The sequence below is a fragment of the Salvelinus fontinalis genome, chromosome 13 (genome assembly GCF_029448725.1).
Source record: "Salvelinus fontinalis isolate EN_2023a chromosome 13, ASM2944872v1, whole genome shotgun sequence".
In the NCBI taxonomy this organism is placed as follows: Eukaryota; Metazoa; Chordata; class Actinopteri; order Salmoniformes; family Salmonidae; genus Salvelinus; species Salvelinus fontinalis.
In genome coordinates this window covers 15,614,691-16,176,229 of record NC_074677.1, presented here as the reverse complement: position 1 = coordinate 16,176,229, position 561,539 = coordinate 15,614,691, and the positions used below count along the sequence as shown (strand labels likewise).

Sequence of the window (561,539 nt, the reverse complement as noted above, 5' to 3'; positions counted from 1 at the left end):
GCCTGAGGGGAGCAGGGACCCTATAGCATCTGCCTGAGGAGATGGACCCTATAGTGTCTGTCTGAGGAGAGGAGGGACCCTATAGAATCTGCCTGAGGAGAGGAGGGACCCTATAGTGTCTGCCTGAGGGGAGGAGGTACCCTATAGCATCTGCCTGAGGGGAGGAGGGACCCTATAGCGTCTGTCTGAGGAGAGGAGGGACCCTATAGCATTTGCCTGAGGGGAGGAGGGACCCTATAGCGTCTGTCTGAGGAGAGGAGGGACCCTATAGCATCTGCTTGAGGAGAGGAGGGACCCTATAGCATCTGCCTGAGGGGAGGAGGGACCCTATAGTATCTGCCTGAGGGGACGAGGGACCCTATAGCATCTGCCTGAGGGGAGCTGGGACCCTATAGCATCTGCTTGAGGAGAGGAGGGACCCTATAGTGTCTGTCTGAGGGGAAGAGGGACCCTATAGTGTCTGCCTGAGGAGAGGAGGGACCCTACAGCGTCTGCCTGAGGAGAGGAGGGGCCCTATAGTGTCTGTCTGAGGGGAGGAGGGACCCTATAGCATCTGCCTGAGGGGAGGAGGGACCCTATAGTATCTGCCTGAGGAGAGGAAGGACTCTATAGTGTCTGTCTGAGGGGAGGAGGGACCCTATAGCAACTGCCTGAGGGGAGGAGGGACCCTATAGTGTCTGCCTGAGGAGAGGAGGGACCCTATAGTGTCTGCCTGAGGAGAGGAGGGACCCTATAGTGTCTGCTTGAGGGGAGGAGGGACCCTATAGCATCTGCCTGAGGGGAGGAGGGATCCTATAGCATCTGCCTGAGGGGAGGAGGGACCCTATAGCGTCTGCCTGAGGGGAGGAGGGACCCTATAGTGTCTGCCTGAGGAGAGGAGGGACCATATAGCATCTGCCTGAGGGGAGGAGGGACCCTATAGCGTCTGCCTGAGGGGAGGAGGGACCCTATAGTGTCTGCCTGAGGGGAGGAGGTACCCTATAGCATCTGCCTGAGGGGAGGAGGGACCCTATAGCGTCTGTCTGAGGAGAGGAGGGACCCTATAGCATTTGCCTGAGGGGAGGAGGGACCCTATAGCGTCTGTCTGAGGAGAGGAGGGACCCTATAGCATCTGCTTGAGGAGAGGAGGGACCCTATAGCATCTGCCTGAGGGGAGGAGGGACACTATAGTGTCTGCCTGAGGGGACGAGGGACCCTATAGCATCTGCCTGAGGGGAGCTGGGACCCTATAGCATCTGCCTGAGGAGATGGACCCTATGGTGTCTGTCTGAGGAGAGGAGGGACCCTATAGAATCTGCCTGAGGAGAGGAGGGACCCTATAGTGTCTGCCTGAGGGGAGGAGGTACCCTATAGCATCTGCCTGAGGGGAGGAGGGACCCTATAGCATTTGCTTGAGGAGAGGAGGGACCCTATAGTGTCTGTCTGAGGGGAGGATTGACCCTATAGTGTCTGTCTGAGGGGAGGAGGGACCCTATAGCATCTGCCTGAGGGGAGGAGGGACCCTATAGCATCTGCCTGAGGGGAGGAGGAACCCTATAGTGTCTGCCTGAGGGGAGGAGGGACCCTATAGAATCTGCCTGAGGGGAGGAGGGACCCTATAGTGTCTGCCTGAGGGGAGGAGGGACCCTATAGTGTCTGCCTGAGGGGAGGAGCTAATTCTCAAAGTTATGTACATGGGATTGATCTGATCTGATGTGATCTAAAATAATTTTGTGGTCTTGTCCGATAACGGTCTGTTCAAAAATAGTCTGCAGGGAGGGATGTTGCCTCACACCCATGGGCTTCATGGCAATTTGTGTCAGGTGAGCAATTTGGAATTTCAGTTGGACTGATAAATTTCCAAACCAGACTGTGATGCCGTATCTCAGGATCCTCTTTATGACCACATGATAGAACAGGAGCATTATTTTCTATTTAACTCCAAAAACACTGAGTCTACGTAGGAAATAGAGGCATTGTTGGACTCTGCAGCAGGCACTCTCTACTTGGACCTTCCAGCTCAACACATTGTCCATGTGTACGTTCAGGGACTTATTCCAACTAACCTGTGCTATGTTGGCATTGTGGACAACCACAGGCACGTGTTCACCGACAGATTTGTGATGAAACACCATCTCCTCTGTTTTCTTTACATTAAGAATGAGATGGTGCTCATCACACCATTTGACAAACCTTTGAATCTGTGACCTGTACACAGTAGTATCAGCATCTTTATACATCAGACCAAGAATGGGGGATATAGTCAGACTATATGGACCATATAGTTATCAGGATTACTGCTAGTGCATTAATTTGTGTACAGTGTGAATAAGATGGGTTAACTCACACAACCCCATGCTAATGTCTCTAGCCCCAGAGAGGGTACTGTTAACTCTAACCTGCTGAGTACGGCTAGTCAAGAATGAGTGTTACCATCTTAAAGTATAGGTGTTAACACCCATGTGCTTTAACAGGCTGAGTATGACATGTAGCTGTATTGTGCTAAACGCTGAACTGAAATCAATAAATAACAATCTAGCATAGGATTTGTTGGCATATTCATACATGTGTGCTTGAAGACTCCAAGGAGTCACCCAACAATGTTTGTTATTCCAAGAAGAAAGACCACAACTGGGCCATTTGATCTTTTCTTGACATTTCTTTTTTAATGTTGACATTGCATGGCAGAAACATACACGTTCATGACATTCAGCGAGTTAGTCTTTAAAGGGGCTCTTTTCCGAACATCTGTTGTTTAGAGAGGGTGGCAACATTCATGCAAATTGCTCTGGGATTTGCTTTCTTCTCAGCATAGATTTTTCCTGAAATGATGGAATGGTCAGCTTCAAAAGCCTTTCGCAAAACATTGGCCTGTTTTTTTTCTCTTCCCAGTTATGTATCAAGATCTTCTTATGAAAAAAGAGCACAGAGGGAGGTTGGAACTTATTATCATGACCTGATTAAGGAGAAGAGGGAGAAACCTCGACTGGCAGCAAAACAATAAAGCGGACCTGTCAAATGTGACAATTGTCACGGCTCCTCCTCTGCAGTGCAGGGGGCGGTTCCTCCTGCAGGCAGAGGAGGGTCGTTAAGTGATTGGAGCCACCTGGGCTCAGGGTATAAAACTGCTTACTAATCACCTCTGTTTGTCCTGCTCTCTCTCTCTCTGCTCCTCCAGGTATGCTCATGATTTGTTTGTTCCTTTTTAGTTTTGCATAGTTTTCACTCAGTCATGTTCACACACACATATTCATGCACCCATGCACTTTACATACACCTTACATTATGATACATCCACACCTCATTCCTTTTTCTTAGTTTAAGTTAATAGTTTGTTTAATAATAAAGAATACTTTTAAATTGGCCTATACCTGTTGTTCGTGTCCCCTCATTTTTGTCACAGGCTATGAGCCGGCTTGTGACAAGTGGGGGCTCATCCGGGATTGTAGTTTACTTGGGTTAGTTTAGTCTAGTTTGCCAAATGTTTTTTTGTTTGAGTGGATGTTTTGGTTGGGCCAATTTTTGTTTAAGAGAGAGTTGAGAGCCATGTGTTCTTTTGGTTCAGTTAGTTTGGTAGCTAAGCAATTCACTCTGTTTTTCTGGGTTTTGTTCAGGTGGGAGTCCTCTCCTGTTCAGGCATATCAGCAAGTGTCCATAGGAGGCTTGTGGTGTTTTTGTTTTAGGTGGCAGTGAACGTGGGTAGAGCATCCCTTTCCCTTTTCCCCTACATCGGCTCGGGAGCACCTCCGTGGTTATGGGAGGGCCGCCAGTTTCTGGTTGTCTTTTCCACTCCACTGGTTTTGTGTGCATAAAACCCCACCACATGTGACTGCACGAAGACCAGGGCCAGTTAGTTAGTAGTTTTTGGAGGATAGTGGGGTGTGGCTCCTGTCCTTGAACCCAGATTGACAGCAGGTGAGTTGTGTTTTTTTTTGTTGAGCATTTTGTAATAGTTGTATTGGTTGAGGAAAATGTCTTCCATTTTGTGTAGTTTTGTTCAAGCTCCTTCAGAGGTAGCCTTAGAGTTGTGTACTAAGGAGCAGTTAATTGAAATTGCTGAACATTATCAGATTGAGATTGTTGATAAAAAAATTAAAGAGACTGTTAAAACTAGCTTAAAGCAGGGTCTTAGGGAAATGGGTGTTTTTGGCGGTCAGTCTGCTAGTAGTGAGGGTGCAAGTTTTCAGTCTAGCCCTTCATTAACTTTTGAGCAGCAGAGGGAACTGTTGCAAATGCAATTAGAGCAAATGCAAATGCAATTAGAGATAGAGCGATTGAGAAATGCTAATAGACCGGAAAGACTACCACAGTTTGATGTTTCACAGAATCTTCATTTGTTGCCTAAATTTGATGAGTCAGATCCAGACACATACTTTACTTTATTTGAGCGTATTGCGGAAGCTAGAGCTTGGTCAGATTTGGACATGACTATGTTGTTGCAATGTGTACTTACAGGTAAAGCACGTGAGGCTTTTGCAGCACTGAGTGTAGCTGACAGTAAAGTTTATGCTAAAGTTAAATCAGCAGTTCTGAAGGTCTACGAGCTTGTGCCAGAGGCATATCGTCAACGTTTTCGTTACAGGAAAAAGTTAGATTCACAAACCTATTCTGAGTTTGTTTGTGATTTGACTTCTGCATTTAATCGTTGGTGTACAGCTTCTGAAGTTAGTACTTTTGAGGGTCTGTCTAATTTGATTGTGTTAGAACAGTTCAAAAATTCTGTTCCTGACCAGGTTGCTACATACATGAATGAACGTAAAGTTAAGTCTCCAAGTGATGCAGCCATCCTTGCAGATGAGTACAGGCTAACACATAAAAGACATTTTGAGTTAAACAGTGACATGTACCATAAGAATAACTTTACTCCTAGGAATAGTAGGTCACCTTTTTTGGGGGCTTCTTTCCAAAGGCCTCGGCAGAAGTTTGGGTCTGGAGGACTTAAAGCACCGGTTAATGCTAATACCTGTCGCTACTGTTTAGTTGAAGGACATTGGAAGAAAAATTGTCCTCAGCTTAAATCAAAACAGTCAGTTCAAGTTAAACCTGTTGTGATGGCAAGTCCTGTTACAGCCTCTGACCACCAGGGTGAGCTGTTTCAGCCACTAGTTGAGTTTGATTCTCAGTTTTCCCGCTTTGATTTTTCAGCCTTTATTTCAGATGGTGTAGTGTCCCTGGTAGATGGCAACCAGAATGTTAAAATCAAGATCCTAAGAGACACTGGAGCTTTAGATTCTTTTATTCTGGAATCTGTTTTGCCGTTCTCTAAAGAGTCTGATACTGGCCGTTGTGTAATGGTATGTGGTATGGGTTTAGTTCCATTCTCTTGTCCTTTACATGAAGTTACCCTAAAATGTGGTCTGGTAGAGGGTGATGTAGATGTTGGGGTTAGACCTCAGTTGCCAGTAGAGGGAGTGCACATGATTTTGGGGAATGACTTGGCAGGTAGTAAGGTGTGGGCAGATGGCAAATTAAACATCTGTAAGAAGCAACCTTCAGTGACCCCTGCAAGGGAATCTCCGGATCAGAACTGTGTGTCTCCTGAGATATTTCCAGTTTGTGCGGTTACCCGCGCAGCCTCTCGTAAGGAGATTGAGAGTAAGCCAGAAAGTCTTGAGTTGCCAGTCAAACTCCAGACAGAACAGTTGACTAGTTCTAGAGATTCATTGATGGCTGAGCAAAAAGCCGATACTACTTTGGCTGATCTGTTTGATAAAGTGGTTCCTGATTCAGTGGTGAGGAATAGTGCTCAGTGTTATTTTCTTCTTGATGGGCTGTTGGTCAGGAAATGGGTTCCACACTATGATAAGGGTTTAGGAGAACCAGTCTTTCAGATAGTTGTACCTACTACTTTGCGAAATAAAGTGTTGCAAACTTCACATGGTGATGTGGCAGGTCATATGGGTGTTCGTAAAACGTATGATCGTATACTTCGTTATTTTTTCTGGCCACGTTTAAAGCGGGATGTATCTCAGTTTATTAAAACTTGTGATACGTGTCAGCGCACAAGCAAGCCAAATCAGGTTGTAAAGCCTGCACCGTTGTATCCAATACCAGCCGTAGGGCAACCTTTTGAGCATCTTATTATCGATTGTGTTGGGCCATTACCAAGGTCCAAGTCAGGTCATAGCTACTTATTAACTGTTATGTGTCAAGCAACCAGATATCCGGCAGCTTTTTCCTTGCGTACCATAACTTCAAAATCAGTAGTTAAAGCTTTAACTCAATTTATTTCAACATTTGGGATTCCAAAAACCATCCAGTCAGATCAGGGGTCTAACTTTACCTCTCATTTATTTGCTCAGGTTCTCAAACAGCTTAAAGTTAAACACAACAAGTCTACTGCGTTCCATGCCCAGAGCCAGGGAGCTTTGGAACGTTTTCATCAAACTTTAAAATCCTTGCTTCGTGCATATTGTACGGAACTGTCTGCCGACTGGGAGGAGGGGTTACCTTGGTTGTTACTAGCTGCTCGTGAAGTAGTGCAGGAAAGCACAGGGTTTAGCCCAAATGACTTAGTGTTTGGCCATAAGGTGCGTGGGCTTGTCACAAGCCGGCTCATAGCCTGTGACACAATGCAGAGGACAATTTTCAAGTGCAATGCTGTTTCATGCACATGACAGTTCTTTATTCATGCTTTACTTGGAAACGAAGAAGATCTGAACAGGCTCTTCATTGTTTAGTCATGGATGACATCATAAGCCCAACTTAAAAGCCTCTGCTGCTATTCGTGCGACATGATGCAATGCTGATTCTTTCAACTCCTCTCACCTGCATGGTCTATGACAACGTGGGGTAGAACAGTACAGTTTGCTATTTACTGTCGGTGTCATTTTGCAAACTAAGACACAGCTTTCTTCAGGCAAATTAGCAGACTATTTAGGGCAGTGAAGACACGGATGAAAGTGGGTTTTGGCAATGATTAATTTAACATGTCCTCAGTTACAAGGCATTTAAGTTTAGCATCCTTATTTAGGTCATTCAGAGAGCCTTACTTGTAAACAAGGCATTTAAATAGCGTGTCCCCTGGCAAGAGGAAGTTAAAACTACTGTGTCGGGTCAGGTAGAACTTAGCTCATATGCTCAAATATAGCTCTTGATTAAGCAACCCAACTTACAGATGAAAACGTGTCCAGGGCACAGCCCAATGGGCATAGGACATGATAAAGACGTCTTTTTAACCAGGTTTTGCCCACTGGGAGGTTGCTGAGCCTTTCAGGGAAGAGGGAAAAGGACAGCAACACCAACATATGGATCTTAAAGACCTATTTATGAATCCACGTGCCCTTTTATTAATATTTCATTAGAGCTTAAGTTGCAGTCATCATTTAAAGAGAAAGAATTTCAGAGGCAAGACATTTGGATTGTCCTGAAAAATGATGGTTTGACTGAAAAGGAAAATCAGACTCACTTGTTTTTCCTTTTAGGGTGATGTAAGTGATTATTCAGGAACGGCTGCACGGTTCTATTCTTTTTGGGGTATTCAATTTTTTACCTTAAATGCTACCTGTGTGGTTGGTCCCATTGTGGTTGACCAAATGAACCAGAAATCAACTAATTGGAATATCTAGTGATGGTATTGCAGTTTACTGTCTGCTATGGATTAAAATGAATTAGGATTTAAGGTGGGGATTTCAATATACATTGAGGGTTTCCGATTAAATGGATTTCGAAGCCTTGAGCCTACAGTAGGGGTGTGTGTCTGCGGGATGATTATGTGTGTGTTGACTGCAGGACTGCTAGAGTAAATGAACAGGCACTCTACTCTAGATTAAGCTGTGGAGGAGTCCCCATAACACTCCCACAAGTGTTCATTAATCAAGCAGCTAAAGGAAGCACCCTCCCAGATAACATTGCTAAGATTCCTGACATTCTTTTTTCACCTGTTATTTTACACCAACAAATCCTTCATACTGTAGGCTTCTATGTGGTTCTTTTCTGTATTTAGTCAAACTTGATGGTTGTTCTGGATAGGGCTATGGTGGTCTTGACATTTTGTCAGCCGGTGATTGGTGATTGTCAAGACAATAACTGACGGTCTCACAGTAATTTACCTTTAATTAACATAAACACATTTAGTATCTCCTGGCTTCGACACTGATGCAGACATTTGGAACATCTACATTTTAAAATGTTTAATAAATACATGTAATATAGCCTATATTATCACAATAAATCCATTATTTATTTTAGACAGGTCTAAAGAAACACGATATGAAGAAAATGTAGTCTATTTCAGAAGAACAGAACAGCATACTGAGTTCTCCTTATGTTAATGTCACGCCTACTCCTGCTCCCTCCCTCCTGCGTTTACGTCGCTGGTCTACTAACCACCGGTCCTGGCAACTATATTACCAACACTTGTTCCCCATAGTTACGCTCACCTGGTCATTAGTTTCTCCTTGATCCCGCCCCCTTTATTTAGCCCTCACTTGTCATCAGTCATTAGGAATTATTGTTTTCTTTCACATTCAGTACGCTTCTCATGTTTGTGTTTGTATCATTCCGTTATTAAACTCACCTTCTGCATCTGCTTCCTGACTCCCGGCATATACGTTACAGAATACTACGTCAAAATATGGAAGCAGCAAAAGATAAAACCATCTTCCAGATGGTCAACGAACAGGGTCATCGACTCCACCAAAACAGCGACCAGCTGTCGCAACTAGGTATTGCCATGGAGTAGGTCTACCTCGTTCTCCACTGCCTCGACACCACCAGCGAGGCTCTCCATTCACCTATCAGAGGGCCTCCTACCACGGATTGTCACAGTAAGCCATTCCCCCAGCCTGCTCAGCCGTCTGCCCAGGTCAGCGATGCCCAACTGTCCCTTCTGGAGAAGTATGACGGTACCCCATCGAAATGCCGTGGCTTCCGAATCCAGTGCTCTATCTATTTTGCCTGTCAGAAGAGAGCCCTCACCACCAAGAGGTCCAAGGTTGCCACGGTCATTTCTCTGCTGACCGGACAGTCGTTGGAGTGGGCTACAGCCGTCTGGGAGAAAGGAGGAGCTGGGTTCCTATGAGAGGTTCATGGCTCTGTTCAGGGCGGTCTTCAGACATCCTCCAGAGGGCAGAGAGGGAGGTGAACAACTTTTCCAACTCCAGCAGGGTGCCCAGACCGCTGCGGAGTACACTCTCAACTTTCGGACTGTGGCAGCCTCCAGCGGATGGAATGAGCCGGCACTCCACACTCTATTCCGCAGTGGACTGCTCAAGGAGGTCCAGATGGAGCATGCTGGGATGACAACATATCCTTGGACGCTCTTATCTTGATGACCATCCATCTGGATAACCTTCTTCGGGAGCGCCGGTGTCCACCTCGCCACTCGCTTCCCTCATTTAGCTGTCCTCAGGCAGAGCCTGAACCCATGGAGGTAGGGACCACACACCTCTCCACGGTAGAGTGGCGTCGCCCGGAGAAAGCTGGGCCCCTGTCCCTCTTGTGGCCAGGAGAGGCACCAGCTTCAGCGGTGTCCAGTGTGTCCTAACCCGGGGTCCACTAGAGCAGAGGGGCGGCCCCATGATCTTCCGTCTCCCAGGGTAGGCGTAAGTATAGCATTTTCATTGTTTTCCGCTAAACCCTTTCTGGTTCTCATTTCACTGACTGGCTGTCCCTCAAGTGTTGTCTCTACAGCTCTAGTGGACCTGGTGCCGCTGGGAACTTCATCGACCAGGTCCTTGCCTCTTCCCTGAACTTAACTTCATACCCACTCTCCTTTTCCTGTCCAAGCCCTGGATACATGACCTTTGGGATCTGGCACAATACGCACATCACAGCACCACTCACCCTCACCGTGGGACCCATGGACCAGGAAAGCCTTCCCTTCCTCATCACCACTGCACCCGTACACAAAGTAATCCCCGGCCTCCCGTGGCTCCAATGTCACAACACCACCATCTCCTGTTCGAGGATAAATATCACCACCTGGGGACCAGGATGCCAGAGGACCTGCTTTGCCGTACCCTGTGGTTCCACGCCGGTTGAGAGTCCTGTAAGTGGCATTCCAGCCCATCAATCGGTCCTCCTGTATCATTGGCTCCGTATTTTGGGACGTAGATGTGGACTATAGCCAGGCTCTGGAGAGGGAACCCGCTCCTGCTACCTCCCCTCCAGAATGCATCTAAGTCCCCACGGGGGTAAGAGATCAGCTGTGGACATGGGCACATACATTCCTCGTTGCTGGACACCCAGGTATCACCCGCACCATGCAATCCCACTCCGAGGCACAGGCTACAAGTGAAGACAGACACATTGGGGACTCAACTGCACGGCTCCGAGGCGCATGTTGAAGATATTGGAAGAACTGTCCACATTTACTTTTCTTCAGCCAACAAGATGAGTAGGCCTAATGAACAGCAAAAGCACTAGCCTATGTCAATCTAATTTCCCCCATAGTACAAAAGTTGACCTATTGTATTGTGTCCTAGAAATAAAAATACGTATGCCAGTTAGGCTCTACACCTGATTAATATGCTTAATGTTAAGAACTTATTTGGCCACTTTAGTTGTGATACAAACCTTATCAAAACATATAGGCCTACATGAGGTGTGCGACCATGATTTGGAAAAAGTTGCCAAAAAAAGCATGCGTAACAGCTGGGTGTCATTCACAAGTGATGATATATTATTCTATTCTAGATTTAGGTCAAATCCACAAATATTTCATACAAAGAAATTATGTTACTTTTGAGGATATATGTAGCTAGTTTAAGATGAAATATGGAAAAAAGACATGTAGAAAATCTGAATGTAAGATTAAAGCTTTTGAAAGTAGCTACTACTGAATCCCAATAACTGTGTTCTTTAGCAGAAAAACTGTGTAAAATGTATTTTTTTCTTCATCTGTGCATAGAATGACCATGCCAGATCTTTAGTTTGACAAGTACTCCGTAAGAATGATGATGTGTAACGACCTGGGCTAAGATGACTGATGATGGCCACATGCAGGCTCGCGCACGCAGCACATATTGCCAAGTTGCACGCGCACACACACACACACACACACACACACACACACACACACACACACACACACACACACACACACACACACACACACACACACACACACACACACACCTCCTGATATTGCCAAACTGCATGCATATGTATACACACCCACACACCTAGAACACGCACACACATCCCCCTATAACGCTGGGTTTTTGAAATTCCATACTGTTGTAAGTGTATGACTGTATAGTGCCTTCTCTTCACTGTTACTGTGTCAATCACTGGCTAGTAGAGTTTAATTAAAGTTTTAATTATTTCCAAAAAAGGTTTTAGAGAAATGTAGTTTATCAAATGTGAGTTGTTTTAATCACTGCACTGTCTAAATATTTTCTAGGAATGCATTCTTCACCCAGTCTCAAGTACGTCCCAAATGGCACCCTATTCCTTATATAGTGCACTATTTTCTGGTCAAAAGTAGTGCGCTATACAGGGAAAGGGTGCCATTTGGGATGCACACTCTGCATACCGATCACACAATTAAAGAGATTACTCGTGGGGAAACATTGTCTGGCTGAAGTACACAGTGTATTAAATCATGACTGTTTACCATTTGGTGTGTACACTGCTCAGAGAGCCAATCACGCTAAGTGAACAGTCCAGGCTGGCTCCCAAATGGCAACCCATTCTCTAGATAGTGCACTACTTTGCCACTTGGTATGCAGTGCCAGTGTTAAATGTGACCAGACATTCCAAAGATCAATGAGTTCATTTTAAAAGTGGCCATCTTGATTTGCGGCTCCGTTTGTTACATACGGAAATGTAAATCAGAGTAAACAACCACGATTGTTTTGCCGAAGTTGGTCCCTCTCCTTGTTCGGGTGGTGTTCGACGGTCGACGTCACCGGCCTTCTAGCCATCACCGATCCACTTTTCATATTCCATTTGTTTTGTCTTTGTCTTACACACCTGGTTTCAATCCCCCAATTACTTTTTCATTACTTAACCCTCTGTTCCCCCATGTTTGTTTGTGAGTATTTGTTTTTATGTAATACGGTCCGTTATGTGGGCTCGCTTCATTGTATTGTATTTGTCTATTTTGAGTAAATTACGTTTATTTACTCATATCTGCTGTCCTGCGCCTGACTCCTCTACACAAGCTACACACAAACCACATTACAACGATAGGTTGGACAAGCCTTCAACTGTATGGATTATACTGCCACCTACGTCAAATTAAAGCAACATAGGCCTACAAAAAATCCTACAGTAACGATATCAAGTCACACGAGAATACGACGCAGTGGGCAAAACGGGTTGAAATGACTTCAATTCAATCAGTTTGGCAGACTAGATTCTACCGCATAACGATTGCCACCTGTGTGAAATATTTAATTAATTTAGGCTCCAATGTGTAAAGATGGACTCATAAAGAAGAGACAAGATGGTCGCCAGATACCCCACCAACAAGCACTTCTCTCTGAAGGTATGGGGCTGTGGCTTTACAGTCTCCATCCAGGGACACATATCTTTCCCTCATCCCACGGCTGGCCTTTGGGCGCTTGCCTGCTTTTCATTGAGCACCCCAGTAAAAATGGAAATACAGTATTTTATAGATTTCTGAAATGGAAATAGGTTCTTCTCAGAATATGGCTCTGGTAGCTCATAGGCTAGGGAGTGGGGATATGGGTTACACACGTCCCAAAAAAACACTGAGAAGGGTTTTGAGTGAGACCTGTTGCTTAGAAAGTTAATTTGTATTCATAGATTGGTTGAGATATTTGCTGAAGTGTGAGGAGATATTTTTGCAACATTCAGTCAAGAGAGAGTTGTGGCATCTTTATTGTGGCACAGTACAAGTGGTAACATTAGATGTAGTAGTAGTAGTCGTAGTACTAGTAGTAGTAGTAGTACAGTAGTACTAGCAGTAGTAGTAGTAGTAGGCTAGTAGTAGTAGTAGTAGTAGTAGTAGTAGTAGTATGCTAGTAGTAGGAGTCGGTGTAGTAGTAGTAGTAGTAAAAGTAGCTGTAGTAGTAGTAGTAGTATATTAGTAGAAGTAGTAGTAGTCATATTCATAGTAGCCATAGTATGCTAGTAGTAGTAGTAGTAGGTTTAGTAGTAGCAGTAGTAGGGTAGTAGTATCAGTATGCTAGTCATAGTAGGGCAGTAGTAGTAGTAGTAGTAGTAACAGGAGTAGGAGGAGTAGTAGTAGTAGTAGTAGGGTAGTAGTAGTAGGATTAGTAGGAGTATGAGTATTAGTAGTAGAACTGGAAGTGGTAGTAGTAGTAGTGGTAGCAGTAGTAACAGCAGAATAAGAACAATATTTGATCTATTTAGTAGTAGGGTAGAGGTGGTAGTAGTAGGCTAGTAGTAGTAGTAGTAGTAGTAGTAGTAGTAGTAGTAGTAGTAGTAGTAGTAGTATGTTAGTAGTAGTAGGCTAGTAGTAGTAGTAGTAATATGTTAGTAGTAGTCGTAGTCATATTAGTAGTAGTAGTCGTAGTAATCATAGTAGTAGTGGTAGTAGTAGCCATAGTAGCAGCAGTAGTAGTAGTAGTATGTTAGTAGTAGGAGTCGTTGTAGTAAAAGTAGCAGTAGTAGTAGTAGTAGTATATTAGTAGAGATAGTTGTCATATTCATAGTAGGCATAGTAGTAGTAGTATGCTAGTAGTAGCAGTAGTAGTCTTAGTAGTAGAATTAGTGTAGGGTAGTAGTAGCAGTAGTAGTAGTAGGAGGAGGAGTAGTAGTAGTTGTAGTATTAGTAGTAGTTGTAATAGTCGTAGTAGCAATAACATAAAAAATATTTGATCGATTTAGTAATAGTAGTAGTAGCAGCAGCAGAAGTAGTAGTATACTAAGAGTAGTAGTAGTAGTAGTAGTAGTAGTAGTCGTAGTAGAGTCAAAGTCGTAGGAGTAGTAGTAGTAGTAGTAGTAGTAGTAGTAGTAGTAGTAGTAGTAGTGGTAGTAACATCAGCAGTAGTAGTAATAGTAGTAGTAGTATGTTAGTAGTAGTAGTCGTATCAGTTGTAGTAGTAGTTGCAACGGTAGCAGTAGTTGTAGTAGTATGCTAATAGTAGTATTGGTAGTCTTCGCCATGGTCGTAGTTGTAGAAGCAGAATGCTAGTAGTTGTAGTAGTAGTATGAATGTAGTAGTAGTTGCAGAAGTAGTAGTAGTAGCATGTTAGTAGTAGTAGTCGTTTTAGTAGTAGTAGTAGTAACAGCACAGTAGTAACTAGTACTAGTATTAGTAGTCATAGTCGTGGTAGTTTTATGCTAGTTTTAGAAGTCGTAGCGGTAGAAGCAGTAGAAGTAGTAGTAGTAGTATGCTAGTAGTAGTAGCAGTAGTAGTAAGAGCAGTAGTAGTATGCTAGTAGCAGTAGTAGTAGTAGTAGTCGTGGAAGCAGTAGTAGTAGGTGTATGTTAGTAGTAGAAGTTGTAGCAGTAGTAGTCGTAGTCATAGTAGCTTGTTTTGTAGTCGTAGTATGCTAGTAGTAGTAGTCGTAGTCGTATTAGTATTAGTAGTAGCAGTATGCTAGTAGTTGTAGTCATGGTCATAGTAGTATTAGTTGTCTGCGTAGTAGTAGTCGTGGTGGTAGCAGAAGTAGTAGTAGTAGTCGTAATTGTAGTAGTAGTGTGCTAGTAGTAGTAGTAGTAGTAGTAATAGCAGTAGTAGTATGCTAGTAGTAGTAGGGTAGAAGTTGGAGTAGTAGCAGTGTGCTAGTCGTAGTAGGAGTAGTAGTATTAGTATGATAGTAGTAGTAGGGCAGAAGTAGGAGTAGTAGCAGTAGCAGTATGCTAGTAGTGGTAGTCATAGTCATCGAAGTAGTAGTAGTCGTAGTCAAATAAGTTTTATCCTAGTAGTAGGAATCGTAGAAATAGTAGTTGTCATCGTTATTGTCGTAGCTGAAGTAATAGTATGCTAGTAGGAGTAGGAGTAGTAGTAGTAGTAGTAATAATAGTATGATAGTAGGAGTATGAGTAGTAGTAGTAGTAGTAGTAGGGTGGTAGAAGTAGTAGTAGGGTAGTAGTAGTTGTAGTAGTAGTAGTAGTAGTGGTAGTAGTAGTAGTATACTAGCTGTAGTAGTCCCCGTAGTAGTTGTAATAGTGTAGTAGTATTAGTAGCAGTAGTAGTAGTAGTAGGGCGGTAGTAGTATGCTAGTAGTAGTAGTAGTAGTAGTATGCTAGTAGTAGTAGTAGTAGTAGTAGTAGTAGTAGTAGTAGTATACTAGCATTAGTTGTTGTAGTCATAGCAGTTGTAGTATTGTAGTAGTAGTAGTAGTAGCGGTAGTAGTTTGCTAATAGTAGTGGTAGTAGTAGTAGGATATTAGTAGTAGTAGTGTGCTAGTAGTAGTCGTAGTAGTCGTAGCAGTAGTAGGGTAGTCATAGTTGTAGTAGTAGTAGTCATAGTAGTAATAACAGCAGAATAAGAAACATATTTTATCTATTTAGTAGTATGGTAGTAGTAGTAGTAGTTGTAGTGTAGTAGTAATAGTAGGTTAGTAGTAGTAGTAGTAGTGTGCTAGTAGTAGTCATAATAGTAGTAGGGTAGTCGTAGTAGTAGTCATAGTCGTAGGAGTAGTAATACCAGTAGTAGTAGTAGTAGTAGTAGTAGTAGTAGTAGTAGTAGTAGTAGTAGTAGTAGTAGTAGTCACAGTAGTAATAACAGCAGAATAAGACAAATATTTTATCTATTTAGTTGTAGGGTAGTAGTAGTAGTTGTAGGGTAGTAGTAGTAGTAGTAGTCATAGTAACAGCAGAATAAGAAAATGATTTCATCTATTTAGCAGTAGGGTAGTAGTAGTTGTAGGGAGTAGTAGTAGTCGTAGTAGTAATAACAGCAGAATCAGAAATATATTTGATCTATTTAGTGGTAGGGTAGAAGTGGTAATAGTAGTAGTAGGCTAGTGGTGGTAGTCATAGTCATAGTAGTAGTAGTAGTAGTCGTAGTTGTAGTCATAGTAGTAGTCCTAGTCGTAGTAGTTACATGCTAGTAGTAGCAGTCGTAGAGGTAGTAGCAGCAGTAGTATTAGTATGCTAATAGTCGTAGTAGTAGTAGCAGAAGTAGTAGTAGTAGTATGTTAGTAGTAGTAGAAGTAGTGGTAGTAATAATAGTAGTAGTAGTTGTAGTATGTTAGTTGTAGTAGTTGTTGTAGTCGTAGTATTCGTAGTAGTAGTACTATGCTGGTAGTAGTAGTAGTAGTAGTAGTAGTAGTAGCATGCTAGTAGTAGAAGGAGTAGTAGTAGTAGTAGTAGTAATTGTAGTAGGGTAGTGGTAGAAGTAGTAGTTTGCTAGTAGTTGTAGTCATAGGCATAGTAGTATTAGTCATCATAGTAGTAGTCGTAGTAGTAGTAGTCATAGTAGTAGTATGCTAGTAGCAGTAGTCGTAGTAGTCGTAGCAGCAGTAGTAGTAGTATGTTTGTAGTAGTAGTTATAGCAGTAGAAGTATTACTAGTAACATTAGCAGTAGTAGTAGTTGTATGCTAGTAGTAGTCGTAGAAGTTTAATTGTAGTAGTAGTTGTCGTCATAGTCGTAGTCATAGTAGTAGTATGCTAGTAGGAGTAGTAGTAGTGGAAGTAGTAAAAGTAGTATGATAGTAGTAGTAGTTTGCTAGTAGTTGTAGTCATAGGCATAGTAGTATTAGTCATCGTAGTAGTCATCGTAGTCATCATAGTCGTAGGAGTAGTAATACCAGTAGTAGTAGTAGTAGTAGTAGTAGTAGTAGTTGTAGTAGTAGTAGTAGTCACAGTAGTAATAACAGCAGAATAAGACAAATATTTTATCTATTTAGTTGTAGGGTAGTACTAGTAGTTGTAGGGTAGTAGTAGTAGTAGTAGTCATAGTAACAGCAGAATAAGAAAATTATTTCATCTATTTAGCAGTAGGGTAGTAGTAGTTGTAGGGAGTAGTAGTAGTCGTAGTAGTAATAACAGCAGAATCAGAAATATATTTGATCTATTTAGTGGTAGGGTAGAAGTGGTAATAGTAGTAGTAGGCTAGTGGTGGTAGTCATAGTCATAGTAGTAGTAGTAGTAGTCGTAGTTGTAGTCGTAGTAGTTTCATGCTAGTAGTAGCAGTCGTAGAGGTAGTAGCAGCAGTAGTATTAGTATGCTAATAGTCATAGTAGTAGTAGCAGAAGTAGTAGTAGTAGTATGTTAGTAGTAGTAGAAGTAGTGGTAGTAATAATAGTAGTAGTAGTTGTAGTATGTTAGTTGTAGTAGTTGTTGTAGTCGTAGTATTCGTAGTAGTAGTACTATGCTGGTAGTAGTAGTAGTAGTAGTAGTATGCTAGTAGTAGAAGGAGTAGTAGTAGTAGTAGTAGTACTTGTAGTAGGGTAGTGGTAGATGTAGTAGTTTGCTAGTAGTTGTAGTCATAGGCATAGTAGTAGTAGTCATCGTAGTAGTAGTCATAGTAGTAGTAGAAGTAGTAGTAGTAGTCATAGTAGTAGTATGCTAGTAGCAGTAGTCGTAGTAGTCGTAGCAGCAGTAGTAGTAGTATGTTTGTAGTAGTAGTTATAGCAGTAGAAGTATTACTAGTAACATTAGCAGTAGTAGTAGTTGTATGCTAGTAGTAGTCGTAGAAGTTTAATAGTAGTAGTAGTTGTCGTCATAGTCATAGTAGTAGTATGCTAGTAGGAGTAGTAGTAGTGGAAGTAGTAAAAGTAGTATGATAGTAGTATTAATAGTAGTGGTAGTAGTAGTAGAAGTAGTAGTGTGGTAGTAGTAGTAGTAGTAGTTGTAGTAGCAGTACTGGCAGTAGTATGCTAGAAGTAGACATAGTAGTAGTGGGGTAGTAGTAGTAGTCATATAAGTTGTCGTAGGAGTAGTTGTAGTAGTAGTAGTAGTAGTAGTTGCAGTAGTAGTAGTCATAGTCATAGTAGTAGTATTTTAGTAGTAGTAGTCATAATATTAGTAGAAGTAGTAGTATTAGTAGAAGTCATAGTAGTAGTCATTGTAGTCTTAGCAGCAGTAGTAGTAGTAGTAGTAGTAGTAGTAGTAGTAGTAGTAGTAGTAGGTTAGCAGTAGTGTTCACAGTAGTGGTAGTAGTAGAAACATATGCAGTAGTAGTAGTAGTAGTAGTAGTAGTAGTAATAGTATGCCAGTAGTAGTATGCTAGTAGTAGTAGTAGTAGTCGTTGTCCTCACCATAGTCATAGTCATAGTATTCATAGTAGTAGTATGCTAGTAGTAGGGTAGTAGGGTAGTAGTAGTAGCAGTAGTAGTAGTTGTGGTAGTCGTAGTAGTAGTAACGGCAGAGTAAGAAAAATAGTTTATCTATTTAGTAGGATGGGTTGTAGTGGTAGTAGTAGTAGTAGTATTAGTGGTAGTAGTAGTTGTAGTAGGGTATACGTAGTAGTAGTAGTAGTAGTAGTAGTAGTAGTAGTGGCATGCTAGTAGTAGTAGTAGTCATAATCTTAGTAGTATTAGTTGTCGTAGCAGTAGTCATATTAGAAGTAGTAGTAGTAGTAACAGTAGCAGTAGTAGTATGAGTAGTAGTGTGCTAGTAGTAGTAGTATTCTAAGTCGTAGTAGTATGCTAGTAGTAGTAGTAGTAGTTGTCGTCATAGTCGTAGTCGTAGTATTAGTATGCTAGTAGTAGAATGAGTAGTAGTAATAAAAGTAGTAGTATGATGTTAATAGTAGGAGTAGTAGTTGTAGTCATAGTAGCAGTAGGGTAGTAGAAGTAGTAGCAGGGTAGTAGTATGGTGGTAGTAGTAGTAGTAGTAGTAGTAGTAGAAGTTACAGCAGAATAATCTATTTGGTAGTAGTGGTAGTAGTAGTATTAGGCTAGTAGTAGTAGTAGTAGTAGTAGTATTAGTAGGGTAGAAGTGGTAGTAGTAGTAGTAGTGGTATGCTAGTAGTAGTAGTCGTAGTCATAGCAGTAGTAGTAGTAGTAGTTATAGTAGTAGTGGTAGTATTAGTGGTCGTAGTCGTAGTAGTAGTATGCTAGTGGTAGTTGTAGTAGTAGTAGCAGAAGTAGTAATAGTAGTAATAGTATGATAGTAGTAGTAGTAGCAACAGTAGTAGTAGTATGTTAATAGTAGTAGTCATAGTAGAAGTAGTGTTAGTAGTAACAGTAGTAGTATGCTAGTAGTAGTAGTAGTCACCGTCATAGTCGTAGTCGTATGATGGTAGTCGTATGATCGTAGCAGTAGTAGTAGTATTAGGAGTAGTAGTCATAGTAGTAGTATGGTAGTAGTTGTAGTATACTAGTATTACTAGTAGTAGTAGTAGTACTACTACTACTAGTAGTAGTAGTAGTAGTAGTAGGGTAGTACTATTAGTAGTAGTCGTAGTAGTGGTAGTAGTAGTCGTAGTCGTAGTAGTAGTAACAGCAGAATATGAAAAATATTTGATCTATTTTCCTTGCATTTTACGGAAATCAATCTTATCCCAACTTCTCCGAAAGACACTTAAATACTCTGCTACAACTACTACTATTACTTGGTGTGCAGTCACACAGCCAAGGGCCAAGAGTTCACCAATAGAGTTCTATATATTGGCAAGGATTTCTGCTATAATGACTTGAAGCTCATCGCATTTAAATGATTCACCAAATGCCCGCTATACACATTGATAATTAATCAAATGTTTTCTGCATAAATCACATTTATTGATGTGTAGTCTCTATTTACACATATTATAGCCGACGTTGTTTATAGTCAGTGGTGTGTTTGGCATTGAAAAAGAGAAGCAAATGTAGAAAAGTACCTCATATGATGACGCATGGGGCTATTTCGCTTCCACTGGTCCTGTGGCCATTGTTAAGGTCAACGCTATCATGAACTTTATCCAGTACCAAGACATTTTAGCCAGAAACCTGGTTGCCTCTGCCAGGAGGCTGACACTTGTCCGCAAGTGGATCTTTCAGCAAGAAAATTACCCCAAGCACACATCAAAATCCTCAAAGAAATGGTTAATTGAGCAAATATTCTACTAATGGTCATCGGTCTCCGGACTTGAACCCCATTGAAAACCTGTGATTTGAATTGAGGAGGGTAGTCCATAGGCACAGACAAATGATATCAAGGATCTGGAAAGATTCTGTATGGAAGAATTTCTTAAGGTCCCTCCCAATGTGCTCTCAAATCTCACAAAACCTGTCAGAAAAAGTCTCATTGTCATTATTCTTGCAAGGGAAGGGTGCTAGAGTATTGAAAACATGGGTCCTAATAATTTTGACCCCTACATTAAAAAAATATGTATATTACTTGTTAAACAAAATCTATTACTCTGAGCAATATCTATTACTTTAATGCAATAGAGCTCAGTATTTGTATCATTTATTTTATAAAGTATTCTTTGCTGTATATCTTTATCAAGGGTGCCAATAATGATGTACTTGGCTGTATAACTTTATCAAGGGTGCCAATAATGATGTACTTGGCTGTATAACTTTTAAGAGATCAAGGGTCAGTGGGGTGGATGTTTATTGTTAGACTGTGTGCGTGTTTGTGTAGTTTGTGTGTGTTTGTGTAGTTTGTGTGTGTTTGTGTAGTTTTCTGCGTGTTTGTGTAGTTTGTGCATGTATGTGTATGTATGTGTGCGTGTGTGTGTGTACAGCTTGTGTTAGTTGGTGTGTGCATCTGCATGTGTGTGTGTGTGTGTATCTATGTATGTGTGCTAATATTGATATACAGTAGTACTGCACCTCTGACTCTCTAGACACAGGCTGATATGACGTCTCAAGGTACAGTTCCGATGGCGATGCGGCTTCCGAAAGTAAATTCTCCACAGCCGGCCACCACTACCATCTGGATGTGAACAGTCACTCCACAGGACTCCACAGTCTTGGCCCAGCCTTTGGCACAACCCTGTACAACCATGGTATTAGGGTAGCCTCAGCCTTGAGGGTAGAGCAATGGCCACCTCAATGAGATGGGAAGTCTAGAAAATATATTGTGCTCCACTGCAACCAACAATGTTCCATCGCACAAAAATGTTAACTGAAAAATGTTCGAGTAATTCACTTTCTACAAGAGGCAATTATCTTTTTGGTTGGCTCTTGGCCAGTGATCGGAAGATATATTGTAAACATATGGCATCCCTGATGACATGTTCATCATTCATCTTAACACAAATAGCCCCGCAGTATTTTTCTTAAACTGGAATGAAATCAACACCATATGGTGCCAATAGTCTTGGCTGCCATGTTGAGTATTATAAATACAATTTCTCATGCGATACAATTACATCAGCAGCCAAAAATATGAGCAGGAACAGTGGAAGGCAATGGGATGTGGATGTGGTACTTCAGAGTAGAGAGTTACGAGTTACTTGTTAGTACTGTAGTTTAATTACCAACCTGGGTTGTAATTCCCTAGAAACCAAAGATGCGACACACTTTCGTTGCAAAACTATTTGCTACTGTGTGTACAAATTAATACCAGCCTGTTCTCACATGATAAATGCACACATACTATGTGAAGATGTAGTAACATTTACAAAGCATAGGTAAATGTATCTTGTATTTAATATGCTCCAAAGTTGTTCAGGCAAAGACAACCTTATAACAGACAGCTTATGTTATGCTGATGTTGTTTTCATGTTTTTATGTCATTTGTAATGTGTGAAGGCAAAGACAGATTGTGTTTCTATTATAGTATATTCTATGTCACTTATGTAGTGTAATGCCATGTGGATTTATGCAATGTTATGCATGTTCATATCAATGACTGATCATTGATAAATGAACCAACTACATCGGTGATATAGGAACCACCCTTTTAAGTTGATAATACATGCCAATAAGTTGGTGACAATTCATTAAAGGCAGTTGTTCAATCTTGATCAATAGACGGTGGCCCTAGACTAGGAGCATTTCTCTTGGTCTTGAATTCTGCTGTTGACAGTCAATTTCTGAGCGAGGGTTGAATCAAATGATTCATGTCACATTTCATGTGGCTGTGGATTGGTGATCAATAAAAAGTTTTCGCACACTACACAACACACACACACACACACACAATCAATTGAACATGGCATCTTTGTTTATACGACAGTGGTATTCAAACATGAGTCATTCTACCTCTTGCAGTGGACTCGAGGGCCCCTCCCTCATCACTCTACCATGTAAACCACCAGGGCTTACAGCATGGCTGCACCTTCCGGATGAAGGACTTGTTGCCTAGTCCTAGTGAGAGGGGGGGGGGGAGAGAGAGAGAGAGAAAGTAGAGAGAGAGAGAGAGAGAGAGAGAGAGAGAGAGAGAGAGAGAGAGAAGAGAGAGAGAGAGAGAGAGAGAGAGTAGAGAGAGAGAGAGAGAGAGAGAGAGTAGAGGGAGAGGGGAACATTACAAGAGAGAACCATTCTTTGTTGCTGACATTCTATTATTATTGCTCTAAAGTCAAGCAATGAAAGCATGTGGGTGTGTGGGTGTTGTGTTTCTGTGCGTGGTGTGTGTGTGTGTGTGTGTTGCTTGTCTGTGTGTGCGTGTGTGTGTATGTTGTGTGTGACTTCCTTTGGTATAATAAATGGGAGGGTAAACAGTACTTTCCAAAGATAACAACGTGGCAGGCTTTTGTAACGAGGATTCATTTCATATGCCGGAAACACAATTTGCACTAATTAACTTTCGGAACAGATTAAATTACAAACTCGATTCAATTACAAACTTGCATCACACTTATGAAAAGGAACCAACAAACAGAGCTTTTTGGAGCATTTTCTCAATGCTGTCGAAAGCTGGGATCAAGCTGCCAAGCATTGGGTTTGAAATTCACTGGTCATCGAGGAATACTGCACTGAGTGATGGGTGCATCAATCACTCTGCACACACGTGTCATCATTTTAAGTGGGTTATTTAAATGAATTAAATACTGCCTTGGCATGGGCTTCCGGGAAGCATTAAACTTGCAAATTATGTTGGGTTATGGTGCCCAATACTAATCCTCAATTCTTAATTTATAATCCATATCTGTCCCCCAAAATGGGCAGCATACGCCATCCTCCTCTCATACTAGGACAATGTGTAGGCCTACTACTGAATGCATGAATGGTGATGTTCCTAGCCTCCTACATGCTCTATGATGACAATAAAAACAAAGCCAAAGCTGTGGCGTGACAAACAAGATTCAGAAGTTCTCTGCTGCGCCCTTATTTCCAAGTTGCAGCAATTATGCTAATATGCCCAGCCTTCTGAATATAATACTCAAAGCCTAACTAAACCCCGATTTCATTTCCCAGTGAAATATGGTTGATAATTTCATTACACTCACAACAACACCCTTTCTCACAAAGAAAATGTGTCTGAAAACACAATTTGTCCTATACAATGCATCATGATTTCTATGAGGAACACTAATGAATTGTGAGAACATTGGAGGAATAAAAAGACTGGAACAGTCTTGTGGCCCTTCCTCCTCCAAGAGACCAGAAGTGGCATATCTTAATTTCCTCTTCCTTTTGCTAGCCCTTTTGGACACTATAGTTCAACACTTGCACTTGCCCCCCCCCCCCCCCCCCTTCTAGCTCTGACTTTGCTGATAACTACTTTATTGAGGGAAAATGTACTTACTATACCTGCGATATGTGGTTGTCCCACCTAGTTATCTGAAGATGAATGCACTAACTGTAAGTCTCTCGGGATCACATGACTAAAATGTAATGTACCTTTTCAAATTTAGCACAAATAAAGTATTGGGAACCATGTAAATGTCATATCTATTGTGTTCATATTCGGACAGCCTCAGTCTCAGCAGGAATCAAATCTGAACCTGTTCAATATTAATAATAACATTTTTTTTTTTTTTAAATCTGACAAATATGTGCTACTCACAAAAATGAATTACAAAAGGAACTACAGTACATTAAAAGCTTTATACTCAGTTGCTGTTTTGGAAGCCTTAGCAATTACTTGCTTGCAAGTCCTTTGACACTATTTGAGTGATTAGTGCCCCTGTAATGAATACGATGGGAGACAGAGAGCTGGTTTCAAGCGCGGGGCGCAGCAGTTGTTTATTTGTAAAGGACCACAGGAGGAGGCAGGTAGCTGGGTTCAGGGACAGGCAGAAGGTCATACACAGGGGGTCCAAAGAGGCAACAGTACAGGCAGGGAAAATGCTAGTAACGTAGTCCGGGTGATCAGGCAAGAGGTTACTGACAGGAAATCCGATAGGCAAAAGTACAGGCAGGGAATAGGCAAAAAGGTGTCGTTAGTGAGGATGGCCAAAACTATGATAAACAGGAGGACGAATACGGGAAAAACAGAGCTATCAAAACAAACAATACCTCACAATGATGGGACGCAAAGAACTGAACTAAATAGAGTGTGTAAATGACATGCAGGTGTGTGAAAATGTGATCATAATTCAGGTGATTGGAATCTGGAGAGTGAGCTGCGTTCAGGGGATCTACGTGTTTGAGAGTGTGAGTTGGAAGCAGACGTTACAGTCCCACTGTACATCAGATCACAGAGTCCAGCTAAATAGGACAATAACACGTTGCAAATCCTTGACCTAGATTTTCTGTAAAAATAACTCCACGCTAAACAAACTAATTTTGAATCATCCAATCCACTCTGAACCCTGGCCTGGGGAGAATAAACATCTTATTTACGTACATCTGTCAAATCTCCTGTCTTTTTCCATTCCACGGAATATATTAAACACAAGCTCATGCTTGACATGTCCAGATCTCTTCTCTGTTTGACACCGCCAGGCCGGATGAATGAAATGGCATAAGTAAATCCATCAGGAAGTGGGGAAAGTAGAATATACCTACCATGTTGTAACGCTCGTCATATGAAGTAGAAGGAGACCAAGGTGCAGCGTGTTAAGCGTTCATGATTTTTAATCAAACTGAACACTGAAACAAAATAACAAAGTAGAACAAAACGAAACAGTTCTGTTAGGTGCAGACACAAAACAGAAAACAACTACCCACAAAGCACAGATGGGAAAAGGCTGCCTAAGTATGATTCCCAATCAGAGACAACGATAGACAGCTGCCTCTGATTGGGAACCAAACTCGGCCAAAAACAAAGAAATTTAACACATAGAATGCCCACCCTAATCACACCCTGGCCTAACCAAAATAGAGACTAAAACCCTCTCTATGGCCAGGGCGTGATACATGTCTAAATAGTAGAAGAGAAACATGGCCCCTAAGACGTCGTCTTAAATCAGTATTACTACGAACGATCTTGGTCAAGTGTATTAAAATACAAAGTGCTTAGATTGGTCCAAGATGGTCCAAGATGGCGTAGCAGTGTAGACGTGTTTCTTTAGTCCTCTCGTGTACGTTTGTATTTTTTCGTATTTCTTGTATATATAAAAAAAAAAAAAATCTATCTCTTTTTTGATTTTTAATTTGTTTATACCTTCCGGTAACCTACCTCACCCAATGTGATACGGAATCGCTATTATTTTTTAACTTTGGAACACTTTCAAGAACCCCCAGTAGCTAACCAACTAATCAGCTACAAGCTAATTTAGCCTTTTTTTGCCGCTGCTAGCAGCTTTTACCTTCTGCACAGACACCAGCCCTGTTATTAGCCTGGATATTACTCACCAATTTACCAGCATCGGACTGTCTCTCGACAACAACGCCGGATTCCTGCCGTAATCCCTGAGCCACTACTTCTGATCCTCACAGCTAGCTTGCAGCTAGCGCAGCTAGCGCCACTGCCACGAAGCTAGCACCAGTTAGCAAACACAATTCTACAATTCACAACCTCTCTTTCGCCATCGCCATCCGGCTTGGATTCTCTGTCGACACGACCACGCCTGGTCTGCAGACCACCCCACGGGCTACTAACTTTAAACGCAGCGTGCTAGCTTAGTGGAGGCCTCCCTGCTCCATCTACGGCTGCCCCCTGGACACTATGATCACTTGGCTACATAGCTGATGCCTGCTTGACTGTCCATTAATTCACGGTACTCCATTCTGTTTATTTGTGTTTTATCTGTCGGCTCTGTGCTTCAACTCAAGATCTGTGTGTAGTTAATCCGACCCTCTCTGCCTAGTCGTCGCCATTTTTACCTGCTGTTGCTGTGTTAGCTGACTAGCTGCTGTTATCTCACCTGTTGTTTTAGCTAGCTCTCCCAATCAAGACCTGCAATCACTTTATGCCTTATTGTATGTCTCTCTCAAATATCAATATGCCTTGCATACTGTTGTTCAGACTAGTTATCATTGTTTTTGTTTGCAATGGACCCCGTAGTTCCACTCTCCGTACCTCTGATACCTCCTTTGTCCCACCCCCCACACATGCGGTGACCTCACCCATTGAGACCAGCATGTCCAGAGATACAACCTCTCTTATCATCACCCAGTGCCTGGGCTTGCCTCCGCTGTACCCGTGCCCCACCATACCCCGGTCTGCACATTATGCCCAGAATCTATTCTACCACGCCCATAAATCTGCTCCTTTTATTCCTTGTCCCCAACGCTCTAGGCGACCAGTTTTGATAGCCTTTGGCCGCACCCTCATCCTACTACTCCTCTGTTCCTCGGGTGATGTGGAGGTAAACCCAGGCCCTGCATGTCCCCAGTCACCCTCATTTGTTGACTTCTGTGATCGAAAAAGCCAGAAGCCTCCTCCCTAAGTTTGCCTTACTCACCGCTTTAGCACACTCTGCCAACCCTGATGTCCTTGCCGTGTCCGAATCCTGGCTTAGGAAGGCCTCTAAAAATTCTGAGATTTCCATACCCAACTATAACACTTTCCGTCAAGATAGAACTGCCAAAGGGGGAGGAGTTGCAATCTACTGCAGAGATAGCCTGCAAAGTTCTGTCATACTTTCCAGGTCTATGCCCAAACAGTTCGAACTTCTAATTTTAAAAATTAATCTCTCCAGAAATAAGTCTCTCACTGTTGCCGCCTGCTACCGACCCCCCTCAGCTCCCAGCTGTGCCCTGGACACCATCTGTGAATTGATCGCTCCCCATCTAGCTTCAGAGTTTGTTCTGTTAGGTGACCTAAACTGGGATATGCTTAACACCCCGGCAGTCCTACAATCTAAGCTTGATGCCCTCAATCTCACACAAATCATCAAGGAACCCACCAGGTACAACCCAAAATCCGTAAACATGGGCACCCTAATAGACATTATCCTGACCAACTTGCCCTCCAAATACACCTCTGCTGTCTTCAATCAAGATCTCAGCGATCACTGCCTCATTGCCTGTATCCGCCACGGGTCCGCGGTCGAACGACCACCCCTCATCACTGTCAAACGCTCCCTAAAACACTTCTGCGAGCAGGCCTTTCTAATCGACCTGGCCCGGGTACCCTGGAAGGATATTGACCTCATCCCGTCAGTTGAGGATGCCTGGTCATTCTTTAAAAGTTACTTCCTCACCATATTAGACAAGCATGCTCCGTTCAAAAAATGCAGAACCAAGAACAGATATAGCCCTTGGTTCACTCCAGACCTGACAGCCCTCGACTAGCACAAAAACATCCTGTGGCGAACTGCAATAGCATCGAAGAGCCCCTGCGATATGCAACTGTTCAGGGAAGTCAGGAACCAATACACGCAGTCAGTCAGGAAAGCAAAGGCCAGCTTTTTCAAGCAGAAATTTGCATCCTGTAGCTCTAACTCCAAAAAGTTCTGGGATACTGTAAAGTCCATGGAAAACAAGAGCACCTCCTCCCAGCTGCCCACTGCACTGAGGCTAGGTAACACGGTCACCACTGATAAGTCTGTGATAATCGAAAACTTCAACAAACATTTCTCAATGGCTGGCCATGCCTTCCTCCTGGCGACTCCAACCTTGGCCAACAGCCCCGCCCCCCCCCCCCCCCCCCGCTGCTACTCGCCCAAGCCTCCCCAGCTTCTCCTTTACCCATATCCAGATAACAGATGTTCTGAAAGAGCTGGAAAACCTGGACCCATACAAATCAGCTGGGCTTGACAATCTGGACCCACTATTTCTGAAACGGTCCGCCGCCATTGTCGCACCCCCTATTACCAGCCTGTTCAACCTCTCCTTCGTATCATCTGAGATCCCCAAGGATTGGAAAGCTGCCGCAATCATCCCCCTCTTCAAAGGGGGAGACACACTGGACCCAAACTGTTACAGACCTATATCCATCCTGCCCTGCCTATCTAAGGTCTTCGAAAGCCAAGTCAACAAACAGATCACGGACCATCTCGAATCCCACCGTACCTTCTCCGCTGTGCAATCCGGTTTCCGAGCCGGTCACGGGTGCACCTCAGCCACGCTCAAGGTACTAAACGATATCATAACCGCCATCGATAAAAGACATTACTGTGCAGCCGTCTTCATCGACCTGGCCAAGGCTTTCGACTCTGTCAATCACCATATTCTTATCGGCAGACTCAGTAGCCTCGGTTTTTCTAATGACTGCCTTGCCTGGTTCACCAGCTACTTTGCAGACAAAGTTCAGTGTGTCAAATCGGAGGGCATGTTGTCCGGTCCTCTGGCAGTCTCTATGGGGGTACCACAGGGTTCAATTCTCGGGCCAACTCTTTTCTCTGTATACATCAATGATGTTGCTCTTGCTGCGGGCGATTCCCTGATCCACCTCTACGCAGACGACACCATTCTGTATACTTCCGGCCCTTCCTTGAACACTGTGCTATCTAACCTCCAAACGAGCTTCAATGCCATACAACACTCCTTCCGTGGCCTCCAACTGCTCTTAAACGCTAGTAAAACCAAATGCATGCTTTTCAACCGTTCGCTGCCTGCACCCGCACGCCCGACTAGCATCACCACCCTGGACGGTTCCAACCTAGAATATGTGGACATCTATAAGTACCTAGGTGTCTGGCTAGACTGCAAACTCTCCTTCCAGACTCATATCAAACATCTCCAATCCAAAATCAAATCTAGAGTCGGCTTTCTACTCCGCAACAAAGCCTCCTTCACTCACGCCGCCAAACTTACCCTAGTAAAACTGACTATCCTACCGATCCTCGACTTCAGCGATGTCATCTACAAAATAGCTTCCAATACTCTACTCAGCAAACTGGATGCAGTTTATCACAGTGCCATCCGTTTTGTTACTAAAGCACCTTATACGACCCACCACTGCGACCTGTCTGCCCTAGTCGGCTGGCCCTCGCTACATGTTCGTTGTCAGACCCACTGGCTCCAGGTCATCTACAAGGCTATGCTAGGTAAAGTGCCGCCTTATCTCAGTTCACTGGTCACGATGGCTACACCCACCCGTAGCACGCGCTCCAGCAGGTGTATCTCACTGATCATCCCTAAAGCCAAAACCTCATTTGGACGCCTTTCCTTCCAGTTCTCTGCTGCCTGCGACTGGAACGAATTGCAAAAATCTCTGAAGTTGGAGACTTTTATCTCCCTCAACAACTTTAAAAATCTGCTATCCGAGCAGCTAACCGATCGCTGCAGCTGTACATAGTCCATCTGTAAACTACCCACCCAATTTACCTACCTCACCCCCCATACTGCTTTTATTTATTTACTTTTCTGCTCTTTTGCACACCAGTATCTCTTCTTGCACATGATCATCTGATGATTTATCACTCCAGTGTTAATCTGCTAAATTGTAATTATTCGATTTATTGCCTACCTCATGCCTTTTGCACACATTGTATATAGATTCTCTTTTTTTTCTACCATGTTATTGACTTGTTTATTGTTTACTCCATGTGTAACTCTGTGTTGTTGTCTGTTCACACTGCTATGCTTTATCTTGGCCAGGTCGCAGTTGCAAATGAGAACTTGTTCTCAACTAGCCTACCTGGTTAAATAAAGGTGAAATAAAAAAATAAATAAAAAATAAAGATTGGGTTGGTTAACACCGGTAGGGAGTACTGGAACCTTGCATTTTCTACTGCTTGAGTACAGGGACCTCTTATACAATCTTGGCCTACAAATATGACGTGTACTGGCACCTAAATATGATAAGAGCCAGCATCTTTAATGAGTACCGGCACCTATTTCAGTGCATTTCTGCCACTGGCTATAACCCAAGTGGTCAGTTGTATGCAGTAGCCCTACTCTAAATATACTTACAGTGCAGTATCATAATTGGTGATATATGAGACTGCACTTCACTTTCTCCTCACCCCTGAGGTGCCTTATTGCTATTATAAACTGGTTACCAAGGTAATTAGAGCAGTACAAACAAATGTATACGGTCGGATATACCACGGCTGCCAGCCAAACAGCATTCAGGGCTCGACCCACCCAGTTTATAATTGGTGATATAAGAGACTGCACTTTCTCCTCCTTTTGAAGGTAGTGGTACGAATCAAAGAAAGTATCTTCAAGGGTTAGTGTAGTTCTATACTGAACAACTAAAATGGAAATGTTCTAAAGAAAGTTCCAAGTCATTGAATTGTATCCGTGATAAAGTTATTTCCCTTTGACAAAGCAAACCAAGTTTATAACTGATAGCAAGCATTATTTTGTGCTTTATAAATTAAAAAGCTATTAAACCGAGTCAGGACCCTAGATGCAATGACGTCAGGCTGACGGCTCTTCTGTGACATCATGATCATTAGCTGACTGTAAAAGGGCATTTTGTCGGGGAAAAAAGTAGTGACTAGAAATATACCTTTATCTGCATCCCGGAAATGGCGTAATTATTATATCCCATGCCTACTTTTTCCCTCTGGGGAGAGCCTCTTCAGCTATGAAGCCGACATTGAGAAGGAGACCCATCTTGCTCTTATTCCCTAATTAAAAAACCTCACTTCCTGCTCTTCTTTTCACAGTCCATTCTTCTCTCCCCCAGTGGTTTGAGATAGAATCAATTATTCAGCTCACTCAAGAGACAGAGAAACCTTGTGCTCAGAATCAGTCCAATTCAGTCTTCATCATTTTCTGACAGCAGTTACTTAGCCTTAAAGGGCCAATCGGCTTGATGAAACAATAACTAAGCGTTTCCCCGCAACGGTTACTGTAAAAACCTGAGGGATGGGGCTGGAGAAATATAAGAACTGACCATCCATTGTGTAAAAGTTATAGTTTTAACCATGTTGAGGCTATACTGCGTTTGTTTAAATTTACTTTGGGTTCTGATGGGGTAAGCAGTTGAACTAAGCTCATAAGGCATTTCTAAGTTAAATTCATCAAGACTCAATGGACAAACATCAATAATTTATACATCCACAAGGGATGTAGCAACAGCTGATTGCCCCTTTAAGAAAACCGAAATGCCATTCTTAACGAGTTTACAATTGTAGCAGTGATGTGGGATGCGATCTTGTGATGAGTAGCCCTGTCTGAGACCAAATGTTTTTATTTTACCATTATTTACAGTTTGTAGTCATTGGGATGAAATCTCTTTTACGAGAATAATGTCATCGAGGTTTAATGGCATAGGAGACCTGGGTTCTAATCCCAGCAGTTACACTATGATAGTTGAATGAACATCCTCTTACAACCAGCAATTTGGTTTACGGAAAGTCTCTTTCTGAATACTGCAGTCTGCACCCAAACTACAGGACTGCAGTGTCAAGGCCATCTAAGAGTTTACGACTTTGAAAGTAAGGATAACTGAAGGAGAAAGGGGGTTTCGGGTTGAAACATGACCTGAATAAAAAAGCAAATCCAAATATATTTTTTTAAATTATTTAATCCTGAGAAGCTGACAGGATGAGATGGCTGTGTGCGTCCAACAGGAAAGAAAGAATGAACATTTGAAGATAGAATGAAGATAAAGAAATAAGAATGTTTCTGTTCCTGTTGTAGCGTTGACTAGTTTGGAGCTGTGGAGGGGAAGACAGAGACTGTGTTTGAAGACCAGCTCAGGCCTCCTCAGGATCATACGGAAGAGTATTAGTGAAGAGAAACAATTTATAAAACGTGATTGGACATTTCGAGGATAAAGTTTAAATATATTTTTAGAATAAAATCGAAACATTTAGGGAATAAACTATTCAGAATTTTGAGAATAAAGTCACAGTTATATTTCAAGATTAAAGTATGGGATTTTGTTAACCCTTCCCTTATGTTTGATTCGGCCGACACCGTTTATGTTCCGGGTCAATTTGACCCATACAGTGAGTATAGTAAGTATATCAAGATATAATCACATAAATATTTGATTTTAACCGCCCAGCTGTAGCTGAGAATATCCTCTTTGATATGCTTTTCCCCCATGAGTTAGTAGAGCCAAATGTTCAGTATATAGAGCCAAATGTGTGATTACTGTACCAAAGTCTTAAATCTATCAAATTAGGACATTATGACATTTATGACATTTTTTCTATTGTTTTGCCAAACTTCAAATCACTGACCCTTGGCATTTGAACATACTTAACAAGTAAAATATTGGCACCCTTGCACTTTTCTAAAATAAATCCGTTATTTCTTCTAAACTAAGTTGCAATTGAAAGAAACGTTTGGTCTCCACACCTTGTTATTGGATTTTCAACGAACCAATTTTATTTTAAGTTTACAATTTTAATTTAGAAAATAAAGACAAATGGTATGGACAAAATTATTTGCACCCTGGAGCTACATACAGTGGCTTGCGAAAGTATTCACCCCCCTTGGCATTTTTCCTATTTTGTTCCCTTACAACCTGGAATTAAAATAGATTTTGGGGGGGGTTGTATCATTTGATTTACACAACATGCCTACCACTATGAAGATGCAAAATATTTTTGATTGTGAAACGAACAAGAAATAATACAAAAAAACTGAAAACTTGAGCGTGCATAACTATTCATCCCCCCAAGGTCAATACTTTGTAGAACCACCTTTTGCAGCAATTACAGCTGCAAGTCTCTTGGGGTATGTCTCTATAAGCGTGGCACATCTAGCCACTGGGATTTTTGCCCATTTTTAAAGGCAAAACTGCTCCAGCTCCTTCAAGTTGGATGGGTTCCGCTGGTATACAGCAATCTTTAAGTCATACCACAGATTCTCAATTGGATTGAGGTCTGGGCTTTGAAAAGGCCATTCCAAGACATGTAAATGTTTCCCTTTAAACCACTTGAGTGTTGCATTAGCAGTATGCTTAGGGTCATTGTACTGCTGGAAGGTGAACCTCTGTCCCAGTCTCAAATCTCTGGAAGACTGAAACAGGTTTCCCTCAAGAATTCCCTTGTATTTAGTGCCATCCATCATTCCTTCAATTCTGACCAATTTCCCAGTCCCTGCAGATGAAAAACATGGGGATGGTGTTCTCTGGGTGATGTGAGGTGTTGGGTTTGCGCCAGACATAGCTGTCACAACTTCCACCGATGGTGGCTCCTCTCCCTGTTCAGGCTGCGCTCGGCGGTCGTCATCGCCGGCCTACTAGCTGCCACCGATCCCTTTTCCTTTTCTTTTGGTTATGTCTGTTTTGTGTATCACCTGGTTTCACTTTTGGTTAATTAGGGGGGTTATTTAATTCGACATTTCCTTTGGGGTTTTGTGCGGGATTATTTTCGTTGAACTGTCAGTGAGGTTGGGGTGCGTTTTAGGGAGGGAGGGGGGGGGGGGTTCCCTGGACTGTGTCTGAGTGGGGGATTTATCCAGTGTATTTTACTGTAGCCCTGAGTCCTGTTGGTTTTCTTTTGAGCTTGTGAAAATAAACGCCCTTTCTTTGGAACTCGGTTCTCCTGCGCCTGACTCTACACCCACATCTCCTTGAGGAGATCTGAAAATAGCGTTTTCCTTGATGGCAAAAAAGCTATATTTTAGTCTCATCTGACCAGAGTACCTTCTTCCATATGTTTGGAGAGTCTCCCACATGCCTTATGGCAAACACCAAACATGTTTGCTTATTTTTTTCTGGGCACTCTTCCATAAAGCCCAGCTCTGTGGAGTGTACAGCTTAAAGTGGTCCTATGGACAGATACTCCAATCTCCGCTGTGGAGCTTTGCAGCTCCTTAAGGGTAATTTTGTCTCTTTGCTGCCTGTCTGATTAATGCCCTCTTTGCCTGTTCCATTTTTTGGTGTTTTGGTGGGTGGCCCTCGCTTGGCAGGTTTGTTGTGGTGTCATATTCTTTCAATTTTGGATTTAATGATGTCATGGGATGCTTAGTGGTGTTGCAGACTCTGGGGCCTTTCAAAACCGGTTTATATATACTGAGATCATGTGACAGATCATGTGACACTTAGAATGCACAAAGGTGGACTTTATTTAAATAATTATGTGACTTCTGAAGGTATTTGGTTGCACCAGATCTTATTCAAGGGCATCATAGCAAAGTGTGTGAATACATATGCAGGCACCACTTTTCCCTTTTTAATATACACTGCTCAAAAAAATAAAGGGAACACTTAAACAACACAATGTAACTCCAAGTCAATCACACTTCTGTGAAATCAAACTGTCCACTTAGGAAGCAACACTGATTGACAATAAATATCACATGCTGTTGTGCAAATGGAATAGACAAAAGGTGGAAATTATAGGCAATTAGCAAGACACCCCCCAAAACAGGAGTGATTCTGCAGGTGACCACAGACCACTTCTCAGTTCCTATGCTGATGAAGATCATCAAAGGTAAGTGAATATTTATAATACTATTTCTGACTTCTGTTGACTCCACAACATGGCGGATATCTGTATGGCTTGTTTGGGTTCTGAGCACTGTACTCAGATTATAACATGGTGTGCTTTTTACGTAAAGTTTTGAAATCTGACACAGCGGTTGCATTAAGGAGAAGTTTATCTAAAGTTCCATGTATAATACTTGTATCTTTTATCAATGTTTATTATGAGTATTTCTGTAAATTGATGTGGCTCTGCAAAATCACCGGATGTTTTGGAGGCAAAACATTACTGAACATAACACGCCAATGTAAACTAAGATTTTTGGATATAAATATGAACTTTATCGAACAAAACATACATGTATTGTGTAACATGAAGTCCTGTGAGTGTCATCTGATAAAGATCAAAGGTTAGTGATTAATTTTCTCTCTATTTCTGCTTTTTGTGACTCCTCTCTTTGGCTGGAAAAATGGCTGTTTTTCTGTGACTAGGTACTGACCTAACATAATCGTTTGGTGTGCTTTCGTCGTAAAGCCTTTTTGAAATCGGACACTGTGGCTGGATTTACAACAAGTTTATCTTTAAAATGGTGTAAAATACTTGTATGTTTGAGGAATTTTTATTATGAGATTTCTGTTGTTTGAATTTGGCGCCCTGCACTTTCACTGGCTGTTGTCAAGTCAATCCCGTTAACGAGATCTCAGCCATAAGAAGTTCTTAAATGTACTTAAGTACAGTGGTAGAAAAAGTACTCAATTGACATACTAAAAGTAAATGCTATACATAAAATTCCTTATATTAGGCAAACCAGACGGCAGAATTTTTGTATTATTTTACATTACACACAGATAGGGGCACACTCCAACACTCAGACATAATTTACAAAAACAGTATTTGTGTTTCTTGAGTCCGCCAGATCAGAGTAGGGATGACAAAGCGTTATATTGATAGGTGCCAGAATGCTGTTCTGCTTGAGCGTTCTAAATGTAACAAGTACTTTTAGGTGTCAGGGAAAATGTATGGACTAAAAAGTAAATTATTTTCTGTACGAACGTAGTGGAGTAAAAGTAAAAGTTGTCAAAAATATAAATAGTAAAGTAAAGTACAGATACCATAAAAAATGACTTAAGTTATACTTAAGAGTGTTTTTAATTAACCTGTTTGGGCTGCAGGGGCAGTATTGAGTAGCCGGATAAAAGGTGCCCATTTCAAATGGCCTCGTACTCAATTCTTGCTCGTACAATATGCATATTATTATTACTATTGGATAGAAAACACTCTAGTTTCTAAAACCGTTTGAATTATATCTGTGAGTAAAAAAGAACTCATTTTGCAGCAAACTTCCTGACAGGAAGTGGAAAATCTGAAATTGATGCTCTGTTCTAGGGCCTGCCTATAAATGTCCTTGATATTTATTAGTATACATGCACTTCATACGTCTTCCACTAGATGTCGACAGGCAGTGAGAGAAGAAATGGAGTGTATAACTTGATCTGGGGTCGAATAAAAGCTCTCGGCATGACGTGTCACCAGTTTCCTGTTTTCTGGAGAGCGCGAGAAGGGACCTGGTTTTGCCTTCTGAAAAGCTGTCGTTATAGACGACTAATATTTCCGGCTTTGATTTTATTTGATACATGTGACAATATCATCGTAAAGTATATTTTTTCAGGGACGTTCGGGACGTTAGGCGTGTTGCTCTGTGTGCCTTTGTTCAGGAAGGAGAGCTTCGAGCCACTTTGCTAGATTTCCGTGCTAATTGACTGGAGAAGAGGACATTCTAAATCCAAACAACGATTGTTCCCGACAAAGGACCCCTTGTACAACCTTCTGATGATAGATCGTCAAAAGTAGGACCCATTTTATGATGCTATTTCATATATCTGTCGAACATGTGAAATAGTTGTTTGCGCCCAGATTTTGGGTACTCTCTCGCTATAACTAAGCTGGATGTCGTAATTAAGTTATTTTTAGAATTCTAACACGGCGATTGCATTAAGAACTAGTGTATCTATCATTTCCTATATAACATGTATTTTTTTGTAACGTTTATGTATAGTTATTTGGTCAGAATAGTTGAGTGCCATAAAAATATCCGCACATTCTGGGAAAAAGCTGCTACGTTAGCACAATGTATAACCACTGATTTCAGCTCTAAATATGCACATTTTCGAACAAAACATAAGTGTATGTATAACCTGATGTTATAGGACTGTCATCTGATGAAGCTTATCAAGGTTAGTCAAAAATTATATATATTTTGCTGGTTTATTCGCTATCGCTAATGTGCCTATTGCTATCGCTAACGTGCCTTGATGAATGAATGCGGTAGTGTGGTAGGCTATTGTAGTAAGCTAATATAATGCTATATTGTGTTTTCGCTGTAAAACACTTAAAAAAACGGAAATATTGGCTGGATTCACAAGATGTTTGTCTTTCATTTGCTGTACACCATCGATTTTCCAGAAATGTTTTATGATGAGTATTTAGGTATTTGACGTTGGTGTCTGTAATTACTCTGGCTGCTTCAGTGCTATTTCTAACGGTAGCTGTGATGGTAGCTGCAATGTAAAACTGATTTTTACCTCAAATATGCACATTTTTCGAACAAAACATAGATTAATTGAATAACATGTTATAAGACTGTCATCTGATGAAGTTGTTTCTTGGTTAGTTTGGTTGGTTCTTGGTTAGTTAGGTTGGCTTTGTGCATGCTACCTGTGCTGTGAAAAATGTCTGTCCTTTTTTGTATTTGGTGGTGAGCTAACATAAATATATGTGGTGTTTTCGCTGTAAAACATTTTAAAAATCGGACATGTTGGCTGGATTCACAAGATGTTTATCTTTCATATGATGCATTAGACTTGTTAATGTGTGAAAGTTAAATATTTCTAAAAAATATATTTTGAATTTCGCGCCCTGCACTTGAAGTGGCTGTTGTCATATTGTGCCCGGCTTCGGGCTTGCAGCCCAAAGAAGTTAAGTACTTTACACCACTGTATAATATGATATAAAACACATGAAAAACTGAATTTTGACTACACTGGGCCTTCAATGCATGATCGTGCCTTTCTAACTCTTAAATTACTACACAGAAAACAAGTCGGTTGGAATGTGTTAAACATAACAGGCTACAACCTCTTTTGCACACTTACCTGTCATACACACACAAAACAGCTGTCTGGACATTCTCACAAAGCTGAAGAACGTTGGATTCTGAAACAGTACAAACAGATATCGTCAAATAACTTTTGATTCGTAACATATCATAAGAATTGCAAAAATGTTAAAACATGAAGAAATACATTTCCAGGATGTAACATATCATATGAAATGGATAATGTAGTACAGAATTGGACGACATGGTACACAAAAAAACGGGAACCCGTTTAGGATGGTGAGCACCACCTTCAAAACTACTGGCTTAAATTATACAAAAGTCCTGGAGCATCACTTTAAGTGAGTGAAAAAAAGAACTTTCCTTCTCTTCAGCTGCCAGCTCCCAGCTCTAATCCACGACGACGTGAATGCACACTGTTGCTTCATTTTAGGAGACGCCGGTCATGTCGGAGGCCCTGGCGAGAGCGAAGCAACCGGGGATTCTCCAGTCGAGTGTGAACGGACGGCCTTGTTCCTTCAAACTGAAGAATTACTTCAAACTGCTCCGTGCAGTCATTTATTCATTCATTTAGTAAGCTTAGTGACCTGAAATCATATGGTCTGATATCTGTTAATTTTCTATCTAACTAATCTTGAAGCTATAACATCACACAGACATTCAACCCACATAGCCAAAATACAAATTGGGGTGGTTTCTCAGACACAGATAAAGCCTAGTCCTAAAAGCAAACTCAATGGAGAATCTTCATTTAATATTTTTTGTTACATTTTTTTGTCCAGTATTAGGCTTTATCTGTGTCTGGGAAACCAACCCTAAATATCAATATCTATACATATTTATCTATATCTACAGAATATCAACTGCAGATATTTTGACAGGCCTTTGAATCGATAGAAATTGCAGGGGGCAAGGAATATGAATCGCCCTGACATGATCTCAATGTGTGTTGAACAACATTTTCACATTTGCCCTCTCTTAGCGTTCATCAGTGTCTTGGGATCTGGCGAGGGTGTCAGAACGGATCAGAAGTGCAAAGCAAAGAAATGCTGCGGCCTGTACTAGAAGAGTCTGTAGGAACTTTTCACACACCAATCGCAGAAAACACATTTCCACAGCTCGGCCTGCCTATTGCAATTTTCCTCACCAAATTCCTATCTCCCTCGCGTAGCTGGCAACACCTTTTATTTCCACTCCAGTGGGGCCGGCAGGCATCTCACGGCGTACAGCTCTCTGTCAGTCTGGACAATACAATGATGTCACAGTGATCATTTTGGAGATGTCGGTAGACTACTTTGTCCTACGAGGTTTGTTAACTTAGGGCTAGGGGGCAGTATTTTCACGCCCGGATGAAAAGCGTGCCCATAGCGTGCCCATATTTTCATGTTACTCATGCCCAGAAGCTAGGATAGGCATATAATTGGTAGATGTGGATAGAAAACAATTCAAAGTTTCTAAAACTGTTAAAATAATGTCTGTGAGTATAACAGTACTGATTTGGCAGGCAAAACCCAGAGGACAAACCATCCAGGGGAAAACAAATTGAGGACATAGTATTTCCCATTGGTTTTCTATTGAAAGCCCTATTTAACAGGAACCTGGTTGCAGTTCCTATGGCTTCCACTAGATGTCAACAGTCTTTAGAAATTGGTTGATGTTTTTCTTTTGATAAATTAAGAAGTAAGGCTGTTCTTTGTAAGTGTCACTCCAGATGGATTCTACTGTTTGGTGCGCGTGAACTGGAACGGACTTCACGTTGGTTTTTATCCGGTATTGGAAACAGTTTATCCCGTCTTAAATTTGATCGATTATTTACATTTTAGGATACCTTCGGTTGGATTAGGAACATTGTTTGAAATGTTTGGACCAAGTTTACAGGTAATTTATTAGATAATTTGTAGTCATATTGGGCGAGTTGGAACCGGTGTATTTCTGAATCAAACGCGCCAAATAAATGGACATTTTAGGGATATAAAGAACATTATCGAACAAAAGCACCATTTGTGATGTTTCTGGGACATTTTGGAGTGCCAACAGAAGAAGATCTTCAAAGGTAAGGCATTTATTATATCGTTATTTCTGACTTTTGTGTCGCCACCTGCCTGGTTGAAAATTATTTTCATGTGTTTGTATGAGGGGCGCTGTCCTCAGACAATCGCATGGTCTGCTTTCGATGTAAAGCCTTCTGGAAATACAGCAAATGAAAAGATACACATCTTGTGAATCCAGTCAACATGTCCGATTTATAAAATGTTTTACAGCAAAAACACCACATATATTTATGTTAGCTCACCACCAAATACAAAAAAGGACAGACATTTTTCACAGCACAGGTAGCATGCACAAAGCCAACCTAACTAACCAAGAACCAACCAAACTAACCAAGAAACAACTTCATCAGATGACAGTCTTATAACATGTTATACAATAAATCTATGTTTTGTTCGAAAAATGTGCATATTTGAGGTATAAATCAGTTTTACATTGCAGCTACCATCACAGCTACCGTCAGAAATAGCACTGAAGCAGCCAGAGTAATTACAGACACCAACGTCAAATACTTAAATACTCATCATAAAACATTTTTGAAAAATCGATGGTGTACAGCAAATGGAAGACAAACATCTTGTGAATCCAGCCAATATTTCAGTTTTTTTAAGTGTTTTACCCTCGAAAACACAATATAGCATTATATTAGCTTCCTACAATAGCCTACCACACTACCGCATTCATTCATCAAGGCACGTTAGCGATAGAAATAGGCACGTTAGCGATAGCGAATAAACCAGCAAAAGATATTAATTTTCACTAACATTCATAAACCTTCATCAGATGACAGTCCTATAACATCAGGTTATACATACACTTATGTTTTGTTCGAAAATGTGCATATTTAGAGCTGAAATCAGTGGTTATACATTGTGCTAACGTAGCATCTTTTTCCCAGATTGTGCCGATATTTTTATGACACTCAACTATTCTGACCAAAAAACTATTCATAAACGTTACTAGAAAATACATGTTGTATAGGAAATGATAGATACACTAGTTCTTAATGCAATCGCCGTGTTAGAATTCTAAAAATAACTTCATTACGACATCCAGCTTAGTTATAGCGAGAGAGTACCCAAAATCTGGGCGCAAACGACTATTTCACATGTTCGACAGATATATGAAATAGCATCATAAAATGGGTCCTACTTTTGACGATCTTCCATCAGAATGTTCTACAAGGGGTCCTTTGTCGGGAACAATCGTTGTTTGGATTTAGAATGTCCTTTTCTTTAGTCAATTAGCACGGAAAGCTAGCAAAGTGGCTCGAAGCTCTCCTTCCTGAACAAAGGCACACAACGCAACACGCCTAACGTCCCGAAAAAATTTCAATAATCTAATAAAACTATATTGAAAAAAATATACTTTACGATGATATTGTCACATGTATCAAATAAAATCAAAGCCGGAGATATTACGCGTCTATAACGACAGCTTTTCAGAAGGCAAAACCAGGTCCCTTCACGCGCTCTCCAGAAAACAGGAAACTGGTGACACGTCATGCCGAGAGCTTTTATTCGACCCCAGATCAAGTTATACACTCCATTTCTTCTCTCACTGCCTGTCGACATCTAGTGGAAGACGTATGAAGTGCATGTATACTAATAAATATCAAGGACATTTATAGGCAGGCCCTAGAACAGAGTATCGATTTCAGATTTTCCACTTCCTGTCAGGAAGTTTGCTGCAAAATGAGTTATGTTTTACTCACAGATATCATTCAAACGGTTTTAGAAACTAGAGAGTGTTTTCTATCCAATAGTAATAATAATATGCATATTGTACGAGCAAGAATTGAGTACGAGGCCGTTTAAATTGGGCACGATTTTCCCCCAAAGTGAAAACAGCGCCCTCTGTCCTCAACAGGTTAAGCTTTATTTTGATGTATTACACTTATATTTTTGGTTATCTTGAATATTGATATTTCTGTAGTTTGAATTTGGCGCTCTGCAATTCCACTGGATGTTGTCAAATCGATCCCTCTAAAGGGATTGGCGCGCGAAGGGATCACTAACAGGTTTAAGTAGATTCATCAGAGTAATATATATTTTTTTACTGGATACATGGACTGACAAGATCTCAAATTTCAATCTGTGACAAAATGATTCAATCTTCATGTTTTCAATAAGATATAGAATATGCTGTTGAAAGAGCAATCAGGCATCAGTGAATATCAAGGACAGTATCACCATCATCACCATCATCATCACCATCATAATCTAATTTTCTCTTGTGCTTAGTCAGGATAAAAACATGGTGACGGAACACTTAACCCCACATCCCCCCCACCTGCAGTATATTCATGTAACCCATCTCTGTGTGTCCAGGATCAGGTGGTGGTGTGATAAACGGGGGTCACCTTGAGGGTGCAGCGGCACCTGGAGCAGAGAGAACACTGCAGAGTAGGAACACCAGCGTAGCACATCCAGCTGCAGTCCACTTACAATACTATTGACACATGCAAAACACACTGCATCGTATGCAGCACGGAGGTACAACAACATGTACGTAAAATACACACACGGAAGCACGCACGCCTTCACATGCCTACGTATGCGTGCACACACACACACACAATGTCCCTGTCAGTGCATCCTGATGTTCCCAGGTGATTCTCCCATTCAAACAAACCAAACCAAGCTCAACCTTCATTATATTCCATTGTCTGCCAAATCAGAATGTACCACTCTGTGATGAATGTTTTTATAAATGATGGCATTAGATTCAGATGATGAATACAGTCTCCAACAACACATCAGTCAAAGAGTTCTGGTAGAGAAAATGAAATATAAATAATGTGTCTATATATATATTTTCTCTGTAAATTTCTCCTCACCTGTATTTGTGAACAGATAATATCACACCAGACCAAAGTCCTGGGGATGATTGAGGAGCAGTGTGTGTGTGTGTGTGTGTGTGTGTGGCTGCAGAGGCAGAGGCAGAGAGGGTGAGAGAGAGAGGCAGAGAGGGTGAGAGAGAGAGAAAGAGATAGAAAGAAAGAGAGAGAGTGACTTTGAGGGTGTGTTCCTGAAGGACAAGTGAGAGCGGTAGATAAAGCAGATGGTCAGCAGAAACAGCCTCGTATGTGTGAAGGACGCACACACACACACACACACACACACACACACACACACACACACACACACACACACACACACACACACACACACACACACACACACACACACACACACACACACACACACACAGGGCGGCTGGTGTGAGCCAAAGCAGCACAGGCACCTGCACAGAGAGAAGGGGGGTGAGGGAGGGAGAGGAAGATAGAGAGCTGGGACAAGAATGAGAGAGTGTAAGAGTAGGAGGGAGAAAGAGGGAATAAGAGATGAAGAAAGAGAGAGATAGAAGTCAAGAGAACTGGACGATAATAACATACTTAATCATTTCTGAATACCATATACAGTGAAAATGCTCTGTTTCTGAGTCAATACATTAAAGAACAAAGCATAGTTTCTTGATGAAAATTATATTGATGAATTTAACAATTCCCAAACAATATTTGCTTTTAAGTTAGATGTTATCTAAAAGGCGATGTGTAATATATACATTATTTGTGTCGAATATGTGATTGTTTAAATGTGCAGTACACTGTATAGAAAGATCACGCAAAACTTGAATCCACTCCAGTATACCTTATTCGCATTGTATAAAATTTGTGAGAAAAAAATGACTTCAAATGTAATATTTATACAAGTCAGGATGAGGTCCCTGCCACCCACGTCCACTGATACAGCTCCTGGTCTGTGTGTGTGTGCGCGTGTGTGAACTCGTCCCCAGGCTCGAATCGCTGGTTCGACAGAGAGAGAGACAGCTGGTTAGTGTGTGTGTCCTTGTGTGTTTCTCTCTCCAATGTCCACATGCACAGGGAACATGGTGTGTGTGTGTTTCTCTCACCAACGACCACTTGCACAGGGAACATGGTGTGTGTGTGTTTCTCTCACCAACGACCACTTGCACAGGGAACATGGTGTGTGTGTTTCTCTCACCAACGACCACTTGCACAGGGAACATGGTGTGTGTGTGTTTCTCTCACCAACGACCACTTGCACAGGGAACATGGTGTGTGTGTGTTTCTCTCACCAACGACCACTTGCACAGGGAACATGGTGTGTGTGTGTGTGCAACTCATGCTGTCTCTATCTCACCACCTTCACCAACCCCAAGAGCGCTAAAAATATCTGACATTTAATTTGTTTCGAGAGGGAGAAAAAAAACTAGTTAAAGACTCAATATGTTGGATAGATGGGAGGAACGCTTTCTCTTTCTCGCTCTAACACTTTTGCTCGGCCGCTGCAATCTGTGATCAGTGACTCACGACATCTGTTATTGATCAATCAGCACCGGGGACCGAAATGGCTCAAGTGTGTGTGTGTTTGTCCATGAGTGTATGTGGCTATGTGTGTGTTTGTCTGTGACAGTGAGCGTGTGTGTCTGAGTGTGTGTTTGTGCATGTGTGTGAGCGTGCGTGTGTTTCGGCATGTGTGCGGGCGTGTTTGTGTATGTGTGTGAGCGTGCGTGTGTGTTTCGGCATGTGTGCGGGCGTGTTTGTGTGTCCCTCTCTCCCTCTCTTTTTCTCTTACCGGTGGGTCTGACTCACTGCTTTGGGGAGTCTCACACCTCTGTATGGGGGAATATCATCAAAAAGCAATTACAGTCACAAAAATGGCAACCCTACAGGCATCCCCTCCCTGGTAGCCTATAGATTTCTATCTGTACAGTAGCAGCCAAGATCATGTCAGATGAATGCTGTGGCCCAAAAGCAATTTCTCCCAACTGGGGACAGGAGCCATCGGATTTCTCCCACTACTCCCCGGATCTATTTAAAGGATTGTTAATGATTAACCTTCACCTGTTCAATTGTGTTTGGAATTCTAATCAAGGCCGACCATAGTGTGAAGATAATGCAAATATCCATCCTGGTTATTTCCTATAGGTCTCTTTCCTTTTAAAAAGTCTTAAGTCTAGTGTAGCATGCATGACATTGTCATTTCAAGCATGTTCATGTCAATGATGTGAAGAGCCTTGGAATTGTTGGAATGCCCTAGAGTGGGATGACCTGCGTTTGAAGTATGTAGAGCCAGAGGTGAATGAACAATAATGGGTAAGTGGGACACTGTACAAGACATGGGCACGTCCATTATACGTGATTCAAGCTTCATGCTCTGTCCGTCCCTATTCCATTTCACACAATGAGGATCTCCAGACCCACAGGCCAACTCTAACTAGCTCGCCTTGCATTATTGAAAAGATTCCCAAAGAGTGTCCCCCACAGCCATTCTAGAGGTATTCTTAATGGTCCATCTCCTTCACCGGAGCTAAATGTAATTGCTCAAAAGTTTTGCATGAATAAAATAAGTTGGTCCCTTCCTGCACTGTAGCTTTTGCCCTTGCGGACATTGTTTCACTAGCTGGCAGGCAGCGCATGTCAATATTCAATCCATAACGTCACTTAGGAGATGAGACAATCCCATATAGCAGAGCATTGCATCAGCACTTTTTCACCAGGCCTGCTCATTGGTATTCTGTGCAGTGGGCCCCCCTGCACATTACTCCGCTTGAACTTTCCTCCACTGAGGCCAGAACAAAAACAATCTATAGTAATTTTTTCTGATCCCCTGGAGGGGGTGGAAAGAGAAGGAGAGAGAGAGAGATGGGGGGATAGAGAAAAAGAGGTGAGGAACAGAGAGAGAGTAAAGGTGTCACCATGCTTCAGTTCGGCTGGTGCCTAACTGAACTCGAACCGAACGAGTGTGCTCCTATACTCCCTTAAAAGACTCGCTTGAAAAATGACAAAAAAGCGGCAATAGTACTGTTTGTCCATTTTGAAAAGCCATAGCCAGTATGCAGTTCCTCAAATTAGTCTGATTTGGTCAAAGAAATCTGTTATTAATTTTGACGTTTTTGCCGAAGAGATCTTCGGCAAAAATCTTCGGCAATTTTACATCTAAGATGTTTGGTGCAGTATTTCTCAATAAAAAAAATAGCATGAAAACGAGTCATCTCTCGTTGAATGACAACAAAGACTTTATTGAAGAATCCCTACTGTTGACCAATCACCGCCGAAGGGGCGTAGACTCCAGAGAAAATGTTGTGTGCCTGAACAGCAGAAAAAACCCTGACAGAAGTCAAAACTAACAAAAACGTCACCATAATATAAGCACAAAATGTTTTGGCTGGGAAGCATGCGGATACCTTAAGGAAGTGGGAGAAAGAGAGGTTGTGGTTACTGTATGTGTATTCCTCTGAGCATACAGTACAATAGTTTACATTTGAGTTATTTAGCAGACACTAAGCCAGAGCAATTTACAGTAGTGAGTCCATACATTTTGGTACTTTCATCATACTGGTCTCCCTTGGGAATTGAACCCACAACCTCAGTGTTGCAAGTGCCATGCTCTACCAACTGAGCCACATGAGGACATGACTGTTATTAAAAGGATTCAGCGTTTTATGAAATAGAATGTTGCTATGTGTGTCAGACACTTTTACCTGTGACTTCATTTGGCTGCATCATATTCTGTCTTCATAATTAATTATGACATGAAAATAACAAAATCTTAAGACCTTATTCTCACTCATTCTCAGTGATCATTGCATTATTAATTGCTTTTCAGCACACATTTGAATCTTCAGTTTGAACACTGCTGCACCTTCTTAAATTGGGAACCTCCTTAAACATTGAGGGCTCCTATTCTGTGAGGAGGAACAATAAAATAAAACACGACTCAACAAAAATCTTTTCAAGCTTTGGGCCCGACGCCCCCTGAGATACCGAGTGGCACCCCTGACATTAAGATTGCACCACTCGATGGATTCTCCTGCCCACCACTGCCCATTAGGCAATAGCAGGTGTCTCTTTGCATTGAGACGGGTACTCTTCAAGACTTTTCGGCTGTGACTTAATGGCTTTACTCATGGACGTGCTGTCCTTCCTCATTAGGGCCTTTGTCTTGTATAATGTCTGGATGCATGACCTGGCTTCTACACGTGGGGAGGAGTGTGTCAGCGTTTATACTGCAGCTGTATCAGACCAAACACTACTTTAAATCTTTCAAATACTGTGAGGGTTTGCTCTAGTCTGCCTAGAGTGTCAGATCGGCTTGGTTTACCATTTTTTGACTATTCTAATGGTCCATTAAGCAAGGCTAGCTCAATCAAGCACAGATAAAGCCTTGGGTCTGGCTGTGTCTCGTCTAATCGTAGGATAAAGTATGACTGGAACAACAGTCATGGCCAGGATGAATGTGTATGGAATGTCATTGCATGATTGTGAATGGGAATGAGAAATGAGAAATGTACAGTACATAGCAGTTGCTGAACATCTGACTTCTAATTATACAGCCTTGGTTTAAAAATGTTCTCCCTCTTTTTAGCTACATAATGCTATAGCTTTCCCTAAACAATGGGCCTGCAGGCCTAATGCAAAATGGTACCTATGGGGATGGGCAACACTTCCAACCTACAAATGATTCAACCCCCAAAAAACACAGCAATATTTTTTCACCGTAACTTTGTTAGAGGCGTACAGGGTTGATGGATATTGAACTACATTGATACAGCTATTACATTTTGATCTAGCATATTGACGAAGACCTCCCTACAACCATGTCAGTTGCAGGTCAATCATGGTAAACATATGGGATACTCCAGAGGCTTCATAGACAAGGGGTCACACCATAAAATTAGAATGAGTAGAACGGAAATAAAACCTCTGACCATGGCAGTTTGACTGGTAAACTCATGGCTATGCTCAGCCTCCAGTATTTATGCTGCAGTAGTTTATGTGTCGGGGGGCTAGGGTCAGTTGGTTATACCTGGAGTACCTCTCCTGTCTTATCCACTGTCCTGTGTGAATTTAAGTATGCTCTCTCTAATTCTCTCGTTCTCTCTTTCTTTCTCTCTCTCTCTGAGAACCTGAGCCCTAGGACCATACGTCACGGCAAACCGGGCATGATGACTCCTTGCTGTCCCCAGTCCACCTGGCCTTGCTGCTATTCCAGTTTCAACTGTTCTGCCTGCGGTTACGGAACCCCTACCTGTCCCAGACCTGCTGTTTTCAACTCTTAATTATCGGCTATGAAAAGCCAACTGAAAATTATTCATGATTATTATTTGACCATGCTTGTCACTTATGAACATTTTTGAACATCTTGGCCATGTTCTGTTATAATCTCCACCCGGCACAGCCAGAAGAGGACTGGCCACCCCTCATAGCCTTGTTCCTCTCTAGGTTTCTTCCTAGGTTTTGGCCTTTCTAGGGAGTTTTTCCTAGCCACCGTGCTTCTACATCTGCATTGCTTGCTGTTTGGGGTTTTAGGCTGGGTTTCTGTACAGCACTTCGAGATATTAGCTGATGTACGAAGGGCTATATAAAATAAACTTGATTGATTGATTGATATGCTATGCATAATTGACTTGAATGGGTATTTCCATTCTAAGTTTATGGTTCACACCACATGGCCGGTTACAACTCCCTCCTGGTTGTAGCAGGTCAAAGAAACATTGTTCATCAAATAATTTGTTGTGTTACTATTTTTCAGGATTTGGTGACCTGGTAGGTCCAAGTGTAAAATTAAACAAAAAAAATTGCACCACCAGGCTGGTCTGTGACTGTTCCAGCCGGACTAACTTGATTACGATGCAGCCAGCTCACTTTTCATCAAAGGGATATAGCACAATAATGTAACTCCTCTAGCATGAAATTGAACAGCAGATATAATTTTTGTTGTTGTCAGCTTTGGTCATTATTTGACATAGCTAGAGGGAGGCAAGCTTTTTATTTTAATGGTTGCTCACAATGTAAAGAGCTTTGTGATTTATGTCTAAATGAACAGCAATTTTGTATTATTATTATTATTATTCCTTTCCATTTATTACCTATTTAACAAGGCGAGATAGGACACGGCGTGTTATTTAGACTGTTTGTCCTGAGTACAGCTGCTTGAAGAAATCTGTTTCTAGGCCACTAATGTAACGTAACAGCCATAAAAGACATGCCAGAGAGGCGTTTCTTTCTTTCTAGTCCTGATGAGAAAAAATACTGTCAAATTGAAAGTCAGGCTCTCTTTCCAAGTCAGTCTCTGTTTCCATTTACCCTGAAAACTGGATGCATGCGGTTGTTTCTGACTCGCAGAGGGTACTAGACCACAATTCCACATCTATGCATTTCCTCAATGCAACATGAATGCAGTTGTATTCAAGTGTTGTGGAGGCACAACAACATTTGGCAAGGGCTGTCCCATTGGAAAAACAAACAAACGTCTGAGGAGAATTCCAGAAAGCGAATGAGACGAAGGCCTGGGAATATGTGTCAGGGCAGATAAACAACTCAAACGAATAAATATAACGAGCGAGGCGAGGAAAAAAAAGCGGAAACAATTATTGTCGCCGACAACTGGGACTAACGGTTCTGGCATGATGCAGCCTTGGAAGGAACAAACATAATGTAAAACACTAATGTACTCATGACGACAGTGTGGCTTATGTCCTATTTTGTTAAGAGCTAAATGTTTCATGTGGAGCCCTGTGAATTCTAGTCTAAACTGCTCAGTGTGGTAGTTTGCATCCCAAATAGTACCCTATTCCCTATGTCGTGCACTACTTTTGACCAGGACCTACAGGGGCCCACTATATAAGATGATAAGATGTCGCCAAAGAGGATGGCTGACGTTTTACATGCTCCTAACCAACTGTGCTATTTTGTTAGTTAATTTTGCGTTGTTTGTAACTTGTTTTTTAACATATTTCGTACATAATGTTGCTGCTACCGTCTCTTATAACCGAAAATAACTTCTGGACATGAGAACAGCGATTACTCACCTTGAACTGGAAGAAGCTGTAACGGCAGCCTTCCTCCTCTTTATCTGAAGAGGAGGTGTAGCAGGGATCGGACCAAGATGCAGCGTAGCTCGTGTTCAACATGACTTTAATAAACGAAAACAGTGAACACTTACAACTATCAAAATAACTATTGTGGCAAACCGAAACAGTCCTATCTGGTGCAGAGAAAACACAAAGACAGGAAACAACCACCCACTAAATCCCAACACAAAACAAGCCACCTATATATGATTCCCAATCAGAGACAACACAAAACATCTGCCTCTGATTGAGAACCATATTAGGCCAAACATAGAAACGGACAAACAAGACACACAACATAGAATGCCCACCCAGCTCACATCCTGACCAACACTAAAACAAGCAAAACACACAAGAACTATGGTCAGAACGTGACAGAAGCTTTTTCCTTTAACGAGTCCGACGAGAAGGATATACTGCCTTCCCTGGAACAGGCCCAAATCCCTGTCATTTGCGTGAAGAAAATACAGAAAAAAAGGGGGCAGAGGTTGGGCTGCCTTCTGAGAATTCGTAGGTGAGCGACTGAGGTGCACCCATGACCAGCTCTGAAACCACCGGATTGCATAGCGGAGAAGGTACGGTGGGATTCGAAATGGTCAGTAATCTATTTGTTAAATTGGCTTTTCGAGACCTTAGAAAGGCAGGCTAGGATATATATAGGTCTGTAGCAGTTTGGGTCTAGAGTGTCTCCCCCTTTGAAGAGGGGGATGACCGCGGCAGCTTTCCAATCTTTGGGAATCTCAGACGATATGAAAGAGAGGTTGAACAGGCTAGTAACAGGGGTTGCAACATATACTTTTGCAATTATTCTCGAATGAGCGGCCATTCTTGTGCAAAGGATTATTATTTCAAGGAATATAATTGTAGACTGTGTGTAGTGAATCCAATTTGTCTTTCCCGCTCTTGAACTGCCACAACCCTTTTCTTTGTCTACCAAGCCATCATATTGGTTTCGTCCGCTAGGGACTTTTCTTTGTATCATGTAGCAAACCAATGTATTAACTAATTGTGTGTTTTCATGTATTTCTGTGATTTGATTAGTTAGTAAATAAATAATTAAGCCAATTTGTATATCGCTGATTCATCATTTATGCTACAGTTCGTGCAGATAACCAAGAATTTTACGATGTTTGGAATGAAACTTACAAGGTAATAAATATACATGAATGAGAATGACTAATCGATCAGATATTAAAATTCAGAAAATTATAGCTCAATATCTTTCAGTGGAGCCCCGACTTCATAGTTAATTAAGTTTACATGATTAGTTTAGTCACGTGATAATAATTACACATAGAGAATGGATTTGATAAAATAACAGTTTCCACATTTAATGATAGTCCAGACACGACAAGGGTTATACCTAATGTTCCCCTGTCTCCTAATTTCTCCTGGTCAGCTTGTTGTCTTGCAGGGGTTGCTACATTGTAACTAGATAGTAATTATAAAGGTTATACCCTACTGGGTTTCACTTTAAGTTGCATGCTCCTGGGTGGGTACATGATAATTATAAGTATATCCTATGTAACTACATTGTTCTTACATTACACTTGATTCAGTATAGCCGTTGATTTACAGTCATAACATAGAAATAAACTAATTTAATATGACCAGTAGTTAAAAAAAAATATTAGACAAGCATGCTCCGTTCAAAAAATGCAGAACCAAGAACAGATATAGCCCTTGGTTCACTCCAGACCTGACTGCCCTCGACCAGCACAAAAACATCCTGTGGCGAACTGCAATAGCATCGAAGAGCCCCCGCGATATGCAACTGTTCAGGGAAGTCAGGAACCAATACACGCAGTCAGTCAGGAAAGCAAAGGCCAGCTTTTTCAAGCAGAAATTTGCATCCTGTAGCTCTAACTCCAAAAAGTTCTGGGATACTGTAAAGTCCATGGAAAACAAGAGCACCTCCTCCCAGCTGCCCACTGCACTGAGGCTAGATAACACGTTCACCACTGATAAGTCCGTGATAATCGAAAACTTCAACAAACATTTCTCAATGGCTGGCCATGCCTTCCACCTGGCGACTCCAACCTTGGCCAACAGCCCCGCCCCCCCCGCTGCTACTCGCCCAAGCCTCCCCAGCTTCTCCTTTACCCATATCCAGATAGCAGATGTTCTGAAAGAGCTGGAAAACCTGGACCCATACAAATCAGCTGGGCTTGACAATCTGGACCCCCTATTTCTGAAACTGTCCGCCGCCATTGTCGCACCCCCTATTACCAGCCTGTTCAACCTCTCCTTCGTATCATCTGAGATCCCCAAGGATTGGAAAGCTGCCGCTGTCATCCCCCTCTTCAAAGGGGGAGACACCCTGGACCCAAACTGTTACAGACCTATATCCATCCTGCCCTGCCTAGCTAAGGTCTTCGAAAGCCAAGTCAACAAACAGATCACTGACCATCTCGAATCCCACCGTACCTTCTCCGCTGTGCAATCCGGTTTCCGAGCCGGTCACGGGTGCACCTCAGCCACGCTCAAGGTACTAAACGATATCATAACCGCCATCAATAAAAGACATTACTGTGCAGCCGTCTTCATCGACCTGGCCAAGGCTTTCGACTCTGTCAATCACCATATTCTTATCGGCAGACTCAATAGCCTCGGTTTTTCTAATGACTGCCTTGCCTGGTTCACCAACTACTTTGCAGACAGAGTTCAGTGTGTCAAATCGGAGGGCATGTTGTCCGGTCCTCAGGCAGTCTCTATGGGGGTACCACAGGGTTCAATTCTCGGGCCGACTCTTTTCTCTGTATACATCAATGATGTTGCTCTTGCTGCGGGCGATTCCCTGATCCACCTTTACGCAGACGACACCATTCTGTATACTTCCGGCCCTTCCCTGGACACTGTGCTATCTAACCTCCAAACGAGCTTCAATGCCATACAACACTCCTTCCGTGGCCTCCAACTGCTCTTAAACGCTAGTAAAACCAAATGCATGCTTTTCAACCGTTCGCTGCCTGCACCCGCACGCCCGACTAGCATCACCACCCTGGACGGTTCCGACCTAGAATATGTGGACATCTATAAGTACCTAGGTGTCTGGCTAGACTGCAAACTCTCCTTCCAGACTCATATCAAACATCTCCAATCCAAAATCAAATCTAGAGTCGGCTTTCTATTCCGGAACAAAGCCTCCTTCACTCACGCCGCCAAACTTACCCTAGTAAAACTGACTATCCTACCGATCCTCGACTTCGGCGATGTCATCTACAAAATAGCTTCCAAAACTCTACTCAGCAAACTGGATGCAGTTTATCACAGTGCCATCCGTTTTGTTACTAAAGCACCTTATACGACCCACCACTGCGACCTGTATGCCCTAGTCGGCTGGCCCTCGCTACATGTTCGTCGTCAGACCCACTGGCTCCAGGTCATCTACAAGGCTATGCTAGGTAAAGTGCCGCCTTATCTCAGTTCACTGGTCACGATGGCTACACCCACCCGTAGCACGCGCTCCAGCAGGTGTATCTCACTGATCATCCCTAAAGCCAAAACCTCATTTGGACGCCTTTCCTTCCAGTTCTCTGCTGCCTGCGACTGGAACGAATTGCAAAAATCTCTGAAGTTGGAGACTTTTATCTCCCTCAACAACTTTAAAAATCTGCTATCCGAGCAGCTAACCGATCGCTGCAGCTGTACATAGTCCATCTGTAAACTACCCACCCAATTTACCTACCTCACCCCCATACTGCTTTTATTTATTTACTTTTCTGCTATTTTGCACACCAGTATCTCTTCTTGCACATGATCATCTGATGATTTATCACTCCAGTGTTAATCTGCTAAATTGTAATTATTCGATTTATTGCCTACCTCCTCATGCCTTTTGCACACATTGTATATAGATTCTCTTTTTTCTACCATGTTATTGACTTGTTTATTGTTTACTCCATGTGTAACTCTGTGTTGTTGTCTGTTCACACTGCTATGCTTTATCTTGGCCAGGTCGCAGTTGCAAATGAGAACTTGTTCTCAACTAGCCTACCTGGTTAAATAAAGGTGAAATAAAAAATAAAAATAAATAAAAAAATGACTGGGTGTGGCTTGTTACCGGGTACTTTATCAACAACCCTGATAGTACATGTGGATCAGTAGAGGCTCCTCAGAGGAGGAAGGGGTAGGACCATCCTCCTCAGTGAATTTCATAAAAATAGTGAAACATTAAAAAAGTTAAACTTTTTAGATAAAACTATATTAAATATATTCACGTCACCAAATAATTTATTAAAACACACAGGTTTTCAATGACGGTCTACAGTTGCCTCAACAGCACACTGGTATAGCCGGAAGACAGCTAGTTTCCGTCCTCCTCTGGGTATAGTGACTTCAATACAAAACCTAGGAGGCTCATGGTTCTCACCCTCTTCCATAGACTTACACAGTAATTATGACAACTACCAAAGGACATCCTTGGAAAAGTTTTTGCACCTGGTCATAGAAACCTGATGTGTTGTGGACTGAAGTCCACAAGCGAAGGGACAAGGTGAGAGAAGGAGAGCGCGTAGATGTGAGAAGGAATATAACAATCAAAGTGATCATGCTGTTATGTGGCTGCTATGAAAGTGAACTGTGTTTGCGTGTGATCAGGGGTGCATTCATTCCACCGATTCTGTTGAAAAACATTTCTTAAGCTGAAGCATACGGGACCAAACAGGGATAAACATACCTAAATTTGTTCGAAAGAATCTCTCGTTTGGAACTGTTGGACTAATGATTACACCCTGGATCAGCTAGATGCAGGCAAGGGTGAGCAAGACAGTATTGAATGTGTAAATGTCTGTCATCTTGATTACTCAAATTTCTCTCGACCTGTGCTCTTACGTTGTAAACTTTCATTCATAGGCACAGCATTGGTCTGTGGTGGTAAATAGACGGCTACGAATAATATAGATGAGGACTCTCTCGTTTTTTCTTTTTTTGACCAGAAAAAAAATTAGGAGAAGGATTTGAGTGGTAAGTCAGTGCAGACGGCCTGCCGAACTGAGTAGCGTAGCTAGCCAATATAGCTAGCTTGATAGCTTGCTAGCTACAAGTAGCTGCCTACCGTGGACTCAGCTCGGTCAGAGCAGTAATTATTAACATGATGATGATGAGCTACCACTACCAGCTATGGCTAGCTAATTAGCTATTATTTAGATATTGTTACAACTGTATTCCCCAATATTTGCGTGATATTTGTTAGCTAGCTAGGCTAAAATGAAAACCTAACATGTAGACTTCCTATCCATACTGCAGATGCTACTACTACTACTGCTGTAGATAAAGATCCCAACTACATGAAGTTGAAACAGCAGACCTTGGAGGTGAGGCAGTTGTTGTGTAGCAGTAGCAGCATAACTAGACCATTTTTAAATTGTAAAGTTAGGCACATGATGACTTAGACACACTTAAATACGTATTCTATTTGATATGTGTACTATTAAAAAGTATTTTCTTTCAGTAGTAGATTTTTAGTATGGTAACCTTTGTAGGAGCGAACATTAAACCTAAAATTCCCTTCGTTTACTCACTCAGCCCCAGGTAGGCAAAATCACAGCAGAAGCTGTCAGACAGACTCTGATGCAGAGGATTGCAGGGAATGCTCAACCGGTGTCCCTCATTCAGCCGACAGAAACGTTCAACCGCTTCTCTCCATTAAGCAACAGTCGGAGTCAGAGTCCGAGTCATCTCTGGTCTCTACTCCACCCGTTAAGGGGTCTGCGACGCCGAAGCCTCCTACCATTAGCTCTGACAAATTGAACACCCTAGTCATTGGCGACTCCATTGCCCACAGTATTAGACTTAAAAAGAATCATCCAGCGATCATACAATGTTTACCAGGGGGCAGGGCTACTGACGTTAAGGCTAATCTGAAGAGGGTGCTGGCTAAGGCTAAAACTGGCGATTGTAAAGAGTAAAGGGATATTGTTATCCACATCGGCACCAACAGTGTTAGAATGAAACAGTCAGATGTCACCAAGCGCAACATAGCTTCAGCGTGTAAATCAGCTAGAAAGATGTGTCAGCATCGAGTAATTGTCTCTGGCCCCCTCCCAGTTAGAGGGAGCGATGAGCTCTACAGCAGTCTCACAACTCAATCGCTGGTTGAAAACTGTTTTCTGCCCCTCCCAAAGGATAGCATTTGTAGATAATTGGCTCTCTTTCTGGGACTCACCCACAAACAGGACCAAGCCTGGCCTGTTGAGGAGTGACGGACTCCATCCTAGCTGGAGGGGTGCTCTCATCTTATCTACGAACTTAGACAGGGCTCTAACTCCCCAAGCTCCACAATGAGATAGCCAGACTGCCAGCTTATTGGAGTCTGCCACTAGCACAGTCAGTGCAGTCAGCTCAGCTATCCCCATTGAGATTGTGTCTGTGCCTCAATCTAGTTTGGGCAAAACTAAACATGGTGGTGTTCGCCTTAGCAATCTCTTTTTTTTTTATTTTTTATTTTTTATCCCATTTTCTCCCCAATTTTCGTGGTATCCAATCGCTAGTAATTACTACCTTGTCTCATTGCTACAACTCCCGTACGGGCTCGGGAGAGACGAAGGTCGAAAGCCATGCGTCCTCCGAAGCACAACCCAACCAGCCGTACTGCTTCTTAACACAGCGCGCCTCCAACCCGGAAGCCAGCCGCACCAATGTGTCGGAGGAAACACCGTGTACCTGGCCCCCTTGGCTGGCGCGCACTGCGCCCGGCCCGCCACAGGAGTCGCTGGAGCGCGATGAGACAAGGATATCCCTAAGCTATGCCAATTGTGCGTCGCCCCACGGACCACCCGGTCACGGCCGGCTGCGACAGAGCCTGGGCGCGAACCCAGAGACTCTGGTGCGCCTTAGCAATCTCACTGGAATAAAGACCTCCTCCATTCCTGTCATTATTGAAAGAGATTGTGACATCTCACATCTCAAAATAGGGCTACTTAATGTTATATCCCTCACTTCCAAGGCAGTTATAGTCAATGAACTAATCACTGATCATAATCTTGATGTGATTGGCCTGACTGAAACATGGCTTAAGCCTGATGAATTGACTGTGTTAAATGAGGCCTCTCCTCCTGGTTACACTAGTGACCATATCCCGCGCGCATCCCGCAAAGGCAGAGCTGTCGCTAACATTTATGATATCTATTTTCAATTTACAAAAACAATTACTGCGTTTTTGTCTTTTGAGCTTCTAGTCATGAAATCTATGCAGCCTACTCAATAACTTTTTATAACTACTGTTTATAGGCCTCCTGGGCCGTATGGGCCGTATATAGCTCCCTGAATTCCTATCGGGCCTTGTAGTCATGGCAGATAATATTCACATTTTTGGTGACTTTAATATTCATATGGAAAAGTCCACAGACACACTCCAAAAGGCTTTCGAAGCCATCATCAACTCAGTGGGTTTTGTCCAACATGTCTCCGGACCTACTCACTGCCACAGTCATACTCTGGACCTAGTTTTGTCCCATGGAATAAATGTTGTGGATCTTAAAGTTTTTCCTCATTATCCTGGACTATCGGACCACCATTTTATTACTTTTGCAATTGCAACAAATAATGTGCTCAGACCCCAACCAAGGATCATCAAAAGCCGCGCATAAATTCTCGGACAACCCAAAGATTCCTAGATGCCCTTCCAGGCTCCCTCCACCTACCCAAGGATGTCAGAGTACAAAATCAGTTAACCTGTTGGGGATGGGGGCGCTGTTTAGACTATTTATGCTAATTTGGCTAATTTTTGAAACGGCTTCCCACAAAATCCTTGATCGTACAATATGCATATTATTATTATTATTGGATAGAAAACAGTCTATAGTTTCTATAGGAGTTGAAATTTTGTCTCTAAGTGGAACAGAGCCCATTCTACAGCAATTTCCCTGACATGGAGTCAGATTTGAGAAATGTTGGCCACTCTTCTGAAGTCAGTTAAAAGGGCACTGTCGTTGCTATGACTATACGGACACTTCTTACGTCTTCCCCTGGATGCCTTTACGTGATGACGATTCCAACGGGGTCGATTGCGCGTTCACAGGCCCTACAAATGAAAAAACCCTGAAGCTAGTCATTCTTTGGGAGCTGCGTCATGAGCCTAGAGGACACCGGCGCGCACCTGTTCCAAGCGTTAGTTTAGCCTGTTATATTTCTCCGGTCATCTTTTCACTCGTTATAGGAGTTAAAAACATCATAAGGTAGTTAATTTAAAGCGTTTTATAGCAATTTATATCCGTTTAGTGCGATTTTGGGACATTTATTTTTGCAACGATGTGAAAAGTTGGGCACGCTTTTCAGTTCATCCCGAACGCAGTTGACATTTCCACATGGCAAGAGGACAGCTTTCCACCAAAAGACGATTTCTCCCAAGAAAGGATCCTTTGCCCAAGATACTGATGGAAGAACAGCTCAAGGTAGGACATTTTTATTATGATAAATCGTGTTTCTGTCGAAACATTTTAGTGGCTTAGGACGCCATGTTTTTTGACGTAGCTTCGCTTGGCGCAAACTGTATTGAAAAGTAAGGATAAATTAAAAAATGTAATAACGCAATTGTATTAAGAATTCAATTGTCTATCAATCCCTGTCCACCCTATATTTTTTAGTCACGTTTATGAGTATTTATGTATAAGAGTAGATCACTGTCTAAGTGGCGCAAGGACTTTTTCTTTACCAGCTTGTCTACATTTCACATTGTCTAACCATGATTTTGGTGGCTAAATATAAACATTTTCGATCAAACTGTATATGCATGTTGTAATGTGATGTTACAGGAGTGTCATCGGAAGAATTCTGAGAAGGTTAGTGAAAAAATTAATATCTTTTGGCGATGTTGACTTTTATCGCTCACTTTGGCTAGAATCAATGCTGGGCTGCTAATTGCTATGTGCTAAGCTAATATAACGATTTATTGTGTTTTCGCTGTAAGACACTTAGAAAATCTGAAATATTGTCTGTATTCACAGGATCTGTGTCTTTCGATTCGTGTATGCTGTGTATTTTTACGAAATGTTTGATGATTAGTAGTTAGGTAAACACGTTGCTCATTGTAATTATTCTAGTCCATTTGTGATGGTGGGTGCAATTGTAAACTATGCCATCTACCTGAAATATGCACTTTTTTCTAACAAAACCTATCCCATACCATAAATATGTTATCAGACTGTCATCTAATGAGTTTTTTTGTTGGTTAGGGGCTATAAATATCTTAGTTTAGCCGAATTGGTGATGGCTACTGGTGTTGGTGGACAAATAAAAGATGGTGGATTATGCTAATGTGTTTTTAGGTAATAGATGTACATCTTTACATATTGTGTCTTCCCTCTAAAACATTTTAAAAATCGGAAATGTTGACTGGATTCACAAGATCTGTGTCTTTCATTAGCTGTATTGGACTTTAATGTGTGAAAGTTAAATATTTTAAAAAAATATTTTTTTTGAATTTCGCGGCACTGGTTTTTCAGTGGGGGGGGGGGGGGGGGTGTGCCGCTAGCGCCACGCTGATCCTAGACAGGTTAATCACCGAACTGAGGAACTAAATTTAACCTTGCGTAATACCCGAGATGCAGTCGCACCCCTAAAAACAAAAAACATTCGTCATAAGAAACTAGCTCCCTGGTATACAGAAAATACCCGAGCCCTGAAGCAAGCTTTCAGAAAATTGGAACGGAAATGGCCCTACACCAAACTAGCTTGGAAAGGCAGTGCCGTGCAGGATCGAAGAGTCCTCACTGCTGCGTGGTCATCCTATATTTCCAACTTAATTGCAGAGAATAAGATCACTCCAAAATCTATTTTTGATACTGTCGCAAAGCTAACTAAAAAGCAGCATTCCCCAAGAGAGGATGGCGTTCACTTCAGCAGTGATAAATTCATGAACTTCTTTGACGAAAAGACCTTGATCATTAGAAAGCAAATTACGGACTCCTCTTTAAATCTGCGTATTTCTCCAAAGCTCAGTCGTCCTGAGTCTGCACAACACTGCCAGGACCTAGGATCAAGGGAGACACTCAAATGTTTTAGTACTATATCTCTTGACACAATGATGAAAATAATTATGTTCTCTAAACTTTCAAGCTGCATACTGGACCCTATTCCAACTAAACAACTGAAAGAGCTGCTTCCTGTGCTTGGCCGTCCTATGTTGAACATAATAAACGGCTCCCTATCCACCGGATGTGTACCAAACTCACTAAAAGTGGCAGTAATAAAGCCTCTCTTGAAAAAAACAAACCTTGACCCAGAAAATATAAAAAACAATCGGACTATATCGAATCTCCCATTCCTCTCAAACAATTTTGAAAAAGCTGTTCTATGCATACGAAACGCTTCAGTCTGGTTTTAGACCCCATCATTAAACTGAGACTGCACTTCGTGAAGGTGGTAAATTACCTTTTTATGGCATCAGAACAAGGTTCTGCATCTGTTCTCATGCTCCTAGACCTTAGTGCTACTTTTGATACCATCGAGCACCACATTCTTTTGGAGAGATTGGAACCCCAAATTGGTCTACACAGACAAGTTCTGGTCTGGTTTAGATCTTATCTGTGGGAAAGATATCAGTTTGTCTCTGTGGATGTTTTGTCTTTTGACAAATCAACTGTAAATTTCGGTGTTCCTCAAGGTTCCGTTTTAGATCCACTATTGTTTTCACTATATATTTTACCTCTTGGTGATGTTATTTGGAAACATAATGTCAACTTTCACTGCTATGCGGACAATACACAGCTGTACATTTCGATGAAACATGGTAAAGCCCAAAAATTGCCCTCCCCGGAAGCTTGTGTTTCAAACATAAGGATGTGGATGGCGGCAAATGTTTTACTTTTAAACTCGGACAAAACAGAGATGCTAGTTCTAGGTCCCAAGACACAAAGAGATCTTCTGTTGAATCTGACCATTAATCTTGATGGTTGTACAGTCATCTCAAATAAAACTGTGAAGGACCTTGGCGTTACTCTGGACCCTGATCTATCTATTAACGAACATATCAAGAATATTTCAAGGACAGCTTTTTTACATATTAGTAACATTGCAAAAAATCTGAAACTTTCTGTCCAAAAATGATGCAGAAAAAGGAATCCATGCTTTTGTCACTTCTAGATTAGACTACTGCAATGCTCTACTTTCCGGCTACCGGGATAAAACACTAAATAAACTTCAGTTAATGTTAAACATGGGTGCTAGAAACATGACTAGAACCCAAAAAATGTATCATATTACTCCAGTGCTAGCCTTCCTGTTAAGGCTCGGGCTGATCTCAAGGTTTTACTGCTAACCTACAAAGCAATACATGGGCTTGCTCCTACCTATCTTTCTGATTTGGTCCGTACATACCTACATGTACAGTTGAAGTCAGAAGTTTATATACACCTTAGCCAAATACATTTAAACTCAGTTTTTCACAATTCGTGACATTTAATCCTAGTAAAAATTGTTTTAGATCAGTTAGGATCACCACTTTATTTTAATAAAGTGAAATGTCAGAATAATAGTAGAGAGAATGATTTATTTCAGCTTTTATTTCTTTCATCACATTCCCAGTGGATCAGACGTTTACATACACTCAATTAGTATTTGGTAGCATTGTCTTTAAATTGTTGAACTTGGGTCAAACGTTTCGGGTAGCCTTCCACAAGCTTCCCACAATAAGTTGGGTGAATTTTGGCCCATTCCTTCTGACAGAGCTGGTGTAACTGAGCCAGGTTTGTAGGCCATCTTGCTCACGCATGCTTTTTCAGTTCTACCCACAAATTTTCTATAGGATTGAGGTCAGGGCTTTGTGATGGCCACACCAATACCTTGACTTTGTTGTCCTTACGCCATTTTGCCACAACTTTGGAAGTATGCTTGGGGTCATTGTCCATTTGGAAGACCCATTTGCGACCAAGCTTTAACTTCCTGACTGATATTCAATATATCCACATAATTCTCTCTCCTCATGATGCCATCTATTTTGTGAAGTGCTCCAGTCCATCTTGCAGCAAAGCCTACCCACAACATGATGCTGCCACCCCCGTGCTTCACGGTTGGGATGGTGTTCTTCGGCTTGCAAGTCTCCCCCTTTTTCCTCCAAACATAACAATGGTCATTATGGCCAAACAGTTCTATTTTTGTTTCATCAGAACAGAGGACATTTATGTTGATATAGGACTCGTTTTACTGTGGATATAGATATTTGTGTACCTGTTTCCTCCAGCATCTTCACAAGGTCCTTGCTGTTGTTCTGGGATTGATATGCACTTTTCGCACCAAAGTACGTCATCTCTAGGAGACAGAACTCGTCTCCTTCCTGACGGCTGCATTGTCCCATGGTGTTTATACTTGCGTACTATTGTTTGTACAGATGAACGTGGTACCTTCAGGTGTTTGAAAATTGTTCCCAAGGATGAACCAGACTTGTGGAGGTCTAAAAAACAAATTCTGAGGTCTTGGCTGATTTCTTTTGATTTTCCCATGATGTCAAGCAAATAGGCACTGAGTTTGAAGGTAGGCCTTGAAATACAGCCACAGGTAAACCTCCAATTGACTCAAATTATGTCAATTAGCCTATCAAATTAGAATTACTATTAGAAGCTTCTAAAGCCATGACATCATTTTCTGGAATTTTCAAAGCTGTTTAAAGGCACAGTCAACTTATTGTATGTAATCTTCTGACCCACTGGAATTGTGATACAGTGAATTATAAGTGAAATAATCTGTCTGTAAACAATTGTTGGGACAATTACTTGTGTCATGTACAAAGTAGATAGTCCTAACAGACTTTCCAAAACTATAGTTTGTTAACTTCTTTGTTGTAGGGGGCAGTATTTTCACGTCCGGATGAAAAGCGTGCCCAGAGTAAACTGCCTGCTACTCAGGCCCAGATGCTAGGATAGAAAACACTCTGAAGTTTCTAAAACTGTTTGAATGATGTCTGTGAGTATAACAGAACTTATATGGCAGGCAAAAACCTGAGAAAAAATCCAACCAGGAAGTGGGAAATCTGAGGTTTGTAGTTTTTCAACTCTTTGAACAAAAAAGAATGTATTTGGACAGAAATTATGGACTTCATCGAACAAAACAAACATTTATTGTGGAACTGGGATTCCTGGGAGTGCATTCTGATGAAGATCATCAAAGGTAAGTGAATATTTATAATGCTATTCTGACATCTGTTGACTACACAACATGGCGGATATCTCTTTGGGTTGTGTTGGTCTCTGAGCGCTGTACTCAGATTATTGCATGGTGTTACAGCGGTTGCATTAAGGAGAAGTGGATCTAAAATTCCATGCATAACAGTTGTATCTTTTAGCAATATTTATTATGAGTAATTCTGTAAATTGATGTGGCTCTCTGCAAAATCACTGGATGTTTAGGAACTACTGAACATAACACGCCAATGTAAACTTAGATTTTTGGATATAAATATGAACTTTACCGAACAAAACATACATGTATTGTGTAACATGAAGTCCTATGAGTGTCATCTGATGAAGATCATCATAGGTTAGTGATTCATTTTATCTCTATTTCTGCTTTTTGTGACTCCTCTCTTTGGCTGGAAAAATGGCTGTTTTTCTGTGACTTGGCTCTGACCGAACATAATCGTTTGGTTTGCTTTCGTCGTAAAGCCTTTTTGAAATCGGACACTGTGGCTGGATTTACAACAACTGTATCTTTAAAATGGTGTAAAATACTTGTATGGTTGAGGAATTTTAATTGTGGGTTTTCTGTTGTTTTGAATTTGGAGCCCTGCAGTTTCACTGGCTGTTGACGAGGTGAGACGCTACCGTCCCATATACCCTAGAGAGGTTAACAAGAAATTTGTGGAGTGGTTGAAAAACGAGTTTTAATGACTCCAACCTAAGTGTATGTAAACTTCAGACTTCAACTGTATGCTACGGTCACAAAACGCCGGCCTCTTTACTGTCCCTAGAATTTCTAAGCAAACAGCTGGAGGCAGGGCTTTCTCCTATAGTGCTCCATTTTTATGGAATGGTCTGCCTATACATCTGAGAGACGCAGACTCGGACTCGACCTTTAAGTCTTTATTGAAGACTCATCTCTTCAGTAGGTCCTATGATTGAGTGTAGTCTGGCCCAGGGGTGTGAAGGTGAACGGAAAGGCACTGGAGCAAAGAACCGCCCTTGCTGTCTCTGCCTGGCTGGTTCCCCTCTCACCACTGGGATTCTCTGCCTCTAACCCTATTACTGGGGCTGAGTCACTGGCTTAATGGTGCTCTTCCATGCATCACTTGAGTGGGTTGAGTCACTGACATGATCTTCCTGTCCGGGTTGTCACTCCCTTCGGGTTCGTGTCGTGTGGGAGATCTTCGTGGGCTATACTCAGCCTTGTCTCAGGGTAGTAGGTTGGTGGTTGAAGATATCCTTCTAGTCGTGTGGGGGCTGTGCTTTGGCAAAGTGGGTGGGGTCATATCCTGCCTGTTTGGCCCTGTCTGGGGGTATTGTCGGACAGGGCCACAGTGTCTCTTGACCGCTCCTGTCTCAGCCTCCAGTATTTATGCTGCAATAGTTTGTGTCGGGGGGCTAGGGTCAGTCTGTTATATCTGGAGTATTTCTCCTGTCTCATCCGGTGTCCTGTGTGAATTTAAGTATGCTTCCTCTAATTCTCTCTCTTTCTCTCTTTCTCTCTTTCTCTCTCTTCTCTCGGAGGACCTGAGCCTTCGGACCATGCCTCAGGACTACCTGGCCTGATGACTCCTTGCTGTCCCCAGTCTACCTGGTCATGCTGCTGCTCCAGTTTCAACTGTTCTGCCTGCAGCTATGGATCCCTGACCTGATGTGCTACCTTGTCCCGGACCTGCTGTTTTGTACTCTCTCTCTACCGCACCTGTTGTCTCTAACTCTGAATGATCGGCTATGAAAAGCCAACTAACATTTACTCCTGAGGTGTTGACCTATTGCACCCTCTACAACCACTGTGATTATTATTATCTGACCCTGCTGGTCATCTATGAACGTTTGAACATCTTGGCCATGTTCTGTTATAATCTCCACCCGGCACAGCCAGAAGAGGACTGGCCACCCCTCATATCCTGGTTCCTCTCTAGGTTTCTTCCTAGGTTCTGGCCTTTCGAGGGAGTTTTTCCTTGCAACCGTGCTTCTACATCTGCATTGCTTGCTGTTTGGGGTTTTAGGCTGATTTTCTGTACAGCACTTTGTGACATCAGTTGATGTAAAATGGGCTTTATAAATAAAGTTAATTGAATACCCCAACCCACTGAAGCCGCAAGGCATGAGATAGGGAGAATGGTTTTGGAGACCAGAGGGTGTGGCAGAGGAACTATATAGGCGGGAGAGGGGATCAGGCTTCATATTTTTGGACCCTGGGCGGTAGGAAATGGTGAAGTTGAATATTGTAAATACTGTATGAATCTTGTAAAAATGAATCTTGTAAAAGCCAACCGAGCCTGCCTGGAGTTAAGGAGCCTGGCTGTACCGAGATTTTCCACATTTTTATGGTTGGTCCAAACCAAAAATGGCTGTTCTGCTCCTTCCAGCCGGGGGCCTCCACTCTTCCAGCGCAATCTTGACCGCCAGAAGTTCTCGGTTGCCTACGTCATAGTTAATTTCTGCCGGATTGAGACGATGGGACAGGAAGGCACAGGGATGGAGCTTTTGGTCCTGGGAAGATCGCTGGGACAGGATGACCCCCACCCCACTCTAACATCAGAAGCATCAACCTCTACCACATATTGATGACACGGGTCCAGATGGACGAGGATGGGTGCTGTGGTGAACCGATGCTTCAGGTCCACAAAGGCTCTGTCAACAGCTGGAGACCATGTGAACGGTACTTTGGGAGAGGTGAGTGCAAAGAGGGGGGCCGCCAGGGTGCTGTAGCCCCAAATGGAACAGCGTTTGAAGTTAACGAACTCCAGGAAACTTTGTAACTGCACCCTGGACGTAGGTTGAGGCCAATCTACCACTGCTTTCACCTTTTCAGGATCCATTTGGACATTTCCATCAGTGATGACTTATCCCAGAAAGGAGATTGTAGAGCAGTGGAACTCAGACTTCTCAGCTTTCACAAACAACTGGTTTTCAAGGAGGCGCTGAAGGACTTGTCTGACATGGAGAACGTGTTCTTGGGAAGACCGGGAAAAAAACAGGATGTCGTCAAGGTAGACAATCACAAAACGATTTAGCATGTCCCGGAGAACATCGTTTATCAGGGCCTGGAAGACAGCGGGGGCGTTGGTGAGTCCAAACAGCATGACCTGGTACTCATAATGTCCGCTGGCTGTGTTGAATGCTGTCTTCCACTCATCTCCTTCGCGTATCCGAACCAGATAGTAGGTATTCCGAAGGTCCAGCTTGGAAAAAATGGTGGCCACCTGGAGAGGTTCGAAAGCCGAGGAGAGGAGTGGTAGGGGTGTCAGGCGGTGGGTGTAGCTGGTGCATGAAGTCAGGCGCAGGAGAGCAGAGATGAGTGAACAACGCACTTTACTCAAGAAAATAGCACAAGTAACAGTACCAATGTGTGAACAATAACAGTTGCCACAAAACACGGGTGAAAACAGCACCCGGACAAAACCAGCCGGAAACGTACCGACATGAACAATAAACAATCACACACAAAGACATGGGGGAAACAGAGGGTTAAATACATGACCAGTAATTGGGAAATTAAAACCAGGTGTGTGGGAAACAAAGACAAAACCAATGGATAAATGAAAAGTAGGGAGAGGAACCGACTTCGGCAGAAGTCGTGACAAGGGGTAACGATTCTTGATCGTTATATCATTAAGACCCCGGTAGTCAATGCACGGATGCAGGGTCTTGTCCCTTTCCTCCACAAAGAAAAACCCCACGCCGGCAGGAGATGCAGACGGATGGATGCCTCCAGTAGCCAGAGAATCCTCAATGTACTCCTCCATGGCCTTGGTCTTTGGGCTGGATAGAGAATACAGCCGACCACGAGGTGGTGTGGTGCCTGGGAGGAGATCAATGGCACAATCATAAGGACGGTGCAGGGGAAGAGAAGTAGCCCGTGCCTTACTGAATTCCTCCAGGAGGTCATGGTACTCAGTGGGAACGGCAGAGACATCCGAGGCTTTGCTTACGTCCTGAGGAGGACGTCTCGGGGACGGCTGTGCCGCTTTAAGGCAGTGGGAATGACAAAACGGGCTCCAACCCAGAGCACTTCTAAAAAGGATTTTGGATGTGACGCTGTACTTAGCAACTAGGAATCTGCCATTCCGTGGGAAATCACTCAATCTTGATGATGTGCATAATGGACATTATCTAGGCTTACTGGAACTGTTGTCAAATTATGACCCTCTATTACCTGAGCACTTACAGAAAGTCAGGGACAAAAATAAAGTAGTGCGACTGACCTCAGCCCTGAGAGCCAAAATGAGTTCATAGGAATACGTGGTCAAAGGGTTTTAAAAACAATACTTTATGAAAGAGAAGATGAAATCTAATACTCGCTTATATGTGATGCAACTCCAGACATTTCCCATACTGAGCTAAATGTATTATTGGTGAGACATGTACACAAAGGTGAAGTTCAGGGAACAGGTGAATAGGAAATAATGGAAAGTTTTCTTGAATTTAAAGACTTTGTTAGAAAGACAGGCAGTGAAATTTCTGAAATTATTTTGAGTGGTATTGACATAGCAGATTGCTGTGGTCAAGGCTATGATAATGGTGCAAATATATGTCACGGAAAGTGAAGGGAGTTCAAGCACACATACTGCAAAAGAATCCAATGGCAACATACTCCCCTTGTGCTTCCCATACTCTTAATCTGTGGGTGTACATGCAGCTCAGTCGTGTCCAGAAGTATCAACCTTTTTGGCTATGTGAATCGTCTTTACAATCTGTTCAGTGCCAGCCCAGAGCGATGGGCCATTCTCAAGGAAAAGACTGGCTGCTGTCTTAACCTTTCAAACATGCATGTGAGGAGTGCGCATATTGCTGCGGTCCGACCAGTGGCAACTCATTTACCGTCATCAAAGCCCTAGAAATGCTTCTTGCTACCTGCAGGCTGACAAATTAAGCCAAATCTGAGGTAAAAAGGTCTGAAAAGCTACTTCATGTCTTTCAAGGCAATCTTCCTGCTCACTTTCTGGGTAAAAGTTTTGCAGTGTATTGAGAATAGAAGCCTAATTCTTCAGACAGGAAATATTTCTCTGGACACTGAAGCAGCACATTAAGGCACTACAGGAAGAAATGCAGGCTCTGCGTAATCAATGGAATGCTCTTCTGGCAGAGCCTCCATGGTGGCAAATGAAATGGGTGTAACTACTCAGCTTCACAGTGAACAGAGGAGCCGCCAGAAAAAAAGAAAACGTTTCCCTGATGAGACTGAAGATGACATAGCAAATGAACAGAAGTCAGACACTAGATTTTGCAACGTACTGTTTTATGTGGCTCTGGATAGTATAATCAGACATTTGGACATGCGGTTCCACACGATTGCAGCTACATGCGAGGAGTTTTCACCAATACTAACATTTAGGGAAATGACTGAAATCCAAATTCGTGTATCTTGCCACAAATTGAGAAACAAGTACTCCAAAGATCTCACAGATGGGATAATATAGAGCTGGTGCCATTTTCCATTTTCCATTTCCATGAAAAAAAAAACTACAGGGCCCCTAACAAAGAAATCAAAATGGTTCAGATTAAAATAACGTACTGAACAATATGTGTTATTAAATGTACTAACTATAAGCTTCTGCTGCTCTATACTACAATTGTGCAGATTCTAGTTTCATCCTTTGCATATACAGTGCCTTGCAAAAGTGTTCAACCCCCCTTGGCGTTTTTCCTATTTTGTTGCATTACAACCTGCCACCAAAACTCACAGACCAGGCAAAGATGGCATTAATCAGAGAGGCAACAAAGAGACAAAAGATAACCCTGAAGGAGCTGCAACTCTCCACAGCTGAGATTGGAGTATCTGTCCATAGGACCACTTTAAGCCGTACACTCCACAGAGCTAGGCTATACGGAAGAGTGGCCAGAAAAAAATAAGCAAACATGTTTGGTGTTCGCCAAAAAGCATGTGGGAGACTCCCCAAACATATGGAAGAAGGTACTCCGGTCAGATGAGACTAAAATGTAGCGTTTTGGCCATCAAGGAAAACGCTATGTCTGGCGCAAACCCAACACCTCTCATCACCCCGAGAACACCTTTCCTACATCCCCTCCAAGTCTGTGCCCAAACAGTTTAAGCTTCTACTTTTAAAAATCCACCTTTCCAGAAATAAGTCTCTGTCACGTTCCTGACCTGTTTTCTGTTGTTTTGTATGTTTAGTTGGTCAGGGCGTGAGTTGGGGTGGGCATTCTATGTGTTGTGTTTCTATGTTGGGGTTAATGTGTTGCCTGATATGGTTCTCAATTAGAGGCAGGTGTTTGACGTTTCCTCTGATTGAGAACCATATTAAGGTAGGCTGTTCTCACTGTTTGTTTGTGGGTGATTGTTGCTGTGTCTGTGTATGTCACACCACACGGTACTGTTTTGTTTCGTTCTTTCATTTCTTTCCATGTGTTCCTTCCTGTTCGTGCGTTCATGTTATATGTTCTCTAGTTCAGGTTTGGTCACGTCGTTTATTGTTTTGTAGTTCCAGTGTTCTTCGTGTTTCGTCTTTGTTTAATTAAAGTCATTATGTATTCATCACCCGCTGCGCCTTGGTCCACTCATTCACCACAAGACGAGCGTTACAGTCTCTCACTGTTGCCGCTTGTTACAGCCCCCCCTCAGCCCCCAGCTGTGCCCTGGACACCATATGTGAATTAATTGCCCACCATTTACCTTCAAAGTTTGTACTGTTAGGTGACCTAAACTGGGATATGCTTAACACCTCGGCTGTCCTACAATCTAAGCTAGATGCACTCAATCTCACACAAGTTATCATGGAACCTACCAGGTACAACCCAAAATCGTAAACACGGGCACCCTCATAGATATCATCCTGACCAACCTGCCCTCTAAATGCCCTCTAAAATCTAAATTTCAGGGAAGTTAAGAACCAATATACACAGGCAGTTAGGAAAGCTTTTTTAAACAAAAATTTGCATCCTGGAGCACCATCTCCAAAAAGTTCTGGGACACTGTAAAGTCCATGGAGAATAAGAGCACCTCCTCCCAGCTGCCCACTGCACTGAGGCTAGGAAACACTGTCACCACCGATATATCCACGATAATTGAGAATTTCAATAAGCATTTTTCTATGGCTGGCCATGCTTTCCACCTGGTTACCCCTATCCCGGTCAACAACTCTGCACCCACCACAGCAACTTGCCTAAGCCTCCCCCATTTCTCCTTCATCCAAATCCAGATAGCTGATGTTCTGAAAGAGCTGCAAAATCTGGACCCCTACAAATCAGCTGGGCAAGACAATCTGGACACTCTCTTTCTAAAAATTATCCGCCGCAATTGTTGCAACCCCTATTTATTTATTTATCTTGCTCCTTTGCACTCCAGTATCTCTACTTGCACATTCATCTTCTGCCCATCTATCACTCCAGTGTTTAATTGCTATATTGTAATTACTTCACCACCATGGCCTATTTATTGCCTTCCCTCCCTCATCTTACCTCATTTGCACAAACTGTATATAGACTTTTTTCTACTGTATTATTGACTGTATGTTTGTTTATTCCATGTGTAACTCTGTGTTGTTGTGTGTCGAACTGCTTTGCTTTATCTTGGCCAGGTCGCAGTTGTAAATGAGAACTTGTTCTCAACTAGCCTACCTGGTTAAATAAAGGTTTGTCACGTTCCTGAACTTATTTCCCTTGTTTTGTATTTATTTAGTATGGTCAGGGCGTGAGTTGGGGTGGGTTGTCTATGTGTGTTTTTCTATGTTGGGGTTTTGTGTTCGGCCTGGTATGATTCTCAATCAGAGGCAGCTGTCAATCGTTGTCCCTGATTGAGAATCATACTTAGGCAGCCTGGGTTTCACGTTTGGTTTGTGGGTGTTTGTTTCCTGTGTCAGTGTTTGTGCCACACGGGGCTGTTATGGTTAGTTCTTTTGTTATTTTGTATTGTATCTTGTTTTCGTGGATATTAAAATCATGGAAACTTACCACTCTGCATATTGGTCCTCCGATCCTTCTCGCCTCTCCTCGTCCGAAGAGGAGGAAGAGATAGACTGCCGTTACAAGGTTAAATAAATATAAATAAATAAATATATTTACACCCATATGTCGTTGTTTTCTTCTCTGTTCGTCTGCTGGAGAGTTCATCAGAGTCTCTGGTTAACTTTCCCAGAAGATCAGTCGTAAGTCGTAGGTGGTTAGAATGGATACTTCAGAGTATCATATAGAAATGTTCTCATAGAATATATGTTTCTGTGGTTGTCGGTATTTTCATTCGAGGTTTACGTAATTTCTAGCTGCAGACTAGTAATTTGTGTCATCTAGAATATGCTCTGATTCTGTTCTTTGGTAGAGTTGTAGTTTTAAACCACTTCACCCGTTATGTTTTGGTCTTAGAAATTCAACCATTTGCAACCTTAGTTAACACTGTGGTTTGCGTGGTCTTAACCATTCGAGATGTCCGGCTTACCGTGGGTCTCTTTGGCATGAAATGTACATTTCGTCATGGGTAGTTTTATACATTTCAGAGAAAAGGTTGATTCCATGACGCCTGATGTAATGTCTGGCTTCACAGGGGCGTGGCCACTGACTAGTTAGACTTTACATGGAAGACAATTCTCTTAAATCTGTACTCATTCATTTTATACAAGAATTAGATGCAAACACCATAATTGAGAAATGTACACATTCAGAGGTACAGTTGTGTTTGTTTCCTGTCCTTCATGAGATCACCAAATGAAACACACTCAACATGACTGCCCCTTTAGTGTCCATGGACCATTCCCACATTTTCAAGAGTAGAAATATTGTTTAATTCTCCCATTTTGGGGATTTAGGAGTTTGGCCAAGTCTTTCTTTGTTCTCTCTAGGCTCTCTACCTCCATACTGCATGGCAGTTTCTACCCGTTTTTTATGACCTGAGGTAATAAACCTGGATTAGGAGAGAGAAAGGGCCACGTCATGACATCCTTTAAGTTAGATTGTACTTACAAATGTAACAATCTTTAACAACCAACTCTGTAATTACAATGTTGTTACAAGGGATATACTCTACATGTATTTTTACTTACCCAGGAGCAAGAAACTTAATGTAAAGTGAAGTGCCATTTTTTATTACTTTGTGGTTACAATGTAACAACCTTTGCAGACAAGAGGCTAACCAGGAGAAATTAGAAGACAGGAGAAAATGTTTCAGTTTGACTTTTGTTTCATGAATTTGACAGATTCATATTCAAACCCTTACAATTAAATTCCCCATTTCAGACTCAAAGAAATAATTTAACTTTTTTTGTAATGTTTTTTAAAAATGTTGTGTTCCTCTGTAGCTCAGATGGTAGAGCACTGTACCTGCAATGCCAGAATGGTTGGTTCGATTCCCGGGACCACACATATGGAAAACATTTATGTACGCATGACTAAGTCGCTTTGGAAAGAATGGCATATATTGCACTATATAGGGAATAGAATGCCATTTGGGTCATAGATGTGGTGTAAGGTAGGTCTCATCTGAATCTGGCTACACTGGTCCTTTGGGAGTCAGTACAGCATTAATATGCACACACAACACATTCAGCTGATGAATCGTAACTTGCATGTGAAGCAGGAAACATTGTTGCATCTATGTGTGCTAATTCAAAGCATATTATTAAGAGTCTGAGCGGAGTGTTGTACGAGTGTTGTACGTGTTTTCCCAGAGGACACTTACTGTCCTATCGTGCTGTGTAGTATCTTGTCCTTCGGTGCATCCAAAATGGTACCGTAAAGTGCACACATTTTGAGCAGATTCCTATAGGTCTCAGTCAAAGTAGTGCACTATATAGGGAATAGGGTGCCATTTGGAATGCAAAACCTCTCTCTTAATTAGGCCTGGATCCATTGGTCTGCTATGCCATCTGTAGGCTACCCCTGTCTCTCTTTGCCATTCTACCTCTTTTTATCTGATTTGTCAGTGTTTATCAGCGCAAAATATCTAAAAATGTTCACACACTCCAGGAAACATGTACTGTTCTGACCTGCAGTCCCCCTGATCTCCCGTTCCCTGGACAATACTGGAGCTACCGCCTTTCTTGTCCACAACTTGTCCTACTTTTACTGTTACTCCCATTCAAAGAGAATTCCCAAGATTTCAGGTTATTTTTTCTACTTGTTTTGGTTCTCTTGTACTTTTGAGATACTGACAATGACCAGACTTCTCAGATGATTCTATCCCTATCGAATAGAACATTGTTATTTTTTGTAATATTGATAAAACTTTTCAGGGTAAAAACTTTGATAATCTGACTATCAACTCTGATAAAATTAGATCTAAAACCGTATACAGTGTATTTATATGATTTTATTTTATTTTTTAAACATGCGAGAGTAATAGTTCTGACCACGTACTGTCTATAATCAGGCACCACTTTTTAATCAGCCTCTTTGACGCCAATGAGATCTATTAACGGCTAGGAATCAATACCCAGAGTTATGATGGTTGAAGGCCCTCCTGGCATCCCCTCAGTCACCTGTGTATTTTATCTTCAATAGGAATCACAGTTAGAATACCAACAGAAAGTGGTCTAGCGGTCTAAGATGCTGCCTCCGGGGACACACACTGAGTGTACAATAAAAAAATTATTCACCTTCTGAATGGCACACATAGACAATCTCAGATTCAAGAAAAACTTTAAATGTCTTCAAAGAGGCAATTCATCTTGCAGCAGTCATAAAACATATAACATCTAAAAATGTAAAATAAATAGCAAAGGATATTTACAAACAAATAAGTGCAATTTCATAGTGCATGTGCTAAGTGCAACATTTGTTAAGTTGCAGAATTGCATTCGGAATAAAAGAGTACTTGACCCTATTTTTTTAACCTTAGGTAGTCTGTACCTCCAGAAGGAAGGAGCTGGAATTCAGGGTGGAGTGGATGGGAAGAGTCAACCACTATTTCTTGTACCTTATGGAGGGCTCTGCCCAGGTAGAGAGATGACAGTTCTTACAGTTGCTGCCCCATGATGTTTCCTCAAGTCCTGACTATCTTGCCCAACCTATTTTCTGAACAACCTTGATATTTCCAAACCAGCAGGTCAAGCAGTAGGACAGAATTCTCTCAATGAATGATTTATAATAGAGAACCATGATGGTTAGATCAACATTAAAAAAGTGCACTTTCCGTAGGAAATACAGTTTCTGTTGTTCTTTCTTAAAAATAGCATCAGTACACTGATCCTAGGACAGCTTGTTGTCAATGACAAGCCCAAGGTATTTGTAATCCTCCACTATTTCAATAGGCTCACCTTTTATCAGTGATGGTGTGTGCATGTTGATGTTCCTTCGAAAGTCAATCACCATGTCCTTTGTTTTTGATGTATTTAAAATTAAATGGGATGACTCACAGTCAACCATAAAATCATTCAGAGCCGGTCCGTGCTCCGTCTCATCCCCTTCGAGAAGATTGACCAAAGCAGAAACGTCAGCATATTTGATCAGGTGGAGCCCTGGGAACTGGCTCCGGCAGCTGTCTGTATACAGTACGTATAGTACTGGTGAAAGAACACTGCCATGTGGGGTTCCAACTGAAGTAGTGCGCACCTCAGAGAGTGTGTTGCCAATCCTTTGGTCCTCACCTGCTGAGACCTATCAGTTAGGAAGTTGGTGATCCATGTGATAAGCATAGCATCAAGTCCGAAGTCTCCTCTCAGTCTCTCTGTGAGGACCAACGGATTGATTGTGTTAAATGCAGAGGAGAAATCTGTCAACATGATACACACATGGGTTTTACTGCCCTGCAAATGCATGTGCACCAGATGTAAGAGTGAAAGGACGGCATCATCTGTCCATCTTTCTGACCGATATGCAAATTAGAGGGGGTCAAGAAGGTGACTGGTGGTGTTGATGATGTATGTCTTGATGATCTTTTCAAGAGATTTAATCAAGAGAGACGTCAGAGCAACAGGTCTGTAATAATTTGATGCAGACAGATGAGAGGTTTTTGGGACAAGTACAACAGATTTTTTCCATCAAGATGGAATTTCCAATGTATCCAGGGACCGCTGAAAGAGAGAGCAGAAGACACCGCTCAGTTGAGTGGAACAGTATTTTAAGACACGACCACTTATTGTAATGAACACGAGGGGAGACAGAGAGCTGGTTTCAAGCACAGGGCGCATCAGGTGTTTATTGCAAAGCACCACAGGAGGAGGCAGGTAGCTGGGTCCAGGGGGCAGGCAGAAAGTCATACACATGGGGTTCAAAAGGGCAACAGTACAGGCAGGGAAAAGGCTAGTAAAGTTGTCTGGGAGATCAGGCAATAGGTAGATAACAGGAAATCTGATAGGCTAAAGTACAGGCAGGGAATAGGCAAAAGGCGTCATTAGTGAGGCAGGCAAAAACTATCATACATGGGAGGAGCAAATCACGGGAAAAACAGCATTCCGAAAGACGTGTGTCACAAAACAAACAATACCTCACAATGATGGGGTGCAAAGAACTGAACTAAATAGTGTGTGATAATGCCATACAGGTGTGTGAACAGGTGATTAGAATGCAGGTGATTGGGATCTGGAGAGTGAGCTGCGTTCGATGATCTAGGTGTTTGAGAGTGTGAGATGGAAAGTCGGCTATAAAGTGAGCTGCGTTCAGTGTATGAGGGTGTGAGTTGGAAGCAGACGTTACACTTATGTTATTAGGCCCCGGGCTCTTTCTTGCTCCAGTGCTTTTGAACACTTGTTGTACGACTTCCTCATCGATGACAAGCGCAGTCTTGGTTGCCATGACATCCTCCTCCAGACAGGCCAGGGGAGCGGGGGCACCCCCTGTTTCAAAGCGGGTGAAGAACTTGTTTAGTTCATTGGCTGTAGAGAGGCACACCCTCTCCTCCAGGCCTAATCTGTCTCAAGGCTTAAAAATCATTCTGTAACCTGACACCTTCCCTTCATCTCCACTAATTGAAGTGGATTTAACAAGTAACATCGATAAAGGATCATAGTTTTCACCCGGATTCACCTGGTCAGTCGTTGTCATGGAAAGAGCAGGAGTTCATAATGTTTTATACACTCAGTATATATCGCTGCAGCATGGGTTTGAATCTGGGCCACTGCTATTTCAGGACACTCTCTCCTCTATCTGTCATCTCTATCCTATGCAAAAAAAAGAGAATACCAAGACAATAAAGGCCTACAAAATACATCAGATCAATATCAATTCCTGTGCGTCGGTACAACAATGGTTGAATGCTTCTTTAGCTTATCCTGCGATGTTGTCAAAGAGATCATCTCTCCTTTGAAACTGAGCTTTTCACACTAAACCAGATAATCTGTCAAAACGCTGTAGATAATTAGAGATGAATGTAGATTGAGAGTTCTGTCTGAGATAACCCTGAGGATCTCCGCGGCAGCTGCTGCTCATTCCATACCTTGTAGGAGTGGATTTCGTAAATTTTCTTTGATCAGTAGCAGTGCGTGGGTAAAAATCACTGCGGAAGCGAAGCTATAGAACAAAATCTATATTACAACCGACGTGTTGTGATAGTTGCGTTGTTTGCAGTATAACCTGTTTGTTCTGTTAGGTTCTAATTCTCAGAGTAAAAACTCCATGGACACTATGAAAGCTTAAACCAAGTTTATTCTTCCCAGAGGGTCAATACAGCGGCATTTAGACAAAGACATTGTTCACACAAACACTGATATTTAACCCTTTCTCTATGCTGAGTCTCCTCCTACACATCGGAACAAATATTGTATCTTTATTGCTTAATAAGCAGGAAACAAAGTAATATGGGCAATACACTTTTATTTCCCCCTTATCGTGACCTTCTCGACCCCCCTTCATCACTAATCCATGGCTCTCTCCCCTTATCAGTGCCTGCCATATGTGATGGCTTTCTCTTCATTCAGTACATTCCAAGCTTAATTGCCCCCAACATATACTTCCCTCCTATAGATAAGCATGAACTTCTGGTGTAGACCATCTAAACTTAAGCACTCCCTCAGTGACATGAACAAGTATATTTCATATTCTCAGAACCCAACAGTTCATATGCCTTGCGACCATGTTATATAGGCCTAAAGGCCCAGACAATAAGAAGACACAGTAGTAGAATAAATTCAACAACACCTTTGTCTCATCACAAAACCGGAGAGCAACCTCTGTCTGGTGAAGTCCAGAAAGCATATGGCATGTAACAAACAGTTACATGACCTACAGCATGGTCAAGCAAGTTAATGTTTCCAACATTTTCTGACGACTAAACAACTGTTAATTCAGAACCATGGCGACTTACCGCAAGTTGCAAAGAAAACAGGAGCTGCCTCCACTATTCCAGCACCATTTCAACTTCAACATTTCATCATCAAATCACCATTGCTTTGTCTAATACAGTGACTAAAAGATACAAAAAACTATTTAGTCCAATCAAAGTAAGCTAAATACAATGGGGCAAAAAAGTATTTAGTCAGCCACCAATTGTGCAAGTTCTCCCACTTAAAAAGATGAGAGAGGCCTGTAATTTTCATCATATGTACACTTCAACTATGACAGACAAAATGAGAAAAATACATCCAGAAAATCACATTGCAGGATTTTTAATGAATTTATTTGCAAATTATGGTGGAAAATAAGTATTTGGTCAATAACAAAAGTTTATCTCAATATTTTGTTATATACCCTTTGTTGGCAATGACAGAGGTCAAACGTTTTCTGTAAGTCTTCACACACTGTTGCTTGTATTTTGGCCCATTCCTCCATGCAGATCTCCTCTAGAGCAGTGATGTTTGGGGGTTGTTGCTGGGCAACACAGACTTTCAACTCCCTCCAAAGATTTTCTATGGGGTTGAGATCTGGAGACTGGCTAGGCCACTCCAGGACCTTGAAATGCTTCTTACGAAGCCACTCCTTCGTTGCCCGGGCGGTGTGTTTGGGATCATTGTCATGCTGAAAGACCCAGCCACGTTTCATCTTCAATGCCCTTGCTGATGGAAGGAGGTTTTCACTCAAAATCTCACGATACATGGCCCCATTCATTCTTTCCTTTACACGGATCAGTCGTCCTGGTCCCGTTGCAGAAAAACAGCCCCAAAGCATGATGTTTCCACCCCCATGCTTCACAGTAGGTATGGTGTTCTTTGGATGCAACTCAGCATTCTTTGTCCTCCAAACACGACGAGTTGAGTTTACCAAAAAGTTATATTTTGGTTTCATCTGACCATATGACATTCTCCCAATCTTCTTCTGGATCATCCAAATGCTCTCTAGAAAACTTCAGACGGGCCTGGACATGTACTGGCTTAAGCAGGGGGACACGTCTGGCACTGCAGGATTTGAGTCCCTAGTGGCGTAGTGTGTTACTGATGGTAGGCTTTGTTACTTTGGTCCTAGCTCTCACTAGGTCCCCCCGTGTGGTTCTGGGATTTTTGCTCACCGTTCTTGTGATCATTTTGACCCCACGGGGTGAGATCTTGCGTGGAGCCCCAGATCGAGGGAGATTATCAGTGGTCTTGTATGTCTTCCATTTCCTAATAATTGCTCCCACAGTTGATTTCTTCAAACCAAGCTGCTTACCTATTGCATATTCAGTCTTCCTAGCCTGGTGCAGGTCTACAATTTTGTTTCTGGTGTCCTTTGACAGCTCTTTGGTCTTGGCCATAGTGGAGTTTGGAGTGTGACTGTTTGAGGTTGTGGACAGGTGTCTTTTATACTGATAACAAGTTCAAACAGGTGCCATTAATACAGGTAACGAGTGAAGGACAGAGGAGCCTCTTAAAGAAGAAGTTACAGGTCTGTGAGAGCCAGAAATCTTGCTTGTTTGTAGGTGACCAAATACTTAATTTCCACCATAACTTGCAAATAAATTCATAAAAAATCTTACAATGTGATTTTCTGGATTTTTTCTCTCTCATTTTGTCTGTCATAGTTGAAGTGTACCTATGATGAAAATTACAGGCCTCTCTCATCTTTTTAAGTGGGAGAACTTGCACAATTGGTGGCTGACTAAATACTTTTTTGCCCCACTGTATGTGGCTGTCCACGTTTCCGTTTTGTGTGTGTTTGTGTGTGTATGCGTGCGTGCGTGCAAGTAGAAGAACATGTTGACTCACCCTACATGTAGAGAAATGCCAATGCCATCCTCCTCTCTTTAATGATGATGAAACGGTCTATGACTATCATACAGAACACATTTTTGTTGTTGTTTCTGTCCTAGGCTACCTGGCTTAAATGCTTGCTCGCTAGCTAAGGAGGACAACCACACAACGGGATGGAACAATTCAAGGTTTTTCTGTCAATTACTTATTTCTCTTGATGCGATGTGATAGGAGTGAAGCCAAATTCAAACTGGCTTCCCCTGACACTTTTTTTTGGTGCGCCAGGACCATTCACAGTTGAGCTCAACGCTGATTGGCTATTATTTTATACTTTTTTTAAATCAAGGGAGGCCAAATGCTTGCTGGTTTCCCTTGAATTCAATGCTACAGGCGAAAACAATGTCATACTCTTTATAAACAGACAGCATCAGATAGATGGCCTACACATACAGAGGTGCGCTGTTTCGCTTAATCCGGTGAGATACATCCAGCCAATTATGAAAACAGAGAGACGAAAGATGTATATTGTTATTGTTTTGAGTCAATTTATGGGGGAAGCCGCCACTGGTTTTTATTCAATCTTTATTGAGAGCTATTTTTCTCAGCTGTCCTATTATTTATTTTCATTGTAATTCCTCCGTCCCCCAGAGTCCGATTGATCAATACTTAATTCCAAGTGCTTGCATAATGAAGTGGATTAATTCACATCCTTCACGTGCTGAAGACCTGATGTGCATTTTTCCCCCCAGGCCAGTGGTGTTTTCATTTATCCTACGGTTCAAGGGAGGAAATACGTGGCAGGTAGGTCAGGGCAAGGTCAGGCCAGATGTAAATTTACTCTTGACGGTTTCCACAGTAGGTTATGTGTGCAAGGGGCTGAAACTCACTCCACCCACTAGTTCTCAGTACACACTGCATTTCCTCTTTGAGCAGACAGGGAGAGTGCGGTTCTCAATTGTACAACTGTGTTTATGAGGTAGGTTTAGGTAGGAGGGACCATAGAGATCCTATTAAATCTAGATGTAATTCTACGGGAGGGACACCCACAGCTGATGATGTATCTTTGCTTGTGAATTGTAAGAAGGTAAATCTGTGTGTGGGTGTGTGTTTGCATATGTGTGTGTGTGTGTGTGTGTGTGTGTGTGTGTGTGTGTGTGTGTGTGTGTGTGTGTGTGTGTGTGTGTGTGTGTGTAACTGAAATATATCCCACTCCTTATGAAACGGTGGCAGAAGACTCTCTTCTCTGAGTAGTAGATATTGGACAGACTGGTATGTTGCACTGCTTGTGACATAGCTTTGATCACAGTATGCAGTAGAGCACAGTATCCGTTTGAATATTCTATGAACGCTGACCATGTTTACATGCGTTGCAATTATTCAAATTGATGGTCATTATGTGACCACATTTTTCAGAGCGGTACAATATCCATGTTAGGACAGCTTCAGTCTCAGCAGAGAAGTCGTGCAGAGGCTGTCCTAATATGGACACTGTATAAGTGCACTTAGTTACGATAGGTAAATAAAACAGTGGTACACGATCCCGCTCCTTAGCCTTATGGTTCAGGTTAGCTGTGTTGCAAGCACAGCTTCAGGTGCAATCGTTAGGCAAGGGCAATTTAAGTGTAGGAAAGGATGAAACAGCATCTGTGCCACCAGTAAGTACAGATAGTAATACAATAATATAAACCCACAGTCCCCGCAGCTGAACAATTTTCTCAAGGCTTCTGGAAAGAAATGCTGTCGGCATGCTCAACCGGTGTCGCTCATTCAGCCGACAAAAACTTTCAACCGGTTCTCCCCATTAAGTAACAAGTCGGAGTCAGAGGCCGAGCTTTCTCAGGTCTCACCTCCACCCGTTATAAGGTCCAAGCCGATGAAGCCTTCCACCATTAGCTCTGACAAATTGAAAACTCTAGTCATTGGCGACCCGCAATTTTAGACTTAAAAATAACCATCCAGCAATCATACACTGTTTACCAGGGGGCAGGGCTACCGACGTAAAGGCTAATTTGAAGATGTTGCTGGCTAAAGGTTAAAACGGTGCTTTTAAAGGTTAAAACTGGCGAGTGTAGAGAGTATAGGGATGTTGTTATCCATGTCGGCACCAATGATGTTAGGATGAAACAGTCAGAGATCGCCAAGAGCAACATAGCTTCAGCGTGTAAATTAGCTAGAAAGATGTGTCGGTATCAAGTAATTGTCTCTGGCCCCCTCCCAGTTAGGGGTAGTGATGAGCTCTACAGCAGTCTCACAACTCAATCGCTGGTTGAAAACTGTTCTGTTCTGTTCCTTCCAAAAGATAGCATTTGTAGATAATTGGCCCTCCTTTTGGGACTCACCCACAGCAAGGGCCAAGCCTGGCCTGCTGAGGAGTGACGGACTCCATCCTAGTTGGAGGGGTGCTCTCATCTTATCTATGAACTTAGACAGGGCTCTAACTCCCCAAGCTCCACAATGAGATAGCCAGACTGCCAGCTTATTGGAGTCTGTCAGTAGCACAGTCAGTGTAGTCAGCTCAGCTATCCCCATTGAGATCGTGTCTGTGCCTCGATCTAGGTTGGGCAAAACTAAACATGGCGGTGTTCACCTTAGCAATCTCACTGGAATAAAGACCTCCTCCATTCCTGTCATTATTGAAAGAGATTGTGATATCTCACATCTGAAAATAGGGCTACTTAATGTTATATCCCTCACTTCCAAGGCAGTCATTGTCAATTAACTAATCACTGATCATAATCTTGATGTGGCTGACTGAAACATGGCTCAAGTCTGATGAATTTACTGTGTTAAATGAGGCCTCTCCTCGTGGGTACACTAGTGACCCCGTACATCCCGAAAAAGGCAGAGGTGTTGCTAACATTTACGACAGCAAAAAAAAAAAAATGTAAACAGCATTTCTGTCTTTTGAGCTTCTAGTCATTCAAAATTCAAAAGGAAGTCACACATCTGAGCTATCTGTTTTGCAGGTGCATGGTAACAGTTGAATAAGATGAGGAAAAAGAAAGAAAAAACCCAGCACACTGCACTTGATAGTATCACTGTTTTTGATAGTATCACTGCTCTTTAATAAGCTTAACGTTTCGGCCTCAAGGCCTTCGTCAGAGCTTTTGGTCAGAGCTTCTAGTCATGAAATCTATGCAACCGACTCAATCACTTTTTTTAGCTACTGTTTACAGAACTCCTGGGCCGTATACAGTGTTCCTCACTTAGTTCTCTGAATTCCTATCGGACTTTATAGTCATGACAGATAATATTCAAATTTTTGGTGAATTTAATATTCACATGGAAAAGTCGAAAGAGCCACTCGAAAAGACTTTCAAAGCCGTCATTGACTGAGTGGGTTATGTCTCCGGACCTACTCATTGCCTACTCACCTACTCACTAATCACTGGATCTAGTTTTGTCCCGTGGAATAAATATTGTAGATCTAAATGTTTTTCCTCATAATCCTGGACTATCGGACCACCATTTTATTAGGTTTGCAATCGCAACAAATAATTTGCTCAGACCCCAACCAAACATCATCAAAAGCCGTACTATAAATTCTTGGACAAACTAAAGATTCCTAGATGCCCTTCCAGACTCCCTCCACCTACCCAAGGATGTCAGAGTCCAAAAATCGGTTCACCACCTAACTGAGGATCTAAATTTGACCTTGCATAATACCCTAGACACAGTCACACCCCTAAAAACAAAACAAATTGTCACAATAAAGCTTCAAGCTTCAAGAAAATTGGAACGGAAATGGCGCCACACCAAACTGGAAGTCTTCCGACTAACTTGGAAAGACAGTACCGTGCAATATCGAAGAGCCCTCACTGCTGCTCGCTCATCCTATTTTTCCAACTGAATTTATTTTTGATACTGTCGCAAAGCTAACTTAAAAGCAACATTCAAAAAGAGAGGATGACTTTCACTTCAGCAGTGATGAATTCATGAACTTCCTTGATGAAAAGATTGTGATCATTAGAAAGCAAATTACAGACTCCTCTTTGAGGAGGAAAGCTCAGTTGTCCTGAGTCTGCACTGAACTGCCAGGACCTAAGATCACATTTTTGAATCCTGTATTTCTTGACACATTCATGAAATAAGTCACGGCCTCTAAACCCTCAAGCTGCATACTGGACCCTATTCCAACTAAACTGCTGAAAGAGCTACTTCCTGTGCTTGGTCCTCCTATGTTGAACATAATAAATGGCTATCCAACAGATATGTACCAAACTCACTAAAAAAGGCAGTAATAAAGCCTCTCTTGAAAAAGCCAAATCTTGAACCAGAAAATGTTTGAAAAAGATTGGCCTGTATGAAACCTCCCATTCCTCTCAAACATTTTAGAAAAAGCTGTCACTGCCTTACTGAAGACAAATAATGTATATGAAATGCTTCAGTCTGGTTTTAGACCCCATCATAGCACTGAAACTGCACTCGTGAAGGTGGTAAATTACCTTTTAAATGGCGTCAGACCAAGGCTCTGCATCTGTCCTTGTGCTCCTAAACCTTAGTGCTGCTTTTTACACCATCGATCATCACATTAGAAACCCAAATTGGTCTACACGTACAAGTTCTTGCCTGGTTTAGATCTTATCTGTCGAAAAGATATCAGTTCGCCTATGACAAATCAATTGTACGATTCGGCGTTCCTCAAGGTTCCGTTTTAGGACCACTATTGTTTTCACTATATATTCTACCTCTTGGTGATGTCATTCGGAAACACAATGTCAACTTTCACTGCTATGGAGACGACACACAGCTGTACATTTTGGTTAAATATGGCGATTCCCCAAAATTGCCTACCCTGGAAGCCTGTGTTTCAGACATACAGTTGAAGTCAGAAGTTTACATACACTTAGGTTGGAAACATTTAAACTCGTTTTTCAACCACTCCACATGTCTTATTAACAAATTATAGTTTTGGCAAGTCGTTTAGGACATCTACTTTGTGCATGACACAAGTCATTTTTCCAACAATTGTTTCTGATAGAATAATTGACATAATTTGAGTCAATTGGAGGTGTACCTGTGGATATAGTTCAAGGCCTACCTTCAAACTCAGTGCCTATTTGCTTGACATCATGGGAAAATCAAAAGAAATCAGCCAAGACCTCAGAAAAAAAAATTGTAGACCTCCACAAATCTGGTTCATCCATTGAGCAATTTCCAAATGCCACGTTCATCTGTACAAACAATGCAAGTATAAACACCATAGGACCACGCAGACGTCATACTGTTCAGGAAGGAGAAGCGTTCTGTCTCCTAGAGATGAACGTACTTTGGTGCGAAACGTGCTAATCAATCCCAGAACAACAGCAAAGGACCTTGGAAAGATGCTGGAGGAAACAGGTACAAAAGTATCTATATCCACAGAAAAAAGAGTCCTATATCAACATAACCTGAAAGGCTGCTCAGCAAGGAAGAAGCCACTGCTCCAAAACCTCCATAAAAAAGCCAGACTAAGGTTTGCAACTGCACATGGGGACAAAGATCGTACCTTTTGGAGAAATGCCCTCTGGTCTGATGAAACAAAAACAGAACGGACCATCGTTATGTTTGGAGGAAAAATGGGGACGCTTGCAAGCTGAAGAACACCTTCCCAACCGTGAAGCACGGCGGTGGCAGCATCATGTTGTGGGGATGCTTTGCTGCAGGAGGGACAGGTACTGGCGCACTTCACAAAATAGATGGCATCGTGAGGAGAGAAAATTATGTGGATATATTGAAGCAACATCTCAAGACATCAGTCAGGAAGTTAAAGCTTGGTCGCAAATGGGTCTTCCAAATGGACAATGATCCCAAGCACACTTCCAAAGTTGTGGCAAAATGGCTTAAGGACAACAAAGTCAAGGTATTGGAGTGGCAATCACAAAGCCCTGACCTTGCTCACACAAAAAGCTTGTGTGAGCAAGGAGGCCAACAAACCTGACTCAGGAGGAATGGGTCAAAATTCACTTTGTAGGTGAAGCTCCCCAACTTATTGTGGGAAGCTTGTGGAAGGCTACCCGAAACGTTTGACCCAAGTTAAACAATTTAACGGCAGTCCTCTCCAGTCCGGAGCCTCCAGCGACGGCCTCCACTCCGGGGCCCGCAACGAGCGTCCCCAGTCCGGGGCCGGCAGCGAGGGGGGGGGGGGGGGGGGGTACTGTCACGCCCTGGCCATGGAGAGGTTTTTATTCTCTATTTTGGTTAGGCCAGGGTGTGACTAGGGTGAGCATTCTAGTTTCCTTATTTCTATGTTTTGTATTTCTATGTTTTGGCCGAGCATGGTTCTCAATCAGGGACAGCTATCTATCGTTGTCTCTGATTGGGAATCATACTTAGGCAGCCTTTTTTCCTTTGGTGTTTGTGGGTAGTTATCTTTGTTAGTGGCACTTAGCCCTATTAAGCTTCACGGTCATTTCTTTATTTCTTCTTTTGTTGGCGACATTAAAATAAAAGTAAAATGTACGCCCGCCACGCTGCACCTTGGTCTCCTTCCGACGACGGCCGTGACAATTAGACTACTGTAATGCTCTACTCTTCGGCTACCCAGATAAAGAACTAAATAAACTTCAGTTAGTGCTTAACACGGCTGCTGGAATCTTGACTAGAACCCAAAATTTTTATCACATTCCTCCAGTACTAGCCTCTCTACACTGGCTTCCTGTTAAGGCTAGGGCTGATTTCAAGGTTGTACTGCTAACCTACAAAGCAATACACGGGCTTGCTCCTACCTATCTCTCCGATTTGGTCCTGCCGTACATACCTACATGTACGCTACGGTCAAAAGACGCAGGCCTCCTTATTGCCCCTAGAATTTCTAAGGAAACAACTGGAGGCAGGGCTTTCTCCTATAGAGCTCCATTTTGATGGAATGGACTGCCTATCCATGTGAGAGACACAGTCTTGGTCACTAACATTTAGTGGCCGCTGCCAACATACTGACTCAACTCCAGCCACTTTAATAATGGGAATTGATGGAAATTTATGTAAAAATGTATCACTAGCCACTTTAAACAATGCCACTTAATATAATGTTTACATACCCTACATTACTCATCTCATATGTATATACTGTACTCTATACCATCTACTGCATCTTGCCTATGCCGTTCTGTACCATCACTCATTCATATATCTTTATGTACATATTCTTTATCCCTTTACACTTGTGTGTATAAGGTAGTAGTTGTGGAATTGTTAGGTTAGGTCCTATGATTGAGTTTAGTCTGGCCCAGGGGTGCGAAGGTGAGCGGCAAGGCACTGGAGTAACGACCCGCCCTTGCTGTCTGTCTGACCGGCTCCCCTCTCTTCCCTGGGATTCTCTGCCTCTGATCCTATTACAGGGGCTGAGTCACTGGCTTACTAGTGCTCTTCCATGCAGTCCATAGGAGGGGTGCATCACTTGAGTGGGTTAAGTCACATATGTGATCTTCTTGTCCGGTTTTGCGCCCCTCTGGCTCGTGTAGTGGAGGAGACCTTCGGGGGCTATACTCAGCCTTGTCTCAGGGTAGTCAGATGGTGGTCTGTTTGTATTTGTATATTTATTATTTATCTCCATTAGCTGCTGCCAAGGCAGCTACTCTTCCTGGGGTCCGGCAAAATTAAGCCAGTTATATAATTTTAAAAACATTACAATACATTCATTACAGTCACAACACATTAAGTGTGTGCCCTCAGGCCCATACTCCACTACCACACATCTACAACGCAAAATCCATGTGTACGTGTGTGTATAGTGTATATGTTATCATGTGTGTGTATGCATGTGTCTGTGCCTATATGTGTTACTTCACAGTCCCCGCTGTTCCATAAGGTGTATTTTTACCTGCTTTTTAAATCTCATTCTACTGCTTTCCTCAGTTACCTGATGTGGAATAAAGTTCTATGTAGTCATAGCTCTATGTAGTACTGTACTGTTGATATCCCTATAGTGGTGTGGGGGCTGTGCTTTGGCAAAGTGGGTGGGGTTATATCCTGCCTGGTTGGCCCTGTCCGGGGGTATCGTCGGACGGGGCCACAGTGTCCCCCGACCCACCCATCTCAGCCTCCAGTATCTATGCTGCAATAGTCTATGTGCCGGGGGGCTAGGGTCAGTCTGTTATATCTGGTGTAATTCTCCTGTCTTATTGGTGTCCTGTGTGAATGTAAGTCTGCTCCCTATAATTCTCTCTCTCCCGGTGGACCTTAGCCCTAGGATCATGCCTCAGGACTACCTGGCCTGATGACTCCTGGCAGACCCCATTCCACCTGGTCATGCTGCTGCTCCAGTTTCAACTGTTCTGCCTGCGGCTATGGAACCCTGACCTGTTTCATCAGACGTGCTACCTTGTCCCGGACCTGCTGTTTTAGACTCTCTCTACCGCACCTGCTGTCTCGACCTCTGAATGCTCGGCTATGAAAAGCCAACTGACATTTACTCCTGAGGTACTGAACTGTTGTACCCTCTACAAGCACTGTGATTATTATTTGACCCTGCTGGTCATCTATGAACGTTTGCAAATCTTGAAGAAAAATCTGGCCTTAATGGCCATGTACTCTTATAATCTCCACCCGGCACAGCCAGAAGAGAATGGGCCACTCCTCAGAGCCTGGTTCCTCTCTAGGTTTCTTCCTAGGTTCCTGCCTCTCTAGGGAGTTGTTCCTAGTCACCGTGCTTCTACATCGCTTGCTGTTTGGGGTTTTAGGCTGGGTTTCTGTATAGTACTTTGTGACATCTGCTGATGTATACAGGGCTTTATAAATACATTTGAATGATTGATCCTTAGTGAGGATAAAACACCAAGATGGTGGCTGTTAGCACATGATGAGAGCCCACAACAACAAATCAAAGATGAAAGCAGACAAATACCAAACAAAAAGTCAGAGTAACAACGAGTAAAGATTCAGTCACCCGAACATGCAATGAGGCGGAAACAGTTTCAACATATCATCATGAAAATGGTCACGGTTGAGAGAATTATTGAGCATGACATGATTGGTGGAATCAACGCAGGGGAACACTTGCTCTCAACAATCCAATCATGCTTGATCAGTGATTACTTCAAGGAAGACAAAGACAAGGATGCATTTTAGGAGTATTCAATCAGGGCCCCTATCAAACCTAATAGGGGTCATGTTTGATACTAAAATGCATCCTTCCAATACCATAATCACTCCAAAAGAAAACACTACTTTCCTGCCGGCCTTTATTTTCCCGTTCTTTTTTATTTTTAAAGAATAGTGAACATGCACTATCCTTTCGTATATTTTCTTTGTTGTTTAGGTATAGAATGAGATGGGGAAACAGATATGGGGAGAGAGTGAATGAAAGGTTGCAGGGCGGGTTTTGAACATGTCCAAAGGGGCAGGAGTCAACACTCGGCAGTACTGCCACTGGACCAGACATTTGTCAGCCTATCTTTTTCCTGTGCCCAGTGCTGTCTGGTCTGCCATGTCCAGTTGCGGTACATGTTGCTGCTCAGCCTTCAAAAGAGCTGAGTTCCCAGGCCTGTCCCTTAACTGACAAGGTCAGACACGTGATTGACAAGCTGACAAAGGGCCCTCCCCCTCCCCGGTTGATTGACAGGATGACTGTTGATGCTGCTATGGACAGGATGTGTGAGAAGGGGTGCATCCTAAATGGCACCCTATCTCCTACATAGTGAACTACTTTTGACCAGAGCCATATGGGCACTGTTGAAACGTAGTGCACTATATAAGGAATAGAGTGCCATTTGAGCCACAGTCTTTGTTCCTGTCTAGGGCGACCTGACAGTGCTTTCCCTAGCTGAAATCTGAAGTCAGTCAGTCTTATGACGTTTTCAACATGATGGGGAATTACTATATGCAGGTGTTTGATCAAACACACTGTAGACACGAGTCTTCTAGAAACATGTGTGTAAGCCTCAAGCTTTCCGTCTTTCACATGTCCATTTACATGGAAAACTGTCCAATATGTCTAGCTGAATTTAGCTTCAGGATCACGGCAGCCTGAAATTCATGACAGCTCCATCAGTTGGCCCTTGCTTGCCCCCCCTATCTGAGATATTTACTGCAGCCCTCATCCTCCACATACAACACCCGTTCTGCCAGTCACATTCTGTTAAAGGTCCCCAGAGAACTTTATTAAAAGTAAGTGGACACCACTTCAAAATTTGTGGATTCGGCTATTTCAGCCACACCATGATGCTGACAGGTGTATAAAATAATAACAATTTATTTCAGATCTACAGGAGGGCAAGTTTCACCATGGCACGAACCCTGGTGATACATTGGCACAGAATTATTAGAATATGGCAAAATAATTAAATAATTGCATTCTATCCATTTTTTTTTTTACCTTTATTTTTATCAGGGAGTCATACTGAGACCAGGGTATATTTTAGAGATGAGCCTTGAATTACAGAAATTACATTAATACACACATAAAAATAAATACAAAAATGTAAGCAGAAAGAAAAACAGTCATAAAAAACAAACATATTCATCAGCAATAATGTTCTCAATCAGCTTTCTGAATTGCCCTAGAGGCATAAGAACTTCAACTGTAAGAACATTTTGAAGATTGTTCTACAAATAAGGTGCAAGAAAACTAAAATCTGATTTACCTAACTCAGTAGAGACCAAAGGCATTTCCAGAGTTAACCATCCCTGAGACCAGGTGTGGAAACTTGTAGGTCTAGTTCAGTAAAGATGTCAGGTACAGTGGGACATTTTGTGAAAGAGATTTATAAATGAAAACATAGTAATGTACCAACCTACGTGACATCAAAAAGGGTCAAACAACTTTCTGTTAGAGAATGCAGTGATCAGTACTAAAATAAGATAGTAATAAAGTGCAGTGTGCTATGATCAACTGCATCGGACAGCTTTAATGTGGTTGCAGCTGTGTTCATATAGATGATGTCGCCGTAGTCTAGGACCGATAGGAACGTTGAATGAATAATCTGCTTTCTACTATTTAGCGAGTGGCAGGACCTATTTCTATAGAAGAAGCATATTTTTATTCTCAGCTTCTTATCTCAATATTGCTTTTTATAAAGACAGCTTTTCATTTATCCAGATATTTGTAAGCAGGGACACGATCAATACGGACACCAAAGTACATATGCAGGCCACCTGAGACATGAAACAGATAGGTGGGAGGACATACAGGCTGTCAGCAATTGATTATTCTGTAATTTGCTTAAATGGATAAATCTTCAACCACATCAATTTTATTTGACACTATGTTTTTGCTAAAACATTTTTTTTAAATGAGGTGTGACATCATTCCATTCAGCATTTTTTTAAATATATTGACAAGACAGTTCAATGGAAATGCACCCTAGCAGGCAATTATCTATATTCTACGAAAACTTTATAAATGTAAAAAAAAACAAAAAAACACTGGACAAGTTTGCTCGTAAAAAATGCATGGCTATGTTTTAACTTGAATTTGTGCAGTGAGTATGTTGCTCATAATAACTGTTATGGAATTTGACCTTTTCAGGTGCGCATACCTTTGGTTTATCTCTGAAAACATTACCGGCAACAGATCCTCATATGACCGCCACCAGAAACAGACTAGCCATGGGGCAGTTCGGGCTAATGCCCGGTGGGATAACCATCGTTGGTAAACTTTTTGTGTGGGATAATCATAATTTGGCTAATTGGCTGCTGTCTAATTTCACAGACACCAAATAGTTTTGTGGAACGGCCCATCCATGAGAATGGGCCACGAGAAAATAAATGGGACAGTGTGTCAGAAATGCCTGCAACGATGTCTGGTCCGACTGCCCCTGACCACCACAAAGTCCAGAGGTGTTTGCTATATTATATGACCAACACTGTACTGAACATTGCACATGCCACTTAATCAGGCATTTAGCATTGTGCTCTTCACTAAATAACTAGCTTTAGTATTTATATACGTCTCATCCTCAGTACAGATGCACTCTATTAAATGCCAGTAATTGGGATAGAATTAAACATGGGTTAATGTACCCCCAACCTTAATTCACTTTTGATGAATCTAGTCATTCTGACAGACTGGGGTGATGAATAGCAGCATAGGCTTTGAGTCATTTAGCTACAGCTCTTTAAGTCAAGCGTATGGATTCAAGAGGCATCGATCCATCCCATCCGACACCCATTTCCTTAGGTAGGCCACACAAATTCATACTTTCCCCAAGCATTTAGTCAAGATGTGACGAGAGAAAGAAGGAAGATGTTTTGGCTACCTGCCTGTGTCGGTCAATAGGCTTGACGTTAGAGGCATTTCTGCTGCTCTATAACCTTTTTTTAGGTATTTTCTTAAAAAGGCTTGTAAGTAAGCATTTCACATTTCACCTGTTGTATTCGGCGCATGTGACAAATGAAATTAGATTTGATTTCAACATGCAGAAGTTTCTTCCAAAATGGCACCCTATTCCTTACAGAGTGCACTACTTTTCACCAGAGCCCTATTTGGGATGCAGCCGAGGACAACAATTGTCTTTCATGTGGTATACAGGGCTGTGTGTGTCTCTATCCATTTTATTCCCATCTGAAACACTACACATTGTACCTACTGGATATTCCTCAAATTTGAAGAATTGCTGTTCAATCCCTGGAAGGGGAGGTTAGGTTAGCGCAAGGGAGATAAAGAAAATATGGTTTCTGCATACACTGCAGGTCAGATACACAGTGCCGTCAGAAAATATTCATACCCATTGACATATTCCACGTGTTACAGTCTGAATTCAAAATGTATTCAATATATTTATTTCGTCACCTATCTACACACAATACCCCATAATGACAAAGTGAAAACATGTTTTTAGAAGTGTATTGAAAATGAAATACAGAAATATCTAATTTGCACTGAACAAAAATATAAGCGCAACATTCAACAATTTCTAAGACTTTACTGCGTTACAGTTCATATAAGGAAATCAGTCAATTTAAATAAGTGCATTATGCCCTAATCTATGGATTTCACATGGGAATACATATATGCACCTGTTGGTCACAGATACCTTAAAAAAGGGTATGGGTTTGGATCAGAAAACCAGTCAGTATCTGATGTGACCACCATTTGCCTCAATACGCTGTCGTATATGTTGACCCAGAGCATCCCAAACATGCTCAATGGGTGACATGTCTGGTGAGTATACAGGCCATGGAAGAACTGGGACATTTTCAGCTTCCAGGAATTGTGTATAGATCCGTGCGACATAGGGCTGTGCGGGTCCTCGGCTTGCGTGGTTACACATGGTCTGCGATTGTGAGGCCAGTTGGATGTACTGCCAAATTCTCTAAAATCAACATTCCATTTACTGGCTGCAGCTCTGGTGGACATTCCTGCAGTCAGCATGCCAATTGTACTCTCCCTCAAAACTTGAGACATCTGTGGCATTGTGGTGTGACAAAACTGCACAAGTCCCCAGCACAAGGTGCACCCGTGTAATGATCATGCTGTTTAATCAGCTTCTTAATATGCCACACCTGTCAAATGTATGGATTATCTTGGCAAAGGATAAATACTCACTGTAAAAAAAATAATTGTGGGATCTTTTATTTCTGCTCACAACATAAGTATTCACACCCCTTTGGTATGACACTCCAAAATCTGCTAAGGTGCATCCAATTTCCTTTCATCATCCATGAGATGTCGCTACAAGTTAACTCAATTTGGTCACATACACATGGTTAGGAGATGTTAATGTGAGTGTAGAGAAATACTTGTGCTTCTAGTTCCGACAGCGCAGTAATATCTAACAAGTAATCTGACAAATTCACAACGACTACCTTATACACACAAATGTAAAAGGATGAACAAGAATATGTACATATAAATATATGGATGAGCGATGGGCGTGCGGCAAGATGCAGTAGATGGTATAGAATACAGTGTATATATATATATGAGATGAGTGATGTAGGATATGTAGACATTATTAAAGTGGCGTTATTGAAAGTAATTAGTGATACCTTACTTTAATCCATTTATTACATTTATTCGAGTGGACAGATATTTGAGTCTGTATGGTGGCAGCAGTCACTCAGTGATGGCTGTTTAACAGTCTGATGGCCTTGAGATAGCTGTTTTTCAGTCTCATGGTCCCAGCTTTGATGCACCTGTACTGACCTCGCCCCGGGTGGATGTTGTCCTTGATGATCTTTTTGTCCTTCCTGTGACATCGGGAGCTGTAGGTGTCCTGGAGGGCAGGTAGTTTTCCCCTGGTGATGCATGGGGCAGACCGCACTATCCTCTGGAGAGCCGTGCGGATGCGGGCGGAGCAATAGCTGTACCAGGCGGTGATACAGCCAGACAGGATGCTCTCAATTGTGCAGAGCATCCTGTCGGGTGCTCTCAAGTCTGAGGGTTTTAGGTGACAAAACACATTTCTTCAGCCGCCTGAGGTTGAAGAGGCGCTGTTGCACCTTCTTCACCACACTGTCTGTGTGGGTGGACCATTTCAGTTTGTCTGTGATGAGTACGTTGAGGAACTTAAAACGTTCCACCTTCTCTACTACTGTCCCATCAATGTTAAATGGGGGGACGCTCCCTCTACTGTTTCCTGAAGTTCACGATCATCTCCTTTGTTTTGTTGACATTGAGTGAGAGGTTATTTTCCTGACATCACACTCCGAGGGCCCTCACCTCCTCCCTGTAGGCTGTCTCATCGTTGTTGGTAATCAAGCCTACTACTGTAGTGTCGTCTGCAAACTTGATGATTGAGTTGGAGGCGTGTGTGGCCACGCAGTCATGGGTGAACAGGGAGTACAGGAGAGGGCTGAGAACGCACCCTTGTGGGGCCCCAGTGTTGAGGCGGGGTGGAGGTGTTGTTTCCTAACCTCACCACCTGGGGGCGGCCAGTCAGAAAGTCCAAGACCCAGTTGCACTGGGTGGGGTCGAGACCCAGGGTCTCAAGCTTAATCACGAGTTTGGAGGGTACTATGGTGTTAAATGCTGAGCTGTAGTCAATGAACAGCATTCTTACATAGGTATTCCTCTTGTCCAGATGGGATAGGGCAGTGTGATGGCGATTGCGTCGTCTGTGGACCTATTGGTGCGGTAAGCAAATTGGAGAGGGTCTAGGGTATCAGGTAGGGTGGAGGAGATATGATCCTTGACTAGTCTCTCAAAGCACTTCATGATGACAGAAGAAAGCTAATGTAACTGAACTAAATGACTTTCTTGGGAACAGGAACAATGGTGGCCATCTTGAAGCATATGGGCTCAGCAGACTGGAATAGGGATTGATTGAATATGTCCGTAAACACACCAGCCAACTGGTATGTGCATGCTCTGAGGACGCGGCTAGGGATGTCGTCTGGGCCGACAACCTTGCGAAGTTTGACACAGCTAAATGATTTACTCACTTTGGCCACTGTGAATGAGAGCCCACAGGCTTTGGTAGCGGGCCGTGTTAGTGGCACTGTATTGTCCTCAAAGCGAGCAAAGAAGTTGTTTAATTTGTCTGGGGGCAAAACGTCAATGTCCGCGACGGGGATGGTTTTCTTTTTGTAATCCGTGATTGACTGTAGACCCTGCCACATACTTCTCGTGTTTGAACCGTTGAATTGCGACTCTACTTTGTCTCTATACTGACTCTTGCTTGTTTGATTGCCTTGCGAAGGGAATAGCTACACTGTTTGTATTCGGCCATGTTTCCAGTCGCCTTGCCATGATTAAAAGCGGTGGTTCACACAGTTTTGCGAGAATGCTGCCTCAATTCAGTTTCTGGTTAGTGAAGGTTTTAATAGTCACAGTGGGTAAAACATCACCAATGCACTTGCTAATAAACTTACTCACAGAGTCAGCAATGTTGTTGTCTGAGGCTACCCGGAACATATCTCAGTTCACGTGATCGAAGCAATCTTTGGATAGACCTGAGCATGGGCATTTCCTGTTTTAGTTTCTGTCTATAGGCTGGGAGAAGCAAAATGGAGTCATGGTTAGATTTGCCAAAGGGAGGGCAGGGGAGGGGAGGGCTTTGTATGAATCACGGAAGTTAGAGTAGCAGTGGTCCAGAATGCTAGCAGCTCGCGTCGCCCATTCGATACGCTGATAGATTTAGGAAGCCCTGTACTCAGATTATCTTTGTTAAAATCCCCAGCAACAATAAATGCAGCCTCAGGATATATGGTTTCCATCTGTGGCTGGGGCTGTTGCGGTTACCATATTACCACCACACTTGCGGTCACGAGTCATGAAGGCGGTCAAATTCCACGTGACCGTTTAGTCAAGGTAATTAGGCTTCTTCAAGCACAGATGCTGCTGATGGTCATAAGTAGCCTACCAAACTTGCTAACTGCATGGTACTCAGCACTCTAACATCAATGCAAATGTAATCAAACACTTAATGAGAGCCCATGAGCTCATGTTGCGCAACATTTCTATAGGCTATGCAATTGCGTGAGAAAACTGAATGATGGCCTCTACTAAAAAGAGGATCCCATCAGCATTCTTTAGGCTAAGCCTACTATTTTTATTTCTCAACTTTCCTAATATTAAGCACATTGCTTATCTTCACAACAGGAGTATAGCCTACCTGGCTGGCATGAAAATGAACCACGGGAAAAGCGTCTTCCATTCGCTATTTAAGTGCAGAGATGACATGTATTTTCTTCCCTGCTGCCCCTGTTTCAATACAGGTGCATGATAATGGTCACTCCTAAATCAAAACAAATTTCACACATATATTATTTAGTATATGTAAAGACAAGATTAAATCAATAATAATCTAATGGGTGAAAATATTAGTTTATCACTTGTGAATAAGCATAAGAAAGTGTTTTCCCACTAATGGAACATTTGCGCTTATAGCCTACTGCCATGTGTGCATTGCTGCACTTATAATGTGAAGAAATAGCCTAATAGTTCAGAAAGTTTAGCTTAACGTTGATCTGTTGCATCAGCCACATTGAAATATTTATTTCTCGCACAGAACCGAGTAGGTCGACTTTTGTACTATGGGGGATAGTAGATTGACATAGGCTAGTGCTTTTGCTGTTCGTTAGGCCTAATCATCTTGTTGGCTGATAAATTAAATGTGGACAGTTCTTCCAATATCTTCAATATGCACCTCGGAATTGTATAAGGACTCGCGCAGTTGCGTCCCCGATATGTCTGTCTTTACTTGTAGGGTGTGAGAAAAACCGATCACGTGTTGGAGAGCCATGTGAGTGAGAGGTGCTTGGAGCATGCAGCATTCAGGGAGAAGGGTACAACACAGATCGCCGGGCCAAGGGCACAACCGCCACTGACAGCAAAAGGCATGGATTTTTTTAGGGTACATTATAGCCACACAAAGGGGATGCCGCCGTGAAATTCAAGGCAATCAAGTGCTTGTTAAATTATGAATGAATGAGAGACTGATGAAGTGTGTACAGCCTGCGCAAAAAAACAAAGCAGAGCTCATGCCTTTGAAGCGACTTTTTTCCCTCTACAAAATCCTGGCTCGGAGCTCTACGGACAATTCCTTCGACCTCTGACATGCACTGTCAACTGTGGGCCTTTATATAGACAGGTGTGTGCTTTTCATGTCCAAACAATTGAATTTACCACAGGTGGAATGCAATCAAATTGTAGAAACATCAAGGATAAGCTCAATTTCGAGTCTCATAGCAAACGGTCTGAATGCGTATGTTAATACGTTTTGTTTCATATTTTATACATTTGCATAAAAAAACGTCTGTTTTCGCTTTGTCATTATGGGGTATTGTGTGTAGATTGCTAAGGAATTTTTGTAATTTAATACATTTTTAAATAAGGCTGTAACGTAGCAAAATGTTGAAAAAGCCAAGACATCTGAATACTTTCCGAAGGCACTGTATGTAGCCCAACGTTTGTAAAACAACTAAAGTTACATTAATAACTCTAAATTAAGCACATAGGAATACCTATTTCTTAGTTAAACGCTCACAGAATAGCCACATGTGCACACTCCCTCAAATATTTGGAGAAAATGTCCTTTCTATTTTATTCAGCTTTGTTTTTGGTCTGCTAAATAAACTAGTGTAGCCCAGCCATATGGCATAACCAGATCAGGGCCTAACATAAGGACAACTCAGAGTATGCTATTCTGTTCTTCTGAAATACACTACATTTTCTTCATATCATGCTTCTTCAGACCGGTCTAAAATAGATAATGGATTTATTGTAAAGGTGTAGGCTATACTACATGGATTTATTAGGCTTTTTAAAATGTAGATGTTCCAAAAGTCTGCATCAGTGGCTTATAGGCTAAATGTGGAAGCCAGGAGATGCTAAGTGTTTTAATGTTAATAAACGGTCAATTAACGTGAGATCGACAGTTATGTGCATGACAGTTATTTGCTTGACAATTACCTGCTGATAAAGTTCTGTGACCTTCCCACCCCTACCTGTGGCCAATTCAATTGTTTACACATGATTTAGAAATAAACACTTCTGTCTATATAATGTTCCACAGTTGACAGTGCATGTCAGAGCAGAAACTACACTATTAAGTCCAAAGAAGTCGATATCCAAGATAGAATTATGATGAGGCATATATCTGGGGAAGGGTATACAACTATTTCCAGAGTGTTGAGAGTTTACAAGAGCACAGTTGTCTCCATCATTGAGGAAATGAAAAAACATGAAACTACCCTTCCTAGAGCTGGTGATCCGATCAAACTCAGCAACCAGACAAGAAGGATCTTAGTCAATGAGGTGACCAAGAACCCAATGACCACTCTGACAGAACTACAGTAACAATGCCCAAAGGATTACATGGCCAATTGTAACAGTTTAGACCAAAGTACATGAACATTATTAATGTGGTTCCTGCCTGTTCACCATCAGATATTATCACATTCACTCAAGACCAAAACCTACAAAAAATACACTGATAACATTCAAGGTTGGAGTTGCCCATTGCCGTCAGCATATGTTCGAAACCCAATGCAGGGATGAGATTAACACAACATAGGGGAAAAATCTGAGGGAAAAGACTAGCAATCTATATCAATTACTGCAGATGTAATGAAATAGCATTCCTTAATTAATCAGTGCAAAAATCACATCTCAGCAATGACATCTGCATCATCATCACCCCGGGGGGCCTCGTGCCATACCGGTGCTAGTGGATCGTTAATTCTCCCTGGGCAGTCACACAGAGTGAGTAAGCGAGGGGAACACATATTTAGTTGAGGATGAGAAAGCTGCTGACGACATGAACACTGCCTCCTTCCAGGCAGGTAGTGTACCAAATGTTACCCTATTCCATATGTAAGGCACTACTGATGACCAGAGCCCTACGGGGACCCATACGGACCCTGGTCAAAAGTAGTGCACTACATAGAGACTAGGGTGCCATTTAGTATGCGACACGCAGTCAGGGGCATATGGGAAGTTGCCTCTCAAGATTCCCTCTATTGCGCCGCCTGTGTCCCTATCCTATCAATCCCCCTAATCACAGCTCTTAATCTGTGTAATCAAACAGCCCTTCTAATGGGGTTCTGAGGACAATCAGTGGCATTGGAGCGTAGGCTGCTAGTGCAGAGTAAGAGTCGCTGTATAGTTGCTGTGGAGGCGAAGTACGAACAGAAGAGCATTAAAAGAAGGACCTAAATCGGGTGTCAGAGGGTGTTCGGGGGTTTATCGATAAGACGGATGTGGGTTTTGAGTATGCCTCAGAGGTGCCGATTCACCAATCCCAAATCGACAACTAAGGCCTACGCACTTGAAGATCAGAGGATTTGATTGGTAGAAGCAACATAGTGAAACTTCCACCTAGCGTATGCATAGGGTAAGGTGGCGCTACAGTGGCTTTAGAAAGTATTCATACCCCTTGACTTATTACACATTGTGTTACAGCCGCAATTCAAAATGGATTAAATATATATATTTTTTATCTTAACCATCTACAAACAATATCCCATAATGACAAAGTGAAAACATGTTTTTAGTAAATGTATTGAAAATGAAATACAGAAATATCTAACTTACATAAATATTCACACCCCTGTGTCAGTACATGTTAGAATCACCTCAGAAATTACAGCTGTGAGTCTTTCTGGGTAAGTCTCTAAGAAGCTTCACACACACTTGGATTGTAAAATATTTGAACATTATTCTTTAAAAAATTATTCAAGCTGTCAAGTTGGTTGTTGATCATTGCTATACAGCCATTTTCAAGTCTGGCCATACATTTTCAAGCTGATTTAAGTCAACACTAACTAGGCCACTCAGGAACATTCAATGTCGTCTTGGTAAGCAACTCCAGTGTATACTGTATCTGGCCTTGTGTTTTAGGTTATTGTCCTGCTGAAAGGTGACTTTGTCTCTGTGTCAGTTGGAAGGTTTCTGCCTGTGCTTAGCTCTATTCCTTTTATTTTGTATCCTAAAAACTCCCTAGTCCTTGCCAATGACTAGCATAGCCATAACATGATGAAGCCACCATCAAGCGTGAAAATATGAAGAGTGGAACTCAGTAATGTGTTGTGTCATTATGTTTGGGGCAGATCTGCTTTGTATTCATTACATAAAGATAATTTCTTGGCCACATTTTTTGCAGTTTTACTTTAGTGCCTCATTGCAAACAGGATCCATGTTGTGGAATATTTTTTATTCTGTACAGGCTTCCTTCTTTTCACTTTGTCATTTAGGTTAGTAATGTGGAGTAACTACAATGTTGTTGATACATCCACAGTTATCCTATCACAGTCATTAAACTCTGTAACTGCTTTAAAAAAGTCACCATTGGCTTTATGGTGAAATCCCTGAGTGGTTTCCTTCCTCTCCAGCAGCTGAGTTGGAAGCCTGTATCTTTGTAGTGACTTGGTGTATCATTCAAAGCGTAATTAATAAATTCACCATGATCAAAGGGATATTCAACACCTGCTTTTTTATTTTGACCCATCTACCAATAGGTACCCTTCTTTGCAAGGCATTGGAAAACATCCCTGGTCTTTGGGGTTGAATCTGTGTTTTAAATGCTCTGCTCTGCTCGACTGAGGGACCTTACGGTATGTGTGGGGTACAGAGATGAGGTAGTCATTCAAAAATCATGTAAAACACTATTATTCCATGAAACTAATGTGACTTTTAAGCAGTTTACTTTTATAACAAAGGGGTTGAATACTTATTGACTCAAAACTTTTCAGCTTTTAATTTTTTATTAAATTTGTAAACATAATTCTATTTTCACATTATCAGCTATTGTGTGTAGGCCAGTGACACACAATCTAAATGTAATACATTTTAAATTCAGGCTGTAACAACAAAATCTGGGAAAAGTCAATGGGATCTCTACAAGTGCATAATGTGTAGGGCTTAGGGGTCGATTTGGCATTGGGCCTGTATGGGAGGGGAGGTCGCGCATGGATGCCGACTTTCTTGAGAGGAGTGGTTTAATTCTGACAGATGCAAGATAAAACGTTACAACATACATACTCAGAGCATGTGACAATATAATGGTCTGCTTTCCTCTATACTCTAAGAGATACAATATGCAGCATAAGGATGTAAATATGACAATGTACGACCCAAAGAGTGCTCCCAGTAAGCATATTTTTTTGTCCATCCCTCTGTGTGCCATTGCAGTAAAATAAAATGCAGTAAAATTGACAGCTCACATGGTCCGGAACAGGTGCAGGGTAAAACGCCTCACGCTTGCCTCATCAAGGTTTCGTGATGAGTGACAGGTGGGTCACATGTCTGGAAGGAACAAAAGGAAGTTCTCGGGAAGACAGGCTAAGGCACGTCTGTCAGCTTCAGAAATGGTACCCTATTCCCTATATACACACTACATGACCAAAAGTATGTGGACACCTGCTCGCCGAACATCTAATTCCAAAATCATGGGCATTAATATAGAGTTGGGCCCCCCTTTTCTGCAATAAATAGCCTCCACTCTTCTGTGAAGGCTTTCCACTCGATGTGGGAACATTGCTGCGGGAAATTGCTTTCATTCAGCCACAAGAGCATTAGTGAGGTTGGGCACTGTCATGCTGAAAACAGGAAAGGGCCTTCCCCAAACTAATGCCACAAAGTTGGAAGCACAGAACAGCATAGAATGTGACTATGCTGAAGCGTTTAGATTTCCCTTCACTGGAACTAAGGGGCCTAGCCCGAACCAAGAAAACAGCCCGAGACCATTATCCCTCCTCCTCCAAACTTTACAGTTAGCACTATGCATTCAGGCAGGTAGCATTTTACTGGCATCCGCCAAACCCAGATCCGTCTGTCAGACTGCTAGATGGTGAAGCAGATTTCATCACTCCACTGCTCCAGAGTCTAATGGTGGCAAGCTTTACAAAACTCCAGCCCACACTTGGCATTGCGCATGGTGATCTTAGGCTTGTGTGCAGCTGCTCGGCCATGGAAACCCTTTTCATGAAGCTCCCGATTAACAGTTGTTGTAAGAGTCAGTTTGGAACTCGATAGCGAGTGCAACCGAGGACAGACAAGTTTTACACATTGTGTGCTTCAGCATTCGGCAGTCTCGTTCTGTGAACTTGTATAGCCTACCACTCCACAGCTGAGCCGTTGATGCTCCTAGACGTTTCCATTTCAAAATAACAGCACTTCCAGTTGACCAGGGCAACGCTAGCAGGGCAGAAATTTGACGAACTGACTTGTTGGAAAGGTGGCATCCTATGATGGTCCATGTTAAGACACTGAGCTCTTCAGTAAGGACATTCTACTGCCAATGTTTGTCTATGGAGATTTCATGGTTGTATGCTCAATTTTATACACCTGTCAGCAACGGGTGTGGCTGAAATGGCTGAATCCACTAATTTGAAGGGGTGTACACATACGTTTGTATATATAGTGTAGTGCACTATTTTTAACAGGAGCCCTATGGGATCTGGTCAAAAGTAGTGCAATATAAAAGGAGGCTATTTCGGACACACCCTCCTCCTTGAAGCCAGGTCAGATCTTTATATTATTTCTCCTCCTCTCTCTGACCTGCCCAGTCAGATTAGTTTGAATCTCAGAGCTGAAACCCGTCACACTCATACCGCATGTCCTCCAAGGCAGTGAGTTTGCCCCTTCATCGATTTGTACTTGAGGAAAAGAGCGCACAGGTGTTACCTCTCTGGGGGCACGGACAGGTGAGAGAAGGAAGTGAGGGGATGAATCAGCGCCGAAGTGGCAAGACACACACTTACTCAGGAAGAGTAAGACTCAGGAGTGCACGCACAAACTGTAAACCCACACTGGTACACAAGAGAAACACTGGCATACACAATCCCTCACATGCACACTCCAACCCTCAAAAGCTCGCTCTTAGGCTTCTGCTGTGTGAAATCAAGTAAGGATTGTTCAAAGCTAAAGACTCACATAAACAGTCTCCCCAGTATACAGCCTATCATATGCCTCCAACCAACCCAACCTCCCACTGGTCTGCGACAGTATACCTGCAGGACATGCTTACTGTACAGTGGCACCCTATTCCTGTCATAGTGCCCTGGTCAAAATGAGTGCATTCCCACTAATGTATTTTTATTTAACTAGGCAAGTCAGTTAAGAACAAATTCTTATTTACAATTCTGGCCTACCCCAGGGCAAACCCTAACCCGGATGATGCTGGGCCAATTGTGCACAGCCCTATGGGACTCCCAATCACAGCGGGTTGTGATACAGCCTTGAATCGAACCAGGGTGCATTGCCTCAGACCGCTGCGCCACTCGGAAGCCCAAAGGGAATAGGGTGCCTTTGGGATGTAGTGTTCATCTGCTGATTGTTTGTCTGTCCCGTATAAGAAGCCTCTGAACAGGAACGAGGACACTTGAATCAAAATGGGGTTAGGGTTAGTGGGGTGCCAAGATACTTTGATGAGGCCTGGCAAGGTAACCCACTTCATTCCTCATCTCCTTTTCAAAACATGGCGGTGTCCGAATACCAATACTTGCATTCTAAATAGTATACTTTTTGATGACGCAAAACTAGAACATTTTATAGTGTGAAATGTCAAACATGTGAACTCAGCAAAAAAAGCGTCCCTTTTTCAGGACCCTGTCTTTCAAAGAAAATTCATAAAAATCTAAATAACTTCACAGATCTTCCTAGTAAAGGGTTTAAACACTGTTTCCCATGCTTGTCCAATTAACCATAATTAATGAACATGCACCATTGGAATGGTCGTTAAGACACTAACAGCTTATTGACGGTAGGCAATTAAGTTCACAGTTATGAAAACTTAGGACACTAAAGAGGCCTTTCTACTGACTCTGAAAAACACCAGAAAGAAAGATGCCCAGGGTCCCTGCTCATCTGCGTGAACATACCTTAGGCATGCTGCAAGGAGGCATGAGGACTGCAGGGCAATAAATTGCAATGTCCGTACTGTGAGACGCCTAAGACAGTGCTACAGTGAGACAGGACGGACAGCTGATCTTCCTCGCAGTGGCAGACCACGTGTAACAACACCTGCACAGGATCTGTACATCCGAACGTCACACCTGCGGGACAGGTACAGGATGGCAACAAGAACTGCCCGAGTTACACCAGGAACGCACAATCCCTCCATTAGTGTTCAGACTGTCCGCAATAGGCTGAGAGAGGCTGGACTGAGGGCTTGTAGGCCTGTTGTAAGGCAGGTCCTCACCAGACATCACCGGCAACAACGTCGCCTATGGGCACAAACCCACCGTCGCTGGACCAGACAGGACTGGCAAAAAGTGCTCTTCACCGACGAGTCGCGGTTTTGTCTCACAAGGGGTGATGGTCGGATTCGCGTTTATCATCGAAGAAATTAGCGTTACACCGAGGCCTGTACTCTGAAGCAGGATCTATTTGGAGGTGGAGGGTCCGTCATGGTCTGGGGCGGTGTGTCACAGCATCATCGGACTGAGCTTGCGGTCATTGCAGGCAATCTCAATGCTGTGCGTTACAGGGAAGACTTCCTCCTCCCCCATTTGGTATCCTTCCTGTAGGTTACTTTTGATTTTGACCCCACCCCCTTTGTTCAGGGACACATTATTACATTTGTTAGTTACATGCCTGTGGAACTTGTTCAGTGTGTCTCAGTTGTTGAATCGTATGTTCATACAAATATTTACACGTTAAGATTGCTGAAAATGCAGATGACATTGAGAGGACACTTCTTTTTTTGCTGAGTTTAGTATGCATAACTTCCAAGGAACTTCCATAACTTCCAAGGAACCAAATGTGGTAGCTAGCTAGCTAATGTTATATGTTAAAAGTCATTCATTTTGAATCTACAAATGGTTTGTATTTGTTTGTATTGGAGCTAAACAACCTTATATTTGAGGTTGTGATGGGGTAGCTGCTACGAATGTTGCAATAAACCCATGAGCAATTTAGCTAGCTATAAGTTATTCTCTGCAGGAAATTGTATACATTTTGACCATTACAGAGTAGGATGCCAAGTCTAGAAAAATACAAATTTTGTGGGCTTGTTCTTTTTTATTTTACCTTTATTTAACCTGTTGAGGATGGGGGCGCTGTTGAGACTATTTATGCTAATTGGGTAATTTTTGAAACGGCTTCCCACAAAATCCTTGATCGTACAATATGCATATTATTATTATTATTGGATAGAAAACAGTCTATAGTTTCTATAGGAGTTGAAATTTTGTCTCTAAGTGGAACAGAGCCCATTCTACAGCAATTTCCCTGACATGGAGTCAGATTTCAGAAATATTGGCCACTGTTCTGAAGTCAGTTAAAAGGGCACTGTTATTGCTATGACTATACGGACACTTCTTACGTCTTCCCCTGGATGCCTTTACGTGATGACGATTCCAATGGGGTCGATTGCGCGTTCACAGGCCCTATAAATTAAAAAACCCTGTAGCTAGCAAGTCTTTTCTTGGTGCGTCACGCGCGTGGAGGACACCGACCCTCTCCTGTTCCAAGCGTTAGTTTAGCCTGTTATATTTCTCCGGTCATCTTTTCACTCGTTATAGGAGTTAAAAACATCATAAGGTAGTTAATTTAAAGCGTTTTATAGCAATTTATATCCGTTTAGTGCGATTTTGGGACATTTATTTTTGAAACGATGTGAATAGCTGGGCACGCTTTTCAGTTCATCCCGAACGCAGTTGGCATTTCCACATGGCAAGAGGACAGCTTTCCACCAAAAGACGATTACTCCCAAGAAAGGATCCTTTGCCCAAGATACTGATGGAAGAACAGCTCAAGGTAGGACATTTTTATTATGATAAATCGTGTTTCTGTCGAAACATTTTAGTGGCTTAGGACGCCATGTTTTTTGACGTAGCTTCGCTTGGCGCAAACTGTATTGAAAAGTAAGGATAAATTAAAAAATGTAATAACGCAATTGTATTAAGAATTAAATTGTCTATCAATCCCTGTCCACCCTATATTTTTTAGTCACGTTTATGAGTATTTATGTATAAGAGTAGATCACTGTCTAAGTGGCGCAAGGACTTTTTCTTTACCAGCTTGTCTACATTTCACATTGTCTAACCATGATTTTGGTGGCTAAATATAAACATTTTCGATCAAACTGTATATGCATGTTGTAATGTGATGTTACAGGAGTGTCATCGGAAGAATTCTGAGAAGGTTAGTGAAAAAATTAATATCTTTTGGCGATGTTGACTTTTATCGCTCACTTTGGCTAGAATCAATGCTGGGCTGCTAATTGCTATGTGCTAAGCTAATATAACGATTTATTGTGTTTTCGCTGTAAGACACTTAGAAAATCTGAAATATTGTCTGTATTCACAGGATCTGTGTCTTTCGATTCGTGTATGCTGTGTATTTTTACGAAATGTTTGATGATTAGTAGTTAGGTAAACACGTTGCTCATTGTAATTATTCTAGTCCATTTGTGATGGTGGGTGCAATTGTAAACTATGCCATCTACCTGAAATATGCACTTTTTTCTAACAAAACCTATCCCATACCATAAATATGTTATCAGACTGTCATCTAATGAGTTTTTTTGTTGGTTAGGGGCTATAAATATCTTAGTTTAGCCGAATTGGTGATGGCTACTGGTGTTGGTGGACAAATAAAAGATGGTGGATTATGCTAATGTGTTTTTAGGTAATAGATGTACATCTTTACATATTGTGTCTTCCCTGTAAAACATTTTAAAAATCGGAAATGTTGACTGGATTCACAAGATCTGTGTCTTTCATTAGCTGTATTGGACTTTAATGTGTGAAAGTTAAATATTTAAAAAAAATATTTTTTTTGAATTTCGCGGCACTGGTTTTTCAGTGGGGGGGGGGGGGTGTGCCGCTAGCGCCACGCTGATCCTAGACAGGTTTTAAAATGCCAGGATGTCATCCTCATTTCGGCTTATCGTCTAGTAGAATTCGCTGCACACGATTGAAGATATTTTTTGAACACTCACATGTGTTTGACAACAGCTGATAAATCAGAATAGGGCTCTACAAAAATGAAAGAATGGCAGGGAACAAGAGCGATTGCACATTAGATGACACCTTCTCAGTATGGATGAGTAGTATGTTGACATTTGTTTCTAAACAGTAGGTTAAATAGTATATAGTACTATAAGTAGAGTACACTAAATACATTAAAAAAAGTATTAGTCATTAAGCAGATGCTTTTATGCAGAGCGACTTACAGGAGCAATTAGGGTTAAGTTCCTTGCTCAAGGGCACAGACATTTTCACCTACGTGGCTCAGGGATTCAAACCAGCAACCATTTGGTTACTGGCCCAATGCGCTTAACTGCTAGCCTACCTGCCGCAGTGAACAAAGCATTTATTCCTTGTGTTATTTGTTCTATATTTCTCTCTACATTGCTGGGAAGGGCCCGTAAGTAGGGATTTTACTGTTACTATACTACACCGATTGTTTAAGAAGCATGTGACAAATCACATGTGTTTTAAAAAACAATTCTCCCAAGGTCTTACAGTGGGTTAAAAAAATAAATAATCTGGCGTGATTTCACATGCTCTGTCCAGATACTCCACTCCATTGCTCCCCCAGAGCTGACCTGTCGCAGAGGTCAAGCAGGGGTTGTAAAAAAAAAAGCCTGGAGTTGTCCACCTGGCTGGCAGTCCCAGAGAAGGAGGGAGGTAAGGTTAGAGGAACACTAAATAAGACAGGCCATTAACTCCACACTGCACTTAGCAAAGCACACCCAACACACACAGACAGATCGGCCATTGGGAAATGCATTTGGATACATTTCAAATTGGCAAAGAATTTTTTCAAGACAAGTTGTGTTTCAAATATTGCTATGATCATACTTTTAGGCCTACTAACAGTTCCTGAATAATTATCTAGCCCAAAGAGGAAGCAGCTGGATGTTAAGAGTTGGTTGGTGTGTAACCTAGGGTGTTGCTTAAGATGTGTCACGTCGCTGTACATAGAGTGCTGTAAGTCTTGCCTTAAAGCAGTGTTATCTTAATCCTAATAAAAGGCCGTTGAGACACATGCAGAAAATAACACGGTGGAGATTGGGAGTTGACAATCATATGCCATCACTCTGATCCTCTGCACAACTACGTTACTGGCCAAGGTCATTCGCTCGAGGATACAGTTATTTACTGAATTCTTGACATTTTTGATGTTGTTTTTCATAAAGTAAAGAGCATGGAAACTCTGTCTCAAGTAGTATTTTACAAACACACACCAACACCAACAATTGCAAGCTAAAATGCACGAAGATCAAATAACACTTTGCTCTTCAATTGAACCGAGATGACCTGGCTAAAACAAGGGCTACGCTCAAGGGCTACGCTCCATATTGTCTTATGATAAGCGTTCGGTATACACGGCTAATATCTCCGGCTTTGTTTTTATTTGATACATATTAGAAATACATTGTGTAAAGAATGAGTGGCTCTGCTCTGACAAGTAAGGAATCAGTTCAACTCTATTCATGGCATTTCTATCTGCAATGTTATACGTTGCATCCTTCTAAACAAGACCCCGTTGTCACCTCAGGGGCTTAGGTGAACCATCAGTTGTGTGTTTTGTGGTCAGTCTAAGCAGTTTTTCCAGTCACCAGGGTGACATTTCCCCTAGGTTCAGATCTAGGACTAGCTTCCCTTGCCTAATTCTAAACTTACAAGTGGGGAAAATGACCCAATTTGACCCAAGATCAATGTCTAGAGGAAATGTCACCCTACACCAAAGGTGTCAAACTCATTCCACGGGGGGCCGAGTGTCTGCGTGTTTTCGCTCCTCCCTTGTACTTCATTGATGAATTAACATCACTAATTAGTTAGGAACTCCCCACACCTGGTTGTCTAGGGCTTTATTGAATGGAAAAACCAAAAACCTGCAGACACTAGGCCCTCCGTGGAATGAGTTTGACACCCCTGCCCTACACCAACTGGCATAGTCAGCCGGTGACTGAGTGGATAGACAGTATACTCTGTCTATTTGTGTGTCGGATTTCTTAATATTGGTATCCCTTATACAAGCACAAACTGCCATCTAGTGTTAGAATCAGTACATTAAATTTAGACATGCCAGGAATTTGCACAAGATGGTCAAAAGAAAATTTTGTTTATTGTTTCTGGTATAATCTGATAAAATATGAAAATGATGAATCAATCCCAGATAATATTGGCAACAGAACTGAAAGGACACATTTTAGATTGACAAAATCACAACGGTTAAACTCCCCTAAAAAGCCAAAATAAGTGCAAAGCAGCTTTTTTTCCAAACAAGGAAATGTCCACGTTGAACCTGGAAACCAAGTTGCCTTTGCAGCTGAATGCAAATAGGAACTAAAAACTGATTGAGGAAAGACAGGTGTGAATCAGAAAACTATGATCACAGTTCTTTGCAGACTGGAGATTAAAGTTCAAATTCAGCTGTAGAAATTATATTTATTTTCCGATTCTAAAACTTTGGTTGCGCACAAATGGCACACTATTCCCCATGTAGTGCACTACTTTTGACAAGGAATTAGGATGCCATTTGGGACACATTCAATGCCTCTTACTCCATCTCTTAACCTCAACACCCACCTCGGAACCCCCTCAAACACTTTTGTTGTTATCGCAATTTTGCAATATCTTGCGCTTCTTTTCCTCTGTTTGCGATTTGAAAACGTGTGCTCTGTAGAAGTGCAGTTCCTTGATGCTCTCCTGAATGTCGTCCAGTGCTCTAGAAAGGGAAAGTGAAAGACGATTACAAGATGGCACTTTATAACTCATACACAATCTGTATAATAATTATAAGCTGTTCTATATTGGGTATATTCTCCATGACTTCTAACTCTACACTGTATGTACACACACATATATACATAGAGAATATTCAGTACCAGTCAAAAGTTGACACCTACACATTCAAGGGTTTTTCATTATTTTCGACATTGTAGAATAATAGCAAAGACATCAAAATTATGAAATAGACACATGGAATCATGTAATAACCAAAGTGTTAAAAATGAAATATATTTCATTTGTTTGAGATTCTTCCAAGTAGCCACCCTTTGCCTTGATGTCTAGTTAAATAAAACATTTTTAAAAAGACAGCTTTGTACACTTGGCATTCTCTCAACCAGCTTCATGAGGTCACCTGGAATGCATTTCAATTAACAGGTGTGCTTTGTTAAAAGTTAATTTGTGGAATTTCTTTCCTTAAAACTTCTTATGGCTGCAGGGGCAGTATTGAGTAGCTTGGATGAAAGGTGCACAGAGGTGCCCATATTCAACGGCCTGCTCCTCAGTCCCAGTTGCTAATATATGCATATTATTATTCATATTGGATAGAAAACACTCTGAAGTTTCTAAAACGGTTTGAATTATGTCTGCGAGTATAACAGAACTCATATGGCAGGCAAAAACCTGAGAAGTTCCACTTCCTGTTTGAATTTTTTCTGGAGGTGGCAGATTTTCAACCAAGCTCTCAATGAAATTACAGCGAGATATGGATGAGTTTTCACTTCCTACGGCTTCCACTAGATGTCAACAGAACTTTGTCTGATGACTCTAATGTGAAGGGCGGCCGAAGGAGACAGGTATGAGTAATCACTGCCACGAGCTGATCACGCATTCACATGAGGACGTCTGTTCCACCGCTCTTCTGAAGTCAATCTAATTCTCCGGTTGGAACGTTATTCAAGATGTATGTTAACAACATTCTAAAGATTGATTCAGTACATCGTTTGACATGTTTCTACTGACTGTTACGGAACTTTTGGACATTGGCACATTGGCACGTGGAGGCGCTTTGTGACTTTGGAATTGTTTACCAAAGGCACTAACCAAAAGTAGCTAATTGGACAAATAACGGACATTATCGAACAAATCAAGCTGGGATTCCTAGGAATGCATTCTGATGAAGTTCATCAAAGGAAACATTTATCATGTATTTTCTGGTTTCTGTTGATTCCAACATGGCGGCTAATTTGGCTATTGTTCTGAGCTCCGTCTCAGATTATTGCATGATTTGCTTTTTCCGTAAAGTTATTTTATTATTATTTTAATTTTATTTTAAATCTGACACAGCGGTTGCATTAAGGAGAGGTATATCTATAATTCCATGTGTATAACTTGTATTATCATCTACATTTATGATGAGTATTTCTGTTGAAACGATGTGGCTATGCAAAATCACTTGATGTTTTTGGAACTAGTGAATGTAACGCGCCAATGTAAACTCTGACTTTTTGTTATAAATATGAACTTTATTAAACAAAACATTCATGTATTGTGTAACACGAAGTCCTATGAGTGTCATCTGATGAAGATAATCAAAGGTTAGTGATTAATTTTCTCTCTATTTCTGCTTTTTCTGACTGCTATCTTTCGCTGGAAATATGGCTGTGCTTATTGTGGTTTGATGGTGAGATAACATAGGCTTTTCAGCGAAAGCACTACAAACGATTATTTGAAATCGGACACTTTGGTGGGATTAACAACAAGATTACCTTTAAATGGTATAAGACACATGTATGTTTGAGGAATTTTAAATTATGAGATTTCTGTTGTTTGAATTTGGCGCCCTGCACTTTCTCTGGCTGCTGTCATATCGATCCCGGTAGCGGGATGCAGCCATAAGAAGTTATGCAATTGAGCCAATCAGTTGTGTTGTGAAAAGGTAGGGGTATACAGATGAAAGCCATATTTGGTAAAAGACCAAGTACATATTATGGCAAGAACAGCAAAAAGAAACAGTCCATCATTACTTTAAGACATGAAGGTCAGTCAATACAGAACATTTCAAGAACTTTTAAAGTTTCTTCAAGTGCAGTCGCAAAAACGATCAAGTGCTATGCTGAAACTGGCTCTCATGAGGACTGCCACAGGAAAGGAAGACGCAGAGTTACCTCTGGTCTTCATGGTCAAATTGCTGCAAAGAAACCACCACTAAAAGACACCAATAATTAGACTGGTGGAAATCTGTCCATTGGTCTGATGAGTCCAAATTTGAGATTTTTGGTTCCAACCGCCGTGTCTTTGTGAGATGCAGAGTAGGTGAATGGTTGATCTTCGCATGTGTAGTTCCCACCATGAAGCATGGAGGAAGAGGTGTGATGGTGCTTTATTGGTGACATCGTGGGTGATTTATTTCGAATTCAAGGCACACTTAACCAGCATGGCTACCACAGCATTCTGCAGTGATACGCCATCCCATCTGGTTTGCGCTTAGTGCACAGGTGTCAAACTCATTCCACGTGGGGCCGAGTGTCTGCGGGTTTTCGCTCCTCCCTTATACTTGATTGATGAATTAACATCACTAATTAGTTAGGAACTCCCCACACATGGTTGTCTAGGGCTTTATTGAAAGGAAAAACCAAAAACCTGCAGACACTAGGCCCTCCGTGGAATGAGTTTGACACCCCTGGCTTAGTGGGACAATCATTTGTTTTTCAACAGGAGAATGAACCAACACACCTCCAGGCTGTGTAAGGGCTATTTGATTAAGGAGAGTGACGGAGTGCTGCATCAGATGACCTGGCCTCCACAATCACCCGACCACAGAGTAAAGTAAAAGCAGCCAACAAGTACTTAGCATATGTGGGAACTCGTTCAAGACTGTTGGAAAATAATTCCAGGTGAAGCTGGTTGAGAAAATACCAAGAGTGTGCAAAGCTGTCATCAAGGCAAAGGGTTTGAAGAAACTAAAATATATTTTGATCCATTGTGGTTATTACATAATTATTTCATAGTTTCCCCCCCCTATTTTTCTACAATGTAGAAAATAGTAAAAATAAAGAACCCTTGAATGAGTAGGTGTACAAACTTTTGACTGGTACTGTATCACACCTGGCCGTGATTGGGAGTCCCATAGGGCGGAGCACAATTGGCCCCTGCATTGTCCGAGTAAAATGTTAATTTTACCCAAACACATACCTATAAATAGTAAAACTGATAATTTTGCAGTGGTCTCTTATTTTTTTCAAGAGCTCTGTGTGTGTGCGCAAATATATAAATAATTTTGATATTTAAAAAATTAACTTTTTTTTTGCTTTTAATTTAAAAAAAAAAAAAAACACATTTCTAAGTGACCCCAAACTTTTGAACGTGTGCGTGCATATATATATATATATATATATATATATCCATCCGACTCACCTATATACCCTGACTCACCGATTGCTGCTCTTTTGAACCTATGATTACTCGGCTACACAGCGGATGCCCCCTGGACTGTTTCAATACCAAGGTACCTCATTTTGTTAACCTGTCGGCCCCAGCCTTGAACTCAGGTCCTGTATGTACCTAACTGTCACGCTCTGCCCATTCATCGCCATTTACCCGTTGTTGTCTTTGCTCTCCTGATCAACACCTGTGATTGCTTTATGCCTCTCTCGAATGTCAATATGCCTTGTCTACTGCAGTCTTGGCTAGTTCTTAATGCTTTATTTCACTGTTGAACCCTCAGTCCCGCTCAACATGCCTTCGATAGCTCTTTTGTCCCACCCCACACACATGCGGAAACCTCACCTAGCTTAACTGGTAACTCCAGAGACAACTCTTCTCATCGTCACTCAACGCCAAGGTTTACCGCCACTGTAGTCACATCCTACCATAACATTGTCTGTACATTATGCCCTGAATCTATTCTACCACACCCAGAAATCTGCTCCTTTAATTCTGTCCCCAAAGCCATAGAAGACCAGTTCCTATAGCCTTTAGCCATACCCTTATCCTACTCCTACTCTGTTCCTCTGGTGATGTAGAGGTTAACCCAGGCCCTGTAGCCCCCCAGTTCCATTCCCCAGGCGCTATAATTTGTTGACTTCTGTAACCGTAAAAGCCTTGGTTTCATGCACGTTAACATCAGAAGCCGCCTCACTAAGTTCGTTTTATTCACTGCTTTAGCACACTGTGCCAACCCGGATGTCATAGCCGTGTCTATATCCTGGCTTAGGAAGGTCACCAAAAATCCTGAAATTCCCATCCAACTACAACATTTCCCACCAAGATAAACTGCCAAAGGGGGTGGAGTTGCAATCTACTGCAGAGATAGTTGTGCAGAGTTCTGTCATGCTATCCAGGTCTGTGCCCAAGCAAGTCGAGCTTGTTGTTAAGTCTCTCACTGTTGCCACTTGTTATAGACCCCCCTCAGCCCCCAGACGTATAAATTGAGCAGCATAATAAGTCTTGTAGCAGCAGTTGTGATGTGTGTGTGTAGCATGAATGTGTATACAGTTGAAGTCAGAAGTTTACATACACTTAGGTTGGAGTCATTAAAACTCGTTTTTCAACCACTCCACAAATTTCTTGTTAACGAACTATAGTTTTGGCAAGTCGGTTAAGACATCTACTTTGTGCATGACAAGTAATTTTTCCAACAATTGTTTAACTTATAATTCACTGTATCACAATTCCAATGGGACAAAAGTTTACATACACTAAGTTGACTGTGCATTTAAACAGCTTGGAAAATTCCAGAAAATGATTTAATGGCTTTAGAAGCTTCTGTTAGGCTAATTAACATAATTTGAGTCAATTGGAGGTGTACCTGTGGATGTATTTCAAGGCCTACCTTCAAACTCAATGCCCCTTTGCTTGACATCATGGGAAAATCTAAATAAATCAGCCAGGACCTCAGAAAGAAAATTGTAGACCACAAGTCTGGTTCATCCTTGGGAGCAATTTCCAAACGCCTGAAGGTATCACGTTCCTCTGTACAATCAATAGTACGCAAGAATAAACACCATGGGACCACGCAGCCATCAAACCGCTCAGGAAGGAAACGCGTTCTGTCTCCTAGAGATGAACGTACCTTGGTGCGAAAAGTGAAAATCAATCCCAGAACAACAGTAAAGGACCTTGTGAAGATGCTGGAGGAAACAGGTACAAAAGTATCTATATACACAGTAAAATGAGTCCTATATCGACATAACCTGAAAGGCCGCTCAGCAAGAAAGATGCCATTGCTCCAAAACCGCCATAAAAAAGCCAGACTACGGTTTGCATTTGCACATTGGGAAAAAGATTGTACTTTTTGGAGAAATGTCCTCTGGTCTGACGAAACAAAAATATAACTGTTTTGCCATAATGATCATTGTTATGTTTGGAGGAAAAAGGATGCTTGCAAGCCGAAGAACACCATCCCAACCGTGAAGCACGGCGGTGGCAGCATCATGTTGTGGGGGTGCTTTGCGGCAGGAAAGACTAGTGCACTTCACAAAAGAGATGGCACCATGAGGAGAGAAAATTATGTGGATATATTGAAGTAGCATCTCATGACATCAGTCAGGAAGTTAAAGCTTGGTCTCAAATGGGTCTTCCAAATGGACAATGACCCCAAGCATACTTCCAAAGTTGTAGCAAAATGGCTTAAGGGCAACAAGGTCAAGGTATTGGAGTGGCCATCACAAAGCCCTGACCGCAATCCTATAGAAAATTTGTTGGCAGAACTGAAAAGGCGTGTGCGATCAAAGAGGCCTACAAACCTGACAGTTACACCAGCTCTGCCAGGAGGAATGGACCAAAATTCACCCAACTTATTGAGGGAAGCTTGTGGAAGGCTACCCAAAACATTTGACCCAAGTTAAACAATTTAAAGGCAATGCTACCAAATACAAATTGAGTGTATGTAAATTTCTGACCCACTGGGAATGTGATGAAAGAAATGAAAGCTGAAATAAATCATTCTCTACACTATTATTCTGACAGTTATTATTATTAAAATAAAGTGGTGATCCTAACTGACCTAAGACAGTGAATTTTCAGAAATACATTTTCGACATTGTACATTTTGTAGTGTGTGTAGGCCAGTGACAACATCTCAATGTCATCCATTTTCAATTCAGGCTGTAAGACAACAAAATGTGAAAAAGGTCCAGGGATGTGAATACATTCCTGAAGGCACTGTATTTAAGGGTATTTTATAAATGTTTTGACAGTTCTGAAAAAAAGAGCAGGATACAGGCAGGTGGGAAAAACAATGGAAAGGGTGGGCATGGATATTGAACCCCAGTCTCCATTTGGGAGATTTATATATGTGAGGGGAGTGTTACCACACAACAGTAACACTTCTATGCATCAATATCTACTTGATCCAATGCTTTTACTGGACTGTTCACTTTATGTATAACATGGCACAGCTCAAAGACATCTGTCAAAAGCCAGACATTTCTAACATGACCATGGTACTTTGAGCTTGACTCTTAAAACACTTCTGTCAGACTTGCCTGTGAGACGCTTTCTTCTGTGGTGCGAGCTTGTATTCTTCTGGAAACCACCGTCTTGAGTAGCGGGACACATACACAAATTAAACTCTGCTCCTTCTCAGAAATGACCTCACATAGCAGCAATATTTGTCTGTTTGAAGACACTGTCGTTTCATATATTTATGAAGTAAGGCATTGAACAGGTCAATGCCTTTAGAAAGTTACATTTAACCTCGTACAAGCAAGTTGCTAAGCAGAAGAGAATCTCCTAAATTAACAAAATGCATGAATACTACAGTTCACACCAAGGCACTTAAATTGATAAACAGCCATTAAAAGGAGTAGTTCACTATTTTACAACTTGATGTTAGACTACTTTCAGGGTGAGAAACCATCTATGGGCCAGGAGAAACTGTAGTCCATGGTTTAGTTCCCTTTATTAAACAGCCATTACAAACTTCAGCTAACTTTAGCCACTGCTAGCTAGCTTAAGTCTACTCCACATATGGTTGTGTTACTTAAAAGGTGATTTAAAGAAATAAAACTATAAAATCAAACATGCTCACAGGCCATCACTTCCATATATTATTTAGCTAGTGGCTAGTTTGTAATGCCTGTTAAAAGAACTGAACCATGGACTACAGTTTCTCCTGGCCCATAGACTACTTTCAGGGTGAGGAACCTAACATCAAGTTGTAAAAATAGTGAACAACTCCTTTAAGTGTGCTAAAATAGGCTAACAAAGCTCCACACAGTACTTTGTTGGTCTGTAATTCCCTGTTCCAACTAATCGTAACTGACAGATACCATTACACCTGGACGTGATACAGCATTTGGTTAAAAATTGCAATTCAAAAGCGTGGGAAAATGCACTTCGTAGGAGGGCAAATAGAGGGTGAGAGTTCTCAGCTGTCTGACTAGGGCTAGAGGGGAACTTGGCCAGTTAGTTGCATCACTTCAGCTAGACACCGTCACACACACAACAAAAATAATAATATACAGTATATGCCATTTAGCAGAAGCTTTTATCCATAGCAACTTAGTCATGCATACATATACTTGTGTATGTATGAGTGGACCCAGCGGGAATCGAACCCACAGCCCTTAGCGTTGGAAGTGCCATGCTCTACCGACAGCCACACACACACCTGCAACTGCCCTGCGCCTGTTCTCTATCCATCTGAGTTGACTGAGCAAGAGACACATTGGACTGACCACTCTCTCTGAGGACATACTGACTGACTTGGGTAAACAGGTGAAGTACCTATGCCTTATCGACACACACACACACACCTGCAGAGCTCCTTGATCGTGCTCACGTCGATGATCCTGTAGTGGAGGTGGTGCATGAACTGGGGCATGTACTTGTCCAGGAACTTCTTGTCAGCGTGCACAGAGTTCCCTGTATGAAAAAAGAAAGCATCAGTCATTCAGTTTTGGATGTGCCGAAAGTGCTACAATGCTTCCTCAGCAAGAAAAATATATATTTTCCACTCAGTGGTATAGGAGGACCTTAGCATGGTGTCGTGGCTGAATCAGAATTAGTTAGGTAACATAGATAAATAAGATGTTTTATTTACTTTCACATTATGCTTATGTGGGATACTTGTCAGTTAGAATGTCGGGAGTTGCATTTTCCTTTCTCTCTAGGGAAAAGCCACTTGTGGCCCAGAGAGGGGAGGAGAATGGCAGTGTCTGTAATCATTGTATTACCCCTCTGATGTGTTGAACTTATCTTCATGGTATATGACCTAGAGAATCACTCTCCTTTCTGAGCTTATCCAGGAGGGGGTGTATGAGATCGGAGAATCTAGAATTGACAATTGATATTATGCCATTGGATGAGGTAATGTTTTGGTCCTAAGTGTTACAAAGAACGAGATTAGAACCTCGGTTAAAGAGACCAAACTGAACGATAATTTATAGCTAATGCAATAAATTATGGGATACTCCTCTTTCAAGTAAAAGCTTCTTTGAGAACTGTTCCTAAGATCTGTGTTTCATCATGTGAGTTGAGAGGCGTGTGTCTTGGCTATAAATGAGACTAAGAATTGTTTTGTAGAGAATTCATTTATAGACACTGAATTGATCTGAGTCAAAAAGGGCTATGGTGAAGCTCATATATAATTAAAGATGGACTTTATAATATAACTCCGACTTGTGTGTGGTTTGCTCTCTTATCATTGAGTAATACAGGAAATTACCACGACAACAGCAAATGATAAGTTAAATTTTGCAAAGTGACAAAAGAAAATGGTAACAGTGTTAAAAACATTCTAAACAAGGTGGTACCAAAAACACCTAGCCTTGTCCTAGAACTGTTTGCGCTCCTGCCAACTCCATTGCTTATTGTCAAGTCAAACATGTTTGGCATGACAACAAGTGACAAGGAGTTGTCATGATAGCCCAAACAGATCTGGCACCCAGGCAAACTCCCCGTTCCACCCTGTTTTCAGAGTGTTTTCTACTGAATACGACCCAGGTGTGACAGTGTTTTAATGATGGTATTCTCTACGTTTATAGTCCAGTGAAGAAAGAGGGCCACTCACCTGCAAGGGGACAGTGGCCCGGTGGGGTGTGCTGTCTGATGAAAGAGAGGAACTCGTACTCAGCCTGCTGCAGCGAGATCTTACTGTCCCTCACTCCCTGTGTCAACCCTGACTGAGAAACAGCATGCACAGGGGTAAGTATACACTATTAAAACCGAAAACTTTTTTTATGAATCCGGAAAAAAGTGCAATAGGCATTGCGGTGCTCAAGTGAATTTACTTTATTTTTCAGCTTCAGACCAATGCCTATTCTCAATATATGGTTTTTACACCGGAAGGTGATTATGCAACATTACAATAGAACATTATAAAATAGCTTAACACATGCACTCTTTGTGAACCCTACAAAGTTGTGCATTTTATTTATTGATAAGATCCCAGCTCATAATCCAACTGATCATTGCTCAAAGCAAATTGAGAGCAAGGAAACAAAGACTGGAGCAAATATTTACTAGGCAATTTAATACACAGTGTAGCTGGCTAGATGACAGCGTGAAATATGGATGAGCTGTTCTCAATGGAAGGGTTCTGAAATATTCTCTTCCTTGAGAGTCAGGGCTGAGCCGTATCCACAAAGCGCCTACGAGTAGACAATTGGTCATAAGTGCTGAGCATAGTGAAAACAATCTAGACCAGGGCTTAAAATGGTGGTAAGCCCTGGTCTACATTGGTGGGTAAAATGTCAGTTTCACCAGCCACGTCGCAGGGTGTCAGGGCTCCACATGTATTTCAGAATAAAAATTGTTAAGTATGATCAAAGGTATAGTAAAATAAATGCTGCAGTAGCTGTTCAAAGTATTTGTCATTTTGTTTCATAGCTGGTAAATGAATTGCACAAAGTCAAATAACTACAAATCCTACAACCTATTCCAACTTGCGTTGCAACACTGCCTGGCTGGGGGCTGGCCGCACGTGAAGAGCTGAGTGAAAGAATCATTTTTAGAAGCGCTGCGCACAGGCATGAAATTAGTTTAATTTACTTGAAACGAAAGTCTACAGTGAGACTCTGTCCTTGTGTTTCTTGGCTATTTACATTGTTTTGTTCACAAGCTAGGTTGTTTTTCTATGTTTGAGCATCAACTATTAGGGAAAAGAAGACAATGCTTCTACTAGTCAGACTCAATCACATTAGCACAAACCCGACTCCAGCCACATTACCACGGTAACCTCCCACCCCGTGAAAATGTTTGTCTCATGTGATATTTTAGTTAAACTCAGGCAACAAAAAATGAAATTAAACAATATACCACGACTTCTTACTAGTAATACATTTACTGTTTTAGAAACATTACAAAGCATGCTCATCCGTTTTTTGTTTTGTTAGAGGCCCCAAAAATATTTTGGCTTGTAAAAAATCTGAGTGGCTATTTGGAAGGGCACACACCTGTCTATATAAGGTCCCACAGTTGACAGCGCATGTCAGAGCAAAAACCAAGCCATGATGTTGAAGGAATTGTCCATGGAGCTCCGAGACAGGATTGTGTCGAGGATAGATCTGGGGAAGGGTAACAAAAAAATGTCTGCAGCATTGAAGGTCCCCAAGAACACAGTGGCCTCCATTCTTAAATGGAAGAAGTTTGGAACCACCAAGGCTCTTCCTAGCTGGCCGCCCAGCCAAACTGAGCAATCGGGGGAGAAAGGCATTGGTACGGGAGCTGACCAAGAACCCGATAGTCAATCTGATAGAGCTCCAGAGTTCTTCTGTGGAGATGGGAGAAACTTCCAGAAGGACAACAATCTTTGCAGCACTCCACTAAATCAGGCCTTTATGGTAGTGGCCAGACAGAAACCACTCCTCAGTAAAAAAGGCACATGACAGCCCACTTGGAGTTTGCCAAACAGCACCTAAAGTCTCTCAGACCACGAGAAACAAGATTCTTTGGTCTGATGAAACCAAGATTGAACTCTTTGGTCTGAATGACAAGCGCCACTTCATGGCACCACCCCTACGGTGAAGCATGGTGGTGGCAGTATCATGCTGTGGGAATGTTTTTCAGCAGTAGGTACTGAGAGACCAGTCAGGATCGAGGGAAAGATGAACGCAGCAAAGTACAGGGAGATCCTTGATGAAAACCTGCTCCAGAGCACTCGGGACCTCAGACTGGGACGTCGGTTCACCTTCCAACAGGACAACGACCCTAAGCACACAGCCAAGACAAGACAGGAGTGGCTTCGGGACATGTCTGAATGTGCTTGAGTGGCAACAGCCAGAGGCCGTACTCGAACATCTCTGGAGAAAAGGGGTCTGAATACTTTCCCGAACGCACTGTATATACGCATTCGGAATGTATTCAGACCCATTCTTTCTAAAATTGATTAAATTAAATATTTTACTCATCTACACACAATACAGGTATTATGGTTGTTGGCACTAAAATAATGTCACTAAGTATGTCACTGAGTAAAGACTTATGGAACATAATTTACAGTTGAAGTCGGAAGTTTAGACAAATACATTTAAAAACTCAGTTTTTCACAATTCCTGACATTTAATCCTAGTAGAAATGTCCTGTCTTAGGTCAGTTAGGATCACCACTTTATTTTAAGAATTTGAAGTGTGAGAATAACAGTCGAGAGAATTATTTATTTCAGCTTATTTAATTCGTCACATTCCCAGTGGGTCAAAAGTGTACATACACTCACTTAGTAAAAAAATAAAGGGAAAACTTAAACAACACAATGTAACTCCAAGTCAATCACACTTCTGTGAAATCAAACTGTCCACTTAGGAAGCAACACTGATTGACAATAAATTTCACATGCTGTTGTGCAAATGGAATAGACAACAGGTGGAAATTATAGGCAATTAGCAAGACACCCCCAATAAAGGAGTGGTTCTGCAGGTGGTGACCACAGACCACTTCTCAGTTCCTATGCTTCCTGGCTGATGTTTTGGTCACTTTTGAATGCTGGCGGTGCTTTCACTCTAGTGGTAGCATGAGACGGAGTCTACAACCCACACAAGTGGCTCAGGTAGTGCAGCTCATCCAGGATGGCACATCAATGCGAGCTGTGGCAAGAAGGTTTGCTGTGTCTGTCAGGGTAGTGTCCAGAGCATGCAGGCGCTACCAGGAGACAGGCCAGTACATCAGGAGACGTGGAGGAGGCCGTAGGAGGGCAACAACCCAGCAGCAGGACCGCTAACTCCGCCTTTGTGCAAGGAGGAGCACTGCCAGAGCCCTGCAAAATGACCTCCAGCAGGCCACAAATGTGCATGTGTCTGCTCAAACGGTCAGAAACAGACTCCATGAGGGTGGTATGAGGGCCCGACGTCCACAGGTGGGGGTTGTGCTTACAGCCCAACACCGTGCAGGACGTTTGGCATTTGCCAGAGAACACCAAGATTGGCAAATTCGCCACTGGCTCCCTGTGCTCTTCACAGATGAAAGCAGGTTCACACTAAGCACATGTGACAGACGTGACAGTCTAGGGACGCCGTGGAGAACGTGCTGCTGCCTGCAACAATCTCCAGCATGACCGGTTTGGCAGTGGGTTAGTCATGGTGTGGGGTGGCATTTCTTTGGGGGGCCGCACAGCCCTCCATGTGCTCGCCAGAGGTAGCCTGACTGCCATTAGGTACCAAGATGAGATCCTCAGTCCCCTTGTGAGACCATATGCTGGTGAGGTTGGCCCTGGGGTCCTCCTAATGCAAGACAATGCTAGACCTCATGTGGCTGGAGTGTGTCAGCAGTTCCTGCAAGAGGAAGGCATTGATGCTATGGATTGGCCCGCCCGTTCCCCAGACCTGAATCCAATTGAGCACATCTGGGACATCATGTCTCGCTCCATCCACCAACGCCACGTTGCACCACAGACTGTCCAGGAGTTGGCGGATGCTTTAGTCCAGGTCTGGGAGGAGATCCCTCAGGAGACCAGCCGCCACCTCATCAGGAGCATGCCCAGGCGTTGTAGGGAGGTCATACAGGCACGTGGAGGCCACACACTACTGAGCCTCATTTTGACTTGTTTTAAGGACATTACATCAAAGTTGGATCAGCCTGTCGTGTAGTTTTCCACTTAAATTTTGAGTGTGACTCCAAATCCAGCCCTCCATGGGTTGATAAATTTGATTTCTATTGATAATTTGTGTGATTTTGTTGTCAGCACATTCAACTATGTAAAGAAAAAAGTATTTAATAAGAATATTTCATTCATTCAGATCTAGAATGTATTATTTTAGTGTTCCCCTTTATTTTTTTGAGCAGTGTAGATACTTTACTGTTGTTCTGGGATTGATTTGCACTTTTCGCATCAAAGTACGTTCATCTCTAGGAGACAGAACGCATCTCCTTCCTGAGCGGTATGACGGTTGCGTGGTCCCATGGTGTTTATACTTGCGTACTATTGTTTGTACAGACGAACGTGGTACCTTCAGGCGTTTGGAAATTGCTCCCAAGGATGAACCAGACCTGTGGAGGTCTACAATTTTCTTTCTGAGTTCTTGGATGATTTTATTTAGATTTTCCCATGATGTCAAGCAAAGAGGCACTGAGTTTGAAGGTAGGGCTCTAAATACAGCCACATGTACAACTCCAATTGACGTCAATTAGGCAATCAGAAGCTTCTAAAGCCATGACATCATTTTCAGGAATTTTCCAAGCTGTTTAAAGGCACAGTCAACTTAGTGTATGTAAACTTCTGACCCACTGGAATTGTGATACAGTGAATTATAAGTGAAATAATCTGTCAAAACAATTGTTTGAAAAATTACTTGTGTCATGCAAAGTAGATGTCCTAACCGACTTGCCAAAACTATAGTTTGTCAACAAGAAATTTGTGTAGTGGTTGAAAAACGAGTTAATCACTCAAACCGAAGTGTATGTAAACTTCCAACTTCAACTGTATGTACAATATGAATGTATTAACTATTCAGCTAGCTTGGTTTGTGTATTGAGTAATTAATCTAATGACTTTTGAATTAGGAGACTTATTTGTGCTGGTGCAGCATCTTGTTCACTAGGCAAAACGCATCTGACCATTTTAGTCTGTCTGAGACAACTTGCAATGAGGTGGCATAGGCAGTCCCAATTCTGCATCTTTCTCCATTCACTTGCAAACTTTCTAACATGGATTTTTACAGTGGTGTTAGTTCCTTCCAGCCAACATTTACACCAATGATTTTAAATCCATGACAAGGGAGTGTCAAAGTTCACATTTCAGGAAAAGGTTAGAGAATCGGGACCTAGACAAAGTTCCACAAGTTATGCTTACATTGCCATGATGTTCTTTACACCAGTCGTCCATCCCGTCCAGCAGTTCGCAGGTTGTGTTGATTATCAAATTGGGACCCTGTCAACATAACTTTCACGTCATTCTTCACATAATGTACAGGGGAAGAAAATGCAACCAATTGAATGACAGTCTAGCATCCCTGTGTAGTGCACTACTTTTGACCAGGGACCTTAAGGCTCTAAACGTAGACCACTAAGTAGGCAATAGGAATTTGGGTGGCAGCCAGAATGTGAATTACCTCTGCTAAAACATTTAATTCTGAATCTGTTATGATGCACGCCATCTCAATGATCTGGTCCTTCTCTATGTCCAGTCCTGTCATCTGAAAAAAAGAATGTACACAATAAGTGAAAATAGTGTAGGTCTACTGTAGCTAATATGCATAAAGAAGACGTTCCCATTCAAAAACGCTATGCTATTGTAAACAACTACATCACTGAAAATGCACCATCATTCTGCTCTGGCCTTTTCTTGCTTTCCATAACATACAAGAGAATCATGAGGCATTTAGAATGAAAAAGCTAGATACTAACGTTAATCATGACACTTAAAATGGCAGGTATGTTTAGCTAGTTAGATAAAGTTACAGTACAGCATTTGAATCTCAGCCTTAGAAAACCATTACGTTACACTGACAAAATAATGACTAGGTTGACAGCTCACTGCAATGGGAGTGATGGATTAGTGGCAAAACACATGTATAACATATTTAGTCATTTGATAGTGTAATAAATAATAGCTAATAAAGACAATAACTAACTATGACGTCTGCGAAAATGATTATCTGAGAGAAGCAGACATTTGATGTGGACTAGCTAAAAAGCTAACACCATGGTGTTAATTATACTAACACTAGTTAGGTAACCATAGCTGGCTGGCTAGCTGTCAAAATTTGTTCGCCGCAAATTACCTCATTACAGTTGTCACTCTCAGGCCAAGTTCTATCTGAACAGCTAGCTAGTATGTTTTATTTTAGCTAACTTAGCTATAGCCTACCTAACAGCTAACAGTTGTTAGCTAACGTTAGCTAACTACCAGTAATGGACAAACCCGTTGCAATTGCTAGCTTCTAGCTAGCAAGGCACGTTAACCTTACCTCCAAGTCCACCCACACCATCCTCTGCCTCATGCCAGGGTCTGACCGCGAAGATGACATTTTCTTGCGGTATGTGGAGATATTATGTACAAAAATATTCAGCCCGGTCCGTCTTGAAGCTAGGCCTTTCCTCTGCACAGAAATATAAGCGCAGTTCCAACGTGTGCTTGACTGCAAAAATAAATGTCGACTGGCTGAAAACCTTTGACTGCTGCTTGGGCGAAGAGTAAGAAAATTCGCAAACTTGCAAATAAGTTTCGAGCTGAACGACCACGCTGATGCTCTAGTGCACAAGAACGCCGGCATCCTGGATCAACTTCCGATCTAAACTGCCGTAAAACCGTTGTGTCACCAACATCTCCAGCGTGCATGGAATGTGTTGCCTAGCATGCCTTCTTCTTAGATGTAGAAAGTATTTTCATGTCCAGCAACTGCACCGATTTAAATAATCAACCAATCGGGTATTTACAAGGCATGGCATTAACTATTGTGTGTACTGATATCGAAGCAATGGCATGGTTTGAGAGAGGTGGGTGCTGCTTGACGTGTTGTGTATAACTTGTAATAAACGGCCATCTTATCAGCGTTTTATTGTGCCTCAGATTGTGACATGACACCCCCTTTCTCCCACTACCCACCACTCCCATTCAAAACGAAAGAACATGACAATATTGTGCAAGAAAAACAAGTCATCAATATGCACAAGGGGAAATAGTTTGTTACAAACGGAAGTGTGTCACCTATTTTGGTACCTAACATCCAAAAAGGGTTTTCTGAAAATATATTGAGATTTTATATAATTAAAATATATATGTAAAACCAAGTGCAGTGCAGATAAACAGGAGTGCCTGTCAGGCCGTCATACAAACCAGCTTACTGCAGACGCTGACAGGTTTGATCCACTTTGCTGGATGGCTAAACAGCAGTATTAGCCAAGTACATAACAACAAGCAGTTTCCGCAGACACTCTTCAAAGTTTAATCCACAGTGGGGCTCACACGATCAAAAACCCCCATTTCTCACATTCTAAAACATAGAAAAACAAACACCAGGTCCTGATGTACATTGCTGTCGTTGAATAAACTGCCATAGGCATATTTTGTATTCAGACTGAGGAGAAGCAGTTGTCTTCATCACCGCTGTGAATGAACTCTAGGGCACAGAATGATGTATGAGTCAACATCTGCCTTGGAAATGGCACCCTATTTCCTATTTAGTGAACTACTTTTGACCAAGTTACATAGGAACATAGGGTGCCATTTGGGACACATTTAAACTTCACACCAGTTGAACTCGGGGGCCATGTCTGAAGTGATACTGGCCGTGTGTGACAGATTCAATGTTCTTCTGCTCGACCAGGCGACCATGGGACATGGGTTGTGACATCAGCGAGACAGGAAATTGCACCAGCTGCCCCAGGCGAATGAACAGTTTAAAAGGCCAGGGACATCTGGGTCTTATTCACTAGGCACCAAATGGAAGAAAACAGACTAAAACGGGGAGGGACTATACCAGCACTTGTCCAATAAGAAACACATTTTTTGGTTTTCCGTTGCAAAACATTTCTCTACGGTGTGCACTAATGAATATACCCCACATTCATTGGTCACCAAACAAAAGGTGGCTTGGTCAAAATAAGAGCACTATATACGGAAAAGCGTGCCTTTTGGGACAGAGTGTTGTCATCACAGCAATGTGATGCAACACTAATGCAACAGATAGACAGACATTGTGTTCACTTCTTTGGAGCATGATGTGTTTGATGTCAGCCATTTTACCTTCACTTCTTTGCAGCACGATGTGTGCGATGGGACATGACAGCACAGGTTGATTTAAAGTGAAGGCCCTGTGTAGCATAAATGTCCTATAAAATGCGTTCAGGATGACTTCTGAATAATACAGAGGTAATTTAATATGCTGTACAGGTGCTAAAGGCTGCTTCAGTGTCCTGCTAAGACAGGCTGACCTAACATGGACACAGTACAGTTGCATGGCACTCATTGATGATCCTACTCAAACTTGGATATTATATTTTTTTCTGCATGACATAGTTGATTTTGATTTGGCTGGAGATCTTGTCTGAGTTACGAATGCACTAGCTGGTTCATTCCCCTCAGAATACCCAGTAGCCAGAAATGTATAGGCCTATGTACTGTAACGATATGGCCACATATTCTGTATTGGTCACAGGAGTAGGAGTAAGTTGCCCCTATTGCTGATCTTGGGTAGGCTTTGCATTTTCCTCACAAATGGTAAAGGTCAGGATTGGGTGAGGGGAAGCTGATCCTAGATCTGTACCTAGGAGAAACTTCACCCCGGAGCTTGGTCGTAGCTGTATGTTTTTCACAAGGATAGTTTTAAACTGAGCCTTTGAATGGTGCAAGAGCATTGCTAATGTTTCATATTGCTGTAAGTGTAGGAATAGTTGGAAGATCTGGAAACAAATGTTTATAATTACTGTATTGCAGTGTCCCTTTTGGTAGGTACTTTATTGAACCATAATAGTCTTTGTATTCGGCGCATGTGACAAATACAATTTGATTTGATTTGATTTAGGGTTTTCCTTGTCAAGTCACGTGGCCAGGAAAACATCAGGGGAGTACTGAGGAATGAACTGACGCTTTAATTCAAATTCAGCTATAGCATAGATTTAGACAAGTGAAGAATAAGACAGTTGTTTTTATCTGAAAGCGTATTGGAAAGCATCCATATAACAATCGGTTTATCGTCCTCTCCAACTCACTCCATGATTGACGAAGCTAGAAAAGGAAGACTTGATTATGACTCAGTATGAAAGTCATTTTATTGTGCTTCATTTTTTTCAAAACATACTGTTCTCTTCCTATGCTCTTTTGACCCTGACAACAGATACTTGGCTTTGCTGTAACGATAATTTGGCATGAGAAAGACGAAGCCTGAAATCGGAGGAAAAAGAAAACCAGGGACGACGAAATGAGAAGTGAACCAATAAGACAAGCCTTGGGAGGTTTGCTAAGGTTACCAGTGTTATTTGGTGCATTTGATATGCCTTTATTTTGTGATGTGCTCTGTTCATCATTTGTATGTAGGTGCTGTAGACCTATGTGTACACTTTGGCCCTGAACTGCAGTCAGGGAACCTTTCTCCATCTCATGCCTGAACTGCTATCAGAGGCAGACGATGCCACCCCTGTGTGTGTGTGTCTGTATCTGTACAGGGAGTACCTTGATATATGCAGGTATCTGCACTTCATATATGCAAGTATGTGCCTCATGTTGGGTATGCTAGAGAGGACCTGTGTATCTTGCTATAGTCGTCAGGCAACACTATCTTCTCAGTGTGAGAGCATGCTTTCAATTGACACAGATCACTGCCCAGGGGGCGCCTAAAAAGTAATAACCCAAGTCCGTGGAAAAGCACTGATGGGTGAAATTGTAAAAAATAATCGCATTTACTATTTGCCATGCAAGTCTTCTGATGATACTACTATAATTAGTAGAGGAAGAAATTGTCATAATTGTCACATTGTTGTATGAAGAATATGACAACAATGAACATATCTCCACAATGGCCCTTGAATGAGACTTTGGAATTACATTAATTACTTGTGGTAATTCATGCAATATAAAAGAGTATGCCTACAAAAGCAGGGATGAAAGGAAGAAAGAAAGAGAGAGAAAGAAATTAAGAAAGAAAGTGAGTGAGTGAGTGGTAATACATACTAAGATTGATATGTGTGATTGTTTGGTGCTAGTGAGCTGGCTTTAACTGTAACTAAGAGGTAGCTGTTGCTAGGCTGAACATGTAGTCATCCCAACAATCACAAAGTACTGCATTTCCCCAGGTCTTGAAAAGGAAAAGTGTAACTGATTTAAAGTATAAGGAGATATCGGTGAACAAATGCCGTGGTCAAGGCTACGATGGCGCCAGTACAATGAGTGGAGCTTACTCAGGTGTTCGAAAGCTCATATCAGACCGAGAGCCCAGTGTTTATTATGTAGGCTAGTTCTTTCTAAATTTTAGTTTAGAAAACAATATCTCTGTAGGAGCAACAGTTGCAGGGATGGTAAAAACAGCTTGATTGCTGTAGCAACAGCAGGGAAACTGGGCAAAAGAGAGGAGTGCTTCAAATACAGCAGTCCTGCAACATCTTTAATTGAGCCTCTCATTCTCCTTAATTACCGGCCTCAACACGTTATGTAAAGAGATTAACTGTATAGGAAGCTCTGGGGAAAGGTATATCTGGATACTGGACAGCAAATAAATTGGCAGATGCAGAGAGATTATCATATTTAGCTGACAACAGTTTGAGGGCTTGAACAAAAAAAGTGGTTTGCGTTTTTTTGTTCATACTGGTGAACCGGCGTTTGAGTTGTGTGGTTGCGATATCAACAGTCTATTATCTCTGGTATACAGTGCTTTCTGAAAGTATTCAGACCCCTTGACATTTTGTTACGTTACAGCCTTATTCTAAAGTAGATAAAAAAATATATACATATTCAATCTACACACACTACCTCATAATGAAGCAAAAAAAAACAGAAATACCTTATTTACATAAGCATCCAGACCCTTTGCTATGAGACTCCAACCATCTCTGCAGCACTCCACCAATCAGGCTTTTATGGTAGAGTGGCCAGACGGAAGCCACTCCTCAGTAAAGGCACCTGACAGCCCACCTGGAGTTAGCCAAAAGGCACCTAAAGACTCTCAGACCATGAGAAACAAGATTGTCTGCTCTGATGAAACCAAGACTGAACTTTGGCCTGATTGCCAAGCGTAACGTCCGGAGGAAACCTGGCACCATCCGTACGGGGAAGTATGGTGGCAACATCATGCTGTGGGGATGTTTTTTAGAGGCAGGGACTGGGAGACTACTCAGGATCTAGGGAAAGATGAACGGAGCAAAGTACTGAGAGAAATCCTTGATGAAAACCTGCTCCAGAGCGCTAAGGACCTCAGACTGGGGCGAAGGTTCCACTTCCAACAGGACGACGACTCTAAGCACACAGCCAAGACAATACAGGAGTGGCTTCGGGACAAGTCTGAATGTGCTTGAGTGGCCCAGCCAGAGCCCGATCGAACATCTCTGGAGAAACCTGAAAATAGGTGTGCAGCAACGCTCCCCATCCAAACAGACATAGCTTGAGAGGATCTGCAGAGAATGTGAGAAATTCCCCAAATACAGGTGAGCCAAGCTTGTGTCATACCCAAGAAGACTCGATGCAGTAACCACTGCCAAAGGTGCTTCAACTTTACTTAGTAAAGGGTCTGAATACTTTATGAATATGCATTATTATTTTTTTATCTGTTTTTGCTTTGTCATTATGGGCTATTGTGTGAAGATTTAATCAAACATTTAATACTTTTACAATAAGGCTGTAAAGTAACATTTTGAAAAAGGGGTCTGAATAATTTACATCGGCACTGCATTTTGGCATGCATCATTCAAGACTAAGTTTCAATGCTGTGCAGCACAATGGATATATAATGCACAAGGAATGTCTCAGGAAACACTGTCTGGGTTGGCAATACTTAGTATAGAAAACAGTTGGGCGAGCACCCTGGACCTACAGGCACTGGTGAAAACGTTTACACACACAAAAAATGAGGAATTCAGGAGAGTTTCTCAAATTGGATTTAATTTGATTTACCTTGAATATTGCAGCACATTTGTGTAGGCTATTAGCCAGAAAAAACTGTTACGCGGAGCAGCACAGGGGAACACGGGGAGATATGGAGTGCAGATCCGGGGAAGCTTGGATGAGTTGTAGGAAACCAGATGTGGAGGCTGAGGTGTGCTGGATTGGGACAGGATAAACAGTTCCAGAGGGGAATCCAAGGGATTGGTGGTGTGGTGAGTCCGGAACAGGGTAGCAGGGTGGTGAAGTGGCAGAACTGAGTATTTGTAGAGGTGTTGATAATGGAACGAGTTGCAGCTGGTAGGGATCTGTTCTGACTCCAGCACACCTGTCTCCAAACACACAATCACACACAAACAGAAAGGGAGGGGGAGAGAGAGTGTACTGGGGGAATGGCTGCAGGTCAAGCAGACACCGGATGACCACTAGGGGGTGTGGCAGGAGCAGATGTTACAAAAACCCGCTGAGTTCAACAAGAAATAGTGGATGAATTTATCCTCAAGCCGATTCATTTTTTCCTCATTGTTAGGCTATTTGATGTGTAATTTTTAGCACTTAAATCTTAGCTAAAGACATTATATACTGTAGGTATAGATAGTATACTACATAATGAAACAATCTGTAGTAAGCTAGTGTGGACTGACTGTATTATTTGGCATTAATAGACTGGTTTTACTCAACAACTTTCTATCCAAGCTGGGAGAGGGCGCGAGGACAGCTCATGTCATGCAGATTCAGGTAGCCTATACAGGACAGCTGTATATAAAAAAAATCAATTGGTAGCTGATTAGTATTCTGTTGTAACGAAAATTGATTCGACAATCTGCAGTGTTTGAATTTCCAACTTTAATTACTGAAAAAGTAATTACATTATTGCCACCAGTCAGCAGTCTAAAAATGTCAGCATTGCGGCACTGTATAGCTTTGTGAAATTTTAGGCAAACGCCGACCTTACGAGGGCCCAGAGAAACTGCGTTACGCCAGCGCTGCAGTGTATTAGTGGAAATCTATTGCAACACAGCTCTGCCTTGGCAAACGCACAAGAAACTAGCAATGGACTTGGTGCTCTTAACCAGACGTTAATAGCATCTCTCTCCTGCTTTAAAACAAGCATTTCAGAGCATAAACCAGTCTGTTTTTTTACAGTCCAGGCAGAGTTGTAGGATAGATAGGGGATTTAACAGAAACGAGTCACCTCTTACCGGTACACACATTTCAAAGATTAGAAGCCAATTCTGCATTCCAATGTGAGGCAGAGAGGGTAACTAGGCCCCTTGGGTGTTCCACTCAATAAGGAGCCAAGCGTGCATTTTCTTTACATTACTTTTGATTGCTGCTGGCAAATTTTGCATGTAAATCTTGGTGGGGAAACTAACTTTTTTTTAATGCATGCCAGCACAGCCACTACACAACACAACACTAAACAATACATTAATTGCATTATAATGGTGCCAAATGGTGCCCACAAACTGTTAGGGCTTACATAAAGCTGTCCCCGAGTGGCACAGTTGTCTAAAGCACTACATCTCAGTGCTAGAGGTGTCACTACAGACCCTGGTTCGATTCCAGGCTGTATCACAACAGGCCATGATTGGGAGTCCCAAAAGGGCTGCGCAAAATTGGCCCAGCGTCGTCCGGGTTAGGCCATCATTGTAAATAAGGATAGGATTTGTTCTTAACTGACTTGCGAAGTTAAATAAAAAATAAACAGCAGAGCTTTCTTTTCAGCACCATGGAGTGAATCCTTACCACTGCTACACCTGGCTATCAGACTTGTCTGGACGCAAAACAGTTAATTCAGCCTCATTTATTGCTTTAAAAAAAAGTAAATGTTGTTTCTACTGACAATTGAGATCTACAAACTATGGCTTGAGGGAACGATGACGCAACAGGTGGGGTACCTTCCCCGAATGATCGGTTGCCACTGCCTCTGTCTAATAAAGCATGGAGTGAACTGTAATTAGCAACACCGGCGGCAGAAGTAGCAGCATGGGCTATCCATCTGATACCTCTCCCCTTCTGTATCCCACCACTGCTACTAACGTCGATTATACCTGGGGTCGTATCAAGCATATCAGAAAAGAAGAACTGATGTAACCTTATTCATTGTGACTTAAAAGGCAAAACTGATCCTAAATCAGCACTCATATGAGCTGCTTCATGAATATGAGCTCTGTTCTCGCATTACTGTCTAGGACCACCAGGGGGCAATTGCTCACTCCTCTAACAATGCCTTTGTGTGTTTTGATCTCTCTCTATTCTCTCTCTCTCTCTCTCTCTACTCTTTCTCTCTTTTTCTCTCTCTCTCTCTTTTTCTGTTCTTTTGGTGGAATTCTAACAGGCATAATGACAAAAAAATATTAAACAAATAAGCACTTAGTGGGGAAAAAAGTCTCTAAACCTTGTGGATATTAGTATTGACATTATTTGAGGTTGCCATGTGCATCCGTTGCCAAGACTAGAATTGGAGCGACCACGTTCATATCCATTTTAATGCATGTTGACATACTTATAATATAACATAAGATATTTAATGTATTTAATAATAGCATTACATTTACTATGGATAATAATGATGAGAACAGCTGTGGGAATAAGTAGATGTAAGTGTTTTCTCACTGCTGTGTGTTGCGTTTTCTTCTTCTCCGCTACCTTTGTTGTCAGTTTATTTCACACGGATGCTTGGGGAATAAAGTTAAATAATTTGACAAGAAAGATCAACTGGCATCTGAATTAGTAAAAACAGTGTTATTAGTGCCTTCACTTAATGGTCATTTAATGTACAGGTGCCATGAAGGCTCCTTCAGTGACTATAAAGTTGTCTGGTGACCTGCTGAGGATGTCCTAATATGGACACCGTACAGCTACAAGGCACTTATTAAAAGGCCCTACTCATGATCTGTTTTTCTGCATTACATAGTTCATTTTGATTCGGCTGGAGATTTTGTCTGAGGTACGAACACACTAGCTGGTTCATTCCCCTCAGAATACCCAGTAGCCAGACATGTATAGGCCTATGTACTGTAACAATATGGCCACATATTCTGTATTTGTCACAAGAGTAGGGTCTTTTTTCTCAAGGATAGTTCCAATCTGAGCCTTTGGATGGTGCAAGAGCATTGCTAATGTTTCATATTGCTGTAAGTGTAGAAATGGTTGGAAGATCTGTACATTTTTTTGTAGAATTACTGTATTGCAGTGTCCCTTTTGGTAGGTACTTTATTGAAACATAATAGTCTTTTCCCCTTTTTTGAATACTACAAGGTGATGCTTTTTGCATCAAATGATGCGTCAGGGCAAGTTTCTACTCTCCTGAAAGTGTTTTATCTTAAAAAGTTGACTGCTGAGATGCACACTTTTTGGGGTTTATATTTACAGTGGACTAATTGACAAAATACTAAAAGATAGTTTAGAGTGTCAAATTCCTTTAACAGTATCCATGTCTGCACGCCATCTACCCACTGGTAATATATCAAATCAGTATAAGACTGTCAGGTGTTGGAAATACGTATATTATTCAACCATATACTGTTATGCTAGATATCCATATGTTTTTTTGTGTTATTTGTAACTTATTTTGTACATAATGTCTCTGTCACTGTGTCTTATAACTGAAAAGATCCTCTAGATATCAGGACAGCGATTACTCACCCCGTACTGGAGGAATACTTTTTCTTCATTGAGATGGATGGAAAGGATTTACAAGGCCCTCCTCCCCGTCATTCGCAGGAGAAAGAGATGGAGGTATCGTGGACGAAGGTCCGGGTGCCTTGTAAAGATCTGTTGCCGAGAGGGTAATCTACCTTTACCATCGGTCCTATTAGCCAACGTACAATCAATCGATAATAAAATAGACAAACTACAATCACGTATATCCTACCAACAGAAAATTAAAAACTGTAAAATCTTATGTTTCACCGAGTCGTGGCTGAACAACGACATGGGTAACATACAGCTGGCGGGTTTTAAGCTTTTTCGGCAGGATAGAACAGCGACCTCTGGTAAGACAAAGGGTGGTGGTCTATGTATATCTGTAAACAACAGCTGGTGCACAAAATCTAAGGAAGTCTCGAGGTTTTGCTCGCCTGAGTTAGAGTATCTCATCATAAGCTATAGACCACACTATTTACCAAGAGAGTTTTCATCTGTCTTTATACCACCACAAACCAATGCTGGCAGTATAACCGCACTCAATGAGCTGTATACGGCCATAAGCAAACAGGAAAACGCTCAACCAGAGGCGGCGCTCATAGTGGCCTGGGACTTTAATGCAGGGAAACTCAAATCCGTTTTACCTCATTTCTACCAGCATTTTAAATGTGCAACCAGAGGGGGAAAAAAACTCTAGACCACCTTTACTCCACACACAGAGATGCGTACAAAGCTCTCCCTCGCCCTCCATTTGGCAAATCTGACCATCATTGTATCCTGGTTCCTGCTTCAAAGCAAAAACTAAAGCAGGAAGCACCAGTGACTCAGTCAATAAGAAAGTGGTCAGATGAAGCAGAAGATACAGGACTGTTTTGCTAGCACAGACTGGAATATGTCCCGGGATTCTTCCCATGGCATTGAGGAGTACACCACATCTGTCACTGGCTTCATCAACAAGTGCATTGATGACATCATTCCCATAGTGACCGTACGAACATACCCCAACCAGATGCCATGGATTACAGGCAACACCCGCACTGAGCTAAAGTGTAGAGCTGCTGCTTTCAAGGAGCGGGACACTAACCCAGAAGCTTATAAGAAATCCAGCTATACCATCAGACGAACCATCAAACAGGCAAAGCCTCAATACAGGACTAAGATTGAATCATACTTCACCAGCTCCGACGCGTGTCGGATGTGGCAGGGCTTGCAAACTATTACAGACTTCAAAGGGAAGCACAGTCGCGAGCTGTCCAGTGACACGAGCATAAATTAGTTCTATGCTCGCTTCGAGGCAAGTAACACTGTTGCATGCATGAGAGCATCAGCTGTTCCGGACGACTGTGTGATCACGCTCTCCGTAGCCGATGTGAGTAAGACCTTTCAACAGGTCAACATTCACAAGGCCGCAGGGCCAAACAGATTACCAGGACGTGTACTCCGAGCATGCGCTGGCCAACTGGCAAGTGTCTTCAATGACATTTTCAACCCGGCCCTGACTGAGTCTGTAATACCAACATGTTTCAAGCAGACCACCATAGTCCCTGTTCCAAAGAACACTAAGGTAACCTGCCTAAATGACAATCGACCCGTATCACGCACATCTGTAGCCATGAAGTGCTTTGAAAGGATGGCCATGGCTCACATCAATACCATTATCCCAGAAACCATAGAAACCACAGCTCAGCGTTCAACTCCATAGTGCCCTCAAAGCTCATCACTAAGCTAAGGACCCTGGGACTAAACACCTCCCTCTGCAACTGGATCCTGGACTTCCTGATGGGCCGCCCCCAGGTGGTAAAGGTAGGTAACAACACATCCGCCACACCGATCCTCAATACGGGGCCCCCTCAGGGGTGCGTGCACAGTCCCCTCCTGTACTCCTTTTTCACTCATGACTGCACGACTTACAGACACAACTCCAACACCATCATCAAGTTTGCCGATGACACAACAGGGGTAAGCCTGATCACCAACAGCGATGAGACAGCCTATAGGGAGGAGGTCAGAGACCTGGCCGGGTGGTGCCAGGACAACAACCACTCCCACAACATAATCAAGACAAAGAAGATGATTGTGAACTTCAGGAAAAGGAGGACCGAGCACGCCCCCATTCTCATTCGAGGCGGCTGCAGTGGAGCAGGTTGAGATTTTCAAGTTCCTTGATGTCCACATCACCAACAAACTATCATGGTCCAAGCACACCAAGACAGTCGTGAAGAGGGCACGACAAAGCCTATTTCCCCTCAAGAGGCTGAAAAGATTTGGCTTGGGTCCTCGGAGCCTCAACATGTTCTACAGCTGCACCATCAAGAGCATCCTGACTGGTTGCATCACTGCCTGGTATGGCAACTGCTCGGCCTTTGACCGCAAAGCACTACAGAGGGTAGTGTGTACGGCCCAGTACATCCCTGGAGCCAAGCTTCCTACCGTTCAGGACTTCTATACCAGGCTGTGTCAGAGGAAGGCCCTAAAAATTGTCAAAGACTCCAGCCACCCTAGTCATAGACTGTTCTCTTTGCTACCGAACGGCAAGTGGCAAAAGGCAAAAGGCAAAAGGCTTCTTAACAGCTTCTACTCCAAAGCCATAAGACTCCTAAACAGCTAATCAAAGGGTTACCCAGACCCCTCTTTTGCGCTGCTGCTACTCTCTGTTAATCATCTATGCATAGTCACTTTAACTCTACCTACATGTACATATTACCTCAATTACCTCGACTAACCGGTGCCCCCGCATATTGACTCTGTACCGGTACCCCCTGTACTGTATATAGCCTCGCTATTGCTATTTTACTGCTGCTGTTGAATTATTTGTTACTTTTCATTTTCATTTTTTTACCTATTTTTACTTAAATATTTAAGGCATTGTTGGTTAAGGGCTTGTAAGTATGCATTTCACTGAAGCATTCGGTGCATGTGACAAATGTTGTTTTGTTGATTTGATTTGATAATTTGAAAGCTACAGGCCTTGAATTTTTGGAATTCGAACTCAAATCTTACTGCTGGAAATGTCATAAGAATCTCTCCCCCCCATAAAGGCCATAAATCATGCGCTGTGGGCATATTCATAGAGTATGCAATGTAGGTCAAGTCACCAAAAGTGCCAACATTTAGTATGCATTGAAAGGGTACACAGTGATGGTCATTGTAAAGCAATGCATTTCCTTCTCCATCCATATTACCTTGAATGCATCCTCCATATGCGCTGTTTAGCTACCTCATCTTTTACAATAGGAAAAGTGAATAGGAAAAGAGGTTTGAAGTTTCTTCACCTGTCTGTCTTATTTTTAAAAAGATAACTCCATAACTTGAAAGCCCTGATTAATAAGGTCATTTTAAGATGTCAGGCTTGAAAATCTGTTCAGCCATTTTGACACAACTTGTTTCAAGCTTATCATGTGATCTCCTACTGCTGTCTAGTGGACGAACTGGGAATCAGACAGAGAATATATTTACATCAATGGATAGATAGAGACTTCAGCTTTCTCCTCATATGTACAGTATATCAAATGTAGGTATGGCACGTTGTACAAGCCCTGCACTTTTAAAATTGGCATGTTCCAATGGGAATTTGCACATGTTTACAGTGCCACCATTAGGTAAAATATCCGATCATTTTTATACAATTCCTTTTGGAACAGTAATTGGTGGCATATTTTATCTCAAACCTAGACTTTCAAATCTCTCACTCCCCAACATGGGGACAATTGGACGCACCCGCACCCCCCAAAGAAAGAAAAAAAGGGTACCTTTCAGTTTTTATAGGTCTGCTGTATCTCGGACTCTGTGGTCGTCACATTGCTTCTGACACCTTTATCTGAATCCCACTGTTCTTACCTTTCTAACGGTACTAAGCATGTGTTTGTAAGACTTATAGTTTTGAAATCGAAATGTACTTTAATGAAATTTACTTAATGCATAACATTAGTATACAATATTATGCGTTGTTTAGAAAATTTCACCAGAGAGGGTGGTTTAACAGGTTAATTCATGCAAATGTTGGTTTAGCGTTAGCATAAATTTGGACAAGTGAAGCATAAGATAGTTGTTTTTATCTGAAAGCATATTGGAATGCATCTATACAACAACCGGTTCATCTTCCTCTTCAACTCACTCCATGATTGACTTCATGACTTAAGAAGCAACATTTTTTTTACATTATATGGGAATGAAATGGGAATACGCTTGATATGACAGGGAATTAAATTATTTTTTTCTTATGCTGCACTTTGTTAAGACACACTGTTCTCTTCCTGCTCTTTTGACACTGACAAAAGAAAATTGCCATTGCTATTACGATAATTTGTCGTAAGTAAGACGAAGCGTGAAATCAGAGGAAAAGGGACGACGAAACGAGATGTGAACCAATCAGACATGCCTTGGAGGTTTGCTAATGTTGTCGGTGTTATATGGTGCATTTGATATGTTTTTGTTTTGTCATCTGCTCTGTTCAGCATTTGTCATGCACATCATAAAGAGCAATGGGGTGGAAGTGTCTCATCCTAAAGACACATAACATGTGCAGCTTCTCATAGATCCTAGGAAACCTGGTCCATCAAGAACTACAGGGATGCTCTCTGTCTCTCTCGCTCTCTCACTCTGTGTGTGTGTGTGTGCATCAGTGGTGGTTGGTCCTGTTCAAGATAAAGGAGGGTGATTATTATTTTTAATAATCATGGCCTTATTTCTATTACAGCATATTGGATTCAATCATATTCCTTTCACCAAGCTCAATGTAACATCGATAGTTTTAGGTTGCTACATGATACTCAAATTTTCCCTGTAGCCATCATGAGGTTGCTACAACCTAGCCTATGAATGAACGTTTACAATGTAGGTGCACAGGTCAAGAGAATTATGACTAATCAATTGAGGTGACAGACAGTGACACATTCAATTCCGCCTTGCACAATCCTTCCTGCATCTAGCTGATCTAGGGTGTAGTCATTAGTCCAACAGTTGCAAATGAGAGTTTCTACTGGACAAATTCAGGTATGTTTATCCCCGTTTTGTTCCGTTTGCTTCCTTTTAAGAAATGTTTTAAAATGTCTAATACACCCCTGATCACAAACAAACACTGTTCACTTTCATAACATCCACTTAAAAACAGCATGATGACTTTGCTCACTGTATATATAATTTATGCTCGCAACTATTGATGCGCTCTCCTCCTTTCACCTTTTCCATTCACTTGTGGACTTCAGTGTACAACACATCAGCTGTCTGTGAACAGGCGAAAAACCTTTCCAAGCCAAACCTTCATATCATGACTGATAACCGCTACCCACAGCCTACATCGTTGTCATGTCATAGTCAACATACTAGAACTTACACGTTAGTAAAAACAAAACAATCATGCAGTACAGTGTACAGTCAGAGAGCAGTTTAGCAGTTACACCGGTGGACCCCGGTGGCATTACATTAATGATATGTGCACTTTGGCCCTGAGGCCTCTATCAAAACAAACATGTCTCATGTTGGGTACGCTAGAGAGGACCTGTGTATCTCACTATAGTGGGGCAGCAGGTAGCCTAGTGGTTAGAGTGTTGGACTAGTAACTGAAAGTTTGCAAGATCGAATCCCTGACCTGACAAGGTAAAAATCTGTTGTTCTGCCCCTGAAAAAGGCAAATTCAATTGATTGGACATTATTTGGAAAGGCAAACACCTGTCCAGTGCATGTCAGACCAAAGATCAAGCCATGAGGTCGAAAGGATTGTCCGTAGATCTCCGAGACAGGATTGTGTCTGGGCACAGATCTGGGGAAGGGGACCCACACAACATTGCAGCATTGAAGGTCCCCAAGAACACAGTGGCCTCTATCATTCTTAAATGGAAGAAGTTTGGAACCACCAAGACTCTTACTAGAACTGGCTGTCTGGCCAAACTGAGCAAGCGGGGGAGGAGGGCCTTGGCCTTGACCAAGAACCCGATTGTCACTCTGACAGAGCTCCAGAGTGTTTCTGTGGAGATGGGAGAATCTTCCAAAAGGACAAACATTTTATCAATTTTAGAACAAGGCTATAACGTAACAAAATGTAGAAAAAGTCAATGGGTCTGTATACTTTCCAAATGCACTGTATACAGCAACAGTCGAAGAGGAAGCCACTGCTCCAAAACCGCCATAAAAAAGCCAGACTACGGTTTGCAACTGCGCATGGGGACAAAGATCATACTTTTTGGAGAAATGTTGAAGCAACATTTCAAGACATCAGTCAAGAAGTTAAAACTTGGTCGCAAATGTGTCTTCCAAATGGACAATGACTCCAAGCATACTTCCAAAGTTGTAGCAAAATGGCTTAAGGACAACAAAGTCAAAGTATTGGAGTGGCCATCACAAAGCCCTGAAGTCAATCCTATAGAAAATTTGTGGGCAGAACTGAAAAAGTGTGTGCGAGCAAGGAGGCCTACAAACCTGACTTAGTTACCCTAGCCCTGTCAGGAGGAATGGGCCAAAATTCACCCAACTTATTGTGGGAAGCTTGTGGAAGGCTACCCAAAACGTTTGACCCAAGTTAAACAATTTAAAGGCAATGCTACCAAATACTAATTGAGTGTATGTAAACTTCTGAACCACTGGGAATGTGATGAAATAAATAAAAGCTGAAATAAATCATTCTCTCTACTATTATTCTGACATATCACATTCTAAAATAAAGTGGTGATCCTAACTGACCTAAGACAGGGAATTTTTACTAGGATTAAATGTTAGGAATTGTGAAAAACTGAGTTTAAATGTATTTGGCTAAGGTGTATGTAAACTTCTGACTTCTACTGTACATATGAAATGGGTAAAACAGTATGTAAACATTATTAAAGTGACCAGTGTTCCATTAGTAAGGTGACCACTGTACCATGTCTATGTACATAGGGGAGGAGCTTCTAGGGTGCATCGTTGAGTAACCGGGTGGTAGCAGGCTAGTGACAGTGACTAAGTTCAGGGTAGGGTACTGGGTGGAGGCTAAATATTGATGGCTATTTAACAGTCTGATGGCCTTGAGATAGAAGCTGTTTTTCAGTCTCTCGGTCCCAGCTTTGATGCACCTGTGCTGACCTTGCCTTCTGGATGATAGGGGGGTGAACAGGCAAAGGCTCGGGTAGTTGTTGTCCTTGATGATCTTTTTGGCCTTCCTGTGACACTAGGTGCTGTAGATGTACTGGATGGCAGGCAGTGTGCCCCCGGTGATGCGTTGGGCAGACCGCACCACCCTCTGGAGAGCCCTGCACTGGAAAATCTTGTGTCTAGTGCAGTAGGCCTGTAACAATGTTCTGTTCACACTTAAATTACATTTGTGAAAGAACATGCCAATGTCAAAAAAATGTTGTTCAATGAATCAGTGCACTTTTTTGTTATATTTTTCATAATTTTCATTGGTTCAATAGATGATATGAGATGACAGAGAACTTTATCAGCCTGGTGTATTTCCTATTGAATTGGACAAATATGTTCAGAAGAGGCCCTCAGTATTAAAACCATTTAAATGATCATCACTCTGGATAAGATCACCTGCTAAACTGTAAAATGTCAATGTAAGTATGTAAAATGTCAATGTAAGAGACGCACACAACATCAGATGATTTCAGATAAATAGACTGAAGATTTTTTTTAAATATAACACTAGAACACTTTCCTAGTATTATACTTTTTTTATTTATATGTTATTTTAGCAGGTAAGTTGACTGAGAACACGTACTCATTTACAGCAACGATCTGGGGAATAGTTACAGGGGAGAGAGAATATCTCTTAAGTAAGTTAACTGTATGAAGTGATGTTTTTCCGTTCATATGAATTTAAGAAACAATTCAAGACACTGAAGAGTCTGGTAAATACACTATGGATACGCCTTCATATACTGTGGACACGTCTTCAAATGAGTGGATTTAGCTATTTCAGCCACACCCATTGCTGATATGTGTATAGAATCGAGTACACAGCCATGCAATCTCCATAGACAAACATTGGTAGAAGACTAACCTTACTGGAGAGCTCAGTGACTTTTAATATGGTGAAGGGAAATCTTAACACTACTGCATACAATGACATTCTAGAGGATTCTGTGCTTCCAAATTTGTGGCAACACTTTGGGGAAGGCCCTTTCCCCAAACCAGAAATGGTTTGTCGAGATCGGTGTGGAAGAACTTGACTGGCCTGCACAGAGCCCTGACCTCAACCCCATCAAACACCTTTGGGATTAATTGGAACGCCAACTGCGAGCCAAGCCTAATCGACGAGCAGGTGTCCACATACTTTTGGTCATGTAGTGTAAATCCTAATGTCTGGATAAGGTAGAGATATACTACTATCCTTCTCTCTTTTTTCACCACCAGAAGGTTGTGTTGTTTTTGTAAAATCATGATCATGATTAGAACACCTTCCTAATATTGAGTTGCACCCCCCCTTTTGCCCTCAGAACAGCCTAAATTCATTGAGGCATGGACTCTACAAGGTGTTGAAAGCGTTCCCCAGGGATGTTGGACCATGTTGACTACAATACTTCCCACAGTTGTGTCAAGTTGGCTGGATGTCCTTTTTGTGGTGGACCATTTTTGATACACGGGAAACTGTAGAGCGTGAAAAACCCAGCAGCATTGCAGGTCTTGACACAAACTGAGCGTGAACAACCCAGTAGCGTTGCAGTTCTTGACACAAACTGGTGCGCCTGGCTCCTACTACCATACCCCGTTCAAAGGCATTTAAATATTTTTCCTTTCCCAATCATCCTCTGAATGGCACACATACACAATCCTTGTCTCAATCGTCTTAAGGCTTAAAGATTTCAGTCTATGTTAAATGTCATGGAAAGAGCAGGTGTCCTTAATGTTTTGTGCACTCAGTGTAGAATGACCAGGTGAATCCAGGTGAAAGCTATGATCCCTTATTGATGTCACTTGTTAAATCTAGTTCAATCAGTGTAGGTGAAGGGGAGGAGACAGGGTAAAGAATTTTTTTAAAGCCTTGAGACAATTAAGAAATGGATTGTGTATATGTGCCATTAGGCTATGTGTTTGTACATCGATTGAGGTGAATGAAGCTACAGCAACCAAGGTGATAATGGCTCAGGTAATTTTTTGCTTGTTTTTGCAGTTCTCCAAATAGCATTTTAGAGTTTTAAAATTGTATAGAAATGGAGTAAATGACTTTCAACTTTCTTCAAGTGTTATTTCCATCAACAAGATGGTTGTGAAAAATCTGAACAGTAACGGGTACACTAAGAATTGGGAAGCAAGTACAGGGAGTGAATTGAATAAATATTGGCACATTGACCCAAACAAGAGTAGCGTGCATACAGACATAAACACAGAAACAGAGTCAATAATGACTGGGGAAAGAACCAAAGGGAGTGACAGATATAAGGGAGGTAATCAGGAATGTGATGGAGTCCAGGTGAGTTTCATGAGGCGCAGGTGCGCGTAATGATGGTTTGCAGGTGTGCATAATAATGAATAAATTGGCGACTTTGAGCGCCGGGGAGCGGGAGTAGACTGTACGAAACAAAATAAATAAATAATAATACATTGGAACTCAGTCGGGTCTCAACTTATTTTTGAGAGTTATAATAGTAGAATAGACAACTTAGTTATGCATCAGCAGTTTTCTTGTGTATTTCACTCACTGACAGTCACTCAATTAGCCATGTCAGTCAAAAAAATGTAGATTGGTAAACGAGTCTAGTTATTATGGCCGAATTACTGAAATTAGCCGAAAAAACGGCAATTTTTTTCTTCTGTTAAAGCAAACTAATTTGTTTACTTTTTGTTATTAAAATACATTTTCTGCTAAACAGATCCCTTTGTTTTTATTAAATAGTTTTTGTTGTGTATTGATATTCTAGTTTTGTCCCGTTAGGGCACCTGTAACCCCCCTTGCTTTCCTACATTGAAATGCTTGGAATGTTCTTCCTGTGAAACGCATTAAACAATGCCCACGTTAATTTCTACTCCCGTCTCATGTCCTGTCCTTATATTAGGTGTATAAGTAATACAGTGTGCTATACAACAGTTTTTAATCCTGGTGCTGTTAATGTGTGGCTGCTAACTGTATAGCGAATAGGCTATGTGTTTGTGTGTCGATTGAGGTGAATCAAGCTACAGCAACAAATGTGATAATGCTGTTCTCCATATAGCATAGAATGCATATAGCATATGGAAATGCAGTAAATGAGCTTTAACGTTCTTAAAATGTTCCCCTACTCCTTTCCGGACCTCACTAAAACGCACACCCTGGTTACGGCCATGGATGTGGGGGTTTGTTACTGCTCCGATAAATGATAATATCCATCCAGACCTTTGCCACCTAGGCAATTTGTGTGACCGGACCTTATCGAATTGTGTGTGTGCCACTAATCTGGTCCTCTGTGTTTCCTGGTGTGGACCATCGTGGAGCGTGTTGGTTAAAACCAGGGCTGAACAAATGTGATTGATAACTGAATTACAGAATAAGCCCCGTAGGTGCAGGGGCATGTCACGTGTGGTAGCGCAAAACCAAGAGACAGACAAGGCAATTCAGCACTCAAAATGGCCCTTTAACCTCTCTGGGATATAGGGGGTGCTGTTTCGACTTAGGGAAAATTGGTCTCCAAATTAAACTGCCTAGTACTCAATTCTTGCTCGTACAATATGCATATTATTGTTATTATTGGATTGAAAACACTCTCTAGTTTCTATAGCCGTTTGAATTATGTCTCTGAGTGGAACAGAACTCATTCTACAGCACTTTTCCTGATATGGATTGAGATTTCAGAAATCTTGGCCTCTGGTCCCAGGTCAGTTTTAATGTCCCTGTAAATGCTATGAGGATACAAACACTGCCCACGCCTTCCTCTAGATGTCAGTAAGTGGTGACAATTTGAATGGAGTCGATTGCGCAATCAGGGCCTGTATAAAAGGCCAAAGACCAGATGTACCGTTCTTTTGCTCCCTGCGCCTGACGCACGATGGACGTCGGACCTGCTCTCTTTCCAAGCTGTTGTTTAGCCAGTAATATATCACCGGTCATGTTTTTACTCGTTATAGGTGTTAAAAACATCATAAGGTAGTTAATTTAAACCGTTTTATAGCAATTTAGATCCGTTTAGTGCGATTTTGAGGCATTGCTTTGTGATGCACTTTCAAGCGCCGGGCACGTTTCGGGGTCCCGGTCGAACGTTAGTGGGCATTTCGACGGACAAGAGGACATCTTTCGACCAAAAGAAGATTAGACCCAAGAAAGGATACATTGCCCAAGATTCTGATGGAAGATCACCTCATAGTAAGAAATATTTAAGATGATAAATCGTTGTTCTGTCGAAAAATGTTAAACGCATATTCCGCCATTTTTGTTTGTATAGCTTCGCTTGGCGAACCCTGTATTGCACAGTAAGGATAATTTTAGAAATGTAATTCAGCGATTGCATTAAGAACTAATTTGTCTTTCGATAGCTGTCCAACTTATATTTTCTTAGTCAAGTTTATGAATAGTTATTCATGAGACAAGATCACTGTCAAATATGGCGCCCGACATTTTCAGGCTAGTTTTGCTAGTATTGTCATTGTATAACCACGTTTTTTTATGGCTAAATATGCACATTTTCGAACAAACTCTATATGTATGTTGTAAGATGATGTTACAGGAGTGTCATCGGAAGAATTCTGAGAAGGTTAGTGAAAAAATTAATATATTTTGGCGATGATTACGTTATCGCTCTCTTTGGCTTGAATCAATGCTCGGGTAACGTTTGCACATGTGGTATGCTAATATAACGATTTATTGTGTTTTCGCTGTAAAACACTTAGAACATCTGAAATATTGTCTGAATTCACAAGATCTGTGTCTTTCCATTGCTGTGAGCTGTGTATTTTTAAGAAATGTTTTATGATTAGTAATTAGGTAATACACGTTGCTCTCTGTATTTTTTCCAGTCGAGTTGTGATGGTGGGTGCAATTGTAAACTATGATTTATACCTGAAATATGCACATTTTTCTAAGAAAACATATTTATTGTATAGGATAGGTTATCAGACTGTCATCTGATGAGGTTTTTTCTTGGTTAGTGGCTATCAATATCTTAGTTTAGCCGAATTGGTGATAGCTACTGGTGGTGAGAAAAAATGGTGGACAAAGAATAATGGTGTCTTTTGCTAACGTGGTTAGCTAATAGATTTACATATTTTGTCTTCCCTGTAAAACATTTTAAAAATCTGTAATGGTGGCTTTATTCACAAGATCTGTATCTTTCATTTGGTGTCTTGGACTTGTGATTTTATGATATTTAGATTTTCCTTTTCATTGTGACGCGATGCTAATCAGTGAGGGGGGGGTTGGGGGTGCTTGTCAGTTGGGACGCTAGCGTCCCAACTATCCCAGAGAAGTTAAGTCAATAACGTAAACGTAAATAACTGGGGTATATAGTATTTTACCCCAGGGCAGAGAGAGCTTAGGGTGCTGGCTGGTCCGACGACTGCAACAGAGCTTCCTCACCACCATGAATACCACTGCATGGCCTATTGATGCGTTCACATGCTAGTTGGAACTAGGACACTGACATTTTCGAGTTGCTAACAGGTTGTAGTTAAACACGTGCTGCGTTCAACCAGTTAGCAAGCAGAACGTTTCTAAGTTCCCTAGTTCCGACTAGCACGTGAATGTGGCGTATATGCTGCTGCTGCAGCCAGGTGTGCAAGGTGTTCAGGTGCAGTCAATTAAGTCTTTGTGGATAGCTGTGACACCTTGTAAAGAGTCACTCAGCCATCAGAAGGGGCCAAAAGCAGGTCTTTTCCCACCGCTACACCCGTTGGTTTGTCACACCAAATATGGAATTAAAGGGCCAGGTCGAAAATGTTATTTCCCTTTGTTTTGTAATTACTTCCATACTATGAGGTAGGAATAATATTATGAAATTGTGAAAAGTTTGATAATACCTTTCTAGTATAAGCGCTGTTTGAAAACATTGCCTGAAATTTCATCATGTTTTGCGTGGGTGGAGTGTTGGCCTAAATTAAAAACTTCTTATGGCTGCAATCCCGTTAACGGGATGATATGACAACAGCGAGTGAAAGTGCAGGGCGCCAAATTCAAACAACAGAAATCTCATAATTAATATTCCTCAAACATACATGTATCTTATACCATTTTAAAGGTAATCTTGTTGTTAATCCCACCAAAGTGTCCGATTTCAAATAGGCTTTACAGCGAAAGCACTACAAACGATTATGTTAGGTCACTGCAAAATCACAGAAAAACACAGTCATTTTTACAGCCAAAGCCGGGAGTCACAAAAAGAAGAAATAGAGATAAAATGAATCACTAACCTTTTGATGATCTTCATCAGATGACACTTATAGGACTTCATGTTACACAATACATATATGTTTTGTTCGATGAAGCTCATATTTATATCCAAAAACCTCAGTTTACATTGGTGCCACGTCAAATAACATAAATACTCATCATAAACTTTGATGAAAGATGCATGTTTTACATAGAATTAAAGATACACTTGTTCTTAATGCAACCGCTGTGTCAGATTTCAAAAAGCTTTACGGCAAAAGCACAATATTCAATAATCTGAGAACAGCGTTCAGCCACAAAAGGAAGTCATACAGTTACCTGCCAAATTGTGCAGTCAACAAAACTCATAAAAAGCATTATAAATCTCCATTTACCTTTGCTGATCTTCATCAGAATGCACTCCCAGGACTCCCACAAGAAATGTTTGTTTTGTTCGGTAATGTCCATCAGTTATGTCCAAATAGCTATTTTTATTAGCGTGTTTGGTAAACAAATCCAAAGTCAGAAAGTGTGTTCACTAAAAGCTGCCGAAATGTCAAAAAGTTCTGTAACAGTCAGTAGAAACATGTATTGAATCAATCTTTAGAATGCTTTTAACAAAAATCTTCAGTAACGTTCCAACCGGAGAATTACATTGACTTCAGATATGCGATAGAACAGAGCTCCCTCTCATGTGAACGCGCAGGGTCAGAGCATGGCCAGGTCAGGGTAGACCTGACTATTTCCTGTCTCCTTCGGCCCCACTTCACAGTAGAGGCATCAGACAAGGTTCTACAGACTGTTGACATCTAGTGGAAGCCATAGGAAGTGCAAACTCATCCATATCCCACTGTTTGTTCAATAGGGGCTGTGTTGAAAATCTACCAACCTCAGAATTCCCACTTCCTGTTTGGATTTTTTCTCTTGTTTTTGCCTGCCATATGAGTTCTGTTATACTCACAGACATCATTCAAACAGTTTTAGAAATTTCAGAGTGTTTTCTATTCAATACGAATAATACTATGCATATATTAGCAACTGGGACTGAGGAGCAGGCAGTTTACTATGGGCACCTCTGTGCACCTTTCATCCAAGCTACTCAATACTGCCCCTGCAGCCATAAGAAGTTAATAGACCAATAACAAAGAGTGTTTCAAACCTCTCTTCCAATACCAGCTAGTTTTCAGGTTACATGTCCCTCCCATTAGGCTCCTCCAATTATGTCCCACACTCAGACACTTCCCAGACAGTACTAACAATTTTTTGGTTGTTGTTGCTAAGAAACAATTTTTGTTTGTTTTTGACCATTTTAATTGAAAACAATCACAGTAAGGTATTTAAATATTGAGATACAAAAAAGGCTGCATTGGACCTTTAAGTTTAGCTTGATTTAGGCTTAGATTAAATCATATCAAGGGGTAACAGACATGTAAGATAGTGGATGTTTTGGCAGTGTCGGAGGTGGAGCTACATTGGAGCCTTCAAATCGAGTCATGGGTAACTAAAAACGTGGAGTGTATCTGGAAGTGGGGTTGTCAACAGAAGTAGGAGGATCAACAGAAGTGCGTGTATGGAAAGCAAATCAGGTGGTTAAGCAGATTTGTTGTCACTCAAGACCCTTTGCGTGGAATATTGGGCTGCAAGACAAGTCAATTGTTGACATATGTATCATTTTAGCTAACCATAACCCTTTTCCTAACCTTAACCTCATTCTCCTAACCTGCCGTGTTAACTATCCTAACCTGCTAAGCATTTTATCCCATACTTGGTCAAATCGGTGAGAAGCTGCTCTTGTGATCATTGTTATAAAGCCACACCTGCCCACTCATGTTAGAAGTTCAGAATGAAAAAGTGTAGGCTATATAGAAATAATTACCCTCAAAATCATTAAACTGAATAATGATGATTTTTTTATCATTCTAATCAAGGTGTAGATTACATCTCACGTTCCAGTGTTTGAACTTGTAAACAAAGCTGCATGGGATTTCTGTTAATGCGAATCCATGCAGTCAAGGGCAATATCTACTTTGGTATAATGCCGGGAGCAACTTGTGAATTTGACAGTTCTAACACTGCCAAAACAACAACAAATGTCGGCTGAAGAACATCTGATTGAATCAGCCCTTTAAAGGGCAACTCCACCAATTTTCAACCTCATTTTCATTATCTCCAGCACATTACTAATGTCTACATATGTAAAAACTGCGCATTTCTATGTTTTGTTGAAAATATATATATTTTTGAATAAATTCTACCCGATGACATCATCTAAAGTTAAAACAAAATAAAAAAAACTGATTTTAAGCACAAATCCTAGAAAACCGAGCCGTTTTCACATAAGTAGACACTGGTATTGTGCTGGAGATAATGAATATGAGGTTGAAATGTGGCGGAATTGCCCTTTGAAGTTAGTTATGGCACATATTTCCCATGTGTGTTCCACCACCCTTTGCCTCTCCCATCAAAAAAACATTAGATGAAAAGCCCTTACACACAAACACAATTATGGATATTTAAAAAGTTACAAAATATTTTATTCTGAATGTGTTATTTATATATTTTTTGCTCTGCCCATCAGATGCCTGTGAGCTGACATTGGACCGAAACACACACACAGATTCCTCTCTCTGTCTGAGGAGAACAGGAAGGTTACATGGGTGAAAGAGGAGCAGCCTTATCCTGATCACCCAGAGATTTGAGGACGACGAACAGGTGCTGTGTGAAGAGGGTCTGACTGGGTGCTGTTACTTGGAGGTAAAGTGGAGTGGGGGAGCTGAGATAGGAGTGACATATTAAGGAAGATCATGATAGTATACCTGGTACAGTGAGCTTGGACACACACTTCTGCTTTCTGGACTGCTATGGTAAAAACTTCTCTGCCTGGCACAATAATGAGAACACTACTATACCTGTCCTCTCCTCCTCTTGCCCCAACATATGCATGAGTACTGGCCAATTTTATAAAAGCATGCTAGTTAATACTGTATGTTCTATTACATGTTAACCGTAAACAACACAATTACATTATCACAGGGCTATCCAACCCTGTTCCTAGAGAGCTACCGTCCTGTAGATTTTCACTCCAACCCTAATCTAGCCGATCTGATTCTAATATTTAGCTGGTTGATAAGCGGAATAAGGTTAGTTACAACTGGGGTTGGAGTGAAAATCTACAGGAGGGTAGATTTCCAGGAACACGGTTGGAGAGCCCTGTTCTAGAACCTATTGGTCATATTAGCATCTATTACTGGTCACTTCTTGGTAAAACATTCAAATATACTGTGCCATCACTTCAATGTCATTTGTTAATGCCTGAGAAACCGGTGTTAGGAGGATACATTGGCATGGGTGTTGTTAGGCCCGAGACGAAGTCGAGCAAAACGTGCCAATATATCCTCCAAACAATGGCTTCGAGGGCATTATCACTTTTATACAATGGGTTACCAACATATTCAAATAATGATTGACATTTTCATAAAAAAAGTTATTTTGATGAATATATTCATACTATTTCATCCTTCCACAAGATATAGTCCCTAAACAAATCTAGGGTTGCTACCCAAGCCGGCTGGTCGTTTGTTCTATTGGTTCGGTTGCCAGAGATGGGACCCAGTCGTTCAGTCTTTTGTTCTGTATCTATGGACGTGACCCAGTCGTTTGTTCTATTGGTTCGGTTGCCAGAGATGTGACCCAGTCGTTCAGTCTTTTTGTTCTGTATCTATGGACGTGACCCAGTTGTTCGTTCTAGATGAACTATTTGCCATACTGGCTGGCAACATTCTTATCCCTTGCTTGCTAGCTAGCCAACTACGTCTAACTTACAGTGACGTCAAACAGTGCAGACAGAATAATAACATTAGCTGCATTTGTTCAAGCTGTTTTCTAGTGACATTAATTTGGATACATCCCTAACAATGAGCTAATGAGGCACGATTTCACTTGGCATAGAAAATGTGCTCTCTCAAATCAAATTTTATTTGTCACATGCACCGAATACAACAGACCTTACCGTGAAATGCTTACTTACAAGCCCTTAACCAACAGTGCAGTTCAAGAAAGAGATTTAAGAAAAAATATACTAAATAAATATAAAGTAAAAATACAAAGAATGTTAGGACACTGTTGTTTAGAGGAGCTAGCCATCAACACAGCTAACACAATAACTTCAAACTGAAACTGGTAAGATTGCAAACTAGCTGCACCTCGTTCTATCGTATATATCCATAAAAATGATGCCAGCTGATTCATGATTTCAACTGGCTGAGAAACACTGCCTGCCCCTCTCTCTCGTCCCGACCCCTACATGTTCATTACTATGGGACAGCTGGAGATCGAATTTGAATATTGAAACAATGTTGCAAATGTCAGAGAGACAGACAGTAAGGTTAATACAAATCTCCGCTGTTGAAAACTAAATGTTAGTCTAAAAGAAAAGTGAGAAAATGTCTAGATGCTTTTTATAGTGGAGATCAAGTTTAACTTCCCTGGATGGGCTGATGAGACAGTCAGATGGAACAGAGTACAGTGCCTTGCAAAAGTATTCATCCCCCTTGGCATTTTTCCTATTTTGTTGCAGTACAACCTGTAATTTAAATTGATTTTTTTTGGATTTCATGTAATGGACATACACAAAATCATCCAAATTGTTTAAGTGAAATGAAAAAAATGACTTGTTTAATAAAATAAAATTATAAACGGAAAAGTGGTGCATGCATATGCATTCACCCCTTTGCTATGAAGCTCCTAAATAACATCTGGTGCAACCAATTACCTTCAGAAGTCACATAATTAGTTAAATAAAGTCCACCTGTGTGCAATCTAAGTGTCACATGATCTGTCACATTATCTCAGTATATACACCTGTTCTGAAAGGCCCCAGAGTCTGCAACACCACTAAGCAAGGGGCACCACCAAGCAAGCGGCACCATGGAGTCCAAGGAGCTCTCGAAACAGGTCAGGGACAAAGTTGTGGAGAAGTACAGATCAGGGTTGGGTTATGACTGGGGGTGGCCGTCATTGTAAATAAGAATTTGTCCTTAACTGACTTGCCTAGTTAAATAAAGGTTACATTTTAAAATGAATTACATAGTAGAAAGTTTACCTATTCTTTTGGTCAGCTTGTTGAGAAAGAAATTGCCCAAACAGACTCTGGGACAGTTGTGGGACAATAGATCCTAAATTCATACAACCTGTAGACCAAGGCTACATTTTAAAAAAAATCAATAAATCTGATGCAACAGATCAGAATGTTTGCTTAAAATGTTGATAAACTATTGTTTCTTAACATTAGTAGCGCATCAATACGCACAAGACAGTAGGCACGTGTGAATGTTCATTTGGCTACCAGACAATAAATTATATTTGGAAACCAATAGAACATGAGAGAAATAGGTTACTGGTTTCAATGGCATGTAGAAGTCTTTATTAAAAAATTGCCTCCACGGATATGGTTGGATTTTGCCAAGGCTACTTTGAAGCAAGGTAAAACATGCCTCATAATATGTTGTAAAACATTCAGGTTTCAAATAATTAAGTAGCTATATATTTTCAAAATGTATACTGCCTCCAGCTCAATGCAAAGTGATGTGTGATGGGCTGATGGACCCTGCCTTCTGTTGCCTATGCGTTTGAATGGTGATTGGGAAACACCATTCAATTAGCCTACCAGTTGAGAAATACAAATAGTAGCTCTTTTGAATCATGGCCAAAAACAAAAAAATGTATCACAGGATTGCATTTTGAATTGTTGCACATTAACTGGGCTTATAAAACCACTCTCTGACAGATTTTAGGATCAAAGGCTCTGTATCTGTAGGCCCTATGCTGTGCGAGTGTGATAATAAGATACATAAAGAATATACACGAGCCAATTTAATTACACAAAATTATGCAGATTAACCCATAGACCTATAAGCATGATCAGTCAAATGTACTTCTATCAATGAATAGGCTAAAAATAATTATTTTGCAATGGGACCGTTGTTTTCTTCTCCCGTGGCCAGTGGCAAATTCATTTAAAGTATTTCCCCCCCAAAATGATGGCCAAAAGCCGCTATTACTGGTTGATGGACACACACACACACACACACACACACACTAGTCAGTTCGAAAGTATTCAGTCAGCAACAAATATCATCATACAGGCGTATTTGAATGCTCAATCTTGCTTGTTCCCCGCCATTCTTTAATTTTTGTAGAGCACATCCCGGATTTTGATTATCAACACGTGGATGTGAAAAGACGATTATCTTCCTCAATAGAGTGCATCATCTTTGGATCTGTCCCATTATGGTGTCTGTGAGGGCATGGGCAGCGCCATTGAGGTATCTCCATTTTGAAGTAGTCAATTTTATTCTTCTTCTACTTCTATGAGTTGGTAAACAAACTGAACAGGTGCATATTGCCACCTGGAGAGATTTCCAAGGAGTGATCAGTATCCATCTCTACACAGATCTCTATGAGCAAATTCTACTAGATGAAAATCCAAAATGAGTAGGACATCCGGGCATTTATAGTATACTAGATTTTCTAAATTATTAAACCAAATAAAAATTCACATACTCAACAGCTTAATATTTAGGGTGCAAGTACGTGTATTCAGACACGGTCTGTAGCTCTGTACAACATTCCAGGGAGAAGGAAGGAAGCATGCCTGTCAGCTCACGCCAGCAGGAGTCTCGCATCCCCATGGAAACAACGCGCTGGCTCGCCTCGAGCTGAGAATCTACAGTCCCACAAGTCTGGAGCGAGAGAGAGAGAAACAGAAGGCCAGAGAGACATTTTTTAAGTAACTAGTGAAGAAGTCAACACTTCACGGACAGAGAGTGATCAGATCAGACAAGCTGTTAGCCCCAAGGGGGATGCTAGACAGCAGAGGATTTGAGCCTTTAGCCTCGAAGGGGGATGTTAGACACCAGAGGAGACAAGCCGTTAGCCCCGAGACACCAGAGGAAACGAGCCGTTAGCCCCGAACAGGGATGTTAGACACCAGAGGAGACGAGCCGTTAGCCCCGAGACACCAGAGGAGACGAGCCGATAGACCCAAGGGGGATGTTAGACACTGGAGGAGATTAACTGATTGCCCTAAAACACAAGAGGAGATGAGTTGATTGCCCTGAGAAACCAGAGGAAACGAGCCGTTAGCCCTGAGACACAAGAGGAGACGAGCCGTTAGCCCCGAGACACCAAAGGAAACGAGCCGTTAGCCCTGAAGGGGGATGTTAGACACCAGAGGAGACAAGCCGTGAGCCCCGAGACACCAGAGGAAATGAGCCGTTAGCCCCGAACAGGGATGTTAGACACCAGAGGAGACGAGCCGTTAGCCCCGAGACACCAGAGGAGACGAGCCGATAGACCCAAGGGGGATGTTAGACACTGGAGGAGATTAACTGATTGCCCTAAAACACAAGAGGAGATGAGTTGATTGCCCTGAGAAACCAGAGGAAACGAGCCGTTAGCCCTGAGACACAAGAGGAGACGAGCCGTTAGCCCCGAGACACCAAAGGAAACGAGCCGTTAGCCCTGAAGGGGGATGTTAGACACCAGAGGAGACAAGCCGTGAGCCCCGAGACACCAGAGGAAACGAGCCGTTAGCCCTGAGAAACCAGAGGAGACAAGTTGTTAGCGCCGAGGGGGATGTTAGACACCAGAGGAGATGAGCTGTTAGACCCGAGGGGGATGTGAGACACCAGAGGAGAGGAGTTGTTAGACCCGAGGGGGATGCTAGACACCAGAGGAGAGGAGTTTTTAGACCCGAGGGGGATGTGAGACACCAGAGGAGAGGAGTTGTTAGACCCGAGGGGGATGTGAGACACCAGAGGAGAGGAGTTGTTAGACCCGAGGGGGATGTGAGACACCAGAGGAGAGGAGTTGTTAGACCCGAGGGGGATGCTAGACACCAGAGGAGAGGAGTTTTTAGACCCGAGGGGGATGCTAGACACCAGAGGAGAGGAGTTGTTAGACCCAAGGGGGATGCTTGACACCAGAGGAGATGATCTAATTGACACCAGAGGAGATTAGGGGGTGTTATACATCACACAAGATGAGACGAAGCATTAGCCCTGAGGGGGGTGTTAGACATTTGAAGAGATGTGCCGTTAACCTCAAGGGGATGTTAGACACCAGTGGAGATTAGGGGGTGTTAAACACGAGGAATTAGCCCTGAGGGGGGTGTTAGACAGCACACCAGAAGAAACAAGCCGTTAGCCCAGAGGGGGATATTAGACAACAGAGGAGATGAGGGGGTGTTAGCCACCACACTAGATGAGATGAGCCATTAGCCCTGAGGGGGACGCTAGTCACCAGAGGAGATGAGCCATAAGCCCAGAGGGGGATGTTAGACACCACATCAGAGGATAAGGAGCTGAGTGTATGTTCTCTTTCCCTTAGTTTTGATGGCTGCTGTCTAATAAAGCAGGGAGAGAACTCTAATTAGCAACACCAGAGGCAGTAGCAGCAGCATGGGCTATCCATCTGATACCTCTCCCCTTCTGTATCCCACCACTGCTACTGCCGTAGATTATACCTGGGGTCGTATGTATCAAGCGTATCAGAATAGAAGAACTGATGTAACCGTATTCATTGTGACCTAAAATGCAAAACTGATCCTAAATGAGCACTCATATGAGACTCTTTATGAATATCAGCTCTGTTCTTGTATTGCTGTCTAGGACCACCATGGGCACGGCCGGCTCGCTCATTAGGCAGGATCAGGTGGCCGCCTAGGGCGGCAGATTGGCGAGGGCAGAATTTTCTGAGCTTAGCTGACCAAGTCTCACCTCCAACAACAACACATAAAACCTCACATAACTCTGCCCCAAAACAACGACAGTTTGTCTCAACCAGTGGCGTAAGGGATTTTTAGGTGAGTGTTGATGCCACTCGGTAATAAGCAGTGCCCATTTTGTCAAATGCAGGGGCGCAAAATATTTAGCTTGGCAATTTCCAGCGCACCTCTCCTGGGTACTGTTGGAGCAACGCATTGCTGCGGCGCTCCACCAACGTTCTGTCCAAAAAATCATCTAGCGTTAATCATGTAGCTGATATGGTAGAAAGAGTTTGTGGCCTTTTCCATAGGCTACAGGTTGAAGATACAATGTAATGAGATGGACACTTTTTACATCATTCAGGTTTCTCCGATCAAATAGCCTAGCCTATATGATGCCCAATCAAATAAAAAAGTGTGGTGTCATGTTAACAAACAACATATTCTAAAAACAGGACTGGTCAAACTAAAATGGACCATATGGAATGGACAATCACATCTGTTGTCCAGGAGTTTCACCCCATTGTCATGATCAGTGGTTTCAAGTTTGTATCTGTACATTTTTGACAAGCTGATCATAGCGATAAAGAAAATACTTCTGCATTTTCGCTGTGTTAACATTGCAAGTAGGGTCACGATAACTTCTGATAAAGTTGGGTAGCTGATATCCAGAGCTTAAATAGCACATTTATTAATCACAGGAATTAGGACTAATAAAGCCAATGCAACGGCCTGTTTTACAAATGGTGGGCCTACCACATGGATGGGCATTCATACATTTTGATTGCGGGCTGACATGGTAGGCTACACCCCAGTAAGCACGAGTCAATGTCTTTTGTACGTCTATTTTTGGTCCTGTCTAGACCGGACTTCTTTTTTGGGGGTGTTTTACAAATGATAGGCTTACCACAGATGGAAATTCATACAATTATATTTCAGGAAACACTGTAGGCTGTACCTCAGTGCCTCTTTTTTTGGTGCAGTCCGGACCGGCCTTGATTTCCACGTCCACGGACATAGATTTTTGGCACAGGCCGGACCAAATCTAAACCAATCATACACGTCTGTGTTTGGTTCAGATTTTGTCCAGTCTGGACCAGCCTTGATTTGGCCCAAACATAGACGTCTATAAATTACGTTATTTCAACTTTCATTCAGAACCAAAAATGTGCCTGATTTCAACAACCTGGGAAATACATATTTTCAATGTCTGGACAATATGTATTTTCAACATTAGGGAAAATAAGTATTTTCAACTTTCATTCAGAACCGAAAATGAGCCTGATTTCAACATCCGGAAAATACATATTTTCAACATCTGGAAAATATGTATTTTCAACTTTCATTCAGAACCAAAAATTAACCTGATTTCAACGCCCGGAAAATACGTATTTTAAAATGTCCAGAAAAGATACCTTTTCAACGTCCTGGAAAATATGTATTTTAAACATACGGGAAATACGTACTTTAACCTTTCATTCAGAACCTACAATGAACTTAACTTCAATGTCTGGAAAAAACGTATTTTAGATTGCTGGGACTATTCTAGTTTTGCGGGGAGGCGTTTTCTGGTCTTGCCTAGGCTGGCAGATCGGCAAGGACCGGCCCTGACCAGGGGCAGTTGCTCACTCCTTTAACCAACCATGGGGAACACACAATGCCTTTGTGTGTTTTGAGAGAGATCTCTCCCACTCTAGTCTCTCTCTGTTTTGAGAGAGATCTCTCCCTCTCTAGTCTCTCTCTGTTTTGAGAGCGATCTCCCCCTCTAGTCTCTCTCTGTTTTGAGAGAGAGATCTCTCCCTCTCTCTCTGTTTTGAGAGAGATCGCTCCATCTCTAGTCTCTCTCTGTTTTGAGAAAGAGATCTCTCTCTGTGTGTTTTGAGAGAGAGATATCTCTCTCTCTGTGTTTGGAATTCTAACAGGCATAATAAAAAAAATATTAAACTAAGAGTAACCCAAGCACTTACTGAAAAAGTCTCTAAACCTTGTGGATATTAGTATTGACATTATTTGAGGTTGCCATGTGCATCCGTTGCCAAGAATACAATTGGAGTAGCCAGGTTCATATCCATGTTAATGCATGTTGACATACTTAGAATATAACATCATACAATATTTAATAATAGCATTACATTTACTATGGATAATAATGATGCGAACAACTGTGGGAATTAGTTGATGTAAGTGTTTTCCCACTGCTGTGTGTTGCGTTAGGACATTTTCTTCTTCTCTAATATCTTTTTTTGTTGTGGGTTTATTTCACACGGAAGTTTGGGGAATAAAGTTCAATAATTTGACAAGAAAGATCTACTGGCATCTGAATTAGCATAGACAGTGGGGTCCTAAATTATTAACACCCTTGATAAAGATGAGCAGTAATGACTGTATAAAATAAATAATTCAAATACTGAGCTGTATTGTATGCTCAAAAACATTGGGAAATAATTGTATTTTATACTAATACTATTGCTCAGATGACACCCCTAAAGATTTGTGTAAATAAGTAGTCGTTGGTTTAGTATTTGGTCCCATATTCTGACTACATCAAGCTTGTGACTCTACAAACTTCTTAAATGCATTCGCAGTTCCTTTTGGTTGTGTTTCAGATGATCAAAGATCATACCACCCAAGACATGTTAACCTCTGTAACTTTCTCACTCATAATTTTTCACAATTCATTCAGGATTATCCGTAATCATGGTAGCACCCACATGAATGTAGAAGTCACTTTATTTATAATAAAGGTGCCTCCAAAATGACTCAATACATTATTTACCATTAATTTCTATTGGGCACAAAATAATCTGAAACATAACCAAAATGAACTGCAAATGCATCCAACAAGCTTGATGTAGTCATTGCATGCAAGAAATATGGGACCAAACACTAAACTTGACTACTTTGTTCATAAGAATCGTTAGGTGTGTCAATAATTTGGACTACTACCATTTTGATTATGACATGTTAAACAAAATCTCTTTCTCTGAGCAATAGTATTAGTGTAAAATAATATAATTTCCAAATTGTTTTGAGCATACAATATATGACAGTATTTATTTTATACAGTCATTATTGCTTATCTTTATCAAGGGTGTCAATAATTTCGGACCCACACAGTACATCTTAATTAATAATGAAAAACATAATTGTGGAGTGACGTGCTGAATTAGGCATCTAGAAGCATTTAAAATACATTTTCATATATAAAAAATTGTTTCAATAAAGAGTATAGCCACTGGTCCTCAACATATTCTAATAGATTTCCCTGTATGAGTTGATGTTATGCGATTACCAGTGCAACATAGTGAATTAAGTAATCAAACACACTCCAGTGCTTACATTTCCATACAATCAATGTCATGGTGGGAGAAATAGCTCATGTGATTCTTTAACATTTCCTTGGTGCCTCATTGGCCAGTTTGAACCTGGCTGCATCCCAAATGTCACCCTATTCCTTCAAACCTTGTAGATGTAAAGTCCCCTATTTAGGGGACTTTGAGCGGTTGTGGACCGGTTCCGACCCTCATTTTTGTGTACAGAGCGCTGTGTAAAGTGTGCAACATCAATAGCTTTATATTCTGCTAACGAGCTGAACTTCGCTTAAGCTCCCGCTGCCCGCTCTGATCTGAGACCAAGTCTGTGAAATCTGAGACCTCATTTGCATAGGGAATGGTCACATTCTCTGGCCTATCAAGACAAACAATCAATTTTCTCTGCCTGCCAGAGCATAGGTACTTTTGAGGAAATGAGAAACTCCATTGGAATCGTATTAATGCCCATTGTGGATGTTGCCCATGCATGCATTGTCAATGGGCCGCGCGGTGCATTCTGGGCGATTCTGGGGCAAGGAGATCACTCCTTCTGCTGGGTTTTCACACTCAACAGTTTCCTGTGTGTACCAAGAATGGTCCACTACCCAAAGGACATCCAGCCAACTTGACACAACTGTGGGAAGCATTGGAGTCAACATGGGCCAGCATCTCTGTGGAATGCTTTCAACACCTTGTAGAATCCATGCCCGACTAATTGAGGATGTTCTGAGGGCAAAGGGGGGTGCAACTCAATATTAGGAAGTTATTCCACATTTTTTGTACACTCAGTGTATGTTTGTCTATTCATTGGCCACTGGGATTCCTATTTCCTCCGTTCTAAGTATCTCTAGCCAGAGACACAATTCCACGTGGGTTATATTTCCTCAAAGGGCAAAGCATTGCGCATCTGTTAATGTGTGTTTGATCTTGTTGTGATGTTCTCAGATGGATTTAGAGCTCTCAACATGAACATTTCATAGAATTGAAACAAGGCCACCTTCTCTTGGTCACAGAGTGACAAAATCACTTAAAGATGAAGTTGTATGTAGTCGGCAGGCATTTGAATAGTGTCTCTGAGTACTCAGGATGCAGTGCAGAACATTCTCTGTTGTCAGAGTTGAGTACACCTCAGCAATTTATATTACCAGAAAGGTGAGATTTTCATCTTTCTTGGAGTATGCAGCACTACAGAAAACAACTACCCACCAACACAGGTGGGAACAGGCTACCTAAGTATGGTTCTCAATCAGAGACAACGATTGACAGATGCCTCTGATTGGGAACCATACCAGGCCAAACACATAGAAATACAACACACAGAACAAAACATAGAATGCCCACCCCAACTCACGCCCTGACCAACCAAAATAGAGACATAAAAAGGATCTCTAAGGTCAGGGCGTGACAATTCTGGGGCTGGTTGATGTTAAACTCATTGTCTGTTCACATCCCAGTAAGATATGGATCTGTTTGCACTTCCTACGCCTTCCACTAGATGTCAACAGTCAGTAGAACGTGGAATGAAGCCTCTAGTGTGATGTGGGGCCAGATGGCAGCTATTTGAGTTAGTGGTCTGTCAGAATGCTAGTTCCTGGTAATGCGCACCAGGCATGATATGGCCATGTGTTCCATTACTCTGTAGACAAAAATGAATGCTCTGGTTGGATTGTTATTGGATATATATGATAACAACATCCTTGTTGTGTTCTTTGTGTTCTTTGGATTTGGTGGTGATCTAACATAAATATGTCTTTTCGCTGTAAATCATTTAAAAAATCGGACACGATGGGTAGATTAACAAGATGTGTATCTTTCATTTGCTGTATTGGACTTGTTAATGTGTGAAAGTTACATATTTCTAAAAAATATTTTAGAATTTTGCGCGCTGCCTTTTCAGTGGAATGTTGTGGGTGTTCTGCTAGTGGAACCCCTGGGCTATAAAGGTTAACCTCTTGACGCTAGGGGTCAGAATATTTTTAATTTTTTAAAATAACGTTCCCAAGGTAAACTGACTATTTCTCAGGTCCAGATCGTAGAATATGCATATAATTTACAGATTAGGATATAAAACACTCCAAAGTTTCCACAACTGTCAAAATATTGTCTGTGAGTATAACAAAACTGATTCTGCAGGCGAAAACCTGAGAAAATCTAACCCGGAAGTGATATATATATTTTTTAATCTGTGTTTCCTGACCAGTCTTTCTTCCATTTAAAGGGGTGTCAACCAGATTCCTTTGCCAATGGCTTCCTCAGGCTGTGACCAGGCTTTAGACATAGTTTCAGGCTTTTATTTTGAAAAATTACCGAGATTTTTCAAAAGTAGTCACGTGTCCTCTGAAAAGTTCCTGCGCGCGAGAGGGGAGCTCTCCATTTTCCTTTTCTCTCTTATTGAACAGGTTACGGTCCAGTTGAAATATTATTGATTATGTTTGTTGAAAACAACCTGAGGATTGATTATAAAAAAACATTTGACATGTTACGGATACTTTTTGGAAGTAACCCTAACCCTAACCCTAACCCTAACCCTAACTTTTTGGAATTTTCGTCGAACGGAATGAGGCTGTAGTTTTCTGAACATAACGCGCAACCCAAATGGTGTTTTTATGTTATAAAAGTAATATTTATCGAACAAAAATTACATTTGTTGTGTAACTGGAAGTCTCATTAGTGCAAACATCCGAAGATTATTAAAGGTAAGCGATTCATTTTTTAGCTTTTCTGACTTTCGTGAACAAGCTAACCAAGCTAATATAAGGCTAACTGTTCTAGCATTGATTGATACACTCACAAAAGCTTAGATTGCTTTCGTTGCAAAGCATATTTTCAAAATCTGGCACGATAGGTGGATTAACAACAAGCTAAGCTGTGTTTTGGTATATTTCACTTGTGATTGCATGATTATAAATATTTTTAGTAATATTTTTGTATCTGATACGTTTGGGAATTTTCTTCTGCCTTTCAGCACCGGAACGAGGCTGTAGTTTTCTGAACATAACGCGCAACTAAATGGCGTTTTTTTGTTATAAAAGTAATATTTATCAAACAAAAAGAACATTTGTTGTTTAACTGGAAGTCTCGTGAGTGCAAACATCCGAAGATTATCAAAGGTAAGTGATTAATTTTATTGCTTTTCTGACTTTTCGTGACCATGCTAATTTGGGGATAGCTGTTCTAGCATTGATTGATACACTTACAAAAGCTTGGATTTCTTTCTCTGTAAAGCGTATTTTCAAAATCTGACACGATAGATGGATTAACAACAAGCTAAGCTGTGTTCTGGTATATTTCACTTGTGATTGCATGATTATAAATATTTGTAGTAATATTTTGCGCCCTGCAATTCAGCGGTTGTTTAGGAAAATGATCCCGTAAAAGGGATCCGTAGCGCAGAGATGTCAAGGAGAGGTATATCTATCATTTCATGTGTATAACTTGTATTATCATCTACATTTATGATGAGTTTTTCTGTTGAATCAATGTGGCTATGCAAAATCACTGGATGTTTTTGGAACTAGTGAACGTAACACGGCAATGTTAACTCAGATTTTTTTATATAAATATGAACTTGTTCAAACAAAACATACATGTATTGTGTGACATAAAGTCCTATGAGTGTCATCTGAAGAAGATCACAATTTTTGTACTCCTATCTTTGGCTGGAAAAATTACTGTGTTTGTCTGTGATTTGGCGGTGACCTAACATAATCGTTTGTGGTGCTTTCGCTGAAAATCGTATTTGAAATCGGACACTTTGGTGGGATTAACAACAAGATTACCTTTAAAATTATATAAAACACATGTATGTTTGAGGAATTTTAATTATGAGATTTCTGATGTTTGAATTTGGCGCCCTGCACTTTCACTGGCTGTTGTCATATCGATCCCGTTAGCGGGATTGCAGCCATAAGAAGTTTTTAACAAGCCATAGAAAGTTGGCTGAAATTTCAGTTTAATCCACCTGAAATTATATAACTAATAATACAGCAAATATTGTGGTTAAACTCAAATATACTAATTGATTAAAAACCTATATTTCTCAAAAAAAAAAAAGTATAATCTTGTAAATTATATCATAAATAGGACTGGTGGAGTTTTGACACACATGCAGATAACACAGACATATGGAAATCGCTGCTCTACCCAAAATTACAACCAACTAATTGCGGCATTACCACAAAAATGGAAGAGGCAAGGTCTTTGGTCTTTAATACAGGACCGATGTCACGACTCCTACTGAAGGTGGCGCCTCTTCCTGCTCAGGTGAGGCTCGGTGGACGTCGTCACCGGTCTACTAGCTGCCACCGATCCCTTTTCCTTTTCTGTGGGTTTTGTCTTAGTAGTTACACCTGTTTCTTGTTTATGATTTTTAGTTGGGCTATTTAACCCGGTAGGCCCGCCTGCTCTTTGTGCGGCCTTATGTTTCTCACTGTATTATTGTGTGGTAGTGCGTCTCAGTTGTGGGTTTTTCTTCCGGACTTGTTTAGTCCTGGTTTCGGGCGATCGCGTTGTGTGCCCAGTAGCTTGGCGCGTACGATTGTCCTGTGCGTAAATAAAGCACTATTTCTGTACCTTCTGCCACCTGCGCCTGACTCTGCACCCACTACGCCTAAGAGCGTTACAGAAGCCCGCACCACAGATGGAGTCAGCAGGAGCAGCGGCCACCCCCACTTCCATCGGTGGAGGAACGCGTCCTCTACCATACCACCATCCTCCATCGGATTGGGTCTGTGATGGACCAGATTATGGAGAGAATGGACCGATGGGAGAGGAGTGGTCTCCCCATTTCATCTCCGGCTCCTCCGAGTCAACCTACTCCTCCGGCGGCGTCCGGCTCCAGCGCACTTCGTCTTGCGCCCCCGAGGGAGTACAATGGAGTGGCGGCTGAGTGCCAGGGTTTTTTACCCCAGCTCGAGCTGTACCTGGCTACCGTGAGGCCGACTCCCTCGGAAGGAGAGTGTGAGCGTCCTTGTCTCCTGCCTGACGGGTCGAGCGCTGGAGTGGGCGAACGCTGTCTGGAATGGCCCAGACTCGGCGAGGGAGCACTATCCAGAGTTCACCCGCTGTTTCCGGGCGGGTGAGTGACTATTCCACCTTAGGCAGGAGACAAGGAGCGCGCAGGACTTTGCGTTTGAGTTCCAGACATTGGCCGCTGAGGCCGGATGGAACGACAGGGCCCTGATCGACCACTACCGGTGCAGCCTCCGGGAGGACGTCCGCAGGGAGCTAGCGTGTCAGGACGCCACTCTCTCCCTCAACGAACTTATAGACTTTTCAATCCGGCTGGATAATCTGCTAGCTGCCCGCGGGCGTTCAGAAAGGGTCCTGTCAGTTCCACCTCCTGGCCCTCCCGCTCCCATTCCTATGGAGTTAGGGGGGTCCGCTTCAAGGGGACCCGGAGGAGGAGGCTCCTCCTGCTCTAGCTGTCGTCGGAGAGGACACACGGCTGACCGGTGCTGGAGGAGCCCATCTGGGAGTCGAGAGGGCAGGCAGAACACCTCTCGGTCACCCCAGGTGAGTCAGCATCAAACTCACCCAGAGCCCCCTGTTGGTCACATGTTTCTAATTATTTTTTTCCTTGAATTTTCTCCCTCTTCCCAGCATAAGGGGCTAGTCGATTCAGGCGCAGCTGGGAACTTTATAGATCGCGGACTCGCCCGTAAGCTGGGAATTCCGCTGATGCTGATAGATCCCCCCTTCCCCGTGCACTCCTTAGATAGCCGACCATTAGGGTCAGGGTTGGTCAGGGAGGCCACGGTTCCACTGGACATGGTAACGCAGGGATATCATAGGGAGCGGATTAGTCTCTTCCTTATCGATTCACCTGCGTTTCCAGTGGTGCTGGGGGTTCCCTGGCTGGCCAGTCAAAATCCCAGGATTTCATGGAGACAGGAGGTTCTTCAGGGGTGGTCAGAGGAGTGTTCAGGTAGGTGTATGGGAGTTTCCATCGGTGCCACGTCGGTGGGGAGTCCAGACCAAGTTTCCACTGTGTGCATTCCATCTGAGTATGCTGATTTGGCTATTGCCTTCTCTAAGAAGAGGGCGACTAAATTACCACCTCATCGACAGGGGGATTGTGCGATGAACCTCCAGGTAAACGCTGCGCTTCCCACGAGTCACGTGTACCCATTGTCACAGGAGGAGACATTGGCTATGGAGACATATTTATTTATTTATTTTACCGTTATTTTACCAGGTAAGTTGACTGAGAACACGTTCTCATTTGCAGCAACGACCTGGGGAATAGTTACAGGGGAGAGGAGGGGGAAGAATGAGCCAATTGTAAACTGGGGATTATTAGGTGACCATGATGGTTTGAGGACCAGATTGGGAATTTAGCCAGAACACCGGGGTTAACACCCCTACTCTTATGATAAGTGCCATGGGATCTTTAATGACCTCAGAGTCAGGACACCCGTTTAACGTCCCATCCGAAAGACGGCACCCTAGTTGTTTTTCCTCCGGACTTATTTAGTCCTGGTTTCGGGCGATCGCGTTGTGCGCCCAGTAGCTTGGCGCGTACGATTGTCCTGTGTGTAAATAAATAAAGCACCATTTCTGTACCTTCTGCCTCCTGCACCTGACTCTGCATCCACTGCGCCTAAGAGCGTTACAACCAACAGACAAGTTCCTTACTTTTTCTTAAGGAACTTGTCTGTCTGCCCTGCGTTAAAGACCAAAATTGGTTAAAGAAAATGTTGAAAAATTTTAATATATACCAGTTTCATTTAAGGACCAAAAAATTGACAGCTGTGCCATATACATTCCAAAATAGTTGGGAAGAGATTTTCGATGTACAGATTCCGTGGCACATGGTTTATGAATTAACCCGCAAAATGACGCCAGATTCAAAACTTTGAATTTTTCAATTTAAATGATTATACAAAATTCTTGCAACCAATAGAATGTTTTATAATTGGGGGATACAACTCTGCAGATTTTGCTGCGAGGAGGCAGAGTCATTAGATCATGTATGTTGGTACTGTCCATATGTAGTTCGTTTTTGGTCACAGGGCCAGGAATGGCTGAAGAATTGCAACATTTACCTAGAGCTAACGCTGCAGATAGCAATACTGGGTGATTTAAAAAGTCATAGTCAATCGATCAATAATGTAATAATTATTTTAGCAAAAATTGTTATCTTTAATTTACAATATGTAGAAACTATGAGAATAGAAAGGTTCAGTAGTTTTGTGAAGCATCACAGCACAGTTGAGAAATAAATGGCACATAGAAATCCAATAGGGGATAGCATTTTCACGTATGGATGAAAAGCGTGCCCAGAGTAAACTTCCTGCTACTCAGGCCCAGATGCTAATATATGCATATTATTAGTTGATTTGGATAGAAAACACTCTGAAGTTTCTAAAACTGTTTGAATGATGTCTGTGAGTATAACAGATCTCGTATGGCAGGTGAAAACCTGAGAAAAATCAAACCAGGAAGTGGGAAATCTGAGGTTTGTAGTTTTTCAACTCATTGCCTATCGTATATACAGTGTCTATGGGGTCATATTGGGGTCACACTTCCTAAGGCTTCCACTAGATGTCAACAGTCTTTAGAACCTTGTTTGAGGCTTCTACTGTGAAGTGGGAGCGAATGAGAGCTGATTGAGTAACAGGTCTGCCAGAGTGGCATGAGCTGATCACGTGTTCTCACGTGAGAGCGACCTGCGTTCCATTGCAATTCTAAAGACAAAGGAATTCTCCGGTTGGAACATTATTGAAGATTTATGTTAAAATCCTCCTGAAGATGGATTCTATACATCGTCTGACATGTTTCTACGGACTGTAACAGAACTTTTTGACTTTGTCTGAACCTAGTGATCGCGCATCATGAATTTGGATTTGTGAACAAGGAGGTATTTGGACATAAACGATGGACTTTATCGAAACTAAACAAACATTTATTGTGTGACTGGGATTCCTGGGAGTGCATTCTGATGAAGATCATCAAAGGTAAGTGAATATTTATAATGCTATTTCTGACTTCTGTTGACTCCACAACATGGCGGGTATCTGTTTGGCTTGTTTTGGTCTCTGAGCGCCGTACTCAGATTATTGCATGATTTGCTTTTTCCATAAAGCTTTTTTGAAATCTGACACAGCGGTTGCATTTAACTCGCTAATAACCTGTGGCACCACAGAAGAGTGTTTATGGAGCTGCTGTCTTCCGAATAAGCTCTTAAAGATCTTTAGATCTTTTATATCAATAGCAGTCAATTATTAATCGTCACCTTATTCAGTCTCATCTGAACGTCATCAAATTTATGGTTGTCTTCACGAACCCTGGCTAACAAGTTGAATCAGCAATACAAAAATTGGCTTAATTATTTATTTACTAAATACCTAAATAATAACACAGAATTACATATACACAGGATGGATCATACATCAATTACTAATCATGTCATAAAAGAAAAAGTCCATAGTGGACTAAACCGATATGACGGCTGGTAACACAAATAAAGGGGGTTGGGTTTGAATCAGAGTGGGAAGACAGAGGGACAAAGGAGATAGCTTCTCAAGGTCCGATAGAGACCCAATGCTACCATAAATACAGAATCTTATTCATTCTAATTACCGCCCATTCGGAAAAGGAAAATGCAAGATATATATTTACACTGAGCTGCACTTCGATAGATGGGTCGAAGATGGAAGACTGGTTTGCCCAGCAGAGATCGCCCTAGTCTTTTATAGAATCTTTCTGGTCGTAGTGTTGTAAAGCGGATATGTTGAAGCACCATGTCTTCTCATAGGATTGTCTGTCCTTTCCTAGGCCACGCACGTTTACAGCTGCAGCTGATAACTCGACTTCTAGGATGTACCACTTCTTCTTTAGTGAATAAGAGTTCAAAGGTCATACCATTTTGCAATAATCAGCTCGTGCTGAATTCTGGCTGGTCTAGTCAAAATTCATCCTTCCAGCGTGGTGATCGTCACCTCCACGTTGAAATGAGCCCTTCTAAACGTATGGACACCAGTCCTCACGTCGTCGGGAACTAAAGTTGACTTCCGTCAACGTGTTTTTTTTATTGAGGGAGAGAAGGGCGTGTTTCATAGTTCTCAACTAGTCTGTTCACATGGGCGTGGCCAGTGAGTGAGCATAGTTTACTTATGAAAAAAATTCTCTAATTTAGAAGCTTTTCACTAATAGTTTAATATTTAAACATTTAAATTGCACAACAAATCCATGTGAATCTAATGACTAAAATGTGTAGACTTTCCAAGATACAATTTATGTCGTCCTATCATCAGATATAATGTCCCAGACACCAACTGATCTGACATAATATTCTTTAAGTACAAACGGACACTTTCAACTGATTGGATTACAGAAAAATTGTACCTTTCCCCAACCTATGGGGTTACCATACTCTCTCTATGTTAACAAAGGGCTTTTCAAGAGTCCATTCTGTAGGGTGGAGAGAAAAGGGGGAAAGGTATTTATGGGGGTCATAAACCTCACACAACAGGGCAACATCATACAACACCAAGGAACTTGAAGCTCTCATCCTTCTCCACTACAGACCCATCGATGAGAATGGGGGTGTGATTGGTCCTCCTTTTCTGTGGTCCACAATAATCTCCTTTGTTTAGATCACGTTGAGGGAGAGGTTGTTATCCTGGCACCACAGGGTCAGGTCTCTGACTTCCTCCCTATAGGCTGTCTCATCGTTGTCGGTGATCAGGCCTAACACTGTTGTGTCGTCTGCAAACTTGATGATGGTGTTGGAGTCGTGCTTGACCTTACAGTGGGTGAACAGGGAGTACAGGAGGGAACTGAGCACGCACCCCTGAGGGGCCCCCGTGTTGAGGATCAGCGTGGCAGATGTGTTGTTACCTATCCTTACCACCTGGGGTGGCCCGTCAGGAAGTCCAGGATCCAGTAGCAGAGGGAGGTTTTTAGTCCCAGGGTCCTTAGCTTAGTGATGAGCTATGAGGGCACTATGGCATTGAAAGCTGAGCTATAGTCAATGAATAGCATTCTCACATAGGTGTTTCTTTTGTCCAGGTGGAAAAGGGCAGTGTGGAGTGCAATAGAGATTGCATCATCTATGGATCTGTTGGGACGGTATGCAAATTGGAGTGGGTCTAGGGTTTCTGAGATAATGGTGTTGATGTGAGCCATGACTAGCCTTTCAAAGCACTTCATGGCTACAGATGTGAATGCTACAGGTCAGTAGTCATTTAGGCAAGTTACCTTGGTGTTCTTGGGCACAGGGACTATGGTGGTCTGCTTGAAACATGTTGGTTTTGCAGACTCAGCCAGGGACAGGTTGAAAATGTCAGTGAAGACACTTGCCAATTGGTCAGCGCATGCTCGGAGTACACGTCCTGGTAGCCCTGCGGCCTTGTGAATGTTGACCTTGTTTAAAGGTCTTACTCACATTGGCTACGGAGAGCGAGATCACACAGCCGTCCGGAACAGCTGATGCTCTCATGCATGCTTTAGTGTTGCTTGCCTCAAAGTGAGCATAGAAGTTATTTAGCTCGTCGGGTAGGCTTGTGTCACTGGGCAGCTCATGGCTGTGCTTCCCTTTGCAGTCCGTAATGGTTTGCAAGCCCTGCCACATCCGACGAGCGTCGGAGCCTGTGTAGTACGATTCAATCTTAGTCCTGTATTGATGCTTTTCCTGGTTGATGGTTCGTCGGAGGACATAGCGGGATTTCTTATAAGCGTAAGGGTTAGAGTCCCGCTCTTTGAAAGTGGCAGCTCTACCCTTTAGCTTAGTGCAGATGTTGCCTGTAATCCATGGCTTCTGGTGGGGGTATGTACATACGGTCACTGTTGGGACAACGTCATCGAGGCAAAGGATCGAGGCAAAGATGAACAGAGCAAAGTACAGAGAGATCCTTGATGAAAACCTGCTCCAGAGCGCTCATACCTTAGACTGGGGCGAAGGTTCACCTTCCAACAGGACAACGACCCTTAGCACACAGCCAAGACAATACAGGATTGGCTTCCGGACAAGTCTGAATGTCCTTGAGTAGCCCAGCCAAAGCCAGGACTTAAACCCGATCGAACATCTCTGGAGAGACATGAAAATAGCTGTGCAGCAGCGCTCTCCATCTAACCTGACAGAGCTTGAGAGGATCTGCAGAGAAGAATGGGAGAAACTCAAATACAGGTCTGCCAAGCTTGTAGCCAAGAAGAGTCGAGGCTGTAATCGCTGCCAAAGGTGCTTCAACAAAGTACTGATTAAAGGGTCTGAATACTTATGTAAATGTGATATTTCAGTTTTTGTATTTTTTAAATACATTTTCTAAAATGTCAAAAAAACTGTTTTTGCTTTGTCATTATGGGGTATTGTGTGTAGATTTATGAGGGGAAAAACTATTTAATCAATTTTAGAATAAGGCTTTAAAGTAACAAAATGTGGGAAAAGTCAACGGGTCTAAATTGTTTCCGAAATCACTGTATGTAATAACATTTTGGTATGTCTTTTTAGGTAGAAATGTACATTGTAGGTCACATTTAACAATAAAATAGTGCACTACTTTTGACCAGAGCCATTTTGGCCCTGTTCAAAAGTAATTCACTAGGTAGTGAATAGCGTAAGATTTGGGACAGCCCCTGTCACGTACGATGGCTGTGGAATGTCCCAGAGATAAGGTAATTGGCTGCATCTCAAAGTGTTAAGTGGCTTCCTCTCCACTTCCCATTTCCCCTGATTTCAGGACACATGCATAGCTGAAAGTAATGTATTGGATGCTTTATACCAGGGATTTGCGCTCATCTCTCCAGAAGGTGAGGTACAGTGGCTTGCGAAAGTATTCACCCCCTTAGCATTTTTCCTTTTTTGATGCCTCACAGTCTGGAATTAAAATAGATTTTTTTTTTTTTTGTATCATTTGATTTACACAACATGCCTACCACTTTGAAGATGCAGAATACTTTTTATTGTGAAACAATCAAGAAATAATACAAAAAAACTGAAAACTGGAGCGTGCATATATATATTCACCCCCCCAAGGTCAAATCTTTGTAGAGCCACCTTTTGCAGAAATTACAGCTGCAAGTCTCTTGGGGTATGTCTCTATAAGCTTGGCACATCTAACCACTGGGATTTTTCAAGGCAAAACTGCTCCAACTCCTTCAAGTTGGATGGGTTCTGCTCGTGTACAGCAATCTAAGTCATACCACAGATTCTCAATTGGATTGAGGTCTGGGCTTTGACTAGGCCATTCCAAGACATTTAAATGTTTCCCCTTAAACCACTCGAGTGTTGCTTTAGCAGTATGCTTAGGGTCATTGTCCTGCTGGGAGGTAAACCTCTGTCCCAGTCTCAAATCTCTGGAAGACTGAAACAGGTTTCCCTCAAGAATGTCCCTGTATTTAGCACCATCCATCATTCCTTCAATTCTAACCAGTTTCCCAGTCCCTGCCGATGAAAAACATCCCCACAGCATGATGCTGCCACCACCATGCTTCACTGTGGGGATGGTGTTTCGGGGTAATGAGAGGCGTTGGGTTTGCGCCAGACATAGCGTTTCCTTGATGGCCAAAAAGCTAATTTTAGTCTCATCTGACCATCATCTGACCTTCTTCCATGTGTTTGGGGAGTTTCCCACATGCCTTTTGGCGAACACCAAACGTGTTTGCTTATTTTCTTCTTTAAGCAATGGCTTTTTTTCTGGCCACTCTTCTGTAAAGCCCATCTCTGTGGAGTGTAAAGTGGTCCTTTGGACAGATACTACAATCTCCGCTGTGGAGCTTTGCAGCTCCTTCAGGGTTATCTTTGGTCTCTTTGTTGCCTCTCTGATTAATGCCCTCCTTGCCTGGTCCGTGAGTTTTGGTGGGCAGTCCTCTCTTGGCAGTTTTGTTGTGGTGCCATATTCTTTCCATTTTTTAATAATAAAAGTGCTCCGTAGGATGTTCAAATTTTCCGATTTTTTTATAACCCAACCCTGATCTGTACTTCCCCACAACTTTGTCCCTGACCTGTTTGGAGTGCTCCTTAGTCTTCATTGGGCCACTTGCTTGGTGGTGCCCCTTGCTTAGTGGTGTTGCAGACTCTGGGGCCTTTCAGAACAGGTGTTTATATACTGAGATTATGTGACACTTAGATTGCACACAGGTGGACTTTATTTAACTAATTATGTGACTTCTGAAGGTATTTGGTTGCACCAGATCTTATTTATGGGCTTCATAGCAAAGGGGTGAATACATATGCCCCCACCACTTAAATTTTTTTTTATTTTTTTTTAAACAAGTCATTTTTTTTATTTCACTTACACAACATAGTCCAAATTGGTTATGTCCATTACATGAAATCCAAATAAAAATCAATTTAAATGACAGGTTGTAATGCAACAAAATAGGAAAAATGCCAAAGGGGATGAATACTTTTGCAAGGCACTGTAGCAATGTTACACTATTGAGATACGCCTCTAGAGTCATCACTTCAGCTCTTGTCGTACCCTGCTGTTCTGTTGTGTTAATTCCTGCCTGAACCATGACCCCTATCTACTGACCAACATTACTGAGGAGGTGCAGCTAGGGTCGTATTCTCCAGAACCCCCCCCCCCCCCCCCAAATGGACTGAAACGGGGTGGGATTACCAGAATTTGTCCAATAAGAAACATTAGTTTTCATTGCAATAGTGTGCTGTAAGGAGTAGAGCCCAGTTGCTGGTAAGACAGGTTGCTTTCCAGTAGCAACAAGTAGTAGGAGAGGAGATACATAAGAATGAGAATTGGACTGTGTGTCTGAACGGGAACGGAATTGGTTCTCATTAAGTACTTGGCTTTTGATTCAGAATGGCCATGCAGGGCAAATGTGCTATCGTCCCAAATGGCACCCTATTTCCTATATAGTGCACTACTTTTGACAAGAACCCTATGGGCCCTGGTTAAAAGTAGTGAGTGCACTTACTATTTAAGGTATAGGGTGGCATTTGGGAAACACTCCAAATAAATCTTATTATTCTAACTACGTTTCTTTCGGTTTCATTCCTGTGGTGGTTTTGTCAGTCATTTGTAATCATGTCATGTACAATGTCTGTGCCTATTTTCCCTAGTGGCTCTCCTGTATTCCACACCAACCTTTTAAAGAGGGAACAGGACCACATCTTTGGATTGTGAATGAGTCCTTTTCCTTTCAGTGTATTGAGTGTTTTGAACTGTTTTCAGTTGTGCTGTAAACAGGTAAACACTGGGTTACTGTAGCCCGAGGTGTGGTTAAAGTTTTTTTCTTAAAGCAAACTCCCTGAATATTGTATTTTATTGTAATGCATTGTATTGTGTTTTAAACAATTTTCAGCCACCTAGGTACCGGGATCTTTTTAGTAGTGCTGTAAACAACCACGGTTATGGTAGGCCAATGTATGGCTAAAGTTCTTTACTTAAAGCAAACTTATTGCTAGAACATTGAATATTTTATTATGTTGGACCAGTTCATTCAATACAGAATAACAAATCACAAGTTACTGTAATTGACGTTTATGCACCAATTATACATAATTGATGCATTTAATCATACATTAAAATATAATAGAAATATATATTTCTACTGTTAGAAGTCAACTGTTAACAAATGGATTATTATGGATATGAATTATGAAACATTATGTTATTAGGTAAAGCTTCAAGAATGTCAGTGGTTTAATAAAACAGTCACTCATAACCAAACCCATCGTTGATATACAAGTAGGGGCATTCCATAGCATACTGACCTTTAATATAGCGTAACCTATTTGAAGAATTCAACTATTTAAAAAGTAATGTAAAAGCATCAATAGGTCGACTGTGGTCATAAAATTAAAGGCAAAAAACTCGAGGGGTAGAAAATGAAAACGGGGGGGGAAATAACCCTAACCTTTTATACTGTGAGGGGTTAAGCCATTACAGGCAGACGCTGGGGTGATAATCCACCAAATGGGTTTAAACACTTGAAGCTGCTGCTACATGCATCACACTTGAACACTCGCCAGATAAAAATGACTGTGTCCCAAATGGCACCCTGTTCAGAATATAGTGCACTACTTTTGACCAGGGCCCATAGAGATCTGGTCAAAAGTAGTGCTCTATGTAGGGAACAGGGTGCCATTTGGTACACAGCCCGGAGTACCTGCTCCTGCTGGTGTAATAAAAGTGGACAGCTTGATGATGTAAGGTAGCTTCATGATATTATCCACACACTACGCCACACTACGACAAACCGACGGTTTATTCATCGGAAAAAGATGAGAGTATAAGAGGATATGTCTGACCTGCATTCTACCACTGAAATGTGTAGTTTTCAGAATAATGTTAAGTAGGGGGATATCAACAAAAATGTAGGTGTGAGATATGTGAAAAAGTTCAGTAACTGTGACTGCTGGGGTACAGGTTGAGGAATTATTTACTTTCTTTGGTAATCACTAAATAAAGCCGAATCTTCATTTCGCTGAAACAAAGACCAGTCAAACAATGGCCATGGAACATCTCAGCATCTATTCGAGTGGAAAATATCAAATAACATAACATAACATTACATAATATAACATAACATGCAATCAAACAATGCAATCCACATTTAATAAGTTTGAGAATGTCTGTCTCTCCGTTGCTTTCGTATTTCCTCTCCTCTCTCACTCTGGCTTGGAGCGATCATACATGACACATAGCCTGCCTTTACTTCAGATCATTCCTCCAGCTAGTGCATCAGTAGTCTAAAGAGGACCATCATAGAGGAAACAGGAGCAGACCAAGACTGCTTCCCAAATGACACTCTATTAGCTATATAGTGCACTACTTTGACCAGGGCCCAGACTTCTCTGGCCAAAAGGAGTGCACTACATAGGTAATAACATGCCATTTGGGATTCATCCCCAAGACAGGGCTCTGTTGCTCTGCCTGTCACTGTATGATTTAATCACATTACTGCATTGTAGAGCGATCTGGCCGTTTTCCCTCTCTCATCTCCAACTCTCACAGCCGCAACGCTATCCCATTCTCCCCAGTCCCTTGGGGGGAGGAAGGAGGGGGAGAAGTAGGGAAGAGGGGGTAATTGAATCCTTATCCACATGTAGTGCTGTCAAAAAGATGTTGCAATATACGGTATGCAATTCTTCACTCTTCAGGTAATGTGAAAAAAATGGATAAGCCCATGAACCCAGTCAATGACAGCACTTCCCTCAAGGGGACTGAACTTAATAAGAAAGTGTTAAGTCTGTATAATGTTGCACATACTTCAGATTAAGGTGAAGGCAAAGCCCTAAATCTCCATGAGTTTCAAAGCTCATTGCTAGAGCTTTATAAATGTGACCCTGACAAAACACAGGCAACTTTCCATTAATGAAATGTTTTCCTGTATGTATGATTTGGAGAGAAAAAATGAACCCTCAACCCTTCTTCATCATAGGAGTATTCTCATCCTTTGACCCATGAAGCTCCTTGATGATATTGCTACCTCGATGACATCCATACTTCAAAAAGGTCTAATTCATTGAGAACCCATACAACACATTTTCATACGTGTATGATGTTCACAGGTAAATAGTGTATCTGTAAGGAGAAGAAACTTTAATGGTTAACCCTCCTGCTGTGTTCCGGTCGAATTGGACCGATTTACAAGTTTTCTCTCTGAAAAATGTAGTTAATTGAATCTGATTGTCATAAGGTTCCATGACTTTGTCCACATAGGGCATCTGAACACACAGAATACATTTAGGTGATTTTCATTACATTTTGGGTGTTTTATTTAACTTTTGTACACCTGTGGTGTTCCAAAAATGACCGGTCATTAGAAATGAATGGGTGAGACTACAATTAGTGTATAAAATTTAGTTCAGGCACATGCCCATTCATCAGATGGACACACTTCCTCTCCCAGACCCCCACATTCATGTGTGTTTGAGCACACACACCTCACTCCCCTTCTTGGCTTCCATGGCAACCCCAACAGGAACCTTTCTCCAATAGAATCTTTCCCCCGCAGGAACCATACCTGTTGGCATTCTCACAAACAATCGCAACATTGTTTCAATAATATATAGAACTTTTCTCGCAGCTTTGGTACATAAAGCTTTTGAGACCTTGCTCACAATTCATTCTGTGGCAGCACAATGACCAAACAATATACTGTATGTGAGGTTCTTGATCATATCTTTGATCATGACACAGGCGAGGAGGATAGAGTCCTTGTTAAACTTTGACACAAAGGACTCTGTGATAAATAGCACAATATGTTTCATCTGAGTATTTGTTATAGTCAAAATAATCCATACATTATGCTTTTTTAAACTCAAAAACGAGTTGTATGAGCTCAGGTCAACGAGGCCTACAGGCCATAAATAGCAAATAGAAGTTCAAAACTTGTATTGTTCACAAGAACTTAAGTTGATAGATCTTTTTAACACAACATTAGGTGATAATATATGTATTATTATGGATTTATAATCAGCTATAATGGGGGGGTCATTTTAGACCGGGAACACAGAATAAAGCAACATGAAACGAACACAACAGGAGGGTTAATCAAGGTCGTACTGCCTTATTTAGCGACCGGAATCACAAATACGCCAATTGAGTTGAACGGTACAACCGTAAACTTTCCTGTAAATATTTCTGCTTGTCTCTGTAGCCTCCACAAAGACATCTACAGCCTACAAAACAGTCCACAAAAACATCACCAGTAAGAATAAATCATCAATCCAAAAAAGGTAAAATAGCACAGACGTGGAACTGGGACTGAAAAACAACAGCTGTGTCAGGTACAGTGCATTCGGAAAGTATTCAGACCCCTTCGCTTTCCCACGTTTTGTTAGGTTACAGCCTTATTCTAAAATTAATTAAATTGTTTTCCCCCTCATCAATCTACACACAATATGCAATAATGACAAAGCAAAAACAGGTTTTTAGAAATGTTTGAAAAATATAGAAAACAAAAACCCCCGAAATATCCCATTTTCATAAGTATTCAGGCCCTTTACCTAATACTTTGTTAAAGCACCTTTGGCAGCGATTACGTCCTCAAGTCTTCTTGGGTATGATGCTACAAGCTTGGCACACCTCTATTTGGAGTTTCTCACATTCCTCTCTGCAGATCCTCTCAAGCTCTGTCAGGTTGGATGGGGAGCGTCACTGCACAGCTATTTTCAGGTCTCTCTAGAGGTGTTCGATCTGGGCTCTGGCTGGGCCACTCAATGACATTCAGAGACTTGTCCCGAAGCCACTCCTGCATTGTCTTGGCTGTGTGCTCAGGGTTGTTGTCCTGTTGGAAGGTGAACCTTCGCCTCAGTCTGCGGTCCTGAGCGCTCTGGAGCAGGAGGGCCGAACAGACCTCCATTAACATCGACGGGGCTGAAGTTGAGCGGGTCGAGAGTTTCAAGTTCATGGTCATCATGGTCCAAACACAACAAGACAGTTGTGAAGAGGGCACGACAACAACTTTTCCCCCCCAGGAGACTGAAAAGATTTGCTATGGGTCCCCAGACCCTCAAAGTTCTACAGCTGCACCATTGAGAGCATCCTGACCGGTTGCATCAATGCCTGGTATGGCAACTGTTCAACATCTGACCGTAATAATTAATCAAAATTATTTTGTCTCTTTTGCTGGATGTCACCTTATGTATGAAAATAAGCATGTTCAAACGCCATGGTTTAGTTCTGATGGAGTGCATAATTCTACTTGAACTCACCCACTCTCTCTTCCACACAAGGGCAAATACACACACACACATTGATGCACACACTCACAAACACACAAGCACACACACACACAAGCATACCCACACGTCAATAAAGTGGTAGAAAGGCTTTGGATATGTCTGCAGCATGAAATTCCAAGTTTGGATTAATACAGTACTACTACTACTGCTGCTTCTGCTGCTGCTACTCCTGCTACTACTACTGCTGCTGCTGCTACTACTAATACTGGTACTACTTCTGCTACTACTGGTACTACTACTACTACTATTACTACTACTTCTACTACTACAACTGCTGCTGCTGCTGCTGCTACTACTACTACTACTACTACTGGTACTACTTCTACTACTGCTACTACTGGTGCTACTACTACTACTACTACTACTGGTACTACTTCTACTACTGCTACTACTGGTACTACTTCTACTACTACTCCTGCTACTGCTGTTGCTGCTACTGGTACTACTGCTACTGCTGCTGCTACTGTTACTTCTACTACTGCTACTACTACTAATTCCACTACTACTACTGGTACTACTGCTAATTCAACTACTACTAATTCTACTACTACTACTGCTGCTGCTACTACCGCTACTACTACTAATTATTCTACAACTACTGCTACTACTGGTACTACTAATTATACTACTACTGCTACTACCGCTACTGTTGCTAATTCTACAACTGCCACTACTAATAATTACACTTCTGCTACTACTGCTACTACTACTTCTACTGTTACATCTACTACCACTGCTACTGCTGCGGCTGCTATTGGTACTGCTACTACTACTACTACTACTAATACAACTACTAATACTAATTCTACTACAACTACTGCTGCTACTACTGCTACTACTGGTACTACTACTACTACTATTACTACTACTGCTGCTACTGGTACTACTACTACTACTGCTACTACTGGTACTACTACTACTACTAATTCCACTACTACTACTGGTTGTAGTGCTAATTATACTACTACTACTAATTCTACTACTGCTACTGCTACAAATTATTCTACAACTACTTCTACTACTGGTACTACTAATTATACAACTACTGCTGCTGCTGCTACTACTGCTACTACTGGTACTACTACTACTATTATTACTGCTTCTACTACTGCTGCTACTGCTTCTACTACTGCTGCTCCTGCTGCTACTACTATTAATTCTACTACTACTACTGCTACTACTACTAATTCCACTACTACTACCGCTACTACTACTAATTCCACTACTACTACTGGTACTACTACTAATTCTACTACTACTACTGCTGCTGCTACTACCGCTACTACTACTAATTATTCTACAACTACTGCTACTACTACTAATTATTATACTACTACTGCTACTACCGCTACTATTGCTAATTCTACTACTGCCACTACTAATAATTACACTTCTGCTATTACTGCTACTACTACTTCTACTGTTACTTCTACTACCACTGCTACTGCTGCCGCTGCTATTGGTACTGCTACTACTACTACTACTACTAATACAACTACTACTACTAATTCTACTACTACTACTGCTGCTACTACTGCTACTACTGGTACTACTACTACTACTATTACTACTACTGCTGCTACTGGTACTACTACTACTACTGCTACTACTGGTACTACTACTACTACTACTAATTCCACTACTACTACTGGGAGTAGTGCTAATTCTACTACTACTACTACTAATTCTACTACTGCTACTGCTACAAATTATTCTACTACTACTAATACAACTACTACTACTAATTCTACTACTACTACTGCTGCTGCTACTACTGGTACTACTACTACTACTGCTACTACTGGTACTACTACTACTACTAATTCCACTACTACTACTGGTAGTAGTGCTAATTCTACTACTACTACTAATTCTACTACTGCTACTGCTACAAATTATTCTACAACTACTTCTACTACTGGTACTACTAATTATACAACTACTGCTGCTGCTGCTACTACTGGTACTACTACTACTACTACTATTACTACTACTTCTACTACTACAACTGCTGCTGCTGCTGCTGCTGCTGCTGCTGCTACTACTACTACTACTACTACTACTATTACTACTACTTCTACTACTACTCCTGCTACTGCTGTTGCTGCTACTGGTACTACTGCTACTGCTGCTGCTACTGTTACTTCTACTACTGCTACTACTACTAATTCCACTACTACTACTGGTACTACTGCTAATTCAACTACTACTAATTCTACTACTACTACTGCTGCTGCTACTACCGCTACTACTACTAATTATTCTACAACTACTGCTACTACTGGTACTACTAATTATACTACTACTGCAACTACCGCTACTATTGCTAATTCCACTACTGCCACTACTAATAATTACACTTCTGCTACTACTGCTACTACTACTTCTATTGTTACTTCTACTACCACTGCTACTGCTGCGGCTGCTATTGGTACTGCTACTACTACTACTACTACTACTAATACAACTACTAATACTAATTCTACTACTACTACTGCTCCTACTACTGCTACTACTGGTACTACTACTACTACTATTACTACTACTGCTGCTACTGGTACTACTACTACTACTACTGCTACTACTGGTACCACTACTACTACTAATTCCACTACTACTACTGGTAGTAGTGCTAATTCTACTACTACTACTAATTCTACTACTGCTACTGCTACAAATTATTCTACAACTACTTCTACTACTGGTACTACTAATTATACAACTACTGCTGCTGCTGCTACTACTGCTACTACTGGTACTACTACTACTATTATTACTACTTCTACTACTGCTGCTACTGCTTCTACTACTGCTGCTCCTGCTGCTACTACTATTAATTCTACTACTGCTACTACTACTAATTCCACTACTACTACCGCTACTACTACTAATTCCACTACTACTACTGGTACTACTGCTAATTCAACTACCACTAATTCTACTACTACTACTGCTGCTGCTACTACCGCTACTACTACTAATTATTCTACAACTACTGCTACTACTACTAATTATTATACTACTACTGCTACTACCGCTACTATTGCTAATTCTACTACTGCCACTACTAATAATTACACTTCTGCTACTACTGCTACTACTACTTCTACTGTTACTTCTACTACCACTGCTACTGCTGCCACTGCTATTGGTACTGCTACTACTACTACTACTACTAATACAACTACTACTACTAATTCTACTACTACTACTGCTGCTACTACTGGTACTACTACTACTACTATTACTACTACTGCTGCTACTGGTACTACTACTACTACTGCTACTACTGGTACTACTACTACTACTACTACTAATTCCACTACTACTACTGGGAGTAGTGCTAATTCTACTACTACTACTAATTCTACTACTGCTACTGCTACAAATTATTCTACAACTACTTCTACTACTGGTCCAACTAATTATATAACTACTGCTGCTGCTGCTACTACTGGTACTACTACTACTATTATTACTACTACTACTACTGCTGCTACTGCTTCTACTACTGCTGCTCCTGCTGCTACTACTATTAATTCTACTACTACTACTGCTACTACTACTAATTCCACTACTACTACCGCCACTACTGCTAATTCTACTACTACTACCGCTACTACTGCTAATTACACTACTGCTGCTACTACTTCTACTACTACTACTACTACTGCTGCTGCGGCTGCTATTGGTACTACTACTGGTACTACTACTACTACTAATACAACTACTACTACCAATACTACTGCTGCTACTAATGCTACTACTAATTCTACTACTACTGCTGCTACTAATTCTACTACTACTACTAATTGTACTACTACTACCACTACTAATTCTACTACTATTACTACTACTACTAATAATAATTATTCTACTACTACTGCTACTTCTGGTACTACTAATGCTACTGCTAGTACTACTGATACTACTGCTGCCACTACTAATTATACTACTATTATTGCTACTACTACTAATTCTACTACTACTACTATTGTTACTACTTCTGCTACTAACACTGTACATTGTCCTCATTACTTTTTAAATTTGATGTACATGTGATGCAAATGTAATGTTATGTCTTATTTCAAGCTGTATAAAATCATGCAATGGAACAAGTCACTTTTTTTACCCTGTTTCTCTCCCCAATTGGTAGTTACAATCTTGTATCATCACTGCAACTCCCCAACAGCATCAGGAGAGTCAACTAGTGTCCTGCTGATATTGAGGTCCTATGGACACAGTAGAGTAGGTCTATTCTGCAATGTGTTGAACCTAATTTCCCTTACACAACATGTGGATCTATAGCCACTGAATAAATCATTTCTACTTCTTCAAAGAATTTAAGAATTTCTGAGATAAAAAAATACAAATGTATAAGATTTAGAAATGTACAATGCTGGCAGCTTCACGTTGAATGGCTGAAAGCATATCAGCATTTCAAGTGAAATGGAGTATGCTGCACTGAATAGAGAATAATGAATAGAGAATAAGTTCCATGTGCTACCTTTGTGTACGCACATGACCCATTGTCATGGTGGACATTCAGTATCACAGTGTATTTGTATTTAAAGTCCATTGGATCAAGCATTGAAAATTATCTGAGCCGAGACAAAAAGCAGCCATTGATAAGTGCACAGAGAAATATTACAAGTTGGTCTTGAAACCCCTCAACAAGAATGAACAAAGTTACAGAGACACTATCACGGAATGACTGCATTATTTACATGCCTCTACCTTGGAGAGAACGTTGGCATAGACTCCAGAGGGGATTCATGCACTAGCAGTGTTCTTCGGAGTATCCCAAATTGAATCATATTGTTTTCATGTATAGGTTTGCAGTGGTTTTTGAAACGGACCACTTCCCTTCCTACCACGTTAGAAAATGTGAACAATGGCAGCGGCGTCAATAAAGTATTTTAGAACAGAGTAATAGCTAGGTCAATATGACACACTGTAGCACCATACGCTGGTTGTTATAGTCGCACAAACACTATTATGAATACTTTACAACATAAGATGAGATACTTTACTTTACATAAGATGTTTTCTTTCAACACCACCTGCTTGTTAGTATATCTGTAATGGATATTGCTATGAATAATGCATAATCACTATTATAAGTACCGTTTTGACCACTTGGAATGACTTTTCTTTGAAATGTCACATCCACATGCTTTTATCTAATCAAACTCACTTCCTGTGATAACAATGGAGGAAAAGTGTTATGTAGGATTTCTAGGAACAGGTGTAGCACATGTAATTTCCTGTCCTTACTTCTGCTTAGGTTGACTAGGCTCTTGGTCCCACTGTTGCTTCCTTGGCCTGTGTGTAGCCGATAGCCTGATAAGTCCACCGCCTTGCACAATTAAACCTTGTTTACCTACTCCACTGTGCAAGGGTCTTTGAGTCAAAGTCCATAAAGTCCTCTACCTCTGTCTCCCTTCCATGACACTCCATTTACTGATCCAGCTTTGAGCACATGGGGTTTCCTCTGAGTGAAACGTCACCTGAGCGTTGTGTTCTGCTCTACAGACAGAGGGCAATGTAGCAGGACTGTAAGGTACCAGACATCTGGTTTCAAGTAATTTAAAAGGAATAGGGTTGACAAAAGGTTTAAAAGGTTTGCACTTTTATCTAGCTGTACAGAGATTGATTAGCTATAGGTCAGAGTTACCAACCTATTCCCTTCATAGTAGCTGACACCAAAATATCCTTCATTCACAGGGACGGACTGGTCATAGGGCAATTCTGGAAAATGCCAGATGGGCCAGTCCATTTTTAGCCCAGTAGGCATGTCTAAATTGGAGGCTTTGTGCAACATTCTCATTACTTGGCTAAGTCTGGAACCAACAGGACCCTGAACAGCTTCTACCCCTAAGCCATAAGACTGCTAAATAGTTAGTTAAATAGTTAGCATTTTACTTCAGTGAGCTAAACCAGGGTCAGACAGAGTGTTTCTTCATAGTCTTAAACAAATCTACTTTGAAACAAAAGTATACACCTCAAACACATGGTTATGGGCTTAAACAAAAGAAGATACCTATACCATGTCCGATATAGAGTTTAAATCTATTCAATGTTGAGTTTGCATCCCAATATTACACTTTATATACATCACAGAAGACTGAAATATAACAAAACTGTTTGACATAGAAAAACTGAATAATTTTTTATTTAGATTTTTATAATGTTTATGAATTAGGAAATTATTTTTAAAAATATGATCAATATTCACACCTGAGGCCACTAGAGGGAGATTTGGTCATTTGAAAAGGGCTACCCATTAGCTACCTGGACTATCTGCATTGACCCTTTTTGTAATTCTTTTGACTCATCACATGTGCTCCTGTTACTGTAAGTTATCTATCCTGTTGCCTAGTCACTTTATCCCTACCTAATATGTTCATACAGAATCTACTTAAATTACCTTGTACCCCTGCACATCGACTCGGTACTGGTACCCCGTGTATATTGCCAAGTTATCAATACTCGTGTATTTATTCCTTATGTTATTACTTTTCTATTATTTACCTTTATTTTCTATCTGCATTGTTGGGAAGGGCCCGCAAGTAAGCATTTCCCTGTTAGTTTACACCTGTTTTTTACGAAGCATGTGACATGTAAAGCTGTATTTTATTTGATAATGGGGGCCTTCAAGTAGAAAATGGGACGGTGTGATTTAATTTTTTTTTTTTAAAAACCCCTCATATTATCACTTTATTTCCTTCTATGTTATGACAGCGGTCATTGAGTATTATCCTGGCCAGGCCACATGAGCATTCATTACTCAACCAAAACACCATCCAATCCTCTCACACCTCTCATCTATTCTTGTGTCCAGGACTACAAGAGATGCATGAGTTGTTTCTACTGAAGCATGCTGTACTAAAAACATGACTTATTCCATTTGAGGACTGGTCTAAACTCACTTGGTTGTCACTCAGCTTTAAGCGTATCGATTTGCATGGCTTGTTCTGTATTCAATTTCCGTCACTACCCCGACTTCGGAAATGTATTAAAAAATAAAAGACGTACAAAAAAGTTGCTTATCTAACTCAATTGAGAAATAGAACACTATGTATTTTGATTGATAATGTTTTACATTTTTGATGATCTTTCAACCGATCTAAAAGGCTGTTTGATATTCTTTGTCAGGCGAAATGTCACACTTTCATCGGTTGAATACATTTTTACAAAACATTAACTCCATTTCATGATGACATGAAAAATATATTTTATTAATGGGGGAGGAATCTCTTGTAAGAATATATGATTTCCCTCCCAGTTTCTTAGTACTTTTAACACTAGGCTTATATCCCAAATGGCACCCTATTCCCTACATGGTGCTCTACTTTTCACCAGAACAATATGAGCCCTCGTCAAAAGTAGTGCACTATAAAGGGAATAGGGTGCCTATTCCACCTGGCGGAAAACCTTTAACACTACATCAACGGTGCGATAGCCTTCGTGTCTCACCTCAGTGGGATTCTACTCAGTGCATGAAAGCATTTGCAAAATGTCAATAAGAACACAGTAAATGATCTACAAATCCTGGGGAGAAGCAGCTTCTGTCAAGTCAATACTTGCTGTTGTGTTGATTAATCGTCTTGCAGCGCTCTCTCTCCCAGTAGCCTATAATTTATGTAGAAGAGAAACAAGACCTTTGTTGATCCATGGCCCGCCAGATATCAGAGTGCACAGTGAGAAAATGTAATTACGGCGAAGATCTGCCACACTTTCTCAAAATTGCGGGGGCCTCATTTATTTATTAATCTTATTTTTTTATTGATTGAATTTTGTTTTCTAATTTCAGGCGATAGGATCTTTGTGTTATTACGTCGTTAAAATGTTCCTGAATCAGTTTGGCCGTGACTTATTCTGTGGAATGCAATCAGTTCGGGGAGGTAGGGCCATGAATTTGGCATGAATTTCTTCTCCCTTTTTTGGGCTTCATATTCTTCAAGCTGTCTTGAAATGCACATCAAGTTAACATAATTAGCCCGTGATTGCGCAATCATTGACAATTATTGTGCCCTTTTCATGAATCATTATACAATGCCAATTAATTGCATATGCTAATTGTCATCATTTAGATACTTTACATTCCTTCAAGTAACATGTCACATTCAAAGACACCTGTGGTGGGTGTAATAATAGCTAATTGCTGGTTTTTCACAGTTTCACTGCTGTGGTATGCATAACATTTCTCACCTAAGCACATACACATCTAAAGCCTTGCCATCTAGAGAGGCACAGTACTGTATGTTTTCTCGACCCAACATTACTCAACCGGGGGAAGGTACATAATTCCCTAGGTACTGATCTAGGATCAGCATCATAATCCCCAATCCTAACCTTAACCATTAGTGGGGGAAATGCAAAACTGACCCAAGATCAGCATCTAGGGGCAACTTCACTATGTTCCACATTACTCAATGGAGCTGTCAAAACAAGTCCATTGTCCACTTTGAGTGCATACTTCATACAAAATGTGTGGTAATGAATTGAGGACAGCCATAAGGTTACTAAGGCTACCCATTTTTAAATGTGACCACATCAACGTTTTGGATTGTGGAGGGGAAGTGGTGCATTGGATCTAGACCGCTTGAAAGAGAAAAGCTACTTTGGCTATAAAAGATGCACAGGCTCTTGGAAATAGTCAGTGGTCCAAAAAATATGGTGTCAAATAGCTTATACCTTTAATTTGTTTTAAATATCTTTGGTAGGTTTAACCTTTTTTATTTTGTTGATAGGACATTGAAGAGGAGACGGCAAAGGTAGAAGAATTTGCGAGTCAGAAGGGCTGGACCACACAGGCCAACTTTAAACCTATCTGCACATTAGGAAACAATAAATAAAAGTCTCAACCAACACAAACATTATTCCTCAATAGGTTATGTTTGACTCATATTTAACATTATTCCTCAATAGGTTATGTTTGACTCATATTTGACATTATTCCTCAATAGGTTATGTTTGACTAATATTTGACATTATTCCCCAATAGGTTATGTTTGACTAATATTTGACATTATTCCTCAATAGGTTATGTTTGACTAATATTTGACATTATTCCTCAATAGGTTATGTTTGACTCATATTTGACATTATTCCTCAATAGGTTATGTTTGACTCATATTTGACATTATTCCTCAATAGGTTATGTTTGACTCGTTTTTAACACTATTCCTCAATAGGTTATGTTTGACTCGTATTTAACACTATTCCTCAATAGGTTATGTTTGACTCATATTTGACATTATTCCTCAATAGGTTATGTTTGACTCATATTTGACATTATTCCTCAATAGGTTATGTTTGATTCATATTTGACATTATTCCTCAATAGGTTGTTTGACTAATATTTGACATTATTCCTCAATAGGTTATGTTTGATTCATATTTGACATTATTCCTCAATAGGTTGTTTGACTAATATTTGAGAATGCAACCCAATTGAGAAGCAGCAGCATTCCTCTATATCCTATGCAAAACTTATATTGAAAATGCTGTGATTTATTTAAATTTATACCAGTAGTGTCAAACATTTTCACATTTTCACATTCCTCACAACTCAGCTACACTGTATACGTAATGAAGTATTTGATGTTTTCCTCCATTGGAGTTTGCCGTGGAAGGCCCATAATTGAATATTCACTATTAATTTACTGACATATGTTTTCCAAATGCACATGTTTTCTTCTTCAACATCTGTCTTTATAGAAGTAATATCAAGGGAGGAACTTTGTTGATAATTACACTGATAACTCATCTGTGAGAGGCTCTGGAAAGGATGAAAGACCCCCAAGGCTTCCCTCAGTACCCTACATGACCAGAAGAGTGTTACAGGAATAACATGGCAGTTGCTGTTCAAACCTACAAACACACCCCACCAACATCGTCTCTTCCTGAGCCACGGACACTCATTAGCTAAGTAAGCCAATAAAAAAAAGGAGAGGAAAGAAAAACACCTGTTAATGCATCGCTAAGATAATTACCTGCAGATAATGATCAGACTGGAAGATGGCAAAGAAAAGTAGTTTAAGGACTCAATTACCGACGTTATGAAACGCGAGATCAAACTTAAAAGATGGATAATAATTCAGTAACTGGAAGGAAATAATCAGAGTTTGTGGTGTGTGTGGCAGTTGTGTACGTAAGGGAGGAGAACAAAGGTCTGGTGTTGTCTGGCTCCGTGGTTGTCCCTCTGGAGACTGGAGTCACAAAATGTCACAGGCTGATTTCCCATGGACAAAAGCCTGCCTTCCTCTCAGCCTTTTATTAATTACAAAAAAGTGGCAAATAACATAGGCCAATCAATTCTGTCTGACAATCGCTTATGTGAAAGGTCTCATCTGTCGATCAGTGGTTATGGAATTTGTTTTAAGAGAGTTTGAAGGGTCACAGAGACCTCTTGGGAGGGCAGGAGCAATCCTCTGGAGTTCTTCTGTGTTATTTCGATCCTGGTTATTTCGATCCTGTTAGTACCGCATTTGTCATAGGTTATATAGGCAATGAGAGGGATGTGTCATTCATGTTCAATGCACTGTACACAGAATCAAGACCCACTGGAAACAAGCAAATATATATATTTTTAAATTGCCATGTACAATTTCAGATGTCTGACTACTTAATGTTGACGTCCCATAACCTTGTTTAGTACAGTGTCCATAACAGACAGCCTGAGACTGAGGCTAATTAATAATTTACCAACATTAGTAGTAGTTAGTATAGTAGTGATTGATAGTGTGAATTTATACAACATCAATTCAACTACATTATTCAATCGTAGTTAGACTGGAGTGAACGTTTTGACCCAAATGTGTTACTCTTTTCAGTTTTTGTTCCTTCATAGTTTTCACTCTTATCTTCCACTGCTTCCAATACTCTGACTTTATCTGATTTTCTGACTTTGTAAGGAACCTGAGTCAATCTCAAGTAAGCTTTTCCATATGAGTACGGATTCTACCTCAATTAACTTCAATAGTTCTTTGTTGAAACAATCGTGTTGAGATGTTCCTTGTAGACAAATGCAACTTTGAGCTCGTCCTAATACATGACTTATAGCTGTGGATCAGTTAGCCACAAGTTCATCTCTTCACAGCAACAATACACTGTTATCACTTTCATAGTGTGTAATGTTTCCTCTGGAAACATCAGCAGATAGAAGAGATGTGAAAATAATTGTGACTGTTTTAATTTCTTCCAGAGCAAAGTTAATCAATGGGAGTGCATGAGGTGCCGTTTAAAAATATAATTGTGAAATTAATTTGAATAAATTAAATGATTTGGTATGACTTAAAGGTGATTTGGACATTTATTTTTAACAGGCTGCACATGCCCCTTTTCCACTCCCATTGATTTTATCTAGCAGTGGCTAAAGTTAGTTGTGGATGTCTAAAGAACTGAACCATGGACTACAGTTTCTCCCGGCCCATAGACTACTTTCAGGGTGAGGAACCTAACATCAAGTGGTAAAATATTTATTTCCCTTTAAAGTAACTGTCCAGTGTTTAGATTTCTATTAAATATGACCTATAATTAATTACAAATTGGGTTAAATAGTTTTCCTTCCCAATTTCAAAAAAATTAAGTATGTTAAAAAGCAGCTTTTTTTGTGTCGGAGGTGTGTCGGTGTACCCCAATGACAATGGTGTGGGCGTATAGCAGTCATTAAAAATATTCAATGCTGATTGGCTGGCTCATCCTCCTCAATCATCCTCTACGAGGAAGTAGTATTTTTTTATGGACTATTTGAGACAAGTTTGAGGTGGTGTTTTTTTTCTCTCCAATTTATGCTTTTTGGCCTCAAATGAGTACAGAATGAGTCAACACATTATTTGGGAATGCGATAACAGAATTTGGACTTTTAAAAGTGAGATTTTCACTTTAGACACACAGTTCAACAATGGAAAATGTATCTGCTTGAAAATATTTTGGTTATAGTGACACCTTGATTGGAGATATTCATCAGTTTTGCTGGATCCCAATAGAGAGATACAAAGAGGAGCAGGAGAGAATGATGCAGAACTAATCCACAAGACAGCAACTGTACTGCTTTTGCAGTTCTACAATTGCAGCCAGGCTCCGGGGATGGAATGCAAATAGATATTTTTTTCTGCACGCAGGAATTATGCTGGACTCTCATCGACATACATACACTATACTGTTTATATTTGTTTGAGTAGCTTTTTCCAAATCAAATGCAAGCAGCCACAGTCCTCAAAGCAAACAGGCTTGAGTGAGCATCTCCAAATATGTGCTCATCCAGTATGATTCCCCTAGCAGTTCTGTCTGCTAGGAGATTCAGGCTCATTGCAGGTTCAAAGTTGGACCCCTGGTAAACAGTGGAGCTGTAGGAGGAGGTGCAGGATGATTTAAGATGGGAGTTGAGTTGGCTCGTAAACACAGCTCCAACCAACACACATTTGGAAAAGACTGAATCCATGAGAGGATTCCTTACGATTTCATATTTCAGTACCACAAGGATGTGTGTTGTACTCGTTATGTTTGACCATAGCTTTATTTGAAACTCTTTTATGAGTTGGGCAGTCCCACTCCTTTTGTATCTTATGAAGAGATACTACTACAGTGTTGGAAAGACGGGGAGGATAGAAGGGTGAGTCAAAGGGCAGTTGGCTGGATCAGAACCTATGCTGACTCTGGCAGACTGTGTGCTGGGCTCAGCTGTTCTAAACGATGGACCACACAGGCCACTCCATTAGATTTTTAGCCTCATCCACTCCACCATATATAAAGATGTTTTTTTGTCACAAAATGCTAAGATTGTCTATAAAAATGACTTTGAATCTAGAGTAAGAAGAAAAAACAAGAACGTTTAGATGATTAATGTCAACCTGGACACAAGGGTAGATGTAACATAGTACACAAAAGGGTTAGATAACATACAAAGTAGGTGCAAAGTAGCTAAAAATTTGTAAGTAATTCAAAGTAGCTAATCAGCTAAAATCTTAAAGTTTGCAATGATGAGATTCAAACACGCAACCTTTGGGTTGCTAGTCATTCATGTTGTAAGCCTACCCATCCACCCCGACCAACGACCCTATTTTCCTGGATTCAAATTAACTCTAAAATGGTACCAATATAGGTTGTCCATATTAGGACAACAGTCTCACCGGGACTTGTTTGAATCTCAGCAAGATTTGCTGAAATTTAGGCTCTTTAATGATGGACAACATACTCTGTAATACGACAATAGACCATAGACCACAGCCCACTTAATTTCTCTGCTTACTGTTATTATACAAAGTCACTTCTATGGTGTGCATATAACGACAGCCTTCCTCTCTGTCATAAGGCATATGATAATCAGTCATTATGAATGGTGGTGCTGGTCATTACCAAACAGGCAGGGTATGGATGGAGGCTGCATTCAAATCTTAAAATACATTGGGAAGACATTTGGTTTATATATGACATGCTTTGTTTATATAGGGGTAATGATTTTCAGTTAGATCATCAATAAATGCCTTACTAATGACTGGAAAGTGTTACCCAACTGAGTCATCTAGTGGGAGAGGTATGCAGATCCCTGGTTGACTGTTTGTTGTATGAGCTAATGCTTCATTGTGAGGATGGTGGGGTGGCAGGTAGCCTAGTGGTTAGAGCATTGAACTAGTAAATGGAAGGTTTCTAGATCGAATCGCCCCAGCTGACAAGGTAAAAATCTGTTGTTCTGCCCCTGAACCCACTGTTCCTACACTGTCATTGTAAATAAGAATTTGACTTGCCTAGTTAAATAAAGGTAAAAGTAATATTGATTTTGCACTGAAACATACAGGCCCTGATTAGTTCATATCATATTGAGATATGCTGACCAATAGTAATTCTCTAATGAAGTCATAGTACAGTAGGACCTCATAGACACAAATCTTAATGTAACAGATTGATCACTCAACTGTCCTGGCAATATCAAACTGAGATATGTAAAAGAAAACACGTCTAAATATGCAATTAATATATTTTTTAAAGGTTGATGTGTTTTTAAGTGAAATTCAAAGTTACAGACATGTCTGTGTTCCGAACAACCTCCATTCCCGACAACTCCGAGTGCATATCTTCAAGATCCTACTATAGTTAATATTAACTATTTGGTTTGCTAACCACCTTCAGTGTTTACTCTTAAACAGACCCACATAATCATCACTTTTCAAGCTAAATAGTACCATTTGATACAGAACAGTGTCTCACTAAAAACGGTGGGCACTGAGTAATTGTAACCACAGAAGCGACAGACAGAAAAAAGTAACTTTATCTTTATCCCTGTCATTCAGTAGTCAAATCACAGTACACAAAAATGCTGGATTTACAGAGCTCCAGTGTAAACAACACAATATCAGCTAAGTATGGCAAGCCACGAAAATGAGAACGGCTCCGGCAGCAATAACACTGTATTTGGCTCCACAGCTATCTGCTCACACACACACGATCAAGCTGCAAGTGTCACACATTGAATGGGAAAGTACAGATGTTAATGTCCTTGACCATAAGAAAGAAACCAACAGTTTGTGAGTGAACAAAGCATTTGATACGTTAGCTCAAGTGAAGTAGTACAACAGTATGACACATCCACTTCTCCATGCATTTATCTGTGACCTGTGACTCAGTAGTGAACTTTCACAAGGCATACATCAAAAAGGCAAAACATCTCCGTTAGTCCAAAGTAAAGGAGCAAAATATAGAATATACTTAGATAACCAAAATCTATAATCCATTGAGTATTAAAGTAGTCCAGGTGTAAAGATATTAGACCTGCAGGTCAGTCCTTCGGTCAGTTGGCAAGGTGTTCCTTTTCATTACATAGCCTGCCGCTCCCTCCATCTTTCCTCAGAGGTTTCATTATTCATCTAAGGTTTTTTTATCCCGCAGATACAAGAAATGCCTCTGGCAGTTTTTAACAATACCCCTTTGTGCTTCAAACCCCAACCGGGCAGCTGAACATAGTCCCAACAGTTTGTCTTTTTAGATGATAAACATAAACTTTTTTACAATTCTGGAATTATTCCACACAGATGTGTGAATAATGCCTACATCTCCACGTTTTGAGGAAGTCCACTAGTCGAAACAGAATAGGGGTCAACAGCAGAGCAATGTTCATTGTAAAAGTGGACATTGATAGTCATCTTTTTTCGACCAATTGTGGCTCTCAAGGTTATGATGTTCTTTTAATGTTTTTTTTGTTGATGAGATTGTTTCAAGGAGAATACCCAAGTAATCCAAAGAACATGTACTGTGTGTCTGTGAAAAGTATTGTACGTACAGTGTCCATATAAGGAGAGGACCAGAGTACAAACCAAACAAAAATATAGCACTGTACACCGATCAGGCAGTGTTCCTCAGAGTGTCCAAAGGTGCTATCCTCGACCCATCCTGTCCAATCAATCCATACTGTAGCTCCTTCTGCCATTACACATGGGTCTGCATGCGTTTCTGCAGCGGCCGCGTCAGGTCTGAGTTCTGCGAGGACGACTGCGAGTAGTGGGAGGAGGAGGAGGCGGCCGAGGCCTTGCTGTCCTTGTCAAACTGCACGTAGCCGTCCTGTTTGCTGTAGCTGCTCACGCTGCTGTCGCACTGCGTGTCGATGAAGGAGCTGGAGTCACTGAGCGAGCCCCTCTGGAACTCACGCTCGCACAGCTCGATGGAGCTACTGCCCATGCCTAGCACGAAACGCTGGCTGTAGTCGTACAGGCGGTTGGGCCCGGCACCTAGCGTGCTGTAGATGTTGGTGAAAGACATGCCTGTTGGCACGCGTTGCTTGCCCATGGTGGCTGAAGAGGAAGCTGAAGGGTTCCGGACTTCTGCGCCGCCGGTCTGGCTGGGGGCCATTGACATAGTCGGGGTGCCATGGTGCTCCTTGAAGGTATTGACGCTGTAGTAGCCATTTGTTGGATCCTTGTGGAGGAGACGGGGCAAAGACATAAACAGATGTGTTAATGTTAGGATAGGAGACATAAAATGGAAGGCATGTCAGTGCAGTGCAGTTACTGTTTTGGTAGTTGTTATTGTGATCAAATCGATAACTTACTGAAAGATTAATGATTACAGTTTGAAAGAGGCACATCTGTTTCTTTATCTGTGTCATCATCAGTCAAACAGAGGAAATGTCAAACAGCACCATCTAATTTCTTCATTTTCTCTTTTGATGATCCAGACATCTGCTCTCATTTGAACAGGAGAGAGTTATGTTTCTATTATAAATAGCTTACATGTACTTAAAGATGAAATATAAATAATCAGAGGCACCATCTATAGTGCCTTCAGAAAGTATTCACACCCCTTGGATTTTTACACATTTTGTTGTGTTAAATTGATTAAATTTAGATATTGTGACACTGATCTACACATAATACCCGACAACATAATTTATTTTTACAAATTAATAAAACATTTAAAGCTGAAATGTCTTGAGTCAATTATTCAACCCCTTTGTTATGGCAAGTCTAAATATGTTGAGGAGTAAATATTTGCTTAACATGTCACATTAAAAGTTGCATGGACTCACTTTGTGTGTAATAATAGAGGTTAACATGATTTTGTTTATGATTACCCCATCTCTGTAACCCCACACATACAGTTAATTGTAAGGTCCCCAAGCTAAGTAGTGCATTTTATGGACAGATTCAACCACATATACCAGGGAGGTTTTCCAATGCCTCACAAAGAAGAGCACCTATTAGTAGAGGAGTAAAAATTAAAACAGACACTGAATATCCCTTTGAGCATAGTCGAGTTATTAATTATGCTTTGGATGGTGTATCAATACACCCAGTCAATACAAAAATACAGGCATCCTTCCTAACTCAGTTGCCATAGAGGAAGAAAACCGCTTAATATGACCAAATTCATATCTAAATCAACAGCTATTTATTAGAATGATGGAACATCGAAGAAACAGGCTGATGTGTGCGACATGTGAAAAATAGATAACATGCTTTCGGGGTGTGAAATAGTCATCTCCCACTAACACAAAGAAATCCTCTTATCAGCTAATTAAATAGCCTTAATGATTCCACATGTGGGAGCAGCATATGTTGGATAATTGCAAAGCTAGTTCATTTTCAGTCACAACCTACGTGTGTAAAGATATTTTTTTCTCTCTATGCTACTCCATTTCCTTTCTTGAAATGAACAGATTGTTAGATTCCGAGAGAAGGGAGAAAGACTTTGCCTGCCAACATTCAAATGGATAAAACACAAAATTTGCTGTCAGAGCAAGCAGACATCTTTGTCTGTACTTGTGGCTGGAGGCTATTACAAAGAACTCTATTAGTGATGGCAAGACAGAAAGGGTAGGTCCTTCAAGCAGCGGAATCTCAAGGGTGGGAATTGAATTCGCAGGATGACATCAGGAAGAGGAAGCTCTATGAGAATATACTGTATATTAGCGGTTCACATCTGACCGGAGAGATGGAGAAGGTAACACATCTGACCTGAGAGATGGAGAAGGGGTCGCCTCACAGATAAGAGTCAGAGTCAAAGATCAAAGATGTCATGGAAATTAAGCCTTTGAATGTGAACGTGTAAGTCTGGCTTCCTAGAAGTTCCAATATCCCAAATTATATTTACATATCAGTGCTTAAAGGGATAGTTAATCTAAAACAAGGGATTGAGTGTGGCGCCGACAGACTTTGATGGTTTACTTTGATGGTCTATACTTTGCAGTATTATTATTATTATTATTATTGTTATTTCTTACATTACTAGCCCAGAACGTTTTTTGTGAACTTTTGGATATCAGAGCAACGGTAACTCACCAGCATTCCGACCAGAAAAACGACTTTCCCAAACTGGATCTGTTGTTCGTACACTTCAAGGCAATTTAACTTCTTTGATATAGGGGGCAGCATTTTCACATTTGGATGAATTGCGTGCCCATAGTGAACTGCCTCCTACTCTGTCATAGTTGCTAATATATGCATTTATTATTGCTATTGGATAGAAAACACTCTGAAGTTTCTAAAACTGTTTGAATGATGTTTGTGAGTATAACAGAACTCATATGGCAGGCAAAACCCTGAGAAAAAATCCAAACAGGAAGTGGGAATTCTGAGGCTGGTGGATTTTCAACCAAAATCCTATTGAAATCACAGCGAGATATGGATGTGTTTGCACTTCCTAAGGCTTCCACTAGATGTAAACAGTCTGTAGAACCTTGTCTGATGCCTCTACTATGAAGGGGGAACGAATGAGAGGGGAATTAGTCAGGTCTGCCATGACCTGACCATGCTTTGACCATGCGCGTTCACATGAGATGGATCTCTGTTCCATCGCTCATCTGAAGTCAATGTAATTCTCCAGTTGGAACGTTATTCAAGATTTATGTTAAAAACATTCTTAAGATTGATTCAATACATCGTTTGACATGTTTCTACTGACTGTTACGGAACTTTTGGACATTTCGTCAGCTTTTAGTGAACGCGCTTCCTGACTTTGGATTTGTTTACCAAACACGCTACCAAAAATAGCTATTTGGACATAATTGATGGACATTACCGAACAAAACAGACATTTATTGTGGAAGTGGGAGTCCTGGGAGTGCATTCCGACGAAGATCAACAAAGATAAGTGAAGATTTATAATGTTTTTTATGAGTTTTGTTGACTGCACAATTTGGCGGGTAACTTTATGGCTTCCTTTTGTGGCTGAACGCTGATTCCAGATTATTCAATATTGTGTTTTGCCGTAAAGCTTTTTGAAATCTGACACAGAGGTTGCATTAAGAACAAGTGTATCTTTAATTCTATGTAAAACATGTATCTTTCATCAAAGTTTATGATGAGTATTTCTGTTATTTGACGTGGCTCTCTACAATTTCTCTGGATATTTTGGAGGCATTTCTGAACATTTCTGAACATTCTGCCAATGTAAACTGAGGTTTTTGGATATAAATATGAACTTAATCGAACAAGACATATATGTATTGGGTAACATGAAGTCCTATGAGTGTCATCTGATGAAGATCATCAAAGGTTAGTGATTAATTTTATCTCTATTTGTGCTTTTTTGTGACTCCTCTCTTTGGCTTGAAAAATGGCAGAATTTTTCTGTGAGTTGGCGGTGACCTAACATAATCGTTTGTGGTGCTTTTGCTGAAAAGCCTATTTGAAATCGGACACTTTGGTGGGATTAACAAGATTACCTTTAAAATGGTATAAGATACATGTATGTTTGAGGAATTTTAATTGTGAGATTTCTGTTGTTTGAATTTGGCGCCGTGCACTTTCACTGGCTGTCGTCATATCATCCCGTTAACAGGATTGCAGCCATAAGAAGTTAACCCTCGCAAAGCTGCCGGCCCAGATGGCATCCCATCTGCGTCCTCAGAGCATGCTCAGACCAGCTGGCTGGAGTGTTTATGGACATATTCAATCTCTCTCTATCCCAGTCTGCTGTCCCCACTTGCTTTAATCTCTTGACGCTAGGGGTCAGATTTATTTTATTTTTTAAAATAACGTTCCCAAGGACTATTTCTCAGGTCCAGATCATAGAATATGCATATCATTTACAGATTAGGATTTAAAACACTCCAAAGTTTCCAGAACTGTCAAACATTTTCTGTGAGTATAACAAAACTGATTCTGCAGGCGAAAACCTGAGAAAATCTAACCCGGAAGTGTTTTTTATTTTTTTATCTGTGTTTCCTGGCCAGTCTTTCTTCCATTTAAAGGGGTATCAACCAGATTCATTTTCCAATGGCTTCCTCAGGCTGTGACCAGGCTTTAGACATAGTTTCAGGCTTTTATTTTGAAAAATGAGTGAGATTTTTCAAAAGTAGTCAGGTGTCCTCTGATTAGTTCCTGCGCGCGAGAGGGTAGCTCTCTATTTTCTTTTTCACTCTTATTGAATAGGTCCGGTTGAAATATTATTGATTATGTTTGTTAAAAACAACCTGAGGATTGATTATAAAAAACATTTGACATGTTTCTACGACCATTACGGATACGTCGAACGGAACGAGGCTTTGGTTTTCTGAACATAACGCGCAACCCAAATGGTGTTTTTTTGTTATAAAAGTAATATTTATCGAACAAAAAGAACATTTGTTGTGTAACTGGGTGTCTCGTGAGTTCAAACATTCGAAGATTATCAAAGGTAAGCGATTAATTCTATTGCTTTTTTGACTTTCGTGGCCAAGCTAACCAAGCTAATATAAGGCTAACTGTTCTAGCATTGATTGATACACTCACAAAAGCTTGGATTTCTTTCTCTGTAAAGCATATTTTCAAAATCTGACACGATAGGTGGAATAACAACAAGCTAAGCTGTGTTCTGGTATATTTCACTTGTGATTGCATTTTAGTAATATTTTGCGCCCTGCAATTCAGCGGTTGTTTAGGAAAATTATGCCGTAAAAGGGATCCGTAGCTCAGAGAAGTTAAGATGTCTACCATTGTTCCTGTACCCAAGAAAGCCAAGGTAATCAAACTAAATGACCATCGCCCCGTAGCACTCACTTCTTTCACCATGAAGTGCTTTGAGAGGCTAGTTAAGGACCATATCACCTCCACCTTAAATGACACCCTAGACCCACTTAAATTTGCATACCATCCCAATAGATCCACAGACGATGCAATCGCCATCGCACTGCACACTACCCTATCCCATCTGGAAAGGAGGAATACCTATGTAAGAATGCTGTTTATTGACTACACCTCAGCCTTCAACATCATACTATCCTCTCAGCTCATCATTAAGCTTGGGGCCCTGAGACTGAACCCCGCCCTGTGCAACTGTGTCTGGGACTATCTGACGGGCTGCACCCAGGTGGTGAAGGTAGGAAACAACACCTCCACTATGCTGATCCTCAACATAGGGTCCCATAAGGGTGTGTGCTCCACCCCCTCCTGTACTTCCTGTTCACCCATGACTGTGTGGCCACACTTGCCTCCAACTCAATCATCAAGTTTGCAGACGACACAACAGTAATAGGCCTGATTACCAACAATGATAAGACAGCTTACAGGGAGGAGGAAAATAACTTCTCCCTCAATGTCAACAAAACGAAGGAACTTATCGTGGACAGCAGAGGTAGCACACCTACATCCACATCGACGGGGCTGCAGTGGAGAAGGTGACAAGCTTAAAGTTCCTCGGCGTACATATTACTGATAATCTGAAATGGTCCACCCACACAGACAGTGCGGTGAAGAAGGCGCAACAGCAGCTCTTCAACATTAGGAGGCTGAAGAAATTTGGCTTGGCACCTAAAACCCTCACAAGCTATTACATGTGCACCATTGAGAGAATCCTGTCGGGTTGTATCACTGCCTGGTACGGCAACTGCACCACCCGCAACCGCAGGGCTCTCCAGAGGGTGGTGCGGTCTGCCCAACGAATCACCGGGGACACACTGCCTGCCCTCCAGGACACCTACAGCATCCAATGTCACAGGAAGAACAAAAAGATCATCAAGGACATCAACCACCTGAGCCACCGCCTGTTCACCCCGCTATCATCCAGAAGGCAAGGTCATTACAGGTTCATCAAAGCTGGGCCCGAGAGACTGAAAAACAGCTTCTATCTCAAGGCCATCAGACTGTTAAATAGCCATCACTAGCTGGCCTCCACCCAGTATCCTGCCCTGAACATAGTCACTGAATGTAGTCACATAGTCACTGTCACTAGCTGGCTACACCACCCGGTTACTCAAACCTGCACCTAAGAGGCTGCTGCCCTAGGCTGCTGCCCTATGGAGTAACTGGTCAAGTAAATAAAGGAACACACGTTAATAATGTTGACATACTGTTTTACTAATTTCACATGTATATACTGTATTCTAGTCGATGCCATCCTATTCAACTAATGCTGTATATATACTATTCTATCCTATGATTTCAATTCTGCTAAATATTCTATCCACATACTGTCCATAATGTCTTTAATGTCTACACATCCCATCACATATCTACAGCACCTGTCAAAAGTTTGGACACACCTACTCATTCAAGGGTTTTTCGTAATTTTTTGCTACTTTCCACATTGTAGAATAATAGTGAATACATCACAACTGTGAAATAACACATATGAATCATGTAGTAACCAAAAAAGTGTTAAACAAATCAAAACATTTTTTGTTGTTGAGATTCTTCAAAGTAGCTAACCTTTGCCTTGATGACAACTTTGCACACTCTTGTCATTCTCTCAAACAGATTCATGAGGTAGTCTCCTGGAATGCATTTCAATTACAGGTGTGCCTTGTTAAAAGTTAATTGTTGTAATTTCTTTCCTTCTTAATGTATTTGAGCCAATCAGTTGTGTTGTGACAAGGTGGGGGTGGTATACAGAAGATAGCCCCATTTGGTAAAAGATCAAGTCCATATTATGGAAAAACAGCTCAAATAAGCAAAGAGTAACGACAGACCATCATTACTTTAAGACATGCATGTCAGTCAATCCAGAAACTTTAAAGAGCTTTGAATGTCTTTTCAAGTGCAGTCGAAAAAACCATCAAGTGCTCTGATGAAACTGGGTCTCATGAGGACCGCCACAGGAAAGGAAGACGCAGAGTTACCTCTGCTGCAGAGGAGAACTTCATTAGAGTTACCAGCCTCAGCAATTGCAGCCAAATAAATGCTTCCCAGAGTTCAAGTAACAGACACATCTCAACATCCACTGTTCAGAGGAGACTGTGTGAATCAGGCCTTCATAGTTGAATTGCTACGAAGAAACCACTACTAAAGGACACCAATAATAAGAAGAGAGTTGCTTGAGCCAATAAACACGAGCAATGGACATTAGACCGGTGGAATCTGTCCGTTGGTCTGATGAGTCCAAATTTGAGATTTTTGGTTCCAACCACCTTGTCTTTGTATGACGCAGAGTAAGTGAATGGATGATCTCCGTATGTGTGGTTCCCATCGTGAAACATGGAGGAGGTGTGATGGTGTGTGGGTGCTTTACTGATGACACTGTCTGTGATTTATTTAGAATTCAAGGCAAACTTAACCAGCATGGCTACCACAGCATTCTGCAGCGATACGCCAACCCATCTGGTTTGCGTTTAGTGGGGCTATCATTTGTTTTTCAACAGGACAATGACCCCAAATACACCGGCAGGCTGTGTAAGGGCTATTTGACCAAGAAAAAGAGTTTTTCCATCGCAACTTTTTTCCCTCATTCAACTTTTTCACTCCGGACGCTTTATCTGGACATGGTTCGTCAACACCGTCAACAGCCGAAGCTAAGTAGTAACATTAACATGATGTCTTCTAATTGCAGTCGCTGTACTCATAATATACAGGAGAACGATCGCCTTACGGCGAAAATAGCTGTGCTGCAAGCCCAGCTTCAGACACAATCGTTAGGCAAGGGTAATTTCAGTGTAGGAAAGGAAGAAACAGCGTCTGTGCCACCAGTAAGTACAGATAGTAACGTTAGTATAAATCCCCCCGCACAGTCCCCGCAGCCGGACAACTTTCTCATGGCTTCTGGAGGGAAATGCTGTTGGAATGCTCAACCGGTGTCGCTCATTCAGCCGACAGAAACTTTCAACCGGTTTTCCCCATTATGTAGCGAGTCGGAGTCTGAGTCTGAGTCTTCTCTTGTCTCTACTCCTCCCGTTACGGGGTCTGAGACGCCGAAGGCTCCCACCGTTAGCTCTGACAAATTGAAAACCCTAGTCATTGGCGACTCCATTACCCGCAGTATTAGACTTAAAACGAATCACCCAGCGAGCATACACTGTTTACCAGGGGGCAGGGCTACCGACGTTAAGGCTAATCTTAAGATGGTGCTGGCTAAAGCTAAATCTGGCGAGTGTAGAGAGTATAGAGATATTGTTATCCACGTCGGCACCAACGATGTTAGGATGAAACAGTCAGAGGTCACCAAGTGCAACATAGCTTCAGCGTGTAAATCAGCTAGAAAGATGTGTCGGCATCGAGTAATTGTCTCTGGCCCCCTCCCAGTTAGGGGGAGTGACGAGCTCTACAGCAGAGTCTCAGCACTCAATCGCTGGTTGAAAACTGTTTTCTGCCCCTCCCAAAAGATAGAATTTGTAGATAATTGGCCCTCTTTCTGGGACTCACCCACAAACAGGACCAAGCCTGACCTGCTAAGGAGTGACGGACTCCATCCTACCTGGAGGGGTGCTCTCATCTTATCTACCAACATAGATAGGGCTCTAACTCCTTTAGCCCCACAATGAAATAGGGTGCAGGCCAGGCAGCAGGCTGTTAGCCAACCTGCCAGCTTAGTGGAGTCTGCCAATAGCACAGTCAGTGTAGTCAGCTCAGCCATACCCATTGAGACTGTGTCTGTGCCTCGACCTAGGTTGGGCAAAACTAAACATGGCGGTGTTCGCCTTAGCAATCTTATTAGGATAAAGACCTCCTCCATTCCTGCCATTATTGAAAGAGATCGTGATACCTCACATCTCAAAATAGGGTTACTTAATGTTAGATCCCTCACTTCAAAGGCAGTCATAGTCAATGAACTAATCACTGATCATAATCTTGATGTGATTGGCCTGACTGAAACATGGCTTAAGCCTGATGAATTTACTGTGTTAAATGAGGCCTCACCTCCTGGTTACACTAGTGACCATATCCCCCGTGCATCCCGCAAAGGCGGAGGTGTTGCTAACATCTACGATAGCAAATTTCAATTTACAAAAAAAAAAATGGCGTTTTTGTCTTTTGAGCTTCTAGTCATGAAATCTATGCAGCCTACTCAATCACTTTTTATAGCTACTGTTTACAGGCCTCCTGGGCCATATACAGCGTTCCTCTCTGAGTTTCCTGAATTCCTATCAGACCTTGTAGTCATAGCAGATCATATTCTAATTTTTGGTGATTTTAATATTCACATGGAGAAGTCCACAGACCCACTCCAAAAGTCTTTCGGAGCCATCATCGACTCAGTGGGTTTTGTCCAACATGTCTCTGGACCTACTCACTGCCACAGTCATACTCTGGACCTAGTTTTGTCCCATGGAATAAATGTTGTAGATCTTAAAGTTTTTCCACATAATCCTGGACTATCGGACCACCATTTTATTACGTTTGCAATCGCAACAAATAATCTGCTCAGACCCCAACCAAGGAGCATCAAGAGTCGTGCTATAAATTCTCAGACAACACAAAAATTCCTTGATGCCCTTCCAGACTCCTTCTGCCTACCCAAGGACGTCAGAGGACAAAAATCAGTTAACCACTTAACTGAGGAACTCAATTTAACCTTGCGCAATACCCTAGATGCAGTTGCACCCCTAAAAACGAAAAACATTTGTCATAAGAAACTAGCTCCCTGGTATACAGAAAATACCCGAGCTTTGAAGCAAGCTTCCAGGAAATTGGAACGGAAATGGCGCCACACAAAACTGGAAGTCTTCCGACTAGCTTGGAAAGACAGTACCGTGCAGTACCGAAGAGCCCTCACTGCTGCTCGATCATCCTACTTTTCCAACTTAATCGAGGAAAATAAGAACAATCCAAAATTTCTTTTTGATACTGTTGCAAAGCTAACTAAAAAGCAGCATTCCCCAAGAGAGGATGGCTTTCACTTCAGCAGTAATAAATTCATGAACTTCTTTGAGGAAAAGATCATGACCATTAGAAAGCAAATTACAGACTCCTCTTTGAATCTGCGTATTCCTCCAGGGCTTAGCTGTCCTGGATCTGCACAGCTCTGCGAGGGCCTGGGATCGGGAGAGACACTTAAGTGTTTTAGTACTATATCTCTTGACACAATGATGAAAATAATCATGGCCTCTAAACCTTCAAGCTGCATACTGGATCCTATTCCTACTAAACTGCTGAAGGAGCTGCTTCCTGTGCTTGGCCCTCCTATGTTGAACATAATAAACAGCTCTCTATCCACCGGATGTGTACCAAACTCACTAAAAGTGGCAGTGATAAAGCCTCTCTTGAAAAAGCCAAACCTTGACCCGGAAAATATAAAAAACTATCGGCCTATATCGAATCTTCCATTCCTCTCAAAAATTTTAGAAAAAGCTGTTGCGCAGCAACTCACTGCCTTTCTGAAGACAAACAATGTATACGAAATGCTTCAGTCTGGTTTTAGACCCCATCATAGCACTGAGACTGCACTTGTGAAGGTGGTAAATGACCTTTTAATGGCGTCAGACCGAGGCTCTGCATCTGTCCTCGTGCTACTAGATCTTAGTGCTGCCTTTGACACCATCGATCACCACATTCTTTTGGAGAGACTGGAAACCCAAATTGGTCTACACGGACAAGTTCTGGCCTGGTTTAGATCTTACCTGTCGGAAAGATATCAGTTTGTCTCTGTGAATGGTCTGTCCTCTGACAAATCAACTGTACATTTCGGTGTTCCTCAAGGTTCCGTTTTAGGACCACTATTGTTTTCACTATATATTTTACCTCTTGGGGATGTTATTCGAAAACATAATGTTAACTTTCACTGCTATGCGGATGACACACAGCTGTACATTTCAATGAAACATGGTGAAGCCCCAAAATTGCCCTCGCTAGAAGCCTGTGTTTCAGACATAAGGAAGTGGATGGCTGAAAACTTTCTACTTTTAAACTCGGACAAAACAGAGATGCTTGTTCTAGGTCCCAAGAAACAAAGAGATCTTCTGTTAAATCTGACAATTCATCTTGATGGTTGTAAAGTCGTCTCAAATAAAACTGTGAAGGACCTCGGCGTTACTCTTGACCCTGATCTCTCTTTTGACGAACATATCAAGACTGTTTCAAGGACAGCTTTTTTCCATCTACGTAACATTGCAAAAATCAGAAATTTTCTGTCCAAAACTGATGCAGAAAAATTAATCCATGCATTTGTTACTTCTAGGTTAGACTACTGCAATGCTCTACTTTCCGGCTACCCGGATAAAGCACTAAATAAACTTCAGTTAGTGCTAAATACGGCTGCTAGAATCCTGACTAGAACCAAGAAATTTGATCATATTACTCCAGTGCTAGCTTCCCTACACTGGCTTCCTGTTAAGGCAAGGGCTGATTTCAAGGTTTTACTGTTAACCTATAAAGCGTTACATGGGCTTGCTCCTACCTATCTTTCCGAGTTGGTCCTGCCGTACATACCTACACGTACGCTACGGTCACAAGACGCAGGCCTCCTAATTGTCCCTAAAATTTCTAAGCAAACAGCTGGAGGCAGGGCTTTCTCCTATAGATCTCCATTTTTATGGAACAGTCTGCCTACCCATGTGAGAGACGCAGACTCGGTCTCAACCTTTAAGTCTTTACTGAAGACTTATCTCTTCAGTAGGTCATATGATTGAGTGTAGTCTGGCCCAGGAGTGTGAAGGTGAACGGAAAGGCTCTGGAGCAACGAACCGCCCTTGCTGTCTCTCCAGGGCCGGTTCTCCTCTCTCCACTGGGATTCTCTGCCTCTAACCCTGTTACTGGGGCTGAGTCACTGGCTTGCTGGTGCTCTTTCATGCCGTCCCTAGGAGGGGTGCGTCACTTGAGTGGGTTGAGTTACTGACGTGAACTTCCTGTCTGGGTTGGCGCCCCCCCTTGGTTGTGCTGTGGTGGAGACCTTTGTGGGCTATACTCGGCCTTGTCTCAGGATTGTAAGTTGGTGGTTGAGGATATCCCTCTAGTGGTGTGGGGGCTGTGCTTTGGCAGAGTGGGTGGGGTTATATCCTTCCTGTTTGGCCCTGTCCGGGGGTTTCTTCAGATGGGGCCACAGTGTCTCCTGACCGCTCCTGTCTCAGCCTCCAGTATTTATGCTGCAGTAGTTTATGTGTCGGGGGCTAGGGTCAGTTGGTTATACCTGGAGTACTTCTCCTGTCTTATCCAGTGTCCTGTGTGAATTTAAGTATGCTCTCTCTAATTCTCTCGTTCTCTCTTTCTCTCTGAGAACCTGAGCCCTAGGACCATACGTCAGGACTACCGGGCATGCTGACACCTTGCTGTCCCCAGTCCGCCCGGCCTTGCTGCTATTCCAGTTTTAACTGTTTCTGCCTGCGGTTACGAAACCCCTACCTGTCCCAGACCTGCTGTTTTCAACTCTTAATGATCGGCTATGAAAAGCCAACTGAGATTTATTCCTGATTATTATTTGACCATGCTTGTCATTTATGAACATTTTGAAAATCTTGGCTCTCTCTAATTTTCTCCTTCTCTCTTTCTCTCGGAGGACCTGAGCCCTAGGACCATACGTCGGGACTACCGGCCGTGGTGACTCCTTGCTGCCCCCAGTCCGCCTGGCCTTGCTGCTATTCCAGTTTCAACTCTTCTGCCTGCGGTTATGGAACCCCTACCTGTCCCAGACCTGCTGTTTTCAACTCTTAATGATCGGCTATGAAAAGCCAACTGAGATTTATTCCTGATTATTATTTGACCATGCTTGTCATTTATGAACATTTTGAAAATCTTGGCTCTCTCTAATTTTCTCCTTCTCTCTTTCTTTCTCTCGGAGGACCTGGGCCCTAGGACCATGCGTCGGGACTGCCGCCCGTGGTGACTCCTTGCTGTCCCCAGTCCGCCTGGCCTTGCTGCTATTCCAGTTTCAGCTGTTCTGCCTGCGGTTATGGAACCGCCACCTGTCCCAGACCTGTTGTTTTTCAACTCTTAATGATCCGCTATGAAAAGCCAACTGAAAATGATTCATGATTATTATTTGACCATGCTTGTCACTTATGAACATTTTTGAACATCTTGGCATAGTTCTGTTATAATCTCCACCCGGCACAGCCAGAAGAGGACTGGCCACCCCTCATAGCCTGGTTCCTCTCTAGGTTTCTTCCTAGGTTTTGGCCTTTCTAGGGAGTTTTTCCTAGCCACCGTGCTTCTACACCTGCATTCTAGCTGTTTGGGGTTTTAGGCTGGGTTTCTGTACAGCACTTCGAGATATTATCTGATGTACGAAGGGCTATATAAAATAAAATTGATTGATTGATTGATGAAGTGCTGCATCAGATGACCTGGCCTCCATAATTTGTTTATTTTTTATTTCACCTTTATTTAACCAGGTAGGCCATTTGAGAACAAGTTCTCATTTACAACTGCGACCTGGTCAAGATAAAGCAAAGCAGTGCGACAAAAAACAACACAGAGTTACACGTGGGATAAAAAAACTACAGTCAATAACAAAATAGAAAAATCTATATACAGTGTGCAAATGGCGAAAGGAGGTAAGACAATAAATAAGCCATAGTAGCGGAGTAATTACAATTGAGCAAATTAACACTGGAGTTATAGATGTGCAGATGATGATGTGCAAGTAGAAATACTGGTGTGCAAAATAGCAACAAAAAAAGTTAATAAAAACCATTAAGGATGAAGTAGGTAGTTGGATGGGCTATTTACAGATGGGCTATGTACAGCTGCAGCGATCGTTGAGCTGCTCAGATAGCTGATGCTTAAAGTTAGTTAGGGAGATATAAGTCTCCAACTTCAGCGATTTTTGTAATTCGTTCCACTCATTGGCAGCAGAGAACTGGAAGGAAAGGCGACCAGAGGAGGAATTGGCTTTGGGGGTGACCAGTGAAATATACCTGCTGGAGCGTGTGCTACGGGTGGGTGCTGCTATGGTGACCAGTGAGCTGAGATAAGGCAAAGCTTTACCTATTTAAAGACTTATAGATGACCTGGAGCCAGTGGGTCTGGAGACGAATATGTAGCGAGGGCCAGCCGACGAGAGCTTACAGGTTGCGGTGGTGGGTGGTATATGGGGCTTTGGTGACAAAACGGATGGCACTGTGATAGACTGCATCCAGTTTGCTGAGTAGAGTGTTGGAGGCTATTATGTAAATGACATCGCCGAGGTCGAAGATCGGTAGGATAGTCAGTTTTACGAGGGTATGTTTGGCAGTCACCTGACCTTAACCAATTGAGATGGTTTGGGAAGAGTTGGACAGACGAGTGAAGGAAAAGCAGCCAACAAAAGCTCAGCAAATGTGGGAACTCCTTCAAGACTGTTGGAAAAGCATTCCTCATGAAGCTGGTTGAGAGAATGCCAGGAGGGTGCAAAGCTGTCAGCCAAGGCAAAGGGTGGCTACTTGAAGAATCTCAAATATAAAATATATTTACATTTGTTTAACAGTTTTTTGGTTACTACATAATTCCATATGTGTTATTTCATAGTTTTGATTTCCTCACTATTATTCTACAATGGAGAAAATAGAAAAAATTAAGAAAAAGCCATGAATAAGTAGGTGTGTCCAAACTTTTGACTGGTACTGTGTATATATATATATATATGTATATATGTATGTGTGTGTATATATATATATATATATATGTGTAATGTTAATTTTGCCTCCAGGTGTCCAGAATTTGTTCATTCCAATCAGATTAGATGGGTGCATCCCAATAACATATAATTTATCCTGAAATGTGCACTTGTTCACTACTTCCCAGAAATCTGAAAGCATTGCATTGCTGGAGATATGGGCTAGTGAAAGTTTCCACTATTTTTTTTTCAAATCAGTGAAGGGAAGTGAACAAGTCAATCAATTTTATTTTATATAGCCCTTCGTACATCAGATAATATCTCGAAGTGCTGTACAGAAACCCAGCCTAAAACCCCAAACAGCTAGAATGCAGGTGTAGAAGCACGGTGGCTAGGAAAAACTCCCTAGAAAGGCCAAAACCTAGGAAGAAACCTAGAGAGGAACCAGGCTATGAGGGGTGGCCAGTCCTCTTCTGGCTGTGCCGGGTGGAGATTATAACAGAACTATGCCAAGATGTTCAAAAATGTTCATAAGTGACAAGCATGGTCAAATAATAATCATGAATAATTTTCAGTTGGCTTTTCATAGCTGATCATTAAGAGTTGAAAAACAACAGGTCTGGGACAGGTGGCGGTTCCATAACCGCAGGCAGAACAGCTGAAACTGGAATAGCAGCAAGGCCAGGCGGACTGGGGACAGCAAGGAGTCACCACGGGCGGCAGTCCCGATGCATGGTCCTAGGGCCCAGGTCCTCCGAGAGAAAGAAAGAGAGAAGGAGAAAATTAGAGAGAGCCAAGATTTTCAAAATGTTCATAAATGACAAGCATGGTCAAATAATAATCAGGAATAAATCTCAGTTGGCTTTTCATAGCCGATCATTAAGAGTTGAAAACAGCAGGTCTGGGACAGGTAGGGGTTCCATAACCGCAGGCAGAAGAGTTGAAACTGGAATAGCAGCAAGGCCAGGCGGACTGGGGGCAGCAAGGAGTCACCACGGCCGGTAGTCCTGACGTATGGTCCTAGGGCTCAGGTCCTCCGAGAGAAAGAGAGAAGGAGAAAATTAGAGAGAGCCAAGATTTTCAAAATGTTCATAAATGACAAGCATGGTCAAATAATAATCAGGAATAAATTTCAGTTGGCTTTTCATAGCCGATCATTAAGAGTTGAAAACAGCAGGTCTGGGACAGGTAGTGGTTTCGTAACCGCAGGCAGAAACAGTTAAAACTGGAATAGCAGCAAGGCCGGGCGGACTGGGGACAGCAAGGTGTCAGCATGCCCGGTAGTCCTGACGTATGGTCCTAGGGCTCAGGTTCTCAGAGAGAAAGAGAGAACGAGAGAATTAGAGAGAGCATACTTAAATTCACACAGGACACTGGATAAGACAGGAGAAGTACTCCAGGTATAACCAACTGACCCTAGCCCCCGACACATAAACTACTGCAGCATAAATAGTGGAGGCTGAGACAGGAGCGGTCAGGAGACACTGTGGCCCCATCTGAAGAAACCCCCGGACAGGGCCAAACAGGAAGGATATAACCCCACCCACTCTGCCAAAGCACAGCCCCCACACCACTAGAGGGATATCCTCAACCACCAACTTACAATCCTGAGACAAGGCCGAGTATAGCCCACAAAGGTCTCCATCACAGCACAACCAAGGGGGGGCGCCAACCCAGACAGGAAGTTCACGTCAGTAACTCAACCCACTCAAGTGACGCACCCCTCCTAGGGACGGCATGAAAGAGCACCAGCAAGCCAGTGACTCAGCCCCAGTAACAGGGTTAGAGGCAGAGAATCCCAGTGGAGAGAGGGGAACCGGCCCTGGAGAGACAGCAAGGGCGGTTCGTTGCTCCAGAGCCTTTCCGTTCACCTTCACACTCCTGGGCCAGACTACACTCAATCATATGACCTACTGAAGAGATAAGTCTTCAGTAAAGACTTAAAGGTTGAGACTGAGTCTGCGTCTCTCACATGGGTAGGCAGACTGTTCCATAAAAATGGAGATCTATAGGAGAAAGCCCTGCCTCCAGCTGTTTGCTTAGAAATTTTAGGGACAATTAGGAGGCCTGCGTCTTGTGACCGTAGCGTACGTGTAGGTATGTACGGCAGGACCAACTCGGAAAGATAGGTAGGAGCAAGCCCATGTAACGCTTTAAAGGTTAACAGTAAAACCTTGAAATCAGCCCTTGCCTTAACGGGAAGCCAGTGTAGGGAAGCTAGCACTGGAGTAATATGATCAAATTTCTTGGTTCTAGTCAGGATTCTAGCAGCCGTATTTAGCACTAACTGAAGTTTATTTAGTGCTTTATCCGGGTAGCCGGAAAGTAGAGCATTGCAGTAGTCTAACCTAGAAGTAACAAATGCATGGATTAATTTTTCTGCATCATTTTTGGACAGAAAATTTCTGATTTTTGCAATGTTACGTAGATGGAAAAAAGCTGTCCTTGAAACAGTCTTGATATGTTCGTCAAAAGAGAGATCAGGGTCAAGAGTAACGCCGAGGTCCTTCACAGTTTTATTTGAGACGACTTTACAACCATCAAGATGAATTGTCAGATTTAACAGAAGATCTCTTTGTTTCTTGGGACCTAGAACAAGCATCTCTGTTTTGTCCGAGTTTAAAAGTAGAAAGTTTTCAGCCATCCACTTCCTTATGTCTGAAACACAGGCTTCTAGCGAGGGCAATTTTGGGGCTTCACCATGTTTCATTGAAATGTACAGCTGTGTGTCATCCGCATAGCAGTGAAAGTTAACATTATGTTTTCGAATAACATCCCCAAGAGGTAAAATATATAGTGAAAACAATAGTGGTCCTAAAACGGAACCTTGAGGAACACCGAAATGTACAGTTGATTTGTCAGAGGACAGACCATTCACAGAGACAAACTGATATCTTTCCGACAGGTAAGATCTAAACCAGGCCAGAACTTGTCCGTGTAGACCAATTTGGGTTTCCAGTCTCTCCAAAAGAATGTGGTGATCGATGGTGTCAAAGGCAGCACTAAGATCTAGTAGCACGAGGACAGATGCAGAGCCTCGGTCTGACGCCATTAAAAGGTCATTTACCACCTTCACAAGTGCAGTCTCAGTGCTATGATGGGGTCTAAAACCAGACTGAAGCATTTCGTATACATTGTTTGTCTTCAGAAAGGCAGTGAGTTGCTGCGCAACAGCTTTTTCTAAAATTTTTGAGAGGAATGGAAGATTCGATATAGGCCGATAGTTTTTTATATTTTCCGGGTCAAGGTTTGGCTTTTTCAAGAGAGGCTTTATCACTGCCACTTTTAGTGAGTTTGGTACACATCCGGTGGATAGAGAGCTGTTTATTATGTTCAACATAGGAGGGCCAAGCACAGGAAGCAGCTCCTTCAGCAGTTTAGTAGGAATAGGATCCAGTATGCAGCTTGAAGGTTTAGAGGCCATGATTATTTTCATCATTGTGTCAAGAGATATAGTACTAAAACACTTAAGTGTCTCTCCCGATCCCAGGCCCTCGCAGAGCTGTGCAGATCCAGGACAGCTAAGCCCTGGAGGAATACGCAGATTCAAAGAGGAGTCTGTAATTTGCTTTCTAATGGTCATGATCTTTTCCTCAAAGAAGTTCATGAATTTATTACTGCTGAAGTGAAAGCCATCCTCTCTTGGGGAATGCTGCTTTTTAGTTAGCTTTGCAACAGTATCAAAAAGAAATTTTGGATTGTTCTTATTTTCCTCGATTAAGTTGGAAAAGTAGGATGATCGAGCAGCAGTGAGGGCTCTTCGGTACTGCACGGTACTGTCTTTCCAAGCTAGTCGGAAGACTTCCAGTTTTGTGTGGCGCCATTTCCGTTCCAATTTCCTGGAAGCTTGCTTCAAAGCTCGGGTATTTTCTGTATACCAGGGAGCTAGTTTCTTATGACAAATGTTTTTCGTTTTTAGGGGTGCAACTGCATCTAGGGTATTGCGCAAGGTTAAATTGAGTTCCTCAGTTAAGTGGTTAACTGATTTTTGTCCTCTGACGTCCTTGGGTAGGCAGAAGGAGTCTGGAAGGGCATCAAGGAATTTTTGTGTTGTCTGAGAATTTATAGCACGACTCTTGATGCTCCTTGGTTGGGGTCTGAGCAGATTATTTGTTGCGATTGCAAACGTAATAAAATGGTGGTCCGATAGTCCAGGATTATGTGGAAAAACATTAAGATCTACAACATTTATTCCATGGGACAAAACTAGGTCCAGAGTATGACTGTGGCAGTGAGTAGGTCCAGAGACATGTTGGACAAAACCCACTGAGTCGATGATGGCTCCGAAAGACTTTTGGAGTGGGTCTGTGGACTTCTCCATGTGAATATTAAAATCACCAAAAATTAGAATATGATCTGCTATGACTACAAGGTCTGATAGGAATTCAGGAAACTCAGAGAGGAACGCTGTATATGGCCCACGAGGCCTGTAAACAGTAGCTATAAAAAGTGATTGAGTAGGCTGCATAGATTTCATGACTAGAAGCTCAAAAGACGAAAACGCCATTTTTTTTTGTAAATTGAAATTTGCTATTGTAGATGTTAGCAACACCTCCGCCTTTGCGGGATGCACGGGGGATATGGTCACTAGTGTAACCAGGAGGTGAGGCCTCATTTAACACAGTAAATTCATCAGGCTTAAGCCATGTTTCAGTCAGGCCAATCACATCAAGATTATGATCAGTGATTAGTTCATTGACTATGACTGCCTTTGAAGTGAGGGATCTAACATTAAGTAACCCTATTTTGAGATGTGAGGTATCACGATCTCTTTCAATAATGGCAGGAATGGAGGAGGTCTTTATCCTAATAAGATTGCTAAGGCGAACACCGCCATGTTTAGTTTTGCCCAACCTAGGTCGAGGCACAGACACAGTCTCAATGGGTATGGCTGAGCTGACTACACTGACTGTGCTATTGGCAGACTCCACTAAGCTGGCAGGTTGGCTAACAGCCTGCTGCCTGGCCTGCACCCTATTTCATTGTGGGGCTAAAGGAGTTAGAGCCCTATCTATGTTGGTAGATAAGATGAGAGCACCCCTCCAGGTAGGATGGAGTCCGTCACTCCTTAGCAGGTCAGGCTTGGTCCTGTTTGTGGGTGAGTCCCAGAAAGAGGGCCAATTATCTACAAATTCTATCTTTTGGGAGGGGCAGAAAACAGTTTTCAACCAGCGATTGAGTGCTGAGACTCTGCTGTAGAGCTCGTCACTCCCCCTAACTGGGAGGGGGCCAGAGACAATTACTCGATGCCGACACATCTTTCTAGCTGATTTACACGCTGAAGCTATGTTGCACTTGGTGACCTCTGACTGTTTCATCCTAACATCGTTGGTGCCGACGTGGATAACAATATCTCTATACTCTCTACACTCGCCAGATTTAGCTTTAGCCAGCACCATCTTAAGATTAGCCTTAACGTCGGTAGCCCTGCCCCCTGGTAAACAGTGTATGATCGCTGGGTGATTCGTTTTAAGTCTAATACTGCGGGTAATGGAGTCGCCAATGACTAGGGTTTTCAATTTGTCAGAGCTAACGGTGGAAGCCTTCGGCGTCTCAGACCCCGTAACGGGAGGAGTAGAGACAAGAGAAGACTCAGACTCAGACTCCGACTCGCTACATAATGGGGAAAACCGGTTGAAAGTTTCTGTCGGCTGAATGAGCGACACCGGTTGAGCATTCCAACAGCATTTCCCTCCAGAAGCCATGAGAAAGTTGTCCGGCTGCGGGGACTGTGCGGGGGGATTTATACTAACGTTACTATCTGTACTTACTGGTGGCACAGACGCTGTTTCTTCCTTTCCTACACTGAAAATACCCTTGCCTAACGATTGCGTCTGAAGCTGGGCTTGCAGCACAGCTATTTTCGCCGTAAGGCGATCGTTCTCCTGTATATTATGAGTACAGCGACTGCAATTAGAAGACATCATGTTAATGTTACTACTTAGCTTCGGTTGTTGAAGGTGTTGACGAACCATGTCCAGATAAAGCGTCCGGAGTGAAAAGGTTGAATGAGGGAAAAAAGTGCACACTTTGGGAGCAAGGAGAGATAATTGGGGGACATAGCCAATCATTTCTCATGTTTGGATTGAAGCGATTGCCTCCACTTTAGAAATGAACTTTTCCATCAATTCAGAAACTCTAACGTGGTTCCGGATGCCTAATGGAATTTAGAATGAATTAAGAAGCACTCTACCTGCTTTTGAAGTTTCTCCTCAATCCCTTTGAAATTCAATCACTCGTCCATTCTTTAATCTGCATATTTCTACTTTCAGTTATATATAATGAAAATTAAGTGTTATAAGTGGGAGAGTGGTCGTTCTATAATAGGGAAAACAAAATATACACGACGACGGATTTACAGGTACTCCCTTCTACTCTACCTTGACTTGCTCATGGGTATCTTTTTTTTTTTTTTTTTTTTTTTGGGGGTGGATCAGCTTAATATTGCAGAAAGAATGTTGCTTCCAATGTAATTGTCTGCATCATTTCCAATCCCCCATATTTTTTTGGGGTAAATATATATATCCATTCACGTATGCATACATATACACATATATACATACACATACCTACATAGACATACATACTTTTTTTAAAGAGTATACCTTTATTATTATTCCCCGCAAACCCTACCACCGATCCCCCAATTGGAGTAAACTGATAAACATTTCTGTTTTTACCTTCAATTTATACATCTTATACACATTTTACAGACACAGTCTACTTTATAATAGTTCTCTCTTGTTTGTTCTTAGTCCTTCCTCTATTTCTGTTGTCCATCCAGTTTAATTTCCACTTGTAACTGTGCTATTTCACAATAGCTCCGCACCTATACACATTTCACAGATCCCGTATGCCCTACATTGTTTATCTTGTTATTAGTCCCACCCTTCAGCTCCACTCAACCTTTCCCATCTATCTTCCAACATCATCCATTTCGGATTTTTATTTGCCATATATTTTTCAACTGTGCTGTGATGCTTCACAAAAGATTTGAATCTTCCTATTCTCATAGCTTCCACGGATTGTAAATTAAAAATAAACATTTTTGCTAAAATAATTATTATATTATTGATTGATTGACTATGGCTTTTCAAATCCCCCAGTATTGCTATCTGTAGCGTTAGTTCTACGCAAATGTTGCAATTCTTCAACCATTCCTGGACCTGTGACCAAAAACGAGCTACATGCGGACAATACCAAAATAAATGGTCTAATGACTCTGCCTCCTCACAGCAGAATCTACAGAGCTGGGAAGATTGTATCTCCCATATATATAACATTCTATTAGTTGCAAGAATTTTGTACAATAATTTAAATTTAAAAATTAGAAGTTTTGAATCCGGCGTTGTTTTGTGTATCAATTCATAAACCATGTGCCATGGAATGGGTACATCAAAAATCTCTTCCCAACTATTTTGCAATTTATATGGCACAGCTGTAAGTTTTTTGGTCCTTAAATGAAATTGGTATATGTTTTTATTTATCACACTTTTCTTTAACCATTTATGTTCTTTAATATAAGGCCGACATACAAGTTCCTTACTTTTATCCCCTTCCACCTGCCTCTTCCATTTTTGTGGTAATGCTGCAATTAATTGGTTGTAATTTTGGGTAGAGCAGACATTTCCATATGTCTGTGTTAGCTGCATGTGTGACATTACTCCACCAGTCCTATTTATGATATCATCCACAAAAATTATACCTTTTTTAAACATTTCTTCGATAAATACCGTTTTTTTATCAATTACTATATTTGAATTTAACCACAAGATTTGTTGTACTATTTGTTCCGTCCTTTCAGGTGGATTAAACTGAAATTGCAACCAACTTTCTAAGGCTTGTTTAAAAAATAAAGATATTTTGGAGATTATTTCCTTTTCAAGCAACCGAAAGTGAGCAGGTGTAATCTGAATAAAGGGAAAAAGGCCCTTCTTGAACATAGGATGAGACATTCGTACCAATCTACTAGAGAACCAGTTTGGATTTAAGTATAACTTTTGTATGACTGATGCCTTTAGTGAGAGGTCTAATGCTTTAATATTTAATAATTTCTGCCCTCCGAATTCATATCGTTATGTAAATAGGCCCTTTTAATTTTATCTGGCTTGCCGTTCCAAATAAAATTGAATATTTTTTGTTCATATAATTTAAAAAGCAGGTCACTAGGTGTAGGCAAAACCATAAGCAAATAGGTAAACTGTGATATGATTAAAGAGTTAATCAGGGTGATTTTCCCACAAATAGACAGGTATTTTCCTTTCCATGGTAGCAAGATCTTATCTATTTTTGCTAACTTTCTATAAAAATGTATTGGAGTGAGATCATTTCTTTCTTTTGGGATTTGTATACTGAGTATGTCCACATCACCGTCAGACCATTTAATTGGTAAACTACATGGCAATGTAAAATGTGTATTTTTTAGTGATCCAATACGTAATATGGTACATTTTTCATAATTTGGTTTTAATCCAGAGAGGATAGCAAATGTATCTAGATCCTCTAAGAGGCCGTGGAGAGATTCTAGTTGTGGTTTTAAAAGAAAACATGAATCATCAGCGTACAATGACACCTTAGTTTTTAGGCCCTGGATTTCTAATCCCTTAATATTAATGTTTGATCTAATTTTAACAGCTAACATTTCGATGGCAATAATAAATAGATATGCCGATAGTGGACAACCTTGTTTTACTCCTCTAGATAGTTTAAAACTTTCTGAGATGTAGCCATTATTTACTATTTTACACCTAGGGTTACTGTACATAATTTTTACCCATTTTATAAGAAATTCCCCAAAATTGAAATATTCTAGGCATTTATATATAAACTCCAGTCGTACTTTATCAAAAGCCTTTTCAAATTCAGCTATGAAAACCAGGCCTGGTGTCCCCGATATTTCATAGTGTTCTATTGTTTCCAGTACTTGCCTTATATTATCTCCACTGTATCGTCCATGTAAAAAACCTGTCTGATTAGGATGAATAATATCTGACAAAACTTTTTTATTCTATGCGCCAAGCATTTTGCTAGGATTTTTGCATCACAACACTGAAGTGTAAGAGGTCTCCAATTTTTTAAATGGACTGGATCTTTATATATACCACTTGGGTCCTGTTTCAGTAATAATGATATCACACCTTCTTGTTGCGTGTCTGATAATCTATCATTTATATAGGAGTGGTTAAAACAAGCTAATAATGGTCCTTTGAGTATATCAATTTTTTTTTGTATACTTCCACTGGTATGCCATCCAGTCCTGGAGTTTTCCCATCCTTAAAGGCCCCAATTGCATCAAGTAGTTCCTCCTCTGTAATTAGGCCTTCACATGAGTCTTTCTGTACAGATGTTAATTTTACATTATTATTAGGGAAAAAAATCCATACAATTAGTTTCAGTTAGTGGAGATGGAGGAGCCTGAAACGAAAATATATTCTTAAAGTACTTTACTTCCTCTTTCAAAATATCATTTGGTGAATCATGCGTGACTCCATCATTTGTAACAAGTTTTAATACGTTTTTTTTGGTAGCATTTCTATATTGAAGATTGAAAAAGAATTTGGTGCATTTTTCCCCATATTCCATCCAGTTCGCTTTATTTTTGTAATATATTACACTGGATCTTTCTTGAATAAGTTCCTCCATTTCTTTTTGTTTTTCCTCTAACTTATTCTGTGCCTCTATGGTACCGTTTATATTGTTATCTAACTGTACTGTTAGTCCTTCAATTTCCTTTGTTAATATGGACTCTTTTGATCGAAATTGCTTTTGTTTTATAGATGAGTACTGAATTGCATGGCCTCTAAAGGCACACTTAAAAGTGTCCCATACAATATGGGGATCTGCTGTACCTATGTTAAGTCTAAAAAAGTCAGTTATAAATTCTTCTGTCCTAGTTCTAAACAATTTATCATCTAGTAGGCTTTGATTAAATTTCCAATATCCTCGCCCACGTGGAAATTCTGTAAGAGTAATATATATGCCAATTATGTGATGGTCCGACCGCATTCTGTCCCCTATCAAACACTTTTTAACTTTTGGTGCCAGAGAGAATGATATAAGAAAGTAGTCAAGGCGACTAGCTTGATTAAGCCTCCGCCATGTATATCTCACTAGGTCAGGGTATTTAAGTCTCCATATATCCACTAATTCCAATATATCCATGACATTCCTGATTTCCTTAAGTGCCTGAGGGTGATAGTTTGTAGTGTGATTTCCTTTCCGGTCCATAGAGGTATTTAAGACCGTATTAAAATCTCCCACTATAATAATAGAGTCTAGTGTTGCTTGTAGAGTTGATACATTCTTATATATATTGTCAAAGAAGCTTGGATCATCATTATTCAGACCGTTTAGGTTAATAAGCCATATATGTTTATTGTCCAATAACATATTTAAAATAATCCATCTACCTTGAGGATCTGTTTGGACAAGTTGCACATTTGGATCAAAGTTATTATTAATTAAAACCATCACCTCTTTTGAATTTCTTTGCCCATGGGAGAAATATATTTTGCCTCCCCCCAGTTCTTTTTCCACAAAACTTCATCTAAAACTGTTGAATGGGTTTCCTGTAAACAGTAGCTATTATAATCCTTCTCTTTTAGCCAGGTAAATACTGATCGTCTTTTCTTATTATCTGCTAAGCCATTACAATTGTAACTGGCTATACTTATTTCACCACTTACCATAATGAGACACACCTTTCAATTATTTTTATCAAAATATATGTTTGTAAACGTCCTATTAAAAAGTAACATAATGATTGAGTGTCTATATCTATATGGTTGTACCATGACATTTGCATCTCCACTAAGCAAACCTCCAATTGGTCCCCACTATTCCACCCGCCAAAAGCCCCCATCTCGAGTTGGGTTGTCATCCCAATGCCCGGCAGACCACCCCCGACCCCCCGCATCGCACAGCCCCGGACCGACTGGGATCCATCCTTCGAAAAGTGCACACAGCACCATCCACCGAACCGAAGCAGATCCATTGCCAAATGCATTTCCATCGCCCTCACCTCGATTTTTATTACATATTGCTGTGAATCATCCTCTATAGTCCCTAACATCTTTTACTTCTTCCTTCGCAACAGTTGTGGGATACACACATACACCCACACACATTCAGCCCTTACCCCCACACAACCATAAGCTCACCCTCTCAACAATTGCACCATCCCAGAGCCCAACTCAAGATGGGTCATGATTTACAAATGTATTGCAGTTGCAGCTGCATGAGAAGGCCGCGCAAAAAATGAGCATAAATGTAGCATAAATGTAGCATAAATGTAGAGATTTTTTTATTTGCTCATGGGTATCTTAATAGGCAGCCTTGTTTCATGCAACTCCTACTGGTTATTTTCACAACACTCCAGTACTGTAGATCTAGAAGAGATTCTCCTTAGAATAGATGTGGATTGTGACTGAAATAAGATTTCTTACATGTGAGCAGAACATCAATAAGCCATTCTGTGTGGAAAAAGAAGAAGAAACAGAATAGGAGTACTAACTGAATAGAATACATGTTCCTACTAGAACTAGAATACGGTGTACATTTTAAGACATTCCTGATGCTGTATCACTGCCCCATGTATGCCTGACTCTGTGCCCACTTTAATGTGCTAGAGAAGAAACAGAATAGGAGTACTAACTGAATAGAATATATGTTTTTCCTTGAACTGTAGTGCAGCGTACGGTGCACATTTTAGGACATCCCTACTAATGCTGTATCACTGCCTCGTGTATGCCTGGCTCTATGCCCACCTTAATGTGCTGGAACTCCTTCTCTTCCTCTTGTAGGACTTCGAGCTGCTTCAGCACAGATTCCTGTGCCTGGAAGTCCCCACGCTCAATCTGAGACACCAAGGGGGCAGACATGTCACTGAATGGCTGTTTGATATTCATGTACTATCAGGGGTGTAGTGGAGGGTAAACGCATGCAAACACTGTTTTTATTTGGTTAATAGCATTTACGTGCCTATTTACATTAAATAAGCATGGCTGTCTGTTTTCAGGGTTAACCCACTTTTCTTTTTTAATGCTACATCCCTCAGTAAAATGCCATGTCTAAATTAGATCTTTGGGTTACTGTGTTTGCAGTAAGTCTGTTAGATAGATGTACTGTAGAATGGAAAATGTTCTTCAATGAACTGTTGATTAGAACATTTTCAATCAATTCAGATGTAATATCGATGGACTCATAAATGACATGCAGAGAGGAGAGATGAGTAGCGTTCAACTCACCATCATCTGCTTGATTGCTGTGTGCTCCTCTGTTTCCCGCGCTACGTTGTGATCCTTGTGAACAATCTCCACCCGGATGTCGTTTTTTGCCAAACCCACTCCTTTGAGATCTGTAGAGAGACAGGGAAACTGATGGCACCACTGACAGAAGTCCTCTGGCACCGCATCATACCACATCCGAGCGGCTTTAAAAGCTGTGGCCCCTTAGATCTCTTGATGGGAGCTTGGAGAGTCCCTTAGCTCCACAGCCAGACCACAGACAGCATCAGCATCATAACATGTTCTTTGGTGGACTGGAACTATTCTACACTCCCACAGCAGTCACAGCTCATTACAAAACTGGGTCCTGCTTTATTTGAAGTGCATCTTATGTAGGCTTCATAAGCACTGCATAAATGGGTCACAAATCATCTATAACCATATTTCATGCGCTATAAAATATTAATAAATAGGAACAAATACATTGATGGGTATGTCACCTAGTTAAGCCACATTATGAATCTTTATAGAACATGATATATGCTTAAAAATGAGCAACCCTTCAGTGCTAGGGCTATGTGTGCCAAAGAATACATTGAATACATGCATAATGCTTAACTCCTAACCATAAATGCTCATGTGTGTAAATATTAACCGCCGGCAGTTGACACAGGGTATGCCAGACGCATGTATGAATGATTCGATTATAAGGTGTCATGTGCTGCTTATTTATGTGTTATGGACATTATATAGAGCACTGTATACTTGAGTGTCATTGAAATTGGTGATAACTTTCATATACAATCATATCTTTATGTTGGCAGGATCCTTATTCCTAAACAGACAGCAGTGACTGCTGTCATTCATGGACATTATACATATTCATATTTCTGTAGCACTTATGCATGGCACTAGTAAAATACACTTTATCGACAGCCTATGATATGGTAAGATCATATACAAGGGTTACTTACTCTCTGTTTTAATTTTGCCTGCCAGGTCTCTCTGGCGAGAGGAGATGGATACGGGTAAGGAGGACATGACGAGGTGAACGTCTTCTGTGGTAAACAACAACAAGGTTAACAGCATTCTACATTGACCATATATATGAGCGCTGTATCACTACACTCAACCAGCGGCGGTCAGTACCGTTTAAGATGGTGGAGGACCATTTTGGGGTTTTAATGTGCATGGCCTGATTTCTATTACAGTATATTAGACAACTGTCATTCCTATTCCATTCACACAGTTCAATGTAATAGCGATAGTTTTAGGCTACTACATGATTGTCACGATTTTGGAAATGAGCGGACCAAGGCGCAGCGTGAATTGAGTTCCACATCTTTAATTACAAAGTGAAACTAGAAACAAAATAACAAAACTTACAAAGAACGTGACGACGTAGTGCTCAAACAATATCCCACAAATGCAGGTGGGAAAAAAGCCTACCTAAATATGATCCCCAATCAGAGGCAACGAATACCAGCTGCCTCTAATTGGGAAAAACACAAACCACCAACCTAGAAATCTATAAACTAGATAACCGCCCCAGTCACACTCTCACCTAAACACCATAGAGAACCGAGGACTCTCTATGGTTAGGGCAAGACAGTATCCCCCCCCAAAGGTATGGACTCCGGCTGCAAAACCTGAAACCAAATGAGGAGGGTGGGGGGGTGACTAGTGTCGGTGGCGGCTCCGGTGCGGGTCTTTGCCCCCGCCCAGACCACGGTTCCGGCCATGGAGCCGGGTAGAGGAAGGCTCCGGCCATGGAGCTGAGTTGGCCGCCGTGCCTGGACTGGGCATCGGTGCAGAGGAAGGCTCCGGCCATGGAGCGGGACTGGACGCCGTGCCTGGACTGGGCACCGGCGCAGAGGAAGGCTCCTGCAATGGAGCGGGACTGGACACCGTGCCTGGACTGGACATCGGCGCAGAGGAAGATTCCCGCCCTGGAACAGGACCGTACGCCTTGCCTGGAAGTTCCGGACCGTTGACCGTCGCTGGAGGTTCCGGACCGTTGACCGTCGCTGGAGGTTCCGGACCGTTGACCGTCGCTGGAGGTTCCGGACCGTTGACCGTCGCTGGAGGTTCCGGACCGTTGACCGTCGTTGGAGGTTCCGGACCGTTGACCGTCGTTGGAGGTTCCGGACCGTTGACCGTCGCGGGAGGATCCGGACCGTGGACCGTCACCGGGGGGTCCCGGACCGTGAAACATCGCCGGAAGCTCTGGACTAGAAACCGTCGCCGGAAGCTCTGGACTGGGAACCGTTGCCGGAAGCTCTGGACTGGGAGCCGTCGCCGGAAACTCTGGACTGCGAACCGTCGCCGGAGGCTTTGGACTGGAAACCGTCGCCTAAGGCTCTGGACTGTGAACCGTCTCCGGAAGCTCTGGACTGTGAACCGTCTCCAGAAGCTCTGGACTGTGAACCGTCGCAAGAAGCTCTGGACTGTGAACCGTCGCCGGAAGCTCTGTACTGGGGACCGCCGCCGGAAGCTCTGGACTGGGGAGCGTTGCAGGAAGCTCTGGGCTGGGGACCGTCGCCGGAAGCTCTGGACTGTGAATGCGCACTGGAGGCCGAGTGCGTGGAGCCGGTACAGGTGGCACCGGATTGGTGACACACACTTCAGGGTGGGTGCGAGGAGGAGGCACAGGACGTACCAGACTGGGGAGGCGCACTGGAGGCCTGATGCTTGGGGCCGGTACAGGTTGCACCGGACTGGTGATACGCACTTCAGGAAGAGTGCGGGGAGCGGGCACAGGACGTACCGGACTGGGGAGGCGCACTGGAGGCCTGATGCGTGGATCCGGCACAGGTGGCACCGGACTGGTGACACGCACTTCAGGGCGAGTGCGAGGAGGAGGCACAGGACGTACCGGACTGGGTAGGCGCACTGGAGGCCTGATGCGTGGGGCCGGTACAGGTTGCACCGGACTGGTGACACGCACTTCAGGGAGAGTGCGGGGAGCGGGCACAGGACGTACCAGACTGGGGAGGCGCACTGGAGGCCAGTTGCGTGAAACCGGTGCAGATGGCACCGGATTGGTGTCACGCTCTTCAGCACGCCTGTATGGCAGCATTCTCATCGCTATCACCTCTCTCCGGAATCTTTCATCAAATTCCTCCTCCGACTCCCAAACAGGCTCTGGCACTCTCCGCTGCTCGACCGCCAGCTCCATGTGGCCCCCCCCCCCCCCAAAAAAAAACTAATCTTGGGGTTTTCATTTTCACGATTACCAGCTGCCTCTAATTGGGAACCACACAAACCACCAACATAGAAATCTATAAACTAGATAACCCCCCCAGTCACGCTCTGACAATGATCCTCAACTGTTCCCTCTACTCATCATAAGGTTGCTACAACCTAGTCTATGAATGAAAGTTTACAGCGTAGGTGCACACAGGTCGAGAGAAACATTTGAGGTGACAGACAGTGACACATGGACATTATATTATTATTGCCTGCATCTAGCTAATATAGGGTGTAATCATTAGTCCAACAGTTGCAAACGAGAGTTTCTATTGGACAAATTCAGGTGTGTTTATCCCCGTTTTGTTCTGTTTAAGAAACATTTTTCAAAATAATTGGTGGAATGAATATACCCCCTGTAAATACAGTTCACTTTCATAACAAGCACGTTGTATTCCTTCTCACATCTATGCCCTCTCCTCCTCTCACCTTTGCCCCTTGTCGCTTGTGGATTTCAATGCACTGTATGTGACCAAGCGAAAAACCTTTCCAAGCCAAACAATTTCATAACTGCTACACACATCCTACATTGTTGTCACCATATTAGCTAAAGTAACGTCATAGTCAACATAGCTAATAGAACTAACACGTTAGTAAACCTGCTACAATCATGCAGTAACATTACAGTGTACAGGCAGTAAGCAGTTTAGCACTTACACTGGCGGGCCCCGGTGGACATAAATTAGTAAAACCAAAAGCTTACCCTAACTTGGAAGAGTTCCAGTTTTGTGTTGGATAGTCATAGCCAGCTTGCTAACATAGCATCCCTCTGTTTTAGCAGGGTGTTTGAGTAGGCTAAACTAGCGTGCTGCATTTACTATTTAAGTAAGGGAAACAGAAAGTGAAAAAAATGAAGAAATCTCTCTCTATCTCTCTCTCTCTCTTTCTTGGTTCTCCTTCATTTTGGAAGAAATTAATTTGTTCAAAACTGTTCACCTATTGTCTCTCTCTCTCTTTGAGTCAACTACTCACAACAATTTATGCACTGCAGTGCTAGTTAGCTGTATTTTATTCTTTCAGTACGAGATCCTTTGATTGGGTGGACAACATGTCAGTTCGTAATGCAAGAGCTCTGATAGGTTGGAGGACGTCCTCCTGAAGTTGTCATAATTAACGTGTAAGTCTATGGTAGGGGGTGAGAACCATGAGCAATCTAGGTTTTGTATTGAAGTCAGTGTACCCAGAGGAGGATGGAAGCTAGCTGTCCTCCGGCTACACCATGGTGCTACCCTACACAGTGATGTTGAGGCTACTGTAGACCTTCGTTGCAAAGTAGAATGTTTCAATCAAATATTTGGTGACGTGATTATATTTAGTATAGTTGTATCTAAAAAAGATAACTTTTTAAATGTTTTACATTTTACAACTTTTTCTGAAAATCACTGAGGAGTATGATCCTCCCCTTCCTCCTCTGAGGAGCCTTCACGGCACTCCACTGTGATCAGATAAGGATATTGCTTTAAAGGAGAAGTTTGCCTTTTTACAACCACATCTCCATTTGTGATGTAAATAGCATGTTATAGAAGGGTACACACACCTTTTTTGTGATTTCACTTTTCTTTCTTTTTTTTACAGTACTGTACACCAAACAGAAAATCACCTTCTCATCCTTGTTGTGTAGTATGGGGGCCCTGAAAAAACACGAACAAATGCTCCAAAAACACCCAAATACATTATTTTAGAAATGGCTAAGCTCTCAGTATAGTGAGGCAGGACTTTCAATGTTCTACACATGAAATTGTGTCATTACAAACTTTATCCGCAATGTTATATTCCCTTTTGCACGACTCGAGCCGTTTCCCCTATCCAGCTGTTCCATTCTCTGTGTAGCCTGATGCTACATGCAAGTGCCAAAATAAAGAAGAAAAGCGCCTTAATAGGGCGTTGTGCCACCACGAGCCGCCAGAACAGCTTCAATGCGTCTTTGGCATAGTGTCTGGAACTTCATGTGTGGAAGAACCGCATGCTTTCAATGTACTTTATATCCTTTATGTACTCAAGTGTTTTCTTTATTTTAGCAGTTATTTATAGATTGGACAGAGAGGTATAGCCCGAGCTGCTACAAAATGGAATATAACGCTGCGGATAAAGTTTGGAATGACACAATTTCATGTGTACAACATCTAAAGACCTGCATCACTATAATGAGAGCTCTCTTAAATTACGTATTTGGGTGTTTTAGGAGCCATGTTTTTTCCGGCCGCAATACTACACAATGTGGATGAGGAAGTGATTTGCTGTTTGGGGTAAGTTTCTCAGAAACGTGAAATCACAAAATGGTGACTGGACCCTTCTATAACTTGCCATTGACACAAAAAATTGAGATTTGGTTGTAAAAAAATCAAATTCTCCTTTAAGGCACTAGCTCCCATCTAATGGGACATTTATACAATTGGGTGATAGACAGTGTCAAGCAAAAATTAATTATGTTAGAGTCTAGCTGCAGATAACTCTCAGCTTTTTTCGGTCCTAAAATGGGCATGTTGGGCAACACATAGTATATATGATTTAAAGAGAGGAATGAATATACAAGTACCATAGTTTCAGGTTTAGATTGTTGTCCCATAAAATGTGTCCTCTCAAAGGATTTGACATATGTTATAACAGTGATGAGTTGATATCCTAAAACCATTACGCTTAACATTCCAATGCAAATCATTCTAAGCACTACAGAGCATTTTGATCTGCACAGATTGTACATGAAAAAACAACACCATTTGATTGTGTCAATTGAACGCTTTGGCTGTACCAGAAAGGATAGGTTTTAAAATGCACTTACTCCTCTGGAAGCGGGCACAGCAGAAGGCACCCAATGTGCCCATGAGGACAATGAGGGCGAGGAACGCTCCCACAGCCACTCCTATGATGACAGCCAATCGGAGGGACTCTGAGAAGACATGGAAAAAAAGACATTGGCCATTGGCCATATTAGGAGTTCTGATAAGACTGAGGCTGTCCTGATATAGGCACCGTACAGAGGTGGTTTCGTCATGCAGTTGGACTCGGGTAGGCCTACATCATGTGATATACACCAAGGCTAACGCTTACTGTATGTTGAACTGTGTCCTTGCTAATGCAAAGGTGAACACGACTGGTGAATGGCAAATAGTGAAAACCTTTTACAGTACCATTTACAGCACTGACAATCTTGACACCCATTATTTACATTTACTTCAAATGGCTGAGAGGTTTACAGCTTTGTAACAATTGGTGTCCTGAATGTTGTGAATAGGTTCATTTTATTATTTTATTTTATTTAACCGTTATTTTACCAGGTAAGTTGACTGAGAACACGTTCTCATTTGCAGCAACGACCTGGGGAATAGTTACAGGGGAGAGGAGGGGGAAGAATGAGCCAATTGTAAACTGGGGATTATTAGGTGACCATGATGGTTTGAGGGCCAGATTGGGAATTTAGCCAGGACACCGGGGTTAATACCCCTACTCTTACGATAAGTGCCATGGGATCTTTAATGACCTCAGAGAGTCAGGACACCTGTTTAAAACCCATCCGAAAGACGGCACCCTATACAGGACAGTGTCCCCAATCACTGCCCTGGGGCATTGGGATATTTTTTAGACCAGAGGAAAGAGTGCCTCCTACTGGCCCTCCAAAACCACTTCCAGCAGCATCTGGTCTCCCATCCAGGGACTGACCAGGACCAACCCTGCTTAGCTTCAGAAGCAAGCCAGCAGTGGTATGCAGGGTGGTAGGCTGTAGGGGTTGATTTTTTAAACTGAGCTGTCTCAAAGATGAGTGTATAACCCTGTGGCTAGTCAATATCTAGTTAATTAATTCAAGAGCAGGGTTGACTTTAGTAAGATCTTTCATTTAAATTCATTGTTACAGAATTGGCATTTCGACGATCCCTTTGAAAACAGATAGTTTGGAGCTTTGGAAGGGAGAAACCTAATAGATAAAAGAAGGAAATGAATGAAAAAAATTATCTCAGGTCAAATACATATTTCAAAGAAATCATATGTTAAGCTGTAACCAATTGAGGCGTTGTAAATTAGATTACAAATTGGAGTTCTGAATACATCTAAATACCATTACAGGATTTCACAGATTGAAATTGTTGACATTTACCCAAGTAAAAGACTTATCACGGAGGCATTGCCCTCATGCATGAAGTAATCACGGCAATATCCTTAATCTCTCCCAGGCATAGTTGCACTTCCACTTCCACAAACACTCTACAACTCTCTTTCTATTACTTTAATATGCCCACTTTCTCTCAGACCCCAAATCTCTGTCTCATACACATTCTCTCTCACACCTACCCACCTACATGTACACACACAGACCACACTTGTTGTATAACTAACACAGCTCTTCACTGCATAAACATTCTGAGAACATAAAAAAGTTATGACATAAAACATCTTTAACACTACCACAACAGTTGTTTAAACATTTTTACCACATAGTACAATATGCCCACAGTTTTTCAGTAACAAAAATGTCCAGTGCCTGGGATCATGTACACTACATGGCCAAAAGTATGTGGACAGGTGGTTGTCAAACATCACATTCCAAATTCATGAGTATTAATATGGATTTAGCCCCCGCCGTTGCTGCTATAACAGCCTCCACTCTTCTGGGAAGGCTTTCCATTAGAAGTTGAACATTGCTGCAGGGACTTGCTTCCATTCAGCCACAAGAGCATTAGTGAGGTTGGGCACTGATATTGGGCAATTAGGCCTGGCTCGCAGTCGCCGTTCCAATTAATCCCAAAAGTGTTCGATGGGGTTGAGGTCAGGACTCTGTGTAGGCCAGTCAAGTTTTTCCACACGCAAAAAAAAAAAAATTCTGTATGGACCTCGCTTTGTGCACAGGGGCATTGTCATGCTGAAACAGGAAAGGGCCAACCCCAAACTTGACAAAAATTGTCTAGGATGTTACTGTATGCTGTAGCGTTAACCTGTTGGGGATGGGGGCGCTGTTTAGACTATTTATGCTAATGTGGCTAATTTTTTAAACGGCTTCCCACAAAATCCTTGATCGTACAATATGCATATTATTATTATTATTGGATAGAAAACAGTCTATAGTTTCTATAGGAGTTGAAATTTTGTCTCTAAGTGGAACAGAGCCCATTCTACAGCAATTTCCCTGACATGGAGTCAGATTTGAGAAATGTTGGCCACTTTTCTGAAGTCAGTTAAAAGGGCACTGTCGTTGCTATGACTATACGGACACTTCTTACGTCTTCCCCTGGATGCCTTTACGTGATGACGATTCCAACGGGCTCGATTGCTCGTTCACAGGCCCTACAAATGAAAAAAACCTTTAGCTAGCAAGTCTTTTCTTGCTGCGTAACGCGCGTGGAAGACACCGACCCTCTCCTGTTCCAAGCGTTAGTTTAGCCTGTTATATTTCTCCGGTCATCTTTTCACTCGTTATAGGAGTTACAAACATCATAAAGTAGTTAATTTAAAGCGTTTTATAGCAATTTATATCCGTTTAGTGCGATTTTGGGACATTTATTTTTGCAACGATGTGAAAAGTTGGGCACGCTTTTCAGTTCATCCCGAACGTAGTTGACATTTCCACATGGCAAGAGGACAGCTTTCCACCAAAAGACGATTTCTCCCAAGAAAGGATCCTTTGCCCAAGATACTGATGGAAGAACAGCTCAAGGTAGGACATTTTTATTATGATAAATCGTGTTTCTGTCGAAACATTTTAGTGGCTTAGGACGCCATGTTTTTTGACGTAGCTTCGCTTGGCGCAAACTGTATTGAAAAGTAAGGATAAATTAAAAAATGTAATAACGCAATTGTATTAAGAATTAAATTGTCTATCAATCCCTGTCCACCCTATATTTTTTAGTCACGTTTATGAGTATTTATGTATAAGAGTAGATCACTGTCTAAGTGGCGCAAGGACAAATTCTGACCAGCTGAGTTACATTTCACATTGTCTAACCATGATTTTGGTGGCTAAATATAAACATTTTCGATCAAACTGTATATGCATGTTGTAATGTGATGTTACAGGAGTGTCATCGGAAGAATTCTGAGAAGGTTAGTGAAAAAATTAATATCTTTTGGCGATGTTGACTTTTATCGCTCACTTTGGCTAGAATCAATGCTGGGCTGCTAATTGCTATGTGCTAAGCTAATATAACGATTTATTGTGTTTTCGCTGTAAGACACTTAGAAAATCTGAAATATTGTCTGTATTCACAGGATCTGTGTCTTTCGATTCGTGTATGCTGTGTATTTTTACGAAATGTTTGATGATTAGTAGTTAGGTAAACACGTTGCTCATTGTAATTATTCTAGTCCATTTGTGATGGTGGGTGCAATTGTAAACTATGCCATCTACCTGAAATATGCACTTTTTTCTAACAAAACCTATCCCATACCATAAATATGTTATCAGACTGTCATCTAATGAGTTTTTTTGTTGGTTAGGGGCTATAAATATCTTAGTTTAGCCGAATTGGTGATGGCTACTGGTGTTGGTGGACAAATAAAAGATGGTGGATTATGCTAATGTGTTTTTAGGTAATAGATGTACATCTTTACATATTGTGTCTTCCCTGTAAAACATTTTAAAAATCGGAAATGTTGACTGGATTCACAAGATCTGTGTCTTTCATTAGCTGTATTGGACTTTAATGTGTGAAAGTTAAATATTTTAAAAAAATATTTTTTTTGAATTTCGCGGCACTGGTTTTTCAGTGGGGGGGGGGGGGGGGGGGGGTGCCGCTAGCGCCACGCTGATCCTAGACAGGTTAAGATTTCTCTTCACTGGCACTAAGTGACCTAGCAGGAACCATGAAAAAAACAGACCATTATTCCTCCTCCACCAAACTTTACAGTTGGCACTATGCATTGGGGCAGGTAGCGTTCTCCTGGCATCCGCCAAACCCAGATTCGTCTGTCGGACTGCCAGATGGTGAAGCCAGAAAACTCGTTTCCACTGCTCCAGAGTTCAATGGCAGCGAGCTTTACACCACTCCACCCGACGATTGGCATTGCGCATGGTGATCTTAGGCTTGTATGCGGCTGCTTTGCCACGAAAACCCATTTCATGAAGGTCTTAACGAACAGTTCTTGATAGTGAATATTGCAACTGAGGACAGACGATTTTTACTTTTTGCGCTTTTCAGGGCTCGGTGGTTCCATTCTGAGAGCTTGTGTGGCCTACCACTTCGCGACTGAGCCATTGCTGCTCCTAGACGTATCCACTTCACAATAACAGCACTTACGGTTGATCGGGGCAGCTAGAGCAGGGCAGAAATTTGATGAACTAACTTGTTGGAAGGTGGCATCCTATGACGGTGCCATGTTGAAAGTCACTGAGCTCTTCAATACGAGCCATTCTACTGCCAATTTGTGTATATGGAGATTGCATGGTTGTGTGCTAGATTGTATTATCATTAACATAAAATCTCCATAAAATTCTGTCAGTTTAATGTAGAGATATCTCTTTTGCATTGGATGCATCTCAATCCACAGCTTCTGCCGATCTCGCACATTCGCATCTGCGGTGAAAGGTGACAGAGCTAGAGCGCTATTTGGCAGACCATGAGACATCCCAAAAATCTGTCTTCTCACAAAATGATCTGTACCGTCCGAACGGTTTGGCCTGCAAACTATTATAGAAAGATGAGACTCTCACGAACTGTTCTCCGTTTTGTTCTACGACCCCCACAAGCTTCTTGGGACTTGTCTGAAGTTGATACAGCCGATCTGCCAATTTCTGTCTGTAGCATCCGAACAGTTTGGGCTACACACTAATATGACCCCTCTGTGGAAAGGTGGTGTAACGGTCCTGACCTGTTTTATGTTGTTTTTTGTATGTGTTTAGGTCAGGGCATGTGTTTTGGGTGGGCAGTCTATGTTATCTGTTTCTATGTTGGTTTTGGTTGCCTGGTATGGCTCTTAATTAGAGGCAGGTGTTTTGCGTTCTCCTCTAATTAAGAGTCATATTTAGGTAGGGTGTTCTCACTGTTTGTTTGTGGGTGATTGTCTCCTGTGTCGTCGAATGTATGTACCATACGGGACTGTTTGGCTGTTCGTTTATTTTGATGTCGTCTGTTTCCTGTCCGTGAGTTTACGTTTAGTTATGTAAGTTTATGTTCAGGTTTCGTCAACGTCGTTTTCTTGTTTTGTATATTTGAAAGTGTTTTGTTTCGTGTTGCCATCGTCGTTAATAATAAAAAGATGGCTTATTTCCCGAATGCTGCATTTTGGTCTGATGATCCTTCTCTCCTCTCCTCGTCCGAGGATGAGGAGAGAGACAGCCCTTACAGAATCACCCACCAAATTAGGACCAAGCGGCAAGGGAAAGCTCGACAGGGCAACAAGGACTCCTGGACTTGGGACGAAATATTGGACGGGAGAGGTCCATGGGCACAGCCGGGAGAATATCGCCGTCCGAAAGCTGAGCTGGAGGCACTGAGGAGAGTAGAGGCTACCGGAGAGAGGAACCGGAGTTATGAGGGAACGCGTCTGGCACGGAAGCCCAAAAAGCCCGTAAGTAACACCCAAAAATTTCTTGGGGGGGGGGGCTAAGAGGTAGTGGGCCAAGGGCAGGTAGGAGACCTGCGCCCACTTCCCAGGCTTACCGTGGAGAGCGGGAGTACGGGCAGGCGTCGTGTTACGCAGTAGAGCGCACGGTGTCTCCTGTACGAGTGCATAGCCCAGTGCGGGTTATTCCACCTCCCCGCACTGGCAGGGCTAGATGGGGTATTGAGCCAGGTGTCATGAGGCCGGCTCAACGCGTCTGGTCTCCAGTGCGTCTCCTCGAGCCGGCATACATGGCACCTGCCTTACGCATGGTTTCCCCGGTTCGCCTACATAGGCCGGTGCGGGTTATTCCACCTCCCCGCACTGGTCGGGTGACCGGGAGCATTCAACCAGGTAGGGTTGGGCAGGATCAATGCTCAAGACTGCCAGTACGCCTCCACGGTCCGGTATTTCCGGCGCCACCTCCCCGCCCCAGCCTAGTACCTACAGTGCCTATACTACGCACTAGGCTACCAGTGCGTCTCCTGAGCCCAGTTCCTCCTCCACGCACTCTCTCTGTAGTGCGTGTATCCAGTTTGGTGCCTCCAGTTCCGGCACCACGCACAAAGCCTCCTGTGCGTCTCCAGAGCCCTGTACACACTGTATCTTCTCCCCCTACTAATCCTGATGTGCTTGTCCTCAGCCCGGTGTCACCAGTGCCGGTACCTCGCATCAGGTATAGAGTGGGCTTTGAGAGTACAGTGTGCCCTGTCCCTGCTCCCCGCACTAGTAGGAAGGTGCTTATCCTTAGCCCGGTGCCTCCAGTTCCGGCACCACGCACCAGGTCTACAGTGCGCCGTATCCGGCCAGAGCCATCCGTCTCCCCAGCGCCATCTGAGCCATCCGTCTCCCCAGCGCCATCTGAGCCATCCGTCTCCCCAGCGCCATCTGAGCCATCCGTCTCCCCAGCGCCGTCTGAGCCATCCGTCTGCCATGAGCCTGCAAAGCCGCCCGTCTGCCATGAGCCTGCAAAGCCGCCCGTCTGCCATGAGCCTACAGAGCCGTCCGCCAGACAGGAGCCGCTAGAGCCGCCCGCCAGACAGGAGCCGCTAGAGCCGCCCGCCAGACAGGATCTGCCAGAGCCGCCATCCAGACAGGATCTGCCAGAGCCGCCAACCAGACAGGATCTGCCAGAGCCGCCAACCAGACAGGATCTGCCAGAGCCGCCAACCAGACAGGATCTGCCAGAGCCGCCAGCGAGCCATGAGCAGCCAGAGCCGTCAGCCCGCCATGAGCGTCGAGAGCCGTCAGCCCGCCATGAGCGTCGAGAGCCGTCAGCCTGCCATGAGCGTCGAGAGCCGTCAGCCTGCCATGAGCGTCGAGAGCCGTCAGCCTGCCATGAGCGTCGAGAGCCGTCAGCCTGCCATGAGCGTCGAGAGCCGTCAGCCTGCCATGAGCGTTTAGAGCCGTCAGCCTGCTATGAGCGTTTAGAGCCGTCAGCCAGCCATGAGCGTCGAGAGCCGTTCAGTCAGGATCTGCCTGAGTATATCAGCCGGGACCTGCCCCTTGTCCCGGTGTTGCCCCTTGTCCCGGTGCTGCCCCTTATCCCGGTGCTGCCCCTTGTCCCGGTGCTGCCCCTTGTCCCGGTGCTGCCCCTTGTCCCGGTGCGCTGCCCCTTGTCCCGGTGCTGCCCCTTGTCCCGGTGCTGCCCCTTGTCCCGGTGCTGCCCCTTGTCCCGGTGCTGCCCCTTCTCCCGGTGCTGGCCATTCATTTAGGGGATGTTAGTTTTAGGGTGGTCATTGGGAGGGGAAGACAGAAGCGGGGAGTGACTATGGTGGTGTGGGGACAGCGTCCAGAGCCGGAGCCACCACCGTGGTCAACTGCCCACCCAGACCCTCCCCTGGACTTTGTGCTGGTGCTCCCGGCGTTCGCACCTTGAGGGGGGGGTTCTGTAACGGTCCTGACCTGTTTTATGTTGTTTTTTGTATGTGTTTAGGTCAGGGCATGTGTCTTGGGTGGGCAGTCTATGTTATCTGTTTCTATGTTGGTTTTGGTTGCCTGGTATGGCTCTTAATTAGAGGCAGGTGTTTTGCGTTCTCCTCTAATTAAGAGTCATATTTAGGTAGGGTGTTCTCACTGTTTGTTTGTGGGTGATTGTCTCCTGTGTCGTCGAATGTATGTACCATACGGGACTGTTTGGCTGTTCGTTTATTTTGATGTCGTCTGTTTCCTGTCCGTGAGTTTACGTTTAGTTATGTAAGTTTATGTTCAGGTTTCGTCAACGTCGTTTTCTTGTTTTGTATATTTGAAAGTGTTTTGTTTCGTGTTGCCATCGTCGTTAATAATAAAAAGATGGCTTATTTCCCGAATGCTGCATTTTGGTCTGATGATCCTTCTCTCCTCTCCTCGTCCGAGGATGAGGAGAGAGACAGCCCTTACAGGTGGACTCTCACGAATACGTACATTTTAGTTGTTTTGCTTTAGGAGACCCACAGACCTCACAATAGTTTTCTGAAGGTCCCCAGTACCAAAGCCCCGGCTTAGACAGGGCATAAACTGTAAAAATACTTTAACTATGAAATTATGAAAAAAATGTATAACATTCCACACATGAGGCCACTACAGGTACAAAGGGAGTTGGTGTACCTTGTTCCTTCAGTCGAATTATCTCTGTGTCGGACCCAAAGCTGTTCCAGGCGGTGCAGTTATAGATGGTTTGAAAGTCAGCAGGGACGATGTTACTCATGGTGAGGGTGGAGATGACCCCCTCCTCAGAGCTTACTGTCTCCACCGTGTATCGGCCAGACGTCCCCGACTCCAAGACTGTCTCCTTCCACGACCAGGCCTGTGGCAGACAAAGCAATGAGAATTATACGTTACAGTATAGAAGAGGACACAAGCACACATTAACACGGCCACATATGCTCGAAACACACACACACACACACACACACACACACACACACACACACACACACACACACACACACACCTGACAGAAACCAACCAACCTGCCAACACGACCTATTGGGGCATTAAAGATAAAGGGCATAATCCGCCTTTGGGTTGGTTAAATGCCTGTCAATGTACTATCTGCATACAAAGTCAGGTGTTATGTCCTAAATGGGACCCTATTTCCTATATAGTGCTCTAATTTTGACCATAGGAATTGGTCTAAAGTAGTGTACTGCATAGGGAATAGGGTGCCATTAGGAACACAACAAGGATCATATCAATCACTCATCTGATTACTTCAATTTGGGCCACTAAGCCTCTGCTAGTTTGACAGGGTGACATCTGTAAGCCCTCCGTGTGCTGGAGAGAGCCACATAGAGACTTGAATTCGACTTGGAGCCTCAAGACCCGGGACTCAACATTAACTTGAGACTGATGACTTGAAATAACCTGGCCAGGTTTTGTAACGTTGTCACTCCGCGGATTAGCCTTCTCTCCATGCAGCCAGAGACGGTAGCCGCAGCAACGCCCTGCAACAGATTGTCTAGTAAAATGCACACTCTCTGATTGGACAACCAAACGGTCAAACAACACAGGCCGTGTGAGCTACCGAACATATTACTGATTTGCTGTACAGCTAGGAGAGACCGGGGATGGGTGTAGCACTTTTCACCTTTTCCTCAGTTTCGCAGAGATCGTTTATGGAAGTATATTCAAAACTTGATACAAACAACCTACATCTGTCCTTTACAAATTGGTTTGGTTATTATATATGTAAATAAAACTGCAAATGCATGGTGTTGTCTTAAATACAAGTAGTAAAGTGTTACAATTTACCCCATGGACTGGGTTAGTTGTAACAGTGCTTGGGGTGAATTGTAACAGAATGACAAAGTGCATAAATCACGACATGCAACTAATTATTGAACTCCTTTTTTGAGACCATGAGAGCAACATTGCCATGTTTAACATTTTGTTTGGCAGAAATACTCATCAATATACAGAAATAATAATCAATATAAATAATAAAATGTTTGTTATTTTACACTTTACTAAATGGCCTTTCTCAACAACTATGCTAAACTAAACACCTGAACGTTTGTTGTGTGTGTGTGTGTGTGTGTGTGTGTATCTCTGTGTGTCTCTGTGTGTCTCTGTGTGTCTCTGTGTGTCTCTGTGTGTGAATGTTGGACTTATTCAGAGTCACAGCTGTGGCAGTGTTATGGTTGTCTTGGGGTACAGGCTTGGTGGGCCCATAATTTGCAGTCCCAGCACTCATCCCAGACCTCCTTGGACTTGCAATTCTTAAAGTGCTCCATGCACACAATGCAGAAGTTTTCCTCGTTGGAGGAATCTGAATCTTCTGCTTCAATATGCTTTGTTTTGGCTTTTTTCTTAGGCAGGACAGTTTTTGTTGTTGTTCAATGTGGTTTGTCTTGACTTGCTTCTTTACAGCAGTTTTTTTATGCAGGGCAATTTTTTAAGCGTTCTGAGTGCTTGACTTTTTATGCCCCGCCTCCAGTGCCTGCTTGATGGGTGTATTCTCCAAAATCTTTGTTTTTCTCCTCCTCCTCCTTGGAATTTTACTAGGCCCTGCTTTTTGGAAGGGCGTACATCAACTGGGTTGATATCAGAAGAGTAATCAGGTATTTCCCAGCCACAGCCTGAGACATGTGGGGAGGTGCCCTGTGAAGTGACTGGAGAGGTGGCCTGGAAGGTGGTTGGAGAGGGGGCCTGGAAGGCAGCTGGAGAGGTGGCCTGGAAAGCAGCTAGAGAGGTGACCTGGGAGGCAGCTGGCAAGGTCAGTGTGTCAGCTGGAGCACAAAGATCAGTGGCAAGTGAGGGTGCAAAGTCACATTTCTGAAATATATCAGCTTTGTATGACCAAATGCCGGTGCACCTGAACACAGCCTGTACATTGGTGGGTGTTGTGGCACCTGGAAGTGCTGTTTTGACAAAGGCCTGGAATGTCATATATAGTCATGGTCTTTCCGGGGTTCATCCGATCCAGGCATCCCTGGCAGAGGTCACCATTTTCTTCAATGCCCCGTACACACTCCTGTCCAGGGACTGGAGCTTGTGTGAACAGTGTGGAGGGAAATAAAGCAAGACTATGCCAGAACTAAGATTGCACCGACGGAGATGGCAGCATCGCCGCGACTAGCTCTTAGACAACTTTGCAGTATTTCGTTATTTGATGTACTATTTTTAACATTATTAGCTCAAGAAATATTTTGTGTCATTACATACAGCCGGGAATAACTATTGGATATTAGAGTGGCGGTAATTCACCAGAACTACCAGCATTACGACCAGGAATACAACTTTCCTGGGACAGTTCCTTTGTTCACTCTCCCCAGAGCAACTGAACTTATTCCAGAGGCCAACCCAAAACATCGCAGACGGAGGAGAGGCACTTGAGGCGGCCTGCTGGTTCGACTTAGGAGGCATGCACACCACCCACCGCTTCCGAGTATATTACTCACTAATGTTCAGTCTTTGGATAACAAAGTTGATTGAGCTTAGAGCAAGGATTTCTTACCAGAGAGACATTGGGGCCTGTAACATACTTTGTTTCAAGGAACATGGCTCTTTCGGGATACTCTGTCGGAGTCGTAAAGCCAGCAGGATTCTCAGTACATAGCGCAGACAGGAATAAATATCTCTCCAGGAAGCGGAAGGGCGGAGGGGTGTGTTTCATGATTAACAACTCATGGTGTAATTCTAGGAACAAACAGGAACTCAAGCCATTTTGTTCACCCGACCTAGAATACCTCACAATTAAATGCCGACCATATTATCTCCCAAGAGAATTCTCCTCCGTCATCGCCATGGCCATTTACATCCCACCTCAAGCCGAAACGTTGACGGCCCTCAAAGAACTTCACTTGACTTTATGCAAACTGGAAACCACATATCCTGAGGCTGCATTTATTGTAGCAAGGGATTTTAACAAAGCAAATCTGAGGACTAGGCTGCCAAAGTTCTATCAACATATTTACTGTCCTACCCGTGCAACTAAGACTCTCGTCCATTGCTTTTCAAACTTCCAGAATGCTTACAAGGCTCTCCCTCACCCTCCTTTCGCCAAATCTGACCACGACTCCATCTTGCACCTCCCGTCCTATAGGCAGAAACTCAAACAGGAACTGCACGTGCTTTGTACTATTCAACGCTGGTCTGAACAATCGGAATCCACGTTTCAGGATTGTTTTGATCACGTGGACTGGGATATGTTCCGGGTAGCTTGCAAAATAATCTAGACATATACATGGACACGGTGACTGAGTTCATAAGTGTATGGGAGATGTAGTACCCACTGTACCCACTGTGACTATTAAAACCTACCCTATCCAGAAACTGCGAAACTGAAAGCGCGAACCACTGCATTTCACCATGGAAAAGCCTGGTAATATGGCAGAATATAAACAGCATAGTTATTCACTCCGCAAGGCAATCAAACAATGTAAATGTCAGAATAGAGATAAAGTGGAGTCGCAGTTCAATGGCTCAGACATGAGACGTATGTGGCAGGGACTACAGACAATCACGGACTACAAAAGGAAAACCAGCCACGTCGCCGAGACCGACGTCTTGCTTCCGGACAGGCTAAACACATTCTTTGCACACTTTGAGGATAACACAGTGCCACTGACGCGGCCCGCTAACATGGACTGTGGGCTCTCCTTCTCCGTGGCCGACGTGAGTAAAACATTTAAATGAGTTAACCCTCGCAAGGCTGCCGGCCCAGACGGCATCCCTAGCCACATCCTCAGAGCATGTGCAGACCAGCTGGCTGGTGTGTTTACGGCCATATTCAATATCTCCCTATCCCAGTCTGCTGTCCCCACATGCTTCAAGATGGCCACCAATGTTCCTGTACCCAAGAAGGCATTGAATGACTATCGCCCTCGTAGCACTCACCTCTGTCATCATGAAGTGCTTTGAGAGACTTGTCAAGGATCATATCACCTCACCCTTACCTGCCAACCTAGACCCACTTTCATTTGCTTACCGCTCCAATGGATCCATAGACGATGCAATCTCCATCACTCTGCATACTGCCCTATCCCATCTGGACAAGAGGAATACCTATGTAAGAATGCTGTTTATTGACTATAGCTCAGCATTCAACATCATAGCACCCTCCAAGCTCATCATTAACCTCCAGGCCCTGGGTTTGAACCCTGCCCTGTGCAACTGGGTCTTGGACTTTCTGACGGGCCACCTCTCAGGTGGTGAAGGTAGGAAACATCCTCTCCACTCCGCTGATCCTCAACATTGGTGCCCCACAAGGGTGCATGCTCAGCCCCCTCCTGTACTCCCTGTTCACCATGACTGAGTGGCCAAGCCTTCCTCCAACTCAATCATCAAGTTTGCAGACAACACAATAGTAGTAGGCTTGATTACCAATGATGACGAGACAGCCTACAGGGAGGAGGTGAGGGCACTGAGAGTGTGGTGCCTGGAAAACCACCTCTCACTCAACGTCAACAAAACAAAGGAGATGATCGTAGACTTCAGGAAACAGCAGAGGGTGGACACCTACATCCACATCGACGGGACAGCAGTGGTGAAGGTGGAAAGCTTCAAGTTCCTTGGTGTACACATCACTGACAAACCGAATTGGACCACCCACACATACAATGTGGTGAGGAAGGTGCAACAGAGCCTCTTCAACCTGAGGAGGCTAAAGAAATGTGGCTTGTCACCTAAAATGCACAATTGAAAGCATCCTGTCGGGCTGTATGACCGCCTGGTACGGCAACTGCACCGCCCGCAACCGCAAGGCTCTCCAGAGGGTGGTGCGGTCTGCCCAATGCATTACCAGGGGCAAACTACCCTCCCTCCAGGACACCTATAGCACTCGATGTCACAGGAAGGCCAAAAAGATCATCAAGGACATCAACCACCCGAGCCTCTGTCTGTTCGCCTCGTTATCATCCAGAAGGCGAGGTCAGTACAGGTGCATCAAAGCTGGGACCGAGTGACTGAAAAACAGCTTCTATCTCAAGGCCATCAGACTGTTGAACAGCCATCACTAGCACATTAGAGGCTGCTGCCTTTAGGCATAGACTAGGAATAACTTGTGACTTTAAGGAATGGAACACTAGTCACTTTAATATTGTTTACTTATCTGGCAATACTCATCTCATATGTATATACTCTATTCTATACTATTCTACGATATCTTAGTCACTTAATGTTTACATATCTGGCATTACTCATATTTATATACTGTATTCTATACTATTCTACGGTATCTTAGTCACTTAATTTTGACATATCTGGCATTACTCAACTCATGTGTATAAACTGTTTTCTATACTATTCTACTGTATCTTAATTCGTTCCACTCCGTAATCGCTCATCCATATGTATATAGTCTTAATTCATATGTTGTGTAATTTGTTAGATATGACTTGTTAGATATTACTGCACTGTCAGAGCTAGAAGCACAAACATTTCGCTACACCCGCAATAACATCTGCTAATCACGTGTATGTGACCAATAAAATTTGATTTGATTTGAGTGCCTATAGAAATCAATGGTAGACCGGTAAGCTGGGGTTGGCAAGGAGAAGGACCACCTTTTTTCTAGGCTGGCCCGGTAGGTTTAGCGCAGTGTTCAAGGAAAAGGAGGAAGTCATTCTCCTGCATCCATCCGGATCCATTTTCAAAAGTTGGGGGGAGTTTCCTATTGCATTTATAGCACATGTCATTGACACTAGCGTACCCTTTCTGCTGAGGTGATTGCGCCAACCTGTTTGGTGCCACGTTTCACGACCACTCTATCAGGTGATACTGTGATTCTATACTGTGATTATTCCTGTCTCGTCAACATTCCATATAGCATTGCCATCAAAGCTGTACTTATTTATCACCTCTCCCAGTTTGCCAAAAAACTTTGCCACATTTGTTCTGTTGAAACTTGTGGCCTGCAACAGCACTCCTAATGGAGAAAGTAGGGTACCGCTTTACGTAAGACGAGAACCAGTCTGCTCCCGTCATAGAGGTCTCATCCCATGACTGAGAATGCTTGTAACCATATTGTACAGCGAGTTGGTAGGCACATTTCCTGACCTGTAACAATTGAATAAAACATATGCAATACTCCCCCATTTAATACTTTACATTAATCATTTACATTGGTACTCCCTCCCTTGACATTAATTGCCACCAACATTAACTGCTAACTTTGCCCTTACTCCTCACTAATTCCTATCAAGTGCTTACCTCACGGGGAGACAATCCATAATATAAATCAGCTGCCCTCAAAAAATACTCTGACAACTTGTTTCTTGTTTCCACTAAAGTAGCCTACATGAGGAAGCTCTCAAGACCCCTTCTCCAGTAGCTACTTTCTCTCTTTTCAGAATCTGTACAGCGTCACATGACATATGTCATACTTTGCAACAGATCTAATGGACTTCCCCTGCTCTTCTACATCATTTGACGCTCTTTTCAAAGTGCGTACTCTCCTGTCTGTGTTTCTTTTCCATGATCTAGGCATGCTGAAAGTTAAAGAAAACATTCAATTTTACTTGGGTTAGTTGTAACATTTTCTAACAAATTGTTACAACTAACCCTGAACCTTGCAGCCATTAATTAGCTAGGTCCATTTCAGGTAAATGTTAAAACTTTAGCATTGCTAACTTGCATCAAATATCTCTACACAGACTGGTTATAAACCTGATATAAGTTTGATGAATGGAACTACAATGCAGTTGATGGCATCACAAAAACACATTTGGTCAAAACAATTACTTTCTTACCTCAAAATCAGATTTCCATCAATAGAATCTGCAGAGTTTATCACATGGACTTGCTTTTTCACATGAGGGTTTAGGATTAAACTGAGCATGTGCACAGCGAATCACATGATTCTACCTCACTTCTTATTGGAAGAGTTGCAAGTGATACAACTATCCTGTGTTACAACCATCCCCGGTCTCCCCTATGGGATCGGGTACAGCACAAACATCAAATTGTAGGCATAGAGGATTTGTCAGGTTTTGGCCAGGACTGTTCTGGTTTTTGGTCACTAGATGTCCCCATTGCACCTTTTTTGAACCTTTTGTTTTTTCCTTGCTCTAATTATTGTTTGCACCTGTATGTCATTCCCTTGTTAGTATTTAAACCCTGTGTGTTCCTCAGTTCTTTGCTCAGTGTTTGTACATTAGCACCCAGCCCCAGCCCTGCTGTTAACTTTTTCTCTTGTTGGAGTTTCCAGAGGTTCTCTGGTATTGTTCTTGTTTATTTTGGATTAGTCTTTTGAGGTTTGTTTTTTCCCTTGCTGTTCTTACCAATTTGTGGATTTTCTTTGTATTTTGGAAGATATCTATTTTTGTCTCTTGGCTTTTGTTTTGGACGTTGTGGATTTATATTTTTGCCGGAAGATCTTTCCTTTGATTAAACCACCGTCTCTAGTACTGCTGTGTCTGCCTCATCTTCTGGGTTCTGCCGATTTATTAGTGACTTTCTCACACCGGGTCCTGACAGAAACACTGAGCCATTATAATGAACCCAGAGGCAGCCAGTACCCAGGATATTTTTCCCATGCTGTCCCACCACGAGGGGACTGTCCAACGTCACGAAGCTGCTCTGGTTCAGCAAGAGGTCTTACTGGCTGGACATTCTCAACTTCTGTCGGAGATGATGACTTCCATAAAGCAGATTTCTGATCAACTTTCCCCTGCAACCGCTTCTGCTCCAGTTCATCAGATTCAAGTGCCCATGGCAGTTAACCCCCTGGCTGAACCTCGTCTGCCACCTCCCCAACGGTTCTCAGGTGATCCGAGTGTTTGTAAGGGGTTTTTCACCCAATGTTCTATCTCCTTCGAGCTGCAACCCTCGTCGTTTCCCACCGACCGGTCCAAGATAGCATATATCATCACCCTGCTGTCGGAAAAAGCCCTAGCCTGGGCTACTGCTGTGTGGGATGCCCAAAGTCCCTGCTGTGCCAGCTACTCTACCTTTGCTGAAGAATTCAAGCGAGTGTTTCAAGATCCCACCAGCGGTCCTGACTCAGCCAAACAGCTCCTAACTCTCCGCCAAGGTCGGCGCAGCGTGACGGACTATGCCATCCAGTTCCGCACGGTGGCAGCAGCGAGTGGCTGGAACGACGAGGCGCTCACAGTGTGCTTTTTGAAGGGTCTTTCCGACACCATCCAAGATGAACTGGCCACTCGGGAACCACCGGACAACCTCGAGTCCCTGATCAAGTTGGCTTCACGCATATACCAGCGTCTGAGAGAGAGAGAGCTCAACCGTAGATCTCTCACCCTAGCTCCTATCGGTTCCAGCTCCGAGTCTCCACCTTTATCCTCGCTGACTCCACCGGAACCCATGCAGGTTGGACGCATCTCCCAGGCTGAGAGAGACCGCCGGATGAGGGAGCGATGCTGTCTATATTGCGGCAAACCGGGCCATTTCCTCTCCACGTGTCCCGGGCTCCAGGGAAAACGCACTCTCCCGTGCAGGCCTGGGAGGACTGTAACGGGAAACATAACCTCCTCCCATCCATCCAACTCCCGCTTGCTCATTCCAGTTACCCTTTCCTGGGACAACCACGAGCTTCCCCTTCAAGCCTTGGTAGACTCTGGAGCCGCAGGTAACTTCATAGATGGTGTCTGGGCGAAGGAGAATGGCGTTCCCTCTGAACCTCTAAGGGATCCCATAAGGGTTACTACGTTGGACGGAAGCTCTTTGGGATCTGGACTTGTCACTCGTGTCACTACCCCCTTGCGACTTTCAGTTTCCCAACACCAGGAAGTGATGAACTTTCATCTGACCTCGTGTTCCGAGTTCCCTCTCGTCCTTGGATACCCCTGGCTTCACAGCCATAACCCTCACATCGACTGGTCTGTGGGCACTATCAAGCAGTGGGGTCCTACGTGCCAAGCCACTTGTATCTTCCCAAGTTCCCCGAGTTCTCCTTCCGAGTCTCTAGAATCCATCGACCTGTCCCGAGTTCCCGAGTGTTACCATGACCTCAAACCGGTATTTAGCAAACAGAGGGCCACCAAACTACCACCCCATAGACCTTACGATTGCCCCATCGACCTGTTTCCGGGCACCTGCCCCCCCAGGGGTCGGATCTTTTCCCTATCTCCTCCCGAACGAGCTGCTATGGATACCTACATCAAGGACGCTCTGGCAGCAGGCCTCATGCGTCCATCCACCTCGCCGGCAGGAGCAGGGTTTTTCTTTGTGGCCAAAAAAGACGGTGGATTACGTCCTTGCATCGACTACCGTGGACTTAATGCCATAACCGTCCGTAACCGCTACCCGCTACCCCTTATGGCCACAGCCTTTGAGCTGCTCCAGGAAGCAGTGGTCTTCACTAAGCTTGACCTGCGGAACGCATACCATCTTGTGCGGATCAAACCCGGTGACGAGTGGAAGACCGCTTTCAACACGCCTACTGGTCACTACGAATACTTGGTGATGCCCTTCGGCCTGACCAACGCCCCGGCTGTGTTCCAAGCGCTCATAAACGATGTGCTTAGGGATATGCTTAACATTTTCGTGTTTGTTTACTTGGATGACATCCTCATCTTTTCGAGCTCCCTTCAAGAACACACTAAGCATGTCAGACAAGTGCTCAAACGCCTCCTAGACAGCCATTTGTACGTTAAGCCGGAGAAGTGTGAATACCATTCCTCTCGAGTACAATTCCTGGGATTTGTAGTGGAACCGGTCGAGTCCAGATGGACCCCAAGAAGGTAGGGGCGGTAGCGGATTGGCCCACCCCCAAGTCCGTTAAGGAAGTTCAGCGTTTCCTGGGCTTCACTAACTTTTACCGCAAGTTCATCAAGAACTTCAGCTCGGTGGCAGCCCCTCTCTCAGCTGTAACCAAGGGTGGCAACACAAGGTTTCTGTGGGGAAGAGAAGCTGAGACGGCCTTCCAAGGACTCAAGCAGCGCATCCTCTCTGCTCCCATCCTGACACTACCGACGGCGGATGAACCTTTTGTGGTGGAGGTAGACGCATCAGAGGTTGGTATTGGAGCTGTCCTGTCTCAGAGGGGTGAAGACAAGAGGCTTCATCCTTGCGCCTTCTTCTCTCACCGGCTTACCCCGGCCGAGAGGAATTACGATGTGGGGGATCGTGAACTCCTAGCGGTTAAGATGGCATTGAAGGAATGGAGACACTGGCTCGAGGGGGCTTCTCAACCATTTCAAGTGCTTACGGACCACAAAAATCTGGAGTATATCCAGCAGGCGAAGCGGTTGAATTCCAGACAAGCTCGATGGTCTCTTTTCTTCAGCCGATTCCAGTTTATCCTCACCTATAGACCCGGGTCGAAGAATCTCAAACCGGACGCCTTGTCACGAGTCTACTCTCCTGCCATTCGAGAAGATACTGACATGACTGTTCTTCCTGCCGCTAAGATCTTGGCTCCAATCTCGTGGCAAGTTGAGGATACCGTGAGACAAGCTCAAGCCATCGAACCGGGTCCTAAGGGATGTCCTGCCAATCGGTTGTTTGTTCCCAAGGCAGCAAGATCCCAAGTCCTTCTGTGGGGGCACTCCTCTCGCCTCACCTGTCACCCGGGCGTAGGTCGCACCTTGGAGTTCATTCAGCGTAAGTTCTGGTGGCCCACCATAAAAGAAGACGTTGCCACTTTCGTCAAGGCCTGTCCCGTGTGCTGCCAGGGCAAATCTTCTCACCTCCGCCCTCAAGGACTCCTTCACCCTTTATCTATTCCCCACCGACCCTGGTCCCATATCTCGTTGGACTTTATTACTGGCCTTCCTCCGTCCCATGGTAATACTACTATCCTAGTCATCATCGACAGGTTTTCTAAGGCGGCCAGGTTTGTTCCCTTGACCAAATTACCTTCTGCCAAGGAAACAGCTGAGTTGGTGATTAACCATGTGTTCCGAGTCTTTGGCATTCCGCAAGATATGGTTTCCGACAGAGGTCCCCAGTTCGCCTCAAGGTTTTGGAAGGTATTCTGCCAACTCATAGGGGCCACGATCAGTTTATCTTCAGGGTACCATCCGGAGTCCAATGGCCAAACCGAGAGGATGAATCAGGAGCTGGAAACCACCCTCAGATGTATGGTTTCCAACAACCCGTCCACATGGTCATCCTTCATTGTTTGGGCCGAGTACGCGCACAACACCTTGTGCTCCTCCTCCACTGGTATGTCCCCGCACGAGTGTCAGTTTGGCTATGCTCCTCTATTGTTCCCGGACCAGGAGGCAGAAGTCAGAGTGCCTTCAGCCTCGAGGTTCATCAGACGCTGTCGGCTTACGTGGAAGAAGGCCCGTCTTAATCTTCTGCGTTCCTCACAGCAGTACCAGCGACAAGCCAACAGACGTCGCCGTCCCGGTCCTACCCTATACCCCGGCCAGAGAGTATGGCTCTCAACAAAAAACTTACCGCTACGGGTGGAGTCTCGCAAGCTGTCCCAGAGATTCATCGGTCCCTTTAAGATTGCCAGGAGAGTCAATCCCGTTACTTTTCGCCTGCACTTACCCAGATCCCTTAAGATCAATCCAACATTTCACATTTCTTTATTTAAACGTGTTGTTTTTTCTCCCCTTATCCCGGCAGGCAGACCTCCCCCTCCGCCCCGTGTCATCGGAGGCCAGTCGGCTTATACCGTCCACCGGATACTGGATTCCCGCCGGGTGCAGCGGTCCTGGCAGTATCTGGTGGACTGGGAAGGCTACGGTCCTGAGGAGCGCTCCTGGGTTCCTGCCAAGGACATACTGGACCCTGACCTCATTCGTCAGTTCAGGGCCCTCCACCCTGAGAAGGCTGGTAGGAACATCAGGAGCCGTTCCTAGGAGGGGGATTCTGTCAGGTTTTGGCCAGGACTGTTCTGGTTTTTGGTCACTAGATGTCCCCATTGCACCTTTTTTGAACCTTTTGTTTTTTCCTTGCTCTAATTATTGTTTGCACCTGTATGTCGTTCCCTTGTTAGTATTTAAACCCTGTGTGTTCCTCAGTTCTTTGCTCAGTGTTTGTACATTAGCACCCAGCCCCAGCCCTGCTGTTAACTTTTTCTCTTGTTGGAGTTTCCAGAGGTTCTCTGGTATTGTTCTTGTTTATTTTGGATTAGTCTTTTGAGGTTTGTTTTTTCCCTTGCTGTTCTTACCAATTTGTGGATTTTCTTTGTATTTTGGAAGATATCTATTTTTGTCTCTTGGCTTTTGTTTTGGACGTTGTGGATTTATATTTTTGCCGGAAGATCTTTCCTTTGATTAAACCACCGTCTCTAGTACTGCTGTGTCTGCCTCATCTTCTGGGTTCTGCCGATTTATTAGTGACTTTCTCACACCGGGTCCTGACAGGATTGGCATAATACATGCAGCTCCAAAAATGTGTTGGTGATCAAGAATATTAACTGTTTACTTTGCAAGCTCACCAGCAATGGGGCATCATGCAACACTTACTAGCATTGCCCTATTGGTATTTTGGCATGCTAAAATGGCTTGAAATGAATAATTTACTTATGACGATTGCATTTGGAATTTGTTTGTGAAATGAATTATTACTGTGACGAAGATGCGTGTCTCTTCACTTGCGCACTCCAAACTCCAGTGGAGAGCGCTTTGTTCTGTTGTTGAAATGTCTGCTGTTTCTTTCACAGGTATTCTAGTGGTTAGAGCATTGGACTAGTAACTGTAAGGTTGCAAGATCGAATCCCCGAGCTGACAAGGTAAAAATCTGTTGCTCTGCCCTGAACAAGGCAGTTAACCCACTGTTCCTAGGCCGTCATTGAAAATAAGAATTTGTTCTTAACTGACTTGCCTAGTTAAATAAAGGTCAAATATATACTGTATATATATATTTTAAATGCATATGTGGTAAATCTATATTCCATCTAATCCTACAATAATTGCTAGCATTTCATCATTCCATCCCCGTACCATTTATTCCAATACTTTAAGACATTTCTGTTTCATGTTTGATATACATTTTAATTTACCATTTCTTACCCTCTGAGTGGGCCCGATGTTTATTATGAACGTTCGCAAGACTCATGAGGTAGAAGTTTTGTATATTTACTTCAATGTATGGTTTCCTTTGTTAATATTTCCAGGGTTCTGGAGTTCCGTGTGTCTGTGTCCTTATGTCTCTGTCATTCTGGTTGTGCATAATAAGAGCGCCTCAGTGTGCATAGAAATAGGCTACTTGGCCTGCACGCCATGCTTTGGAGTCAGCAGTCTACAGTGAATAAGATACAATTATTGTTCCATTTATGAATCGTGATGAAATATCATAAATAATCATTAAGTCCGATTAAGACGAATGTACCAATGGAGGTGGAAATGGCCTTTTACATTGTAAAACCATGTTATTGGTTGTAATTGACAATTGGGTAATTGTATGGTCTTGGGCCAAGTGCTTATATGTAACTGTCTGAGCTCCTTTTAGACAGATTTGATTTGGTTTCTCAAGTGGATGCTGTGCAGTCTTGCCCTCTACCTGTGTCCATTCAGATAGGACAGGTTAAGCTTGATACAGAGGCTATTTCTTTTGGGCTATTGCCACTGTATATTTGGTCAATCTACTTGTATATTTTGTATGATACCGAGAGGTGGCCTATAAGGCAGCTGGAGAGGTGACCTGTAAATAAATCTACACTGAGCACGTCAACCTGCCTTGCCTTTTGCTGATTTCATGCCCTTACGACTGCTACAAGTCCATATTTTACAATTACATACTCAAAATGTGTTGAGGGCTGAAAAAGGGCTGCCTGGTAGCCTCAATAAATAGATACAGATTTGAGGTTGAACATGTATAGATTTTTTTTACTTGATTTGAAACTTGACTTCAAAAACTTGACTCGACATGACTTGTCTTAGAATGCACGACTTGGACTTGACTCAAGACTCGACCCGTTCTACTCTGGGACTCAATTCTAGACTCGGACCTTGTGACTTAAGACTTGCTTGTGTATCGAATAATAGTGACTTGGTCCCACCTCTGCTGATTAGTATAGTTCAGGAATGGGATGAATCCCTCCATTTCCACTATGAGGGAAATATTAGTCTGTTTCAGGAAAGCTTGATACTCTTTTATCTAAATGAGGATAATTACTTCTAATTTTCAATTGATTTGCCTTCACTTCCCTTAATGTATTTTGTTACTAGCCTACACGTCTATGAGATCTTTCTCTATGGACTACGCCATCTTGTTTACCTTAGGATAGGATATTCATTAGGGTATTCTTTGCCATTGATTATTCTACGTTAGAGGTCCTTAGGGATGTCCTCACATGACCTACTTTCTTATTTCTTTAGGTCAAGCTCATTCATTTGGTTTGCACTGCTTTAAAGGGATATTTCACCCAAATTACAAAACTCCATAATCATTTCCTTACCCTATACAGTCTACAAGGTAAGACAGTAATATATACTGTTAATGGTAAGGACGCCAATAAGTCATTGTGTACATCTAAAGGTAGACTATCCGGACTATCAAAATAAAGTGTAACCAATAATTTCATAAAGTGTAACCAATAACCTCCACATTGTCACGTTCCTGACCTGTTTTCTGTTGTTTTGTATGTGTTTAGTTGGTCAGGACGTGAGCTGGGTGGGAATTCTATGTTGTGTGTCTAGTTTGTCTGTTCCTATGTCAGCCTAGTGTGGGTTCTCAATCAGAGATAGATGGTAGTCGTTGTCTCTGAGACTCATATATAGGAGGCTTGTTTTGTGTTGGGATTTTGTGGGTGTTTGTTACCTGTCTCTGTGTTTATGTTCTGCACCAGATAGGTCTGTATCGGTTTTGCACATTTGTTATTTTGTAGGTTGTTTGTAGTGTTTCACTTGTGTTTGTATTAAACATGTTTAACACTAGCCGCGCTGCATTTTGGTCCTCTCCTTCACCCCTGGAAGAAAACCTTTACAGAAACACCCACCAAACCCGGACCAAGCAGCGTGGCAACGGGCAGCAGCAGCAGTAGAAGGAGGAATGGACATGGGAGGAGATTCTGGACGGAGAAGGACCCTGGGCAGAGCCAGAGGAGTGTCGCCGTCCCAAAGCGGAGCTGGAGGCATCAAAAGCGGAGAGGCGGCATTATGAGGCGCTTGCAAGGCAGAGTGGCTGGAAACCCGAGAGGCTCACCCAAAAATTTCTTGGGGGGGGGGTTGGATACCTGAGCCAACTCCCCGGGCTTACCGTGGAGTGAGAGGGCGTCGTACTGGTCAGACACCGTGTTATGCGGTAAAGCGCACGGTGTCCCCAGTACGCGTGCTTAGCCCAGTGCGGGCTATTCCACCTTGCCGCACTGGGAGGGCTAGGTTGGGCATCGAGCCGGATGTCATGAAGCCAGCCCAACGTATCTGGCCTCCAGTACGTCTCCTCGGGCCGGCGTACATGGCACCAGCCTTACAGGTGGTGTCCCCGGTTCGCCTGCATAGCCCAGTGCGGGCTATTCCACCTCGCCGCACTGGCAGGGCTACGGGGACCATTCAACCTGGTAAGGTTGGAGAGGCTCGGTGCTCAAGAGCGCGTGTCCTCCTTCACGGTCCGGTATATCCGGCGCCACCTTCCCGCCCCAGCCCAGTACCACCAGTGCCTACACCACGCACCAGGCTTCCAGTGCATTGCCAGAGCCCTGTTCCTCCTCCCCGCACTCGCCCTGAGGTGCGTGCCCTCAGCCCGGTACCTCCAGTTCCGGCACCACGCATCAGGCCTATAGTGCGTCTCAGCCGGCCAGAGTCTGCCATCTGCCCAGCAGTGCCTGAACTGCCCGTCTGCCCAGCGGTGCCTGAACTGCCCGTCTGCCCAGCGGTGCCTGAACTGCCCGTCTGCCCAGCGGTGCCTGAACTGCCCGTCTGCCCAGCGGCGCCTGAACTGCCCGTCTGCCCAACGCCGTCTGAACCGTCCGTCTGCCCAGCGCCGTCTGAGCCACCCGTCTGCCCAGCGCCGTCTGAGCCATCCGTCTGCCCAGCGCCATTTGAGCCATCCGTCTGCCCAGCGCCGTCTGAGCCATCTGTTTGCCCAGCGCCATCTGAGTCATCCGTCTGCCTCGAGCCATTAGAGCCGCCCGTCTGTCCCGAGCCATTAGAGCCGTCCGTCAGTCAGGAGCCGCTAGAGCCGTCCGTCAGTCAGGAGCCGCCAGAGCCGCCAGCCAGTCAGGAGCTGCCAGAGCCGCCAGCCAGTCAGGAGCTGCCAGAGCCGCCAGCCAGTCAGGAGCTGCCAGAGACGCCAGCCAGTCAGGAGCTGCCAGAGACGCCAGCCAGTCAGGAGCTGCCAGAGACGCCAGCCAGTCAGGAGCTGCCAGAGACGCCAGCCAGTCAGGAGCTGCCAGAGACGCCAGCCAGTCAGGAGCTGCCAGAGACGCCAGCCAGTCAGGAGCTGCCAGAGACGCCAGCCAGTCAGGAGCTGCCAGAGACGCCAGCCAGTCAGGAGCTGCCAGAGACGCCAGCCAGTCAGGAGCTGCCAGAGACGCCAGCCAGTCAGGAGCTGCCAGAGACGCCAGCCAGTCAGGAGCTGCCAGAGACGCCAGCCAGTCAGGAGCTGCCCTACAGTCATGAGCTGCCCTTCAGTCATGAGCTGCCCTTCAGTCATGAGCTGCCCTTCAGTCATGAGCTGCTCTCCAGTCATGAGCTGCTCTCCAGTCATGAGCTGCCCTCCAGTCATGAGCTGCCCTCCAGTCATGAGCTGCCCTCCAGTCATGAGCTGCCCTCTAGTCATGAGCTGCCCTCTAGTCATGAGCTGCCCTCCAGTCATGAGCTGCCCTTCAGTCATGAGCTGCCCTCCAGTCATGAGCTGCCCTCCAGTCATGAGCTGCCCTCCAGTCATGAGCTGCCCTCCAGTCATGAGCTGCCCTCCAGTCATGAGCTGCCCTTCAGTCATGAGCTGCCCTCCAGTCATGAGCTGCCCTCCAGTCATGAGCTGCCCTCCAGTCATGAGCTGCCCTCCAGTCATGAGCTGCCCTCCAGTCATGAGCTGCCACTCAGTCCGGAGCTGCCACTAGTCCGGAGTTGTCCCTCTGTTCTGAGCTACCTCTCTGTCCTGGGCTACCTCTTTGTCCTGGGCTACCTCTTTGTCCTGAACTACCTCTCTGTCCTGAGTTGTCTCCTCTATTGTAGAGGGGAGTTGGTGAAGGTTCCTGGACCATGGTCGGGGGCGAGGGTCGCCACTCAAGGGACGCTAAGGAGGTAGACAAAGACAATGGTGGAGTGGTGCCCTCGTCCACCGCCGGAGCCGCCACCGCGGACAGATGCCCACCCAGACCATCCCCTTGAGTTTTAGGGGTGCTCCCGGAGTTCGCACCTTGAGGGGGGGGGGGGGGGTTCTGTCACGTTCCTGACCTGTTTTCTGTTGTTTTGTATGTGTTTAGTTGGTCAGGACGTGAGCTGGGTGGGAATTCTATGTTGTGTGTCTAGTTTGTCTGTTTCTATGTCAGCCTAGTGTGGGTTCTCAATCAGAGACAGATGGTAGTCGTTGTCTCTGATTGAGACTCATATATAGGAGGCTTGTTTTGTGTTGGGATTTTGTGGGTGTTTGTTACCTGTCTCTGTGTTTGTGTTCTGCACCAGATAGGTCTGTATCGGTTTTGCACATTTGTTATCTTGTAGGTTGTTTGTAGTGTTTCACTTGTGTTTGTATTAAACATGTTTAACACTAGCCGCGCTTCATTTTGGTCCTCTCCTTCACCCCTGGAAGAAAACCTTTACACACATTCTATTCACAACAAATGTCCACAGTCATTTATTGGTCAATGATTGACTTGAGGCGTGTACACATCTTCATCATGTTAAAACCAATAAGGTCCCTCGTTGGTTGGAACATAAAATACATGTTTTTAGAAGGAAGGAGGGATGTGTTACTCACAATGCGGTCGGGAGGAGGAGTGCTGCGGATGAAACACTTGATCTGCCCCTTCTCCCCATAGAGGACTTGCTGGGTCTGGGTGCTGGAGATAGTGGGAGGACCTACAGCATGTCCAAGGGAAAATAAGTCAATCATTCCAATAAAACACCCACATACATCAACGGCCTATCAGATGGCGGGGAAGGCGAAGGCCACATGCATTATAATACTTTCTAGTTTACAATAAAATGGAGACGATCAATTATTCATGATGAGATTTTAATTTGTTTTTCTTAAGTTGAGATTCACGGTGTGATGAAAAGGTTGTTTTCATTGCTTAAAGGCTAAGAAAGAGAAGAAGAAGTGTAGAAGGTTTGGGTGGACAGCGGAGGACAGTGGAAGGGTTAGATAAAGGTCTAGAGAAAACAAAGTCATTCCAGTTCGCAGTCCTGCGCCTGTGAAAGAAAACCTTAGAACCGTGTGATCTTCGACTGACACAGTGTGAAGTTGACAGCCTCCCAAGTCAAGGAGAGCTTACAAATTCCAGAACTACTGACCATAAGAATAACAAACATTACAGTGCAAAATGGGCTTCTAAATACAGCCAAACGTATTCACACAGGGGCCCTGTGGGGGAACTCGAGAGATCTGACAAAAGACATGGAAGCACAAAAGAGTGCTATAATTAGATAACTTTATTTCTCATGACTTTATCTTGGAGCAGTTCTCCTGAGTCGCCGGAGGAGGAAAACAGGGTGAAGGAGAGGAGGTGTCACTTGTTTGTGATTGGAGTGGGGAATGAAACTAGGATTCATTAGTCTGGATTCCAAACAGTTTCACTGTACAATATCATTCTTAACCATAACCTGTCCAATCAGCCTCCGCTTAGAAACCATGGTGATGGGTGGGTTTAGTGTGAAGACCCATGAGACCAAATGCTTCACCTTTTCAGGTTGTCAAATAATGGACTTCCTAACAGAAGCTTCAAGGATAGAAAAAGCCTCCTTGCAAAGAAGGAAAAATTCATAAAAGCCAAACCTCTATCTTATTGGTTCAATACAGCAGAACTGTATTACACTGTATGGGCTCAAGGGTGAAAGCTTTCATCAAAACAGTCAGTCTATATGCCTCCAGAACCCCTTTTCATTGACTGGTTAAACCTGCAATGAGAGCAGACAATAAGAGAGCCCCTTTGGCAAGCGAGAGGGGGAAAAAAGTACAATTTCAAGTCAGCCATTTTGTGGTGCTACCTACGACCCTGCATATTCTTGTGGCGTGAATTTTATGATGATATCCCGGCTTAAGAAATTATTCTTCTACGGAGGAGTTATTCAATAGAGCTCGCCATCGATTGTGTGACCTTGACTTCAGGCATATTAAACAACTGTCTTTGTTTACTATTTATTGATTAGTTAAAAAAGGTTGCAATAACTTCTCATTTAGCCTTGGCCAGCTGTCACGGCACTGAGATAAGGCTGGGAGATTAGTCCATTTGCAATCGATGTTAAGACGTGTTTAATCACCTTTTTCACCTTTAATTACATTTATCCTGTGCTGCTTATTTCTGGTGCAACATGCTCATTCCTAGGTGAAGTCATCGTCAATGACATTGAGTATATTAACGAAACACTAACAGACAATGACCATTTTATTCCCTTTCAGATAACATGTATTTTACATATTAGAAATATGTGTGTTAAGTATGTTTATGTTTAAAGTGTTTCCTCTTTGAAAGATAAGGAACAATTGAAAGTACACTAGTCTTAAGACAACATTTAGGCTAAGCTTTGATGTCAGAAAGCCTTGAGACATCAAAACGTATCTGTAATAGGATAGGGTTTGGCAATATTATGATAGAATTGGGTATCAACAATTATTGACAGCCATTGTGATATGACAGACATCCTTTCATTGAAATAGTTAATAGTTCATTTTTACATACTAAGTTACAGTCCTAGCTGTAAATCAATGCTTTCTTTCATCCTGTCAAAAGCAAACTATGTTATTATTGATTTTGACTCCCCTAGTGTAAATATGTCTCCGCTTTTACCTTGTTGTCGCTGAGTCCAGCTAGCCTGAGACATGTCCCTAAGCTTGGAACAACTTCCACATTGAACTTGGAAATTAATTTAGCATTCATCCACATGTGAAATGTACTTACCATTCACAGTGAGGGACACTTCCTTCTCTCCAGCTCCAACTCGGGGGACCACCGCCCGACATACGTACTTCCCAGCATCCTCCTGCCTCACCGCCTTTAGCGTCAGGATGTTCTCATTGCTAAGCACCTGTGGAGGATCAAGGTCAAAGGTCAGGCTGGTGATAAAACGGTCATCTCTGAATTCAAGGCTGCAGCCGAGTCCTTCCGTCCAACCCCTGTATCAGCTAATCGAAAACCCAATAAGCCCTCACCAAAAGGAGAGTGCGGCACACACTTAGTCGTCTGCAAGGCCACCTGAGCCACTGCTTTAATAAACGGTATGAAAGGGTATGTTAACCTCAGAATATCAACATGAACTGCATGGGTGGAATTGCATATACCACAGACTGAAAGCGCTGGACCATGTAAAATAGATTATTTTTTAACCGATACCATTAGGAAGGTACAGTGTGATGTGTTGAGAGTCTGGGTCCTTTTCTAGTTTTTCTATCAGTCTCTTGAAATGTCTGAATTTGATGACAAGTTCTTTTCCTGGATAAATACAGAGAATAGCATATTTGATGCACATGTACATGACATTCACCTCTAGGTGAATGAAGAATAAAGCTGCATTGGCACAGTATAGAAAGGAATACCTGTGGAATAGAATACATCTTAGAATAGAAAATAAAATAAGACAATAGAATAGACTAGAACAGGATAGGCTAGAACAGGATAGGATAGAACAGTAGAGACTAGAACATGATAGGATAGAACAGGATAGGCTAGAACAGTATAGGATAGAAAAGGATAGGATAGAACAGGATAGGTTAGAACAGGATAGGATAGAACATGATAGGATAGAACAGGATAGGCTAGAAGAGTATAGGATAGAAAATGATAGGATAGAACAGGATAGGATAGAACAGGATAAGATAGAAAAGGATAGGATAGAACAGGATAGGATAGAACAGGATAGGTTAGAACAGGATAGGCTAGAACAGGATAGGCTAGAACAGGATAGGCTAGAACAGGATAGGATAGAACAGGATAGGATAGAAAAGGATAGGATAGAACAGGATATGATAGAACAGGATAGGATAGAACATGATAGGCTAGAACATGATAGGCTAGAACAGGATAGGATAGAACAGGATAGGCTAGAACAGGATAGGATAGAACAGGATAGGCTAGAACAGGATAGGCTAGAACAGGATAGGATAGAACAGGATAGGATAGAACAGTATAGGCTAGAACAGGATAGGATAGAACAGGATAGGCTAGAACAGGATAGGATAGAACAGGATAGGATAGAACAGGATAAGCTAGAATAGAATTGAATAGAATAACAATTTATTAGAACTGAATATAATATAGTAGAACAGAATAGAATACGTTATTGCCCTTAAGAGGGAATGGGTCTTGCAAAATATGCAGCTGGCAATAGAAGCATAATAGAAAGGATAATGGTGATTACAATTCCTACCACTCCAGAGCCGCGTTTCATCCACACGATGGTGAGGGAGGGGTTTCCTGTCCAGGCACAGTTGAAGATAGCATCTGATCCCTGGTCCACCTGTAGGGACTGTGGCTCAGCAGCCATTCTGGGCCCAACTGGAATCACAGGAACAGAAATGGTTACACTTTATTTGAATAGTCGTCTATAGATGATCTACAGATACTCAAGCTATGGTATCAACAGGCTAATAACTTCAACTATGTTGATACATTACAATTTTTTGAGTTAGGGTTACGGTTATGGTTAGGATTAAGGTTAGGGTTATGAATAGGATTAAGGTTAGGGTTATGATTAGGATTAAGGTTAGGGTTATGATTAGGATTAAGGTTAGGGTTACGGTTATGGTTAAGATTAAGGTTATGGTTAAGGTTATGGTTATGATTAGGATTAAGGTTAGGGTTACGGTTAGGGTTAGCGTTACGGATATCATTAGGATTAAGGTTACGGTTATAGTTGGATTAAGGTTAGGGTTACAGTTAGGATTAAGGTTAGAGTTATGTTAGGGTTACGGTTAGGGTAAGGATTAAGGTTAGGGTTACGGTTAGGGTAAGCATTAAAGTTAGGGTTACGTTAGGGTAAGGAATAAGGTTAGGGCAAGGGATAGTAGATAGTTAGTTGAAATCTTGTTGACAGTTAGCTCAACATCTACAAACCTTCTATTTGGGACTATCCATGTAGTGGATGTGATTCCAACTGCCTGTAGCTAGCTAGTTATAGTTCCTGAGTGTGTTTTCTTAGGGACTACTCATGTTAGTGTGCGTGTGTTGCTTGCGGACTACTACTCACAGTAGACGTCCACGTTCCTGCTGATGTTGGTACTGCCCAGGGCATTGGTGACCTCACAGGAGACAGGCTCGGTGAAGAAGGAGTGGTCCACAATGACCTCATAGGTGTCACCTGACACCTCTCTGATGATGCTGCCCCCTTTGGCCCATCTGAATATAGACCACAATAGAGTAGGTTGAAGAGTTAGACCTAGACCCTGATCTAATGGTTAATGTTAGTCATGTGAGAGGGAAGCTGATCCTAGATCTGTACCTATATCTGTACCACTCTTGGGGAAACTTCCACAGTCACAAAAGGGAAGAGGGAAGACAATGTGGGCTATGACATCCAACCAGTAGCCCTTTTGGAGGTGGATATCAAAGACACAGGTATTGCAATACATAGGAAATATGGTGCAATTTGGGACGCAACCAGTGAAAAAGTGTTGCATTCAAGGGCAAATTCTTGCTGTGGTCTGCAATTCGCTGAGCATAGCGAAACAACAAAAGAAAAAGTGGCTTTTTTGTCGTTTCGGTGCATTGCTTTTTCTTTTCTTCATTTGAGCATATTCACGTGCTGCTTGAGAGCCTGGTTGAGGAGGAGGCGGAGGAGGAGGGGAGGAGGAGGAGGGCGTTATAATATAGGTGCTCTCACTTCGTGTCTGTCTTTTGCCCACTTTGATGCTGAAGTCATTTTATTGAGGAATAAATAAATTGTCTATGTGAAGAACCTTGCCCGGCACAAGCATATCTCACCGTCACTAATAGGCAGATCAGGCCCACAAACAAATGAACTATTGTTTACATTGACAGAAGGGGAACAAGTTGAAGGGATAAATACACAGGACTCAGTTTGGAATAAATGTTATGAATTATTATGTATGCCAGGCTATATATCGGAACAAAACATCACTTGAGGATTCTGAGTGAAAAGAGCGATGAATCATGCATAATTAACTTGGACGAACATCTTAGAACATCAAATGTTTTGTTGTTTGTTGTTTGTAATGCTATGGTTCAAAAGATGGCCTGGTCATAGATGTACAAATATAGAGAATAAGATTATGAACATGCAGAACATTCTCAGTGAATACAAACAACACAGATATATCCTAGATTTCTTGTCAAAAACAAAAAGTCCTGTTTTCATGTGTTGTGTTCAATTGTTGGAACTCTACGATTGCGTCCCAAATGCACCTTATTCCCTATATACTTCAATTATTTATTACCAGAGCCTACATAAGGAATGGGGTGCCATTTGGGAAGCAACCTTCATGTACAGTAATAGAACACGCTATTCACTTTCGATGTGCCATCTTGACTCATATCGACATTCCCTTCCAGAAACATTTCTCAATTGTGGAATGTCATTTGAGAAGTTTCATCTAATTTCCAAAGCAAAGTCAGATCGGGTGAACACAGGCTGCGCCCCAACCTATACATACAGTACCAGTCAAAAGTCTGTACACACCTACTCATTCCAGGGCTTTTCTTTATTTTTACTATGATCTACACAGTAGAATAATAGTGAAGACTTCAAAACAATGAAATAACACATATGGAATCATGTAGTAACCAAAAAAGTGTTAAACAAATCAAAATGTATTTTATATTTGAGATTCTTAAAATTAGCCAACCTTTGCTTTGATGACAGCTTTGCACACTCTTGGCATTCTCTCAATCAGCTTCATGAGGTAGTCACCTGGAATGCATTTCAATTAGCAGGCGTGCCTTGTGACAAGGGGTGGTATACAGAAGACAGCCCTATTTGGTAAAATACCAAGTCCATATTATGGCAAGAACAGCTCAAATAAGCAAAGAGAAACAGTCCATCATTACATTAAGCCATGAAGGTCAGTCAATGCGGAAAATTTCAAGAACTGTGAACGTTTCTTCAAGTGCAGTCGCAAAAACCATCAAGCGCTATGATGAAATTGGCTGTCATGAGGACCGCCACAGGAAAGGAAGACCCAGAGTTACCTTTGCTGCAGAGGATACGTTCATTAGAGTTACCAGCCTCAGAAATTGCAACCCCCAAAAAAGCTTCAGAGTTCAAGTAACAGACACATCTCAACAACAACTGTTCAGAGGAGACTGCGTGAATCAGGCCTTCATGGTCAAATTGCTGCAAGGAAACCACTACTAAAGGACACCAATAAGAAGAAGAGACTTGCTTGTGCCAAGAAACACGAGCAATGGACATTAGACCCGTGGAAATCTGTCCTTTGGTCTGGTGAGTCCAAATGTGAGATTTTTGCTTTGCTTTGTGAGATGCAAAGTAGGTGAATGGATGATATCCGCATGTGTGGTTCCCACCGTGAAGCATGGAGGAGGAGGTGTGATGGTGTGGGGGAGCTTTGCTGGTGACACTGTGATATATTTAGAAATCAAGGCACACTTAACCAGCATGGCTACCACAGCATTCTGCAACAATACGCCATCCCATCTGGTTTGCACTTAGTGATACTATCATTTGTTTTTCAACAGGACAATGACCCAACACACCTCCAGGCTGTGTAAGGGCTATTTGACCAAGGAGAGTGATGGAGTGCTGCATCTGATGACCTGGCTTCAACAATCACCTGACTTCAAACCAAATGAGATGGTTTGGGATGAGCAGAGTGAAGGAAAAGCAACCAACAAGTGCTCAGCATATGTGGGAACTCCTTCAAGTCTGTTGAGAGAAGCTGGTTGAGAAAATGCCAAGAGTGTGCAAAGCTGCCATTGTCACGCTCTGACCTTAGATATCTATGTTTTCTTTACATTTTGGTTAGGTCAGGGTGTAACGAGGGTGGGAATGCTAGTTTTTGTATTGCCTAGGGTTTTTGGCCATTTTCCCTTTTGTGTTTGTCATGTGGGTTTGTGTTTTTGTGCTCTGGAATATTGTGTTTTTCCTTGTTGGAACATGATCTTATATTTTGAGTAAATTTCGGACTATAACTCATATCTGTGTCCTGCGCCTGACTCCGCATTTTTTCCATTCACCAACACCCTCACAGTCATCAAGGCAAAGGGTGGGTACTTTGAAGAATCTCAATTATAAAATATATTTTGATTTGTTTAACACTGTTTTGGTTAATACATGATTCCATATGTGTTATTTCACAGTTTTTATGTCTTCACTATTATTCTACAATGTAGAAAATAGTAAAAATAAAGAAAAACCCTTGAATGAGTAGGTGTGTCCAAACTTTTGACTGGTACTGTATATATAGTGCATAACTTTTGACCAGAGTTTCCCTATGGGCCCTGGTCAAAAGTAGCGCATTATACAGGGGATAGGGTTCCATTTGGGATGAAGCCGCAGAAGCAATGCATTTCGTACTAACCAGACTCCAGATGCCCTACGACAGTCTTCCATTTTGCCAAAGACATTTCATCACAAAGACACAGTGGAAAGTGACAGCATTGAAGAAGATCAAGTAAACCAAATCTCCTGAAAATTTGAAAACATTTCACTCCCTTCCAATGGCACTCGAAAAACACAGCTTGATGATGGCAAGGACGAATTCCAAAAGGTCGATGCTGTCTGCTGTTAAAACCTTTTCTCAATAGGGGGTGCTGTTTTCACTTTGTAAATATGTAGTTCCCAAATTAAACTGCCTCGTACTCTGCCTCGTATTGCTCGTACAATATGCATATTATTATTACTACTGGATAGAAAACACTCTCTAGTTTCTAAAACCGTTTGAATTATATCTGTGAGTAAAACAGAACTCAAGTTGTAGCAATTTTCCTATGAGGAAGTGAGAAATCTGAAATCAGTCAGGCTGTTCTGAGGTCAGTTTATTAATTTGCAAGTCGTCTATTGGTCGAGATGCACTGCATACGCCTTCCCCTGGATGTCAGCAAATAGTGAGAATTGGAATGGTGTTGCTAGGCAGATCTGAGGCCATATAAATGGACTGGGAACGTGGGGTCCAGTCTTTCCTTCGTTCGCCATGACGCAAGACAGACCTCAGGATGGCATTCTAGAAAGCTCCCGTTATAGCCCTTAGATATATCCGGCTCTGATTTTATTCGATATAGGTGTTAAAGACATCATAATGTTGTTATTTTAAACCGAGTTATATCAGTTTATATCAGTATATTGCGATTTTCGGATATTTCTTTGTGCTGCGTTCTAGTGAGTTGGGCACGTCTGGGCCACATGGCTAATGTTTACTGAAAATTCCAAAGTTGAAGGCGACAATCTACAACCGAGCAACGATTCTTTTGGACAAAGGACAACTTGCCCAAGATTCTGATGGGAGCTCATCAAAAAGTAAGAACTATTTATGATGTTAATTCGTTCTTCCGTTGAAAAATGTAAAACTCATATTCCGCCATTAATTTCGGTGCGGTCTCGCTTTAACGCAAACTGTATGTCGTAGTAACGTTAATTTTAAAAATCTAACACAGCGGTTGCATTGAGAACTAATGTATCTTTCATTTGCTGTCCAACCTGTATTTTTTAGTCAAGTTTAGGATTAGTTACTGATTAGATTAGGTGCCTCTCCCAAGATTTCTCCCAACATATTGTTGGCAGCTTGGCTAGTATTCTCATTGTATAAACACGATTTGTGCCGCTAAATATGCACATTTTCGAACAAACTTTATTTGTATTGTGTAATATGATGTTATAGGACTGTCATCTGAAGAAGTTTGAGAAGGTTAGTGAAAAAATGTATATCTTTTGCTGGTTTATTCGTAATCGCTATTGTTGGCTTGAATCAATGCTGTTGTGTGGTTGGCTATTGTAGTAAGCTAATATAATGCTATATTGTTTTTTCGCTGTAAAACACTTTAAAAATCTGAAATATTGTCTGGATTCACAAGATCTTTGTCTTTTGTTTGCTGTACGCTGTGTATTTTTCAAAAATGTTTTCTAATGAGTATTTAGAGTTGTGATGGTGGCTGCAATGAGAGTTGTGATGGTGGCTGCAATGTAAAACTATGATTTATACCTGAAATATGCACATTTTTCTAACAAAACATATGCTATACAATAAATATGTTATCAGACTGTCATCTGATGAAGTTGTTTCTTGGTTAGTGACTATTTATATATTTATTTGGTCGAAATTGTGATAGCTACCTATGCAGGAAAAAAATGGTGGGGAAAAAAAGTTGTGTCTTTTGCTATCGTGGTTAGCTAATAGAAATACATATTGTGTCTTCCCTATAAAACATTTTAAAAATCTGAAATAATGGCTGGATTCACAAGATGTGTATCTTTCATCTGGTGTCTTGGACTTGTGATTTAATGATATTTAGATGCTAGTATTTACTTGTGACGCAATGCTAGGCTATGCTAGTCAGCTTTTTACTGATGGGGGTGCTCCCGGATCCGGGATTGTGTGCAAGTAGAAGTTAACATTTTTTCAACATCCCTTCTAAATTCAAATGTAACCTTTCTTTCTGATCTCTCTCAAGCCTGTGAATGTCAGAACAGAACAGTGCTACATGTCTGATTCTTATCCTTTTCCAGTCACTTCTGAATTATTCAAGAACAATAGTATATTAGCACCGCTTTGAACATAACTGGATGCACAAACAAATCCATTTAGCTTTTTACAGTTATTGAAGCACTGTTCATGTTGTCTATGATCTTCCGCTGTCAATTTCGAATGCCAGGTGGCACACTCATGTGTACACACACACACACACACACACACACACACACACACACACACGCACACACACACACACACACACACACACACACACACACACACACACACACACACACACACACACACACACACACACACACACACACACACACACACACACACACACACACACACACACACACACACACACTCCTCCCAGAGCAACAAAAAAAGAAACAATGAAACGAGTTCATGTCCATACACACGGATGGAGTTTGTGTTCACATCACCCACATGTTCACATCAAATAGCCGTCAAGCTAAGTCTGTGCAATTGAGTCTTTCTCATCAGACACCTCAGTAGTCACAAATGAGGAAAACAGAGAAAAAAAACCAGCAGCAGCGACACCAACACCAGAACCCCCCATGTAGGTAAGAAGCGTACTTTATTTGCAAGCAAAACCAACTAATTCGCCTCTCTCCCCATCGCTGCACCTCTCGGCAGCTTTATGATAAACAAACAGTTGCTAATAGAGTTAGCTGCCAGATCCTCCCTCCCTCATTCACTCACTCATTCACTCACTCATGCACTCTCGGCAGCTTTATGAAAAACAAACAGTTGCTCATGGAGTTAGCTGCCAGACCTCCATCTCTCTCGATCTCTCCCCTTCAGCTTGCTGTCTGCCTGGCAGAGGTAGGACTAAGAGGCACAACAAGGCAGTTGAAATGAAATGTTGCACGGCAGCCACCTGTCCCCATTTTGTCTGACTTGTGGGCAGATTGGCTCTGAACGCACACCCCTGTGCTGTCACCACTCTATCGTTCAATCAGATGGCCTGTATTACATTTTCTCTTCTCCCTCTACTAATTGAGCTTGAATGAAAGACCACCTGGGCTGTGTCTCAAATGGCACCCTATTCCCTAGATAGTGCACTACTTTGACTAGGGCCCATATGGCTCTAGTCAAGCATAGTACACTATATAGGGAAAAGGGTGCGATTATGGACACAACCCTGATGACCATATATTATTACCATGACAACAGATTAGATATTCATCTCCAAACCATTAGGTCTGGAGTCCAACCCATCTCTCCAAGCGTCCAAAACATCATACTTCCTCTGAGTAAAATGAGGAAGAGAAGGAGGTCTGGAGCATCTGAGATAAGAGACACTTCCCTCTTCCTAACCCTCATTATTCCCTTCATCCAGATTCCAGGCCCAACCTCACAGCATCGACAGCATCCTGCTCTGAGCTCTGAGGCCTCTGAGAAACTCTCCTCAATTCACACGGAAAAAAGCAGCTCTCAGTTGATCAATAGCCACGCATCAGCTAAGAGAGTATTAAAAAGGCAGTGAGAAACGAGCCTGTCCTTATGCAGCTTTAAAGAGAGAACAGAGGAGGAGTAGAAAGGAGGGTTGCGTCTCAAATGGAACCATATTTCCTATTTCGCTCACTACTTTTAACCAGAGACCTATTGTTTTCGATTTAAGGGGCTAAGATTTTCTTGACTCAGGTCACAATTTTTTCTGTATCATAACCATCCATCAAAGGCTTGTTAAGTCACATGGATAGATTTCTCTTACTACATCCTATCTTCAAGGGGAAGTTCAGCATTGCAATACCTTTGCCCCTATCATTGATTTTTACTTAGTCGTGGCTAAAGTTAGATACTAGTTGTAGTGACAGTTTAAAACTAACGAATTACAGTTTCTCCTGGTCTATAGACTACATTCAGTGTGAGGAACCATCTAAAATTAAGTAAAAAAATACTGAACAATCATGTTATGGTATTCAAATGTTATCATTTTAAACTTAAAAAGGTGCCACAAAGAACCTAAGTGTGTGACACAAAAAAAAGGAACAATGGCAAATATAAACTCAGCAAAAAAAGAAACGTCCCATTTTCAGGACCCTATCTTTCAAAGATAATTTGTAAAAATCCAAATAACTTCACAGATCTTCATTGTAAAGGGTTTAAACACTGTTTCCCATGTTTGTTCAATTAACAATAAACAATTAATGAACATGCACCTATGGAAAGGTTGTTGAGACACCAACAGCTTACAGACGGTAGGCAATTAAGGTCACAGTTACGAAAACTTAGGACACAAAACAGGCCTTTCTACTGACTCTGAAAAACAGCAGAAAGTTGCCCAGGGTCCCTGCTCATCTGTGTGAACGTGCCTTAGGCATGCTGCAAGGAGGCATGAGGACTGCAGATGTGGCCAGGGCAATAAATTGCAATGTCCGTACTATTAGACGCCTAAGACAGCGCTACAGGGAGACAGGACGGACAGCTGATCGTCCTCGCAGTGGCACACCATGTGTAACAACATCTGCACAGTACAACACCTGTACACTGTACATCTGAACATCCCACCTGAGGGACAGGTACAGGATGGCAACAACAGCTGCCCAAGTTACACCAGGAACGCACAATCCCTCCATCAGTGCTCAGACTGTTCGCAATAGGCTGAGAGAGGCTGGACTGAGGGCTTTTAGGCATGTTGTAAGGCAGGTCCTCATCAGACATCATTGGCAACAACGTCGCCTAGGGGCACAAACCCACCGTCGCTGGACAGACAGGACAGGCAAAAAGTTATCTTCACTGATGAGTTGCGGTTTTGTCTCACCAGGGTTGATGGTCGGATTTGCGTTAACGTCGAAGGAATGAGCGTTACACCGAGGCCTGTACTCTGGAGTGGGATTGATTTGAAGGTGGAGGGTCTGTCATGGTCTGTGGCGTTGTGTGTCACAGCATCATCGGACTGAGCTTGTTGTCGTTTCAGGCAATCTCAAAGCTGTGTGTTACAGTGAAAACACTTCACGTGGTACACTTCCTGCAGGCTCATGCTGACATGACCCTCCAGCACGACAATGCCACAAGCCATACTGCTCGTTCTGTGCGTGATTTCCTGCAAGACAGGAATGTCAGTGTTCTGCCATGGCCAGCGAAGAGCCCGGATCTCAATCACATTGAGCACCTCTGGGACCTGTTAGATCAGAGGGTGAGGGCTAGGGCCATTCCCCCCAGAATTGTCCTGAAACTTGCAAGTGCCTTGGTGGGAAGAGTGGGGTAACATCTCATAGCAAGAACTGGCAAATCTGGTGCAGTTCATGAGGAGGAGATGCACTGCAGTACTTAACCTGTTTGGGCTGCAGGGGCAGTATTGAGTAGCCGGATAAAAGGTGCCCATTTCAAACGGCCTCGTACTCAATTCTTGCTCGTACAATATGCATATTATTATTACTATTGGATAGAAAACACTCTCTAGTTTCTAAAACCATTTGAATTATATCTGTGAGTAAAACAGAACTCCTTTTGCAGCAAACTTCCTGACAGGAAGTGGAAAATCTGAAATCGATGCTCTCTTCTAGGGGCTGCCTATTAAAGTCCTTGATATTTATTTGTTTAGATGCACTTCATACGTCTTCCACTAGATGTCGACAAGGAGTGAGAGAAGAAATGGAGTGAATAACTTGATCTGGGCTCGTATAATAGCTCTTTGTATGACGTGTCACCAGTTTCCTGTTTTCTGGAGAGCGTGTCAAGGGACCTGGATTTGCCTTCTGATAAGCTGTCATTATGAACGACTAATTTCTCCGGCTTTGATTTTATTTGATACATGTGACAATATCATGGTAAAGTATGTTTTTTAAATATAGTTTAATCAGATTATTGAAATTTTTTCAGGAGTTTTGCCGTGTTCCGTTCTCTTCCGTTTGTTGACATGGAAAAATTTGCGCCACTTGGCAAGTGTGCTTGCTAAATTGAGAGGGAAAAAGGCCGTTCTAAATCCAAACAACGATTGTTCCCGACAAAGGACCCCTTGTACAACATTCTGATGAAAGATCAGCAAAAGTAGGACCCATTTTATGATGCTATTTCATATATCTGTCGAACATGTTGTGCTAGTCGTTTGCGCCCAGCTTTTGGGTACTCTCTCGCTATACCTAAGTTGGATGTCGTAATGAAGTTATTTTTAGAATTCTAACACGGCGATTGCATTAAGAACTAGTGTATCTATCATTTCCTATACAACATGTATTTTTTAGTTATGTTTATGAATAGCTATTTGGTCAGAATATGTGTGTCAGAAAAAGTGTCAGAAAAATATCCGGACGTTGTAGGAAAAAGATGCTACGTTAGCACAATGTATAACCACTGATTTCAGCTCTAAATATGCACATTTTCGAACAAAACATAAGTGTATGTATAACCTGATGTTATAGGACTGTCATCTGATGAAGTTGTGTGTTGGTTAGTTTGGTTGGTTCTTGGTTAGTTAGGTTGGCTTTGTGCATGCTACCTGTGCTGTGAAAATATCTGTCCTTTTTTGTATTTGGTGGTGAGCTAACATAAATATACGTGCTGTTTTGGCTGTAAAACATTCTAAAAATCGGACATGTTGGCTGGATTCACAAGATGTGTACCGTTCATTTGCTGTATTGGACTTGATAATGTGTGAAAGTTAAATATTTCAAAAAAATATATTTTGAATTTCGCGCCCTGCACTTGAAGTGGCTGTTGTCATATTGTGGCCGGCCTCGGGCTTGCAGCCAGAATAAGTTAATGCAGCTGGTGGCCACACCAGATACTGACTGTTACTTTTAATTTTGACCCCCCCCCCCCCCCCTTTGTTCAGGGACACATTATTCAATTTCTCTTAATCACTTGACCGTGGAACTTGTTTAATTTATGTCTCAGTTGTTGAATCTTGTTATGTTCATACAAATATTTACACATGTTAAGTTTGCTGAAAATAAACGCAGTTGACAGTGAGAGGACGTTTCTTTTATTGCTGAGTTTACAATGACAATGCTACCATTTGTGGGTAATGCAACAATTGCAAATGTTCAATCACAAGCAGTATGGTACCAGGGTTTGGGTCAATTCCATTTAAATTCCAATTCCAGTCAATTCCGAAAGTAAACCTGATTCTAATTACTGTTACACATTTTCCTAATTTACAGTGCCTTGCAAAAGCATACAGACACCTTGGATTTCTTCACATTCTATTTTGTTACAATTTTGATTTAATTGTTTTTTTTGGTCAATAATCCACAAAAATTCTAAAATGTTTTAAAGATGAATAAACATGTAATACCTAAAATATAGTCATTGCATAAGTCTTCAGTTCTCTGTGTCAATGACATGTTAGAAAATCCCTTCGCATCGATTAAAGCTGAATCTTCTTTGGGAAAGTCTGTAAGAGATTTCCACACATGGATTGTGCAATATTTGCCTGTTATTCTTTTAAAAATTCTTCAAGCTCGGTCAAGATGTTGGGGATCATGGCTAAACAGCCATCTTCAAGTCTTGCCACACATTTTCAAGAAGATTTAAGTTAAAACTGTAACTTGACCACTCAGGAACATCCAATGTCTTCTTGGTAAGCAACCCCAGTGTAGATTTGGCCTTGTGTTGTAGGTTATTGTCCTGCTGAAAGGTGAATTCCTCCCCCAGTCTCTGGTGAAATGCAGACTGAAGCCCATTTTCCTCTAGGATTTTGCCTGTGCTTAGCTCCATCCCGTTTATTTTTATCCTGAATAACTCCCCAGTATCTGTCGAGATCAAGCATACCCATACAATGATGCAGCCACCAACATGCTTGAAAATAAGGAGGCAGTTACTCAGTGATGTGTTGTGTGGAATTTGCCCCAACCATAAGGCTTAGTATTTGAGTCAAAAAGTGTATTCCTTTACTGTGTTTTTTGCAGAATTACTTTAGTGCCTTGTTGCATATTTTCTGTATGTCTCTATTCTTCTGTTCACCTTGTCATTTAGGTCATTATTGTGGAGTCACTACAATATTGTTGATCCATCCTCAGTTTTCTCCCATCACAACCATTGAACTCTGTAGCTGTTTTATAATCACCATTGACCTTATGGTTACATCCCTGAGCAGTTTCATTCCTGTTCTGCAGCTCAGTTCAGAAGGAAGACTGTATCTTTGTGCCATGTTGGCATGAAGAGATTCGGGAGACAGGCGCAGGAATGCGTAATAGTTTTTTTTTATTCAGCCCAAATTACAGCGTGCCGTGTAAAGGCACTAGGACGAAGACCAAACAAACATGTAACAAAAACACAGGGTTGAAACCTAAACAAAAGAGCGAGGAGTACCTTGAATAAATAACACACTCGCACGATGATTAACACACGGGACGAGACCCATAATCATCTGCGCAATCCACAATGGCACGAAAGCCCAAAACACACAGCACAGGTACTCACACGCACCAACGGACATTGTAACAATAATCGACAGGACAATGGTGAACAAAGGGCACACTTATACAATTACTAATCAAATGGGAATAGTGGCCAGATGTGCGTAATGACAGTTCTGTAGGGATCCGTGACACTTTGATGTGTCTGGGTGGTTTAATACATTATCCACAGCATAATTATCTTCTTCTTAATAAGGGGCGCTATTTTCACTTTGGAAAAATTGTGCCCAAATTAAACGACCTCGTACTCTGTTCTAGATCATACAATATGCATATTATTATTACTATTGGATAGAAAACACTCAAAAGTTTCTAAAACTGTTTGAATTATATCTGTGAGTAAAACAGAACTCATTTGGCAGCAAACTTCCAAACAGGAAGTGAAAATTCTGAAAATGGGGCTCTGTGTCAGGGCCTCTCTATTGAATTGCCTTATATTTATGGATCTGTATGCACTTCATACGCCTTCCACTAGATGTCAACTGGCAGTAGAATGTTGAATGGGGTGTCTAGCTTGATGTGAGACCGAATGAGAGCTTTTGGAGTGACAGGTCCGCCCTTTTGGCAGTATTCAACTGCGCACCAGGGAACCCCACATTGTCTTCTGAAATGCGTTAGGTATACACGACGAAATGCTCCGGCTCGGACTTTATTGGATATATATGAGAAACACATCATAAAGATGGATTTTCAACCGAGTTTGACCAGTTTATTTGACGTTTATTGTGAATTCGGGAATTTTTCGTTCCATGCGCCAAGAGTTCTTGGACATGTGCGCTCCACCTGGCTAGCCAAAGTTGCTAATTCGACAGAAGAAATGGACATTCTAAAACAAAACAACGATTTATTCTGGAACTAGGACTCCTTGCACTACATTCTGATGGAAGATCATCAAATGTAAGAGAATATTTATGATGTTATTTCGTAATTTTTGTGGTTTATGTTGGCTCCAACAAGGCGGAGAATTGGTGGGCGCTGTCTCACAATATTGCATGCTGTACGTTGTACTAAAGTTATTTTTTAAAATCTAACACAGCGGTTGCATTAATCTACCCATCGTGTCCGATTTCAAAAATGCTTTACAGCGAAAACACAACATATGATTATGTTAGATGACCGCCAAGTCCAAAAAACACACAGCCATTTTCCCAGCCAAAGATAGCAGTCACAAAAAGCAGAAATAGAGATCAAATTAATCACTAACCTTAATGATCTTCATCAGATGACACTCATAGGACATCATGTTACACAATACATGTATGTTTTGTTCAATAATGTGCATATTTATATCCAAAAAATCTCAGTTTACATTGGCGCCATGTTCAGAAATGCCTCCAAAATATCCGGAGAAATTGCAGAGCCACATCAAATAACATAAATACTCATCATAAACTTTGAGTAAAGATACATGTTTTACATAGAATTAAAGATACACTTGTTCTTAATTTAATCGCTGTGTTCGATTTCAAAACAACTTTACGGATAGAACGGCTCTTTACGGCTCAGATAGAAACAACATTTCTCCGCCATGTTGGAGTCAACAGAAATACGAAATTACATGATAAATATTCCCTTACCTTTGATGATCTTCATCAGAATACACTCCCAGGAATCCTAGTTCCACAATAAATTGTTGTTTTGTTCGATAATGTCCATTATTTATGTCCAAGTAGCTACTTTTGTTATCCAAAATGCTCGTGCAGGTCCAGGCGAACTTCGGACGAAAACTTCAAAAAGTTATATTCCAGGTCGAATAAACTTGTCAAAGTAAGTATAGAATCATTTGTTAGGATGTTGTTATCATAAATATTCAATAACGCTCCAACCGGAGAATTCCTTTGTGTCTATAGAATTAATGGAATGCAAGTCGATATCATGTGGAATGCGCATGACCAGGACCTGGCACTCTGCCAGACCACTGACTCAAACAGCTCCCATCCGGCTCTACATCACAGTAGAAGCTTCATTCAACGTTCTACAGACTGTTGACATCTAGTGGAAGGCGTAGGAAGTGCAAACAGATCAATTTCCCACTGGGACTTCAATAGGCGATGAGTTGAAAATCGACCAGCCTCAGAATTCTCACTTCCTGTTTGGATTTTTTCTCAGGTTTTTGCCTGCCATATGAGTTCTGTTCTACTCACAGACATCATTCAAACAGTTTTAGAAACTTCAGAGTGGTTTATATCCAATAGTAATAATACTATGCATATATTAGCATCTTAGACAGCGTAGGAGGCAGTTCACTTTGGGCAGGCTATTCATCCAAAGTGAAAATGCTGCCCCCTATCCCTAAAAAGTTAACTAACCTCCAGACGAGCTTCAATGCCATACAACTCTCCTTCCGTGGCCTTCAACTGCTCTTAAATCCAAGTAAAACTAAATACATGCTCTTCAACCAATCGCTGCCCGCACCTGCCTGCCCGTCCAGCATCACTACTGGACTTAGAACTTAGGTTCTGACTTAGAATACGTGGACAACTACAAATACCTAGGTGTCTGGTTAGACTGTAAACTCTCCTTCCAGACTCACATTAAACATCTCCAATCCAAAAATAAATCTAGAATTGGCTCCTATTTCACAACAAAGCATCCTTCACTCATGCTGCCAAACATACCCTCGTAAAACAGACCATCCTACCGATCCTCGAATTCCGCGATGTCATTTACAAAATAGCCTCCAACACTCTACTCAACCCTATTGGATGCAGTCTATCACAGTGCCATCCATTTTATCACCAAAGCCCCATATACTACCCACCACTGCGACCTGTACACTCTCGTTGGCTGGCCCTCACTTCATACTCGTCGCCAAACCCACTGGCTCCAGGTCATCTACAAGTCTCAGCTAGGTAAAGCTCCTCCTTATCTCAGCTCATTGGTCACCATAGCAGCACCCACTCGTACCACGCGCTCCAGCAGGTATATCTCACTGGTCACCCCCAAAGCCAATTCTTCCTTTGGCCGCCTCTCCTTCCAGTTCTCTGCTGCCAATGACTGGAATGAACTGCAAAAATCACTAAAGCTGGAGACTCTTACCTCCTTCACTAGCTTTAATCACCAGGTGTCAGAGCAGCTCACAGATCACTGCATCTGTACATAGCTCATCTGTAAATAGCCCATCCAATCTACCTCATCCCCATACTGTATTTATTTATTTATCTTGCTCCTTTGCACCCCAGTATCTCTACTTGCACATTCATCTTCTGCACATTCTACCATTCCAGTGTTTAATTGCTATATTGTAATTACTTCGCCACCATGGTCTATTTATTGCCATACCTCTCTTATCCTCCCTCATTTGCACATGCTGTATATAGATTTTTCTACTGTATTATTGATTGTATGTTTGCTTATTCCACGTGTAACTATGTTGTTGTATGTGTCAAACTGCTTTGCTTTATCTTGGTCAGGTCGCAGTTGCAAATGAGAACTTGTTCTCAACTAGCCTACCTGGTTAAATAAAATAAAATAAAAAATAAAAAGGTTTTCATGGAAAACAAGGACATTTCTAAGTGTCCCCAAACTTTTGAAAGGTATTGTAAGTATTCAGCCCCTTCGTTTAGGAAAGCCTCAGGAGTAACATTTGGCTAAACAAATCACATAATAAGATACATGGACTCACTTCATGTCAAATAACAGGGGTTGACATGATTTTTTAAGGACTAGCCCTTCCTCTGTCCCCCATACATACAACAACTGTAAGGTCCCTCAGTCTAGTATTGAATTCAATACAAGCACAGATTCAACTACAACGACCAGGGAGCTTTTCGAAAGGCTCATAAAGAGGGAGAGTGATTGGTAAATGGGTAACAATAGCAAATCAGACATTGAATATCTCTTTAATTAAGCATGGTCAAGTTCTTAACATGATGTTTATCTTTCATTTGCTGTATTGGACTTGTTAATGTGTGAAAGTTACCTATTTCTAAAAAATATTTTTGAATTTCCCGCGATGCCTTTTCGGGGGAATGTTGTCAGGGGTTCCGCTAGCGGAACGTGTGTCCTGGAAAGGTTAACACAGTGTACCAAAGAAGGGCCAGAAGTATATAGACTGGTGTCATCTGCATAGAGGTGGATCAAAGGATCACCAGCAGCAAGAGCAACATCATTGATGTATACAGAGAAGAGAGTCGGCCCGAGAATTGAACCCTGTGGCACCCCCATAGAGACTGCCAGAGGTCCGGACAACAGGCCCTCTGATTTGACACACTGAACTCTATCAGATAAGTAGTTGGTGAATCAGGTGAGGCAATCATTTCAGAAACCAAGGCTGTTGAGTCTGCCAATAAGCCTAAGCCAATAAGCCTTAGCCAGGTCGATGAATACGGCTGCACAGTATTGTCTCTTATCGATGGCGGTTATGATATCGTTTAGGACCTTGAGTGTGGCTGAGGTGCACCCGTGACCAGCTCTGAATCCAGATTGCATAGCGGAGAAGGAACGGTGGGATTCGAAATGTTCGGTAATCTGTTTGTTAACTTTGCTTTCAAAGACCTTCAAAAGACAGGGTAGAATAGATATAGGTCTGTATCAGTTTGGGTCTAGAGTGTCTCCCCCTTTGAAGAGGGGGATGACCGCGGCAGCTTTCGAATCTATGTGAATCTCAGACGATACGAAAGAGAGGTTGAACAGGCTAGTAATAGGGGTTGCAACAATTTCGGCAGATAATTTTGGAAAGAGAGGGTCCAGATTGTCTAGCCCGGCTGATTTGTAGGGGTCCAGATTTTGCAGCTCTTTCAGAACATCAGCTATCTGGATTTGGGTGAAGGAGAAGTGGGGGAGGTTTGGGCGAGTTGCTGTGGGGGGTGGAGGGCTGTTTATCGGGGTAGGGTTAGCCAGGTGGAAAGCATGGCCAGGCGTAGAAAAATGCTTATTGAAATTCTCAATTATAGTGGATTTATTGATGAAATGAGTCGCAAAATGAATAGGAAATATAGTCAAGATGTTGACAAGGTTATAAATATATATATTTTAAATTGAAATAATAATTGTGTCCTTCAAACTTTGCTATCATTAAAGAATCCTCCATTTGCAGCAATTACAGCCTTGCAGACCATTGGAATTCTAGTTGTCAATTTGTTGAGGTAATCTGAAGAGATTTCACCCCATGCTTCCTGTAGCACCTCCCACAAGTTGGAATGGATTGATGGGCACTTCTTACATACCATACGGTCAAGCTGCTCCCACAACAGCTCAATAGGGTTGAGATCCGGTGACTGTGCTGGCCACTCCATTATAGACAGAATACCAGCTGACTGCTTCTTCCCTAAATAGTTATTGCAGAGTTTGGAGCTATGCTTTGGGTCATTGTCCTGTTGTAGGAGGAAATTGGCTCCAATTAAGCAGCGTCCACAGGGTATGGCATGGCATTGCAAAATGGCGTGATAGCCTTCCTTCTTCAAGATCCCTTTTACCCTGTACAAATCTCCCACCATGTTATCATTTTCATCTTAAAAAGGTGCCACAAAGAACCTAAGTGTGTGACACACTGAAAAAACTGAACAATGGCAAATATACAATGACAAAATAGCATTGATCCGAACACCTCAAACTTAGATTTGTTTGTCCATAACACTTTTTTCCAATCTTCATCTGTCCAGGGTCTGTGTTATTTTGCCCATCTTAATATTTTATTTTTATTGGCCATTCTGAGATATGTCTTTTTCTTTGCAACTCTGCCTAGAAGGTAGAGCTTCCCGGAGTCGCCTCTTCATTGTTGACGTTGAGACTCCTGATTTGCGGGTACTATTTAATTAAGCTGCCAGTTGAGGACTTGTGAGGCATCTATTTCTCAAACTAGACACTCTAATGTAAAATCTATTGTCCTCCTGCTCAGTTGTGCACCGGGGCCTCCCGCTCCTCTTTTAATTCTGGTTAGAGCCAGTTTGCGCTGTTCTGTGAAGGGAGTAGTACACGACGTTGTACGATATCTTCAGTTTCTTGGCAATTTCTCGCATGGAATATCCTTCATTTCTCAGAACAAGAATAGACTGTCGAGTTTCAGAAGAAAGTTATTTGTTTCTGGCCATTTTGAGCCTGTAATCGAACCCACAAATGCTGATGCTCCAGATACTCAACTAGTCAAAATAAGGACAGTTTTATTGCTTCTTTAATCAGGACAACAGTTTTCAGCTGTGCTAAAATAATTGCAAAATGGATTTCTAATAATCAATTAGCCTTTTAAAATGATAAACTTGGATTAGCTAACACAACGTGTCATTGGAACACAGGAGTGATGGTTGCTGATAATGGGCCTCTGTACGCCTATGTAGATATTTCTTTAAAAATCTGCCGTTTCCAGCTACAATAGTCATTTACAACATTAACAATGTCTACACTATATTTCTGATAAATTTGATGTTATTTTAATGAACAAAAAAATAGCTTTTCTTTCAAAAACAAGGACATTTCTAAGTGACCCCAAACTTTTGAATGACTATATTTGATTTATGAATGTTTTATTATTATTATTTTTTAATTAAAATCTTTCACTTTGACATGACAGGTTTTTGTGTAGATTGTTGACTGGAATTGATTTGGATTTGACCCCAACCCTGTATGGTATACAACAAAGTGCACATATTCACAACCCCCACTAATGAGCCAGATCATCCCCGTCAACCTGTATTATTAGCCACAAAGCATTGTTGTTGAGGTGGCAAAATCGCTCCAGCCAGGCCTATTTCACATCAAAGGGATGTTCCACTGTTGTTTCGCATAAACATTTTTGTTCCGTTTAATGTCCAACCGCCGCTAATGCCAAATCATATGCAGGCCTTTGATATTTACTGAGGCACATAGCCCTACTCTTGTTTTCATGCTAAAATAGAGAAGCTTGTCTAATCAAATTCAAACACCAGTGTGCAATTCCCTGGAGGAGTGCCACACATAATAATAAACAACAAATTTTTCTATTACTGTCAATTATATGTGGCATTGTCCCCTTTCGCAATATCGGAACGAATAAGGGGTGAATGGTAGTTTCTGGAGTATTGATGTAGTTGCTAACTTGCTTATTGCAGCGCAATATGCTGGATGATGGCACGTCAAAGCTCTCTGTTGTTCATGACAGCTTGTAGTTATTGTATGCACTATAATTGTATATTGTCATGACAATTAATGTTCCAGGAACAGGGATATCCCAAACCCAAACCACTTAGAGATATAAGACAAATAAATGGTAACAATCATACTATCTCTAAACCTATAAGAAACATTGTGTGGACTCAAACACTTTATCAGTAGCTGGATTTTTGCCTATAGTGTATTTTCTGGACAGAGGCTAACCATCCTCACAGAGACTACTGAACCCAGTCACCTCCCTCTCTGTCTCCTTCCACTCTCTCTCCCCCTTTCTCTCTCTCCCCCTCTCTCTACCTCCCTGTCTCTCTCTCTCCTCCCCCGTTTCTCTCTCTCCCCTCTCATTCTATCTCTCCACCCCCCTCTCTCTCCATCCCCCCTACTCATTATCTCTCTGTCTCTGTCTCTGTCTCTGTCTCTGTCTCTGTCTCTGTCTCTGTCTCTGTCTCTCTCTCTCTCTCTCTCTCTCTGTCTCTGTCTCTGTCTCCGTCTCTGTCTCTCTCTCTCTGTCTCTCTCTCTCTCTCTGTCTCTCTCTCTCTCTCTCTCTCTCTCTCTATCTCTCTCTCTCTCGCTGTCTCTCTCGCTGTCTCTCTCTCTGTCTCTCTCTCTCTTTCTCTCTCTCTCTCTCTCTGTCTGTCTGTCTCTCTCTCTCTCTCTGTCTCTCTCTCTCTCTCTCTGTCTCTCTCTCTCTCTGTCTGTCTCTCTCTGTCTGTCTCTCTCTCAAATTCAAATTCAAGCTGCTTTATTTTCATGAAAAACATTGTGTCAATATTGCCAAAGCAACAATGTATACAATATACATTGTAATAAAATTATAAACAATGACAAATAATAATATAGAATGGCAGTAAATAATAATACAAAATTAAATATAAAAATAGTAACAATAAAATGGTAACAGTCAATAATCGAATGTAATGTAATAAAAAAATGAAGCTATAACTAACTTATAACTAAATAACGGTCATCTTCACCATTACATTGGTACTACAACTACTATCATCATTACCACTACTACCACTACCACCATCATTAAACTGCTATCATTACCATTACCACCCATACCATTACTACTTGGAATGATAAACAACAATAATAATAGTAATAACAATAACAGTAATAACAATAACAGTCATAATAAGTAACAGTCATAATACTGCTTACTATGCAGATGTTATTATTCAGTGTCCCTCAGGCTATGGCAGGCAAATACATATTTGGCTGCAAGAGGAGCCATTGCTCCTTCGCCCATGAGTATTTTTAGTTTTTCCTCTGGGTTTAATAAGTTAAAATTTGGAATAAATGTAGACATTTCTGTGAACAATGAATCTCTTGGTGAGGAATATTTATCACAGTAAAGGAGAAAGTGCATCTCTGTTTCTACATCCCCTGTCGTGCAGTGACCACATACACGCTCCTCTTTGGGTAGCCATCTTTTTATGTCTGCCGGTTTCTATTGCCAATCGGTGGTCACAGCCTGTACTTGGTAAGGATCTGTCTCTGATTCGTATCTCTGACAGAGTAGAGATATTCAGCCAATTCATATTCTCTGTTTAGGGTCAGATAGCAATTTAGTCGGCTTTGGGATTTTGTTTAGTTTTTCCAATGTTGTATATATGAGTCCTTTGATTGGTTCATGATTTTGTTTATTGGAATTATTTCTTTTGAAGCAGTGCTGGTGTCAGCTTGGTTGGTGAGGTCCAACACTGTCTGTCTGTCTGTCTGTCTGTCTGTCTGTCTGTCTGTCTGTCTGTCTGTCTGTCTGTCTGTCTGTCTGTCTGTCTGTCTGTCTGTCTGTCTCTGTCTCTGTCTCTGTCTCTGTCTCTGTCTGTCTCTGTCTGTCTCTGTCTGTCTCTGTCTCTCTCTGTCTGTCTCTGTGTCTCTCTGTCTCTGGACCTCCTCACCCACTGGCTAGAGGATGTGGGTACAAACCACGGGAAACTCTTGTGTGTTGTGGTTCACTCTGTGCCCCCTCTGTGCCAACCTAATGCAGTTGGTGCTCGCCCCTGCACTGGCATAGGCAGATGGCAGTGATGTGTGCCACAGTCTCAGGGACCCCCGCCCATCTATTATCAATGCGATGCCAGCTGCTGGCAGGGAGTTACGGTCTAAGGTGACCTCTGGGTACATTTGACACACTTTTTTACGCTGACTAACCACCTGTCCCACCCCGGACTGACTACGACAATGTGAAACATATGGGGATGCTTCCTGTGTTGTACCCCAATAGAGATGCAGAACTTGGAAAGAGAGACTATGACAATCATGCATAAGCATGAGAGGAATGTAGATAGACTATTCATGTGGATACAGGACTACTGAACACATCATAAGCACATCAAATAGTGCAGATTTTGGGTCACCCAAATTAAAGACTTAAATCGGAGAAGAAAATAGGTGCAGATGTAATGCTTTTGCATATGTGAGTGTGTGTGTTTGTGTGTGTGCAGGTGTACTATCTTACCTGTAATGGATGACGGGTGGGTTAGCCTTAGCAGAGCAGTGAAACTTCACCAGGTTGCCCTCCAGTATGGGCTGGGGCTCCACAGACAGGTTGACAAGAGGCAGGTCTACATGGGCGAGAACAGAGGGTCAGTCTATAAACCAACACCAGAGTACATATTAGGACAGCTGTGCCTGGGTCATGTTCGTTAGGGCTTCAAAACATTTAGCAACGGGCAACAAAAAAGAGTTCAGGTGATCCCTTTTCTTCCATTCCGGTGCCTAATGAACCCTGGAATGGGAGAGAGGAAGGGATAACCAACACTGGATGTGATGACAGAATCTAGGCTACAATTCATTTAAAGGCACAATACAGAATTTGCGCAAATAGTGCATTACGAAATATTTTTTTAACCTGCATGTGGTTAATTGAAATGGTAAAATGGTTTAGTGTCTGTAAAACCAGATTGAGTTCTCTAATAGCGTAAGTGGAGTGTGTGTGTGTGTGTGTGTGTGTGTGTGTGTGTGTGTGTATGTGTGTGTGTGTGTGTGTGCGCGCGTGCGTGCGTGCGTGTGTGTGTGTGTGAGTGTGCGTGTGTGAGTATTCATGTGCATGTGACCCCAATCAAAGGGAGTTGTGTGTGAGTGCAAGCAGCATGCTGTAAACAACTGTATAAATATTGATGCTGTGGTTGGGGTTTGATGCTATCCTGACCCCCGTAAGACATTTTCACATGGCAGTGCTTAAAACGGTTAATTAAAGATTCACTCAGTAAAATTTCCATTGGAGATAAAAGAACAAAATAAAACAAAGAACAAACATAGCGGAAAGAGCATGTTAATTACTCTCCTCTGTAATGGCTGATATTTCCTATTAAGAAGAATTCGAGCCTCGGTTTGCTTGCTAATTGCTACATTAGCAATTTACTAAACTTTTGATAGAATATCTGTGATTAAGGACAGCTCCGGATAAAAGTAACAAACACATCAATTAAATAAATTAAACAAACAACAGTGTTGAGACGAATGCGCCGAATGTGCTCCCAAGCGCTGGTAGCTACTGTACCTCTGTGCTTTTCTCGGGCTGTTTTTAAAGCAAATCACACAGCGAAATAGTCAGCCGAAACGTATGAAATGGGGTGGGACTATGCGCTAATAGGACTGTATCCCAATTACCCTTGTTACTAGCCAAGGCCACGTTAGAGATGGATAGCTGGGGCCAGGAACCATCAAATTCTCTCTCACTCTGTAACTCTTAAAGTGCTTTAGATGTGTACAACGATGGGGCCCTTCTGTGCTGCTACCTCCAAAAACCCTCTCAGTGATTTTCTTAAAAAGCACCGCAGATCTCCGATAGAAACTAATGGAACTCCCCTCCACTTTACCTTGTGTCGCCTTGATTGTGATTTATCAGGAAAAGGTTTAGAAAGTGCATCCTTGAGTAAAAAAACGTACTTCCATTCCCTTTGGCCAAGGGGAGATTATGAAAATCTATTTGTGTAGCTAAATGTGTTTTACATTCAACAAATCTCGCCAGTGAATTATTGATAATAACTTTAATCAACTTTAATTTACAAGAGTGATGGATTAAAGGGGACAGTCATTACTTCCCTGTAAGGTTAAAGGGGATGTTCGTTCCTCCCCTATAAAGGTCTTGTGGGAAGCTTTGCTCTAATATTACAGGTCAAAGATGAACAATTTACTCCCAGCTCTGTGAAAAATAAATAATCCAGATAACTTTACGAAATATAAAGCAGCCACTGAAAAATGAACATCCTCAGGTCAAGTCTTAAGCTCCTCACTATATATTGAAGAAACACTTTTATATTCGGAAAATAAATCAGGGGGAGTTTTTTCTTCCAAACACCCTTTTATGAGCACAGTGTGCTAGCTACAGAAGTTCACTTCCGTTACAAAAAAAGATTGCAGTTTTAAAACTGCAGTAAAAGTGCAGTACCTGCAGTAGACTGTGGTATTTTGGATGCAGTAACTGCAGTTACACTGCAAAATTACTGTAGTAAAAAAAATCTGTGTTATTTTGGATGCAGTATTTGCAGTATAATTCCGTTATACTGCAATATAACTGCAGTTATACTGCACTCTGACTGCAATCTTTTTTCGTAAGGGTAGCATCAAAGGCATTTCCTTGTTCACCCATATATATTTCTGTCCGAGCGCAGGGGCATCGATTGCATTTCCCATGACCACAGTGGGCAGGTCAGGCATGTTATTGGAGTGAGAACTGTAGCCACACTAAAAGTACAGTGTAGGCTAACTAAGGGATCCCAAGATGCCACACTTTTATGAGGGTTACTATGGACCTTATTATGGCACAAGAGTTATTCTCCTGGAGTTTTCATTGTGGGCTCTCAGCTGAACTTACTTCTTAGAGTACCACCACCGCCTGAGGGGCCAGGAGACACAGGAGGAGCCCTCGGGGTGTTCCCCTAGGGCCTAGGCTCTCAGCTGGGGCCAGTTCAGTTCAGCTGCCACAGTTTAGTCGTGTGAGAGAAGATGGGGCATTCAGTTGCTAATCACTCCAGTCCTCCAGTCTGACCTCCGCCAAGCTCTCACAGAAGCTTTATACAAGCATGTATCAAAATATGTGTTGCTGCCGAGTGGCATGGATAGAATCATTTGTGGAGATTAGATAGAGCAAGGATTTTTTGAATTAAGAATTTTATTTTGTCAGCTTTGAAAGTGAAAACTTCAATGTAAAGTCAAGTAAAGGATGCCGATTTTAGCGATTGTGACTGCATTCACGCATCCCGTCAATAAATGATTGCCATGGTGCAACACTGCAACAGCATTCTTTTCATATTTCCATAACACACCTCATGCAACACACCTCATAGCCGACCAATTAGCCAGTTATCAACCCTTAATAAACTTCTGGAAAAAATGGTGTTTGACCAGATACAATGCTATTTTACAGTAAACAAATTGACAACAGACTTTCAGCATGCTTACAGCACTTACATAAATGACTGATGATTGGCTGAGAGAAAGTGATGATGACATGATTGTGGGGGCTGTCTTGTTAGACTTCAGTGCAGCTTTTGACATTATTGATCATAGTTTGCTGCTGGAAAACCGTATATGTTATGGCATTACACCCCCTGCTATAATGTGGATAAAGAGTTACTTGCCGAACAGAACACAGAGGGTGTTCTTTAATGGAAGCCTCTCAAATGTGATCCAGTTAGAATCAGGAATTCCCCATGGTAGCTGTTTAGGCCCCTTGCTTTTTTAAATTTTTACTAACGACATGCCACTGACTTTGAGTAAAGCCAGAGTGTGGTTTGATTCTAATGAGGATGACTCAACACTATACACGTCAGCTACTACAGCGACTAGAATGACTGCAACACTCAACAAAGAGCTGCAGTTAGTTTCAGAGTGGGTGGCAAGGAATAAGTTAGCCCTAAATATTTCTAAAACTAAAAGCATTGTATTTGGAACAAAACACTCCCTAAATCCTTAACCATAACCTTAACTAAATCTTGTAATAAATACTGTGGAAATTGAGCAAGTTGAGATGACTAAACTGCTTTGAGTAACCCTAGACTGTAAACTGTCATGGTAAAAACATATTGATGCAGTAGTAGCTAAGATGGGGAGAAGTCTGTCTATAATAAAGCGATACTCTGCTTTCTTAACAACACTATCAACAAGGCAGGTCTTACAGGCCCTAGTTTTGTCGCACCTTGACTACTGTTCAGTCATGTGGTCAGGTGCCACAAAAAAGGACTTAGGAAAATTGCATTTGGCTCAGAACAGGGCAGCACGGCTGGCCCTTGGATGTACACAAAGACCTAATAATAATAATGTGCATGTCAATCTCTCCTGGCTGAAAGTGGAGGAGAGATTGACTTCATCACTCCTTTTATTTATGAGAGGTATTGACATGTTGAATGCACCAATGGGTCTGTCTAAACTACTGGCACACAGCTCGGACACACATGCATACCCCACAAGACAAGCCACAAGAGGTCTCTTCACAGTCCCCAAGTCCAGAACAGCCTATGGGAGGCACACAGTACGACATAGAGCCATGACTACATGGTACTCTATTCCACATCAAATAACTGACGCAAGCAGTACAATTAGATTTAAAAAACAGATTCAAAAAACACCTTTTGGAACAGTGGGGACTGTGAAGCCACACAAACCTTGGCACACACACGCACACACACACACACACACACACACACACACACACACACACACACACACACACACACACACACACACACACACACACACACACACACACACACACACACACACACACACACACACACACACACACACACACACACACTTTCGCAGCAGCTAATGGGGATCCATAATAAATACAAATACAGTATCACCTGTCCCTGTTCCACTCCAGAGTCGACTTTGACTATGTATGAGCAGTGAGGAACCATCTTACAAATGGGTGGGAGTTGAAGTTGTCGACACAACACTGACTCATTAGCCGAGGAAATGGCAGCAAATGTAGGTTGGCCAAAGAAACAGGCTGACAAGCCATTAGATATATGCTTCAAAGTCTGGAACATCTCTTGTTTGCTTTCTTGAATGGCCGCTCTTTCCCATGTCGTTAGCTTCAGATATCTTCTTCAACTGTTGGAGGACGCCTGGTCCAGATCATTGTGTTTCTGTTTCTTCCTCATTGTTGATGGATTGATGGGGCCTACTTTGTTGAAAGAAGTGGCACTCTTTTTTTTACCAAACATTGTTGAGGAGCTCAGTAACAGGGATGAGTGGGGTATGCAATTATTGTTACCGTGGCTGTTTTCATTTACTGCTTTCCAATTACCTGTAGCTCAACCATAATAGACAGCAGACTGGCAATGGTAAAACAACACTTTTATCTAACAAAGAGAAAACGTTTGACAGAAATGTTTGGGAGTACAAGCTACTTTTCAGGAGCAACAGCAGACAAAACAACAACACAGATAACAATTACAACTTAGACGCTTCAAAACAGAACTATGTTAAACAAAAATGGCCTGCAAATTACTAATGCGTTCGCAAGGCGTAGTTGTTGAATTCTCAGTTTGTTTTGTTTCTGTGCATGTCGTTCTCATGGAAATCAAGAGCCTGTGCTTTTCAAAGTCAGTCCATATAGTATACCTCAGTCTGTCAGTTCCAAACGTCTTGAATTTAGGTTCTACATTCAAAACAGCAGATACCTGAAGGCCGTATTTCTTATTAACAGTCAGATAGATGCCTTACAATCAGGAAACACGTTTGCACGTCGGACAGATGTTCTATTCATAATGCTTGATGTTGCGGGATTCATATTTTCTTTGAAACACACCTGCAGAGTTTGCAAATTAGATAGCGAACAAAGAAGGATGGACTGGAATGACAAAACAAATTAAAGTGAGTACACGCACCTTATGAAGGCTAACACACCGTTTGAAAAGAGGGAGAAGGCGGGCGGCTCTGGCAGCTCCTGACTGGCGGGCGGCTCTGGCGGCTCCTGACTGACGGACGGTCAAGACAAAAGACAAAACAGTCTACCTGATATGGTTCTCAATCAGAGGCAGGTGTTAGTCATTGTCTCTGATTGGGAACCATATTTAGGTAGCCTGTTTTGTCTTTTGGTTTGTGGGTGTTTGTCTTCCGTGTCAGTGTTTGTCGCCACACGGTACTTTTTCGTTTGTTCACATAGTTTATTGTTTTGTTTAGTGTTCTAAGTTTAATTAAAAACATCATCATGAACACTTACCACGCTGCGCTTTTGTCCTCCGCTCTTTCTCCCGAAGATGATCGTTACAATAACGAAGTAAACTAGGAGTCACATGATGATATGTTGTGTGGTCCTCCCACTACGACTTGTTGGGAAAGCATGCAGTTTAATAGGCTACAGAATAAGTTATAAGTAGAGAGCCCTCGGTTCTCTATGGTGTTTAGGTCAGAGCGTGACTAGGGGGGTGTTCTGTCATTGGTTTTCTATGTTGGTGATTTTGTATGGTTCCCAATTAGAGGCAGCTGGTAATCGTTGCCTCTAATTGGGGATCATATTTAGGAAAACCTTTCTCCCACCTGCTTTGTGGGATATTGTTTTTGAGTGAGTGCATGTAGCACTACGTTTGTTCACGATCAGTGTTTGAATCTTGTTTTGTTTAAAGTTTCACTATAATAAACATGTGGAACTCAACACACACTGCACCTTGGTCCGTCTCTCCACACGACCGTGACATTATTGTCACGTTCTGACCCTAGTTATTGTGTTTATCCTTTGTTTTGTTGGTCAGGACGTGAGCTGGATGGGCATTTCTATGTGTTGTGTTTCTATGTTGGGTTAATAGGTTGCCTGGTATGGCTCTCAATTAGAGGCAGGTGTTTGGCGTTTCCTCTGATTGAGAGTCATATTAAGGTAGGTTGTTCTCACTGTTTGTTTGTGGGTGATTGTCGCTGTGTCTGTGTTTATTGCACCACACGGTACTGTCTCGTCTCGTTCGTTTTTTCCCCTGTTCATTGCGGGCTTCGTTATATGTAGTTTGCATGTTCAGGTCAGTCTACGTTGTTTGTTATTTTGTAAATATTTCAAGTATAGTTCGTGTCAGTGTTCGTCGTGTTTAATAAATTCATTATGTCTACATACCTCGCTGCACATTGGTCTTCCGATCCCTCTCTCCTCTCCTCGTCCGAGGAGGAGGAAGAGTACGACAATCGTTACAATTATGCCAAACTTCAAAAGCAGGTTATGATGTTTCTTTCCAAAAAATACTGGTGACATGTTAAAAAAATATATCTATATTTTTTTAACCATGATCGATGCTTGGCTGCCGTTTGATAAATAAAAATAATATCGATCTTATCCACAATAATCTCATAATGTACAGTCGAAGTCGGAAGTTTACATACACTTAGGTTGGAGTCATTAAAACTCCCTTTTCAACCACTCCACAAACTACAGTTTTGGCAAGTTGGTTAATACATCTACTTTGTGCATGACACAAGTCATTTCTCCAACAACTGTTTACAGACAGATTATTTCACTGTATCACAATTCCAGTGGGTCAGAAGTTTACATACACTAAGTTGACTGTGCCTGTTAACAGCTTGGAAAATTCCAGAAAATTATGTCATGGCTTTAGAAGCTTCTGATAGGCTAATTGACATCATTTGAGTCAATTAGAGGTGTACCTGTGGGTGTATTTCAAGGCCTACCTTCAAACTCAGTGTCTCTTTGCTTGACATCATGGGAAAATCAAAAGAAATCAGCTAATTGTAGACTTTCACAAGTCTGGTTCATCCTTGGTAGCAATTTCCAAATGCCTGAAGGTACCACGTTCATCTGTACAAACAATAGCACGCAAGTATAAACACCATGGGACCATGCAGCCGTCATACCGCTCAGGAAGGAGACGCGTTCTGTCTCATAGAGATGAACGTACTCCCGCCATTAAAAAAAGCCAGAGTACGGTTTGCAACTGCACATGGGGACAAAGATCGTACTTTTTGGAGAAATGTCCTCTGGTCTGATGAAACAAAAATAGAACTGTTTGGCCATAATGACCATCGTTGTGTTTGGAGGAAAAAGGGGGTGGCTTGCAAGCCCGAAGAACACCATCTAAACCGTGAAGCACGGGGGTGGCAGTATCATGTTGTGGGGGTGCTTTGCTGCAGGAGGGACTGGTGCACTTCACAAAATAGATGGTATGATGAGGAGAGAAAATTATGTGGATATATTGAAGCAACATCTCAAGACATCAGTTAGGAAGTTGAAGCTTGGTCGCAAATGGGTCTTCCAAATGGACAATGACGCCAAGCATACTTCCAAATTTGTGGTAAAATTGCTTAAGTACAACAAAGTCAAGGTATTGGAGGGGCCATCACAAAGACCTGACCTCAATCCTATAGAAAATTTGTGGGCAGAACTGAAAAAGCGTGTGTGAGCAAGGAGGCCTACAAACCTGACTCAGTTACACAAGCTCTGTCAGGAGGAATGGGCCAAAATTCACCCAACTTATTGTGTGAAGCATATGGAAGGCCACCTGAAACGTTTGCCCCAAGTTAAACAATTTAAAGGCAATGCCACTAAATACTAATTGAGTGTATGTAAACCTCTGTAATGAAAGAAATAAAAGCTGAAATAAATCATTCTCTCTGCTATTATTCTGACATGTCATATTCTTAAAATAAAGTGGTGATCCTAACTGACCTAAGACAGGGAATTTTTACGAGAATTAAATGTCAGGAATTGTGAAAAACTGAGTTTAAATGTATTTGGCTAAGGTGTATGTAAACTTCCAACTTCAACTGTAGGTAGCCTACCCGCACTGTATCTGCGAGCTGTTGGCTAGAGCGCATGTGCCAAACAGCAGAGTGGGGACATTTATGTGCACTACACACAACCTTTTATCTGCAAAAAAATCTGTTTCATGGAAACACATCTCTGGTGGAAACACTTGCATATTGTTTGTGGAGATTTTACAATATTCACATGAAAATCTCAAATTGGATGGAAACCTAGCTATTGACAATGAAGTGATGAATGTAATGCCAAAATGGGCTCACAGTCACAGTCACACACCTTATCCCCATTAAGCTCACCTATCATGTTCTCTTCCAGTGGAGCCTTCAGTCAAAACAACCTATGAAGTTGCTAATGGGGACATTGTAATAGAGAGATAGATACCTCTGGTGAATGTAAATGTATGGGGCTATTTTAGTGAAGGCTAGCAGACTCCTGGGGGAGACCGAGCAGCTTTTTTCAGCTTGATGAAGCACTCTTCTTACTTTAGATGGCAGAGTGAGTGTGTCTTTGCTGTGAAGAGAGAGAGAGAGTGTGTTTGTGTGTGTGTGTGTGTGTGTGTGTGTGTGTGTGTGTGTGTGTGTGTGTGTGTGTGTGTGTGTGTGTGTGTGTGTGTGTGTGTGTGTGTGTGTGTGTGTGTGTGTGGGGCTGCGAGTGTGTGGCTGTGTGTGTGTGTGTGTGTGTGTGGCTTGTTGCAGAGATCGAGAGTGTGTGTGTGTGTTTGCCCCTGTGTGTGTGTGGCCCTCTGTATCTGTGTGTGTTTGTGTGTGATCCTAGGTATGTGTATGTGCGTGCCCGTGTCTGTATGTATGTGTCTGTATGTGTCTTTGTGTGCCTGTGAGTGTGTCTTTGTGAGGTGCCCATGGGCCTGGTGGACATAGCACATCTGCATCTGGCTATTATTTCCCCTCCCCCATTATTCCTGCACTGCTCTTATCCACTATATGCAATCACTCCTGGAGGCCTGCGGCCTCGCGCCCCTCTTGTGCATTGATCCTTCCAGCTCATTGTGTTTCCACTGAGAAGGAAGCATAGACATGAAAAAAATAAAGGACTTCTCAAAAATAACAAGCAATTTTTTTATTGCACAGTATCACCCTTGGGTACAGAGCGCTTACTGTACTGTAGAAATTTACATCAAAGTACTTACATACTTACTGTTAGGCGCGTATATGGGAGGTGAAGTCAAGTGCAGGAGAGCGGAGTATATTAAACAGGCGCACTTTAATACTGGTCAACTACGACAGCACATAAAACATACTAGTGCCACAAACACGGTCTATATATAACAAAAGTGCAGCACCTGACAAAAATAATCACGTAACAATAAACAATTACACACAAAGACATGATGGGGAACAGAGGACTAAATACATGTAGATTGATTGGGGAATGAAAACCAGTTGTGTATGGAACAAGACAAAACAAACGGACATATGAGAAATGGAGCAGCGATGGCTAGAAAGTCGGTGAAGCCGATCACCGAACGCCGCCCGAACAAGGAGAGGAGCCGACTTCGGCGGAAGTCGTGACACTTACATAATGTATTAGATATGGGGAGTGTACCTGTGGTCTACAGTATCGTCTTGTGTGGGGAAAATGCACTTTACCCGTACAACAAAGTTAAGCTACGGTGTTCATATTAGGACAGCCTTAGTCTCAGCAGGACTTCTTTCAATCTCAGCAAGAATGTTGTCCTAATATGGACACTGTATACTACTGATAGCATTGTGCATGCAGGAATCAATAAGACTGTATTTGTAGTAGACTAAAAACAAATTATGTGATTAAAGGCCACGTTAACGACAATGGAACTTTGATAGTGAAGGTTGTTGGTATAAGGGTTTTCATTTCATGTTTGAATTCATTGTTTTATTTCGGTAGGTGTCAGAACAAATAATGACATTGAAAGGATGAAAGCTCAAGGATATCTGAGTTACAGCACATTAGCTGTCCACCAATTAGACACATCACTCCACTAATAAATAAGGCAAGGACACGTTGTCATGTTTGTATCCCCACAGAAGATTTACGCCTCTACTACACCTACAGCGTCATTGTGTTTTGCTAAACCAGAAGTACATTAATTTCAATGGATTTGCCTTGTTGTAGAGGCAGTTGTGTTGCATACGCAGGGGTGCAACTTTGGATTTAGAAGTGGGGGGGGCATCTAAAGCGCATTTCCTACATTTCTACTAGGGGTGTCTCCAACTAAAATCTTGGTCCAACAACTGTAGTCTTCTCTATCGACCATTCGATTGGTCTACATTTTAAAACATCTACATTTGAAGTTGGAAGTTTACATACACTTAGGTTGGAGTCATTAAAACTCCTTTTTCAACCACTCCACAAATTTCTTGTTAAGAAACTATAGTTTTGGCAAGTCGGTTAGGACATCTACTTTGTGCATGACACAAGTCAGTTTTACAACAATTGTTTACAGACAGATGATTTCACTTGTAATTCACTGTATCACAATTCCAGTGGGTCAGAAGTTTACATACAAGTAGTTGACTGTGCCTGTTAACAGCTTGGAAAATTCCAGAAAATTATGTTATGGCTTCAGAAGCTTCTGTTAGGCTAATTGACATTGAGTCAATTGGAGGTGGATGTGGATGTGGATGTATTTCAAGGCCTACCTTCAAACACAGTGCTTCTTTGCTTGACATCATGGGAAAATCAAAAGAAATCAGCTAATTGTAGACCTCCACAAGTCTGGTTCATCCTTGGGAGCAATTTCCAAATGCCTGAAGGTACCACGTACATCTGAACAAACAATAGTACGCAAGTGTAAACACCATGGGACCACGCAGCCATGATACCGCTCAGGAAGGAGACGTGTTCTGTCTCCTAGAGAAGAAAGTACTTTATTGCGAAAAGTGCAAATCAATCCCAGAACAACAGCAAAGGACCTTGTGAAGATGCTGGAGGAAACAGGTACAAAAGTATCTATATCTTTATAAATTTGTGGGCAGAACTGAAAAAGCGTGTGCAAGCAAGAATGCCTACAAACCTCACTCATTTACACCAGCTCAGTCAGGAGGAATGGACCAAAATTCACCCAACTTATTGTGGGAAGCTTGTGGAAGGCTAACCGAAACGTTTGACCCAAGTTAAACAATTTAAAGGCAATGCTACCAAATACTAATTGAGTGTATGTAAACTTCTGACCCACTGGGAATGTGATGAAAGAAATAAAAGCTGAAATAAATCATTCTCTCTACTATTATTCTGACATTTCACAGTCTTAAAATGAATTGGTGATCCTAACTGACCTAAGCCAGGGAATTTTTACTAGGATTAAATGTCAGGAATTGTGAAAAACTGAGTTTAAATGTATTTGGCTAAGGTGTATGTAAACTTTCGACTTCAACTGTATTTTTGCATAGGCCTATATAGACACACCCTATGGGTTTTAATAAAATCAACTAGGCTATATGGACTGAACTTGTCTGATGCTTCAAGCATGCTGTTTGATTACACAATGAGGACACACAAATGATTCAAGAGGGAGTCAGAAGAAAAAAAACTTCCCGACCCTCCTTCTCCCACTGCTGCTGGCCTTTGCAGATTCTTCCATTATGCTCCTGTGTCACGATCGTCGTACGAAATAACGCACCAAAGCGTACGTAGAGTTCCACATGTTTATTAAATTAAACTCACAAAAACAACAAAGAAGAATAAACGAGACGTGAAGCTCAAGCAGTGCTCACAGGCAAGTTCCAAGCGGCAACTAGCCCGTCCAACGATGCAACTTCAGCAGCTGCATGTGTTTTGTATACCTGTTTGTTTGGTCTTCATCCCTGTGCCTTAACATGGCACGCTGTAATTTGGGTCAATAAAAATCCCTATTACGGCTTCCTAAGCCTATCTCCCAATCCCTTTATACCAATGTGACAACATTTCTAGGCCTATATTTGCGCGCAGGCCAGGTAGACTATTTCTATATGCGTAATCATTTGTGTGTCCTTACTCAACATTGACAGCGGAGTTTCAAACAAAAGACAATGAATAAATTGACAAAACTCGTAAATGGAATGAAATAAAAAACATAATCTAACATGTTTTTAACATGTAACATAATGTAGGTTGTGAGTTCTGCAAAACACATGTCCACTCCGACAATCAGAAAGTTAAATGACTGTAATAATGATACATTGAATGCAATAACAGAAATGGTCATAACAAACATTGCAGATGAGAAATTATGGGAATTAACGATAAATGAAGGCTACTACTGGTGATGTATGTCATTTGGAATTGATAGACACATCAAAACAGTGCACACAATGAAGTAATGAAAACAATGAATACCCACGAAATGGCGGGAGAGAGCGCATTCTGGAGAGAGATGTGCCTTGTGCATCTGAGCCATAGTCCCCATATTCTTTGACCGGGGCATCCGGGGCCTCCTTGAAGGATTAGTCCACTGAGACAGGCGCAAATCACACAGTTGTCTCGTGTGCCATGAGAAGAAATATATATATTTGCGACTGCTCAAAAAAAAAAATCTCAAATAAAATCAATTAAAATACTATTTTACACCTACTGCAGAGGAATTACAGTTCTGAGAGAATGATATTACATTTCTCTGGCATATAGGATGTTCTATCGATGGTCTTAAACTGCCGTAATTTATGTCTGAGATTATATGAACATGACTGGGCATTCAAACATATTTGTATCCATTCATCATTATCAATATTGTGTTTTGTACTAACTGTACACCATGCCAGAGTAGTCTGTTGAGCTGTTAATATTGTGTCAGTGGGAAAGTAGGGAATTAGCTAGGGAAACGGACAGATCAATAACATTACATTGCTATATTGACTCTAATAAAAACTCAGATTGTGCTGTCAAAAAATGTCAGAATATCGCTGATTTCATCATTTGATTCAGGTCAAGTGTGATGGAGGAAAAAATAATACCTTAAGTTAGTGAGTTAGCTAGCTAACGTTAGCCAACTTTTGGCTAGCGCTAACTGGCGAAAACTAGTCAATTTAATTTACTTCTGTTGAAATGGGACAAAAAGGCTACAAAACATTTCCGTACACACAACAGCTGTTAGAAACTACTATCTGACAGATAGCTTCAGGCTAGAGCTGAACTGGCTGTGGTAGGTAGTAGCTAGCTAACTAGTTCATTCTCTTCAGACAGAACTTCATTCGAGAGCGGATGAAACATTAGCTAACATTACATGTTAGTTACACTACTAGCTCAGCACTGGGAATACAAGTCAAACAGCAGATATCTTGCCAGCTACATCAGTCAAATAAAGAGAAACCCGTTTCTGCTCTGCTTGCTTTACAACTCTGAGAACAAGCACAACACACAGACAGCAGCGCTGGGCTGGTCAGAATCTTTGCCTTCACACAGCCTAAATCCAGCCGGCTGAAACCGCCAAACAGCCTACCCGACAGCTCGGAGGCATTCGAGTGGTCCTAAAGCACAGCGATGACGCTTTTTTGTATCACAGTGCAATGATACAACTGGGGGGACAACATTTTTATTTTAGAATGTGGGGGGTTCATGTCCCCCGCATCCCCAGTGAAAGTTGTGCCCCTGTGCATACATTGGATTTATCGAACGTATGCATCAAATTGTAGACGGCTTGACAGAAATGGTTGCAGAAGGTCAATGTTGAACTTTTGTTGCACACATATCCAGATTATGCTTCATACCATTTTGCGCAATGACGCTGTAGGTGTGTTCGTGTCGTTAGCTGCTTAAACTATGTGGTAACAATGGATACTTTTTGGTACATAACTCAAATACTCCAACACAATTGGTAACTTATTGGTAGCCAAATTGTACATAGTGATCATTGTGTCAATAATTCTCAAAGAAGCAGAAGTGTAATTACAAATCAATTAGAATTGCTAACTTTTAACTACCTGCTTATAAAATAACCCTGTATGCTCATTTCTACTGCATAGATCATCATCACAGATATCCAGGTGGTCAGGAACACATTCAAATGGACAGAGCTAAGAGAAATAAGCTGATGCACCATTAGAACACCCCTGTGAGCAGTGAGAGATTGCCTGACGTGATTGGTTTTGCCGACTTGACGGACCCCGTGCTAACCCACCTCCCCAATGTTCCCCTTCTCCCCTTCTGTCCAATGCATTCTGGGGCATGTGTCTGTGTGTGTGCGTCTCACACCACCTGCCATCACCACCCAAACTGACAGCTGCCTCTCATCAATATTAACTGGCTACTGTGACAGTATGGCGCCCCTGGTGGCAGTCTGTGGTTCCCTGAGGACCTCCAGGAGCATCACGGCCTATCCACCTCACCATGCGCTGTTATCACTTATTCATCCAACACCTGTTCCCACCCCCTCACTCTGACCTGCTGAGGTGGGGTGCCTGTGGCTTGTGGCTTATTTCTTATTTCCCCCCTTCAACAATCCACCCCTCCCTTTGCTACTGTATGTGATGCAAAGTGGAACGAGAGAAGCATATAGGGGGGAAATCAGTCAGGCTAATGCTAAGCGCTAAAGGCAGACCCATCGCTCAAGCTCTTCTCGATCTGTTATGGCGGGGGGATTGGCTCTCACTTTTCCATCCTGAGGAGAATTAATTCCAATAGCTTTGGCATTCCAATAGAGAGTATATTGTTCAACCACTGTTGGTGTATTGGGGGGAGTCCTCAACTCTGCGCTGGTGCAGTTCACTCCCATCAAACGTGCTCCGCTTACGATCGGTATCAGATTCACCTTATTACCCAAATTGATTCAAGGACATACAGCAACTATAGCTCCAGTGTTGTTGCATCTGCCCTCTACTCTACATATTTATTTTATTTCAGGCTACTCAAGGCTACCCAGATAGAAAGAGCTAAGGCATACAGCAGTTGACTTGCGTAAGGAGAGGAAAAAACGGCGCCATTGTTTTGCATGACAAAACGATTAGCCCCTCTCTGACAGTGCACACAACAACGGCTAATCGGTTAGCGCTCTCGTCTCTCCCCGTGCCCAGGCTTGGGGAAAGGATTCCTTTTGGATGACACACAAAAAATATAAAGAATGCACTAGGAAGAATGGAGCTGTCAAGAGTAATGGATCCTTGAATAGTATTTTCTGCTATATTAGTCATACTTAATAGCTTTGAAGGAGCTATGAGGGATGTGAAAGGCCTTTGTTTGAAATCCATAACTTATGGCAAATGGTTTTTGTGATCAAATAATATCATCTGACAATTGAATTTTGTACAGAGGGGTCACATTTTTCACTATTCGGAAGGAATCTCTTATGATGGTATTTTGATTAGTGGCAGGGCGAGTGCCAGAAAGAAAAAAAGAGAAACGCACACAGTGGCAACACACACAGCAAGAATAAAATGGCAAACACTAGCATTGACTTTCATTGGCTAAGACTGTGACATTGTTAATCTTCATCAAATGCATTATCTCTTTCATTGTGCTTCCAGACCAATTTTCCTTTGAATGGGAAGTGCTGCATTTCATAGAATTCACATTTCAACAATGTTTGTGAAAACCCAGCCATGGACAACGGAATTAATATGGATCAATCTGGCATACTCCAATAAATAATGTTGAGAAATATTGGAAATATTGGGTTAGCACGTGCAATGTTAGGGGTAGAATTCTGCAGTAGAAATAGGATAAATAGAGTATTTCAATGGTCAGATAGATAGACCAATGGATGAGTTTTGGAACAAGAGCCTTTTTATCTCTCTCTGATCAATATAACATTATAGCCAGATATCAACTGTTTGTTGTGAATGAATAGTATGTACGCCATATATACAAAAGTATGGACACCCCTTCAAATGAGCGGATTCGGCTATTTCAGCCACACCCGTTGCTGACAGGTGTATACAATTGAGTACACAGCCATGCAATCTCCATGGGAAACATTAGCAGTATAAGGGCCTTAATGAGGAGCTCAGTGACTTTCAGAGTGGCACCATCATAGAATGCCACCTTTCCAACATTTTCTACCCAGCTAGAACTAGAGAAAAACGCTACCTGCCCCAATACCTGCGCCTGACTGCCCTTGACCAGCACAAAAGCATCCTGTGGCGTACTGCATTAGCATCGAACTTTTCAGGGAAGTTAGGAACCAATATACACAGGCAGTTAGAAAAGCGAAGGCTAGCTTTTTCAAACAGAAATGTTCATCCTGTAGCACAAACTCCAAAAAGTTCTGGGACACTGTGAAGTCCATGGAGAATAAGAGCACCTCCTCCCAGCTGCCCACTGCACTGAGGCAGGAAAACATTGTCACCACCGATAAATCCACGATAATTCAGATTTTCAATAAGCACCCCCCACAGCAACTTGCCCAAGCCTCCCCCATTTCTCCTTCAACCAAATCCAGATACCCGATGTTCTGAAAGAGCTGCAAAATCTGAACCCCTACAAATCAGCTGGGCTAGAAAATCTGGACCCTCTCTTTCTAAAATGATCCGCCGCAATTGTTGCAACCCCTATTACTAGCCTGTTCAACCTCTCTTTCGTATCGTCTGAGATCCCCAAAGATTGGAGTGCTGCCGCGGTCATCCCCCTCGTCAAAGGGGGAGACACTCTAGACCCAAACTGTTACAGACCTATATCTATCCTACCCTGCCGTTCTAAGGTATTCGAAAGCCAATTTAACGAACAGATCACTGACCATTTCGAATCCCACCATACTTCTCCGCTATGCAATCTGGTTTCCGAGTTGGTCATGGGTGCACCTCAGCCACGCTCAAGGTCCTAAACGATATCATAACCGCCATCGATAAAAGACAATACTGTGCAGCCGTATTCATCAACCTGGCCAAGGCTTTCGACTGTCAATTTTTTTATTTTTTATTTCCCTTTATTTAATCCGGTAGGCTAGTTGAGAACAAGTTCTCATTTGCAACTGCAACCTGGCCAAGATAACACAAAGCAGTTTGACACATACAACAACACAGAGTTACACATGGAATAAACAAACATACAATCAATAATACAGTAGAAACATCTATATACAGCAAGTACAAAAGAGGTAGGATGAGGGAGGTAAGGCAGTAAATAGGCCATGGTGGCGAAGTAATTACAACATAGCAAATAAACCCTGGAATGGTAGAATGTGCAGAAAAAAATACAGTATGAGGATGAGGTAGATTGGATGGGCTATTTACAGATGGGCTACGTACAGGTGCAGTTATCTGTGAGCTGCTCTGACAGCTGGTGCTTCAAACTATTAAGGGAGGTAAGAGTCTCCAGCTTTAGTGATTTTTACAGTTCGTTCCAGTCATTGGCAGCAGAGAACTGGAAGGAGAGGCGGCCAAAGGAATTGGCTTTGGGGGTGACCAATTGCTAGGTAAAGCTCCGCCTTATCTCAGCTCACTGGACACCATAGCAGCACCCACCCGTAGCACACGCTCCAGCAGGTATATTTCACTGGTCACCCCCAAAGCCAATTTCTCCTTTGGCTGCCTTTCCTTCCAGTTCAATGCTGCCAATGACCAGAATGAATTGCAAAAATCACTGAAGCTGGAGACTCATATCTCCCTCACTAACTTTAAGCATCAGCTGTCAGAGCAGCTTACAGATCATTGCACCTGCACATAGCCCATCTGTAAATTTCCCATCCAACTACCTCATCCCCATATTGTTTTTTATTTTTTGCTCCTCTGCACCCCAGTATCTCTACATGCACCTTCATCTTCTGCACATCTATCACTCCAGTGTTTAATTGCTACCTTGTAATTATTTCGCCACTATGGCCTATTTATTGCCTTACCTCCCTAATCTTATCTCATTTGCACACACTGTATATAGACTTTTCTATTGTGTTATTGACTGTACGTTTGTTTATTCCATGTGAAACTCTGTCTTGTTGTTTGTGTCGCACTGCTTTGCTTTATCTTGGCCAGGTCGCAGTAAATGAGAACTTGTTCTCAACTGGCCTACCTGGTTAAATAAAGGTTAAATAAAAAAATAACAAAAATGTATTGTGCCGACTGTAAAGTTTGGTGGCAGAGGACTAATGGGCTGGGGGTGTTTTTCATGGTTCAAGCTAGGGTCCTTAATTCCAGTGAAGGAAAATCTTAACACTACAGCATACAATGACATTCTAGCCCATTCTGTGCTTCCAACTTTGTGGCAGCAGTTTGGGGAAGGCCCTTTCCTGTTTCAGTATGACAATGCCCCGTGCACAAAGTGAGGTCTATACAGAAATGGTTTGTCAAGATTAGTGTGGAAGAACTTGACTGGCCTGCACAGAGCCCTGACATCAACTCCATCGAACACCTTTGGGATGAATTGGAACACTGACTTCGAGCCAGGCCTAATCGTCCAATGTCAGTGCCCGACCTCACTAACTCTCTTGTGGCTGAATGGAAGCAAGTCCCTGCAGCAATGTTCCAACATCTAGTGGAAAGCCTTCCCAGAAGAGTGGAGGCTGTTATAGCAGCAAAGGAGTGCCCATGATTTTGGAATGAGATGCTCGATGAGCAGTCGTCTACATACCTTTGATCATGTAGTGTAGGTTTTCACACAGTGCACCCCCCCCCCCCCAAAAAAAAAAAAAATCTCACCCTAGATCACTCGTGACTATTGCTTCCATTGGACGCTGTACTCACGTTGGATATCGATGGTGACGATAGCATCTTTACCGTTGGGCGCTGCCTTGTTTGAAGCCCGACAGGTGATCCGTTGGCCTGTCTCGATGTTGGAGGCAGAGAGGTAGAGTGTGCTGACTGTGCTCTCCCTTCGCCCATCCCGTAACAGTGTCTGAGGAATCATTAAAAGACCAAAGATTATCACTAGCTATTACAGTTACAAGATGTCTTACTTTCATTACATTTACCTTATGTTCATTTAGCATTCTTATCCAGTGTGACTAGAGTAACTAAGGTAGATAAGACAACCACATATCACAGCCAGTGCAAGTACAACCTTCTACAGTACAGTATGGAGCAATAGGTTTACAGTACAGTACAGTATGTACTGTATGACCTATAGGATTTTGCATTTTTTTCCCATAAATCTCATGTATGTCTTGCCCTGACTTACATAGTAATATCATAGTAGTTACATATTTGGAATTACATAGTTATAGAGTTTATTGGTTTACATCATTGACAGATTTGTGATGTCATCCGCAGGTTAGCATTTCTCATCATGAATCTGGTTCTGGGGGCAGCTCTTTAGAGTGGTCACTAGCTGGCACAGCCACAAAGTCATACGATCTGATTTGAAACCTAACCCTAAACTTAACCCTAACCTTAACCACAAGGATAACCCTAATACCTAACCCAAACCTTAAATACATTTTTGTTTTCATGAATCTGTACAATATTTAGACTTTGTAGTTGGCCTATTAAGTGGAAATTGCTTAGTTCTGCCTCCAGGACAAGACTCATCCCAATTCACGTTAACCTGCATGTCATTCTGGACAGATGGGATCAGTCGTCTTTCTATCGTTTGCCTTCTCAATCTGAATGCCTTGATATGCCACGTCATGTCATGATATGACTCAAAGTATGTGAATCCAAAACCCAGACTCATCATTGGATAAAGATTAAACATATTGGTTCTCTTTCTCCAAAATATTTTCTCCTGATGCATTTAAATGAAGCTGTTACCAGATTGAGAAGAATCAAAAGGACTTTACATCTTAACAGTGTGACATGTAAATAATATGACATGATGGGTGGCAGGTAGCCTAGCAGTTAAGAGCATTGGGCCAGTAACTGAAAGGTCGCTGGTTTGAATCCCCTAACTGACTAGATTAAAAATCTGTCAATGTGTCCTTGAGCACTTAACCCTAATGAATCCTGTAAATTGCTCTGGATATGAGCATCTGCTATATGATGTAATCAGTATCAAATGTGATACATATCAAATATGCTATACAGATGTTGATACTAAGTACTTACAAAGTAACTATACATTGCCCCTCCAAATCCTGATACAATAATATACACGTCTAAGTGGCTTGCCTCTGTCTAATTTCTGGGTTTAAATTGAGTGAAGGGAGCGCTCTCCAGTGGGTTTGTTTGGGTTAGACTCACCCTGGAACAAGCAAGATTATACTGCGAGATTGCCATGGGACCGCTTCTTTAAATGCGCCTCTCACTTTCTCCATTTCCTACCCAGGGCTGACAAAATGAACAAATTGCCCAAGAACACATCCATAATGTAGAGTGATGGAATGCTTTCTCTTTTTTCGTCATGTTAAAAGTGCGACGTGAGTGCTCCATCTTGCCCTGTGGATCAAATTAAAAATCTCAGCTGTCATTAAATTGACAGAGCGAGACCTTTTTTAGGACAGCTGTGTGGAGGAAGAGAAGAGTGAATGCAGCAGCAGAGAGGAAGATAGGAAGAGGGGGAAGGATTCCTCCAATTGAGGGACGAGAGAGCACACCTCTTATCAAGGGCCAAAGGACACATTTGAAGTGCACAATCAATTTATTTATGCAAACTTAATTTGAGTGTGTGCACTTTTTATAGTTGAATAGTTTTTATAGTTTTCAGCTAAGGTGTTGAGTTGACATTTGCTGCAGTTATGGTCAGAGCAACGCCCTGAATTCTCTACATTGGTGTCAGAAGTGGGGTGATGCTACTGTGAGGTCATCAAAGGTATGCCTGGGCATGAGGGACTTGAGATAAAGAAGTGTGGGGCACTCTTTTTGTAGGAAGGGGATAGTGTAGCGAACTTAATCCAGTTTGAATTTCTTGGTGTAATGGCTAAGCTGTTCAGTTGGCAGTCGTTGGACCCAGGTTTGAGTCTTGGTCGGGGCTACCCATGTATTCGCTCCAATACGTACAAATAGAGCTGTCCTTTTGAAAGAGTCAGGTCAGCACAGAGATCAATCAAAACTAGCTCAAACCACACCTACAGGGAAATTATAAAACTGGGGCGGGGACAAAAATGCAACCCCCCCCATACCTTAGAGTACATGGCGCCATTCAGGACCTGCCCGTTGCGGATCCAGATGATGGAGGCAGCAGGCTTGGCATTGTCGGCGTGGCATGTCAAGTTGAGGGGGTCGCCGGCTCTTAGACTCACCACGGGAGCCCCCACAATCACAGGGTCTTCAGGGGGAACTGTGGGGGACGATAAAGATGAATTTAGTTCAATTGCATTGCATTCTGTAAAATGTGTACTGTTGTAGAGCAGTTAAAGGCTTAGTATTTCACCTAAATGACATATTGGTTTTCTTACCCTGTAAGCATTTTATGGACAAGGTAAAATAGCAATCCATGATTCATTTCGTTGACCTGGCCAATATTTGCCCCAAAACCAACGCAAGTGTAAAAGGAAATCAATATGTTGTTTTGCAATTTCGATTAACTATCAATTTAAGAGGCATTGCTATGCCATTGTATGCCAACTCAGGTTAACACCTCTGACGTTTCAGTCTGATACAAAAATCTAGAATAAAATACGCTTAATTTCTGAGCAGCATGGAGGCTGCATTATGTAAATTCAATATAGTGCTAATCAAAATATTGTACGCCATATTTGTTTTCAACAAGTAGCCTACATTTCAAATACACATGAATTGGTAAGAATATGTTTACACTTTGTGTTGCATAGAGGTTATACACCATCATCCTCAACCTTGCTGCTGCTTTGTGTGGTCTCTTCCCACTGGGCACACACTGGTTGAATCAAAGTTGTTTCCACATCATTTCAATGAAATTACGCTGAACCAAAGTGGAATAGACATTGAATTGACGTCTGTGCCCAGTGGGGTTCTGACACTTCCCACAGGTGAGCGATGACATATTGAGGCAAAAGAGGAAGCAGAAACTGGAGAGTCTGCCTCCGTTCATGCAGGAGAAACGGGGAACAAAAGAAAGAAAGGAAGGCAGAAAGGAAAGAAGGTAGCTAGTTGGGGAGAGCTTGGCCGAATCCAAGCTTGTGAATGGCACTGATTACTTTCTTGTTTGAAACCAGCTCTGATCACCCTCAATTTTATTCAAACTCCAGTGAATTATTGATTGAGCACTCAGCTCATTAGAGAGCAGATCTGGAGCAAGCCTGAATCAAAGGCAACATGCAGCTGGCACATCCTGAGTGCTTGGAAGAAAGAGAGTGAGGGAGAGAGAGAGAGCGAGAGAAAGCAGCATATGTAAATGCTCTCTCTCTCACTCCTTAACATGCTTAATATGCACTTCCATGCACTTCATATGTAACATATTACCTGAAACAGATACAAAACAAGGCATATCATCATCACCACCACCTCAATTCCATACTTACACATTGTTCACCACTACCGTCGCCTTCCACCACCTCTACTGCCTTCGCTGCGTTCACTTCATTAGCGTCATACATTTTCCTTCCCTCCCATGGGTAATTCAGGCGAGAGGTACAGTATAGCTTGCTAGCTCGCCACATGCAGACAAACGGCGGCAGCAGCAGGAGAGTTAAAGAGAAGATAATTTGATGAAGGTGGAGTTCGAGGGCTAGCTGGCTTCATTAGGGCCTGGACTTGGCCCCTTTGCTCATTACTCATCCCTCACAGTTGGGGGAGAACTGATTAGAGCCCTGGCAAGCGCTTTCACCTTTGTCAGCCATCTTTGTTCAGCACAGTTACATTGCGACTCGTAGAGCAAGAGAACACTTCTGACTTCTGGGGGCCAGAGGAGGCGGAGAAGGTAGAATGGAATTCTCCAAAGAGGTGTCTGCCTGTTGTGAGAGTGACCGTGCTGCAGCCAATACCACTTCCGTTCTTATCTTCCACAATACGGCCATTGAAAGGATGACAGTTCCAAAGTGAGCAATACTGTTCCATAGTGGCAAAGTGCTTTATGAGCAATGTTGGTCTATCTTTTTTTAGGTACTCATATCTCCTCGCACATTGTCAACCTTGCTCGGTTCAGATCAGTGTGTGAGGAAGAAGGATATTGTAATTTATCTGATAGTGTTACCTATCTAGAACTGATCAAGTTTCCCTCCAGTTTGAGGAACCGTGAAGCTATGAGAGTCTGAATGGTTTTTCGTCTAACCCCCCATAAATATAAGTGGAAATATCAGTGAACTTGTTTTCAGAGATATTTAAAAAGAGAGGGGGAGAACAGGAGAGGAAAGAATGGAGAAGCCAATACGTATTGAAAGGCCACAATGAGATATTATAGGGCGCATCAAAGAGTCATTCAACTTTACAGCTTTGAAGTAGTTCCAATGAAAGCTTAATCATCAAAAGAATACTAAAGGCGACTTTCAAAGGGAAAATAATGAATACTGTTAAGTAACCTTAGGAAGAATTGAAAAAGTGAAAGAGTAAATACTGAAAGGTTTCAACAACCTTCACCTTGACCAAAATCTGCACATTGCATTTTTTTCATCTTTTACAATCTGAATATGAAGACATTGCATGAATATCTGAAATGTTAAAAGTGAAACATCACTCACAGCTTGAATGGATACAGTGAGAATAAATGTTCACATTTTGGAATTGTAAGTCACTTGAAGTCATTTCATGAAGGTGATGCAATGGTGGAGTACCAGTCAAGAGTTATATATCTTTAAAAAGAAACAGTACTCTAAAATCAAGTCATGATGAGGCAATTCCCAGAGTTTTCCTCCCCGAGTTTCCACGGTAATTATGCCATCTGTATCTTACTGGGGGACTAGATTTGTTATTGTTTGTTATTGACAAGGATCAGATTGTAAAACACTGGTTGCCCTGTGTTGTACTGTGAAGTTGGAAGAACATTTTTCTTCACACATTTTTATTTCTTCCCTAATGAGAAAAGCGAGAAGGCAATAATGTCAGATTGGCAAGCTGCATTTGGTTTGCTTTCAATCTCTCTTGGACTGTGTCCCAAATGGCACCCTATTCCCTATTTAGTGCACTACTTTTGATCAGGGCCCAAAAAGCTCTGTTCAAAAGTAGTGCACTATACAGGGAAAAGAGTGCCATTTGAGAAGCAGCCTGGATGCTGTGAATAATTCAAGGAGCTCCTTTCTGTTCTGACTGGTGCAATACAGGAGGACCATTTTCAATATCTCTCGCTCTGTGATGCTAAATCAAGACACACTACAGCTGTCACTGGCACAACATATCACAAACAGGCACATTTACATTATTATCTGAGCACTAAACAAGCCGCTACTGGTAGCCATCTGTCCTTGCCTGCCTGCCTCTTTGTGCTGTCGGCTTCCTTTTCTCAGCCTAAGTCTTAAATGGCATCCTATTCCTTACTAAAGTGGACTACTTTTGGGAATAGGGAATAGGCTTCCATTTGGGACACAACCTCAGACTTGATATGAGCTGGCACTGGGATACACCAACAACACACACTTTGAGTGCGTGAACCAGCTAAGCAACAGGCCTTGGGGGTGTGAACCAGCTAAGCAACAGTCATTGGAGGTGTGAACCAGCTAAGCAACAGACCTTGGAGGTGTGAACCAGCTAAGCAAAAGACCTTGGGGGTGTGAACCAGCTAAGCAACAGTCCTTGGGGGTGTGAACCAGCTAAGCAAAAAACCTTGGGGGTGTGAACCAGCTAAGCAACAGACCTTGGAGGTGTGAACCAGCTAAGCAACAGACAGACCTTGGAGGTGTGAACCAGCTAAGCAACAGACCTTGGAGGTGTGAACCAGCTAAGCAACAGACCTTGGAGGTGTGAACCAGCTAAGCAAAAGACCGTGGAGGTGTGAACCAGCTAAGCAACAGACCTTGGAGGTGTGAACCAGCTAAGCAAAAGACCTTGGGGGTGTGAACCAGCTAAGCAACAGTCCTTGGGGGTGTGAACCAGCTAAGCAAAAAACCTTGGGGGTGTGAACCAGCTAAGCAACAGACCTTGGAGGTGTGAACCAGCTAAGCAACAGACCTTGGAGGTGTGAACCAGCTAAGCAAAAGACCTTGGAGGTGTGAACCAGCTAAGCAACAGACCTTGGAGGTGTGAACCAGCTAAGCAAAAGACCGTGGAGGTGTGAACCAGCTAAGCAACAGACCTTGGAGGTGTGAACCAGCTAAGCAACAGACCTTGGAGGTGTGAACCAGCTAAGCAAAAGACCTTGAAAGTGTGAACCACCTAAGCAACAGGCCTTGAGACCCATAAAGATCCTATTAAATCTCTAATTCTATGTTGGGAGCTCTGCATAAAATCCTGACCAGTGCAGTGAGTTCACCATCCCACCCTCCCAGGTCTTGTGTTGTGTTAACAAGTCGTCCGTCATGTCAGAGCTGAGGGCACAGGCTGGCTCTTTTGCAATGGGTCGGCAAAGAAGCTAATACCGTGTGACTCATTACATGGGCCTAATTCACAACATCAGCAGTGATGTTTGGCCTTCAAAGCCAAGTTAGACCTCAGAGAGAAAGACAGAAGTAGAGGGAGAGAGAAAAGGAGGAGAGGGGGAGAGGGAGAGAATGGGGGGGAGAAAGAGAGAAAAACATGAGGGCCTTCTCTCCAGTAACCCCGCAGAGGCTCAACCCATCATCATTACCGACATGTTTGTGAATGTGGCATGGTCTAATGGTTCCAAATTTATGATTTAACGTGGCCAGTCAATAGATTTCTCATGAGCTGGCCTACACAGAGGCGGACTAATTACCCCCTACTTTAATTACTGTCGCTGGGTGCTGGAAGTCTCCTCTCTCCCCCTTCTCTCTCTACCATCCTCTCTCTCTTTCTCTCTATCCACGCTAGGGCTTGGTTCTTTGTCACTGAATTACATTTTCTTTCTCTACGCTTGATTCACTGACCCCTTGGGAGGGACCAAAGTCATTCAGTTCTGTAGATGGGGAAAGGAGGGAAAATAGAGCAATTTCATTTCAGAAAAAAAACAGAGGGGAAGGACAGCTTAGGGAAAATGTGACCCATTTTCAACTGTACCTGGATCTTGTTCTGAGATCTTAAGATGCCCGTCTCACAGGAATTGGCGGCCGGGGTGGATTAATCACCTCCATGGCGGGTTCACTGGCGATACCACGTTTGTGCCTTTGCCATCGCCCTCTCACTTTTGTAACTTTAAGATGGATGACTTAATCAATCCTCTTCTTCATGTCAGCTGTTTGCATGCACTCAGCACACGTTTTCAGAGCTCTCAGTGTATCCTTCTTGAACGTTCTCTCCCTCCTCTTGAAGCTGGAATCCTTAATGTTGAAACTGCCATGTCCGTTTGCGATATTACAACAACAAAGAAGTTACTGGAAGAACGAACACAGATTTTTTTCCATTCGGACATCATTGCTAGAGCGATAGAATAGCAGCATATGTGCAGCATTTGTTTTTACCTTGATGCGTGACGCTCCCCTAGCACTCCCCACCTCTGCTTAGTCAACAAAACTAAAACAATAACAACGGCCGTGGAGCAGTAGAGTGCTGCTGTTCCCCCTACTGTGGATCTTTAAGGCTTTTCCCTCCACTTTCCCAGCGTTGATCTATGCCACTGTAGCCCTTCACTAGCTTAGACAGGGCCCACCCTGGGGCATTTGGTCCGAAATAGAATGACAATTACTTTGCCGTAAACAAATCAATTGAAATCTAATTGAACGAGTGAGTACTATGTCGCCACCGCCAACAAATAACACTACAGGAGATCGGCAATACAATTCAGCAGTCCATTTGTGTCTCTGCACGTCATAGCAGGGTGACTTGCCAGAGTTTGACTGTCACACCGTCACACGTGCCTTAGTGAATGTTCCCTCCCCAGATAAGAGAGATGCCACTGAAGTTAATTAAACTATGCTTAATTTATATGGGAATGTAACGGGTCCCAGAGCCCAAGATAAGGAACAATTATAAGGAACAATTTGTTTCACCGCTCTGGCTGGAGACTCCTGAGGGGCACAGTGTCAACTGATGCACAGGCAAGAGGAGAAAGGAGGAGAATTAAGACATTATTTCAGTCTCTCATGAAGGTAAGGATTTGTTGTGCCAAATACGAAGCAGGGAGAAAAAGACAGAGAAAAACTTGTGGCCATGCATCCCCTCCCTCCCATGTGAATCCATGATAGATGCAAAGCAATTATCAATTTATTACCGCAAAATACAATTAAAGGTGTCAACTGCCATTAGCCACGTTTTAATTAGGAGGAAAAGTGAATAATCTGTTTTACTGGGTTTATCCGTAAAAACATTACAATGACATCAGATTGTATTACTGTTGATGATATCTGGAAATGTGCATGTACACCCTGGCCCATATACTGTTGCTAACACCAATTCTGACTTGTGCTCTGATATCTGCTTCACTGATTTCTGCTCTCGAAAAAGCCTGGGTTTTCTGAACGTTAACACTAGAAGCTTATTACCTAAAATGGATAAATTGAACGTATGGGTTCACAGCTACAATCCAGATGTGTTGGTCATTACTGAGACATGGATAAGAAAGAGTGTTTTGAATACTGGTGTTAACCTTTCTGGTTATAACCTTTTTCGACAAGACAGATATTCCAAAGGTGGTGGAGTGGCAATCTTTACCAAGGATCACCTTCAGTGCTCTGTTGTCTCCACCAAGTCTGTCCCCAAACAATTTGATTTGCTGCTTTTAAGAATTAAACTTTCAAATAGCTCTTTGTTGACTGTTGCTGGGTGCTATCGTCCTCCATCAGCACCGGCCTGTACCCTACCTGCCCTAAGCTCTCTCCTGGCCCCTTACACTAAGTCTGAATTTGTCCTGCTAGGTGACCTATTAAACCACCTGACCAAGTCCTAAAGTAATGGGATTCGCTAAATCTTTCTCAGATTATCACCAATCCCACAAGGAATGACTCCAACACCCAGAAATGCTAATCTCCTCAATGTTATCCTCACAAATAATCCTGATAGGTATCAGTCTGGTGTTTTCTGTAATAACCTTAGTGATCACTGTTTTACAGCCTGTGTTCGTAATGGTTGCTCAGTGAAACGACCTGTCCTGATTTGTCATAGATGCTTGCTAAAAAAACTTTTAATGAGCAAGCCTTCCTTCATACACAGGCCTCTGAAAATGGTATAGAATCTGCTTGATCCCCTCTGTCGTAGACGCCTGGACCTTCTTTTTTTATATTTTCAGTGTTATTGTTAACTTCTCTAGGATAGGGGGCAGCATTTTCACGTTTGGATGAAAAGCGTGCCCAGAGTAAACTGCCTCCTACTCAGTCCCAGATGCTAATATATGCACATTATTATTAGTTTTGGATAGAAAACACTCTGAAGTTTCTAAAACTGTTTGAATCATGTCTGTGACTATAACATAACTTATTTGGCAGGCACAACCCAGAGGACAAACCATTCAGATTTTTAATTTTTTGAGGTCACTCTTTCAATTAATTTTCATTGGGAATCCAGATTTCTAAGGGACCTTCCTACAGTTCCTATCGCTTCCACTGGATATCAACAGTCTTTAGAAATTGGTTGAGGTTTTTCCTTTGAGAAATGAAGAAGTAGCCATGTTCAGAATGAGGCTTGAGTGAAGTGTACTGTTTGTTAGAGGCGCATGACCAGAAAGCATGCTACACATTGTTGTCCTCCGGCATTGAACACAGATCATCCCGTCTTCAATTTTATCGATTATTTACGTAAATATCTAAAGTTGTATTACAAAATTTGTTTGAAATGTTTGGACAAAGCTTACAGGTAACTTTTGAAATATTTTGTAGTCACGTTGTGCAAGTTGGAACCGGTGTTTTTCTGGATCAAAAGAACATCCTGGAGATGACAAATTTGGAGGGTTTCCGTAAATATGGAGATAACTGGAAAAGGATGGATGAGAATGACCTGTGTTACTACATACGGCTGCTAATCAATGCGGGTATGTATAGGTCCCGAGGCGAGGCTACATGTAGTCTCTGGGATGCAGAGAGTAGAAGGGTGATTTTCCGTGCCACGATGCCGCTGAAAGTCTTTCACACTTTCTCAAGAATGCTACGATTTGATAACCGTGAGTCAAGACCTGCAAGACGTGTGAGAGACAAACTGGCGGCCATAAGAGAGGTCTGGGAAAAGTGTTTGGAGCGTCTGCCAAACCTCTACAACCCAGGGCCTGAAGTAATAGTGGAGGAGCAACTGGTTCCATTCAGAGGTACATTTTTATTTTCATATCTGTAATATAAGTGATTTTCGCTGTTAATTTTATTATGTAGTGATTTAATATAATTGATTTATGTGTTTGTTTTCTGTGACACTGATACTAATTCCTGATAGTAATATCTTTTGTCAAAAGGTTGCTGTCCTTTCCGGCAGTATATGCCCAGCAAAGTACAGCATCAAGATATGGGTGGCCTGTGACGCACAATCCAGCTACGCTTGGAAGATGCAAGTCTACACAGGGAAGCCGGCCAGTGGAGGCCCGGAGAAGAACCAGGGGATGTGGGTTGTGCTTGATGTGACAGATGGACTTCGGGGGCATAATGTCACTTGTCATAATTTCTTCACCTCTTATGAATTCAGCTGGCAGCTCCTGAAGAGGAAGATCACCATGGTTGGCACAGTTAGAAAGAACAAGCCTGAACTCGCCTCTGCACTCCTAGCAACAAGGAGGAGAGAGGCCTTCTCATCAAAGTTTGTCTTCACCCCCACCACCACTCTACTTTCTTACCTCCCAAAGAAGAACAAGAATGTGGTCCTCCTGAACACACTGTACAAAACGGCTGAGATCAGTGATCGTGAGGACAGGAAGCCAGCCATCATCCTGGACTACAACCACAACAAAGGAGGCGTGGACAACCTGGGCAACCCGCTGGTCCCTGGTCATCTTCCATAACATCACTGATGTGTCCTCATACAATGCCTTCGTGATATGGAACAAGATCAACCCTACCTGGATGCCTGATAAGCGGAACAAGAGGAGGGTGTTCCTGGAGCAGCTGGGAAAGGCACTTGTAAACCCATACATTCAAAGAAGGGAGCACCTCCCCCGCACAGCAGCCTCTGCAGTGCTTATGAAAGCTGTTCAGGGGGCTGAATCTTGTCCTGTTCCACCTGAGGCTACAGCTGGGGCAGGGAATAGGAGGAGATGCTAATTCTGCCCCCCAAAGATTGACTGTAAAACAAATACTATGTGCTGCACATGTGAGAAATACACCTGCAAAGTCCATGCACACTCTCTTGCATACTGTCCTACAGTGGTTCCTCCTTTAAAAGTTACTTAGAGGTACACAGCGTCATGGCTTCATTGCTCCAGACCACTGCAGGGGGGAGTTAGAGCACTCATTATGAATTTGGGAACCCAGCTGTCACCAGCGACAGGTGGCCTAACGACAAATTCGTCATTGGAACCAATCATGTTGGGTTCCAATGACGAATTTGACGTTATGCCACCTGTCGCTGGTGACTTTCTTCAGCAAAGATGTCTGACAAAAACATTACGGTGGAAGCAAATGTAAGTAATTATTACATCATAACGAGTCAAGCAAAAAATGTACAATTGAGAGGAATATGTTAGTTAATGCAGACCAACGATTGTGCATATTCTTTTGTCATAAAGTACATTTACAAAAATCGCTATTTAGCAAGTTTTTTCCCAGTCATATCCAATACCAGGTGTATCAAACTCCATTCTTTGAATGATTCTGTGTCTGCATGTATGTATTACCATTATACACTTCAACAGTGTTTACCACTCCTGCTCCTGGAACATCAATGATTCCACATTCTAACTATGCAATAGACTAGAAACATGACTAGAAACAAGTAAAGGCTGATTTGTAATTCATATATACAGAAAAAAAACAGTACACTACACTTCCTATGCATATCAACTCCCTTCATCTGCATTAATTTGAGGAGGTTCTCCCAGCCATGTGGACGATTGAAAACAGGGGAGCAAAGTTTGTTTGACACCAGAGCGGTTTAGAGCATATTACTATTTGCCAGACCATATGGCAGACCTTCATACAAACTTGCTATGGTGAATCCTTGACGCACAACCGAATAGTGCTGCCATATCCTGCCAGCACACCCACAAGCGAACCACTCAGGCGGAGAATGATGCATGGAATAGGGCGAGGATAGAGATGGGAGTAACAATCCAGGCAATTTGCTCTGAGACCGGCATAATAATGTAATGAAACAAGCAGGGAGCAGGTATCGACCCCCTGCATTCTAGCCTGAAGTCCAGCACGTTATCAACTGTGCCCAAATGTATTAATTGGGGTTGGGGACGATTGTGGCTAAAAAACACTTTATCAATTGGAATCTTTAACAAGTGGACAGGGAAAAGTATTATTATTAGTTTTTCACAAGCGTAGCAGGCTGTAAATTCTGGTAGCAACGTTTCTAGGATGGGCTGTTGGCTGAATAGACTATTCAACCTTTACTAAATAATTGTCTAATTGTCTAATAGCCCCCCCCCCCCCCCCATCCTACATAAAACAATCATTTAAAGAAAAAAAGTCTGCACGTTCGAACTAAAACTATGTAACTAATAATGAAAAGCGCACATTTGTAAATCCCAAACTCTAAAAGTAATTGGAAAGGTAGATACAAATGATTTGTGACATTGTAGTTACAATAAAGAATGTAAACAAGATGTAAGCAAGATGCTGTGTTTTTATTTACAGTAGTGATGGACAACTGGAGGCATTTTGAAAACAGGTTTTCAAACACTTGCTTTTCACAAGTGTACTGTAGCAGGTGTAGCCCATCATGCAAATTTTTCCTATTTGCAGGACAACATACTTTTTATAGCCCGGCTACTGTAGTGAAAATCCCTAAACTTGCAATGTATTCAATGCTTAAATACTTTAAAGTGTTACATTTCTAACTCAAAACATCAGTACAGTATTTCTTCCTCAACATCTTTATGCTTTCGTTAACTTCTTGTCAATAGGGGGTGCTGTTAGCACTTTGTAATAATTACGTTCCCAAATTAAACTGCCTCGTACTCAATTCTTGCTCGTACAATATGCATATTATTATTACTATTGGATAGAAAACACTCTCTAGTTTCTAAAACCATTTGAATTATATCTGTGAGGGAAACAGAACTGGACTTAGAGCAATTTTCCTATGTGTATGTGAGAATGCCAAATTTTGCGACCTGTGTATAAATCTGCCTGTCTTCTATTGGTTGAGATGCACTGCATACACCTTCCCCTGGATGTTAGCGAATAGGGAGACTTGAAATGGAGTCTCTACGTAGATCTCAAAGGTTATAAATCACTTGGCAAAGACGTGTCTGTTCTTTTCCCTCTTCGCTCTGACGCACTGAGGTCCTTGACATATTGTACTAGAACCATCGGTTATAGATCTTAGAAATTTCCGGCTGTGTTTTTATTCGATATAGGCTTTAAAGACATCACAATCTTATTATTTTAAACCGAATTATATCAGTTTATGTCAGTACATTGCGATTTTCGGGTATTTCATTTCCTGGCGTTCTAGGGGGTTGGGTATCTCTCTCTCTCATGCTAATGTTTACTGCTAATTGCAACGTTGAAGAGGACGTTATACAACCTAGCAACGATTCTTTTGGACAAAGGACACCTTTCCCAAGATTCTGATGAGAGTTCATCAAAAAGTAAGAACTATTTATGCTGATAATTCGTTGTTCTGTTGAAAAATGTCAAATGCATAAGCCGCCATTAATTGCAGTGCAGCCTCGCTTTATCGCATGCTGTATTTTGAAGTAACGTTCATTTTAAAAATGTAACCCAGCGATTGCATTAAGAACTAATTTGTCTTTCAATTGCTGTCCAACCTGTATTTTTTAGTCAGGTTTATGATTATTTATTGATTAGAATAGGTGCCTCTCCAAAGATTTCTTTAATCCTAATAAAAATTCCCTGGCTTAGGTCAGTTAGGATCACCACTTTATTTTAAGAATGTGAAATGTCAGAATAATAGAGGATGATTTATTTCAGCTTTTATTTATTTCATTTTTTTATTTCACCTTTATTTAACGAGGTAGGCTAGTTGAGAACAAGTTCTCATTTACAACTGCGACCTGGCCAAGATAAAGCATAGCAGTGTGAACAGACAACAACACAGAGTTACACATGGAGTAAACAATAAACAAGTCAATAACTTGAAAAAATGTGTCTATATACATTGTGTGCAAAAGGCATGAGGAGGTAAGCAATAAATAGGCCATAGGATGCGAATAATTACAATTTAGCAGATTAACACTGGAGTGATAAATCATCAGATGATCATGTGCAAGTAGAGATACTGGTGTGCTAAAGAGCAAAAAAGTAAATAAATAAAAACAGTAAGGGGATGAGGTAGGTAAATTGGGTGGGCTATTTACAGGTGGACTATGTACAGCTGCAGCGATCAGTTAGCTGCTCAGATAGCAGATGTTTAAAGTTAGTGAGGGAAATAAAAGTCTCCAACTTCAGTGATTTTTGCAATTCGTTCCAGTCACAGGCAGCAGAGAACTGGAAGGAAAGGTGGCCAAATGAGGTGTTGGCTTTTGGGATGATCAGTGAGATATACCTGCTGGAGCGCGTGCTACGGGTGGGTGTTGTTATCGTGACCAGTGAACTGAGATAAGGCGGAGCTTTACCTAGCACGGACTTATAGATGACCTGGAGCCAGTGGGTCTGGCGACGAATATGTAGCGAGGGCCAGCCGACTAGAGCATAGAGGTCGCAGTGGTGGGTGGTATAAGGTGTTTTAGTAACAAAACGGATGGAACTGTGATAAACTGCATCTAGTTTGCTGAGCAGAGTATTGGAAGCTATTTTGTAGATGACATCGCCGAAGTCGAGGATTGGTAGGATAGTCAGTTTTACTAGGGTAAGTTTGGCGGCGTGAGTGATGGAGGCTTTGTTGCGAAATAGAAAGCCGATTCTTGATTTGATTTTGGATTGGAGATGTTTAATATGATTCTGGAAGGAGGCTCATTTCATCACATTCCCAGTGGGTCAGAAGTTTACATACACTCAATTAGTATTTGGTAGCATTGCATTTAAATTTTTTTACTTGAGTCAAACGTTTTGGGTAGCCTTCCACAAGCTTCCCAAAATAAGTTGGGTGAATTTTGGCCCATTCCTCCTGACAGATCTTGTGTAACTGAGTCAGTTTGTAGGCCTCAATGCTCACACACGCTTTTTCAGTTCTGCCCACAAATGATCTCTAGGATTGAGGTCAGGGCTTTGTGATGGCCACTCCAATACCTTGACTTTGTTGTCCTTAAGCCATTTTGCCACAACTTTGGAAGTATGCTTTGTCCATTTGGAAGACCCATTTGTGACCAAGCTTTAACTTCCTGTCTGATGTCTTGAGATGTTGCTTCAATATATCCACATAATTTTCTCTCCTCATGATGCCATCTATTTTGTGAGGTGCACCAGTTCCTCCTGCAGCAAAGCACCCCCACAACATAATGCTACCACCTGATGCTTCACGGTTGGGATGGTGTTCTTTGGCTTGCAAGCCTCCCCCTTTTTCCTCCAAACATAACGATGGTCATTATGGCCAAACAATTCTATTTTTGTTTCATCAGACCACAGGACATTTCTCCAGAAAGTACGATCTTTGTCCCCATGTGGAGTTGCAAACCATAGTCTGGCTTTTAATGGTGGTTTTGGAGCAGTGGCATCTTCCTTGATGAGCGCCCTTTCAGGTTATGTCGATATAGGACTCATTTTACTGTGGATATAGATACTTGCGTACCTGTTTCCTCCAGCATCTTCACAAGGTCCTTTGCTGTTGTTCTGGGATTGATTTGCACTTTTTGCACCAAAGTACATTCATCTCTAGGAGAGAGAACGCGTCTCCTTCCTGAGCGGTATGATGGCTGCGTGGTCCCATAGTGTTTATACTTGCGTACTATTGTTTGTACAGATGAACATGGTACCTTCGGGCATTTAGAAATTGCTCCCAAGGATGAACCAGACTTGTAGAGGTCTACAATTTTTTTCTGAGGTCTTGGCTGATTTCTTTTGATGTTCCCATGATGTCAAGCAAAGAGGCACTGAGTTTGAAGGTAGGGCTTGAAATACATCCACAGGTACACCTCCAATTGACTCAAATGATGTCAATCAGCCTATCAGAAGCTTCTAAACCCATGACAGTCAACTTAGTGTATGTAAACTTCTGACCCACTGGAAATGTGATGCAGTGAATTATAAGTGAAATCATCTGTCTGTAAACAATTGTTGGAAAAATGACTTGTGTCATGCACAAAGTAGATGTCCTAACCGACTTGCCAAATTATAGTTTGTCAACAAGAAATTTGTGGAGTGGTTGAGAAACGAGTTTTAATGACTACAACATAAGTATATGTAAACTTCTGACTTCAACTGTATATACTGTATTGTCGGCATAGCTCATCCCAATATGTTTAATGCTGTACACACCATTTTCTTTTCCAAATGATATATTGTCTATACACACCACATATTTATATTCTGGATTCCCACACATTCTTGGATTGTTATTTCTTGATAATTATTTGTGTATTTGTATTGTATTTGCGAAACATTCTACTGAACTGCTGGAGCTAGTAACATAAGCATTTGGCTGCACCTGCCTTAACACCTGTAAATCTATATATGCGACCAATAAACTTTGATTTGATTTGATAGACAATGAAAAAGGCCCTTCATATGAAGTGTGATCAGATCCATTCCCTTCATGAACTGGCTCCTCTCTGATATTCAGCTGTCATACACGCCTTTTAAATCTGTAGTAGACAATGAATAGGGCCATTATAACACCATTCATTCCTTATTAAGGTGTTAAATACTACTTATTAAAGTGTAATATAAAATTAATAAGACTCTCCATGTGAGGTATGACCAGATCTTTCCCCATATAGCGCTCGGCTCCTAACTGAGTGCCGTGGGCCGGGCGGCACGCTGAGACAGACATGCCCCGGCTGGCACGTCATTAGGAAATGATGGACACCTCCCTAGAATCCCGCCATGCTCCGAAACACCCAACAGATATGGCCCAGTGGCCCACAACGCCAATCCCTCAAACCACCACAGCTCAACAGAGAGGAGAAAAAGTGAGAGTGGGGAGTATTAGAATTCTGCTTGGATGAGCTGCACTTTTCTCTCCACTGTCTAGTGTTCTCAATCTACCGTGACAGTACAAAAGGATGAAAAATGGCAGAGGAGGAGGCAAGCTGAAAATACAAATGATCTCCTATCGGCGTTTCTATTAATGCAGTTTACATCTTAATTTGTTTGGGTCCTGATGCTGTAATCACTCTAGGACTCAAGACAAATTAGATGAGCTTTATTCAGGCTTGTTTATAAGACAGACAGCTCTAATTTTTATCAAACCTATTTCAATCCGTTTGGAGAACAAAAGATTGCTCAAACTGTAATTTCCCACGTAGAGGCTGTTGTTAGGTGTCACCTTAATACAAGAAATCATCTTAGAATCATCCGTCTTCGTATGGGATGAAAACTTCAAGAAAGTGAATAGAGGTGAATGTCCATGACCCCATGCCAATAACATTAATCTGGACGGCCTAATCAATACAAGTGCTAGCTCTCAAATCAATAGATGCTGTATTCCCAGACCACAGGACGTTGGTGGCACCTTAACTGGGGAGGACGGGCTCATGGTAATAGCTGGAGCGGAATAAGTGAAATGGTATCAAACACATCAAACACATGGTTTCCATGTGTTTGATGCCATTCCATTTGCGACGTTCCGAAGATTATTATGAGCAACCCTTCCCTTAGCAGCCTCCTGTGCCCAACATGCTTATCCTTTTCTCAATAGGGGGTGCTGTTGGCACTTTGTAATAATTTCGTTCCCAAATTAAACTGCCTCGTACTCAATTCTTGATCGTACAATATGCATATTATTATTACTATTGGATAGAAAACACTCCCTAGTTTCTAAAACCGTTTGAATTATATCTGTGAGTAAAACAGAACTGGAGTTAGAGCAATTTTCCTATGAGGATGTGAGAATGCTGAAATCTGCAGGCTGTTCTGAGGTCCCTTCATTAATTTGCCTGTCTTCTATTGGTTGAGATGCACTGCATATGCCTTCCCCTGGATGTCAGCGAATAGTGAGAATTGAAATGGTGTTGCTAGGCAGATCTGAGAGCTTATAAATGGGCTGGCAACGTGGGGTCCGTCCTTTCTTCTCTTCGCCATGACGCAAAAAGGACCTCTGGATGTCGTTCTAGAAAGCTCCCGTTATAGCCCTTAGATATATCCGGCTCTGTTTTTATTCGATATAGGTGTTAGAGACATTATAATGTTGTTATTTTAAACCAAGTTATATCAGTTTATATCAGTATATTGCGATTTTCGGATATTTATTAGTGCTGCGTTTTAGTTGGACACGTCTTTGCCACATGGCTAATGTTTACTGCTAATTCAAAAGTTGAAGACGACAATCTACAACCGAGCAACGATTCTTTTGGAAAAAGGACAACTTGCCCAAGATTCTGATGGGAGCTCATCAAAAAGTTGTTAATTCGTTGTTCTGTTGAAAAATGTTAAACTCATATTCCGACATTAATCTCGGTGCGGTCTCGCTTTAACACACGTTGTATGTTGTAGTAACGTTAATTTTAAAAATCTAACACAGCGATTGCATTAAGAACTAATGTATCTTTCATTTGCTGTCCAACCTGTATTTTTTAGTCAAGTTTAGGATTAGTTACTGATTAGATTAGGTGCCTCTCCCAAGATTTCTCCCGACATATTGTTGGCAGCTTGGCTACTTTTCTCATTGTATAACCACGATTTGTGCTGCTAAATATGCACATTTTCGAACAAACTCTATATGTATTGTGTAATATGATGTTATAGGACTTCCTCTGAAGAAGTTTGAGAAGGTTAGTGAAAAAATGTATAGCTTTTGCTGGTTTATTCGTTATCGCTATTGTTGGCCTGAATCAATGCTGTTGTGTGGTTGGCTATTGTAGTAAGCTAATATAATGCTATATTGTGTTTTCGCTGTAAAACACTTAAAAAATCTGAATTATTGGCTGGATTCACAAGATCTTTGTCTTTCATTTGCTGTACGCCGTGTATTTTTCAGAAATGTTTTATGATGAGTATTTAGGTAATACACGATGGTCTCTGTAGTTATTCTAGTTGCTTTGGTGAGAGTTGTGATGGTGGCTGCAATGGTAAACTATGATTTATACCTGAAATATGCAAATGTTTCTAACAAAACATATGCTATACAATAAATATGTTATCAGACTGTCATCTGATTAAGTTGTTTCTTGGTTAGTGGCTATTTATATCTTTATTTGGTCGAAATTGTGATAGCTACCTATGCAGGAAAAAAATGGTGGGAAAAAAAAGTTGTGTCTTTTGCTATCGTGGTTAGCTAATAGATTTACATATTGTGTCTTCCCTGTAAAACATTTTAAAAATCAGAAATGATGGCTGGATTCACAAGATGTGTATCTTTCATCTGGTGTCTTGGACTTGTGATTTAAAGATATTTAGATGCTAGTATTTACTTGTGACGCTATGCTAGGCTATGCTAGTCATCTTTTTTACTGATGGGGGTGCTCCCGAATCCGGGATTGTGATGAAGTAGAAGTTAACCTTTCACGAGCCTCTACCCCGGGTCCGGGAGCACCCCCCCCCCCACACTGATTAGCATCACAATTAAATAGTAGCATCTAAATCTAATTTAATCACAAGTCCAAGACACCAAGTGAAAGATACAGATCTTGTGATTCAAGCCATCATCTCTGATTTTTAAAATGTTTTACAGGGAAGACACAATATGTAAATCTATTAGCTAACCACGTTAGCAAAAGACAACAATTTTCTTTGTCCACCATTTTTTCTCTCCACCAGTAGCTATCACCAATTCGGCTAAACTAACATATTGATAGCCACTAACCAAGAAAAAACCTCATCAGATGACAGTCTGATAACATATTCATTGTATAGGATAGGTTTTGTTCGAAAAATATGCATATTTCAGGTATAAATCATAGTTTGCCATTGCAGCCACCATCACAAATCTCACCAAAGCGACTAGAATTACTACAGAGAGCAACGTGTTTTACCAATTTACTCATCATAAAACATTTCTTAAAAATACACAGCACATAGCAATGGAAAGACACAGATCTTGTGAATTCAGACAATATTTCAGATGTTCTAAGTGTTTTACAGCGAAAACACAATAAATCGTTATATTAGCATACCACATGTGCAAACGTTACCAGAGCATTGATTCAAGCCAAAGAGAGCGATAACGTAATCATCGCCAAAATATATTAATTTTTTCACTAACCTTCTCAGAATTCTTCCTATGACACTCCTCTAACATCATATTACAACATACATATAGAGTTTGTTCGAAAATGTGCATATTTAGCCATAAAAAAACGTGGTTATACAATGACAATACTAGCAAAACTAGCCTGAAAATGTCGGTCGCCCTCTTTCACAGTTATCTTGTCTCATGGATATCTATTCATAAACTTGACTAAGAAAATATATGTTGGACAGCTATCGAAAGACAAATTAGTTCTTTATGCAATCGCGGAATTACATTTCTAAAATTATCCTTACTGTGCAATACAGGGTTCGCCAAGCGAAGCTATAGCAAACAAGATGGCGGAACGTGCGTTTAACATTTTTCTACAGAACAACGATTTATCATCTTAAATATTTCTTACTGTGAGGTGATCTTCCATCAGTATCTTGGGCAATGTATCCTTTCTTGGGTCTAATCTTCATTTGGTCGAAAGATGTCCTCTGTCCGTCGAAATGCCCACTAACGTTCGACCCGGACCCCGAAACGTGCCCGGTGCTTGAAAGTGCATATCAAAGCAATGCCTCAAAATCGCACTAAACGGATCTAAATTGCTATAAAACGGTTCAAATTAACTACCTTATGATGCTGTTAACACCTATAACGGGTAAAAACATGACCAGAGAAATATTACTGGCTAAACAACAGGTTGGAAGGAGGCGAGTCCGATGTCCTTCTCGCGCAAGACGCAGGCAGCAAAGGGAAGCTACTTCCGGTATTTGGTGGTTTATAGAGGGACTGATTGCGCAATCGACACCATTCAAATCGTCATCACGCACTGACATCCAGGGGAAGACGTAAGAAGTGTCTGTTTCTCCATAGCGTTTACACGGACCTTTAAACTGACTCCAGATCAGGTGCCAAGATGTCTGAAATCTGACTCCCTATCATGAAAAGTGCTGTAGATTGAGTTCTGTTTCACTCAGAGGCAAAATTCCAACGGCTATAGAAACTAGAGAGTGTTTTCTATCCAATAAAAGTAATAATATGCATATTGTACGAGCAAGAATTGAGTAGGAAGCCGTTTAATGTGTAGAGGAAATTATGCTAATGCAAAACAGCACCCCCTATAGTTGCAAGAAGTTATTGCTTGCAAATTATCCATCAAATACAGAACCAGATCAAAGTCAATAAATAATAAACAATGTCAAGTACCAAATAATACAAATACAGTATTCAAAATAAACATAACACTTCATTAATTAATGTTTTGTAACTCAACCAATTCGAGCTAAAATGTGTAATTTTCAATCACACATTCTAGCATCAATATATGAATATAGGCCATATATCAACAGGCTTTACATTCAAAAGTTCCACTTACAGATCTTTAACACACAAAACAACCAAGTGCCCTTCCCATTCTAGTGCTTGTTTACCTAGCCTGGGCCACTGCTGGCTTTGAGATTAAATAAAAGGCAGATTGGTAGGATGGGAGGATGTTGGGATGAGGGATTAAAATATCAGCTCGCTGTGTATGAGAGGGCATCAATCACCATAGCAAGGTTACTACAGTGACAAAAAAACAGCCACTGTGGGGGAAGAGTTTGGACGGTTTGGGACGCCAATGTGCAATGGCTCTATGAATGCAGGCGAGAGGCAGCCTTGTAGATGAGGCGGTGTGTGCTGCTTCTCCTCAGTTTGATTGATCTTTTATTGTCGGTATAGAGGGTGATTACCTCCGGTAGGCATAAAGGCTAATCCATAACAAGTGACAGTAATAACCACTAAGCTGCTGAGGGGAGGGAAAATCCTTCTTGCTCTGAAAAGCCCTGGTTAATCAGCCCAGAGGTAGCCAGAGGTTCACAGGGGACGTATAGAGTCTAGATGTGTGTGTAGACTTGTCAGGGAAGGGTTAACTCATTGTTTTATTTAGCACTATTTTACTGCACATCAAGGTTGATCTGAGCTTTTAATTCACTTTCAGCCACAGGGGCAGGTTGTTTTCAAACATGGAGCTTGTGAATTGAAGCTTACAGTTTGCTTCTGAGCCAGTGCTAGAGGTATTTTAGTAAGTCTTGCAAAAACGGATTATCAATTTTTTTGGGGTATCACAGGGTTAAAAGCAAGTGACTGAGTTAGCATGCAATGAAGTAGGGTCAATTAAGGAAGGTAAGAAAGGTAACCTGTTAGCTGTGGTAGAGCTACTGTAGGCTACAGTTTGTCCAAAGCGTTAAACCTATTTGCAGAGTTATTCAACAGGCACTTTGGAAACCTCAAAGATGAGCTCTGTTAAATTTATTCAACTGACAAATCACACACATTGATTAGAGTAAATAACTACACAAATTTGATAGATAATTAAAGCATTTGCAATTATGCCCCATGTGAGATTTTTCCCCAGCCCTCAATATAATGTAAATAGCTGCAATAGTTTATATGAATTGCAGTAAACAACACATTAAAAGAAACTGAGCAGACAATTGCACTCCAGGATAATACAGAGTCTGTACAAAAACATATTTCAATCATTATCGAAAGGCCAGTTCAGATCTAGCAACTGACATTAGGAGAGACGACATGAGACAAAACTAGACAGTTTTAGAATTTTGTGTTGTAGAACAACTGACGAACAACTGGGCATTCAGATCAAAATGACGACCAGTTTCCATGGTGACACTTTATGCTTTCAATGATGTGTTGAAACTTTGTAACAAGTTGTACTTTGTGTAGCAAGTTGTTGTAGCAAATGAGTTACATGAAATACACGCAGCCACTGGCTCACCAAAGACAGGTCATAATACTCTGTGACATTACAGAGAAATATCAGCAACCTAGCAAGCATTTGGTCACTGTGCACTGTTCTCTGATTGGTCAAACTGAACCGTCTCATCTCATATCTTTTGCTAAGATTTGAATTGATGAATCTTGGAAACTCTAGCAGCCGACACGAAACGTTCTAAAACTAGACTGATCATATTAAGCAAACTAATGATCTAAAACTGTCACGCCCTGACCATAGAGAGTTATTTATTCTCTATGTTGGTTTGTCCGGGTGTGAAATTTAGGATGGGTTATCTAGGGGAATTCTATTTCTATGTTGGCCTAGTATGGTTCCCAATCAGAGGCAGCTGTTTATTGTTGTCTCTGATTGGGGATCATATTTAGGTAGCCATTTCCCCATTGTGCTTTGTGGGATCTTGTCTATGTATAATTGCCTGTGAGCATTATTCTAGCTTCACGTTTCGTTTGTTCGTTTTGTTGTTTTGGTCTTTGAAGTTTTCTATTCCAAAATAAAGGATGGAAACATACCACGCTGCATCTTGGTCTACTCCTTATGACGAACGTGACAGAAGATCCCACCACAAACGGACAAAGCAGCGTGGCCAGGAGGAGCAGGTATCCAAGCTGTTGGACTTGGGAGGACTTGGGAGGAGATAATGGCAGGAAACGAAAGCCTTCCATGGAAGCAGACGCAAGCTTTGAAGGAAGGACAACGACGACACCAGGGTTCGCGGGCTACTCCTTGCACTCTCCTTTAAGTACACCTTCCCAGTCAGGTTCGTCCTGTGCCTGCTCCTCGCACTCTCCCTGAAGTGCGTATCCCCAGTCAGGTGCGTACTGTGTCTGCTCCTCGCACTCTCCCTGGAGGCCTGAGGTGCGTGTCATCAGCCCGGTGCCACCTGTACCGGTCCCACGCATCCAGCCTCCAGTGCGCCTCCACAGTCCAGTACGTCCTGTGCCTCCTCCCTGCACTCGCCCTGAGGTGCGTGTCATCAGCCCGATGCCACCTGTACCGGTCCCACGCATCATGTCTCCAGTGCGCCTCCACAGTCCAGTACGTCCTGTGCCTCCTCCCTGCACTCGCCCTGAGGTGCGTGTCATCAGCCCGATGCCACCTGTACCGGTCCCACGCATCAGGCCTCCACTGCCCCTCCACAGTCCAGAGCTTCCGGCAACAGTTCCCAGTCCAGAGCTACCGGCGACAGTTCCCAGTCCAGAGCTTCCGGCGACAGTTCCCAGTCCAGAGCTTCCGGCGACCGTTCTCAGTCCAGAGCTTCCGGCGACAGTTCCCAGTCCAGAGCTTCCGGCGACAGTTTCCAGTCCAGAGCTTCTGGCGACGGGTCCCAGTCCAGAGCTTCCAGCGATGGTCTGCGGTCCAGAGCCTCCAACGACGGTCTGCGGTCCAGAGCCTCCAGCGACGGTCTGTGGTCCAGAGCCTCCAACGACGGTCTGCGGTCCAGAGCCTCCAGCGACGGTCTGTGGTCCGGAGCCTCCTGCGAGGGTTCCCAGTCCGGGAATTTTGGAGAGCACATTTCACGTTTCATTCTCAGAAAGCATCTTTGTCAACAGAAGACATCGTCTGATTGAGGCAACTCTCGTGCCATGTTGTTGCTCAATTGGCAGTCATGCATGTCTGAGATTAATACCTGCGGTTATCTTCAAAGCCCATTTAAAGCAGCCCTGACCTCTGCTAGTGCCGTGCTATCCCCTTTAGCTCAATGACAGCCGGCTGTGGCTCCCCTGCATGGCTGGGGGGATTTCTAGGGATCTAATTAGCCTCAAGGGCCCCTTTGGATCTTGTAACTTCACTATCTCATGCCTTATTCAACAGAGCCACCGCCACAAGGCCATTTGGATTACCCTGCCACTCTCAGATGGGGTTCAAAGTTCAAATGTCACTGGTGGAGGGCATTTTCATCCCAGCGATATTGCGTGGAGTCGGTGTTAATGACAGCCCCTGGGTTTATCTGTAGTTTAGGCCCAGGCAGGCTGCAGTGTGTTGGGATATTATTGTGTGTCTGCAAATAGAATGCTTTCCTTATGAGGGATGAAAGTAAGGTCAGGCTATTACGGAAACGACACTGCCTTGTCTAATGCAGCAGCTAAAACTTGTGTAATTGATCACCTATGGGGTGCATGAACACTGAACACTTTTGCACTTTTGGGACATTGTATTGCGAGGATATTGCAATGTATAAACACAAATGTTTCAACTATGGAAGCTATGTTCAAAGAACAGGGTCCAAAGAGGAATCCCAAAGTATGTCTAACACATATCCTCAACATCACACAAAGCATCAAAGCTGCAGTCTGAAAATGTTTTAATAAAATCCCTGACACAAACAGATGCTTGTGAGGAGGAGCCAGTAGGTGTACGGGCAGGCACCCACTCTGGTTATGAGAGCACAACACGACAAGGCTGTCAAGCATTGGAGTGAGGCCAGTGGTTGGCTGCCTCTGAGTCTCCAACCATCTCCACCGAAGGGGAAGTGACAGACGGGGATTGACCTTGACAGCATCCATACATTCATTACCTCTCTCACCTGTCCCGCTGGTGGCTTTGTATGCAACTTTTTTTCCAAAGCGATGCCGATTTGTCTGGGATTAAGTGTCATGCTAATGGCTAGGCCCTGGGGAGGAGGATGATTTGTCTCTCTTGCCCTAAAAACCTAATTAATAATTCTATTGGAGCCGAATCGCCAACATCTTAACTCTCCCCTCTCCCTGCCTTTGATCGGCCACTTCATACTCCCCACTAAGTAACCAACTTTAAATTAGTGGGCAAAAATGCATCCACTAAGGGGGGGAATAATGAACTAATACCTCTGGAATATATCATGCTTTAAACAAGGGAGGATGAATCGATAATGCTAATTAGGGTGCTCCTTCCTTGCCTCTGCCCAAGGCCCCAAAGGGTTTGCATCGAAGGGTTCCATCGATCCCACCCCAAATGATGGCTGATGGAAAACAGATTGGGGGGATTTGGCATCACCTCATTAAGCCTGATTTGAGGATGCATCCATGATTGATCTCTAGCCGATTCATATTCAGTTCCCTCCGCCCTTCAAATGATTACTGAGCTATTTCAATATTACAGTATTCCCAGCTCTCCTCATTTTCTTCCCTCTATCCCTTCCTCTCGCTCACTTTACGTATGCATTTGAAATGGCACCCTATTCGTTATATATTGCACTACTTTTAACCAGGCACTATTAAGATTAAGGTCACTGAATTGGTCAATTGTACACAAAGTCCAATCGAAATTTAACCCAACCCATCCGAAAGACACACATACATGTTTTTGGAGAGGTGCGGGGGGCTGCCACACTGGGTGCCGTTGCTGTGGGGGGTTAAGTGTTTGCTCAAGGGCACAATGGCAGGCAATGGCATCTAAGATTTGATACCAGCATCCCTCCGGTTGCCAGCTCACTTCCCGCCAGATTTCTCCCATTGGATCCGGGATTTGAACTGGCTGCTAGCTCGCCTCTCTACCTGCCGCCATGTTCAAGGGGCTCTGGTCAAAGTAGTGCACTATATAGGTGCCATTTGGGATGCAGACTAAGTCATCTAAAATGTCAACTCTTCAGGTTCCCCAGATCTACTACTTTTTCTACCCGCTGTGAAACAGTTTGACACTGTTTTGCAAGTGTTACGTGGCCTTGAACAGGATGTTCTCTCAACACTCACTCATTCTGATACGCCTTCCAATTTACCTGAACCTTGCAGACATACTGTATACACAATGATTTAGTGATCTTGAATGTAACCAAATAGTATTCTAGCTGATCCTTACCGAGCACAGTTAGTCGGGCGGGGCGTGTTCTGATAGCTGCCTGGATGGCCTGGCACTCGAAGAAGGCGTCATCCTGCATTTCAGTTCTCTGAATCAAGAGGTGGTATTCACCCTTGCTGTGGTCTCCCACGATGTCATAACGTGGGTAGCCTGGAACACAAGAACACACATTGTTACTCCCGCACACACACACACACACACACACACACACACACACACACACACACACACACACACACACACACACACACACACACACACACACACACACACACACACACACACACACACACACACACACACACACACACACACACACACACACACAAACACACACACACCCCTTCATTATGTGTGTCCACACGCAAGGTTTTCCAATTATCCGGGGATATGGATTGCAATGCCCACTAGTTTAAAGAAACACAATTAAAGCAACAATTGGTTTTTCAGAGTGAGCTTGTTATTCCTTTCAGGAGAACACGCACGATTATAATGGAGAACACACACGCGCGCACACACGCACACACACATACACACACATACATACATACACACACATACATACATACACACACACACAATTATATATTTGATGTGGGCTGTGTTATTGTTGCTTTCCACTCCTTATAAGATTATACATCTTTAGCACGGTAAAACATGCACGTATAGTAGCTAATTACTTTCTCTGGCCACCTACAGTTATCCTTGGAGGAGGAGAGAAGAAAGGGAATGGTGGACTTTCTTGTTTTTCCTTCCTCAAATAAAAAAATGGAGTGTTAATCTGGCCTCCCGCACATAAATTGAGCAGCTGTCAGCCTTCGAGGGGATTCAATTTTCCCATCGCCAATTGTGTTGAGTCCAGTGTCTGCCGTAATAGCTACTATAACCCAGTGGAAAAACAAATGAGCGATATGTAATATCTAATAGACAATTTTATTAGGAAATAATATCACCCTAAGCAGATCGGATATTGTTTTTAGCAAAGCAAGTACATTTTGTATCTGATCCACTGAATTGAAAATAATACGGCCTCTTTTAACCTGTAATGAGTCTGTAGTCTAAATGTATGATGTTGTGTAGATTCCTATTCTTATGTATGAATGTGTTACATAACAAAGGTAACACAATGTTAGAGGTGATACACTAACTGCAATTATTATTTCTTTCTTTGGGAATTCTGTGTGTTGATACTCAGGCGATGGATTCAAACGATGGAACCGCAAAGAAGAGTTTCCGTTTTGAAAGAACAAATCCACAAAACTGACAATGTTCATTTGAGCTGTCAAAGGAGGGCTGATGGATGAAGAACAGAAACAACAGAGAGGTAAAACAGCAGCAACTATAGAAAGAGAAATGCAGAAAGCTCTCTCAGAAAACACAACAAAAAAAACGCTGCTCAAAGTCAAGCTGCAACATCCCTCTTTTATTTCCCAGGACCAATAAACAGGAAAAGAAATACATGCTCTGGTGAATGAAGGGAAGGAGGGAGGAGCATAAGGAGACCGGAAGAAGCAGGCAGGGGGTGTATGGTGGGTTTGGGGGGGGGGGGCAGCGTTCAACCCAAATGGGCAAAGTAAATAACATTAATGCTCATTGATTTTCTCTAAAATACTGCTGTTTATTCTACTGCCAAGGGATCAATGACAATCCTAAATCATCATAGAAGCATTTTACTGGGCCATAGTGTAGGGGAGTCTTAAGTGAGCTGACTGGGAGAGACTAACTCCCACACCACTGCTGATACAAACAACATAATATGCCAGATGCCAACGTATAGGGCCTAGTAGTCTTACTTTGTGCACATACACTAATGCATTCATGTATGTCTTGACCAGAGCATTAGAATTTCATTAGCTATTACATGGTTAATAGCATTAGTGATTTTGTAAGTTAATGCCAGTTGGTCATTCTCAATACATTCACCAAGGGGACCTGGACATTGTACTGACCTCTGTTAATAAGATGCATAACAACATAAAACCACATTTTGAAGAAGTTTTAGGAAATTGATTAAATGCAATAAACTGTAACTGTATTAAGGTACAAACCATTTCTAAACCCTATCTCATCCCCTCATCCTATATATACACAGTATATATAATATATATATACATGACCAAAAGTATGTGGACACCTGCTTGTCCAACATCTCATTCCAAAATCATGAGCACTAATATGAAGTTGGTCCCCCCTTTGCCGCTATAACAACCTCCACTCTTCTGGGAAGGCTTTCCTCCAGATGTTGGAACAATGTTGCGGGGACTTGCTTCCATTCAGCCGTAAGAGCATTAGTGATGTTGGGTGATTAGGGGTGGCTTGCAGTTGGCGCTAGAATTCATCCCTAAGTTGTTTGATAGGGTTGAGGTCAGGGCTCTGTTAAGGCCAGTCAGGTTCTTCCACACCAATCTCAATACACTATTTCTGTATGGACCTCGCTTTCTACATGGGGGCATTGTCATGCTGAAACAGGAATGGGCCTCCCTCAAACTGTTGCCACAAAGTTGGAAGCACAGAATCGTCTAGAATGTCATTGTATGCTGTAGTGTTAAGATTCCCCATCACTGGAACTAAGGGGCCTAGCCTGAACCATGAAAAACAGCCCCAGACTATTATTCCTCCGCCACCAAACTTTACAGTTGGCACTATGCATTGGCGCAGGGAGTGTTCTCCTGGTATCCGCCAAACCCAGAATCATCCGTCTGACTGCCAGATGGTGAAGCGTGATTCATCACTCCAGAGAACGCGTTTCCACTGCTCCAGAGTCCAAGCTTTACACCACTCCCTCCGACGCTTGGCATGGCACATGGTGATCTTAAGCTTCTGTGTATCTACTTGGCCATGGAAACCCATGTCATGAAGGTCCCGACGAACAGTTCTTGTGCTGACGTTGCATCCAGAGAGAGTTTGGAACTAGTGAGTGTTGCACCCAAAGACAGACAATTCACTAATTTGAAAGGGTGTCCACATACTTTTGTATATACAGTATAGTGTATGTATATCTCCTCCTATATAACTACTGCTGTACATATATTGTTCCTGTTTATACACTGCTCAAAAAAATAAAGGGAACACTAAAATAACACATCCTAGATCTGAATGAATGAAATATTCTTATTAAATACTTTTTTCTTTACATAGTTGAATGAGCTGACAACAAAATCACACAAAAATTATCAATGGAAATCAAATTTATCAACCCATGGAGGTCTGGATTTGGAGTCACAATCAAAATTTAAGTTGAAAACCACACTACAGGCTGATCCATCTTTGATGTAATGTCCTTAAAACAAGTCAAAATGAGGCTCAGTAGTGTGTGTGGCCTCCACCTGCCTGTATGACCTCCCTACAACGCCTGGGCATGCGCCTGATGAGGTGGCGGATGGTCTCCTGAGGGATCTCCTCCCAGACCTGGTCTAAAGCATCCGCCAACTCCTGGACAGTCTGTGGTGCAACGTGGCGTTGGTGGATGGAGCGAGACATGATGTCCCAGATGTGCTCAATTGGATTCAGATCTGGGGAACGAGCGGGCCAGCCCATAGCATCAATGCCTTCCTCTTGCAGGAACTGCTGACACACTCCAGCCACATAAGGTCTAGCATTGTCTTGCATTAGGAGGAACCCAGGGCCAACCGCACCAGCATATGGTCTCACAAGGGGTCTGAGGATCTCATCTCGGTACCTAATGGCAGTCAGGCTACCTCTGGCGAGCACATGGAGGGCTGTGCGGACCCCCAAAGAAATGCCACCCCACACCATGACTGACCCACTGCCAAACCGGTCATGCTGGAGGATGTTGCAGGCAGCAGAACGTTCTCCATGGCGTCTCCAGACTCTGTCACATCTGTCACATGTGCTCAGTGTGAACCTGCTTTCATCTGTGAAGAGCACAGGGCGCCAGTGGCGAATTTGCCAATCTTGGTGTTCTCTGGCAAATGCCAAACGTCCTGCACGGTGTTGGGCTGTAAGCACAACCCCCACCTGTGGACGTCGGGCCCTCATACCACCCTCATGGAGTCTGTTTCTGACCGTTTGAGCAGACACATGCACATTTGTGGCCTGCTGGAGGTCATTTGGCAGGGCTCTGGCAGTGCTCCTCCTGCTCCTCCTTGCACAAAGGCGGAGGTAGCGGTCCTGCTGCTGGGTTGTTGCCCTCCTACGGCCTCCTTCACGTCTCCTGATGTACTGGCCTGTCTCCTGGTAGCGCCTCCATGCTCTGGACACTACGCTGACAGACACAGCAAACCTTCTTGCCACAGCTCGCATTGATGTGCCATCCTGGATGAGCTGCACTACCTGAGCCACTTGTGTGGGTTTCACTCATGCTACCACAAGAGTGAATGCACCGCCAGCATTCAAAAGTGACCAAAACATCAGCCAGGAAGCATAGGAACTGAGAAGTGGTCTGTGGTCACCACCTGCAGAACCACTCCTTTATTGGGGGTGTCTTGCTAATTGCCTATAATTTCCACCTGTTGTCTATTCCATTTGCACAACAGCATGTGAAATTTATTGTCAATCAGTGTTGCTTCCTAAGTGGACAGTTTGATTTCACAGAAGTGTGATTGACTTGGAGTTACATTGTGTTGTTTAAGTGTTCCCTTTATTTTTTTGAGCAGTGTATATTGTGCATAGTGTGGAACTCCGGAACTCTGATGGCTCATTCTGACATTTCTTAATCTCTTGTTACTTCTTCTTTTTTTGTCCTTTTCTTTTTTCCTTGGTATTATTTGTGTATTAGTATTGTACTGTTAGACATTTACTGCACTGCTGGAGCTAGGAACAAAAGCATTTTGTTACATCTGCTTTAACATATTCTAATCTGTGTATGCGACAAACAACCTTTGATTTGATTTGACTTTAATGTAAAGTGTTACCGGAAGCACATATAATCATATTTTATTTCTGAGAGGGGATTTGATTCTTCGGGGAATACTAATATACTGTACATAAGATCCCTGAGGAAACCAATTTTCCTCCCCTGGGGTGTTAGAGAGAGAGAGAAAGGAGGCACAGAATACATTCAATCCCAGAAAGCCATTAAGACCTGAGATCAAGTGTCAGACGAACGACCCCAAGCCAAGTGGGAATGAATAGCGGAAGAAGCTGAAGACAAAAGCTTGTCAATTAAGGCAAACAATGTATAATAGCCCCAGGTATAACCTCTATAAAGGGGATGGATCCATTAAGATTAATCAGACTTGACTTAGATCAATGCCGTGACTTAGATAGGAAAGGGTTTTGGCGGACGATGATGTATTTCAGTATGGAGGAGTGCGGACACCTAACTGACACATCAATGGGAGGAAACGGAAATAAACACTGTCTGATGTCCGTCCCAAATTGCACCCGATTCCCTAAATAGTGAATTCGTTATGACCAGAGCCCTGTTGGCCCTGGTCAAATGTAGTGCACTATAAAGGAAATAGGGTGCAATTTGGGATACAACCTGAGTAGGGCCAGATCAAAGGGAACACAGGAGAGAAGGTGAAGGCCACATGTAAAGCGAGCACTCCCTTGCTCGAGTCCAAATTACACGTGGAGAGCAATCAAGAGGCTAGGGTGCTGTCGATGCCATTGACAGTCAAACCCCTCCTTCAGCTTTTTTTCGAAAACGAAACATTATCAGTTAAAAATATAATTTTCCCTCATTGACTTTGGCCTTTGATTTACAACACCCCTTCATGGCCATAATCTGTCCTATTTAGACGAATATGGTAATTATGTTTAGCTTTAAGTGCCATTATCCTTTAGTGCTCGAGCCATTATTTTAGCTCCTGATGATAGTTATGATAGCCATTATCACAATAGTACGGTGTCAGTATGTGGCCTTGCTGCCTTCCCTCACATAGCTGTTGTGTTGACTAAGAGGTCTAATTTCCCTGTCGTCTCTAAAAGCAAACACTTGCAATAGTGCAATATTGGCCATTTACCATATCACCTGCACTTATGACAATTTTACGTTTGTTATTGGGCCCAATCCCCAATGTTTCTCTCCCGTTATGCAAACAGCATGTAAACCCCCTAATTTGTTTTTGTTTAATAATTCAGAAGAGGGTTCTGATTAAGCCACACCATGAAATACATTTGAAACACTTGTGAGAATTTGGAAAAACAGCAATTACACAATCAGTGTTTGTGACTCCTGTGCCACGTGAAGTGGCTATTTTAATTAACGATCAAACTCTAATTAAATACTCCATTGCATCGCTCTGTCATTTGGACCGATGTGACGAGTGACAGATACCTTTTGATGAAGAGAGCGCACATGGATTTATTTTCAATTACGTGAAGGTAATGAAAGGAAAAAGTGCAGATCAATGGACATGTGAGCGACACAACAACAATTGAGAACCATGACAAAGAGAGTTGCTAAGGGAGAGAGCAGAATGGAGAGAGATGGACAGACAGATGAGAGATATTGAGGCCACAGATAAAGGCTGTGTCCAAGAGAGGAGGGAAGGAGAAGAGAGAAAGGATGGTAACACTTTACATTAAGTTGTCCTTATTACTATGTAACTAATACAGTAATAACTGTGTTTATTTAGAAGTTACATAGGTTTTACTATATACTTAAGTGAAAATAGGAATGTTGAGGAATCCGTTATTACACAACTAGTGAAGGTTTATCTACATGTGTAACTACTGCTGTTACTACACATTTTCTTATACCACTAAGTAAGTAATGTTTTGTAATTACACGTTTGAAAGTCACCTATCAATTACCATGTCAATAACTGAAGCCATAATCTGACCTTGTTACATGTAACTACAAGGTTCCGCTAACATTGAATCCACATGTAATGCCAGGGTTGATAAATAGGCTAGGACCAGGTAACAACAATTGTAACAAGCTACACCCTGTCATTAACTACTGGTAATTTTAAATTTGTTTATTTCTATGTTATGACCTGGATCAAAAGCTATACCGAATCAAGTCTAATATAAGAACAATGTAGCTACATAGAATATACTTTTAATTATAATATACCTACCCAGTAACAAGCAACTTAATGTAAAGTGAAAGCAAATAGGGTACCTTTATAATTACTATGTTGTTACAATGTAATAACATTTTCAGACAATAGGCTGACCAGGAGAAATTAGGACAAAGGAGAACATTGGGTATAAGAGGGGCTGGACAAATCCATTTGCCCGTGCTGGCATTGCAGATGACTATATTGGTCCACTAATACTGGAATATTAAAGGCCCAGTGTAGTACTTTAGTGAAAAAAATTATAAAACAAAGTATTCATTTTTTTAATCCAGATTTTACATTCTTCCCACGGCTATGTACTTACCCAGGAGCAAGCAACCTAATGTAAAGTGAAGTGAAATTTGTTTTACTTTGTAGTTTCAATGTAACAACCTTTGCAGACAATAGGCTAACCAGGAGAAAAAAGGAGACAGGAGAACATTTTTCAGTTGGACTTTTCTTTAATGAATTTGACGAAGATTCACATTCAAACTATTCAAATCCAAATTCCCCATTTCAGACTCAAAGAAATAGCTATTTTATTTAGTAGAAACACAGGGTGGCAAAAACTAGCTTGCTAGCATTACCCCATCATTCACTAATGTTGCTAGCTAGCTAGATGTCACTGGTAGCCTAACATCAACACCTTTTCCAACTCAGTTAAAATAAACTTTACCAAATCATCATAAAAATCATGAAACATTTAGCTTACAATGTTATTTACAATTTTAAAGACTTACATTGCACTTTGCTTTTTATAAACTTTTAAAAACATTATATGTAAAGAGATGTGAGAGGTCGGTGTGATATCACTTCCTGGCTTCTTATATTTCCAAATGTTCTTCTTTTGAATGTGCAAACGTACAATGTCCTTCACTAAATAGTGAAAAAAAAGGTAAACAAAATGTTTGATGTTTTTATTTTTTATTACATTTTTTTGTATGTGCAGAGAGGAAGAGGAAGTGAGAGGCCCAACTTGGTGGAACATCTGTCTCCCTCCAGAAGATAGCGTTTTTTTGTTGTTTCACCCACCAAGCAAGGAGTTTTTGTATGGAGGTCAATGAGAGAATGTTGAATTTGTTCAACAAAAAATGTAATGGTTTAAAGGTTCATTTTGTATGAGGTTGTAATAATCCATGCCTTCTGGGAATGTTATAAAGTCCAAAAGTTATGGGTGTAGCTAGAAATGTGTCTGTCAGAAGTATGGAAATGTGTATATTTCAAGATATGGCATATAAGGGTGCAGTGAGATGGGTTGGACGATACCTTTCTCATCAATCATCTTGAAAAACATATATACTTAACTGAAAATCAAACAATGTCAGCCTTTAAATGCTTTATTATCCAAATGTTGAAAGATCTTGTGGGCGATGGAAAGAAATAAAATGGGGCAGTTTGAGGCCATGTGGCAGAGAGCGATGAAGGCACTGGAGATGGGGGTGTGAGCAGGTGTGATGTAGATGTTGTTTGTATGTGTATGTTTTGTATTGTCTAAAAATACCAAATAAAATCGTACAAAAAAATGTAATGAAGAAAAATGACATTCTAATTTTTGATTTATTTCCTTTACATTCTTCATTGTAACCACAATGTCACAAATAATTGAACAAACATAACATGAGCAGATTAACTTGGTCGAAACGTTCAGAAAGAATGTTGGTACTTATTTGAGTGTGTCACTCAGCTTTATGCTGACAAATATAGATTAATGCTGTGAAATAGCCTACTAAATAGGCCAAGCCTAAACAAATATATTAAATTGTAAATTGTACATTTCGTAAATAAATGAAATAGCTCAGGTCTTGAAAATATGGGAAACCTTTTTCCCCTCACTATCATCTCTGGACTCTCTTTCATTCAGTTTTTTCTTCACATCAGCAAAGAAGGACTCTGTGTTTCAGAAGCTCACATTAAATAGAGGGGCTTTCAACTCTTTCTCACTGTGGTAAATAAAGCCAGTTTGTTATTTAGAATTATTTCTGTATGTTTTTAGAGGGAGAAAAAACAAAATGCCCACCTTGCCTATTTTGCGAAAATCGTCAGTCCACATGTCAAGTATAATTGTGCCATTGTATTTACCCACGTTCTCTCTCAACTTCGGGACCACCCACCACCTTTTTTTTGTTTCCTTATGCAGGACGCTAGTGCCAGAGAAGAAAGACTCTTGGACTGAAAAATTCACACCTCCATTAATTTGCAAAAATAGAGTCAATTTGTGCCACAGTTCAGACTACCGATAGATCAGTGTTCTAACTCCCCCTTGTGATAGTGTGGTGCAATGACAAAATGACGCAATTTACCACAATCTGCCACCATCTACCACAAATGGTCGCAGCATAAGCTCAAAACTTTTCATTGAGAAATAACTGAATTTGCCACGTTAGGCTTATTTGATTGAATAGAAGTTTTGTAATGCTTAAGTTGTTACGAGAATACTGATATAAGTAGGTCACGTGACATCCCGGCAACTTTGAGAAAAAACACTTTAGATCAGAGTTGTCTCGAGATAGCTATGCATATTCATGACATGAGGCTAGTAGAATAGCATCTCTCGCCAATGAATGCAGGCGGTTGACGTCAACAACCCTCATCAAATATTCTAAATATTGATTACAAAAATTAGATGTATCCAGAAAGAATAGGCGGGAGCTAGACAGCCTGCCGTGCTGCTTTGTGGACAACGACTACCATTGTTAGGGTGGAGAGACATGTATCTTGTTGGTATATCCATAATCTTTGTTAAGTGAGAGTTCACCAGGAAATGATGTCAAACTGACCTCTCACCTCTCACACTCTACTGCAGACAAAATGGAAGTCACATGCTATTTCTGTAAACTGCCTGTTACTCAGGCCCAGAAACTAGGATATGCATATAATTGGTAGATTTGGATAGAAAACACGCCAAAGTTTCCAGAACTGTTACAATAATGTCTGTGAGTATAATATAACTGATATGGCAGGTGAAAACCTGAAGAAAATCCATCCAGGGAGTGGGATTTTTTTGATGTGGGTATTTTCGATTGAATGCCTAGTATCTAATGGGTTAGGACCCAGATTGCAGTTCCTATGGCTTCCACTAGATGTCAACAGTCTTTAGACATTGTGTCAGGCTTGTTTTCTGAAAAATGAAGAAGAATGAGACCTTTCTGTCAGTGGACTGTAGAATCATGCAGTGCTGGTTTGCGCCCTTCGTTGTTTTTCCTTTCTATTGAATATGCTATTGTCCGGTTGAAATATTATCGATTATTTAGACAATTGACAGCCTGAGGATTAATTATAAACAACGTTTGACATGTTTCGACAAACTTTACCGGAACTATTAGGATGTATTCGTCTGCATGTTTTGACCGCCTTTGAGCCAGTGGATTACTGAACAAAACGCGCCAACAAAACTGAGTTTTTGGGATATAAAGAGGGACTTTATCGAGCAAAACTAACATGTATTGTGTAGCTGGGACTCTCGTGACTGCAACCATATGAAGATCTTCAAAGGTAAGTGATTAATTTTATCTCTAATTTCTGACTTTTGTAATTTCTTTATTTGGTTGTAAAATGGATTAACAAGAAGGATTAACAAGAAGTTAGTCTTTAAGCCAGTGTATAACACTTGTATTTTTTATGAATATTTATTATGACTATTTATGTATTTTGAATTTGGCGCTCTGCAATTTCACCGGATGTTGTCGAGGAGGGTCGCTAGTGGAACGCCTGCGCCAGAAAGGTTAACTAAATCTTTCATACACTTGATGCTGATTTTGTAACATTTATTGACCAAGTTGGAAAACATGTTGACATTGTGCCAGTGCGTAGACAACTAGCTAGCTAACTACATTAGTGAATGATGGGGAAATGCTAGCTAGCTTTACCACCACCCTGTGTTAGTATGTTTTACTAACTAAAATAGTTATTGCTTTGAGTCTGAAATTAGGATTTTCATTTGAATCTTTGTCAAACCCATTAAAGAAAAGTCCAACTGAGAAATGTTATCCTGTCTCCTTTTGTCTCCTTGTTAGTCTATTGTCTGAAGAGGTTGTTACATTGTAACTAAAAAGTCATTAAAATGTCACTACACTTTACATTAAGTACACTGTAAATACTTGTAACAACATTGCAAATACACAGTTGGTTGTTAAATAATTTTACATTGTAAGTACAAAATTATACATGGCTATCATATTTATAATGTTAATCATAGAAATAATGCTGCCAGCTACATTTCCTAATGTTTTGGTTGAAGTTAATCTTGCATTTTATCCTACACCGAGAAAAGTACTGGAGAAAAGTACAATAGTTACTCGTCAGTCAGAGAGTTGTCTGCTGATAGAATGCCAGTTTGTGAATTCTCATCCGAGTTGAGAAGTGCAACTGAAGCACAAAATGAGTCTGCCTTCGAGCAGAAATTACAATGAGAAACATTTTAGATCTGCATTTACAAAATGCAGCAATATACTTCTTTTGCGTTTTATCTATTTTTATTGTGTGAACAATGCAGAATTCTGCGTTAACGCGACCCCTGCTGTCTGCAAAGGTTGTTACATTGTAACTGCATAGTAATTATAAAGGGTATACCTTACTGAGTTTCCCTTTACATTAAGTTGCTTGCTCCTGGGTGGGTGCATGATAATTACAAGTGATCCTATGTAACTACATTGTTCTTACATTACACTTGATTCAGTATAGCCCTTGATCCAGGTCATAACATAGAAATAAACGAATTTAATATAACCAGTAGTTAATGACAGGGTGTGGCTTGTTACAATTGTTGTCACCAGGTCCTAGCCTATTTATCAACCCTGGTATTACATGATAGTTGGTATTACATGATGATTCAATGATAGTGGCACCTTGTAGTTACATGCAACAAGGTCATACACTGAGTGTTCAAAACATTAAGAACACATTCCTGAGTTTAAGTTGCACCCCTTTTGCCCTCAGAACAGCCTTCATTTGTCGGGGCATGGACTACAAGGTGTCGAAAGCGTTCCACAGGGATACTGGCCCACTTTGACTCAAATGCTTCCCACAGTTGTGTCAAGTTGGCTGGATGTCTTTTGGGTGGTGGACCATTCTTGATACAGACAGGAAACTGTTGACCATGAAAAACCCAGCAGCGTTGCAGTTCTTGACACACTCAAACTGGTGGGGCCTGGCACCTACAACCATACCCAGTTCAAAGGGACTTGAATATTTTGTCTTGCCCATTCACCCTCTGAATGGCACACATACACGCTCAATGTCTCAATTGTCTCATGGCTTAAAAATCCTTCCTGTCTCCTCCCTTTCATCTACACTGATTGAAGTGGATTTAAAAGGTGACATCAATAAGTCTATATCATGGAAAGAGCAGGTGTTCCTAATGTTTTGTACTCTCAGTGTATTTTCAAATGTGTAATTACAAAAAAATTGTTACATAGTGGAACTAGAGAATGTGTAATAACATCAGAAGCTACACATTTGGAATAACCTTCAGCAAGTGAATCTGTAGTTACACATTCCTTGTTCCAATTGTGTAATAACTGATTCCGCAACAACCCTATTACCATGCAATTATATAGTAAAACCTATGTAACTACTATGTTAACAGTTATTACTGTGTTAGTTACATAGTAATATGGGCAACTTAATGTAAAGTGTTACCAAAAGAAGAAATGTAGAATAGAGAGATAAATAGAGATAGAAAGAAAGAGATAGAGTGAGAAGAAAAGAGAAGAGAAGCAGAAAAACTGAAAGGTAAGTAGCCCTGTTCGAGGAAGATAGCGAGAGAAAGCGGGAGGTAGACGAAGAGTGGGATTTGGAGAGGAGGAAAGATACATGAAGGCAAGCGAAAACAAAAAAGAAGCAGAGATTTCAAAGCATTTATAAAGCCTTTATATGCATGACATAAAGAGTTAAACTGCCCTACATATGTTTATATCCTCTTGTATAAATGTTTTTATGTAGCGTTATGCAACATTGACTTAAAACATTAGAACTCCCACGCTAATCATTCAAAATGTAACAAGTACTTTGGGTGTCAGGGAAAACGAGTAATGAGTAAAACATACATTATTTTCTTTAGGAAATGATGTGACCAATTCAAGTTGATTTGATTTGTTTTGAATGTAGTGAAGTAAAAGTAGTTGAAAAATAATGGTTAAGTACAGTACCCCCAAAAACTACCTAAGTAGTACTTTCAAGTATTTTTACTTAAGTACTTTACACCACTGGTAATATGTACATGTCAGGGGTTCCTCAATTAAAAGTTTTGAGCTTATGCCTCGACGTTTGTGGTAGATGGTGGCAGATTGTGGTAAATTGCGTCATTCTGTCATTGCACCACACTATCACAAAGGGGAGTTACAACGCTGCTCTATCGGTAGTCTGAACTGTGGCACAAATTGACTCTATTTTTGCAAATTAAGGGAGGTGTGAATTTTTCAGTCGAGAGTCTCTCTTCTCTGGCAAAACAATTGTTGGCAGAGTTAAGAGAGAACTTTGGTAAATACACTTGACATGTGGGCTGACGATTTTCAAAAAATAAGCAAGGTGGGCATTTTGGTTTCTCTCCTTCTAAAAACATACAAAAATAATTGTAAATAACAAACTGGCTTTATTTACCACAGTGTAAAAGAGTGATAGCCCAACTATATAAAGTGAGTTTCTGAAACAAGGAGTCCTTTGTTGATGTGAAGAAGAAACTGAATGAAAGAGAGTTCAGCGAGGATAGGGAGGAGGAAAAGGTTGCCCATATTTTCAAAACCTGAGCTACTTCATTTATTTATGAAAGGCAATTCAATATTTTAGTTTAGGCTTTGCCTATTTAGTGGGCTATTTCACAGCATAAAGCTATATTTGTCAGCATAAAGCTGTCTCACTCATTCGTGGCTTCGGACCAAAATAAATTACTACCAACATGAGTTCTAATAGTTCGTTTTTTGTTGTTGTTTCCCCCCCCCCCCCCCAATTTCGATCTTGTCTCATCACTGGAACTCCCCAACGAGCTAGGGAGATGAAGGTTGAGTCCCGTGTCCTCCGAAACATAACCCGCCAAACTGCGTTTCTTAACACCAGCCGGCTTAACCCGGAAGCCAGCCGCACCAATGTGTCAGAGGAAACACTGTTCACCTGATGACCGAGGTCAGCCTGCAGGCACCAGGAGACGCTAGAGCGCGATAAGCCAACGCTGGGCCAATTTTGCGCCGCCATATGGGACTCCCGAACACGACCGGCTGTGAAACAGCCCGGGACAAAACCTGGGTCTGTAGTGACGCCTCTAGCGCTGCGATTCAGTGCCTTAGACCGCTGAGCCACTGGGGAGGCCCCCGTTCTAAGTCTTTAATAAAGAAATCTTTTGACCAAGTTAATCTGCTCATGTGTGTGTTCGATTATGTCTGACATTGTAAACAAAATAAATCAAATAAATCCTATTCATAATGAATAATCAGATGCGTGTTGCAAGCTTGTAATTTTTCCTTGTACATTTTTTTGTACAATTTTCTTTGATATTTTTAGACAATACAAAACATACACATACAAACAGCAACTACATCACACTGCCACATGGCCTCAAACTGCACCATTTTGTTTGTCTCCGTCGCCCACACGCACTTTCAACATTTGGATAATAAAGCATTTAATGGCTGACATTGGTTGATTTTCTGTTTTTAAGTATACGCTTTTTCAAGATGATTGACAAGAAAAGTATCGTTCAACCCATAGGGTATCTCACTGCACCCTTATATGCCATGTCTTGAAGACGGATTATAAGTTTGTAATACTTCTGACAGACAAATTTCTAACTCCACCAGTAACTTTTGGACTTCATAACATTCCGAGAAGGCATGGATTATTATAACCTAAGGAAAAATAAACCTGGTCATCTAATTAAATTTACTGCAGGCATAAGACCTTTATGTTTAAACTTCTTAGGGATAGGGGGCAGTATTCGGAAGTTTGGATGACTGACGTGCCCAAAGTAAACTGCCTGTTACTCAGGCCCAGAAGCTAGGATATGCATGGTAGGATTGGATAGAAAACACTCAAACGTTTCTAAAACTGTTACAATAATGTCTGTGAGTATAACAGAACTAATTTGGCAGGCAAAACCCAGAGGACAATCGATCCAGGAATTTTTTGTTGAGGTCATTGGATTTTCCAATGCGTTTCTATGGGGAAGCCGAATTAATAAGACCCAAATTGCAGTTCCTATGGCTTCCACTAGTTGTCAACAGTCTCTAGAATTTTTTAAAATGAAGAAGTAGTCATTCTTTCTAAGTGTCACTCAGGTGGACTCTAGTCTTTTGGTGCGCGTGAATGAGAGCACACTCCGTGTTGTTTTTCTCCGGTATTGGAAACAGTTTATTCTGTCTTAAATTTTATAGATTATTTACATTTTAGGGTACCTGAGGTTGGATTAGAAACATTGTTTGAAATGTTTGGACCAAGTTAACAGGTAACTTATTAGATCCTTTGTAGGCATGTTGAGCGAGTTGGAACCGGTGTATTTCTGAATCAAACGCGCCAAATAAACTGACATTTTTGGGATATAAAGAAGGACTTTATTGAACAAAACGATCATTCATTGTGTAACTGAGACCTTTGGGATTGCAAAAATATGAAGATCGTCAAAGGTAAGCGATTTATTTAATTGCTATTTCTGACTTTCGTGATGCATCTGTTTGGTTGGAAAATGTTTTTCATGCTTTTGTAGGCAGGGCGCTGCCCTCAGAAAATCGCATGGTATGCTTTCGCCGTAAAGCCTTTTTGAAATCTGACAAAGCGGCTGGATTTACAAGAAGTTAATCTTTAAGCCGATGTATAATACTTGTATTTTTTATGAATGTTTATTATGACTATTTCTGTATTTTCAATTTGGCGCTCTGCAATTTCACCGGATGTTGTCGAGGTGGGATGCTAGCGGAACGCCTGTGCCAGAAAGGTTCAACTTCTGAATGAATGATTATATAGATCGAAGCCGCCTCTTAATGATTTCCAAGAGCTGATCCATGAAGAACAAATTCTTATTTACAATGACAGCCTAGGAACAGTGGGTTAACTGCCTTGTTCAGGGGCGGAACGACAGATGTTTACCTTGTCAGCTCGGGGATTAGATCTAGCAACCTTTTGGTTACTAGCCCAATGCTCTAACCACTCGGCTACCTGCCGCCCCGCTTTAAAGAACCTTCTAATCTTAGACAACAAATAAATATAGTAAAACAATAACTTCAAACACAGTCGATTCATCACTGGATTTCTTCAAATTGCTGTGCAGGAAAAGGATATCATCCACCGTGCCTGATCGCAGGCTCGAAGCTGGCTTCTTTATGAAATCACACATCCATCTGAAGGTGACGCTTTATCTTTTGGAACCACACAATTACCAGGTGGACAGTTGGCCTCTTGAAGCCATATAGGACATCAACAAGATCCACAAGTGTCTTTTCACAGTAGCTGGCCTTATGTTTTCTGCAGTTTTGAACTGCACTGTCTCACTCCGTGGTGGATAACATCGACTCTTCGTTTTTGTAATGGGCTGTAAGGCATAAGTGTCTTATTTTTCAAAATCGTCAGTCGACATGTCAAGTGTAATTGCGCCATTGTATTTACCCAAGTTCTCTATAAACTCCGGGACCACCCATCAGCTGATTTTTTTTGCTTGATGCAGGAGTCTAGTGCGATGGCATAGTCTAATAGCTCGGTTAGGTGTGGAAAAATCGCCCAATTTGTGCCACAGTTTAGACTACCGATTGACGGTCAGTCGGAGTTGAGTCCAATTGTAAAGTGTAGCATAAAGGCCAAAAAGGGCAAACTTGCAATGTATTCAATGCTTAAGTACTCTAAAATTGTACATTTCTAACTCGATATCAGAGACCAGATTTGCCCTAACGAAAAATGCATCAACCCCTACAAATATATGAATTTATTATAGTCCACAGAATAATTCAAACAAAATTAGCTGTAGCAAGAGGAGAGACTGCAAACTAAAAGACAATCAGAAAGTCTTTAACACTGCATTAAAATACTACTTATTTTGAACGAAAGCCAGGAATGAGTGAATCACTCAGCCCTATGCTGTTCCTGCTTCTGTTGCCTGTTTGATTCTATGATCACCAAGCCTCATGCAACCACAAAATGTTGGATAAAGCAATTTCACAAATCTGGCAGTTTTTAAGCTTTGCGATGCTGTATTAATTAGAACAGACTCTCTGGTATTACTTATACTTTATTTAGTATTGTTTACAGTCTTCCAAACTGGCAAATTAATTATATTGTAATCTAACAGCACCTGTTTGTCATGCAACACTTGCACTTTGACAATGATTTTACATGAGGCCTAATTCACATGATATGCCTAAAATACGTATATCCACTAGGCTAATAAATAATTACATTTTGCCTTTTGATTATTTAATGAACCTATATCATGTTATTTCAAGTTATCCCTTTGGAGCACATGCAAAAGTGATTTGGAGTTGTTGAACGGGAGTGACAACATCTTTTACAATTGAATTTGAATGAACTGAATGATGAGGATGAAGAAGATTAGACTGAGCTATTTAATATGTGTTTGATTTATTGCATTTACATGTGGAATGCTACCGAATAGATAACAACAATATAAATAATAATCTGGTGGCATTGGTAGAGAGTCAGGCGGAGAATGGAGTGAAAGTGCACTGTACTGTATTTATGCAACAACGCTGTGGGCCAGGTGTGGTTCAGCAGCCTTTTCAATAAATTGGAACAAAAAAGATCCATTCACCCTTGATGGGCTATCAGCAGGACAATAGATTCTTGCCGAGTTTAGGGACTTTAAAAGTATTAATGGCATGGCACTTCACCTATCTCTTTGCATAGCCCACCACATGCACTGTTTTCTAACCACATCTGGATGGATTCCACAAGTAAATGTAATACATTACTATGGGAATAAATATCACTGAATTACAGAAATATTGGAATAAAGCAGGCTAATGCAATTGAAGGCAACAAATTGTTGCTTACTGAAACAAATAAAATTAAATAAAATGTATTTATATAGCCCTTCTTACATCAGCTGATATCTCAAAGGGCTGTACAGAAACCCAGCCTGAAACCCCAAACAGCAAGCAATGCAGGTGTAGAAACACCCAAAGTCATCCAATTGTTATAATAGTATTTGAAGCAATAGCCTACCCGCGTGTATTCAACTATTTCAGCAACGTTTCGCGCTGCTATGAGACAAGCATGAAGACTGTTCTTGATAAATAAATACCATTTTTATTTTCACTGAATCTCTGTTTGGGTGTTGGTTAGCCTACAATTAGGGTGTGGAAATGTTAGGATTATTTTGCTCTTCCCTGCCAGTCGCTTAGTAGCCTAGGCCTACTCCAAACCGGTCACGTTGTACAGCACCATATATTCCTAACGGAAACCCTGAGGCCTAAAATGCATTTTAGTTTTTCTTGGAATAGAAACACCATAATATTAATCAATTTAATTAAGCTAAATTTCTAACAGTATAAACAGCACAATAAATACAATAAATACAGTAATAAATTAGAATTAATCCCACAAAGTCTGTTCTAACAAAAAAATATACAGCCAATATTTAAAACAGTCAAATGCATTCATGAATTCAATCGCTTTAGCCGACATGTTGCGGTTAATTCATTGTTTAATTATGCAAGGCTCCCTTTTTTAAATTTGTTTCATAACTAAAATGCTTGACTGTATTTAAAGACATGGATGGCTTGTTTGCTGTGTGATGACATGCACAAATTAATGAATGATTGATTGATATACTGTATATTGAAGTAGGCTTTTTTGCCTATAAGTAAGTTACGCTAAAACAGCTACAGTAAACATGACTCTTAGGCCTACAGCTCCATGTCATTTCAATAACTTAGCTTCTCAAAGACACCCTCTGGTGGTCGAAATAGCATTAATGGCAACAATGGCTGACAGTAAAATACTATGACGTCGTGCACTCCCAACATGCTATACCATTCTGCAGCACCCCGCAAGCTGAGCTGCGGTATGCAGTGGAGGCTGCTGAGGGGAGGATGGCTTATAATAACGTCTGAAATGGAGTCAATGGAGAGGCTTCAACCCTATGAAAACCATATGTTTGATACCATTCCATTAACTCCATTATGAAAGCCATTATTATGAGTCGTCCTCCCCTCAGCAGCCTCCACTGGCGGTATGATGCAACTATTAAAGGAAGAACCACTGTAGGTGGTGGTAAAAGTAACAGGGCAACTGGGTTAGATAATAAACAGAGTAACAGCAGCGTATGTGAAAGAGTGTGAAAGTGTGTCTATGTGTGTGTGTGTGTGTGTGTGTGTGTGTGTGTGTGTGTGTGTGTGTGTGTGTGTGTGTGTGTGTGTGTGTGTGTGTGTGTGTGTGTGTGTGTGTGTGTGTGTGTGTGTGTGTGCGTGCGTGCGTGCGTGCGTGCGTGCGTGCGTGTGTGTGTGTGTGGCGTCAATATGCATGTGTATGTCTGTGTGAGCTTATGTAGTGTGTGTGTGTATGTGTGTGTGTGTGTGGCGTCAATATGCATGTGTATGTCTGTGTGAGCTTATGTAGTGTGTGTGTATGTGTGTGTGTGTGTGTGGCGTCAATATGCATGTGTATGTCTGTGTGAGCTTATGTAGTGTGTGTGTATGTGTGTGTGTGTGTGGCGTCAATATGCATGTGTATGTCTGTGTGAGCTTATGTAGTGTGTGTGTATGTGTGAGTTGGAGTGTCAGTGTAGTATGTGTGAGTGTGTGGGTCGAGTCCAGTAAGTGTGCATAGAGTCAGTGTAGTATGTGTGAGTGTGTGGGTCGAGTCCAGTAAGTGTGCATAGAGTCAGTGTAGTATGTGTGAGTGTGTGGGTCGAGTCCAGTAAGTGTGCATAGAGTCAGTGTAGTATGTGTGAGTGTGTGGGTCGAGTCCAGTAAGTGTGCATAGAGTCAGTGTAGTATGTGTGAGTGTGTGGGTCGAGTCCAGTAAGTGTGCATAGAGTCAGTGTAGTATGTGTGAGTGTGTGGGTCGAGTCCAGTAAGTGTGCATAGAGTCAGTGTAGTATGTGTGAGTGTGTGGGTCGAGTCCAGTAAGTGTGCATAGAGCCAGTGCAAGAGAGTCAGTGCAAATAAAAAGGGGGTCAATTTAAGTAGTCAGGGTAGCCATTTGATTAACTGTTCAGCAGTCTTATGGCTTGGGGGTAGAAGCTGTTCAGGAGCCTTTAGGTCCCAGACTTGGCGCTCCGGTACCGCTTTTAGATATAGATATAAAGGGTTTCTGAAAGCTTGATAAATGCCACATCATCACCATTCTAAGTAAAGTGATACCATAATAAGTAAGGGGCTTTCCTACCTGAGAGGTCCCTGTTGACTCCCAGGGCCATGCCATCTCGGAGCCAGAGCACCATGCCGTGGTACCCAGGGATGGAGCAGGGCAGGGTCACTGGCTGACCCGCCACCACCACCAGGTCTGTGGGCTGCTGGGTAAACACCGCACTGGCCCCTGAAACAGAGAAAAAGGGTATAATGTCAAAAAAGTTTCCATATCATTTAATTTTGAACACACATTTAGTGATATACGCCATTAAACCACAAGAGTCTACGTCCTGTCTAAGAAGGTAAATGGAATTGTTTTAAGAACGTCATAGCAAGGAAAATTTGATTTTGAATTTTAAGCCCTTGAAGTATCTAAAAAATATATAAAACAAATACTTGAGGAAACGTTTGGACTTTAATACTATTATCTCATTGAATAACCGACTCACTACATGGAACAATAGATATCCCCCCCCTAAAAAGTGTTTATCATATATCTGAGAGATATAAGACAAATCAATATATGGACATCCCTTCAAATGAGTGGATTTGGCTATTTCAGCCACACCCGTTGCTGGCAGGTGTATTAAATTGAGCACAGAGCCATGCAATCACCAAAGAAAAACATTGGCAGTAGAACACCCTTACTGAAGAGCTCAATGGCTTTCAACGTGGCACTGTCATAGGATGCCACCTTTCCAACAAGACCACATTTCTGCCCTGATAGAGCTGCCCCGGTCAACTGTAAGTGCTGTTATTGTGAAGTGGAAACGTCTAGGAGCAACAACGGCTCAGCCACAAAGTGGTAGGCCACACAATCTCTCAGAACGGAACTGCTGAGTGCTGAAGCTCGTAGAGCGTAAAAATCATCTGTTCTCATATGCAACACTCACTACTGAGTTCCAAACTGCTTCTGGAAGCAACGTCAGCAAAATAACTGTTCGTTGGTGGCTTCAGGAAATGTTTTTCCATAGCTGAGCAGCCACACACAAGCCTAAGATGACCATGCTCAATGCCAAGTTTTGGCTGGAGTGGTGTAAAATTTGCAGCCTTTGGACTCTGGATCAGTGGAAATGCGTAAATCACGCTTCATCATCTGGCAGTCCGACTGACGAATCTGGGTTTGGCAGATACCAGGAGAATGCTACCTGCTCCAATGCAAAGTGCCAACTGTAAAGTTTGGTGGAGGAGGAATAATGGTCTGGGGCTGATGTTCATGGTTCGGGCTAGGACCCTTAGTTCCAGTGAAGGGAAATCTTAATGCTACAGCATACAACAACATTCTAGACAATACTGTGCTTCCAACATTGTGGCAACAGTTTGGGGAATGCCCTTTCCTGATTCAGCGAGATCAATACAGAAATGGTTTGTCGAGATCGGTGTGGAAGAACTTGATTGGCCTGCACAGAGCCCTGATATCAACACCATTGAACACCTTTAGGATGAATTGGATCGCCAACTGCGAGCCAGCCCTAATCGACCAACATCAGTGCCCAACCTCACTAATGCTCTTGTGGCTGAATGGAAGCAAGTCCCCACAGCAATGTTACAACTTTTAGTGGAAAGCCTTCCCAGAAGAGTGGAGGCTGTTATATTAGCAAATGGGAGACCAACTCCATATTAATGCCCTAGATTTTGGAATGAAATGTTCAAAGAGCAGGTATCCACATACTTTTGGTCATGTTTTGTACTTCCATAAATGTTTTCGACTGGTACCGGGGGACATTCAGATGAGTCTTGTGAGGCCGATAGGCATCCTTTACATAAAGGGGTCATATTAGTGTGTAGCCCAAACTGTTTGTACGCTACAGACAGAAGTTGGCTGATCGGTCCTCCCGAGTGGCGCAGTGGTCTAAGGCACTGCATCGCAGTTCTAGCTGTGCCATTAGAGATCCTGGTTTGAGTCCAGGATCAGTCGCAGCTGGCTGCGACCGGGAGACCCATGGGGCAGCGCACAATTAGCCCATCGTCGTCCGGGTAAGGGGAGGGTTTGGCCTGCAAGGATGTCCTTGATCCATTGCGCTCTAGCGACTCCTGTGGCGGGCTCGGTGCATGCATGCTGACACAGTCGCCTGGTGTACGGTGTTTCCTCCGACACATTGGTGTGGCTGGCTTCCGGGTTAAGCGGACATTGTGTCAAGAAGTAGTGGGGCTTGGTTGGGTTGTGTTTCGGAGGACGCATGGCTTTCGATCTTCGTCTCTCCCGAGTCCATACGGGAGTTGCTGTGATGAGACAAGACTGTAACTACCCATTGGATACCACGAAATTGGGAAGAAAAAGTAAAACATATCTTTTTTTAAAATAAATAAGTTGGCAGATTGGCTGTACAGAGTTCAGATGAGTCCCAAGATGCTTGTGGGGGTCAAAACGGAGAACATTGTCGTGTTCATGACAGTCTCATCTTTCCCTAGAGGGGTCATAATCATTTGTAGGCTACAGACGATTTTGTGAGAAGACCAATTGTCGGAATGTCTCATGGTCTGACAAACACCGTTCTAGCTCTGTCACCGTTCAACTTAGATGTATTACGTGTTACGTAGGTGGATGTGATGGACTGAGACGCATTCAATGCAAACAGTTCTCTGTCTTAGACTGACAGATTTTATGGGGATTGTTTTATTATGCTAATTTGATTTCAGCGGGTCGCAGACATCAAACTCAGGGGGTTAAAGCTGACGCTCTTATCCAAAGCGACTTACATTTTCATATGGGTGGCCACAGCAAGTATCAAACCCACAATCTTGGCAATGCAGGCGCAATGCCCTGCCAACTGAGCCATGGTAGCCTGGTGAGCAACAGCACTGCTTCCAAGGGGTACTGTCAGGGTAGATGTTAGATTGATGAAGCATTTATTAGATATTTTTTTCCTGATTGCAGCAATGAATCCTAATACTAATGTTGCCACATAAGCCCAGTGAAAATACACATACAGAAGCTATGGATGGAAGCAAGTCCGTGGACCATGCCCCACTACAGAAAAGCAAAAGATAAAGCGCTAATGATGTAGCAATGAACTATTGACTTAACTGAGCTATGTTCAATAGAGAACTGGACAGAATACAAACAAACGGTAATTACCAATCATTTCTGTTAAATGGGGCAAGGAGAGGGAGAGGGCATGTAGCTGTTAGTGAAGGTATAAACAAAAAATAAATTGAGCGGGCTGAACAGAGATGAAGGACAGGATGAAGAAAGACTAATCAAACAGTTGAAAGTCCTGCTGAGACAGAGGCTGTCCAAATATGGACAATTGCACAAGTGACTATGCGGTGTGTTAGTTAGATAGCGTCCATGGATGGTCGAATTAATGGGGATTGGCTCACATACCGAAAAAATGCACAGGATAAGGTGCTGGCATTCGGCCACATCATCCCACATTCATAAATACTCCGACCAATTTTCACACTCAACTTTCATTGCCTGCCATTTATGTTGACGTACGGTAATGATGACACCAGATATTAGGAGAGCATTTCTATTAACATCACAATTATCTTTTAACCGCAAATGCATTACAGCAACCATCATATCAAAAATGACCCCATGTAGCTGTTCAACTTGATCTGTCTTTATTCTCATTCATTCCCATCTCAACCCTCATTGCAACAAATGACTGCAATGTCTTTCTATTGCTGGCAGCAGAGATGATTAGACATATCCGGCTATAGATTCTCTTGCAGCACACAGTGGTTATCTACTGTAATGTACGCAGTATAGGTCAAGCACTGTGTCTGTCTGAGCGACACAGTCACACACCCATGTGTGTGTGTGTGTGCATGTGTGCGTGTGTGCATATGCGTGTGTGTGTGTGTGTGTGTGTGTGTGTGTGTGTGTGTGTGTGAGTGTGTGTGTGTGTGTGTGTGTGTGTGTGTGTGTGTGTGTGTGTGTGTGTGTGTGTGTGTGTGTGTGTGTGTGTGTGTGTGTGTGTGTGTGTGAGTGTGTGTGTGTGTGTGTGTGTGTGTGTGTGTGTGTGTGTGTGTGTGTGTGTGTGTGTGTGTGTGTGTGTGTGTGTGTGTGTGTGTGTGCGTGCGTGCGTGTGTGTGTGTGTGTGTACATGAGTGGAATCAACACTGATGTACGGACTGGTGCATTGCTGACAGCAGCAAACCTCATTTAGAGAACGCATCTTGAAAAGGTATGAATATAGTGAGACAGGGTTCTCCGGAGGAGGGTTCGGTACAAGGTACGTGCAGGACACAGTCGGCTTTTATATAGTTTTGTAGGAGGAAAACTTGAATGTCTCACTAAAGAAAATAACACATATTCAAGGTCTTGCTGAATTGGGTTTCTACTATATTAACATCTCCGGTACACTGTGTCCAAACATTTTACACAGGAAAATCTTTTGGCTCTTTATTTCCTATAATGCGAAAAAAAGGGGGAAAGCAGATGACATAAACCAAATCTTTACTTCTGCTCTCTCTAGAGACGTACTTGGTCGATTTCCGTCTTTTAATTCAATAAGCTGCAGCTTTATGAGATGTGCTATTCATAAACATCATCCAACCATTGATTAGATGAATCTCCATAGAGAACAGACACAGCAAACAGAAGAACTGCTGTGCTATATTAGCGTGGTAGAGAGGATTATATGTCCCAAATGGCACCGTATTTTTCTATGTACTGCACTACTTTTGATCAGACCCATAGGGCTCTGTAGGGGAATAGGGTGCCATTTGAGACGCAAACATAGTCTTGTCTTGTCTACAGACTTCCTTATTATGCCTCCATTTTGACAGTTACAGCTCATAAGTTGTCTACTTTGTATCTATTGTTTCTATTACAACCTGTATTTCTATCTCATATCTGATGTTATTAGGTGCTCTAGCTGTTGTAATATGTGCTTATTACTTTACGTAAAAAGTGAACAGGATTTTAGTATTTTATGTACAAATTATTTATCTACCAGTCATCCCATGGTCCAGATCCAGACAGTTTAAAGATGGATGGCATGTTGAATATCGATCAGGCTGATGAGTCATGATGCCTTTCTCCCCAGACAATCCAACATTTTCTCAGTCCATTAGTGGAATCAACATTCTGTTACATGAGGCATTGCTGGTAAGGGGAACATTTGTTTCGTTCATGCAGGCAGGTAGCAGCCTTTCACAGATTTAGACAGGACTTGATATCTTGCCGAAATCACTGCCAACATCATCTTCAGGTAAGCAAAGGGTGACAGTGTCAATTAGTAAAAAATACTGGGACGTTCCGTGGGTGAAACCGCTGTTGACTTGAGTAGGGGACCTATATGTTTGACTCTTGGGTTTTTACGCCATTCCATTCATAAAATGTGTGTAACGCTGGTTCTCCTCCTCTTCATCCAAAGAGGAGGAGTAGAGATCAGACCAACATGCAGCGGGTTTTGAAAACATACTGAATTTATATAACGACGAAGACGAACACGAAACAACACTTGGAGATGGGAAAACTCCAGGGCTGGATGGCATACAAGTGGAAGTATACAAAACGTTTTTTGATATACTCAAAGGACCATTATTAACTTGTTTTAACCACTCCTATATAAATGGTAGATTATCAGACACACAACAAGAAGGTCTGATATCGTTATTACTGAAACAGGACCCAAGTGGTATATATAAAGATCCAGTCCAATTAAAAAATTGGAGACCTCTTACACTTCAGTGTTGTGATGCAAAAATCCTAGCAAAATGCTTGGCGCATAGAATAAAAAAAGTTTTGTCAGATATTATTCATCCTAATCAGACAGGTTTTTTACATGGACGATACATTGGAGATAATATAAGGCAAGTACTGGAAACAATAGAACACTATGAGATATCGGGGACACCAGGCCTGGTTTTCATAGCTGATTTTGAAAAGGCTTTTGATAAAGTACGACTGGAGTTTATATATAAATGCCTAGAATATTTCAATTTTGGGGAATCTCTTATAAAATGGGTTAAAATTATGTATAGTAACCCTAGGTGTAAAATAGTAAATAATGGCTACATCTCAGAAAGTTTTAAACTATCTAGAGGAGTAAAACAAGGTTGTCCACTATCGGCATATCTATTTATTATTGCCATCGAAATGTTAGCTGTTAAAATTAGATCAAACATTAATATTAAAGGATTAGAAATCCATGGCTTAAAAACTAAGGTGTCATTGTACGCTGATGATTCATGTTTTCTTTTAAAACCACAACTAGAGTCTCTCCAGGGCCTCATAGAGGATCTAGATACCTTTGCTATCCTCTCTGGATTAAAACCAAATTATGATAAATTTACCATATTACGTATTGGATCACTAAAAAATACACATTTTATATTGCCATGTAGTTTACCAATTAAATGGTCTGACGGAGATGTGGACATACTCGGTATAAAAATCCCAAAAGAAAGAAATGATCTCACTCCAATAAATTTTTATAGAAAGTTAGCAAAAATAGATAAGATCTTGCTACCATGGAAAGGAAAATACCTGTCTATTTGTGGAAAAATCACCCTAATTAACTCTTTAGTCATATCACAGTTTACCTATTTGCTTATGGTTTTGCCTACTCCTAGTGACCTGTTTTTTAAATTATATGAACAAAAAATATTCAATTTTATTTGGAACGGCAAGCCAGATAAAATTAAAAGGGCCTGTTTATATAGCGAATATGAATTCGGAGGGCAGAAATTATTAAATATTAAAGCATTAGACCTCTCACTAAAGGCATCGGTCATACAAAAGTTATACTTAAATCCAAACTGGTTCTCTAGTAAACTGGTACGAATGTCTCATCCTATGTTCAAGAAGGGCCTTTTTCCCTTTATTCAGATTACACCTGCTCATTTTCAGTTGTTTGAAAAGGAAATGATCTCCAAAATATCCTTATTCTTTAAACAAGCCTTAGAAAGTTGGTTGCAATTTCAGTTTAATCCACCTGAAGGGACGGAACAAATAGTACAACAAATATTGTGGTTAAATTCAAATATAGTAATTGATAAAAAAACGGTATTTATCGAAGAAATGTTTAAAAAAGGTATAATTTTTGTGAATGATATCATAAATAGGACTGGTGGAGTAATGTCACACATGCAGCTAACACAGACATATGGAAATGTCTGCTCTACCCAAAATTACAACCAATTAATTGCAGCATTACCACAAAAATGGAAGAGGCAAGTAGAAGGGGAAAAAAGTAAGGAACTTGTATGTCGGCCCTGTATTAAAGAACAAAAATGGTTAAAGAAAAGTGTGATAAATAAAAACATATACCAATTTCATTTAAGGACCAAAAAACTAACAGCTGTGCCATACAAATTGCAAAATAGTTGGGAAGAGATTTTCGATGTACCCATTCCATGGCACATGGTTTATGAATTGATACGCAAAACAACGCCGGATTCAAAACTTCGAATTTTTCAATAAAAATTACTGTACAAAATTCTTGCAACTAATAGAATGTTATATATATGGGGTATACAATCTTCCCAGCTCTGCAGATTCTGTTGTGAGGAGGCAGAGTCATTAGATCATTTATTTTGGTATTGTCCATATGTAGCTCGTTTTTGGTCACAGGTCCAGGAATGGCTGAAGAATTGCAACATTTGCCTAAAACTAACGCTACAGATAGCAATACTGGGGGATTTGAAAAGCCATAGTCAATCAATCAATAATATAATAATTATTTTGGCAAAGATGTTTATTTTTAATTTACAATCTGTAGAAGCTATGAGAATAGGAAGGTTCAGGTCTTTTGTGAAGCATCACAGCACAGTTGAGAAATGTATGGCAAATAGAAATCCGAAATGGATGATGTTGGAAGATAGATGGGAGGGGTTGGGTGGACCTGAAGGGTGGGACTAATAACAAGATAAACAATATAGGGCATACGGGATCTGTGAAATGTGTATAGGTGCGGAGCTTTTGTGAAATAGCACAGTTACAAGTGGAAATAAAATTGGATGGACAACAGAAATAGAGGAAGGACTAAGAACAAATAAGAGAGAACTATTGTAAAGTGGACTGTGTCTGTAAGATAGGTATAAGATGTAGAAATTGAAGGTAAAAGCAGAAGTGTTTATAAGTTTACTCCAATTGGGGGATTGGTGGTAGGGTCGCGGGGAATAATAATAAAGGCATATTCTTTAAAAAAGTATGTATGTCTATATAGGTATGTGTATGTATATATGTGTATATGTATGCATACGTGTATGGATATATATATTTACCCAAAAAAATATGGGGGAATGGAAATGATGCAGACAATTACATTGGAAGCAACATTCTTTCCGCAATACTAAGCTGATCCTCCCCTAAAAAAAAATAAATAAAAAAATAAAAAATAAAATAAAAAATAAAATAAAATAAATAACACTTGGAAATACAAAATAACAAAAACGAACGAAGACAGACCTGAATTAGAGAACTTACATACAACACGAAGAACGCACAAACAGGTAATATAGTACAAACAAAACGCTACAGTCCCGTGTGGTACGAACATACATACAGACACGGAAGACAACCACCCACAAAGGGTGTGAACACCCTACCTTTATATGGTTCCCAATCAGAGGAAAAGTCAAACACCTGTCTCTGATTGAGAACCATATAAGGCTAATACCAATGACCTAAACATAGAAACACAAAACATAGAATGCCCACCCCAACTCACGCCCTGACCAACTAAACACATACAAAAATAACAGACAACAGGTCAGGAACGTGACAGAACCCCCCCCCTCAAGGTGCGAACTCCGGGCGCACCCCTAAAACTCAAGGGGAGGGTCTGGGTGGGCATCTGTCCGCGGTGGCGGCTCCGGCGCAGGATGAGGACACCACTCCACTATTGTCTTTGTCCCCCTCCTTAGCGTCCTCCGAGTGGCGATCCTCGCCCCCAACCCTGGTCTAGGAACCTTCACACCGGTCCCCCCTAGATAACTCAGGACAGAGAGGTAGCTCAGGACAGAGAGGTAGCTCAGGACAGAGAGGTAGCTCAGGACAGAGAGGTAGCTTAGGACAGAGAGGTAGCTCAGGACAGAGAGGTAACTCAGGACAGAGAGATAGCTCAGGACAGAGAGGCAGCTCCGGACTACTGGCAGCTCCGGGCTGGGTGGCAGCTCCGGGCTGGGTGGCAGCTCCGGACTGGGTGGCAGCTCCGGGCTGGGTGGCAGCTCCGGGCTGGGTGGCAGCTCCGGACTGGGTGGCAGCTCCGGACTGGAGGGCAGCTCATGACTGGAGGGCAGCTCATGACTGGAGGGCAGCTCATGACTGGAGGGCAGCTCCTGACTGTCTGACGACTCTGGCGCATCCTGGCTGGCGGGCTCTGGCGGATCCTGGCCGGCGGGCTCTGGCGGATCCTGGCCGGCGGGCTCTTGCTGCTCATGGCTGGCTGACGAATCTTGCTGCTCATGGCTGGCTGACGGATCTGGCTGCTCATGGCTGGCTGACGGATCTGGCTGCTCATGGCTGGCTGACGGATCTGGCTGCTCAGGGCTGGCTGACGGATCTGGCTGCTCATGGCTGGCTGACGGATCTGGCTGCTCATGGCTGGCTGACGGATCTGGCTGCTCATGGCTGCCTGACGGATCTGGCTGCTCATGGCTGGCTGACGGATATGGCTGCTCATGGCTGGCTGACGGATCTGGCTGCTCATGGCTGGCTGACTGATCTGGCTGATCCTGTCTGGCGGAAGGCTCTGGCTGATCCTGTCTGGCGAAAGGCTCTGGCTGATCCTGTCTGGCGGAAGGCTCTGGCTGATCCTGTCTGGCGGAAGGCTCTGGCTGATCCTGTCTGGCGGAAGGCTCTGGCTGATCCTGTCTGGCGGAAGGCTCTGGCTGATCCTGTCTGGCAGAAGGCTCTGGCTGATCCTGTCTAGCGGAAGGCTCTGGCTGATCCTGTCTGGCGGAAGGCTCTAGCGGCTCCTGTCTGGCGGAATGCTCTAGCGGCTCCAGTCTGGCGGAAGGCTCTAGCGGCTCCTGTCTGGCGGACGGCTCTAAAGGCTCATGGCAGACGGGCGGCTTTGCAGGCTCAGTACAGACGGGCGGCTTTGAAGGCTCAGTACAGACGGGCAGTTCATGCGGCTTTTTGCAGACGGACAGGTCAGACGGCGTTGGGCAGACGGGCAGTTCAGACGCCGTTGGGCAGACGGGCAGTTCAGGCGCCATTGGGCAGACGGGCAGTTCAGGCGCCGTTGGGCAGACGGGCAGTTCAAGCGCCGTTGGACAGACGGGCAGTTCAGGCGCCGTTGGGCAGACGGGCAGTTCAGGCGCCGTTGGGCAGACGGGCAGTTCAGGCGCCGTTGGGCAGACGGCAGACTCTGACCGGCTGAGACGCACTGTAGGCCTGGTGCGTGGTGCCGGAACTGGAGGCACCGGGCTAAGGACACGCACCGTCAGGCTAGTGCGGGGAACAACAACAGGGCACACTGGACTCTCAAGGCGTACTATAGGCCTGGTGCATGATACCGGCACTGGTGGTACCGGGCTGAGGGCAAGCCCAGCATGGCGAGTACGGGGAGACGGAACAGTGCGTACAGGGCTCTGGAGACGCACATGAGGCTTGGTGCGTGGTGCCAGCACTGGTGGTATTGGGCTGGGAACACGTATCTCAGGGCTAGTGCGGGGAGCAGTAACAGGACGCACAGGACTCTGGAGACGCACAGGAGGCTTGGTGCGTGGTGTAGGCACTGTCTTAACCAGACGGCTAGCACGCACCTCAGGACGAGTATGGAGAGCTGTTCCCAGTGACATTAACTCACCAATACGTTCATTCGGACGGATGCCGTGCCTCATGCACCAAACCAGTACATCCCTCATATCTTTCTCCTTCAATTTCTCCATTAGCTCCTGTCTCTGCGTTACTCACCTCAAAATCCGCCCCCACCGGCTCCTTATGTAAAGCAGGAGGAGTTGGCTCAAGTCCCCTGACTGACCCAACTCTATACCCCGAGAGGCCCCCTCCCCCCCCCCAAGAAATTTTGGGGTTTGACTTGCGGGCTTCCAGCCTTGTTTCCGTGCTGCCTCCTCATATCGCCGCCTCTCCGCTTTCGCTGCCTCCAGCTCCGCTTTGGGGCGGCGACACTCCTCTGGTTCTGCCCAGGGTCCTTCTCCGTCTAGGATTTCCTCCCATGTCAAGTCTTCCTTGTACACCTGCTGCTGTCCGTTAACCCGCTGCTTGATCCTTCGTTGGTGGGTGGTTCTGTAACGCTGGTTCTCCTCCTCTTCGTCCGAAGAGGAGGAGTAGAGATCAGACCAACACGCAGTGGGTTTTGAAAGCATACTGAATTTATATAACGGCGAAGACGAACACGAAACAACACTTGGAAATACAAAATAACAAAAACGAACGAAGACAGACCTGAATTAGAGAACTTACATACAACACGAAGAACGCACGAACAGGTAATATAATACAAACAAAACGCTACAGTCCCGTGTGGTACGAACATACATACAGACACGGAAGACAACCACCCACAAACAAACAGTGTGAACACCCTACCTTTATATGGTTCCCAATCAGAGGAAACGTCTAACACCTGTCTCTGATTGAGAACCATATAAGGTTAATAACAATGACCTAAACATAGAAACACAAAACATAGAATGCCCACCCCAACTCACGCCCTGACCAACTAAACACATACAAAAATAACAGACAACAGGTCAGGAATGTGACAATGTGCCTCCTCTGTCCCCTCTCCTACTAATAAATTGCATTTACTCTCATTATCTCTCCTTGTCTCCTTTTCAAAGTACATTGGAGAACATCGTCTGAAGGACAAATCTAGGATTCTCTCCATTACGTTTTGAGGAAGAGGCGAGGAGAGAGGATGCGAGAAATCAAGGAAATGCATTTGAGATTCACTATTTTGAGGCGCATGTCTGATTCATAGACAGCATACTGTATGAATTAGTAGTATTTCTACTCTGTGCTGTATGCATAAGGGAAATATACCTGCCTGCACAAACTGTTTACTTCCACTCATGATAAACAGTCCAGTTAAGTATTGTATTTGCCACTGTTGGCGACATTAACAATATTCATGCTGACTTTCCACAGCAAATGTATTTTCCAGTACTCTCACCAAGGTCAAAAGGCTGCCATCTCAAAATGCAGAAAAATTACTTGGTCTGACACAGTTTAACAAACAGAATCGACAGTTGGAGACCTCAAAGATAACCTCAGAAAGAGCACTGCCCCAAGAGAGACTTACGGGCAAAGTCTGTTCACATTTACATTGCATTTAAAACCAAATGGAATCTCATGATCTGTGGGGGTGCAATGTAATGCTTCAATCTAGCCCTGGACTCCTAGTGGTGCCTCACAACAGGGATTCTGCAGAGCATGGATAGCTCTAATGGGAGTCTGAATATAACAAATGAATCTCATCATCACATCGCCGGCTTCTCAGTGTGCGAGGACACACTCTGGGTCAAATCAAAACAAATACATATATTTTGTCAAGGATACTTCTCATAAATGTTCTGTTTGCCTAAAACTTTTCCATTTCCCTTCACATTCAGGATGCCAAATTACATGAGCTCCTCCAGCACAAAGGCAACAATTGTCCCTGTGCCAAACATTCTGCATTAGTTGGAGACTGAAGTTCTCAGAAGTACAGAATGTTTTAGTCGTTAGAAGACTTACAATTGGGAGATGTGCCAAAATACAAGAGTGAGTAATCACTTTGTTTGTACCATGACTTACTCAAGACAATACGGAAGTCTACACATACAGAAATTACTCAAGAGTAACTTAAACTGAATTCACAAAACAGTAATCTCTGTTGGAAACCTCAATACATTGCTGCCATGTCTAGTTGATGATAGTTCAATTTGTCTGCAAATCTCATCTTGAGTCAAGGCTACTGAAGAGAATCCGTTTTGACAGGGTCACAGAGCTTTGTTGTACAACAGGGTTGACATAAGGTAACAGGGTTGACATAAGGTAACAGGGTTGAGATTAATGTACATACAGTACATGATAGTAAAAATTTATTTCGTTCAAATACCCAACCTCACAAAATTGATGACATCAGCTCTCAAGATGATACAAGATTTAAACCAGCATCTAACACAACCACATCGTTCCTAGAGGTGTTTGCCAATGTAATATGCACAGTATTACAGGGATCGATTTCTCCCTTTTGCCTGTGGATTTATTGAAATGCAATTAGGCTTATGAGTGGTGCCTCATTCCCTTACCTGTTGAGAACACTGAGAAGAGGGACATTTTGGCAGCTTTACTTAATAGTCACAAAAGACTGTGAAAGGTTTTGCCACAGCAAGATGGAAATGTGTGCCATAAACATCATCAGCGATTTAGTGCCAGAGTGCTGAGAACCATTCATTCTCATTACCGTCACAGCCCTGCAGTCCCTTCACACTGCTCTAGGGAGAGGTGGCCACTGGTGTCCATAAACTAAAACAGGAGAGAGTGAAATATGGGGTTGTGTACCCTGTCAACTTTGTGGGGACTACAGTGCTTTGAGTGTATGCTAGGCTACAGCACTAAAATGTCACAGTCGAAGATTGGAAAGTAATATTACATCAGTTTGGTACCTGTCAGTGCAATGTAAATTGTTAACAGCCGTGACAAAAATGATTCCATTTCATTGTCTTCCGGGGTTCCCTTTGTATTGTTATTGTCAGAAGGAGAAAATGAAAGTCTATCAGAGGAAGAAAAAACAAGAAAATAAAACAACAACTTTGAATTAATCTACCGTGTATAATGGAATTATTACAGAGGATTGTAACGGTCCACCTACAGTCCACAGTACTGTGAAATGTTTTCTGAGGATTTGACCAAATGTGTTTCCAAATGCTAAACAAAATTTTCAAGATTGAAAAACCAGCCAGTCTTTCCTTCTAATCTTCTGTATTTTTTAAAATAAAAGATGGAAATGTGCCACAGTGTGACAAACACAAAAACATTATGTGTTGCCTCCCGTGGGTCCTCTGTGAAAAATTAAATTGTTACTTGTCAGGTTGGAGACAGACCTTGGAAGATAAGAGGTTTGGTTTTGGAGAAGAAGAAAAAAGGTAAAATTGGGCTTCCATTCAATTCTTCAAGTTACCCAGCTCCCGCTTCAGAAAATAAAGTGTCTTCTCCTGCTTCAACTAGGGTCGAGGGTAAGAGAGGAGAAAATGGAGCTAGAAGAACTTTGATTCTAGGATTGATCCTCCACCCACTGCACGAACAAAAGGTGCTCAAATGCGGCCCTAGGCCATTATCGCTGAAATGGAAAACACAAATCCAAACAGCGCCAATCAAATAAGAGTTTCACTTCCTCTAAACCCAACATAAAAGCTCATGAAGATCACGCTTTTCTTCCTTCTCTTGTAACAACATGAGGCGTGTGGGCGTTTTCCACATGACTGTTTACTTTAAACAAAACTGCAGTTGCTTCACATACACTGTATAGGTCTACAGTAACTGGGGGGGGGGGGCTTCAATTCTAAAGAAGTCAAAAAGGTTTATTATGCCTTGTAGAATGGAAAAAAGAGAGTAGAGAAGTGCTTAAGGCCCATTTCCATTAGCCTTTAACAACACTGAGCTTTTAACAACTGAAAAACCAGAAGTAATTGATAGATCGTATGCAGGGAGGTGTGTAGTGGGGGGATTGATTGTGAAAAGATATGTGGGTAGAGAAGCTAATCTTGCCCCTGAGATGCAGCAAAAGGCCAAGCCATTGTATCAGCATAGAAACCTGTGTGTCCGACTCTCTGTTATGATATTTTATTATCTCTGCTGAACAACGCTCCACAGCAATTACAAGGCACCTCTGCTTCAAGGAGATTAGTTACTTTGTGTAAGAACAAAGCCACGGACAACAACCTTGAGCACTCCCTAAGCGCACATGACAATAGCCAATAAAAAGGGGGGGATTGCACGACGTGTTTCACAGTTACGGTTTATTGTAAACCAATCTGACATATGAATTTGTCTTTTTTAAAAGCTTCTTTATAAAATAGAAATGCAATAAACAATGTTGCTTGTGTTTGACCACAGCTTTTGATGTGAAGAACAATAAGGCTGGAAAGAAATCCCAGGGTTGAGTTGGACTGTAACGATACATTGATTCTTGTCAATATGAACAATTTCATTATAATCAATCACTTATTCAGAGGCAAAATATAATAAAGGTGAAAAAAACTGTCTTGAAAAATGATTTAGGATTAGGTCATTACTGCGATGCAAGATGCTGAAATAAGTCACTCTTTGTACAGAATGATGGTAAAACTCAACCAATACCCATTATCTAGCCATGGTGATATAACACCATAGAATATATTGATTGGTTTGATGAAATCATGAGCAAAATGAACCCAGTCAGCCCTATCTGTTACACTGATGGGTAATGACACTTTGGTGAGGACCAAAAAGGGATGTTATCAAATTTAGTGCTCTGGAGTAGCCAACTCTGGGAGAGAGAGAAAATTGTTCTTCTCATGTAGAGATAGAGACCATGTACAGATAGAGGCCATGTGGAGATAGAGGCCATGTAGAGATAGAAGCCATGTAGAGATAGAAGACATGTAGAGATAGTATACATGTAGCGATAGAAGACATGTAGAGATAGAAGACATGTAGAGATAGAGGCCATGTGGAGATAGAGGCCATGTGGAGATAGAGGCCATGTGGAGATAGAAGCCATGTAGAGATAGAGGCCATATGGAAATAGAGGCCATGTAGAGATAGAAGACATGTAGAGATAGAGGCCATGTGGAGATAGAGGCCATGTAGAGATAGAGGACATGTAGAGATAGAAGACATGTAGAGATAGAGGCCATGTAGAGATAGAGGCCATGTGGAGATAGAAGCCATGTGGAGATAGAGGCCATGTAGAGATAGAAGACATGTAGAGATAGAGGCCATGTAGAGATAGAAGACATGTAGAGATAGAAGACATGTAGAGATAGAAGACATGTAGAGATAGAAGACATGTAGAGATAGAAGACATGTAGAGATAGAGGCCATGTGGAGATAGAAGACATGCAGAGGTAGAAGCCATATAGAGATAGAGGTCATGTGGTGATAGAGGCCATGTAGAGGTAGAAGCCATGTAGAGATAGAGGCCATGTAGAGGTAGAAGCCATATAGAGATAGAAGACATGTAGAGATAGAAGACATGTAGAGATGGAAGACATGTAGAGATAGAGGCCATGTGGAGATAGAGGCCATGTAGAGGTAGAAGCCATGTAGAGATAGAGGCCATGTGGAGATAGAAGCCATATAGAGATAGAAGACATGTAGAGATAGAGGCCATGTGGAGATAGAGGCCATGTAGAGGTAGAAGCCATGTAGAGGTAGAAGCCATATAGAGATAGAAGACATGTAGAGATAGAGGCCATGTAGAGATAGAGGCCATGTAGAGGTAGAAGCCATGTGGAGATAGAGGCCATGTGGAGATAGAAGCCATGTAGAGATAGAGGCCATGTGGAGATAGAGGCCATGTAGAGGTAGAAGCCATGTAGAGATAGATGCCATGTAGAGGTAGAAGCCATATAGAGATAGAAGACATGTAGAGATAGAGGCCATGTGGAGATAGAGGCCATGTAGAGGTAGAAGCCATGTAGAGATAGAGGCCATGTAGAGGTAGAAGCCATATAGAGATAGAAGACATGTAGAGATAGAGGCCATGTAGAGATAGAGGCCATGTAGAGGTAGAAGCCATGTGGAGATAGAGGCCATGTGGAGATAGAAGCCATGTGGAGATAGAGGCCATGTAGAGGTAGAAGCCATGTAGAGATAGAGGCCATGTAGAGGTAGAAGCCATGTAGAGATAGAGGCCATGTAGAGGTAGAAGCCATATAGAGATAGAGGCCATGTGGAGATAGAAGACATGTAGAGATAGTATACAGCAACAGTCAGATATCAATGGGATAGAACTGCCACCAACCATGGTTGTTGTGGGGTTTTTTTGCGCTGGTGGCGTTCATATGGGTAAGTTGCTTTTACAAAGTCCGATCTTAATACGGCAATGACTTGCACCTGTATTGTACCGAAAGCACTGCACCCTCAAAAGTCATGTTGTGACATTGGAAAGTGAAATATGCATCTGTGTGTGAAACGGTGTCGAGTTTGAACACATAACAGTCTATGAAGGACAGCTAATTGTGATGAGGGACAATATATTAAAATAAAAACATGAGCTGGCGCACACCCAGAAAAATTTGTTTGTGTGAAGGTGCTGACCAACGGCAAGGGACAATATATTACCAGAACAAGACAAGGATGTGTTCCGGACATTACATTTTGTGGTCTATCGACAGTTGTACACCTTATCTGTGTGGGCTAAAGACTGATGCCGGGCGGCAACTAGACAGCATTGTGGCTATACTTCATGTAACTGGAAGCTTTCCACCTACTGGAATGATGTATTTTACACAGACCAGTCACTTGAAAAAAGTGTGCATACACGTGATTACGTGTTATATTGAACGTTAGAAAAGTAGATAACAGAACATGTGCAAGTAGATTCCAGGTGTGTTGAAAGACATGTTTAACTGTGCTTCTTCTTTTGTTTGGTAATGCACAGAATGTCAGGATTTTGTGTTGCCTTTGAGAGTGCAAGTGCTCTTCACCAGGCAATTACAATATATTTTCTGACCATGAAGCCCACCAAGTTAGCTTGATATTGCTTAACAATTACCTCTTTTCACTCGTAGCCATATACAGGTTGAAAATGGCAGATTTGGGCACTGATAAGCTCCTAAATTGTAATGCAGTGGTTGTAAAGTAACATGTTATAAATTATGTCAGAGCTGTCTCTGCGCTAAAATCCACTGTACTTTTGACAGACAGCCGTTCCGAACTTGAGCACTGCACGTGACAAGAAGTTGCACCTATCCCTCCCGCTAATTGGACAAATTTTGCTATTTTGTTTTGGTCTGAGTGAGGGAAATGCTGTAAATTAAGAGGACTCTATGCATTTTGAAAGATGACACATTGAGGATTATAATAAATACTGCTTTGATGTCATACAAGCAAGCCAAACACCCCTGAGTCCAAACGTGCACTTCATATTTACATATCTTAAAACTCATGTCATAGGCCTATACAGTGTCACTGTTTATGATCACTATGTTTGATGTACAGTTAAAAGATGAAATGGCGTCATACCCTAGACTGTTGTGAACAGAATGAGCCTATGTTTGTCTTTTGTGAAGAAAATTCACTGCGGAACATGCACCTGTATGCACCTGTATGCACTGTATGCACACAAAATTACGATCGGTTTCCCTGAATTGCCCTGTGAAAGCCTAACAGTGTAAGAGTGTATTTTATAACTTAGCTAGTCATGCTGGCAATAGAACACACTTTCATATTATGCCCACCTGAACCAGAATACGATTTTAAAAAAGCTATTTTTTAATTGTGTAAACAACAACCGTGATTGTGTGATGGCGGGAATGCAGTGTTATGTTCCAAACAAAACATCTACAAGTGTGCTTGCTCTAGTTCCACAATGGCACAGCTAGGAGAGCGCAATAAAGCACCTTATAGTTGAAGACTCTTCTTTGAAATTATGCTGAACAAAAATATAAACGCAATTTCAAAATGTTGACTGAGTTACAATTCATATAAGGAAATCAGTCAATTTAAATTAATTAATTAGGCACTAATCTATGGGTTTCACATGACTGGGCAGGTGAAGAAGCCTGATGTGGCAGTCCTGGGATGGCGTGGTTACACGTGGTCTGCAGTTGTGAAGCCGGTTGGACGTACTGCCAAATTCTCTAAAATGACATTCGAGGCAGCTTATAGAAGAGAAATTAACATGAACTTATCTGGCAACAGCTCTGGTGGACATTTCTGCAGTCAGCATGCCAATTTCACGCACCCTCTAACCTTGAGACATCTGTGTCATTGTGTTGTGTGACAAAACCCGACATTTTAAAGTGGACTTTTATTGCCCCCAGCACAAGGTGCACCTGTGCATCATGCTGTTTAATCAGCTTCTTGATAAGCCACACCTGTCAGGTGGATGGATTATCTTGGCAATGGATAAATGCTCACTAAAAGGGATGCAAAGAAATGTATGTACACATTTTGAGAGAAATTAGCTTTTTGTGCATATCCTGTTTGGGATAGGGGGCAGCCTTTTCACTGCCTCCTACTCTGTCCCAGATGCTAATATATGCATAGTATTATTACTATTTGATAGAAAACACTCAGAAGTTTCTAAAACTGTTTGAATTATGTCTGTGAGTATAACAGAACTCATATGGCAGGTAAACTTCCAAACAGGAAGTGAGAATTCTGAGAATGGTCGATGTAAAAGTCATCACCTATTCAATTCCCTGTAATATATGGATCTGTTTGCACTTCCTACACCTTCCACTAGATGTCAACAGTCTGTAGAACATGGAATGAAGCCTCTAGTGTGATGTGGGGCCGGATGGCAGCTATTTGAGTCAGTTGTCTGGCAGAATGCTAGTTCCTAGTCAGGCGCGCTAGTCATGATTTGGCCATGTGTTCCATTACTTATACAGACATGAAGAAATGCTCCGGTTGGAACGTTATTGGATATATATTGGACATATTGGATTGGATATTATTGGATATATATTGGACAACATCCTGAAGTGATTCTCTACTTAATTTGACCAGTTTATTCGACCTGGAATATAACTTTTTGAAGTTTTCGTCCGAGTTCGCCTGGACAGGCACCAGCGTTTGGACATGTGAACTAAAAGTGCTAGCAAAAGTAGCTAATTGGACACTAGTAATGGACATTATTGAACAAAACAACGATTTATTGTGGAACTAGGATTCCTGGCACTGCATTCTGATGAAAGATCGTCAAAGGTAAGGGAATATTTATGATGTCATTTCGTATTTCTGTTGACTCCAACATGGTGGAGAAATGTTGTGTATTTCTGAGCGCCGTCTCAGATTATTGCATGGTATGCTTTTTCCTAAAGTTAAATCTGACATAGCGGGTGCATTAAGAACCAGTGTATCTTTAATTCTATGTAAAACATGTATCTTTCATCAAAGTTTATGATGAGTATTTCTGTTATTTGTCGTGGCTCTCTGTAATTACTCCTGATATTTTGGAGGCATTTCTGAACATGCGCCAATGTAAACCGAGATTTCTGGATATAAATATGCACATTATCGAACAAAGCATAAATGTATTGTGTAACATGATGTCCTATGAGTGTCATCTGATGAAGATTATCAAAGGTTAGTGATTAATTTTATCTCTATTTCTGCTTTTGTGTGACTATCTTTGGCTGGGAAAAATGGCTTTGTGTTTTTTGGATTTGGTGGTGATCTAACATAAATATATGTTGTGTTTTCGCTGTAAAACATAAAAAAAATCTGACATGATGGGTAGATTAACAAGATGTTTATCTTTCATTTGCTGTATTGGACTTGTTAATGTGTGAAAGTTACATATTTCCCAAAAATATTTTTGAATTTGGCGCGCTGCTTTTTCAGCGGAATGTTGTGGGTGTTCCGCTAGCGGAACCCCTGGGCTAGAAAGGATATGGAAAATGTCTGAGACTTTTTATTTTAGCTCATGAAACATGGAACCCACACTTGGGACCAACACATGTGGCGTTTATATTTTTGTTCAGTGTACTTAGGAACTGTGCACACTTTGGAGACGTGTGTGGCCACTTGGACACACCAGTTAGTCCTCTCCCTCAAACCCTTGTCATTATGTTGTATTATGTTGCACCTACCCCACATTATCCAGGAATATTCTAATCATGTTACTGAATGTATCCAGAATATTTTCAGATTTCTTTAAACAAATGCTGCGAAAAGTACAGTAAATGTAAAATGCACTTTGGTCTAATAATGTTCCCATAATCTCTAAATTGTTTTAATTGCTGCCATGCTTATGCATATACATTTCATATATCTTCTGTAATAAACATTTCAATTTAGCCCTATCTAGATAGGCCAATTCCCACAAGTGTAAATGTTTAAGCTTCATCCTTGTACATTGTCAACATAAAAGCTGGAATACAAACTGTATCTGGTTTTGGAGGCTATGTAAATAAAAAATGTAAAGCAACAATCTTACCTCTTTTTTTCCCGACACAACTTTACATGTTGAATAGAGGTTGAGTGTTCCACAGCTGCAGCTGTGCATGTTTAATCTCAGCTGAGTGGCGTTAGGCACAATACTGTCAACAATAAAGGCATTTGAAACTCACAATTTTCTACGCCATTATCAAGGCTGGACCTATCCATTCAAATTCAAGGAAACCACTTGGCACTGTGCAATGACTTGTTTCTTTAAATCCATTTACTTGTTCCACCAACCATGAAGAGATTGCACACAAAAACACAAACACAAAGGTGTGATGGAAGAAAAGAAGGTTGGGGAATGGAATGCTGCAAAGACCTCCCTTATGTTATATGACCTCTCATTTTTAGTGACTAAAATAAACACTTTCATTATACTGTATTTCTCCATGTCAGGCCTTTAGCCTTAAAGTCACAGAACTGTGACTTAAAGATTGTAGTGACAAACACATACAGGCTGATGTAATCACATACTGTACATCAACACCCCCCCCCCCCCCCCCCCCCTCCAAACTCGGTCTCACTTTTCTACAGTTTACATTTTAGTCAGCAGACGCTCTTATCCAGATCAACTTACATTCAGCGCATTTAACTAACGCAGGTAAGACAACCACATAGCACAGTATTTAACTAACGCAGGTAAGACAACCACATAGCACAGTCATTTAACTAACGCAGGTAAGACAACCACGTAGCACAGTCATTTAACTAACGCAGGTAAGACAACCACATAGCACAGTCATTTAACTAACGCAGGTAAGACAACCACGTAGCACAGTCATTTAACTAACGCAGGTAAGACAACCACATAGCACAGTCATTTAACTAACGCAGGTAAGACAACCACATAGCACAGTCATTTAACTAACGCAGGTAAGACAACCACATAGCACAGTCATTTAACTAACGCAGGTAAGACAACCACATAGCACAGTCATTTAACTAACGCAGGTAAGACAACCACATAGCACAGTCATTTAACTAACGCAGGTAAGACAACCACATAGCACAGTCATTGCAAGGAAAACTACTTTTTCAACTCAAAATACTTTATGTAACTTCAGCTCATTTTTCACGTTTTTAGTATTCTGTCTGACATTTCGCAGGCCTTTGACGGGCAGGATGCACCCAGTGAGAATGCTGCTGCACGGGGCTTGGCTACCTCTTTTGTCTGACCTCAGCACACTCTCCCAGAGCAACAACTGGTGCTGCTGTGTAGTTTCCCAAATGGCACCCTATTCCTGTGATAGTGCAGTCCTGATCAGGACCCATAGGGAAAACCATAGGGCTCAGATCAAAAGTAGTGCACTATATAGGGAAAGGGGTGCCATGTGGGGTGCAGGTGCTGTGTTCTAGAGTGAGACGGAGAGATGCAGGTAAAAAAAACTCATTTTTTTTACACGGACTCTCCCCCCTCCTTCCTCCTGCATCTCCTTCATTCCCCCTCGTTGCTCTCTTTCATTCCCTCTGCTCTCCTTCATTCCCTCACACTGCTCTTCTATTCCTCTTCTTGCTTCCTTGAAGGGAATCTTGCCCAATGCACTACGATACAGACACGTACACTGAGTATACCAAACATTAGGAACAGCTTCCTAATATTGAGTTGCACCCCACCCTTTTGCCCTCAGAACAGCCACAATTCGTCAGGGGCATGGACTCTACAAGGTGTCGAAAGCGCGCCACAGGGACGTTAGCCCATGTTGACGCCAATGCTTCCCACAGTTGTTTCAAGATGGCTGGATGTCTTTTGGGTGGTGCACCATTCTTGATACACATGGGAAACTGTTGAGTGTGAAAAACCCAGCAGCATTACAGTTCTTGACACACTCATACTGATGTGCCTGGCAACCTACTACCATACTCTATTCAAAGGCACTTAAATATTTTGTCTTGCCCATTCACCCTCTGAATGGCACACACACAATCCATGTCTCACTTTATTCAAGTCTTAAAAATCCTCCTTCCCCCTTCATCTACACTGATTGAAGTGGATTTAACAAGTGACATCAATAAGGGATCATAGCTTTCACCTGGGTTCACTAGGGTCAGTCTATGTCATGGAAAAAGTGTTCCTAATGTTTTGTAAAATCAGTGTATATGTGGATACATATACACTGATATATAGGACGACCATGCACTTATATTTGCATTATATAAACACTGGCATACTCAGTTTGCAACACTATCATAACCACAGAATAATTCCCACCTTAATGTAGTTGCAAATGATACACACACAAACACACACACACACACACACACACACACACACACACACACACACACACACACACACACACACACACACACACACACACACACACACACACACACACACACACACACACACACACACACACACACACACACATTGGGACTGATTAAGAAATAATAGGCCCTGGGGCTTACAATCTGGTCTTGAATTTAAAAAAACAATAGCCTATGCCAATGAAGCAACACATAGATTGTACAAGATTAGGAGGAAATATATATACTGTATACATACAGTGCATTTGGAAAGTATTCAGACCCCTTGACTTTTTCCACATTTTGTTACGTTACACTACAACCTTATTCTAAAATTGATTAAATCGTTTTTGTTGACCTCATAAATCTACACACAACACATAAATCAATAAATCAAAAACAGGTTTTGAGAAATGTTTGCAAAAAAATAAATAAACTGAAATATTTACATTTACATAAGTATTCAGACCCTTTACTCAGTACTTTGTTGAAGCACCTTTGGCAGTGATTACAAGCTTGAGGCTTTCTTGGGTATGACGCTACAAGCTTGGAAGACCTGTATTTGGGGAGTTTCTCCCATTCTTCTCTGCAGATCCTCTCAAGCTCTGTCAGGTTGGATGGGGAGCATCGCTAGGCAGCTATTTTCAGGTCTCTCCAGAAGTGTTAGATCGGGTTCAAGTCCAGGCTCTGGATGGGCCACTCAAGGACTTGTCCCGAAGCGACTCCTGTGTTGTCTTGGCTGTGTGCTTAGGGTCTTTGTCCTGTTGGAAAGGTGAACCTTCGCCCCAGTCTGAGGGCCTGAGCGCTCTGGTGCAGGTTTTCATCAAGGATCATTCTGTACTTTGCTCCGTTCATCTTTCCCTCAATCCTGACTAGCTTCCCAGTCCCTGCCGCTGAAAAACATCCCCACAGCATGATACTGCCATCACCATTTTATTTTAATTGATTTTACCTTTATTTAACTAGGCAAGTCTTAAGAACAAATTCTTATTTTCAATGTCGGCCTAGGAACAGTAGGTTAGCTGCCTTGTTCAGGGGCAGAACGTAGGGATGGTGACATGTTTCCTCCAGACGTGACGCTTAGCATTCAGGCCAAAGAGTTACATTTTGGTTTCATCAGACCAGAGAATCTTGTTTCTCCTGGTCTGGGAATCCTTTAGGTAACTTTTGGCAAACTCCAAGCGGGCTGTCATGTGCTTTTTACTTAGGAGTGGCTTCCGTCTGGCCACTCTACTATAAAGGCCTGATTGGTGGAGTGATGGTTGTCCTTTTGGAAGGTTCTCCCATCTCCACAGAGGAACTCTGGAGCTCTGTCAGAGTGACCATTGGGTTCTTGGTTATCTCCCTGACCATGGCCCTTATCCCCTCAGTTTGGCCGGGCGGCCAGCTCTAGGAAGAGTGTTGGTGGTTCCAAACTTCTTCCATTTAAGAATGATGGAGGCCACTGTGTTCTTGGGGACCTTCAATGCTTCAGAAATGTTTTGATACCCTTCCCCAGATCTGTGCCTCGACACAATCCTGTCTCGGAGCTCTACGGACAATTCCTTTGACCTCTTGACTTGGTTTTTACTCTTGCATGCACTGTCAACTGTGGGACCTTATATAGACAGGTGTGGGCCTTTCAAGATCATGTCCAATCAATTTGAATTTACCACAGGTGGACTCCATTCAAGACGTAGAAACATCTCAAGGATGATCAATGGAAACAGGATGCACCTGAGCTCAATTTTGAGTCTCATAGCAAAATAAAAATATTATATAAATAAGTTTTTGTTCATGTTTTTTTGTACACAAGCAAAAATGTCTATAAACCTGTTATCACTTTGTCATTATGGAGAATTGTGTTTAGATTGATGTGGAAAATGTTTTACTTAATACATTTTAGAATAACCTGTTGGGGATGGGGGCGCTGTTTAGACTATTTATGCTAATTTGGCAAATTTTTTAAACGGCTTCCCACAAAATCCTTGATCGTACAATATGCATATTATTATTATTATTGGATAGAAAACAGTCTATAGTTTCTATAGGAGTTGAAATTTTGCCCATTCTACAGCAATTTCCCTGACATGGAGTCAGATTTGAGAAATGTTGGCCACTCTTCTGAAGTCAGTTAAAAGGGCACTGTCGTTGCTATGACTATACGGACACTTCTTACGTCTTCCCCTGGATGCCTTTACGTGATGACGATTCCAACGGGGTCGATTGCGCGTTCACAGGCCCTACAAATGAAAAAACCCTGAAGCTAGTCATTCTTTGGGAGCTGCGTCATGAGCCTAGAGGACACCGGCGCGCACCTGTTCCAAGCGTTAGTTTAGCCTGTTATATTTCTCCGGTCATCTTTTCACTCGTTATAGGAGTTAAAAACATCATAAGGTAGTTAATTTAAAGCGTTTTATAGCAATTTATATCCGTTTAGTGCGATTTTGGGACATTTATTTTTGCAACGATGTGAAAAGTTGGGCACGCTTTTCAGTTCATCCCGAACGCAGTTGACATTTCCACATGGCAAGAGGACAGCTTTCCACCAAAAGACGATTTCTCCCAAGAAAGGATCCTTTGCCCAAGATACTGATGGAAGAACAGCTCAAGGTAGGACATTTTTATTATGATAAATCGTGTTTCTGTCGAAACATTTTAGTGGCTTAGGACGCCATGTTTTTTGACGTAGCTTCGCTTGGCGCAAACTGTATTGAAAAGTAAGGATAAATTAAAAAATGTAATAACGCAATTGTATTAAGAATTAAATTGTCTATCAATCCCTGTCCACCCTATATTTTTTAGTCACGTTTATGAGTATTTATGTATAAGAGTAGATCACTGTCTAAGTGGCGCAAGGACTTTTTCTTTACCAGCTTGTCTACATTTCACATTGTCTAACCATGATTTTGGTGGCTAAATATAAACATTTTCGATCAAACTGTATATGCATGTTGTAATGTGATGTTACAGGAGTGTCATCGGAAGAATTCTGAGAAGGTTAGTGAAAAAATTAATATCTTTTGGCGATGTTGACTTTTATCGCTCACTTTGGCTAGAATCAATGCTGGGCTGCTATGTGCTATGTGCTAAGCTAATATAACGATTTATTGTGTTTTCGCTGTAAGACACTTAGAAAATCTGAAATATTGTCTGTATTCACAGGATCTGTGTCTTTCGATTCGTGTATGCTGTGTATTTTTACGAAATGTTTGATGATTAGTAGTTAGGTAAACACGTTGCTCATTGTAATTATTCTAGTCCATTTGTGATGGTGGGTGCAATTGTAAACTATGCCATCTACCTGAAATATGCACTTTTTTCTAACAAAACCTATCCCATACCATAAATATGTTATCAGACTGTCATCTAATGAGTTTTTTTGTTGGTTAGGGGCTATAAATATCTTAGTTTAGCCGAATTGGTGATTGCTACTGGTGTTGGTGGACAAATAAAAGATGGTGGATTATGCTAATGTGTTTTTAGGTAATAGATGTACATCTTTACATATTGTGTCTTCCCTGTAAAACATTTTAAAAATCGGAAATGTTGACTGGATTCACAAGATCTGTGTCTTTCATTAGCTGTATTGGACTTTAATGTGTGAAAGTTAAATATTTAAAAAAAATATTTTTTTTGAATTTCGCGGCACTGGTTTTTCAGTGGGGGGGGGGGGGGTGTGCCGCTAGCGCCACGCTGATCCTAGACAGGATAAGGCTGTAACGTAACAAAATGTGGGAAAATGGAATGGGTCTGAATAAGGGACAGAGTCTAGGCCCCGGTAGGCTCTAAGCATTAAGCTGGCCCTGCACACACGCACCAAACAAACACAGGTACTCTCTCATTTACACCTGTTCGCCACCTTGCAGCTCACTGTAACAAGTGGCCGACGAAGTTCATGATCGCTTTCGATGGGATATTAACACTCCCGTCAAAGATCGTCCTGCTGTCCCACATCACTTCACATCATTCCGGTGAAAAGTTTCCCATAGGTACAAATCTAGGATCAGCTTCCCCTCCCCCAATCCTAAACTTAACTATTAGTGGGGGAAATGCAAAACTGATCCAAGATCAGTATCTAGGGGAAACTTCACCTTACACCACTTCACATCTGTGGGGCCAAGAGACTGCCAGCTGTCTAACATGACAGGTGATAATTGCTGCTGTAACACTAATGTCATAGGCTCAGACACCAACAGAAGTAGCAGCACAATTGTCTGATCTTATTAACACTGGTGACACACACCCACACACACACACAGACACACTCTCTCTCTCTCGCTCTCTCCCTCACTCTCTCTCTCTTTCGGTCTCTCGCTCTCTCTCTCTCTTTCTGTCTCTCCCTCTCTTTCTGTCTCTCACACACACAAACAGACATTGAGTCAAGGCAGAGTACAGCACTAATTAGGCTGGGGCACCACATGAGACTACAGAGGGGAATTGGCATTGTTTGGGTATTCTTTTCTCTGTCATTGTTACCCATACTCCAGCTTTTCTTATTAATTTGTAGCTATAAGATTTTTTTATTTATTTTGTATTTGATTTATTTATTCTCGGAATAGCAGAGGAATAAAAGGGTAAAAACCATGGTAATTATCAGTAATTGCTATTACAGTAATGAGAAACACAATTTCCTGGTTATTACCAGGTAAGGTAAGTCAGACTGTAGTTTCTATATAATGACTTTCCATATTACTGTTCTGCTGTTTCCATATTGTTCTTGGTCTGTTGAACCCTATGAACACCATTCAATTTGTGGGATTTTACTGTGCGATTACATGGTATCAGTGCTGGAAAATGCGTTTTTACTTGTTTCCTTTTAGTTCTACTTTTGTATCCCAGCCTAACAACAAACTGAGACCATGGTTTGTTACCTGGAAACAAAGATAGTATATTTTCTATGTAATACAGTGTGGTATCAGGAGTAGATGTGTAAGACACATTTGCCCTGGTCAACACAACCCGATGAAAGAAAGCAGAAGGATTACAATAGCAATGGAGGAAACAGCCTTGGGTTGAATAAACAGGAAACCATCATCTAGGCACTTGAGACCATTGTCAACAGACCAGACCAGAGATCCCTGAGAAGGCTTCTATTCTCCATCATCTGGCCATCATAACAGGCAGGTGAAGATGACCTATAGGGACATTTCCCACAGGAAGAAAGAAAAGAAATGTACATCATCACCAGCCTCCCCCATTGCCGAATCACATCCCGGCATAGCCTCGCATGGCCTCCACACCCAGGCTTATGGACAATCTGGTGTGACTGCATTACTTCTGCCTGCCGGAGCCATACTCACGACCATCATCCTGCATCCTTGCGGTCCCCAGTGTGTGTTCAAGCAATCCCATTGCCCTCAATGGCGGTTGTGGTGACATTGCGGCGGTGAGAGGTTGCTCACCGGTGAAGGTTCTCCTGCTCGGCTAATGGAGCTAATGTGTGGTGGAAAGGTCAAATCAGGGAGGATTAGGGCCTAGTCCGCCGCTGACAGCTGTGACCTTATCAACACTAATGTCCCCATGCAGCACTATACCATCTCTCTCTGTCTCTTGCCATCTCTCCTGTCACTTCCCTAGTGGCTCTGACTAACACTGAGGCCGCAGTGACAGCGGAACTGACAGAGTGACAAAGGATGAGGGTTGGTTGGGAGACGTTGAAGGAGGCTGGGATTAGGTCAGCAAGTCAAAGGTCAAGGGTCAACACCAAGGTTGACAGTGTGATGCGGGATGACCCCTGTGATGCAACGTTACAGGTGTGAGTCAGAAGTGCTGACATGAGCTCCCCTTTAAGGATAGGGTTCTGCCTGTGTCTGTACTGATTGTGTCGTTTATGTCAGATTGTATGTGTTGTGTTATGTTATGATGTTCTGTTAACACATAACCTAATACACTACATACTTCTACACTACATACTACTTCATACTTCTGCAATTACAGAGATGATACGTTTCCTGTAGTTCTTGACCAGGTTTGCACACACTGCAGCAGGGATTTTGGCCCACTCCTCCATACAGACCTTCTCCAGATCCTTCAGGTTTCGGGGCTGTTGCTGGGCAATACGGACTTTCAGCTCCCTCCAAAGATTTTCTATTGGGTTCAGGTCTGCAAATAATTTTTATTATATAAATAGGCCAGTTTAATTTTGTCAGGCTTGCCGTTCCGAATAAGGTGGAATATTATTTGCTCTTTAATTAAAAAAACAAGTAGTTCGGTGTAGTCAGGGCCATAAGTAAATAGGTAAACTGGGATATGACTAAAGAATTAATCAGGGTGATTTTTCCACAAATAGACAAGTATTTACCTTTGCATGGTAGCAAAATCTTATCCAATTTTGCTAACTTTCTATAAAAATGTATTATTGTGAGATCATTTCTTTCGGTATATGAATACTGGGCATGTCCACATCATCAAACCATTTTAATGGTAAACTACACGGTAATGTAAAAGTTGTCTTTTTTCGCGATACAATACCTAAAATGTAACACTTATCTTGGTTTGGTTGCAATTACCTAGATTATCTATGAGGCTGTGCAGGGATCCAAATTGTGGATTTAAAAGAAAGCCTGAGTTGTCAACATACAATGGCACTTTTGTTTTTAATCCCTGGATTTATAGCCCCTTGTTATTATTGTTAGATCTGATTTTAATAGTGAACATTTCGATGGCCATAATAAATAGATATGCCGACAGCAGACAACCCTGTTTTACTCCTCTTTTCAGTTAAATACTTTCTGAGAAGTAGACATTATTTACTATTTTACACCTGGGGTTACTATACAAAACTTTAACCCCTTGTATACAATCTTTTAATCGCCCTTTTTTTTTACATGGACAAAACATTGGAGATAATATAAGACAAGTACTGGAAACAATAGAACACTATGAAAAATCTGGGAAATCAGGCCTGGTATTCATAGTTGATTTTGAAAATGAGTTTGGTAAAGTATGACAAGAATTTATATATAAATGCCTGGACTATTTATTCTGGAGAATTTATTATAAATTATAAATCTTCTTAGGGCTAGGCGTCCCATCAGCGGGACGGACACCTGTCGACAACATCCGGTGAAATTGGAGGGTGCGCAATTGAAATAAATATTAGTAATATTAAACATTTATGAACATACAAGTATCTTATATCGGTTAAGAGCTTAAATTCTTGTTAATCAAACTGCATTGTCCAGTTTACAATAGGCTTTACAGTGAAAGCATACCATGCGATTGTTTGAGGACGGCACCCCACATCAACATATTTTTCAACCAGCACAGGCTTCATAAAAATCACAAATAGCGATTAAATAATCACTTACTTTTTGAGAATATTCCTTTGTTTGCAAACCCAAGGGTCCCAGCTACAACATGCATGGTCATTTTGTTAGATAAAATCCTTCTTTATATCCCATAAAGTCTGTTTAGTTGGCACCATCGATTTCAGTAATCCACTCATTCAACATGCAGACATAGGAATCCAAAAAGCTACCGCTAAACTTTGTTAAAACAAGTCAAACTACGTTTCTAATTAATCCTCAGGTACCCTAAAATTTAAATAAACTATAATATTTCATACGGAAAGAAGAATGTTTAATAGAAAAGTAAAATGATCAAATGCGTGTTCTCTTCCTCGCGCGCATGCACAGACTGATTTCCAACTGTGACTCCCGGTACCAAAAATCTAAATTCTTCCTCGTTTTGGAGGAAACAAGCCTGAAACCTTTAACAAAAACTGTTGACATCTACTGGAAGCCATAGGAAATGCAATCTGGGAGCTGGAATTACATAGGACCCATTGCTTTCCATTGAAAGAGCATGGGGTCTCAATTTTTTTTCCCGGGTAGTTTTTCTTTGGACATTCGGCTACCATATCAATTGTGATATAGTCTCATAATTTATTTGAACATTTGTACAAACTTCAACGTGTTTCCTATCCAGTGATACCAATTATATGCATATCCTGACTTCTGGGCCTGAGTAACAGGCAGTTTACTCGACAGATCAGTTGGAAAAAGTGATGGGCTACTTTCTGCATATGTCACAGTCAGTGTGAACCGGAGTGACTTGACAAAACGCTGGCCATACAAATTTGAGTTAAATGGTTCCAGTCTGCCGTGAAGAGTTCATCCATGTACACAGTCTAGCTACATTTTCAGATATTATACATTTCAAATTTTGTCAGAAAGTTGTTTTCATTGCAAGTTAAAGCATACATTAGCTAGCTAACGTTGCGTGTATGATCTGTGTAATAATATTATTTGAATCAGAAACCCATTTGTATTGCTAGTTATAGCCTAATGTTAGCAAGCTAACGTTGAACCTAGTTGGTTAGCTTTAGTTACCTGCAAATTCATACTACAGCTATGAAAATGTTTGTATTGGTAGTAGATGATTACAAAACCCATCAAGTTAGCCAGGTGTGTCTAGGGGGTGATTACGGCCATCTATTGTATTTCATGAACATGTGTACATGTCTAGACAATAGACTCATCGACTTAGCTGGATGTGGCTGGGGGTGGTTAGAGCATTTCCTTCACATGGCCCATAAATTTAGACATATATATCAGGTAAGCGTCATCTAATAATTCTAAAAATATTTATAAAATATTTTTATCTGGACACTTTCTGTTTTTGAAATTGCTACTATGCAAGTAACCATTTCACTGTACCATTTACACCTTCTGTATCCTGTCCAAATACATTTAGAATTTATTTGATATAGTGAAACGGTAATGTGAAGAACAACATGACCTGCACCAAAATCAGATTAGGATATAGGCCAAGGACTAGATAAAGTGTATTTTTACCTAGAGTTTTTCCTTATTGTAGGCTACAACTTTTACCACTTTTAGTCTTGAAATTGTTTACTAAACTACTCACTCACATGGCCTCACATGTGAATCCTTAAGAGATGAACGATGCTGAATGGGTGTAGACAAAGAAGAGCTCTCCAGTAGGTGTACCAAAACTTTTATCCAATTTAAAAGACACAATTTCAAATTTTGCTATAAAAGACTGAATGATCGGTCACATATGCTTCAAGTACTTTGATTCTTCTTTCAAAATACAGTTTGGTGAATCATGGACGACTCCGTCATTTGCAACAAGTTTCTGTAAATTATTTTTGGTAGCACTTCTATGTTGAAGGTTGTAAAATCATTTGGTGCATTTTCACCTATATTCCATCCAGTTCGCTTTATTTTTACAATATATTACACTTGATCTTTCTTGAATATGTTCCTACAGTTCTTTCTGTTTTTCCTCAAACTTTTTCTGTGCCTCTATTGTATAGTTTTTATTGCTATCTATCTGTACTGTTAGTTACTCTTTCCTTTGTTAATAAGAACTATTTTGACCTAAAATGTTTTTGTTTTAAAGATGAGAATTGAATTGCATGGCCTCTAAAGACACATTTGAAAGTGTCCCATACAATTAGGGAATCTGCTGTACCTCTGTTATGTAGGAAAAAGTAAATATATCCATAATATTTGTGATTTCCTTAAGTGCATGAGGGTGATAGTTTGTAGTGTAATTTCGTTTTACGGTCCATTGAGGTACTTATAGTAAAACTGTATTATATTCTCCCACCATAATAATAGAGTTGTGCATTGCTTGTAAACTTGATAAATTATTATATATATTTTCAAAGAAGAATGGATCCTCATGATTAGGAATGTATAGATTAATGAACCAAGTCTGTTGATGGTCCAATAGCATATTTAAAAAGATTCACCTTCCTTCTGGATCTTTTTGGACAGTTTCAGATTGAAATGATGGTTAATTAATATAATCGTCCCTTTTGAGTTTTTTTTCCCATGGGAGTGTAAAGGCAGTCAATGTTGTTCTCCCCCTTAGACGAGAAGGAGCATGGATAGGACCAAGATGCGGATTGAGGGAAATAAGCCATCTTTTAATGACAACAGCAAACAAGACACTACAAAACTACAAAACAACAAATGTGACTAACCTTCAACCGTCCTGTGAGGACACAGGAACAAACACCCACAAAACCCCAGTGAAACCCTGGCTGCCTTAGTATGACTCCCAATTAGAGACAAACGATACACACCTGTCTCTAATTGAGAATCATACCAGGCCGAACACAAAAACCAACCTAGAAATACAAAACATAGACTACCCACCCAACACTCACGCCCTGACCAATAAAGACATACAAAACAAGAGAAAACAGATCAGGAACGTGACAGAACCCCCCCCTTAAGGTGCGAACTCCGGGCGCACCAGCACAAAGTCTAGGGGAGGGTCTGGGTGGGCGTCTGTCCACGGTGGTGGCTCAGGCTGAGGGCGAGGTCCCCACCCCACCATAATCAATCCCCGCTTCTTTATCCCCCTCCCAATGACCACCCTCCCACTAACACCACCTAAATGAAGGGGCAGCACCGGGATAAGGGGCGGCACCGGGATAAGGGGCGGCACCGGGATAAGGGGCGGCACCGGGATAAGGGGCGGCAGGTCCTGGCTGAGGGACTCCGGCAGGTCCTGGCTGAGGGACTCCGGCAGGTCCTGGCTGAGGGACTCCGGCAGGTCCTGGCTGAGGGACTCCGGCAGGTCCTGGCTGAGGGACTCCGGCAGGTCCTGGCTGAGGGACTCCGGCAGGTCCTGGCTGAGGGACTCCGGCAGGTCCTGGCTGAGGGACTCCGGCAGGTCCTGGCTGAGGGACTCCGGCAGGTCCTGGCTGAGGGACTCCGGCAGGTCCTGGCTGAGGGACTCCGGCAGGTCCTGGCTGAGGGACTCCGGCAGGTCCTGGCTGAGGGACTCCGGCAGGTCCGGGCGTAGGGACTCCGGCAGGTCCGGGCGTAGGGACTCCGGCAGGTCCGGGCGTAGGGACTCCGGCAGGTCCGGGCGTAGGGACTCCGGCAGGTCCGGGCGTAGGGACTCCGGCAGGTCCGGGCGTAGGGACTCCGGCAGGTCCGGGCGTAGGGACTCCGGCAGGTCCGGGCGTAGGGACTCCGGCAGGTCCGGGCGTAGGGACTCCGGCAGGTCCGGGCGTAGGGACTCCGGCAGGTCCGGGCGTAGGGACTCCGGCAGGTCCGGGCTGGGGGGCTCCGGCTGGTCATGGCAGGACGGCTCCGGCTGGTCATGGCAGGACGGCTCCGGCTGGTCATGGCAGGACGGCTCCGGCTGGTCATGGCAGGACGGCTCCGGCTGGTCATGGCAGGACGGCTCCGGCTGGTCATGGCAGGACGGCTCCGGCTGGTCATGGCAGGACGGCTCCGGCTGGTCATGGCAGGACGGCTCCGGCTGGTCATGGCAGGACGGCTCCGGCTGGTCATGGCAGGACGGCTCCGGCTGGTCATGGCAGGACGGCTCTGGCAGGACGGCTCTGGCAGGTCATGGCAGGACGGCTCTGGCAGGTCATGGCAGGACGGCTCTGGCGCTAGGCAGACGGCAGACTCTGGCCGGCTGAGACGCACTATAGGCCTGGTGCGTGGTACCGGAACTGGAGGCACCGGGCTGGAGACCCGCACCATAGGGAGAGTGCGTGGAAGAGGAACAGGGCTCTGGAGATGCACTGGAAGCCTGGTGCGTGGTGTAGGCACTGGTGGTACTGAGCTGGGGTGGGAAGGTGGCGCCGGATATACCGGACCGTGAAAGAGGACACGTGCTCTTGAGCACCGAGCCTCCCCAACCCTACCAGGTTGAATGGTCCCCGTAGCCCTGCCAGTGCGGCGAGGTGGAATAGCCCGCACTGGCCTATGCAGGCGAACCGGGGACACCACCTGTAAGGCTGGTGCCATGTACGCCGGCCCGAGGAGACGTACTGGAGACCAGATACGTTGGGCCGGCTTCATGGCACTCGGCTCGATGCCCAACCTAGCCCTCCCAGTGCGGCAAGGTGGAATAGCCCGCACTGGGCTAAGCACGCGTACTGGGGACACCGTGCGCTTTACCGCATAACACGGTGTCTGACCAGTACGACGCCCTCTTACTCCACGGCAAGCCCGGGGAGTTGGCTCAGGTATCCAACCCGGCTTCGCCACACTCCCCTTTAGCCTCCCCCCCCAAGAAATTTTTGGGTGAGCCTCTCGGGCTTCCAGCCTCTCATACGTGCTGCCTCCTCATACCAGCGCTCCTGGGCTGTGGCTGCCTTCCTCTCCTCCCGAGAGCGGCGATTCTCTCCAACCCTTCCCCAGGGTCCCTTTCCGTCCATGATCTCCCAAGACCATTCCTCCTGTGTCCAGTGCCTTAGTTCCTTTTCTCTCTCCTCAATCCGCTTGGTCCTGTTATGGTGGGTGTTTCTGTAAAGGCAGTCAATGTTGTTCTCCCCCTTAGACGAGAAGGAGCATGGATAGGACCAAGATGCGGATTGAGGGAAATAAGCCATCTTTTAATGACAACAGCAAACAAGACACTACAAAACTACAAAACAACAAATGTGACTAACCTTCAACCGTCCTGTGAGGACACAGGAACAAACACCCACAAAACCCGTGAAACCCTGGCTGCCTTAGTATGACTCCCAATTAGAGACAAACGATACACACCTGTCTCTAATTGAGAATCATACCAGGCCGAACACAAAAACCAACCTAGAAATACAAAACATAGACTACCCACCCAACACTCACGCCCTGACCAATAAAGACATACAAAACAAGAGAAAACAGGTCAGGAACGTGACAGGGAGAAGCATATTTCACAGACCAAGTCCTTTTTCCCACACAACTTCATCTAGAAATATAGAATGAGTTATCTGTAAAGAATAGATATTATACTCTTTCTCATTTAGCCAGGTAAATACTGATCATCTTTTCTTTTTAAGCCATTACAATTATAACTAGCTAAACATATTTCACCACTTCCATAATGAGATACAAGTTTCAATTATCACAATATATGTTTGTAAACTTACCATTAAAAAGTAACATGATGATTGAGTATCCATATAGTTGTACCATGTTATATGCACTGTTAAACATACTGTAGCGACGACTGAGTAAACCTCGAATTGTCCTCCAATATTCCACCCGCTAAAACCTCCCCCATCCCAAGTTGGGTTGTCATCCTATGGCTTTTGGGAGATTGGGACCTATCCTTTGAAAAGAACTACAGAACATAACCAGATTAGCAGCCAAAAGCATTTCTAATGCTTTCGCCTTGGTTGTACAGTATATAGTCATTTAAAAACAAACATACATTAAAAAAATGGTGCATATCTTGATTCATTCCACAATTGATGAATAATATGTATAGTAATGGAGCCACTCTTCGAAGGATTGTTAGCTATAACAAGGACTGGAAATAGAAAATCAACATTTTGCCAAGCAATTGTTATTCATTTTATATTACAGCTTGTGATTCCATCCTATACTGTCCCTAACATCATTACCCTATATGAACAGATGTGGGATGCATACACACACACACCCCACATCACCCCTCCCACAAAAACACCTCTACCCCACACCCACACACATACACACACACACACACACATTGCATTCAGAAAGTATTTGAACTACTTCCCCTTTTTCACATTTTGTTACATCACAGCCTTATTCTAAAATTGATTAAATAACAAAAAATCCTCATCAATCTACACCCAATATCCCATAACCAAGTGAAAACAGAGGTCCTGGTGTAGAGGTCCTGGATGGCAGGAAGTTTGGCCCCAGTGATGTACTGGGCCGTACACACTACCTTCTGTAGTGCCTTGCAGTCAGAGGCTGAGCATTTGCCATTCCAGGCGGTGATGCAACCAGTCAGTATGCTCTCGATGGTGCAGCTGTATAACTTTTTGAGGATCTGAGGACCCATACCAAATCTTTTTAGTCTCCTGAGGGGCAAAAGGCGTTGTTGTTCCCTCTTCATGACTATCTTGGTGTGTTTGAACCATGACAGTTCGTTGGTGATCTTAAGATTTCGCGCACCAGCTATTATTGACAAATAGACACAGATCACCACCCCTTGTCTTACCAGAGGCAGCTGTTCTATCTTGCTGATGCACAGAAAACCCAACCAGATGTATGTTATCTATGTTGTTGTTCAGTCTCGACTAGGTGAAACATAACATATGTCCCGTTGGTAGGATAGTCTTGATAGGAGCTCATCCACTTTATTATCCAATGATTGCACGTTGGCCAATTGGACTGATGGTAGAGGCGGGTTACCCACTCACCGTCGGATTCTTACCAGGCACCCCGACCTACGACCACTATATCTCCTTCTCTTCTTCATGCGAATGACGGGGATTGGGCCTTATACGGTGTCTGAAGTAAGTCCTTTGCGTCCGACTCGTTAATGAAAAAATCTTCGTCCAGTACGAAGTGAGTAATGGCTGTTCTGATATCCAGAAGCTCTTTTCACTCATAAGAGACAGTGGCAGAAACATTATGTACAAAATAAGTTACAAATAACGTGAAAAAAACACACACAAGAGCACAATTGGTTAGGAGCCCATAAAACAGCAGCCATCTCCTCCGGCACCATTATATTCCAAATACATTCAGTACATATGTTGTGGGCCTAGGTCTGGGGTTTTGAACTTATAAAATTATGTATATGACATATTCTATGAGGTGAAGTGCAGGAAGACCATGTTACTCATAGAATGACTTCCCCCCTCAAAAGCCATATAATACAGCATATTACACAAAAACGGTTCATACTAATGCCAATCCATTACTATATCTATCAGCATATTAGGTACATTACAGAACTATGAGAATTGGATGATGACTATTCATCTTTTGTTACAAAGACAAAGACATTTTGGAAAGATCTGGGTGTCGTGTACGGGTTCATTCTAGTTCAAGGATATAGATGTATGACCTGATTTTGCTATGTTATCTTCTCAGTAAACATGTTAACTTGACAACTGTCTCTATATAACTGTAACATAAACTGGTGTCAGAAGTGTGATCCAAACCCTCTTATCTAACCATCAGTATGTGAAGGGCTGTAGAATAAATTAAATATGGAAGATTATTTATGGTGTGCTGTCCAATTCTTTTCATGGTGGACTTTACAACGAATATTCAGCACCCAATTGCATTCGAGAAATAATCTGAGAGCGAACATATTATCTAGTATTCTGAGGGCAGTCCACCTGCCTGTTGTCCTCAGATCTAGTTCTGAGCCCACACTCTGCCCCTCTTATTCCAGCCCTGTGAAACACATACAATAGCACAGCATATGTATCAAGTAAACTAAAAGTGGCACTCTCTACTAACCTACTCTACACTTAGAAAAAAGGGTTACAAAAGGGTTCTTTGGCTGTCCCCATAGGACAACCCTTTTGGGTTCTATATAGAACCCTCTCTGGAAAGGTTTTACATGGAACTTCAAAGGGTTCTACCTGGAACCAAAAATGGTTCTTCAAAAGGTTCTCCTATGGGAACAGAGGAAGAACCATTTTAGGTTTTAGAAAGCAACTTTTTTTCTAAGAGTATATTGATGGAATGGTAGGGATCGAGGGCAGATTGGACAGCTAATGACTTGTACACTTCAGATTTATATACAGCAATATACGAAATGTCTATGTTGGGCAAGTTTTACAACAATGAGGTGTGGGTTTTGAAGGGCTTGATTGATTGATGCTGGAGCTCAACCACCCATATATCACTGCATCTGTAGAATGCTTATTAAGGGAAATTCTAACTGAGTATCTACTAGAGAGAATTAGGGGGGAGAGAGTGTGTGTGAGTGAGGGAGGGAGAGGGCGGGAGGGTGGTGGAGACAGCAATGAGAGAGAGAGAGATGTGTGTGCATGTGGGTGTGAAAGAGATATAAAGAGGGAGAGCGAGAGAGACGGGGAAGGTCTGGCTAAACCCTTAATTTAGGAACAGGCTTCGGATGCCATTAGGGACTGTGTAAATCAGCAATTAGGCACACAATTTGGCGTGATTAACTGGAGATCAACAGGCTGGCAGCCTTGTCACAATGGATTCTGTCTAGCCTCGGATGCCCTTCTCTCATTCCCCTTAGAGAAAGGGCGGAACTAAGTAGGTCTGTGGATTTCATAGAGATATCTGATATCTTTGGTTTGGTGAACTTTGTTATCGAGGATACACATTTGCAAGATATCTAAGGACATTTCAAATAGGGCGAACTGGAGTATGCAGTGTCCTCTGCTAGAAGAAGCCCAATTAAAAATCATGGAGTCAACTTCATTAACAGGAACGATTAAACGAGAATATGTGCTTTGGCTTTGATGGTTTTGTAAGGATTATTGCAATGTGTAGACTTATATCATCTATTGTTTTGCAGTGTGTAAAACAAGCTGCAGTAAGTTCAGTGAAGGCCTACACAGCCACTATGACCTCCAGCTCAATCTTTACATGCCTTGGTATTTCCAGCTCAAATGTACACCCACCCACTAATTACAACTACTGTAGCAAATGTTGCATCACGCGCAGTCTTCTCAATGCCATTTACTCTGTTACTATGTCACTCACCACATCTTGGTGAAGTACTATTAAATGCATATTGCGTATACTAATAAAGTATTTATTAAGCTTATGTCCTGCTGTTATTTGGTCCGAGGGCAGGGAAAGTTTATTCCGTGTAATTAACATAATCCGAGGCACTTCATATCACTGAGAACATCCAAACTTCATCTTGCTACAGTATCTCACTCACCCAATGGCTCACCTTTAGGTCAAGCCAAAAGATCAAAACCATCCAGCAGGGTTCATAGTTGCTTTTGCACAACTTTCAGACCACTGACCAGTTACTTTATCACAAACTGAATAGAATACTGTTCATTTCTTTTGACAATGTCTCTGCTGGGTGAGAGTACAGCGCTACAAGGCCAAGATGCACGATGAGGGAAATGTAGGATTTTGGCATACCTACAGTAGAAGAAATTGTCAAGAAGTATTAATCAAAAAGTAGGATACAGATTTCCTATATGTGTAATGTAACAGAAATACTGGCTGCAGCAGCCTCTCTCAAGCCTCAGGGAGAGCAGACTAGAGACATATGCATGGCAACCATCTCAGCAGTCCGAGTTGGCGGATAAGACAGTTTACTGAGCCTTTCCTTTCTCTTTCCCTCTCCCTGCCCTCTGGCTGTGGCTGCTCAGTACTCCATGACATGTCCCTTAGCGTAATCATGCATGGCACCCTGCATATGGGACCCCCTTTACTCCAGTACCACACACCACAGGGCCTCATTTCCTCAGCTAGGAATTCTCTTGACAAAGCAGTTTTAACAGTGTCTAATTCGCTGCTACGGCAGGATGCTGAGAGAGATGAAAAGGGTTCACTGGTCACAACACCAGGCTAACCAAGAACAGTGCAGCACTTTGCCAAAGTTCAGCACTATAAAAATACCTGACATGGCCACAGACATCCTGAGCTGGTCACCAGTACACGTATACTGTTGGTACTTTCATTGACAAAGACCTCCAGGGTAGAACTCAGGAGACATTTGTGGACACAACATCCACTGGTCTCAGAATGGAAGACCTTGTGGCTTCTATGAAAGACAGAGAGCTATGGCTATGTTTTATATCATTTCTCGTGGACAGAGGCACATAGTATAATTGGTATCATAGTGTTTGTCAACAGACTGAGGGATGTGACGACTAACAAGGAACTTTGTTCTGATGTGCACATTTTTTGTCTCTGATCATTTGAACAAATCACGATTTTGCAGGTTCAGATATTTCAAGTTTCTGGACATTTAGACCATAGACATGCCAAAGAGTTTTCAATACTTTTTGTAGTATCTTTTCTAACACATCTGCTCCGAGATTAGAGAACACCAGGAAAGCTCTCAGAAATGCTAAACTATCTCTGGCATCACCTGAACTTCAAGAACTTCAGGCACAAACTTCACACCTTACTTTCATTGTAGAGAGTTTGGTTTTACTAAGAGTAAAAATATAAGCAGTGGAATGAATGAGATTTTCACACTGAAAAGGGTATGAAGCAGTATGGTATGTTGAGCTTTTCTGTGACTGAAACCAGAAACTCCAGTTACTTTTCAAAGGAATTGTTGCCCTATGGCAAGTTATGATAAAGTACAGCATACTGTATATACAGTATGTACATAATGTCATAATTTTTTTTTTTAGGAACTGGTAGTAAAATACATCTGTCATTAATTATCTTTAGTCCCTTTATTGCCCAGTCCCAACATATTGACAGTAGAGCTAAAAGTTCATGTTCCCATTATAAAATAATAACTTCCTTCTGAAGATGTATTTCTAATACGGATCCCAGAGATCTGAGCTGAGCTGATGGGTGTTTCATTAGTGATGGTTCCTGTCTGGACATTCTATTGTTAGAAAATTCTGTATAGATGAGGACAAAGGAGAGAATGAGAGCAAGATGTAATGACCAGGTTATTACTGTCAGTAAGAGACAGGGGAAGGAATATATACAGATCTGGGGCATCATTTACAAACCGTGCATAGCCCTATTGTAAACAAGATTCCCAGAATGTGCTTGTGCCAGTTTTCCCACAAACGTTGGCATTTATACAAATTTAACTTGTGGTCACTTCCCCAAAAACTTGAGACCATGCATATGCACATCTGATAGTGGTCGAAATATTGTATTGCAATACATGGTCCAAATCGGGGATATAATAAAACGTTTATTCATACATTTTGGGGGGAATTTAAAATGATTAGACAGAGAAATCTTTTTCCTATACATTTTCTTTTCATAACCCTTGCAGGATAAATTTCTCACCTTTTCTGGCCATACAACAAATTATCATCTGTATCTCTCATTTAACTGGACCAAGTAGCCTAGTAAATAGATAGGCTATGTATTTCACGTTTTGCAATATCATAGGTAGCGTGGTTTATAATACCGGTATACAGTACAATTTAACAAATTTAAGGTGAACAGAAGCTACTATAAGCTACTGTACTGTAATTAAAAAAAAAAGTGTAGCCTGCCTTAGACTGCTTTTGAATTCTGAAACATTTTCTATCATATTTAGGGATAAGTCAATTTCACTTATTTGTTTTTATTTCACCTTTATTTAACCAGGTAGGCCAGTTTAGAACAAGTTCTCATTTACAACTGCGACCTGGCCAAAATAAAGCAAAGCAGTGAGACAAAAACAACAACACATAGTTACACATAAACAAACGTACAGTCAATAACACAAATTAAAAGAAAAATAGAAAAATCTATGTACAGTGTGTGCAAATGTAGAAGAGTAGGGAGGTAGGCAATACATAGGCCATAGAGGCGAAAACAATTTCAATTTAGCATTAATACTGGAGTGATAGATGTGCAGATGATGAATGTGCAAGTAGAGATACTGGGGTGCAAAAGAGCAAGAGGGTAAGCAATAATATGGGGATGATGTAGTAGGGTGTGCTATTTACAGATTGGCTGTGTACAGGTACAGTGATCGGTAAGCTGCTCAGACAGCTGATGCTTAAAGTTAGTGAGAGAGATATAAGACTCTAGCTCTAGAGATTTTAGCAATTCGTTCCAGTCATTGGCAGCAGAGAACTGGAAGGAAGTTTTGGCTTTGGGGATGACCAGTGCAATATACCTGCTGGAGCGAGTGCTACGGGTGGGTGTTGAGAGCTGAAATAAGGCGGAGCTTTACCAAGCAAAGACTTATAGATGACCTGGAGCCCGTGGGTTTGGCGACTGATAAGTAGTGAGGGCCAGCCAACGAGAGCATACAGGTCGCAGTGGTGGGTGGTATATGGGGCTTTGGTTATAAAACAGATGGCACTGTGATAGACTACATCCAGTTTGCTGAGTAGAGTGTTGGGGGCTATTTTGTAAATGAGAACGCCGAAGTCAAGGATCGGTAGGATAGTCAGTTTTACGAGGGTTTGTTTGGCGGCATGAGTGAAGGAGACTTTGTTGCGAAATAGGAAGCCGATTCTAGATTAAATTTTGGATTGGAGCTTAATGTGAGTCTGGAAGGAGAGTTTACAGTCTAACCAGACACCTAGGTATTTGTAGTTGTCGACATATTCTAGGTCAGAACCGTCCAGAGTAGTGATGCTAGTCGGGCGGGAGGGTGCGGGCAGCAATCGGTTGAAGAGCATGCACTTAGTTTTACTAGCATTTAAAAGCAGTTGGAGGCCATGGAAGGAGTGTTGTATGGCGTTGAAGCTCGTTTGGAGGTTTGTTAGCACAGTGTCCAAAGAAGGGCCAGATGTATACAGAATGGTGTTGATGAACAATGAAAAACATTGATCTGCTGATAGGTCCACAACAATTTGCCATTGTTTTCTCTTTCAGAAATGGGCACTGTCCTTTTCCAAATACAGCATAAATTACTGCTAGATTAAAACAACACAGTAAACAGACAGGTAGTTTATGTAAAATATCTGACAGTATTGGTAGGCTACAATATTGCTGTGCGATAGGAGACATTTGCCTATAAAATCTCAGCACCTACAGCAAGACAGGACATAGAAACCGAATAATCTATTGATAAACTACATTGAAGAAAAATATGAACGCTACATGCAACAATTTCAAAGGATTTACAGTTAAGGTTCATGTCAGAAAAAAATAAAATAAAAATTGGCCCTCATCTATGGATTTCATATGACTGGGAAAACAGATATGCATCTGTTGGTCACAGATAGCAAAAAAAATGTAGTGTCATGGATCAGAATACCAGTCAGTATCTGGTGTGACCACCATTTGCCTCATGCAGCACGACACATCTTCTTCGCGTAGAGTTGATCAGGCTGTTGAATGTTGCCAGTGGAATGCTGTCCTACTCCTCTTCAATGGCTGTGCAAAGTTGACGGATATTGGTGAGAACTGGAATACGCTGTCGTACACTTCCATCCAGAGCATCCCAAGCATGTTCAATGGGTGACATGTCTGGTGAGTATGCATAACATGGAAGAACTGGGACATTTTTAGCTTCCAGCAATTGTGTACAGATCCTTGCGACATGGGGCCATGCACTATCATGATCAAACAAATAAAATAAAATCACATTTTACTGGTCACATACACATAGCTAGCAGATGTTAATGCGAGTGTAGTGAAATGCTTCTGCTTCTAGTTCTGACAGTGCAGTAATATCTAACAAGTAATCTAACAATTTTGCAACAACTAAACTAACACTCACAAATCTAAAGGAGTGGCATTATTTAAAGTGACTAGTGATCTATTTATTAAAGTGGCCAGTGATTGGGTCTCGATGTAGGCGGCAGCCTCTCTGAGTTTGTGATTGCTGTTTAGCAGTCTATTGACCTTGAGATAGAAGCAGTTTTTCAGTCTCTCGGTCCCAGCCTGTACTGACCTCGCCTTCTGGATGGTAGAGGTGTGAACAGGCAGTGGCTTGGGTGGTTGTTGTCCTTGATGATCTTTTTGTCCTTCCTGTGACATCAGGTGCTGTAGGTGTCATGGAGGGCATGTAGTTTGCCCCCGGGGACGCGTTGTGCAGGCCGCACCACCATCTGCAGATCCTTGCGGTTGAGGGCGGTGCAGTTGCCGTACCAGGCTGTAATACAGCCTGACAGGATGCTCTCAATTGTGCATCTGTAAAGGTTTATCAGGGTTTAGGTTGACAAGCCACATTTCTTCAGCCTCCTGAGGTTGAAGAGGTACTGTTGCGCCTTCTAAACCACACTGTATGTGTTGGTGGACCATTTTAGTTTGTCAGTGATGTGTACGCCACGGAACTTAAAACTTTCCACATTCTCCACTGCTGGTCCTTCGATATGGACAGGGGGATGCTCCCTCTGCTGTTTCCTGAAGTCCAAGATCATCTCCTTTGTTGAGTGAGAGGTTGTTTTCCTGACACCACATTCCGAGTGCCCTCACCTCCTCCCTGTAGGCTGTCTCGTCGTTGTTGGTAATCAAGCCCACTACTGTTTTGTTGTCTGCAAACTTGATGATTGAGTTGTAGGCGTGCATGGCCACACAGTCATGGGTGAACAGGGAGTACAGGAGAGGGCTGAGCACGCCCCCTTGTGGGGCTCCAGTGTTGAGGGTCAGCGAAGTGGAGCTGTTGTTTCCTACCGTCACCACCTGGGGACGGCCCATCAGATAGTCCAGGAAAGCCCAATTGCACAGGGTGGGGTTGAGACCCAGGGCCTCCATTTTAATGATGAGCTTGGAGAGTACTATGGTGTTGAATATTGAGCTGTAGTCAATGAACAGCATTCTTACGTAGGTATTCCTCTTGTCCAGATGGGATAGAGCAGTGTGCAGTGTGATGGCGATTGCATCATCTGTGGACCTGTTGGGGCGGTATGCAAACTGAAGTGGGTCTAGGGAGGCCGGTAAGGTGGAGGCGATATGATCCTCAAAATACTTCATGATGACAGAAGTGAGTGCTACGGGGCGGTAGTCATTAAGTTCAGTTACTTTTGCCTTCTTGTGTACAGGAACAATGATGGCCATCTTGAATCATGACTGGGATACGAAGTGATTGAATATGTATGTAAACACACCAGCCAGCTGGTCTGCGCATGCTTTTAGGATGCGGTTAGGGATGCCGTCTGGGCCAGCAGCCTTGCGAGGGTTAACACGTTTGAATGTTTTACTCACATCGGCCACGGAGAATAGAGGGGCAAAGTATTATCCTCAAAACGGGCAAAGAAGGTGTTTAGTTTGTCTGGAAGCGTGACGTCGGTGTCCATGACGTGGCTGGTTTTCTTTTGTAGTCTATGATTTCCTGTAGAACTTGTCACATACGTCTCGTGTCTGACTCGTTGAATTGCAAATCCCCTTTGTCCCTGTACCGGCATTTCGCCTGTTTGATTGCTTTGCGGAGGGAATAACTACACTGTTTATTTTCAACCATTTTCCCAGACCTCTTTCTATGGTTAATTGCGGTGGTTCACGCTTTCAGTTTTGCGTGAATGCCACCCTCCATCCACAGTTTCTGGTTAGGGTAGGCATTAATAGTTACAGTGGGTACAACATCTCCAATACACTTCTTTATAAACTCAATCACCGAGTCAGCGTATAGATCATTGTTGTTATCTGAGGCTGACTGGAACATATCCCAGTCCACGTGATCAAAACAATCTTGAAGAGTGGATTCTGATTGGTCAGACCAGTGTTGAATGGTTCTAGTTACTGGTACATCCTGTTTGAGTTTCTGCCTATAAAACTGTAGGAGCAAAATGGCGTCGTTGTCGGATATGCCGAAGGAATGGCGGGGAAGGGATTTGTATGCATCGTGGAAGTTAGAGTAGCAGTGATCGAGTGTATTACACCCACGCGTAGTGCAATCAATATGCTGATAGAATTTAGGTAGCCTTGTTCTCAAATTTGCTCTGTTAAAATCCCCAGCTACTATAAATGCAGTCTCAGGATATATGGTTTCCAGTTTACATAGTCCAGTGAAGTTCCTTGAGGGCCGTCTTGGTGTCTGCTTGAGGGGGAATGTACACAGCTGTGACGATAACTGACGAGAATTCTCTTGGGAGATAATATGGCTGGCAATTGATTGTCAGCCAAGGAATTCTAGGTCGGGTGAGCAGAAGGACTTGAGTTCCTGTATGTTGTTATGATTACACCATGAGTCGTTAATCATGAAGCATACCCCCCTGCCCTTCCTCTTCCCAGAGAGGAGTTTATCTCTGTTGGCGTGATGCATGGAGAAGCCCGGTGGCTGAATCGATTCCATCAACATATCCGAGAGAGCCATGTTTCAGTTAAACAGAGAATGTTACAATCTCTGATGTCTCTCTGGAAGGCAACCCTTGCTCGAATTTCATCTACCTCGTTGTCCAGAGACTGGACATTGGCGAGTAGTATACTCGGGAGCTCGAGAGAGATGTGCACATCTACGGAGCCTGACCAGGAGGCCGCTTCGTCTGCCCCTTCTGCGGCGCCGTTGTTTTGGGTCGGCTTCTGGGATTAGGTCCATTGTCCTGGGTGGTGGTCCAAACAGAGGATCCGCTTTGGGAAAGTCATATTCTTGATCGTAATATTGGTAAGTTAACGTCGCTCTTATATCCAATAGTTCTTCCCGGATGTATGTAATAAGACTTAAGATTTCCTGGGGTAATAATGTAAGAAATAATACATAAAAAAACGAAATACAGCATAGTTTCCTAAGGACTCGAAGCGAGGCGACCATCTCTGTCGGCGCCATCTTGCAGGAGAATCATGGCGGCAGATGAATGGCACGACAATGGGCCTCAGGATCTCGTCACGGTATCTCTGTGCATTCAAACTGTCATCGATAAAATTAAATTGTGTTTGTTGTCCGTAGCTTTTTCCTGCCCATACCATAACCCCACCGCCACCATGGTGTACTCTGTTCACAATGTTGACATCAGCAAACCACTCGCCCACAAGATGCCATGATGTCTGACATCTGCCCAGTACTATTGAAACTGGGATTCATCTGTGAAGAGCACATGCTTTTTGTGCGTATGGAACATTTCTGGGATCTTTGATTTTATCTCATGAAAAATGGGACCAACACTTTACATGTTGTTTGTCACGCCCTGACCTTGGAGATCCTTTTTATGTCTCTATTTTGGTTTGGTCAGGGCGTGAGTTAGGGTGGACATTCTATGTTTTGTGTTCTATGTTTTCTATTTCTGTGTGTTTGGCCGGGTGTGGTTCTCAATCAGAGGCAGCTGTCTATTGTTGTCTCTGATTGAGAACCATACTTAGATAGTCTTTTCCCACCTGTGTTTTGTGGGTAGTTGTTTTCTGTTTTGTGTTTCTGCACCTGACAGGACTGTTTCGTTTTCGTTCATTCTCTTTGTTATTTTGTGTTCTGTTTAAAGGAAAAATAACATCAACACTTACCACACTGCGCTTTGGTCCACACCTAATTCAACAGACGATCGTTACATTGTGTTTATATTTTTGTTCAATGTAAATATTGAACAACAACTCGTCTTTTGCATGCCGTGGCCTAATAGTTCCAAATTATACAGCAAATAAAGGGCGTTATTGTCACCATAAAAGGTAAATGGTGGGCATTTTTCAGGGAGAGTTATTATGCTCGTTCACGGACACACAGTTTTAGGACAGGTCTGATTTATAAAGGGAAACTTGCATATGTATGGCGTGCACCAAATGTATAAATATCTATATTTTTTTCACTTGCACTGACTTTTCAGAAATGCACATGCAGGAATTTAGTGTGGAATTTATGCAACATTTATAAATGAGGCCTCTGGTCCTTTAATTAGACCAAACATTCCATGCCAAAGGTACCATTTTGCCTTGCCGGAATTTGGATGAGGGATCATGTGGCTGCGGTATATGGATGGGCCATCATAGCTTGTAGAAGAAATAATCAAGTCAAAGCACCATATGTAAATGGCTGTCTCTGCGCTCAATCAAATTATGCATATCAGACCGTTGGACAGTTCTTTGAATACACAGAGCAGCCAAGTTACAGTATATAGAGTGTATATATAACAGTATCTACCATTAGGGGACTTCATCTTGGTGGTCAGTGAGAGAGTTATCTGTCACAGTGATGAAGTTCCTGTTTGTGAGACACAAGGCAGAGCTGGCCTAGTAATAATTTATTAAGCTGTCATCTCTGCTGACTGTAAACTACACAAAAGTAGATTACATTAAGTATAGTAGATTGGGTAAGAGGGAAAGTTTTACAGCTGCCCATCAGCTACTCCACAAAGACCAAACAGCCTTGGTTATATTTTTTCTTCATTTTGTATTGCTTTTAAGACAGTTGTTATATTTTATTCTTTATTTTTATTTTTATTGCTTCCATATTATACTGTAGCCTTGCCTTTAGCGAGCCATGCGTATGACAAACATTATACTGTAGCCTTTCCTTGAGCGAGCCATGCGAATGACAAACATTATACTGTAGCCTTGCCTTTAGCGAGCCATGCGTATGACAAACATTATACTGTAGCCTTGCCTTTAGCGAGCCATGCGTATGACAAACATTATACTGTAGCCTTGCCTTGAGTGAGCCATGGGTATGACAAACATTATACTGTAGCCTTGCCTTGAGCCAGCCATGCGTATGACAAACATTATACTGTAGCCTTGCCTTGAGTGAGCCATGCGTATGACAAACATACTGTAGCCTTGCCTTTAGCGAGCCATGCGTATGACAAACATTATACTGTAGCCTTGCCTTGAGCGAGCCATGCGTATGACAAACATAATACTGTAGCCTTGCCTTTAGCGAGCCATGCGTATGACAAACATAATACTGTAGCCTTGCCTTGAGTGAGCCATGCGTATGACAAACATTATACTGTAGCCTTTCCTTGAGCCAGCCATGCGTATGACAAACATTATACTGTAGCCTTGCCTTGAGCCAGCCATGCGTATGACAAACATTATACTGTAGCCTTGCCTTGAGTGAGCCATGCGTATGACAAACATACTGTAGCCTTGCCTTTAGCGAGCCATGCGTATGACAAACATTATACTGTAGCCTTGCCTTTAGCGAGCCATGCGTATGACAAACATAATACTGTAGCCTTGCCTTTAGCGAGCCATGCGTATGACAAACATAATACTGTAGCCTTGCCTTTAGCGAGCCATGCGTATGACAAACATAATACTGTAGCCTTGCCTTGAGTGAGCCATGCGTATGACAAACATTATACTGTAGCCTTTCCTTGAGCCAGCCATGCGTATGACAAACATTATACTGTAGCCTTGCCTTGAGCCAGCCATGCGTATGACAAACATTATACTGTAGCCTTGCCTTGAGCCAGCCATGCGTATGACAAACATTATACTGTAGCCTTGCCTTGAGTGAGCCATGGGTATGACAGCAGGTATGACGGGGCGGCAGGTAGTCTAGTGGTTATAGTGTTGGGCCAGTAAACGAAAGGTTGCTGGATTGAATCTCCAAGCTGACAAGGTAAAAATCCCTTGTTCTGCCCCTGAACAAGGCGGTTAACCCACTGTTCCCCGGTAGGCTGTCATTGTAAGTAAGAATTTGTTAACTGACTTGCCTAGTTAAATAAAGGTTAAATAAAAAAATACTAATATTATACCTTGCCTTGCCTTGAGCAAGCCATGGGTATGACTCATATAATACTGCAGCCTTGCCTTGAGCAAGTCATGGGTATGACTCATATAATACTGTAGCCTTGCCTTGAGCGAGCCATGAGTATGACTCATATTATACTGTGGCCTTGCCTTGAGCAAGCCATGGGTATGACTCATATAATACTGTAGCCTTGCCTTGAGCGAGTGTCTATGGTTTTGAACGCCAATATTATTGTAACGGCTGTCTAATTCCTCCTCCTCGGATGAGGAGAAGGAGTAGGGATCGGACCAAAACGCAGAGGTAGATGAATACATGAATGAATTTATTTAAAGACAAGACGAACACGAAAAACACTTGGAAAATTACAAAACAACAAAACGACGTAGACAGACCTGAACTTGAGAACTTACATAAACACGAAGAACGCACTAACAGGTAAGACTAGCCAAACGAACGAACAAACGAAACAGTCCCGTGTGGTGCAACAGACACAGACACAGGAACAATCACCCACAAACAGTGAGAACAGCCTACCTTAATATGGTTCTCAATCAGAGGAAACATCAAACATCTGCCTCTAATTGAGAACCATATCAGGCAACACATTTTACCCAACATAGAAACACATAACATAGAATGCCCACCCCAACTCACGCCCTGACCAACTAAACACATACAAAAACAAGGAAAACAGGTCAGGAACGTGACAATTATCTATTTTTTGGCCTTCCAAGGACCCTCTGGTCTGTTATTGGCATTTTACTATCATGTTATTTGGCACTCATATGGCTTATGTAAGTTGTGCTCCCTTCACGTGTAGAGGTACTGTGCATGAGCTGCTCTATACAGAATAGGCAAACTGTTATTTAACTAATACAATTAAGAACATTTCACATGTGCTTCAATACAAAAAAAGAACAACTTACAAGGACAACAATCGGGGAACTCTTATGTGTAGTAACAATAGGATAAGGACTTCAGTATCTAAATCCTAATTACTGTGACCTCAATAATTGACTACTACTATTTACTTATTAACTTTGTATTATTAGAGGGAATGCTTTGCAGAATTCATCAATACGTTTAGATAACCCAAAATGAGCCCAATAGTTCCAATAAACAATAAAAATGTCTCTCCTCTGTGATACAGTCCTAGGGTTACAATCCAATTACATCATCACCCTCAGTAATAGCTACCTATAAAATGTCAAACTTAACACATAAAAGAAAGTTCACCTACGACAACCTAGCGAATTATGCATTTTCAGCAGACTTCCTCTTTAAGATGAAAGACCACTCTACGATCAACATAGCAAATTATGATTTTTCGGCTGACTTCTCCTTTAAGTTGATCATCAGCCACTACAGCTTTGCTCCTCAATAACGTTGCATTGATCCTGTGGTTTTACAAGTATTGAGCAACCCGGCATCTGAAATTGGGTTTGGACTTGAACTTTGAGTCAGCATATTCATACTGTCACATCTTTAATTGTCAGTGTGATAGCCAGGCCAACCTTGGCATTTATGTGATGGATTCCACCCATAGGGGACAGGTTGATTTCTAGCGTTTGGCTGTCCTAGCCTAAATGGTGTGAGGCAAAAGGGTAAGATAATACAGCAACATACAGCAGTGCGGGTCTTAAAGCCTTCACCTAATGGGCAGAAAATAACTCATTTACAGTAAGGTACCCTTTATAAAGGGTTTAACAATAAGGCATCCTTAAAGGGTTTATAAAGAGCTTATAATTACATAACCCCTTAAACTCTTTGTAACTGGTACCTTATTGTAAAGTGTGGCCAAAATGTGTAAGCAGCACAGGGCTATAATGTATTTATTGTCTAGATCCCTCAGACTCAACTCTGGTCCTCGAAGCCAGTTCCACTGCATTTTTTCATTGTTCCTCTCCAATCATTGACTGATTTAGACCTGAGACACCAGGTGGGTGCAATTCATTATCAGGTAGAACAGAAAACCAGCAGGCTCCGGACCACGTAGGGTAAGGGTTGAATACCCCTGCTCTGAATCAATATAGACTCTCTATGCACATACAGTAGCTCCAGGTAGCGAGAATACCGGAATATCTGAGCTGTCAACATGTAAATTGTCAAGGGACTAGACAACAAGCTAATGCTGCAAGTCATATTTTGCTTCATATGTCAGAGATGTGTCCTTTAGCGCGTAATCTCTTAAGACGTCTAGGTCATAAGATTGTATAGTACACTACTTTTGACCACAATCCTATGCAATACATTGGGAATAGGGTGCCATTTGGGACGCAGGTCATGTTACTTCTAAGCTGTATCAAGATTGTTTTCCAATAAGGCATTTCACTTTCCCACTGTTTGAATCAATTCAGAGGGTGGACTGTTGGTAGAAAACCAAAAACCATCAATTAAAAAATATATATAATTACATTTCATTTTCATAAAGAATACAAAACATTGTGGCAAAGAAGGGGGTCGAGTGATAAATGGCAGATATGTGAGAGCAGAACTAATAAACGGGCTCTGCCCGATCACTAAAATGGCCACCCCGATCAGAACTACAGATCACAAAATGGCCGACTGCCAAAACTACAAGTCCCAGAAGCAAGGGGAACCCACAGAAGGTGGAGCCGACACACAGATAAAGGGTCAAGGAAAACCAGGAAGAGAGAGAGAGGGGTGGAAGGATCTATGAACAAGCAGGAAGAGGCATGGGGCCTTCAACCAAAACCAAGAAAAGAGGTCTCCCAGGGGCCAACCTCACAGGTGCTAGCAGGGGAGGATGAGGATGAAGTGGCAAACCTCGTTGACAACGAACAGCCTGGTACTACTTGGCTGGGGTCGATCTGAATCCAGAGGATGACGATCTAGAACCAGCAGACCTGGCAGGGTCCTTGACTAATTTCGGGACGGCCCAAAACCAGGATCCAACCCTGCAGCAAGCCAGAGCAGACGTGCAGGTCGTCGATGGTACTCCCATAAATGATGGGATGAGGCCTAATAGTTTTCCCCACTTTATTATGAAAAAGGGTTTGGTGTACAGAGTCTCAAAAATAGGGGGTGATGTGGTTGAACAGTTGTTGGTCCCCACCCGGTACAGGAGGACAGTACTGGATCTAGCTCATGGGCACATTCTGGGTGGACACCTTGGTATCGATAAAACCCGAGACCGGTAAGGAGGTTTTACTGGCCAGGAATTCAGGCTGAAGTGGCTCGGCATTGTGGAGAGTGCCCGGAGTGCCAGTTAACAGCTCCCCGAACAGCTGTTAGAAGCCCGTTAGTGCCACTCCCCATAATCGAAACGCCATTTGAGAGGATAGCGATGGATATAGTGGGCCCACTACCCAAGTCCGCCAGAGGACACCAATACATTCTGGTCATTCTAGATTATGCCACTCGCTACCCAGAAGCCATTCCCCTTCGGACAATGACTTCCAAAAATATTGCCAATGAATTAGTGCTCTTGTTCACCAGGGTAGGGGTTCCAAAGGAGATCCTTACTGACCAGGGGACCCCCTTTATGTCCCGCCTTATGGCGGACCTTTGTAAATTGTGGCAGGTGAAACAGTTGAGGACATCGGTTTACCATCCTCAGACGGACGGGCTGGTTGAGAGATTCAACAGGACCCCGAAGTCAATGCTCAGGAAGGGAATCGATAAGGATGGGAAAAACTGGGATTGCATGTTGCCGTATCTGATGTTTGCCATTAGAGAGGTTCCTCAAGCCTCACTGGGGTTTTCTCCCTTTGAGCTGGTATATGGGAGGCACCCCCGGGGAATCTTAGACATCGCCCGGGAAACCTGGGAGCACCAATCCACCCCGTATACTAGAGTCATAGAGCACGTCACGGCAATGCAAGACAGGATAGCCACAGTCATGCCCATCGTCCGAGAGCACATGAGACAAGCACAAGAGCACCAGCGGCATACTTATAACCGGCAGGCTACCCTGAGGGAATTTCAACCGGGAGATAAGGTGTTAGTGCTGATCCCCACGGTAGAGTGCAAACTACTAGCCACATGGAAAGGACCATATGAAGTACTGGAGAGAATAGGAGAAGTGAATTATCGGATCCGACAGCCAGGTCGACGGCCACAGGAACAGATCTATCACATAAACCTGTTAAAAGCATGGAGAGAGAGAGAAACACTAATGGTCACATACCCTACACACACTCAGGGGGCAGCCGAAGTAAATATTTCACCTACTCTGTCCCCAGCACAAGTACAGGAAGTAAAGACCCTGATCCAGAAAAACAGAGATGTGTTTTCAGAGGTACCCGGCCGAACTGAGGTTACGGCTCACGATATCGTTTCCCTACCAGGGAGAAAAGTGAGCATGAGGCCATATCGGGTACCCAGGGCTCGACAGGCCGCGATTAGAGCAGAGACAGAGAAAATGTTGACAGCTGGAGTGATCGAGGAGTCACATAGTGAGTGGTCTAGCCCAATTGTGATGGTCTCCAAGCCCGATGGGTCTTTGCGGTTCTGTAACGACTTTCGGAAGGTAAATGAAATCTCCAAGTTTGATGCCTACCCCATGCCCCGAGTAGACGAACTACTGGAGAAAGTTGGTAAAGCTCGGTACATTACGACCCTGGACCTGACAAAAGGGTACTGGCAAATTCCTCTGACCCCCAGGGCCAAAGAAAAGACAGCCTTTGCAACCCCTGACGGTTTGTTTCAATACACCGTCATGCCATTCGGCTTACACGGGGACCCAGCCACCTTTCAACGGCTCATGAACAAGGTCCTAAAACCGCACCAGGCATACGCCGCAGCTTATTTAGATGACGTGGGAATCTACAGCCCTGATTGGGAATCCCACTTACCCCGGGTACAGGCGGTGTTAGACGCCCTTAGAAAGGCAGGGCTTACGGCGAACCCTGCCAAGTGTTATGTGGGGTTAGGGGAAACAGAGTTTCTGGGATACACCGTGGGAAGAGGGTTAATCAAACCCCAACAGAAGAAGGTGGAGGCAATTAGAGAATGGCCGAAACCAGTAAATAAGAAGCAAGTTCGAGCGTTCCTAGGGCTGACTGGTTACTACCGGAAGTTCATCCCAAGTTATGCCACAGTGGCCGCCCCACTCACCGACATGACTAGAGCCAGAGGGCCAAACATGGTCAAATGGGATGAAAGGGCCACCAAAGCATTTAAGACATTACAGGAGGCTCTCTGCTGTAATCCAGTGCTGGTGGTACCAGACTTTTAGAAAGAGTTTGTGGTTCAGACGGATGCCTCAGAGGTCGGCTTGGGAGAAGTGCTATCCCAAGAGGTAGAAGGGGTGGAACACCCCATCCTGTTTTTAAGCAGGAAGCTGGAACCACGGGAAACCAACTACGCGGTCGTTGAGAAGGCGCTGGCAGTAAAGTGGGCTCTAGAAAGCCTGAAATACTACCTGCTGGGGCGCCACTTCACCCTCATCAGTGACCATGCCCCACTCACCTGGATGCATAGGGCTAAAGAGAAGAACGCTCGGGTGATGCGGTGGTTTTTGAGTCTCCAACCGTTTCACTTTGACTTGAAATACAAAGCAGGGAAGGAAATGGGAAATGTGGATGGGTTATCCCGCATGCACGCATATTTTGCTGCGGTAGACCGACCTAGGGGGTCGGATCTAGGGGGGGAGATGTGTGGCAAAGAAGGGGGTCGAGTGATAAATGGCAGATATGTGAGAGCAGAACTAATAAACGGGCTCTGCCCGATCACTAAAATGGCCACCCCGATCAGAACTACAGATCACAAAATGGCCGACTGCCAAAACTACAAGTCCCAGAAGCAAGGGGAACCCACAGAAGGTGGAGCCGACACACAGATAAAGGGTCAAGGAAAACCAGGAAGAGAGAGAGAGGGGTGGAAGGATCTATGAACCGTAGAGAAAGAGACAATAGATATTGGCTGGATTTACCGTGTATGAGCTGGACTGTTTTGGACTTACCTGTTGGCGTTTGGACCTGGACATACCGAGAACCCGATTTGTGTACCGAACCCTGCTATCCTTGACCTTGCCTACGATCTGGGTGGACCATGATGGAGAAACAAACACACAGGTACTGTCCTGTTCGAAAGAACTCTCATTCTGGGGTAATTTGGTGACAGTTTCCCACTTAATTTGTGACAAACGCTTATAACCTTGAAGAGGTTTGCCACAACATGCACATACAAACGACAACATCACACAAAGATCAACTACATCACAACTGCCCAGACCCACTAGCACACACCCCATCTCCAGCGCCCGCATCACTTTCTGCCACATGGCCTGAAACTGCACCATTTTGTTTTTCTCCATAGCCCACGCACTTTCAATATTTCAATAATAAATCATTCAATTTTTCCATTGTGTTAATGATGGCATATTGATTAATTTCCAAGTTTTTAGTACACATTTTTACAAGAGAATCGTCCATCCCATGGGTATCTCACTACATCCCCATATGCCATGTCTTAAAATATGCAGACAGACTGAAAAAAAGTTAATTTACATTGTAATAATTCTGACAGCCAACTTTCTAGCTCCTCCCACAACTTCCAGCATCTAATTTTTCTTCTTGGGTGTTCTCTGTTTTTAGTGATTCTTTTTTGTCTGATGATAATTGCTTCAGAGTTGTTGAGTCTGAGAAGGCTATAGGATCCATCCACCTGTTTCTTACTTATATACAGTATATAAAAAATATTTATAAAATGTAATTCATTGCATTGTTGTTTCTAATTACCACATTTGTATCTTTATCTTTCCAAATTCTAACTGGTTTAGCGTGTATTCGTTTTGTGAGGGCTGCGAGATATCTACCAGGTTTATTTGCCCTTAAGTAGTATGCTTTATTTGAGTTTAACGTGTACTTGTTGGCTGTCTTCAAAAGTAAAAGATAGTTTTCCTGCTTAAGTTCCGAAATTGAATTTTCTTCTTTACCTTGTAAAGATTTTTTGTGGGCTTTATCTAAAATAGTGATTTACTTTTGCTTTTCTTTAATTTAATTTCTAAATAATTTCTAAATCAGAATCATCAATTTCTATCATGCATTCTATTTTCTAATGGTAAATTACTGTTAACATCTACGTATATACAATTCCACTAGTATGTTCTGTTTACTCAAAAGTATTCCTTTATAAGCTAACTGAACCTCCCTCACACACACAAGCACGTGCACTCACTCACACACACACACACTCACACACACACAAAAAACATACCGCTACAAGAATACATGCCATTTCCCAAACCATTGTGCCATGTCTCTTCAATGGGTATCCCATGCGGTCATAATATATGACACCAGGGGCACGCTTTACCAGGGAAATTTCATATAACTGCTTTCATGACGAAGTTAAGGATTGACACAAACCTTCAAATCAGGAGAGATTTCCTGTAAAAACAGCAGCTCAATTTGGGGAGGGCTTTCGGATGCCTCCTGGGAAATTAGATTTTATTTGTCGGGAAACACAAAGCCAGAGAGCAGTGACTGTTGATTGTGTTGTGATTCCATTTCATCTTCAAGGTCATCACTGTGAATTCACTTCTCATATTAGTATGTGTGCTTGTCCCTTCTTGTGTAGATTCATTCACAATTCAACCCAACGCTTTGACACTTTTTAGCAGTTTGCAGATTGCAATTAAAGTGTGGCACTTTATAAATAATTATCTTCAAAAAAATAAATAAAAAATAACTTTTCATTTGCAGAAGTCAGCCAACGGGGTCCTTAAATACATAATAACAATCTACATAAGATATAATACATTCAACTGTGACTTCCAAAGATGGGTGTTGCAGTGATGCAAACAAAACACAGTCAATTAGAAAGCTGCCAACACAAAGAACCCAGGGTGGAAGAAAGACGTGAGTTGCAACACTGCTCATGAGAGTGTACGGGTCCTCGGCATTGAGCATTAAGCTCAATGTTTTGTCATTCTCCCCAGGTTATTGCTGTAAATGAGAATGTATTCTCAGTCAACTCACCTGGTAAAATAAGGAATAAATAATACATAAAACAATTGTTACGGCAATGAGCCGTGATACAGAGGCCTGCATACCAGATGGCACCCTATTCCCTTTATAGTACACTACTTTTGACCAGAGCCCTATGGGTCCCTATTTGGGATTCATTCTGTATGTCAAACCAATGCCATGACTCACAATGTGGACAGCAGTCAAGCCGATGCCATAATTCCGTGTGACATCATGATTCAGTGCGATGCACATTTAGTTACAAATGATTCATGCAGCCTTGTCTGCAGTGCACTGTATCAACGCTTTATGGATAACCCCTTTATAGTTCATATATAATATGTTTGGGCGGTGATAGCGAGTGTTTTTTTCTTCACTGGAGGTGGTGTGTGTGTGTGTGCAAATGACTGTTTGTTTGTGTGTGCGAGAAGGGTTGGGTAGAGGTTACTTTTAAAATGTAATCTGTTACAGTTACTAGTTACCTGTCCAAAATAGTATCCGTAATGTAACTTTTGTATTACCTAAACTCAGTAACGTTAACTGATTACTTTTGGATTACTTTCCCCCAAGAGGCATTAGAAGAAGACAAATCAAATGCTGAATTGAATGTCATTGAAAAAACAGAAAGGCACCATAATGTATTTTTTCGCAAGCATCCTTTCGGATTTGAAAAGTAATCCAAGAAGTAATCATCTATTTTTTCAAAAGTATATGTTATCTGATTCCAATATTGTTGCTGTTAAAGTAACTGATTGCAGGTACATGCATTCAATTACATGTCATCTGCAAAATAAAATCATTCCATATGCAAAATATACACATGAACAACAACTTCCAGACACACATAAACAATTACTACATCTCACACCCCCATCCCTAGTGCCTGTCACGCCCTGACCTTAGAGAGACTTTTTATTTTTCTATTTAGTTAGGTCAGGGTGTGATTTGGGTGGGCATTCTAGTTTTCTTTTTCTTTGTTGGCCGGGTATGGTTCCCAATCAGAGGCAGCTGTCTGTCGTTATCTCCGATTGGGAATCATACTTAGACAGCCTGTTTATCCACCCTAGTTTGTGGGATGTTGTTTTTGCACAGTAGCTGTATAGCCCTGCAGAACTTTACGTGTTTTCCCTTTGTTGTTTTTGGTGTTCATTTAAATAAAGAACGATGAACACTTTCCACACTGCGCTTTGGTCTCATTCCGACGACGGATGTAACAGTGCCTGCATTATTGTTTTCCACTTGGCCTTAAATTGTATCAATTAATTTTTCTTGGTTGCCCATGGTCATTCAATATTTCAATAATAATTAATGCATTTTCTCCACTGTGTTAATAATGGCAGACTGATTTCCACGTTTTTAGTACACGTTTTTACAAGATGAGTGATAAGAAGAGAATCTCACTACACTCCCATATGCCATGTCTTGAAATATGCAGACAGACGGATTAAAAGTATGTTTACATTGTAATACCACAGAGTTTTGAAACCCAGAGGCGCAACATCGCCAGAATCGCTTGCGACACAGACCAACTAGACCAGGTTGAGTTTTGCGTTAGAGAAGTCAATGAGAGAAGTGAAAAATGTGTCTTTAGTTGTTAATTTTCTCAAAATCTAAAGGCACAACCTAGATTTGAGCCAATGTCTTAAATAGATGAACACATCGTGAAAGTGACAAACTGACATTCATTTTCGCCAATAACAACTTCATAGCAAAGGAGTGCCTTTGATTTGACGGCCAGCACATGCGCAGTTCTGTGCGAGACGACCGTTAAACATGATGATGTGTTTCTGAGCACGAGCTTAGCTATCCAACATCGCCATGAGATCGCCTATAAGTGTGATCAGGGATTTCTATTGGAGAAGCAGTTTCTGCCTATCTTCATTCTGTACTGTCTTTGACAACACTTTTGACAGACAACATTCTAGCTCCGCCCACAACTTCCAGACTTTATACAGTAGCATTCCTGGAAAGCATGGGTTATTGAGTCTTTATTCGTTTTACACTTAAGACATGACTCTGCCATTGTGCCGTAGAATTTGTGAATGTTGTTTCTTGTATGATACATTCTATACATTAGTTTATACTGGATTAACCGTAAACTATAATTTTGTTCATTATGCTCCTACTTTCCCTCCGTCTTGTGCCAAATAAGATTCCCTCAAGGTGTCTCTGATGTCCAAAGGATTTCAAATCTAAATTTGGTGATATGTAACTTTTAAGTTGTATGTATTTAAAATCTACATTGGTCAGTCCAAAACTACATTTGAATTTTGTCATGGAAATACATTTGTCACGTGCCTGACCTTATTTCCTTTGTTTAGTCTTTATTTAGTTGGTCAGGACGTGAGTTGGGTGGGTATTATCTATGTTGTCTGTTTCTATGTGGGGTTTTCTCGTTTGGCCTGATATGGTTCTCAATCAGAGGCAGCTGTCATTCATTGTCTCTGATTGGGAACCATATTTAGGTAGCCTGTTTTCTGTTGGTTTGTGGGTGATTGTCTATGTGTAGTGTTTGTGTCAGCACTAGTTTTCATTAGCTTCACGTTCGTCGTTTATTGTTTTGTATTAGTTTGTCAAGTGTTCTTCATTTTCGTCTTCGTTAAATAAATCAACTATGCATTCATTTCACGCTGCGCCTTGGTCCTCCTCTCTTCAACGTTACGACGAGCGTGACAACATTTACCATTTCCATGCCTGTAGTTTCCATGTGGACCAATTTTATTTTATTTATCATATTATGTTTTGTCACATATTAAGCATCCTATGTATTTAATATTTTTTCGTGGTCCATTTAAATGTAGTTATTATCTTAATTTGGCCTATTGCTATTATTTTGGGGTTTTTCAACGTAAATTTTATATCCTGAGATTTTGAATATTCTGAAAATATTTTTAGCAAGCATGCATTCAAGTGCCTGTGTGTACGTGTGCGTGTGCGTGTGGGAGCTGGGATCCTTTCAACACTGGAGCTGGCTGGTTATTGTGAGTGTGTGTGTTGAGACATGATGGATCCGTTTGGACAGAGGGTTTCCAGCACTGCCACATAGTATTAGGCTCAGTGGGAAGAGAGGTGCACACTGGGAGCCCACACAGGGGGCAGCGATCACAGATATTATATTGTGTCTGACTCTCTCACTTGACTGACACAGACAGATGTAGGTGTGTGCGTGTGTGTGCATGGCAGAGGCTAAACACATACTGTAGCAACATATAGAAAACCCAGGGCCTACATTTAGATCAATCTCTACAAAGTTGACTGTGTTTTGATAAAGATGTATTTTTTTTCCTGACCAAATAATGACAAACAACCAACCTTCTCAAAAGATGTCTATAATACAATTATTTCAAGCACAATTGCATACAATCTCACATGTTGCTACCACGCGGAGTGCAAATCCCTTGGAGCTAACTAGAGGAAATGAGCTCATCATATTAATTGCCCCGCTGCTTCACACTAACATCCATCTAAAGGTTTCCAATCGTTGTTGATCTAATATTAGAAATAGATTTCAGGGAGTTCATTTCCTGTAGAGTTCAAATTAATCATTACCACTTAAATACAAACAACTTGTTCGCTAATACCTGCATTTGTGCTGTATAGTTGACGTGAACTACCTAACCCTCCTCAGCAAGCAATCTGAACTTTCTGGGTGAAATTAGCTACTGTAAAATTTGCCTTAAAGAGGACTGTGGGGGCCTCCCGGGTGGCGCAGTGGTCTAGGGCACCACCAGAGTCTCTGGGTTTGAGCCCAGGCTCTGTCGCAGCCGGCCGCGACCGGGAGGTCCATGGGGCGACGCACAATTGGCCTAGCGTCGTCCGGGTTACGGAGGGTTTAGCCGGTAGGGATATCCTTGTCTCATCGCGCTCCAGCGACTCCTGTGGCGGGCCGGGCGCAGTGCGCGCTAACCAAGGGGGCCAGGTGCACGGTGTTTCCTCCGACACATTGGTGCGGCTGGCTTCCGGGTTGGAGGCGCGGCTTGGTTGGGTTGAAGCAGTGCGGCTTGGTTGGGTTGTGCTTCGGAGGACGCATGGCTTTTGACCTTCGTCTCTCCCGAGCCTGTACGGGAGTTGTAGCGATGAGACATGATAGTAATTACTAGCGATTGGATACCACGGAAATTGGGGAGAAAAGTGAATAAAAAAAATAAAATAAAAACATTTTTAAGAGGACCGTGGGTGGCCTCCTGAGTGACGCAGTAGTCTAAGGCACTGCATCACAGTGCTAGCTGTGCCACTAGAGGCTCTGTCGCAGCCGGCCGTGACCGGTAGACCCATGGGGCGGTGCACAATAGGCCCAGCGTCTTCCAGGTTAGGGGAGGGTTTGGCCGGCAGGGATGTCCTTGTCCCATCTCGCACTAGTGACTCCTGTGGTGGCCCAGGTGCAGTGCACTCTGACACGGTTGCCAGGTGTACAGTGTTTCCTCCGACACATTGGTGCGGCTGGCTTCCGGGTTAAGTGGGCATTGTGTCAAGAAGCAGTGCCACTTGGTTGGGTTGTGTTTCGGAGGACGCACGGCTCTCGAACTTCGCCTCTCCCGAGTCCGTACGGGAGTTGCAGCGATGAGACAAGACTGTAACTACCAATTGGATACCACGAAGAAGAAAAAAGAGGATTGTGGGTGAAATTAGCTACTGTAAAATTTGCCTTAAAGAGGACTTAAAAAATTCAACACACCAACTGAATAATGGAAAGCTTTAACGAGAACACTGGGGCTTTATTCCCCTAAGAGACTGAATATGAGCGCACCGATATTAGTCCAGTCAATGGCCAGTAGCATAGCTGTATTTGCACAGCACTGTAAAGTGGATATGGGAAGCCAAGCTGGGGCTAAGAAAATACAGGAAAGAAATCTGCAGCCAGGATTTCATCTCAGTAGGCTGCCCAGCAGTGGCCACAGGTAGCTGTAATAAGGATCAGGGTGAGAGTGGAGGGAAGAGCCCACTCTCAATCCCATACAGTTTGAAGAGCCAACCCTGCACTGTGTTTACTTCAGTGCTTTCATATAGTCTATTCCTATTCACTATATACAGCAATGGGCACACTTCAGTTATCATCAGTTCATCTGTCATCACCAGGGTTTTCCCTGGGTGACTTTTTTCAGCCTCCATCGCTTTCTCATTTCCTCCATGGCCAAGTCAAGTGCTGCACTAGAGGATGATTTGAAGGGGTTTGAACTAGGAAGGGTTGAAGAATAGGAGTCAACAATAAACTGAAGTTTGAGGAAAAGCGTCACATCTTTATTTCTTGTATTCATTCACCCAGTCATGCTGGGTTTGTGGTTGTGGTTAGTTGCGGACATGTATTACTGTTGATTTGATAGGGTGTAAACATCTATCGATCAAACACAGCAGATATACTTTCATGTTATACCACTGCAGTGAAAGAGAAACCCCATCCAAAGAAGGAGAAACAAATGTATGTTTTTTGTGATGATCCTAACGATTCCATATTTACCTATTAAGGGGGCTGGGTGTTGATTGGTCCTCACTGTGTGAAGTGTTTTGTTGATGGCATCCATTCCCATTCCCCTTTCACCATTTAGAGGGATGTTTGCGGTGTTATCCCATAATGTAGCATGTTTAATGTAGCTAAACACAGAGACGGCATGGGAAATGGGCCATGCCTTTATGCAAATGTTGCCACAGGGTGAGTGTGACTGCTGAGAGCAATAATGTAACAGAACACTCAAAATATTTGTTGCTTTTTACTCAGTGGTGGTGTGTGGATAATTTGAATTATCCATTGGTAACGAGGAGAATGTGTACGTTTGTTTGGCAAGATACTATCACGAAGCCACATGAATGAGGACTGCATGGTTGGATGGAATATTTTTTTGTTGTTGCCCTGAGTAAAAATGTTTTCTCTCACAAATAAAATTTTGAAAAGTAGACATTGCTATTTTCTAACTCGGAGCTCAATAAGTCATATTCGGAAGTGTAAACGTCTAAATATATCATGGTCATAGACAGGGGGAGTCGAGTTGTTCCACTATTTCCCGAGCTCTAATGATTCTCAGCTAAGTGAGAGACACTGGACATGACTGAAGAGAAGATCAGAAAGGATGTCGCTAACTTGGTTGTTGTGCTCTTTGTTCTGTTTATTGTTGTCTTATTCCCGCTGACTGATGCATTGGGACAGCCCACATAGATGAAAGAGCTATAGCCATTCTGTACCGCAATCTCTCTCTGTGTCGGGGAGCTGGAGCATCACTCTGCAGTAGTGAGGAGTCTTGCTTTAATGGTTTGTCCCTCTGAGAGGGAGGATGACTGGCCGTGCATGAGGAGAAGCAAAGAGATGTGGGGTTTCTCAGAGGAAAGGGAGTTATTGAAGCATCACCCAGAGGAGTGAGAGTCTTCAGGGTCCTTTGGGGCAGCTGTCTTCAATAAGGACAACAGTCAGTCGCAGGATAAGGATGGGCCTTTCCTTGTTAGTATTTGTATTTTTCTGACTTTCCATGATAAAGCTATACATTTGTTCGAGAAAACGAATGTCTGATATCACTGCTTAATGCTGATACCAAAATAATGTCGTATTGTAATTTCACTGCTCCCTCCAGAGGTGTTGTGGAAGGAAGGTGGCGAGGCGCTGACAGCCACTGTGAAAGTTGTAGTTTATTTTATTGAATTTGCGAAAGGCTTTTTGCTGCGAGGATATGTTGACCACAGGCAGGTTGCTGTTCCATTTAATTAACATTTTAATGGCGAACAACACAAAGAACTGCCTCATGGCCTGGCTAATTGAGGAAGACGCCTGGAGGGATGGGCCGTCTTCCCCCCGGCTCCATTGTGCTGAGCTGCCAGTACGGAGCCGGAGCTGAAGGCACTACCAAGCAGGAATGTCAATTTCCATTAGCCATCAGGTGTTATGCTAGGCTGCACTGCATGCTTGGCCAACCCCCTTGCCACGCTCCAGGCCTCGTAACCCTAATTGACAGTCTCTTTGCCAATCTCAAGTGGTGGCCTGTAGAAGGCCCGGACCAGGCATAGTAGAAAGGGCTGCAGTGACGGTAGCACAGAGGTTCTCAAGGCTGTGGTGGGCATCCTGGCAGTCCTTGCAATGGGCTCTCTCACTTAGCCGCCACAACACTGAGTATGCAGACTTGTTTTACTAAGGTTCATGTCAGCAAAAGTATGTGAGCAATTACAGTGTGTTCATTCCTTCCCACTTATAAAATGATTGGATTCTTTATAGTTGGCTGTAGTATCAAATTGGATCCACAGTTGTGACTTCAGCTCAGTAAGGGCACAGGAAGATTTCTCTGACTATAAGGCCACAGCTTTTGTGGGAGTAACTGAATGTTTCCGCATATTCTTGTAAAGAACCCCCAACTATATATGAATTGGTTCTGTGAATAAATCCACATACCGTAGAAGATTTCTCTTTGAAACCCAGAAGGTCTATCCTTTCTGCTGGTCTGACAGATGAGGAAATAAGGGAATAAGGTATGTGGTATAAGGTCTGTTCTTTGCCAGAGAGGGAAATGTATAAACCCCTTCTCAGCACTTCAAGTTGTCATATTTCTTGAGCTTAGCTGAGAGCTGTCTCCTGTGTTGACCTCGCAACACATTTCTTAACCCCTTTCTATCTCACAGATTGTTTTGATTATGCTAGAAAAAAGGGGGTCTTCAAAATTAATAGTTTATAAAAAATGTCATAAAAAGTTAACCCATTGGAATGGTTGATATTTATTTTAGCCTTTTGACACTGTACATGCTTAGAAATATTTACTGGGGTCTGAAAATATGAGCACATTTCTGTGTTAACGCCTTTGGGGAAAGTCATCTTGACAAACTGCAGGATGACTCTCAGTTTCTGTTTCTGTTTTATCTTAATATCAGTGGAACAATATTGTGGACTGGCAACTTGAAAAGACAACTGCTGTCAAAACCGTTAATAAGAGGGACTGGTTGGGACTCAGGTAGGAACAGGTTTCTTCAAATATTAAATTACTCTTACTAAGGCAAATAAGATCAACGTTTTGGAGATTAGGGGCTATTTTCCTGGACCCAGATTAAGTCGTATTCCTGAACTAAAATGCATGCTCAAAGGAGTATCTTCATTGAAAGTGCTTTTTAATCTGTGCCTGGGAAATCAGCCCCAACAAATCTAATCTTTTCAGTTGATGCATTGGAAGTGGAAATTGGTGGTTGTGCACTTTTAGAGAGGGACTGAAGATAAGAATTGAACATATTTTAGAGAGGGATTGAACATCTTTTAGAGGGTTAAACACATTTTAGAGAGGGATTAAACATAGTTTAAAGGTATTACACATCTTTTAGAGAGGGATTGAACATATTTAACAGATACTCACCAAATAAAGTGTTAGCAATTCTATGACACACAATAGACTGAAAAGTCCCAATCCTGAATGAGTTTTTCAGACAAGCAGCATTGTTGCCTCTTGCTTCAGTTGTACTAAACTCATCGGGCATTTCTAAGTTTATATTCTTCAGGAATCAATGGGTATAGTATATATATAATTAAATTAAATTACCTTTGAACAGAAGTAAACATAGCACATTGTACCTTCTTAGGAAAATGGTAGGCTAGCGAACAATGTACTTGGGCTAAATTGCGTCTTTTGTAAATTTTACAGAATCCTGAGGGAACCAAAAGAAGAAAATGGTTCATTTTGATAAAAATATTTTTGGGGGTGAGTAGTCTGTTGTTTGCAACCAGTGGAAACAAACAATGTATCTGTTGAAGTGGCTGTATATAGATACACTTGTCCAAATGGTTCTGAGCGAGGTGATTATTGTAATCAGTGAGGAGAATCAGCTGGTGGGGGAATGGTACAATAGTCTTGGGTAAAATGCAATATCTGTTCCAATCTGTTGTCGTGATGTGTGTTTGCATCCTACAAGGCACGAAGACTCTAATCACCGTGTTGATTGATCAACTCACTTCAGGCTCCACATCCCACATGCCTCAGTGCTGCGGCTCATATATGTCGGTTACCGCTAGAAGTTGACATTGGTGGAAAACTCATTGATTTAGACTTGGGAGGCCAGTGCGAAGCAACAACACCCTATTACTGACTCCATAACGAGTCACCTCATGACAGCACGCTGTGAATAAGCCGATCCGCCAATAAGTCTGCTGAGAGAGAAGACTGCTAAAATGAAGAGCGCTGCTGATCAATCAAAAGCAGTGGGAAAAGTTTCAAAATGGTGTCAACGTTTCGCAGACAGTGATTTGAGTGATCGGCTATGGCGGAAACAACAGACAGGATGATATGTAGTATGAAGGAGTGAGGAAGATATGGTGAGGAGGTGCAGATGGGATTCATTCAGTCTTTTTAACTCACTCATTTGATTTATTTGTGTTTACTTGCAGGTTCCCTCAAAATGAATCAAGCAGGAGAGGAACAACACAATTTGTGAATCCTTTTCTTTTGAGGAATAAGATATTTGGAATAGAACCCATGAAATTCCTGCCTGCAAACCTGATAACAGAGCAGAACCAAAGCCATTCAATATTCCAATAGCTCTGTGCTTTGAAAAGATAATGTTGGGACATTCAACTGAAAGTGGATCAATACATCGAGTTTGAGATTATACAAAGCAAGTAATTGTATAATCAAACAAGACCCCTTATCTTTTTCTGTTGAGTAGAAAGCACTTGACAATTCATGTTATTGATCTATAATTTTCTCGTCAGGGAGCCTTAGTACTATTGTTAAATGTATTTTCGGTGCAAACTATACAGGAGTAGGATGCCACTATTGAAATATGAACATATAATAAAATCAACACCAGTAATCGGAGACTCTTCCCAATATACATAATGTTACATGCACTTACTGTGACTTATTAAACATTTGAATCTACCAGCAATGAGTCTATAGCAGATATTTTACAAAATCGTCTCTTAGAAACCACTACCTGACAATAGAGATAAACATCTACAGCTTTTCCAATTTACCATATAGACAAGGCCCATACACTAATGGGACAACTTCTTTAGTTCTAAAATGTCTAAGATGGTAGCATCTTTAGCAGGTTCTAATATTATTCTGCAAGCTGTGCAGGGATAGTAGAGTGCAGTATGCAATGGACAATAATGAGAGGCCTTGATGCCTTTTAACAACCAAGCTCTTCTCCAACATCCCACTTCACAAATGGAGTCCTATTCTTCCTGCTGGTGTAATGGGCTCTGACTGGCCGATCTCACTTTTGCAGGCTTTCTTCAAAAGATTGAGAGTAGCGGTGGCAGAATATGGAACCCTCACACAGGAATGTATTTTTTTATGTATTCATCCCTCAAAACCAGCATTCAGGATGAACATATTTAGCTGAGGGCATGCCTGATGAGTACAAGGCCCATGCAGAGCGGTCTCTTAGGAGGACTCATGCACCCAAAACTCAAGGGCCTGCTAAGCATGCTGGCAAGTGCATCCTAAAAGGTACCATATTCCCTATACAGTGCACTACTTTTAGTTCACTACTATATAGTGCACTACCCTATGGTCAAAAGCAGTGGCTTATATAGGGAATATGGTGCAAATTGGGACGTAGTCTACAGCTTCCATTTTGAGTCGTGACTTTCTGACTAGCTGTACTTTTCTAACATCTCTTCACAGATCAACACAGTTCAACGACATGTAGGTTTCAGCTGTCAAGGTACTCTCCAAAGTATACAGTATATAAGCAGTATTGACAAATGGTAACCTGGGTTTGCCTTTAGATTTTGACAGCTAACCATTAAAATGTACTGTAGGTAGGAGATTTACATTAAAAGGTTTTAAGAGCTCCAGGGCAAAGAAGTCACTAGTATCACAGCAGCTCACACACACACACACACACACACACACACACACACACACACACACACCCTGACAGACATATCCCCAAATACAACACAGCCCTTGCTCTTAACATCATAAGTGCTCAACTATCTCATTTGCACAGCTACCTGTCTCTTTTTGTGATGAGACTGGAACTCTCGGCTCTGCCGAGGTTGAGTGGAGTGGAGCTGCCCTCGTTGTCCTGTGGCGGGTAGGTGGTTGTGGTGATAGGGGGGGGGGGGGGGGGGGGGAATAACACTAGGCCGTGGCAGCAATAACAAGCTCAGGTCCCCCTTAGCCTCCCGTCAGAGCCATTGGGGAGGATGAGGTGACACACTGCCAACCCCTGACATCTGACAGCTTCATCAGCGCTGCCACACACACCTGTGAGGGCCGAGCCTGAGCCAACGCTGGCCCTCGTTCAACAGCGGCCAGGCTCATTACCGCAGAGTCCCACTCTCTACAAGGCCTCTTGTCCTTTGTCAAATCAAATCAAATCATTTTAATTATCACATGCTTCATAATAACAGGTGTAGACTAACAGTGAAATGCTTGCTTACGGCCCTTCACAACAATGCAGAATACAAAAAATGGATATAATTGGAACACAAAGAATAAATACACAATCCGCATTGATAGCTTGGCTATTTCCACTGAGTGCACAAAACATTAGGAACACCTACTCTTTCCATGACAGACTGACCAGGTGAATCCAGGTGAAATTTGGTATCCTTTATTGATATCACTTCTTAAATACACTTCAATCAGTGTAGATGAATGGGAGGAGATGGGTTAAAGATGGATTTGTAAGTCTTGAGACAACTGAGACATGGATTGTGTATGTGTGCCATTCAGAGGTTGGATGAGTAAGATAAAATATTGAAATGCATTTGAATGGGGTATGAGAGTATGTGCCAGGTCCACAGGGTTTGAGTGTGTCACACTCAACAGTTTCCCGTGTGATTCAAGAGTGGTCCACCACCCAAATGACATTCAGCAAACAACTGTGGGAAGCATTGGAGTCAACATGGGCCAGCATTCCTGTGGAACTCCTGTGACACCTTGAAGAGTCCGTGCCCTAACTAATTTAAGCTGTTACAAAAGGGGGTGCAACTGTATATTATAAAGGTGTTCCTAATGTTTTGTACACTCAGTGTACATGGGGTACCAATACCGGGTCGATGTGGAGGGGTACGAGGAAATTGAGGTAGATACTGTATGTACAGTACATATAGGTAGGGGTAAAGTGACTAGGGAACAGGGTGGATATAGACACTAGCAGCAACGTTTTTGATGAGTGTGGAAGCGTGTGTGTGTGTGGTGACAGTGTCCCTGTGTGTACGTGTTATGTTACTTTGTTGAGTGTCAGTGTAAGTATGTGTGAGTGTGTCAAATCAAATCAAATGTTATTTGTCACATACACATGTTTAGCAGATGTTATTGTGGTTGTAGCAAAATGCTTGTGTTTTAGCTCGAAACGTGCAGTAATATCTAAAGTTCACACAATACATAAAAGTAAAATAGTGGAATTAAGGAATACATTTAAAGTCGGAAGTTTTCATACACTTAGGTTGGAGTCATTAAAACTCATTTTTCAACCACTCCACAAATTAGTTTTGGCAAGTCAGTAAGAACATCTACTTTGTGCATGACACAAATAATTTTTCCAACAATTGTTTACAGACAGATTATTTCACTTATAACTCACTGTATCACAATTCCAGTGGGTCAGAAGTTTACATACACCAAGTTGACTGTGCCTTTAAACAGCATGGAAAATTCCAGAAAATTATGTCATGGCTTTAGAAGCTTCTGATAGGCTAATTCACATCATTTGAGTCAATTGGAGGTGTACTTGTGGATGTATTTCAAGCACTACCTTCAAAGGCAGTGCCTTTGCTTGACATCATGGGAAAATCAAAATAAATCAGCCAAGACGACAGAAAAAAATTGTAGACCTCCACAAGTCTGGATCATCCTTGGGAGCCATTTCCAAACAGCTGAAGGTACCACATTCATCTGTACAAGCAATAGTATGCAAGAATAAACACCATGAGACCACGCAGCCATCATGCTGCTCAGGAAGGAGACACATTCTGTGTTCTAGAGATTAACTTACTTTGGTGCGAAAAGTGAAAATCAATCCCAGAACAACAGCAAAGGACCTTGTGAAGATGCTGGAGGAAACAGGTACAAAAGTATATATATACACAGTAAAACCAGTCCTATATCGACATAACCTGAAAGGCCGCTCAGCAAGGAAGAAGCCACTGCTCCAAAACCGCCATTAAAAGCCAGACTATGATTTGCAACTGCACATGGGGACAAAGATCGTACTTTTTGGAGAAATGTTCTCTGGTCTGATGAAACAAAAAATACAACTGTTTGGCCATATTGACAGTCATTATGTTTGGAGGAAAAAGGGGGATGCTTGCAAGCCCGAAGAACACCATCCCAACCATGAAGCACGGGGTGGCAGCATCATGCTGTGGGGGTGCTTTGCTGCAGGAGGGTCTGGTGCACTTCACAAAATAGATGGCACCAGGAAGGAAAATTATGTAGATATATTGGAGCAACACCTCAAGACATCAGTCGGGAAGTTAAAGCTTGGTCACAAATGGGTCTTCCAAATGGACAATGACCCTAAGCATGCTTCCAAAGTTGTGGCAAAATGGCTTAAGGACAACAAAGTCAAGGTATTGGAGTGGCCATCACAAAGCCCCGACCTCAGTCCTATAGAAAATATGTGGGCAGAACTGAAAAAGTGTGTGCGAGCATGGAGGCCTACAAACTGACTCAGTTACACCACATCTGTCAGGAGGAATGGGCCAAAATTATTATTGTGGGAAGCTTGTGGAAGGCTACCCGAAACGTTTGAACCCAGGTTAAACAAATTAAAGGCAATGCTGTCAAATACTAATTGAGTGCATGTAAACTTCTGACCCACTGGGAATGTGATGAAAGAAATAAAAGCTGAAATAAATTATTCTCTCTACTATTATTCTTACATTTCACATTATAAAAATAAAGTGGTGATCCTAACTGACCTAAAACAGGGGATTTTTATTAGGATTAAATGTCAGGAATTGAAAAACTGAGTTTAAATGTATTTGGCTATAGTGTATGTTACTTCCGACTTCAACTCTATATACATATTAGGATGAGCAATGTCGGAATAGCATAAACTAAAATGCAGTAGAATATATATATATTTTTAAACATTTTTAATTTCACCTTTATTTAACCAGGTAGGCCAGTTTAGAACAAGTTCTCATTTACAACTGCGACCTGGCCAAGATAAAGCAAAGCAGTGCGACAAAAACAACAACACAGAGTTACACATAAACAAACGTACAGTCAATAACACAATAGAAAAATCAATGTACAGTGTGTGCAAATGTAGAAGAGTAAGGAGGTAAGGCAATAAATAGGCCATGGAGGTGAAAATATTACAATTTAGCATTAACACTGGAATGATAGATGTGCAGATGATGATGTGCAAGTAGAGATACTGGGGTGCAAAAGAGCAAGAGGATAAGTAACAATATTGGGATGAGGTAGTCGGGTTGTGCTATTTACAGATTGGCTGTGTGTGTATGGGTACAGTGCTCTGACAGCTGATACTTGAAATTAGAGAGGGAGAAATAGACTCCAGCTTCAAAGATTTTTGCAATTCATTCCAGTCATTGGCAGCAAAGAACTGGAAGCAAAGGCGGCCAAAGGAAGTGTTGGCCAGTGAAATATACCTGCTGGAGCGTGTGCTACTGGTGGGTGTTGCTATGGTGATCATGGAGCTGAAATAAAGCGGGGCTTTACATAATACAGTATGTATATATGAGATGAGTAAAGCAAAAATATGTCAACATTATTAAAGTGACTAGTGTTCCATTATTAAGTGACCAGTGATTTCACGTCTATGTATATGGGGCAGAAGCCTCTACGGTGCAGGGTTATGTAACCGGGTAGAAGCCGCCTAGTCACGGCTATTTAACAGTCTGATGGCCTTGAGATAGAAGCTGTTTTTCAGTCTCTCAGTCCCATCTTTGATGTACCTGTACTGACCTTGCCTTCTGGATGATAGCTGGGTAAATTGGCAGTGGCTTGGGTGGTTGTTGTCCTTGATTATCTTTTTGGCCTTCCTGTGACATCGGGTGCTGTAGGTGTCCTGGAGAGCAAATAGTTTGCCCCTGGCGATGCATTGGACAGACTGCACCACCCTCTGGAGAGCCCTGCGGTTGCGGTTGCGGGCAGTGCAGTTGCAGTAATACAGCCTGACAAGATGCTCTTAATTGTGCAACTGTAAAAGTTTGTGAGGGTTTTAGGTGTGCCAAGCCAAATTTCTTCAGCCTTCTGAGGTTGAAGAGGTTATGTGTACTTTTTCACCACACTGACTATGTGGGCTGCAAAGTGGCGCAGCGGTCTAAGGCACTGCATCTCAGTGCTAGAGGCATCACTACAGACACTCTGGTTTGAATCCAGGCAGTTTCACAACTAGTCGTGATTTGTACAATAGGCCCAGCATCATCCTGGTTTAGCTGGTGTAGTCTGTCAATGTAAATAAGAATTTAGTCTTAACTGACTTGCCTGGTTAAATAAAATAAAAAATCTGATCCTTAGTGATGTTTACGTCGAGGAACTTGAAGCTTTCCACCTGCTCAACTGGGGTCCCATCAATGGGGATAGGGGCGTGCTCCCTCTGCTGTTTCCTTAAATCCACGATCAGTTCTTTTGTTTTGTCAACATTGAGTGAGAGGTTATTTTCCTGGCATCACACTCCCAGGGCCCTCACCTCCTCTCTGTAGGCTGTCTCATCATTGTTGGTAATCAGGCCTACTACTGTTGTGTCGTCTCCAAACTTGATGACTGAGTTAAATGTCTTACTCACGTCAGCCACGGAGAAGGAGAGCCCACAGTCCTTGGTAGCGGGCCACATTGGTGGTACTGTGTTATCCTCAAAGCGGGCAAAGAAGGTGTTTAGCTTGTCTGGAAGCAAGATGTCAGTGTCCGTGATATGGCTGGTTCTCCCTTTGTAGTCCATGATTGTCTTAAGACCCTGCCACATAAGTCTTGTGTCTGAGCCGTTGAATTTCAACTCCACTTTGCCTATATAGTGAAGTTTTGACTGTTTGATTGCCTTACGGAGGAAATAACTACACTGATTGTATTCGGCCATATTCCCAGTCACTATGCCATGATTAAATGCGGTGGTTCGCGCTTTCAGTTTTGCGTGAATGTTGCTATCTATGCAGGCTGCCATCTATCCACGGTTTCTGGTTAGTGTAGGTTTTAATAGTCACAGTGGGAACAACATTTCCTATACACTTCCTGATAAACTCGGTCACCATATCCGTGTATTCGTCAATGTTTTTATCAGAGGCTACCTGGAACATATCTCAGTCCACGGAATCAAAACAATCTTGAAGAATTGATTCCGATTGGTCAGACCAGTGTTGAATAGTCCTTAGCACTGGTTCTTCCTGTTTGAGTTTCTGCCTAAAGGAAGGGAGGAGCAAGATGTAGTCGTGATCAGATTTGCCAAAGGGTTGGTGGGGGAGGGCCTTGTAGACATCCCGGAAGTTGGAGTAGCAGGGGTTGAGTGTTTTAGCAGTGTTCGAGTACCACAGTAATTTTTTTTTATATATTTTTTTTTATTTCACCTTTATTTATGCAGGTTTTTCTCATTGATAACATCTCTTTTCCAAGAGAGACCTGGTCCAATAGCAGCAGGGGGAACAACGTTTCAGACTAAACAACTTACATACACTAACACAACATTAAACAAAACTATAAACACACATACAGTACAACAATTACATATTACGTTAAAAAACACAAGTCTTGACTAAAAAAAACAGCTGTCCTAAAGACAATTACACTCTTCTATGATATATACATCGATCAGGGGTTTAAAATCCACCAACGAAACTTGATCATCAAATTTTTAAATGTTCAGGAGAGAATTCCAGGACCACAGAGCTGAGTAACTAAAACTATTTCTACCATGACCTGTTCTAATTTTTGGTACTGTTAGAAGCAAATGAGAATGGGACCGTAATTGATATTTATTTACCGACCTGATTAAAAAATAGCAGAGATATATTTGACCAAATATGGCCTTATAAATCAGTGTATACCAGTATTTAAGCCTACGCAAGGTCAATGACGACCAGCCAACAGCGTTGTAGTGATCACAATGATGTGTTATATGGACTTCGGTAGGGTTTTCCTCAAATTTGCTTTCTTAAAATCCCCAGCTATAATAATTGCGGCCTCAGGATATGTATTTTCCAGTTTGCATAAAGAACAGCGAAGTTCTTAGCGGGCTGTCATGGTATCGGCTTTAGGGGGAATATACTCGGCTGTGAATATAACCGAAGATAATTATTTTGGGAGGTAATACGGTCGGCATTTGATTGTGTGGTATTCTAGGTCGGGTGAACAAAAGGACTTGAGTTTCTGTATGTTATCACAATCACACCATGAGTGGTTGATCCTGAAACATACACCCCCGCCTTTCTTCTTCCCGGAGAGGTCTTTATTCATGTTTGCGTGATATACTGAGAACCCAGCTGGCTGTATGGACAAAGGCAATATATCCCGATAGAGCCATGTTTCCGTGAAACAGAGTATGTTACAATTCCTAATGTCTCTCTGGAAGGAGATTCTCACTCTGAGCTCGTATACTTTATTATCCAGAGCTTGAACATTAGCGAGTAATATACTCAGAAGCGGTGGAACGGTGTGCGTACGTCCTGAGTCGGACTAGAAGTCCCCGCCGGTGTTTTGGGATCAGTTCAATTGCCCTGGGGGGTACGAACAAAGGAACGATGTATTCCTGGTCGTCGCTCTGATATCAAAAGTTCTTTCCGGCTGTATGTAATAACACAAAAAATGTCCTGGGCTAATAATGTAAGAAACAACACAAAAATAACAAAATACTGCAAAGTTGCTAAGGAGCTAGAAACAGAGATGCCCTATCTGTCGGCGACATCTTGCTAAATTCTTGTTGGTATGTGTCCAGTGTGTGTGCATAGTCAATAAGATTTAGTGCAAAAAGGGTCAATGCAAATAGTCCAGGTAACTATTTGCTTAACTATTTAGCAGTCTTATGGATTGAGGGTAGAAGCTGTTCAGAAGCCTTTTGGTCCCACACTTAGCCCTCCTTTACAGTTTGCCGTGTGGAAGCAGAGAGAACAGTCTATGATTTAGGTGGCTAGAGTCTTTGACAATTTTTAGGACCTTCCTCTGACATGGCCTGGTATAGAGGTCCTGGATGGCAGGGAGTTCGACCCCAGTGATGTACTGGGCTGTACGCACTACCCTCTGTAGCGTATTGAGGTCGGATGCCGAGCAATTGCCATACCAAGCGGTGATGCAGCCAGTCAAGATGCACCCAATGGTGCAGCTGTAGAAATTTTTAAGGATGTGTTCTACTCCCTTAGTGATAAAAAGAGTGGTTCTATAGACAGAGTTCTGTTGGTCCTTTCTACTATTCCTTCCCTGGGTGGTAATAACAAGGTACATGGGTGAGGCCATAATACTAGTGTATCATTTTTCCTATGCGGTGTGAGGAAGTGTACTTCAACACATATGCAAATTAGTTTAATTTAGTTTTCATGTGTAAACATTGTTTGGTGGAGTATACATCTTAAAATATGAATTATTGGAGCACATTACATAAATAAATTACTGGGATTTGGAAAGCTGCAACAGGTGTGTATTTGTGGGAGACACAAATAAAGTCAGTATGGTGCTGTGCTAGGCTGAAACATAATTTCCCTCTCTCGCTCTCTGCAAAGCTATCTAGAGTATTTGTTGAGAGAAATCGTTTCTTTGTGTAATGACTCTCCAGGTTCCTCTTGTTTGCATATCTTGTCACTCACTTTATCATGGAACTCATCACAAAATGTGTTTGTTATTTATATCACTGAACATATGGCGAGAATAGGATTCAAAAAGTAAAACACAATAATTATACATAGTATTAAATGGCTCTATGATTTTGATGTTGCTGCAGTACGCTAATTTCAAGGGTAAAATGAAAAGGTCTGTAACACTTTCTATGAATCAGCTGTGTTGTGCAGTTGAATGCACAGCACCACTATGTAATGCATTACTAAGGCTGGGATGCAATCTGATCGCGCTTGTAGACAAGGCAGCTTTTGAAGGACATGTTACCGTGTTTGTGGAGATCACATTCAAGATAACACTGCAGATGTTGGCTCAGTTAGAAATGATCTTTAAACGTCAAGCGCACTAGAATGTGGAATGCCTATGAATCTTGTGAATGCTCATAACACATCTTTGGAAACATTATGCGGTGATAGAAGTTATGACAAAAGTGTTCATAGTCCATTCTACAGACACAATGTGAACAACCGGCGAAGACGTGAATTTTCTTTGTCTTCATTCCTCTGGGACCATTGATCTGAAAGAACTACAGGAGAAACAAATATGATAGAAACCTCACTTATTGGAAATTGATTAAGCCTATACAATACTTTGCATCAGTGCACGAAGGAGGAGAGACGACAAAGGAACCCAAACCCCCGAAGTAACCAAATCAGCAAACAGTTGCTGAAGAGTCAGAGATGGCTTTGCGTTTACATTTTAGTCATTTAGCAGGCAATCTTATCCAGAGCGACATACACAGACAGAGTTTTTTTTCATCAAGTCGGGTCAAGCATTCAAAGCAGCAACGTTTTGGTTACTGGCCCAATGCTCTTAACCACTAGGCTACCTTCCGCCCTAATAACCCTAACAGTTTTTTACTCACTCTATATTTACTCAACCTAAATTGACAGCCACCATGTCTGCTTTATTTGCGTAACTATTTCTGTTCCACCAGGATATTCCCCCTCTATTGAGTCTATCCATGCAAATCCTACTGGTAAACCACTTATGTCGGGTCCTGTCATAACTCCCATTCAGTTATGCTTCATGGACGCTGCCTTTGATAATTCCACCATCACGCTCCCCATTGTTACTTTGCACATCCCATTATACACTGGTATTGAACCATCACTGATAAAAAAGAAGGAAAAAAAGGAAGTCACTTGTGAGTACTGAAGAGAGAGGGGGGAGAAAAAAAGAAAGCTTGTCTTAAAAGACTTGCTAAACAAAAAAACACTTCAGAGTCCATTGGAGAATAGAAATCACAGGCGCTCAACAGGTTCACTAAGCACACAAAAATGCTCAGTGTTTCATCCTCCACATTAGCTCGTTAAGTTTACATAAAACACAGCCGAGAGATTCCTACATTTACAAAGAGATAAAGCCAAGCCTCCTCCATATATTACTGTGTTTTCGTCTCCTCCACTTAGCCATCGCCTGGTGCTGTGGGTTTTCCGGCTGTATGGCATTAAAGTGGGCTGATTTATTACCACCCATTTATTCCCCCTCTATTGAAACCATGCACAAAATACATTGAGCTGACTTGTGTAATTCTCAACGGAAATATTCCACACAACAGTGGCTGTGGTTATTGGGACATTCATTATTCAAATTTGCCAGATATCCTCAGAAACACGGAATCCTTAGGATAATTGAAAATCAAGAGGGAAACAATTCACAGTGACCAACTATGAGGCTTGCTGCCACAGGACCGCAGCCTTTTAAGTGATTGGTGTGCTTGAACATCACCCACCCAAATTCTCTGACATTTGCAGGATTTGAACAGTTGACTCCAGATACGAGGGGGCAGCCTGGAATGGAAGACCTCCTTTGTGGGTCACGGTTGCCAAAACACAAATTAATACAGCCAATGCCAGCTGGACACATTGGCAGGAATAACATCCACTGGATTGTCATTATCAAACCCGGAATACATTTGCTAATGTCGCATTAATGTTTTGATTTTGTCTGGTTGCACCTGTTCTTGCATTGTACACTGAGCTGCAACGGTAGCCAGCCAGCCAACCAGGAGGCTCGTACAGCACTTCAAACGGTTCCCAGCCTCCCACTTACTCTCCTCTCCACCTTAAGGTGAGGTTTTGTAAAAACAGCAGGTAGCCCATATCTCAGAGCAGCTGTTATCAGCCTGTAGCAGGAAGCAGAAAGCAGAAATGTGGAGGGTGGAGGATTGTTCACCCCAAGCCAGCCTATCGCCCTCCTCCTAGCCAAGCAGTCAAGTGCCCCTCACCTCGGAGACAGCTGAGGCCTGGCAAAACCTAGCATTATCGCCACAGCTGGCTCTGTGAATGGTCGCAATTACCGCTATTAGCAATGCTTAATTAACGGATTGCTGTCATCCGGGGGAAAGTGACATTGCCCTCCTTTATCAGCATGTGAGGCAGCAGCGGTGGCGGCCGTTCGGCTACTCTCGATTTGGGGTTCAACGGGAATGTTCATTATTAATGCGGTGAGAAAAACGCTTCTAGTTCTCTTCATGCCTCACCTCAAGCCTCAAAAGACATGCTGACATTAGGCCGACTTCACGCATTGCGCAGCGAGAAGAGAGCCTCAATGTCAAGTTGTTAGACCGGCTTATTTCATTTGGTATGAATGCGTGTCAGCATTAACTGACCCATGACACCTCACTGGCTGGTTTTCAGTGGGCTTGTCCAGCTGTTGCCCATCACTTCTCATGGTGAGCTCTGCTGATTGGGTTGTTGTAGTGCTGTACGGCCTCTACCCATCACATGGATATCACATTAGAGTCAAGGGCTAATTGGTTTTTAATGAACCCCAAATTACCCCTACACACCAAACCCATCATAGAGAGACTTCACATGTCTTTGTAAGGGAGAAAAGTACAATTAGTGGAGCTCATTGATTAGGCATGGGTTTAAGCCAAGTACCTCAAGGCCACCCACCTTCAGCAAAAAATAAATAAAAAAAGTAAGAATAGCAATAACATCTTACATACACCTGCCGAAACCAAGAACTTTGAAGTCAAGACAAACATCATTGAACGGGCCTTCTAGCTGTAAGTCAACCCACCATCACCAAAAACTAATATCAACGAAACATTAAAATGATGAGTTCGTTCTCTTTCTGTTTGGTTTCACTCAGCATGCTATTGTTCCTCACAGACTTGTTGAATAAGAATCAGTGCGCTTGTTTAATTGAAACCACCAATTTGGAATTAGTATGCTGGATGGAAATGCGAGCCGGTACATATTTGAGGCGCTATCTGTCTGAGCCCAAGCAGTGTTGAAATGTTAACATGATTACCACGATGCCTCATTGGCATCGCCGGCTGGGTGCCCCTTTGCGCTCCCACCTCAGCCTCCCTCCCACCCCCTCTCTGGTTCCCCTCCCGACCCCCGTTGCTAACGACTTTCATCTCTGGGAACCGTCAGAATCCCCCGTGAAGAGGATGAAAACAGATCTCCACTCCTCACTCCAGTTAATAACAACAGAGCTGCCATTTGTGGAAATATTTGTATGCTGCCCACACTGCCAATTTGCAAATAGACAATTCAGTCCCGGCTTAAGCCGCTCGATTGTTTATCAGGAGCTTGACTGTAAGAGGGAAAAAGAGGGAAGAGGTTGATGTCTTGGTTAACTTAGCTGTCCACCCTCAATTGAGACCGTGCTCGTCTGAGCCTGTTTGGCCGAACGTTATCTACAGTGGATTTCAAGAGCAAATGAGACAGGACTATGGACTTAATGACTAATATTCTCCAGATGGCTATTTAACAGGTGTAATATTTTAATAGAAGATGGTTATGCATTAGCGAGATGGGGGATTTAATAACCTGGATGCCATGCAAGCTGGGATACATAATGCCTTGAAACCTGCTATAAAGTTTAGATTAAGTTCAGAGTGTTTGTCAATTGTATGTAAACTGTAAATACCACCAACACAATATCTTGACAACCCATTAGCAAACAGCAACATGAGGAATACTACATTTTAGTTTGTATATATTCAGAATGTCTTTGTGTACCAAAGATGCTTTGTTGGCTAAAACAACACATTCCACATCAGTTTTCTACCTCCCACTGGGCACAGACGTCCATTCAACATCTAGTTTGGATTTACATTGGTTGAGTTGTCAACTAACGTGAATTCAATGTAAAAAAAATAATAATAATTACAAGTTGGGTGAAAAAAAAATGAAATGCCCTGATGTTAATGACTTTTTGCAAATCCAACCATTTTTCCATGTTGATTAAACATCATCACAAAGATTTTTTTGGTTGAAATTATGTAGAAACAACGTAGATTCAATCTGTTTTTGGCCAGTGGGCTGAGTCAACATATTCATATGAAAAAATATGGATAGCTCATTTGAATGTACTGATGAGCACCCTAACCCTAGGGGAATAATTGAAAGAGGCAGAAGATGAGTGTGCCAAGATTGCAGATGAGGGATGCAATAAATCAATAGCATCTGATGCCACAGCACACCGAGGGAACAATAGCTTTACATCTTGTTGCCCCCCCCTTCCACACACACACACATACGCACCCACCCACCAACACACGGGCACACACACCCTCCAACTGCCCCAGCTGTGTTTGATGCAGGAGGGAGAGTAGCTAATGAGCCAAACAAATTGTTTGACAATTCCCATCTGTTCCCCCTCCATAGAAAACCAGTGCCAGTTCCATAGAAAGCCTGGGTCACTGTTGGCCAAGCTCCTTCACTCCTTCACTCCAACCATGGCTCCGGTGGTTGCTAGGGCTGAAATATTATGGACAACGGACAAGAGCCGCCTCTCTCAAACTCCATGGAGAGTAAAGAACCTGGAGCGGTTCGTTAGGAATAGAAAAATGTTCGTTTGGAAGAAGTGTAGGGTCTATATTAACACTTTGTAACGTTGAATTCCATATGCAGGGCCTGTGGAACACATGTTATTGAATGCAGACAGATTACACTGCATGTGTGTTTGTGCCTCTGTGTGTCTGTGCGTGGGTGTGGGTGTGTGTGTGTGTGTAAAACAGAAAGCCTTACACAAACACCCAACCGTGCAAAGGTTGGTTATCAGTCTTCAATGCTCAATTGGCCTCATTGCTGCAACAAAAATGGAACAAATTCTTGGTAAGCCAACCTGTTATTTTTTAACCCGCTTTAAGCATTGCGGAACATTCTGGAAGTCAACATCGACATCTGATTCTTCTGTCAAAGTCAACAAAATTGCATGTCCATGGGTCCATACATGCATTCAGTGAGTGACGCTAACTCACTAAACAAACAACAAACAGTGCATTCAGGAACCTATATGTGCAGTGGTTATTTTAATAACCAACACTTTTGACATTAGTGCTCATGTAGCCTTCGCATTTGAGTGACAGTGATCTCACCCACTCATTTCTATTTTAACGAGGACAGAGAGAGAGAGAAGACGTACAAGCAGCAACCCAATTGGAGCACAGCTGTCAGTCATGGCGGCCATTATTGTGACACAATTCCGATTCCTGGAGGAAGCTGCTTTGTTTCTGTTTGTGTGTGAGTGTGTATTTTATGTGTGTGAGCATACTGTACAGATGTAGGATCTTCATTTGAGCCAGTTTGATACAGCATGAAAATAATCCTGCAGCAACAGGAAATGTGAATTATTATGTGGATTATAGTTAATGGACATTTTCTTAAGGGTTGCTACATTTTTCATTAGGGCAAATTAAGTCTGACATTTCTAAGTGAAAATGACAAACTTTAGAAACCTTTTTAAAACTTAAATACACTTCAAGTAAACATTTCCTGCTATGCAGGAACACTCTCAGCAGCAAAAGAGTGATCAAATTAAGATCCTACATTTGTAAGTGTGTGTGTGAGATTGTACTGCATGTTTGTTTGTGGGTGAGTTATTTTCTGTGTCTGGGGTAGGTGGGGGGATACTCTATAAAACCTCAAAGCGATATAGGGGTAAGAGACTGGAATCCTGGGGTCACAGCCCGCCATATCCATCACTCATTACAGCTGCTGCTGGCAGCTTCTGCGTGATGAGGTGGCAGAGAGCTGCTTTAAATGAATGAATGACAGACAAATGTCTGTCAGCTTCCTTAGGAAAGTCACCAACCACCGAGGAAGGGGATTCAGTTTATTGGATTCCAGTTGATTCAAATCTGGCATTGAGCTTTTTGTGTTGTTGTGAATTCTATAAAGGCTATTATAACAAACAACCCTGCAAAATGTAACCTTTGCAGACTATGGTGTCCAAAATTAGACTGTCCTGAAATGGACACCGTAGCAACCTACAGCAGGTATTATTTGAGAGAATCCAAAAGAGCGGCAGAGGAGGGCAGCTAGGGATAGACTGAGACTTCACTTCAGGGAATGTGTTGCCCTGGGAAGACTCATTGTCTTTTTTTAACTGCTAAACTCTACCACTGTGCTGGCATGAGGCTTGCTTTCTCACATCTCTCATTTTCAAAGTGAAATCTTACAGCAGCTGGAGAGATGGGGCGCAGGTAGCCCCGTGGTTAGAGCGATGGACTAGTAACCGAAAGTTTGCAAGATCCAATCCCTGAGCTGACAAGGTAAAAAAAAGATGTTGTTCTGCCCCTGAACAAGGAAGTTAACCCACTGTTCCTAGGCCGTCATTGAAAACAAGAATTTGTTCTTAAATGACTTGCCTAGTTAAATAAAAAGATATAGCGATATATTCAGTCCTGTAACACGCCACCAATTTTAATGCATATCAGAGCTCATGGGCTTTCGAGGAGACTGTATCTCGGCGATAATAGCATTTGTAGGATAATAAATTGTATTCACTGGATCTGGGGGGCGTTACTGCCCAACCACCCACACAAATCCTGACTCAAGATCATCAAAAACGTTTGTGGACCGTTGGACGAATTTATTTTGAAGAAGAATGAAGTCGTTCAGACAGAGGGATTGAACGAGACAGCGTCGGACTCGGCCAGATCAGGAGGAACGAGAGGGACGAAGCGAGAAGAAGATGGAGAGATGGGAGAAGTGAATTTGCTTGCCGGGGCTGGTGTAACAGCACTCTTCCGTCATTTTCTTCTGCCTTGGTAATCTGCATTCCGGAGAGACGCTCTTGTGAAGTGCATCTAATGCAAATGAGCGTGCGGGAAAGACACTGGGCCGCTGCGGCGCATTCTTCCCGAAACGCAATCAAAGGGGAGCCTTGGCTTGTGCTCTCCATTCATTTAGCTTGCTTCACTGCTTTTTTTCATTAACAGTGTCGCCCACCCATCCCCCCCCATCCCCCCATTGTGACTCTTCCTAGCGGGCTGTCCCAAATAACAAATAGCACCCTATTCTCCTCTGTAGTGCACCACTTTTGACCAGTGCCCTATGGCTAGGCCCAATATGGCTCTAGTCAAAAGGAGTGCACTATACAGTTATATGGTGCCGATTGGGACTCACTCCACTGAGTCACATATCATCAGACCAGACAGAGCTACACAGCACAGCACTGTTGACCAATTATGTTGACAATGGCTGTTTATCATTGCAATCGCCTTATTCTAACGTATGTAGCAAACATGTTCATGAGAGTAAATCATTTGAATTTAACCCCTGTGCATCTGGCAAAAGGACATGTAGATATATAACTAAGGGGAGGACACCAGCAGTGCTGCAAGAAATGACCGAATAAGTCTTACTCAACTTACAGTTAGTTATGTCTTGCATAACCGACAACCGCTTACATAACTTCATTGTATTGATTGTAATTGTGTGAAATTGGCTTTTAAAACATGGCAATGTCTGTGAATAAACCATGTCTTATCTGGACTCACATGTCAAATGGGAGGACTCACGTCTCCGGGTGTATGGGACTGAGGGAGCTGCAGTCTTCTCAAGGTTACACAGTCCAAACAGTACCGTGGCTATAAATCCTATCTAGCACCTTTACTCCAAACGCCTAGTGAGGATGAGCAGGTGGTTGTGTGGAACGCATGGCTTTACGTAGGCTTGATTTATGTCACTATTCCTACACAGTGGCACTACGTGTATCGGCTCGGGCCATTGGAGCAGCGCCAGACAGATTTTGATTTATGAGGACCGAGGGGAGTGGGGAGAAGGCTCCAGACTACAGATAAGAGCAGCACCTTCATTGACATTAACCAGCGCACTAACCCAAGACCAGTTCCCTCTGGCTTCGCCCTGCCCAGGCATAGGTCACCATCTTTTGGGTCACCCAAAGGCATATGTATACAGTACCAGTCAAAAGTTTGGACACAGCTACTACATTGTAGAATAATAGTAAAGACATCAAAACTATGAAATATCACATATGGAATCAAGTAGTAACCAAATAAGTGTTAAACAAATCAAAATATATTTTATATTTGAGATTCTTTAAAGTAGCCACCCTTTGCCTTGATGTCAGCTTTGCAAACTCTTGGCATTCTTTCAACCAGATTCATGAGGGGGCTGCAGTCTCCTCAAGGTGGAATGCACTTCAATTAACAGGTGTGGCTTGTTAAAAGATAATTTGTGGAATTTCTTTCCTTCCTAATGCATTTGAGCCAATCAGTTGTGTTGTGACAAGGTGTGTGTGTGTATGGGGGGGGGGGGGTATACAGAGGATAGCCCTATTTGGTAAAAGACTAATACCACATTATGGCAAGAACAGCTCAAATAAGCAAAGAGAAAAGACAGTCCATCAATACTTAAAGACATGAAGGTCAGTCAATGCGGAAAATTTCAAGAATTTTGAAAGTTTCTTCAAGCACAGTAGAAAAAAACTCCAAAAGCTATGATGAAACTGGCTCTCATGAGTACTGCCAGAGGAATGGAAGACCCAAAGTTAAGTTCATTAGAGTTATAAGGATAAGTTCATTAGAGTTACCAGCCTCAGAAATTGCAGCCCAAATACATGGTTCACAGAGTTCAAGTAACAAACACATGGTGTGGGTGTGCTTTGCTGGTTACACTGTCTGTGATTTATTTAGAATTCAAGGAACACTTAACCAGCATGGCTACCACAGCATTCTGCATTCAGCATTTGACTATTTTCTATATGTAGAGTATATACTGTTTATGAACTACCGTTCAAAAGTTTGGTGTCACTTAGAAATGTCCTTGTTTTTGAAAGAAAAGCAATTTTTTTTGTCCATTAAAATAACATCAAATTGATCAGAAATACAGTGTAGATGTTGTGAATGACTATTAAAGCTGTAAACGGTAGATTTTTTTATGGAATAACTACATAGGCGTACAGAGGCCAATTATCAGCAACCTTCACTCTTGTGATCCAATGGCACGTTGTTAGTTAATCCAAGTTTATCATTTTAAAAGGCTAATTGATCATTAGCAAACCCTTCTGCAATCATGTTAGCACTGCTAAAAACTATTGTCCTGATTAACCTGTTGAGGATGGGGGCGCTGTTGTGACTATTTATGCTAATCGTGTAATTTTTGAAACGGCTTCCCACAAAATCCTTGATCATACAATATGCATATTATTATTATTATTGGATAGAAAACAGTCTATAGTTTCTATAGGAGTTGAAATTTTGTCTCTAAGTGGAACAGAGCCCATTCTACAGCAATTTCCCTGACATGGAGTCAGATTTCAGAAATTTTGGCCCCTGATCTGGAGTCAGTTAAAAGGGCACTGTTATTGCTATGAGTATACGGACACTGCTTACGTCTTCCCCTGGATGCCTTTACGTGATGACGATTTGAATGGGGTCGATTGCGCGTTCACAGGCACTACAAATTAAAAAACCCTGAGGCTAGTCACTCTTTTGGAGCTGCGTCATGCGCCTAGAGGACACCGACCCGCACCTGTTCCAAGCATTAGTGGAGGGAGTAATATTACTCGGGTCATGTTTCTACTCGTTATGGGAGTTAAAAACATCATAAGGTAGTTAATTTAAAGCGTTTTATAGCAATTTATATCCGTTTAGTGCGATTTTGGGACATTTATTTCTGAAACGCTGTGAATTGCTGGGCACGCTTCCAGTTCATCCCGAACGCAGTTGGCATTTCCACATGGCAAGAGGACAGCTTTCCACCAAAAGACGATTACTCCCAAGAAAGGATCCTTTGCCCAAGATACTGATGGAAGAACAGCTCAAAGTAGGACATGTTTATTATGATAAATCGTGTTTCTGTCAAAATGTTAGTGGCTTAGGACGCCATGTTTTTTGACGTAGCTTCGCTTGGCGCAAACTGTATTGAAAAGTAAGGATAAATTAAAAAATGTAATTCCGCGATTGTATTAAGAATTAAATTGTCTATCAATCCCTGTCCACCCTATATTTTTTTAGTCACGTTTATGAGTATTTATGTATAAGAGTAGATCACTGTCTAAGTGGCGCACGGACATTTTCTCACCAGCTTGGCTACATTTCACATTGTCTAACCATGATTTTGGTGGCTAAATATAAACATTTTCGATCAAACTCTATATGGATTGTGTAATATGATGTTACAGGAGTGTCATCTGAAGAATTCTGAGAAGGTTAGTGAAAAAATTAATATATTTTGGCGATGTTGACTTTTATCGCTCACTTTGGCTAGAATCAATGCTGGGCTGCTATGTGCTATGTGCTATGCTAATATAACGATTTATTGTGTTTTCGCTGTAAGACACTTAGAAAATCTGAAATATTGTCTGTATTCACAGGATCTGTGTCTTTCGATTAGTGTATGCTGTGTATTTTTACGAAATGTTTGATGATTAGTAAGTAGGTAAACACGTTGCTCAATGTAGTTTTTCTAGTCCATTTGTGACGGTGGGTGCAATTGTAACCTATGCCATCTACCTGAAATATGCACTTTTTTCTAACAAAACCTATCCCATACCATAAATATGTTATCAGACTGTCATCTGAGTTTTTTTCTTGGTTAGGGGCTATAAATATCTTAGTTTAGCCGAATTGGTGATAGCTACTGGTGTTGGTGGACAAATAAAAGATGGTGGATTATGCTAATGTGTTTTTAGGTAATAGATGTACATCTTTACATATTGTGTCTTCCCTGTAAAACATTTTAAAAATCGGACATGTTGGCTGGATTCACAAGATCTGTGTCTTTCATTAGCTGTATTGGACTTTAATGTGTGAAAGTTAAATATTTTTAAAAAATATATTTTTTTAATTTCGCGGCTCTGCCTTTTCAGTGGGGGTGTGGGGGGAGTGCCGCTAGCGGCACCCTCATCCTAGACAGGTTAAAGAAGCAATAAAACTGGCCTTCTTTAGACCAGTTGAGTATCTGGAGCATCAGCATTTGTGGGTTAGATTAGATACTCAAAATGGCCAGAAACAAAGAACTTTCTTTTGAAACTCGTCAGTCTATTCTTGTTCTGCGAAATGAAGGCTATTCCATGTGAGAAATTGCCAAGAAACTGAAGATCTCATACAACGCCGTGTACTACTCCCTTCACAGAACAGCGCAAACTGGCTCTAACCAGAATAGAAAGAGGCGTGGAAGGCCCCGGTTCACAACTGGGCAAGAGGACAAGTACATTAGAGTGTCTAGTTTGAGAAACAGATGCCTCACAAGTCCTCAACTGGCAGCTTCATTAAATAGTACCCGCAAAACACCAGTCTCAATGTCAACAGTGAAGAGGCGACTCTGGGATGCTTTGGCAACGTAAACATATGTTTCCCATGCCAATAAATCCCCTTAAATTGAAAAAGAAGAAAGAGAGAGAGAAAGAGAGAAATGTGTCAATGTGCTGAGGGAGCAGAGGGGCCTCTTGGACTGAGAGAAAAGGTGTGCGAGAAGTGAAAGGAGGATAAAAGTGAGGACTGGGGACGAGTGAAGGAGGGGAGCAATGGGGAAATACGCTGATGAACATTTTTGTTGAATTTAAAAAAAATATATAGCAGAAATGGGATGCAACTCAAGGGCAAAATGACATTCACAACAGAATCCCCTCCCCCTGTAAATAAATAAGCCATTTCTAAAGAGTGCAGCACCAACAAAACAGTGTGTTAATAAGGACTAATAGGTAGTATCATCGCTACGGGCTTCCAGTCTAGCTGGAGGTGCAGAATTGGAAAATTAGAAACACATTGCAATATTGTAGATTCATGGTGCGGCAGCTAGCCTATTGGTTAGAGCGTTGTACTACTAACCAAAAAGTTGCAAGATCCAATCCCGAAGCTGACAAGGTAAGAATTTGTTCTTAACTGACTTGCCTAGTTAAATAAGGGTTAAATAAATAAATAAAATAAATACTGAAGTGCCAACACTGTCAGTTACTTTTGGCAGAAAAGGCTCTGAACAGAGAAGGAACATGAGGGTATTTTGAACCACAGAGAATTGGTCTCCAATATACTATCACTATTTTTAATATGAAATATTGTTTTATCTAACGTAAAGTCCAGACAAACAAATTAGCGTTCAAGCTGAAATCGAAGCACAACTTCCACCACGTAGCAAAATCCTGTTAAAATGGCCAATTTTGTAATTGTCAAGTAGTCCCTCCAAGCCAAGGTGATTATTAGACCAGATTTGGTCCCAAAGAGTACAATTACAATCACTTATTTTATGATGATTGTGGGTGATTGTCCCTAATCCTGCTCACTGATGCAGACTTTCATTTCCATATAAACATGAAATCCCATGAAGGGATGTTGTCGTATGAGAACACCCTCTCGTTCTGCTCTTTTCATGTGTAAAGCAAGTGGGTCTAAAAAAGATAATGACACAAATTGCAGCCATTCTTTAACCTGGAAAAAATATGTGCAAGTGAGAACATAATTACGGCACAACAATCAGCCCCAAATGGAACATCACAAAACCCAGCCTGGCGGTGAGGGGAAGGCTGCCGAGAAGGGGAAAAAAATCAGTTGTTTTATTGACAAGACATGCGCGGGTTGTGAGGCTGGCCTAACAAGTAGGTTGAACCGATAACCCCATTAAAGTGAATGAGGCCAAAGAGAAGGGCGTTCTCATGTTCGGTCATTTAATTCCATCAAAGGAACTGCCCATTCAGACTTGCAGTAAAAACATGGCCAGGTGTAATTTAGTGTTCAGGTCACAGAAGAGCAACTTTACTCGACACTGACAATAACTAACACCTTACAGTCAGTCGTAAATGAACAATGAACACAATTCTAATTTTAGGTCTTATTAGAACACAGTCATGATTACAATTTATGTTTTCACAGTTACAATCAGTTATGGAGAGGGTAAGAACAAATAGTTGGTGAATAAAAATTGCATTGGATCCCGGTGGTATAGTAGAAAACAGTTCATGAAGTTAAACATGCCCAGATGTTTTCCGCAATCTAAGGCTACAGGAGGGGCAGAAAGTTGAAATGATCAGTTAAAATAGCATAACTGTGTCCTCTGTTTACACACATATCCATAGGCCGCCTACGCACCCTTCTGTGAAGTGCTGAGACGCATCAGCTTCGGTAAGACGAAGGAGGAGGCGAGCGGGGGAACATCGAGGTCTGCCAGGAATCTCGCTTTTGATTTGCTTTTCATGTGATGACCGTCAGCTTCCAAACATTCTTACAAACTGAAATCTGTTTTTTAACCATGATGCTCTGGGCCAACATTTACGGATGCCTCTGGGGAAATAAAGAGAAAAATAAAAAGAGTGAGAGAAAACAGAGCTTGACAGGAAGCCACTTTTCATGTCGTCGGATTGCTTCCTGTGGGTTGCGAAAATAGGGACTTAAAAGGAACAAAGATGCGTTTTGAAACAGTGGCTCAACTCGTAGTCATTACATGGAGCCATCTTGTGTTATTCTCCATGTATGATTGTGTGAAAGGCATTGATTTTTGTCTTGCCTCGTCTCTTTTCTCCTGCTATACTTCAAATGTGTGTCCTTTCCCCCCCACAGAAAAACTGGAAAGAAAATGGGGGGGGAGGGTACCAGCCAGAGAAAGGTGGTTGACAAGAAGAATTCTCTCTGAATCACAAACAAACAGCAACTAACGATTGACGCCAATGACGGCTTGTGTATAGATTGCCCTTACTGGGTAGAACGGTAGAATTACTCCAATCAATAAGTGTCAGCTTTAAAAGTCTTCCATTGAAAGTACTACCTAGCAATGATAGTGTCATTATCATTAGTCAACAGCAGTCAGAAAAACTGTCATAGTCAAACAGCTTTTGAATCGGGTGTGAGATACTTCCATGAAGTGCACCAGACCTGGGTTCAAATACTATTAAAAACTTTGAGCACTTGCTTTACCCAGCCAGGAGTGCCATATGGGTGCGGTTTGCAGTGTTGAGACTATTCTATTGGTCCATTAAGCCATGGCAAGCTCAATCAACCAGAAAAAAAGAATCTGAAAATATTTCAAATGGTATTTGGGCCCAGGTCTTAAGTGCACATTAATTCTGATTGTAAACAGACATTCTGAAAATGCAGTGTATAATGCTGAGTTGGAGTGGTGGAACGATGAAACTGTAGCTGCATATAGAACAGGTTCATTTACTTCACAATGAACCTGATTCAGATACAGTACAAAGCTCCAGCCCTTCAGATTGCCATAAATATTCCAGTAACAAAGGTTAATGAGAGTGACTCTGTTTTGATAGAGATTTGAATAATGGAGTGGCATTAGTATAATTCATCGAGCGAATTGTATGAGTAGGATGAGTACGATTCTGATTTATACAGCAGAGCCCGATGCAAATCAGTTAACATGATTAACCTCTTTTAACTCATACATCTCCAGTCGGGAGTTGTCTCTTTATCATTCCATCTATATAATAGCTGCCTTTTGGCATTTTATCAAACAAATACAGTAGCAGGTCCCTTATGGATTACGTTATTAATAAGAGGAATTATGCTGCCTGTCGAAATTTGCTGCAATGTGAAGTCATACTACAGTGCATAAGAGGTGATAGGTTAGTTAGGTCCTAAGACTAAATCTGTAGCTTTGCAAAATGTGGCATAATGTAACCTTATGTGCCACCCTTTATAAAGCACAACATTTTCTTAGGAATTTCGAATGCATCTAGGCCACAGTCATGTTCTGTTCCAAGTGGGACCAAGATGCCTAATGCAGTAACCACATTGAGAAACACCATACTGTGCAACAGAACACTCTATCACGTGTCGAAGGAGTAGTAGCACAAAGTATCTGATACCATCACTCTGAAAGTAATACAGTAGCCAGCTAGAGACTTGGACTGGTGACAGGATAGTTGGTGGTTGAGGTACATGGTCCAACATACTGCTGTCTCTGCTCAGTATCCATCCATATTTTCATAGAGGAAAATGTGCAGAAGACAGGAATCAACCTGTGAAGAGACACACAGGCACAGGCACACATACACATGAAAAGACACACACTCTACACACAGAGATTGTATTATAGATATGTGATAGTAGAGTAGTGGCCTGAGGGAAAACACTTAATGTATTGTGTAAAGTGTTATGAAATGTAATGTCATGGAATATTTTTAATTGTATATAACTGCCTTAATGTTGCTGGACCCCAGGAAGAGTAGCTGCTGCCTTGGCAGCAGCTAATGGGGATCCTTAATAAATTCAAATTTCAACACAAAGGAATGAGTGATTCACTCTGGCAACATGAAGCATCTGACCACACACGGTGGTGCAGTCAGCGTGTTTCTGGTGTTAACCCCTCCCTCAATCCCACACACACACACTCACACAGACACACACACACACACAGCGAGAATGTGAGAGAGACATCGAAGGAGACAAACACATAGAGACCACACACACACACACACTAGACACACACAAACACACTAGACACATAGAAATACAAATACTACCGCCTTGAGCCTGTGGGCTTGCCTTACTTCTCGGAGGTGTGAGCAACATCCAAATCTATATTGATGACTGTAATCTCCCTCACCCATCGCCCTCAATAAAGTCTAGCAGCTTTGACATCCCATGGTTCAGCTATTATAGTGCAGCCATAAACCGCATGAACATCACAGGAAGAATCACATTGAAGGCTGTATAAGCTCTTTTCTTTCTTTTTGCCAGAGGCAACTTTTAATACTTTACCTCCCTGCACATATATATGTGAGAGCCACATACAGCGTGTGCCCTATGCTTTTTAAATCAAAATGTGTGAATCATACTGTAAATAAAATGGTACTTTATTTACTTCCTCTTTAATAAATCCATATTCATTCTTCATGATATTTTTTTTTTTTACCACAGTAAGATATTAGACTTACAATCATGGATGCATACGTTTGTCTTATGCCTGGCCCCAACAAAAATCAAACCCACGATCCTGCCGTTACAAGCGTCATGCTTTTACAACTGAGCCACACAGGACCATTTTCCTCTCCACCATATACTGTATAATATTGAAGCATTTGCTAAATGGCATTTTTATATACATTACATAATATAACATACACTGTTGTGGTGGTTATGTACAATCACAAACTGGATACACGCAAAAGGGGATACATAGTCAATGACTTTAGAAAGCTACCTTTGTGTTGGACACATGACAATAGTTCTGGAAAGCATTCAAGGTGACAGGGTGGAGAGAGGGGTTGAGAACCTTGATCAGTAGCCATGATTGGACTGCAAGCCCTTAGATGTCACAGAAGGACCGATGTAAGGACCAATAGTGTTGGTGACAAGGTCAAACTCGTACATCCTTCTGAGGCAGATAACGAGGGAGTGAGCAGAGAGACAGGAGAGAGAGGGGGCATGACTGTCATGCAGGCAGCCTGAGCAAGCCTGGCAGGGGGGCACGGGGAGATAGCAGATTAATCAAAAAGAGATATTGTATGAAGATGGGGACCTTATTTCTGCATTCCGGAAAAAGCCAATCATGAGGCAGTGAGCTGTGAGCCCCATCCATTTTGTGGAGACTGACGAGTTACAGGCAGTCAGGGAAAGAGCTACACTTAATAAATCAAACCTGACAACTTCTTCTGCACGGACCTTCGAGCAAAACTTTTTTCTACTTCCCCCAAATCTCCTCTCTTTCGTCTGCTGCAACGACAGAACAACACCAGTAACCTGCCCGCTTGAGCACGAAGAGCTATTTAAACCATCCCCTAAATAAGAACCTTTTCCACAAGGAAAGTACAGACACAGATTAATATAGTTATTATCTACATGGTAGTGCTACAACATACAACCACTCATGCACGCACACGCACACACGCACGCACACACGCACGCACACACACACACGCGCGCACACGCACGCACACGCGCACACACACAAACACACAATTTAGTAATAACAAGCACAAGCAGTTCATATCAAGGAGTTGAAAGCCAGTCATGATAATGTACTGTTTGTCAAAGAAAGTGTTTGCTCATGCACTGTTTGAAAATAAGTTAGAATATTCATTCATCATCATTCCGAAAGTAGCATCATTCTGTGTATGCAATTACTCAAAATGTTGCTTGCAATTAGATTCCGTTTGCTGGATTGCTTGGTTTTTAATTAAAACATGCCCTAATTTCAGCAGAGACCTCCTTGTGCATGCCAAATCTGCATTTGCGTGAAAATAAGAAACAACAACATCGCAAATTTGTGATAATGGGAAAGTTGTTTCTTGAACGTGAGCGTTTTACTGCCTCACCAACTCCTATTGTGAATGCATGGTGTACATAATGCTCGATCCGACAATTAAGGAGTATTATTATTGCACAGGTTCATGCATTAAATGAGCCTGGGCACCTCAGGGAGAAACCATGAAATCAGTCATGCAATTATACACACAGACGTTTTACTGGAGAATATTAAAGCAATGTTAATCAAGTACTGAAGGTTTACAAATGATCCCCCCCAAACCCTCCCTTTATCTTTCTCTGCCCAAAGTAGAAAACAGGCTTCAAGACATCAAACACTTTAAAAAAAAAAGTTTTTTTATTTTTTATAATTATTTATTACAAAAAATACAAGGAAGGGGTAACATTAAAGTATTAGAACATGAAGGATAAACACTACAGCATCAAGACACTATCAAACATGTATCAGTCTTTCCGCAACCAAGCCATCCTTATGTGTGAGGGTGCGTGTGCATGATAGTGATATAAAATATATGTCATAGTTTCCTTTTTCATGATCACAGTCTTGTGAAACCTGAACCCTCCAAGATCCCCCCACAGTTCCCCAATAGCTGTCCCTCAACCATTCGAGACCCCTCCCACAGTCCCCCCCCCCCCCGGAAAATAAAAATAAATAAAAATACAATTAATTCCATTCCCCACCCCCACGAACCCCCCAATGCACCAACAACCAAGAGAATGAACTAAAGAGAAAAAAGGAAAAGACAGAAGAAAACAGCAAACAACAACGCACATTTTTTTTAAACAAAATAATACATTTAAAACAAAGGACATTAAGGACAACTGAAATCCTAACAGCAATGCCTACTTCATATGTTTGTGTGCATGTCTGGCACTATTACATGTATGTGTATGTTCTTGTATGTGTTTATTTGAATGAGAGTGTGTATATGCATGTGTACAAACACCTGCACGACATCAAACACTTTGCATTATACATAACATGCATTCTCTGAAAAAGGGATTTGATTTGTGTTCAGCCCAAAAAGTTCCTGAAAAGATCGCGATGATGCATATTCTCAAACCAGGCATTAAAGGCCCTCTTTAGTGACTATTTGTTACTTTGCTTTACTTTCTGAAATTACTTTACTTTTAAACTGCAAAGAGGCTTAGGCTGGTCCCTCGGAAGGAGTGTGACAGTGGATGATTTTGTGATGTGACCAGATTGCCAGTGTTGGCACACCAGCTTTTAAGCAGCATGGATGGACTGGCCATAAGGATATTCAGATGGGCTGATCTTAAGCCAAGTGGGCCTGTCTAAACTGTTGATGTTTTTTGCACAAAAATATAATTATTTGGCAAATAATGGAGGTCACAAGAAAAAAAATGGGTTGTGTGGGGGCCTTGATAAAGCAAAATGGTCCGGTGTGGAGGCCTTGAAAAAACAAATGTGTGTGATGGAAATGCCCGGGCTGATTTCTGGTCCCAGTCTGTCCCTGATGGAGAGTGTGTGCAGACATGTGAGGGGAACTAACAGACTATATGCAGGGTGCTCCTACTGGCACCTCATCTCCTCTGATTACTGCACTTCCAGCTCTCCTCTTCTCTGTGGGGTCTCCGAAGGACTTTCAAGTGCTGTACTTTCAATAACACCAGACATGTTTTGGGGAGAGAAGAATAAGAATCAATCAAAGATGCTGTGGTGTTCTGTGTAACATTCTTACTTGTACACATACTAATTGATTATGTGAACACAGTGTTAATTGCAGTGTAAAAGTGTTTTATTTTTTATTTTATTTTTGATAAAATTATCAGCAACTATACTGAGCAAAACATGCAACAATTTCCAAGATTTTCCTGAGTTACAGTTGATATAAGGAAATCAGTCAATTGAAATAAATTCATTAGGCCCTAATCTATGGATTTCACATGACTGGGAATACAGATATGCATCTGTTAGTCATGGATACCTTAAAAAAAGGTGGATCAGAAAACTAGTCAGTATCTGGTGTGACCACTATTTGCCTCATGCAGCGCAACACATCTCCTTCACATAGAGTTGATCAGGCTGTTGATTGTGACCTGTCGAATGTTGTCCCACTCTTCTTCAATGGCTATGCAAAGTTGCTGGATATTGGCGGGGAAAGGAACACGCTGCCATACACGTCACTCCAGAGCATCCCAAACATGCTCAATGGGTGAGTATGCAGGCCATGGAAGAACTGGGACATATGCAGCTTTCAGGTATTGTGTACAGACATGGGGCCGTGAATTATCATGCTGAAACATGAGGTGATGGCGGCATATGAATGGCACAACAATGGGCCTCAGGATCTCGTCACAGTATCTCTGTGCATTCATGCTGTACCATAACCCCACCGCCACCATGGGGCACTATACTAACATGTTGACATCAGCAAACCGCTCGCCCACACGACACCATACACGTAGTCTGCGGTTGTGAGGCTGGTTGGACGTATTGGCAAATTTTCTAAAACAACGTTGGAAGGGGCTTATGGTAGAGAAATTAACATTAAATTCTCTGGTAACAATTCTGGTGGACATTACTGCAGTCAGCATGCCAATTGCCCTCTCCCTCATTACTTGAGACATTGTGTTGTGTGACAAAACTGTCCATTTTAGAGTGGCAGTATTCGGAAATTTGGATGACTGAGGTGCCCAAAGTAAACTGCCTGTTACTCCGGCCCAGAGGCTAGGATATGCATATACTTGGTAGTATTGGATAGATAACACTCTAAAGTTTCTAAGACTGTTACAATAATGTCTGAGTATAACAGAGCTGATTTGGCAGGCAAAAACCCGAGGAGAATCCATCCGGATATTTAGAAACGTTGTTTGACTTGTTTGGACGAAGTTTATTGGTAACGTTTGGGATTCGTTTGTATGCATTTTGAACGAGGGAAACCGGTTGGATTATTGAGTCATGCGCGCCAACTAAACTGACTTTTTTGGGATATAAAGAAGGTCTTTATCGAACAAAAGGACCATTTGTGATGTAGCTGGGACCCTTTGGATTGCAAACAAAGGAAGATCTTCAAAGGTAAGTGATTTATTTTATCGCTATTTTTGACTTTTGTGACTCCTCTGCTTGGTTGGAAAATGTATGTAATGCTTTTGTATGCAGGGCGCTGTCTTCAGATAATTGCATGGTGTGCTTTTGCCGTAAAGCCTTTTTGAAATCTGACAAAGACGCTGGATTAACAAGAAGTTAAGCTTTTAAACAATGTAAGACACTTGTATTTTCATGAAAGTTTAGTATTACAAATTTAGTATTTTGAATTTCGTGCTCTGCAATTTCCCCGGATGTTGGCCAGGTGGGACGGTAGCGTCCCACCTACCCCAAAGAGGTTTTAAGTGACTTTTTCAAATCCTCCTTCAGTCACATGCAGTTAAAACTCATTTCAGAAAGAGGTTTCAGAAAGAGGTTTCTAAAACACATTGTCAAATAACTCCAAATTTGAGAGATGAGCTCTATTTCAAAATATCACTGTTCCGTGATAGCAGATAGTCTACAGTAACATAAAATAATGAAAATCGCAATGTTCTTTGAAATATACATTTTTTCATATTCTAATGTTATCAAAGATCTTCAAAATCACAACCAAAGAAACAAAAATTCTAATAGCATATATGAAAGGTATTTATTAGACAGTTTGAATGTTTATAGTCAAATTGACTCAAACATTAGTTCAAAGTGGGGTCCCTTAATAAGGCCCTGCTTTTGTAGTTTAACAGAATGTCCTGTAGAATAAATGCTTTAAAAAGAAATGTTCCACCATTAACGTTTCCACCATTCAATAGAACTAAAGTATCTTTAGAAAGAATTCAATACCCTTGACTTATTCCACATGTTTTGTGTTACAGCCGGATCTCAAAAGGATTAGATTTTTTTCAAACCCATTTACACAACATGCTTTTATACATTTTTGCTAATGTATAAAAAATTCAATACACAAATATCTCATTTACATACTGTAAATATTCACACCCCTTTGCTATGACACTCCAAATTGAGCACAGGTGCATCCAAGTTATTTTGATCATCCTTGAGATGTCACGACAACTTGATTGGAGTCCACCTGTGGCCAATTAAGTAGTTTGGACATGATTTAGAAAGAAACACATGTCTATATAAGGTCCCACAGTTGACAGTGCATGTCAGAGCAGAAACTATACCATGAAGTCCAAGGAACTGCCTGTAGATCAGGGAGAGAATTGTGATGAGGCATATATCTGGGAAAGGGTATACCAGTTTCGAAGAGCACAGTGGTCTCCATCATTGGAAAATGGAAAGAATATGGAACTACCCAGACTCTGCCTAGAGCTGGCCATCTGACAAAACTGAGCAACAGGGCAAGCAGGGCCTTGGTCAGGGAGGTGACCAAGAACTCAATGACCACCCTGACAGAACTACAGAGTTACTTGGCTGACATGGGAGAACCTGCCAGAAGGACAACAGTCTCTACAGCAATTCACCAATCTGGGCTTTATGGGAAAGTGGCCAGACGGAAGCCATTCCTGAGAAAAAGGCGCACGCCTGGAGATGCAAAAAGGCTCTTGTGTAACATATACGCAGGGAGTCAGGAAGCGGTAGCAGAAGGTGAGTTTAATACTAATAAACTACATTAAGAAAATACAAAACAGGAGAAGCGCACTGAACATAACCAAAACCAATACTGCCTGATGACAGAGGCTACTGAGGGATACATGAAGGGAGAGTAATCAGTTTGGTGATAAAGTCCAGGTGTGCTTAACGATGGAGAGCAGGTGTGCACAAAGATGGTTGCCAGGTGTGTGCAATGTGGGTTGCCAGGACCGGTAGTTAGTAGACCGGTGACGTCGAGCGATGGAGGGAGGGGGCAGGAGTAGGTGTGACAACGTGAAAGGCTCAGAGAGCATTAGGCAAAAGATGATGTTGTCTGATGGGACAAATATGTAACTCTTTGGCCTGAATGCAAAGCACTATGTCTGGATAAAACCAGCATAGCTCATCACCCATCTAGCACCATCCCTACCGTGAAGCTATGTGGTGGCAGCATCATGCTATGGGGATGCTTTTCAGTGGCAGGGACTGGGAGACTGGTAAGGGTAGAGGGAACAATGAACGGAGCCAAATAGAGGCAAATCCTTGATGAGAACCTGCTTCCGAGTGCAAACGACCTCAGACTGGGGTGAAGATTTATGTTCCAAGAGGACAATGACCCCAAGCATACTGCCAAAGCAACGCTGGAATGTGAAAGTCCTTGAGTGGCCCAGCCTAAGCCCAGATTTGAATCCAATTGAAAACCTGTGGAAATACATGATTGCTGTTCACCTCCGTTCCCCATTTAACTTAACAGAGCTTGAGAAAATCTGCAAGGAAGATTGGGAGAAAATCTCCAAATCCAGATGTACAAAGCTGATACAGACATACCCAAGATGACTCAAAGCTGTAATCACCACCAAAGGTGCATATACAAAGTATGGACTCAAAGGTGTCCATACTTATGTAAATTAGATATTTCTGTATTTCATTTTCAATACATTTGCTAAAATGTCTAAAACAGTTTTCACTGTCATTATGGGGTATTGTGTTTAGATGGGTGAGAAAAAAAAAATATTCAATCCATTTTGAATTCAGCCTGTAACACAACAAAGTGGTATGAAAAGTTTCTGAAGGCACTGTAAATAAAAATAATCATAAAAATACTATTTTCCATCACCATGAGTCCACTGGAGCTTCCATCTGAATAGGCACAAGACATTAGGGTGAGGTTTAGTCATGTGAACAAACACACCTGACAGCATGTCTCCATTGACCTCCCATTTCCAACCACAACGTATTGGTGATACGGGCCCACTTTGAAGATGAACTCTTCAAATTAAGCGTTCCGTTTTCAAAAATCAATAAACCATAAACCAAAATCCATACATTTATAAGCTATACCCTTGATAGAGACAAACGGGGGACCCTGCCCATGCCTCACCACTGTAAAGGGAGAGTGGATGGGCATTGAGTCACTAACCAGGTAAGAAGCATCTATCAATATACCTATCACTCCTTGTGCATTGAGGTTTTCGTCTGTCTCCTTCACCATTCTCACTCATTCATTTCCATTGTTGAAACCACCACAACCCAATGGCCAATATTCATCTCCACAGGGCATTTATCAGAGACAACTCAATTACCAAACATTAGACGTAGCAAATTTGGATCTCGCCCCAAGAGCGGGAAAGTGGTGCTGTTAATTATCTTCCAATGTTCTATCCTCCACCCGCAAAACATTCCTCCATACCTGTTGGAGGCAGAGAGAAATTGCGATGAGTTAATTAAAGGTAAAGTGAAGCTGTTCTTTATCATGTCTGCCTCCCCTGCCACCACCATCTCCTCGCTCTCGCTGACTGGCTGTTAATTAACCCACAGCATCGATTCAAAACGTTTGCTGTGTAAACACAGCGATGAGGAGGACTGACTCTCTCCCGTCCCGAGTTACCGCTTTGGAGACAGAAACAGGCGGCGACCTTTATAACACGTACAAGGGACAGAGGTGTGGACTCTGGTGGAGTTTGGACGGATGACGGACGGAAAGACAGACAGAACGGTTTCAAACTTTAAGATAAACACCAGGAAAACCCCCAATTAAATGGCATTGATGTCTCCATCTTGTATCGGTTTGTTTTGTTATGCATGATGGTCTGTGCTTCTCGACAGTTAGTTCCAGGTTGTTTACTTTCTAATGATTTCTTGCTCAGGTCAGTCAAGTGTTTCCACTACAAAACAGAGGCTGTGTAGACATTAAAACTCTTGTGGATATACCATCGATGGGCCACCTCTGGACCTCTATTGGAAAGGAAAATGATCTTGCACCGTAGTAGGCTGTTATAGTGTTCATCATCCAGATCCTGACACTGTTGTTATCAAAAAGGCTTTTTTGAATGGCCTTTATTTGTCCTCTTGCCCAGTTGTCCACCGGGGCCTCCCACTCCTCTTTCTAAACTGGTTAGAGCCAGTTTGTGCTGTTCTGTGACGGGAGTAGTACACAGCATTGTATGAGATCATCAGTTTCTTGGCAATTTCTCACATGGAATAGCCTTAATTTCCCAGAACAATAATAGACTGACAAGTTTCAGAAGAAAGTTCTTTGTTTCTGGCCATTTTGAGCCTCTAGTCTAACCCACAAATGCTGATGCTCCAGATACTCAGCTAGTCTGAAGGCGGACAGTTTTATTGCTTCATAAATCAGCACAACCATTTTCAGCTGTGCTAACATAATAAAAAAAGTGATTTAAAAAAAAAAAAAAAAGAGGTCTTTTAAAATGATAAACTTGGATTAGCTAACACAACGTGCCATTGGAACACAGGAGTGATGGTTGCTGATAATTGGCCTTTGTACGCCTACTGTACGTAGATATTCCATAAAAAATCTGCCGTATCCAGCTACATTAGTCATTTACAACATCTACACTGTATTTCTGATCAATTTTACATTTTTTTAATGGACAAAAAATTTGCTTTTCTTTCAAAAACAAGGACATTTCTAAGTGACCCCAAACTTTTGAACGGTAGTGTACATTTTTTTCAACCTCCAGCACTAGCTTTCATCTTCAAGACAAATGGCATTTTTTAATAGAAGAGGGCCATAAAGAGCCAAAAGTATTTCACAGAAAATCCTTAGAAATACCTTTTCAGTAACACTGAATAAATTGCTTTTTTGCTGTCATTGAACAAAAGCCTTCATTCTAAGTGTTAATGCTTTTGTCAACTTAATTCTAAACTGATGTGAATGAAGACGGGGGTGGGCAAGACAACTAACTCTAAAGGATACATCCTTTCAGATAAGTTTATTAATCATTTGTTGCACAGTCTCCATTCTTTAGGTTCTTGACATTAATTATAAAGTGAGCAGAATAACACAATACTATACAACAATAGAACATTGTATTCCCATAATGAAAATAAGCATTATCAAACTGAATATGGAATATGTAGGCTCTATGAACATGGTGATGTGATTAGAACAATGTATTGTAGAGTAGCATAATGCACAAATATGACTGCACCCCAAATGACACCCATTCCTTACATAGTGCATTACTGTTGACCAGGGTAGTGCAATATATAGGGTCTAGATCACTATACAGAGTGCAAATAGTGCACTATATAGGGTAACATTTTTCGAACACAATGATGCAGTAGGCAAATGGCACATTGAAAGACAGTGTATCATATTAAACAAGTTTGTCTTATGTTTTCCTCTTTCTCCTCCAAAATTAGACACCACTGAGTTCGGCAAAGCCTGATACCCATTACTCATGGTAGGACATGCAGCTAGGCTAGACCATCTAAGCTGATGTACAGGGACAGACTGGGACAAATAAATTGTCCCTGGCATTTTAACACTACCCTATTTTATTCTCAGAAGCACACATTATTAGCCAAATAATTATCATTCTGCACAAAAAATGTACAATTTAGACATGACCTACTGGACTAAAAATGGACCAGCCCTTCTGGCATTTGCCCAAACTGCCCTATGGCCAGTCCATTTTTGCTGGTGACTCAAGCCAGTCTGTGAAATGAAGTGTAAACAATTCTCCGGCCAGTCAAAGCATGGAGTATTTTAAGAATGCCAACTCCACTTTCATAACAAGCATGCCACTGCCATAGCATGCATGCTCTGCCTGTCAAATTGAATACCAAAGGTTATTGTAGCATGGCTAATAAGCTAGACCAGTGTCAGGGGCAGTGGTGGTCAGAAAACAATTCCGCCAAATCCCCTTCTGAAATGGCAGCAGACATGACCTAACTTCATTCTGAAACCACAAAGAGTTTTGGACTGTGGGGGCAGAGCGACCAGTTCAGTCGGTAACAGTGGGAGTGACAGCAACTGCAAATCACACAAGTGCCAACCCCATCCACTCGTCCGGAGTATTGATTAGGTTCCGTCCCTGCTGGGGTTCCGTCCCTGCTGGGGTTCCGTTCCTGCTGGGGACTAGTCTTAGTTAACAAGGACCGTGGCTGCATCCCAATATTTCTCCTGAAGTGAGCACTCGTTCACTACTTCCTATGAATCTAAAACCATTGGATTGGTGGAGGCAAGGGCTAGTGGGAGTTTAGAACCATTTCCCTACACTTTTCAATAAGTGTAGGGAAGTGAACAAGTGAACACTTTGGGAGGATGGAGAGATAATTTGGCCATGTGAGGCTGAAAAGAAAATAACCTTTATAGCCTCCAGTCATTATTACCAAGCAATTCAATGTTTTGTGCCAATTCCATGATATATAAAGACACATATGGTTTCAGCAGTTTGGTTTGGGTATAATTTGTTTTTGCTAATAATTGATGGAACTGCTGACATTGAAATACTTGACAGGTGGTTCCAATGGATTGAGAAGACAAACGTACCTGTTACAAGATCAGTCACCAAAGCATTGTTTTCCCCATTCAATAGTTATATGACTTTAATGCAACCCTGATAATTACCATATCATCAGTGAGTGTGTACGTGCACGCTCTTGCTTGCCCTCATGTACCAATGCTCTCTTTGATACACGTTTTTAACATGAAAAGGTTCCTTTCTGCAATATTCTCTTTGAAAACCTGGTTTCTGAGAGCAGATGGGGGATCAAAGAGAGGAGAAAAGCAAGTGTATTGTAATTGGGCAGAAACTCAATGCTTCACTTTGTCACGTGTGACTAATAAGGATGACAAAGCATTGCAAATTGCCTGGATGAACAGACATGACACCAGAGCTAGGGGCTTGAATACAACAATTAGTCCTCAGGTTACAAAGGTATTATAACTAGGTTATGTATATCACCGTTTGTTTGAATAAATCACTAATTTGTTAATAATTCTTGGTTGAAATGGTATGATTTGTTATTTTGGTGCTTGTTGGATTGTCAATATCAAGAACCGAAATGACTATTACAAAATTATAGAGTAATACGGTGTCCATAATAGGACAGCCTCAGTGTCAGCATAAGTTTCCATGGTAGACATGTTTATGAAGGTACTTTTTCTTCAGTAGGTACATACTCTATCAGTGGCGGCTGGTGGGAGGAGCTATAGAAGGGCATGCTCATTGTAATGGCTGGAATAGAATAAATAGAACGGTATCAAACCTATGGAAACCACGTGTTTGACTCTGTTTAATTTATTTCATTCCAGCCATTACAATGAACCCGTCCCCCTATAGATCCTCCCAACAGTCACTGGACTATATAAAGAGCAAAACTGATGCCTTGTCTGTCTCCAATGACACTATCTGTCTAAATAACTGAGGCAGTGTAGCAGTGAGGAGCTGCTGGAGCCTGTCTGGGGGAGCGAGCTACCTGTCGGAACATTAGCCACTGATTTTTATTCATATGGCTGAGCGAAACAGAGGAAAGGCATCAAAGGAAGGAAAAGTGCGACAGTCTTGCATTGGGAGACATCCTTACATCAGATTATCTTTAATTTACATTTTAGTCATTTAGTAGACACTCTTCTCCAGAAGGACTTACAGGAGCAATTAGGGTTAGGTGCCTTGCCCAAGGGCACATTTTTCACGTAGAAGGCTTTGAACCAGTGATGTTTATGTTACTAGCCTAATGCTCTTAACCGCTATGCTAACTGCCCCCCAGTCTGTCCATCATAACGGTTCCTCCTCCACTTTCCTAATTGGCAACAACAGCTTGGTCAAAGACTGCATCTACCCCAAATGGAGTAATTAACAAATGTGCTAAAAAAAAAATTGCAATGAACTAGTTAATAGATTTGATCTCACGGGATGTTCAATACGGTGTTGCGGCTGCTGATATTGTTTTATGAGAAGCACATTTTCCCCATTGACCGTGTATTCCCCACCAAGTACAAATTAAGACGGAGAGGTGAAGTTTTTTTGGATTGAAAGCCACACACAGCATGCTAAATTAGATCTGGATTCAGAGAAGAGGGAGACAACCCTGCTTTGTCAGACAGACAGGCACGTTGAACTTGTAGGTTGGAAAGGTCCTCAAACTTGTTAAAATTGTATAACTAATCTTTACAACTGCATGTTGATTATCACTTCAAAGTCTTGACCCACACATTTTGAAGTATTATATGGCTCTATTTAATCTGTATCTGTATCGTTACCGATTGCGCAATATACATTTAAAGGTCATTTCAGATTGAGCCGATACATGCAGCATTTACCATGAATGCAGTCTCCACCAACATGGGACCATTGTCTTTACATTGCAATTGGGCTTTAGTGATGAACTTCCACGATACAGATTGAATAGAGCCAATAGTCCAAAATGGTTTAATTATATTTGACGCATACATACCTTTTTATAACTAAATATTCTCTAAAAATCTATTACAATTAGCATCACATTTGAGATTAAGCCAGATGCTCAGAGTATTGTGCCCAATGTATGCCTTTCTAATTCACTTCAGTTACGTCCCAAGAAAAATGTACTACTTGGTATCAATGACAGGTAATGGATGAATTTATTTTGCCCTACTTTGCTAGAAATTCTTCCCAAGAAAATTACCCAGATCTCACATAATAAGAGAAAGAAAATGAGGAGAAATCTGGGACAAATTTTGGTTTCTGCAGAGACCTAATCTGGAGATGTAAATGGGATGAGGAAAAAGGCTCCCCATTAGGGCTAACAAACTAGGACAATAAAACAGCTCGTTGAAAGACGTACACTCACATATGCAACCTACATCCACGTAAAATAACCTAGAGCAAACCAGTGAACCAATGGTACAAAGAGAGCAATGAAACTAGATATAAGAGACCCAGAATTTTTACCTCCCCCTAGAGTAGAGGAAATTAGATGCCTATGATTAAAAGTTATCAGGAATCAAGGTAAGACCCAGATGCAGACTGTTGAAGTACACTGTTTATTGTAGCAAACAGGGGCAGACAAAGACAGGTCAAGGCATGCCGGGATCGAAAATCCAGGGTAAAGCAAAGGTACAGAACGGCAAGCGGACTCAGGGTCAGGGACAGGCAGGGTTCAGTAATCCAGAGAGGTCAGGTGGGTGGGTACAGAGTCAGGACAGGCAAAGGTCAAAACCGGGAGGACTCGCAGAGAGACTGGGAAACGATAGGAGCTGACAGGAAAAACGCTGGTAAGCTTGAACGAACAAGACGAACTGGCAACAAACAGACAGAGAACACAGGTATAAATACCCAGGGGATAGTAGGGAAGATGGGCAACACCTGGAGGGGGGTGGGGACAAGCACAATGACAGGTGAAGCAGATCAGGGCTTGACAGAGGTAATGAGGTTAGCAGCTATTTTGAAAGTCAGAAGTTATCACACCAACATTGCTGCATAGGAATTTAATTAAATTAGGCAGGTGGTGAATATAAGTATTGTTTAAGAACCTTACTTTGACTACTCAAAGTTGTGTGTGGGCTTGAACACATAATAAAATGTGGACACACTTGGAGTAGTCCCTTATTAAGTGGGCGGACATACAATGCAGATTAAACCACAACAAAATATATTAACGCAATGCCAGTTTTGCTCTCATCCCACATGGCTTGTTTTCTAGGTCATTGTTGGAGAAATGTAAAAAGCTTTGGTGGCTACCGTCCATAATTTTCCTCCACCACTCACAGTAAAATATTTTCTAATGGAAACTAAGTACAGTACCAATCAAAAGTTTGGACACACCTACTAATTCAAGGGTGTCATTATTATTTAACAATTTAGAAAATAGTACAAATAAAGAAAAACCCTTGAATAAGTAGATTTGTCCAAACTTTTGACTGGTACTGTACATTAACGGTATTCTTGTAGCAAATTTGTGGTTTCATCATGTGGTTCCATGATTATGTGCCTTGCAAAAGTATTCACCCCCTTGGCATTTTTCCTATTTTGTTGCATTTTTATTTGGATTTCATGTAATGGACATACAAAAAATAGTTCAAATTGGTGAAGTGAAATGAAAAAAAGAACTTTAAAAAAATATATAAATACGGAAAAGTGGTGCGTGCATATCTATTCACCCCCTTTGCTATGAAGCCCCTAAATAAGATCTGGTGCAACCAATTACCTTCAGAAGTCACATAATTAGTTAAATAAAGTCCACCTGTGTGCAATCTAAGTGTCACATGATCTCAGTATATACACCTGTTCTGAAAGGCCCCAGAGTCTGCAACACCACTAAGCAAGGGGCACCACCAAACCATGAAGACCAAGAAGCTCTCCAAATAGGTAAAGTATCTGTCCATATGACCCCTTTAAACCGTACACTCCACAGAGCTGGGCTTTATGGAAGAGTGACCAGACAAAAGTTATTGCTTAAAGAAAAAAATAAGCAAACACGTTTGGTGTTTGCCAAGAGTTATGTGGGAGACTCCCCAAACATATGGAAGGAGGTACTCTGGTTAGATGAGACTAAAATGTAGCTTTTTGGCCATCAAGGAAAACGCTATGTCTGGCACAAACCCAACACCTGTCATTACCCCGAAAACACCATCCATGGTCGTGGCAGGATCATCATGGTGTGGGGATGTTTTTTTATTGTCAGGGACTGGGAAACTGGTCAGAATTGAAGGAATGATGGATGGCGCTAAATACAGCGAAATTCTTGAGGGAAACCTATTTCAGTCTTCAAGAGATTTGAGATTGTGTAATGATGGGGCGGTGAGTCGGAAGCAGGTGCAGGTAAAACATTTTAATAAAACAACAAAACCAAGAACATGGCACTAACATAAGACAGAGCTTCGATACACAAGAACAATACCAACTGGTGAGTGAACCTGGGATGTGGTGTGCACACCAGGTGTGCATAATGATGAATCCCAGGACCGGTGGTTAGTACTCTGGTGATGTCGTATGCCCGGAGGGGAGGAGCAGGAGCAGCAGACGTGACAGAACGGGACAGAGGTTCACCTTCCAGCAGGACAATGACCCTAAGCATACTGTTAAAGCAACACTTGACTGGTTTAAGGAGAAACATTTAAATGTCTTGGAATGTCCTAGTCAAAGCCCAGACCTCAATCCAATTGAGAATCTGTGGTATGACTTAAGATTTCTGTACACCAGCGGAACCCATCCAACTTGAAGGAGCTGGAGCAGTTTTGCCTTGAAGAATGGGCAAAAATCCCAGTGGCTAGATGTGCCAAGCTTGTAGGGACATACCCCAAGAGACTTGCAGCTGTAATTGCTGCAAAAGGTGGCTCTATTGACTTTGGGGGGGTGAATAGTTATGCACGCTCAAGTTTTCAGTTTTTTTTGTCTTATTTCTTGTTTGTTTCACAATAAAAATATATATTTTGCATCTTCAATGTGGTAGGTATGTTGTGTAAATCAAAAGATACAAACCCCCTAAAAAAATATATTATAATTCCAGGTTGTATGCTAACAAAATAGGAAAAATGGCAAGCGGGATGAATACTTTCGCAAGCCACTGTAATGCAAGTCAACAATGGTTAGAGGTGACCACTTGAATGTCAAGATAACACTTTCTGACACAGGGAAATTGTTCCCCCATTCCTTATGTAGTCTGAGCATTTCCCCCCGCAGTTTTATTTTTACTCAGAAGTGGGTTCTAGAAATTGCAAGTTCGAATTGAGAATGTCCCATGTCTTGATGAGACAAGGATTGCTTTGATAAGCATCAAGTACTAACACAAAATCTCTAGCGTGTTATAATGACGTACGTGTACTGCTGTCTTCTGTTGCAAGGACATAATAGGCATAACCCTATGTTTGTTATAGAGTAATAATAAATACGTAATAACATTGCATTTCTGGGATACTGCAGATCACTTAGAACCCTTATGGCTGTGCCTGGTGACTTCTTGATCCTTTCCAAGGTTCATACATGTTTCACCGCAACCCATGGACCCTCTGAATATAATTAATGAGGATAATACTACTGTGCAGTGACCTTCTCTTAAAAGCTTTATATTTACAGTGTTTCACGGATAAGCATTACATCATCTACATGCATTTTAAATTGGCAAGAAAACTTCAAAGGAGACTGCTGTGCTGTCCCTACGCTACATATCCATCAGGTTCGATCAATCCATAATCAAAGCAAAATTGCAACACATTCGTAATATGATGCCACAGTTGAACTAAATCAATACATAATATATGTTGAATCCCCATGCAGACCTGAAGAATAATCTCCTAAATCAATCAGGACATGTCCCCTCAGAGTGTTCTCCATTTGACACTGATGCATAATTAACATGCATTTGCCTTTCATCTCCTCCATCACAGGGGAAGTGGCACTTCCAAAGCGACTGTGGCTTTATCAAATACCCCCTGTCCCCAGCTCGTGGCCTGTGACGGCGCTTAGCTCCCCGGCCCAGCTCCCCTGCTACAGTATATCCTTCAACGGCGTCACTGTGAACAATTGCCATGCCAATTGTAGTAGGATGTATAATACTAAACCATAAAAGGCAAATGGTGCTATGGAAATGGTACAAAATCCCAAAAGAAGTGAAACCCTTCCAAATGAATTGAAAGAATGCCTCGCTGAGCGTCAGGTGCGCAATCAAATGAGTGCTATGAGGAACCATTTAAAAAATATGATTCCATATACATCATTCTGATATAGTATTTCCATTTCAAATAAAGAGCATGCCAATAGCAGTCATTACAGATTTGGTTGGATTCATAAAAAATAGATTGTTTTTTGACGTAATTTCCCGCAGCTTTTCGGTCTCCAGGTCTAAACAATCTCTTGGACAGCCGGGCATGTTTTCCATCATCTTTTGCTTGGACAGGTTGACCCTAGCAATACTTCTCTTCATGACCCACAAATGCCAGTGCCAGCTAGGCATCAGGTCCATACTTCAGGCCAGAAGGTTATGGGTGGTTATTTGAGTGGCTACCAGAAGGCCAAACATGGAAAGCTTCTATCATTCATGTGACAATGATCAACACTCTAAGAATAGCAGCATTCTTTTCTAATTTTTTCACTGAGAAAGTGGTCTTTTAACAACTTCTACCAGAGTAATCTAGCTATGTCGCATGGTGTGACACAGATCTTTCAACACATATCGTCTTTCTTATCATTTGGAAACACACTACAAAATATTAAAGCAAAAAAGGGGCAATTTGGTTGGGCATTGCTGTATATAGACATAATAACTTGTAATCGTTTCCTATTAGATTCTATTCAAAGTGATGTCCTCCACTGATATCTGAATCCCCATCATGACGCAACTGTGAGAGAGTGCCTCATCATCTGCCACTTTCAATAGCAGCTTACAATCTTATTTTTTTCCTCTCCTCTTTTTTCCTCACTCCATTATGTTCATGTCCCTTCTCCATGATAGAAAGAAAAATAAAGTGGTTGGCTTGCTACAAGAAAACCTTGCTGTCTGTGCGTAGGGGGTTTTCTATGGATTCATCTGGTCAGTGTGTGGAGCTGCAGAGGATAGAGGGATTGCAGCGGTGGTGGGTTGAATCGAGGATTAAGGGTGCTATATACTGAGTGTGGCAGATTGTGAGGATTTAAGGATTTTTGGGGGAAGAATTGCAAGCTGTGCATGGGGATCTGGGTGGAGATTGAGACCAGATGGCTGTGAATTTGGCACAATTATTCTCCTTCGCATTGTCAATGATCTCCAACGCTCGCTTGGCTTTTTTGCCCGGGAAACTGGGCTTGAGCTCATCCACAGATGGGATTCCAGAGTTACGTCTCTAAATGGTAGATATTGAATGGGGTCAGGGTAGTGTGTTAGTGTGTGTTTTCTAGTGTCCCATTCAACCTATATGCATAGCCTACTGTCTGAGAGTCTGGTATACAGTACATGCACACATACACAGACACACATCCATACACACATACATACATTCATCTGTTGGGATAAAGTTAGAGCCATATCCCCCAAATCCAGAGAAATTGGTCTGTCCCCTTATAAACGATATAGTTTAGGGCAGGGGTACTCAACTACGAGGGCCGGAACCTGATGGTTTTATGTTCTACCTGATAATTAATTGCACACACCTGGTGTCCCAGGTCTAAATCAGTCCCTGATTAGGGGGGAACAATGAAAAAAATGCAGTGAAACTGGCTTCAAGGTCCAGAGTTGAATTTGAGGGGTCTAGAGCATGGTTCCCAAACTGATTTTATTTGTTTTTTTCAAAATTGTTGGACATAAAAACTGTAAAATCACAAGCAAATCAGCTCCAAGTGATTGTAATAATAGCGAGATAATATGTGACCGTATACAAATGTAAGCAAGGTTTATATTATATATTTTGGGCTTCTTGATGTCAATTTGCAGTCTACAAATTCTTTGTAATTATGTTCCGGCCCCCTGACCATCCGCTCAATAAAAAATTGTCCAGCGGCTGAATCTAGTTGATGATCCCTGGCCATTTCTACATTCGTAGTAGTGTACAGGGCAGTAAGACTGCAGTAAAGTTCTATTTGCTACCCAATTCAATAAATCGGATCGTAAGTTTATCTAACCAAATTTGTTGTTTAGTGCTATCCAATGAACTACTTAATTTACTTAATAAGCTCTCCAAATGGGACAATGGAGAAGCAGTATTTGTTTTAATTCCTCTTCAGCTGCCAGAGAAGTCTGTCTTTGTTTGTGCCCAATGCTAAACGTGATTTGTGATGAGTTTATTCTACTTCTTTTGTACAGTGTAAAGAAATGCTCTAGTAAATATTATGTTCATGTCAATAAAATTGGACATACTGTCAGCTACGTATTGCCAAGCTGAGTGGAACAATTTACTGACAATGAACTGATAAGAGCTCTAGCTTCAAATACTGTACACAGTTCTTCAAATGATTACATGCAGTGCCTTATCTGAGAAACGTCAGAACAGGAAATTGCAATTGAAATGAGAAATGTAGTCAACTGCAAGCAATGAGATTAGAGCATGGTTAAAGTATGGTTTCCTATGTGCTCCCACCACCTCCTTCATGCATGAGACCTGGTGCCTTAGAGATCCTATTAAATTATTCTAATTCCTAATTCTATGCCCGGTGCCTTAACCACTGAAGGAGGGCTTATAAGCTAAGCAGACAACTCGACTTGGATTTTTACAATGAATACACATCAGGTATACTTAAGACTGAGAGCTGCTATTACCACAGGGTATGACGAAGCGAGCTACGGCTGAGTTACACTAAAACAGACGCTGAGTTAGACAGGGCAACAGAAATTTTTCCATTTCAGGACTTCTTGGAAATCCCTGTGGAACATCCATGCCCCCCCTCCCCTCCCCCCATGTTGACGCCAACGCTTCCCACGGTTGTGTCAAGTTGGCTGGATGTCCTTTAGGTGGTGGACCACACAGGAAACTGTTGAGTGAAAACCCAGGAGCGTTGCAGTTATTGACACAAACCGGTGCACGTGACACCTACTACCATACCCCGTTCAAAAGCACTTAAATATTTAGTCTTGCCCATTCACCCTCTGAATGGCACACATACACCATCCATGTCTCAATTATCTCAAAGCTTAAAAATCCTTCTTTAACCTGTCTCCTCCTCTTTATGTACACTGATTGAAGTGGATTTAACGAGTGACTTTAATCAATAAGCGATCATAGCTTTCACCTGGACAGTCTATTTCAGGGAAAGAGCAGGTGTTCTTAATGTTTTGTACACTCAGTGTACTGTAGACTTGAACAATGAAAATGGGAAGTTCCATCTTCTGAATGAAATTAGTTTTAGAGGGCAAGATGTGGATTACAGCTCTAAAAAAGGTAATCATGCATCACCCATCACCTTGATTGATTTGTGGGCTTTGAAAGTCAGAGAAAGTTAAAGGGGCAATCTGGGACTGGTACAGCTATTTTTGGACATTTAAATGAATGATATAGCCACTGATTTATGAATAATAGGACGTATAAATGCCTGGTGAGCATAGTTCAACTGACTTACCCCATCCAAACCCCAAATTTAAACTGTTTACAAAAAAAGTTCAGAATTGTATGTTTAATCGTAAGCGAAGTAAGTGCATCTACGGTTGAGGTTTGCGCTCATTTAACTGTTCAAAAACAGACTTCTCCCGGTTTAGCTTATGAATACCAATCATGTGGATGTGGAAGAGGGAATAAAGGCGATGATTGAGTGCGTAATGTAGTTGGCGAGACATTTTTGCTCCATGCCAAAGGAATTTACCTCATCAGTGAAGGATTCTATTCATCCCATAGTAATTACTTAAATGTTTTGGGCATTTTCTGGCATTTACATTTACATTTACATTTAAGTCATTTAGCAGACGCTCTTATCCAGAGCGACTTACAAATTGGTGCATTCACCTTATGACATCCAGTGGAACAGCCACTTTACAATAGTGGATTTGACTGAGGAATGTTCATATTCCATAAATTGTTGTACAACACTGATTTTCACTGTTTTCATGGGAGCAACGTATACATGGATTGAGAACAGAAGGTCATAGGTTCCTGCTCTGGGGTGATTTAGTGGTCTAAGCTGCTGCCTCTGGATGACGTACTGTGAACCTCATGGAGCAGGGCTTGAATCCACTGCTCTAGCACCCTCTTCTTCCCTTCTAACTCTCTATATCCATCCAATTCTTTAAAAAATAAGGTTTAGATCTCGCTGATGCCTTTTCTTCCCCAAAGATTATATGATTATGTTTTTACAACTAATGCCTAATCAATTACCGTTAGTGTGTCTACTGTACATGACCTGGTAGAAGAAGAAAATGTATGATTGACTAATATGAGTTTATATGAGGGCTTATCAGGGAATAGATAAAAATACCTTTGCAATATTAGCTCAAGACAATCAAAATCGTAATTACTTTTCTGTGAAGCTTTGTATTTCATTAGCAAATACACATCTTAGAGAACTATAGACTAAAGAGGAAAAACTTTGCAAATGTGATTAGTTTGTTTTTGCCCATCCCTGTCCCCTCCACCCTCCTGTCTGCAACTCCCATTCGTCAGTCCTCTTGTTGATAGTGCATTTTGCCAATAAGATCAAAATTCACCGTCGCTCTTGGACGGCAGTCCCAGCAGAGCTCCAGAGGTGACACAGATGTCGCTCCCCATTGTCTGATATTGATGGGTTGAGCGGCAGCATTTGGCCTTTTCTGGCGGCTGGGAGACATTGGGCTACAACACCAACCGCCGTTTGTCAAAACTCGGCCTCAGTGACAACATTGTCGCCATGACAGTGAAAGTGTGTCCGACCTGACAATGAGTGGTATCTACACTGGCGACAGAGGCCATGCAGCATTGGGGATGGGAGGAGAGAGGGGAGAGATGACAGGGCTGCGACAAAGCATCAAGTGTCCTACATTCCACAGCCATTTAGCAGCGGGAAGAAAAAACACATTGAGAGGACAATGGAGGTGTCTTCGACATGTTGTGGCGCTTCCTGACATCAAACAAGGTTGTCACTGATAGTGGGCTGCCAGGGAGAGGAGGAACAGCAGGGAGAGGTGGAACAGCAGGCGGCCTCTGTCCCCACATCAACCACTCACCTCAGTCAACACCACCACCACACAGCAAACACCTGCCTTCAAACAAACAGACAGACAGACAGACACAACTGGGTAACAGAGATCCAGCGGAGGTCTAGCCAAGCACTCTCACTATTAAAAAAAAATGTTTTAAGTGAGAAGTAGGCATTGGTATGAAGCCCGAAAAAGAAAGGAAATTGACATGAGCACCACAATACCTACTTTGCCTGTCGGTGCGAGTATAATCCACCCATCATAGTTAACCACCCCTCAACCATTTGGCCATCAGATGACTAGCAGTTGGGTCACAACAAAAGTGACTAGGAATGCAGACCACGTGGTCAAGGGGGAGCGCTCTAATCTAGTCACATATACAATCCCCCACCGGCTAGTCACATATAAAATCCCCCTCCGGCTAGTCACATATACAATCCCCCACCGGCTAGTCATATACAATCCCCCACCGGCTAGTCATATAAAATCCCCCACCGGCTAGTCACATATAAAATCCCCCACCGGCTAGTCACATATAAAATCCCCCACCGGCTAGTCACATATAAAATCCCCCTCCGGCTAGTCACATATACAATCCCCCACCGGCTAGTCACATAAATCCCCCACCGGCTAGTCACATAAATCCCCCACCGGCTAGTCACATATAAAATCCCCCACCGGCTAGTCACATATACAATCCCCCTCCGGCTAGTCACATATATAATCCCCCACCGGCTAGTCACATATACAACCCCCCACCACTGGCTAGTCACATGTACAACACCCCACCGGCTAGTCACATATACAATCCCCCTCCAGCTATTCACATATACAACCCCCCTCCGGCTAGTCACATATACAATCCCCCACCGGCTAGTCACATGTACAATCCCCCACCGGCTAGTCACATATACAACACCCCACCACTGGCTAGTCACATGTACAACACCCCACCGGCTAGTCACATATACAATCCCCCTCCAGCTAGTCACATATACAATTCCCCTCCGGCTAGTCACATATACAACCCCCCTCAGGCTAGTCACATATACAACCCCCCTCCGGCTAATCACATATACAACCCCCCTCCGGCTAGTCACATATACAACCCCCCTCCGGCTAGTCACATATACAACCCCCCTCCGGATAGTCACATATACAACCCCCCACCGGATTGTCACATATACCATCCCCCTCCGTCTAGTCACATATACAATCCATCACTGGCTAGTCACATATACAATCCCCCTCCGGCTAGTCACATATACAATCCCCCTCCGGCTAGTCACATATACAATCCCCCTCCGGCTAGTCACATATACAATCCGCCTCCGGCTAGTCACATATACAACCCCCCACCGGCTAGTCATATATACAATCCCACTCTGTCTAGTCACATATACAATCCATCACCGGCTAGTCACATATACAACCCCCCTCCGGCTTGTCACATATACAACCCCCCACCGGCTAGTCACATATACAATCCCCCACCGGCTAGTCACATATACAATCCACCACCGGCTAGTCACATGTACAACCCCCCACCGGCTAGTCACATGTACAACCCCCCACCGGCTAGTCACATGTACAATCCACCACCGGCTAGTCACATATACAATCCATCACTGGCTAGTCACATATACAATCACACTCCGGCTAGTCACATATACAATCACACTCCGGCTAGTCACATATACAACCCCCCACCGGCTAGTCACATATACAATCCCCCACCGGCTAGTCACATATACAATCCACCACCGGCTAGTCAAATGTACAACCCCCCACCGGCTAGTCACATATACAATCCCCCACCGGCTAGTCAGATGTACAACCCCCAACCGGCTAGTCACATATACAATCCACCACCGGCTAGTCACATGTACAATCCCCTCCGTCTAGTCACATATACAATCCATCACTGGCTATTCACATATACAATCACACTCCGGCTAGTCACATATACAACCCCCCACCGGCTAGTCACATATACAATCCCCCTCTGTCTAGTCACATATACAATCCATCACCGGCTAGTCATATATACAATCCATCACCGGCTAGTCACATACAACCCCCCACCGGCTAGTCATATATACAATCCCACTCCGTCTAGTCACATATACAATCCATCACCGGCTAGTCACATATACAATACCCCTCCGTCTAGTCACATATACAATCCATCACCGGCTAGTCACATATACAATCCCCCTCCGGCTAGTCACATATACAATCCCTCTCCGGCTAGTCACATATACAACCCCCCACCGGCTAGTCACATATACAATCCCCCTCTGTCTAGTCACATATACAATCCATCACCGGCTAGTCATATATACAACCCCCCCCCACCGGCTAGTCATATATACAATCCCACTCCGTCTAGTCACATATACAATCCATCACCGGCTAGTCACATATACAACCCCCCACCGGCTAGTCATATATACAATCCCACTCCGTCTAGTCACATATACAATCCATCACCGGCTAGTCACATATACAATCCCCCTCCGGCTAGTCACATATACAATCCCCCTCCGGCTAGTCACATATACAACACTGACTTTACAACACTGACTTTGCAGATAACTACTTTGTTGAGGGAAATGTACTTGCTGTAGTTGTGATTTGTTGTCTCACCAAGCTGTCTTAAGACTAATGCACCAATGTAAGTCACTCTAGACAAAATAGTCTGCTTAATGACTAAAATGTAAATGTAAAACGAGAGGAGGGTGTGGCTCTGTCCATTTACCAATGTTTAACCTTCACAAGGCTCCACACGTTAACTTCTCTAGGGTAGGGGGCAGCATTTGGAATTTTGGATGAAATGCATGCCCAAATTAAACTGCCTGCTTCTCGGGCCCAGAAGATATGATATGCACATAACTGGTAGATTTGGATAGAAAATACTCTAAAGTTTCAAACTGTTAAAATAGTGTCTGTGAGTATAACAGAACTGATTTGGCAGGCGAAAACCTGAGAAATCCATTCAGGAAGTATATATTTTTTTGGTTTTGTAGTTTTCTATTCAATGCCATTACAGTATCCATTGACTTAGGAATCAAATTGCAGTTTCTATGCCTTCCACTAGATGTCAACAGTCTTTAGAAATTGTTTCAGGCTTGTATTCTGAAAAATGAAGAAGTAAGAGCAGTCTGAATGAGTGGACCCTAAAGTGTCACAGAGCTTTTTCATACGCGAGACCGAGAGATTGCATTTCTTGTTTACCTTTTAAATTGACAACGTTATTGACCGGTTGAAATATGATCGATTATTTAGGCTAAAAACAACCTGAGGATTGAATATAAACATCGTTTGACATGTTTCTATGAACTTTACGAATACAATTTGGATTATTTTGTCTTCCTGTTTTGACTGCGTTTGAGCCTGTGGATTACTGAAGAAAACGAGCGAACAAAACAAAGGTTTTTGGATATAAAGAGACTTTATCGAACAAAGGAACATTTATTGAGTAAATTAATGTCTGTTTAGTGCAACCATATGAAGATCATCAAAGGTACTGGATTAATTTTATCTCTATTTCTGACTTGTGTAACTGTTCTACTTGGTGGTTACTGTTTGTAAACATTTGTCTAGTGGGCTATGTTCTCAAATAATCGTAAGGTATGCTTTCGCCGTAAAGCATTTTTTAAATCTGACACTGTGGTTGGATTCACAAGAAGTTCATCGATAAACCTATGTAAAATATGTTATGTTTTCTGAATTTTTATAATGAGTATTTCTGTATTTGAATTTGGCGCCCAGCAGTTTCACTGGCTGTTGAAGAGGTGGGACGCTAACGTCTCACGTACACAAGAGAGGTTAACTGACATCATATGCATCAGAAAAAGTTGAGAGTTTGGCACTATAAGGTTCTATCTGCAAAATTATGATTCTGAGCTCATTCTCTTTTAAAGTTCTGAAACCTCATTGGTTTGAATGGTGTCAGCAATTTTTATCTAGTATTCTTTTGAACTTATCAACATGAATTGGGGTATTTAGAATATTATATAGGTAGAGAACATTGAACAGAAGATGGCTAAGATGGCTAAAATTCAGATAAAAGATAGTCCCAAGCTCTCAAAATGTAGAACTTTCCACCTGTACAGTGTCCATATAATGACAGCTAAAACAATCCTTATATGGACGCCATACACTCTAAATAAGTGTATGGGCTCAGTTTTATCGAGCTCACAATGCAGTTTTATTTTTCCCCCCTTGTCATAATGGATTTTGGTCATGTAAAAACCATTGGGAAGACTCCTTTCACAGGTGGATGTGTCTAGTTTTTAGAATATGAATTGTGTGTATGCAGGCAATAGTTGTGAACACAAACACACTAAATAAGTCTTGCTTATGGAAGATTTGATCAAATTGACCCCAAGTATGAATAATGTAACTAAGTGGTTCTGGATTGGACTGTCCATTACATTTAATTTAGTGGCCTTTTTACTGGCTTGTGTCAAGCCTTTTTGTCCCGCTGCTGTACTGAGACGCCGCGAGTAGGGGCCGTGCTGATGTAATCTGGAAGCCAGATTCTATGTGGAGTGTCTCTCTGCTGGAAAGGAAGTGTGGGCGAGGGCTCTCGTGCGTTTCAGCACTCGGAAAACAAAAGCACACACACTCGCTCATACAAACTAGCACACACAAATGCACACACTCACATACACAAACACTCATACAAACTGACATATAAATGCACACACACTCACATACACGCTAACACAGACACGCTCACACATACAGTACCTACACACACACACACCCACGAGGTGCGGCTCAACCAATGAAATTTGATGATAGAGCCATCCTCCAGGCCCGGTGGGGAGAGTGAGGTGGAGGGCTGGAGGCTGCTGGGGCAGACAGGTTAAGCAAAGGGGAGAGTGCACTTGTACTGACAGCAAGATGTCAATGAAGTCCTCCCCCTTACCGCAGTTCAATCTGCAAAAAACACCACCCAGCGAATATGTTACTATATGCCATAAGGGGCCGATGATAATAGAGGAAGCCGAGGTGGGCGAACTGGCATATCGCGCTGGTGCTGCTGCTTACTCCTCATTTGGCCTCCATTTTGATTCCACTTGAACCACTTGTGCTAAAGATTTTCCAACCATTAACTGTCTGAGGCACCGGGAGACCTGAGTGACATGTGACACTGGGACCTATTGTCTGTCATTGATTTTCAAAGACCCCACAAGTCAAAACGGCTCTGTCATGTCAAGGATTGTTTAGCTTTACATGGCCTGACAAGCTCTGTGCTCCCAGGGGGGAAGCGAGAGAGAAGAAGAGGGGGAAGGGGGGAGTGTGAGATGAGAAAAAAAGATAAACAAATAGAGAGAAAATGGTGGCACCAAGCTCGTTGCCCATCTGAGGGGTTTACGACCATTTCATCTCTTTAGGTTTTCTTCATGTCCCACTCACTCAAACAGATTTTCAAAGAAGACATATTCAGTGGTTCCATTTCCCAGGTTGCCTTGCTTGCATATGAGTTCATCAGAGTGACAGACTTCCCTTGCCCCGAGAGACTTCCAGCCCCCGTCTGTGCTCCTCCAGTAACCCTTCTCTCCAAGTCGGTGCTCCTTCAGTAACCCTTCTCTCCAAGTCGGTGCTCCTTCAGTAACCCTTCTCTCCGAGTCGGTGCTCCAAATGACAAACTCGATGTGGCACCTTTGCAGTGCAGCATTTTTATTGTTGGTTTCCCCGAAGTCCCACTACCACACTCAAACAAACCTGTATGTCTCTCTTCTCCACCGTGTCCTCCATAATGGGAGAGGCACTGAGAAACATATCAAAGCCCACCTCTTGCTTCTCATATTGCTACTTGAAAGTCACGTAGGCCACCTTGTTGTTGACGACAGGCAGAAAAAAGGCAAAAAGCTAAAGAAATCTTTCAGTCAGAACTCGAAGGGTTGCCAGCTTGAATCCCAGGTTGAACGGGAAAAACCTCCAGTAAAAGACCTTGACTGCAGGTTTTGCTATGACTTCCAACGCGGTACAAGCCTCTGGACACTCCCACAATTAAGACGACAGAGGAATTCTAAGGGGTCTTGTATTAACTCCACCCTGTTCCATTCGACAGGCTAATAAGAAGAAAACTTCACTGGGCACAAAGGAACACTTTGCCAGAGGCCTTACTCAACCAAAATTCAACTCTCACTGGCAACCCGGGGTGGCAAGTAGCTTAGCGGTTAGAGAGGTGAGCCAGCAACCGGAGGGTTGCCAGTTTGAATTCTGGGTCCAATGGGAAAAATCTGTCGAAGTGAGTTGGCAACCGTAGGGTTGGTGGTATCAAATCCTAGATGCCATAGCCTGCTGTTGTGCAATTGAGCAAGGCACTTAACCCCCCACAGCAACATCCCCACGCATGCTCAGTGTGGCAGCCCCCCACACCTCTCCAAAACCCTGTATGTATATGTGTCTTTTGAAGGGGATGGGTTAAAAGCGGAAGTCAAATTTCGGTTGCAATTGACCAATAAAGTGATCTTAATCTTGACTGCTGCTTCCTTCACTCTCACTCTCACACTCACACATTCACACTCACTCTCTCTCTCTCTCTCTCTCACACTCCATCCAGTTCCTTCCCTGGTTTTGTTAATTTTCTTGTGATTTCCATTAGGCCTTGTTGTGCACAGCAGTCAGCCACTTCCATTTCGTCACCAGCACTGTACTTCTCAGCCAGCCAGAACCCCTCCTCCCCACTTCATACACTTTCCGCTGTGCCCTCCCTCCCTGACTAACCAGTCCTGCTGCTTTGGGCTGGGATCATTAGTACCAGGTGGTGGAGGATCCCAGTGGGCCCAGAAAGAGGTCCAAACCTGGCAGAGATGGCCAGGGTCGTCCCCGGCTTGCTGGTCCACGACCGTTGAATGAATCTAAGACGAGACCTCACGCAGGAGACACATAATTCACACACAGCAGGGGTGGATGCCAGTCCATGGGAGGGAAAGTACTGTAGCATGTTCAAAGTTGCCTCAAAGCGTAATGCATTGACCAGTAGCAGAGATTGAGTGGGAGAGAAAAAAAGATATAGCGATGTAAATTACACATGTAGCAGTATGCCTACAAACGACACAATAGAGGACATACAGTATATCTGCCACATGTCTCAGTTAATACCCCAAAAGCTCCAAAAGGGATATTCACTTGCAGCGTTTTTTAATATCCTGTAAATGATATAACCTGCTACGATATTGCTGAGGGGAGCAAATGAGATCTAGTCTAGGACAGCTCTTGGGAAGTGGAAAACTTGCAGGATATTGATACGGTGAAGTCCTCTTGAATATGTATGCAGATGTTAAAATGTAGTGGGAACACTGTTGAACTTCCACTGAGGTGACAATTCATCAGCCGAGTCGCACCGGGAGTCCGGAGAAAAGGACTAAAAGAGAAAAAGAGAAAGTACTAATGTACATTTCAGAGAATATGGAAACTGTCGACCAGGGATACAGAGTTTCTCATAACGTATTCAACTTTTATAAGGGTTTTGCTTCCTTCCCACATGGACTGTGTTGTGAGAAGAGAGAGGTTTGAGAAGTCCTGTTTAGAGAAGGTTGAGGTCAATCTTCAAGTTATAGAATTGGAATTGGATTGCAACTAGACTGTTTGAAAACATTTAATCTTTAGAATTGAATTGGAATGACATATTTGCACATTTCACAGTTAATGGAATTTATGCACTTAGTATAAAACATTTGCTGCATAATTTGTTTTAAATCATTTCAACTTCAATGTTTATATTTCTTGGATATCTAGGCTGACATAATCAGCCTGAATTTGAATTTTGGAAATTGTTGGGTATAATATTGAATTGGGAATTTAATTACTGGAACTTACCTAACATTGGAATTGACATTAATTGAGTTATCAATTAGTTATCTGAATTCAAAGACTGGCCTGGAATTTGAATTGAAATAAATATACAGGGAGAGGGAATTGAATCAGTATTAAATTAGGATGTATTGCGTTTTTCAGAGAGAGAGAGAGAGGGAGAGAGTAGTGGGCCTCATAGCAATGAAAGTACAAAACAGAGCCATAGGCTTTTCTGGATGCCTGAGTATCATCTTAATCTCTGTGAAAAGGTATCATTCGTCTGCTGCCCACACTTTACAGCCTGAACACTTGACTGCTCCCCAACTCTTCAGACTGACAAAGTGCTTTGCGTCTGAAATGGGAAAATAAAGAGGAGAGCGGTCTGGCCCTAGCTGCCATCGGCTCACTCGGAGATCCCTGTTCATTTTCGGTTGAGCCACCTCAACTGTCCCTCTGAACCATCCTCAACCAAGCATCTCTCCTTTACTGACAGGCAGACAGACAGCATCATTTGAAAAAACAGACAGACAACCCCACCCCCTTAAAAGCCCCCTGCTCATCCACCCAGACGCTACACTCCGCTCCAATGTTTTCTCCCTGGGCAGCCTGGGAGAAATATTGAGTGTACACTCCTTGGCCCACTCTAGCAGCTATCTGATCTGACATTAGGCCTTTTATAAGGTTACCTCCCACTCATCACTTATTACCAGACTCTGTGTGGTGCCATTATCACTTTAGATAAGGCTACAATAAACTACATTCCACTCCAAAGGCCCCTCTGCCTTCTGCTCCATCTTCACTTCACCAACATTGATGGAAGGACTCTCGACCATTCATTTTCAAAACAGAGGTCCTTGGGTTACGAGCGAGAGCTTACTGTGAGTTGTTCCCAATGCTTTGCATGGCAGACAAGTGTCGGTGAGCTGATAGTGCAGCGTTTAGCTCTGGGCAGAAGCCAAGCAGGAGTGTCTAACGGATGAGTCCAGTACAGCTGGGGGATTTTTGACGGATGTCATCTGTGAATTAAAGCCACAACTGTGGCGGATTCGCCAAGCATGCGTGCCAAAATTACCTCCCTCGCTCAATGCTAATTTACCCAGCTCATTAGGAGTGCGAGCTTTATCCATGAACCATAAATCAACTTTCCATTTTGTATCCAATAGATTTGGGAAGGCGTGCATTTAGCCCATTGACTTTTTCAAGATTATGAAAGCTCAACTTGACAAAGCTCAACCATAAGCCAAGTCAACCTGGTATCAAACTATACATTTTATGAGCAGTATACTCATAACCTATGCAGTTAAATTACTAACTTATACTATCTATACAAGTCACTGTTGGCACCAATCAATCTTGAAACTTGACTGAGAGCTGCCACAGTGTTTCTGAAGTAAAAAATAGTTCAGGAACAAACTTCTCCTTTGAAAGGGCCGTTATTAGAGGCCCTCTATTAGAAAGACCTTAAGCTGAACACATTCTTCCAGCTTCAGCAGAGTTTCAAGTGAGCGGAGTTCAAAGAAAGCACACCAAGAACAATTATTATAAGCTCCCATGGTGATTGCTTGTGCACCCCTTCAAAAACATGGCCTCAAAACCCCACACCACCACCCCACCCCTCCCCAAGCCCCCAGTTTACCATGCGAAATAACGAGGCCAGATTAATCAAGCGTGGCTCAGATGGGTCTCTGGTGCCTCACAGGCGTTAGATCACAGACAAACACCAAGCTCTAATGATAAGAAAAGCCCCTCCACTGAGACTCTTCAGGAAAAGAAGACTGGTCACTCCTCTATCCAGTTAGCTAGCTAGCTAGCCATTGACGACGCAACAACAAAGCAGAAAACAAGTGTACAAAAGGATGCTAGCTAACCTAGCATTGCTATAGATACTATGTTCATGGCAGCGTGCCTTTGTGAGGGATGCATGGTAATGGCAGGGAAACACACATCATTATATGAAGGTGAGGCGCTTCACTCGGTCCCCCAATCCCCATCCCTCCACTTCTCAGAGTCCCTGTGTATGAGTTAAAAGGCTGATTTACATTTATATTGCAAAAACGAGGCGCATGGTTGTAATTGGTGTTGCGGCGCCTGATTTCTCCCCCCCCCCCACACACACACACACACAGACAAACACACTTGCACACGCACACATCTCAACATCAGCTAGTGTGTGTCACACAATCAGATGGTCTCCCCACATGCACAAGAGTGTGTGTGAGGAGGATAAATACAGGGAAAGAGAGAGAGAGAGTAGAGAGAGAGAGAGAGAGAGTAGAGAAAGTAGAGAATATGAGAGAGAGCGAGAGAGAGTAGAGAAAGAGACACATAAAGACTTAGAGTCAAGTCTGTCCAGGTGAAGTAGGGGCTGTGCCAGAAAATCCCAGCAGACACCGGGTCGTTCAAGTTCAAAAAGCACAAGAAAGAGGATTTCGACACCCCCTATCTCAGATTGTTTAGAAATAATTTATGTTGTTAGAAATGGATAAGATTAGCAATCCTGCAACGTCATTTTGTTGAAAAATAATTTGATCTCTGACAAATGAAGCTAATTGATTGCACCCAAATTGGCAATTTTTTATTTATAGGATTATTTATATAATATTCGATCATTTTTGTACCCAACATCTGATATAGACACCAAAAACATTCAAGCAATTAGTAAGACATGAGGAACATCCACGGACCCCCAACACCCCACGCCAATCCCACCCCAACAATGAGTATATAGTATCAGTTCTATATGTCTGACAAGTAGTATGGAGCTGCAGGTTGGAGTATTGTTTCTTCATCCTATGTGTCTGACAAGTAGTATGGATCTGCAGGTCGGAGTATTGTTTCTTCATCCTATGTGTCTGACAAGTAGTATGAAGTTGCAGGTCAGAGTATTTTTTCTTCATCCTATGTGTCTGACAAGTAGTATGGAGCTGCAGGTCGGAGTATTGTTTCTTCATCCTATGCAATGTATTCTCAGTGAGTTTTTTTTTCCCCTGTTGAGAGAAATTTGTCATTGAAGTTGTTGGGTTGATGTTGTAACGTTTGGAGAGTGATGGGTGTGGAGTCAGACGCAGAGAGCAGAAGGTAAACGGGAAAAACGCTTGAATGTCCTTTCGCACAGTAACCAGTTACAAACATGGGTGAACCCCAAAACCCACGCGCAGCAAACCCAAAACCATAGTTACAAAAATACCGGACAGCGAAAACCCAAAAGAACACAAACACCACTTACGTAAAATATCAACATGCCTGCACAAACACCAGCGGGCTAAACGTACTTAAATAACACCCATCCCAAAACCCCAACAAGGAACAGGTGAAAACAATTAGACAAAAACAAACGAAAAGGAAAAAGGGATCGGTGGCAGCTAGTAGACCGGCGACGACGACCGCCGAGCGCCACCCGAACAGGAAGGGGAGCCACCTTCGGTGGTATTCGTGACATATGTTCCATCCTATATCCTGATATTACCAGCTTCTGACCACTAAATGGTGCTATTTCTTCTATTAAGTGATTTAAAAAAATTCCCCCCACCCTCCTTAAGCAGTCTATGGACCAGGTAAGACAGCAACCCATGCTTTGGTTTGGTTTACCTGGCCACTGTTTCAAATGCAAACTTTTTTTAAAGTTAGCATTTGAAACAGTGACCAGATTAACAAAACCGAAGCGTGGGTTGCTTTTGACCACTTCCTTGAATTCCTCATGTCTTACTCTTAATTAGAAAAAAGTTTGCTCCAAACCGGATGTTTGGTACTATAATTATTGAATTATTATATCAATCCTTTAATTTAATATTGCTAATTTGGGTGCAATCAATAAGCTTAATTGTTCAGAAATCTAAATATATTCCAACAAAATAATGTTTCCGGAATGCTTATTGCTACGGACACGATTTCAGAATAATCTGAGATGGTGGGTGTCATGGCTTGCTAAAATGACATGGAACGACCCTGCTTTCCTTATCAGGTCAACAGCTCAATTCTTCAAAGTGCCTCCTGACCTGCAACACAAAACACATCTTCCATTCTGTGGATCCGTGCAGGATTTATCAGCTCTGTCAATACATTCACTGGCTTGTTAACTCCAGCATTTTTCAAATACTGCCAGGAAAAGGCAATGCAACAACAGTGTGCAATGCCGCAGTAGATCTGTGGTGACAGGCGCTTGATTAATAGCGGAAATAGTATAGGAAAAATGATGTTGATGTTTCCGCAAATTGCTTCGGCAGCGGAAGACTGTGTGTTGAAATGATTGCGGGAGACAAAATCAAGGCACAAAAACAAACTCGCTGTGTACCTGCATGGCGTGCAATCACATGTAATGCACAGATGTACTCTGAGGTATAGTGGTTCCTCCTTTAAAAGTTGCGAGCTTGCACCGCTAGAGATCAACAAACAGTGGTAAATGTGCAACTGTAATGAGAGCTCAAATCATTTTGAGAGATGATAAACTAGAAAAATGAGCCAAATTGTAAGCATAATCTTCCTTTTCGCTCCGTTTCCCCTTCTGCCCTAACCATCGTTTTTGTCAAATGGATATCCATGAATTGACCAACCCAGTCTAGGTATCGATCCCTATTGATCATTGGAGTGATTAGTGGCAATTCCGGGTTATTTTCTCTCTCTGGGGACCTGGAGTTGATGAGTGAGTTATGGCGAGGCCATTCTGTGCCATTTCGGAAGCAATCTGTGTCGGGCGGCTCAAAAGGGGGAGAGGGAGTGGGGTCTCTGGTGATTGTTTCCTGTGCATTAGGCATCAGGTTGGAGTCCATTAATCCGTCAGTTATCAGAGAAAAAATGCATTCGGAGCAGTGCGCTATTGGGAGCAGTGTGGAACTCACTGCACTTCCATTATCCTATTTTCATTTGCTGTTTACTTATTTTTGAGAGAGAGAGAGAGAGAGGTGGTCTCATTTTATTTGGCTGTCTCTATCTATGCATTGGTGTCACAGATTGAGAGTAATGTCAGGGTACTATCCAAGGTATATGTGTTGTCCATGGTGCTGAATGGTTAATGTCCAACGTACAGTTGTTGTACAATGTCCTGATCGGGTCCAAGGTACAGGTGTTGTCCAAGGTGCTGAAAAGGTACTGTCCAAGGTGCTGAACGGGTACTGTCCAAGGTACAGGCTATTCACCAAGTGTTTCTATCTGGCTGTGTATCGCTCTACGCATTGGTGTCATGGATTGACAGTAATGTGATGGTGCTGCCCAATGTTCTGTAAGCACATATTGCCTTAAAAACAAAAAAGTATGCTTTAAGTGACAATAGGCATTGGTCTGAAGCCGAAAATTAATGGAATTTCACGAGCACCACAATGCCTATTCCACTAATGCTATACCAAAGTTTTCCTGCACACAGCTTTAACTTACTACAGTAGCTATGTTGGTATTGTACTTCAAACTATGTGTAGGCAGGTTGCATCTATAAGATGTACATCAAGGACAACAACAAAAAATAACTACAGAGCATACTGACAGGCAGCTTTGAATAGCATGACAATGCTTCCAATAATACATATTCCACACGGCACATTCTTGAAGTGCCACGTATGTCATTAACTGCCGTGTTGTGAATTCTGAAGGCAATAAGGGGCTGTGGCACCATATCTTGTTGTTGCCAAAACATCTAGAAGCAGTGTATTTTCTTTCATACGTTTGCTCAAGTATAGTGAGGCCACTACAATCACTGCAGTCTGCCTAGGTTAATGTAGACACTGCCAGACCGTATAGTGGTGAGTGGGTCTTTGACCAGATCAAGCCGAGGTCACCTCAACATATCAGGGGCTGTCCTTGAAGATGAATGAAGCATAAACAAGCGCAATCACGAGGCATTGGAAAAGTCAATAGGACTTCCCTGTGTTGTTAGGATGAGGTGAAACTGTGTTCATTCCCCTAGGGAACTCATCCAAAGCCACAGGCTGTAGCTAGAAGAGAGGGTGTTGGGTCATAGTGCGCTCACCGGTTCCAGATTGTGACTCTTGAAGTCATCTCCTAAACCACCAGTCTATCTAGGATAATGATTTTAGATTGGCTCTAGCTCTCTGATGGTCAACTGCGTAACCCTACAGGTGAACATCTTCCCACGTGGCTTCCTTACTCAAACCGTTTAAGTGCCTCTGACTCATCATAAGAAAAAGGTATCGTGATTACTTTCCACTTGACAGTGTGCCATGTAAAATAGTACATTTTCTGCTAGTTTGTATTATAGTGAGAAAAGTTCCTGGAGGCAGCATGAGCCAGACATTGCTACTTAATTGCTCTTTCAGAGTTGCGTTCGAGGGCATCACCACCCCTTCTGTTCGGAGTACAGGGGGACTGTGATCTCTGTGTGACTGTCAGCAGTGGTAATCGTCGAGTGGCGGAATCACAGGAGAGTTGAGTATGGAGAAGTTAGCGGGGGTGGAGTGGGGTTGAGAGAGAGGTGCTGCTCAGCACTGCCCCTACCGTAAAGGGAACAAGTGCCACTGTAAGGAGCTCCAAGATAGAAGGATTTATATGAAGATGTGTAAGGAGAGGTGGAGGAGTGTAGAATGGCTGTATAATCAACACACTTAACCTCTAATACCAACAGTCACTTGTGTTCTATTAATAGGCTTCAAATATATGCGAGACGTCCTGTGAAAAGGAATTATTGCAGGTAAATGTACGCGTTATTGCAGGTAAATGTACTTCTGACGCTATTGCATGTTTGAGGGGCTAACATTAGCCTTCCATAAGATAACATACTGTATAACTCTATATAACTCATTATGTTTAATCTGTCTCTCTCTCTCTCTCTCTGACATTGCATGTATGCCTAATGTAAATAGCTCTTATATAATATTCGATTGAGCAGTATATGCTCCTTCACAAACTCATGGCCTGGGTCATGTTCAGTAGGGCACACCGTAGCAAACAGAGAACCAAAATGTATGTTTATTACTGGAAAAGTTAAGATAGTATGTGTTCATGTTTTTAAAAAAAATCTCCCTACTGAACACAGGGAGAGACTAGAGGACTTTTCTCACCAGCATCCCATTGACAGCGCGACTAGACAATATCTGATCCCTTTAGTTTTTCCCACTGAACACGACCCTGGATTTGGTATTTTGGTATTTTATTAGGATCCCCATTAGCTGTTGCAAAAGCAGCAGCTACTCTTCCTGGGGTTGACACAAAACATGACATAATATAGAACATTAATAGACATGAACAGAACTACATAAAAAATATATATTTTTAAGGAACCATATCAATACACACAGACTATCTAGGTCAAATTGGGGTCCTTTGCCCACTGCTGTCACCAGTCTGTCACTATGCAGTGCACAGGATACAACAGCTGTTAGTATGACTGTACAGGAGACCAATACCACCGCCAAGGGACACAGCCCTCTTATTGCCCTCTTCACTGTTTGAAGAGAGAACATCTCAAATAGAACCTTATATCTGTTTGTTCTCCAAGTTTGACACATTTGATTCCCCAGCTGTCTTATAATTAAGAGTAGAACATTTGTGCATATTATTGTAAATATAATTATTTCCTTGTATTTTATTATTGTGTTAATTTTCAATCATCCACTAATCTCACTGAAACCTTTCTCAGTTAGTAGTGTTGATTGTTTGAATGTTGATTGCCCACTGGGCACAAACTGGTTGAATGAATGTTATTTCAATGTTGACTGTGACGTGGAATCTATGTCGAAAAAACATTGGATTTGAAAAAAATACCTCAACATAAAGTGTTGTTTTGATGGTGCATTCCAAACACAGGATTATGTTTTCATGGTAACCAATTTACAACATTACAACAATTACAACAAAATATGTTGAATTTGTAACTTTGAAACAACGTCAGATCTTCAATGTTATATCCACCATCAAAAACAGGCTGAGCAGCGCCTCGTATTGGAGATTTGACCTAACTGCAGCTATCCATTTGGACTCCCATCCAGGATTTTAACCCTGCTTAGCTTTCATATGTGTCAATGACTATTACCAAAGTGCTATCGTCAGAATGATTGTTGAGAGATCTTTTAATAACTAAATAGATTCACTGTTGCTATCGAAGTCATTCCAAAGGGTAGGTTTAACAGAGCAAATGAAACGAAACCATACTTTATAAGTGTAGTATCCTTAGAGGCTTCTTAGATTGATGACTCATGACACGTAAGTGCGGTTTAGTATTTAATTGTATTTAAAGAATAGGCCAAAATAAATTCAAACATTAAAAGCACTTTAAATACATTTTGATTTGATTTAGTCTTAATCTTTAACTTAGATTTTTGGTTGAGATGGAGATGAATCCAACATATCAATTAGAGGTCGAGCGAATGAATCGGCATGGCCGATTAAGTGGGGCCGATTTCAAGTTTTCATAACAATCGCTAATCGGCATTTGTGGACGCCGATTATGGCGTCCACAAATGGAGGAAACTGCGTGGCAGGCTGACCACCTGTTACGCGAGTGCAGCAAGGAGCCAAGGTAAGTTGCTAGCTAGCATTAAACTTATCTTATAAAAAACAATTAATCTTCACATAATCACTAGTTAACTACACATGGTTGATGATATTACTAGGTTAACTAGCTTGTCCTGCGTTGCATATAATCAATGCGGCGCCTGTTAATTTATCATCGAATCACAGCCTATATTGCCAAATGGGTGATGATTTAACAAAAGCACAATCGTTGAATGAAGGTACCTGACCATAAACATCAATGCCTTTCTTAAAATCAATTCACAGAAGTATATTTTTTTAAACCTGCATATTTGGTTAAAATAAATTCATGTTAGCAGGAAATATTAACTAGGGAAATTGTGTCACTTCTCTTACATTCATTGCACGCAGAGTCAGGGTATATGCAACAGTTTGGGCCGCCTGGCTCGTTGCGAACTAATTTGCCAGAATTTTACATAATTATGAAATAATATTGAAGGTTGTGCAATGTAACAGCAATTTGTAGACTTAGTGTTGCCACCCGTTCGATAAAATACATAACGGTTCCGTATTTCACTGAAAGAATAAACGTTTTGTTTTCGAAATTATAGTTTCCGAATTTGACCATATTAATGACCTAAGGCTCGTATTTCTGTGTGTTTATTATATTATAATTAAGTCTATCATTTAATATTTTACAGAGCAGTCTGACTGAGCGATGGTAGGCAGCAGCCGGCTCGTAAGCATTCATTCAAACAGCACTTTCCTGCGTTTGCCAGCAGCTCTTCGCAATGCTTGAAGCACAGCGCTGTTTATGACTTCAAGCCTATCAACTCCCGAGATTAGGCTGGCAATACCAATACCTAGTGCCTATAAGAACATCCAATAGTCAAAGGCATATGAAATACAAATGGTATAGAGAGAAATAGTCCTATAATTCCTATAATAACTACAACCTACAACCTTTTTAACTGGGAATATTGAAGACTCATGTTAAAAGGAACCACCAGCTTTCATATGTTCTCATGTTCTGAGCAAGGAACTTAAACGTTAGCTTTCTTACATGGCATGTATTGCACTTTTACTTTCTTCTCCAACACTGTTTTTGCATTATTTAAACCAAATTGAACATGTTTCAATATTTATTTATGTATTATATTAAGTTCAAATAAGTGTTCATTCAGTATTGTTGTAATTGTCATTATTAAATATATATATATGTACATATATATATAAAAATCGTCCAATTAATCAGTATCGGCTTTTTTTGGTCCTCCAATAATCGTTATAATAATAACGATTATTGGACACTTTTTTCAACTTTTATAGCATGAAGACATCTCAAAGCTCTGTACAGCAACAACAACAAAAACAAGCAAATTAAAAACAACCACATCATTAATAATCATGAGTACATGGACAGTCAAGAGTCTGAGCTCATGACCTTTAAATGTTGATATTTGGTTGCGTTGTCAACCAAACACAATTCAATATTACTTTTATAATACAGTAAATAGCCTAAAGTTAAGGATATCTTACAAACCAATGTAACAGTATTTATTCAACCTTAAAATGAGTAACACATCCATGGCCACATATTGAGGTTAATGTAACTATAAATGTCATCTTGTAGAAATATAAAGCGTGCATGTTCAATGCAAAGGTCGCAGGTCTCTGGAGATCTTCGCAATTGCAATAATACTCTGTGCAGAATCTTGAACAGCATTGATCACTTGCAAGTATGTACAGTACTTTCAATGTAATCTCAACTGCGATCCAGGTCAAGCACAGTGAGAACACATTAAGTTTTTGCATAGATACAAAATATCTGACATTGTATTCCCATTTGAACTGCTTTTAAAAGGTTGAAAGCGTACTGACAACACATTTACATGACTAAACCAAAAATCAGACATCATTTTTCAATAGGAAATAGGAAAAAGATGGTTGAAAGCATAGTGATAACACATTGGGTATTCAACAAACTTCTGGCTCTCTTTTTGAGTGGGTGAATAAAAGTTGAAATCTAACTGATCAACGGCTCACCAAATAGCCCATCTTATGCCTTTCACAGGTGAAATTGATTGGAGCCTAATGAACATCCTTGAATAGATGTGCATCAAATATATATATATATATATAGAAGAAAAATAGTAACATAAGGAAAAAATACACAATGAGCAATGATAGCTTGACTATATACATGGGGTACCCGGTGTTGAGGGTCAGCGTGGCAGATGTTGTCTAAAATCTATATCAAATAAAATGTTATTGTAGGTGTAGTGAAATTCTTATGTTCCTAGCTCCAACATCCTACCCTCACCACCTGGGGGCGGCCCGGATCCAGTTGCAGAAGGAGGTTGCAGAGGTAGGTGTTCAGTCCCAGGGACTGATGTAGGTGTTCCTTTTGTAGGTGTTCCTTTTGTCCAGGTAGGAAAGGGCAGTGCGGAGTGCAATAGAGATCGCATCATCTGTGGATCTGTTTGGGGAGTATGCGAGTTGGAGTGTGTCCAGGGTTTCTGGGATGATGGTGTTGATGTGAGCCATGACCAGCCTTTCAAAGTATTTCATGGCAACAGATGTGAGTGCTAAGGGGCAGTTGTCATTTAGACAGGTTACCTTGAGTACAGGGACTATGGTGGTCTGCTTGAAACATGTAGGTATTACAGACTGGGTCAGGGAGAGGTTGAAAATATCACTGAAGACACTTGCAAGCTGGTCAGCGCTTGCTCTGAGTACGCATCCACTTAAACCGGCTGGCCCTTAGGCCTTGTGAATGTTAATCTGTTTAAAGGTCTTACTCGCATCGACTACGGAGTGTGCTCTCGAACAGCTGGTGCTCTCACACATGGTTCAGTGTTGCTTGCCTTGAAGTGAGCATGGAAGTTATTTAGCTCATCAAGTAGACTCGCGTCACTGGGTAGCTCTCGGCTGGGTTTCCGTTTGTTATTCGCAAGCCCTGCCACATCTGACGTGCGTCAGAGCCGGTGTAGTAGGATTTGATCTTAGTCCTGTTTTGAGCTTTTCTTGTTTGATAGTTTGTCAGAGCGGGTAGCGGGATTTCTTGTAAGCGTCCGGATTAGTGTCCCGCTCCTTGAAAATGACAGCTCTAGCCTTTATCTCAGTGCGGATGTTGCCTGTAATCCATAGCTTCTGGTTGCGATTAAAAAACTTTATTTCACCTTTATTTAACCAGGTAGGCCAGTTGAGAACAAGTTCTCATGTACAACTGCGACCTGGCCAAGATAAAGCAAAGCAGTGCAACAAAAACAACAACACAGAGTTACACATGGGATAAACAAATGTACAGTCAATAACACAATACAAAAATCTGTATTGGCCCTGCACAGAAACACTTACCCTAGCTCCTAAATTAAGTTCTGAAAAGATTGGATAGGCATAAGAAACACTCCACCTAGCGTATTGAAGAGCAGAAATATATATATTGCTAATACCTATCCATGTTTTATATCAGATCTACATGAAGTGCCAAGGGGGTAGGGGTTAGGGATTAGGTATTAGGGGTGGGGGTCATTCTGGACTGGGCAATTGTCTCAGCTCCAACACTTCCCTTCACATATTGAGTGTAACAGCCTGGGCTAAAACATTTAGGTACAGTGTTCACTCTGCCTTTTCTCTCTCCACCCCACCCTCTCGTAGCAGAGACATTCCAGCTCCGTTCTGAACAACAACTCCCTCTCTAAGCAGAGACAAGCCAGCTCCGCTCTGAACAATAACTCCCTCTCGAACTGCCGAAGTATTGGCGACTGCCAGCCTATGGCAGCGATAAGAAGGTCAGAGGAAGACTGCCATCTCCAAAAGTGGTGTCAGATAGCAGGCTTCACCCTCCCCCCATCCACCTCCCCCCTCTCTTTTCGACAACCACTCTGATTCTGTTGACAACAACGGATGCAAACTACACCGCTCAATCAGTGTATCACAAGAGAGAAGCGACGGAGAGGAAGAGCACTTGATCCCCCAGACGCCTGAGAAAAGAGATTGGGGGTTGGTTCGAGCTCACCTGCGAGCGTTTACCGATCCCTTTACGTGGGCTGTGATAACCAGCCTTACTGGTTAGAAGCCTTAACATGGGGATGCAGGTTCCAGCAGTGACTGCCAGACTAATTGACAGTATATATGTTGGTTATTAGGGGCTTAAAGTTGTCCAAGCTCTGACAGCTTGCAGTTCAGAGGAGAGATGCTTGTAGAGGAGAAGAGATATTGACCTATAAGGCAGGTCTTTTCTGAGGTATCCGATGTCTTTCATTTTGAAGTGTTCAATAAAGGTTTCACTGAGCACATTCCCCAATTAAAGTACAATATTAACTGTTGATTCATAGCACCTGTACTCTATAACACTTAGTCGGAGTGCAGAGAGCGAGGAGGAGGAAATTGCTGTGTTCTGCTGCAAAAGCCCCCTGTCTGCACAACAGCGAGTGGGCAATAAACCATAGCTTAGAGAATGAAGCAGCCATTTGGGAACCATAGCAAATGCCCCCCACTTCTCCAACTTACAATTTACTGAGGGGAGAAGGGGAAAAAATCCTCTGATAGCTTCCGACACTGGCACACACGCTCATATACTCATAAAACGAAGCAATAAAGCTGACACCCTCTTGAGGTTTGATGTACAATCCCTGAAAGAGTGCTGCTGACAGCAGTATTAAAAGCTTTATTACCAGTGTCAGATCAAATTAGTGGTGTGCCGCACACTCTGTATGTCCAAGGCAAAAGGTATTTGTTCAATCATACACGACTGGTTCTGTACTCCCAACCTTAACATTAGGTCCAGCAATAACATTTGTGGAATTACCATTTAGACTAGGAGAGATATATGGCTGAGCAAGTGGAATAGGTGTTCAACAGTGCAACAGAGGAATAGGACGAATCTTGGCGAGTATACAGGAAAAGAGAAGAGGAAGATATTTCAGGGGGGGGAGTGTATCGAAATGGAGGGACATATTTTAAAATCTGCTGTTTCTAACACTCATTTACTGTCACAAGCCACAGCTTGGGAATTATTGTAAAACAAATAATGTGAATGTAAAAAAAAAAAACACACACACACACACCAACGCAGTCACACACACACTCTCACGAACACACACAATGTATTGCATGCACCTGTGTGACAGCATTGTATACGGTTGTAGAGTCAAGAATTGATTTTCTAAATATTTGAGGAACAACAAAAATGACAATGTTAAAAATATGTCTTACTGTCACACAACTATCCATGAAACATCAAGAGTTTTTGAGATAACTAATGTTACTTCATATTCAAAGTACAGATATTCCCGTGTCTCTCAGAGTGCAACAGCCAACATCCAGTCTGTGTTCAAGGAGGAAAAAAAGGCTTTGTCTTTTTGCTTTCTGCAAGTGTTTCTCTGACACATTGATACGCGAGCATGTTTAGATCAATGTAATGGCAGACAAGCACAAATTCAACTCCTCAAGCATGATTTCAACTCAAACACAAGCACACCTGTTTATTCAAACTAAGAAGAAATCCATTCTTGCAAGACGTGAGATGCAGCAATATATGAAGTCGGGGCATTTCACAGTTTTAAAGGACAGAAAATAATCAATATCGATACAAAACCACTGACGTCACTATCAATCATTGAAGCGGCTTATAGCTCTCTGACATTACACCACAGTCCCACAGTAGAGAATTCAGGTATCACTCAGCGCTACTGTGAAGGAGCTACATTAAAGGCACATCAAACTGCAGCCAAACTTGCTGACAGTAAAGCAGACATAATATCAATTACACAGCTTCCCCCATCTATACGGATCAGTCAGAGCCACAGAACGTAGAAACAGAGGGGGAAAGAGTGAGAGATGGAGAGAGAAGAGAAGAGAGAAAACAGTTCTATACAGATCAGTCAGAGCCACAAAAGGGAAGGAGATAGAGACAAATAAAGAGAGAAAGACGGAAATAGAGCGAATGACAGAGAGAGATACAGATAGAGAAAGAGATAGCACTTTTCACTTACCAACTCCAGCCATCCAAGAGAGCAGAACCACCAAAGGGATCATCATCATTGAAGAGACGTAACGGGGGGGGGGGGAAGTCTGCTCCTGTGTGCCTGCCGTCTGTCTGTGAGATGCTGCTGACACCGAGACAAAGTTAGCAGCAGAGGTTTACTTGATTCAGAGAGTGTGTGGAGTTGTGTGAATGTCTGTGTGTGAGATGCTGGTGCTGTAGCTCCCTTATTCAGCTGCTGCTCTCTCAGTCAGGGTGAAAGTGTGAGAGTGTGTGTGCGTCTTCTCTCCTCCTCTTTTTTTGAATCTATCGTCTCCTGTTTGCCAGTGATCAAGTCTTCGGTCTTCTCTGCTGCCTGTGGCACAGCTTCATTCCAGCTTTATGCACAGTTTCACTCTCCCTCTGTCTCTCTCTCTCTATCTTTTTTGCCTTTTACACTCTCGGTGCATCAGTGTCTTGCTCTACCATTCCGTCTCCCATGCTCTCTCCCCTCTGTCATTCTCTCTCTCTCTCTCTCTCTCTCTCTCACACTTGCATTGTTGCTCGCTGGGTAGAGCAGACACACACAGTAAATGGAGAGAGTGCTTAAGATATTTTGCTCCTCCCTCTCTCTGCCTGCTTCCCAGCCTTCCTCCCTGCCAGTCAGTCTAGCTCAGCCCCATTGCTGCTTTTCCTGAAGAGAAAAACTCTGGGGATGAGCAGGCTAGGAAGAAACAATATCATGAGGCAATTGTATAGTGGCTCTACTGTATAATATAAAAAGGGCATCGAAAAATCACTCTATGAGATTTGGTCTTTGTTAAGCAATAACATTTACAATAATAGTATAATTGTTAAGACAAGTCAATATATTAAAGATACAGTCAGGGATCTTAAGCACAAAATAATCGTAACATATCTCGACTGCTCCGAAGACTTCACAATGGCTAATTTATTTTTGTAGGATAGAACATAAAATAACATCTTCTTTGTTGATTGTATATGCCCTCAGAATACAGAAACACACTAGCTAGCTTCACAAAGCTCAAACCTCTGCAAGGTACAGTTGAACACAGTGTGTCTTCCTTAAGAGACTGATATGAATGCAGAGAGAGAGAGTGAGCGAGATAGAGAGTCAGCAACATGCACTATGTGTGTTCACCTAAAAATAAGTGCCTTTTAGTTGTGCCTGCATTTTAACAAGCTAGCTTTGAAACATCAAAGGAGAGGAGCCCTAAGCTATTCCCTGATCACTTGGGCTGTTTGTTTTCACACAAGCAGCGAGAGAAAACATCTAAATAAGTAGAACGCTGACATGTATTAGCGGTTTTACTCTGCAAAAAGACATAATTGGGCATAGCATGGTAGCGGGATCATGTCATATTTTTAAGGCCATTTCTGACCCAACATAACTACCTGTAATGGCATAACCCTTCAAATGTAAATAGAAAAATGTTCAGATGAGTGAAGGACAATAGCATCACACGGACATCACAATATCAACGTACGGCAGTGGGCTAAATCAGGGTCACACAGAGTACTTCTTGCTAGTCTTAAACAAATCTACTTTGAAACAAAATTATACACCTCACAGATGGTTATGGGCTTAACAAAAAGAATACCTGTGTCAGATATAGAGTTGAAATGTATTCAATTTTAAGTTTGCATCCCAATATTACACTTTTTACACATCACGGAAGACTGAAATATAACACAACTGTTTGACATAGAAACATTGAATTTTCACCATAAAAAAAAACATTTTTTATACATTATGAAATGATGACAAATATTCATAACATTCCACCGATGAGGCCAAAGAGGGCGCTTTTGGTCATTGACTGTAGGAAAGGGCTACAGGCCCAAAGCAGCCATTTTATATTTGTATCAAATCATTTCTGGGTAACAATTAAGTACCTTACTGTAATAGTTTTCCATTAAAATGGTCAAAAGACAGAAAAATTGCTTTTTTAATTGACAAACAAAAAATTCTCATGCAAGGATTTTGCTAGGACTGTCTGAGAGTGGTCTGAGTGGGGAAGGGAAAACTGAAAACTAGCTGTTATTGGTAGAGAGGTTTGAAACTATTTGTCATTAAGCCAAAACTTAAGCCATGCAAAACCTGCCGACTAGAAGGTCCTGTGTAGATTGCATTTTCATTTATTTTTTATAACTTTAAAAAAGAAATATTTTTCTACAGGACTTCACAAACAGCACAACACAAAAACAAAACACCCACTTATAGAAAACATTCTTTAATGTGATCACCATATGTTTTCCAAATTCTGTCAAATAATTTTGTTTTTTGTTTAATATTTACATTTCTTAACAGATGCAATCATGGAGATGGATATAAATTCATAGACACAATGAAATGGTAGCACATACATTATCCCAAAATGATGTCAGTTTGTCACAGGACCACATCATACTGTATGCACTAAGGTTTCTTTGTGCTTATTGCATCTCCAACAGAGATGTGACATTTCTGGGTGCATTAGATGCATTCTGGCAGGAGTGTAGTAAGTCCTATGAGTTATGTTAAATTGCAGTAGTTTATGTCTTAGGTAGAAGGAGCAGGTATGAGCAGTTTCACATCTCTATGACCAATGGTTCTCCTTAATTTCTTCCTTTAGATCTGTTTCCCATGTTTCCTTTTAGGTTCTGAACCACCAGGTAGAGTTTCAATCAACCCTTGATGTAACTTGGTAATTAACTTCTTTGGCGTAGCAACTTCTTTCAGTATTTTTTATATGCTTGATCTTTAGGTTGAGGTCATTCAGATTTGTAGGAATTAAAAAAAAAATGCCCTTGGATAATCCAAATCTTTATTGTAATTGATTGAATGACAGCAGAGATCCATCATTGTACACATGTTCAAAATTCATGATGCCACTTTGGAGCCAAGACTTAAAGGTGTTGTCATTAAACACTGGAGGTAGGGTTGGGTTATTCCAAATAGGGGTGCCTGAAGATATTGGTTCTTTCCACCTCATGAATTTATGTACATTTTCTTCAACATCTTAGACCCAAGTATTGAATATATTTTAGATAAGTTATTACATTTATGGCTTTGATACTCTTCCATGCACAAGGATTGTCTGCTGTCTATTGTTTAAGTGAATGCAGTTGTGCAGCCCAGTAATACATCTTCATCTGAGGTAGTCCAATAGCTACAGATTAATAGGGTAAGTGTATATTGTACTGTATTTTCAACCAGCAACTACCAGGAAAAAACACAGATCAAATTTTCACAATTTTATAGTGATAGTTTCATCAGCTGTTGTACAATATGATACAAAACACTGGGGGAAAAAACGAATTTTGACTGCACTGGGCCTTACAAGTTTTTCTCTAATGCAAATCAATGGAGGTTTTTCATAAATATTTATTGTTGTTGCATAGAGAAGAGACAGTGTGAAAGACAGAAATAGAGTGTGTCAGATTCAAACTCACACTGTCACTGGCAAACATGTGTGCTGTAGGCTGCTGCACTGACCCCTAGACCACCCAGGCCACATGCATATCAATGCTATAGATTTACTCTAATACATGTTTATTATGCTTTGGTATTCACCAAAATCACTGGACTATCTGTTTCCTTGCTCTTGTGCAAGTCTAAGCGGAGTTAAAAATAATCTCAAATGAATAAACCAATAAATGCAACATCTCTCATTCCATATCATTTGGGTTATCCTAGCTATCTAAAATAGGTGTTGGCAGTTTAAAGCAAGAATCCAACATCATTTATCCATTAGTATGATAGCGGTTAAATATTAATTTAAGAACACATGTACAATGAATTATAGAGACAAAGTTCATATCCTGTACAGTCACTTGAATGTAAATCTGTTGAACTGGCCCTAATGAGCTTTTTAAACGTGTGTACTTGACTTCAATGTTAGCATGCGATTGTAACACGTTGTGCTGAAACTGTCCTAATATGGACACCAAAAAGGAGGTACTGTATATACACTACTGTTCAAAAGTTTGGGCTCACTTAGAAATGTCCTTGTGTTTGAAAGAAAAGCAAAAAAAAAGTCCATTAAAATAACATCAAATTGATCAGAAATACAGTGTAGACATAGTTAATGTTGTAAATGACTATTGTAGCTGGAAATGGCAGATTTCCAATGGAATATCGAAATAGGCATACAGAGGCCCATTATCAGCAACCATCACTCCTGTGTTCCAATCGCACATTGTGTTAGCTAATCCAAGTTTATCATTTTAAAAGGCTAATTGATCATTAGAAAACCCTTTTGCAATTATGTTAGCACAGCTGAAAACTGTTGTCTTGATTAAAGAAGCAATAAAACTGGCCTTCTTTAGACTAGTTGTGTATCTGGAGCATCAGCATTTGTGGGTTCGATTACAGGCTCAAAATGTCCAGAAACAAATAACTTTCTTCTGAAACTGGTCAATCTATTCTTGGACAAAAAAATCTGCTATTCTTTCAAAAATAAGGACATTTCTAAGTGACCCCAAACTTTGAACGGTACAAAATATATATAGTACCAGTCAAATGTTTGGACACACCTACTCATTCAAGGGTTTTTATTTATTTGTACTATTTTCTGCATTTTAGAATAACAGTGAAGACAAAAAAACTATGAAATATAACATATGGAATCATGTAGTAACCAAAAAAGTGTTAAACAAACCAAAATATATTTTATATTTGAGAATCTTCAAAGTAGCTGCCCTTTGCCTTGATGACAGTTTTGCACAGTATTGGCATTCTCTCAACCAACTTCATGTGTTAGTCACCTGGAATGCATTTCAATAAACAGGTGTGTCTTGTTAAAAGTTCATTTGTGGGATTTCTTTCCTTCTTAATGCGTTTGAGCCAATCATTTGTTTTGTGACAGGGTAGGGGTGGTATACAGAAGATAGCCCTATTTGGTAAAAGACCAAGTTCATATTATGGCAAGAATATCTAAAATAAGCAAAGAGAAACAACAGACCATCTTTACTTTAAAACATAAAGGTCAGTCAATTCAGAACATTTTAAGAACTTTATTCAATGCAGTTGCAAAAACCATCAAGCACTATAATGAAACTGCCTTTCATGAGGACCGCCACCCAGAGTTACCTTTGCTGCAGAGGATAAGTTCATTAGAGTTAACTGCACCTCAGATTGGTTGAATTGCAGCAAAAAAAACACTACTAAAGGACACCAATAATAAGAAGAGACTTGCTTGGGCCAAGAAACACGAACAATGGACATTAAAATGGTGGAAGTCTGCCCTTTGGTCTGATGAGTCCAAATTTGAGATTTTTAGTTCCAACAGCCGTGTCTTTGTGAGATGCAGAGTAGGTGAACAGATGATCTCCACATGTGTGGTTCCCACCATGAAGTATGGAGGAGGAGGTGTGATGGTGCTTTGCTGTTGACACTGTCAGTTATTTATTTAGAATTCAAGGCACATTTAACCAGCATGGCTACCACAGAATTCTGCAGAAATACGCCATCCCATCTGGTTGTGCTTAGTGGGACTATCATTTGTTTTTCAACAGGACAATGACCCAACACACCTCCAAGCTGTGCAAGGCTATTTGACAAAGAAGGAGAGTGATGGAGTGCTGCATCAGATGACCTGGTCTCCACAATCACCCAACCTCAACCCAATTGAGATGGTCTTCAAGGCAAAGGGTGTCTACTTTGAAAAATCTCAATTATAAAATATATTTTATTTAACGCTTTGGTTACTATATGATTTCATATGTGTTGTTTCATAGTGTTAATGTCTTCACTATTATTCTACAATGTAGAAAATAATAATATATATTTTTTTTAAACCTTGAATGAGTAGGTGTGTCTAAACTTCTGACTGGTACTGTATATTCGGAAGGTGTTCAGATCCATTGACTTTTTCCACATTTTGTTATGTTACAGATGTATTCTAAAATTGATTCAATTATATTTTTTCCTCATCAATCTACACACAATAGCCCATAATGACGAAGAAAACCCCCCGGATATATCACATATGCATAAGTATTCAGACCCTTTACTCAGTACTTTGCTGAAGCATCTTTGGCAGCGATTACAGCCTAGAGTCTTCTTGGGTATGACGTTACAAGCTTGGCACACCTGTATTTGGGGAATTTCTCCCATTTTTCTCTGCACATCCTCTCAAGCTCTGTCAGGTTGGATGGGGAGCGTCGCTGCACAGCTATTTTCAGGTCTCTCCAGAGATGTTAGATAGGGTTCAAGTCCCAGCTCTGGCTGGGCCACTCAAGGACATTCAGAGACTTGTCCCGAAGCCACTACTGTGTTGTCTTGGCTGTATACTTAGGGTTGTTGTCCTGTTGGAAGGTGAACCTTTGCCCCAGTCTGAGGTCCTGAGTGCTTTGGAGCAGGTTATCATCGAGGATCTTTCTGTACTTTGTTCCGTTCATCTTTCCCTCGATCCTGACTAGTCTCCCAGCCCCTGCCACTGAAAAACATTCCCACAGCATGATACTGCCACCACCATGCTTCACCTTAGGGATGGTGCCAGGTTTCTTCCAGACGTAACAAATGGCAATCAGGCCAAGGAGTTTAATATTGGTTTCAGACAACAGAATCTTGTTTCTCATGGTCTGAGAGTCCTTTAGGTACCTCCAAACTTCTTCTGTTTAAGAATGTTGAAGGCCACTGAGTTCTTGGTGACCTTCAATGCTGCAGACATTTTTTGTGTACCCTTCCCCATATCTGTGCCTCAACACAATCTTGTCTCGGAGCTCTATGGACAATTCCTTCAACGTCATGACTTGGTTTTTGCTCTGACATGCACTGTCAAATGTGGGAACTTATATAGACAGGTGTGCGCCTTCTCAAATCATGTCCAATCAATTGATTTTACCACAGGTGGACTCCAATTAAGTTGTAGAAACATCTCAAGGATGATCAATGGAAACAGGATTGTTGTGCTGTTTCACAGCGCCTCTCGTTTTTCTAATGATCTAATTTAACTTTACTGTATATGAATATGCATATGAAAAGTGAGATATTTTGTTGTCTCTTGGTGCCTTGACTATATTAGACTTTTTATTTTAATCTTAATGTAATAGTATCTTATATTGTTCTTGACTATAACTGTTCTGTACTCTGTCATGTATTTTATGTTTTATGTGGACCCCAGGAAGGGTAACTGCTGCATGTGCAACAGCTAATGGGGATCCTAATAAACTAAACTAGACCAAGCATATGACTGATTACATGCTGTGAAATATTTAAAAGATATATATATATATATATATACATACTATATACTATATATACTATACCAGTCAAAAGTTTGTAAACACCTACTCATTCAAGGGTTTTTCTTCATTTTTAAAATAACAGTGAAGATACCAACACTATGTATAACTCATATATTATCATGTAGTAACCAAAAAAGTGTTTTTTGGCGCATGAACCGCTAGTGGGACACCTACGACAACATCCGGTGAAATAGCAGTGCGCGAAATTCAAAATACAAAAATCGTAATATTAAACATTCGTGAAAATACAAGTGTCATACATCATTTAAAAGCTTAACTTCTTGTTAATCTAACCGTATTGTCAGATTTCAAAAAGGCTTTACGGCGAAAGCATACCATGTGATTATCTGAGGCCAGCGCCCCACATCAAAATACTTTTTCAACCAGCACAGGCGTCACAAAATCACAAATAGGGATTAAATAAATCACTTAGCTTTGAAGATCTTCCTCTGTTTGCAATCCCAAGGGTCCCAGCTACACAATAAATGGTTGTTTTGTTCGATAAAGTCCTTCTTTATATCCAAAAAAGTATGTTTAGTTGGCGCCAATGATCTCAGTAATCCACTCTTTTAACATGGATACAAATGAATCCAAAAAGTTACCAGTAAAGTTTGTTCAAACAAGTCAAACAATGTTTCTAATTAATCCTCAGGTACTCTAATATCTAAATAAACTACAATATTTAAGACGGAGAATAGTATGTTCAATAGGGAAGATAAATAACGAAGAGCGCGCACCTCATTCACGCGCCAACAAGACCACTTTTCTAATGAGAGACACCTTGTAGTTCTTCCAACTACTTGTTCATTTTTCAAAAAACAATCCCAAGACCCTTTCTAAAGACTGTTTACATCTAGTGGAAGCCAAAGGAACTGCAATCTGGGTACTATCTATTTGTATTTCCCATAGGCAAGCACTGAAATGGCCTGTGACCTAAAAAAAAAGAGTATGCTAATGAAGTTACCCTCTACGGGATCAGTGTCACCCCCACAGGACGGTTGAGCTAATGTGTGCTAATATGATTAGCATGAGGTTGTAAGTAACAAGAGCATTTCCCAGGACATAGATATATCTGATATGGGCAGAAAGCTTAAATTCTTGTTAATCTAACTGCACTGTCCATTTTAGAGTAGCTATTACAGTGAAATAATACCATGCTATTTTTTGAGGAGAGTGCACAGTTATGAACTTGAAAATGTATTAATAAACCAATTATGCACATTTTGGCAGACTTGATGCAATGTTTCATTGGATCGGTCTAAAACATTGTTCATACACTGCTGCCATCTAGTGGCCAAAATCTAAACTGGAATAATACATTGTGGCCTTTTATCTTGCATTTCAAGATGATAAAAAAAATGTTTTTAAATCCTTTGTATTATCTTTTACCAGATCTAATGTGTTATATTCTCATACCTTCATTTCACATTTCTACAAACTTCAACGTGTTTCCTTTCAAATGGTATCAATAATATGCGTATCCTTGCTTCAGGTTCTTTGTCATTTTAGGCGGAAATTGAAAAAAAGGGTCCAATCCTTAAGAGGTTTTACATTTTAGATTCTTCAAAGTAGTCATCATTTGCCTTGATGACAGCTTTGCACAATCTTGGCTTTGGCTTTAATTGAAGTGTTACCCACAGTTACCCACATGTCCCCCGAAACGTGGCCACCTTTGCCACTGGAGAATTAATCATAAAGGTACAGTCAAACACTTTTAATGGAAATAAAAAAGGCAGCCTTGTGTTCTTCGGAAACCGGCTCAATAGACAGCTTCATAATTTCCAGCATAAATGGTGGTGCCTTTCCTCTTGAGGATTTCAATTTTAAGTAAATGTGAATGCTGGTGACCATTATTTAACCGTGCAGAGTTAGTTTTGTATGGTGCCTTTGGCTACAGATGGCAGAGGGATGGATAAACACAATATGTGGGCAGACTTTTGTTATTAATCTCTAGCTTCTGTCTTTAAGGACCTTTTTCCACGCAGGGAAAAACTGGACACTGTTTATTTTTCCTGTGATTCCAGGAGAGACATGATCATACGCTTGCAGCTAAAGCAATTCAATAACTCCCCAGACTATTTTCACAACCCTCATGGACATACCTGTGCTGCGATGATTTTCTGAGACCTTTTTAATGCTAGAACATTATGAATTTAATTAAAGCAGGTTTATACAACAAAACAAACACAATAGCAACAGCGAGATTGTGTGAAATCGCAAATTATGTTTTTCTCGATTCTATTTTAATTAATTTTGCTTTTCATGAATATGTATTGATGTTGTCCCAAGTGTATGCATGGAACACTATCAAACATCTCTTCCACTGTATATCTTGTAACTCCAGAGTCATCTGCTGTGTTTTCTTTGAATCGGCGCAATCGATGAACGAGTCAACTCTGAAGAGAGATCCGTTCGACAAGAAGTAAAGTTTTTCTTCGGGTCTTGAGATGCCAAAGTCGTAACCGATTTCCATGTTAGTCATGTCTACAGATCAACTAAATTATGCAAACAGCTTGTAGGCTTTTACCTCACTGGAATAAATGACAACATAATTTATTCCATGTTTTTTTCAGGGAGCTTTATCTCAAGCTGCTAAGAGTATATATAGATGTGTACAGAATTCAGGCAAAGTAGCCTAGACCCTTCTTTATGCAATTTCTGAAAGGAGAACAACGTACAATACCGGTCAAAAATTTGGACACACCTGCTCATTCAAGGGATTTTCTTTATTTTGACTATTTTCTACATTGTAGAATAATAGTTAAAACATCAACACTATCAAATAACACATATGGAATCATGTAGTAACCAAAAAAGTGTTAAACAAATCAAAATATATTTTATATTTGAGATTCTTCAAAAAGCCACCCTTTGCTAAGGTTAAATTTGCCTTGATGACAGCTTTGCACTCTTGGCATTCTCTGTCAATGTCTGTAGAAATCTAATTAGCGTAATATAACAAATCCCCATCAAATCTATCAATTTAATTTAGAGATATCTTTTTTTTTGCATCTGATACATCTCAATCCACCGCATCTGCTGATGTCAGATTTCGCTTCTGCGGTGAAAGGTGACAGAGCATAGAGCGGTGCGTGACAGAGCATAGAGCGTGCGTGACAGAGCATAGAGCAGTGCGTGACAGAGCATAGAGCGGTGCGTGACAGAGCGTGCGTGACAGAGCATAGAGCGGTGCGTGACAGAGCATAGAGCGGTGCGTGACAGAGCATAGAGCGGTGCTGCCAGAGAATAGAGCGGTGTTTGTCAGACCATGAGACATCCAGAAAATCTGTCTTTTCACAAAATGTTTGTAGGGTCCGAAAGGTTTGACCTACAAACTATTATGTCCCCTCTATGGAAAGATCAGACTCTCACGGTACTGCCGATCTGCCAACTTCTGTCTGTAGTGTGGGAAAAGTTTGGGCTACACAATAGGTGAGACTCTCACAAACATGTCGGTTGTTTTGGTCCACGATACCTAGGTCCACAGTACCAGTTGAAAAAAGAATACACTACCGGTCAATTTTTTTTACAACACCTACTCATTCAAGGGTATTTCTTTATTTTGACTATTTTCTACATTGTAGAATAATAGTGAAGACATCAAAACTATGAAATAACACATATGGAATCATGTAGTAACCAAAAACGTGTTAAACAAATAAAAATATATTTTATATTTGAGATTCTTCAAATAGCCACACTTTGCCTTGATGACAGCTTTGCACACTCTTAGCCTGTGCTTTTTGCCATTTTATTTAATAAAGGGTAGGCCTATGGCCAACCCTCTCCTACCCCTTCAATTCGAGTCTTGGTTTTAACTTAACAGCCTTTCACTGACAAGGAGGTAGGCTATTTAAAGAGTGCATGGTGGTTGGAGGAATTGACCAACAAATCTATGGGTAATTTCATCTGTCAAACAGGTAAGCATACCTCTTATTTGTTAAATATAAAGAAATTGTCTCTAACATAAAGCCCTCTTGTTGTTAGTAGAGTCTAATTAAATGACGGTTGAAATTAATTATGACTACTGGAATTTGCCTACTTTCAACCCCATAGGCTGTCCATTCCCGATTGATTGTGCCGGGCTGCTGCCACAATGTAAGTTACTCAAATCTGGCTTATTGTGAGGTCAATAAGATTGATAAATACATCATGGGCAAGAAACATATTGTTTTTAATAAAATCTATTACCGTAGTAGCAAGCAATCAAAGTAGAGCTCATCATCTTCGCGCTCTCCTTTTCAAAATGAACAGAACATAGGCTATAGGCTAGTCCATGCGTAAGAGGCTTAATCAAAAATCATTTTTGGAAGAAGCCTTTGACTCTCCTCCTGAACTGCCAACATAGGCCTGCACAGCCATTGGTTAGGCAGCACACAAAAACATTTTTGATCAGGAAGAGCAGAGCAGGTGGGGGCTCAGGGTTGCAACATCCATTACAGTGTGTAAGGCAGCCTAGTTTTATTTACACCATCCCAGTAGCTATCTTTGAATTATAACTTTGCCCTGTTCTTCTCCGAGCATGCACTTTGTAGCCTATAGCTTATATGCTATGGATCATTTAATTGAGACCACACTAAATAGCATTTTGGCACATTTGATATTGCACGCACAGCTGAGAATCAGAGATGAAGGGCATCATCGGGAACATATCGATATATAGCCTATTAAGCTACTAAATCTAAAACACTGAGAAATAGTAATATTTAATAAATTACAAATTACATGACCCTCTCCTGGACTAGATTTAAAAAAATACTGAACCCTCCACTTGACTGATATTGAAAAATGATGACCCTCCCCCATTTTCCTCTAGGTAACCATTTTGTAAATTTCAATCCATCCCTAATATCTCTTCACAGTCCAGAGTAAAATTAATTTGAACACTGCTATTTCTCTAAAATAACTTCAGGGTGCCTGTGATCTGCCAACCTTCCTACTGTGATCTTGATTTCACTCCCTGTGTCTCTTCTTCCTTGTTCCTTTCCCAAACTCCTACACAAAATGTGTGTGTGTGCGTGTGCCACTTTGAAATAATGGGCACATATACACTGTACACCAAACCGATACAAAGCTTGGCAAACCCAACGATAGAACCCCATATTGGCACCAAACTTCTTAGCCACCCATAGGAATAAATTGCAAATTTTACATTGAAACTTGTCTGCAATGATTGAAATGTGAAATTACTGCAAGTTCAGTGCCATTCCCAAATATTAAATGGAAAGAAATAACTTTTTTTGGTTGAAAACTCTGTTTAATCAATGTTACACTCAATTCACACACAATCATACAACACAATATATAGAGAACGTATTAATGATAGCATCAACGTGTTGAGCTAGGAAAATAATAATAACAAGGTTAGAGTGTTAGATGTTATGGCGTCCATATTAGGACAACCTCAAGTCCTGCTGAGACTGAGGCTGCTTTAACATGGACACCATAGTCTGTCCACACCTGTTGAGGATGTCCTAAAATGGACACCATAGCTTATCCACACCTTGAACGGTATTAAATGCTCGTCTACAATATGCACCTGTCTCCAACATTGCAAGTACAGTATATTCAAAATCTTGGCCACTCTTTGTCCCTATGCCATCCCTAACATAGGCTGAGGTAAATCTTCTCGGATCACTGTGAGAAATTATATTCACGGTATAAAATACAGCCCTCAAAAGCAGCATTTGAAGCAGATGATAAGCAGTTTGACAGGTGTCTTGCTCAACATAATCTCAGTTGATATGCTGAATCTCTTGAAGTCGTCAGAAGCTTGCCTTAAAACTTCTTGCAACTATAGGGGGTGCTGTTTCACATTAGCATAATTTGCTCTACAGATTAAACTGCCTAGTACTCAATTCTTGCTCGTACAATATGCATATTATTGTTATTATTGGATAGAAAACACTCTCTAGTTTCTATAGCCGTTTGAATTATGTCTCTGAGTGGAACAGAACTCATTCTACAGCACTTTTCCTCCCAGTGAGTGAGTTTTCAGAACTCTTGGCCTCTGGTTCCAGATCAGTTTTAAAGCCACTGTAAATCCTATGAGGATACAAACACTGCCCACGCCTTCCTCTAGATGTCAGTAAGTGGTGACAATTTGAATGGAGTCGATTGCGCAATCATGGCCTCTATAAATGACAAAATACCGGAAGTACCGTTCTTTTGGACTCTGCACTCAACGCAAGAAGGATATCTGACTGGCCTTTTTCCAAGCCTTGGTTTAGCCAGTAATATAGCGTCGGTCATGTTTTTACTCGTTATAGGTGTTAGAAACATCATAAGGTAGTTAATTTAAACCGTTTTATAGCAATTTATATCCGTTTAGTGCGATTGAGGCATTTCTATGTGATGCTCTTTGAAGAGCCGGGCACGTTTCGGGGTCCCGGTCGAACGTTAGTGGGCATTTCGACGGACAGAGGGCATCTTTCGACCAAAAGAAGATTAGACCCAAGAAAGGATACATTGCCCAAGAATCTGATGGAAGATCACCTCAAAGTAAGAAATATTTAAGATGATAAATCGTTGTTCTGTCGAAAAATTTTAAACGCATATTCCGCCATTTTGTTTGGCATAGCTTCGCTTGGCGAACCCTGTATTGCACAGTAAGGATAATTTTAGAAATGTAATTCAGCGATTGCATTAAGAACTAATTTGTCTTTCGATAGCTGTCCAACTTATATTTTTTTAGTCAAGTTTATGAATAGATATCCATGAGACAAGATCACTGTGAAAGATGGCGACCGACATTTTCAGGCTAGTTTTGCTAGTATTGTCATTGTATAACCACGTTTTTTTATGGCTAAATATGCACATTTTCGAACAAACTCTATATGTATGTTGTAATAAGATGTTACAGGAGTGTCATCTGAAGAATTCTGAGAAGGTTAGTGAAAAAATTAATATATTTTGGCGATGATAACGATATCGCTCTCTTTGGCTTGAATCAATGGTCGGGTAACGTTTGCATATGTGGTATGCTAATATAACGATTTATTGTGTTTTCGCCGTAAAACACTTAGAAAATCTGAAATGTTGTCTGAATTCACAAGATCTGTGTCTTTCCATTGCTATGTGCTGTGTATTTTTAAGAAATGTTTTATGATGAGTAAATTGGTAATACAAGTTGCTCTCTGTAGTAATTCTAGTCGCTTTGGTGAGATTTGTGATGGTGGCTGCAATGGCAAACTATGATTTATACCTGAAATATGCACATTTTTCTAACAAAACCTATCCTATACCATAAATATGTTATCAGACTGTCATCTGATGAGGTTTTTTCTTGGTTAGTGGCTATCAATATCTTAATTTAGCCGAATTGGTGATAGCTACTGGTGGAGAGAGAAAATGGTGGACAAAGAAAAATGGTGTCTTTTGCTAACGTGGTTAGCTAATAGATTTACATATTTTGTCTTCCCTGTAAAACATTTTAAAAATCTGAAATGGTGGCTTTATTCACAGGATCTGTATCTTTCATTAGGTGTCTTGGACTTGTGATTTAATGATATGTAGATGCTACTATTTAATTGTGACGCTATGCTAGCGATGCTAATCAGTGTGGGGGGGGGGGGGGGTGCTCCCGGACCCGGGGTAGAGGCTCGTGAAAGGTTAACCAAGTAAATAAAATATCACAAAGAGTTGATTAAACTATATTGAGAGACTGGCAGCACCCTTTTAAAACCAGACAGGCCCACAAGTGGAGCTGAGAAAACAAAGATAGAGAACTGGAGAGGTAGCTGGTGTTACACTTTACAGTATCCGTCTGGCATTCTTCTAATAACAAGTTTGGACATTCTAGAAAATAACCGGTCCAACCAGCATCCTCTAAACCAGGGGTCTCCAACAGGTCGATCGCAAGCAACCAGTACCACACAGCCCACCAATTAGTAGCTCGCCAAACAATTCTCACAAGTATCAGACACCGCAAGCTCCCGGCTACAATCTAATCACGCAACATTGACATTATCCCACCCCTGGTTAGCGACTATTGGCTTAAAAAGCCAAACCTAACATAAAATCTGCCAATTAATTTCCAGCAATATTGCTCCTGTCTCTCTGTGTTGTGCGCACATTTGTCTATCACTCTGTGTGTAACCAGTTGATGTGATAACCGTCTTGTGTGTTGACAGACGTGCTTTCCCCAAAACCATCTTGGCTTGCCTGGCATAAGGCTTGCCTGGCATAAGTATATCATGAGTAAGTACAGTATATAATTTGTATCTCTTATTTGTTATTTGCAAACACTGCCATTAAATGAGCAGCAGCAGGACAGAACCATCACTAAACCGGCACATTAGACGGCACATTCCTCAGTTGCTAGATGCATAATTAAAGGTCCAGATGCACAATTAAAGGGGAATTACACTCAATCTAAATCTGTTTGTTTTCTTCCAGACCTAAAAAAATTGTCTTCTGATGTGATTTAAGCATTAACATTGACTCAGAACATCCAATTTCATTGTTTCTCTATGAACAATTATAATTTTGAAAATGAAAAACTCTAAAACCAGGAGAAATAAAACTGATAAAAAATAATTTGGGAAAATATAAAACTGAATTTAGGCCCCCTAAGAGTGGTTTATTACCCATTATTTTACCACGTGCATTGACAGAAAACATAGAGCACTACTTTCTGTTGTACGCTAAGGACCCGGGGAAGTGTTGCAGGGGTGAAGGCAAAAATGCACCTATTTGAAATCTAGAAATAAATGTGTAGCTCGCGACATGTTACATTTTTTAATAGTATCTCTCATACTAAAAGGTTAGAGACCCCTGCTTTAAACTAGGGCCACTTAAAGGGGCTAAAATCGGATCAATTCTAAAATGGCCGAACTCTCTAATACTGTATATGGTGCTTATGTTCAGGTTGAGCATGAAAATCCACATAGCTAGTTTGGATTTGCCTAGTCTTCGGATTGGTTGAAGATTATATAAATCACTGACAGATTATTTTTGAATGATGCCTCTAATTACAGATGTAGCACAAACAGTTTCAAGTTGTGAAGTGAAACTGAACTGTTCATTTTGGATCCAGGCTAAAGGAGAGGCTCCTATTTATCCATACACTGTGGTGGATAAACATTATTAGCAGATTCTTGGACTATGGTTCAGCTCCCATGATGAGTAATGGTAGGCTGAATTATGATGCAACAAGCATTGTTTTGCACATGGATCATTCAAGCCATTGTATTGCAATGCATTTACAGTCAGGTCCAAAATTATTGGCACATTTGATAAAGATGCGCAAAAAAAGACTGTATAATGTAAATAATACAATACCGAGCTTTATGCTAATACAATTGCTCAGAGAAAGACATTTTGTTAAATATTAATACAAAAACAACTCAAAAGGATAGCGGTCAAACTTATTTGCACCCCTGTTTTCAATGCCTTTCGATACCTCACCTTGCCAGAATAATGGCAATAAGCCTTTTTCTAAAATGTTTTATGAGATTGAGAGTGACCTTAGACCATTCCTTCATGCAGAATCTTTCCAGATATTTGATATCCTTAGTCTTCGCTCATGGAATGCCCTCTTCAATTCAAATCGCAACATTTCAATGGGTTTCAATTCCGGCGACTGAGATGGCCATTGAAAAATGTTGTCTTTTTGTTCAATTAACAATTTCTTTGTGGATATTGATGTGTGCTTGGGGTAATTTTCTTGCTGGAAGATCCACTTGTGGCCAAGTTTCAGCCTCCTGGCAGAGGCAACCAGGTTTTTGGCTAAAATGTCTTGGTACTGGGTAAAGTTCAAAATACTGTTGGCATGGCCAAAGATCTATATTTTCATGTCATCTGACCATTGAACAGGTTCAGATCCAAGTGCCCCTGGCATTTAAAAAACTCCAGGAATTTACATTTGTTAGATGACATGAAAATAGAGCTCTTTTGTGGTGGTGGGTGGGTTTTGCGTCGAAAGAAATATCCATATGCAGAAAATAACCCCATATCTAAGTAGGCTACTGTGCTTATTGTGGTTTGGTGGTGACCTAACATAATCGTTTGTAGTGCTTTCGCTGAAAAGCATATTTGAAATCGGACAACAAGATTACCTTTAAAATGATATAAGACACATGTATGTTTGAGGAATTTTAATTATGAGATTTCTGTTTGAATTTGGCGCCCTGCACTTTCACTGGCTGTTTACAGACAGATTATTTCACTTACAATTCACTGTATCACAATTCCAGTGGGTCAGAAGTTTACATACACTAAGTTGACTGTGCCTTCCAGAAAATTCCAGAAAATGATGTCATGGCTTTAGAAGCTTCTGATAGGCTAATTGACATAATTTGAGTCAATTGGAGGTGTACCTGTGGATAAATTTCAAGGCCTACCTTCAAACTCAGTGCCTCTTTGCTTGACATCATGGGAAAATCAAAAGAAATCAGCCAAGAACTCAGAAGAATTGAAGACCTCCACAAGTCTGGTTGATCCTTGGGAGCAATTTCCAAACGCCTGAAGGTACCATCTTCATCTGTACAAACAATTGTATGCAAGAATAAACACCATGGGACCACGCAGCCATCATACCGCTCAGGAAGGAGACGCGTTCTGTCTCCTAGAGATGAACGTACTTTGGTGCGAAAAGTGCAAATCAATCCCAGAGCAACAGCAAAGGACCCTGTGAAGATGCTGGAGGAAACAGGTACAAAAGTATCTATATCCACAGTAAAAACGAGTCCTATATCGACATAACCTGAAAGACCACTCAGCAAGGAAGAAACCACTGCTCCAGAAGCACCATAAAAAAGCCAGGCTACGGTTTGCAACTGCACATGGGGACAAAGATCGTACTTTTTGGAGAAATGTCCCCTGGTCTGATGAAACAAAAATAGAATTGTTTGGCCATATTGACTATCGTTATGTTTGTAGGGTAAAGGGGGAGGCTTGCAAGCCGAAGAACACCCTCCCAACCATGAAGCACGGTGGTGGCAGCATCATGTTGTGGGGGTGCTTTGCTGCAGGAAGGACTGGTGCACTTCACAAAATAGATGGCATAATGAGGATGGAAAATTATGTGGATATATTGAAGCAACATCTCAAGACATCAGTCAGGAAGTTAAAGCTTGGTCGCAATTGGGTCTTCCAAATGGACAATGACCCCAAGCATTCTTCCACAAGTTGTGGCAAAATGGCTTTAGGACAACAAAGTCAAGGTATTGGAGTGGCCATCACAAAGCCCTGACCTCAGTCCTATAGAAAATGTGTGGACAGAACTGAAAAAGCTTGTGCGAGCAAGGAGACCTACAAACCTGACTCAGTTTCAACAGCTCTGTCAGGAGGAATGGGCCAAAATTCACCCAACTTATTGTGGGAAACTTGTGGAAGGCTACCCGAAACGTTTGACCCAAGTTAAACATTTTCAAGGCAATGCTACCAAATAGTAATTGAGTGTATGTAAACTTCTGACCCACTGGGAATGTGATGAAAGAAATAAAAGCTGAAATAAATCATTCTCTCTACAATTAATCTGACATTTGATCCAACCTGTGATCCTAACTGACCTAATGAAGGGAATTGTTACCTGGATTAAATGTCAGGAATTGTGAAAAACTGAGTTTAAATGTATTTGAGTCAGGTGTATGTAAACTTTCGACTTCAACTGTACATGCGTAAAGTGCAAACCAGACACAGGCCATGCAACCTCCGCTGTTTACTGGTTGCAAGGAACAGCTCAAAGCTAAAGACCTGTAGGATATAGGCAAAATCTTAGGAGCAAAAGCTGCATTTAGACGTAACACCACTTTTGTGTCGCCAGGCGCAAACTCCTCACAGGAATGGTGTACTGGGTGGAGATTGCCCCAACGCACTTGGCCGCCAAGGCCATGAGCAGGGCTGTCTTGTAGGAAAGGACCTTCAGGTCCACAGACTCCAATGGTTCAAAAGCAGGGTCACATGGAGCGTCCAGGACCAAAGTCAGGTCCCAGGTCAGTGCAATAGGCTTAGACACTAGTCTGAGCCGCCGCAGGCCTTTTCAAAACAGCACCACCAGAGTATGAGACAGTGGGGTAGACCATCAATTCCTACATTGTTATTTTTTTTTTATTATTAGGATCCCCTTTATTGCTTGCAAAAGCAGCAGCTACTCTTCCTGGGGTACACACAAAACATGAAACATGACATAATGCAGAACATTAATAGACAAGAACAGCTCAAAGACATAATTACATACATTTAAAAAGTGCACACAGCCTACATATCAATACACACACACAAAATATCTAGGTCAACTAAGGGAGAGGCATTGTGCCGATGTTGCTTTATTTATTTTTGAAACCAGGTTTGCTATTCATTTGAGCAATATGAGATGAAAGGGAGTTACTGCAATAATGGCTCTAGATTTGGGGACTATGAAAATACCCATGGTGGCATGTCTGGTGGGGTAAGTGTGTGTATCAGAGCTGTGGGTAAGTTGACAATGGAAACAATTTGTATTTTTCAACACATTAATGTTTCATATAAAAAGAAGAAATCGGTCTCTCCTCAGCTCTTAAACATGAGAGACTAGCATGCAATCAATCAATCAAATTTATCAATCAAAATTATTTATAAATAATAGGATGCCATTTTTTACATCAGCAGATGTCAGATAGTGCTATACAGGAACCCAACCCAAAACCCCAAACAGCAAGAAATGCAGCATTAGAAGATCACATGCATAGTATTTATATTTGCCCTCTGATTACAATGAAGAGCAACATGTGCCGCTCTGTTCTTGGCCAGCTGCAGGTTAACTAGGTCTTTCAAAGCAGCAATTGAGCACATGGCTGAACAATAATCAAAACTAGAGCCTGCGGGACTAGTTTTGTGGAGAGTGGTATCAAAAAAGCAGAACGTCTCTTTATTACAGACAGACCTCTCCTCATCTTTACAACCAGTCAATCTATATATTTGACCATGAAAGTTTACAATCTAAGTTTACAGCAAGTAATTTAGTCTCCTCAACTTGTTCAACAGCCACACCATTCATTGCCAGATTCAGCTGAGGTCTAGAGCTTAGGGAATGATTGGTACCAAATACAATGGTCTTAGTTTTAGAGATGTTCAGGACAAGTTTATTACTGGACACCCATTCCAAAACTGACTGCACCTCCTTGTTAAGTGTTTCGTTGACTTCATTAGTTGTGGTTGCTGACACGTATATGGTTGAATCATCAGCGTACATGGACACAGGCTTTGTTTAATGCCAGTGGCATGTTATTTGTCAAATTAGAAAAAGTAGCGGTCTTAGAGAACTGCACTACATGAGAAGCCGAGATGGCTGCCATAAACTTTAAATGTAGAAAAATAAAAGCCCTGCTCCAAAAACTCTTGCAAGAACAGCAAAATGTCCAGAGCTCTGAAAAGGAGAAACTTCTTTAATCTGACACCAACCCTCAAACGCACGCCACTTTGTGAATACAACCCCCTCGTAGAGGGCTCTAGTGCTGACTGTATAGTTGTAATCACGTTAGAGGGTAAACATATAGCCATCAATTTCCGTCTTTCAGGTGCCAAACTTACACATTCCATATCTGCGGTCGTGGGTGTCAAACCCGCCGTGCTCCTGGGACAACAGATCCCGACCACAAGGAACTCTGTTTGGGTCCCTGCATAACATGCGTATGATCCCCGTAAACCAGTGTTGTCCGGGACAACGGGGAGCTCCCAGAATCAACAACAGACTCTCCTGACGGACCCTCTCCAAAGTGACCTGAATCAGGTCCACAAGGCAACTGATGCGCTAAAGCATCCGTTCCCAAAGGAGCGTCCAAATCCCCCATTGAGAAGATCAGGCGACAATGCGCAGTGCTCCCTATGAACAGATGGCGGGCCAGGTTCAGCAGAGAAAGACAGCGTCTCCCCCTGCCAGTTGACGTACGCCATCAACGTCCAGTTGTTGGATCGTACCAATACATGCTAGCCCTCCAATATCGTAAGAAAACAGCTCAGCGGCAGTAAAACAGCCAGTAGCTCCAGTTAAATGATATGCAGAGCCCTTAGCGCTGTCGACCAAACCCTCCATTCTGATTATCCCCATCTCAGTTAGGATGTGTCTGTTGTCATCCTGCCCATGAGAAACCCTTGCCACAACAGTCACGGCTTTCTCCAAGGAGGCACAACGGGATAACTTGAGCAACCGATGGCAATAGCAAGACGCATCCAGACGTGTAGCTACGTGAACCAATCGCTGGGACGCACCGACTGTATTAGCAGCCTTGCACACCTTGAGGTGCTCATCCAAACCATGCAATCCAGGATGGGACGTCGCGTTCCATTGCTTTAAGGAACTAGGAAATACCGTTCTGTACTTCCAACACGGGAACCAACCGAATAGCCCGCTTCAAAAGGAGAGAGGAATCACTTCAACCAGGTGCTAGGACACATCACATGCCCGGCACTGGGCGGAGCACGCGGCCACCCTCCCATACAGTGTCATCTGCAGGGGCGCAGCACCAACTTCAGGACTGTCGTCTCACACCCACCACTCCAGATAACCTTGTGTCCGACTGCAGGGAAGAGATTGATTTAAGGTCACATATGGGACACACCATATTTTCGATACCCTGGCCACCCATAAGCCATTGGGTAGAAGCACTGCACTGACTACTACAAGTCGCTCTGGAGAAGCGCTTCACCCAAATGATCCAAAATGCACATGCGCAATGTCACCTGTTTCTCATTCTCAGTGGTGCATGACATCCAAGCCCCGCATGTGAAAAAGATTGGGATCCAGATAAAACCGAGTCTCCTAGTCATAAACAGAGTTGGACATGCATTCACATGCAGTTTCCAGCAGGAATATCGTATTGCCCAAGTTCCCAACATGGCTTGAACACAGCAAGAAAGCACTGCTACTTCCTGCTTTTGCTTCTCCTCGGAACGGGACTGCATGGACTCCATAGCAGTGCCAAACTCTCCTTCTGATTAAATTGGCTTGCCCAAAACACATTCCCCCCACTCCGGTAGGCTATTTGTGACAAAGTCAACCAGAGATGACACTGGTCCACAGGAAACAGCCATGCTGTATTCGGGAGCGAAGAACTAAGATTAGCCTCTCTGCTAGCTTTGCCATACCAGCATGCAAGCTAGATGCGGACCCTCTAAAGCAGTTCCACATTCATGCTTGGCTGAATGTGACTTATTCCAGGTCAAAAACCGGAAAGAGAGTCAACCAACGCTTCACTGCAGTCATCACAGAGCCATACCGCCAGGTCGCTACTCTGCAGCCCAGCGTGCTATCCATGGCAGAGACATGAAGCTGCTGAGGCAAGCTCATCCATCTCTTTCTCTGAAAACCCCCCAGAACCAGTCCGAGACACCACATCCTTTCGAGAATGCGACTCCCAAACACTTTCAGGGAAGCAGGAAACCCAGCGAACTAGCCCATTGCTTGGCTGCGATGTCCATCAGGGAATTGAACCCCAGTCCCTCGCATGACTGGCACAAGTCCGAGCACAAAACAGCCCCTTTCTCCCCGTCTCCAGAAGCCCTAAGGCTGACGTAACACTTTTTTTTCCCAAAGAGAGGGCCTTCTCCAGTAACCCGAATATTCATAAGAGGTCAGAATACAAGAGAGTCTGAACTCAGCCGGTGACACCAATCACACAAACTGGTCTGAGCCAAGGCAGTCTGACCGTGTTTCCACTGCAGGCAAACAGGACAGCACTTGCGAGTATCTTTAAATATTTATGTGTTGAGCTAGGAAAATAATAATAACAAGGTTAGAATGTTATGGTGTCCATATAATGACAGACTCAAGGTCTGTTGAGACTGAGGCTGTCTTTATATGGACACCATATACTGTCCATACCTGTTGAGGCTGTCCTAAAATGGACACCGTAGATTTCCCACACCTTGAATGGAATTAAATGCTGGTCTACAATATGCACCTACATTGGGGACAAGTACTTATTTTACACCACTGCAAGTAAAGTAGATTCAGAACTTTGGCCACTCTTCATCCCTATCCCATCCCTAAACAAAGTCTACGGTAAATCTTCTGGGAACACTGTGAGAAATTATATTCATGATAAGCCCAATTCTGGCTGGTCAATTTTATGGACAACAAAAAAAACAAAAGCCCTCAAACGTGGCATTTGAAGTGGCTGTATAGTGTGCCAGAGACTGAGAGGCAGCTTGTCAGAAGTAGTCAGAAGCTTGCTTTAACCAAGTAAACAAAATATCACAACGAGTTGATTAAACTATATTTAGGGGCTGGCAGCAGCCATTTAAAAGCGGACAGGCCCACAAGTGGAGCTGAGAAAACAAAGTTAGAGAACTGGAGAGGTAGCCTGCTTCATCACTTTGCCCTGTTGGGTAAGGGTCATAAAAACCCCTTTCACTCTCTTCCCCCCACCAGTTTATGACCCCCCATAAATACCTTTCCCCCTTCTCTCTCCAACCTACAGAATGGTCTCTTGGAAAGCCCTTTGAAATAGAGAGAGTATGGTAACATCAAAAGGTTGGGGAAAGGTACAATATTTCTGTTAACCAACTAGCGTTCTTTGGTACTTAAAGAATATGATGTCAGATCAGTTGGTGTCTGGGACATTATATCTGATGATAGGATGACATAAATTGTATCTTGGAAAGTCTACCCATTCCAATTATCAGATTCACATGGAATTGTTGTGCAATTTAAGTGTTTAAATATTAAACTATTCGTGAAAAGATTAAATGTAATTTTAGCTTCTAAATGAGAGAATTGTTTTTATAAGTAAACTATGCTCACTCAGTGGCCACGCCCAAGTGAACAGACATTGGTTGAGAACTATGAAACACGCCCTTCTCTCAACCAATACGAAAGCCCATTGATGGAAGTCAACTTTGGTTCCCGACAATGTGAGGACTGGTGTCCATACGTTTAAAAGGGCTAATTTCAACGTGGAGGTGACGATCCCAATGCTGGAAGGATGAATTTCTACTACACCAGCCAGAATTCAGCGCGAGCTGATTATGGCAAAATGGTATGAACTTTGAACTCTTATTCACTAAAGAAGAAGTGATACATCCTAGAAGTCGAGGTATCAGCTGAAGCTGTACATGTACGTGGCCTAGGAAAGGACAGACAGTCTCCTAATAAGAATGACAGGGTACAACGTATCCGCCCTACAACACTACGACCAGACAGATTCGACAAAGGACAAGGGCAATCTCTGCTGGGCAAACCAGTCTTCCATCTTTGACCCATCTATCGAAGCACAGCTCAGTGTAAATATATATCTTGCATTTTCCTTTTCCGAATGGGCGGTTATTAGAATGAATAAGATTCTGTATTTATGGTAGCATAGCTTCTCAAGGTCCGATAGAGACCCAATCCCCTTTGTCCCTCAGTCTTCCCGCTCTTTTATTCAAACCCACACTCCTTCTTTGTGTAACCAGCTGTCATGATGGTTTCGTCCGCTAGGGACTTCTTTTTTTATGACATGATTAGTAATCGAAGTATGATCCATCCTGTGTATATGTAATTCTGTGTGATTATTTAAGTATTTAGTAAATAAATAATTAAGACATTTTTGTATTGCTGATTCAACTTGTTAGCCAGGGTTCTTGAAGATAACCAAGAATTTTACGACGTTCAGATGAGACTGAATAAGGTGACGATAATTGTTTTTATTTGTTTTTTTATTTCACCTTTATTTAACCAGGTAGGCTAGTTGAGAACAAGTTGTCATTTACAACTGCGACCTGGCCAAGATAAAGCACAGCAGTTCGACACATACAACAATACAGAGGAACACATGGAATAAACAAACATACAGTCAATAATACAGTAGAAAAAAGAAAAAGTCTATATACAGTGAGTGCAAATGAGGTAAGGTAAGGGAGGTAAGGCAATAAATAGGCCATGGTGGCGAAGCAATTACACACTGGAATGGTAGATGTGCAGAAGATGAATGTGCAAGTATAGATACTGGGGTGCAAAGGAGCAAGATAAATAAATAAATACAGTATGGGTATGAGGTAGTTGGATGGGCTGTTTATACATTGGCTATGTACAGGTGCAGTGATCTGTGAGCTGCTCTAACAGCTGGTGCTTAAAGCTAGCGAGGGAGATAAGAGTCTCCAGCTTCAGTGATTTTTGCAGTTCGTTCCAGTCATTGACAGCAGTGAACTGGAAGGAAAGGTGGCCGAAGGAGGATCTGGCTTTGGGAGTGACCAGTGAGATATACCTGCTGGAGCGCGCGCTACGGGTGGGTGCTGCTATGGTGACCAGTGAGCTGAGATAAGGCGGGGCTTTACCTAGCAGAGACTTGTAGATTACCTGGAGCCAGTGGGTTTGGCGACGAGTATGAAGCGATGGCCAGCCAACGAGAGCGTACAGGTCGCAGTGGTGGGTAATATATGGGGCTTTGGTGACAAAACGGATGGCACTAATAATTGACTGCAAATGATAGAAAAGATCTTCAGATCTTTAAGAGTTAAACAACATTTATGACCCCACGTGCGAGGGATCGAAAATAGCGCAAAGCTTTCATTTTGATTCAGCCTGTATAAAATTGAAAAGCAGATTACATAATACACCCAGATTATATTACAGTTTTTTACGATTGCTGACACACTACAATTTAACTTTTGACACAATTAGCAAAACCTTACACTCAAGGAGCAAAACACAAGGCTAGATTTGCACAACTGTAAGCACATTGTCAGCTTCACACTATTTGCAAAACATTACACACATGTATACATCAGACACAGAAGTATATCATGATCTCACTTCCTTGCAATTCAAAAACACTGACTGTCAAATTACCACACCTATGAGCCAATCTGTTAAACACAGCCATCAGGTGCACAAACACATGATTGCTAAATTGTAGACACACCAATCAGGTTTAAGCACTATAAAAATGCAGGAGGTAGGTTCACCTGCCTTCAACCAAAATGGAAGGAGTCAGAAGAAGAGTGAGGGTGAGAGGAGGAGTACACAGAGAAGGAGGTAGAGGAAGAGTCAGAATCAGAGGTCGAGGAAGACCTGAAGCAGGAGGAGAATGTGCACAAAGAAGAAGAGGACCAAACTTATCAAATGACATTCGTGCAACACTAGTGGACCATGTTGTGAATCACGGATTGACGCTGAGGGAGGCTGGACTGAGAGTTCAGCCAAATCTTAGCAGATATACAGTGGCATCTGTCATAATGTCACTTTTCGACAGGAAAACAGGTAAAAGAAGATCTGTCTACAGTTACAGTAATCAGCCGCTTATTATATGCACCATATCCGCACTTGTGATACCCCTTCCTGTGACATTGAACAGTAAGTTACATGTATTATTCTCTACATAGGATTGAGGGTCAGGAACGACAAGGAGGAAGGGGGCCCATATTCACGCAAGAACAAGAGAGAGAGATAATAGACATGGTTTTGGCCAATAATGCTATCAGGCTCAGAGAACTACAAGCCAACATTATCGGTGACCATGCCATTTTCAATAATGTCCATCATGTCTCTCAGTCAACACTGGCACACATCCTGAAAAGACATCAGGTTCAAATGAAACAACTTTACCGATTGCCTTTTGAGCGGAATTCAGAGAGGGTCAAACGGCTGCGGCATGAGTATGTGGAGGTTTGTATTGTTCACTTTAGCACTGTGATGTTGCAAACTGCACACATGACTTTTTTACATTGACTGTATACTAGACCTATCCTGAACTACACAGTCTTGTCTTTCACTGTATTTCAGAGAGTTTTGCAGATGGATGCTGAGGAAATCCTGCATGAATTCATATACTGTATACTGATGAGGCAGGGTTCAACCTCACAAAAGCAAGAAGGCGAGGCAGAAATCAACGTCCCAGGGCAACGTGGGGATAACATCACCCTTTGCGCTGCCATTTCACACCATGGGGTTGTCCTCCGTCATGCCAAAATGGGTCCTTACAACACACCTCCTCCCATTCTCGCATTTTTGGACCGATTGCACCACATCGTCACAGTAGGTAATGAAATGCACCAGATGCAATACACGGTCTTCTGGGACAATGTGTCATTCCACCGCTCTGCTTTGGTCCAGAACTGGTTTCAACACCATCCACAGTTGATAGTACTATACCTTCCACCATACTCTCCATTTCTAAACCCTATCGAAGAGTCTTTCTCTGCATGGCGGTGGAAGGTTTACGATCTCCAGCCCCAGGCTCAGGTACCCCTCATTCAGGCCATAGAGGACGCCTGTGACCAAGTCGACGGCGCAGCTGTGCAAGGATGGATTCGACATTCAAGACTGTTCTTCCCACCTTGTCTTGCTAATGACGATATTGCTTGTGATGTTGATGAAATTCTCTGGCCAGATCCAGCTAGGCGAAGAGATAATGTATAGTATGTTTACTGTAGTATTTTCTGTACAATATTGTCAGTTTTTTTCTGTTTGTTGTTGTTGTTATTTACTGTAATTGTAACCTACTGGATACAGTATTTTAAGTTTGTCTGTTGTTTGCTGAGCTAACAGTGTTATGCACACTACTGTAGTAGCATGAAAACTGGGACATGTTTTGTTGTGATTCTCCATGTTGACATGTTGACTGATTTGGGTATATGGAGAGAAATAAATGATATTTTCCTCAGTCTGCAGTGTTGGTCTTGTGTAGTGTTTGTATAGTTGCACTTTCTCTGTGTACTTCATTTACACTACTCTAATCACTGACAATTAGACTTGCTAAAAGTGTTTTAGGTTAGCAACAGCAGTGTGTAACTGGTTCAAAAAGATTGAAGTCATATGAAATGTGTGTTTCGTATGGTAACAAAATATTATTTTTATGAAGTCGTGTATAGTTTTGACAAAAGTGTTCCATTTTGCAAATGATCTGAAGTGTTTTGCTACTTTGGTGTAGGGTTGTGCTAATTGTGTGTAGTGTTTTGACAAACCGGGCCCTGTTTTCAAAATTGTGCTTAAACAATTGAAAACTGTAAACAGCAGGGGAGTTGTAAACAGGAGCTATTGGTGGGTGGGTGTGTGTGTGTGTGTGTGTGTGTGTGTGGTTGCCATTGGAACTGGTCCTGGTGTCATGTATCTGATGTCAGAGTGGTTTATGAGTTGTAAAGTTAGTGATTACATTTCTAAGTGCTAGGACACGATCCAGCTACTTATAGAAATTTGAGAAATAGAGCGTTTTTTCCAGACTTAGTGCTATTTCTGCCTCCCGCGTGTAGGCTCGGTCATTAATAATTTCTCGAGTGAGGACACAGAGCCAGCCGACTAAATTTGAGTAGATATTAGTTTGACTAGCGATAATTATCTCTCTCTCTTGCGTTTCCATGCGAGTAGACCAAAGGTGTATGTCTTTGTTTACCGCGCGTTCTGGAAAAACATTGCGTAAAACCGTTCCGTTGCTGAAGGGGACCCTATTTTGTGGTTGGAAGTGAGATTTCTGTACAAATAGGAATAGCTTAGCACTAGATGCTACAGCTAACATTTCGTGTATCACACTTAATTTCCTCCGGCTTGCGCAACGAAAGTCCCGCCCTTTGTACATCTTTTTGATTTCAGCGTGTGCTATCAGGGACCTCTAGTGGTGAAGAAATTGCCAATAAATTACTTTGAAAATAATTATTTAGGTGACACCCAAACGTGGATCACGTTTAACAAGTGGTTTCTTATGATATCCAGCCAATCGCAATTGATTGGATATCGATGTCTCATTCAATTAACCTGTTTGGGCTGCAGGGGCAGTATTGAGTAGCCGGATAAAAGTTGCCCATTTCAAACGGCCTCGTACTCAATTCTTGCTCGTACAATATGCATATTATTATTACTATTGGATAGAAAACACTCTAGTTTTTAAAACCGTTTGAATTATATCTGTGAGTAAAACAGAACTAATTTTGCAGCAAACTTCCTGACAGGAAGTGGAAAATCTGAAATCGATGCTCTGTTCTAGGGCCTGCCTATTAATGTCCTTGATATCTATTAGTATAGATGCACTTCATATGTCTTCCACTAGATGTCGACAGGCAGTGAGAGAAGAAATGGAGTGAATAACTTGATCTGGTGTAAACAAAAGCTCTTTGTATGACGTGTCACCAGTTTCCTGTTTTCTGGAGAGCGCATGAAGGGACCTGGTTTTGCCTTCTGTACAGCTGTCGTTATAGACGACTAATATCTCCGGCTTTGATTTTATTTGATACATGTGACAATATCATCGTAAAGTATGTTTTTTCAATATAGTTTTATTAGATTGTTGAAATTTCTTCGGGACGTTAGGCGTGTTGCGTTGTGTGCCTTTGTTCAGGAAGGAGAGCTTCGAGCCACTTTGCTAGCTTTCCGTGCTAATTGACTGGAGAAGAGGACATTCTAAATCTTAACAACGATTGTTCCCGACAAAGGACCCCTTGTACAACATTCTGATGAAAGATCGTCAAATGTAGGACCCATTTTATGATGCTATTTCATATATCTGTCGAACATGTGAAATAGTCGTTTGCGCCCAGATTTTGGGTACTCTCTCGCTATACCTAAGCTGGATGTCGTAATGAAGTTATTTTTAGAATTCTAACATGGCGATTGCATTAAGAACTAGTGTATCTATCATTTCCTATACAACATGTATTTTTAAGTAACGTTTATGTATAGTTATTTGGTCAGAATAGTTGAGTGCCATAAAAATATCAGAAAAAGATGCTACGTTAGCACAATGCATAACCACTGATTTCAGCTCTAAATATGCACATTTTCGAACAAAACATAAGTGTATGTATAACCTGATGTTATAGGACTGTCATGTGATGAAGCTTATCAAGGTTAGTCAAAAATATATCTTTTGCTGGTTTATTCGATATCGCTAACTTGCCTACTGCTATCGCTAACGTGCCTTGATGAATGAATGCGGTAGTGTGGTAGGCTATTGTAGTAAGCTAATATAATGCTATATTGTGTTTTCGCTGTAAAACACTTAAAAAAATCGGAAATATTGGCTGGATTCACAAGATGTTTGTCTTTAATTTGCTATACACAATCGATTTTTCAGAAATGTTTTATGATGAGTATTTAGGTATTTGACGTTGGTGTCTGTAATTACTCTGGCTGCTTCAGTGCTATTTCTGACGGTAGCTGTGATGGTAGCTGCAATGTAAAACTGATTTATACCTCAAATATGCACATTTTTCGAACAAAACATAGATTTATTGTATAACATGTTATAAGACTGTCATCTGATGAAGTTGTTTGTTGGTTAGTTTGGTTGGTTCTTGGTTAGTTAGGTTGGCTTTGTGCATGCTACCTGTGCTGTGAAAAATGTCTGTCCTTTTTTGTATTTGTTGGTGAGCTAACATAAATATATGTGGTGTTTTCGCTGTAAAACATTTAAAAAATTGGACATGTTGGCTGGATTCACAAGATGTTTATCTTTCATTTGCTGTATTGGACTTGTTAATGTGTGAAAGTTAAATATTTCAAAAAAATATATTTTGAATTTCGCGCCCTGCACTTGAAGTGGCTGTTGTCATATTGTGCCTGGCTTTGGGCTTGCAGCCCAAAGAAGTTAAACTAATAAGTAAAATTGCCACACTTACTTTTAATTTGGATCTTTTAAATAGTATCCAAATCGTTTGGTTTTCTACAATGAGACAATTTAAACTTTTCCACATTAACCTAGATCAACAAAACTTCATGTTAATTAAAGTTTAATTCCCAGATAGCTTATCCAGGTATAGATTAATCATTATCATTGATTAATCAATTCAATTTGCTTTTGCAAATGCATTCACATCCAACTCCCACATTACTGATACAGTACTGATGGTTCATTAATGTCTATAAATAGATACAACAGTCTTTGCAGCTTCCAACATATTCCAAACCAAACTTTGGAAAAATAGAAAATATATATATACATTTTTTAATGTTCTAATAATGTGCAAGGTATCAGAGGGGGTAGTCACCACTCTCCCGCTAATTAGTGAACCTCCACCCATAAATGGATTGATCTCTGACCTCAGCAGCAATACCAACCCTAATAATCACAGTAGCTGAAAAATAGCAGAAAAATAAGCAAACAATGCTCTCCAACATCAACCATCGGGCGCAGGCCTTGTAAAGGTTCTCTCCAGTCTAGTCCTGATGTCTTGCCATCCGAGATTGGCATCGGTCCAATACCGCAGTGCACAGCTGAAGCACGAGCAGGTAACAGTAGACATAAAGGAACAGGTGGAGAGAACCGGCAAACTGATGACAAAGCAGAAAAGGGAAAAATGATGTAATTGCAAAAACGTATGACGATGAACGAGCACAAACCATTCAACAAAATCATCTTCTACAGGAACAAAGTCGTGTTCTACAGGAACAACTCGATTCAGCCAAAACTAAATACGATGATGTCCACGCCAAACTAGATACATCTGACGAGTTATCTACAAACAGGAGATCAAAACTTGATAAGATGCATGCAGTTTTGTTGAACGTTACTCTAAGTAACACTGCTCTATTACAAATTCTGCAGACCAAAGACAATCAGTTAATGAACACAATGACTAAGTTGGATGACAAATCAGCAGAACTCATTGAAGTCGCTGACCAAATGAATGATTCATCACTCAGGTGATGAAGATGGAAATATTGATTTCTAAGCAAGCGGAAGAAATCTCATCACTGAATCTCTCACTCCGTACTCAAGACCTCTATCTGCAAACCATGACAGATAAGTTTGAGACCGAAAGGAGCAAGTGCGACACTCACGTGTCCACAATCAGTACTCTAAGCACTCAAGTGGACTCTGCAATGTAGTAAAATACCACCCTTAGGTACAATCTAGTGGAATTCCAGAACGGTCACACGCTACTGCGCGACTACCCAACCAAACAACCGGAACCCGGTACTCAAAGGAGTGAAGATGATAGGTTTCAGACTTTGCCTCCCTCATGTGTCCCTCAGCCTTCTCCTCTTGGCCATTCGGCACTGAGTAATACTGCGCCTCTTCGCCAACAAAGCCAAGTCTTGGCTTCTCCTCTTGGCCTTTCGGGCCCCAATTTCCCCACAGCAGGAAGCCAACCCTCTCCGCCCGCTTGGCGCGGAATACCTTGACAAACTCGTCAAGAATTTCCCCACCTTTGACCCCGTTCCAGGTCAGCCAAACGATACTGAGACATTCCTAGCTGAAATAGAGAACGCTTTGGATGGCTACCCGTAGGGTTTTGACAGGGTTCTGATGAATTTTATCTCTATTTCTGGTTTTTGTGACTCTTCTCTTTGGCTGGAAAATGGCTGTGTTTTTCTGTGACTTGGCGCTGACCTAACATAATCGCATGGTCTGCTTTCGTCGTGAAGCCTTTTTGAAATCGGACACTGTGGGATTAACAACAAGTTTATCTTTAAAATGGTGTATAATACTTGTATGTTTGAGGAATTTTAATTATGAGATTTCTGTTGTTTGAATTAGGCGCCCTGCACTTTCACTGGCTGTTGTCAAATCGATCCCGTTGACGGGATTTCAGCCGTAAGAAGTTAACCTGATGAGGACAGGGGGTGCCGTTTTCACTTTTGGGGAAAAACGTCTCCAATTTAAACGGCCTCGTACTCAATTCTTGCTCGTACAATATGCATATTATTCATTTTATTGGATAGAAAACACTCTCTAGTTTCTAAAACCGTTGGAATTTTGTCTGTGGGTAAAACAGAACACATTTGGCAGCACACTTTGTGACCGGAAGTGGAAAGTCTGAAATCTATGTTCTGTTCAAGTGACTGCCTATAAATGGGCTAGATAGGTATGGCTATATGTGCATGTCATACACCTTCACCCGGATGTCAAGAGGAAGTGAGAGGAAAAAGGAGTTGATTATCTCTGTCTGACGTTGAATAATCCCTCTTGGAACAAGGTGTCCCGCATTTTCTGTTTTCTGCAAGGCGCGTGTTGGGACCTGTTATTGCCCACTGGAAACCAGTCGTTATGGGCGAATATGATCTCCGGCTTTGATTTTATTTGATACATGTTACAATATCATCCTAAAGTATGTTTTTTCAATATAGTTTCATTAGATTATTGAAATTTATTCGGGACGTTAGTTGTGTTGCGTTGTTTGACTTTGTTGACGTTGGAGAGCTTAGCGCCGCATGGCCAGTATGCTTGCTAATTCAAGAGGGAAAAATAACATTCTGAATCCAAACAAAGACGCTTCTGGACAAAGGACCAAAGGTACAACATTCTGATAGAAGATCAGCAAAAGTAGGAACCATTTTGTGATGCTATTTCATATATCTGTCGAACTGTGTACTAGTAGCTTTGCGCTCAGGTTTTGGTTATTCCCTTACCATAACTAAGTCTTATGTCGTAATGAAGATATTTTTAGAATTCTAACACTGCGATTGCATTAAGAACTAATGGATCTATCGTTCCCTATACAACATGTATTTTTTGTAATGTTTATGAATAGCTATTTGGTCAGAATAGGTGAGAGTCTAATAGAAATATCCGCACATTCTGGGGAAAAGATGCTACGTTAGCACGTTATGCTACGTTGTATATCCACGGATTTCAGCTCTAAATATGCACATTTTCGAACAAAACATAAGTGTATGTATAACCTGATTTTATAGGACTGTCATCTGAGGAAGGTTTATGAAGGTTAGTGAAATTTAATATCTTTTGCTGGTTTATTCGCTAACGCTAACGTGCCTATTGCTATCGCTAACGTGCCTTGATGAATGAATGCGGTCGTGTGGTAGGCTATTGTAGTAAGCTAATATAATGCTATATTATGTTTTCGCTGTAAAACACTTAGACAATCGGAAATATTGTCTGGATTTACAAGATCTGTGTCTTTCGATTACTGTACGCTGTATATTTTTAAAAATGTTTTATGATGAGTAATTAGGTAATACAATCTAAGCTTGATGCCCTCAATCTCACACAAATCATCAAGGAACCCACCAGGTACAACCCTAAATCCGTAAACATGGGCACCCTAATAGACATTATCCTGACCAACTTGCCCTCCAAATACACCTCTGCTGTCTTCAATCAAGATCTCAGCGATCACTGCCTCATTGCCTGTATCCGCCACGGGTCCACGGTCAAACGACCACCCCTCATCACTGTCAAACGCTCCCTGAAACACTTCTGCGAGCAGGCCTTTCTAATCGACCTGGCCCGGGTACCCTGGAAGGATATTGACCTCATCCCGTCAGTTGAGGATGCCTGGTCATTCTTTAAAAGTTACTTCCTCACCATATTAGACAAGCATGCTCCGTTCAAAAAATGCAGAACCAAGAACAGATATAGCCCTTGGTTCACTCCAGACCTGACTGCCCTCGACCAGCACAAAAACATCCTGTGGCGAACTGCAATAGCATCGAAGAGCCCCCGTGATATGCAACTGTTCAGGGAAGTCAGGAACCAATACACGCAGTCAGTCAGGAAAGCAAAGGCCAGCTTTTTCAAGCAGAAATTTGCATCCTGTAGCTCTAACTCCAAAAAGTTCTGGGATACTGTAAAGTCCATGGAAAACAAGAGCACCTCCTCCCAGCTGCCCACTGCACTGAAGCTAGATAACACGGTCACCACTGATAAGTCCGTGATAATCGAAAACTTCAACAAACATTTCTCAATGGCTGGCCATGCCTTCCACCTGGCAACTCCAACCTTGGCCAACAGCCCCGCCCCCCCCGCTGCTACTCGCCCAAGCCTCCCCAGCTTCTCCTTTACCCATATCCAGATAGCAGATGTTCTGAAAGAGCTGGAAAACCTGGACCCATACAAATCAGCTGGGCTTGACAATCTGGGCCCCCTATTTCTGAAACTGTCCGCTGCCATTGTCGCACCCCCTATTACCAGCCTGTTCAACCTCTCCTTCGTATCATCTGAGATCCCCAAGGATTGGAAAGCTGCCGCTGTCATCCCCCTCTTCAAAGGGGGAGACACCCTGGACCCAAACTGTTACAGACCTATATCCATCCTGCCCTGCCTAGCTAAGGTCTTCGAAAGCCAAGTCAACAAACAGATCACTGACCATCTCGAATCCCACCGTACCTTCTCCTCTGTGCAATCCGGTTTCCGAGCCGGTCATGGGTGCACCTCAGCCACGCTCAAGGTACTAAACGATATCATAACCGCCATCGATAAAAGACATTACTGTGCAGCCGTCTTCATCGACCTGGCCAAGGCTTTCGACTCTGTCAATCACCATATTCTTATCGGCAGACTCAATAGCCTCGGTTTTTCTAATGACTACCTTGCCTGGTTCACCAACTACTTTGCAGACAGAGTTCAGTGTGTCAAATCGGAGGGCATGTTGTCCGGTCCTCTGGCAGTCTCTATGGGGGTACCACAGGGTTCAATTCTCGGGCCGACTCTTTTCTCTGTATACATCAATGATGTTGCTCTTGCTGCGGGCGATTCCCTGATCCACCTCTACGCAGACAACACCATTCTGTATACTTCCGGCCCTTCCCTGGACACTGTGGTATCTAACCTCCAAACGAGCTTCAATGCCATACAACACTCCTTCCGTGGCCTCCAACTGCTCTTAAACGCTAGTAAAACCAAATGCATGCTTTTCAACCGTTCGATGCCTGCACCCGCACGCCCGACTAGCATCACCACCCTGGACGGTTCCGACCTAGAATATGTGGACATCTATAAGTACCTAGGTGTCTGGCTAGACTGCAAACTCTCCTTCCAGACACATATCAAACATCTCCAATCCAAAATCAAATCTAGAGTCGGCTTTCTATTCCGGAACAAAGCCTCCTTCACTCACGCCGCCAAACTTACCCTAGTAAAACTGACTATCCTACCGATCCTCGACTTCGGCGATGTCATCTACAAAATAGCCTCCAATACTCTACTCAGCAAACTGGATGCAGTTTATCACAGTGCCATCCGTTTTGTTACTAAAGCACCTTATACGACCCACCACTGCGACCTGTATGCCCTAGTCGGCTGGCCCTCGCTACATGTTCGTCGTCAGACCCACTGGCTCCAGGTCATCTACAAGGCTATGCTAGGCAAAGTGCCGCATTATCTCAGTTCACTGGTCACGATGGCTACACCCACCCGTAGCACGCGCTCCAGCAGGTGTATCTCACTGATCATCCCTAAAGCCAAAACCTCATTTGGACGCCTTTCCTTCCAGTTCTCTGCTGCCTGCGACTGGAACGAATTGCAAAAATCTCTGAAGTTGGAGACTTTTATCTCCCTCAACAACTTTAAAAATCTGCTATCCGAGCAGCTAACCGATCGCTGCAGCTGTACATAGTCCATCTGTAAACTACCCACCCAATTTACCTACCTCACCCCCATACTGCTTTTATTTATTTTACTTTTCTGCACTTTTGCACACCAGTATCTCTTCTTGCACATGATCATCTGATGATTTGTCACTCCAGTGTTAATCTGCTAAATTGTATTTATTCAATTTATTGCCTACCTCATGCCTTTTGCACACATTGTATATAGATTCTCTTTGTTCTACCATGTTATTGACTTGTCTATTGTTTACTCCATGTGTAACTCTGTGTTGTTGTCTGTTCACACTGCTATGCTTTATCTTGGCCAGGTCGCAGTTGCAAAGGAGAACTTGTTCTCAACTAGCCTACCTGGTTAAATAAAGGTGAAATAAAAAATTAAAAATTAAAAATACATGTTGGTCTCTATAATTGCTCTGGCTGCTTCGGTGCTATTTTTGACGGTAGCTCTGATGGTAGCTGCAATGTAAAACTGATTTATACCTCAAATATGCACATTTTTCGAACAAAACATAGATTTATTGTGTAACATGTTATAAGACTGTCATCTGATTAAGTTGTTTCTTGGTTAGTTTGGTTGGTTCTTGGTTAGTTAGGTTGGCTTTGTGCATGCTACCTGTGCTGTGAAAAATGTCTGTACTTTTGTGTATTTGGTGGTGAGCTAACATAAATATACGTGCTGTTTTCGCTGTTAAACATTTAAAACATTCGGACATGTTGACTGGATTCACAAGATGTGTATCTTTCATTTGCTGTATTGGACTTGTTAATGTGTGAAAGTTAAATATTTCAAACAAATATTTTTTGAATTTCGCGCTCTGCCTTTTCAGTGGAATGTGGGAGGAGTTCCGCTAGCGGAACCCCGGAGTCAGACAGGTTAAAGGACAATCAAAACATAGACCAATGTTCTCTAGAAGTTCCACTACGTGAAGACCTAAAGCGAGAACATTTTGAGAAAAGGGTAAAAGATAAGTCACAGGGACTAGACGGGGAAATGCTGAACACCAGGTCTGCAGGAAATAACACCCTTAGCAAGGACGTTAAAAATCTAATTTCTCCCGCTCTCCCTCAAGACCCAATCCAGGGCCCGCTTGATAAAGAAACAAGCCCACAGGCTTTGTCTATAGACTCTGATATAAAGGTTGCGAAGAAAAAGGTCTAAAGCTTCGTTAAAGCCAAGCCCACTCAAAATCCGAAAAGTTGATCTGCTTTCAGCTTGAACAGAAATGGCACATCACGTCGTTGCGAAACGATCCACTCCACTTTGTGGGGAATATGTCCACTAAACGCGACTCTAAACGGACATACTTGGAAACAGTCCTGGAGGACTGCTTAAAACCTCTTTCAGCTAGGGGGCAATATTTTTATGTTTGGAAAAATAACGTTCCCAAGGTAAACGGACTATTTCTCATGCCCAGATGCTAGAATATGCATATAATTGACAGATTAGGATAGAAAACACAAAACGGTCAAAATATTGTCTGTGAGTATAACAGAACTGATTTTGCAGGCGAAAACCTGACGAAATCCAACCCGGAGGTGCCTTTTATTTGCAAAAATCCCTGTTCCATTGCCTGCCCCTCCTCCATTTAAAGGGGTATCAACCAGATTCATTTTCCAATGGCTTCCTCAGGCTGTGACCAGGCTTTAGACATAGTTTCAAGCTTTTATTTTGAAAAATGAGCGAGATTTATCAAACGCGTCAGGTGTCCTTTGATTAGTTCATGCGCCCGAGAATTGTAGCTCGACATTAGTTTACCGTCCGGTTGAAATATTATCGATTATGTATGTTAAAAACAACTAAGGATGGTTAATAAAAACGTTTGACATGTTTCTACAAACATTATGGATACTTTTTGGAATTTTCGTTTGCCCTTCAGGACCGGAACGAGCCTGTGGTTTTCTGAACATAACGTGCAAACCAAATGGCGTTTTTTTGTTATAAAACTAATCTTTATTGAACAAAAATAACATTTATTGTTTAACTGGGAGTCTCGTGAGTGCAAACATCCGAAGATCATCAAAGGTAAGCGATTAATTTTATTGCTTTTCTGACTTTCGTGACCAAGCTAATTTGAGGCTAACTGTTCTTATTGTTTTGTCTAGTGATTGATAAACTCACAAACGCTTGGATTGCTTTCGCTGTAAAGCATATTTTCAAAATCTGACACGATAGGTGGATTAACAACAAGCTAAGCTGTGTTTTGGTATATTTCAATTGTGATTTCATGATTATAAATATATATATATTTTTATTTTTATTTGGCGCTCTGCAATTCAGCGGTTGTTTAGGAAAATGATCCCGCTAAAGGGATCCGTGCGTCAAGAAGTTAACTTGTCATGCGCTAATTGATTCTGGTGCGACAATAACGCTCATCTCTCAAACATTTTCTGACCAGCTGAGCTACTTTTGTCATTGTCTAACCATGATTTTGGTGGCTAAATATGCACATTTTCGAACAAACTCTATATGTATGTTGTAATATGATGTTACAGGAGTGTCATCTGAAGAATTCTGAAAAGGTTAGTGAAAAAATTAATATATTTTGGCGATGATAACGATATCGCTCTCTTTGGCTTGAAACAGTGCTCGGGTAACGTTTGCATATGTGGTATGCTAATATAACGATTTATTGTGTTTTCGCCGTAAAACACTTAGAAAATCTGAAATGTTGTCTGAATTCACAAGATCTGTGTCTTTCCATTGCTATGTGCTGTGTATTTTTAAGAAATGTTTATGATGAGTAAATTGGTAATACACGTTGCTCTCTGTAGTAATTCTAGGAGCTTTGGTGAGATTTGTGATGGTGGCTGCAATGGCAAACTATGATTTATACCTGAAATATGCACATTTTTCTAACAAAACCTATCCTATACCATAAATATGTTATCAGACTGTCATCTGATGAGGTTTTTTCTTGGTTAGTGGCTATCAATATCTTAGTTTAGCCGAATTGGTGATAGCTACTGGTGTTGAGAGAAAATGGTGGACAAAGAAAAATGGTGATTTTTGCTAACGTGTTTAGCTAATAGATTTACATATTGTGTCTTCCCTGTAAAACATTTTAAAAATGGTGGCTTTATTCACAGGATCTGTATCTTTCATTAGGTGTCTTGGACTTGTGATTTAATGATATTTAGATGCTACTACCCGGGGCAGAGGCTAGTGAAAGGTTAATCCCACTGATGGATTTGAAAACCACAGGTCACAGTGCCTTCCCCACTGACCACACTGTAACACTGTTCCTCTAACACTAGCTGCAACACAGTCATCCACGAGGGGTATCTGTTGAAAGGTAACCCTTGGGAAAAAGATGTTTCGAAACCTCTTGGTGTAGAATCCGATCCAAGGAAATATTACAACATCTCGACACATTCCATCAGCAATCACTATGGCCGTCAGTAAGAAAAACATTGATCTGCAGAGTTGATCTGCAGAGTGTACTCTGCTTCTGATGATACATCTTCCGCTTTGTGGGGGACTGTCCCTTTCAATGACACGAATGGCATCAGTCGAGCAACTGACCCAATGTCTCCCACTGGTGAAACACAATATCACAGACAGATATCCTCGTCTCAGTTCGCAGGTACTGAAGAGGTTGCCACGCGGACGCTACGGTGACTGACAGGCCTTCGACAGCCACTGAGCGTTTTGAAGCACAAACACCAGGAGATTTGGTTAAAAGGTTACAGCCATTCTCATATCGTGGTCGCTGAGAACTCGTACATAGGGTCCAACCTTTGAGTTTGTGCCTCGGATACCAACACCACCCACTGGTGCTGGTGTCAATGTGAGCCAGACAAAGGAGCTGATCGTGGACTACAGGAATAGGCGTGCCGAACAGTCCCCCATTAACATCGACGGGGCTGTAGTGGAGCGGGTCGAGAGTTTCAAGTTCCTTGGTGTCCACATCACCAACAAACTATCATGGTCCAAAGATACCAAGACAGTCGTGAAGCGGGCACGACAAAACCTTTTCCCCCTCAGGAGACTGAAATGGGTTCCCAGATCCTCAAAAGGTTCTACAGCTGCACCACTGAGAGCATTCTGACCGGTTGCATCACCACCTGGTATGGCAACTGCTCGGCATCTGACCGTAAGGCGCTACAAAGTGTTGTGTGAATGGCCCAGTACATCACTGAGGCCAAGCTTCCTGCCATGCAGGACCTATATAATAGGCGATGTTAGAGGAAAGCCCATATAATTGTCAGCGACTCCAGTCACCCAATTATAGACTGTTTTCTCTGCTACTGCACGGCAAGCGGTACCGGAGTGACAAGTCTAGGACCAAAAGGCTCCTCAACAGCTTCTACCCCCAAGCCATAAGACTGCTGAATAATTCATAATATCGCCATGGACAATTTACATTGATCCCCCTCTCTTTTGTACACTGCTGCTACTCGCTGTTTGTTTGTTATCTATGCATAGTCACTTCGCCTACACCTACATGTACAGATTACCTCAACTAGCGTGTACCCCCCGCACACTGACTCGGTACCGGTGCCCCCTGTATATAGCCTCGTTATTGTTTTTCTTATTGTGTTTACTGTTTATTATTAATTATTAATTATTGTTATTTATTATTACTACACTGTATTCAGTGCATGTGACAAATACAGTTTGATTTGAATTGGTGGGGGGGGGGGGGTCCAGAGACACACGGGGGGAATAGTAGTCCAGACCCATGATGAGCCTCATCGAGGTCGGTGGGGGGTCGAGTCCACGTGCAACACCGTAGGAGGCCATCAGAACAGAAAATACATCTATTTGTATACTCCCCATGAGAACAGTGAGGAGCAGACTGGCCCCTAGACGGGGATAATCTTAGAACACATCTAAGATATTACTGAGGTGTACCAAACTGGTCGTAAAAGAAGCCCAGTGAACTTCCACCTCCAGAACAAATGGAAAAAATAGTCATCCCTTGCCATGTGTTGGTTCAACTACAATACAACAAATAAAATGCTCTAATCATGTGTTCCTGTAGGATAACATTTCACAATAAATTGGTAGGATATCTGGTCCCCTTGAGTACCAGTTTTAATGCCAGCAACAGTCAATCCAGCTACAATCAGTAAGAAGGTTGGAAACCTAACAAATCAAATTGGCCTTGACAACAGTGACATACTAGTTAGGAGACACTGAGATTGCAACACATGGAAGGGAATCTCCAGAACACTCTTCCAATAGTTAACACACATGCCACTAATAAATAGAACCCTCCAGTCAGGAGGAAAGTTATTAGAAGTCATGAATCATGATCACACCACGTACGACTGGTTCAGTGCTTATAGAGTACAGTCGTGGCCAAAAGTTTTGAGAATGACACAAATATTAATTTTCACAAAGTCTGCTGCCTCAGTTTGTATGATGGAAATTTGCATATACTCCAGAATGTTATGAAGAGTGATCAAATGATTTGCAATTCATTTCAAAGTCCCTCTTTGCCATGCAAATGAACTGAATCCCCCCCAGACAATTCCTTTGCATTTCAGCCCTGCCACAAAAGGACCAGCTGACATCATGTCAGTGAATCTCTCGTTAACTTCACTAGGGTAGGGGGCAGCATTCGGAATTTTGGATAAAGTGTTCCCAAATTAAACTGCTTGCTGCTCAGGCCCAGAAGATAGGATATGCATATAATTAGTAGATTTAGATAGAAAACACTCTACAGTTTCCAAAACTGTTTAAATAATGTCTGTGAGTATAACAGAACTGATATGGCAGGCAAAAACCTGAGGAAAATCCAACCAGGAAGTACTATTATTTTGAAAGGCTGTTTTTCCATTGTAAGCCTATCCACCATACAAAGACTTAGGACCCAGTTCACGAGCTCTGTGTCTTCCTCTACATGTGGCCAGTCTTTAGGCATTGTTTCAGGCTTTTACTCTGAAAAAATGATACAGCACTTTCAATCAGTGGCCAGTGGAAATTTCCATTCATCAGCCATGCGCCTGATTGGGAACGCGCCTTTCTTGTTTCTCCTTTCCTATTGACGAAGCTTTTGTCCGGTTGAAATATTATTGATTATTTATGACAAAAACAAGCGGAGGATTGATTTTAAACATAGTTTGGCATGTTTCTACTAACTTTTATTGTACTTTATTTTGACTTTTCGTCTGGAATTAGTGCACTGCATTACTGGATTACTGGACAAAACGCGCAAACAAAAAGGAGGTATTTGGTCGTAAAGAGGGACATTATCGAACAAAACAAACATGTATTGTCTAACATGGAGACCTGGGAGTGCCACCAGATGAAGATCATCAAAGGTAAGTGATTAATTTTAATGCTATTTCTGACTTTTGTGACACTCTCCTTGGCTGGAAAATGGCTGTATGGGTTTCTGTGGCTAGGTGCAGACCTAACATAATCGCAAAGTGTGCTTTCGCCATAAAGCATTTTGTAAACTGCATTTACAAGAAGTTTATCTTTAAAATGGTGGATAATACTTGTATGTTTAAGGAATTTTAATTATGGGATTTCTGTTGTTTTGAATTTGGCGCCCTGCAATTTCACTGACTGTTGTTGAGGTGGGACGCTACCATCCCACTTGTACCAGAGAGGTTAACGCAGGTATGAGTGTTGACGAGGACAAGGCTGGAGATCACTCTGTCATGCTGATTGAGTTCGAATAACAGACTGGAAGCTTCAAAAGGAGGGTGGTGCTTGGAATCATTGTTCTTCCTCTGTCAAACATGGTTACCTGCAAGGAAACACGTGCCATTATCATTGCTTTGCACAAAAAGGGCTTCACAGGCAAGGATATTGCTGCCAGTAAGATTGCACCTAAATCAACCATTTATCGGATCATCAAGAACTTCAAGGAGAGCGGTTCAATTGTTGTGAAGAAGGCTTCAGGGCGCCCAAGAAAGTCCAGCAAGCGCCAGGACCGTCTCCTAAAGTTGATTCAGCTGCGGGATCGGGGCACCACCAGTACAAAGCTTGCTCAGGAATGGCAGCAGGTAGGTGTGAGTGCATCTGCACGCACAGTGAGGTCGAAGACTTTTGGAGGATGGCCTGGTGTCAAGAAGGGCAGAAAAGAAGCCACTTCTCTCCAGGAAAAACATCCGGGACAGACTGATAGTATCCAAAGGTACAGGGATTGGACTGAAGAGGACTGGGGTAAAGTCATTTTCTCTGATGAATCCCCTTTCCAATTGTTTGGGGCATCTGGAAAAAAGCTTGTCCTGAGAAGACAAGGTGAGCGCTAGCATCAGTCCTGTGTAATGCCAACAGTAAAGCATCCTGATACCATTCATGTGTGGGGTTGCTTCTCAGCCAAGGGAGTGGGCTCACTCACAATTTTGCCTAAGAACACAGCCATGAATAATGAATGGTACCAACACATCCTCCGAGAGCAACTTCTCCCAACCATCCAGGAACAGTTTGGTGACGAACAATGCCTTTCCAGCAATGATGGAGCATCTTGCCATAAGGCAAAAGTGATAACTAAGTGGCTCGGGGAACAAAACATCGATATTTTGGGTTCATGGCCAGGAAACTCCACAGATCTTAATCCAATTGAGAACTCGTGGTCAATCCTCGAGGTGAGTGGACAAACAAAACCCCACAAATTCTGACAAACTCCAAGCATTGATTATGCAAGAATGGGCTGCAATCAGTCAGGATGTGGCCCAAAAGTTAATTGACTGCATGCCAGGGCAAATTGCAGAGATCTTGAAAAATAAGGGTCAACAATGCAAATATTGACTCTTTGCATCAACTTCATGTAATTGTCAATAAAAGCCTTTGACACTTATGAAATGCTTGTAATTATACTTCAGTATTCCATAGTAACATCTGACAAAAATATCTAAAGACACTGAAGCAGCAAACTTTGGAAATTAATATTTGTGTCATTCTCAAAACTTTTGGCCATGACTGTATTTCCATCGTGAGGTTAGCTCCTCTGTGGATAACATAGCTATGAAATAGACTTCTTCATACCTAATCGCCACTACAATAGTCTAAAACAGAGACACACAGACTCCCTCAACACCAATTCTGACTGACCGCCAGGCATTGATCTGAAAATTGCCTAATTACGTCAGACTCATTCTGAACAAGTTGTAGTCTACCAGGATACTTGGTTTTCTTCCCTTGACATGCGCGCTTGTGTAAGCATAAACGCACATGTACAATGGAACATCCAATTACAATGTTCCCTATCTCGGAGGATTGCTTTTTCCAGCAGGACAATGCTCCATGCCACACAGCCAGGGCAATCAAGGTGTGAATGGAGGACCACCAGATCAATACCCTGTCATAGCCAGCCCAATCTCCAGACCTGAACCCCATTGAAAACCTCTGGAATGTGATACAGAGGAAGATGGATGGGTCACAAGCCATCAAACAAAGCCGAGCTGCTTGAATTTTTGCACCAGCAGTGACATAAAGTCATCCAACATCAATGTGAAAGACTGGTGGAGAGCATGCCAAGATGCATTTTGTATTGGTGGAGAGAAGGGCGTGTTTCATAGTTCTCAACAAATGTCTGTTCACTTGGGCGTGGCCACTGAGTGAGCATAGTGTCACGTTCCTGACCTATTTCTGTTAGTTTGTTATATGTGTTAGTTGGTCAGGACGTGAGTTTGGGTGGGCATTCTATGTTTTCTGTTTCTATGTTGGTTTATGGGTTGCCTGGTATGGCTCTTAATTAGAGGCAGGTGTTTGGCGTTCCTCTAATTAAGAGTCATATTTAGGTAGGTGTTTTCACAGTGTTCGTTGTGGGTGATTGTCTCCTGTGTTTGTGTATGTCGTTGCGCCACACGGGACTGTTTTCGGTTTGTTTGTTCATCGTTCATTTTGTGTAGCCTATTTTCTCTATTCGTGCGTTCTTCATGTTTTATGTAAGTTCGTCGTCTAGGTCTGTCTACACCGTTTTGTTGTTTTGTTAGTGTATAGTCGAGTTCGTGTTTTTCCTTAATAAATAATGTCTACAAACTCCGCTGCATTTTGGTTCAATCCCTGCTCCTCCTCTTCTGATGAAGAGGAAGAGGAAAGCCGTAACACATAGTTTACTTATGAAAACAATTCTCTCATTTAGAAGTTAAAATTACATTTCATCCTTTCACAAATAGTTTAATATTTAAACATTTAAATTGCACAACAATTCCATGTGAATCTGATAACTATAATGTGTAGACTTTCCAAGATACAATTTATGTTGTCCTATCATCAGATATAATGTCCCAGACACCAACTGATCTGACATCATATTCTTAAGTACCAAAGGACACTTTCAACTGGTTGGTTTACAGAAATATTGTACCTTTCCCCAACCTTTTGATGTTACCATACTCTCTCTATGTTAACAAAGGGCTTTCCAAGAGTCCATTCTTTAGGGTGGACAGAGAAAGGGGAAAGATATTTATGGGGGGGTCATAAACCGGTGGGGGGGAAGAGAGGAAAGGGGGTTTTAAGACCCTCACCTAACTGACCTAAGACAGGGAATTTTTACTCTGATTAAATGTCAGGAATTGTGAAAACTGATAATATACTTTAAATGTATTTGTCTAAGGTGTATGTAAACTTCCGACTTCAACTATTTAACTATTTACCTAACTATATTCAACTATTTAAACAATACAAAAAATAGACACACAAACCTGTCAACATCACCCCTGCCCAGACCCACCTACTCACACCACCTTCTTCAGCGCCCACATCACTCTCTGTCACATAGCCTCAAACGGCAGCATTTTGTTTCTCTCTGTCGCCCACGCACTTTCAACATTTAGATAATAAAGCATTTGACCTTTCCATTGTGTTAACGATTGAGGATTGGTGGATTTCCAGTTAAGTATATGTTTTTTCAAGGTGACTGACGAGAAAAGAACAATTTCTCAAGCAAGAATTTAGCTAGGGCTCCCTGTGAGAGGTCTGCGTGGGGAGGGGGAAACTGAAAAATATCTGTTACTGGCAGAGAGGTTTGGAAGTTTTTCTTGTTCGTCTATAAACTAATTATGAATATATCTGCTGTTATCTGAAGGACTGAACGAGGTATAACATACCATGGGGAGTCACAGACCAATCACATTCACTAGAAGAAAACACACCCAACAGGCCAATGAATGCAGAGCCCTACCTCGGAAGCCCTGCCTTCCTGGATATAACACCAGGGCCCGCAAATATACAAATGTAAAAGAATGGAATAAAGAAATATATAACTATTAGGAAGAGCAATGTCGGAGTGGCATTGACTAAAGTACAGTAGAATAGAATACAGTATATACATATGAGAGGAGTAAAGCAGTATGTAAACATTATTAAAGTGACTTGTGTTCCATTATTAAAGTGGCCAGTGATTCTATGTCTATCTATAAATGACCAGCAGCCTCTAAGGTGCAGGGTTGAGTAGACGGGTGGTAGCCGCCTAGGGATGGGTTTTTAGCAGTCTGATAGCCTTGAGATAGAAGCTGTTTTTCAGTCTTTCTGTACTGACCTTGCCTTCTGGATGATAGCGGGGTGAACAGGCCGTGGCTCGGATGGTTGATGTCCTTGATGATCTTTTTAGCCTTCCTGTGACATCGGGTGCTGTAGGGGTCCTGGAGGGCAAGCAGTGTGCCCCGGTGATGCATTGTGCAGACCATACCACCCTCTGTAAAGCGCTGTGGTTGCGGGCGTTGCAGTTGCCGTACCAGGCGATGATACAGCACGACATTATGCTCTCAATTGTACATCTGTAAAAGTTTCTGAGGGTCTTAGGGGCCAAAATAAGTGTCTTCTACCTCCTGAGGTTGAAGAGGCGTGGTTGCTCTTCTTCACCACACTGTCTGTGTGGGTGGACCATTTCAGATCATCAGTGATGTGTACTCAGAGGAACTTGATGCCTTCCACCTTCTCTACTGCAGTCCCGTCGATGTGGATAGGGGCATACTCCCTGTGCTGTTTCCTGAAGTCCACGATCAGCTCTTTAATTTTGTTGACGTTTAGAGTAAAGTTATTTCCTGGTATCACTCCACTAGGGGCCCTCACCTCCTCCCTGTAGGCTGTCTCGTCATTGTTTGTAATCAGGCCTAATACTGTTGTGTCATCCGCAAACTTGTGGAATTCAAGCAGCTCGGCTTTGTTTGGCTTGTGACCCATCCTGGGGGTGGCCCGTCAGGAAGTCTGGGAGTTAGACCCAGGGCCCCGAGCTTAATGATGAGCTTGGAGGGTACTATGGTGTTGAAGGCTGAGTTATAGTCAATGAACAGCATTCTGACGTAGGTATTCCTCTTGTCCAGATGAGATAGGGCAATGTGCAGTGTGATGGCGATTGCATCGTCTATGGATCTATTGGGGTGGTAAACAAATTGAAGTGGGTCAAGGGTGTTAGGTAAGGTGGAGGTGATATGATCCTTAACTTGCCTCTCAAAGCACTCCATGATGACAGAAGTGAGTGCCACTGGGCGATAATCATTTAGTTCAGTTACATTTGTTTTCTTGGGTACAGGAACAATGGTGGACATCTTGAAGCAAGTGGGGACTGTAAATAGGGAGAGATTGAATATGTACGTAAACACTCCAACCAGCTGGTCTGAGCATGGTCTGAGGACATCTGCTTAGGAGCTAGAAGAATCAACAACAGACCCTACTGACGGACCCTCTCCAAGATGGCCTGAATCAGGTCCTTCGGATGAAAAGTATAAAGCCGAGCCCGAGGGCACTGATGCGCCAAAAGTATTTGTCCCAACAGCGTGTCCAGATCCCTCGTTGAGAAGAACAGGCAACAATGCATGTTCTCACGATGCATGAAGATCTATGTTGGCATAACCAATCCCATATCTGGGCAAACACAGAGGGATGAAGTCTCTACTCCACTGAGAGAGAACCCCCCCTGGAAAATAGATCCACACCCACGTTGAGTGATCCGGAAAGTATTTAGCCTTGAGCGACAGCAAATGCTCACTGCTCTCTGAGCAAATACCAGGCCAGGTTCAACAGCGAGAGACCGCGTCTCCCATAGCGGCATGCAAGCTAGATGAGCCCCCTCTAAAACAGTAACATATTCAAGCAACTTGGCTGAATGTGAGTTATTCCAGGTATAGAACTGCAAAAAAAGTAAAGCAACGCTTTACCGCAGTCATCAGAGGAGGTGAAACTTTCCCCAATCTGGGCTACATCCATTGCAAAGGAGAAGAGATCCATAACGCCAGGCCACTGCTCTGCAGCTTAGCACGATATCCGTGGCAGAGACATGAAGCTGCCGAAGCAAGCTCATCCCTCTTTTTCTCTGAAATCTCCCAAGAGACACCACATGTCCACATCCTTTCCAAAATGCGGTTCCCAAACACCTTCAGGGAAGCAGATAACACAGCCAGATAGCCCATTGCTTGACTGGGATGTCCATCTGGGAGTTAAACCCTATTCCCTCACAAATCGTACACAAAAAACACCAGTCTCAACGTCAACAATGAAGAGGCGACTCCGGAATAATGGCCTTCTACGCATAGTTCCTCTGTCCAGTGTCTGTGTTCTTTTGCCCATCTTAATCTTTTATTTGTGTTGGCCAGTCTGAGATATGGATTTTTCTTTGCAACTCTGCCTACAAGGCCAGCATCCCGGAGTCACCTCTTCACTGTTGACGTTGAGACTGGTGTTTGCGGGTACTATTTAATGAAGCTGCCAGTTGAGGACTTGTGAGGCGTCTGTTTCTCAAACTAGACACTCTAATGTACTTGTCCTCTTGCTCAGTTGTGCACCGGGGCCTCCCACTCCTCTTTCTATTCTGGTTAGAAACAGTTTGGCTGTTCTGTGAAGGGAGTAGTACACAGTGTTGTATGAAATCTTCAGGTTCTTGGCCATTTTGAGCATTCAATAGCCTTCATTTCTCAGAACAAGAATAGACTAACGAGTTTCAGAAGAAAGGTCTTTGTTTCTGGCCATTTTGAGCCTGTAATCGAACCCACAAATGCTGATGCTCCATATACACAACTAGTCTAAAGAAGGCCAGTTTTATTGCTTTTTAAATCAGGACAACTGTCACGGTCGTGTGGAGGATTGACGGACCAAAACGCAGCAGTAGGAAAATAAGCCATCTCTTTTATTGATGACGACGGCAAAACAAAACACTTACAAAACTAACAAAACAAACAAACGACCGTGAAGCTAATAACGTAGTGCACATACAGGCTACAAACATATAACATAGACAACTACTCACATCAAATGAAAGCCTATGGCTACCCTAAATATGGCTCCCAATCAGAGACAACAGAAATCAGCTGTCTCTAATTGGGAACTCATTCAGGCAACCATAGACTCTCCTAGACAACTAAACATACATAGACAACGCTAGACACATGTACTCAACACAAACCCATATACTACACCCAACACCCCCTTTACCATAGAATCACCCAAAACCAACAAAACACAAACATTCCCCATGTCACACCCTGACCTAACTAAAATAATAAAGAAAACAAAGAATACTAAGGCCAGGGCGTGACAAACAGTTTTCAGCTGTGCTAAAATAATTGCAAAAGGGTTTTCTAATGGTCAATTAGCCTTTTAAAATGATCAACTTGGATTAGCTAACACAATGTGCCATTGGAACACAGGAGTGATGGTTGCCTCTGTACGCCTATGTAGATATTCCATAAAAAATCGACCGTCTCCAGCTACAATAGTCATTTACAACATTAAGAATGTCTACACTGTATTTCTGATCGATTTGACGTTATTTCAATGGGCAAAAATGCTTTCTTTCAAAAACAAGGACATCTCTAAGTGACCCCAAAATTTTGACTGTGTGTGTGTGTGTGTGTGTGTGTGTGTGTGTGTGTGTGTGTGTGTGTGTGTGTGTGTGTGTGTACATATATACATGTACACACACTACCGGTCAAACGTTTTAGAACACCTACTCATTCAAGGGTTTTTCTTTATTTTTACTATTTTCTACATTGTAGAATAATTGTGATGACATCAAAACTATGAAATAACACATGTGGAATCATAGAGTAACCCCAAAAATGTTTAACAAATCCAAATATATTTTATATTTGAGATTCTTCAAATAGCCACCTTTTGCCTTGATGACAGCTTTGCACACTCTTGGCATTCTCTCAACCAGCTTCACCTGGAATGCTTTTCCAACGGTCTTGAAGGAGTTCCAACATATGCTGAGCACTTGTTGGCTGCTTTTCCTTCGCTCTGCGGTCCGACTCATCCCAAACCATCTCAATTTGGTTGAGGTCGGGGGATTGTGGAGGCCAGGTCATGTGATGCAGCACCCCATCACTCTCCTTCCTGGTCAAATAGCCCTTACAAAGCCTGGAGGTGTGTTGGGTCATTGTCCTGTTGAAAAACTAAATTTAGTCCCACTAAGCGCAAACCATATGGGATGGTGTATCGCGCAAATCTGTGGTAGCCATGCTGGTTAAGTGTGCCCTGAATTCTAAATAAATCACAGACAGTGATACGCCATCCCATCTATAAAATAATATAATAAAATAAAAAATAGCATGTAATATTGCTCAGTATTTGTATTATTTATTTGATAGTCTTTATTGCTCATATTTATCAAGGGTGCAAATACATTTGGACGTGACTGTACATTTCAAAAGCCTTGCCTTCCTTAAGAATTTCAGTCCTTGAAAATTGCCAGTAATCTAATATCCCCCTATTCTAATGGACTTTTCCAACAACAAAGTGTCTGAGCCACACTTTGATTGGATAATCTATGCCTATTCAGCAAAGTTCACAATAATTGCAAGCCAATTCATTTTTCATAGACAAATGAGTTAATGTATTCATCGGCTTTTACTCCCTTAACTTGAATGTATTTGCTTGGCACTCATGGCAACAGCAGTCTCCCCCTCTCGCACACACTCACTCTCACGCTCTCTGACAACTCCATCAACTTTATCAGTACAATCCTTATGTCTTTTCCATAAGCATAATTCAGCTTCCATTGTACATAATCAGTGGTCATCTCACTCAGCCGAGTGTTCCAAAGTACCAAGATTTCTTATTCAAACAGATGACTCTCTTCGCCAAAAGAAAAAGCAAAGATACAATTCTCCATTGAGTGACACTTCAATTAGCCTCCTGTCCTCCCCAGCGCTAATAGTCAGATGGGCAAGCGATGCGGGGACAGGGTAGGTCATTAAAACATCTTTAAAACTCGTAAGGTTTACTCAAGGCCAGTGATTACGGATCTGCCTCCCTGACAGGTGGCCAGAGCTTGTTCCCCATCGCACCCTAGAAATAAAAACATTCACTGTGGCCTAGCTGTAGCCCAAGCTCTCCATTCCATGAGTTGGATAACACATGGCTGGATTCCCTGGCTGAGTCCTAAATGGCAGGGAATACCCTGGTCAGGACCCTGGTCAAAAATAGTACACTATTAAGGGAATAGAGTGCCATTGGAGACACAGCCCCCCTCTCTCTCACACAACTCAGCACAGGGTCTCTCTAGAAGATCACAGGGTCTCTCTAGCAGATCACAGGGTCTTTCTAGCGCTTCTGTTGTGTGTCAAAGTCATACCCTGACAAGCCTCAACACAGTAGTTTAAAAAGGCCTAGACGTATAAAGTGGCATTGTGGGCCCCATCACTTCAGGTTCGCCCCCATTTGTTCTTTTCTTTTCATGTGCTGACTTCTCTCTCCCCTTTCAAAGCAACAGGAAGGCTGTCAATGCCTGCCAATGCACGCCTACAGTCTTTTAGTTCCATCCGTACAGGTGTACTGAGCTTCCGACTGTACCAATACTGAGTTGTGGCAGGAAAAAACAAATGGAATACTTGCGTTGAGAAGGAAATGCTTCCTTGCTGCTTTCCTTAGACAACCCCTATCCACCATACAGTCTGAATTTGAGAGGTTTTTCACATTTTACTCTTTCACAAGTAGAGGAATAAATAGCAACATTTCACAACTTTTCTGAAATGTTGACTGAAAATGTAATGACCAAATTGACATGCTTCTGTAGGAAATAATACCACATAAGTAATATCAGGAACTGCCTAATGTTATTGTTCATTATTCTGTTTTGGAGACAAGGTTACAATATGCCATCACACCTTAGCTGATCTCATCACATCCAATGTGTGGTGACCTTATAATGATTAATTTCCATAGCAATGACCACTCCAGTACTCCTCTGAATTATTGATATATTTTCACACCATTGTTCTGCATGGACTAGAAACCTAAATGGCACAGTCTCACATTTCTGTATTTTGGCTGGCAGACATAACGGTGTTGACAGAGTGGTGTGCCGGAACATTACAAGCTGTAAAAGCCACAGTGAGACAAATGAGATTATACTTTTAGTGAACAATGCGTTGGACTTCAGGAAACAGCAGAGGGAGCACCCCCCCATCCACATCGACGGGACAGTAGTGGAGAAGGTGGAAAGTTTTATGTTCCTCGGCGTACACATCACAGACAAATGAAATTGTCCACCCACACAGACAGTGTGGTGAAGAAGGCGCAACAGCGCCTCTTCAATCTCAGGAGGCTGGAGAAATTTGTCTTGTCACCTAAAACACTCACACACTTTTACAGATGCACAATCGAGAGACTGTATTACCGCCTGGTACAGCAACTGCACCGCCCACAATCGTAAGGCTCTCCAGAGGGTAGTGCGGACTGCACAACGCATCACCAGGGGCAAACTAACTGCCCTCCAGGACACCTACAGCACCCGATGTCACAGGAAGGCCAAAAAGATCATCAAGGACAACAACTACCCGAGCCACTGCCTGTTCACCCCGCTATCATCCAGAAGGCGTGGTCAGTACAGGTGCATCAAAGCTGGGACCGAGAGACTGAAAAAAAGCTTGTATCTCAAGGCCATCAGACTGTTAAACAGCCATCACTAACATAGAGAGGCTGCTGCCAGCATACAGACTCAAATCTCTGGCCACTTAAATAAATGGACTTATTCATAAAGGAATCACTGGTCACATTAAATAACGGCACTTTAATAATGTTTACATATCCTACATTTTTCATCTCATATGTATATACCGTATTCTATACCATCTACTGCCGCACGGCCATCACTCATCCATATATTTATATGTACATGTTCTTATTCATCCCTTTACATTTGTGTGTATAAGGTAGTTGTTGTGCATTTGTTAGATTACTTGTTAGATATTACTGCATTGTTGGAACTAGAAGCACAAGCAAGCTACACTCTCATTAACATCTGCTAACCATGTGTATGTGACCAATAACATTTGTTTTGATTTGGTAATGACCAGGGTTAGGGTAAATTGCATTTCAATTCAGGCAATTCAAAAAGTTTACTGAAATTCTCATTTCAATTCCAGAGTTTGTCAGTGCTTGTCCATGAGGAGAATTGGAATGGAATGTGAATTTCCGATTGCTTCCTGAATTGACTAAATTGAAATGGAATTGAACCCTGGTAGCAATTCCATATATCATGTTGTTACTGTTAATACTGGGGGGTGTCAATGCCGAACTCTGATTGAAATTATAAACTGGGTGCTTTGATCCCTGAATGCTGACTGGCTGACAGCCGTGGTATATCAGACCGTATACCATTGCTGTGACAAAACATGTATTTTTACTGCTCTAACTACGTTGGTAACCGGTTTATAATAGTAATAAGGCACCTCGGGGTTTGTGGTATATTGCCAAGATGTGATTTTCTAATTTTCCACTCTCTAAAAAATATTACCCCTGTGGCTCAGTTGCTTGAATATGACGCTTGAAAAGCCAGGGTTGTGGGTTTGAGTCCCATGGGGGACCAGTATGAAACAAATTGAAAATATATGCACTCTAGATAAGAGCATCTGCTAAATGACTTAAATGTTAAATGAGGCACCACAAATAGCTAAGGATATAGTATATATTTTTTTTTTACTTGGTACTTCGAATGATTCAAGTTGTCTCGGCAAATTCTATTGTGTGTAAGCACTGCTTTTCAAGCCTCAATTTGAGCAAACACCTGATAAACAAAAGGAGGCATATGGTTCCCTTATGGGGATAGCAATAACATAATACAACATAGATGGAATTTGCTATTGTGTCCTTTAAACATTACTTTATTGAGCTGTCATCCCATGATGCAAAAATTGTCATTGGAAAATGAAAGTGGACTGACAGCTTTAGGACAGGGGACAATGTGGGATTCAAACAACAACAAAGCAGTCACCCTAACACTTTTGTTTTGTAAACAGCTGAGGGATGGGCCTGGAGAAATGTAACCACTCAAGTGTTTGTTTCAATTGATTGACAATGTAGGAGAGCTACTCTGCAGATTAGCGCTATGGGATAATAACTAGCCGGCTGTTCATATTTGCACCTGTAAGCAGGAACTGTAGCCTGTTATCTTGCAAGCAAGCACCCTCCCGTTTAGCATGCCATTGGTCGATAACTACTGTGTGACCTATTCTCCGAAAAGGGTTTATTATGATTCCGCTGATGTGAAAGCTACTGTACAGCCTCTCTCACTGAATCAGTCCTAACAACTTAAGGGGAAAAGAGAAGGCTCAAAGTAAAATGGCTGTCCTATTTCCAAAATTCTGGTTCAACAGTTTTTTAAATGAACCGAAATGCTTATGCAGTTCAATAAGAAGATTGTTTCCCCATTGAGACACATTCCTGAACTTTCAGAATGCACTCATTGACTTAAATATATCAATTGGAAATTTTTAACGGGAGAAATGCAAAAATAAGCACATTATTATCTGAACTCGACACTGAATGCTCACATTTTTGCATATGCACGTTTGATAAATGAGGCCCACTGCGTCTAGCTATGACAGTTACTTCCAGCCCTGTCTTGGAGCCTGAAGCATCAATACAAACATAGACACAAAACTGAAGCGGAAAAAGAGGGTGTGTGTGTGTGAGCCGAGAAAGCTTGAGGACAGCAGTAAAGTCCCCTGACAGCTTTGATGGTTGGAGACACACACACGCAAAAACACACACACACAAGTTTCATCTTATGCCTTTTGTAATTAAAGCCACACACAAGCACAAATTACAGATTGTTGCTTTGAAACAATTGATGACAGACAGCTTCAAAGGCTTTTCAAACTTTTACCCATAAAACATTCATTTGATTGTTGCAGATTGTGTAATAATCAAGGTAGAGGGGAACAGAATCACACTGTGCATCTAATCTTAGCCAATCAAGCACAGTAGTGAAATCCCAATATGCCAATCTCCCTCTCTTTAAAACGTTATTCATGAAATCCCCACTCCCAGCACCTCAATCATTGCTATTGTTATTAGGACTTACAGTGGGGCAAAAAAGTATTTAGTCAGCCACCAATTGTGCAAGTTCCCCCACTTAAAAATATGAGAGAGGCCTGTAATTTTCATCATAGGTACACTTCAACTATGACAGACAAAATGAGAAGAAAAAAAAAAGAAAATCACATTGTAGGATTTTTTATTAATTTATTTGCAAATTATGGTGGAAAATAAGTATTTGGTCAATAACAAAAGTTTATCTCAATACTTTGTTATATACCCTTTGTTGGCAATGACAGAGGTCAAACGTTTTCTGTAAGTCTTCAAGGTTTTCACACACTGTTGCTGTTATTTTGGCCCATTCCTCCATGCAGATCTCCTCTAGAGCAGTGATGTTTGGGGGCTGTTGCTGGGCAACACGGACTTTCAACTCCCTCCAAAGATTTTCTATGGGGTTGAGATCTGGAGACTGGCTAGGCCACTCCAGGACCTTGAAATGCTTCTTACGAAGCCACTCCTTCGTTGCCCGGGCGTTGTGTTTGGGATCATTGTCATGCTGAAAGACTCAGCCACGTTTCATCTTCAATGCCCTTGCTGATGGAAGGAGGTTTTCACTCAAAATCTCACGATACATGGCCCCATTCATTCTTTCCTTTACCAGTCGTCCTGGTCCCTTTGCAGAAAAACAGCCCCAAAGCATGATGTTTCCACCCCCATGCTTCACAGTAGGTATGGTGTTCTTTGGATGCAACTCAGCATTCTTTGTCCTCCAAACACGACGAGTTGAGTTTTTACCAAAAAGTTATATTTTGGTTTTATCTGACCATGTGACATTCTCCCAATCTTCTTCTGGATCATCCAAATGCTCTCTAGCAAACTTCAGACGGGCCTGGACATGTACTGGCTTAAGCAGGGGGACACGTCTGGCACTGCAGGATCTGAGTCCCTGGCGGCGTAGTGTGTTACTGATGGTAGGCTTTGTTACTTTGGTCCCAGCTCTCTGCAGGTCATTCACTAGGTCCCCCTGTGTGGTTCTGGGATTTTTGCTCACCGTTCTTGTGATCATTTTGACCCCACGGGGTGAGATCTTGCGTGGAGCCCCAGATCGAGGGAGATTATCAGTGGTCTTGTATGTCTTCCATTTCCTAATAATTGCTCCCACAGTTGATTTCTTCAAACAGATTCAGCCTTCCCAGCCTGGTGCAGGTCTACAATTTTGTTTCTGGTGTCCTTTGACAGCTCTTTGGTCTTGGCCATAGTGGAGTTTGGAGTGTGACTGTTTGAGGTTGTAGACAGGTGTCTTTTATACTGATAACAAGTTCAAACAGGTGCCATTAATACAGGTAACGAGTGGAGGACAGAGGAGCCTCTTAAAGAAGAAGTTACAGGTCTGTGAGAGCCAGAAATCTTGCTTGTTTGTAGGTGACCAAATACTTATTTTCCACCATAATTTGCAAATAAAATCATAAAAAATCCTACAATGTGATTTTCTGGAATTTCTTTTCTCATTTTGTCTGTCATAGTTGTAGTGTACCTATGATGAAAATTACAGGCCTCTCTCATCTTTTTAAGTGGGAGAACTTGCACAATTGGTGGCTGACTAAATACTTTTTTGCCCCACTGTATATTAACATACAGAAGGCCCATCATACATCTGGAACTAGATCCATTTCCCATTTGATGGTAACAGTGTACATTTTTGGAGAGTTTCATTCTCACACATTCTATACTGCTTTCATCAAGAACCCCTAGAACAGACTCACTGTCTCATTAAGCCCAATTCCTACCCTACACAATACGTAATTCAATAACTACAAATAGCTACACAAAATGACCATCCTGGGTTGCAAACGTTTGCAGCCCCGCAATTTCTTACTTGACTTCTTGTGTTGTTTACGTAAGGTATAACTTTGGCTTTAAAGTGAACTGCAGCCTAGTTATGCTGTGGCTGTCTATGTAGGTCATGTTTTTGTTTACTGTCGTCTACATGATGGAGTTGGACTCTAAAAGCTTCCTAGTTGTGTGTTCTCTAGGCCCGAAATGTAATTTGTAACACTTTACATTAAGGTACCCTTCAGAAAGGTATTACATTTAACGCAACAGTGTGAATATTTTTGTGGTTTCATTGACAAAGATGACGCACGCATTTGTATGACCAATTGGATTTACTTTCAAGTAAGACAATAACTGTGAATATATTGTACGAAATGGTAATAGAGGAGAGCAGGTGTATACATCTCCACGTGGAGACTCCACAGTATACAGTAGTTTAAAACTGCATTATGTAACTTTTTGGGTGACCCGACCAAATTCACATAGAAATGTGAGTTATATATCTGTCATTCTCGCTGAAAGCAAGTCCAAGAAGTGGTATATATGTTCTATGTGCGCTATTTCTATGCTTTCCCGGTCTTAAGTTTAGTTTTTGTGCCTTTTACTTCCATTGTTTTACACCAGCTTCAAACAGCAGAAAATATATTTTTCACAGCGTTTTAGATGGTACAATGATTCTCTACACTACTTGATTGTCTTGTCAAATAAACTGAAATTAGGTAAACTATCAGAATTTTAGCAACCAGGAAATTGCGGAGCGATCTCTCCGTACTACATCTTTAACTATCAGACTCTTGACGATGACGTCAGGTAAGGGCAAAGGTCATGGTCTATATATAGCAATGATACTAAAGGGAAGTATACATGCCTGTTCAATATGACAGTGTCTAGTGTAAAACGGTTGAATTACGACAAGTATTATACATGTACCTTTGCTGTAATTATATCTCGTTACAAACCACTTACATAGTACTCAAACCTTATTCATTAATTTCAATGTATAAAAAGTTGAAGACATTTTTGTCTATGGAGATTGATCAAAGTCCTGCATTACAACATAGGCACCACAACAACTCTGATGGTATATTCAAGCAACCATCCCAAATGAGAGACTATTACGGTGTCCATTTTAGGACAACTGCATGCTAACAAGCTCAGAGTCACCAACTGTTTCCCTTTCTCTTGGTGTCAGTCCCTCGATGGAGCTCTGCACTATGCCGTGCTATGCCAAGAAGGCCATGCCTCTAATCAAGTCGCACTCATGATTATGAGACTAGAGGCCATTCAAGCCAATGTTGTACAACTAAATAGAGCCCACCTCCCTTAAAACCTCTTGACGCTAGGGGTCATATTTAAAAAAAATAACGTTCCCAAGGTAAACAGACTATTTCTCAGGTCCAGATCGTAGAATATGTATATCATTGACAGATTAGGATGGAAAACACTCCAAGTTTCCAAAACTGTCAAAATATTGTCTGTGAGTATAACAAAACTGATTCTGCAGGCGAAAACCTGAGAAAATCTAACCCGGAAGTGATTTAATTTTTTTTTATCTGTGTTTCCTGGCCCGTCTTTCTTCCATTTAAAGGGGTATCAACCAGATTCCTTTCCCAATGGCTTCCTCAGGCTGTGACCAGGCTTTAGACATAGTTTCAGGCTTTTATTTTGAAAAATGAGCGAGATTTTCCAAAAGTAGTCAGGTGTCCTCTGAATAGTTCCTGCGAGCGAGTGGGGTAGCTCTCCATTTTCCTTTTCTCTCTTATTGAATAGGTTACGGTCCGGTTGAAATATTATTGATTATGTTTGTTAAAAACAACCTGAGAATTGATTATAAAAAACATTTGACATGTTTCTACGACCATTACGGATACTTTTTGGAATTTTTGTCGAACGGAACGAGGCTTTGGTTTTCTGAACATAACGCGCAACCCACACGGCGTTTTTTTGTTATAAAAGTAATATTTATCGAACAAAAATAACATTTGTTGTGTAACTGGGAGTCTCGTGAGTGTAAACATCCAAAGATTATCAAAGGTAAGCGATAAATTTTATTGCTTTTCTGACTTTCGTAAGCCATGCTAATTTGGGGCTAGCTGTTCTAACATTGATTGATACACTCACAAAAGCTTGGATTTCTTTCTCTGTAAAGCATATTTTCAAAATCTGACACGATATGTGGATTAACAACAAGTTAAGCTGTGTTTTGGTATATTTCACTTGTGATTGCATGATTATAAATATTTTTAGTAGTATTTTGCGCACTGCAATTCAGCGGTTGTTTAGGAAAATGATCCCCTAAAAGGGATCCATTGCACAGAGAAGTTAAAGGGGAAATCTGCGATTGCTACGTAATTTTTTGGTCTTTCGTCATGATATACAGTACACGGAGTGTACAAAACATTAGGAACACATTCCTAATATTGAGTTGCTCACTCTTTTGCCCTCAGAACAGCCTCAGTTCAATGGGGCATGGACTCTACAAGATGTCGAAAGCGTTCCACAGAGATGCTTGCATATGTTGACAATAATGTTTCCAACAGTTTGTCAAGTTTGTTGGATGTCCTTTGCGTGGTGAACCATTCTTGATACACACGGTAAACTGTTGAGTGTGAAAATCCCAGCAGCGCTGCAGTTTTTGACACACTGAAACCGGTGCTCCTGTCACCTACTACCGTACCCCGTTTAAAAGCACTTAAATCTTTTGTTTTGCCCATTCACCCTCTGAATGGCACATATATACAATACAATCCATGTCTCAATCATCAACCCTTTAACCTGTCTCCTCCCCTTCATCTGATTAAAGTGGATTTATTAACTTGTTATGGATAGGGGGGAGCATTTTCACGTTTGGATGAAAAGCGTTCCCAGAGTAAACTGCCTGCTACTCAGTCCCAGTTGCTAATATATGCATATTTGGATGGGAAACACTCTGAAGTTTCTAAAACTGTTTGAATGATGTCTATGAGTATAACAGAACTCATATGGCAGGCGAAAATCTGAGAAAAATCCAACCAGGAAGTGGGAAATCTGAGGTTTGTAGGTTTTCAACTCTTGGCCTATCGAATACACAGTGTGAATACACACTTCCTAAGGTTTCCACTAGATGTCAACAGTCTTGTTTGATGCTTCTACTGTGAAGTGGGGCCGAATGAGAGGGGAATGAGTCAGGGCTCTGGCAGAATGCCAGGAGCTCGTGACGCTCATTCGCGTGAGAGCGAGCTCTGTTCCATTGCTTTTCTGAAGACAAAGGAATTCTCTGGTTGGAACATTATTGAAGATTTATGTTAAAAACATCCTAAAGATTGATTCTATACTTTGTTTGACATGTTTCTACGGACTGTAATATGACTTTTCGTCTGAACTTTTGCCTGGACCTGCCCGCGCGTCGTGAGTTTAGATTGTGTACTGAACGCGCGAACCAAAAGGAGTAATTTGGACATAAATGGTGGACTTTATGGAACAAATCAAACATTTATTGTGGAACTGGGATCCCTGGGAGTGCATTCTGATGAAGATCATCAAAGGTAAGGGAATATTCATAATGCTATTTCTGACTTATGTTGACTCCAACATGGCAGATATCTCTTTGGGTTGATTTGTCGTCTGAGCGCCGTACTCAGATTATCGCATGGTTTGCTTTTTCCGTAAAGTTTAAAAAAAATCTGACACAGCGGTTGCATTAAGGAGAAGTATATCTTTAAATCTGTGAATAACACTTGTATCTTTTATCAATGTTTATTATGAGTATTTCTGTGATTTGATGTGGCTCTGTGCAAATTCACGGGATGTTTTGGAAGCAAAGCCAAATGTAAACTGAGGTTTTTGGATATAAATATGAACTTGATCGAACAAAACATACATGTATTGTGTAACATGTTGTCCCAGGAGTGTCATCTGATGAAGAATATCAAAGGTTAGTGATTAATTTTATCAATATTTCTGCTTTTTGTGACTCCTCTCTTTGGTTGGAAAATCGCTGTATGCTTTCTGTGACTAGTTGCTGACCTAACATAATCATATGTTCTGCTTTCGCCGAAAAGCTTTTTTGAAATCGGACACTGTGGTTGGATTAACGAGAATTTTATCTTTAAAATGGTGTCTAATACTTGTATGTTTGAGAAAATTGAATTATGAGATTTCTGTTGATTGAATTTGGCGCCCTGCAATTTCATTGGCTGCTAGCGGAACCCCAGTCCTAGACAGGTTGACATCAATAAGGGATAATAGCTTTCACCTGGATTCACCTGGTCAGTCTTTCATGGACATGTGTTGTACACTCAGTATATATCCATTGGTTCTTGAAGAATAAACCTTAGAAATACCTCATGAACTGAGTTCAACTGCTTCAGAACCCAAAATATAAGCTTGTTTTATTCCTTTGTTTGTAAACAATGTAATTGTAAACAAACACTGTATAGCAGGGGTCGGAAACAGGCGGCCGTGGGCCAAAATCGGCCTGTGAGTGATTTTTGAACCCCGTTTCTTTAGTTGTAAAAAAGACAAAAATCTCAGAATTCCGCAAAATTTTGATTTCATTTAGGAAGTCTGTTCCCTAGTATTCCCATGAATAAAAAAGACGTGATCGTGTCTCAATGTAATCAAGGAATACAATTATTTACATTTTCAAATACAATCTCCTTTTGGGATTGTGGTCAATTTGCAGTGTACAAACTACTATAATTATGTTCTGGCCCCCCGACCATCCCCTCAGACAAAAAAAATCGGCCCACAGTTGAATCTAGTTGCCTGTGCCCTGCTGTATAGCCTTAATAAAACATGGTTAAACTGATCATTTTGATATCATACATAGTCAGTCCTTGCATCCAAAGCTCTGTCTATGAATTTGAGAGTGGTTACATTTCTCCAGCCCCACCCCTTAGCTGTTTACCAAAACAGTGGTGGGGTGTACACTTTGTTATTGTTTGAATTGCAGATTGAGACATGTCTCATATCTCAAAAGGACTCTTTCTGATTAAAGCCGACAGTATGTGTCTGTGTGATTGGTGGGTGCACATGAGAATAGATTTACATAGCGTGGGATATTGTGGAGCAATACATCAATTATGAAAAATGAGTCTAAAACAGTTGAATTCAGAAAATTTTGCCATGGTTTTTCAGTATTTTTTATTTTCTTCAGATTATCAATGTATTTTCTTAAAGGTGTGCCATTAAACAATAAATGGCAGTGTCCACTGAACTGTAATGTTCCCTTGTTTAACAGTGTAATCAATAATAGGATGTGTTATTTAGGCTATCCTGTTCATTCTTTCACAACCTTCTTCATTGTTAAAATGCATTCTTTTAATTAAGAGCAGATTAATTGATTTGTAGATTGACTGAAATATGAAATGTAAAAATAACATATTAATTTGTGTCCCTGGTTTTCATTCTTTTCTATTGATTTGGTCGGTTGATACTCTTCCGTTTGAGCTTCTCAAGGTTGTGGACGCCTGCTATCCTTGCTTGTCGGTGGGCTTTTTCATATTTTCTGGTGCAAACACCTGTTTCCTTGGTGTGCATTAATTATCATGGAGGACTGTTGACATCTTCCACAAAATCCATTGCAAAAAAAAAACATTTGTGTGATTGCGTTGGTCTTTAGCACTTACCCCCCACCCCTCCCCCGCCCCCTCTCTCTCCATGTGTTACGCAGCAGACTGCCAGATTGCACCGGGCCAACGTTCCAGCTTCAGGGATACGGTGAGCCGGTCTTTATCTCTGGGAAACAGAGGCAAATGACTGCATCCTGAGGGGCTTTATGGATAGATATGTGGGTGTTTGTTTGAAGGAGGGCTTTTATTTCCAGGTTTTTATTTACAAATTATTTAAATACACCCCCCTCTGTCCACTGTTGACTTCTATCGACTACATGTACCAGTACCAAAATCCTTCTGATTTTCTTCTTTGGATGGTTAATAATATTTTGATCTCCACGCAAACAAGTGTGTTACACGATTTCAGCAGTAAATGCGTCTATATCACATCATGATATCACCTGCGAGCTGTTCTAACATGGACACCGTATGTACAGTGGCTTCAGAAAGTATTCACACCCCTTTTTCCACATGTTTTTGTGTTCCAGGTGGAATTAAAAATGTATTACATTAAGATTTTTTGTCACTGACCTACACACTATACCCCATAATGTCAAAGTTGAATTATGTTTTTAGAAATGTTTACAAATTTAATAAAAAACGAAAAGCTGAAATGTCTTTAGTCAATAAGTACTCAAATGTTCAGGAGTAAACAATTTGCTTAACTCACATAAGTTGCATGGATTCACTCTGTGCAATATTAGTGTTTAACATGATTGTTTTAATGAGTACCTCATCTCTGTACCCCACAAATGCAATTATCTGTAAGGTCCCTCAGTCAAGCAGTGAATTTCAAACACACATTGAACCACAAAGACCAGGGAGGTTTTCCGATGCCTGGCATAGAAGGACACCTATTGGTAGATGGGTAAAAAAAAAAAGAAGCAAACATTGAATATCCCTTTGAGCATGGTGAAGTTATTAATTACACTTCGGATGGTGTATCAATACACCCAGTCACTAAAAAGATACAGGCATCCTTCCTAACTCAGTTGCCGGAAAGAAAGGAAACAATGCAAGGATTTCAACAATGGTACCTTTAAAACAGTTTCAGAGTTTAATGGCTGTGATAGGAGAAAACTGAGGACGGATCAACAACATTATAGTTACTCCACAATACTAACTTATTTAGCAGAGTGAAAAGAAGGAAGTCTGTACAGAATAAACATACAGTTGAAGTCGGAAGTTTACATACACTTAGGTGGGAGTCATTAAAACTCGTTTTTCAATCACTCCACAAATTTCTTGTTAACAAACTTTAGTTTTGGCAAGTCGGTTAGGACATCTACTTAGTACATGACACAAGTCATTTTTCCAACAATTGTTTACAGACAGATTATTTCACTTATAATTCACTGTATCACAATTCCAATGGGTCAGAAGTTTACATACACTAAGTTGACTGTGCCTTTAAACAGCCTGGAAAATTCCAGAAAATTATGTCATGGCTTTAGAAGCTTCTGATAGGCTAATTGACATCATTTGAGTCAATTTGAGGTCTACCTGTGGATGTATTTCGAGGACTACCTTCAAACTCAGTGCCTCTTTGTTTGACATCATGGGAAAATCAAAAGAAATCAGCCAAGACCTCAGAAAAAAATTGTGGACCTCCACAGGTCTGGTTCATCCTTGGAAGCATTTTCGAAATGCCTGAAGGTACCATGTTCATCTGTACAAACAATAGTACGCAAGTATAAACACCATGGGACCACGCAGCCGTCATAGCGCTCAGGAAGGAGACGCGTTCTGTCTTCTAGAGATTAATGTACTTTGGTGCGAAAAGTGCAAATCAATCCCAGAACAACAGCAAAGGACCTTGTGAAGATGCTGGAGGAAACAGGTAAAAAAGTATCTATATCCACAGTAAAACGAGTCCTATATCGATATAACCTGAAAGGCCGCTCAGCAAGGAAGAAGCCACTGCTCCAAAACCGACATAAAAAAACAGACTACGGTTTGCAACTGCACATGGGGACAAAGATCGTACTTTTCGGAGAAATGTCCTCTGGTTTGATGAAACAAAAATAGAACTGTTTGGCAATATTGACCATCGTCATGTTTGGAGGAAAAAGGGGGATGCTTGCAAGCCGAAGAACACCATCCCAACCGTGAAGCACGGTGGTGGCAGCATCATGTTGTGGGGGTGCTTTGCTGCAGAAGGGACTGATGCACTTCACAAAATAGATGGCATAATGAGGATGGAAAATTATGTGGATATATTGAAGCAACATCTCAAGACATCAGTCAGGAAGTTAAAGCTTGGTCGCAAATGGGTCTTCCAAATGGACAATGACCCCAAGCATACTTCCAAAGTTGTGTCCTTAAGCCATTTTGCCAACAAAGTCGAGGTATTGGAGTGGCCATCACAAAGCCCTGACCTCAATCCTATAGAAAATGTGTGGGCAGAACTGAAAAAGTGTGTGCGAGCAAGGAGTCCTACAAACCTGACTCAGTTACACCAGCTCTGTCAGGAGGAATGGGCTAAAATTCACCCAACTTTTTATGGGAAGCTTGTGGAAGGCTTCCCGAAATGTTGAGCCAAGTTAAAAAATTTAAAGGCAATGCTACCAAATACTAATTGAGTGTATGTAAACTTCTGACCCACTAGGAATGTAATGGAAGAAATGAAATCTGAAATAAATCCATCTCTCTACTATTATTCTGACACTTCACATTCTTAAAATAAAGTGGTGATCCTAACTGACTTAAGACAGGACATTTCTACTAGTATTAAATGTCAGGAATTGTGAAAAACTGAGTGACGAAGAAACGGTATGGAGCTAAGAACAGACAGCACCTAGAGGAAAACCTGGTTCTGATTAATTCACCTTCAGCACGACAATAACCCGAAGCACAAGGCCAAATCTACACTGGAGTTGCTTACCAAGAAGACAGTGAATGTTTCTGAGTGGCCAAGATCTACTTGGCAAAAAATCCTATGGCAAAACCTGAAAATGGTGGTCTAGCAATGATCAACAACCAAAATCCTATGGCAAAACCTGAAAATGGTGGTCTAGCAATGATCAACAACCAATTTGACAGTGCTTTACTTTGTCATTATGGGGTATTGTGTGTAGGTGGGTGAGGATTTTCTATTTATTTAATCCATTTTGAATTCAGACTGTAACAACAAAATGTGTAATAAGTCAAGGGGTATGAATACTATCTGAAGGGACTTTATCTCTTTTTGAATACAGTTTTGGAGTGGTTTCTTGGGAACTTGGGAGTACAATTCATTATTGGAGTCTTTGCAGATGAGCTCTCAGAAACACTCAATAGAGCTGCACTAGAACAGTGGGTCCACTGAGGTTATTGTGGAATATTGTAAGCTATTGTCACACCCTGATCGTAGAGATTTTATTCTCTATGTTTGGTTGGTCAGGGTGTGACTCATGTGGGAAACTCTATGTTCTTTGTTTCTATGTTTTGGCCGGGTATGGTTCTCTATCAGGGGCAGCTGTCTATCGTTGTCTCTGATTGGGAATCATACTTAGGCAGCCTTTTTTCCTTTGGTATTTGTGGGTAGTTGTCTTTGTTAGTGGCATTATTGCCTAAGTAAGCTTCACAGTCATTTCCTTGTTCTTTGTTTTGTTGGCGACATTTATCTATAAAAGAAATGTACGCTCACCATGCTGCACCTTGGTCCGGTCATTTCCCTGACGACGATCGTGACAGCTATTTTCCAGGTGTCAATGTTGTGGCAGTTAAAACTGAAGTGTTACCCAGATACAATTTATTTTCAAAGCAGGATGATTTTGATCGCAGACCAAATATCATGTCCAAATATGTGTCAAGACAAATTGTAGATAATGTATCTGGTTTAGGGTTGCAAAGCTACTGGTAGGTTATAAAAGTTAGTGGAATCTTCAATAATTTTGGTAATTAAGAGAAAACTTATCGCAACGTTTGTAACTTATACTTGAATAACTTATTTTTTAAAATGTATTCATACTTTGTATAGTATTCATGTTTTATGTTTGTCCACATTGTCCATTAGTTTCTAGTAGATAGGCCATATGGTTCAAAATAAAATAGTCTAATTAATTTAAAAAGTATCTAATCAACAATGGCATTATTTTTTATTAACTCTGCAACTCTTCCAACTACATACTTGTTTACAACTGCCACCAGTTTGACGCCAAAACATTGACAACAAATACATACTGACATAATAAAATAGTGTGAAAAAATATATATAAATTATATTTCATGCTAAAACCCTCATATTAAACACCAATTGTATTCACTAAGTTGATGGTTTATATTTAGGATCATGTTTTACAGCTTTGTCATTACATTTTTTATTTGAAAATCATCTTATTTATTTCACTCACGCTGTATATACAAAAGTATGTGGACATCCCTTCAAATTAGTGGATTCAGCTATTTCAGCCACACCCGTTACTGACCGGTGTATAAAATCGAGCACACAGCCATGCAATCTCCATCAACAAACATTGGCAGTAGAATGACCTTACTGAAGAGCTCAGTGACTTTCAATGTGGCACCGTCATAGGATGCCACTTTTCCAACAACTCAGTTCGTCATATTTCTGCCTTGCTAGATATATTTTTGCCTCTGCCTTGCTGCCTCGATCAGCTGTAAGCACTGTTATTGTGAAGTACAAATGTCTAGGCCCAACAAAGGCTCAGCCGCGAAGTGGTAGGCCACACAAGTTCACAGAATGGGACCGCCGAGTGCTGAAGTGCATAGCATGTAAATATTGTCTGTCCTCGATTGCAACACTCACTATTAAGTTCCAAACTGCATCTGGATGCAATGTCAGCACAATAACTGTTCATCGGGATCTTCATGAAATGGGTTTCCATGACCGAGCAGCCGCACACAACCCTAAGATCACCATGGTCAATGCCAAACATCGGCTGGAGTGGAGAACGCTACCTGCCCCAATGCATAGTGCGAAATGTAAAGTTTTGCAGCGGAGGAATAATGGTCTGGGGCTGTTTTTCATGGTTCAGGCTAGGCCCCTTAGTTCCAGTGAAGGGAAATGTTAACGCTACAGCATACAGTTACATTTGAGACCATTCTGTGCTTCCATCTTCGTGGCAACAGTTTGGGGAAGGTCCTTTCCTGTTTCAGCATGACAATGCCACCATGCACAAAGTGAGGTCCATACAGAAATAGTTTGTCGAGATTGGTGTGGAGGAACTTGACTGGCCTGCACCTCAGCGCCATCGAACACCTTTGGGATGAATTGGAACGCCGACTGTGAGCAAGGCCTAATCACCCAACATCAGTGCCCGATCTCACTAATGCTCTTGTGGCTGAATCCCCGCAGCAATGTTCCAACATCTAGTGGAAAGCCTTCCCATAAGACTGGAGGCTGTTATAGCAGCGAAGAGGGACTAACTCCATATTAATGCCGGTGATTTTGGAATAAGATGTTCAACGAGCAGTTGTCTGAATACTTTTGGTCATGTGGTGTATTTCATATACTTTGAAAGCTACCAAAATTCTAGTAGTTTAATGGTAAACTTAGTTTCCAGTAATATGCCCTCTCTCTTTGCAACCCTACTCTGGTTACAATAATAGTATTGTTGTTTCATTGAGTTGTCCTCTAGCGCTTTTCTACCTTTGGAGAATTTACTGGACCAATGATTGTGATGCAAATGTTGCAGTGTGAAGTTGTTCTCCGAGACTATGCACCAAATTGCACACAAGGACCAGTTCAAATAGGCCAAGTCAAGAGCGGATGTTAATAATTTGATAATAATAATAATAATATTTCAGTGTGTTTTTTAAATTTAATTACAGCTGCATAGCTAATGTTATTTTTTGTGTGCAAACACTTTTTCATATCTATATTGTAACTACACTTGACTGTAAACGTTTGGTATATTTTGGTCCATTGTGGGGTATCTGTGTTACTGTACCCTCCTATTGTTCTCTCTTTTTTTACCTTTATTTAATTAGACATGTCAGTTAAGAACAAATTCTTATTTTCAATGACGGCCTAGGAACGGTGGGTTAACTGCCTTGTTCAGGGGAAGAACAACAGATTTTTACCTTGTCAGCCCAGGGATTCAATCTTGCAACCTTTCGGTTACTAGTCCAACACTCTAACCACTAGGCTACCTGCTGCCTCTTGCCTGACCTTCAGCTAGCAAGGTGCCTGAGAGCTGTGACTGCACCAAGGGCTAATATATTGTGCATTGTCTCTTCGTGCGCAGGACAAATAAAAATCCAACAAGCAGACCTCCAGTTGTGGCAGTGTCCTCATTAAATTACACAACGCAGAACGAACCACGCTACACAAACAGAGTTATGAATCATTAATGCCAAGGAATTACATTTTAGAACAGATAAACATGCAACAATTACTGACATTCATTCAAAAGGAACCAGGGTTAAAACGATAAATCACATCAGAGCCCTGATACTTTCCTCCAATTGTTCAAAAGGTCCAAGGCTTGTTCTAATGCAGTATACACACCGCACAATACTTTGTCCAATGAGTCAGACCAGAGTCAGACCAGAGTCAGACCAGAGTCAGACCAGAGTCAGACCAGAGTCAGACCAGAGTCAGACCAGAGTCAGACCAGAGTCAGACCAGAGTCAGACCAGAGTCAGGCCAGAGTCAGACCAGAGTCAGACCAGAGTCAGACCAGAGTCAGACCAGAGTCAGACCAGAGTCAGACCAGAGTCAGACCAGAGTCAGACCAGAGTCAGACCAGAGTCAGACCAGAGTCAGACCAGAGTCAGACCAGAGTCAGACCAATGACCAAGAAGAAACATTGCAACATCAACATTCCAATGGGTAGGGTTGAGTTGAGCAACAATTGAGGAGGAAATTGCATATTCACATTTCACACTAAAACAAAAATGAGTTTGGAATATTTACATACTTAAGGGATCAAAAGATCTGCCGTGTCAACAGGGAGCTTCTTTTTTCCTCCTCATTTGGAGAGAACCCCATGTGCATTAGTGAGGCTCCTGCATAAGCCTTGAGCATGGAACAGGCTTATTCATACCCACTTCTTCATGGCATAGTTACTGCATATAGATTTAATTGAATTCCATATTTGTCAGAGATACACAATTCCAAACGGTGCAATCCTTTCTCTCCCCCTCTTCTAAATAACCAGGCGTTGAATGTCTGCTTCAGCTCCACAGCAATGTTCGAAGGCCTCCACCAACCGAGGAGCTGAGAGAGCGAGTTCTCTTTCATTTGCTTGTAGTGGCGAGCTGAGTGGTTGTGGAGTCAGATTGCCGGTCTGTGCAGAGGAACAAGAGTAGTCTGTATTTTTCCCCTGGGTGAGCAGAGCAGAGCGCCGAGGGAAAAACATGAAATGGGGAAGTATTCCTTCAGGGGCCACGTTTGGAGTGAGTTGTGTGGAAATAGTAATTGCAGACTTCTGACTCAGTGAATTGACACTCATTGACCCCACTTCAATCGGTCTCACCCCTCAAAAGTGACCTTTCAACCCTGGCCACCTCCCAAAAATACTCATTTCCAGATGTGCTGGCCCAGAAGATGGCTTTTTCCACATGGCTAATCACAGTGAGAAATCAGCTGCCGGGCCATTTGGAAGGGGGATAGTTCAAGGAAATGTGTCTAAATATCACTCAGTGATTGAGATGGTGAAGGATTGGATGTACTACTGTGCCAGTGTGACAGGCCTCACATCGGCAAGCCGTCTACAAGTCCTGCAGAGACCGAGGCTAATATGGACACCGTAACGGTCTATTATTAGTTCTTCGTCAAATCCTTTTCAGATTTACACTATCTACACATTGTCTCTGAAGAGAGAGAGAGAAATATTGTACTAAAGAAACACACAAAGAAGAATTTGATTGTATGCATCAGTACCATGTGGATCCGTACACGGTTTAAAAACGTGTCCAGAGGATGATACTAATTATCTGTTTGACGGAGCAGATTGCCTGGTTAGTGCTATTGACTTGTTTGCTCTGTTGTATCCAATGTTGATTGTCTGTGGCGGAGACGTGCACGTTCACAGAGTTAGGCGAGCATTTCCATTCAACTAACAACACACTGAGTCATATTGTGTTTTAGTACCAAAAATAAACGCAACATGCAACAAAATTTAAACGAGTTACAGTTCATATACTGTAAGGAAATAAGACAATTTAAATAAATTCATTATGCCCTAATCTATGGATTACACATGACTGGGAATAAAGATATGCATCTGTTGGTCACAGATACCTTTTAAAAAATGGGCTTTCGTCACGGTATCTCTGTGCATTCAAATTGCCATCGATAAAATGCAATTGTGTTTTTTGTCCTTAGCTTATGTCTGGCCATACCATAAACCCACTGACATTAGTAAACCTCTCTCGTTGACATCAGTAAACCTCTCTCCCACACAACGCATACACGTGGTCTGCAGTTGTGAGGCCGGTTGGATGTACTGTCAAATTCTTTAAAATGACACTGGAGGCTGCTTAGGGTAGAGAATTTAACATTTATCTGGCAACAGCTCTGGTGGACATTCCTGCAGTCAGCATGCCATATGCATGCGCCCTCAAAACCTGAGACATCTGTGGCATTGTGTTGTGTGATAAAACTGCAAATTTTAAAGTGGCCTTTTAGTGTCCCCATCCCAAGGTGCACCTGTGTAATGATCATGCTGTTTAATCAGCTTCTTGATGTGCCACACCTGTCAGTTGGATGGATTATCTTGGCAAATAAGAAATGCTCACTAACAGGGATGTAAACACATTTGTGCTTTTTGTGTGTATGGAACATTTTTGGGATATTTTATTTCAGATCTTGAAACATGGGACCAATACCTTATATGTTGTGTTTATTTTTGTTCATTGTAGGATGAATATCTTCAAAACATTGCATAAAAAAAATTACAAATGCAGGTCAATATTGTATGTTGGCCTACGGCATGTTCCTCATCAAAATCTAGTGAGTGTTTATACTGCTCATGAGTCAAACAGCTGTATAATGTAAAAATTCAAATAACAAAGAAGAGGGAACACTACCTTGCTTTCCAACCAAGGTTCATGAATTGAGAAGAGCAAACTGAAGTGAAGAGGAAATTCAGCAGCTGTTGGTGTACAGTGTAAGTTGATAAACTGATTCTATATTGTTAAATGTAGCCTCCAACTCAGTTTTTCACAATTCCTGACATTTATTCCAAGTAAAATTCCCTTCATTAGGTCAGTTAGGATCGCCACTTCATTTTAACAATGTGAAAAGTCAGAATAATAGTAGAGAATTATTTATTTCAGCTTTAATTTCTTTCATCACATTCCCAGTGGGTCAGAAGTTTACATACACTCAATTAGTATTTGGTAGCATTGCCTTTAAATTGTTTAACTTGGGTCAAAGGTTTCGGGTAGCCTTCCACAAGCTTCCCACAATAAGTTGGGTGAATTTTGGCCCATTCCTCCTGACAGAGCTGGTGGAACTGAGTCAGGTTAGTAGGCCTCTTTGCTCGCACACGCTTTTTCAGTTCTGCCCACAAATTGTCTATAGGATTGAGGTCAGGGCTTTGTGATGGCCACTCCAATACCTTGACTTTGTTGTCCTTAAGCCATTTTGCCACAACTTTAGAAGTATGCTCGGGGTCATTGTCCGTTTGGAAGACCCATTTGCGACCAAGCTTTAACTTCCTGACTGATGTCTTGAGATGTTGCTTCAATATATCCACATCATTTTCCATCTTGATGCCATCTATTTTGAGAAGTGCACCAGTCCCTCCTGCAGCAAAGCACCCCCACAACATGATGCTGCCACCCCCGTGCTTCACTGTTGGGATGGTGTTCTTCGGGCTTGCAAGACTCCCCCTTTTTCCTTCCAAACATAACGATGACCATTATGGCCAAACAGTTATATTTTTGTTTCATCAGACCAGAGGACATTTCTCTAAAATGTACAGTCTTTGTCCCCATGTGCAGTTGCAAACCGTAGTCTGGCTTTTTTATGTTGGTTTTGGAGCAATGGCTCCTTCCTTGCTGAGTGTCCTTTCAGGTTATGTCGATATAGGACTCGTTTTACTGTGGATAAAGAACATTTTGTACCTGTTTCCCCCAGCATCTTCACAAGGTCCTTTGCTGTTGTTCTGGGATTGATTTGCACTTTTCACATCAAAGTACGTTCATCTCTAGGAGACATAACGCGTCTCCTTCCTGAGCCGTATAATGGTTGCGTCTTAGCTAATTTCTTCTGATTTTCCCATGATGTCAAGCAAAGAGGCACTGAGTTTGAAGGTAGGCCCTGAAATACATCCGCAGGCACACCTCCGGTTGACTCAAATGATGTCAATTAGCCTATCAGAAGCATCTAAAGCCATGACATAATTTTCTGGAATTTTCCAAGCTGTTTAAAGGCACAGTCAACTTAGTGTATGTAAACTTCTGACCCACTGGAATTGTGATACAGTGAATTATAAGTGGAATAGTCTCTCTGTAAACAATTGTTGGAAAAATTACTTGTCATGCACAAACTAGATGTCCTAACCGACTTGCCAAAACTATAGTTTGTTAACAAGAAATTTGTGGAGTGGTGGAAAAAACAGTTTTAGTGACTCCAACCTAAGTGTATGTAAACTTCCGACTTCAACTGTAACTGTAAAGAGCCGTAATACTGCACCTGAAGAGCTGAACTGTGTCGCTCTCAACGTCCTGGCAACCGGTTATAAATAAATAAATATCTGGCTAAATCCTGGGCCTTCTCAGACCAAGCGAACATGGCGGGGATTAGCGAGTTACATGTGAAAAATCCCAGAGTTACATGCTCTGTACTCTGCGGAACGGGGAGGCTGGTACTCAAAATCCACGTCCTCCTAAGCTCTGAGGGCATGGAACTCCTGCTGATCTCCTCACTGGAGAAGCCTCACACCGTACTCCCAACACAATCCAGAAAGCACTCTATGTGATATTAGGTGAGAGGTTTACACAAGGGCATAGAGTTTCATCGTAGTGTTTACACAATGGCAGTATAGATAGATGACAATACCCCTTTCTCACTACTAGAGCCTGCCTGAGAGGAATCAAGCTGTACTGCACGGGCATGGTTACCCATCCACCATTGTTGTGAAGGACAATGTGAAAAGAAAAGCCAACCACTATGGTTAGGGTAGGCATGATAGTGTGAAAACGGTACCAGAGAATTAGTTATTTTATTGACAGTATTAGTCATTCTGAGGCAAAAGGTTATTCTATTGAAAGTTATCAAAGAGGAGCTTCTTCAGAACATTCAAATTATTATTAATACTATTATTTTTATGTTAGTCGGTGATATTTGATTCAAGATGTATTATCAAGACAAAATGTCCTCTCGTTTTCATCCTCATCTCACATTCAAAATTAATTTGGTCTCGCACAATTCTATATTTTGACTTTTGATATATTTTGATATTGTTCGAGTGCTGTTTGTCTCTCCAAAACCTTATTTTGACGTCACATAAAAGTCTGACAGAAGTTCTGCATAAGAGCACATCCCAACGCTGGTGTGTCTGGAATGCTCCAACTTTGATATGCCACCTTTCTCTTTCAATAAACCCCATAACAACGCTGACATTTGGCATGTTCAGAGAGACAGAGAGAAGGTGTGAAGTAGGTAAGCAGAAAGAACAGAGAGAAACAAAACCATCCGGGAGGCAAAACATCCCAAAAAACAAATCTATGTCCTGCAAAGCCAGACTCACTGCTCTCAACTGTGACCCCCAGGGATTGGTTGGTTGGGAGGTACATAGGGATAAAGTGATAAAAACCATGGGCAGCAGGCTGGCAAGTGCCAATGATGTGTTGTGAGGTTGGGTCTCATTGGGCACGCTCAGGAATATGCTGTGGGGCTGAAGTAGGCACAAAATGTTCATGGAAAATATGCTAATCATCCAAATATCCAAAGAAAAGTAAGAACAATTACTCTACAGTTCATATACCCAATATGTTTTGCATTCCAAGTGGCACCTTATTCCTTATTTAGCATACTACCTTTGACCAGGGCCCATAGCACTATATAGTGAAAAGGGGTACCATTTGGGACGCAATACATACCAGTCAGACCACTGAGCACCTGAAGTAGGTGATAGATAGATCATTGCTTTGGGATTAAACTGATGAAGTTCTCATGGTATGAAGTGGCTAGGTCTAGTACAATTCTGTTTAGGCATTACCTCTAGTCTAAACCCCAGTAATAGGCTAAAAATTACATGCCCATTACATCATATCCATGAGCTAATGTCCATAAAAATTCCTGGTATGCGGAGTATGCCAACCTCCTGTGTCACCAAGCCGATGTCTCTTCATTGTGACGGATGTGCCTTTTTCTCTGAAGGAACGAGAAGGGGCAGGAGGTGAATGTTGTTTTCTTCCTTTGAAGAGCTGCTATTGCCTTTCAATTAAACTCCAATGTTATCAGCCCATTGCAGCACATGTTTATTCCTAATAAGCTGCAACCACTTTGGATTTAGAGCAAATCTGGGAATTCCATAGGTGGGGAACCAATAAAGGTTAATTTTGCTATAATACTAGCTTTGGTTATTTGGGGGCCTGAGGAAAAATGTTGCAACTGTACCCTCCATGATGGCTCTATGGAAGGTCTGAGGTTGGTGCGGGTAAGTTTTGTTGATTTTAAGTGGCGTCTATTTGGTACTTTCATCACTTGCCAGCTATTAATGACACTGCTTTGTCAAAGGTCACAGGCTATCAAGGCAAAATGTGTCCCAAAGCTGATTTCAAAGTGTGTCAATGTCATCACTGGAAGCTACTTGAGCAGGAACTGTCTCCCAGTACTCAAGGAAAAGGCAATGTTGTGTTAGTGTGACAGGTTAAAGGAAATACTCATAGAAATGTTACGCCCCTGAAAAAGGGGAGAAATATTAGCAATAAAGGGAGCCCAACTGTCATCTCTGTAGGATGTCAAACTGATGCATGCTTCCTCTCTGACTGTTCCTATCTCTTTGTATGATTAATGCCAGCCATGCTCTGTGTGCAGTTATTGCTCATTGCCTCTCAGACAGGCGGAATTGGATGCCCACAAAGGAGATATAAAAGGTGCAAACATAATACGCTGTTGCTTTCCCCCTCCAGACGGAAGGATAGCACTCTGAAAGCCTTTGGCGGCTAATAGTTGTGTCTGTATGATTTCTGTCCACTCCCCTCGCAATACAAACATGTTAGAAGACGCTCCAGGCAAACACTGCATCTCGGGCTGGGGTTGTGTGTGTGTGCCGTCAACGCCTCGTGAAAGAGTGTAAAAACTACAAGAAAAGGAAATAAACAGGCAATTAAAAGGACATTGGTCTACAGGAAAAAACTAAGGGGGAAGGGGGTTGAGGTGTTATCCACTCCCTTCGTTACTACTGCCCCTTTGTGACAGACTCAGATCGAGGGGCGAGTAATGCATTTAGGACCTCATTAAGGGACGGACCGGGGCATGGCCGGGGCAGGAAGTGAGGAGTCGCCTGCCTCATTACTGAAGCATTCCTCAGCTTCGGAGTATGTGTGCGCTGTTGCCTGCCTGCTTGCATCAGCGTGACGCAAGCATTGATCTGAAAACAGTAAAAGCTAGTGTAGTAGCTTCAGCAGCATATATGTAGGGTGTGTGGATCATGCCCATTGGAGCGTGTTATGAATAAGTACTACTGAATTACTACTCAAAAAACGAAATAAGCTGATAAACTTCTTAGGTTTTTTGGGGGACTTAAAAAAAATGAATAACAAGCACGCCCCTATCACCATCGATAGGAACGCAGTGGAGAAGGTGGAAAGCTTCTTCTTCGGTGTACACATCACTGACAATCTGAAATGGTCCACCCACACAGACAGTGTGGTGAGGAAGGCACAACAGCGCCTCTTCAACCTCAGGAGGCTGAAGAAATTTGGCTTGGCCCCTACAACCCTCACAAATTTTTACAGATGCACAATTGAGAGCATTCTGTCGGACTGTATCACAGTCTGGTACGGCAACTGCACCGCCCGCAACTGCAGGGCTCTCCAGAGGGTGGTGCGGTCTGCCCAACGCATCAACCACCCGAGCCACGGCCTGTTCAACCCGTTATCATTCAGAAGGCGAGGTCAGTACAGGTGCATCAAAGCTGGGACCGAGAGACTGAAAAACAGCTTCTATCTCAAGGCCATCAGACTGTTAAATAGCCAACACTAGCCAGCTTCCACCCAGTTACGCAACCCTGCACCTTAGAGGCTACTGCGCTATATACATAGACTTGGAATCACTGACACCTTTAATAATGGAACACTAGTCACTTTAATAATGTTTAAATAATGTTTACATACTGCTTTACTCATTTTATATGTGTATACTGTATTATTTTCTACTGTATTTCAGTCAATGCCACTCTGACATTGTTCGATCTAAAATGTATATATTTATTAGTTCCATTCTTTTACTTTTAGATGTGTGTATTGTTGTGAATTGTTTTAGATAATGCTGCACTGTTGGAGCTAGGAACATCTGCTAATAACATCTGCTAAGTATATGTATGTGACCAATAACATTTGATTTGATTTAAATATATTTATTAAATTCATTAATTACAATACTTTTAATCAATGTAATGCCTTGTCTTCATTCAGCTTTAATAACTTCTTATGGCTGCAAGGCAAAGTGTTGAGTAGCCAGTGAAATCGTGCCCATTTCAAACGGCCTCCTACTCAAATCTTGCTCGTACAATATGAATATTATTATTCTTTTTGGATAGAAAACACTTTGTAGTTTCTAAAAGAGTTGGAATTATTTCTCTGAGTGAAACAGAAGTCCTTCTGCATCACTTTTCCTGACCAGGAAGTAAAATGTCAGAAATCGGTGCTCTTTTCAATTTGATGCCTATACATGGGCTTAACACTTAGGAGTCTGCTGACAATCTATACGCCTTCCTATTGGTGTAAAGAGGATGTCAGAGAAGAAATTTTTCTGCTCATCTTGTTCTGTGGTGGAAAAAAAACAATTTCTTTGTCCTGACCGTCCACTTCCGGTACTCTGGAGGAAGTGGGATGGACTTTTGTTTTGCCTTGGTAACGAACGGCTAACGTCTCCAGCTCAAATTTGTTTTGCTACATGTGACCATATCACCGTAATGTATGTTTTTTCAATATAGTTTAATCAGATTATTGAAACTTTATTCGGGAGTTTTGCCGTGTTCCGTCATCTGACTGTGTTTACGTTGGAGAAATTTATGCCACTACGCTAGTGCCAATGCTAATTGAAGAGGGACATTTGCCATTCTGAATCGAAACAACGACTCATCTGGACAGAGTACACGTTCTTCAACATTCTGATGAAAGATCAGCAAAAGTAAGACCCATTTTATGATGTTATTTCATATATCTGTCGTGCATGTGAATTGGCCGTGGGCGCCCAATTATTTCTGTCTATTTTAGCTACGCTAATATAGCGATACATTTTGTTTGCGCTATAAAACATTTAATAAATCGGAAATATTGTTTGGAATCACAATATGCCTGTCTTTCAATTGCTGCAGACTATGTATTTTTCAGAAATGTTTTATGATGAGTAATTATCTATTTGACGTTGGTGTCTGTAAATATTATGGCTGCTTTTGGTGCAATTTCGGCTTGTAGCTGAAATGTAAACTATGGTTTATACATGAAATATGCAAATTTTTCGAACAACACATATGCTATACAATAAATATGTTATCAGACTGTCATCTGATGAATTTGTTTCTTGGTTAGTGGCTATTTATATCTTTATTTGGTCGAATTTGTGATAGCACCTGATGGAGTAAGAAACTGATGGAGTTAGAAAAAGTTGTGTCTTTTGCTAACGTGGTTAGCTAATAGATTTACAAATTTTGTCTTCCCTGTAAAACATTTTAAAAATCGGACATGTTGGCTTGATTCACAAGATGTGCACCTTTCATCTGGTGTCTTGGACTTGTTAATGTGTGAAAGTTAAATATTAAAAAAAAAATGATTTTGATTTTCGCGCCGTGCATTTTGAGCTGAATGTTGTCATAAGTGTACCGGTGTCGGGCTGCCCCCGTTTAACAGCATTAAAAAACTAGTATGATCACTCTATGGAAAGGACTCTCAAGAACACTATGGTTTTCCATTTTGCTCTATGAACCCCAAAAGTGTCTCGGGACAAATGGAAGTATAGAGGTAGTTGGTGGTAAAAAAAAAAGGGCTTAAATATATGTACGAATAAATATATATACATATACGTACAGTACAGTACCAGTCAAAAGTTGGGACACACCTACTAATTCAAGGGTTTTTCTTTATTTTTGCTATTTTCTACATTGTAGAATAATAGAGAAGACATCAAAACTATGAAATAACACATATGGAATCATGTAGTAACCAAAAAAGTGTTGAACAAATCAAATATTATTTATATTTGAGGTTCCTCAAAGTAGCCACCCGTTGCCTTGATGACAGCTTTGCACACTCTCAATCATCTTCATGAGGTAATCACCAGGACTCCATTTCAATTAACAGGTGTGGAATTTGTGGAATTTCTTTAATTCCTAACATGATGTCCTATGAGTGTTATCTGATGAAGATCATCAAAGGTTAGTGATTAATTTTATCTATATGTCTGCTTTTTGTGACTGCTATCTTTGGCTGGGAAAATGGCTGTGTGTTTTTTGGACTTGGCGGTGATCTAACATAATCATATGTTGTGTTTTCGCTGTAAAGCATTTTTGAAATCGGACACGATGGGTTGATTAACAAGATGTTTATCTTTCATTTGCTGTATTGGACTTGTTAATGTGTGAAAGTTACATATTTCTAAAGAATATATCTGAATTTCCCGCACTGCCTTTTCAGCGGAATGTTGTGGGGGGGGGGGGGGGTTCCGCTAGCGGAACGTGTGTCCTAGAAAGGTTAACTTCTTGACGCTAGGGATCAGATTTATTTTTATTTTTAAATAACGTTCCCAAGGTAAATGGACAATTTCTCAGGTCCAGATCGTAGAATATGCATAGAATTTACCGATTACGATAGACAACACTCCAAAGTTTCCAAAACTGTCAAAATATTTTCTGTGAGTATAACAAAACTGATTCTGCAGGCGAAAACCTGAGAAAATATAACCCGGAAGTGATACATATATTTTTTAATCTGTGTTTCCTGACCAGTCTTTCTTCCATTTAAAGGGGTATCAACCAGATTCCTTTTCCAATGGCTTCCTCAGGCTGTGACCAGGCTTTAGACATAGTTTCAGGCTTTTATTTTGAAAAATAAACAAGATTTTTCAAAAGTAGTCAGGTGTCCTCTGAATAGTTCCTGTGCGCGAGAGGGGAGCTCTCCATTTTTCTTTTCTCTCTTATTGAATAGGTTACAGTCCGGTTGAAATATGATCGATTATGTTTGTTAAAAACAACCTGAGGATTGATTATAAAAACCATTTGACATGTTTCTACGACCATTACGGATACTTTTTGAAATGTTCGCGAACGGAACGAGGCTGTAGTTTTCTGAACATAACTCACAACCCAAACTGCGTTTTTTTTTCATATAAAAGTAATATTTATCGAACAAAAATAACATTTGTTGTGTAACTGGGAGTCTCGTGAGTGTAAACATCCGAAGATTATCAAAGGTAAGCGATTCATTTTATTGCTTTTCTGACTTTCGTGACCAAGCTAATATAAGGCTAACTGTTCTAGCATTGATTGATACACTCACAAAAGCTTAGATTGCTTCGTTGCAAAGCATATTTTCAAAATCTGACACACGATAGGTGGATTAACAACACGCTAAACTGTGTTTTGGTATGTTTCACTTGTGATTGCATGATTATAAATATTTTTTGTAATATTTTTGTATCTGATACGTTTGGGAATTTTCTTCTGCCTTTCAGCACCGGAACGAGGCTGTAGTTTTCTCAACATAACGCGCAACCCAAATGGCGTTTTTTTGTTATAAAAGTGATATTTATCGAACAAAAAGAACATTTATTGTGTAACTGGGAGTCTCGTGAGTGCAAACATCCGAAGATTATCAAAGGTAAGCGATTAATTT

At 41.9% G+C, this 561,539-nt stretch overlaps 2 protein-coding genes across 5 annotated transcripts; both read right to left on the bottom strand.

Annotated features, from left to right (window-relative positions):
* Positions 1 to 107,818: 107,818 nt before the first annotated feature.
* Positions 107,819 to 124,357, bottom strand: smfn (small fragment nuclease). Its single transcript, XM_055941859.1, has 7 exons — positions 123,787 to 124,357; positions 122,929 to 123,012; positions 122,670 to 122,747; positions 117,459 to 117,570; positions 116,203 to 116,311; positions 114,931 to 114,984; positions 107,819 to 108,440 (listed from the first exon to the last, which is right to left on the bottom strand). Exons 1-7 carry the CDS (start codon positions 124,090 to 124,092, stop codon positions 108,314 to 108,316), a joined length of 870 nt encoding a protein of 289 aa, XP_055797834.1. The 5' UTR covers positions 124,093 to 124,357; the 3' UTR covers positions 107,819 to 108,313.
* Positions 124,358 to 191,291: 66,934 nt separating this feature from the next.
* On the bottom strand, positions 191,292 to 481,156 carry kirrel3a (kirre like nephrin family adhesion molecule 3a). 4 transcript variants are annotated; one of them, XM_055941855.1, is made up of 17 exons: positions 480,594 to 481,156; positions 343,834 to 343,983; positions 323,540 to 323,689; positions 298,818 to 298,975; positions 296,506 to 296,656; positions 277,670 to 277,775; positions 256,317 to 256,465; positions 255,489 to 255,625; positions 254,033 to 254,159; positions 251,893 to 251,993; positions 233,773 to 233,971; positions 225,440 to 225,547; positions 220,386 to 220,469; positions 219,433 to 219,542; positions 218,953 to 219,042; positions 218,632 to 218,658; positions 191,292 to 192,949 (listed from the first exon to the last, which is right to left on the bottom strand). In XM_055941855.1, exons 1-17 carry the CDS (start codon positions 480,640 to 480,642, stop codon positions 192,464 to 192,466), a joined length of 2,382 nt encoding a protein of 793 aa, XP_055797830.1. In that variant the 5' UTR covers positions 480,643 to 481,156; the 3' UTR covers positions 191,292 to 192,463. The 4 variants fall into 4 exon arrangements, with proteins under 4 accessions (XP_055797830.1, XP_055797831.1, XP_055797832.1 ...); XM_055941856.1 differs by having other exon boundaries at positions 255,498 to 255,625; positions 480,594 to 481,155; XM_055941857.1 differs by lacking the exon at positions 218,632 to 218,658 and having other exon boundaries at positions 480,594 to 481,155.
* Between the last annotated feature and the right edge of the window lie 80,383 nt (positions 481,157 to 561,539).

Excerpts from the sequence above, each read along its gene's own strand:
- smfn (XM_055941859.1), bottom strand. The coding sequence starts at position 124,092 with ATGCCGGCGTTCTTGTGCACTAGAGCATCAGCGTGGTCGTTCAGCTCG. Across the intron at positions 117,571-122,669 it reads GTAAAGAACATCATGGCAAT|TCAGGGTTGACACAGGGAGT; the intron begins GTAAGCATAACT and ends GCTGTTTCTCAG. Across the intron at positions 116,312-117,458 it reads GGGCCACTGTCCCCTTGCAG|GGAACTCTGTGCACGCTGAC; the intron begins GTGAGTGGCCCT and ends TTTTTCATACAG.
- kirrel3a (XM_055941855.1), bottom strand. The coding sequence starts at position 480,642 with ATGATGATGATCCCTTTGGTGGTTCTGCTCTCTTGGATGGCTGGAGTT. Across the intron at positions 277,776-296,505 it reads CGTCACCATCGATATCCAAC|ACCTGCCTCTTGTCAACCTG; the intron begins GTGAGTACAGCG and ends TCGCCCATGTAG. Across the intron at positions 218,659-218,952 it reads AGGAGTTCCAGCACATTAAG|AATGGCTTATTGATGTTCTG; the intron begins GTGGGCATAGAG and ends TTTTCCACACAG.